This window comes from Sminthopsis crassicaudata, chromosome 2, assembly GCF_048593235.1.
Source record: "Sminthopsis crassicaudata isolate SCR6 chromosome 2, ASM4859323v1, whole genome shotgun sequence".
In the NCBI taxonomy this organism is placed as follows: Eukaryota; Metazoa; Chordata; class Mammalia; order Dasyuromorphia; family Dasyuridae; genus Sminthopsis; species Sminthopsis crassicaudata.
Window position 1 is genome coordinate 245,053,787 of NC_133618.1, and position 542,045 is coordinate 245,595,831.

Genomic DNA, 542,045 nt, shown 5'->3' on the forward strand with positions numbered 1-542,045 from the left:
AATCCATCTTTCATAGTACTACCAGAATAATCTTCTTTTAAACAGAAGTGATGTCATTTCTCTGTACAAAATTCAAATTCTTTAATTTAGCATTTATAATACTCCAAATTATGAGGGTTTTCATTAGGAAGTAGAATAAGAAAAAATGCTAGGTAATTAAAACAACTCTTAATTCAAAAATTGGGGGGAGGTTGCATATAAAAAAACACCCAGAAGTCCAGGAAGAATTATACTAAGACAGAATGATCTTAAAAGTAACATGTTGAATTTATGATATATTTTTATTTTTATAATATAATTATATCATATATTATAAAAGTATTTTATTAATATTATTATATTTAATATCATTATGTATTTCATATACATAATCTGTATATCAATAATTTCATTGATCAGAGTTCTCAAGTCTTTCAAACTTATTTATTTTTACAATGTTGACTTTATAGTTCTGGTGCTGTCCACTTCACTTTGTTGCAGTTTATACAAATATGCTCAAAGTTTTCTGAAACCATCCTTATAATGATTTCTTATAGCACAATAGTATTTCATTAAATTCATATACCATAATGTGATCAGGCATGAGGACCGCTTTGGCTTTCCATATTTTTTTGTCACTACCAGAAGAGATTCTATAAATATTTTTGTATATGGAAGACCTTGTCTTCTTTGATCTCTGGGGTACAGGCCTAAAAGTGGTAGCCTTGAGTCAAAGAGTATGCAAAATTTAGTAACTTTTGAGGCATATAATCAAATTACTTAGCTGGACCAATTCACAGTTCCATCAACACTACATTCATAATGCATCAATAGGTTTGATTTCTCTGTTTCCTTTTTTATCATTTGCCATTCTGAGTGTGAGATTAACCTCAGAATTGCTTTAATTCTCATTTCTTTAATGTGATAGTGAGTTGGAGCAATATTTCATATTATTATTGATGGTCTGGATTTTTTCCTTTGAGAACTACCTGAATAGTTTTGATGATTATTGCTTTATCAATCCCTTTCTTCTATTTTTTTGCTGATAAAAATATCTAGACATACATTTTTACCTAAGATATTCTTTGACTGTATCACAAAAGTTGTCTCATTGTTTTATCAAATCAAGTCAGATAGTACGAATTTATTAAGATTTATTATGCACCAGGAACTGTATTCTTTGCTGGTTTTGAAAATGCAACAAAAAGAAAATCATCAGAGAACTTGTATTCTAATAGCATAAAAGGAATCTAGCTGAAAAGAAACAGAAGAGAGGAAGAAGATAAAGGTGGGGCTTAAGATTAGAAGAAGGCCAAGAGTAGAGTCCATATAGGTATGAAGACATGACTAGAAAGATCTGGGAGAAATGGACCAAGCAGAAGAAAAGGGTTTTGGGGGCAGAACATCCAGAATGATACAGCCTAGGGCAAAGTGAACCTTCTCTATAAAACAAAGCTATTATGGGTATATCACAGCACATTAATATGCTCCAACTTTGGCTAATTGTGCTTTGAATTGTGTGGGGATTTATACTTGTGATTATGAGTCTCAATCCAGTTGTATGGAATTTATATTTGCAATCATAGATCTCTCAGTTCTCCTGTAGTACATGACTTCTCACCAGTAATGTGCCACGACTTCCCACAGCAAAGAAAAATGATGTGAGGTGAGAAAAACAATTAAAAAATCAAAATTTGATGAACTTCAAAGATTCCATCCAGTTTCAGATTCTCATCTTCCCACTGTATGCTACCATTCAGGTCAGTTAAAGGCAGTGTCTATATTGGAAGTCTAGAATAGACTGAATATAAATCCACAGCTCTTCAAAGAGGCCAGCAAAGAAACTATACTGTGATTGAGGAGACCTTCTTAAGTAATTTCAAATAGGAGAAAAGACTTCTAGCAACAAGAAGTGGCTACACTTCTGGCTCTACTACCCTTCTCAACAGTGCCCCCAAAACCCTTTCACCCTGGAACTCACCTTCTCCCATGGACTTCACACATTGGAAGTACCCTTTGTCCCCGTGGCCTTTCCTTCTGGTTGGCTGGTTCTTCCCAGAAGGTCTATTTAAAAGAGGAAGGCAAGGGCTACCATGTCTTCCTTCTTCAGACTAAATTCCAGGTCTTAACCTTAACCTTTCTGCCTTTATCTTTCCTGACTTCTCTTTCTCTCTTCAGCATCCTTTTATATGTTGTCCTCCTTCATTCAAATGTAACCTCCACAACAATACTACATGATTATCAATTCTGATGGACGTGGCTCTCTTCAACAATGAGAGGATCCACATCAGTTCCAATTGATCCAGAACCAGCTACACCCAGAGAAAAAATACTGGGAAATGAGTATGGACCACAACATAATATTTCCACTCTTTTTGTTATTGTCTGCTTGAATTTTTGTTTTTTCTTCTCAGGTTATTTTTACCTTCTTTCTAAATCTGATCTTTCTTGTGCAACAAGACAACTGTATAAATATGTATACATATATTATTTTTAACATATACTTTAACATATTTAACATGTATGGAACTACTGCCATCTAGGAGAGAATGTGGAGGGAAGGAAGGGAAAAGTTGAAATAGAAGTTTTTGCAAGGGTCAATGTTGAAAAATTATCTGTGCATATGTTTTGTATTAAAAAAAAAAGCTATAATTTAAAAAAAAAAAAAAAAAAAAAAAAAAAAGAATATAACCTCCAGAAGGACAGGTACTACTTTTTTTTCTGTATGTTTATTCCCAGAACTTTGCACAGTATCTGACACATAGTAAATACTTAATAAATGTTTGTTGAATTGACTTTCTTTTACTTCCTCATCCTCTACACCAAGTATTGTTTTTCCTTTCCCTATTAAACTTCAGTTAAATATTTTAAATTTGTGAATCACAAGGAAGAATGTGTTCATTAAAATAACCTTACTCAGATCAATTTCAGCACTTGCTGATGGAATTCAGAATAATCTGAGACTAAGTACTTTTAGAAAAGATGAATGACAGGTAGCTAATGCTCCAGAATCTCTCTGGGATCCAGGCTCCAGTGCCTAATGGAGCAATTATAGGAGGCATCACTTACAGGAAAATCAAAAGGAACATTCATCCTGGTGAGTCATCTATGCGGAAAGGATTTTCTGCTGCTTTGAACGTGGGCCTTGATTGAAAATTGCTAAATGTTTAATCAGAATGTGAAAAGATTATACTTTAAATATTTTTGTTAATAAATCTGGTGCCAGTCAGAAAGGATGAATTGGCAGTCCCAGAGCCCAAATCCTTTGTAGACTTAAAACAAGCATCTATTACATTTCACAGCATTTTGAAAGAACTTAGAGATTATTTAGTCCAGTCCTACTTAGGACCACAGTAATATCCATGCCATAAAGCAAGGGAGAGGCAGTGGATGGTACTTGGCCACCATGAAAAGATCCTACTTGAACAGAGATAGTTTTCATAAAACAAATCATTGTCCTGCTAATGCCTACCACTCCTCTCTGAAATGCATTTTTTTCTGATTTTGCTGAATTATCTGACTTTTAATTGCTATTGTAGATTTCTTTTCCTACCTCCTGTCTATACCTCAGGCTTGGTTACCCACTGAACTCTGGTTTGATTAGGTATGCCTCATTCATATCTGTGCCCCTTCCCATTGCTCTAGGATCCCAAATTCCTGCTCTGTTCCCATAGCTAAAATATCATTTTGTCAGCAGAGTGTTAGGAGAGAAGCTGTTTTATTAGCTAACTCACACCCAGCTTCTGTGACTCCATACAAGTAGAACTGAAAAGTAAGGCCATAGAAGTAAAGTTGGAAAGGAACTTGGAGTCTAATCTCTTGTTTTTCAGAGGAGGAAATCTAGGGATAGAAAGATTAAGTGACTTGCTCAAGATCACACAGCTGATAAATATGATATGAATCTACATTTTCTTGACTTCAAGACCAGTTCCCTATCCACCATGGTGCCTCCCTGTTAATAACTAACAGAATTCATCTAAGGTATGCATATTTTGAGAGAGAGAAAGTGGTTCTGTATCTCTGGTAGAAATTCCTTCACTGAGAGATGAAGTAAAAGTTTTCAAAAGGGTTGACTATGGAGGAAATGGATACTTTGAACCAGGGAGCCTTCCTTAAACCATACTCAATTAAGACAAAGGCTCTGTCCAAGGAAAATGTACTTGAGCATTTACAGGGAAAATATAACATCTTATATGTTAGTAGGAATTATGTAATGTAATTAAACACCAGGTCACAGGAGAGTTTCAGTGTCAGCATAAGCTATTTCTGCAGACAAAATCATCTAAAGTCTCTTCTCATTCAAACCTCTCTCCCTCAAGGTCACAATCATTAGAGGCTGCTATACATACATTATCATGAGAGATTGAAAACCCGTCCATGGCTGACATCAGGGAATTCAAGGGTATAGTCCATGGGAAAACACAATGAGGGATACTTTCATATGAATTTATTTATAATTGTATGTGTGTTTATGTAGTTAGGTAGCACAGTGAATAAAGTACTGGACTTGAAGTCAGGAAAACCTTAATTCAAACCTGACCTCAGATACTTACTAGCTGTGTGACGACTGCTTCAGTTTCCTCACCTGTAAAATGGGGATGATAATAATAGCATCCACCTCCCAGTGTTGTGAGGATAAAATGCGATGATATTTGTAAAGTATGGTACACAATAGTGCTTAATAACACTTATTTCCTTTCCCTTTCCTTCCTGTAAGAAAATTCTACTCTCCATGGAATATAGATAAGTATCTCCTGATAAGTTGTGGGTGTTCCAGGGAAAGCTCAAAGTCTCTAATGAACATCACATGTGGCATGGAGGGGTTCACCTTTCAAATCCTACCTAGAGCATTGAAATATTTCATTCTGACTCTGCCCACCACTTGTTGACATACATGCCCTATGCTCAAGCTAAACTGGACTACTAGCTGTCCCCTGAACACATGCTTTGCCTATGTCCAAACCATTTTCTTTACCTGGAATATCCTCCTCTCTCTGTCCCATCATACCCACTGTCCTCAGTATGATCAATGTTAACGGCAGAGGAAGATGCAGCTTTGCACTCTGGCTATTGAAATGTTGAAGGTAGCCCCAGCTGGATTCTGTTGCACCATTATTATTGGCATGTTGGCAGGATTTATAGCAGATGGGTTTGAGGAGGAAGTGTCCTGCCTGCTGCCAGTAGTTAATAAAACTGGCCCTGATTATAGAGCTCTTTGGCAGATTAGGTTGTTTCAGAGAATTCCAACCCAAGTATATCTCAGAGGCTTAGGAAATGCACAGCATTTCCCCAAGACTTCTCAAATGTGAGCTCCTTTGTGTGTCTCCTGGGTACTGAGCTGTGAATATGCAGTCAAAGGAGTTGTGTGCTGTAATGGTGCTTGCCCTCACTCTTGGACAGCTTACATGTACTATAGTTAATTGATCTCAGTATTTTCCTGGTAGCAAGGGAGACCTTTCTTAATCTAGCCTGAATACAATTGACTGAGCCTTCTTTATCAACCCTTTAGTGAGTTTGAGAATTCATTGGTTTGTAATACTCGAAACCTTCCCTGGTCATTTTCAACTGGAAATATTCTCTCCCTCTCCTCTCCTTCTCCCTCCCTCCTTTCTTTCCCTTTTCCCTTCTCTTCCCCCCTCTCCCACTCTGTTCCCTCCCCTTTCTCTCTCTCTCTCTCTCTCTCTCTCTCTCTCTCTCTCTCTCTCTCTCTCTCTCTCTCTCTCTTTCTCTCTCTCTCTCTTTCTCTCTCTCTTTCTCTCTCTCTCTGTCTCTGTCTCTCTGTCTCTGTCTCTCTGTCTTTTTCTCTATCTCTCTGTCTTTGTCTCGGGGGCCTATAGGCTTGATCTACTTTAGCTAGTAGTATCTGATCAATATGTGCTTAATCTGTAAGTTCTTTACCTTCTCCCTCTCTTCCTTTCCTTCTTCTTCCCTCCCTCTCTCTTCCTCTTCCTCTCTCCCTTTCCCTCTCTCCCTCTTTCTCTCCCTTTCCTTTTCTTTCTCTCTCTCTCCCTCTCCTTTTTTCTCTTCCTTTCTTCCTCTCCCTCTCCCTTTTTCTTCCTTCTCTCTCCTTCTCTCCCTTCCTCTTTCTCTCCCCCTGCCCTTCCTCTCCCCCATCTCTTCTTAGTGCCCATAATACTTTGTTCACATGTCTCTTATGGCACTCATTATATTTTTCCTTGTCTGAGTTTTTGACCCCCAAACCATACTGTCCATCATATTTCCTTAGCAAAAATACTGAAGTGATTTATAATTTCCTTCTCCATTTTATTTATTTGTACACATTTTATCTCCCCTTCTAGATGGTAACACTCAGGGAATCATATATTATGCATTTTTAAATTCCCAGCCCAGTGCCTTCTCTATAGTAATTTCTAAATGCCTAGAATGAATGAATAAATGTTTTTCTTGCATCTATCTCAGCACCTATTGGACTTATGGCAGATATTCAAAATAGACTTGCTGAGTTGAAGGTAAGACATATATATGCTCTTGTACAGGAAGGTATAAGAGGAAGATCCCTCCAAATAATCCTTGTTATCTTGACCGGTCTTCATTATTCCAAATTATGGAAATCACTTTTTCCCTACCACTTAACTTTCTGTATGTTACCACAATGGAGAAGGCAGGACAGTTGAGTTGTGGAAACAGGAAGACAGCAGCTACCATCACTGGCCCTAACTTGGAAAACAATGTCTCTCCTACTCAAAGAGACTACATGATGTAGTGGAACAACTATTCCCAGGATCAGAAGAATTGAGTTCAAGTCTCAGTGCTGATATTTCCTGCCTTTGTAAGCCTGTACAAATAACTAAATTTCTTTGTGCTCTTATTTCCTTGAAAGATTACTGGAAAGATTTGAAAATATTAAAATTTTATACTTTGAATTAATATTAATGTTAAATATTAAAGTTTTCACATTAGAATATTATTGATGTTATTACTAACATTTTATACTTTGAATTATTATTAATTTTATTACTTTGAGGTCAGTTGAAGGCAGTAGATGAAGTTCAAGATCTGAAGTCTCTGGAATAGTGCCTCCAATTTGACTTTCATGCTTTGTTCACAGAGTTTAGTGTATTGGAAGGAAGGAGAGCAAAAGAGTTATATGAAACCTTGCTGTACTAAAGCCATGAAGCTCTAGAGTGTCTAAAATTGTCTGAGTGTTGGATTAAGTTTTTTTTTTTTAATCTGTCATTGACTTTGTTTTCCTTTATTGTATGCATTCCTGAGTAGTCTTGTGCATTGGATTGTGTAGAAAAGACCTTGAAATCTTAGGTCCAGAGTATCACCAATAGATTAGATAGTGATAACACTGTCATGAAATCAATAGCAAATCTTTGTACATAAATATTATGTGTATGCACACATATATCTCTAAATCTATGTCATAGAACTCTATTAACTATCATAACCTTAAGCAGAATTGTTGAATTCTAGAGCTGAAAGGCACTTTCATAGATAATCTAGTTCAGCCTTTTGCCTTCAGGCAGATGAATACCTAAACTATCCAGAAAAAAAAAAAAAAGAAAAAAAAAAGCAACATTCTATTTTTTTCAGGATGTTCTAACATGGAAACTTCCAGACTCCCACAATAACCTATCTAGTATCTAATATGCCAAGGAGTCAAATTCTTTCTTATGTCTGACTACTCTCTCTCCTACTTTGTTTAGCTTAAATCTGTCCTCTCCTGAAGAACAATGGATCAGAACAAAAATTAAATTAAAGCAGCAACAACAAAACCTGTTGCTTTGAGTAAAATCTATGAATCAACAAATATTTCTTCATATGGCAAGTCATTGTATTGGAGGGTATGCTATATTCTTTTTAGTCAAGTAATCATGTTTAACAAGATTCTTAGGACCATAGGATTTAGAACTGGAAAAGGCTTTAGAGAAGATTTTAAACACTTTGTAAAGATGAGGAAACTGAGATACTACTAGTAGGGGACCTTAACTTTCCTATCTCAGAGCTAGATAAATCTAACCATAAAATAAAGAGGAAAGAAGTTAAGAAGGTAAATGGAATTTTAGAAGAATTCAGTATGATAGATCTCTGAAGAAAATTGAATGGAGATAGAAAGAATTATACCTTTTACTCCTTTGTAGTATTCATTTATACTCTTCACAGGTATTAAGGCATCTATATGTATGAAGGCATAAAAAACTCACAATCAAATACAGAAAAGTTGAAATATTAGATGCATCATTTTCAGAATATAATTCAATAAAATTACATTCAGTAAAGTATCATAGAAATATAAATTTAAAATTAATTATAAATTAAATAATCAAATACTAAAGAATGAGTGGTCCAAGAACTAATTGTAGAAACAATAAATAATTTCATTAAAGAAAATGACAATAAAACAACAGATCAAAATTTATGAAATGCAGTCAAATCAGTGCTTAGGGAAAATTTATGTCTCTAAATGCTTGCATCAATAAATAGTTAAAGACTAGATCAATGAGTTGGGTATGCAACTTAAAAAACTAGAAAATAAATCATTAAAATCCCCTACTAAATGCTAAATTAAAAATCTTGACAAATCAAAAGAAATATTTTTAAAATCAAAAGTAAAAAATCATTGAGCTAATAAATAAAATCAGGAGCTGGTTTTGTGAAAATAAACTAAAAAGATAGATAAATCACTGATAAATCTGATGAAAAGAAAGAAATAAGAAAACCAAGTTACCAGTATCAAAAATGAAAAAAGTGTATTTACCATCAATGAAGATGAAATTGAAGCAATTATTATTAGCTATTTTGCTGAATTATATACCAATAAATCTGACAATCTAAGTAAAATGGATGTGTATTTGCTAATATTCTTAGATGAACCAGATTAATAGAAGAAATAGAATACTTAAATAATGTCTCAGAAAAAGAAATTAAACAAGCCATCAATGAGCAACCTAAGGGGAAAAAATCCCAATGACCAGATGTATTCATAAGTTAATTCTACCAAATATTTAAAGAACAATGTTTTTAAATTTTTAATTCCAAAACTATATAAACTAAACAGTCAATTAAAGACTCCTAGCAAATTCCTTTTATGACACAAATATAGTGCTGAAATCTAAACCAGGAAAAAGCAAAAGAAGAGAAAGAAAATTATAGATCAATTTATGAATATTGGTACAAAATTAAATACTAGTTAGAAAATTGCAGCAGTATGTAATAGATATCATATATTGTGAACAAATGCAATTTATGCCAGGAATGCAGAACTAGTTCAATTTAGAAAAAATAGCATAATTGACCATGTCAATAACAAAAACAACAAAAATCATATGATTATCTCAATAGATACAGAAAAGGCTTTTGACAAAATACAACATTCATTACTATTTTAAAAAAAACACTAGAAGGCATAAGAATAAATGTCACTTACTCTAAAATGAGAAGTAGTATCTAGCTAAAACCATCAGCAAGCATTAGTTGTGATGGGGATAAACTAAAAGCCTTTTGAATAAAAGCAGTGGTGAAGTAAGGCTGCTCATATCAGCACTATTATTTAATTTTGTAATAGAAATGCTAGCTATAGCAATAAGAGAAGAAACAGAAACGGAAAGAATTAGAATAGGAAATAAGAAAACAAAGCTATCCTTCTTTGAAGATGGCATAATGGTTTACTTAGAGAATCAACTAAAAAACTAGTTGAAACAACTACTTTAGCAAAGTTGCAAGATATTAAAAAAAAAACTCATATAAATCATCAGCATTTCTATATGTTACCAACAAAGTCTAGCAGGAAAAAAAAATAAAAAGAAAAATCCAATTTAAAATAATGGCAGATAATATAAAATATTTGGGAGTTTATCTTCCGGGACAGATCCAGAAACTATATGAACACAGTTACAAAACACTTTTCTCACAGATAAAGTCAGATCTAAAACAACTAGAGAAATATTAATTGCTCATGCATAGGCTGAGCCAATATAATAAAAATGACAATCATACCCAAATTTATTTGCTTATTTAATTCCATACCAATCAAACTACCAAAAAGTTATTTTATAAAGCTAGGAAAAAATAACAATAATAAAATTTATTTGGAAGAACAAAAGTCAAGAATGTCAAGGAAATCAATGGAAATAAATGTGAAGGAAAATAGTTACATTTCAAACTCTATTACAAAACAGTAATCATCAAAAACCAAACTAGTACTGGCTAAGAAATCAGGGAAAGAGCTTAGGTATAAATGCACAGTAATAAATGACCATAATAATGTAGAATTTGATAAACCCAAAGATTCAAGCTTTTTGAACAAGATCTGACTACGTGATAAAAATTGCTGAGAAAACTTGAAAGAAGTTTTGCTGAAATGAGGCAAAGAACATCTCACAACATATAGCAAGGTAAAAATTATTTATACATGTGTGATGTTATAAGCAAATTAGGGGAGCATAACAATGTTTACCTGTCAGAGCTATGGATAAGGGAAGAATTTCATGACCAACAAATTATATGAACAGACAATTTTCAGATGAAGAAATTGAAACTATTTCTAGTCATATGAAAAAGGTGTTCCAAATCACTATGGATCAGAGAAATGCAAATTAAGACGACTCTGAGATACCACTACACATCTATCAGATTGGCTAAGATGACAGGAAAAGATATGGGACACTAATACATTGTTGGTAGAGCTAATACATTGTTGGTAGATCCAACCATTCTGGAGAGCAATTTGAAACTATGCTCAAAAAGTTATCAAACTGTGCATACCCTTTAATCCAGCAGCATTTCTACTGGGCTTATATCCCAAAGAGATCTTTAAAAAGGGAAAGAGACCCACATGTGCAAAAATGTTTGTGACAGCCTTCTTTGTAGTGGCAAGAAACTGGAAACTGAATGGATGCCCATCAATTGGAGAATGGATGAATAAATTATTGTATATGAATGTTGTGGAATATTATTGTTCTGTAAGAAATAACCAACAGGATAATTTCAGAGAGACCTGGAGAGACTTACATAAATTGATGCTAAGTGAAATGTGCAGAACCAGGAGATCATTATACATGGCAACAGGATTATATGATGATCAATTCTGACATGGCTCTCTTCAACAATGAGATGATTCAAACTAGTTCCAATTGTTCAGTGATGAAGAGAGCCATTTACACCCAGAGAGAGGACTGTGGGAACTGAGTAAAGTTCACAACATAGTATTTTCACTTTATTTGTTGTTGTTTGTTTGCTTCTCTTTTTTTTTCTTCTGTGGCATGATAATTGTATATATATGTATACATATATTGGATTTAAAATATATTTCTACCATGTTTAACGTATATTAGACTACTTGCCTTCTATGAGAGGATGTGGGGGAATGGGGGGAAATTGGGACACAGGATTTTGCAAGGGCTGATGTTGAAGTATTGTCCATACATATATTTTGAAAAATAAAAAGTTTTAATAAAAATATTACACAAAATTTTAAAAAATAAGAATTTCATGACCAAAGAAGAAATAGTGAGAATCACAGGATTTCAAATGAATAATTTTCATGACATTAAATTTAAAAGGTTTTGCACAAACAAAAGCAATGCAGCCAAGATTAGAGAAATGCAAATTAAAACAACTCTAAGACAGTACTTCATATCTATTAGATTGGCTGACATTACTGAAAAAGGAAAATGACAAAAGTTGAAGGGGATGTAGAAAATTGGGACACTAATGCACTGTTGGAGGGGTTGTAACCTGATCCAAACTTTTCTGGAGAACAATTTGGAACTCTGCCCAAAGGGCTATAAAACTGCATATTCTTTGATCCAGCACTACCACTACTGGGTCTATTTCCAAGAAGTCAAAGAAAATAGGAAAGAACCTATTTATACAAAAAAGTGTGTGTGTGTGTGTGTGTGTGTGTGTGTGTGTGTGTGTGTGTGTGTGTGTGTTGGCAAAAAATAGGGAATAAGAGATATCCATTAACTGGAGAAAAACTGAACAAATTGTGGGAAATGATTGTGATGGAATACTATTGCATTATAAGAAATTATGAGCAGAATGTTTTCAGAAAAACCTAGAAAGATTAAGTGAACTGATGCAAAGTGAAAAGACCTAAGCCAGGGGAACTTTGTATATACAATAATATTATACAATGTTCAACCATCAATAAGTAACATCAATACAATGATTCAAGACAAAAATTCCAACTATGATGAAAAATGTTATCCACCTCTAGAGAAAGAACTGATGGAGTCTGAATGTTGTTTGAAGCATTTTTTTAAACTTTATTAATTTTTTTACTTCCTTTTTTTTCTTGCAACATAACTAACAAGGAAGTATTTTTCACATGATTTCATACATATAACTGATATCACATTTCTTGCCTTTATTAGGGATAGGGGAAGATTGGGTAGGAAGGAAAGAAATAGGAACTCCATATAATTTTAAAAGAAATATTAAGAACAGTTTTTAAAGGAAACAATAGAGGGAATAATAAGAGAAATTGATTCAATTTTTAAAAAATTAAAATATATTTGGGAGATAAAGTGTTGAAGGAGAGTAAAACCAAATTGGGGGGGGGGGGAAGGCAGGAGTTGTTTTGTTTTAAGTCAACTAATAATAAACACTAGGCAGGTTATATTCCCTATACCTTCCAGTGCATTGTGGAATTGTAAAGATAAATTTATTGTAGAATGTTACTACATATGAAGCCTGACAATTCCTTTCTCATATATTCATAAAAGATGTCCTTGAATCATGTGCTGATTATTTTCACAAGGAATCTGTGGAAACAACAAAATACTTATATGGGTTGGTTGTAGTTGATAGATTATCAGCTTTTTGTGAAGGAGTAGTTTGAATTTCCTTTGTTTTCTGGAGAAGGGGGATGGTCATGTTGTTCATAAAGTGGCCATTGTAAAAACAAGATAAAGAATGCATTTATAGAAGCAATCATCATGCATCATTTCAGGATATTACTCTATTTTCTATTAAATGAGAATAATGATGATAATAATGATAACAATAGTACCTGTTTCTGGCCCTCTACTCCCCTTCCCCATCCTTCATATGGTTGTTGTGATAGTTTAAAAAATTATTGATAATTGCAGCATGGTGTTGTAGGGAAAACATTGGACATGGGTTCAAAAGCTCTGAGCTTTCTTATTCTTGCTTTTTATTAGTCAACTTCCTATTATCCCCTACAAAAGAAGAAATGTTGGTGGAATGAGAGGAGAAATAACCTAGAACAAGGAAAAGAGGAGGAGAGTGGAATTTTGAGTTTAGCCCATGGTTCTTATTTCTTAGGAATGCAGAGGAGTGATGGCGAGAGAATAACTGTCTCATAAATGACACAAGGTACAGCATCAAACAGCCTCCTAAGTCCAACCTCTCTATAAATGGAGTCTCTATTTGCAATTCTGTTGCAACTCCGCCACCTAGTGGCTACAGTTGCATGGTTTTTTTGTTGGGCTTTTTTTTTATTATTATTTGTTTGTGTTTTTAAGTGCCTGAAACCCAAAGAAAAAAATGAGTTTGTGGTCTGGCTTGATCATCAGGGTATCAAATGAAGGTTTCTTCAGTGGGGAAATTACTGCATCAATTGTCATGAATTTTTTGTGGCCAACTTTTTGTTCTTCATCTTCTTGTAATTAAGATAAGCTAAAACTAGAATAAGAGTATAGCCATAGATAAATATAGATATGCAATATACACATATACATATGTATGTATATATACACATGTATCTACATGCATATATACAATATGTATATATATTGTGTGGGTGTGTATATGTATTTATGAATATATAATTTAGCAAACCTAAAAAACCTTTATGTAAGTGTTAGCTATTATTAGGATTACAATTTACATTTATTAATAATATTTACATATTATTATGTATTATTGTATTTATTTATATGTATTATATATACTGTATTTATATATTTATACAGAAAAATATATATTTATAGGTATTATATATATTGTATTTATTTCTATGTATTATTACATATATACATTAATAATATTTACATATTATTAAGATTACAAATTACATTTGTCATTCAGTAGGCAATAAATGTTGTTGAGAGAGTGGATAAATGCATTTTTTCCATCACCTAGCCCACTAGAAGCCTTTCCAGTTTGGTTGGTTCTGCCAGAGCTTGTGATCTTCTGGCAAAGTCTTTAAGATCCCAGGGTCACCTTCACACCATGATGAAGCATGAGGGAAGGACTTTGTATTAACTATCCTTGAAAAAAGGACTTACTTAGCAACATAATAGTGTAATCAAGGTTGCAGGGTGTAAAGGGCTAGAACTGAGCAATGCACTTGGATGGTGAAGCACGTGAGACTAATTGCCAATTGGACGGTTCCCTATTAACTTGTTTAAGGTTGACCCTCCCCAGCTGTTCTGTGCTGACTTGATTGGTGGGACAAAGAGGGGGAAGTGACGTGTGTGGGAGGAGCAAGGAAAACTTGGGTGGTGGAACTCACGCTCACTTGCACTCGTGACCGGGCGTTGGAGGCGAAGGTAAAGATCTAGAATAAAGACGTTTAGTGATCCTGACTCTTGCTGATTTCTGGAAAGATAGAGTTCCAGCATTTGGCGTCCAACGTGTGGCTGGCACCCTACTTCCACCGAAGTCCTCCTGTGACCAGGAGATTAGGTGAGTATTCTAATAGAAATAAGGAACTTACCTTGTTAAGGACTAAATCAGCAATCTCTAGTAACTGAGATGGGGCAGATGTTAGGTAAATCCTGGGCCTCAGCTGACCCTGCTCCAACCCCAGCCCCTGCCTCATCTAGCAATGCTATAGAGGATATAATTAAGATAATTGATGAGAAAAGTTTACTTGTTCCCATCCCACAAATGAATAATCTCATACACTCATTGATTCGCACGTCCCCTTGGTTCTTAAATGAAGAAAAACTACGTATAGATAAATGGAAGCTAGTGGGACTTGAAATGAAAGAATTTTACTCAAAAAATGGGAATTGTCAAATTTTCCCAGAGGTATTTTACCTATACAACTTGATTCTATTAGACTTAAGCTATCAAGAAGAGTTTAGAAGAAGGAAGAGTTCTAAAAAGGCTCGGAGAAGGAAGCGTGAGGAACAAAAGATAGAAGATAGGCAAACTCAGGACATTGCCAGAGGGCAAGGGGATTTGAATGAGGAATCTGAGGGTGTAGACTCTGATTGTCCTGAAGAAATTTCAACCCCACCTAGAGAGCAGATTATTGATCAGCCCACATCCACTCCACCTTCAGGGACGGAGGGAGGAGGAGTAGTGGGAGGGGCGGTGACCTCATCAGCGCCCCCCCCTCCTCCCACACAGAGCCCCCCCTCCCAACAACTGCCCACTCCTGTAACTAGATTAGAAAGAGGGCTTATTGAAGCAATTGAAAATGGAAAAGAAGTAGATAATGATTTCAAACTTCAAATTTTTCCCGTGATTCAACAGCGTAATTCTGCAGGTCAAGAGAGTAGAAGATATGCTCCTTTTAATATGGATGTCCTTAAAAACCTGAAAAAATCTTGCACTGTCTTTGGGGCTACATCAGATTATGTTAAAATGTTAATACACAATTTGGCTTATGAAACCTTAACCCCTAGTGACTGGAAAGTCATTGCAAAAGTGTGCTTAGAACCTGGACAAAATTTGTTGTGGCTTTCTGAATTTACTGAGCTCTGTAGAATTCAAGCCCAACAAAATAGTCAAAATGCAGCTAATACTTCCATCACCTATGACCTACTAATGGGTATAGGTTCTTATGCAGACGCTTTGGTACAGATTAATTACTCCATAACAGCATTTGAGCAAATTTCTGCTGCTGCTATCAAAGCATGGGCTTCTCTCCCCAGTAAAAACTACAAGGGTGAGACCTACACAAAAATTGTACAGGGACCAAATGAACCTTTTGCTGATTTTGTGGCACGTTTGCAGACAGCTGTCATACAGGCAAATGGTGAAAATGAAGTAACAGACACTTTGGTGAGGCAACTTGCTAGAGACAATGCCAATGAGGTTTGTAGAAGGATTATACTAGGACTACGTAAGGATGCTCCTTTAGAGGAGATCATAAGACGCTGTGCCGCAATGGGCACAAATACCTTTTATAGCCAGGCTATGGTGCAGACTTCCCAAGATCCCAACATGGGGAGACAGGATCCCTTTTGGCAAGGGGTTTCCCGAGAGACTCGTCAATGCTTTCAATGCGGTAAAGTAGGTCATTTGAAAGCTCAATGTTGGCACAGAGACAGAGTGAGAAGACAGGCTGGGAGAACAAGACCCAAAACCCCATGTCCAAAATGCAACAGAGGACTCCATTGGGCCTCAGAGTGTAGACTGATTCAGGGAAACGGGATGAGGGGCCCAGCTCCAGGGCCCCAAGCAAAAAACACTTGGGGCATGATGGCAGCCGATGCCACACCCAGAGAGTGCCTCCAAGTCCAATACCCAGACATGACCAATCAGCAAGGAAGCCATCTGAGGGGAGAAAGGGATTACACAATCAGTCAGCCAGGAAGCAACATGATGGGAGAAAGGGACTACAATTAGGGAGGATAGAGTTGTATGCAGCTGGGACAATTGAGATACCCCCTGGAGAGGTGAAATCTGTTCCTCTCCAACCTATGGATCCCTTGCCTCCAGGCACAGTAGGCTTGACCATTTCACCTCCTGAGAGTACTTACAAGACAGTGTTCATTCATACACTGATGTGGGAAACTGGGGAATGTGTAGATAATATCCCAGTCACTAACACAGGGAGACAATGTGTGACTTATCAACCAGGGGAAGTAGTAGCATCGGGTTTATTGATACAGACTCCTAATAAGCAACCTGGTGACAGTCACCCATGTTCGGACTCCAAGCAGAAAAACCCAGGAATATACTGGACAGCAGCTGTGACAGCTGACCGACCTATGCTCACCATCTATATAAATGGCATAGCATTAGAAGGACTGGTGGACACAGGTGCAGATCGCACAGTCATTAGAGGTGCCAACTGGCCCAGTCACTGGCCAAAGACTAAGGCAGACACCTACATGTCTGGGGTAGGAGGATCAATAGCAGCTGAAGTTAGTGCTACCCCTTTAAGATGGGTATTTGAAGGTGAAACAGGAATTTTTACTCCTTTTATAGTTGAAAAAATCCCCATCAATCTGTGGGGAAGAGACATTTTACAACAATTAGGGTTAAAAATGAGTACTTCGGTTTTTTAGGCAGGGCTGCTGTTGAAGGCCTGCCAACACTTTCACCTGTTCCTATCCAATGGAAAACTGATACACCAGTGTGGATAGAACAGTGGCCCTTAGATAACAATAAAATTCAGGCCTTACTAGATATAGTACAGGAACAACTTGATCAAGGACACTTACAACCTTCTCTAAGTCCTTGGAATTCCCCAGTATTTGTTGTAAAAAAGAAATCTGGAAAATGGAGGATGTTGACTGATTTAAGAAAGGTAAATGAACAGATGGAAACTATGGGAACTCTTCAACCTGGACTTCCATCTCCTACTCAGTTGCCTAGAGAATGGCCTCTGTGGGTTATAGACATTAAGGATTGTTTCTATTCTATCCCTCTAGATAAGGAGGATATGAAAAGATTTGCCTTCTCAGTGCCCACCGTTAACTTAGCTGAGCCTTATAAAAGATATGAATGGACAGTTTTGCCACAGGGAATGAAAAACAGCCCTACTATGTGTCAAATGTATGTTGCTGCTGCTCTTACTCCAGTAAGAAAAGCATTTCCAAAAGTAATGTTATTACATTACATGGATGATATATTGGGATGTGCACCTGAGGAACAAATGTTAGAAGCATGTCTACAAAAAACCATAGAAACACTAAGGAATTATAAATTGCACATAGCTCCAGAAAAGATTCAAAGACATGCTCCTTTTCAATATTTAGGATATGAAGTATATCCTAAGGTGCTTACAGTACAAAAACTCTCCTTAAGAACAGAGAAGCTAAACACCTTAAATGACTTCCAGAAATTGATAGGAGATATCCAATGGATGCGTCCCGTGCTAGGCTTGACTACCTGTCAATTGCAACCATTATATGACATTTTAAGGGGAGACAGTGCTTTAAATTCACCACGCCAGCTTACAAAAGAAGCTCAAGAGGCTTTGAGACAAGTTGAACTGGCTTTATCCAATGTGGTTGAAAGAGTCACTCAAAAACCCTTGGAAATATCAGTTTTTGCTACACAAGAGGCCCCCACAGCAGTCCTTCATCAAGGAGACAGTGTGATAGAGTGGGTGAACCTCCCAGCACAACCAGAACAAAGCCTTATTCCTTACCCAGTGCTTGTGGCTAGAATTTTATTAAAGGCCATTAAACGAGCAGTACAATTATCTGGGACAAGACCTGATAAGATATATACCTTTTATACTAATGCACAAGTTAATGTGTGCTGCGAAACCATCCCAGAGTGGCAAATTTTATTAGCCATGGCTCCAAATTTTGCACACGGGTCTCCATTAAAGATAACCAGACTGCTACATAATTGGCAATGGATTCTTGAAGAAAAGGTTTCTAAAGTTCCTCTTAAAGGACCAACTATCTTTACAGATGCATCCAAACATAATATTTGCGCTGTGTATTCTCGTGACTTAACTATAAAGAGAGTAATCAGAACTCCTTTTCAGTCCACTCAGCAGAATGAATTGTATGCAATCATTCTAGCTCTTGCTTATTATCCGGGAGACATAAATATAATATCTGATTCAGCCTATTCAGTAGGTGTGGTTCAAAGAATTGCCACAGCCCAAATAAAATTTGTAGCCTCCAATATATATCAGCTCTTTAAAGAGCTTCAAGAGCAAGTGAGAAAGCATCCAGGTAAGATTTATATTTTGCATGTCCATTCCCATAGTGGACTTCCAGGTCCTATTTTTGATGGTAATTCAAAGGCAGATAGCCTTCTAACCATGCTGGCCAGTACTCCTTTATTTCAAGAAGCACAAGAGTCTCATTCTAAATATCATCAGGCTGCCCGAGCTTTACGTTTGCAGTTTGGAATAACAAGAGAAGAAGCTAGGAGCATAGTAAAAGCCTGTACAGCTTGCCTTCCTTTCCATGCTCCTACACTCCCTCCAGGGAAGAACCCTCGTGGTTTGAGACCTAATGAAATTTGGCAAATGGATGTGACCCATTATAAATCTTTTGGTCGTCTATCTTTTATCCATGTCGTGGTAGACACCTTTTCAGGATTCACATTTGCAATACCAGCAGCAAAAGAGACAGCCCGAGTGGTCACTGAATTCCTTATACAAGCATTTGCAATTATGGGCGTGCCACAAGCAATAAAAACAGACAATGGACCTGCATATACATCTAAACATTTTACACACTTTTGTGCACAGTATAAGATTTTACACACCACGGGCATACCCTTTAATCCTCAAGGGCAGGCAATAGTAGAGAGAAGAAACAGAGATATTAAGACACTCCTCCAAAAACAAAAGAAAGGGGGAGCCACAGGTAGCCCTAGGGAACTTCTAAATTTAGTTCTCTATACCATTAATTTTCTAATTTTTGACAAAGATGCACTGGCTCCAGCAGACAGGTTTTATAACTCACCGGAAGGGCAGTGTCCAGTGCGAGCAGCTCCACTGTCTTTAGATAATCGCCAAGTGATGTGGAGAGACCCAGAAAGTGGTGAATGGAAGGGACCAGATAGGTTAACTGCTTGGGGGAGAGGGTTTGCTTGTATCTCTACAGATGGAGAAGGAATCAGATGGGTGCCAACGAGCCGTATTCGCCTTGTCCATCGGAGAGAGACAGAGCAGACCCTTGAAACGAAGGAGAAGGCCCAAGAAACATCGGGTGGTTCCGTTGCTGACTGTGCCCACCACTGAAAGAACCTGGCAGTTATGGCGTTTGACCCATGGACATCAAAAACTGTTGGACTTGAAAATCCTCAGAAATCATTGGATTCTCTGAGACATCATAAGACTATTGTAGGACTTGAAAGTCTCAGGAATCATTGGATTCTCTGAGACATCATAAGACTATTGTAGGACTTGAAAGTCTCAGGAATCATTGGATTCTCTGAGACATCATAAGACTATTGTAGGACTGAAAGTCCTCAGGAATCATTGGATTCTCTGAGGCATCATAAGACTATTGTAGAACTGAAAGTCCTCAGGAATCATTGGATTCTCTGAGGCATCATAAGACTATTGTAGGACTGAAAGTCCTCAGGAATCATTGGATTCTCTGAGGCATCATAAGACTGTTGCTGGACTTCAAAATCTTGTGGGGATCATTGGATTCCCTAACATATAAAAAGACTGATGTGGGATTTCAAAAACTTCTGGGGATCATTGGATTCCCTAACAGTGAAGCAATGGACAATAGATTGGTTTTGGACTATTTCTTGGTTGCTGAAGAAGGCATATGTGTGACTGATGTTTACATACCCTCCTTCTAGGACTTCTGGAAATCTCTTACAATACCATGTTGATTTATATTGTTTGTTATGTCACTATTTGCATGTACAATTCCTGTTTGTTACACCACATCGAGTCTGCACTGATTGTGGGGAGAGTCACCACTAATAGCCTCTGCGTTATTGCTATGTGCTTGTGTAATAACTCCCATCTTGATGGGTTTGTGCATACTTGTCTCTAATAAGGCCCTTCAATCCAGAAACCCGCTAGCAAATCCCCACTTCTCTTTGGTGCTTCTCATCTCCCTTCCTGAGATGTCAGGGAGGGCGTGATTATCTCCTTTTTAGTGCTTTCATCTCCCCTCCTGAGAAGTCAGGGGGGGCGTGATCACCTCCTTTTTGGGGTTCTCATCTCCCTGAAAGGTCAGGGATGGCGCGACCTCCTGTGGTCTAAAACAAAAGAAAGCGGGAGATGTAAAGGGCTAGAACTGAGCAATGCACTTGGATGGTGAAGCACGTGAGACTAATTGCCAATTGGACGGTTCCCTATTAACTTGTTTAAGGTTGACCCTCCCCAGCTGTTCTGTGCTGACTTGATTGGTGGGACAAAGAGGGGGAAGTGACGTGTGTGGGAGGAGCAAGGAAAACTTGGGTGGTGGAACTCACGCTCACTTGCACTCGTGACCGGGCGTTGGAGGCGAAGGTAAAGATCTAGAATAAAGACGTTTAGTGATCCTGACTCTTGCTGATTTCTGGAAAGATAGAGTTCCAGCAGCAGGGGAGACAAATAGCCTACTTAGGAGATATAACTTTTCAGTCATGTTTAATGGCATCTATTTGTACATTAAATACATAATGTGCTAATTATGGACAGTTCTTACCAATTCTTTAAAGTAGATTTCCTATAGGGTAACTGGTTCAAGTTGTTATGCCTACTGATTTGAATGGGGAAAAAAATAAAAACCTTATAATTTAATTTCATCAAGTTGCTATCCTCACAATTGTCCATCAATGCCTATGTGTCTATCAATCCCTACAACAAACTGACTTGGTTCCCCACAGCACAATTCCCAAGCAAGACAGTGTTGGTTTGTATGGCTGATATGAAGGTTAAAAGGTAGCTCACCTGAGAAGATAAGATTGATATAAAAAGGCAATCCCTAGCCTTTGCCCAATCTAGAAAACCACTGGTTCTTCCAGGGTTAAGGAAGAGAAATGTTGTAATATCATACTGTCCTACCAAGAGCATACCCTGCATTTGGAACAGCCCACGTGGGAGAATGTGGTGGCTTGTCTGGCCTCTTGGTATGTTGAAGTGATACTGATACATGGATACCAGTGTTGGCATTTGTCTTTAGCATGAATAAATACCAGCATTGAGCCTCAGACCCAGGGGCCAGGAAAGGGGCCTTCTAGTTGGTTTCTGAATTGAAATCAGTACATTCCCCCTAGGGCTGATTTTAAAAATCTAATAAACATGTAAATTCAGAGGCTTATGCTTTAAGGGAGCAAAATGGGAAGAGACAGATGGTTTGGAGGAAAGTCTTAGAAGAATCTCAGTTTCCTGTCCCTTGAACTTTATCAATATCATAGCATCTAGGGTACTCTGGGAGAGGATCATAAATATTCATATTTTTAAAATAAACTTAACATAAAAAATGTGATGAACAGATCATATTGAGCAATCCCAAATCCATGAGATAATAGTAGTTGATACTTATACAGCACTTTATTGTTGTTGGGTTGGTTTTTTTTAATTATTAAATTATTAATTATTTAATTAATTATCATTAATTATTTTTATTTACAAAGCATATGCATGGGTAATTTTTCAACATTGACCCTTGCAAAACTTTCTGTTCCAAATTTTTCCCTCCTTTCCCCCACTTCTTCCCCTAGTCCAATACATGTTAAATATGTTAAAAATATATGTTAAATCCAATATATGTATACATATTTATACAGTTATCTTACGGCACAAGAAAAATGGGATCTACAAAGAAAAAAAACCTGAGAAGGAAAACAAAATGCTAGCAAACATCAACAGAAAGAATGAAAATGCTATGTTGTGGTCCACACTCAGTTCCTACAGGCCTCTTTCTGGGTCTTCATCATTAAACAATTGGAACTGGTTTGAATCATCTCATTGTTGAAGAGAGCCACTTCTATCAGAATTGATTGTCGTATAGTCTTGTTGTTGCCATAGATGATGATCTCCTGGTTCTGCTCATTTCATTTAGCATCAGTTCATGTAAGTCTCTCTGAAATCATTCTATTGCTCATTTCTTACAGAACAATAATATTCCATAACATTCATGTACCATAATATATTCAGCCATTCTCCAATTGATGGGCATCCACTCAGTTTCCAGTTTTTTGCCACTATAAAAAGGGCTGTCACAAACATTTTTGCACATGTGGATCCCTTTCCTTCCTTTAAGATTGCTTTGGGATATAAGCTCAGTAGAAACACTGCTGGATCAAAGGGTATGCACAGTTTGATAACCCTTTGGGCACAGTTCCAAATTGCTCTCCAGAATGGCTGGATCCATTCACAGTTCCACCAACAATGTTCTAGTTTTCCTACATGCCCTCCAACATTCATCATTATCTTTTCCTGTCATCTTAGCCAATCTGACAGGTATATAGTGGTATCTCAGAGTTGTCTTAATTTGCATTTCTCTGATCAGTAGTGATTTGGAACACTTTCATATGAGTGGATATAGTTTCAATTTCATCATCTGAGAATTGTCTGTTCATATCCTTTGACCATTTATCAATTGGAGAATGGTTTGATTTTTTATAAATTAGGGTCAGTTCTCTATATATTTTGGAAATGAGACCTTTATCAGAACCTTTGACTGTAAAAATGTTTTCCCATTTTATGGCTTCCCTTCTAATCTTGTCTGCATTAGTTTCATTTGTACAAAAACTTTTTAACTTAATATAATAAAAATTATCTATTTTGCGATCAATGCTGATCTCTAGCTCTTCTTTGGTCACAAATTTCTTCCTCTCCCACAGCTCTGAGAGATTAAACTATCCTATGTTCTTTCTAATTTGTTTATAATATCATTCTTTATGCCTAGATCATGAACCCACTTCGACTTTATCTTGGTATATGGTATTAAGTGTGGATCAGTGCCTAGTTTCTGCCATAGTAGTTTCCAATTTTCCCAGCAGGTTTTGTCAAATAGTGAGTTCTTATCCCAAAAGTTGGATCTTGGGTTTGTCAAACACTAGATTTTTATAGTCATTGACTATTTTGTCCTGTGAACCTAACCTATTCCACTGATCAATTATCTGTTTCTTAGCCAATACCACATGGTTTTGATGACTGCTGCTTTATAGTTTTAGATCTGGTACAGCTAGGCCACCTTCATTTGCTTTTTTTTCATTAATTCCCTTGAAATTTTTGACCTTTTGTTCTTCCAGATGAATTTTGTTGTTATTTTTCCCAGGTCAGTAAAATAGTTTCCTAGAAGTTTGATTAGTATAGCACTAAATAAATAAATTAGTTTAGATAGTGTTGTCATCTGTATTATATTCCCTGAACCTATCCAAGAGTACTTGATATTTTTCCAATTGTTTAGATCTGACTTTATTTGTGTGGAAAGTGTTTTATAGTTTTGCTTATATAGTTCCTGAATTTCCTTTGGCAGATAGATTCCCAAATATTTTATACTATGGACAGTTATTTTAAATGGAATTTCTCTTTGGATTTTGGTAGTGGTGTATAAAAATGCTGATGATTTATGTGGATTTATTTTGTTATACAGCACTTTGTCTGTGTTATCTCCCCTCACAACAATCCAGAGAGGAAGATTTCACAGAGATTATGGTCCCATTTTACAGTGGGAAAGTAGATAGTAAACAGGTGTTCTTAACAGAGGGCAGTGAAGTCTATGGATAAATTTCAGGAGCTTCTGGGATTTGGATGAGGGGGAAAATTCCTCTTTAATTTTCCCTGAACTGTAACTGAAATTTAGCCTTCCCTTTATTTATTTAAAAACCTTATTCTGAAAAAGGCTTCATTAGACTGCCAAAGATTAAAAACTCAAGATACAAAAAAAAAAAAAGTTAGAGATTAAAGTTGCTTGTATACATAGAACTCAAAATTGACACACAGGAGTCAGTCCTAATGTCTGCTGATTTCCTGTACAATACTCTTTTTACGCTATCAGTGTGCTTCTCAGAGGTCTTTTCTTCTCTCAAAATCACCTTTGTCTTACATACAAAACATACGCAAATTGAAAAGAGACAGATGGTTTGGGGGAAGAATTGTGTGTTTATCTGGCGAATTTGACCCAGATAGATAATCAGTTCCAATTGTACAGGTCATAGGACCATAGAATTATCACTGGAAGAGACCTTCTGGGTCAGCTAGACCAAAGTAAAAATGAGGATTGTGAATGATTGAGAGAGCAACTATTTGATTTGTTCAGGGTTCCATGGGTAATCAACATTGCAGTATGGATTGGAACTCAAGCCTCTGAGTCTAGTTTCATCGCTCTCTGTACAACAGAGGCAAGAAAACCCTGATTTTGCTTTGTTTGTTCTTCTTGGGGTGTAAGGCGATTTCTAGAATTCTCTTAAGTGACGGTGGGAAATACAATCCTTCTCTGAAGCCTCCTTCAGGCACAGATTTCATTTTGACCTTAGGTTCTAAAAGGCTCTGCTAGTGAAGCTAAAACTACACAGTAAAGGCTTTGGGGGCAGCCGCCTGGTGGATTGTTGTCAACCTAAGATCAGCCTGGCCCAGGGCGGAGGGGCAGAGACGAAAAGGTTGGCCCAAGCCACAAGGAAAAGAAAAGCAGTTAGGGGAACATGGGGGGGCGAAGAGGGGGGGAATCCAATACTGATGAATTGGATCTTTGAAAGTAGGGCGCTATGAAACAACCATCTCCTTCCACTGCCGAATAGTGCTGTCCCCTTAAGCACTTTTCATATTTATCCTACTATTATTTGGGGGTTGGAGGAAGGTGGCAGAAAGGGTGAAACTAGAGTAAAAGCTATTCCAGAGTAGAAATCAGCAGGAGGTGGAGTGGATGAAGGGAGGGGGCGTGGCACAGAGGTTGGTGGTAAAAATTGAAGGATCTCGGCGGTGAAACCCGATAGTCCCGCCCAGGGCTTTCTCTCTTGGAGCGGATCTCTCCCGGAAACAGCAGCAGCCTAGGGGCCATGTAGAGAGGTAAAATTTGCCTAGCTCAGTCGTGGCACAGGTTAGGGCTGGGCGCGGTGTAGTGCAGCGGAGACTGGACTGCATCTAGCTTCACATTCGATTTCTGCCGCTTTCTACCTGTGAAACTGAGCAAGACCCTTTCTTTTCTCTGGGATCCAGTTTCCAAATGAATAGGGCTGGACTAAGTGATTTTGAAATTCCTTTTCAACTCTAAAGAGGAAAAATATTTTTTTCCTCGTTTTGCATCCCGGCCCTCCCACCTCTATGCCAGTCAATATGATGGTGCCTTATAATAGCTGGCATAATATATAGTACCATAAAGTTTGCAAAGCTCTTTACAAAATAATCCCCACTACTGAGTGTGGATAACAAAATAGCATTTTCACTCTTTTTATTGTTGTTTGTTTACATTTTGTTTTCTCATTTTTTTTCCTTTTTGATCTGATTTTTCTTGTGCATCATGATAATTGTATAAATATGTATACATATGTTGGATTTAACATATATTTTTAACATGTTTAGCATATATTGAATTATTTGCCATCTAGAAGTGGGGTGGGGAAAGGAGGTGAAAATTTAGAACTCAAGGTTTTCCAAGGGTCAATGTTGAAAAATTATCCATGCATATGTTTTGAAAATAAAAAGCATTAATTAAAAAAAAATCTCTCTCACTAATCCCACATATCCAGTTAATAACCAGTTAATAATTTCCATTTCTATCCTCACAACAATTCTGGGAAGAGGTTGCTATTATTGTTCCCATTTTACAGATGAGAGAACTGAGATAAACGGAGGTCAAGGGACTTGCCCAGAGAGATACAGTTAGTAGATATCAAAAGTCAAATTTGAGCTCAAATCTGTCTTCCTGACTTTGACTTGCCCTCTACCCACCTCACCACCTAGTTGCTTCATAAAGGAGCTAGACAATGGACTTAGAATTAAGACAAATAGGTGCAAATCTAGACCCCAATACTTACTAGGCAGGAAAGTTCATATATTTTAACCTCTTTTGGCCTCAGTTTCCTCATCTATAAAACAGAGATAAGGGTATTTAGTAGTCTTTAACTCACAGAGTTTTTTTAGGTAATATACATAAAATATTTCACAAACCTTGCAACTTCATATATATGTCAACTATTATGATTACTAGCTCTCAAATATAGGTTATTGACCTCAGTTGGAATGGGGGAAAAACACAACTGAGTCAAGTCCATTGATGTAATATGGTGGAAAAAACACTAGATTTACAATCAGCGGATCTGGATCCAAATTCCAGCCCTGCTACTTACTGTGTGATCTTGGGAAAATCACTTTACCTCAACAGAACTCGGTTTCCTTATCTATAAAATAGTAAAAGGATTTGACTCTGCTCTTCCATGGCTGCTGCCAGATCTAAATTCTATCATGTACAAACCCATCTTGGCTGCCAAAAAAGCAGCCAAATTGTACAGGGAATAATTCCCTAACCCAGCTCCTGGGTATTCTTATTCTTAGCTCCTTCCTTCCCCTGAGACTGAAGAGAAGGGGGAAGGGGGGAACTCCACCTTTTATGCACAAAGTTTAACCTTCTATACTCACAAACTGGTGATGTAATCTCGATTAGTAAAACTTTAACAACCTAATCTCAGCCCAAGTAATTAGGATTCTATTTTTAAAGTATTTGGAAATGGCAAGGTAATTTTCTATAAAGAGTGCTCAGATTCTGGACTTATAGAATGTGTTCTCTGTGTGCTGAGAATGGGGGGGGGGAGAGAGAGAGAAGTAAGAGGAGATTGCAAAGTTGGTTTAAAAGATTGAAAGGCATGCATGCCAATGGGCTGTTCTCATTTTCCCCTACTGGGGTTTGGGATTAGCAGGAGGGTAAGTGTCTCAGCAGCACAGAAATGCAGCTGTCTTAGCCAGGAGAGTAACAGCCAAGTCCAGCTTTAAAATGATTGAATTAAGCAGATGGGAAACACTTGGTCTGTAAGAGAACAATTACTAAAGATTCTAAAATGACTTTCATTTAAAAACTGTGGCATTTTAAACTGTATTGCTTTCAGAAGAAGGAGGAAGAGGAGGAGGAAAAAGAGGAAGAAGAAGAGGAAAAGGAGGAGGAAGAAGAGGACAAAAAGGAGGAGGGAAGACAAGAAGAAGAAGAGAGAAGGAATAGGAGAAAGAGGAAGAAGTGGGAGTGAAAGAAGAGGAAGAGGAAAAGGAGGAGGAATAACAAGAACATGAAGAAAAAAGTATTTCCACCTCAATGGACTTAAATGGGAATTAAGCCTAGATTCTGGAAAAATATACTAATAGTTAACAAAATGGACCCAGCTAACTATAACTAAAAAAAAAGGAGAATAAGGTCCTATCTACTTAAAAAAAAATTCATTATGTATTGGCACAATTTTATATGTCATCAAACATTTTCATTATTCTAACTGTGCTTCCTTCTCTCTGCATTATTGCATATATATCTTTAGATATTTCTTCATATTCTTGTTAATTATTTTCTTTAAAAAACAGCAACATTCCCTGGCATTATTGAAAAATTCCTCTGACATAAGTCATTTCCAATAGCAGAATTTATTAGTATAAAAGCAGAAATTAAATCACTGAAGGGGCATAGAGAGAAAAAGAAAGTTGTCATTATTTTCTTTATGCTAATAGTTTGTGAATACTGCTATCTTGTTAGAGTATATTTTTATTCAAAGGTCAATCATTAAAAGTTTTGTTCAGAAATTTATTCTTTATTGTTTTTATTTGATTGTTGGTATTTGTTAAATTATAAAGTTTATAACAAAAATAATTAGAAAAAAGAGAGGAGGAAATCCAATCAGCTTTTGGTGATTGAGGTGGGTAGGGCCTTTTTTGGATATAGATCAGTGGTGGACTGGAAGATGCCCAGCTGCCCACCAACTAGTAAAAAAGACCTTTCTGAAAAGGGAATACTGAGGGTCGGGTTCAAGATTTTCCAGAGAGGTGGGTTCAAGAAAGAAGACTGGGAAACAGGGCCAAGGAATCAGAAATAGCAGGAAACAGGATATAGAATCTTGCAGGAGGTTGATTGAATTTGCATGCTAGTTTCTGTGGTCTATTTGAGAGCAGGCTTCATATCCTATGTTGTGCTACTACTACTGTACCATAATCCAGTGCCTCTGTTAATCTTCTCTACTTGTGTGTGAAAAAAGACAATGACACAACCTTTTTAAAAAAACAAATGAACTGTATCTTTCCTTCTTAATATTTTGTTGTTGTTGTTATTGTTGTGCTTTCCTCAGCACTCCTTCCCCAAAGAACTCTGATATGTTAGTGATTGCAATTAGCAGCTACTCTGGACTCTAGATAACCAAAGGCAGGCAGCTCATTAGTTATGATGGAGCGAAAATTAGAAATTTTAGTGCCCTGGGCCCGCAAGTCAACTTTGTACTTCATTATGTGAAAATAATACAACAAGTAATTAAGAAGGAGGGCGAAGCCAAGATGGTGGAGAAGATACACTCGACTAAACATTGTGTGAATCTTACTCTCATCAGAAGAGGCTCAAAGAGTAAGTAATTGAACTATTTGTTTTTCAGAGAATTCTCTCTCACCTCATTAAAAGGGGGGAGAGGAAAAGGGAAAAGGAAAAGGAGAATAAGGGAAGGGACTTGGAGGGAGGCAGGAGGGATACTAAAAAAAAGGGAGGGCTGCGTGTCACAAGTGGGATCTATAAATTAAATATTGGGGAAGGGGTTCAGGGGGGTCAAGGGAAAAAGCATAATCTGGGGATAATATGATGGCAGGAAATACAGAATTAGTCATTTTAACTGTAAATGTGAATGGGATGAACGCTCCCATCAAACAGAGACAGATAGCAGACTGGATCAAAAATCAGAACCCTACAATATGTTGTTTACAGGAAACACACTTAAAGCAGGGAGATACATACAGAGTAAAGGTAAAAGGTTGGAGCAGAATCTATTATGCTTTAGGTAAAGCCAAAAAAGCAGGGGTAGCTATCCTTATCTCAGATCAAGCAAAAGCAGAAGTTGATCTAGTTAAAAGAGATAAGGAAGGAAACTATATCCTGCTGAAAGTTACTATAAATAATGAAGCCATACACTAAACATATATGCACCAAGTGGTATAGCAGCTAACTTTCTAAAGGAAAAGTTAAGAGAATTGCAAGAAGAAATAGACAGTAAAACTATAATAGTGGGAGATCTCAACCTTGCACTCTCAGATTTAGACAAATCAAACCACAAAACAAATAAGAAAGAAATTAAAACAGTAAATAGAACATTAGAAAAACTAAGTATGATAGACCTTTGGAGAAAACTGAATGGTGATAGAAAGGAATATACTTTCTTCTCAGCAGTTCATGGATCCTATACAAAAAATGACCATATATTAAGACATAAAGATCTCGAAATTAAATGTAGGAAGGCAGAAATAATAAATGCCTTCTTCTCAGATCACAATGCAATAAAAGCTACATTCAGTAAGAAGTTAGGGGTAAATAGACCAAAAAGTAATTGGAAACTGAATAATCTCATCTTAAAGAATGACTGGGTGAAAGAGCAAATTATAGAAACAATTAATAATTTCACCCAAGATAATGACAATGATGAGACATCATACCAAAATCTGTGGGATACAGCTAAAGCAGTAATAAGGGGAAATTTTATATCTTTAGAGACTTATTTGAAGAAAATAGAGAAAGAGAAGATTAACGAATTGGGCCTGCAACTTAAAAAGCTAGAAAAAGACCAAATTAAAAACCCCCAACCAAAAATTAAACTTGAAATACAAAATTTAAAAGGAGAAATCAATAATATTGAAAGTAAAAAAACTATTGAATTAATAAATAAAACCAAGAGTTGGTTTTGTGAAAAAGCTAATAAAATAGATAAACCTTTGGTAAATCTGATCAGAAAAAAGAAAGAGGAAAATCAAATTGTTAGTCTTACATATGAAAAGGGGATCTTTCCACCAATGAAGAAAAAATTAGAGAAATTATAAGGAGTTACTTTGCCTAACTTTATGCCAATAAATTTGATAACTTAAGTGAAATGGATGACTTCCTCCAAAAATATAGGCTTCCTAGATTAACAGAGGAGGAGATAAATTGCTTAAATAGTCCCATTTCAGAAAAAGAAATAGAACAAGCTATTAATCAACTCCCCAGGAAAAAATCCCCAGGACCAGATGGATTTACATATGAATTCTACCAAACATTTAAAGAACAATTAGCCCCAATGCTATATAAACTATTTGAAAAAATAGGGGATGAAGGAGTCCTACCAAACTCCTTTTATGACACAGACATGGTACTGATACCTAAACCGGGTCGATCGAAAACTGAGAAAGAAAATTATAGACTAATTTCCTTAATGAATATTGATGCTAAAATCTTAAATAAGATATTAGCAAAAAGACTTCAGAAAATCATCCCCAGGATAATACACTATGATCAAGTAGGATTTATATCAGGAATGCAGGGCTGGTTTAATATTAGGAAAACTATTAGTATAATTGACCATATTAATAATCAGATTAATAAAAACCATATGATAATCTCAATAGATGCAGAAAAAGCATTTGACAAAATCCAACATCCATTCCTACTAAAAACTCTTGAGAGTATAGGAATAAATGGAGTATTCCTTAGAATAATCAGGAGTATATATTTACAACCGTCAGTAAGCATAATATTCAATAGAAATAAACTGCAACCTTTCCCAGTAAGATCAGGAGTGAAACAAGGTTGCCCACTATCACCATTACTATTCAATATAGTACTAGAAACGCTAGCCTCGGCAATAAGAGCCAAGAAAGAGATTCAAGGAATTAGAGTAGGAAATGAGGAAATCAAACTATCACTCTTTGCAGATGACATGATGGTATACTTAGAGAACCCCAAAGACTCTGCTAAAAAGCTATTAGAAATAATTCAGAATTTTAGCAAAGTGGCAGGATACAAAATAAATCCGCATAAATCCTCAACATTTTTATATATCACCAACAAAATGCAATAGCAAGAGATACAAAGAGAAATTCCATTCCAAACAAATGTTGAGAGTATAAAGTATTTGGGAATCCATCTACCAAAGAATAGTCAGGAATTATATGAGAAAAATTACAAAACACTTGCCACAAAAATAAAGTCAGATTTAAATAATTGGAAAGACATTCAGTGCTCTTGGATAGGCCGAGCGAATATAATAAAGATGACAATACTCCCCAAACTAATCTATTTATTTAGTGCTATACCAATCAGACTCCCAAGAAACTATTTTAATGACCTAGAAAAAATAACAACAAAATTCATATGGAAGAATAAAAGGTCGAGAATTGCAAGGGAACTAATGAAAAAAAAAGTCAGAGGAAGGTGGTCTAAGTGTACCTGATCTAAAGCTATATTATATAGCAGCAGTCACCAAAACCATTTGGTATTGGCTAAGAAATAGACTGGTAGATCAGTGGAACAGATTAGATACAAAGGACAAAAAGGGTACATCTATAGCAATCTAATCTTTGACAAACTCAAAGATACCAACATTAGGGATAGAAATTCATTATTTGGAAAAAACTGTTGGGAAAACTGGAAATTAGTATGGTAGAAATTAGATATGGATCCACACTTAACACCATATACCAAGATAAGATCAAAATGGGTCCATGATTTAGGCATAAAGAATGAGACAATAAATAGATTAGAGAAACAGAAAATAGTCTACCTCTCAGACCTGTGGAGGAGGAAGGAATTTATGACCAGAGGAGAACTAGAGATCATTATTGATCACAAAATAGAAGATTTTGATTACATCAAACTAAAAAGTTTCTGTACAAACAATACTAATGCAAACAAGATTAGAAGGGAAGTAACAAATTGGGAAAATATTTTTAAAGTTAAAGGTTCTGACAAAGGTCTCATTTCCAAAATATATAGAGAACTGATCCTAATTTATAAAAAATCAAACCATTCTCCAATTGATAAATGGTCAAAGGATATGAACAGACAATTCTCAGATGATGAAATTGAAACTATATGCACTCATATGAAAGAGTGTTCCAAATCACTACTGATCAGAGAAATGCAAATTAAGACAACTCTGAGATACCACTATACACCTGTCAGATTGGCTAAGATGACAGGAACAAATAATGATGAATGTTGGAGGGGATGTGGGAAAACTGGGACACTGATACATTGTTGGTGGAACTGTGAAAGAATCCAGCCATTCTGGAGAGCAATTTGGAACTATGCCCAAAAAGTTATCAAACTGTGCATACCCTTTGACCCAGCATTGCTGCTATTGGGCTTATATTCCAAAGAAATACTAAAGAACGGAAAGGGACCTGTATGTGCCAAAATGTTTGTGGCAGCTCTTTTTGTTGTAGCTAGAAACTGGAAGATGAATGGATGCCCATCAATTGGAGAATGGTTGGGTAAATTATGGTATATGAAGGTTATGGAATACTATTGCTCTGTAAGAAATGACCAGCAGGAGGAATATAGAGAGGCTTGGAGAGACTTACATCAACTGATGCTGAGTGAAATGAATAGAACCAGAAGATCGTTCTACAATTCAATGCCGTATGAAGATATATTCTGATGGAAGTGGATATCTTCAACATAAAGAAGATCCAACTCACTTCCAGTTGATCAATAATGGACAGAGGTAGCTACATCCAGAGAAGGAACACTGGGAAGTGAATGTAAATTGTTAGCACTACTGTCTATCTACCCAGTTTACTTATACCTTCAGAATCTAATACTTAATGTGCAACAAGAAAATGGTATTTACACATATATATATATTGTATCTAGGTTCTATTGTAACACATGTAAAATGTATGGGATTGCCTGTCATGGGGGGAGGGAATGAAGGGAGAGGGAGGATAATTTGGAAAAATGAATACAAGGGATAATATTAAAATAAATAAATAAATAAATTCAGAAAAAGCCTTTGGAAAAAAAAAAAAGAAGAAGAAGTAATTAAGAAGAATTCAGTTGACAAGGTGGAGAATTATTTTGGTGATTAGCTTAGTCCTAAAGGAGTGAACATGTTCAATTTTTATATTTTTTAAATGCCTTAATCAACTCCATCTTAGTCACCATTTGGATTATTTTGCTTATTTCAGAGATTGTTCAAACTAGAAATATGGGTCAATTAGCTTTGCATTTTATCTAGACAAGGATGGAACCGTTTCCCAGTTTCTTCTGTGCAAATCCTTTTAAACAACCTCTGAACATCACTGCCAGATTAATCCCCTTTATGCAAAGTGTTACTCATGCTATTCTCCTCCCTAATAGTAAAATTCAAACTTCTTTTTCATTTAAACCTTCAAACCTGGATTCCTCTTCACTCCAATATAAGCTCTCATTGCCTCCTGATTAGACTATTAAAATAGCCTGTTGATAGGTATGGCTGCTTCAAGTCTCTCTCCACTGCAATCCATTCTCCATTTAGCCACTAAAGTGATCTTCCTAAAGTTCAGGTCCAATTATGTAAATCTCTGATTCAATAAACTCCCGTGGCTCCCGGTTGCCTTCACGGTCAAATTTCAAAATTCTATGTTTGTCATTCAAAGCCCTTCGTAATGTAGCTCCCTCCTGCCTTTTTAGTCTTCTTAACCTGCTTTCTATGTATTCTTTCATCCTGGCTGTTCCATGAACAAAACATTCCATTCTTTCTGGTCATTTTCTGTAGCTGTACACTTCAACTATTGATCAAGAGGGTTTCTTTTAAATTCTAACTAAAATCCTACCTTCCACAAGAAAGCTTCCCCAACCCCTCTTTATTCTCTGTAAAATTACTCCCAATTTATCTTGTATAAAGCTTTTTTTTGTATATATTTGTTTGTATTTTGTGTAACCCCTCCCCCAACCTTTTACACTGCAAATTCCTTGAGGACAAGGACTTTCTTGACTCTTTATATCTATGGGGTTAGTATATTGCCTTGTACAAAATAGATATTCAATAAATTTATTGATTGACTAATAATTAAGCACCTTCACAATTTGGTGCCACCCTACCTTACCAGCTTCATTTTATATTCATCTTCACCATGTAATTTATTTTCTAGCCAAATCAGAATATTCTCTACCATGCAGAAATAATCTGGATATACTTGCCTGTGTGCCTTTGCCTAGAATGCCCTCTCCTTGGCTTGACCTATTTTTACCCAATTCAAAGGCCATCTTCAATTTGAAAATTTTCCTGATCTTGCCTTAGATTTCACACTATATTTTGTTTTGCACTTCTCTGATGTGTAAATATTTAATTTTGGCGTGAAATGTTGCCCATAATGGAGGACTCCTACACATTTTCAGTGCTAAAGGAACTAGCCTTAGAAGGAACTTTTTGGTCACTGGGATGTCAGATTACTGGGATACTTGTTCAGGCTTCCAGTATTGTGTCAGTGGGAAGAAACTCAGCCACGTCCATCAGAATTGATCATCATATAGTATTGTTGTTGAAGTATATAATGATCTTCTGGTCCTGCTCATTTCACTCAGATGATGATCAATTCTGATGGACGTGGCCCTCATCAACAATGAGATGAACCAAATCAGTTCCAATAGAAGAGTAAGGAATTGAACCAGCTACACCCAGTGAAAGAACTTTGGGAGATGACTATGAACCACTACATAGAATTCCCAATCCCTCTATTTTTGTCCACTTGCATTTTTTATTTCCTTCACAGGTTAATTGTACACTATTTCAAAGTCCGATTCTTTTTGTACAGCAAAATAATTGTATAGGCATGTATACACATATTATATTTAACATATATTTTAACATATTTAATAGGTATTGGTCACCTGCCATCTGGGGGAGAGGATGAGGGGAAGGAGGGAAAAATTAGAACAAAAGGTTTTGCAATTGTCAATGCATATATCTTATAAATAATAATATCTTATAAATAAAAAGCTATAATAAAAATTTTTTAAAAAAAGAATTGATCATTGTATAATCTTGTTGTTGCCATGTATAATGATCTCCTGGTTCTGCTCATTTCACTCAGCATCAGTTGATGTAAGTCTCTCTGGAGCTCTCTAAAATAATCTTGATGATTGTTTTTTATAGAACATAGTATTTCAGGGGCATTTGTAATAGTTTGTATTATAATTATGTGTGTATGTATCTTACCTTACAATGAGACTGTAAATTCCATGATGGTAGGGACAATGTCTTCTCTAAGCTTTGAATTTTTCTCTAGCATTAGGTACAGAACTATGTGTACGATAGGCATCTGAATGTCCAAAGACTTTATATCTACTCCCACCATGAGGAGAGCATGTGACATAGAAGCACAAAACTATTCTCAGTACCAGACCAGTTTCCCATGTCTTCATGAAGGTGGGCCAATGATGCTATCATTGTACATGTAGGGCAATATATTTCTCTATCTTGATCATATCACAATCTGGTTGCAGGAGATTCTATGCCTCTGGATGCAATGGAAAAAGATAGTATTAGTAAGCAATTCTTTCTTCCCTCCCCCCCCCCCAAGAGTTTTGCACATGTTTAACTTATATTGGATTACTTGTTATCTAGTGGAGGGGAGAAGGAAGGGGGAAGAGGGGAAAATATGAAATACAAGATTTTGCAAGGGTGAATGTTGAAGACTACCTTTGTATGTATTTCAAAAAATAAAAAGAAATTATAGAAATAGGATGTCTAAATTCCAAAAGACTTGGGATGGAAAAAGCCATCTACCTATAGAGAGAACTATGGAGACAAAATGTGTATTTTCACCTTTTTATTTTGTTTGATTTTTCTTTCTTGTGATTTTTTTCTGTTTTGGTCAGGTTTTTCTTATACAACATGACAAATATGGAAATGCATTTAAAAGGATTGCACATATTTAACCTGTATCAGATTATTTCCTATCTTGGGGAAGGGAAAGGTAAAAGAGAGAAGGAGAAAAATTTGGAACATAGTCCTACAAAAATGAATGTTAAAAACTATCTTTACATATATTTGGAAAAATAAAATACTATTGAGCAAAAAAGGAGAAAGAATTAGGATATCCATTTTCTTAGCAAATCCCAACAAGTTAGCCCTTTCTATTGTGATTCATTAGTTAACATTTATATATTAAAGTTTACAAAGCTTTTGACATATCCTCAATGACCCTGTGAGCTAGGTTATGATTATCCTCATTTTGCAAATGAAGCAGTTCTAAGAGGATAAGTAATTTGCTCCCAATCACATAGCTAATAAGTTTCAGAGGCAGGTTCAAAACTAGGCTCCTGCTTATTCCAAATCTGGTGCTCGTACCCCACTTTACCAAATGAAGGAACTAAAGACCCCAGACATTCATAAGTTTTGTCTATACCTGATTGCTTCTCTGGTTCTGTCATTCTAGTCTTACTCTTCACCATGTTAGTATTTCTGACCCTTCACTTGTTTTGCTTTAACCTGGCTTGTGCCTTAATATCTATACCCATCTAACTCATGCTTCTGACAACAATTAATCAGCAAGCACTTATGAAATGTCAGACAAATGTGTCAGACACTGTGCTAACAGCCTGGAATTCTCCTATTTCTGGATTCCCCAGCTGCCATTTTAGCACATCTTACCCATTGCTAAATCGTACTCATTCTTCAAGGCCCAGCACAAATCCCACCTCTGCCTTGAAGACTTTCTTCAATCCAATGCCCATTGATTTCACTCCTCTGAGCCTCCTGTGGCACTAACTGAACCATACAAATCAGTATGCAATCACATGTTCTTTTGTATTATTACCACTTTCATGCATAATCTGTCTTTTCTCCTAACTACTCAGCAAACTATAAAAGGCAGGGATTATGTTTTATACTTACATAATCCAGAGTATTTAGTACAAAATATTTTAGACACTCCAAAAATTCTTGTTAATTAAATTGATAGTTTTAAAAACATATAAAAAAAGTTATTTCTGTACAAGGCATCATCTGATTGGAATTTCCCTATAGGCCTCAGAATTTTAACTAACTTCCTTCTACTCCTTTTTCTTCTCTTTTTTTACTCTGAGCACCAGCAATGTAAATGTTACCAGATACACTCTCCTTGAAAGCATTTTCTAGTCCACTGACAAGACAATCTGTTGAGTATGACTAGTCTCTTTTCATAGGATCTCAACTCCAGTATTTACCTTATAAGAAAACCATCCAAACTTCAGGTTATCCAGAACAAGACAGGGTTTTTTCAGCATTAGATTGATCACTCTCTCAAAAAACCCAAGAACTTTCTGTCTATGAGTCTGTCTCTCTTTATCTCTTTTCTCTTGCCATCTCAATCTCTCTGTCTTTATTTCTGCTCTTTTTCTCCCTTTTTGTCTCTGTCTCTATCTCTGTTTCTGTTTCTCTACTTTCAGAGGAATACAGGGTGTACACTCTGAAAGGATATTATAGATTGTCTAGTCCAACCATTTCATTGTGTTTGGATTTTGGAAGTCAACTTGCCAAAGGGCACAAAAGAAGCTGAGTCAGGAATTAAGCCCAAATATGCTAATTCCAAATATAATTCACTTACCAAACATCATTATTTTATAAGATATAAATATAAATCCACAATATTATAAATAGATGGAGGTTTTTTGTTTTTCTTTTTTTTGGTTTTTTGCTGAGGCACTTGGAGTTAAGTGACTTGCCCAGGGTCACACAGCTAGGAAGTGTTAAGTGTCTGAGACAATATTTAAACTCAGGTCCTGACTTCAGAGCTGGTGCTCTATCCACTTAGCCACCTTAGTTGCCCTTGCAAATAGGTTCTTTAAAAACAAAAAGATTCTTAGAATAAGACCTCAACAAAAAAGACCCCAAGTCCTTAATAGCTAGATGGGCTAGAGAGGAGCATTAACAGGAGAAGGCCTAAATTATTCTATATAATCCAGAGGCCAAACTACTACCTGAGGCAAGCAGGGAGAATTGATAGAATTGTTTTGTCATTAGATGGGCTCTTTTGTTATCCTTGAGTGGGCCCTTATTGAATTTCTTGCATTGACAAAGCTATTATGACCTCACAGTTACTATATCCAATCAGATCAAGTCATAGATATCAATCTTAAAGATTATTTTTCTCCTATAAAAGAACCTAATGGTACTTTTGCAAACTTAAAATACTTTCAGAAATGTCAGCTAGCACTATTATCAATGAGCTGAACCAATTCTGGTTTTGCTACTTATTTCTGTGTGATCTTGGTCAAATCATAGGCTTGATTTCTCATCTATAAAATAAAGTGCTTTTGACCAAATGACTTCTAAAGTTCTTTCTGTTCTAAATCTCTGATTTTTTGATCATCACATACCTTTGAGTCTAAACCTTTTAATTCCAGTAAGGGAACTTTTATATTTTTTCTGTTGTTAGGAACCAGTCCTCAAGCCTGAGATGACCTAGCTGGGATGGGGAGTGAAGCAGCAGCTTCTGCAAGACAGGTAGCTTCCAACCTGAATAGATCTTGGCACTATCATTACACAGGAACCCTGATAATTTATGATCCTATCCTACCCTCCAAACTACTGCACAAATCCAGTATCGTAAATTTAACAATCTCCTGGATGACGTGTAGTCATGTGAAAAGATGACTTCTTCATCTGTTTGCTTTTCACTATGACATTTCCTCAAAGCACAAAAGTACTAGCTCTAATGTTCACCATTTTTTTTTCCCTTGGGGAGGACCAATAGATGTCAGTACAGTCTGGATAACAAGAAAACAATCCTTATAAAGAAGCAAGTTAGGTCTATTTCACTGCATTCTCTAGAATTCTAGGTGTTCCTTATTCTGAAATCCTACTGATGTCATTGGATTCTTCTCTGGAGGGAGAGAAGGGATGGGTGGAGGACAGTAAGAGATATGAAATATTCTATCTACCTCACTGAATCCATCAGGAGGAAAGTTGAATAGACAAACATGTTCTCTTTCTAAAAATAACTTCTACCAGATCATATTTAAAAGCTTGATTCCCACTGGAACATACACTCAATGAAAAAGAATGCTTTTTCTTTTGCTTCAGGTATTTACCTTGGGAAATATGAGTATGATGGTAGTCCTCATGAAAATGCAGGTCTTAAATCTCAAACAGAACACTTTAATGAACTTTAACAAACACATGTGATCAGAAATATTGTTTACTGCTCAGTCTCAACTCAATTTCTCTGTGACTTGTTACAGATGCAATCTTCTATAATCCAGTTTCTCATTTGAGCCTCATAACAACCCTGTGAGGCAGGGAGTACAAGTATTATTATTCCCATTCTACGATGAGGAAACTGAGGCTCCCAGGGGCATGCAGTGAACAAGTGATGGCGCTAGAACTCCAGTTTAAGGCTTTTAACTACATACACCTGCCTCTAGGCTTTATGAGTTTAGAAAGGTTGATTGTACCCATTCTCAGCTTTTGCCCAGCTAGAGTACCAAAGCAGAGCAGGTGGGATAGAGTACTGGGCCTGCAGTCAGGAAAACCTGCATTCAAATCCTCTCTGACACTTATTAGCTTTAAAATATTGGACAAGTCACTTAACCTTTGCCTGCTTCAGTTTCCTCACCTGTAAAATGGAGATCCTAATGGCAACTGTTTCACGTGGTTGTTTTGCAGATCAAATTAGATAACAATTGTAAACACCTGATACATTGTAGGTGCTTAATAAATGCTTGTTCCTTTCCTCCTTCATCTAATAGGAATGAAGAAGCCTCATAATTTAATTTTATCATCATACAGGAATCCCATTAGCTTTTAAAATTTTTATTTTATTTTAGTTGTTATTCGTTGCAAATATTTTTGGTTTTTTAAAAGGTAAAGCCATGCCCAAAGATATACCTAAGAAAGTGCATTAACTCTTTCCAACCAAAGGAAAGTAACACACACAGGTGTTCCAAAAGTCTGAGCGCAATTTTAAACTTTAACAGCTTTGTATTTTATAAGCACCCATTATATGGAAAACATTGTTGCAGGTGCTTTTGGGACCTTGCAAAAACTATGTGCCCCAATCTGTGTTAAACCTTGGAGTAGGTGAACTAGAAAAAATAACAACAAAATTCATATGGAAGAACAAAAGGTCGAGAATTTAAGGGAATTAATAAAAAAAAAAATCAAATGAAGGTGGTCTAGCTGTACCTGATCTAAAACTATATTATAAAACATCAGTCACCAAAACCATTTGGTATTGGCTAAGAAATAGACTAGTTGATCAGTGGAATAGGTTAGGTTCACAGGACAAAATAGTGAACACTGTGGCAATCTAGTGTTTGACAAACCCAAAGATCCCAACTTTTGGGATAAGAATTCATTATTTGACAAAAACTGTTGGGAAAACTGGAAATTAGTATGACAGAAATTAGATATGGACCCACACTTAACACCATATACCAAGATAAAATCAAATGGGTCCATGATTTAGGCATAAAGAACGAGATCATAAATAAATTAGAGAAACATAGGATAGTTTACCTCTCAGACTTGTGGAGGAGGAAGGAATTTGTGACCAAAGAAGAACTAGAGATCATTATTGATCACAAAATAGAAAATATTGATTACAGGTAGTCCCATACATGTTAAGTATATGTATACATATTTTCAGTTATCTTTTTACACAGGAAAGATCGGATTTAGAAAGAAGGTAAAAATAACCTGAGAATTTAAAAAAAAATGCAAGCAAATAGTAACAGAAAGAGTGGAAATGTTATGTTATGGTTCATACTCATTTCCCAGTGTTCATTCTCTGGGTGTAGCTGGTTCTGTATATTACAGATCAATTGGAACTGATTTGGATCCTCTCATTGTTGAATAGAGCCATGTCCATCAGAACTGATTGATGTATTATTATTATTAACAGAAGCCTACATACTAAAGTCCCAATTCACAGTCTCCATTGAAGATTTGTAAAACAAAGTTTGCCAGTTTGATCAAACCCCACCTCTTTATCCATATCTTGAAACTGAGACAGCCGTACAGTCAAATCACACCTGTTTATCCATATCTTGAAACTGTAGCACCAACATTCCTCCTTGTCAGCAATCTTTTCTCATCTCACTTTCCAGTATCGTCAAAATAGAGGTACTAGGTCATTCAAAGTCAAGAGTTTATTTTAGAGGGTCTTAATCAGGTATCTTCTGATTAGGTACCTTCTGAAACCCTTCCAATTCCAAGATTCTTTAGTTCTCTGATTCTGTGTATACTTACACAGACACTTAGCCTTTTGCTCCACATCAACCCAGTTCCTTTCCCATTTATACAAATTGAAACTTATTGGGTAACATGATAATAATGTAAGTGGAACTATCTTATTCTATTCAACTAAATTAGATCTTTCCTCCAACAATATCCTGGAGGGTACAATCCTGAGCACATGACCCCAAAGTCCCCTTTATATTTTCCAGAAATAATAACCCATTAAGAAAAAAAAAGTCAGCACCACATCATAACAAACTTTTACAATTTTTATATTTAAATAAATAGCTATATACATAGAATAATTATGTACATAAATATTCTATACAAACTTGTATTTATTGTTTTTTTTTTCTCTAGATTCAAATAGCATCTTTCTCTATATGTCCTTCATAGTTAATTTAGATATTTATAATAATCAAAATGACTTATTTGCTCAATGTTGTGCTTGTGGCAATATTGCTTTTATCATATACAATGTTATCTTTATAACAGACAAGCATCTTACCAAAGACTCTACTGACTCATTGATGAATCCAGGAAAAGATTTTATTTTATGTTCTTGCAAGAGTGGTAAACTGCTAAACTAGTAGGCACACCCTTGAAGGGCAAAAGCACAACCTTTCATTCTTTATCCCAAAACACAAGTCCTTTCCCTCTTTCCCTCATTGGTTGTATTCTATAGAAGTTGCAGTTTATCTAGAGCTTCTAATTCCCCTATGAGTGTGAGTCCCCACCTCTGCTACATTTTCCATTGGTGTTTACCTTATTTGGTCATAGTTCTCTGTGACCCTCTATAAATTTCAAGTGCTTTGTTCATGTCAGCCCAACCCCTGAATTTCATTTCTTAGGTTTCAGTTTCATTTCTCTGATTTTTTATATAACTCCGTGGAAACTAAAATATCATACACTTCTCACAGTTTTGGTTCTGCTCATTTCACTCTTCAATATTTTGTGCAAGTCTTTCCACATTTTTCTAGGATCATTGAACTCATCATTTCTTATAGTACAGTGGTATTCCATCTCAATCATATGCTACAACTTGTTCAACTATTCCCCAAAATTTCAGGCATTCTTGTAATTCCCAATAATTTTTTTAAATGTGTTTTAAACATTTTCTGACCAAACTCCCTTTGTAAGGATATAAGAATGATATACCAGAGTTTATAGAGAATGTGCACAGATATAATTGCAACACTGTAATCATTGGGATTCAAAATTATGTTCTTTTTAATTAAAATATTTGTTGAAAATTAAGTATCCTCATAATAACTGTGCTAGTTCACACTTTTATATAGCAAGGTGATTTCACTTCTGTCATGCTCTCTACCTGTCTAACCATTAACAAATGATATCACTTCATTGATCCTCAGTTTCCTCATCTATAAAATGAGAAGTTTGGACAAGATTATTTCAAAAGTCTTTTCTAGATCCAAATTTATGATCATGCTATTGCTCTAGAGTCTTGCCCTTACTGATGGCAATCTCTTGGCAGTTATCCAGACTCAGACATTGCAAATGTAATAATTGGTCATGATTTATTGGACTATAAATTCCTGAGAGAAAGGACTACATCTTATCTAAACTTTACATCTCTCCCAAGCACCTAGGATTCTAGACTTCAAATTGACGTTGTAGTTTGAGAGTGCAGCTCAAGTCTTCTGTCTTTCCATATCTTCCTATAGTCCAGCCCCCTCCTTTTACAGTTTTTACAGTCTCTCTGACTTGCCAAGGCCACATAAGTAATTAGTGTCAGAAACAGAAATGTTTTTCAAATTGAATTCTATCCTTGTCATACTGCCCTGTGATGCAAGCAGGATATAGATCTTTATCACTATTTGACATATAGGAAAAACTGAAGTTCGGCAAAGTTGTGACTTACAGAGCAAATAAATAGTAATAGCTGGCATTTTTATATCTCATTCAAATGTTCTACAAACATTTTCTCATTGATTTTCACAGCAATCCTGAAGGAAGCACTACAGGTATCAATATCTCCCATTTATAGTTGAAGAAACTAAGGTTCTGGATGGTTAAGGGGCCTTCTCATGGTCTTAGTTCCAACAAGTGTCGAAGGTGAGACTTCACCCCAGGTCAGTTCTGACTCCAAGTCCTTTCCACTTAAAAATATAGTCCACAAATTATATAGTGCAAACTTTTAATAATGTAAGTAATTTTAGTTGTTTTTGTTGATTCATATCTGTTGATCTGAGTTCAAATCCTGATCCAGATATTTACTAGCCGTGTAATTTTGGGCTAGTCACTTTATGTCTGTCTTTTCTCATCTGCAAAATGGGGGTGCTACAAAAAGGGCTGTTGTGAATAACAAATAAACTAATATTTGTGAAGTGATTAACACAGTGACTAACCCTATAATTGGTACTTAATAGGAGCTTGTGCTCTCCCTCTCTCTCCTTTCTCCACCCCTTCTTTATCACCTTTCTCCTGGACTACTACAAAAGCTTTCTAGTTAGTCTCTTTGCCTCCAATATTTCCCTCTCTTGAACCCATAGATTCTCAACCTGGGGTTTATAGTTAGGGGCCTGAGGATATATTTCTGGGTGTACTTGGATGGGAAATGATTGCATTTTTACTTTCACTAACTTTAGGCATTTTTTTATTTTATGCATTTGAAAATATTATCTTGAGAAGTGATCTATATAGGCTTCATCAGATTGCCAAATAGGTCTGTGACACATAAGAAAAGTTAAGTAACTCTCAAAATGATCTTCATGAGATTCGGGCTAGCTAGGTTATTCACCAACTCAAAAATTTTCAGTGGCTCCCTAGTGGTTTTAGGATAAAATAATAGTTATTCATCATTGAAAACCCAAAACAACTTGACTCCAATCTACTTTATTTTATATTATTCCCTATAATATGGGAATACTCTAAGTTCTAGCCATTCTATATTATCGTCATTCTCTGAACTCAGTATATCAAAGTGAAAACATGGTTCCTACTCTCCCGGAACTCAGTCTAATGAGGGAGAAAACAGGCAAACAATTATTCATATACATGATAAAGACAACATAAATAATAGGTAATTTCAGAGAGCAGACTCAGCACAGGTATCACTTCCTATAGGAAGCCTTTCCTTTGTCCTAGATGAGACTCTTCCCTCCTCAAATTGTCTTATATTGACTTATCTAGGTGATTTGGGGGATATCAAGTCATTAAGAGATAATAATTTGCTATAAAAGTTTTAAGTAACTGCTTAGAATTGAGATGTAAACATTCACAAGCAGATCACAGAAATAAAACTGAAAATGTCAACCACTATGAAGAGCAGGGGAAACTTGGTTGGACTTGTATTAAATATATGATGCCCCACAGCTGAGGAACTAGTATCTGTACTCAAGAATAGTTTATCTGCCTCTCAGAGAGAAAAGTGAAAGGACTCAAAGAGCACCTCTCTACCCCCCAGATTCTAAAGAAGAATGAATTGTTCCTACAGAAAACAGAAGCAGGCAGTAAGAAATATAAAATGAAGAAAATAGGATTGTTAATATGATGGATGGAGGGCATAGCACAGTGGAGAAAAGAAAGGAAAAGAATAGCTTGTACAATTAGGGTTTCAAAATAGAAGAGACATTCTTCCTAAATAGGAGAGAGCTGAGTTATTAAGAAACAAGATGCTACTTGTCTTCCACACAGTGATATAGCAGAGCCACAGAAGCTTTCTGATGAAGGATCATGCAGTAAGGGGGCAGGGGAAATAGTGGTGGATGATTCCTATTCAGGGATATTGAGGCATCTCTCTGTTAACAGTCTATGGTGAGATCTGCTGTGTTCCAAGGGCACCTATCCAAGATACAACAGAGAACTTCTTGAGACTTATCAAAACAGATGATAACTACCCACTTCTGGTGATTCACTTGGGCACAAATAACACTTCCAGAAGGAACATTAAAAAATATATATTGCCAACGATTTTGAAGTCTAGGACAAAAAAAATTGAATATTGTAAAAGCACAGGTTGCATTTTCCTTGATGTTGCCCATTGGAGGCAAGGGATGCAGAAGAGAAAAATTAATTTGGGAAGTGAACAGCTGCTTAGGAATTTGATTTGGATTTCTGAACCAGAACTTACAATGTAGGGATGACAAGTTTTTGGCTAGAAAAGGAGTATACCTAACAGACTATTCAACTATTTTGCAGTTTGAATCAAAAAGCTTTAAACTAAAAAGAATGGAGGAAGAAGAAAACTGCCTATGCCTATTTCCCTATGCCTAGATGTTATTTAAAAAATAGCCTCAAAAAGGGGGGTGGGGGGTAGATAGCAACTGAGACACCTGGAAATTCATGGAAGATGAAAGCAAAAAGCAAAAAAAAAAAAAAAAAAAAAAAGATGATAATAAGGCCCATGGTTTCAAATGCCTATACACAAATGCCTAAAGTTTAGACAACAAAGAAGAGGAACTAGCAGTCCCAAACAAGGAAGCAAATTTGACCTTATGGATATCACTGAGACTTGGTGGAATGAAACCTGATGAGGTATGGCACAGGACAGAGAGTTGAGGGAACCCCTTCTGATCAGTGCAGGTCCTTCATAAAAGAATTTACCAACCCGCAAGTTAGACTGACAAAAAGAAGTCTATTGTTGGAACAGAGAAGCCAGCCTTTGCTAGGAAGACTAACTTCTTTAGTGGCAAGGTCCTGATAGAAAAGCAAAAGTCTAGCCAAGGAGTCCTGGCAGAAAGAGAGATAACGTTCCTAGCAGAGAAATCCTGATAGCGAGATAAAGAGGGGTGTGGTCCTGTTAGGGAAATAGGTGAGAGAAATAAAGAGAGGTTAACACTAAAAAGAGAATGTCTTCTCAGCAGGCAGAGGGTCCTTGAAAGTAGCTATGCCAAAGAGAGAGAGAAATTGCTTGGCATGATTCCTGCTTTTGGCCCTCTGCAAGGAAGTGCCCCAAGTTGCCCCTTTTTATAATTTGAAACTTTAGCTAGGGGCTGGATGCAGTTTGAGTTGAAATCAGACTGAAATTTTTGTGAATTGAATAGAAATTTTTCAATTGAATGAGTATCCTGGACTAATCTCCAACTCAATAGAGATGGATAGAAATCTAGATCTCTAGCTCAGGCTAAGTAGGAGTGATCCTGGACTCAACTAGTCCCACCAAGATAAACAGCATGAAACCACTTTATCTAGGTGGATCTTTCTCAGGGGAGAGTTCAAGGAGTTTCTCCCCTTCAAGGAGTTCTCAAGTGTTTACCTCATGGTCCCCACCCCAAGTCAGGACAGAATCGGAGTTCCCCACATCAAACCCATGACTTGACCATGGCTCTGGATGACTATACCTTATTCAAAAGAAACAAGGTGGTTATAAAGATATCTCTTTATGACCCCTTTTGGGGATGAGGTTTCTTGGCAAAGATCCTGGAGTGGTTTGCCTTTCCCTTGTCCAGTTCATTTTACAGAGAAAGAAACTGAAGCAAACAGGATTAAGTGATTTGTCCAAAAATGGAGTATTATATTATATTAAAAAGGAATATTTATGTGAGGAAATCCAGAAGGATAACATGATGATGAGGACTTCTATGAAAGTCAAAGGAGGGTGAAATAAAAATGATTTTAACATTGAACAGAAAGAGATAATAGATAAGGTGATTGGCTAACAGACTACAAGCTTGGTTCTATGGCAAAAATGTGGTACTGATAGGGGATTTCACTTATCCAGACATTTGCTAGAACTTTCTTTCTATCAAAAGCTAGTAGCTATTAGAAGCTAATAGTGATAATTTCAGCCATCGAAAGGTGGAGGAAGAGACTACAAGGGGCAAATTCTACTCTCAATCTGATTCTTACTATGGTAATTACAATGGAAATTATGAAAATCTTTGGGTGAAATGAACATTTCAGTCTAGAGTTTCTAATAGTTGAGGAGCAATTGGATATATTGTGGTATCCACCCTATATTTGGTAACAAAAAAAAAGAAAATATTTCAAAGTTTTGAAGGATAGGTAGGATCCAATGGAGTAAAATGTTACAGGGGAAGTCATACTAGGAGGACTAGGAGATACTTAAGAATACAGTTCTAAAGATACAAGTGGAAACAATTACAGCAAGCAGAAAAAATGACATTTGTATGAGAATGATGTGGAAGCACAAAAAACTTATCAGTCAACTTAATTTTTTTTTAAGTACAGAAAATATCAAAGCAAAATCATATAACATAAGAGTGTGGTACAGTCCAACAAATAGTAGCAAAAATGCCAAAATGTATATAAGCTAAGGATAGCAAAAGTAGTAAGGGGCAACAAAAAAAGTTTGGTTTTTTTAAGCAATATTGGAGAAAAAGGAGGCTCAAAGAAGAAATAGGACCTATGCTTAAGGTGGATAAATGATGATAACTGAAAAATTGAGGGAAAGCAGATCTATTCAATTATTATTTTTTTTCTGTTTTCTCTGTAAAGAACAACTTTTAAATGAAAATGACTAACAAAGAGTTAATATACAAGATAATTAAAGTGATAATAAAAAAGTACCTATTTGCCTTTGAGGAATTTAAGTCACCTTGCTCAGATGAACCATATCGTTGGGTACTGAAAGAATTCACAAATGTTATTGCTGAACGACTATCAGTGATATTTGAAAGATCATAGAAAATGGAAGAGGAGATAACTGATTTTCAAAAAAAGGTAAGAGAATAGAGTCTGTACACTATAAATCAGTCGGCTTGCCTTTTTATTTCTGGAAAAGTTCTAGAACAGATCATTAAAGAGATATCTACATAAGGAATCTGTGAAACAAAAAGCCTGCATGGTTTCATCAAGAATGGATCATGCCACACCATCCTCATTTTTATTTTTGACAGGATTACTCATTGATAAATGGAATGCTGTGAATATAATTTACCTAGAATATAAAAAGACTTTTGAAAAGAAATCTCTCACTCTTATGAGCTTCATGAATCTCTATTCTTATGAAGAAAATGGAAAGATGGATTATACAACAATATAATCAGATGAATTCATCATTGGATGGACTAAAAGAATAGTTATTAATGCTTCAATTTCAACATAGCTGGAGATTTCCAGTGGAGTATCTCAAGTATGTATGCTTGTTTTATTAGTGACTTGGAGAAAAAAAAAATAGATGCCATGCTCATCAAATTTGCAGATGATGCAAAGCTAGGAGGAAAACTAACACAGGCAGTGACAGAGTCCAAAATGATCTTGATAAACTAGAGCAGTAAGCTGAATCAAATAAGATGAAATTCAATAGGGATTAATGTAAAGTTATATAGGCATACAAAATCAACTTCATAGATAAAAGATTGGGGGGGGGGGGCGGAGCCAAGATGGCGGAGAAGAAACACACGACTCAGTGAACGTCCTCACTCCCTCACAACCAATTAGATAAATTAAGTCTCAAAATTAGCTCAGGACTGATAGATACCACAAGGACTGGAAGCACGACTTACCAGCTGAAGAGAATCTGGAGTTTCAACAGGAAAGGTCAGTTCTCAGGGGAGGAATAAGAAAGACCAGCACAGACGGTGGGGTAGGGGCACACTGCGCCCATTGCGCTGGGAAGGGCTCTGGGATCAGAGAAGCCACTGAGGTAAAGGAATCTGGCACAGGCTGTTAGCTCTTCTCTGCTAATTATTTAGCAGTTCAGAAGAGAAAGCCAAAATATTTTAAAACTCAGATTAGATTTTCCCCGGACCCTGGGGGTGACTCAGGCACAGATCTCGGCACCAGGGGGTGTGGCCTCAGCTACCTCCTGAGAATAGTTAAGAGACTGACAAGTGGGTGGATACGGCCCAAGGCAACACACACTGGCTAGCTTAGCTGGAGGGAGTGGAACTCAGCTCCAGGAAGTCCCAGAGAAGCGGAACCTTTGAACTAGGGACCGCGGTTTCTGGCAGACACTTCCAGTTTGAGCGCAGGGGCTTCTCATGTCACCTGCTGCAGACATCCACGCCCCACCCGGACACATAGGCTGGGCTTCTTGCTGTCTTCACTATTCTACGCCTGGAAGCACAGTAGTGCTAATCACCTCTGAGGCACTTCCAGGGAGGGGGTGGGGAACTCTCTCCCAGAGCTCTATCTTAGCTCCGGCGCAGGGGCCGCTGCATCCATCCAGTCTGGGAGGAAGCTGGTAAAGAAGTAAATAATTTCCTACCCCAGAGACAGACCCCAAAAGATTTTTTTTAAGTATGAGCAAAAAAGCTAGAAAAACCATAGATTCCTTCTATACAGAGAAAGAGCGGGTGTCCAACCCCGAGGAAGTTGACAGCAGAGAATCAGATAACAACCTAAAGGGGAACGATTCCTGCCCCCCATCACATAACTCTCTCCTAGAAGAAGCTCTTAAAAAATTGAGGGAGATCGAAGAAAAATGGGGAAAAGAAAGGGAAGTTATGATAGAGAATAACAACGTCCTGAAATTGGAGTTGGAAAAAATAAAGAATTCACAGGAGATGCAGGGAAACAAAATTAGTGAATTAGAAAAGGTTAAAAAAACACAGGAAAGTAGGATTTCTGAATTGGAAAAGATAAAAAAGTCTCAAGAAAATAGAATTTCTGAATTGGAAAAAGAAAATAATTCTCAAAAAAAAAAATTAGGGAAATGGAAAAAAACTCAATAGAGCAAAATAATTCATTTAAAAACGAAATTGGGCATTTACAAAAAGAACTAAAAACTGTGAAAGAAGAAAATAACTCCTTAAAAGTCAGGATGGAACAAATAGAAATGAATGATTCACAGAGAACCCAAGAATCAGTCAAACAAAACAAAAAAAATGAGAAGCTGGAGAACAACGTCAAATACTTACTGGGAAAATCTATAGACCTGGAAAATAGATCTAGGAGAGATAATCTGCGGATTATTGGACTTCCAGAAAACTATGACCAAAAAAAGAGCCTAGATTCTATTTTACAGGAAATTATCAAAGAGAACTGTCCAGAGATAATAGAAACAGAAGGGAAAGTAGATGTGGAAAGAATTCATCGAACTCCTTCTGAAATAGACCCTAAAAAAAGAACACGGAATATTGTGGCTAAGCTGCAGAATTACCACACAAAGGAGAAAATCCTGCAAGCAGCTAGAAAAAAACAATTTAAATACCAAGGTGCCACAATAAGGGTCACCCAAGATCTGGCTGCCTCCACATTAAAAGATAAAAGATTCGGAAGATATGGTTAGAGAACAGTTGTTCTAAAAAAAAAAAAGATCTGGAGGATTTAGTTAGTAAACCAACGTAAGCCAGCAATGTGTTAAGAGGAGCCAAAAAAAAAAAAAAAAAGTGAATGAGTTCTTGGGCTGAATTAAAAGGGGCATAGCTTCCAGGAATAGAAAGATTGTACTGTAATCTGCTCTGTCAGACCATACCAAAGTATTTTGTTCAGTTCTGGCTTAAGAAAGACATGGACAAGAAGAGTGTAATCAAGTCAGGGAAGGAATTTGAGTCCATTACTTATAAGGACAAATGTTTAAAAGATTGGTGCCTGGAGATCTTTAAGAATGATCTGGATGAACTCTTGTCCCATATGTTATAGTCAGGAGAGGATTTCTTTCATGTATGGGTTTGACTAGATGAACACTGAGGTTCCTTCTAACTTAAATTTCATAATTTAATGAATCTGTGATTTTTATCTAATAGTTGAATATAAGCTCTTTGAAGGCAAAGACTGCTTTTCATTTTTTAATAATTGTATCCCTAGCACCTATTGTAACACTTTGCAAAATAAATGCTCTATAAATGTTTATTGAACTGAAAATTTCAAAGCAACATTAACTTTTTACTATGAGCAATGCCCCTTCCAAATATTTCTCAAGTCATGTACACAGATTTTTAGCTAGTGGCCAGTGGTTTCTAGGAAGAGATAGGCTTACCCAAATATATAATATTTGTTGATGATTTTACCTTCTATATTTTCCAATTTCATCATCACATTTTGAATAGCCACTGGAGCCTTAAATGAATCACAAAAACAAGATGTTTTCTTCCTTGTAACAACTAGAGAGCCTTAAATATGTATTGCCCAACCCTGAATGAAGGTCAGTGTTTTAGAGCACTGACACAATTTTTGACCTCATTGACCCACTATCAGCTGACAAGTGTTTTTCCAGCAGAGGAGAGGAGTTGCACGAGAGTATAGGAAAGAGTATTGAAGACCTGGGTTTGAATCTGAGCTCTCCACTAGGTAGAGGCATTTAGGAAAGTTACTCAGCCTTTCACAGCTTCTATTTCCTTGTTTATAAAAGAAAAGTTTGGGTTAGAAGTTCTTTAATTTCCTTTCTAGCTGTAAAACTTATGATCTATGGTCCAACTCATTTTTTCTCTTCAAGTATCCATTTCCTTATCTGTAAAATGGGGGAAATAGCACTTTGCTTACCTATCTCACCTATATCTTACCTATCTCTTACCTATATCAAGTGTAGTAACAGATGGACACTGTAAACCTATAGTGAATAAACCAGAAAAAATTAAGTGTCCAATATGAAGTAGGCCCTTAGTTGCTAGGAATACCAATATAAATTGAGATATTCCCTGTCTTTAAATACAAAATCAACTTCATAGATCAAAGATTCAGAAGATATGGTTAGAGAACCGTTGTTCTAAAAAACTTCATATAAAAAAAAACATATAAAAAACTTCAATAGCTTACATTGTAATAAGAGGAGACAATACATATAAAGGAAGACATATATGAATGTTAGCCGCTATTTATATTAAGATCAATGACAGAGATTTTGTGGATATTTGATGTCTCTTCCTGAGTCTCAAAGGGATGCTTATCCAAAATCAGGAAACCCCTAGTGAAAAATACCTGGTTTTGCATTTTCCAAACTTTTTAAGGTCATTTTCACCATCACCTCCTCAAACATTTCTACATCTAAGCATGAGTTTCTTAGTTTATGTTCTTAAAGGTCTTAAAATAGGACAAATCAGACATAACTGAGCTCGGAAGCATAATCAGGAATGTTTTGTAACTAGGATGAGAGCTGCAAACAAGGCAAGAATATGAAAGATAATTGGTTGGGGTGGGAGGTGGAAAAAGGATAATGTATATAACATGTATACCACTCCATGAGAAGAAAGACTCCAGGATAACACTATTGGAAAGACTACCCCTCTTGCCCAGAAGAAATTAGACATTGATTGGATTCTTATTTTACTAATTATTATTGATAAGTGTATACTAAAATCAGTTTTCTGACATTTGATTTCCAAGAAATTTGGTTACTAGGAGATTGGGGGGGGGGGGGCTTTTTTTTTCCTTAATTGTCTCCAGGAACTAAAGCCAATTCCTAGTCTTGTAATTATAAAATGTAAAGTAAGAGGTCCAACTCTTTCTCAGATCTTTTAATCTACAGAAGAGCAGCATAACTAATATTAAAGTAGGGAAGTTCTTATCTGAATCAATGCTATATCTTTTTTTTATTAAAGCTTTTTTATTTAAAAAGCATATAGATAGGTAATTTTTCCAACATTGATCCTTGTATAACCTTTTGTTCCAAATTTTCCCCTCCTTCCCCTCACCTCCTCCCCTAGCTAGCAGGTAATCCAATACATGTTAAATATGTTAGATATAATATATGTATACATATTTATACAGTTATCTTGTTGCACAAGAAAAATCAGATCAAGAAGGAAGAAAAAGAAAAACTGAGAAAAAAACAAAATGCAAGCAAATAACAGAGCTTGAGAATACTATGTGGTTTTTCACACAGTTTCCACAGTCCTCTCTCTGGATGTAGATGGCTCTCTTCCTTCCAAGATCATTGGAACTGGCCTGGATCATCTCAGTATTGAAGAGGGCCTTGTCCATCTTAATTGATCATCATATAGTCTTGTTGTTGCAGTGTATAATGATCTCCTAGTTCTGCTCATTTCACTTAGCATCAATTCATGTCTCTTCAGACCTCTCTGAAATCATCCTGCTGGTTGTTTCTTACAGAACAATAGTATTTCATAGCTCATATACCATAATTTATTCAACCATTCTCCAATTGATGGACATCCATTCAGTTTCCAGTTTTTTGTCTCTACAAAGAGGTTGCACAAACATTTTTGCACATGTGGGTCCCTTTCCCTCTTTTGAGATCTCTTTGGGATATAAGCCCAATAGAAACACTGCTGGATCAAATTTGATAACTTTTGAGCATAGTTCCAAACTACTCTCTAGAATGGTTGGATCCATTCATAATTCCACCAACGATGTTGGTCATTATCCCTTCCAACGTTGGTCATTATCTTTTCCTATCATCTTAGCCAATCTGACAGGTATATAGTGGTTTCTCAGAGGTGTCTTAATTTAATACCATATTCTTGTTAAATATCTTCCCCTGCAATAGCTAAAAAAATATTTTATTAACTTAGATGGAGTAGAAGCATCTCATTTCATTCTAATCTTAAACATAGACGAAAGTAAGTTTCTAACATTATCAATCTTTGAGGAAACTGGGGGAAAAAATGGGGGAGAGAATAACAGGGATAGGGTAAAAAGAGAGACTGAGACTGAGAAGAATGTGAATGTACACATACCTATCTGTGTTTAATGAGAGCCATCTTTAGGATGGGGGGAAAGGAAAAAGAAATTTATGTTATAACTTTATTATATATTTAAAAGGAATATCAAGTTGTACATAATAGATTGCAGTTCCATGAGAAATCATCTTTTTTTTTTTTTACTATACTATATCATGAAAATGCTCGTCTTATTCAATAAATCAATAATAAAACATATATATAATCCCAAACCTGGATTAGTAGATAGGCTTATAGGTCAGGCTTACTGTAGGTCCCAATTTTTGAAAACTGATCATGAGTTCAGGAAGGGATTCCCACCTACTTTCAGCTCTTGGACTACCTCTCCTCAGATAAGTACTTTAAGATAGCTTGGAACCACTGTTGACAGTAAGGGGTAGGAATAGCTTTTTAGGGGTTAATTCCTCATTCCTAAATTGGACCAGAATTTAGGTCCTGCCAGCTTCAATTTCTAATCCAGTAACTCTGCAAGACAATCAAGCTACTCCTCTAATGGTATGCTCCTCTACTTCTAATTTCACTATCCTGTTACTGTAACTGTGTCACAATCCACCTTTCTTCCTCTCCCTTTCCATACCAGGTTCTAATCTATATTTACCAGCAAGCCCCTAGATAATTGTTTTTCAGTACTTTTCCATATATTCTTGCATCTGCCCCAGGTATAGGATAAATTTCAGACCCTTGGATAATTTTCTATCATGGGGCAAAACTCCACTTCCTTTTCTAGTTATTGCTCTGCCTGAGCTACAATTCACAGGACAGTTATGGGAACTAACTGAATGGGAAAGGAAAGTATAGGCAAAATTAAGAGTGGGAATATTAAAGATTTTAGGACCATTTCTTGGAGGTATGCTTTTATAAATATGTTGTTTTCAACTCAGGGTCATTTTCCCATAGAAATAATTCACTTGTCCTTTGATATACAGACAAAAGTATTTTCTGGGAAAATGATCCATGAGGTGAAAATGTTTATATAAAAAACAGATCATATTCTATAAGAGAAAAGGAAGGACTTCAAAGGCTTTGCTATGCCAGGGAAAGAATATCAGTACCTCAACTTTATTTTTCCTAAGAAGAAAAGACATTTCAGGGACCTTAGCACATTCAATATGTGGACAATAAACATATGCAATGAACAAGTCACAACTAGTATCCATTAGCAAGAAGTCGTCCCTTTAGAGTTCTTATTTTTCTATGTATAAGTCAAAAAATCTATAAGAGGAGTAATAATATATAAGGGTAAATGGTGCTATATTCATTAAAACGCCTCTATATTTACTCATGGTGTGGAGGCAAACTTTGAGTGGCTCAGATTATATCAGCAGAACATAAGTGGGCAAGTTTTTGGGCCTAGTCTTCAAGACAGATGATTTACCCATCATCTTAGGAACTATCTAATTTAATTCAAAGAGATCCATTAGTAGAAAATAAAACATCAGAAAATGATTTTCCCCAGTACTTCAGCAATTTATGAAATCATCTTCTATAATATGGAGGAAAAATGTTATAGTACTAAGATTGTTGGACTTGGAATCAGAAAGAACTAAGTAAATTTGCCACTCCTTATAGTTGTGTTAATCTGAGCAAATCACTTATCTCTATAAACTTTTGTTTTCTCCTTTGTAAAATGAATATAACAATAGCATTTACTTCACCCAGTTGTTATGAGCACCATAACATAATAAATGAGATAACAAACATGAAATACATATCTATATATGGTTATAAATGTTGCCTAGTAGTAGTAGTGAGGAAAGCATCAGTGATTGGTTTTACATTTTTCTTAAACCAGATTTTGTAAATTTATAATTAAAAAATCATTGGATTACATTTTTAAATTTGGATAAAATTTGAGTTTAAACTACAAGGGATTACAGTCCTTATATAAAAAGACTTCTCCTACTGCTTGTTGACAATACTGGGCCATCTTGGAGAGAAGGAATATTCTGAAATTAAGAGAGTGGAGACTAGATATCTTCAATGAAGGATAATTAGGAAGACAGTTTCAAAGTGTCCTTGCTGCTCCACCAGAAAATATGTCACTTTGAGGTCAAGAAGAGAAAGAGCTGAATGTTGGCCTCTGTTCTCCTTTTTCTGCCTCTTCCTTTTTCTCACGAGTAGTGAAAAGGCCCCTTTTGCCCCCTTGAAGGCAACACAGTGACAGCCAACAGAACACTGTGAACCTCAGGAGAGGCCCCATTCTAAATATAGCTTCCTTCTTGTTCTAGTAATCCCTCCTGAAGCCACAGGTCTTAGGAAGATTTATGGCCAAAAAGGTTCTCTCAGATTCACCTGGCTGCTTTCTATGGAACTCCTGTTGCTCCTTCCTAATTCTCCAGGCTTTATAAATCATTCCACCCAATTTCTTTCTTCACAGCTGAACCATTTAAACAATTTTATAGTTTTGAAAAACTTCAAATTAGAATCTGAAATTCTATTGATAAAGAGTGAAAAATAACCAAATAATGAAATGATAAATCATTCATCAGTGTATTTCCATGTAGGGAAGGTAGATCTCATTTAAAATTTATTATATCAGATCTTATTTGAATACACTAGGTTTAGAGAGCTTGGTGAGATCCCTGATTCTTTTGTTTTTTGTACCCATTTTTGTGATGTCACTATCTCTTTAGAAGATTAAGCCTACAAGTTTAGCACTCAAGAAGTAGATTATTTCCTCAGTTTATTTTTCTTTATCTGTGGAGATTTTAGTTGCCACTGAATGGACCATGGGGTTTTGGTTATATTATCCAATTAATTTGAGTCCAATAGTTGTAGTTTATTGAAGTAAAAATAAATATACTCTTAAGGCAGGTTAACAAGCACTAATTCCAGAGAACAAATGGAACTAAAAAAGGATTATAAACCATGTGTATCCATTGATCTAAAAATTCCACTACAAGGTCCATATCCCAAAGAAATATGTTTTTTAAAAAGGAAAATGATCTACAAAAATATTTATAACAGATCTTTTTGTGGTGGCAAAAAAAATGGAAATTGAGGTGATGCCCATCAATTGGGGAGTGGCTGAACAAGTTGTAGTATATGATTATGATAAAATACTATTGTGCTGTTATAAGAAATGATGAATAGGATACTCCAGAAAAATCTGAAAAGACTTGTTTAAAGTGATTCTACGTAAAATGAGCAGAATCAGAACAGTGTACATAGTAATAGCAATATTGTACAATGATCCATTGTGAATGGTAGCAATTCTCAGCAGCATACTTATCAAAGACAATTCCAAAAAAACATAAGGAAAAATGCTATCTACCTTGAGAAAAAACAACTGATGGAGTCTGAATGCAGATGAAAGCATACTTTTTTCTTAATTTTATTTTTCTTGGTTTTGTTGTTCTGTATTTTCTTTTGCAGCATGGCAAATATTTGCATAACTGCACATCTATAATCCAATCCAACATTTTCTGATATGTCCCACTCTTTATGACCCTATTTGGGATTTTCTTGACAAAGACACTAGTATAGTCTGCCATTTCTTTTCCAGCTCATTTTATAGATTTCCAATTTGAATATTTATTTCTACTAAATTATTCTACAAAATACCATGGTATTATGCTACATTATACTATACTATGTCACACTACACTATACCATATTTCATATCATAATATACTATACTAACTACTTTTATAACTATAGTGTTTAGACAAAAGTACATTGGCCGGGGAATTAGGAGATCTGGATTCTCTCCAATTCAGTATGGTACAATTGAATGGCCTAAAGGGGCCATCCCATGCAGCATGTTCAGAGGTATAATTTATGGTTCTGGAGTAAAATGTGGGAACTTTAGGACCTGCTTCCAAATATGTGTAACTTAGTGCTAAAGGGCTTACGCTCTGAGATGACAAAGAATCATTTTATTGACTCTAGAGCCAGAAGAGTTGATGACTCAGTAGATGTATATAAAGGGGCAACCTACCCCCTCAACTCCTCTCTTCCTTTTTGTTTGGGGATCCCATCAGAATTATTTCTAGATGTTTCCTAAAAGGAAAGTGGGAGAAGAAACATAATGTCCTCTGCTCTCCCTGGACTCCATTTGGTCATGAATGCATAGCATCTAAAGCAAAGCTTCTTAAATTGTGGGTGGCAACCTTAACTGAGGTCACATAACTGAATGGGGGGGGGTCACTAAATTATGAATTATTATCAAGAAACTTTTGGTTCATATGCCTATTTCATATAGCTACATACCTGGGGCTGTGTAAAAATTTCTTGAGGAAAAATGGATCATAAATAGAAAAAAAGTTTAAGAAACGCAGATCTAAATTTAGGACATGCCCTGTCTAAGAAAGCCTGCATCTGGGATTGGGCTGCCTCTTTTTTACTTTTATTTTTTAAGTGAATGAGTACTTCTGCTGAGATGAGTGTATTCAAGACATCAAGAAGTTCCATCACATCTGAGCTGAATGGAAGCAGGGAAGGAATTCCTATCAACTATTGTAGCACTCTTGAAGAAGACAGCAATCAATAAGAGGATAGCCTGGCTATTTTCCAGAAGATGCGTACCATCAGTTATTTGGAAAGTAAAGAGCCAAGATGAAATATAAAATGCCTAATTAACAGTGCTATAGCATGATTCATGTTTTGATGAAGCTTTAATTATCAACTACCCAGAAGATTTTATCAGTAGTTTAAAGTTGTTACTAAATATTAAGTCATTCTGTTAAAATGCATCCTTTCTTATGTTTAGCACTTTACAAGTGTATAGGGAATTACCTGTTTCACTATTGATTCATATGATACATTGATTATCTCTTTCCTTTCCTTTTTTGGGGAAATCTTAGAAATAAGCTGTATCAAGAAATAAAATCATGCCCAGAATTCTGGAATGAGAGTTTAAGTAATGAAAGAATGTGAGAGCAGGGAGGCTAGCCCTGCTTTTATTTGAAGCCAGGCTCTATAACAGTGAACCCACACAGCTGGTTAGAGGACAGGGAATGGTATAGTACCCAAGCCCCTGGGAGTCCAGTAGTAGTTTCTCAAGGTTAGATCAATATATCATCTCTTCATGCTTCCACATGGGCTATCTTCCAAGTCTAGAATGCATTTCATCCACTTCTGTTTTCATTCAAGGGTTAGTTTGAGTACCACCACTTCTTCTCATTCCTCTAATTACCTCTTTCCTCCTTCTCTGTATACATGTTGTGTCACTCAATTAGAATATGAGGGAAAGGGTTATTTAGTTTTTCTTTGTATTTCCAGAACCTCATATAGTGCCATCAAAATATTTTGGTGGGAAAGAGGGACTATGTCTCTGATTTTATTGGTATAGAGAAAAGAAATTCCCTATTGGCACTTGCTCTGTGATCTCATCTTAGAAAGTTACCTGGTTCGATGAGAAGTTAAATGACTTGTCCCAAGTTATACAGTATATGTCTGATGTAGGACTTGAACCCAGGTCTTAACTGAAGATGTCTCTCTATCCACCACATCATGTTGCCTTTCTTCCATGAATGTGGTAAAGTGCTTAATAAATATTTGTTGAATTTGTTTTAGCTTTTACATTAACCAGGTTTTTCATGTAACATAGGACCTTTGCTTTCTCCTTAGTAAAATGATCTAGAAAATTCCATACATCGCTAACATTCCATCAGCCTATTTGAAGAGGTGAATTACTGTTGTGAGCTTCCAGAAGACCCAGATTTCTATGATTGTCTGTGAAGGCAGGCAATAAAAGGATCCTTCCCCCCAATTCAAATTATTGATCAGATTTCAGACATGATTTTCCATAAATGATAGCAGCTATGAAATGTTCAGGAATTGAGTTAATCTTAAGTCTAGAGACTTAAGAGAATTAAAGATATTTAAAAGGTTGATAAAGACTCCAGACATCCTTTAGAGATAACATTTATGGGCAGGACCAGGGTAGAATAGGAATACCTTGAATGTAAAGAAGCAATTTGTTGTTGTCTTGGGATGGACTAGAGAAATAATCTTTCTTCCAAAAAAAAAAAAATTTATCATCTTCATGTCTTATTTCAATGTAAGACTATAAGATTTTGAGTTCCAACAGACTCTCATAGCTTGATATAAATGTTTATTGGGATGTAATGCTATTTTAAAATTTGAGAACCTTGACTGTCCTACCTTTTAGGAAGATGTGCAGAAGGCTTATCCAAAACAAAATTTAGGCAAGGCCCTTAGCAAATTCCTGCTGCTTAAGGGAATAAGGACCTGGGTCTAGGTACCATATCCTTCATACTTGCTGTGTAACTTCTCTATGACTCAGTTTCCTTAAAAGAAAAATCAGGAAGAAAATACCTGACCCTTTTTCTTTTCGGGGGAGAGAGTAGTGTATGTATAGAAAGGGTAGCAATAATTAGTGAAAATCAGCATAGGGATGGAGGAACAACACAGAAGAGGGTCTCCAAGACTTAGTGTAAGGGAAAAAAAAAAAGCTGGCCTGGCCGGAATGCTTTGAATGTAGCCCTATAGTTACCAAAAAAAAAAAAAAAAAAAAAAAAACAAACCCAAGAAATCTGACAGGTATGAGAGCGTTTTGTTCCTCACGTAAATGCACTGATTTCATTATGTCCAGGCAGTGGCCTAGTCTGAGGGCATCGATTCCTTTGTCTTTTCTCTAGTCCCGGTAGCGTAGGACAGCCACCAGCGCTGTGTGTGTAAGAAATGCTTAAACATTTAAAACAGTCAAATGTCATTTTCTCTGGGTAACTGATGGCCCTGCGGGGAGGACTAGGCCACCTGTGGGTCTCAGGCTACGGCTACAGCCAGCTCCTCTTGCGGCTGCCTCAGGCAGCGGTTTGGAGCCGCCAAGACGAAGTCTCCCGGGGGGAGGGTTGGGCCGGACCAAAAGAAGGAGGTTTAGGAGGCTGCAGGCCTGGCCTGAGCTGCAACAACCACCACTTCCCCACCCGTTCGGAAGAAATACGGTAAACATGTCCTGATCACGTGGGGTGTGAAGTGGCTGTCGCTTTCTGGCTCCTGGGCTGGTGGAGAGAGAGGCGATCAATCCGGAAAGAGAGGCGTCAGAACCCCCTACGAAGGCCACCCCCGCCCTAGTCCCCCCTCTCTCCTCTGCAGTCTGCACTCCGCCAGGGAAGGGGCGGAACATCCTCAGGTCCCGCCGGCTCCCCGCCGATTACGAAGCCGGGGCAGACTGGGTAACCCAGGCAGAGCAGGCAGCACCCGGAGCAGAGCGCATGGACTCGTCTGGCCAGAGTGACCGGAGGGGGCGGGAGGGGGGCCGGGGGGCCGGGCGAGAGGGGAAGGGGAGGGGCGGGGAGCTAAGCCCGCAGCCTGCTCTCCTAGCCCGGGCGTGTGCTAGTGAGCAAGGGAACGAAAGGGCTAGGGAGAGAGTGTGTGTGTGGTGTGTGTGTGCGCGCGCGGTGTGTGTGTCCTCCCGGGGAGTGTGCGCTCACTCGCTCGCTCGCGGGAGAGCCGCGCGTCCCTCACCCAGAGCCATGGGGATGTGCTACAGCCTCCGAGCCCGGATCCTGGGCGCCCATCACCCCTCCATCTCCTACAGCGGCCGGGGCCCCGCAGTCGCTTTGGAAACGGGCGACCTCCCTGGGGGACAGCAGCCCGACTCAGGCGACCCTCAGTCGCGGAGCCGGCTGCGGGAACTGGAGCTGGCCCGGCTGAAGGCAGAGAGAAAGCGAAGCAAAGGCATCGACAAGAGCCTGAAGGCGGAGAAGCGCGAATACAGGCAGACCCACCGGCTGCTGCTGCTGGGTGAGGCAACTGGCTTTGTCCTGGGGGCTCGGGGGTCCGGGGTTACTGTCTGGGGTTCAAAGATAGGGGGAGCAGTCTGAATTGCTAGGCACTCGCGAGTCGGGATGGGGGTTGAGGAGAGAGCATGCCCAGTGCTGGGGGCCGCAAGTGCCAGTCCAGGCCCCTGACAGCCCTGAGACGATGTGTGTAGGTTCCTCAAGCCCAGACTCAAGAAAAGTGAGAAGGAGGGATATTGTGGCCTGGAAGGAGGGAGGTGGTGGGACAAGGAGAAAACTGGTTTGGTTTGTGATTGGGGTAAGAGAGGGACTCCTCACCCCAAGTGCTGTCGTGGGGCGGGGTCCTGATGGAGGATGGGTTGAGGCAGCCCGCGCTCCGAGCCATGTCCAAGGAGGGGGTGGGGCAGAGGATGTGGCGGGGATGGGGGTAGTAGTGGTAATCGTGGTGGTGATCTTCGTGGTAGTGGTAGTGGAAAGAGATGGGTGGGGGCGGGGGATAGGGCGGCGATCTTTCGGCCCCAGCTGGGGCAGAACGCTACAATGAGCCCCAGTGTTGGAAATAGCCGGTCGAGATGGGCTGAGCCCGGAAGGAGAGTGTGTGTGTGGGGGGGGAGGTTTGGAGAAGGACGTGTGAATGTTTGGGTGTTGGGAGGGAGTAATGTAAGGGGCAGTTGCTGGGATGGCCCTTGAGGAGCGGTGATGGAAGGGTGGAGGTTTAGGGTAGCATCAGTGAATGAAAACTCGCCGCCTATATAACATCGAATGATGATGAAAAAACCTATAGAATGTGTCCTTTCCTGCACCCATGGAGCTCCAGACTGATATGGGCCCGAAGCTGAGAGTACAGGGAGAACCACCCACATATCAGCTAACTCGTCCAGCTAAGGAAACGGGTCTTGGGTTGCTCAGGTTGAGTGCTTCCTAGAAGTAGACTTTCAATCATTTTTTTTTTTTTTTTTTTTTTATCCCATGCAAAACTTTTAGTCTCCACTTCACATTCTTTGCACTGGATGCCAAGCGCACCGCAGCTGGAAGCTTTAAAGTCAAGGAGTATTAAGTGTCAGGACTTCTCATCCTGGATGCCAAGGCTTGCATAGAGAGTGGATTTTGGCCTGGGTAGTGGGCAGAAAAAAAAGTCAGTTATCCCAGCAAAATATTCTTTTGCCTCTTATCTCCCATTTCTCCTTTGTTTCTTTGCCTCTTAACCATAATTCCTAGCTTGCCCAGGTAGTTCGGTTCCTTGCTTCCTCGGTTCCAGGACTTCGTTGAGTCAGATGAAAGACCAGAAGGCAGCAGATTCTGTAGACAACTAACTCTGTAGCCTGATTTAAGTGGGAGGATTGGGGGGGGGGGGCGGTTAGAGGAGGATGCACTGCCAGGCTGTTATATCAGGCGCTAAATAGCTCCACCACTACTTATGGTATTTCAGTAGAAGCCACAGAACTAGCTGCCTTGTGATTCTGTGATTCTAAATAGGTGGGAGTGGCCCTACATCTGTTAATGCTTTTAAATACTGAATAACTTAAGTTTGCTGTGTCTATACAGCTAAAGGATAGATAGTCTTGTGATCCAGGAATGAGAGTGGATAGACTGTATTTTTCCATATGCATTTTATAAAAATTGTACATATTCTTAGACATTCTGTTTGCTTTTTTCCAGTGTGGGGATCGTTTTCATATTTAGAGTAAAAGTAAAGGGTTTTAGGAGTAATTAAATCAAATCACGTGAAATTAGGTCTTGTTCTAGGAGTGCATCTCAGCAGTGTGACTGTATGTGACTTGTGGAACATTTAAAGCATATGAATTGCGACATATGAAGTGTATTTTCTAAGTACTTTGGGAAAAGAACAAAAGATAGCAAAGGTAAAACCTGTTGTGGCTGTGCAAAGAAGCCTCATATTCATTATGAACAAGGCTTTTAGAATTGTCCATGATGAATGACATTTTCCCTTAAAAATCAAGGTCTCAGGCTAGAAGGGCTCCCTCCATTTCTCTCCTATTTCCCTCACATCTGCCTTCATTTAAAATCTAACCATTTAGATTTATGGCTTTGTTATAATAGCTTTTACTTCAGAAATAAGCAATTCTGAGATGAACATTTCTGAAGTGAAAGAATGCCGGCTCAGTTTCTGGTGATATATTTCTTATTCTGTAAGAATTCCCAAGGGTTTGCTTTCCTAATTCCAACCATCACTTTCTACTACACCACACTTTATTATTGTTATTATTTAGTGGTTTTTGTAATCTCATTTGGGGGTTTCTTGGCAAAGATACTGGAGTAGTTTACCATTTCCTTCTCCACGTAATTTTGCAGATGAGGAAACTGAGGCTAACAGAATTAATTAACTTTCCCAGGGTCTCATAATTAGTAAGTGTCTAAGGCAATATTTGAACTCAAGTATTTCTAACTCCAGACCAGCAGTTTATCCATTGTGTTACCTAACTGTACTTACTACACACCACACTGCCTCTCTACTACCTTATGGCTCTTTTTGATACCATTATCAACAATACACTTTATACTCTAATGATACTTTAGTTAAATTATGCCTATATTGTTACAGTATATAGTGTATTGTATCAAGATGTGATAACTTTTTTGCTATAAGGGCAATAATAATATATATTGTGGCATATTAGAAAATATGCTTTCATGTGGGAATGAAGTAGATTTGAAACTGTGCTGAGCCAACAAACCCTGAAAAATGATACCATCCTAATCACCATTTTTCAAACAGCAGCTGTTTCCATGTGTGTGGAATTTCAATATTCAGAGCAGAGTTCAGGGAGGCAGCAGAGGGGTGTAATCTGAAGAACACTGTGAACTGAGAGGGAGGAAACCAAAGCTCTCATCCTTATTCTTCCACTACCTAGCTGTACAACCTGTTTAGGCTTTATTTTTTTAATTGGGAGAATGCTAGGGTTAGATTGACTCTCCAAAGTTTTTTTCTAGTTAGGGTATTCTGTCTCTGTGGTTTTAAGTATTTTTGCAGTGCTATTTTTCTGTGTTGTAAAATCCCTTCCAATTCTATGGTCCTTTGACAATTCTGTAAGCTATTAGGGAAAGCAAAGGCTTACTTACTCAAACCAGAGTTTTACACCAGAGGTGTCCAACATGCCTCTGAGGGCATGTGGCCTACCAGGCTTGGAAATACAGCTTGAACCAGATTAAAATGTAATTGAAAAATATTTAGCAAAATAACATTACAACACAAAACAGATAATGTTAATTTGTGGTTTTCTAAGTCCTTATGCCACCCTCAGGGATCCATTTCTCTTTGAGTTTGATGCCACTATTTGACAAAAAAAAAGAAGCTAAAATAAAGCCCTCTGAAATTGACCCTCCCTTCTCTTGTAAAAAGAAATTAACCTAATAAAGAAATTTTCCCAAAATAAAAGAAATTCACCAGTGCTAGTTCTGCTTTTAATATGGTAAATATAAGTATCATGTCATTGTAATCTAGCTGTGTCTAGCTGTGGAAACTTTTGCTTCATTTTCAGAATTTTTATTGATGTTTCATTTTTATATCATCTTTACTTCTTAATATATCTCTCCCTTCTTCCCTACCAAGAAAGCAGTTCTGAGCAACAAAGAATAAAAAAGCAAGATGGGGAGAGAAGAGCAGTTCAGCAAAATGAACCAATGCTAAATTTCAGTTAGAAGATGTGAAAATAAAGATGTAAAATTTCCCCATCCAAGTTCACTGACCCTTGGGATTTTGTATTTGAGAACCCATGGGCTAGAAGGATCAGAAAAGACCAATGAATTGAGCTTTGAAAGAAGCAAGGGATTTTAGTAGTCCTTTCTAGCCTGTGCAAAGACATTGAGAAAGGTGGTGCAATCTTGGATATTGTGAAGCACAAGAAAGTCATTTTAATGGGAACTTAGAGGACATGAAGGATGATTTTAAATACTTTTGTGTTTTAGATAAATTTTATTTTTAATTTCACAGAATTATGAATGATTTAGTAAAAGGGATATGATTATTTGCCACAATTTTGATAATTAGGAGCAATTTATATGTACACTCACATATACACACACACACATATTTATCAGCCAGTAGTCAATTAATAAACTTTTATTAAGTACCCTGCTATATGCCAGGCACTATGCCAAGCACAAGCCAATTAGGCTTGTAAGATATAACAATTTTCACTTTACCCTTTTATAAGCAATTATTTTTAAGGGGAGCTATTTCAATTGATCATGATTTCCTCATAAAATTTAAAGATTTCTTAAAAATTTCTGTTTTATTTGAAAAAGTCTTTATAAGTCATAGAATTAAGTTTTTTAAAATGGTTAATGTTAATATACATTCTGTATCAGAAGTCAATATAAATTGGAAATAGCTATCTCCACATCTGTATTCTTTTTTCCTTTATTGGAGTTTTGGTAGTTGTACCATGTGGATATTTATTTCCACAGCCTTGGCTATTAAAGAAGTCATTGTAATCAACTTTTTGATTTTTTATCTCTGCATATTTTCTTAATTTACCTATTTGTCCAATGGAATCATTAAATCTTTGAGAAAGAAGAGCATTCAGAACTCATTTTGTTCAATACAGATCAGAGCAACAAGTACCTCTAACATTAATAACAACTATCAGTTTACTGAAGACCTTTAAGGATGCCAATTCATTCTCTTTTTCATTGTTTTTTCTTATTGTTAGTAAGTTTATTTTTATATTGAGCTAAAGTCTACCTTTCTTCAGCTTGCACTTAATGCTCTTAGATTCTCCCTCTGCAGCTGAGCAGAACAATTTAGATCCCTCTTTAACATGACAGTCCTTGAAAACAATTCAGTCTCTTCCTTCAGTGTTCGTTTCTAAACTAAATACCCCCAATTCTTTCAGTTGATGTACAGATAGAATGATTTACTGTTTCCTTCCCTGTCACCTTCCTTTGAATATTATTGAGCTTGTTAAGACCTTTCTTAAGATGTGTTTCATTAAACTGAACACAGTGCTGTAGAGGTGATCACACCATAGCTAAGTGCCTGATATCCATATGCCTGATATCCCTTCCCATAGAGTTCATGCTATTAAGAATACAAAAAAAAAAAAAAAAAAAAAAAAGACATGAGGAGATTGAGGGACTGACTACCCCATGGTGCCCAATAAAGTTAATGAATTTGCCCAAGTTCATATTTGTTGTTTATTAAAACAAATTGTTTTTAATCCAAATATTGAACTTTGTATTTATCCCTGTAAAATTTCATCTTATATTATGATATATTATTTTTTATAGCCTGTTGATATTGCTGGATCCTACTTCAATCACTCAAAGTATTAGTTATCTCTTTCAGTTAAGCATCCCATTGAATCTTCTTATGCATATTACTCCTTCAGATACTTTGAAGATAGTTCTCATCTCTTCTTCTCCAAGTCACTGATAGAATATAATTACTGAAATAAGGCCAAGGAGAGATCCCTGTGACTCTCCCCACTAGAAACTGTCCTCCCGATTCTCTCCATCCATTGAAATGTATTTTCTGGATTTAGTCATTCAAGTAGTTCTGAATCTAACTATTATGATGCAGCCCAAATCTCTCTAACTTGTTCAAAGGTTATCGGGAGGAGCTTCAGCAAATGTGTTGCTGAAATTTAGAGATAGCACCACAGATTAGGATCTAGAAGAAAACTTAGATGTCTTCTAATTATGACCCACTTTTATAAATAAGGGAATTTGTGGCTTAGTGAAGTGAAAGGATTTGCCCAAGTTCATACAGGTGTTAAGTAGCAGAACCAGGATTTGGAGTCATATCTTCTGAATGCTATGTAGTGATTTTGCTCAACATTAGAAAAAAAAATGGTACAAAAAAGTTTACAAAAATATTTGTAGTTTAAAAAATGCCCTCCAAGAAAATAAATTGTTACTCTTCCATTTAAAAAACATTATATTAAGATAGACCAATAATTGATTGATTTTATGTGTGTATGTATGTATATGTGTGTGTGTATGGAAGTTAGTGAATGATATTAAACAACAACTATGTGCTAGGTACTGTGCTGAGTGATTTACAAATATCTCATTAGATACTCAACAATCTTGTGAATAGATGCTATCATTATCCCCATTTTGCAGTTGAGGAAATAGGTAAACAGAGGTTATGTGACTTATTTGGGTAGTAGTATGTAAAGCTAGATTTGTATTCAGGTTTTTCTCTTCTCCAGACCCAGCATTCTATCCACTGGACTACCTAACTACCTCTCATCACACTGAAGAGGGAGAAAAAGACTTGCATTTAGCTGATTACCCCATTAGCCAATAGCACCATTGCAGCATCAAGTAATACAGTATGTCCATCAAAATAGTAATATCTTTTGCACTTATGCATTGTGGGAGGACCAAGGGTCAGTAGTTACTGCTTAATTGATTTTGAGAGAAGAGAAAACAATTAAATAGCTGCATTTAAAATCTAATGGTTTATCTGTAAGGCTTGATTTTCAGCAACAACAATAACAAGTCATTCATATATTTCTGATGTTAAGAAAAAGACAGTGAACAGTCTTCACTTTTGATACAGGCAGAAATAGCGAAAGGAACTTCTGATTCGCATCAGAAAACTTGGGTTTAAGTACTGGAAACATTTCTTGCCTGATGATGATTATTTCTAATGTATCTTATATATTTCTTTCATATCCATAATTGTTTGCATAGAGTCTCTCCAGTTAGACAATGAACTTCTTGGCAGCAGGGACTTTTTTTCCCCTTCTTTTCCTTGTATCCTTAGCATTTAGCATAGTGCATAATAGGTACTTAATAAATAAATAATAGTCCATTGACTGACTGACAGGCTCTAGACCTGCTACAACTTTTTGATTCTTGGTTTCATTTTCTATATCAAGGGGAAAACCATATGGCTACTTAACAGGGATGTTCTTTGTAAACTATATGGTGCTGTATAAATTTCAGTCCTTTTTTATATAGTCAGTTTGTACTACTTACTTTGAACATTCACATTTGGTGTTTTTGTTTTTTGTTTTTTTTTTTCCTAGAGAGATGAGATAATTTACTCAAGATAACACAATTAATAAGTATCAGAGACTTTATAAGAACTTGTCTATTGAACCAGTACTCTGCTGCCTCCTGATGTTGGGAAAAGCATAAACACATCTTACTCATAAGGAGTGATATTAAGATAATAGCAAAGTACTTAAAAAGAGAAGAGAAATTAGCCAGATGATAAATAGTTAATCTTTTTTCTCTATTATTTCAAAGCATTACCCTCAGTTCACTTTTTTTTCCCCCCCTAAGGCTGGGGTTAAGTGACTTGCCCAGGGTCACACAGCTAGGAAGTGTTAAATGTCTGAGACCGAATTTGAACTCGGGTCCTCCTGAATTCAAGGCTGGTTCTCTGTCCACTGCGCCACCTAGCTGTCCCCCTCAGTTCACTTCTGTCTATTTCTTCTTACATCTCTCTTAACTTTTCCTCTAGGAATTTGGATACTATATCACTTGGTGCATATATGTTTAGTATTGATATTGCTTCATTATGTATGGTACCCTTTAGTAAGATAGTTTCCTTCCTTATTTCTTTTAATTAGATCTGTCTTTGCTTTTATTTGATCTGAGATCAGGATTGCTACCCCTGCTTTTTTTACTTCACCTGAAGCATAATAAATTCTGTTCCACTCCTCTCAGTTCACTTCTGACATTAAGCCAATTATAGGGAGGCAGTGAAGAAGAAATAGAATTAGATTTGGAATCAGAGAATGATATTTTTTTATTATAGCTTTTTATTTATAAGATAAATGCATGGGTAATTTTTCAGCATTAACAATTGCAAAACCTTTTGTTCCAACTTTTCCCCTCCTTCCCCCTACCCCTTCCCCCAGATGGCAGGTTGACCAATACATGTTAAATATGTTAAAATATAAGTTAAATACAATATATGTATACATGTCCATATAGTTATTTTGCTGTACAAAAAGAATCGGATTTTGAAATAGTGTACAATTAGCCTGTGAAGGAAATAAAAAATGCAGATGGACAAAAAACAGAGGGATTGGGAATTCTATGTAGTGGTTCATAGTCATCTCCCGGAGTTCTTTCGCTGGGTATAGGTGGTTCAATTCATTACTGCTTTATTGGAATTGATTTGGTTCATCTCATTGTTGAAAAGGGCCACATCCATCAGAATTGATCATCATATAGTATTGTTGTTGAAGTATATAATGATCTCCTGGTCCTGCTCATTTCACTCAGCATCAATTCATGTAAGTTTCTCCAGGCCTTTCTGAAAAGAGGATGATATTTTAAATACTAGTTCTACCACTTACTATCTGTGTGAGCCTGGACAAATCGGTTAAGCCTTAAAGACTTAATTTGCATATCAATAAAATGAAGATGTTATACTATGTATATGTAAACTCCAAGGTCTCTTCCAATTTTCAATCTATGCTTATGTGTTGCTAAAGACTGAAGGGATACAGAGATGAAGGCCTGATTTTCCTTCTTTAAGCAGGCTACTGACTACATTAAAGTCTCACCAACTTGTATTATTCAAATTCTCCTATTTCACATTCTATTTCATTATTTCTAATGACAAGAGCACTGGATTTGAGTCAGAGATCCAGTTTTCAAGTTCTAATATGACACAAACTTGATGTGTGACCTTGACAAGTAAATGATTTACCCTCTTTGAGCTTCATTTTCCTTACTTTTAAAAATCAAAGGATTCCCGAGATCAAATCTAAGATCCCTTTGAACTCTAATATAGTCCTATTAAGATAGGAAAGAAACTTTAGTCCCATTCTCTTTTTTTTCTTTTACTGTTGATAAACTCCTCACTATATACAACCTTCTTCAACTTTCTATCTCCCTGTGTCCCTAATGAATCATGAAATTAACATATCATTTGTTTATTTTTTTGTTTAAATTCCAACATCATTGATCATATTAATACATCTCTTGGCCCAGTATTGAACTCCCTCTCTTGGCTCTTTTCATCCCTCAGATTATTTATAACATGTGATATGGTGCTAGTCATTAGAGTTTTTTGAGATGCTATGAACTCTATCCAAAGTGGTTACTACCATTATTATTTCCTACTAAATTTTCACTACACTACTCTTCCTACTTTTCTGACTCCTATTCAGTCTCTTTTTTTGGGATCATTATCCTTGTCTCACTTCCATGGTAAGGCATGGGTACACCTTTAGGTCTCTATTCTGAACTTTCTTCTCTTTTCTTTCTGAACTCTCAAAGTAGGTAATCTCACAAGTTTCCTATTATTATTATGTCTATGCATATGATTCCCTGTTCCAGCTATAGTATTTTACCTGACTCCAGGTCCAAATGATCAAAAACCATCTGCAACTAGCTATCATGAAGGCATCTCAAATGAAACGTGTACAGAACAGTACTTAGTGTCTCCCCCCCCCAAAAAAAAGCCTCCCACATTCTTAACTTCTCCATTTTTTGTTGAGGATATTATCATTGTCCTAGATACCTTGATTAGAAACCCCAGCTTCATCTTCAACTCTTCACCCTCCTTTGCCCCCTCACCAAGTTTTATTTATTCTACCTCCACATTCTATCTTGTATCCAATATCTCCTTTCTAATTACATGGCCACCAATCTAAATGAAGTCTCATTATCTCTTACATGGACTGTTATAATAACCCCTTTTTTTGTTAAATCTAGAACTCCTTAATTTTTTTTTATTGAACTAAATACAAAATAAGAAAAAAACTAGATATAAAAATAAAGGCAGAAAAGGAAAATAAAAAACAAATCAAAACAAAACATTGTAATGTACCCAGCAGAACATCAGGGAAGATTCAAAATATATGACAATAAATTTCCATTTCAAAAAAGTATATGTAATAATGAAAGAGATTATATGTAAAAGCTTCTTTATTGGACTATTTGCCTCCATAGATTCATCTTTTACACACTAACAATTTGACATTCTTAAATCACTGGAAGGTACTATAGTATATGAACTGTACCTGAGAGAATTATTGGTTTCTTTAAGATGCAGCCTAAATGCTACCTTCTCTAGGAAGCTTGTCCTGATCCTCATAGTTACAAGTCCTTCTCACTTTAATTGGTACATATTTTCCCTTTAAATGCCTTTGTACATACAGGATCTGAGTCCAAATCTCATCTCTGATACTTACCTCTATGATCTTAGGCAAATACTTAATTTCTCTTGGTCTCTTGGATTCCTCACCTATAAAATTTTGGAGTTGATAATCTCTTAGCTCTGTTCTAACTCCAAACTTATGTTTTTATGTTCTTACATTCTTAGATTATTTCCTCCTAATAGAGTATAAGATCCTTGAGGACACATATATTTTTGTCATTATACCTACTGCCTAATACAGTGTCTAACACATAGTAGATATTTAGTAAATGTTTGTTGCCTAATTGAACATTGGGTAAAGATTCGTTGGGTCTTATTCACTATGTCCTGTCCATATGATTTGAACAATGGGAAAATAGCAATCTTAATCATTCTAATTCTGAGGTGCTCATTTTGGATTTATGAAAATCTCTACATGATCATAAGCAAGCTTCATCATGTCTCTGAACTTGTTTTCTCATTGATAAAATAGGTTTGATAGTTCTTGCCTATCAACCATATGATTGCTGTGAGACTCAAATAAGATATATATGAAATATTTTCTGAACTCAAAATCACTGCATAAATGTCAGTTATTATATTTCTAAGTTTCTTGGAATTAAACAAATATAATAATTTTATTCAGATCCAACCCTATATCATATTGTCTTCCATCTCAGGCCTTACTTAGATAGATGATTATGTTTCTTTCCAAGGAAAATGTAAAAGAGCCTTTAACAGTCCTAAGGAATTCATTAGTTTGTGGTTTTATATGAGAGGTCAATAACTGAAATGGAGCCTTAGTGGAAATGGGAAATCAGACTGGAAGGATAGCTAAGAAGAATGGCATATAGCCATATATCTGAAAATGCCAATAGTGTGTAGCCTAGTCCCTTGATAAAAGTAAAGTTTAAAGTTAGTTGGGGCTAGTCCCTTGATAAAAGTAAAGTTTAAAGTTAGTTGGGGGATTTTAGAAGGATTAATCAAAAGGAACATCATTCTGCCCTCAATTTCACTTTCACCTTAAGGCTCCAGCAGAATGGTTGCTTTTCTTGGGGATGGAGGGGGAGTTAATTTTACTTTCGTTTTTTAAAAAAAAAACGTTATATACTTCAGTGGCACTGTGAGTAGACCTGGAAAAAGGAAAACTTATTTTCTTGAGTTCCATTCTGGACTCAGACACCTAATAGGTGTGTGACCTTGGACAACTCACTTAATCCCGTTTGCCTCAATTTCCTTTTCTGTAAAAACTGGAGAAGGAAATGGCAAACCACTCCAATATCTTTAACAAGAAAAACTGAAAAATGCTGAACAACTACAACAAATACTAACAACACTTTTAGGCCTTGTGCCAAGCACTAGAATACAAACAAAGAACAAGATAGTCTCTACCCTCCAAGAGTTCGAATTCTAATAGAGGCGACAACATGTAAAATTAGACAGAGTAGATGGAACAATCTCAGAAGAAAAGGCACCAGCTGCTAAGGGGACTGGGAAAAATCTTTTTTTCAGTAGGTGGAATTTGAGCTGTCTTGCAGGAAGCCAGGGAAACTAGGAATAAATAGGGAGCGGGAAGAACAGTTTAGCAAATTAATGAATATATCAGCCTACTTTGACAGTATACAGTTTTTCACAGTCCTAGCTCCCTACCTCTCTCTAAGGAAGGAAAGTAGGCATATTAATTTCATCTCTTCTCTGGGGCTAAACCCAGGCATTATAATCACAAAGCATTCAGTTTCATTTTTGTTATTGTTGTTTCCATTTACATTGGTGGAGTCATTGGGTATGTAGTTTTTCTGGTTCTTCTTACTTTACTCTTTGTCACTACACTTAAGTCTTCTAGGGGTAATTTTTCAATAATTTTATTAAGTAGTTTCAAAAGCATATTCTCTATAACAAGTTCCCACTTAGAAAATTGAAATAAGCTCTTACTGGGTCTAGAGATTTACATGTTCTCAGCAGTGCATGAAACAAGTAGAATTTCATTTTATCTTGGGCTTGGCCATTTCTAGGAAGCATTAGATGCAGAGTGTTAATGGGATTCTGACTGATCACTTTCAGCCACCTGTAGCCTGTCCCTCAGTGCTAAGCTAGCCTAGGATTGGTTCATTATTATTATGAGGTGGCAGCCGCTTCTCTCAAACTGACATTGCAGAGACATTGAAGAGAGACACATTGTAGACAACTTTGTGAAATATCTTTAGTACAGTGATCTGTAAAGGATACATTCTCATTTATACAGTTCTCATAAGTAAAATCTGTCTCCCAGCAACCTTTCTTACACATCCTTGTAGATTTGATTTCATTTTGTTTTGTTTTAAAACTTATCTGCCATCTTTGAAGCGTTTCTAATGAATAGCTCCTTTAATCTGAGACTGCAGATGCTAAATTACAGATAAGAAACAAAAAATCTTATAAAGTGGAAAAAAGCCTAAATTCTAGAATCAAAGAATCAGGATTCAAATCTCACCTCTGATGCTTACAACCGTTATAACCTAAGACAAGTTGTTAGCCTCCTTTGGGTTCAGTTCTTTCATTAGAAAAATTTGACAATTGCTTCTGAGATCCCTTCCAATTCTTGTTTTATGACCTATAGGTTCAAAAAACAATTTTTGTTCAAACTTAAGATCCATCTTCACCCAGAAGAAAAATAAATAATCTTCCAAGAAATAAAATCACAAATGAAATTAGCTGCTCTAAATTATTTACAGTTGGATAAAAAGAAAATATAACAGTATTTTTACCTGCTTCTATATTCTCTGTCCAATCCTTTTTTACTCATATCTTCATTCAATTTTGCTATTATTCCCTTTTTACGTAATACAATTCTGATTCTGCTTTCTTTGCATAACTTTATGTCTTACCACATATCTTTGTATTGTTCACATTTACCAATTTTTACAGTAGAGTAATATTCCATTTGAAAGAATAATTTTCTTTTCATATCCGGTTAACTTAGATCAGCCAGAGCACTGCAGAAGAGATCTCTTCATGGGCAAGAAGAGTTTGGAATGTTAGCAAAGGATCCTGGAAGTTGCAGTCATGGTATATGCAAATTTTCTTAAACTGCTAGTTGCAACCCCATATGGGGTCATGTAACTGAATGTAGCAGTCACACAATTATGGATTATTATCAGGAAATATTTGATTTACATACTATTTTATATACTTACATACACCCAGGATCACATATCAATTTTATGGGTGAAAAGAGGTCACAAGTGGGAAAAGTTTAAGAAGCCCTGCTATATAACATGCCAGAGGGAAATGAGATTTATATAACTTTCTTTGTTTTGAAGACATATCACATATTGTATGCCACCTCTAGATTCCAATTATTTACTCTTCCTCTATTCCTTCCATTTCCCAGATCCTTTAAGTGAGTATTTCACAACATCAGCTAAGATAGATGATCAGACTAGGAATTATATAATAGTTTTTACATATGTACAAGGAATAGATGGATGAATGAAGGAATTAAAAAACCATTTCTTGAATACCTCCTCTGTGACAGGCATTATGCGAAGCACTGGGGCTACAAATACAAAACTGAATTCAAGAAGCTCACATTTTAATGAGGGAGATAAGACATAGGAGAATGATGCCCAAGAAAATGTGTCTTAGCTTGAGAAGTCACTAGGGTGTTGAATGGAATAGTCAATTAACCTTTTCAGGAACAGTGATAATATTGATTAAATGATATTTCCCAGAGCAAGATGGGTAGTATGAAGAAGGATGGGGAGTTCAGAGCTGAATAGCTTATTTAATACCTCCTGAGGTATCAAAATAGTGGAAGGGTGGAAGTTGATCAGGGAAAGGCCATGTTGTCTCAGAGACAATTCCCTGGGATTCCCAAAAAAATATCCAAATGGAGATGATGTAAGCCTACTAGGAAAGAAAAAAGCATGTACTGAGGAATGAGAGCCTGAAGCAGGACAAAGTAGCCAGCTGGTCCATGCATTGATTATTTTTCATCATAAAATCAGATATAAATGTTTCCTGTGGTCTCTTTCCTATTGAGCTGCAGGATATTTGAACCACAGAATATTACCCAGGGTATGATAAAAAAATATTATCCCATATACATAATATACATGATGTCTTAACCTAATGATGGAACAGTGCTTTCTACTCTAGCATCATTGAGATGATCTTATATGATGCTTCTTGAGAGCAAAGATTGTTTCATTTTTTTTTGTATTTGAATATTCAGCACTTAAGCACAGTACCTAAAACATAGTAGGTGCTTAATAAGCATGTGCCCTCGCTATTGAAAATTGTCCTTAATAACTCAATGATATGATACTTGTACATTCAAGAAATTTGAAGTTTTAGAAACTTTAAGATATTTATTTTATGTTTATTGACTCCTGTCTTTCATCTATCAACAATAAAAAATTCCCAAATCTTCAATATATCTGATTACTGAATAAGTGTTCCAACTGTATTTCATGAAAGTATAGTATTGTTTTTGCAGCTGAAAGACTTGAGTTTGTATGCTAACTCTGACACTTACTAGATGTAGGATCTTGGTCAATTAATTTCATCTCTCTTAGCCTCATTTCCTCAACTGTAAAACAGGTGTAGTGCTTCTCTTGTTGCCTACCTCACAAGGCTGTTCTGAAGAAAATACTTTATGAATGTTAAAATGCTATAAAAATATAAAAAAAACATTGTGAGTTTTAGTTTAGATCTCTCTCTTCCTATGAAAGGTGAGTCACTTCCTCTTACTAAACCTCAGTTTCTTCATCTGTAAGATAAGACTATACTAGAAGTGATCTAAATTTCCTTCTAGTATTAATAATTCATAAATGACTGTCTAAGGTACATTTTTAGACCTACATCCTATTATCTTATGATTGTAGTGATATTTGAGGTGATTGGGTTTTGTGGGAGGACATTGTCTGATTCATCCTTTATTCTCAGTCATTATGCTCATTATGCCCAACTAATGTGAGCTTTGTTTGTATGACAAATTAAATCTTTAGTGAATTTATAATCTAAATCCACATATTTATAAATTTTATCAATTTTTGGTCTCCATTGTTCTTTTTGGTTCCATTCAGTCAGGGATGCCTCATTTTTTAGTGTCTTCATATTCAGCCTCATTTTTTCTTTAGCTAATCAATTGTCACCAGACTTAGACTACATCTGAGACAAAATAGCATGTCTTTGATTCTTTGAAGTAAGATGATATGTGGGTTGAACTTAGGAGAGGAGATTAAATTCAAGTTTTTTGGCAAATAGTTTTGGTTTATTATAAAAAGCATTCCATAAGTTATTGTAACATAAGGAACCTAGGAATATAGACTTGACCAGGGGGTTCTGTCAGGAGAGATGGAAAGAGGAATATTTCATCTATCTTATTGCCCTTCAGACTCCCTTTGACTTATACTCAAGTGAGTTGACTTTTTCTATGCTTCAGAATGCATAAAGTACTTACTCAAAAATTTTGAGACTCAATTCCCATTCTTGATGTAATTTGGCTTTTCTTAGATGTAGGTGCTTAGAAAAAACAATAATAGGAACAGCACATGGAGCTTAATTCTCACTCAATGCCTGTTGCTCTCCAAGTTGAAGTTTGAGAAGCTCTTCTCAGAGTTACATATCTAGTATGTCTCAGAGGATTACTGTCTTAGATCTGACATATTACTGAACATTCTGAATTTAAGTAGGCCTTTGATTAGTACTCTTTCTACTAGCAAAGAAGATAACCTATTCCTGTTCTTTCATACAAGATCCCATTGTCACATTAGGGGCCTATCTCTGATTCTTTGAATATAGTTATCCTATCCACATCACAGAAGTTAGGAGTATGGTACCCCCAAGATATGGAAAATCCACATAAATTTTTTCTCTCTCTGTACCAGAGAAGATCTGAATGTGTTCTTTTTATTTTTATTTTATGCGATGTTTACAGTACCATATTGTAAAATTTGGGATAAGTATTTTTTTTTGTCACCTATTGATCTCTGAGTGTCATCTGTGGCTTCTGCAAAGATTCTCCCAAATTTTTTTATTTAATTTTTATACTAATCTGCAATGTATTGAAACTTCAATGTGGAAAGTCATGTTGTAGAAGGGATAACTATACTTTAAAACTTTTCTGAGTACCAAAACAAAATAAAGCATTTGAATGGACTCAAAATCTACCAAGGAAAATTTGGGTTTAAGTCTCACCTATGGCACATATTGGTAGTGTGATCCTGGGCAAGTCACTTAACTTCTTAGTATCGTAGCTAATGCTATAAGATTACTGTTGCAGAGAAGGTGCCACTCTGTGTTGGTGTAAAGAGTTTCCTCATCCAGGAGTTTCCTGTATCAATGAAATCACAGTTCTAGTTCTTCTTACCCAGCAGAGAGCATTCTAGCCAATGTCCTATTGGATGTTTTGTGTAAAGCCTCAATGAAAAAGGGATTCCATACAGATGGTAAGTATTTGCAGATGATATTATGTTGACTGCAGCAAGCCCTGGAATATTACAGTGCTTCTGCAATGAGATATATCAACATTCAAAAGAAATTGGTCTAATCGATTCAACAAAGGAAAAGCAAGTAAGTGGATGAAGAGTTAATTGTATTCAGATTGTAAAATTATCAACATTTGGAAAATACTTCAGGGGGAAAAAATGCACCCATTAAGACTAATTAAGGGGAAGGCCTGCCTGAATTATAGAATGTCTCATTCAAAGAAATATGTTTTTTAAAATTCTTCAAGGACATAGAATAACTCCAGCTGGCTGCCAATAAATTATTACTTGGGCATTGCATTAGTGAATAGACAAGTCTCTTTTGTAATCAATCCATTTCCATTCTGCAAGTAAATCTTTGAAAGTAATTTGGTTATATAGGTTAAATAATTTACTTATGACTTTATCATTAATTTTGTTTAGCTAGGCCTTTCTTCACGGCTAGTGAGTTAACTAATGAGTTAAAATAAGGTAAATTTCAGCTCCTTCTTTACTGTGTGATAAATTATCAAATTTATTACAAATTTTGAATTAATGAGAACAAAACTAATCAGCGTTAATGTCTATAAGATTTTAATTAGAAGATATAGATATCAAATCCTGATTATGCTGAATGAAGGTCAATTATTATTTTTTAAATGGTTTTTTATTTTTAAAAGAAGTTTTCTCTAGAAGAAAGACTGTTAGTCCAATGTTTTATTGGCAACATGCAAATGAAAGTGCTCTTTTCCATTTAAATGGTCTTATATCTCTGATCCAAAGTCTTGTTGCAGAGAGCTTTATTGAGATAAAAAAGCATGAAATATCCCAAGGTGATTCTGAGAGTAATTCTTATTTCACAGTAGAAAAATAATGAATTGACCTTGGATTGAAATTAACCAAGTCAGTGTCATAGTTCATTGCTGGATCAAGTTAAATTGAGTTTACATATGTTTAAATTCCTGGTTTGCTAGAGTTAGAAAAGACTTTAGAGATCCTCTACATTTCTCCTGTTCCCTATACTCCCTTAAATCACAGATGTAGTTAGAATCTCAGATGCCATCTAGGCCAACCCTCTTTATTTTACAAATGAGTAAACAGAATGAAGAAGTATTTATGGAACACTGTACTAAGCACAGAGGATACAAGTACAAAAGAGCAAGGAAATTCTTACCATTGGGGAGCTTCCACTATATAAAGAAAAGATAAAACATTAAAGAGAGCTATAAAGAGAGGTGATTGGGTATGCTCATTTTGGAGCATGGCAGAGAAGTGATTTGAAGGTTCAGTTCAGGGCAATATAGGATGAAAGTGATTATTCATCAGAGTGTTTCTGGGGACAGAGTCCAAGGTTCTGGTGAGAGGGGAATAAAGAAGATGAAGATGATGTCCCACTTCAAGTAACTGACTTGTCCACGGTCATAAAGGTAGTAAAGATCAAAAGCTGATTTGGAACCAGACCCTTTGACTCCAAAGCTAGTTTCTTTTACATGCTGCTAAACTCCTTACATTTTATGAATGAGGAAAGTGAGACTTGGGAAGGGGAGTGACTTGTCCAGATTTAATGACAGAGCTGGGATTGTATCCCAATTCAAAAACCCTGATTCCTAATCCAGTCATCTTTCGATTACAACTAGTCTTTACTTCTAAAATCATTGCTATTTAGTCCATTTTGTCTAGAGTCATATTCTTTCCTTCTGTCTTTAATGCTTAATTAATTCATCTCCTTGGAGATCTGAAAAACTGTGAAGACCAATTCTGCAAACAACATTTGTAATCACTGCTTACATACCCTGTCCCATTTTTCATGTGTTCTGTACAATAAATACTTCCAGCAAGCAGTTTGTAGTCAGTCATTCTTCAGTAACATTGCTAATTGTGCACATTGGCACAAAATAAGACATTCCACACACAAGCAAGCACATTCTATTTGAGCTCTGGAATTGGTTGTTATTTCCCATTGATTCTGTGCCCTTCATGTCCCTGCAGCTGCCCAAAACAAATCCACGTGCTCTTTAGAAATTCACATTTCAATGCTAGGAGTACTTGAGACAGACCTCTGAATGCCCGTGAACAGCTCCTCAGAAAAGTAAATGAAACATTTGGGAAACAGAACAGCTGCAACAAAAGCAATTGCACCAGAAAACATAGACATGATTTTTTCCCCTCAAATTCAAACTTTCTCATGCCACACAGAGACCAGCTTGTGACTTAAGGAAATCCTATAGCTGCAAAAATGAATATTATCAACCACTATGTGACACCAGATAGCTAAAGGTAAATGAGCCAGACTTTGCTTTTAGTAAATGCTAGAGAAACTTCTAGACGACTAAGCCAAAAGGAAAATTTTGAAATTTTTAGTAGTTTATTTTCTTCCTCCTATTCTTTATTCTTCCAGTTCATAGCTACATCTGGGATTTAATTCTTTAAAAATTCCATTTTCAAGTTGTTGTTGTTTTAAAAGAGGCAATCCCATGCATCTAAGTATAAAGTCATTAGGTCTACTCATGGGGAGGGTGGTGAAGATCTAGGGAATAGTGTGGTAGTCTAATAAGTTATTCTCTTGACCACATGTAGTTAAAAACACCATTTGAAATATAAACTTCCTCCTCTGAAGTCTAGCTTCATGTAACAACTCAAATAGCAGAGGAGTTAGTTTTGCTGAATTCCCCCTAAATATACCTCCATGCTGCAGAGTCCTGGAAATGATACAGGCTATGTTTTTGGAATGTTGATTTTGACTTTTTGCCTGGGACCAAGTGCAACATCTTTCCAAGGAAATGCTTAGAAGACTCAAAGTGCAACCCAAAAGTTGAGGCCAGACCTTAGTTTTTGAAAAGAAAAAAATAAAATAAAATAAAAATACTGGGCTGTTAGGAAACTTCCAGCCATTTGTAATTAAATCCATTTTTTTTTGCACAATAAACATACACTTAGGAAAAAAGATCACTTTACATGATATTTATGTGGTTTTATGTCTTTCTTTTCTGCTGCTAAAAAGTGAATATGTCTGCAATTTTCGTTTTTAAAACCAAATGGGCAGGGTCAGTTTTAAGATGGACAGACATGTAAGTGGCTCCATTAAAAAAAAACAAAAAAACTGGGACTTCAGGGATATACACTATCAGAGAGGCTTAAAAAGAGGGAATAAGTGTTTATTAAGCACCTATTATGTGCCAGTCACTATGCTAAACAATTTACAAATATTATTCCATTTGATCCTTACAACAACCTTGAGATACAGCAATTATCCTCATTTTATAGTTGAGGAAATTGAGGCAGACCAAGGTAAAGTAACTTGCTCAGGGTCACACAGCTTGTAAATTCCTGAGGAAGGATTTGAACTGGGTCTTCATGACTTCATACCAAATACTAAATTTCCAGACATCTCTTTCTTTGTATCCTGGAACTATAGTAACTCTTTGTTGTCTTCATTGCTTTGGGATGTAACTTGAATTGGTGGAGAAGGACCATATTTAAATAAGAGGACCTGTGTACAGAGTGCCAGCTCTTCCTATGCTTTGACACTAAGTGACCTAAGGCAACTCAAACATGGGGATTATATATATTTATAAAATCTAACTCACAGGATTATTATAAAGAAAGTAATGGGAAAAACTTAAAACACTATAAAAATGGCAAAGGTAATGGAGTATTTGCCCAGATTTCTGAAAAGAGGAGTCTATGGGATTTTTCCCATTTTTTTTATACTTTTAGTGGGAAAAAGGCAGTAGCTATGACTCCTGGATATTTGCCTAGTGTGCTAAAATTACAGGATAGTAGGAAAGGCGCTAGACCTAGAAATCAAGAAGCCTGGGTCTGTCACTGGTCAGTTCTATGTGAATTTTAGCAAATCACTTATTCTTTCCTTATTTGTAAAGTGGGAGGTGCAGGTTAAGTTAGCCTTTAACAATAAGAATATGTCCACTTCTATTGAATATTTTTATATATATATATATATATATATATATATATATATATATATATATATATATATATATATATACATATATATATTTATATATGAAAGCAAAAGTAACAGACAATCTTGGAGATCCATAGATATATTTTAGGAGATATATTAACTTAGATGGGAAATGTACTTTTGAGAAAGGGTCCAGAGGCTTTACAAGATTCCAGACAGGTCCATGATACAAAAAAAAAAAAAAAAAAAAAGTTAAGAAACCTTGGACTATAAGGTCTCTGAGGTCCCTTCAAGTTCTAAAATTCTGTAATTGTATGAATTTTCTGGACTTGCATTGAGGTCACTCCACCCTGCTGAAATCTTAGCCAGAAACATCTGTGGAAATGGTTTTTATCATTAAGGCTAAGCCAATAAAAATACAAAATGATGCAGGGCACTTACTTTGTGTGTTGGTGAAAAAAAAATGTCCCAGAAATACAGGCGACCTTCAGTGACCCTGTTATTCTAATTTGAATAGCATTGGGGAAGGTCTAGGATCCTTCTGAAGCCAGGAAGGGGACTTTTAGTCAGAAGTGCCGTGTGTGAGAGACAAGAGCCAAGGTAGCTAGGAAGACAGTCTGGAGTCAGACTCTGACTCTGAAAAGATATTCAACCTCTATGAGCCTCATTTTCTTCATCTGTAAAATAGATTTTTAAAAAATCAAGATGCTAAATAAATAAAGTTTTAAAATGATCAATCTATGGGGCAGCTAGGTGGCGCAGTGGATAGAGCACCAGCCTTGAATTCAGGAGGACCCGAGTTCAAATCTGATCTCAGACACTTAACACTTCCTAGCTGTGTGACCCTGGCCAAGTCACTTAACCCCAGCCTCAGGGGAAAAAAAAAGAGTAAAATGATGAATCTATGAATATTTATTAAGTTCCTACTGTATTATAAGAATTGTGTTAGACACTAGAAATACAAAAATCCATTCCCTGAACTTCAGGAGCTTATATTTTAAAGAGGGAGATATGTATTCATATAAATAAATTAAGATAGCTACAAGGCAATTTGGGAATGGTTGGGGGAGGCTTTTCCAACTGGAAGGGGAATCAGAAAAGGCCGCAGGAAAAAATGGTGTTTTAGCTAAATTTTGAAGGTAACTAAAAATTCTAAGGGTACCTAGGTGGCATAGTGGATAGAGCGGCAGGAGTCAACAAGATTCATCTTTCTGGGTTCAAATGTTACTTCAGATGTTTTACTAGCTGTGTGACCCTGAGTAATTCTGTTTACCTTAGTTTCCTCATCTGTAAAATTAACTGGAGAAGGAAATGGCAAAACCACTCCAGTATCTTTTCTAAGAAAACCCCAAATGGAGTCAGGAAGAGTTGGACATGATTAAAAAAGTGACTCAACAACAACCAAGGGATTTCAAAGAGGAGGCAGTGAGGCAGAAGAACCCAATTCAAGTATTGAGGAGAGCCTGTGTAAAGGCACAGAAATAGATACTTTTGGTGCTAAAAGTATCTTAAAAATCATCTACTACTTTTATATAAATCATTTACAGTTATCCCTTCCACATCTCAACTTTTCCCATTGTGGTTTCAATATATCATGGTTTGGCATAAAAAATTAAATGGGAATTTTGGAGAGGTTTTGCAGAAACCACATGCAAAGACCAGGAGATGATACAGAATAAGTTGGAAACTCATAAATCCATAAAATATATGGATAGTATTGTAAAATTCAGCATATTTTATCTTTTAATTCCATAATAATTCAGACTTCTTCTTTGATATGAAGGAAAGGCCAAGAAAATTCATGCAGCTTTTCCAGATTGTGTCAACCCCTCAGTGTGGAAGGGATAAACATTGTTTTTTTAATAGACAGAGTAAACTGAGGTTCAAAAGAGGTTAATTGGCTTGTCCTAGATGGCTTAGCTAGTGAATAGCATAACTAGAATCGGAATTACCATTTCTGACTCCAAAGCCAAATCTATTTGTTCTTCAATATATTGTACCCTTGAATTGTGAGACAAGGCTTTGTGCTTTGTAACATGCTGCATGTTACAAATATGAGGGCTTTTTTTTTTTTCTCTTATCAAGTTAGTGACTGTCTCTTCATGGAAGACTAAGGAGGAAGTAGGAAGGACTAATAGTGAATGTATGATAGTTGTATTTTTACTCAATTTTACCCCACAAAAATTTTCTCCAGTAACTCCCAATGAGCTGAAGACCTTTTTTTTTTTTTTAGATCTTGTTTGTTTGTTCTCTCTCTCTGGCCCCAGAGCCTTGACTTTCAAGAACACCAGGATATGCTTTCTGAAAAGTTGAGCAAGTTTGATTCAATGTTTTCTTTTAAATGTTCTAGAAAGAACCAAATTTTCATGCATTTGTGGAATATGAGAAAGGAAAAAGAATCATATGTGCTCGTCAGTTAATTCAGCAAAGTTTTATTGAATACCCATTGTTCTAGGCCTTAGCCTGCTTGCATTACTATTAAGACAAACCACATAACCCTTATCCATTGTGAGTTTATAATCTATAAAAGAGATAGAGATTAAAAAAAAAAACCTTTTCTGGCTTCTCTTTTTTTATATCATAGTTCTCCCCAGCATCCCTCTCATTTCTTCATCCAACTAGCCATCCTATATAACTAATAATATTTTTAAAGACAAAATAGCTAATGGAAATCAACTTTTGATTAGAGATAAAAAAAACCCAATATAGAATGTCTTAAATCTCCCATTGCGGATTTTCCCATGAAGGGGAGTAAAAAAAGAAAATTATCACTTTGATACAGTTAGTCTTAAATTAAATGAAGAATACCAAATTCCCAGATTGGAGTCAGACATCCTGAGTAAAAAAACCACATTCAAGATGAAGGTGACCTTTATTGTAACCAATATATCTCCTGTGGAACTTTGTCTTTTCAGATAAAAAATAAGTTAATGAAATTATTTCTATCCCCCTTAAGTAAAATAAAAGAAAAAAGGAAAAGTGGGAAAAATCAATATATCAATTGATATATTAAAAAAAAGTCCCCAAATATGCAGGGTATGTGATATTTGTGGACCTTCCACCTCCATTAAGGGGTAAGTTGAGGATGGGTGTCCTCTTATATTTCTTCATATGAGTCATGTTTAATCTTTGCAATTTTGGTAATTCAATTTTAGTTTTTTTGTGTGTATTGTTCTTTCCATTTGCATTGTAGTTATCTTGAATGATGTTTTCTTGACTCTGCTTACATCATTCTATATTAGTCCATGCAGAACTTTCTATGCTTCTCTGTATTCATCACATACATAACTTATTATAGCACATTAGTATTCCATGGTACAACATGAAACATGTTTTAAGATTGGAAAAGGAATAAAACAAGGCTTTATATTGTCACCTTGTTTACTTAACTTATATACAGAGTACATCATGTGATGATATGCCAGACTGAATGAATCAAAAGTTAGAATTGAATTGCCAGGAGAAATATCATCAATCTCAGATATGCAAATGATACTATTCTGATGGCAGAAAGTGAAGAGAAATTAAGAAGCTCTTGATGAGAGTTAAAGAGGACGGTGTAAAAACTGTCCTGAAGGTTAAGATTAAAAAAACAAACCCCTAAGATCCTGACAGCTGGTTCCATCACTTCCTGATAAAAAGAGGGAGAAGAAATGGAAGCAATGTTAGATTTTATATTTTTGAGCTCAGGAGCACTGCAGATTCAAAGTGCAGCAATAAAATTAAAATGTGCTTGTTCCTTGGAAGGAAAGCTAAGGTAAATCTGAACAGTATACTAAAAAGAAGGCAAAAGCTTGTTAACAAAAATCATATAGTCAAAGCTATGGCTTTTCTAATAGCATTGTATAGATGCAGAATCGATGCTTTCAAATTGTAGTGCTAGAGAAGATTTTTGAGAGTCCTTGGACAGCAAGGAGATCAAATTAGTCAATACTTAAAAGAAATTAATTCAGGCTATTTACTGAAAGATCAAATAAACACTAAAGCTTGAATTCTTTGGCCACATAATATGAAGACAGAATTCACTGGAAAAGACCCTGATGCTGGGAAAGATTGAAGGTAAAAGGAAAAGAGGAAGGCAGGCAATGAGATGGATAGTTAAGTTTCATAAAAATAATGAACATCATGAGCTTGGACAGACTTTGAGAGATAGTGGAAGATAAAAGGGCCTAGTATGCTATGGTCCGTGGAATCATGAAGAATTGGACACGGTTGACTGAACAACAAAACAATAAAATATTTCATTATATTCATGTACCACATTTTTTAGCCATTCCCCAATTGATGGGAATCTATTTTGTTTTTAGTTCTTTGCTATCACAATAAGTGCATCTATAAATATTTTTAGGTATATGAAGACTTTGAGGTAGAGATTTCAATTCAGCTTTCTATCCCCTTCAGTTCAATTCAACATTTATTAAGTATTGATTTGCAAAATTCTATATACCAGATAATTTCAAAGAGGTCAAAAAAGAGGTTAAAAAAAACCCTCATATATTCAAAAATATTCCAAGCAGCATTTTTTGTAGGTTTTTTTTTTTAAGAAAAAGGCAACTCAGGAGGTACTCATCATTTGGGAAATGGCTGAATAAATTATGGTTTATTAATATAAAGGAATATTATTATACCATAAGAAATGATGAAAGGAATAGATTCAGAAAAACCTGGGAAGATTTATATGAATTGATGAACAATAAATTGGGCAGATCCAAAACAACTTGTGCAGTGACCACAACATTGTGGGTGGGGGGAAGCCCCCACAACTTTGAAAGAACATCAGAATGACCAGCCACAGCTTGAGAACAGTAATAATAAAGCATGCTTCTAGCCTTTTAGCAAAAAGGTGAAAGACTAGAGGTACAGAATATAGTGTAAATCTTCAGATATGAGCAATATGATTTTTTTTGCTTGACTATACTTATTTTTTTGAGAGGACTTTTCTGAGGGGAGGTAGAAGAGGTTAATTATAGTGATGACAAAAAAAAGTGGGGAAAAGAACATTTATGAAACTTTTTTAATACACACAAAAAAGGGAAATTCAGAGAGCAACACATAATTAGAACAGCTTCAAAAACTGTTGGATTTATATATGATAACCCAAAGAAGCTCTACATAATAGATTCATGATTTCACATTCAATCCTTTTTTCTGTTCTTTTCATATATAAATATTGATGTTTGCTATTACTTGTCAGATTCATAATGGCAAAAATAATTTTGGAGGTATTGTGCTAGTCATTGGAGATGGGAAAATAAAAAGTGAGAGTAGACAAGTTATGTACACAAATTATAATACAAGTCAGAATATGGAAAGTGCAAAAAAAAGATTTGACAGAAAAATGTGAGATTGGGGAATAAAAACACTTCCTATGGGAAGAATCAGGGAAGGCTTCATGGACAAAGTAGCAGTTGAGCAGGGCTTTAAAGGAAAAGAAATCTTTTAGACAAGCAAAGATGTGATAGGAATCCATTTCAGACAGGAGGCATAGTGAACACAAATGCACAGAGGTGAGAAAGGATGAGATAAGGTCAGGAATCTAATTTAGTTGGATTATAGAACACCTAAAGAGGAATATTATAAAGTTGGGTTATAGGGTTGTATGGGTTGGAGGAAGTACAGTAGATAGACCACCGGCTTAGAGTCAAGAGGACATAAATTAGAATCTGACCTCAGACACTTAATTAGTTGTGTGACACTGTACAAGTCCCTTAACCCTGTTTACCTCAGTTTTCTCATCTGTAAAATAAGCTAGAGAAGGAATTGACAAACTACTCTAATATCTTTGCCAAAGAAAGCTCAAATAAGTCATGAAAAGTTGGACACAACTGAACTACAACAGCATAGGTTTTATAATTTTGCTTAATTTTTTTAAAACTCTATATTTATCTTTGTGTATTTTCTTGCCCTGTATTAAAATGTCATTTTCTCAAGGCAAAACCTTTCTCTCATACCATGCTTTCTCCAAGCTTATAACAACTGGCATATCAGGAGAAATCCTACATATTTTAAATTAATGGTGCCCAATATCATCATATACAATATGTCTATAATTTCCACCCACAAACCAATGGAAATATTTCGCTAAAATTTTTTTAGTTATATTAGAGAGCCTATTTGAAGAATTTTGTTGACTACTATTTTGCCTCAAGATGACTGTCCTTCAGTTATATTTGATTCTTCATGATCTTATAAACCAGAGCATGCTAATGATGTCCATGAGGTTTTCTTGGCAAAGAGTACCTTGCTATTTCCTTCTCTAGTAGATTAAGGCAAAATCAGAAGTTAAATGACTTGTTCAAGATCACACAACCAGTAAATATCTGAAGCCAAATTTGAACTCAGATCTTCCTGACCCCTGACTTTCTGACTCTATCCACGAGCCTGTCAAAATGAAAGACTTCACAAAGCTTATGACATATTTTGACTGAATCAAATTCATTTAGCTCCTAAATAAATTTTTGTAAAATAAAAAAAGTACAAACCTAGATATCAATTTTTTAAGGCAAGAAATTTTGTGTAAGGGTAATCCATCATCTCCAGCTCTTTGAATTTGTGGTGACATTTCCTATGACTTATTTCCAGCTTGGATGGCAATTACATACACACACACACACACACACACACACACACACACACACACACACATACATGTATGTATATATATATATAAAATCCCTGGGTTAAGCCATTCTGTCTTTACAGTGTTGCACAAATTTAATGGCTTTTTTTTTTTTCACAGCTCTATGCTAGGTTAAGGAGCAAGGGAAGTCTGGTCTGTGACCCAAAGATAAAGCATTAACACTGCCTAAATACCTTGGCCCCTCAAGGTTTGTCTCTAGAATACGAGTTGTCAACCTGTTCAATGATCAAAGATTTCTCCAAAACCATGTCAAAGGATTGGATTAACCAATATGATCCCAGCTTCTGTATGGGAGAAATAGCAATTCAATGTATTTATTTGGGATACGTCTTTGTTAATATATTTTGAACTCCCAAATAAGTTTTCAATATTTCTTAAGGATCTACTATGTATATGGTGCTTTGAGAGATACTAAGAAACAATGACTTGTATCCCTTAAAGCACCATATACGCAGGTCTAATAGGGAAAAAATGAACATACAAATAATGAAAACAGAAGTTGCACTTAGAACAACCATATATATTTTTAAATGAATGTTAACAAATTACAAAAAGCAATCTTGTCCTCATGAAGATTTATAAAAAGATCCCTCTCATTCTCCTCAAACTCCTTTCCTGACTTGGAGATATCCAGGCATATGGAACATTGTATGTAATATCAGATTTTTTTTGATACATTGATTAACTTTGTTGAAAATATTTTTATTCTTTATATTTATCTCTGTGTACTTTGTTGCCCTATATTAAAATGTAAGTTTCTCAAAGCAAAACCTTTCTGCCATACCATGCTTTCTCTGAATTTATAACAACTAGCATTTCAGGAAAAATCCCATCACACATTTTAAATTAATGGTGCTTAATATCATCATATACAATAACTTTATAATTTCCATCCTCAAATCAATGAAAATATTCCATCAAAAAATGTTAGTAATAGAAGAGAGCTCATTAGAAGAATTTTGTTGGTTACCATTTTGTCTCAAGTTGTCTTTCAGTTGTGTTTCATTCTTGATGACGCTATGAACCATAGCATTCCAGTAATGTCCAGTTTTTTGTTGTTGTTTGGCAAAGATACTAGATTGGTTTGTCATTTCCTTCTCCAGCTTATTTTACAGATAGGGAATTAGAATTTAGGATTGAAAGGAACCAGAGAGATCATACAGTCTAATTCCTTCATTTAACAGATGATAAAATTGAAGGCCAAGGACAGACAGTAAGTTACAGAGGAGAGATTCCATCTCTGGTCAGATGACTAAAGAGCTAGCATTTTTTTTTTCTTCTATGCCATATTTCTTCTGCAAAATCATAGATGGGAACTACCAAGTGGTATGAGAATTCAGAACCAGGACAGATTACTTCTGTCACAGGGGATCAGGGAAGGCTTCATTTGAATATGGCCTTCAACAGTGCTTAAGATTTCAATTGTTAGAAAGGAGTAGATGCTTACTAACGATTTAATAAATAACTTACTTGAATTCCAGGCTTACGAACTAGAGTGAACAGAAGTACAATGATAGTAAATTTGGAATATTATATTAGGGATAAGTTTTGGTGGACAATAAGTAGTTTATGGGTCACTGGAATATGACATTTCTTTGTCTCTTTTTTCTATGTCTTTCCTCAATAACTGGAATACATATTTGTGGACTACCTGACCTCAAAGAATCCTTAACTTCCTTTGAATCTTGGCTCAGGTTTAGGTATTAGCCTTTCCTCCTCTCCCCTCATCTTCCTTTCCTTGTTTTCTTTCTCTTCTCAAATTACCTTGCACTGGCTTATGTATATACTTTTTGAATTATCCAGTAGAATATATACTCCTTGAAAGTAGAGATACTCTCAGGATTTTGTCTTATTTTTCTTTCTATCCCCAGAATTTAACAAACATTTGGCAAGTATTTAATAAATGTTTGTTGAATTATAGAGCTGGAAAGGAGTTGAAAAAACTGAGGCCCAGAGAATTTAATGGCTTGCCATGATGACCCGCATATTAAATGACAGAGGTAGAATTCAGATCCTCCTTCCCTAACTGAATTCAGCACATCAGGGTTTTGTATGGGGATAAGATTGTGTTTTGCATTACCAACATTTATGGAGTTGAGGTTATCTGCCCTAGTGGAAGGAGCTCTAGATTTGGAGTCATAAGATTTGGATTCAAATCTTAGCCCTGTTGAGGGTGAATCTTTTGTAATGCCATGAAGTGAGATAGGTTATCTCTTGTTTCTTCAGAGGAGGAAGCTGAGGTCTAATGTAATTAAATGACTTACCAAAAGTAAAACAGCTTAAAAAAAGTAAAACAGCTAAGAAAGGCAGCAGAGCTGACTAAAACCTGATTCTTCTGACTTTTAATATTCAACCTGCTATATGCCAAAATGCGAAAGCATTCCTCTACTTCGCTCTGAAACTGATAACATTTAATTATCAGAAGAGACAAAAGGAAGAACAATGACTTTCTTCCTGTCTCCAGAAAGGGATTGGGAAACCCAGAATTTCCAGATGTAAAATTATCCTCTCTGGGGCTAATTAATAATTAATATTATTATTAATTCCAAAAATTAATAGGAGATATCCCATGGATGCATCCAGTGTTAGGCTTAGCTACCAATCAACTGCAACCTCTATATGACATTTTAAGGGGAGTCAGTGCTTTAAATTCGCCACGCCAGCTTACAAAAGAAGCACAAGAGGTTTTGAGAGAAGTTGAATTGGCTTTATCCAATGTGATTGAAAGAGTCACTCAAAAACCCTTGGAAATATCATTTTTTGCTACAAAAGAGGCACCCACTCAATTAATTAACAATAATAAACTGGAGGGATAGGTGAAGAAGTTCAGTTGATCATTTAGGGAAGTCAACAATCCAGAAAAGAAAATTAATATTCCTTATCCAGAATAATGATGGGGCCTGGGTGTATATTTGTTTTTTTCTACAAGTGATTCTTTGACAGCATCTTGTTTATTCTCATAGAGTCCCTGAGTTTTAAGGAATAGTAAATATGGCTGTTTCTATTTTATAGATGGGGAAACTGAGGAATGGAGAAGCAAGATAACCAGCAGAGTATTTGGAACTGGAGTCCAGTTTCGTATTGTCAGTTCAGGGCTCTCTCCACTAGACATTACTTAGAGTTAAGGGAGAAAAATGACTCAAATTTGGGATGAGGATTCTGTGTTTTTGCTGTGCCACGGCAAGTTGGAAACATGCTTAGTTACTGGTTTATTTGAATAAACCAGTCACCATGTTTTTGTTTTTTAAATTAGGGCTCATAAGACTTTTTGTTGTCTTTCAATTGTATCTAACTGTTCATGACCCCATTTGGGATTTTCTTGGTAAAAATTGGAGGTTTTTATTTCCTTCTCCATCTCATTTTATAGATGAGGAAACTGAGACAAACAGGATAAAGTAACTTGCCCAGGATCACACAGCTAATAAATGCCTGAAGCCAGATTTGAATCCAGGAACATAGGCCTTCCTGATTTCAGGCTCAACACTCTATCCACTGTACCCCTAGCTGCCTTATAAAACCTCACTGTTCCTTAAAACCAATTTCCTTTTATCTTTCCCATCCTCCTTAATTCATCACTTTGATGCTCTATGAAAAGGGCCCTGGTTTAGATTAATACAGAGACAAAATTAAGAGTTGGAAGGGATCTCAGAAGTCAGCTAGTATTACTTGTATCTGACTAGAAGTTTTCTTTATAATATCTTGACCTCCCTAATGTCATGGTCTTCTTTAAGAACAAAGAACAAAGAGCAACAAGAAATAGTCATCCAGACTTCACTTGAAGCTTTCTTAGTGAGAGGGAGCTCATTACCTCCTGGAATCTCTCATTCCACTTTTGGAGAGCTCTCGTTTTAAGGAAGATATATCAAGAGAGGCATTGTTAAATAGTAAAAAGAACCCTGATCTTGGAGACTGAAAAGTCATGTTTGAATTTTCTATTTACTACTTGTAGGACTTGAACAAATCCTTTTCCCTCTTTGAACTTCCATTTCTGTATCTGTAAAGTGATTAGACTGGATCACACAACCAAGTTGTCTTCCAACTCTAAAATCTTCTACTTCTAAAACTCAATCTTCTACTCTAAAAACTCCAAGGGTTCTCTATTACTTAGAGGATCAACTCTGAAATACGCTTTTTTAGCATTGAAAGTCCTTTACAACCTGCTCTCTTACCTTTCAGGTATTCTGACACTTTACTGCCCTTCACACATTCTATGATCCAGCTGCCCTTTCTAATTACTGCCACTCTCCCACATTACTCTGTGTCTATTCCCTGCCTTTCCAGTGGTTGTCTTCCCTGCCTGTACTATTTTCCTTCTCACTTCTGCCTTCCCTAGACTCCTTCAAGACTCAATTCTGCCTTTCCTTGTCCTCCTTTCTCTACTTCTCTACTGGGAATGTTTTTTTTTTTGCCTTGGCGATTTCCTTTCATATGTGCATCTTCTGTGCATGTAGTAATTTGCAGGTTGTCTCTGCTATTAAAATGTGTATTCCTTGAGGGAAGGGACTTTTTTTTTTGTATCCTCAGTAACAGTGCCTGGTACTTAAGCATATCATAAGTGTTTGATGATTGAATAACTGAAGTCTTGTGATCTGGTAGGGAGAGGAGGGAATAGAGAGAGAAAGGAATCATTAAGGGCTGTCTTCAGACAAATCACTTCACACACACATGCACACACCCTGACTCTAGCCCCTTGTACTTCATTTTCCTCTGAATTCATTGTAGTATTTGAGAGATTGTATTTGAAGAAAGGCTAAGAGATCTTTGAACAAAGCCTTATGATTAATTCCACATAAATAAATACACATTCACCTTAAACATTTCCCTTCTCCCCATAGCCTTTTCTTTTTAGAGGGATTGAATGTAAAAACACGTAAACTGCACATAAAAGTGCTTCCTTTGAGGAAAAACAATCTCTGCTCTTTGTAATGTTTTTTAGACATTGACCATTTTCTTTGCTCTGCCAGAAATCTGCCAGCCAGTAAACTTCAGGGGATTTTACAGAGGCTCTGGCTATTTTTCTCTCCACATCTCCCTATTTATAGCTCTCAATGTTGGCAGAAACTATGTTAACACAGCGCAACAATCCAGAATTTGTCTTACTCTGCTGCTTCCAGGATATATGTTAAAGGCATGAAATACAGCATTGGGCTGAGTTGGCAGCACCTTTCAGAGGCTAGCAGAGCCCCTTCTCCACACGAGGGCAGCATGTAGCTCACCAAAGCCAGGCCCAATACAGGAAATAGATGCCTTAGAATTCTCGGGATAAAATGCTGGAAAGCTGAACATAAAACTTTGGGTTCCTCCTTCTACTACCCCCCCCCCATGGTAGTTAAAGGTTAGATTTCATTGTGGATCTGACCCCTGTGGGACTTGTTTTAGAATGTCACTTTCCTTGTCCCTTTGAATTGCTTTTGTGTTTTCTGAACCCTTTTCATTTTAGAGATTTAGGCCCAGCTATAATCACTGAATCATAATTGGAAGAACTCTTAAAGATCATGCAGTCCAATCCTTTCTGAGCTTGAATGGCCTATCCAATGTTCTGAACAAAAAGTCATTCCCTTTCCACTTGGGATCCACCAATGAAAAGGAATTAGTTTCTTTCTAAAACCAAAAGATCTTATTCCATATTTAGCTAATTGTAATTGTTAGGAAGTTTTCCCCCTTAGATTAAGATTAGATCTTTCTTCTACTTCTATTTCCTTCTTCTAGTTATGTCCTTTGGGGTTAAGCAGAGCAATTCTAAACTTTGATTCTTTGAGAAACCCTTCAAATGTTTGAAAAAAGCCCTGTCCCCCTTAAATTCTCTCCCTCCCTACTTTCCTCTGTCTCTCTGCTTTTCTCTCTCTCCCTACTTCTCTTTCTCTCTCCCTTCTATCCCCCCCCCTTTTATTTTTTTAGCACTTTTAGCTGACTCATATATGACATAGTCTCTAGTCTTCTCATCATTCTGGTCACAAGAGTTTATTGTTAATATCCTTGTTAAAACATAGCACTCAGAACTAATTTTTAAATTCTTTTTCAGTTGTATCCAACTTTTTGTCACCTCATTTGAGGTTTTCTTGGCAAAGATACTGGAGTGGTTTGCATTTTTTTCTCCAGCTCATTTTACAGGTGAGGAAACCAAGGCTAAGAGGGTTATGAGACTTGACCAGATCAGTTATTAAGTATCTAAGACCAGATTTGAAGTTAGGAAGAGGGCTCTCTGGACTCCAGGACTGTCACGGCCCACTGCACTAAATACAGTGCAAAACTTAATGTGATTTGAAAGTAGTAGATTTTTAACTACCATTATATTCTTTATTCGATATATATATATATATTTGCCATTTAATGCAACTTATTAGGCTGCTATGTTATCCTGCTGGCTCATATTAAGTTTGTTATGTAACCTCTTAAAACTCACACTTTTTTTTCATATAAATTGTTATCTAGCCCCACTTGCTTCATTCTGCATTTATGAAGTTGATTATTTTGATCCCCAATAAATGCTTTGTATTTATCCCAGTTAAATTTCATTTGACTGGATTTAGCTGATCATTTTAGTTTGCTAAAATCTTTTTGGATCCTGACTCTGTCAGCTATTTCTATCTTCTACAAGTTTGATAAGCATTCTGCCTATTCTTTCACTCTATATGTTGAGTTTTTAAATGTTGAGCTCTTTTTGCTGTGAAACTGACTGCTTCTGCAGCTGCCCATAAAACTTGGACTAGAGATTCTTATCTTTCTTTGAAAACAGAGTTCTTACCTGGGCTGTTCTCTGACCTAGTATTCCCTTCATTCCTCTTTAGAACCTGTCTTACTTTTTTAACCCTTTAACTTGAATCCAAGGTGTTAAAGAGGAAGGAATAGAAGTCTGTATTCTTTTTTTCATCTTAAAAAAGCTTAAGTGGTTTTCAAGGACCTAGATAGACCCACTGAAGGATAAAACCAACTCCCTTAACCATTTCCTCCTTATTTTAATTGTTCAACCCTGTTATCAGTCTAATTGTTGTGTTCATTTATGTGGTACTTTGCATTTCCAAAATGCTTTCTAAGCATCAATTAGTTATTGTGCCAGCTTTTTGCCAGTTAGATTATTCTTTCTCCCTGGGGCTGTTGCTTAGTTTATAAGGGATCTATAAGTAGTGACCCAAGAGACAAAACTCTGAAGACTCCCTTAATCACCCAGGATAGAAATCTCCACCATGTGAACTATGCACCTACCTTGTAACCTTAAATTCTAAATGCATTTATTTCTCTTAGAATAATATAATCAGAACATTTCAGAGTTGGAATATCAAACCTAATCCTCCCATTTAACAGAAGGAATGGAAGCCTTGAATAGAGGGGGGACTCAATATTATTCTTTCCTCTAAAGTACCTATCTCAAAATTGCTCTAAAGGAGTCATTTCTGAATTGATCTGAATTGGTAGATATTTAGTCTGGTAGATTTTTTATTTTATCAAAGTATCATAATCATGTATGTTTTATAACATTTTATAATTTTCAAAGATCTTGCAAATATATTATGGAAGACAGTGTTACTATAACATGGGCAGTAAGAAACTGTTGAAGATATTCAAGGCCTTCCATAATCTGATATTCTAAAATGATCTTACAAATATTTTTTCCATCTGCTCTGCATTTCCACAAAAACTGGATTATTTAGTATCTCCCTAGATGCCCCAAAGTGTTTTTTTAAGCTTTATGCTTTTTTTTAATGCTTTTCCCTTTGCAAAGAATAAATTCTGTTGGAATTCTAAATCCCTTGTCAGACCCCTTTGTTGAATTACTACCCAAATTTTAAAGCCCAAATTTAAATCTAACTTCTTCTAGGAATTCCTTCCTTGATAATCCCTGCCCCATTATGTGTGGCAATTAAGTGATATCATCTGACATGTCACTGATACCCCTTTTATGAACTTATGATATATTTCTTGTATCATAACTATAATATAAAATATATATTTGTATATATGCCATTTCTTTCTAGGGTGAAAGTTCAGAGGGAGCAGGAATTATGTCTTATAGAAACTTTTAACTCTTCTGATGGGACTGCTAGATGGTATGATAGATAGAGTACCAAACTGAAGTTGGGAAGACTCATCTGCCTGTGGTCAAGAATATGGCCTCAGAGCTATAAGATTCGAGCAAAATCACTTAAACTTGTTTGCTTCAGTTTCCTCATCTGTAAAATGAACTAGAGAAAGAAATAGCAAGTCATGCCAATATATTTTCCAAGAAAAAATGGCATCATACAGAAGAATCATACAGAACTGAATAACAACAAAATTCTTCTGACATCTAGCATAGTATTCTTTCTGTGGTAGCCAACTGATGGTTGTTGAATAGAGCAGAACAGAGTGTTATTGGATTTCTTTCTTTTTAAATAAAATAACTTGTACTTTTCATTTGCAAACTTATAATGAATTTTTTAAAAAGTAACCAGAATACAAAAAGATAAGTTAAATTTCAATTAAGTTCAATAAACATTTTTTAAGCCTTACTATATGTCAAAAACTATGCTAGATAGTGTGATATAAAGATATAAAATGATGTATCTAATACTTGCCCTTGAGATGCTTAAAGTTTAAAGAAGGGGAGTAGATTCTCATAGTCTTTAAGGTTTGCAAAGCGCTTTATATACTCTCATTGGAGACCCATAACAATCCTGTGAAGTACGCAGTAGGATTATTATCCCCATTCTGATTTAGGTTTCTGAAAGTAGGTCTCTATATTCCAAGCCCAACACTCTGTCTTCTATGACACTTTGTCCTTATAAGCAATGACATATATGATCATTCTGAGATTATCAGATCATTTTGAACTAAGCATTCAGTTGCTTGGAGATTCCTTGGAACTCTGTAAATTGAGTTCTTGAGAGTTTGTCACATCATTATACAAATTTTAAAAAACATACTTTCCTTCTTAGGAATATATGTGTGTCTTGCCTTGGGAAGTGTTTGGATGATTATAATGGTAGTAGGTATTCAGTCCTGGGGGAAAGATGTTTGGGGAGATTATAAACTGAGCAGGAATCTGTGGATAGGATGAGGAGTTTTTGCTGTATCAAAGATTTGATCTGGAATTGATAGCTTCCTTGCAATTTCAGTTTGTATACAAATCTTATTGGCACAAAGTCCCTTGTGAATGGCTGGCATTAATGGGTCTAACATTCCTTTAGTTTTCTCTCAATTAACAGAGAAAATAACTACTCACATTTCTCTTTGCCTTGTTTTCCACATTACAAAACTATGAGGGGCAAAATCATTCATCTAGCAAAGACAGAGCCAAGACTGAAACCTAGATCCCCTTGATTCTAATTCCAGTTTTCTTTCCATTATATCCCAGTGCCTTGCTGTATTTTATTCATCCATCCAAATGAAAAAGAACTCCTTTCCCCAAATGTCTTCTCTGTACACTACAGTTTTATCCTCAGGCATATATGCAATGTATACTAATAATAAGGAGATACCTTTCAAGGGGAGTAGTTCTAATTCATTCCTCATTTGGTCTCTCATCCAAAAGTTCTTGCTCCTGTACAGGGCTGTGAGTTAGAAATATGTAGCTAATTGACTTGAGGTAAATTTGTATTGCTTTGAGCTTCAGTGAAATGACTAATGAAAACATGAAACATGGGCCATGAAAACATAATTGCTATTCTAACAGGAGAAGGCATTTACCATAAATAGGTTTGCAAGAAGGGCTTTTTGTGATATTTAAGGGGTTTTTGTTTGTTTGGGGGGAAAATGTTTTGGGTTAATGAGAATAATTGTAGAGTGGGGAGGGGTGAGATGGTTTTTTTTTTTTTTTTTTTTTTTTATAAGACTTCAAGCCAAATTCAGGAAAGTAACCTTTTCACCTTGACCACAAAACTCAAATTAAAAATGTTGACAATCTTCTTCAGTCTTCCTCAGTTTCAGTTTCTTTTTTTTTCCCCTGAGGCTGGGATTAAGTGACTTGCCCAGGGTCACACAGCCAGGAAGTGTTAAGTGTCTGAGACCAGATTTGAACTCGGGTCCTCCCGGATTCAGGGCTGGTGCTCTATCCACTGCACCACCTAGCTGCCCCCTCAGTTTCTTTCTTTGTGACATGAACAGAGTTAGATTCTTTGATACGATCTTTGTCTCTATTATTTGATGATATTCTAAAAGCTTTTTCTGTTAACTTTTGGTTTATCTCAGTAGACTGATACCCATATGAGCAAAATGAAATGGAGAACTGAGCAATTATCCAGGGATAATAATAATAGCTAGCGTTTATATACTACTTTGAAGTTTACAAAGCACTGTACATACATTATATTATTTGATCCTCACAAAAATCCTGTAAGGCTGGTGCTATATTATTGTCCTTGTTTTTACAAATAAGAAGCTAAAACAGTTTAAACGATTTGCCCAACATCAAATAAGTTTGAGGCAGGATTTGAATGGTCTTCCTAACTACAAGTCTACTACTTTGTCCACTGTATCACCCCAAAGTTCTAAAGTAAAGAAGATTAATACCTCTTCCCTTCCCTCCCTCCCCCAATCACAAATTCTTTCTTGAATCTTCAAGCTCTTATATATATAATAGCTCCCTACTTTGAGTTTATCTAAGTGGGGTAGTATATATAGCCTTGTGAGTGAGAATAGATATTTTCCCCCTCAGTATTACCTTTTGTCTTCCGAAATGTTCATTATTTACAACTTGTGGAAGATTTAATACTTGCAAGTTTGGCAGAAATGTAGATAATTTACACCTATCATTTCATGATTTTGTAGAATAAAAAGGCATTAACTTTTTTTTTTTTTTTGTAGCTAGGAACCACATTGATAAATAATTGAACCAAAGCTTTAGTCTGACAATGGCAGGGACTCCACTAAAGGGCTTACTGTACAGAAGGCAAAAGGAGATCCATTAGACTGATAGAGAAACAAATTCATAAAATGACAAAGATGGAAGCTCCTTCTTTTTCAGAAAATCCATGTGATATCATCGAAAGAATATTTGATTTGCAGACCTGGTTTCAAGGTTCAAGTCTTGGTTCTGATCCTGGCCTCAATCCATCCTATCAATAATAATAGCTAAGTTTATATAGTACTTTAGGGTTAGATCTTCATAACCACCTTGGGAGGTAATTGCTAATATTATTTCAATACTATAGACGAAGAAGCTACTATTCAGAGAGGTTAAACTATTTATTTGGGGGCCAACTATTTTTGCCTAGGATTATTCCATAAGAAGCATTTTTTGAAAGCATAAAGTGTGACAGATAGGTACATTTTTGCTCTCCCACAGATATAACAAGAAATAACTTGGCTAGGGTTACAGACCTAATTATTAAAAAAAAAAACCTACACTAGTTTTTCTGAGTTATCTTATAATTAGCAATGTCAGTCTACTAACATTTAGTGGAGGAAGATTATACTTAGATAGTGAGTAAATGACTCAATGGATAGCTAATTTGGTCCACAGTCAAGAAGACTTGAATTTAAATCCAACCTCAGATGCTTGCTAGCTGTGTGAAGCTGGGCAAGTCATTTAACCTCCCTTGGTTTTTGTTTCATCTGTAAAATGGGAATAATAATAGTATCTACCTCCCAAAGTTGTCTGAAAGGTAATGGGATAATATACATAATGAGCTTTTCAAACTTTAAGATGTTATATAAATACTAGTTGTCATAAAAATGGAAGGGCTGAAGAAAATTTCTTCAGCATTCTAAGGTTTGCCGCTCCAGCTGAAAAGGAAGCAGACTAAATCAGTGCTTGCATAAAGTTATTGTGAGCCCTGATAATTAAACTGCAAAGAAATAAGAAGAATCTGCCTAGGACAAAGCAAACAGCATTGTCTAGACATTCGGCTGGCAAAACAGTTTGGCTGCTTGCAAATTTTCAGTGCCAGTCTGACACTGAAAATGTATACAGTGAAAAGTAATGATTGAGTTTTCTTCAGTCACTGGATAGACCTCATTCTTGAAAGCTTGCCAGTTGCAATATTGAACAAGACTTTTTGACATGAGTTGTGGGCTTCCGTTGCTTCTAGTGAAAACTAAGCATGGAGCCATTTCTTACAAAGCCATCTAAAGTCCCTACTTGATGCTTGGAAATGATAATTAATTGCTACTTACCAACTGGATTCCTTTTTTTTTTTTTTTCTTTCTGTGCATACCAAAATGTTCCTTCTATAGTGTCTTAGGAAAGATAATTCTTTATTACTGACTCTCATTGGCTATCTGAGGATTAGGAAAAGCATAAACATTTGAAAGTGAGATGATCTGATGCTTAGAAGTTTGCCTTAAGTCAGCTAATAGAGCTTCTGACCCTAACACTCTCTTTCTTTCCAACCTTATTATGCAAAGCAGAGTCTATATTTTGAAAAGAGAACTTTCCAGTCCTTAAATGATGAGGAATAAGCCTTTAACTATACTAGTATATCATCTACTAGTATATCATCTATTCATTATTCTAAGATCTAATCTAAATTATAAACTCCTCAAGGTCAAGGAATATATTTTGTTCACCTTTGTATCTTCATTAAAGTACTTGGCAAATGATCTGACACCTCTTATAGTTATATTCATTCATTCATTCAGCAGATATTTATTAAGCATGGTCCCTGCCTTCAGGTAGCTCTTAGGAATAAGAAAGATTGTCATTTTTCATCTCCATTTCTAGTATCTGTCTCAGTGTCTGATATATAGCAGGCAGTTCATAAGGAGAGCTGAGCTCCACACACACACACACACACACACACACACACACACACACACACACACACACATATTTGGCAAGGCAGTTGGGATTAAATGATTTGTCCAGGTTCACATAGCTAGGAAATGTTTACTGAGGTCTGATTTGAACTCAGGTCCTCTATTGCATCATCTAAGAATTAAAATATTATAAGCACAAATAACATTCTGTAAGAGCCTCAAGGAGGAAGAGTAGATGCATGAATGAATAAATTTTGAGGTCAGATTTAAAGTCAAATTGGATGACTGTAAGCCATGAAGCTGTTACCCATGAAGTCTACAGATGTGGATTTAGAATTCTGGGGTTGCTTGGATAACTAATGGAGAGAGTTTGGATTTCCCTGGGTTCTGATATATGCAGAACTGAGAAAGGTGTATAAATAAGAAAACCAGAGCTAAATATCTCTTGGTAAAAACAGCAATGATGCAAAAATAGGAATGATGCAACAAAGCTAAGGATCATATCTATTGTTAATTCCTCTATCTTTTTTTTTTTTTTTTAAATAATCTTCCTTGTTTCATAAACTCTGATTACATTTAGGACTTACCATAATTTTCTCAACTTCATTCCCCCCCTTCTAATAAATACCAATTTTATTTCTCTGAGTGATGTGAATCTTTCTTAGCAAAGTAATAGTTCTTAGTCAAAGTTCCACAGGATCCTTATAAGGTTTCTGATATCTTTGGTGTAATGAGATCAGGCTAAGCTGACCCCAAAGGGCTGTCCAACTGAAATAAGGATTGTTCAGATTTGTTTATTTGGTTTTTTTCTTTTTTAATCAAGATGACTATCCTGCTATAGATATTTTTTTAGAAATACCAAAGGAAAAGATGTTTAGAGTTGGAAGAGACTTTAGAGGTCATCTAGTCCCCACTTTCTCAAACTGGTTTGCGACTCCCATATGAAGTCTCAAAACTGAAGTTGAGGGTCATGAAAGTGTGATTTATTATCAGTAAATGTTTGATTATATGCTTATTTTATATACCTGTATACCCCGGGGTCACATAAAAATTTCTTTTTAAAAAAATTATTTTAGCATACATTGCTTTATGAATCATGTTGGGAGAGAAAAATCAGAGCAAAAGGGAAAAACCATGGGAGAGATTAAAAAAAAAAAAAAAAAAAAACAGAAAAAGAAGTGAACATAGCATGTGATGATTTATATTCAGTTTCCTTAGTTCTTTTTCTGGATACAGATGGCATTTTCTGTCCAAAGTCTATTGGGATTGCTTTGGATGACTGAGCCACTGAGAAGAACCAAGTCTTTCATAGTTGATTATCACACATTCTTGCTGTTATTATGTGCAATCACATAAAAATTTCTCAGGCTAAAAGAGGTCTCAAGTGAAAAAGTTTAAGAAGCCTCTCAAGGCCCTGGGGTCCCAATGAGGGTTTGTAATTGTCCAACATTACTAATAAGTGGGAGATCCAGGATTCTACTTCAAATTCGAGTCCTTTGATTACAAATTCAGTGTTCTTCCACATATAGCACTTTTTTAAAAAAAATGTTCCCACTCCCTTTTTCTGTCAAAGTTCTTTTATCTGTTTAGTGTCAACCTGAAAGCATCATATGGGAATTAGGCTAGCCTAGGGCATTGGCTTGTGCTGTCATTGGCAAAGATTTCCTTTAGCATCATCAATCCTTGCTCATTTATTAGCCTTAGCCCATGAAAAATTTATATCTTATTTGAATATCTGGAAAAGTGAGATGTTGTCCAATTGACTTGGAAAAGGTAACCAAAGCTCCTATCTTTGTCACTTACTTTAGCTTGATTCCTAGCTTCTTTGTCACAATGGAGATAGATGTATTACTGATTGCTTTATCACAACAGATTTCATTTCTCCTGTTGGAAATCCTGATATCTTGGAAGTCCCATTCTTCATCCTCTCAGTTTAAGAAAATTGCCAAGTACAACCACAGAAAAATGAAAATAGTGAAGAGAAAAGAACCCTGAATTAAAGTTGCTAGAATTGAATGGAACCTTAGAGATCATTTAATACAACCCCTTTGTTTTACAGAGGAGAAAAATTGAGACTCACAGAGAGGAAGTGACTTGCCCATATTCACATGGCATGTAAGTAAGTGACAGGGTGTTTGAACCTAAGTCTTATTTTCTTTTTATTACACCATATTTTGTCAAGAGCTAACTCTAGGCATAATTACTAAGTTGGTAAAGTTTTGCTTTGACATATAAAACTTACTTTACCCATAAAAGAGCCTTTGGCTAATAATTAATAATTATAATAAGGATTCTAGTCTTGCCTTCACAAACTCATTATATGTAATTTTGAATAGATCACTTCCCTTCTCTGGCCTTCAGTTCCCTTATTTATATGTAAGGAAGGAATTCTGCCCAATTCCATTTAATCAGGGAAGACTTTGGTTGAATAAATCAAAAGTATAAACTGGGTTCAAACAGTTCTTAATCCATTTGAGATAAATAAAACACTTTGATCACAGGATTAAAGACAAATGACACCACATAGGAAATATTTTCTGGTTGGCTAAAAGAACCAGATATGTCTTTGGACTATGTATTAAAAAAAAAAAAAGTTTGTTTGGAGCCAGTTATTTGAATGAAGGTTGAATCCAGAGGTGAAGTACTTTTGAGAGGGAACTACCTATGTGAGGATGAGTGTGGTGTGGGAACAAGTAATGATTTTGTGAACTTTGAAAAGTCAAAAGAATTAGCTTTCCTATAGGGGAACAGTGTCTCTGGACCAGGAGTGGCTGATGACAGGCTCTGCATTGGGAGATATGAGATCCACTAAGAACAAGCTTCTGGGAGTGTTTCCCTTCATGACAATAAGAAATATTGAGTATCTTTTCCACAAAGGCAATGATTTCTAGAGTTCAGAAGATAGTTATACCTAAGAGAAACTCTATGAGGCTCCTTCCCCTTAGAAGGGAGAAAAGAAGTCTCAGTACTCAGGGGCTATGAGTTACCAATTTTTCATCATGTTTTCTACATTTGTACCTTAACTATATTTTATTATAAACTTGAGCCCTCTTTTCTCAGGAACCTTGTATATGTAAAATTTTGGGATTGGAGTGTATGTGTATGGATTATTTTAGTATATCTGTTTAGTATATTTGTTCTTGTTCAGTCATTTTTCAGTCTTTTCCAACTCTTTATGGCCTCTTTTGTTTGTTTTTGTTTTTGTTTTTTTGTTTTTTTGTTTGTTTTTTTTTTTGCAAAGGTACTGGAGTGGTTTGCCATTCCCTTCTCCAACTTATTTCGCAGGATCACACAGCTAGTAAGTGTCTAAGGTCAGCTTTAAACTCATCAAGATGAGTCTTCCTGACTTGTGGTCTGGGGATCTATTTACTATACCACCTAGTTATTTGGTAAATACTCTTTCTAAAAATTAATGAAGTTGGGCTAGTAATAAATGGGAAGGAAGCCCATTTGTGGAACTCATGAGCATCAGTATTGGAGATCCCACTGATCCTCAACTTTGTTCCTATGGTTCTGAGAAAGAATGATAGTCTTTGCTCTTAATGCACCACAGACTTCCAGGGGAGGTGCAAGTTGGAAAAGTCCAAAGAGGGTGCTATATAAAAAAGCATTAGTGTTGGTATAGATCACAAGATCAAAGAGTGAGAATTATAAAGAGAATTAGAGACCATCTAGGTAGAGTGATTCTTAAAATATAGTGCAGGAGGGTTCTCCAAGACCATTCAAGGGGTCCACAAGATCAAAACTATTTTTTTAATATTAAGGTGATTTAATTTTTAATATGGCACATACCAATATCTATAAAATACATAAATTCAAGCTCAAGTTCTCAGTAATTTTTAAGAGTGTCCTGAGACCAAACAGTTAGAGAATTCCTGATTTAGTTGATACCCTCAATGTTTCCATTTAAATAATTTTTTTTTAAATTCTGAACAAATTATGGCATTTGACTCCAATTCCACTTTAAAGATGAAAAACAAACTGGGAAATTAAGTGAGTTATAGAGAGTTGATAGACATGTCAAGTCACAGATCTGTGATTTGAAAGAGTATTTTCAAATCCAGTACTTCTATGAATAGGTGTCTTATTGGTTAGTAAGAATTTTGGGTGTTACACACACATCCTTCAGAAGATATTTGCATGTTGATAAAATAACTATGAAAAACTTAAAAATCTTCAGTGTAAAAATGAACATATTCAATTCTTGTGGAATAGTTTTGGGAAGTTTGGGTCCTTTTCCCATCTCAGATGACACAAAATAGGGAGCTAATCCTAAAACCAATGAGTGAATTCAGTCAACAGTATATTGGTTCTCAATTATTCAAAACCAATGGACTGGATGTTCCATATATTCAATAACCAACTTGAGGATACTGAATTCTCAAGTTATTTTTATTCAGTCTGCTCTCCCCCTGGGAGCATTAGAGGGGCTCAATACCTGGTATCTGGTCACTTTCATGTAAATGATTAAAATCGGACCACAACCATACTAAGGAGCATGACTTATTCTTGTGCAGGTCAATAATAATAAGCTTTCATCCTGTAGGATTCTGTGACACCCATCCCCATGGCACACAAAAATAGGAAGTGTAGAGTTTAGGGACCTGCAAAGATTACTTTGCTTGCTTTAAAAAGAAAAGAAAAGAGAGAGTTGTTGTTCATCCTTCATACTCAAAGAGAAACAAATGACATCACAATATCAGGGTCAAGATACAATGTGTTCGACTATGGCTTACCAGTCTAAAAGAGCTCAGAAGGCTTACCACAGGACAGGCACAAATAGCCTATTTTTATATATGGGATGGAGATGTTACTAGAGTTTCACATCTCACATTTTCTTTGTGATTTTGTGGCTCTGCTTTTTTGATAGAACATAACACATTCTTTCATAATGGCATGCCATGCTGGGTGGTCCTGTGCCAGCATTTCCTATGTCTCACAATCTACTAAAGTTCTTCAGAGAGATCTTGAGAGTATCTTTGCTCGCCTCTTATGACTATCATGGGAGCATTTGCCTTGTGTTCTCCATAAAACAATTTTTTAAGTAAAAATACATTTGGTCTTCAGACCAAATGAGTGGTCCATCAGAACTGTATTTCCTAAAGTAGAGTTTGAATGCTTGGCAGTTCAGCTTGAAAGAGAACCTCAGTGTCTAATATCTTTTCTTACTGGGAAATCTTTAGTCTTCCTAAGATGATTCAAATGCAAGGGGTAGAGGCCAGAAAAAGCTAAGTATTGTTGGCATGTTTCATAAACATAAACATAAACATATCATTACAGTTTTAGGATTATGGTTAAAATTAGACCATTTTCACACTTTATCTCTGAGCCAACCCATTGCAAATTAATGGCTAATTATTCAGATGAGGAAAACTAGACACCATCTTGAAATGTAGAGATTGCTGTATCCTCATATATAAACCATCAATTCTACTTGTAATGTTAGCCTGAAACTTTAAGTTCACAATGTCTTGCAAGTAGGAGGTAGCTTAATAAATAATTTATGAACTGAATTATCACAAAATGCATGGATTTTAGGAAAAGGAAACCCTACTCTCCTTTTGGGTGGTTTTGAGTTGTTCTGCTGTTTTGTGGAGATTAAAAATATATATATATATATATATATATATATATATATATATATATATATATATATATATATATATATATATATATATATATATAGCAATTAATAGGAAAGACTATGGTGATATTTTTTTTTTAACAAATAAGGCTTATGGTTCAGTAGCTGATAATATAGGAACAGCCCTGCACTGGGCAGAGACCCTGTGGCCAGACATGAATATTGTCAGACACTGCTCTGTAAGGACACTCACTTTGAATAGGCTATTTTATTATCTGCACAAATTATAACTCTACTTCTAACAAACAAAATCTATTTATTGAAAATATTAAATTGAAAGTTTTGCTTCCCTTTTGAGTAGAAAAGCCTATTGAATTTTGTCTTCATAAATCCAGTGCTTAACAAAAAATTTTAAGTCATCTCTAAATTTCTCCCATAGATACATCTTTAGAAATTGTATTTCCAAACAGGACTAAATTATTTTCTAAATCCTCCGTCTGCTGAGCAGATCATGTATTCTTGTAAATGGTGGTTGGTGTCAAATGTTATTTTTTAATGTCAGTAAATTCTAGTTGAATGCTTATCCTAGTAACTGGAAATAGGGAATGAGTAGTTGCATTGTTAAATAGCAACTAATCCACAGATTCAAGTCAAACATAATGGAAATCATGGAAATACTATTGTTGGGACCCGATAAGTAAAGAAAATTTAAATCACATGAAGAGGCACCTTAGAGCCAGTGGATTTATTTGTGATGTAGGAAACATTGTTTTTTCCAAAGTTAAAATTTTAATATAAACTCCCACTAATGGTTAAAACTTTTCTATAACAAGCATGTTTTGGGAAGAGATTAATGTGAGAGATGAAGAGGAAAGAAGAAAGAATAAGCATTAGATAGTTGACATGATTTAATGTTTGTTTTTTTATAATTTTTAATCTTCATTTTTCTTAAAGCTCTGAGATGCCTTAAAAAAAAAAAACAACCAAATACTTATATGTATACTCCCCTATTAACTGTTTCTTTTCAACAAAGGAAAAGAGAAAACCAAAACAAACCAATAAGGCAGTGACTTCAATAGAATATGTAATATTCTGTATCCACAGTCCTTCATCACTCTACTGAAAGGAAGAAATTTTGTTTCATCATCTGTTATCTGGGCCCAAGATTGGTTATTGCAACTAATGGAAACATTTCCTTTCAGTGTTATATTCCTTTATATTATTGTAGTTACTGCATTATTGTAGTGCTTTCTTCATTCCATTTCATTTCATCTAAGTCTCCCCATGTTTCTCTGAATTACTCATATTTGTCATTTCTAATGGCACAGTAATATTCTATTATGTTCTTTTATTGATCAGTCAATTCATAAGCATTTATTAAGCTATTACTATGTGTGAGATACTATAATTTGTGAAGGAAAAAGAATGACAAAAATGAAACAGTCCTTGCCATCAGGGAGCTTACAGGGAGGAAAGAAAGAAGAACAAGCATTAGATAATTAACATGATTTAATGTTTGTTGTAAAATACCATATGTAGAAAATAAATATTGCATAATTGGGGAAAGTTACTAATAGCTGGGGGTACAAGAAAAGACACTGTGTAGAAGTATTGCTTGAATTGAGCTTTGAAGGAATCTAGCAAGAAGGGAGTGTTTTCTGAGTCATGGGGACAGTCTGTAAAGGGCAAAGAGATTAGAAATGGTTGTGTGAGGAACAAACAGCAAGATCAGTTAGTTGGCCTATAGACTGGGTGAAGAAGAATAATGTAGAATATATCTGGACAGATAGGTTAGAGTCAGGTTGTGGAGGACTTGAATGCCAAACAGAAAAATATGTGCTTAATCCTATAGAAAATAGGAAGCCTCTAGAATTTACCAAGTTGGGGAATTATGTTGTCAGTGCTTTAAGAATATCAATTTGGAGAATGAACTAGAGGAGACACTGGAGGCCACTTAGGAGGCTATTGCAGTATTTCCAGCAGGAGTCTGAATTAGAAGTGAAGGTTTGAATTAGAATTATAACTTTATATAGAGAAAGGATAAGTATAAGAATCAGCAAGACTAAGCAACTGATTAGATATATATGGAGTGAAGACGAGCGAAACATGAAAGATAACAAATTTGTGAATCTGGGTAATAGGAAGGATGGTGATTCCTTCAACAGAAATAAGGAAATTTGGAAGAGGAATGGATTTTGGAGGAAAAATAGAATAAGTTCCATTTTAGATGTGTTGATTTGAGATGCCTATGGGACACTCAATTTGAAATGAACAAAAGGCAATTGATGATATATTCCTGGAGCTTGAGAGAGAGACCATGACTAGAAATATAGATCTGGGAGTGATTGTTGTGGAGATGATCACTGGACCCAGGGAAACTGGTGGAGACCAAAAGAAAGAATATATGGAAAGAAGAGTAGAAGGCTTGGGATGGAGGTTGATCCTCTATTAGGGAGAGAATATGGATGATGATCAACCTAAAAAGACTGAGAAGTAGAAGAACCAAGGTTGAGTAGGATCACAAAAACCCAAAGAGAAGAAAGTGTCCAAGAGGACAGGATGGTCAACAGTGTTAAGTGATGCAGAGAGGTTAAAAAAAGATAAAGACTGAGGAAAGGCAATTTTGAGATAATTAATGCAGTAAAGAAAGTAAGTTTCATTTGAATTCTGAGGTAAAAAATCAGATAGTAAGGTGTTTAAAAATGAGTGAAAGGCAACAAGAGTAAATGGCTTTTTCTAAGCATTTGGCTATGAGAAGAGAAGATAGGACCAAAGTTTTTTTAAGAATGGAATATACTTGGGCATGCTTCTAGAATTAAGGGGAGGAGCCAATAGAAAGGAAAAGCTAAAAGATTAGACTGAGAAAAGTTGATTGAAGGAGCAATAGGGAGGAGATGAGACCAAGAATGGGAAAAAATGGAGGGAACCAAGGAAGAGGAGAAAAGAGACTTCTTTGTCAGAGATTAGAGTAAAAGAGGAGAAAACAGAGAGTTGGAAATGATGCCAATGGATTTGAGAGATTAAAAATAAAAGATTTTTCTTAGGAACAAACAAAGCTTTCCTTTCTGAGAAGGCGGAAGGGGTGGAGAGGATAATGTGGAAGGCTCAAGGAGGGGGAAAAAAAAGATTTGGCATAACTGTTGTGAAGAAAGAAATGGAGATTAGTTTAGTGAGGAATGAAAAACTATCTTGCTGTAGTAAGGGCCTAGTTGAAGTAAGATGACAAATTTGTAGTGAACCCAGGAAATATAGTTGTGTAAATTAAGTATCATGTTCATCCCTCCTTTAATTATCACTTTGCTTCCAGTTTTTGCTACCAGAATGATTTTGACATTTGCTACCAGAATGACATTTTGTGCTGGCAATATATGATGAAATTATTTAATATAAAGAGGACCTCAGGCATAAGCTTTCTTCTTTGCAATTAAAATACATAATTAAGGGTTCCTCTCAATTTCATTGTCTTTGGAGCAGTTTGATTTTTTTCTTTTCTCTTTGCCTTGAGTATCTCTCATTTTCCATTCTTCAATAGCTACATCTATCTTTACTCAGGCAAATTTGATATTCAGTTTTTTCCACTTTGGAGGAAGTTTGAAGCAGCTTTTTTATTCATTCTTGAAATCTTTGGGGGGAATAGGAAAGTGTGTGTTAAGTAAGAAGAAGAGAAACATAACAGGTATATCTCTATTCTTCTATTCCTAGCTTGTTATAAGCTGAGAGAATAGCTAATACTTTCTCTTATTCCCATATCCCAGAAGTTTCAGTGAACACCTACCAACTACCCTACTCCCCAAATTGGAAAATCAATCTGTGGAACTAGAAATAGAAATTTTTCTTCCAATAAAGTTTGCCTATGACTTTATACCCCCCTCCTCTGAAAAACCAGTTAGATATACAAACAGTTGGAGAGGCTAATCAATATGAATGCTTAGACTCAATTTGAGCTTTATTACTTGGGCAAGTTTCAATGGATTAGGGCAATAGAAGAAGTAGTCAAGAACAGAGAGGGTTCTGAAGGGGGAATGAGTCTTGAATGATCATATGATCTTGAATAAATCATTTTGCTTCTCTAAACCTCAATTTCCTTATCTGGAACCTGGGGATAAATATATTATCTGCTTCAGGATGGAAACAGTTGATTATAAATTATAATGGCAATGAAGTACTATGCAAATGTCATTTATTCCTATTGCAGGAGGAAACTGGGACTGAATATATAGATCTAGGAATCATCTGCATAGAGATAATTGAACCCATGGGAACTGCTGAGATCACCAAGTGAAAGAGAGCATTGAGAGAAAAGAGAACCTAGGAGAGAGCTTTGGGAGTTAAGAGATGGAGAGTTTTATTATAAGAGTCCCTCCTCTTTATCTTCCCTACCCCACAAAACCCATTCTAGAGAATTATATTCTCTAAATCCAGGCATTGGAAATTTTGAGCTGCTTTTGCTACGTTGGCAATCACAAGATTTCTAATCAATCAGTAGATATCCACTGAATGCAGGTTATGTGTCTAGCTCTGTATTAGGAACCGGGAGGTACACAGAGGAATGATACATGGTCCTTTCTCTTATGGAGTTTACATTCTAGTGAGGAAGCTAAGATAGTAAATATGTAATGTTTTGCATGGGGTGTGGACTGAATTATCTTGGGTACTCACCTACCAATAGAATTTTATTCAAGCATTGTAGACGTCTCATATGCAATATAAAAATCCTCATGGACTTCCAAAAATTAGGTCTTTGTTCTAGCTTTGAAGACATCTCCTTATGAACTGCCACTAACTGCCATTAACAATACATTTAAGAATGATTGATTAAGCTAAAGCTAGTTTTATACCTGACCTATACCCTTAGACTTCAAAAGAGAATAGAAGTAGAGAGGAAAATAGAGTAAAAAAGAGTACAGAGGGCAAAAGGAAAAAGAACCTTATACAAATACACATCCTTGGTTTCCTGGAGGGGAAAATAAAACATCTGGGATATCTTTTCAGTCAACCATGATTTCCAGGACCAGTATCACTCAGAGGCATTAGTGGGACATGAAGCAGTTCCTGTACAAGTGGAGGAATTTGTGGGCCAGATATTCTGTATGCTGAGCAGGAGTTCCTAGACAATACCAAGTTTCTGGACCAAGTGGAGGACAATGGAAAAAAAGAAAATGTATGGAGGGACAAACTTGGACCTTGCCTTCTACTGTTACTATGTATTGATTTAAGGGGAAAGGTATTAATTTTCTAGCAACCCCAAATACTGTGTCCTTTAGGTATGTGGGGCAGAGGAGGAGGCAGGGAGGAGAGTAATTGAATGCTAGAAGATTGTGTAGACCAGGGGTTCTCAAACTATGGCCCGCCAGCCAGATGCAGCCCGCTGAGGACGTTTATGCGGCCCACCGGGTTATGGTAAATGGGCAGAGACAGAATGTGAGTTTTTGTTTTTATGATAATCCAGCCCTCCAACAATCCGAGGGACAGTGAACTGGCCCCCTATTTAAAAAGTTTGAGGACCATTGGTGTAGATCCTTGGGAAGGTAGGGCTCAGGAGAAATAAGAGATAATTTCAAGTTATTTCCTAAGGAAGGAAGATGGCTCACCTGGCTAATATTTATTGTAAGTCAGAGGATGATTGTATAAGACTCTGGGGAAGGTGGGGCTCACCAGTAACAGAATGATGAACTCTTTAATGAACTTATGTTTTTGTTGTTGTTGTTGTTTTCCTGTGGGGAACTGGAATAGAAAGACTTCAAATCTAAAGGAACCTCTATGAAAAATGAAAGTTTACCTGGGATGGAAGGAAAATTGTTTTGATATGAGCTCCAGTATGAATCTTATTTATTTGTGTGTGTGTGTGTGTGTGTGTGTGTAGGATAGTAAACAAAGACAGTCTTATATTCATGTATTATCAAGTAGAGTTTATGCAAGTTGCTGAGTGCCCTTTTAGATTTTCTGTGGAGACCTAAAGTAAGCCCCAAATAGCGTAATTTGCAAGAAGTTTTGCATCCAGCCCAGCCAAAGCTTTGGTTTTGAGTCATGGATTATAACTTGATATGTAATTGACATACAAACTAAAATCATTCTGCTGAAAATAAGGGAGGTGATAGGCCTGTTGTTCTCTTAACTGGTTGGACCACATTTGGAGTATTGTGTCCAGTACTAGGTGCCATGTTTTAGTAAAGATATTAATAAGTTGCGGCATGAACAGAGAAAAATAATGATGCTAGAGAACTGAAGTTAATATGCTATGTTGGTTGACTGAAGACATATAGAACCTGAAGAAGAGAAGACTTTGTTGGGGAGAGGGGATATTGAGGAGCTTGAAAATGATCTCTATCTTTTAAATATTTGAAGGATTATCATGTGGAGAAGGAATTAGACATTCCACTTGTCCCCAGAACACTGTGTAGTACTTGCAGAAGGACACAATATGTTTTTATTTACACATTATGTAAATTAAAATTCCTGGAAATGTTTAAAAATGAAAGGAGCAGTTCAGAAGAGAACACGTTTTTCATCACTGGAGGTCTTCAAGCAGAGTTTAGATGACTATTTGTTGAGAATTTCATGAAGCAATTCCTTTTCAGGTATGGGTTTGGTTGGAGTAGATGGCTTTCTAAGTCCCTTCAGCTCTAGGATTGTGTGATGCTATGATAAACTATACAGAGTAGTAGCCTGGTTGTAATGGGTGTCTTCTTGGAAACTAATTCCATTTCAAATCAAGAGAAACAATCCAGGGAACTTCAGAGTCAAGAGCTGCAGCAGTGTTGGAGAAAAAGGAGCTGGCAAACTGGACCTTCCCTAAGGCGGGCAGTTGGGAGCAAATTTCTCTATGGACTCCACCTAGTCCACCCTCTGTGGACTCCTCAGCCCCTAGTGCAGTGCCTGATATAGTCAGTGTTTATTGATACATTTTTATTATTACTCTTGATCATGAAATTTTTGAGTTGGTAGAGATTTCTGAGGCCAAACCAGGACTAGTACATTAGTCTGTTGACTCCTAAATCCAGTGCCTATTATACAAATAGTGTTCTATATTAGGACACAAGTCTGAAGTTATGGAGTTCAAGCTTTGCATTGGGTTGATTTCCATTAAGATTGTTGTTATTCAATTCCAAACCTTTTGTTAGCTACTTATTACGGGCACAGTACCATTCTGGGCTTGGGAAAAAATATAAAGCTCAGATAAGATACAAGTACATTGTGATTTGTACCAACCAATCGGTGAGGATTTATTAAGCTCTTACTATGTGCCAGGCACATGATCTAGGCACTTATAGAAGTTAAAAATACAAAAAATACAAGGAATATTCTCATCTTTAACATCTGGCTTCCATTGAAATATAGTTCACAGTGGAAGAAAGCATTATGACACCAAGCCCGAATAACTATAAGGGAAAATAATAATATGGTAAAGGCTTTGGAGCAGGGCAAATCAATCGCTATATGAAGTGTAATGGGGAATGGGGTCTGCTAATCAGGGAAGCTTCCTGAGAAGGCAGCATTTGAGTTATAGAATGAGCAAAGGCATAGGAGTAAACAAATTCCAAGCATGTACAAGGATTGATGCGTGGTCCAGATTAGCTAGAAAGGGCTAATATGAAACAAAGCCAGAAAGGTAGATTGTTTGATTGTAGAGAGCCTGAAGGCCAATTGGAGGGGTTATATTGGTTTAAGTGGACCTTGTAGGCAAGTGAGACCAGGACACAGTCCTTCCATGAATTCAAAAATAACTTCTGGTTAGCCTCGAAGTCTCTTTTGCCTTTCACCTTTTAGTTTTCATACTTAAAAAAGTCTAAGAAATCACACATATTTAAATGTGCACATGTGCGTATGTGTTCTTATATGAGTGTCTGTATGCTCATTTATGAATGTATATGAAGGAAACGAATGCATAGGTTAAATTTTATGCTTAGAAGTATTAGCTCTATGACCATGGGCAAGTTATTCCATTTTTGAGCTTATGGGATCATAGATCTGGACCTGAAAGGGCCCTTAATGATCATCTAATCTGATGCCCATATTTTATACATAATGAAACTAAGGCACAGAATGTTTAAGTGACCAGATCATACCAGTAGGGAGGAGTAGCACCATGATTTAATTGCACCCTCTGACACCAAGTTGAGTGTTTTTTTTGTTTTTTTTTGTTTTTTTTCCCAGTGTACCATATTACTTCCTCCATTTCTCCTATAGTAATATGAAGGAAGTGAACTAGATGGTTTCTAAGGACTAGTCTTTCTAGCTTTAGCATTCTGAGTCCTGATTCTTGATCCAAAGCTTCGAAAAATGTTACTGGTTTTCTGGAACTCTTCCTCCCTCTAATGCAGAATGGATCTTTTCAAACACTACAAAACAACATAAATGAGACTCAGTTTCATATATAATTATGTTTTTCTGTTCTGCTTTGCTTGTGGAAATGTTCATTTTACTTGGTGTTGGTTAAATTTAGAATTTTTTTAAAATGGACTAGATCCTTTCTGGGGAACTGCTTTTGCACTGTTTGTTTTTTGTCTCCTCTCCTGTGTTGGGTGGCCACCTTTAAAGCAAAACACACAGGACGATGGGGCTGCTGTTGGAACCCAGAGGAAAAGGGAGAAAGAAGGGGTTTCTTTTAGTGAAAGATGAGCTCAGGTAGAAAATATGCAAAGGCTCCCAGCAACTAGGATCCCGAAGCAGCTCCAGGGCACCTCCGGCCAGTTATAAATGGCTCTGGTGTTGCTATTTTTAGCTCAGGGTGGATTGTAAATATAAAAGGGTATAAAGTGCAAAACTTAGCAACAGGGGCGTTTGTTTGCCTTCTTGCTTTCTCTCTGCAGGAATGTGCTCTGAGAGGGATGGATTTCACCCAGGAGGAGACTAACTGGCTTGCACTTTGCACTCTGCACTGTGGAGTTTAGGAGAAGGGAGGGAAGGGGAAGAAAGGAGAGAAGAATCAGGAGAGCATAGCTGCAGACCTTTGTTTTAAATGATTAAAATTTTTGAAGATCTGTTTTACTCCTTTGGGAAGCATAGAACAGTTGGACTGTAGAGGGAAATAGGAGAAGGATATTGCCTCCCTGTTGGAAGGTTTTCATCTTAAGCTAGATTTGAGGATGTGTAGAGAAAAATTGGGACCAGCCTTTGGGGAAGAATAAGGAGAATAGCAAGTGTGATTGGGATTATGGACAGATCAGAGGAAAAAAAGGGCCCCTAGCTCTGTAAAATATTTAGAGGGAATGTGTTTAAGACAAAGGGAAAATCTTTGCAAAGACATTCTGGGAGGAGATAAAAGAAGAGAGTTTGGAATAGAAGGCCTTTGTTTTCAGTGGTGCTAGGGGTCTATAAAAATGAGTGGTAGTGATGGTGGACATTACAAGTGAAAGAAAAAATGATAGGCTAATGGAAGGGACTATGGGAAGAGAAAGGTGGAAGAGGAAAAAAGAAGATATGAACAGAAGCAGGACAAAGGTGGTAGAGACAATGATTTTTACTGGAATGTGGAATAGCTTGTATATTTTCATGCAAGGGGAGAGGCTGTATGTGTGCTTATGAGAAAGAAATTGGATATAAGCAGGTGGGAGGAGGCAGCCCAGAAAATAAAGTTCATCAAATGAAAACCAGTGACATTTTTAAAAATAGCAGCAACTGATTTAAAAATAGCCCGAAAAGAAGCCATCAGGACTCCCTCCTCCCCTCTCCCCCATTTCACTGCAAGCTGCCTGACCTCACTCTTTTCTCAAACCACAGCGTATAGTGTGAGTATTAGGAGGAGCACCAATAGTAGGAGGTGGCCAGGGAAAGGGAAAGAGCTCCCCTTTTTCTCCTCCATTTATACTCCAATGCTTATATTAAATTTCCCAAAAAAAAAGACATATATCTTTCCAGGCAATTATTACATGTAAAATAATAAGACAGGAACTTGTGTCAAGAGTATTCCTGTTTGAATTCCATCAAAAAAAAAAAGGGACGAGATAATCATGATAATAAATGACATGTATATAACATTGTAAAGTTGGCAAAGTACTGGACCAAAATCAGGCACATAGATGAGAATGATGATGAGCCACAATAATGGGGACAATTGATATAAGTCCTATTCTGACCTTTCTAAATTCTGAAGACTCTGTGTTTTGCAATCATTCCTTATGAAGTGGGACCGATGTTTCCCATCCTCTCCAAACAGTGAGAGAATTCTAGGAAATGTTTCTACTGGATCATCTGTACCCCTTTCCCTAACCTCAACCTCACTGCCAGCTCACAAACATACCTCTTTGACAATCAAGAATCCCAGGGCTATTGTGAGAAAAGCTCTAATGCCTGATTCTCATTATATCTCCTTGTACTTTCTCTACATAAACAAGTCCATATGCATATATTCCTACATGTATGCACAGATGGAGCATCTACATATCCACAATCCTCCCCCTCACACACACATAGACCCTTGACCCATTTTTGCTTCCTTTTCCCCAGCAAAAAAAATTGCAAGCTTTGGTATTTCAGGCTTTTTCCATAGCAAAACAAGTAAAAGAAAAATAGTGAATCTTTGGATATATTAATCAACTTCAGGCCTAAGAAATGGATATGATTTATAAATAAGATAAAGATATCTTTCCATATTTGATAATTGAATAGGAAATGATTTCATCACTAACACCCATTAAAAAGAATGGCTAAATATCTAGAAAGTTTCCTCTATAATTATCAACAGAAATCTTTTCTTCCCCTCACCCAGACACACATATAATATTATGGAAGATGCCTTTGCAGAGTAATTGTACTCTATTTTTTTTTCAGGATAACTCACAAAGTCTATGATTTAGGGGAAGAAGGGAAAGGGAGAAGAGGTGAGCAGGTTTCATTGCTGTTTCTGGGTGTGTACCTACTTGTGTCCTGTGGCCTGAGAGACATGCTTCAGTGATTTGTACATGTACACTATGGACTATGGGATGGGTTTCAGTATATTGGAGTACTGTGAACAAAGGGACAGATTTGTGTGTGTACTACACGTGCATGTGTTACATTCATGTTAACATATATATGTGCTGGAGACATCTTAGAGATGTCAATAAACAAATTGCATCTTATATATCAACCAAAGTTTTTAAATGGAAAAGTATGCAGTCAGGATAGTCTCATGCTATTTATACTATAGACTGCCTTGACTAAGTGAACAAAGTGCATTTTCACTGTTAGAAAACATTGGAACAACATTGTTGTTTCAATTAATTCTCTCATCCTTTTTCTGATTTGTTCCATTATAGGGCTGGTCAGAGCCCATAGAATAAGTGCTTAGAGTATATCCAAAATGGAATAAATTTTATCAATTTCCTCTTTGGTCAAACTAAACACAAATTATTTAAATTTCATCATTTTTATTGTTTTTGTATAACTTGACAATGGGATCTCCCTGTATAAAATAGTCTGTGGATACAGTTGGGGTGTACAATTTTTAAGAGTACAAATACATATTAGTCAGTTTGTTGTCAAATTATACCCTGGAAAGCCTAATTTATCTCTTTCAGATTTTCTCCTTTCCCCTACTTATACTGGCCATTATTGTTTTTACTTCTATTAATAACAAGCCAGAATAAGTAAAGGCTAGGGATATGAGACTTTTTGTTAGGTAATCCCAGATAATTTGATAAATGAAACCACTTCATCTACAAAGAAATCTAGATCTATTGTTTCACATTTTGGAATGAATAACAAACAAAATGCAACATAATCTATAAATTTTTTGCATTTATACTTTGGTTAAATTTTTTCTGAAGGAAATCATTTTAAAATTTTGTGTACATTTGGAAATAAAATTAGAGAAGGGAAATGGGGGTTGAAACTGCTTTTCTCCCTAAGACATCAGAATAGAAAACAAATTAAGTGCCTAAGGGTCAACATGATTTTGTTTTTATCCATTTAAATAATGATTCTGCCTGTTGCAAGGATGGAGAATAGTACTCTTGTTGATTTCACAGTAGGCTAAAAAGAGTGTTTGAAACATATTTTAAGCACTTTCCTTTTCCTACCTTATCATTTCTTTTCTAATCAAAAAAGGTTATAAGAACTAGGTTAATTCAGTCTTTCTGAGAGCAATATGGAGGCTGAGTTCTGATACTGAGATATGATACTAATTGTTTGGATATTTTCAAGTTTCAGTATAATTTCATTTGGGGAGGGGAGAGCTCACAACACAACTTAAATCTGATTATAAAGGACTTTTGGCCAAATTAATATTGACTTAGAATATTATGCATTTTTCTTATGTTAGAATAATGACAGTGAGTATTATTTTTCCTTGGGAAACAGCACTTTGGAAGTGGAAAATTTTAAGTTTTTTTGAGAGACTTACAAGCAGTGAAGTGAACATCCAGTGTCATCCAGTAATGATTATATTCTTTTTCTGAAAATCTGTTCTCATCTTTCATGCCAGAAACAATGTTGGGCAAGAGTAGATTGCTTCTTAATTTAGACCATTTTCATTTTAAAATGTGCTAAAAAATGAGTGCCCAGAGACTCTCATGGGCAGTAATGAAACCAAATAAATAGGGAAAAAAAACCCATAACTTTTTAGAAAATGGTCATATCTCTTACAGCACTACTTAGTTAAGTCTAGAGACATTTAACATAACCTGAAATGTTCATTCATTACCAGAAATATTATAACATTTTCTATCCAAGTAGTAAAAGAAGCAGGAGAAATAAGCAGGGTGGGGCGGGGTGGGGGGGTGGAGACACGACTACCTGGCTGAGTTTAGAGCACTTGGCTCCATTTGTCTCCAATTGGTATTTGGCAGGAAAAAAAGGTTCCCCTTAACTTTTCTGAGAGTCAGTTTGCTCATCTGTAAAAAGAAGGATGGAGAAATTAACATGACCTATGTCCCAGGATTGTTAGTACAGTTGAGCTGTGGGCACAAAGGTAGTCGCTTCATTAAGCAGTTCTAGGGAGGACTGGAGCATTGCTTTTAGAATGCTGCAACTGTAACAAAAATGTAGGAGGAACAGGGTTTTCACAGTTGGTGTCTGAAGACTGCCAGTAATCTTAACTGCCTGTACCGGAAGTGATAGTGCTTGGATAGGGGAGGAAAGAGGAGATAGGTGGAACCTTGGGGCTGTGGAGCAGCAGCACAGCTGCAGAGATCAGGTGTCCCTCCATGGCTTTTTCTTTGTGCATTTCCCTCTGCTGTGAGTGTTTCCCTGACAGTTCTTGTGTGCCCGATATGCTGCTATTGCCCAACATCAGTCACAGAGAAAACCAAAGAGACTTAGCTGTCGTAAATCCATGCTACAAGAGCATCAGAAGTTTTGTTTCTGGCAGCACTTTCTGAGCCCTTCACTCCCTTTTAGGACTTATGCATGTGGAAGAATCCAGCCAATTATGGGGGAAACTCTTTATAAATGGTCAAGTAATAGTACTTGACAGTGATTCTCAAAGTGTGATCCAGAGAATTCTGGGGGGCTCTGAAATTCTGTCAGAAGATCTACAGATTCAAAATTCATTTTTTTCTAATATAGAAAATATCTATAAATATAACCTACATAAACAAAAATTCTTTGGTCAGAACCTCAACAATTTTTTATGATATAAAGAACTGAGACAAAAGTTTGAGAACCACTGCTATATAAGAACTTAAGATCATAGATCTAATGCTGGAAGGATCTCAAAGGCCATCTTGTCCAAATCTCTCATTTTTCAGGTGAGGAAACTGAGGCCTAAAGGGGTTAAGTGACATTATATATTTGTCACATTATATAAAATTTATTTTTATATAAATTAACATTTATATCAAAACTGCCTTGAAATTTGCATAGCCAGTTTTAATTTCCGCTCCCATTTGAGCTTCACTACAATACTATAAGGTAAATATAATAAGTTGAATTATTCTCATTTTGAAGAAACTGAATTTCAGATAATCAGCAGGGGTCAGAGGTGATACTTGAACCCAGGTGTCAGAGATTACAAGTTAAATACTTTATTTACTGTGCTACACTGCCTCTGTGAAAATGAGCTATGCAGACAAGCATGGAAACGTTTTTCTCTCTCCTAAATTTCCCCTCTTTCTTTAACTTCTTAATTTGTGTTTTTTTTCCCTTAACACATTAATTTTTGTGAAAAGTTGAGTCATGAAAAATGAGAAGATAATAGAATATTCAGACTGGACAGGGATCTCTGATATCATCTACTCCAGTTGTTCTGGCTTATGCAGGGAATTCTTCCTTTTTAGAACCATGCATCTATAAAGTCACTAAGCACCATCTTTTTATTTTATTTTTTTAAATAATAGCTTTTTATTTTCAAAATATATGCAAATATAGTTTTTCAACATTCACTCTCACAAAACCTTGTGCTCTAAATTTTTCTCCCTTCCTTTTCTCCACCTCCATCCCTTAGCTGGAAAGTAATACAAGATATGTTAAACATGTATAATTCTTCTATACATATTTCCATAATTGTCATGCTACATAAGAAAAAATCAGATCAAAAAGAAAAAAAAATAAAGACAAAAAAAGCAAGGAAATAATCGCAAAAAAAAGGTGAAGGAACTATGTTGTGATCCATATTCAATCCTCATAGTCCTTTCCCTGGATTCAGATGGCTCTCTCCATCACAAGACCATTGGAACTGGCCTGAATCACCTCACTGTTGAAAAGAGCCTTGTCCATCACAGATGATCATCACATTATCTTCTTGTTACTGTGTACAATGTTCTCTTGGTTCTGCTCACTTCACTTAGCATAAGTTCATCTAAATCTCTCCAAGCTTTTCTGAAATCATCCTGTTGATCATTTCTTATAGAACAATAATATCCCATAATATTTATATACTATAACTTATTTAGCCATTCCTCAACTGATGAACATCAGTTCCTTGCCACTACAAAAAAAGGCTACACAAACATTTTTGCACATGTGGGTCCTTTTCCCTTTTTTGTGGATACAGGCCCAGTAGAGACACTGCTGGATCTCTTTATGACACTTTATGCAAAGTTCCAAATTGCTCTCCAGTGTGGTTGGATTAGTTCACAACTCCATCACCAATGTAGTAGTACCCCAGTTTTCCCATATCCCCTCCAATACTTATCATTATCTTTTCCTGTCATCTTAGCCAATCTGAGAGAGCACCATCATTTTAGGGACAGCTAGGTGATATAGTGGATAGACTGCCAGGTTTGGAGTCAAGAGTCATCTGGTCTCAGACACTAGCTATATGACCCTGGGCAAGCATTTTTTAAAAATAACTTATCTTTATAAGTATTTAAATTCTGCCCCACTTTTATTTCCCCCATTGCATAAAGAATAAATAAAATGAAAAATAAAATTCTTGTGATGAACATAGTCTAGAAAAATGTAGTTTTTAGTTCTTGAAACTTTGTTAAAGTGTTTTATTTTTACAAAAATTTTCTCTTCTACTCAAATAAAAATCTAATTGATTAACCAAATTGAAATCTGATTATACTAATTAAAAACATTTTAGATCAATAAATTTGGATAGATTCAAGAATTTAAAAGATTAAGTAACCTAGATAGTTTTACTTTATGATTAAAGTTTCCTCCCTTACCAAAAATTATAATATGAAAATCATTAAATTTCATTTCATTAGGACTAGCTATATTTTGAGAATAGTTCGGGTGTGTGTGTGTTATATTTTCATGTTTTTACTGATAAATACCATGTCAAATCAGTTAATCGTGTATTTTTTCAAATTTTAAAGTGCTTTGCTCAGATAATTGGAAGTTCACTATATATTTATTGATAAATCTCCCATAATTGAGGATTGCTCCTTTGAAGAGGAAACTATATGTAAGAATGGTTTCAATATGAAAATAATTGACCTGTCATCATCATCTCCACTTTTTTGAAGAAACTATTCTATGATTGCTACAGATAATTTAATTAGGGGTTTTTAGCCTATTTTCTGTCATATTTCCCTTTGGCAGTCTGGCGTCATCTGTGGACCACTTCTGAGAAAAATGCTTTTAAAGCATAAGATGAAATTCATAGGGATACAAATAAAACCAATTATATAGAAATTATATAGAACATGGAGTTAGAACAGGAAATAGGGAAAGAGATGAGAAGAAAACATCGGGTTTTCCTCAAGTAATGTCTCTCTCCACCACAAAAGGAGAGTTGAGAGTACTTTTGGGTGGCTCATATATATATATCAAAGCCATCACAATTGAATAACAACACAAGATTCATCATGACTATGAGACAAAGATTGTAAAAGTTGGATCTGGAAGGAATCTTGGAGATCATCTCCTTGATTTTAGAGATGAATAAACCAACACTTCCCAGTTAGTAAGAGTAGTAAGTAACAGACCCAGAATTCAAATCCAGTTCCTTTGATTACAGAATTGGAGTTTCTTGTACTTACACAATGCTGCCTTCCCTTGATGGCTTTAAACTGGAAAGATAGTCCTTAAAATCACTCTGCTGTGAGACTCCATTTGAAACACATGTTAGATAACAGCACGATATGAACCTTGGATCCATAAGGTTTTTACTAGCATTTTGGCCCTGGGAGATAGTTACGAACTCTGTGCCAGTCTTCACTTGGGAATTAGACTCCTTTGGGTCCCAGTTAGAATTTATGCTGATTTCCTCTGGGTTATTTTTAACAGCTGTGCTCTTCAGGCAACTCCAGAGGGAACCAGTTACAATAAATCCTAGTGTCTCCAAGGTAGACATTATCCTGTCCAAGTTAGAAGGAAAAAAAAAACAAAAACCTGGAACACGCTAGTCCTTTGCTTCAGTAATGCCTCTTAGAATCATGTTGTTCAAGACTATGTAGAAAGAGTGTTCTCAAAAGTAATAGCAGAGCATGCAGGGCTCTCTGGAGCTCTTTGACAGGTCTATAGTTTGGGACCCAGAATCTCTAATACCTTGCTTGATAGTCTGAGTGCCAGCCAGTGCTTAAGCTTTGCTTCAGTCAGGACCAGCCATGGCAAGCCTGGGTTTTTCCCTAGCATCTCTGGCTGAACTATTATTTCTGCTATGTGTCCATTTAATCACTTTAATGCCTTGTCACATGGTCCTGGATATGGAAAGAAGAATGCTTTGTGTACCATAAATGGCCCTTGAAATCAACAGACAAAGACTTATACAGCTGGTTCTTGCCTTCTTAGTATGACTGTGTTAAGTGAGGCTTCTAAGAACTTGATCTTTACTAGACCACAGAGAATCCAAAGGACACAGAGGTCTGAGTTGAAGGACCTGGTTATGGCAGATAAAGTTCTAGAAGGGTTTTTTGTGGTACATTTTACATCATGAGTAAGTCCCTCTTCCTTAAAAATGATTGTGACCTTCCTATTGTCCCACAGATTCTGCTCAAGCCTGCAGTCAAGAAGTTTTTGACTGGTTTTCTATCTAGAGAACACAAGCCTAGAAGCCCTTAAAAAATGTTTGACTTAAATTCTGGCTCTGAGAGTTTTGCTCCATTTTTTGCTCATCAGCCAGTCAAGCATTTAAACTCAGTGTATTAAGTACCATGCTGAGTTTTGAAGAGACAAAGAAAAATACCTCTTTACCATATAGGAAACTCATATTCTAATGAAAGAGACAAACAGCTATCTACATATGTGTGCATATGAGAGTGGGGCAAATGAGAAGTAATGTCAGAGGGTAGCACTAGCAGTAACTTAAGGGTCTCGTGCAGATGAAATTTGATTTGAGGAGGTAGAGATAAGGAAAGATAATAATCCAAGCATAGGGAACAGCCAATGAGAGAGCCCAGAGCCCAGAGTCCAGTTTCACCAGCCTACCTTGCAGTTTCTCACATGTGAGAAAGAACATAGAAAGATCACATTTCTCACATGTGAGAAACCACAAGGTAGGCTGGTGAAACTGGATTATAGAATACATGAAAGGAAGTAGAGTGTAGAAAGACTGAAAAAATAAGTAGCAGCTTGGTGGTGATAGGCTATATTCAGCTAATCCTGTTCTTTGTAAAAGACTAAAAGTCCTAAATAGCTCTTAGGGCAGGTTGGTTTGGAAGAATGAATTATTAATTGTTTATGAAGCAGTCTGATAATGAAATAAAAGATTTTATTTCCATTGGTACCAATTACAATTACTGGAACAAAATTTTATTCAGAACCACTTGTCACCTACTAAGAACAAAGGGTTGTTTGTTCTTAGTTTAAGAACAAAACTTCATCAGTGCCAATTCTAATGGTCATTCTCCTTCCATATTCATTGCAACCCCTGTTTCCCAAAGATGTACCAAGCTCTGGTAGATTTTAATAGGCTGGCAGATTTTACTTGTGGGCCTGGTTATGGATTCTGTATCTACGCAATCTCACTGAGTTTGAAAAGCTGCATCACCAGAAAGGTCAGCCAGTAAATGATGATTTTTTTTCAGCCATAGTCACTAATGAAATTGATTACAAGGGCATAGGAAGATGGTGAACTATGGCAATGGAGAGAGAACTTATAGAAATGGAACCATAATTTAAAAATATTGAAGATAAAAAGCCACTGTTTAAAATCTGAATCCATTAATCATTGTGTCATCTAAAAGAAAGGATTTTTCATTTCTTCTCTAGTCTCAAAACTGCCTATGAATGGTTCCTCCACTTTGTCTAAGTCACTCAGAATCTATTTCCCTCTCACATTCCCTGAGTGGCACCTGATTAGCCAATGACAGAGAGCAGAGCCAAAGGGAATGATGAATGCTAATAATTATTCTATGTTTCATCATCAGGAGAGCAAAGGGCTCTCTTGTCAGTCATTTTCTTCCATGGAAAGCTCTTCACCAGAAGATTAATTCCAGCTTGACAAGTGGCCATTGTACATTGAGCTTAAGAAGGAAAGTCATCCTTGTCTACATTTCATCAATATGGTAACCACATGTAGGGGCAAGAACACTTGAAGTTGGAGTTAGAGGACCTGGGTGGCTTAGCATTTATGTTTGGCAAATCACTTAAGCCACCTAAACCTCAGTTTCTTCATCCATAAAATTAAAAGAGATTTGACTAGATAATTCTTATACATTTAAACTCTAAATCCTGATTGGTCTTATGAGCATGACATCTTTACACAAATTTATGAAATTATTGAGTGAATCAATTGTTTCCACCATCTGAGATGGACATATCATAACTAATTTAACTATTATGACTGTCATTGATTATGAAGGCAAATTATATTATGGCATAATGTGATGTCTGAGAAGAAGAAAACTATTTGACCCATAGTGACATCTAGAGCAGCACTATGAGATGAGATTTAGAATTAGAAGAGCCCTAAATTCAAATCCTACATCTGATGCTTGAGTTGTGAGACCTCAGGCAAGTATAAATGAGCCTTCATTTCTTGAAACACTGGTAAACTGGAGCTTATTCTACCTATAGTCCTTACCACTTGAAGCAGCTAGGTGGCACAATGGGTAGAGTAAGGAAGGCCTGAGTTCAAATTCTTCCCTCAAGCACTTACTAGCTGTGTGACCCTGGGCAAGTCACTTTTAATTCTGTTTACCTCATTTGTAAAATGAACTGGAGAAGGAAATGGCAAACCACTCCAACATCTTTGCTAAGAAAACCTCACATGGGATCCCAAAGAGTTGAACATGATTGAAAAAACTAAAGAAGAACAATAATTTACTATTCAAAGTCACTGTGAGGATTAAATAAAGTTATGTATATAAAGTACTTTGCAAGCCATAAAATGCTACATAAATATCACCTATGATATAATAATGATGTCATTATTATTATTATTATTGTTATCATTCTCATTCTTATTAGGCTTCAAAGAATGTAGAATAGACAGACCTGATAAACTGGGAAATGATCCATTTTGTCTATGAGCCCAAACTAAGTAGTCACAGGACTAAGTCAAGGTGTATTGGGAGAGGTTGATGGAGGAAGCAGCAGAGTGCCAGCTCATAACCTTCCAAAGACCTCCCATGAGAAGAAAAAAAAATAGCCCTCTGAAAACACAAAACATTTGTCTGGCCTGGCTATCTAAACCTATAAACGGTATAGTTGCTTTTCTTAAAATTTTCAAACACTTGCTTTGCTGTCATTGGCCTACAAACCATCTCTGCTACTTCTAAGCCAACAAGTGTTCCCAAGTACCTTGTGGTGCTGTTAGTGGCTATCCCCATGTTTATCCATTGATTTGGGGTTGCAGTGAAAACAGTCCTTTGATGCAAAGTTGGCGAAGTCACCAAGCAACAGAAGCGCTAGTATGAGCAGAATGGGAACCTATTTTTGTAGTGAGCTTGTTGAAAAGCAGGCATTATGTGGCTCACCAAGAAGACATTGAGATTATTTGGTGCCAGCAGCAACTTTCAGCCTCCTTCATCTTGACTTCCTCACCTTACACTTTCATTTACCCTGCAAAGGATCCATTCTCTACATAACAATGCAAATCTATAGAGCCTTTTGAACTGATTACTGAGATTTTAGACCAGTCTATGAGTGTGGGAAACTTTATACATGACCAGGGGAAATAAAAACTGCTATATGGAGAACTTTTTAAAAATAGAAAATGCTGAATTTTAATAAAAATTTAAACAAAATATTTTCAGGGATATTTTGATACAAAAAGTTGTTTGAATGAACTTCTTCCCTTCCTATCCAAGTTACATTAATTTTGTTCATGCAAAAGCCTTTCAATTTCATTGACATTATGTTTTATTTTTTGTTGTTGCAGAGGCAGCATTGTAATTCAGCTATGTTCTGACTCTAAGTCCAATGTTTTTTTCTATCATCTCTCCTTGCATCTCAAAAGTCTTTAAGTATTAAGAAAACCTTGGGGTGGGGACTTTGGAGACCAAAAGTATTTCATCCTTTTAACCTTTATTTTCTAAGCCAATTGCTCTTTCTTTTAGCTATCAAATCATACTGAAAATCTGTGCCTTCAGTAGTACCTCATGTTCTAGTTGTGACAGAGGCTGACATTTGATACTTTAGGTCTGTCAGAGGGACTCTGTGAATCTTCCTGAAGGATTTTTTTTACAGCTCCTATGTTTGGGCTTTTTTTCCCCTTAGAGTTTTTATCTTTTGGTGTTAGGTCATTGTAACCCTGGGATAAAAATAGTGATAATTAGTATGTTAAAGATCAGTCAGTGAATCTTTTAGCTTGGTGACACTATCCTTTTAATAATACCAATTTTGGTGACACATTTCCTAGAATTCTAGTCTTTATTCTCACTAAAATTCTTCAACAGTAAACCGTACACAGGCTTGTTTCCTTTATGAAACTCAAAAGGATTGCTCTTTCTCCTTAACTAGTTTGTCATAATTTCTCTTGCTGTTGTTATTTCACCAGCCACAGCAAAGTTCTAGGGACAAATTCTCAGACCCAGAATGGTGACAAGAGAGGAAGAGATTGGAAAATATATGCACTTAATAAAAACAGAGGCAGATACTCTAGTCCATTGAAACTAGAAAGGTCTACTATTGGTTGCCTGAGATTTTGCAACAGAATAGATTTTGTCAGTCTTAATCTTAGCATGCATACCAGTTTTCTTTTAGCATCCTAGAAAACATCATTGAGTTGTGCATGAGAGCAGGTATACAAATTCAGTTCATTACAAGAACTAAGAGAGAACTAACTAACTGTGGGCCAAGGTCTGGGCTAAAGCTCCAAGGAATGCATGAGAAAATAGTTTCCTTTTTCAAGAGAAACTTACAACTTAGTTATGGAGACAAAAAATAGAGAACATCATTAAAGCACCTACATTTAAATGCTGAATTTAAGGTGTAGGCTTTGAATACCCTAGGCATTCAGAGAAGACATCATTTGGGGCTAGAATATCCAGCAAAAGCTTTATGGAGGAGATGGAATTTGAATTGGGCAATGAGAGGGAATGGGATGGAGGAGGTGGATTATGGAATTGACCAGAAAGAGGGAAACTCCAATTAATGTATAGCAAAGTGTGACATGCTAGAAATTTACTTTTTGTTTCATGAAGAAAGAACTAATGTTAAGAAAATAAACTTGAACTTGAAATTAGAAGACCTGAATTCAAGGTCAATTTTTACTAGCTGTGTGACCTTGGGTAAAACATTAACCATCATGTGTAGTCTCACTTCTCTCATCTGTAAAATGGACATAATAACACTTATTAATTAGATGAATGTACTTTTTATAGTGCTAATTACTTGTGAGTTCCTTAATTATTAAACACCTATGTTAATATTAACATGATTAATAGCATCTTCCTTCTCTTTCTATATTATCTATCTTGGGTTTAATTATCATTTCCATGCTGTTGATTAACAATATATATATGCACACACATATATGTACATATGTATATTTACATACATATACATATTCAGCCCAAATTCCTTTTCTGAATTTCAATCCTTTTCTGATCCAGCCTACAATCTCATCCTTGATTTTTTCATAAAATGAATTATTTGTAAAGTGCTTAGGTACAGTGCCTAGCATGAATCATGTAGGTACTATATAAATGCTTTTTCTCTTCCACTTCCCCTTCTTTTTTCTCTCACCTCACTGTAACTGTGCAGTTGCCAAATCTTGTCAATTCTACCTCCACAGCAATTCTCACATGCAGTACTACAATCTACTCATATAGTCACTGCTCTAGATCAGGTCCTATTCTGCCTCTCCAACCTTCATCTCTTCTCACATCAGCTATTGCACCAGCCTCCTAAAATGGTCTCCTTAATTCTAGAATTCCTTTTTTCCAAATCAATATGCACAAAACTGCCAAAATAATATTCCTAAGTCATTTCTGATTATGTCACTTCATTGCTCAAAAATCTTTAGTGACCCCCTATTATTGCCTCTTGATTAAAATGCAAACTGCCATTTAAATCCCTCCTCAATTTGGCTTTAACATATCTTTTCAAACATTTCCTGTTACTCCTCTTTAATCCAAACAGTGTTAAACAAATGTTGCTGCCAAACTAATCTACCATCTATTCCCTGAATATATAATTCAATTTCCCATCCTTGTGCTGTGCCCATGCCTGAAATATATTCTCTCCTAAGCTTCCTCAGATGCCACTTCCTAAAGCCTTTTCTGAACTCCCCAACATTCTGCCTCCTCAAATTTTGTTGTATTTATTTGGGTGTGTAGGTTGTATCCACACATAGTAGGATATAAGCTCAATAACTGTAGGGGCTATTTTTTTCTAGTCTTTGTATTTCCACTACCTATACCCCAGTTTTACTTATTAGTAAGTGAATTATTATTAGTAAGCCTTTTAGTAAGTGCTTCTTGAATTGAATATCTATAATATTTGGATTTTGTGTTGCATTTTACTAAATTTATGTAGTGATCAAAGTATATTCTTTGTCTCTTTGTCTCCATCTCTGTCACTGTTTGTCTCTCAGTCTTTTTCTCTGTCTTTCTTCTTGGGGTGGGGGGAGGGGTGATGGTGGTAGTGATATGTTACCTTAAACAGCTGGATATCAGAGATTTAGAATATTTTCTCCAATGGATCTAGCAAATCACCTTATGCCCTTTGATGACTGGAGACCTTGATACCTCTTTTTACAAAATCAACTGGATTTCAGATCTGGAGGGAATCCAAGCAAGGTGTTTAGCTAAGAGCTAAGATATGACTTTAGTTTTTACTAATTTCTGCATTATTCCTTTTAGGGCTTAACTCTTTGGATTTTCTTTTTAAAATTTAAGAAAAATGTTATGGAGAAACTTCTAATAGAAATTAATTCTCAAAATCCTTAACTGGAAAACTGCTGACATGCCCAGAAGTGTGCTTTAACTTCAATACACTGGGATAGTGGCTTCAACAGAGCCCAGCATTCTGATCTGTGCCATGTTATTTAGCCAATATAAGAGAAAGCATTCTTTGGAGGAATTTATTAGGAAGATGTTGCTAATAAGAGTTCCTCAATTTTCACTGTTGATCAGAAGGATCAACTTTAAGGTCATGGACCTTTAGAAGACAATAAATGCCCACCAAAGAGACTTTCAACCCTCATCAAAACCATATGATCTGCAATTCTGATAGACAAGGCCCTTTCCAATAATGAGATGAGCCAAATCAGTTCCAAGAGAACAGTAATGAACTGAACCAGCTACACTCAGCGAAAGAACTCTGGGAGTTGACTATGAACCACTACATAGAATTCCCAATCCTTCTATTTTTGTCTGCCTGCATTTTTTATTTCCTTCACATGCTAATTGTACACTGTTTCAAAGTCCAATTCTTTTTGTACAGCAAAATAACTGTTTGGACATGTATACATATTGTATTTAACTTATACTTTAACATATTTAATATGTATTGATCAACCTGCCATCTGGGGGAAGGGGTGGGGGGAAGGAGGGGAAAAGTTGAAACAAAAGGTTTTGCAATTGTCAATGATGGAAAATTATCTATGCATAAATTTTTTTGTGAAAATTAATTAAATAAATAAACTTTTTTTAAGAGTAAAAAAAAAAAACATTATCTGGAATCTGACAGCTTCTCTACAGTTGATGTTGACCTCTTCCTCTTACTAACTCTTACTAATTAATTAGTTAGAATTACTAACTAACTAATGTCTTACTAAATAGACATTATCACTATGTCTATAAGAATTAATTTCTTAGGGGGGTTGAAGTTAACAAAGCCCAATGCAATCCTATGTTTTTGGTAGCATATGGCCTTGCACAATTTCCTTAACTTCTCTCTAGGTCTCAGTTTCCTCATCTATAGAATGAAAGCATTGGACTAGGTGATTTTTAAGATCTTATATGGGTTAATAATTATGATTCCTATGCAATTATTTTAGCCTCATTTTACAGATGAGAATAGTAAGGCCCAGAGACTTTAAAGGACTTGTCTTTGATAACAAAAGCTAGGAATTATTACAGCCAAGATTTGAACCCAGTTCTTCTCATTCTAAGACTAGGGCTCTTTGCACTGCACCATAGTGGGTCTCTTTTCTGTCTCTATCTTTCTTAGTTTTCCATTTCTCTCATGGTGGTCTTCACATATTACACTATCTAATACTTGTTCATATATTGCCTCCATTAGCTTTTCATGTACTTGAAACTCAAATCCCCAACTAAATTGTAGCTTCTCCCATCTACTTTGGTCTAGCCTAGGGTTCTTGCACAATAGATATGCAGTAAATATCTGTTAATTTCTTGATAAGGCTTAAAGAATCCGAGAAGGAATGAGCTACCATTAAATGCTTCATTTAGTCCTTCCTGATAAAAGAGGCTTAGCCTAAATCTGCATTCTCTGATTTTTTTTTTCAATGAACAACAAAAATATCAAATATGGCCAAGTTTACCCACCTTGACTAGGGGATCGTTAGTGAGAACAGTAATTTCAACCATTCAAATTGCCTCAGTTTTCTCAGTCCAGCATTTTGTAGGGATAAAATTAATTCATTGCTAGGAACTAACTTATTGCAAATAAAGTAAGCATCCAACAACAGGCATATGAGAATTTCTTTTTTTTCCTGCACTACCTCTTCCAGATGATGTCCATGGCATTCATTTTGATAGGTTGGACATTTACTAGTTTGGTGATCATACAATTTAAACTTTGAAGATACTGGAATGATTTCTCTGTATTTTTTCTCATCTGTGATAATCCTTTTCCTTCCTTCAAAGCTCAGTTTAGATACTATATTGTTGATCAATTAAGCTAGAAATGATTCCTGCTTGCTGAGCATTTGTTTGATCTTTTCTATGTACTTTCTCAAATTATTTGTATAAATAACTATCTTATCCTCTTGCTGTTTTATAAAGTCAGTGAGAACAGCATATATGTCATTTTTTCAAGTTTGTACTCCCAGTAACTAACATAAGACATTTCAGCTCCCAGGAGGTACTTGATGAGTATTTGTTGAATTGATCTGATGTTACTATATCCTAGGGCCTTCATGGAATATCCTGAATTGCTACTTGAGTTGGAAAGGAAAGGTAGTTAGGATGACTTCCTGCCATTTTATTTTGAAGGCTTTAGTCTATTTTGCCAAGTTTTTTTTTTTCTATTAACCCTAAAGTCAGAATGTGATTTTACTGATTGTCTATATTTCTCCTTCCTTTCTTTTGTCTTGCTCCCCCCCCCAACTTTTCTCTTTTCTTTTCTTGATTGATGTGTTAGAGAGAAAAGAGATGATAGTGGAGGGTTGTGATGAAGAGTAATGAAGAAAAAGGTTTTCCTAACCATTCCAGTTCCTTCATTTTTTTTTCCAATTAGAATTCTATGTATGAGCAAGAGAGTCCACAATTTAATTGTAGAATTTTAGCTAAACTCATATCCATGTAAAAGTGTGGACAGCACTATTGCTTTTAATACTCTCCTGTTGTCTGGTAGCTTGGTATCATAAAGCTGTAAAATTCACTCAAATCTCTATCTCTATTTGATAACTGGCATGGAAAAAAGAATTGAGAGACTGGGTTGAATTCTTAAATGTCATTGAAGAAAACTAGATTTATTATACTTTCTGCTTTTCAATGAAGCTAGAGACCTTTTCTATGTACCTTCTCGTACTATAATTTTAATAAATGACTAAGTATCTTATCCTCTTGCTGAATTATAAAGTCAGTGAGAACAGCATTGTCAGCATAATTCAACAACACAAACTTGTTTTCTGATCTTAGATGTTTGAACTTTGTGTAACTCAAAATGTGTTTAAGAGTTTCCTGTTAGAGAAATCCTAAGAACCCCCAAATTCTTCCCTCTTATATGAATTTGAGATATTCCTTGAGCATTGATAGAGACATAAATAGGGTTTTGTTTGGATCTCCTTGGTCTTTCCTTGAATAAGAACCATTCCAAGGAAAGTTGCCTTACCGTGCAATTCCTTTTGTTGTTGATATGGATGAGTCTTATCTTTCCTAACTCTATATGTGGAATATGGTTCAGGTTACCATGTTGTCATATTCCAGAATGCCATATTTCATCCAACTCAATTCCTTGTAGTTCATGCTCTAGTTGCTTAAAGGAAACTTTAACATTTTAAGATATTGACTTTCCAAACTAATTTGAGAGCAAAGACTTACATATCAGAAAGTTATAGATAACAGAAATGAGAGGTGATGTTTCTTCTTTTTTTCTAAGTTATGTGTGAAACTTTTTTTTAGAATCTGCCTGATTTCTTTTAAGACTCAAGATATTTATTAATTTGAATTTGGAATTGATCTATCTGAGAGTAATGCCTGTTTATCTAGGCTTTGGAGATCAAATAGATAAAGGAATCCATTAATAATAAAGAATTGATGACTATCCTGAAAACTTTAATTTAAATCATTTTAGGTCTATCAGAAAGTTATGAAAAAAAGAATCATTCATATACTACTGAGGAAATCAAGGAAATCAAGCTCTATGGATGAAATTTGATTTGTATTATTTGTAAGATTTATACCAGTTAACAAACAGTCAAGAGAAGAAATTTTAAGTAGCTTGGGTATTTATTCTTGTTACCATGTAAATATGGTACTTTTATTTAATTAAAAAGTTTAGGTTCTTAGCAACTGCAAATCCTTATTTTAATTTAGTTGTTTTACTTTGAACTTAAACACCAAAACATAAGCATTTTCATATACACAGCAGGAGACAAAAAAAGAATATTGTTTAGAAAAAACCTGTGAATCTCCATAATTTTTTCTTTTCTGAGAACATATATCATTCACAAAATTAACTTTCAGGAGCTCAAATAATGGTGAATAAAATATAATTCAAAATTAAATTTCAAAAGTTGCATGAAGTGTAGTAAGAAGAACACAGAACTGGTGTATGTCCAGAGGAAGGCAGCCAGAAAGGAGAAAGTTATTGATTTCATTCTGTAGAAGCAGTGGTTGAAAGAGACTAAGTATATTTAGAAGACTTAAGAGAAAACACTATAACTGTCTTGAAGTATTTGAAGACCTGTTACATGGAAGAAAGATTAGACTTTTTTTTCTTGGCCCCAAGGGCCAAGACTGGGAGTTATGGGTGAAATTTACAATGAGGCAAATATGTCCTTGATATAAAGAAAAAATTCCTAAGAGTGAGGATTCTATCAAAGAAGGATGGGACTCTGGAGGTAATTTTTAATGAAAATCTTCAGGCAAAAGTTGAATACTTATTTGATAAAGGGGATTCATTTTCAGATATGAGGTGAATTATATGGCCTCCTAAGTTTTTTTCTGACTCTAAAACTGTGTGATTTTATGGTTTGTAGATAGAAGACTCCAGCTTTAGTCCTGAGAGTCATTCACTAAGCTATGTGACTCTAGCTAAGTCATTGCAGTTCTCTTTCAAATCCTCTATGAAATGAGGACAGCCCTTATCTTACAGTGATGTTGTGAGGAAAATGCTTTGAAAATTGTAAAATAGTATAGAAATATGAGTCTATAATATTATTATTAATCTTTGGTGCTGATATAATCTCTCTCTAGGTATATCAATCTATTACATAATGTTTCAGTTGTTAGGTAAAAAGGGCCTCTAGCCCCACTTTTTTTTTTTAACAACTCTTTCCCTCCCAAATAGAATCAAAATTTAAAACTGCAATCCAACTGAAAACCTAGTTTGATAACAGGAATGTTTCTAGAAGACTATTATAGGAAAAAGGTTCAGGGCATGTAACCTTGAAAAAGCAAAATGCTTTAATGGGGCCAGTCTGCTTCTCCTCCTGCAGCTGAAAAGTGAAAGTAACCTGCTGCCTGATGCCAGAATATTTTTAAAAAGCAGTTAGGAGAAAGGCCAGAAGTGATTAGTGTAGCAGATCAGCACCCCCCACCCCCTTTGGCCAGCCTGGCTCCCCAGTCTCACTGTGCTGCATCAGCATTGGGCCTGAGCCCACAGTCTAGATTGGGATTTGAATCTCTACTGGCCCTGAGACAAGAATACTACCAATGGAGCCCTGTCAACAATGATGCGTTTATAGTTATTGATAGGCAAACTTTAACCTTGGGAGTTCAAATGTACTCCGAAAAGGTTGGATGGCAATAAAACCTCAGAGTCTACAAGTTCCCAACATCACTGGCTCTTTCCACCCCCACTTTGTGGCTTCTATCCAGCTCTCCTCCAGAGGGTAGGCAGTTTCTTCCTTCGGTAATTCGTTGGGCCTTTCACCCCTTAAGCTTGGACCCCAGAGACTTAATGACTAATTCATGCCCTTGCATTCTCATGCTTTGTAATTCTCTCTCTGGGGTAAGGGGTTAAACCAAAAGAATCTGGGATCCTATTTCTTCCCCAGCCAAATCCACCATTTTTCCCCTCATGAGTGATGTCAAACTTCATCTGGCAGCAATATCAGTCCTTTCTATTCCAGGGTATTAGAACTGGACTTAATGTCTATCCTTCCCACTCTGACCCTTGGAAAGAGGACAGAGAATAGGTCTCACAAAGTGCTCTAAGTATACTTGAGAAAGGAGGGAACAGTGTGACAGGGGGATTAGGCAAGGCTATACAGAGAAAGTAACAGAGACTTGAAAGAATGACTGGGAGGAATGTACAGTCAGCAAAGGCCACGTGGAATCCAACTTCTCCTTTCTATTCCAGTATATGACTGAGATTCAGGGTCAACAAGTATGCACCCACTGTGTGTCTCACTGGGTGGGGAAGGATACTTTGGGAATACAATGAGAGTATAAATCAAGAATTGTTGTTATTTTTTTAAGTACACAGTGTTATTATCTAGATCTATGTCTATGGCTTAGACATAGTCCATTTGAATCCTAAGGGTACCTGAATCATCTCCTTTATTCTCCTTGGATTCAACATTACTTACAAATGGTGTCATTAAGGATCACTTCAGAACTTGGTTCCTCCATTTTTATGAATTTGCAAATACTTTTGAATGTTTCCCCCACTACATAAGAGCAGTGGTAACAAATGCTCTAGACAAAGTCCATTAAAAGGTACTTTGATAACCTTTAAGCTAGAAAAGATGGGAGAGAGACTATTTTCAAATGAGATATTTGTAAAGTATTTAGCACAGGATCTGCCACACAGTAGACATATAATAAGTGCTTGTTCCTCTCTCTTACATCTTTCTTGTCAAAGAAAGTTAAAGAAATATGAATATTAAAAGGAGAAGATACCAACTAGAAGGAAATTAGGATATCTGGAGAAATTGCTCTTATGACCAGGCTTTCTTCTGTGACCTGTGTGAAGTTAAGGTCATTTAACCTCTCTGGGCCTCAGTTTCCACATCAGTAAAATGATAATAGCATTAGAGATTCTCTAAGCTCTTTTCTCGCTGTAGATCTAAGATGATTTATGAGTTTAACAATACAATGACTTCTTATTTCTCTTCTTCCCTACCTCCATAAACTAAAGCAGCCTAATAAAACAAAGCCTATATTTTGTGTCCCTAGAGAACCTGGTATATGGTAGTAAGTATTTATTAATTATATTATAAATTACACTGACTATGACTTTGAACAAGATATTTCCTCCTATGGGTCTCAGTTTTTTTTTCAATTTTAAAAAGATGGACTTGCCTTGAGATGGAGTTGTGAACTAATCCAATCATTCTGGAGAGCAATTTGAAACTATGACCAAAGGGCAACCATACTGTACATATTCTTTGATCCAGTGATACCTGTTCTAGGTCTGTATCCCAGAAGATTTTAAAAAATGAAAAAGGACCTATGTCACTATACTAAATATTTATCGTAAAAAGATGGACTAAGATTGGACTTAGATGATCTCTAATGCTGATTGTAGCCTTGACATTTTTATGTCCCTTTTTGTGCCAGCATTCTGAGTTCTGAGATCCCAAATGACATATTTGTGATCTATTTCTTAAGCTTCCTTCCTGTTCTGAAATTCCATGTTTTATTTTCTAACTTTTTTTTTTGTCATTCAATTAGTACACCTTCACTGTGGATAAAAGATCCTGATAAAAACACTTGGTTTTGTTACAGCTTTGTCCTCCAAAATGATAATTTTCAAAAGACTCTCAGAGCAATTTGGAGAATGTGACATAATGAAGTCATGAAGGCAAGAGGAGAACCTTGGGCTATTTGGTTTCTTTTTTTTGGCTGAGTTTAGGATCCCAAACAAAATCATTTTCATTTTATTGTGCTGACACAAAAGGATTTATCCTTACTACAGCTTTCCTTACCTTTAACAATTTCTTTTCTGATCATTCATTTTCTCCTGCTTCTCATCTAGAGCAGTACTTCTGGACCAGGCTTTCTTATTGGGTTTGCTGTTAACCTTAAGAAATATAGTCTATGAACTCAAGACTGGCTCAGAGTGAATGTAAATAGAAATTGTTTCTATTTTGACTAGAAACTCTGAGGGTGTTCCCCTCTTAGGATGATTTTTTTGACTAAGTAAAAAGTCATTTTCGACCTCATTTCTTACTACTTAATCATTGATTGGGCATTGTGTTGATTTAGTCAAACTGAGGCCTGTTAAAGACCTTACCTTAAAAAGGGCCAAACTCTTCCATTGGATGTAGGGCCATCTCCAGTTGTCTTGATCTATATCTTGCTACCAGATCTGCATGGCTCCAGAGGAAAAAGTAAAGCTAATGATTTTGCCCAGCCCTCCCTCACCTAAATCCATTTCATTTCCATGGCATAGTATCATCTCCCTGATGTCATGGTTCTCTTCAAGAATGAAGGACAAACAACAACAACTGTTGACAAGTACTTTTTGTTCTCACAGAAACCTGTTATCTCTTTTAGGAAAGAGCTATCCTAGGAGAACTTATCTCCATCAAAAATTGGAATGAAGCTTTGAATATATATGAGCTTTATAGAGAGAAACATATTTAGGAAAGTACATGACCATTTGATCCCATGACAGTCTAGAACAATGTGACATTTCTTGCTTCTTAAGGGTGATTCCATTTTGACATTCTTTCCCAGAGGCAAAGAATTCTTTTGGCAACAAGAGGTATAGTGGAAAGATATAGGAGAAAGAACGCTGCCCCAGAAGCCTTGGAAGCCAAAAGAGCTGTATTCTGGTTTCTATTCTAACACTAACTGTGTAAATTTGAAAAAGACTACTTACTTCTCTAGACCATAGGGGAAATGGAGTAGATATATATAACGATTCCAACTCAACATTTTATGGGCTTGTAGCTCAAGTTCCCTTCTACTTCTGACATTTTCTCCTTTATACCAAGACCTCTTCTAGCTCTTTCTATGTTCTAAAATTTCTTTCAGCTCTAACATTTGGTGTTTTAAAGTTCCATCCAATTTTTATGAAATTGCAGTCCTCCCCTCTTTTCCCCCAGATGTGGGAACAGGAAATATGTATCAGCCAGAATTTAGGCTTGTTCATTCAAGCCCTGGAAGAGTACTCTTGGCCCATGAGGAAGCCACTTTTCACTTCAGTTCAGTGCTATCACCTTCTAGCCAGTTCATCTGGAAGAGACCCAAATTAGGCACAGGACTTCTGGGACCAGCAGGCTTATAGGCGTCCTCCAGAGTGCACCTGTTATAGAAGCAGTTGTCTACAATTTGGCCTTGCATGGGAGGTGGGGTATCACAGCTGTAACATTATTTCCACATGTGCCAATCAAGTATTTACTGTTCCTTTGCATTAACCCAAGGGATTTCAAAAAGATCTGTTATTTCCTTGATTAGTGATTGATAGAACCCGTCTTTTTATACTCTTAAGCCCCCACCAACTTCCAAGCACACATTCTGTACCTTTGTAAGGCAGCTTCAAGAAGCCCAGAAGTTGTTGGTGCCCAGAGGCTACACACTGAACACATCAGCAGTTTCCAGTTTTCTCCAAGGTAGCCAAAGTAACTAATCATTGACAAGTCATGTTTACAGTAAGGACTTAGGTTGAAAATGCAGATCTTGACATTTCATATAAATACTCTCTGAAAGCATAGACTATTTTAAAAGGTTCACAAATAAGCAACCTAGCCATTTCTGCCACCTAATTCTTAATAAATTAAATGACCCTTTATAATTAATCCCTGTTGTAGGAAAAAGTATCAAGACAGAATAGTCTGCCTTCTGAACAAAACAAGCTATTTTTAGATGGATTTTTTTTAAAGTTAATTGGCTTTGGGTTCTTTGAATAGTCAGCTACATTCTTTCAATTTTTTTCTGTGTAATTAGTAAAAAAGAAATTGTAATCTGAGAAGGTAGTAGAGCCTACCCAGGAATTTACAAGAAAGTAGGAGAAGGCAGCTTCTCATGTAGCGAGTCACTGTCAGAAGCAACTCTGGACTGTGGTTTTGGTTAGATAGTGCTTTTTCTGGTTAAAACAGAATTCTTGACTATCTGGTATGCTTCATGGTTTTAAATATTGTAACTGGAAGTGCTACATTTTGGGCCTTTTTAGGGATTTCCAAAGACTTGGAAAAGTATACTGCCATTTGGCCTTTTACTGGGCTAAATTGAAAGTTTACTGGGAAAGAAGAGAATAAGCATTTATATAGTACCTATACCTATAGTGTACAGGCAATGTGCTAAGTGTTTTACAACAGTTATCTTACTGAATTTAGTCTCCTAGACTTGCAGAAGGCTGAATAGAGCACTCAAGGCTCAGACCTGGGAGCTTTGCAGTGGATACTGGATTCTGACCAAAGCAAGACTGAACAAGCAGAGATCACCTTGCTCAGAACTTTGCAAAAGATGTGCATAGTTGACAGTGAAATAAAATATGAGTTCAGAGGTATCTATAAGGTGGGGGGAAGTATAAGGAACAATGATCCCTGGAGGAAGGAACAACTTTTCTCACCTAGGGACTGTGCATTTACCGCTATGTTTGTTAGCATTCAGCAACAACAAAAAAAGCCCCAAACAAACAAACAAACAAACAAAACCAATCAAAGGAAATGGATGGAGCTACTATGTAATTATACATTTCTCTTTTTCAGGTTAAACATGTGTGGGCAGATTCAAAAATGTACCTGAGTTTCTAGATGAATTAAACTTGTGACTAATTATATCACATTAATTGCTTAATACAGGGTTTACCAGCAGCTTATACAGTAATGAGACAGGAGAGGCAACAGTGCCCTTGTACATCCAGGAAAGTAAGTGAAGTCAGCATTGTTTTCTATAAGCCTAGCATAAATTCCCAGTTGTCCCAAAGTAGGAGACATAGTACTTTCAGGGTTGTTTTAAATTAAATATAGGAGCACAGATTTAAAGCTTTAAAAGGGACCTCATTTTACAGCTAAAATAAATGTGACCCAGAGAAGGCAAGTGATTGCCCAAGGGGACATAGGGATTAAGAGACAGATTTGGAATTTGAATTCAGGGCTGCTAGTTTTAAGATCACAGCACATTCCAATGCACCACTATATTCTCAAATAGCAATCTCAAACAAAAAACAGCTGTTGTTGTTATTTTTAGTAGTGATAAGTGGTCATGGTGGTGTGTGTATATGTATGTATGTTTGTGTATTATACAAAGAACTGTTTAATTAAAGGGAATTCATGGTATAATTAATTTAATTTAAAAGTATTACTCTTGAAAAGCCAATTTCAGATGCTGAATTTGAAATATTGACTCACAATGAGAAAATGAACCATTAAAAAAAAAAAAGAAGAAGAAGAAACAAAAAGGCCTTCTGGCTAGGGAAACTTTATTAAGACTTTGGTAATCCTTGATTCTGTCAGCACATAATTCACAGTTATGCCAACTCACTCTTTTCTGTTTGTTTGTTTAATAAGGCATTTGATCAAAATGCCATTTTCCCACAATGTAAACTGGCAGAACTTAAGCAAGGCTGAATCTTCCAGAATCTCAGAACTGGTTGGGTTGCCGTTTGCTGCTGTTGTTTTGTTCTAAGATTGGGCGTTTTCCATTTTGGGTGGTCGAAGAAAGAATGAATAGAATATGTGACCTTGGATAGAATTAGAGGGGACTGGAGAAGGATCTAGTCCTTAAATAAAATTATAATAAAGATGATGATTAAAAAGCCTTATAATGAGAACAAAAATTTACCAGCTCCTGCTTTTTCTAACTAGCCCTGCCAACAAGATGTCAGGAGGAAGTAAAATGAGATATCAGCCTTTTTTTATTACTTGTCCAGCTCAAATTATTCCTCACCATGGATGAGTTATTGTCTGAAAGTTTTATTAAACCCCTTGACTTTGAATTTTCACAATATTTTATTCTGTGTTATCCCTCTTGCTTTCTTTTTCACTAAAGAAATACTTAGCAAGTATCTATTCTATGCAGTATTCCTTTTTGAAAGAATTTCCCAAAAGTCCATTTAAGCATGATTTATGTTCCTAAATCTACTAATGGAAGTGGAGAATTAAAGAAATGATTTTGATAATTTAAACCTCAGTTTAAGGCTATGCTTTAGCCAAATTAATTGAGGTAACTCTGGTATAGCTTTTTGTTTCAATTACCTGTATAATCTCAATTCTGTGTGTGTATAAATGCACCTGATTGGTTGCTTCAAACATGAAATGTAATATAATTTCCCCTTCTGCTTTCAGGGCTACCCTTACCATATGTTTCTGTAAGAAGAATGACTTCTCCTTAGTCCTTTTTATATATAAACATAGACAAACTGCTTCTCTTTGGCTTTAATTTGGATAACTTTGTTGTTTGTAAAAATAGCCAACCCAAAACATTAGGGGAGCTCATGGACTTGTTCCCAAATAGGCCATCCATCTCCCGAAATGCTTAAATAACAAAGGCATCAGATCAAAGTGGAAAGTAGTTACTTTTGTCATTCTGGTTTTGTTTTATGTTTTTCTTAGATAATTCCCTCCTAGTTGGTTTTTTGCATAATCAGTCAAAAACATTTATTAAGTGACCAACATGTGTCAGATAGTATGAAGAAAAGCAAAACCAAATAGGAGCTCATATTCTAATTGAGGAAACAACAGGCAAAAAATTGTACCCAGTCTAAATGAAAAGTAATCTCAGAGAGAAGGCACTGACAGTGGAATTAAGTGAGAAGGGGGATGGAGACCAATAAAGAGTTTCTTTAGAAGGCAGGATTTGAACTGGGTCTCAAAAGAACTTAGGGAAGCCAGAAGGTAGAGAGATAAGGAAAGAAAGCATTTCAAGCAAAAGGGACAGTTAATAAAAAGACACAGAGGCAGGAAGTAGAATGCCATATGTAAAGAATAGCAAGTAGGATGCTGGTACATACAATAAATGGAAGGCAGTAAAGTGTAAAACATCTGGAAAGGTAGGAAAGGGTAAAGCCAGGAAGGGCTTTAAATGCCAAGTAGGGGGATTTTTAATATGATCCTGGAGACAATAAAAAGCCATTGGATTTTATTGAGTAGAAATAGCTATAACCAAGCTTTGGGAAAATCACTTTGGCAGCTGATTGGAGAATGGATTGGAGTGGGAAAATCTTTAGCCAGAAGAGTTATTACAGTAGTCCAGGCATGAGCTAATGAGGATTTGTAATAGGCCCTGCAATTAATATTTTATTCAAACATACTTGGACAGTGACTATGTGAATGGGAGAGAAGGGAATGTATGTATATAAGAGATGTAAAGGAAAGAGGACAAAACAACAGTGGATTGTATTTGTGAGGTTAGTGTGAGTGTGTACTAGGAAATGACTCTTTTGTGCATTGGGGGAAATAAGCAAGAAAAGCAAATTGTTGTACAGGCTCTGCATCCTGTCAGTCAGGATTTGGTGTATTCTTAAGTTGTTGTAGCTAAAGTTAGCAGTTAGATCAGAGTATTAATGAGAGCAAGGATGTGGTAAAATCATTACCACATGTGGTAATGATTTCTTACAGACCAATATTTTTTCTCTGGTCCTATACCACTAATCTTGATTGGGCATCTTTGGAGTTTAAACCAGTGGTTACAAGGATGCCAGGTGAGACCTATGGATAGGTCAACCCAACGTCTTCTCACTATTAGAAAAAAACAATTGAAGTTCAATAATACTAGCTAAATCATGCTTCAATATCATTCAAGCCAGTCATATTATAGATGAGGAAACTGAGGTGCAGAGAAATGAAGTGATTTTCTTTAAGTCACTTGGAAAATGAGCATGAAATCCAGAATTTAAGCCTAGATTGTCTGGCAATATATTTAATTCTCTTTTCACTAAAGCTGAGGCTCTTAATTTTTAATTCAGCGTTCTTTTCACTACGTGGAGTCACCATAGAATTTTCAGCCATGCTGCAATATGTCTGGATCTTTCTGACCCATTTAGGGTTTTCTGGGCAGAGAGATTGGAGTTGTTTGCTACTTCCTTCTCCAGCTCATTTTACAGTTGAGAAAACTGAGGTAAACAGGGCTAAATGACTTGCCCAGGGTCAGACAGCTAGGAAGTAAGTGTCTGAGGCTAAATTTGAATTCAAGTCTTCTGACTCCAATGCAGTGTTTTATCCACTGCATCAGTTTTATCCACTGCACCACCTATAAATTAATCTATGGTAATTAATGAGATAGATTGTTGAGATAGAAGGGTACCTTAACAGGTTCAGAGATTCAAAAGAACCCAACATTTTCTTTTCTTCCCACATTATATCCAAGTCAAAATGAAAACATCCACAATTGAAGACAAAATCATGTCTAATAACAACAGGTATAACTTTTTGTTCTTTTTCATTTTGAATAATCTTTATTGTCAGTAAAACAATGAATTATTCTCTTAGGATTTTAAATTTAATTATATCATTTTGATCCCCAGTGGAACCTTTAAATAGAGCTTAGTGTAAGACACACACACACACACACACACACACACACACAAAATCACAGTGGAGTAGTCAAACTCTTAGCTTTTTAATCTAAAATCAGATCTCCTATTTGTGATCCCATTTGTCTATCTCTCCTAGCTGTTATCCTACTCCTGGGTAACAGGGCTTACCCAGACCTTTCCCTGAACTTTATTTTTAGTTGTCTAGAATCTATTGTAATTAACTATTCATGCCTCTGCCTGCACTCTGAAGATGAGTTTTCCCTTTTACGCATTTAGCTTTTTCATCTGGTATTCAAGAACATTAAGTTTTTTACAATACAGGCTATGTAATCCAAAATCATCCACCATGATGAACATGTCAGAGATTAATATAGTGTGCTATGTCACATTCTTAAGAGTACAGTCAAGCAGTTTGGGGAGTTACTGGCTCAAGTATGCTTGCATGAATATATTGGCCAATAGAACAGATGTGCCTCTCTGTTACAGTTTACTGCTCAGGGATAATACTTCGTTTAGATAAGTAATAGTAAATAAATGAAAATACTTAGCACCCAAGTAACCACCGACTTGCATAGTTCTCCTTGCATTTAGGGGAGTAATTTATTGTATTTTTCTAAGGGACATTATTCTTTGAAATGTCCATAGCTTCACATATCAGGATATTTTATGTATTAAATTTGTTGCCGTTTCTTGTTTGATTGGGATGTAGTTAAGTGAACTTCAAATATCATCTTTACAATACAGTTTTTCTAATTTTATTTTGAAAATTTGGCTACTAGTTTCTTAAAAAATAATTTGCCAAAATACTAGAAAATAACTTACCAAAACACACTTCTCTATAATTTTTTATTCAACAATCTCTTAGTTGCTACATTCAATAGCCTCATTTCCAAAATATATAGAGAATTGACTCAAATTTAAGAAATCAAGCCATTCTCCAATTGATAAGTGGTCAAAGGATATGAACAGACAACTTTCAGATGAAGAAATTGAAACTATTTCTAGTCATATGAAAAAGTGCTCCAAATCACTATTAATCCGAAAAATGCAAATTCAGACAACTTTGAAATATCACTACACACTTCTCAGATTGTCTAAGATAACAGCAAAAGATAATGATGAATGTAGGAGGGGATTTGGGAAAACTAGGACACTAATACATTGTTGATGGAATTGTGAACAGATCCAACCATTCTGGAGAGCGATTTGGGACTATGACCAAAGGACTATCAAACTTTGTATAGTCTTTGATCCAGCAGCCTGTATCCCAAAGAGATTTTAAAAGAGGGTAAGGGGACCCACTGTGCAAAAATTTTTGTGGCAGCCCCTTTTGTAGTGGCTAGAAACTGGAAACTGAGTGGATGCCCATCCATTTAGAGATTGGCTGAATAAATTGTGATATATGAATATTATGGAATATTTTTGTTCTGTAAGAAATGACCAGCAGGATGATTTCAGAAAGGCCTGGAGAGACTTACATGAACTGATGCTGAGTGAAATGAGCAGAACCAGGAAATCATTATATACTTCAACAACAATACAGTATGATAATCAGTTCTGATGCTTGTAGGTTTCTTCAACAATTAATTGGTTCAGACCAGTTTCAATTGTTCAATGATGAAGAAAGCTATCTATACCCAGGGAGAGGACTGTGGGAACTGAGTATGGACCACAACATAGCATTTTCACTCTTTCTAACGTTGTTTGCTTGCATTTTTGTTTTCTTTCTTAGTTTTTTTTTCTTTTTAGATTTTTCTTGTGCAGCAAGATAACTATATGGATATGTAGGCATATATTGGATTTAACATATATATTTTACATGTATTGGAATACCTGCTATCCAGGGGAGGGCGTGGGGGGAAGGAGGGGAAAATTTGGAACAGGTATTGCAAGGGTCAGTGTTGAAAAATTATCCATGCACATGTTTTGTAAATAAAAAGCTATAACAATAATAATAATAATAATAAAGCAATTGGAAGGACACTAGCAAAAATAGATAAATAAATTTAATGGCCTTTTCTCTGTGCTCTTTCTTGACCTTTCTACAGCTTTTGACACTTACTTGCTGTCTTCTCTTAAATCCTGGATCATCCTTGGATTTTCATGGGACTGCCCTCTCCTGGTTCCTCTTCCTACCAAATTATTCCTTTTCAATTTTGTTTGCTAGATCAGTATACTTCCCCTTCATATGAATATATTCCCAAAGCACAGTTTTAGGCCCTATTTTCTTCTCTTTATGTAATCTCATCAATTTCCATGGATTAAATTATAATCTCAAAACATTATTTGCAGATTCACATATCTAGCCTTTCTCATTGCCAACATCAACAATTTCCATTACTGAACATATCCACCCCAATGTCCCATAAGCATCTCTAGCCCAATGTGTCCAGAATAGAAATCATTATAATTTTCCCCTAACTCTTATCACTTCTCCTAACTTTTCTATTTATTTTGAGAGCATTCCCATATTTCTAGTTACTCATATCAACAGACTTCAAGTCCTCAACTCTTACACTCCTTCACCCTCCCCCTTCCTTCTGTCTGGTCAGTTTTCAAGTGCTGCCAAATGTCTCTGCACAGCAGCCCTTGCACCTGCTTCTTTCTCTCCATTCACACAACTACTCCTTGAGTTCAGGTTTTCTAAGCACTGTTACAATAGCTTCCTAATTGGTCTGCCTGCCTCCATTCTCTTCCTTCTCTAATTCATTTTCTGCACAACTGCCAAGTTGATATAACTAAAGCACAAATTGGTATCAATGTTTAAGAAGTTTCACTGGTTGTCTGTTGTGCTTGAGATAAATACATTTAAACTATTCTGTCTGGCATTAAAGACCCTCCATTGTTTGGCTTTACTATACCTTTCCAGGCTTATTCCCCTCCCTAAATTTCCTAAATTCCTAAATATTCCACCCAAATTGGTTGATTTTCTGTTCCTTATATAGTATGTATATACCATCTATAATCTCCATGCTTTTGTACGGACTAAACTCTCTTCCTTGAAGCTAGTCCCTTTCTTCTTCTGGCTCATAGAATTCTAAGCTTCCTTCAAAGCAGTTTAGGTGCTTCCTCACTCTTACACTAAGTTTTATACAGAGTATAGAGCACTAGTTAGAGTCAGGAAAGCCTGAATTCAAATGCGGCCTTAGATACTTACTAGTTCTATTACCAGGAGCAAGTCACTTAATCTAGGTCTGCCTCAATTTCTTCATCTATAAAGAAAAAAAGGGGGGAGGGGGAATGATAATAATAGCACTTACCTTTCAAGGCTATTATAGAGATAAAATGAGATAATATTTCTAAAGTGCTTTGCAAATCTCAAGATGCTATATAAATGATATTATTTATATAAAAATATAATATTTGTTTATATTTATATTATATATAATATCATAGTATAATTTCTATTACATATAATATTTATATTAATTTAATATATTATTTATATAAAATATATAATACTACATATTATATGTATTATATATTATATGTACAGTTTGGGGCTACCATGAACAGAATCAGACTTAACACAAAGACAAAATTTTCATTGAGTTGCCCACAAATGAGACTGGGCTTATAAAGATAGTCTGTTTTCCAAGCAGTCTGGATGATTGTTTTCTGGGAGTGCTATTGCATAGTGGATTAGATGAAATGTAGATCCTTTATAAAATCACAGTGAATTTAACTAATTTTCCTTTGATGATAGTCTGTGGTATCATGCAAATGTCCTGCAAGTCATCTAGTAGACATAAGATCTTGCTTCATTTCTGTCACTAGCCAGTTTATAAAAGTTTGAACTCCATTCTAAAAGCTGATTTCTGTAATTCAGAATCTTATAAGTATTCTGAATCATGATTCTGAACATTCATTCCCTTTTTTGATGATGTAAGTGAATGGACTGAATATATACACATCTTTGTCATATAATTGGAAATTGCTCTTTTTTTTAAAAGAATTTTTTTATTCTTTGTGTTTCATTTCTTCTAATGATAATGTGGAATAGAAATCAATAAATACATGTATAATCTCTATCAAGTTGTTTGCTGTCTTGAAAGTTGGAAGGGAGAGAATTTGAAATTGAAAAAACTTAAATGCTAAAATTGTTTTTACATGGATTTGGAAAATATTTTAAAAGAAGTAAAAACCACATATTTCATTTGAGCTGGGTTCTAATCAATAAAGATTTCCCTATCACTAATGTTGACACCTAGAAGAATGAATCTAAATTGTCATCAAACATGGTTGGAGTTTAGCAGTAACAAAGCTTGAAAAATGTAATGCCTTAGGTTTGAATCGTCATCTGGAAGATCTTCTAGGGAGTTTTTGCTTGAAAGCTGTCTTTTCAATCTTCATTCAGTTGGTTCCTATATAGTCTTGGGTGACTATTATAATAAGCAAGGGAGTTCATTATAATGTTGGCTTTTGGATGACGTATGGGGTCAGTGTAAGCAATGGAATAAAGATTTATTTCTATAGACTTGAAAAAGCCTATTGCAAACACTCCACCATTCTTGGTTGTTTGCTTTTCTAGACTTTGCTGTATTGTTCAGCCATCATTGTTTCTGTTTTTCCACATTGTTTTTCTACTTGATATATAGAGTATTACTTGTATCTATAGCTTCTGGGCTTATCACAGCACCTAGCACATAGTAAATGCTTTGTAAATGCTTGTTCCCTTGTCTTGCCAAGTGATAAGGGAAGTTGAAAACTTTTTCAGATGACAAGAAGAAAGCTTCATCTTTAGAAAACTATCTCAAAATGCCTGATAAAATTTCATGTGGAGTTGGATCTAAAATGGGTGATCTCCAGAATTATAACCAGTGATATAAAATTATTTTTTACAGGTCAAATTTTTGACTTGCTACAGTATTGAACACTCTGTTGCATAATTGCATTCTTTATTCTTAAAAAAAAATCTATTTAAAATAGTCCTTTCTAAAGAGTTATATACCACTCTGTGATGACACACATTTCCAATTCTAAGAACTAACCAATCTTCTAAAAAAGAAAAAAAAATTTTTTCTCATTCTAAAAATAAAACACAAACACACAGTATTACTATGTCTACAGAATACAAATTGGATTAGAGATCTGACAATGTTTGTCAACAAAAAGTTGAATGTCAACTAATAATAATTGGTTTTGGCTGAAGCAACTTATGGAAATGTTTGTCAACATGACTTTTAATTTAAAAACTCAATACCTAATATGTCTAGATAAAACAAAATACGTCAAAATAGTCCATTTGTAAAACTATGCATACCTTCTAGTGATGCTGCCAGTGTTCAGAACATTGCTAACCTCTTTTGGAAATTTCCTTTACAGTAGTTAGATGCCATGCAAGAAAACAATTCTCTTGAGGTGCTTTTTGTTTTATAATAATTGGACAAGATTTTAGAAATGTGTAAAGTACTTTATATACATCATACCTTTTGAGCCCCACAACAACAGTGATGTAAGTGAAGTTAAGCCTAAAGTGATTAAGTGACTTGCTTTGGGTCATGCAGTCAGTTAAATGTCAGAGATGGGATATGAACAAAATTCTTGCTGGTATCAATCCAGAAAGCTTTTCACTCTGTCACACTGCTTTCTTGGACTGGTTTTTACTATGAACCATGAACATTACCATGAACCAAATGTATTCACTTTAATCAGCAGACTTGGCTGCAAATTACTTTTGACTTTTTCCAAAAATCAAATTCCCCCACAAAGGATGAAGATATGCTACTACTGAGAATCAGAAGAGTATCCTGAGAGGGGAGGGGGAACTCAAAGACATTTCCAAAGTAGATTATTGGGTATGTGGGGAAGAATGAGTTTATTTCAAAATAAGACAACATCTGTTTTGAAATGAATATAAATGGAATTCATTGGTATTTAGTTGCTAAGATGGGCTTGGGGACTCTGGGAATGAAGGATCAATTTAGAATCAATATAGTTACTAAAAAACCAAATAACAAAGTAGGGGAATGTTCCAGACATCACACAAGTTCTTTCTAATAATTCTCATAGGACTAAGATTATGGCTAGAGAATTTTTAATGACTTTAAATAGCATTCACCAGGTTCAAGAAGGCTTTGTTTTAATTGTCCCAATGCACTAAAGAGAAGATAAATCATTTGGAAGGTTTAGTTTTGGGAGGGAGCAGGGTGATATTGAACACAGATTCAAGCACAAGTATGGCTAATGAGAAATATCCGGGAAATAAATGAGAGATTTATTTTTCAGTTTAATAAAACAGCATGGGAAGTATTTAATTACATATTGGTTTATGGTATGTATCTATGTGTTTCCATTTTGGTATGATATCTGAGTTGAAGAATAAGAAAGAGAAGAAACAGTTATATTTAGAAGTACCTATCATTTTTGCATTTATTGCAGGAAGACTAAACTACTTATAAAACTGAAGGTCTTTGCAATAGTCTTTTTTAGCATATTTTGAACATTTCAAAAAACTCAGATTCTTCATGAAAATAGTTGATTCCTTCACTAAAGTCACTGTAAAACAAAGATATGAAATAATCCAGTTTTCGTGCAATAATTTAAAATAGAATTAATTTTTTTGTTATTTTCCCCATTGTTATTGAGAGAAAAAGATTAGCTGTTTTGTGTATTGTGTACAATTAATGAGTGTGTTGGGCTGGATTTGAATTTAGGTCTTCTTGATTTCATACTCAGTGATCTATCCATTTTGCTACCTAAAAAAGATGAAGATTTGACACTACTTAGAGTCAGAAGAATAAGCTATAGGATCAGAGAAGAGCATGAACACAGCAATTAAAAAGGGAAATCATAGAGCATTAATAAGGACACTAACAAGTGTGATTTTTCCAGATGTAGGACCAGAGATTTAGTTCTGGAAAGGCACTGTATAAATTATTTAGTCCAGCTGGCCCCCATCTTTTCACAGATAAGAAAACAAAGATCTGGGGAAATTATGAAGATGACACTACTAACCAATATATATTTTGTGAGTTTAGGAAAGCTGTCTTTTGGGGATTTGTGGGGTTTTGTTTTTGTTTTTGTTTTTTTTTAGTAATGATGAAGGATGGCATAATCATTCATTTTTTTATGCTTGGGAGGACACTTACTTGAAGATTAGCTAGTGTTCAAGAGTTGTATTAGGGAAAGTAGAGTCCACGGCTTTAGAACTAAGCAAAGAACCCTATATGTCAGAGATTTGTGATTTCTAATTGCTGGAGTCCCACAACCTAAGATACAATCACACATTAATAACACAAACACAGCATCCTCACAATTCAGTACCTCCAGAATAGCCCATTAGACTCTCCCTAGGGATATACACAATGCAAAGAGACTCTAGAAAGAGATCTCATCCACCTGGCTCTTGTCTTCCCTATCAGAACTATCAATTCTGCAGTATTAGGACTAGTTTAGGAAATATTGGTTCAAAGAAGCAGGGTTAATTGTGCTTTTAGAAGTTGGATATGGGCAGCCTCAGAGTAGCAAATGGCTAGTCTTTTCCTCAAGGTTATGATGAACAGTTGCCACCTTTATACTCTACAAAAAGTTGGTCTACCTGCTCAATTGTGCTAATAATGCTAAAGGATTAAACCTAGTACTATGACCTCACTGATATTGAACTTTTAACTAACTACTATTTAGATACTGTAATATAACCAAAATGTTAATGGACACTAAGTTGGGGTAGCTAGGTGGCACAGTGGTAAAGTGCTGGGCCTGGAATCAGAAAGACTCATTTTCTTTGATTCAGATCTGACTTGAGACATTTACTAGCTGGATGACCCTGGGCATTTGCCTCAGTGTCCTCATTTGTAAAATGAGTTGAGAAAGGATTGGTAAAGCACTTCATTATCTTTGTTAAGAAAATCACAAATGGGATCACAGTGAGTGAGACATGTCTGAAAATGACTAAACAACAAATTGAAAATGTTGACATTTTGAACAATTGAACAACAAAAGTTGAAAATGTCAATATGCAATCAGAGAAATTTATTTAAACTTCAATAACTTCATACTTCCTTTATGATTATGTAGACCAATTACTGAGAATATTTTCCATAATTTTCCATAAATTAAGAATAATTTTTTAAATTTAAAATAATATTTCATTTTCCTCAATTATATGTAAAGGCAACATTCTTTTCTTAATTGAGTTTCAAATTTTTTTCCTCTCTCTTACTTCCCTCATATATGAGGTAGTAAGCAATTTGATATGTTATACATGTATAATCATGCAAACTATTTCCATACTAGTAGTGTTGTAAAAGAGATACAGATTCAAAGGGAAAAAAAAAACACAAGAAAGTAAAAAATAGTATCCTTTTATCTGCACTTAGACTCTATCAATTTTTCGTCTGGATAGGAATACATTTTTTTAATGAGTTCCTTGGAATTGTCTTGGATCATTTTATTGCTGACAATAGCTAAATCATTCACCATTGATATTCATACAGTATTGCTGTTTATTGATCTTCATATAACATTGCTGTAAATGTGTCTGATATTCTGGTTCTGCTTACTTCACTTTGCATCAGTTTGTATAAGCCTTCTGAGAAACATTTTTAATCTGTTAGAGAAGTAACCTGAAAGTTGGACATTATAGGCTATTATCTAAGTACATTTCTGGGACTATGGCAAAATAATTATCGGCATCCATGAAACTTAACTGGAAATACTTGTTTCTTCTATAAATCACTTGAGATCTTTATTATATATGATTAATAAGATGGTATTTTGGGGGTTTTGAAAACTAGATAACAACAAAAGAGAAGAGATGGACTACTAACTCCAGAGAGATGTCAGAGAAGATATTAAAATCTAGAGGTATATATTTTCCATGTTTCTTTTCCTTGGTTCTTCTAGTACAAAATTTAAATTATATCCTCTCTTGAATTATTTTTTGATTATTTCATAAATGTTTATGTTGGATTTGCCAATGAATTCTAAATTTCTTGAAGACAAGTGTCATGTTTTGGAATGTATGCTTTACATATCTGCTACATTACTAAATGTATATCCTGTCAAAATTTGATGGATCAATGATTTCATTGATAATGGGGGCACACTTCCCATTAGTAAAAATCTCAACATTTCCAAGCCTTCTTGTTCTGTGCAGTTCCTCTTCATGTCTTTTCATAAATCTTGCAGCAGTGCAGGCTGTGGATCCACTCTTGAAATCTGGGGACCTAGTCTATATAAGTTGGGAGATTGAGGTTAAGCTTCAATCACATGTGGGAAAGGAGTAATCCATATCTTCTCAATACTGGAAATCCTTTTGTTAATTCGTAGAACCCTTCTAAAGTTCTCTCCTTAGTGTGGTATTAATATAGCTTTCTGCTGAGCTTCTTATAAAGTCCTAAAGTTGCCTTTCTCCATTCTGTCTAGTTTGTCCTCAGCTCTTAATGCAAATACTGCTATGGCATACTGCTAGGGCATAAGAAACCCAACATCTGACCCTTCAAGGTTCTTGGGGTTCTTCTCAGGCCAAGGAGGTAGGGATGAGGCAGATACTTTTTTCTCTCTGTCCTCCTTCCCAATAAGTTCTTTCTCAGGGGTGAGGATTTAGTTGAAGTTGCCATGTTATTAGTTAGTCTGTCATCTGTTACTCCCTCCCAACCCTTTCTCCTCACTGCTATACCTGCCTCTGAACTATCTTGCTGTTTTTATCCAAGTTCAATTATATATGACCAACCCTTTAACCAATCCCAATTAACTTCTTACATGGCATACTTTTATTTCATTTAATGACTAGAAGTATACTTCTTTCAAATTAATTAAGGACTTTTTTGTACCTAGTTTGACTGATTCATTTGAGATATTTTCACCTGATAAAAGTATTTGGGTACAAATACTTTGGGTTCAAACTTATATTGAAACAAATCCCTGGGACTGCATATGAACTTAGAAAACTACAAATTAATATTATCTATGTTGTATTGTATTTTTATTTGTTTTCATTTGGTTAGTACCAAGGAGTTTTATAGGCTGCTTGGTGCACTAAATTTGATCCCTCTGGTATAGAGTTATTTTGAGGGGTAAAGTGTTGGAAAACTGATTGATTGAATCAACCCTAATCCTTATACTCCATAAAGAATTTATCAAATGCACTAAGGGTCAGATGCTGAGTCTTTTAATATTTTATAGGTAGCAGTGTAACACTTAAACTCTCCATTTTTTCTTATTATTGTTATTATCTCTTTTACTACATGACCTGTTCCTTCCTGGTCATATGTGTCTTCAGTGATTTTTTAAAAGTCATTTCTCATATATTTGAAGTATATTCAACAAATATTGAGTTAATTGTTACTCAGTCAAGGGTTAATGAATGTGTTAGTGTTGGAACTCCCCCATGCTCAGATCTTAGCCTGATGATTCAGAGAAATTAAATGACTCATTTAGGGTCACATAATTAGTCAATATCAAAGGCAGGATTTGAATTCATTTCCTGACTCAAAGTCTAGAAGTCTGACCACTGTAGCACATTGCTTTTGAGTTAAAAATTTTTCAATTGATAATCATTAGCTCTTTGGTTTTCTTCAGTATCCACATCACATTTTGATTGTGTGCTGAGTTATTTGGACTTTAATTTTAATTTTTAATTGTCAAAATGGATAAGATTAATAGGATAATTTTTACATGCCACATCTGTCTATACAGCCTAAATAGTATAGACATAGCCCAAGTATTTGGCAATATTTCAAACTTCCTTGAGGAATCAGAATATTTCTGAATAATTTAGGAAGCCATGACAAATTGAACAGAAAAAAATAATGAAAAATTATAATCTTATATAAATTTTATAGCTAGTAAAGTAGCATGTATGATAATCTTTGTCAAAGGTTCTTTCTAGAGGGAGAAAATTGTTTTTTGAATTCGTAAAACTCATTTAGATGCCAAAAAAAATTTCAATAGGAATTAATTATTTCTCCCAACATTTGTATTTATTTCATTAAATATTTCTCGAGTATAAGTAAACAAAATTAACATTAATTTTTCAAAAATTTTGAGTTCCAAATTTTCCTCCTCCCTCCTACCACTCCCCCTCTTTGAAAAGGCAAGCACTTTGATTTTGTTTATACATGTGAAGTCATGCTGGATGTTTTCATATTAGCTATGTTACAAAAGAGAACAAACCGAAAAACCCCAAGAAAAATAAAATAAACAAAATGTACTTTAATCTGTATTCAGATTCCATCTTTCTCTAAAGGTTGATAGCTTTTTTTTTCATTACAAATCCTTAGAATTATCTTGGATTATTGTATTGGTCAGAATAACTGTCATTTAGGGTTGATCATTGTCCATTATTGCTGTTACTATGTGCAATGTTCTCCTGGTTCTGCTCACTTCACTTCATGTGCATTCGTGTAAGTCTTTTTGAGATTTTTCTGAAATCAATCTGCTTCTTATTTTTTATAGTACAATAGTGATCTATTACAACCATATACCACAACTTGTTCAGCCATTGCGCAATTGATGGGTATGCCTTAATTTCCAATTCTTTGCCACCATTAAAAGAACTGCTATAAATATTTTTGTACATATATATTCTTTTCCTTTGACCTTTTTTGGGATACTGAGAGTAGTGATATTGCTAGGTCAAAAGGTATACACGATTTGATAGTCCTTTCTGTATAGTCCCATTTGTTTTCCAGAGTATCAGTTCACAACTTCACCAATAAGTCCCAATTTTTCCACATCCCCTCCAACATTTGTCACTATTTTTCCTATCATGTTTACTAATCTAATAAGTGTGAGATGGTACTTCAGAGTTGCTTTAATATATATTTCTCTAATCAGTAGTACATTAGAGCATTTTTATATAACTATAGAAAGCATTGATTTCTTATTTTGAAAACTGCCTGTTTATGTGCTTGACCATTTAGCAATTGAGAAATGACTTGTATTCTTATACATTTGATTTCATTCTTTATATATGTGAGAAATGTGATGTAAAATCTCCCTCCCCAGATTCCTGCTTTCCTTTTAATCTTGGTTTCATTAATTTTGTTTATGTAAAAACTCTTAATGGTAATGTAATCAAAATTATCCATTTTACATCTTGTAATGCTCTCTATCTATTGTTTGTTCATATTCCTTGGATCCCTTATCCATCTGACAAGTAAAATTGTGCTCCCCTAATTTGCTTATGATAATACTGTTTAGGTCTAAATAATTCCAAAAACCATTTTGACCTTATCTTGGTATATGGTGTCACATGTTGGTTTATACCTCGTTTCTATTAAACTGAATTTCAGTTTTCTCAGCAATTTTTGTCAAGTAGTGAATTTTTGTCCCAAAATCATAGATCCTTGGGTTTATGAAATACTAGGTTACTGTTGTTATTTACTGCTATGGTTTATGTACCTAATCTCTTCCTCTGATCCACCATTCTATTTCTTATCCAGTACTAGATTGTTTTGATGTTACTGCTTTGAAATACAGTTTGAGACCTGGTACTTCTAGGCACCTTCCTTCACTTTTTTTTCTCAGGGATTAATTATTGTTTAGGGAAAAAAAAATTCATAAAGGTGTTAGGATTTTTTACTCTCCCTAATGCTAATCTGTCCTTATTCCTAGGCCCATCAGAGAAAATCTGGTAAATATACTATCAATAATAATATCAATCTCACCTCTGTTTTGAGGTCCTCAGAATCCTCCAACTACTATCTCATAGAAAGTAGTTGAAGCATAATAGAGCACCTGAGAGTTTAAATGAGCAGCAACCTTAGATTTTATTCCCCTAAATCACATCTACTCTATGACCTCCTGCACATACCTTAGTAGCAACCTCCCAGTCCAGTCTCCAGGTGGTAGGAAAAGAAGGGAAAGAGAAAAAGGAGAAGAAAAAAAAGGGATAAAGGGGAAAGCTCTTCTTGTCCCGAGCTTAAATAGGGTCAATGAGGTCACAGACACAAGGCAATCAATGATGAGGGCTACATCCCGAACTTGACCTAGACTTCAGAGCTTTGACCAGACTTCAGAGATCTGGGTTCCCATCATGGGTGGAGGTCCCACTCATGAAGGAAGTCCTTAAGTACTCAACTCTTAAGCACATACCGGGATAAAGATCATTGGTCCATTTACATCTCAATTGGGCTTGCCTGACCTTTCTTTGGACCCTTACATAAAGGCAATTTTCATTTTCTCTGGAAGGAACTGGAAATGGTTAACCTTTTAAAAGAGAAGACTGAGGAAAGTATGATAATTCTTTCCAAATATTTGAAAAAAAGGGGAATGTGGAAAAGCAATTAAACTTCTATTTAGCCTCAGAAATCAAAATTAGGAACAATGGGTAGAAGTTATGAAGAAAAGTTGGGTTCACTTCCTAATCTCCTAGCAATATTAGCTCCCCAAATTGGATGTCTCAGAAAGATAACGGGTTCCCTTTTACTGAAGGTCTTCACACAAAGATTGAAAATCCATTTGGGAATATTGTAGGGAATTCTTTTACAGCTATGGATTGGAAAAGATGATCCCTTTCAATTCTGAAATTATCTGAGTGATAGCTTTGTAGAATTAGCTTTTAGTTAAACTAACTTCTCTTCACAGTACTAATACAAGTAAGTCATTCTCCTTTGGCTAAATTATAGCGAAACGCTTTGTAAGTGCCATATGTTATTCTTATTGCCTCAACAGCTAGAGTTTGTTTTGCTGGAAATGTATTTAACGTTTCCGAGGTTGTTAAGGTGACATTTTCTCTGAGATCTTTAGAAAAACAATTTGTGGTAATCCCATCTAACAAAAGAGAGAGGATAAAGCTTTGGTTCACAAACTGTATTGCAGGACTAGGCTTCCTAATAGTATAAGCTTTCCCACTTAAAAGTGGGCAGGACTTTATTATCCTGAAATGAATATCAGAAAATCACAGCATGTTAAAGCTGGAGAAAATTTTAGAAAACATATAGATCAACTTGTAGATCTTAAAAACTGAGGTCCAAAGGTACATAGCTAATAGGGTGGAGAAAAAATTTGGCTCCAGGCTTTCTAAGTCTATATGCTAACTATTATGATACTATTGGTAAATTAAGATTCAGTCAGAGAGAAGCCAACCATACCACTGGCTTCTTGAAATAAAGCTTAAGTAGAATGGCCAGGCCAATTGTGTGATAGGAATGTAATGAAATATTATCATATCTTGTGAAAAAACGTACATGAGAATTCATAGAGGCATGGAAAGAAATGGATGTTATGACAGTGATATTAGCAGAAGCTTAAGAATAATATACACAGTGACTGTAATATTCTAAAGTAAAATAAGACAAAAAAATTGCCAAATTCTGAATCTTTGTAATAACCAATTTTGGACCTGAAAAATGGAATGTGCATTACTTCTTCTGGTAAAAAGATGGGAAATTGTAGGTGCAAAAAGTGGAAAGCAGTCACTTGCTTTATTTGGTTTTCTTTACCTTTTTTTCCTTTTATACTATGTTCAAGAAGAATGGGGAATTCTTTCAAATGAGCATAATATAGAAACAAAAGACATTAATAAATGTAAAAAAATTTAATCTGTTCTTCATTCTAAAAAACATGTAAACTTAAGCATACATGCAACTTTATTTTAAAATGTAAGGATAGGAATTTTTTTTATTTACCAATTTTGTATATCATTTACCAAGATAAAGCAAAAATGGATACATTACCTAGATATGAAAGGAGATATCCTAAGAAAATCAGAAGAACATTTTATATATCAGACTTATGAATAGAGAATAATTTATGAATAAATATGAGATGGAAAGGGGAAAAAAGACAGATCATCTATCTGATGTCATTGATCCTCTCCAAAAATAAAGAATGAACAATAACAAGACATATGTAAAAAGCAAAATTATCACTTTTTTTTTTTGAAAAAAAAATTAAATGAAAGTGGTCTAACTGTACCTGATCTAGAACTATATTATAAAGCAACAGTCACCAAAACCATTTAGTATTGGCTAAGAAATAGACTAGTTGATCAGTGGAATAGGTTAGGTTCACAGGGCAAGATAGTGAATAAAAATAGCAATCTAGTGTTTGACAAAGCCAAAGATCCCAACTTTTGTGATAAGAATTCATTATTTGACAAAAACTGCTGGGAAAACTGGAAATTAGTATGGCAGAAACTAGACATGGACCCACACTTAACACCACATACTAAGATAAGATCAAAATGGGTCCAAGATTTAGGCATAAAGAACAAGATCATAAATAAATTAGAGGAACATAGGATAATTTACCTCTCAGACTTGTGGAAGAGGAAGGAATTTGTGTCCAAAGGAGAACTAGAGATCATTATTGATCACAAAATAGAAAATTTTGATTACATCAAATTAAAAAGTTTTTGCACAAACAAAACTAATGCAAACGAGATTAGAAGGGAAGTAACAAATTGGGAAAACATTTTTACAGTTAAAGGTTCTAATAAAGGCCTCATCTCCAAAATATGCAGAGAATTGACTTTAATTTATAAGAAATCAAACCATTTTCCAATTGATAAATGGTAAAAGGATATGAATAGACAATTTTCAAATGATGATATTAAAACTATTTCCACTCATATGAAAGAGTGTTCCAAATCACTATTGATCAGAGAAATGCAAATTAAGACAACTCTGAGATACCACTACACACCTGTCAGATTGGCTAAGATGACAGGAACAAATAATGATGAATGTTGGAGGGGATGTGGGAAAACTGGGACATTAATACATTGCTGGTGGAGTTGCAAAAGAATCCAACCATTCTGGAGAGCAATCTGGAATTATGCCCAAAAAGTTATCAAACTGTGCATACCCTTTGACCCAGCAATGCTACTTACTGGGCTTACATCCCAAGGAAATATTAAAGAAGGGAAAGGGACCTGTATATGCCAAAATGTTTGTGGCAGCCCTTTTTGTAGTGGCTAGAAACTGGCAAATGAATGGATCTCCATCAGTTGGAGAATGGTTGGGTAAATTATGGTATATGAATGTTATGGAATATTATTGTTCTTTAAGAAATGACCAACAGGAGGAATTCAGAGAGGCTTGGAGAGACTTACATCAATTAATGCTTAGTGAAATAAGCAGAACCAGGAGATCATTATACACTTCAACATTGATACTGTATGAGGATGTATTGTGATGGAAGTGGATATCTTCCACTTCCAATTGATCAATGATGGACAGAATCAGCTACACCCAGAAAAGGAACACTGGGAAATGAGTGTAAAATGTGAGCATTTTTTTGTTTGTTTGTTTTTCTTTCCAGATTACTTTTACCTTCCAGAATACAATTCTTCCTTTGCAACAACAACAACAAAATTCCGTTCTGCACATATATATTGTACCTAGGATATACTATAAGATATTTAATATGTATGGGAATGCCTGCCATCTAGGGGAGGGGGTGGAGGGAAGGAGGAGAAAAAAATTATCACTTTATCCTGAATTATAGATTAAAAAAAAACTAGCTAGAGAAATATTTGTCTTTGCTAGCTTTGCTTTTGGAGCAGCTAGGTGACTTAATAGTTAGGGTGTCAGGGCTGGAGTCAGAAAGACTTGTCTTTCTGACTTCAAATCTGGCCTTAGACATTTACTAGCTGTTGTGACACTGAGCAAATCACTTAACTTGGTTTTCCTCAGTTTCTTCGTTTGTAAAATGAATTCGAGAAGGAAATGGCAAAACACATCTTTGCCAAGAAAACCCCAAATGGGGTTACAAAAAACCTAACACAACTGAAAAATAACTCAACAACAACATAAGTTTTATATTGGAAATTTCTGTTGGAAATAAGAGGCAAATTTGTTGGCTAATTCACTGAACTTGAAATCAGAAGATAGCTTTTGAGTCCTAGCTTTAAAACCTATGAACTCTTCCCTTAGTCAAGACATTTAACTCTGTTTCTTATCTGTATAGGGATTGTGTACATTACTTACCTTAGAATTCTGTTTGGAAACAATTACTCTGCAAAGTACTATATACTTGTAGGCTACTGTTGGTCTCTGTGTACTCATATAGGATTAGTGTAAGTTTACTTATTTTTTGAACATTATCCTTTGTATTATATACTTTGAAAAAGTTTCTGAAAAAAGTATTATCAGACTTGGTTATTACTTCTTCTTAGATCCAGTGTCTAAAGATTTATTACTTAGATTTGATGTAAGTTTTTTTAAATTATCAGGGATATTGAACAAGGCAGATACCTAGCTTTAAAAAAAAATTAGTTTATACTGTGGGATTGACTATATATCTTGCAGTGGAGGAAGGTGAATTAATAATTGAGAGTGAATGAAATAATACCTGTTTATGAAACATAGTTTGGTATCATGCTACTCATTGAGGTGAGTCTAGGTAAATCACTGGAAATCTTTCCTCATCTCTAAAATGAAAGAATTGGACTAGGCTATATCCAAGGTCCTTTCCAACAATAACAATAACAAAATCCCAGGATATTTTTTTAGAGTTCTTTTTTTTTTCTTTTTTCTTTTCAGTTTTAAAAAGGTCCAGTTCTTTCCTGTTATGGCTCCACTGCCAAGATCAGTAGTTCTTAATCTGGGATAACAGATTGTCTTCCTCCCTACTTTTCTCCACAGAGTTTATGCCTATATATCAGGAATTCTGTGAATTTAGATGGGAAAAACTACATCTTTATTTTCATTAATCTCTAATAGTAATGTGAGGGAATTAGAAATTTCAGAATTTTGAGAAGGGGTTCATAGTTTTCACCAAATTGCAAAAGGACATCACAACTCAAAAAGATTAAAAACTCCTCTGTATCTTCACTACTGAAATTATCTACAATTGCAAACAATTCCTAAGGTTTCAGTTTAGGTTATAAGTGTTCTAATTTGAATTTCTGGCTTCCAACTTCCAAATGAGATATTTGCAATGATCCAAGTAACCTGAGATAGTTTAAATGTTCCTGAGGCTTTTTAAAAAATTCTTTAAAAGGCAGCCTACCACTTAGTATGTTCCCTTTTAGGAATATACTTAAGTTTCGAGGATTTAAAAGGGCCTTAGCAATTATCTGATTCTATTCCTTCCTCTTAAAATAATGAAGACACTGTGGACTAGAGTTGGGAAGTGCCTTGTTCAAGGTCATGTAGTTGGCAGGGTTAACATTCACCAAGGTCTTTTGACTCCAAATCCACTTTTCTTTCACAATACCAAAATTCTGTGCAATTCTCAAAACATGCAATAAATATTATGCCATATTATTCCTAGGATGAGGCAAAGTATTTATTTTATCCAATGAACATTTGTTAATAATAACTGCATTTGAAAATTTTTAAATGTTTTGTGCATATTGTCCTTTTTGATACTCATAATTACCCTATGAGGAGATACTATAGCTATTATTCCTACTTTACAGATGAGAAAACCGAGGCTTAGAGAAGTTTAAAAAGTTGTCCATAGCCTCCATAGGCATTTAAATCTCTTTGTGCTAATTCTAAGTCTTGTGTTCTTTCCACTATCTTATATACATAGAGACTAAGTGCACTCACTGTGTTAGCTTCTGAGGGAGATAAGATTAAGATAGGACATAGTTCTTTATGTCATAGTAGTTGCAATTTAGAAAGAAGATAAGGCCAAATATTGTACAATATTATATGTTAAGGTAAGAAACTAAATGCTATATGAAGCTAGAGGGGGTATTGTAACATTCAATTTAATTTAACAGACTTGTAAAAATGCTTACTAGATGCAGTGTATATGATACAAATATAGAAAAACTATGCAGTAATAAGAATAAAAATGAAAATGTGATATAGTGTTTTGAAGAGGTTAAATAGAATTTCTTTAGAAAATCAAGGAGAAAAAGTTTTTTTCTGTAGAAAACAGGAAAAATGTCTTGAAAGACGTAGTATATGAGCTAGACGTTAAAGGAGAAGTATAGGAATTGGGAGTAGAGACCATTTGAGTTGTAAAAAGTAATGAATGCAAAGGCCCAGACAGGTGAGAAAAGGTGAAATAAAATTAGTGTTCCAGTTTGGCTTGTGGGCAGAATTTGTGAAGGAAGTATAATGAAATAAGTTCAGAGAGGTAGATTAGATTGAAAGATTTCAGGATTCTGATCAATGCAGGTCATCCATGACTTGAAAGGACTAATGGTGAAGCCTCCTTTTTACCTTTTAACAGAGAGATGGTGTGTTATGAATGTAGAATGAGGTAAAAATATTCAAGCATAGCTAATGTTTTGTTTTGTTTTGCTTAACTGAATTTGTTACAATAGAGAATTCTTTAGAGAGGGAATCATTGGGAAATAACAAATGATGTGAAAGAAGATGGAGGTATCAATATTTAATACTTGGGGGGAGAAGTGAAAGGTTGTAGGTAGATTGTGGAGGACCTCAATGGTCTAGTTAAAAAATTCTCATGTTATTTTGTAGTTCATGGGTCGTCTCTCAGTTTTAGAGTGGAGAGTGAGTGATATGACCAGACATGTACATTCCAAAGATTACTTGAGTAGCAATGTAGAAGAATCTAGCTAGCTGGAAGTGATTACAATAGACAAAATGCCTAAATAAAGATAGTGGCATTAAAATGGAAAAAGAGAAATTAAATGGGAAATAGTGTCAAGATAGAATCAACTGGGCTTTGCAATTCATAGTTTGGTAGGAATTTAAAAATGAAGAAAAAGTGGAAAGAAATCATTCTGGGGTTTTCTAGCCTAAATGGTAAGAAGAAAGAATGGTAGTAGTATGATCCATTCTTGTTTAAACTATTTCTTTCTGAACTTCAATGAAAATATTCAAAGACAGACTAATAATGACATATTTATATAGTGCTTTTTTAAGATTTGCAAAACATCACAATTGTGTGAGTTGGTTAGTGCACATACTATTAGAGTCATTTTATACATCGGAATGCTGAGTCTCTGAGATATTTAGTATCTTGCTCATAGTCAAACAGCTATTAAGTGTTTGAGGTGAGATTGGTAGATGTCTGACCTCAAGTCCATCAGTCTTGCCACCATAGAAATCAATAGAAGAGTGTATTGCTTCAGAAAGATGGCGTATTCATATTAAAGAAATGCTGTTAAATTTGGTAATTAAGGGATCAATGATAACTTTGGAGAAAGAAAAACTTTTAGTGATTTGATGGGGAAGGTGAAGTTAGAAAGTAATGAGAAAATAGAGTTAGCCAAATATAGGCTATTATTTCTAGGAGATTATAAAATAAGAATAAAAAAAATTTAGTGTGTAGGTTGGTAAGGCCAGGGAAGAGACTTATTTCGTTAGGACTGGAGAAATTTAAAACTATTTCTTTTCCTCTGAAACTGTTTTATACTCAGTCTCACTTTCCCTTTGCCCCACTTCTATAACGCTTGCCAAAATGCCCACCCTATCTATAAGGTTTTCTAAGGTTGGACAGTAAATATTATAATGGAAAATTTAGCCTTAACCATGACATAAGGTCTTTTGTTCAGTTTGACTAAAAAGAATAGACGGGGTGATTTTTTTACATTTACATTACATTACATTAAATTTACATTTAGTGATGGATAACTTTCTTTTAAACATTATAAATCCAGAGAAGCTAGCTTGAATTCTGTGGGACTTTTTAGCAAATAGAATTTCTGGTAAAATTTGTGAACATTTTGTTTTTACACACATACACACATTTTAAACTTTGTGAAGCTATTTTTTGAATCTAAATGTAGCGAAAAGAACACAACTTAGAAGGAAAAGAGACAAAAACTTCATCTGTCACTCACTATTACCATAGGAAAGACACTTAATCTCTATGCTTAAGTTTTCTCATTTATAAATTGAGGGAGTTGGACTCAATGACCTGCAAGGACCCCATCAACTCTAAATCCATGATCGTATGATTCATAGATAAAGCTCAATGAAAGTTATTAATCCTATTTAAACCATTAATATCTATCTATTGCTTTCTTTTTTGATTATATTTTCATTGTATTTACAGACTTTGGTTTAAATAATGACAATACTTTCTCCCTATTATATTCTTTCCTATGTCAAATGTGAAGTGAAAAATACTAATTACTTATAAGTAAGTCTTAAAAGTCAATGAAAGTGCCAGTTGCCCTGACATGCTTTACAAATATTTCAGAAAAAAAAATTTTTTTCTTTTGTTCAAGAGGAGCTCAGAGGAAGAGAACTACCAATTTTGACTGTGGCATATTTATCTATCTCCATCATTTTTTTCACTTGCTTTATTAGGATCAGAATCCTAATTTCTTCCCTGTTTCAGAATTCTTAGGAAACTGACAAATATGCATAGATTAAATATATAGGTTTTACTCCAAAAATGCAGAGTCTTACAGACCTCTTAATACCTAGAAACCATGCTGTCTCCCTTCCCCATAATAGTTATCTGCAAGGGAAAAAAAGGAAAATATTGTACCTCATCTACTTGGAAAATTTTCTTAAATTCAGCTTACACTGTTGAACTATGTTTCTTTTTTTTTCCTTTGCTATCTTAACTGCTTTTAGCGCTTTAACTTTATTATATTTTAAGGAATATTTTAAAATTTAAAGCTTGCTGTTTTGTTATCTTTCTAAAGTAATCAAAGATCAAAGTTTTGTTTTGTTTTTTTCTCACTGTCAGAAAGTGAGTTTATTTGCAACAAGACTGATAAAAATGAAAGAATGGGAAAAGAATGAACATTCTGCTCAACTTATTTTTAAAATTTTGTTAATTCAAACACTTTAAGGTCCTTCTCTCATAAGGCAGAAATAGTCTGTCTTGAGAAAATTCTGATAACTTCTAAAAGAATAATGTTTTAAATAAATAATCTGTTATAAAAAAAAAAAAAAAAAACAAAACAAAAAAACCCAGCATTAACAGCCCTTGTGTGTAAACCAGTATACAAAGACAGGCATATGTGTTAGCATTGCTGCCTTCCATGGATTTGTGATCAGAACCAGTCATCATTAAAATACTGGAAATCAGTTCAAATATACAAATCTATTATTGCTAATGCCTAATTACTGCTGGGCAAAGACACAGCAAAGCAATGGCTGGTGAACTATTGATATCATTTTTGTATGTGTGGGATAGCACATTACTTAGTATATTAATCTCTGTTTTGTGATGTCAGTTCTACTTTAATAAGGTCAATAAAATAAGGGACATTTAAAGTTGCATTTTTTAAGAAAATTTATTTTGTTGAGAGTTACTGTAGTTGATTACTAGCAAAGCATATACTTTGGTTCTCTTTTTAAAAAGATGTGCACAAAGGACTTTTGTAGACACTTGAATTTCATTTTCTAATTTAGAATGAAAACTTTTTACTAGAATAAGGAATATTAATTTGTTCCCAAGAATCAATTTTATGATTATAGTAGAAAAGTGTGATTACAAAAAGATTATTAAGTTGTACTGAAAACATGAGATTAATATTGAAAACAGACAATCTGGTTTGTGCACTTTCCTCTGCTATTTGCAATTTTCACTCCAGAAAAGTAGTTCTTAATTTGTGTGTGTGTGTTGTAGACCTTTATGGTCATCTGGTAAAACCTATGGATCTGAATGGTGTTTTTAAATGAATAAAGTAAAATACATAGGATTATAAAAAATATCCAAATTTATTGAAATAGAGCTATAAAACCATTTTTCAAAAAGAAATTCACAGTCCTCGGGTTAAGAAGCCCTATTCTAAATCTTTCAAATGATTTTTTTTTTAAATTCCCTGACATAGAAGATCTTGAAGCAAGATCTTGATCCTTTGTTAGGGTGTTAGGGGATGAGTTTCTGCTTTGGGCTAAGAGTTAAACTAAATCATCTTTGAAGTTCCTTTCAATTATAGAATTTTAGGAATCTATTAAAAATAATTAATTTTCTATTTTATAATTGGAGCTAAAATTCTGCTCAGTAATAGAAAGAATGTTTCTTTTTTTTCCCCCTGGGCTTATATGTGCTGTTTCCTATATGTATTATTAGGAATATTATGTTAGTTTGCTACTCTGGCCTATGCAAAAGCATAAGGGTATATTCTTTCAAATCCTATAAAAACAATTACTTCAAAATAAATAAATTGATTAATTTTAAAATAACATATATAATAATTACTTTCCCCCATAAAAGAAGGGGAACTTTTAAAATTCAAAATTTTAGAGAATAGGCAGACAAAATTCCAGTCTAAAAACCCTTAAACAGTGTCCATTTACTACAACAATTAAGTAAATCTCATCTTTCACTTTGTATCAGGTGAAAACAGAAAGTCAAACAGACCACAAACTAGCTTGTATGTCTGAAGTATTGGCATCATTTGTTTACCAGTAAACTCTCAATTCCACCTGTTGTCATATATTTACAAAGTAAATGCTTTATTTGTTAATCAGTGGTTAGTCATAATAAAATTTTGGTGAAACCAACACTTTAAAACATTATATCAAATGGTTGATCTGCTTATTTAGCAGCAGGAATAATTAACACATTGACCTTGCTATTCACATTCCCAACAAAAGCATCTTCTTTATGCCTTATAGTACTACTGAGAATAGAGATAAAATTTTGATGTATTTCATTTTGTGATGGTAATAGTCACACATGCGTTCTTCTACTGACACTAGGCTAACAATGTCTACCGCTAACTACTTGAAACCAGATTGATCTGATTTTCTCATCTTTGGTCAGTTTTCTGTTGGTTGAATTCTGGCTTTTTGTGCCATGTACATATATTTAATTGATCTCTCTTGTTGTATTTTTGATTTTGTGATTTTTTTTTAGGAATGTATTTTATTCCAAAAAACCATGCAAAAGTTATTTATATTGTATATAACTTGTGCATAACTTGTTTGCATATATTCTCTCCCATTAGAATTGGGAGCTTTTTAAGGGCAAAGACTATATTTTTACTTTTCTTTGTATCTCCAGCACTTAGAATAGGATTTGGCACATAGTAAGAGATTAATAAATGCTTGTTGACCTCCTCAAGAGCCACACTTCAGTAACTGTTGGCAGGATCGTAGCAACTGTTGCTGTGTGGAAATCAAACATTTCAAGGATCATCTAAGCCCATAATTAAATCAGAACAGTTATACTGCAGTGAAAAGGAAAGTGGTGTTAAAAATTAAAACAACAACAAAACATTGGGGAAATTATTGCTTCCAAACAGCCTAATTAATTTTCAGAAAATAAGCAAAAACCTTAAGAAGAAACTGGAAACTGAAGGAGTAGTTGTTGATTCCTCTGCAGAAGATTAATAAAAACAAACAATTACTAACCATTTCTATAAAAGGGGACAAACCTGTCGTGGCAAACAATACAAAAACTGGAGTACTGAAGGTTGGTAAAAGTTTGCTTTTTTACTGATGAAACTCACTTTTTAATTCAAAGATTGACTAAGAAGTTCAGGTTTGGCCTATAAAATATGGACATTTCCACCAGACTATAAAACATATTCTGAAAAGAAAAAAAAAGTGTTTGAAGGATTCTTTTTCTTCTGGGCCTGAATATTTGTCCTATTGAGGAATAATAAATTTAATTAAATACATTGCTAAATTGAGAAGCAGAACTTTTCCAGAATTATAAAATTTCCAAATAGAGATGGAAAAACCTTTTCATTTGACCATGTTTTATTTTCACCAAAGATTAAAAAATTTACTTACAGATAGAGATAAAAATGCTTCATTGACTTGGAAACTCACTTGATTTAAACCCAGTTGCAAATGTAGGGGCTACAATCAGGACTAAACTTAAGAAAATGGAATATTTATCAAAAGTATACTTAATACTCAAGGTGATAGAAGTGTGACTTCATGATAAAACCTCATGATAAAAAATGAGAAACAATTTGGAATTATACTTATCAAAAGTCACTAAATTTTTAATACCTTTTGACTAGCCACAATTTATGAAGGACAAGACAACAAGTTGAGTGACTAAAAATTGGAAAATAACTGGGAAAATTGTGGTATATAAATAATATTATTTTATCACAAATGATGAATAGAATGGATTCATAAGGAGCTTATATGAACTGATATAGACTGAACAGAACCAGGAGAACAATTTATTCAGTGTCCACAATTATATAGAGAAAATTAGTTTGAAAGACGTTATAACTCTTGACAATGCAGTGACTAATCATAATTTCAGAAAATCGATGGTAAAATATGCTTTACACCTCTTTAATGAAAAGTGATTTTGCACTAGACATGCAAAATGAGATATATATTTTCTTATAAGGCAAATATGTTGATTATTCTTGACTATAATTCTGAGGCTTTGAGGATAAGGGACTAAGGAGAATAATTTATAATGATTCAAAAAAAAAGAAGAAAATTAAGTCAATGAAACATTTCAAAGTACTCAGAAGTGAGCAGAAGGAAATCCAGAAAGGATGCAGATAAGCATGGAAGTTTTGTTGTTATGATGTTAATCAAAATACATTTTTAAAACTCTTTAAGTAACAAGTTCATTGTTTCATATGCAATCTTCTATTGTTTATTTTATTGAAGTATGTGTTTACTGCTTTTTAAGTTCATAGTAAAAAGAAAATAAGTATAGACATGCAGTCACATCTGAAATTTCCAAAGGGAATCCATTATGTTTTCCTCCTGTTCAAATATGAACACAAGTTATTTTCACAGAATGGCCCACATTCATTTAGTGATTGGCAAACTGTGTAGGTTGCCTCCAATGACTGATCATAATCTAGACGAAAGACCTTTTTCTTCATTCAATTTGGGTTTTTCTATATAAATATTTAGGTCATACTTTTTAGAGTAATTATGGATGCCATTGTTACAGGGCTTAATGAAATCAGCATAATGTTATTTACAAACAGGGATAAGGAGAGGATCTCACATATTTAGGAAATCCATCTTGGGCTTAGAATATGTTTTCTGGACTTCCACTATGACAATGGTGAACAACTTTTATGAGTTTATGTCTGCCAGTATAATGTATCACTTGATATTAATAATCAGAAGATTTATAAAATACAGTGTATCCCATGAATGTGTCAAAATTATACACAGTACTTCAAAAGATTTAACAATAATATTAGTTTTATTTGATGACGCCTTGATTATTATTTTCAAGTAAAGTCTGAGATTTTTTTCTCTATTTTTGGTATCTTTGCCTCTTTCTTCTATCTTGAGAATTGACCTTTAATGCTCTCAAAGTTGTGTCACTTCTACCACAGCTCTCCTGTGTGTATGTTTGATTTCATGTAGCTATTTTTTCCATCTTTGTTTTCTTCTATATCGTATTCATTTTCTTTAACAACATATAACAAAAGAATTTGTTATAAAAATTTCTTGTCCCAACCCCTTCCAATTTTATCTTTGAATACCCATAGGATAATTTTGCTTAGCAGACTTTCATCAATTTTTCTTTAAACTTCTTTTCCCCTTACTGCTACTCATTGATTTAGGAGGAAATATAACTATATTTTTCAATTGTCCTTCTCAATAAGACTTTACCAATGAATTTTTATCCTAAATTAGTACTGCTCTTAGTAGATATAGTTTTTCATTTTTCAAGAAGAGCAAGTATTTGCCAGCAGAGGTGATTCTTAGACTCTTTTGGTCTCTTCATTGATGTCTCTCTCTCTTTTTTTTTTTTAACTGTTTTGTTCAGTTCTGTATGAAATCAGTATCAATGTCTTTCCCTTCATCTATTTTCCATTTTCAGCATCAATAACTTGTTTAAATATATTAAGTTGGACTTGTTTTAATTCTATGCACTATCCTTTATAACATTTTTATTTTTTCTTCTAGTTTTGTATTACTTTCAGTGTTTAACAATGTGGTAGTCTAATTGTTCATAGCTGATTTGGTAATGAGTAACTTCCTATCTATGAAAATCAAATCAGTTTCTTTTTCATGGTGTTATTTGATGCTTACCACATTCCTTATACTTGGTTCTCACCTCTAGATTATTTTCTTGTGTGCAAAAAAAAAAAAAATGAACTATTGAAAAGGGTGAGTGGCAGAGCACATCTGACAGTTTCTATCATATAAGAAAGTTTCAGAAATTATTCCTATTACATTTATTGACTTTCTGAGGAAGACTGAATTGAGTACGAAGAAGATTATCACTAATAGGTGGACTTGGAGAGGGATTCTTTAGCCATAGAAACCTATGAAACAAAGGGAAATACAAAATGAGCTTTAATACTCTTCAATTCCAATCCACTTTTTTTCAGTGACAGTGGCAGTGAGTGTTAATAATAATAATACAGTTTTTAGACCATATATAAACATTAATTTAACTATTGGTACTCAAAATGTGAGATCCTAATCCAATGATCAATGATTAGACATCTAAACAAGTGTTATCTTTATCTGATATATCTTTCTGCTTGACAAAAAGATCAAGTATTTGCTAGTAGAGGTGGTTCCTAGACTCTTTTGGTACAGAGGAACATAGTTGTATCAATTTTGACATTCTTGCCATAAATTAAACTAGAAGACAAAACAAAGTTTCAGCTAAATGGAAGACTAGCTCACAAGTTCTCTAGAAAGATTAATAATAAAAGTATTATCGGAATTGCTTTTGTTGCCCAAGGGCAATAAGGTACATCATTTTAGTGGACATTTGATCATATTGCAATGCTTATAATAAATATTTACAAAAAGACCATTGTGAAAATAATTGCAACATATATTCCAAAATCGTTTGCAAAATACAAGGAGGATTATATGTGCATGAAGGAAAATGAAGGAGAGAAAGTTCCCTGATAATCAAGTTTTTCAAAAGGGATAAACTGCTTTGTGAGTCATAGGTTCCCCATCACTAGAAATTTCAGGTAAAGGTCATATAACCATTTGTTGGGAATATTACAAGGATTCCTCTTTTAGTATAAGCTGGACAAGATCCCATCAAACTCTGAAATTCTCTAATTCTGTGAAAATCCAACTTGTTGGTTAGAGTGATGAATCTGGAGTCAGAGAACTTGAGTTCAAATTCTGATTCTGTCACTCACTTATGTGTCTTTGAGCAAGCAAATTAATTTCTCAGGATCTCAGGTTTGGATTAACTGGTCTTAGATGTACTATCCAGATGACCTGTGACCCTTATACTGAATGTTTATATCTAAGTATATAATTGGTATTTACATTATGATTTGGGTTTTGGACTGATGTAACATAATTTTTAAAGTTACTATTTGTCATTTGGATCTAAATACATTGTATTTGTATATTATAACTTTTGCAAAGACAGAAAAGAGGTCTTTGAGTATAAATAGAAAAGTATAGATATGCCATTCTATAATAACTGAATTCTTTGTATCGATCTTCTCAAAAGATGTTATTATTGAGCTTAAACTATGTGCTTACCATTATACTGTATGTTTTAGGGAATTCAGAAATGCAAGATATGGTGCCTATGTTAAAAAAAAAAAAGGCAAAAAAAAATTTTTAATGTAAAGTTTAGTTAGGGAAACAAAATTTATCCAAAATAATTCAATAATGACTAAATTTCATGGTCATCTACTTCAGTGATTCTCCAACCAACCCCCTAAATTTTGTTGCCCCTTGATTCATTGCGTTTACCTAGCTAGTCTCCAACCCTCTGATTTCTGATTATCTATCTGACTTATGTATGCACCATTACTTAAGGCTATTAAGAGTTACCAGGAAGTCTCAAAATTCATCTTATTTCAGTCACTATAAAATCATACCATATTAAGTAGGATGTGATCTCATTACTACTTTTCAGTTCTTTGAGGCTACTCTATGAGTCTGTTTTATTTTCAATAGGAACTAATGTAAATGTTTCTCTCTTTGCCTTGAAAGTAAAGGATCTCACTTGTTTTAAATAAGAAGATTAAAAATGTCAATCTTGAAGGCTTTCTACTTTCTTCTACAACTCAAATTTATCCAAAATCAGCATGAAAATAGCAATAAACAGATAATGGATTTGGATTCAGAGGACATGTTTCCAATTCCTGTTCTGTTATTACCTATATGAGACTGACTGGATAAGTCAGCCTCTCTTGACCTCGGATTTCATTTTGATGTTGGAAAAACATAAAAGCATAAGCATGCATGTAAATTAGAATAGTTTAAAAACTGGTTTGACTAAAATGAAGTGTTTGTTACAGAGTAGTGGGAAGTAAGGCTAGATATATATAGAAAAAAATATTAGCCTGTAGAGAGCCTTCAGAGTCTCCTAGAGGAATTTATACTTAATTATTTAGGCATTAGAAATATATCATAGTTTCTTGAGCAGGAGTGACCATGTCTTTTCCCCAAGATGCTAAATTTAGAGGCCATTGATAGTCTTTGTAGTCTTTCATGATTATTGACATAATAGAGTTTAGTATTTAATAATCAAGAATAATTAGGTAAAACAGGAAACTAAATGACAGACTGAAGAGAATCTCTCAGCATCCCTCTCAACTAAACTTCATGTTTCTTTCTTTGGTGTGATTTTTAAAAAATTCCTAGGTTGAAAATATCCTAATGATGGCTCTGATTAAAGCAATGCTTTGTAGGATCATTAGTCAACATCAAGACTAATGGAGACTAATGACATCAAGAAATGAAGATTCCTACCTCGGATCCTCTTCAGTAGTAACTGAGATATTTTGTGATGAGGGTCTGAACTAACAACACTGTGGCTAAGGAAATGGAAGAGACAGTAAAAATCTGGGAGTAATTTGGAAAAATGAAATGATGAGATTTGGCATATATATATATAGGGATTGCAAGAAGTTTTCAGATCATGATCTTTATATTGTCTTCATATTTGCAACATGAAACATGCATGATAACTTTCCCATAATAGATATTCATTAAATATTTTCTTTCTTCACTTGAATAACTATTATATTCAGGCCTGTATTTTCTCTTGTCTAGATTATTGAAATAGCCTTCTAATAGGTCTTCCTGACTCAAGTCTGTCACATTCCTAATATACCCTCTAATCAAATGCCAAAATAACATTCTTAATGGACAGGTCCAACCCAGTCAATTTGTGTTCAAAAAGTTTTTTTAATCTCCCTAATTACTTTTAGGATCAACTATAAATACAAATGTCTCTTTGACATTTTAAGGTCTTCACTACCTGGCTCTCTAATCTACCTTTTCAGGGTTACAATATATGTGCTTTTTGTACTGCCCTTTGTATACTTTATATGTCAGTCACACTGACCTCATTGCTCTTCCTCATATATAACATTCATCTTCTAACTCTCTCCCTTTGCACTGGCTTTCTCCCATGCCAGGAATGTACTTCTTCCTCATATCCACATCTTGAAATTCCTAGATTCCTTTGAAGCTTTACTTCTATTATATGAAGTATTTCCTGATTCCTCAGGCTTCTCCTTACTTCCCACCTGGCAGCACTCAGTTTGAACTTTTGACTTCTGCATCATTACTCTCTCTTTTCCCCCTTTCCCCCATTAAATTCACCATTGGGCAATATCATCATCTTGCAAGAAACACACTTTTTACTCTCATCTCATCAATACTCTCTGCTCCTTTGATTGGAAGGTGGAGTATAAAATCTTTCATTTAAGGAGAGAGGACAGACATCTCATCTCTGTTTCCCACATGGCTTCTGCACTCATCCTAGATTTTCACCATGCTAGTGCATTGAGTCCTTCTCCCCACCCCCTTTTCAACTTTCTTTTATGGATTGTCTTCTCTCATTAGATTGTAAACTCCTGGAGGTTAGGAACTCTCATTCTTATTTCTATCTCCTAAATTTAGCACAGTTTCTGGCACATAGTAGACAATTAATAAATGTCTATTTGACTGACTAATTCAGTGATGATTACCTACCTTACTAGACCTCCCCCAAAATTAACTTATCTACACTTTATAAATACTTATAATTAGGAACACATACTGTTTTGCCAAATACAAAAACTCCTTAAAGAGTTTTCTTTTTTTTATTCCCAGTCTAACACAATGCTCAGCACATAACAGATAAGTGATTATAATAAGTGATTGATTGGTGGATTGAACTGAAAGAAAAATTGGATTTAATTTTAACATTTCTAAGTTGATGGTAAACAAAAGGCAAATTGGTGGTGCTATTGACAGAAGGAGATAGTTACCAAAAGGAGATATGGAAAGGGGAGAGGAGAGAAGAAGAGATTTTAAATTTCATGTTTTTCAAAATAATGGAAGGATACTTTAGTGGAGTAACTAGTTAGATACACAAAACTAAGAGTTAGAACTAGAGTTGTAGATGAAAGTCAGCTGCAAAAAAGTAACATTTGACTCATAAGAGTAGATTAATTGAGTTCACTAAAGGAATCCATTGAGAGAAGAGCTAGAAGGCTAAGGCAGAAACTGAGAGACATCAAAAAATCAGCAATAGGAAGAGAAGATAGGGAAATAGAGTGACTTATTCAAGAAACATCAAGTTGTAAGAAGTAACTAGGAGAGAATTTCATATTATGCCCTTGAAAGTTCAGTGGAAGCTAATCTAGAAAAGATAAGGATAGGGGATGTACTAATTTTCAAATGGGTGAAAGTATTTTCAACCTCTTTTTAACTATTGGTTATTTCTCTGCTGCCTACAAATTTTTTTCCTGCCTTGGTCCCCATTTAAAAATTGTTTTCACTTGATCCTACCATATTTACTTACTTTCTTTCTTTTTTTTTTTTTTTTTTTTTGCTGAGGCAATTGGGATTGTCACTTGCCCAGAGTCACACAGGTATGAAATGTTAAGTGTTTGAGGTCAGATTTGAACTCAGTTTCTCCTGATTTCAGAGTTGGTGCTCCATCCACTGTGCCACCTACCTGTCCCATCCTACCATATTTTCAATCTATCTTCCTACCTTTCCTCCATTTCTCAGTCAAACTTCTGATAGGAAAAAGTCTAGTTTCATTGGATGCCTCAATTTCTTTACCTCTTACCCACTTCTCAGTCCTCTGTATTCTGGCTTCTGACTACATCACGCAATTGAAACTATACCCTGTAAAATTAACAATGATGTCTTAACTGCCAAATTCAATAGTCTTTTCTCAATTCTCATCCTTCTTGATTTCTTTCAATATCTGGCATTATTGACCATTTTCTTCTTTATGGATTTATATAATATATTGGTCTCTTCTAATTCTTCTACCTAGCTAGTGTTCTTTTTCCATCTTTTTTATAAGACATCTTTATAAGCTGCCCGGGGCAGCTAGGTGGGGTAGTGGATAGAGCACCAACCCTGGATTCAGGAGGTCCTGAGTTCAAATTTGGTCTCTCTCCTAGCTGTTTGACCCTGGGCAAGTCACTTAACCTTGATTGCCTCAGCAAAATAATAATAATAATAATAATAATACATGTATATAAGACAATCATCCAGATCTCATCTCTAACTTTGGGTGCACCCACGGGTTTGTCCTGAGGCCTACTTTTTCTCTACAATCTCTTTGAACAGCTTTCATTATCATTTATAGCAAAATCCTTCATAGCTCTATATATCCAGCTCTGGTCTTTCTTGTGAGTGCCAGTCTTACATTGTCAACTAAGTTTTGAAGATTTCCCTGAAGACATACTCTAAGCATCTCAAATTAAACTTTTTCCAAAAGAGAACTCATTATCTGCCTATTTCTGTTGAGAGTATCATTAGTTTTCTAACTACTCAAACTCTAATGTATAGGACATGCTTCTGCCACCATATCTTTGTGCAGACTGTCTCCTGTGCCTGGAATATGTTCCCTTTTCACTTTTACCCACAAGAACACCTAGTTTCCATTCCTATTTTCTTACATGCCATGTTCTACATGAAGAATTTCCTGATTATTGCATCTGTCGATTTTGTTTGTCATATTGTTTTAATTTAAAAAAATTTTTTTAACTAGCAAACAATTATTTTCTTTACCTCCTACTCATCTTCAGTTGAAGAAAAAGGAAAAAGAAACCCCTTCTTACAAATATCCATAAGCAAGCATAACAAGTTAGCTAGAATCTGTCTCATTTTGCATCTTGAATCTATCTCTTTTCTTTCAGGAAATAGGTTACATGCTTCATCATGGCTCCTCTAGATTCTTGGTTGGTCATTGCATTGATCAAAGTTCTTAAATCTTTTTAAATTGTTGGCCTTCTCATTTCTAAAATATTGACTTAAATTTATAAGAATTCAAGCCATTCTCCAATTGATAAATGGTCAATAGATGTGAACAGACAGTTTTCAAATGAAGAAATTGAAACCACTTTTAATCATATGAAAATATGATTAACTCACTATTGATTAGAGAAATGTAAATTAAGGCAACTCTGAGATACCACTATATATCTTTCAGATTGGCTAAGATGATATGAAAAGATAATGATGAATGTTGGAGGGTATATGCCAAAATTGGGACACTAATACATTGTTGGTGGAACTATGAATGGATCTACCCATTCTGGAGTACAATTTGGAACTATGCCCAAAGGGCTATCAAGCTTTGTAGTCTTTGATCCAGCAGTGTTTCTACTGGGCCTGTATCCCAAAGAGATCATAAAAAAAGGTAAAAAGAACCCACATGTGCAAAAATGTTTATTATGGCAGCCCTTTTCATAGTGGCTAGAAACTGGAAACTGAGTGGATGTCCATCAATTGGAGAATGGCTGTGTAAATTGTGGTATATGAATGTTATGGAATATTATTATTCTGCAAGAAATGATCAGCAGGATGATTTCAGAGAGGCCTGGAGAGACATATAAATTGATGCTGAGTGAAATGAGCAGAACTAGGAACTCACTGTACATGGCAACAAGAAGATTATATGATGATCAATTTTGATGGGCATGGCTCTCTTCAACAATGAGATGATTCAGACCAGTTCCAATGTTCTTGCGATGAAGAAAGCCATCTACACCCAAAAAAAGGACTGCGGGAACTGAGTGTGATTTACAACAGCATTTCACGCTTTTTGTTGTTTTTTGCTTGCATTTTATTTTCTTTCCCAATTTATTTTTGTTTGATTCGATTTTTCTTGTGCAGCAAGATAATGCATACATTGGATTTAGCATGTATTTTTTAATAATAAAAATAAATAAATAAATTGTTAGCCTTTACTCCACATATTGTTCCCCTGTTTACTTCACTTTACATTTCCTAAAGTACTTTGTACATGTTTTGTACTTATGTGCACATACCCCTTAAGATCTGGGACAGTTTGCCTAAAACTTAGTAGATATTTAAACAAATGCTTGTTGGTTGACTGATTAACTATAGATCAATTTTCTATCTTGTAAGAATTTTGAGACACTAGATCCCCTTTGGAGAGAGAGGATTTGGTGAAGGCAATGATGTGTGCATGTGTATGCTCTCATGTATATGCTTGCATATATGTGAATTTTATATGCTTGTGGAGGAGGGGAACAATTTCTTAAGTAGAAGCTTTTGCTATTTCTAGCCTTTTACAGATTTTAGTAGCCAATTATCTTTAAACTGAAAGATGAATCCTATGTCTCTTCAGAATTTCATCAGAATTGCTAATTTTTTCCCCTGCCAGGGGAGAAAGTAAAGATAATAAAGAAATGTTTATATTTTCCGTAAAGCAAAAGAAAAGAGTTTCATTATATTCAGCTATTTATTATATGTAGCTATAGGCTAATGATTTTTTCCCTTATGATGATCAATAAACATTTGTTAATCTGAATTTGCTCAACAAAAGGATAGAAGTATTTTATTGGCAAGTGATGGCACTGTGGATAGAGCACTAGACTTGGAGTCAGGGATGCTAGTGTTCAAATCTAACCTAAGACATTTGCTAGTTAACCCTAGGCAAATCACTTATCCTCAATTTTCTCAACTGTTAAATGGGGATAATAATAGCATTTACCGTAAGGGTTGTTGTGAGAATCAAATGAGATATTTGTAAAAAGTGCCTAGCACAGAGCCTGGCATATAATAAAACTATATAAATGTGTATTCCTTTCCTGTCTCAACTTTTATTTTTTATTTTCAAGTTTTATCACTAACTTTCCTGGTGAGAGGATAGAGTGGTAAACTTTTGTGATAAACTGATTGGGAGAAGTGGTTTTGAATTGTATCTCAGACATTTGCTAGTGATTATAGGCTAGTCATTAATTGTCTCAGAATCTTAGTTTTCTTTAGTAAAATAAAAGTACTTGAGGTATCTACCTCATAGAGAATTTGAGAATGACTCACTTTGCTATCCCTAAAGTACTACAGAAATGAGTTATATAGTGATTTGAACTATCTCTGTTGTAGTTTCTCATGTAAGAAATAAAAGATATATTAATGTGAAACTTTTGTCAACCAAGTAGCATTTGGTACTACCCAGTTCTCATTCAAGTTCTTAGATAGCACAATGTAGAAAATAGCAGATTTGAAGTCAGGAAAATCTGAATTTGCTTCCTGTTCAAGCAGTGATCTTAGACATGCCACTTAACTTCTCTGTGCCTCAGTTTCATTATCTGTGAAATGAAAATAATAATAGTATCTATTTTGCCAATTTATTGTGGGTATAAAATTGGATAATTTTTGTGGAATACTTTTGCCAACTTTAAAAAATTATGTAAATGTTAGCTATGCTATCACTGCTGATGGTGATGGTATGATTGCTATGTGCCAGGCAGTGAGGATACAAAGAAAAACAAAAAACAACTGCTTTCAAGGCGCTTACAGTCTAAATGAGGAGACAATATGCAAATAACTATGTACGAACACAATAAAGACAAGATAAATTGGAATTAGTGTCAGAAGAAAGATACTATGGTAAGGACATCTTGAAAAAGGTAAATTTTAGCTGAGACTTGTAAAAAGCCAGAGAATTAAAAGTACTATTGAGTAAAATAACATGAAGTCACTTTGAGGAACTCAACAGAAAACTATAAAGTTCTCCTTTAATGCCTCAGTTTGGGGTTCAAAATCCTGGATTCTCAAGGCTGTCAATGAAGTGCAAGCTTTGGCAGACTTCTTCAGGTTTTAAAGATTTCAAGAACTACCCAATGAGGTGAATTCAACTGAATTCAGAACCTGATCAAGTAAAAGTGTGGGCAGCAAGTGCTAATTTTTTGCTTGTAGCAACTCCTGAAACTGCTTCTAAGGTAAAGAAAGGATATGTCCACCAAGATGATTTCACAGACCTTCTGAAGTATTTTCAATGAATTTACTTATATTGAGTGAATTGTTTATTTAAGCAGATTTCAGTTTTGTAACATTTGTAGATTAGTTCTTTGATATTTTTCATAGATAGCAAAATATTAATGTGCTCATTCTAATTACTATGTGTTAAGTGTATAGTAAAGATCAAACCATATTCTCTCACAGGTTGGAAGGTGTGTCAGAAGTTAGGTTTCATATAAATATGAATTATTTCAATTTGGTATAATTTGTATGATTACAAAGTTACTGTTTACTGTTGTATAAAATATTCATTTTTTACCGAAATTTTTTATGATGTGATAACAAGATGGGATTTTTATAGTATAATACACTAATAACTGAAATCTGCCAATATTCTCAGGCTTTCTGAGTTTGCAATAACTCTTCCACTTACCACATAATTTACTATTATCATTCTTTTAAGAATACATTGCACTCATATAGAGCCTTTCAACAGATATCTGAAACATTTTACAAGTCAAGTAATTAATTAAGATTCACAGGTTCTCAGTGAGTGTAATTATAACCATTTTACTAAGGGAGAAGTGGGGGAAGAAGGGCTTGGAGGAGAGGTTGAGCGACTTGCCTTAGGCTAAAGTTCAACCCTGAAAGTCTGGAGTCTTAGTCCTCGGCTTCTGGCCTCGTCGCTAAATTACTTGGGTTGTAAATTGCTGAATCACAAAACCCTAGCAAAATAAATATACTGTATATGCGTCCTGGGTGAACCTCACTTCCTTTGCAAGCTTCCTCTTCGGTTCTATTTTTCTCTCTTCCCTTTCCGTCTTAAGGGGCTGCAATCCTCATTCCTTCAGAAGAGGCTGGCAGGTCAATAGTCATGGTTAGTTAGGAAAGGGACACTTGGGCGTCACCATAGAGTTAAAAGCTAACAGGTGGAATGTGCTAGCGTTGGCTCAGGCCTCTAGAACCGTGGCCCTTTTCTTGTGCATTATCTGCATGTGTGCGAGAACAGGAGCGTAAGTGTAAGAATGCGTCTCTCTAAGTCGGCCTCAGGGTTGGTTTGAAGAGGGCGCCTAGTAGTCCTGACGTTTGGCTATCATGTGAATACTCAGTTCCCATGGTTCAGTGTGTGCTCTTGCCCCACCCATTTCTCTGTGTGTCTCACACTCTGTAGACCTAAGTGCATTAAAAATATGTGTGTGTGTACACACACACACATATACATAACTACTTACAATTTGTTCAGAAGATAATTGAATTAAGCATGAGGAGAATACAATAATTAGGAAAACTGACCTAAAGGTCCTACAAAAAAATACTCGGGAAGCCGGCTTTGAAGCTGGGGAGGAGGGGGACTGGAGGTTGGGGGATGGGCGGGGCCAGGGGAGAAGCCTGCTTTGGGAGACCCTCCCAGGGACTGCATGCAGATCACTGTGGAGGGTGTGCCGAAGCCCCAGCAAGGATGAAGAGCCTAGAAATGTGATGGGGGTGCGGGGGGAGAAGAGGAAAGGGAAGGTTGTAGCGGAATGAGAGAGGCCTTGCATTGGAAAAACCACCATTAGAAGGAGAAAGAAGAAACTAGAGACTGGGAAGAAAAAAATACACACACATACAAACACACGGAGGAGACCCCACAAGTCCCAGAAGGGAAGGGGGGGAAGGGGGCAGAGAGAAGCAGCCAGCTAGAAACCGGGTCTGCGAAGGTTGTTTTTTTTTTTTTTTTCTGTTTTGCCCCCACCCCCACCCCCGGTGGCCGTGTTTGCTCCATATCCCGATTAGATTTGCTGAGAGTTATTTGGAGTAGAGCTTCATTTTGCTTTTGGAAGATTGGTGTCATATGTATATATATTCTTTATATACACATATATAAAGTATATATATGTGTGTGTATGTATGTATATATATGTGTATATGTGTGTGTGTATACACACACACACACACACACACACACACACACACATATATAATACTTTTTTTTCCGGGGGGGGGGGGGTTGGGAATCTGTTCCTCTCCCCGCCCCGAGCAAATAGGAAAGGAAGAGAAATTGCCACCGAAGAGGAAGCGGCGGCCTGGAGTTGGATGTGTGGATGACTCTAGGGGCTAAAGGAGATTGATTTAAAAAAAAAAAATTTTCCGCCCACCCAACCCCCACTCAGACCCCTGCGAAGACCCGCGAAGGGTGGGGGGGGAGCTCTACGGCCCCAGGGGCTACTGGAGTGGGGGGACTGTGGGCCTTGGCTTGCCCAGGAAAGGGGTCATCGCGAGTGGAAAGGCATTCTACCCCAGTTGTGGATTTTTCTGGGGGGGGAGTTTTTTTTTTTCCGCGCCTGCCGCCGCCGCCGCGGCCACGGGAGGGAGAGCGACTCCCCCTCGGGCGGCCCCGGGGATCGCTCTCGCCCTCGCCCTCGCCGTGGCGCGGAGGGAAGGAGGGTTTAGGGAGAGCGCTCTGGGCGGCGGCGGGGCCCGCGGCGAAGCCGGGAAGTGGAGGCAGTCCCAGCGGCAGCAGCAACAGCGGCAACAGCGGCAGCGGCAACAGCCGCCGCCGCGGCGCCATCAGCCCCCTCAGCTCGACAGGGCTTCCACAGAGACGGGGGGCGGGGAGGCGGCGGCCCCCGCTCCCCCGCGCCTGGGAGACGATATACACACGCACCCTCACCCACACGCAGACGCGCGCACTCACACACATACACACACACACACACACATACACACACACAGATATTTTTGGGTAGAGGAAGTTGATTTTGTGAGGTAATTTTTATTTTTACCTCCCCGCCCCCCCAGTCTTCTTGCCCCCCCCTTTCCTAGTTCTCTCCCGCCCCGTGTTAATTTTTTTTACTTTCTTCGGGGTGGGGGCGCCCGGGCCGGGCTGGGCCGGGCGGGTCTGACGGACCGAGGCCGCGGGGTGGGGGTGGGGGTGGGGGGGGCCGCCGCTGCCGCCGCCGCCGCCGCCATGGGGTGCCTGGGGAACAGCAAGACGGAAGATCAACGGAACGAGGAGAAGGCGCAGCGAGAAGCCAACAAGAAGATCGAGAAGCAGCTGCAGAAGGACAAGCAGGTCTACCGGGCCACCCACCGTCTCCTGCTGCTGGGTAAGGAGGGCGGAGGCGGGGGGCACCTCGCCCGTCCGGCCGGGCCCGGCCGGGGGCCAGCACGGAGCGCAGACTCTTCTCCCTACCTTCCCTCTCCTATCGCCGAGGGAAGGGCTCGGGCCGCGAGCTGCTGGGGGGGATATTAGGAGGGACGAGGTTATCTTCTTGGAGGGGGGAGTTGGGTGATGTTCGATTGAGGGGTAAGGGGAGGCAAAGACCTTGGGGAGGGGCTGGAGAAGGAAGGAGGGGCCTAGGAAATCGAAATTGGGGAAGGGGGGGAAGGCGAAGGGAAGGTTGGAGGGATTGAAGGAAAGAGACGCCCCCAGGGCCCCCACATTCTGGATTGTTTTAGCTGCCTTGGTGAAGCGGGGGAGCTAAAGTTGTGATTCTTAAAAAAAAAAACCCGCAATTTTTTGTTGTTTTCGGGGTGGGGGGAACAAGATAAGAGGTGTGTGAGTGCGACGGGACTTGGGGAACAGGAAACGGGGTGTCAAGGCGTGAGGGTATGAGAGGGAACCCGCCATCGGAGAGAGGTGATTGGATAGGGAAAGGGGTGTCACTTGGGGGCGCCGTGGAAATGGGGGGGGACTAGAAAGAAGAGGATTTGACAAGGGAAATGGCTGTTTGTGAATGGGAGGGGGGGGAAGTATAAAGGCGGAAAGACTGACATAAGGGCCTAGAGAAGGATTGGGGTAATAAAGGTGTTGGTTTTTTCCTAGTTGAGGGGTGAGCAGGCTGCTCTGGCCTGGAAAAGGATGTTTATAACAACTTAGTGCATATTATTATAGAGTGCCATATGTGTCTTGAGGGTGATATGTACATTCACATATATGTGTTTAAATATAACTAAAATATATACATGTACACATAGTTGTATTGTGACACTCTAGGAAAGGGTATAGAGCTAATGATGGGGGAGAAAAAAAATCACAATTTTCTTTACAACCTGATTTCCCGCCTTAAAATGTGCAGTAATTTAAAACCAAATGCCAGCATTAGTTGTAGCTGCAGGTGAAACATCCCCCACCCTCCCATACATACATACACATATGTCAGTTCTTTTAAAACGTAGTTTGTTTTTTTCTTTTTTCTTTCTTGTTACTTGACTCGTTTATAACCTATTTAGTTAAAAATAAAATGGGGTAAAATTTAAATGAAATTTTGTGTTTCTCCATCTCCCCCACCCCTCATATTATTTATAGGTCAGAAGAAGTGGTATATTTCAAATGCCTGATTTATTTGGGTTATTTCCCTTTGGTGAAAGGGGTTAATTCTTTAGAATTAGAACTATTAAAATGTTAACTATTAGAATGTCATCACTGTTACTAATTTTATTTATATTTTGAAGAGTGGAAGAGGCCTAAAGCAAATTGTAGATATGATTGAGAGGATTACACAAGCATGGAAGTTTCCTATTTAATAATAAAGCTTTTTAAAAATACATTTAAGTATCTGCTAACTTAAGAACTAAAATGCCTTTAGCCTCCCTCCTTCCCTCTCTATCTGTAATTGACATTTCAAAAAAAAAAAAAAAAGATTGGTATAGTAACACAAAAAAAAAAATCTGCTCATTTTCATGGCCTGCCTTTTTTTCAACTCCAGATACTTGTAAAAACCAAAGTTCTTAAGTTAAATAAAAAAAGGTTTTGCTGTTATTTATATGCAGTTTTTTTAAAATCAGTGTTTCGTATTTTGAATTATATATTCTGTATTGGTAGGATTTTGCCCTAAGTATTAATATGTATATTAGCAGCATATATTCAAAGAATAAACTCTAAAGATAGTAGGATCTGCCACTGACCTAGAAGAGTAATTTAAGTATAGAGATACTTTGTGTATAAAAACATGATTCCAAGAGCCCAAGCTACCCACTTAATTTGTCTTTGAATCTAAAAGCATCTTGTATTACTATGGGCAGTAAGCTGTCCCTTAGATGAATACTTTTAAGGTGTTCTATTTTATGACTGTATTGTAATTTGACATAGTATATGATTCAAAATTTCTTTTTTCTTAGCTAGTATCATTTTTATTTGATTTTTATCAAATAGCTTAAAATAGAAAATTAAAATGCTCTTTACTCTCTTCACCTAATCTTAGCATAATTGCTTAGGACTTTAATAAATAATAGCCTTCATAATTAAATCTTAAATATACTTAAATAATCCATATGATGTATTTATGTTAATGTTTCTAAGTTATAACCATACACATTCTTATTTCCTCCTTTCTGGTTCTGTTTCATAATTTATTTTATTTATTTTAACATGTTGGCAAAAGTCTCTAAGGTACATTTTCTGCTTGAAAAACTTAATTTATACAGACTAATTTTAACTCTTACAAATATTGATTAGTGCATTGTCAAAAAGGAAAGAAGATGACAACTTGGGTCAGGGTAGTTAAAAGGTTGAACAGGTTTGTGTGGGAGGGCAAAGAAATGTCAATGCAGAAACTTTTTGGATGGCATGTATATACTTAAAAAGGAGCAAAATAACAACAACAAAAATTCATCTAGGTTACTAGAGTGTTTCTTCAACAAAATTGCACTTTATAAATTTGCATGAGATTTTCAAAATGGAGGCATTTGTAGGGTTTATAATCCATCCAATGGATGTCAGGAGTACTTGTGATCAAAGTGCAGAATAGATTTCTTCTTCCTTTATGGATATTGCAACCTAACTTTAATGTAATTCTCTTGAAGAAGCAACGGGTTTGGTGCTAGGAAAGGGAGCTGGAGAAGGAAGATAATGAATGAAATAAAGTAAATCTTTCACTTTTAACTGGAACACTGTATTGTCCAGAAAGACTTAGACCTGAAGCCATAGTTGTTTGGGAGATTGGTGGAAGAGTGGGTAAGTAGGTGGATTTGTTAGAGGTAAAACTCTATTGTAGCCCAGAGGTAAGGAAGTGCAGTGAGAGACTGCTTTCTTAGCTAATGGTTTGAACTGTGTTAGAAAGAATTGTAGTTATTGGACTTATTTTGGAGGATTAATTCCTGGATATTTTATCTGTTATAAATCTTTTCCTGAATAGGTATATGTGAGTTTTTATATAAATTCATATGTATTATGCATTTATACATTTCTACTTAATGATAATAAACTAATTTAGTAGTTTCAAGAAATTAACTTTTGAGTTTTCCCTAAATGACAAAATCATGCTATTCTTTTTTTCCATGCCATTTCTGTATCTCAATTAAAAAAAAAAATCTTTTCTTTAATTCTTATGACAAATTGGTGGTAAGATACTTGAAAAGGACCCAGAGCTAATATTTACTTCAACTATGTACTTGTTATAATTTACATTGCAACTGGAATTTCAAAGAGGATTATTGTTCCATTATTATTTTTAAATCATGTATATGGAACAAACTGCCTTATGTGTCTTGATTGTCTTTTCGAGCTTCCTTCATAAACTGATTTACTTTCATTTTCTAGGTGCTGGTGAATCTGGTAAAAGCACAATTGTCAAACAGATGAGGATCTTGCACGTCAATGGATTTAATGCTGAGTAAGTACCTTTATTCCTTGGTCCTATAATATATTTAGTAACAGTTTAAAATGTTGTACTTTTACAGGATGTACAAAAATGTTTGAGATTGAGTAGTCAGAAAGAATTAAATTTATCAGCCTACATTAAAGAATTAGTCATCTTTTTTCCTTTATCTCATCTTTCCTTCCTTCTTCTTCCCTCCCTCCATTCCTTCCTCCCTTCCTTCCTTCTTTCCTTTCTTTCCTTTGTCTTCCTTCTCTCCCTCCTTCTTTCCTTCTTTCCTCCCTCTCCCCTCACTCCTTACCTCCCTCTCTCCTTCTCTTCTTTCCTCCCTTTCTTCCTTCCTTCTTCCTCCCTCCCTTCCTTCCTTCCCTCTCTTTTTAATGTAGATCTGTCATTCTTTCTGTCTTTCTTTCTGAAACAAAAGCAAAATCACTAATGGTTTGTAAAGATGTTTTTCTGGTTCATTATAATTTAGTTGGAGGTTAGTTAACTCTAGAAACATTTGGCCTCATGAAAACCTTGATCGCATCAAGGTTGTAACAAACTTGAGCAAAAGTTTTTTTGCAGTTTCTTTCACAACATAGTAGACAATAATTTACCTTCTCCGTGTCATGTTAGTTCCTTCTGTTGTCATCATTGTTTTCTGGTAGATTTCAATGTATAAAACTACAGGTTTTTAAATGTCAGTAAGGAAACTTTGATTTAATGTCATTTTTATGTAAAGCCTTTCTGTTTATAAAGTATGGGAAGCATAAGTATTTTTCATTTTGTGGCTGAAAATTTGGTTGAATATTTTCACACTTGTGTTAACAAATTTCAGTTGGATTCTTTTGATAAATTGAAGGGAGTATTAAGCCTGAAAATCAATTATTATCAGTTATTCTATTTACGGAATCTTTAGATCCTATAGTACCTTGATTGCATTATATGACTTCTCCTTTACTTGTTCTTTATTGCTATTATTTGTTTAGAAAAGAACTATTTAACTTGAATGAGAAAAAAAAAGTCTTCACAAAAAATCTTCATCTTTTAAAACTTTAGGAAAAGCCTTTCTTTTTTGCACTTAAGGACTATTAGGACTCTGAAAACGTTTTGAAGCTTGGAGATAAGCATTCAAATGCTAATGTAATTTTAAATGACACATTTTTTGAAGCTTTTGCTTATGTTGCTCCTTCCTCAACTATTTGTTGATTATTAGGTCTCATTTAATTGTGTGATTGTACTTTGACTCTTAGAATAATGTTTAGGATTTTTTTTTTTTTTGGAACATATTTGAGAAACTATTACTACCTTTTTGGTATAAGTTGTTTGTGCCAAAAGATTTGAGAGACTTTGTAGTTAAGCAACTTTTTAAAATATGAATTTGCTACAAGCTGTCCTAATCTTTGGAAGAATACTTGAATTTATAACTTTCTCAGTAGTCTAGCATTTTAACATGTATTTGTAAGGACAGTTAATGCTTTTACTTGACAGACAGAATTTCCTTTTTAAAAATATTACCAAGGATATTTGGAATACTAGGCAATGGTTAAAATGAGATGCATCTTATATAGGAGTTTAAATAATTTCCTTTAGCTATAATGAAAGAAAATGCGTAGTGCACTATCTGATTTTATTAGTCATCTTGCCAAGGCAAATAAAACAGTGGAATTAGAGTAATTGTAATCTATCCGTTACTTTTCTCCCATGAATACAAGACATTTTAGATGTATCATTCTGTTATCATAAAATGTGTTAGGAACACATTTTACAAATGAACCAGAGAGATTGTACAGTTGAACGTTAAATGACTTACCCAAGTCATACAGAAAATCATCATCATTGTCAGGATAAGGAGTAATCTGCTGACTTAATTAAACTACCTGTTCTTTCTTTAAACCAAAATATAATTTTATCTCTTTTTGGAAAATAATCAGACTCAAGTATAGAATTTTAATTTGCATAAGAATAATAGAGTGACATATTTAATCATAGTTTAAAAATTATGATTACATTAATGCTTTGTTTTTAAATATTAGTTCTTTGTTTTGATAATTTTATAAATATTAGAGGTTAATAAATTAGTTTTGTAAATGCATGCAAAAATGGTGGCTTAAAAAAAGCAAAAAGGAGAGTTTAATGATGGTTGTGTGATTTTGTGAAGTGAGCATGTATGTAGTATATGGTGAACAGAGTACGTTTTAGCAACTTCTGAAATCACTCAATAGTCTACCAAATATGACTACATTGAACTTCTGTATAAACACAAATCGCAGTATTTCTAGTGGAGAAATGGCGGGGCGGGAAATCAGCAACAGTATTCTATTTGTTAAATACTTTTTTTTGTGGTTTAAATCACAATTATTTTTGTAGCCCTGACAAATACTTTAATTTCCTTTATTGATAGATTACTCCTGTAATAGTTTCATTTTAGAATTTATAACTACATGTGTTGTATGCTGTTTTGTTTAAAAATGGATTAAAGTATCCATGGACCTCAACTTTCTCATCTGTAACATGAGAGTTGGCCGAATTAGGTGATCTCCAAAGTCCCTTCCAACTGTAAATCTATGATCCTGTAATTTAGTTCATAAATGGCTTTTGTAGGAAGGCTTTGTAATGAAAAAAAATTGTGCACTTGGAGTCAGGTATCATTATTCTAACATCTAACTGGGAGAATGGACATGCAAATGAACCCCAGTTTCTTATGTAAAATAAAGATTTTAATACTTCTGTGAGTAAAGTATAGATCTGAAAATGTGTGAGTTATTATTTGTATATGTCTATATACAGTTTTTAATTAGTCCTCTTAGTGTATTTAAGACCCGATTTTGTAGATAAAGTGCATATTTTTAAACAATCTAATAAGTAAGTTAAATACATCTAATTTTATTTGGAGTTATGATGCATTTCAAAAATCATAATTATCCAGTTGCCTGTTTTAAGGTGCTTCCAAAATTATGTCATTAAACTTGCTAAATTCTTCAAAATAAAAATGCTTTTTTTTTTGAGTGTAAAATAGATTTGTATTTGCATTTTTGATGATTTGACTTATAAAGGTGAGAAAATAAGTGTTATAAATAGGTAACATATAAATTAGTAATAAAATCTCATTCTAAAGTTTTAACTACACAGCAACTCCAGATTGATTTACGTTTTAAACTTTGAATCCTATGATCCTAAATCAAGAACTTTGAAACTTCTAATATTGCTTATAAAGAACTAAACAAAAAACAAATTGTATTTTCCCTTTCTTTCCCCCTAAAAACACTACACATGATAATGTTCATGTACTATAAAGAACTATGAGAGAATACATTTAGTAGTATCCATTCATGTGTCTTACTTTTGTGGTTTCAAAAGTGATTCAACATTTTAGTTATTTTAAGTTCTGTACCTTGTGTGGCTGTAACAATTCATGGTAAAGTCAGTAAACTTCATTAAATTTCAGAGATTAAACATTCATACTGCATTCTCATGACAGAAGCATCTATTGAAATTCTTAAATTTATTAAATGAATTTGTATATAACTCAACAAATTACTTCTCCTTCCCCTTCCTTCCCCCTTTAAATAGTAAATATTAGATAGCTTTCAATTGTTTAGTTCTTTAGAATTAAGATCAGATAGGTTGGTATACATGAGTGGATTTGATCTTTCTATTTTATGAATGAATTGAAATGAGTCATAAATACCTATATTTATGAGTCAACTATGCACATGTGTTGTTAATAAGTTACCTATGTTTGTCACAAAATGATTCTAAAATACATAATTCCTGACACATTTATAAAAATGTTATAGATATTATTGGTCAACAAACAAAACATCCTTCAGTGTATTTTTTTAAAATATTGCTTCAATTTGGTTTTTAAATCCATATATATGTTTCAAGGGCCACTATATGGGAGGGACTGATCTTTGAGGTTGGTTCATTTTTTATTACAATTTCTAGAAATTGCCCCAAAACATACTTTGGACTTTAGTCTTCAAAGTATAAAAGAGCATAGTTATCATGTGAACATGACAACTAAAAAAGGGATAATTGTTTGAGTTCTAAAGTACATTAGCCAGTCCACTATTGAGAAAACTATAACTTTTACCAAACCAAAATGTTCTCTGTATTATTAAGAATTTTCAGAATTATTTAATTTATGTTGACTGTTTAATTCTTGGTTCTTGCATATTGTTAAGGCATAAAAAAAGGACGATATAATGGGAAAAATGTACAGAGTTAAAGTAGTTTTAAAAACATCAGGCCTTTCAGAATATCTTCTCAGTTTTTTGGGGTTTTGGGGGTTTTTTTTGTTTTTTATGGGGGTTTTTGTTTTTGGAGAGGTTTTTTGGTGTATGTTTTGTTTTTTTTGCCTGAAATAAAATTAAATAACAGAGTCCATCTTCAGGGAAGAACTGAAAATAGTTGTTTTGAGGTAAAGTAATTGGGTCTGTGGGGTGTTTTTTCTTACATTTTTCACACAATTTCAGATATATGTCATTAATGATAAACTTTGTACAACAAACTACATATTCCCCAGAAATACTACCGATGTTTTTTTAATACTTAGAAATTTTGCTTTCATAGGATTCTGAAAGTTTCATTTCAGTTTTATAATTTATAGTACCTGTTTAAGTAATATGCAATAAAAAGAAAAAAGTATTGAAATGGACTTTGGATGCTTTAGCCATGAAGGAAAGTTCATTTTTACTTTAACTTTTGCCCCAACACTTGACAGGGCAATGTCTTTTTACGAGGTTAGTTAAGCAATAATATTCTACAGTGTACCCATTGGGTAAATATTATGATTAAAATTGGGCACTGCATGTATTTTTAAAGGATGCAGCCATTGCTTACTAAAGATTTTATTTTAATCTTATTTAATTATACTTTTTTTTTTTACACAATGAATTTTTAAAAAGTTTTTTTAATGAAAAGTATATTGATATTTAATTTTTAGAAAATCAATATGGATGAGCTTTTTCTTATCTTGGGTACAAGATAAGACATTTAAACCATAACTTCTCTTTTCTATTTTTAAAAAGAGGAAATGAAATCCCCAGACTAGTTCCTTTGTGGAAGAAGCCATAGGTAATCTCAGATTGTTATATTTAGCCTTTGAATGACATACAGGGGAATTCTTCATTTGGGTCATAGTATCTTTTTATTTTTAATCTCTTCTAATTCAGTCTTTTCTTTTTCCTTTCTACAGTGATTCTTGAACTTAAAAGGAAATATTCATACAGTCTTAGAAGTAGATAGGATCTTAAAGAACTTTCACAGATGAGGAAATTGAAGCCTTGAAAGCTTGAATAAGTGGCAGAGCTAGTAGGATTTAAACTCAAACTGGTAACTCCAATCAGTATTCCAAATGATACCTTTCTGGGAGTGTTTACATGCAAAAAGGATCATTCATTTACTTGGTAAATTTGGATTTTATCTAGATCTGGTAGAAATAATTAGTCTACACTCAACTGATAAGCACATTACCTAACATTTTTGAAGTATTATGAAATCATTTAACTTTCATCAAAGAGGAGGTTTGTTTTTTACCTGAAAGCTTAAACATACAGATTTATATTTTGGTTTCAGGAAAATATATTAACTTTGGTTAAATTGCTAAATTTATTTGAAAAACAAAACAAAACAAAACAGGAATAATTTCTTCTTCTAAAAAATGATGTTACTGTTTTTTCACAAGGCAGCAAAGTTACAAGACTCAGCATCAATTCATGTAGGTCTTTCCAGGCTTTTCTGAAATCAGCCTGCTCATTATTTCTTAAACAATAATATTCCATTATCTTCATCACTTATTCAGCCATTCCCCAAATGATAGGCATCCACTCAATTTCCAGTTCCTTGCCACTGTAAAAAGAGCTGTTGCAAATATTTTTGCACATATGGGTCCTTAAAAAAAACCCAAACAAACAGTATTTCATTTTAAAAATAAATCAGTATATCCCCATGCGGGAATCTTTATTATGTCCAGTATAATGCCCTCCATTTTTATTTGATTTTGATGCCACTGCTCTAAGCAACAATTTTAACACTGTACATTGAAAAGGGTGTTGACCTGCATTCATGGAGGGAGTTTCCTCATTTGGCAATTCCTTAAATCAGTGAAATTATAGGTCCAATCCCTTTTCCTTGTTTTATCTAACTTTTACTGCCCTTAGATTTCCCTAGACAAGAACTAATAGTTTTACATTCTGGGATTAAAAAGTGCTACACTGTTTCAGACATTAGAACTAAGTTGTTTTAATTTTTAAGGTACCAGAAATGTGTTATACAATAGGGCTGTTTAAGATTCTATCTTATTATATATTTTTTCTTCCCTCCCTTCCATCTTTCTTCCCTACTTCTGTCCTCTTCTCATTCTTTCTCTCTCCTTCTTTTTTTCCTTTCTTGTTTTCACCCTCTTCCCACCCCAAATGCATGTATATACATGTATAAATTATGCTAATACCATATTTAGATTAGTATTTTTGAAATTTTTTATTTTGCATTAAAAATATAGTAACATTTTTTCTTGTAACAGACACAAATAATACATTGTAGTATGCATTTTAAACATTATTGTAAGTTTTTCTTTTGTGATGAGATTTTTAAAAAATTTTATTTTTATAAGCATTTAATTTTTGAAAATTGATAGGATATAGTTTTTACCTTGGAAGTATATATTTCTATATTTTAACTGAATTTCAAAATTTATAAAGAAATGCAACTTTATTTGTCCATTGTTTCTCTTTTTAAAAGAATTATTTAAATTTATAAAATGTGCTACCATAAACTAAAAATGAAACTATTCTTCAACATCTATTACCATTTAAGATTTGTTTTTCCTTCTGAGACTCTTTACTTTGTTTATCCCCCAAAGGCCATATTTTTTCCTCATTGTCCTTTTTCCCTTAGTACTATTCTAAACTTGTTTCAGATATCATCTTTGGCAGACATTGACAATCTGCAAAAAGTGTGGTGTGCCAGGTTCTAGTTGTCACACTCCTATTCTCTACTAGTCACACCCTAATGAAGGAGTAATGTTAGAGGATTCTAAAAGGCATAGAACTTTTGTTGAACCTGAAAGCACAGAGTTATCACAGATTGCCTCTAAATAGTACTGATTGTTCTGGGCTCTCACAACTTGACCACAGGTATGACATTGAAAGAAACACATATTGTAATACTGTGTGCATCTAGAATCGTGAGCTAGCGTCACATAGATCAGCAATGGTTGTATTGCTTTTCCCCCTTAAATACAACTGGCTGTTGTATGTTCTTCTCTTGAAATAGTTGCTACATCCATAATTTTGGAGCTCAGTTTTGCCATCTTCTTTGTGGTGCTAACACTAATATCTTACTTTCTGTTATGCTCTTGTAAGGTAGAATTTGCATGCTAATTTTTTTAGTGGACAGATGAACATATGCTCTTAGGAGTGTGTAATGATTCTACTCATGAGAAAGTGGGTGTGGGTAGGAGGGGTATGCAACTAAAACTGTCTCTCTACAAATATTATGGTGCTAGTTGGTCAATACATTCCTAAAAAAATAGCCTATTTATCTTGTTTAATATATTCAGTAATTTTGAATTCAACTAAGATATCAACATGTATTCATTTTTTATGATAACTATTAATTTGGTTTTAGTTTAGTGGAGTTTTTTGTTTGTTTGTTTTTGAGACTTGTGAGTATCTGTTGGTGAAATTGTGGTCCTTTACCAAACTTCTTAGAATGTGTTCTATTACATACATATAGTATCTCACATTACATAGTTAAAAAGAAGGTATCAGATATAGTACTTTGAACTTAAGTTAGGGTTTCTAATTTGGGAGTCAGAAACAATTTTTGGTAGTAATTTTGCTATATATTTGAACTAATATTTTTCAACATCTTCATAAGTCCATTTTTCTCAAACCAAATCTAAAAGTAAAAAAAAAAAGTTTATATTTAGTGATAAATTTGTTGAAGTAGAATAGTTCTACAAATGAAAAAGGCATATAAATATATTAATTATTTCACTCTAGGTACTTTAAATTGAATACCACTTATGTTGAATTTACTAATTTTAAAATGTTGTTATAAGTACTTGTCTGATAGTTATAAAAGAACATATTTTTGTACCAGATAATTGTGGGCAAAAGTCATCTTGGTTTTTCCTTTTGTGTGTCATAAAGATAGTTATCTAGTAGGATTAGCCACCAGTTTCTTAACCATATCTCAATGGGACCGTGAAATAAATCACCATAGAATCTTACCTACTGATGTTCATTTAGCATAGTCACCAGAAAACAATTATCTGTCCCTGCTGCATCTCTCTAGACTCCCAAGAGCAAAGAGCTAATTGTTTAGGCAGAGATGTGAATTCTTCCCTCTGATGACAGATAATCTCAATAGATATTCCAGTTTAGCCAGACTGGTAAGTTAAAAACAAATTGTATAATTGTCTCTTTAGGTATGTGAAGTACAACTTTTAACCATTTGTTAAATGTTGAAATTAAATTATACATATATGTGTGTATAACATAGACCTATTTTATTAATCTCTTAAGTTTTATGTTGAAAAAAAGCATGGTATAATGGGAAGAGCTAGAGGAAATTACATCTCTTTTGTATCTATATTACTGATATGTGTGCATATGCATTTATATTCATATATAACTAAGTTTATATATTTTATGAATATAGGATATAACAAGAATTCATGCTTAAGAAGCTCATGATATTTTTAGAGCATTTCTAGGCAAAAATTAGTTTGGAAGTTTATTAAATGGTACTTTCCACAATGGATACATTGTGTAGTATTTAAAAGTAGTATTTAAAAGACAGTAAATGATTGTCCTATCTGAAAGATGTACTTGGGCAGAAATAGGAAAAGTCAAAGAAGTAGATGGCACAAATTTTGATATCAATGTAAAGGAAGATAGTTATTTGGGAAGAAAATAGTTACAAAATACTTGAAAGTAGTAAACTTTTTTGCTTCTAAAAGTAGCATTTTTGTGTGTGTATATATGATTATATATAATTTGTACAAAAGAATTTGTACCTTTTAAGATAGTTTTCTGTCAATTATGACTGTATGTTATTGTAAAGTTCTCTTGAAAATGTAAGGGAATTGGGGCAGCTAGGTGGTGCAGTGGATAGAGTACCAGCCCTGAAATCAGGATGACTTGAGTTCAAATGTGATCTCAGACACTTAACACTTTCCTAGCTGTGTAATCCTGGGCTAGTGACTTAATCCCAATTGCCTGGGGTGGGGAGGAGGGAGTATGGAGAGAGAATGAAAGTAAGGGAATCAATGAATATACTGTCATAAAACTAAATATTAAACAATTTAAGTTTTAGAACAAGCCAAGGGCAAATCAAATTTAGCCCTGATTGAATCAATTTTCAGAATTTAAATATTTATACTCAATGCATTGAGCAGAGAATATATATTCATTGATTCCCTTTTATTTTTATTCTCTGCTATGCATTTTAAAATTTTAATTATTTTATCTCCCTTTCTCCCCACTGCACTAGATAGAGCTCCGTTAGATGAAGATGTGTGTATGTTTATATGTAAAATCATACTACCCATATTTCTATTTATCAGTTATTTCTCTTGGGGAGGATAATAACTTTCATTTTAGGTCCTTTATCATTGACTTGAATGTTTATAATACTTAGTTGCTCACAGTTATTCTTTGAATAATATTGCTATTGCTGTATACAGTGTTCTATTGGTTCTACTCATTTCGTTTTTTCATTATTTCATGCAAGAAAGCTATGAGTTTTCATAATCATGTGTTTTATTTGCTATAATGGAATCCTTGTATTTGGAAGAGGAAGTTTAATTATTCTGTGGGTATTTATTTTGGTTAATGTTTGCTAAGTAGTTATTGTGGAAAAAACTTGAACTTAATAACTTCCCTAACTGTAAGAGCCAATCTGTTAACTATTGAAATTCATTTGTAAGATTTTTTAAAATGAGAATTTATTAAATCTATTACTGAACTTATGACTTTATTTGAATATGGAATTTCAAAAGAAAAACTCTTTAGATTCAAATCTTCTTACATTATGATTTGGGATCTTGGTTAGTTCACCAATAACATTTATTAGGATTTTACTATTTATAGAAGGCTGTATTAGAAAACAAAAATTAAAAAAAATACTTAGATTTGTAAATATTTTCTTAGGAAAATTTCCAGAGCAAATTAAAATTCAAAGGTAATATGACACATTCAATTAAGATACTTTTAGAATAAGCATTGTATGATGAAAAGACTTCTGAGTTCAAATCCTAGCTTTGTCATTTAATATCTTTGTGATCTTGGGCAAGTTACTTTAAATCTCTGGACCGACCTCACTTTCTGCTATTATAAATTAAGAAAGAAGAGCTAGATCATCTTAGTCTCTTTCATTACAAAACTCTGATTCTGTGGTATTTGCCTGCTATGGAAAGTCTAAGGGGCAAAAGAAAAGCTTTAAATCGGGGAAATTTGAAATAGCTTCGTGGTGATGATATTTTACCTGGAGTTTAAAGGGTAGGTAAATTTTTGGTGGTATTTCAGTTCAGGAAAATGTATTCCAACCATAAGGAGTAGCACAATATAAGACAGAAAGACAAGATAACATTGATAAGTATGGGGAAAGGGGGCATCTGGTAAGTTTCTTTGAATGGAACAGTAGTGCATATGGAAAGCAGTAGTATGAGATTGGATTGAAAAGGTACAATAGTGCAAGATTATGAGACACCTTAAATGCTAAGCCTGAGTAATTTGATTTTTATTTGCTGGGCAACAGTTTTTATTAGAGGAGTAATATCAATTCAACAGTCATTTGCTAAAGAGCTTACTATGTGCAAAAAACTTTTCCAGGCACTCATGATATAAAGGAAAAAATCTATTCTCTGTTTAAATGAGGTCCTATTCTATGTAGTGGTTAAGAGATAGATAAACCAATAAAAACAGAAATAACTATATTACTAAGAAATTTGAGGAGGGAGAGAATATTAGTGACTGGGAAGTCTTCATAGAGTAAGTAGCACCTGAATTGAAGCTTAAAGAATCCTTCTTTGGTTTTCTTATGCTGTTTTCTCCTAGCTCTTCTCCTATCTGTTTGAGAAGTACTTGCTCTTTTCTTTGCTGACCCATCCTTCTCCTTATTTTTTCTAAATCTGAGTGACAGGCTTGGGTATTTTCCAAGATACAATGCTGGGGTATGTGTATATATATACACATATGTCAAAATAGCTAAATAGCTCAGTGGATGGAGCTTTGGGTCTGAGATCAGGAAGATCTGAGTTCAAATGTGTCCTCAAAATTCTTATTTAAAAAACCCTGTGACTCTGGACAACTCACTTAATTTCTTTAGTTTCTTCATCTCTTTAGTGAAGAGTACATATCTCCTAGGATGGTTGTGAAGATCAAATGAAAAAAATATATATACAATGCTTAGCCTATTAATCTGGCATATATATTAGCCACTATATAAAAGTTAGCAATTATTATTAATTGAATTCCAGCCTTGCATTTCCTAAGTGCACTTCTGATATTGATATTTGTCAGTGCTTTAAACTGAATATATCCAAAACTCATTTTTTCCAATCTGCCTCTTTTTACGACTTCTTTCACGTAATTTTTTAAATTAATTTTTATAATTATAACATTTTCTTTGACAGTACATATGCATAGGTACTTTTTTTTTTTTTTTTTTAACATTATCCCTTGTACTCCCTTCTGTTCCGAGTTTTTCCCCTCCTTCCCTCCACCCCCTCCCCTAGATGTCAGGCATTCCCATACATATTAAATATCTTATAGTATATCCTAGGTACAATATATATGTGCAGAACCGAATTTTGTTGTTGTTGTTGTTGTTGCAAAGGAAGGATTGTATTCGGATTTTTACGACTTCTTTATTATTTTTGTGGATAATATCATCCTTCCAGTTAACCAAAATCAAAATCTCTTAAGCCATCTTTGACTCTTCTTTCTTTTTCTTCTCTCACATCTATTTGGTTGTAAACATCTTATATATAATAATTCCTCCATTATATTATTCCCATCTGTTCCCTTTTCTCAACACTCTGCTATCATCGCTATTTGTAGCCCTCCTCATATCCTGCTTTGATAACTGGAATAGTTAGAACTAGTCTTTCTTACCACTCTTCTTTACTATTCATCATCCACACAGCTGCCAAAATAATCTTACTAATGTGCAGATCTGATCATGTCATTCCCCTATTCAATAGGAGGAAACATAAACTTCTTTGTTAGGCACTTAGAAGCTCTCTCCAAACTACTTTATTTTAAATTATGTCTGTTTGCACATTCAGCCAAACTATACCTCTCATTTTTTCCTTATTGCATCTAACTTCTCCCAAGGCTATATATATATATATATATATATATATATATATATATATATATATATATATATATATATATATATATATATATATATGTACAGCTCCTTTTCCTATGCCCAGATTACTCTCTCATCTCTATATCTATCACTTATTGTGCTTAGTATGGTTCCTGGGACATAGTAATTGATTAATAAATGTTTGTTGATTTGACTCCACTTATTGAAACTCTTTTCTTTCAAGGACCAGCTCAGGTCCCTCTAAATGGCAGTGTTCTGTTCCTCAGATTTTCTTAGTAGACATTAGATTATTCTTCTGTATCACTTTATACCATGCACAATACTTATTTGTGTATATGATGCTTGATAATAGTGTAAGCTCCTTGAGGATAAGGATGAAGTTTTCTATCTTCATTTTTCTATCTCAACTGTCTCCATAACTTCCTGTACAAGTAGATATTTAGAAAACATTGAGTGTACATGAGAATAAGTATGTTAAATTAATTTTGTTATGTAATACTGAATAATCAAATTCAATCAAAATCTGATTTAAAAGATCAGAATGCATGCTTAAAATATTTGGAAGAACATGCTTAATCATGATGTTTTGGAATAGCTTTTCCCCCACTTTAAATGTTGAGTCAATAGATTTTTTTGAAGGTAAACCTTTAAAAGAGGACAATCCAATTCATAGAAATAATTAAACATATTAGGAGTAATGTGTGCTTTTTTTTAATGCAAAATGTAAATATTTTCTTAGGAAAATTTCCAGAGCAAATTAAGTGATTTTTTTTTTGGGGGGGGGGGTATATACTTAATCTGTAATTAGGTACAACTGTAGAAAAAAAATGAATTTTAGATTTCAGGACTGGAAATATCAGTTTAAGATTGTGAGAAAAGTGACATTTTACATGTGGTTTCTATTTTTTTGTATTAGCTTTGATTTTGAATTGATTATTTATATTCAAATTTATGTTAAAATTTAGTTGATTGTAGCCACTCATAAGTAGGTCTAGTTTTATATTTGTAGGCCTTTTTGAAAATACTTTTTTTTTTTTTTGATGAAAACATATAACTTAATTCTTCCTTTTAAGAAATTCTAGACTAAGGAGTGGGGAGGGGGGAGGAATTGGAACACAAGGATTTGCAAGGATTAATGTTGAAGAATTATCTATATATATTAAAAAATAAAAAGCTTTAATAAAAAAATTCTAGCACTCTGGAAGATGAATTTTAAAAAGAGAGAAAACAGTCATTCTCCTTCCATATCTTAAGTGTTAGGGGCATGGCACCCTCCACAGTCTGGAAAATCTGCATAGTTTTTTTTTCTCCCTTAATATCAGAGAAGACATCTGAATTACAGTATTAAAAGATAAAATCTGTTGATATTATACAATATTATCCATATGTCTAATGCATTTCTGAGTTTCTAAACTTTTTCTGTGTCATCCTTTGGCCTTCCCATGACATCTTTGGCTTCTGCAAACCTCCCCCCCAAAATATCACCTAATTTCTTAGGCTCATCCGTGATATAGCCAAACCATGATGTGGAAAATTGTGTTGTAGAAAGGATAACTGTAGTCTTAAAAAGGAAAAATAATTGTTATGTCATCTTGAAAAACAAGGAACATTTTTGTAACTTTTATTTTTAAAAATATATATTTTTCTTTTACTTTAAAAATAATTGTACCTACAATAAAATTTAATTTAGGACATTATAAATTGGTGCTATAAACAAGAAATGAATGGAAGCATTAATCTTTTATTAATGGATTTTCTACACTTTCTGATTTAACTTCCAAGTAATTTGCTTTTATTTTATTTTAATTATTATTATTTTGCTGAGGCAATTGAGGTTAAGTGACTTGCCCAGAGTTACACAACTAAGAATTGTTAAGTGAGATCAGATTTGAACTCAGGTCCTCCCCACTTCAGGGCTGGTGCTCTAACCACTGTGCCACCTAGTTGCCTCTTAATTTTTAAAATACATTTACTTGTGTAGCAATGGTGAAGAATGTGGAGATTAGGTTTTTTTCAATTACTTCTAGTTGACTCTCATATTAATGCAGTTAATGGCAGTGTGGAGAGTTGAGGTATGAGAATCCCCTTCTGGTCGTTGCAGGTTCAATGTGAAAGAATGTGAACCCAAAATATTAGTAGCAAAAAATGGAAGTTTTATTGTTGGCACTGCAGAAGTCAGCTTTGCTAGGAAGATTGATTTCTGAGTGACAAGGTCCTAAAAGAGAAATCCTACTGATTTCTCTGAGAATAGAATGTCTTAACAGAGGGCAGGAGTCCTGGCAGGCAGCTATGCCAAGGAAAGAGGGTTCCTTGACAAGGCATAATTCTGCTTCGGACATTTTGCAAGTTATGAGTTTAAAATTGCCTTTTTTATAAGAAATCAATTGAATGAGATTTCTTCAATATTGTCATTACCCCCAAGCCTAGATTTCCAGTTGAATGAAACCACTTAAATTTGAGCCAAGTAGGAGTGGTCCTGGATTAATATTCAACTCAATAGAGGATGGAGTTAGTCACCACCAAGATAACAAATGAAGCCACTTTATTTTGATTCCCTGAAACAGGCCTCTCCCAGAGGAAAGTTTCTCAAGAGTTTTCCCCATGGCTTCTCCCCCAAAGTCAGAGAGGACAATTTCAGGGTTTCTCCCCCCCACCTATCCCCATCAATATTACCTAATTGTCAACCAGATGGGTATCAAAATTTCTGTGATTTTCTTTTATCTTTTTTCCCCATTCCTCTAATCCTGAATCAAAGAAAGCACTTTTTGGTAAAAATACCTTAGTTCAATCTCTATGTCTCTCTTGATGTGCCTCCCAACTTCATTTCCAGTAAATTCAGTGGGATTGGGAAAGGCCTGAGATTAACACCATTTATAAGGACAAAATGAATGTATAAAATAAATTAATTGACCCAATTAATTGACCCAATCAGCTTTACTTCTGATGAACAGGCCTCTTTAAAACATTTGCTTCTATTTGTTCAAATACTCTTAAAACTTCTCATGGATTATCATAACTTCCTTTTTTTCTGATTCCATGAGGCTTCTATTCTTCCACATCAGGAGCTGAATTCCTTTTTGAGCTTGTCTCCTGGATTTGATGAATTGACTTTAAAAGATCATTCTGAGCTGTGGCCTATCACCCTGCCAGGTTTGTCTTATTTTTGATTCATTCAAACCAATTCAGCCCTCAGGGAGGGATCACTTGGTGTGCCTGCATCTGTTACAATTAAGTGGACTCATTGTAGGTATTGTTTCTGCAATCAGGTCTTGGGCTCTCAAGGATCATTCCCAACTACTTATACTTTAATAACACAATGGATCTGTGATCTCATTGACATTGGTACTTCCTCAGATAGTGAAGGTTGCAAGTCATTCATACCTTGTCATCTTCTTTCATTATGGTTCATATTTTCTCATAAATTTTCATAAGAGAATCTCTCTAGAGGCCTTCCTCTAGATCATCTAACTTTTTGTGGACACTAATACAGCATTCTATCTTTGCCTTGTTTTATGACTAGCCTACCTTTTTTATTATTATTATTTAGTTCTAAGATGATCTATTTTACTAAATTTGAATGTGACTTGTTGGTAATAATATGCTACAAATCACTTTATACCTTTTGTATTTTTGAATTGCTCTTTGGAATCAGCCTTAGTTTTGGAATCTTAGGAATTGGTTGGAGGCAGAGGAAATATTAAAATTCTCCTGTGCATGTGCTTTCCAAATAAGTGATTTGATGGGGAGAAGAGACCAGTGGCAATCAGAGAGAAATAAAGAATAACCCTCTTACAAGTGGCAAAGGAAAGGGACCAAGCCTGTATGACATACTTATTTTGTGCCAGGTACTATATACTAAATGCTTTACAAATATTAAATCATTTGATCCTTATAACAACCCTGGAAGGGAAGCAATAGTTCTATTGTTCTTACTTTACATTTGATGAAACTGAGGCAATGAGAGGCTATGGGATTTTTCTGAGATCACACAGAATAAATGTAATGCTGGAGAAACTGAGACAAGATAGAGATATTAGAGAATTATTAATATTTTATTTGAAAGGGAAAGATTTACTGGGACCAAATGGATCCATGGTTTGGTCCCAGGGCTGAATGAGACTATTGTCTCCAAGAATCCAGAAGGGAATGTCAGATACAAGATTCTTTATAGGGTAACAAGAACATTGACATAATGGAGAAGAAACCTGAGGTGGGGATGACCTAAGTGGGGGGGGAGGTACCTAGGATGACATAATTGGAGAGAGGTATCTGAGAGACTCCAGGTATTCTAATAATGTCTAAAATGGTTAAAGACTTTTATCCCATCAAACATTAAGAAGGAATGATTATAGCCTGAGGTCTTGGGGCAGAATTACTGAGGTAGCACAATTCGGAAAACTGGGTCAGGACATTAAAAGGGAACCTTGGCACAACTTAAGTGTCTGAGACTGGATTTGACCCCAAGTCTTTCTTACTCTTAGCCCAGTGCTACCCACTCTTCCACCTAGCTTTGTGATTCTACAACCAGAAAAGAATATAATCACAAATGATCAGGTATGGACAGTGAGACTAAGAGTTTTGCTACAAGACTGTAAAATTTTCATAAAGATTTTATAATTACTTAATGAAAATCATTGATCAGGCACTTGCCAAGCGTCAGACTCTGTGCTGAGAGCTGGTGATATAAAAAGTGAAACAGTCCCTACTGTGGAGGAACTTAAATCTTAATAGTTATGAAAACAATGTAAAGGAATTGTGATTAAGCAAGGTTGTCTACACATGGGAAGTCACTGGGATGCAGAGTAGAACCTGAGGGCAGTTGATTGACATTTTTTCCAGAAGCAATGGTTATATTGATTTGAGTATTATTTCCTAAACAAAATATTGAAAGGAAAATGGATGGAGTAGTCACATGGTATCTGGAAGGATAACTGAATGGAATGTGAACTTGTGGCCTGCTCTGGGACCAGCTAGATAGATTTGAACTATGTATTTTTATTTTTACTTACCAATCAGCCTCAGTGCAAAAGATAAATTGAGTGGATTAACTTCCCCAGAGTATGGTCTCTGATCTTCTGGTGAAAACTCTACTGTATTGCTTTTCAGTCCTTTCAGATTTTTTTTGGGCTACTTTATTTTTGTTGTTTTTTTTCTTTTGTGACAAAGATATTAGATTAGTTTGCCATTTCCCTCTCTAGCTCATTTTACCAGTGAGGAACTAAAAGCAAATGGTAAATGATTTGCTTAGGGTCATATAGCTAGAAAGAGTCTGAGGCCAGATTTGAATTCAGCTTTTCCTGATTCCATGCATGGCACTCTATCCACTGTGCCACCTGTCTACCTATTTTATCAAGTATTAAGATGTTATAGTTTTAGTATCATTGGTCATTTAAAAAAAAAATACATACTAGGTGCTATAGAAGATAAAGCACTGACTAAAGTTGGGAGATTCTAAATTCAAATTTGGCCTCAAATACTTAATACTTACTAGCTATGTGATATTGGGCAAGTCATTTAACTCTGATTGTCTCATCATTCTCCCCTTTCCCCCCCTTAAAAAAAAAAAAAAAAAAAAAAGTAGATACAGAAATGTTAGTGAACATAGTCTACTTCTTTGTTAGAATTTTGCAAAATTCCGTTTTGTTGCCTCTCTGCTTTTAACTTTCTGTATTTTTTGTAATTATGTAATTAACTTTGTATATCGTGCTTAGCTTATTTTTATTTAGCACTTTTTGCTGTTGTATGAGTTCATACTTCTCATTATCACTTATAGTCCATAACATTTTACAAGCAAGTTTGTATTATCATTAATTACTGTTTCTCTTTGGACTACTGGCTACAATGATTTCTGGGCTCCTTAGCTTCCTCTTCTGATGATTACTTTATTTCTATTAAAAGTTCTGTAGGAAGTATAATACAGCCAGTATCTCTTCCTTTTATCTATTTCCTATTTTCCAGAATAAGATTGGGATTTTTTAGAACAGGCCAAGTTATCATACCAACATACTTGGGGGGGGGGGTGTAATTGCTGTTGTAATTGCATGTAGCATCTTTATATCTCTTCTCCTTCTGATTTGTTACTGAGTTCTGATTTATTATTGAGTTTTGACCTTTGCTCTAATAAATGTGCTAATTGCACATATCTAATTCTAAAATTTTCTAATATCTCTAACCAGTTTCCTATTCACTAAGATAATTGTAATTTTCATGGTTTTGGTGATGCTTAATGCTTTCCATGTCAAACTTGTTATGATTTTTAAAAAATATTCATTAAATATTTCCCAATAAAAATTGTTAAACAATCTTCTCCCCAGTTAGTGAATATTTATTTTTTGTTATTTTCAAATTTTTAATATTTCACTTTCTTCCAATTACATGTGAAAACAATTTTAACATCCATTGTTAAGTTTTGTATTCCAAAATCTATCCCATCCTCCCTACCTTAGCTTTTTCTTGAAACACTAAGTAATCTGATAGAAGTTTTGCAAACATATGAGTAGAAATGCAAAACATTTCCATATTAGTCATGGGGAGGAAGGAACTTGGAAGAAAGGAAGGAGGAAAGAAAGAAAAGAAAGACAGAAGGAAGGAATAAAAATGAATGAATTAACTAATTTTCCTGGTTCTGCCCTCTGCACTCAACATCTGTTCATATAAATCTTTCCAGGCTTTTCTGAAATCAGTTTGTTCATCAGTTTTGGACTTTGGTCTGTATTCGTTTGTCATCAGTTCATTCTCTGGAGGCAAATAGCATTTTTCATCATGATTCTCTATTGTATTGCTGAGAATAACTAAGTCATTCTCAGTTGTTCATACAGTGCTATTACTATGTACAATTTTCTCCTGCTTCTGTTCATTTCACTCTTTATCAGTTTATGTAAATCTTTCCAGGTTTTTTGAAATCATCCTACCCGTCATTTTTTATGGCACAAAAATAATCCACTGCAGTCATACATCAAAACTTGTTTAACTGTTCCTCAATTGATGGAAATGCTCTCAATTTCTAATTCTTAGCCACTGTAAAAAGAGCTACTATAAATATTTTTGAACAAATAGATTACCCTGGGGCACCTAAGTGGTATAGTGGATAGAGCACCAGCCCTGAAGTCAGGAGGACCTGAGTTCAAATGTGGATTCCTTCCTAGTTATGTGACCCTGGGCAAGTCACTTAATCTCAATTGCCTCAGCAAAACAAAAAAAAAAATCTTTATCACAACACATAGATTCTCCCTCCCTACCACTTTCTCTTTCTAGCTGCTTTTTGTTGTATTTCTTTGGGATACAGATCTAGTAATATTATAATTGAATCAGAGAATAGATGAATTTAATAATTATTTTTTTAAATTGAGTTCCAAATTTTCTTTTTCCTTCCTCCCACTCTCCTTAAAAAAGCAAGTACTTTGATTTAAATTATACATGTGAGGTCATGCCAAACATATTTCCTTATTAGCCAACTTAGAAAAGAAAAAGAAGGAAAGTTTTAAAAAGCATATTTCAATATGTATTCAAAGTTCATCATTTCTTTCTCTGGAGGCAGATATAATTTTTTTTCTTTTTATTTTATTTTGATAGTATGTTATTTTTTCCAATTACATATAAAGATGATTTTCAACATTCATTTTTATTAGATTTTGAGTTCCAATTATTTTTCTGTTTCTCTCTCTTACCTTCCCTCTCCCTATGCTAGCAAACAATCTGATATAGGTTATATATATGCTTTTAATTTTAATATATTTTCATATAAATCATGTTAGGAAATAAAAATCAGAAAGGGAAAACTCACAAGAAAGAAAAAAGGTGAAAATAGCATGCTTTGATCTGTATTCAGTCTTCATAGTCTGTAGATACAGATGGCATTTTCCAACCAAAGTTTATTATAATTGCCTTGGACCATGAAATTGCTGAAAAAAAGAGCTGTTACAGCTATTCATGCAAATGGGGGTACTTTTTCCTCTTTTATGATCTCTTTGGTATATAGACCCAGAAGTAAAATTTCTGGCTCAAAGGATCTGCACAGTTTTGTAGCTCTTTGAGCATAGTTCCATATTGCTCTCCAGAATAGGTGGAGCATTTCACAACTCTACCAACAATTCATTAGTGTCCCATTTTTCTCACATCCCTTCCAATGTTGATCATTATCTTCTCCTGCCATCTTAGCCAATTTGATAGGTGTGCAGAGTGGTATCTCAAGAGTTGTTTTAATTTGTTAAATTTTTGCACATATACATCCTTTTACTTTTTAAAATTTTTCTCTTATTTATTTGGAATACAGACCCAGTAGTGGTATTGTTGGGTCAAAATGTATGTACAGTTTGGGCCATATTCCAAATTGTTTTCCAGAATGACTAGCTCAGTTCACAACTCCATCAAGAATACATTAGTGTCTCAATTTTTCCACATTCTTTCCAACATTTGTCATTTTCCTTTTCTGTCATATTGTCCAATGTGAAAGGTGTGAGATGGTATCTCAGAGTTGTTTTAATTTGCCCTTCACTGATCAGTAGTAATTTAGGGAATTTTTTAATGTAACTCTTGATAACCTTGATTTCTTCTGAAAACTGCCTGTTCGTATCCTTTGATCATTTATTAACTGGAGAATGGCTCTTATTTCTATGAATTTGCCTTAGTTCTCAGCTATTCTAAGAAAATGAGACCTTTTATCAGAAAAACTTGTTAAAATTCACTCCCAGTTTCTTGTTTTCCTTCTCATTTTGGCTGAATTATTTTTATATGTGCAGAAAATTTTTAATTTCGGGTAATCCAAATTATCTATTTTATCTATTTCCATAATTTCTTCTATCTTTTGTTTGGTCCTAAACTCTTTCCTTGCCTATAGATATGACAGGAACATTTTTTTCCATGCTCTCCTAATTTACTTAAGGCAGCATTCTTGATGTCTAAATCATTTATCCATTTTGATTTTAGTTTTACATATGCTGGAAGATGTTGGTCTATGTCTAGTTTCTGCCAATCTGCTTTCCACTTTCCAGCAATTTTTGTTGAATGTTGAGTTTATATCTCAAAAGGTTTGAATTTCTGAGTTTATCAAATGCTAAATTACTATGGAAACTTACTATTGTATATTGTGTTCTTAGCCAATACCAGACTGTTTTGATGATTACTATTTTGTAATATAGTTGGAAACCTAGCTTAACTTTTTTTTTAAATTGAAACCCTTGATGTTCTTGACCTTTTATCTTTTAGATGAATTTTTTTTTCTAGTTGTGTAGAATAATATTTATGGCACTGAATAAGTAAATTAACTTAGGTAGGATTGACATTTTTATCTTATTCTTTTTTTTTCTATCCAAGAGTGATTAATATTTTTATAATTGCTTAGCTCTGACTTTATTTGTATGAAAAATATAACATAATTGTGTTCATATAATTCCTGGGTTTATCTGTAATTATTTTAAATGAAATTTCTCTATTTTCTTTTGCTGGGTTTTGTTGGGTTTATTTTATATCTTGAAATTTTGCTGAGTAGTTTTTTTAATTGAGTCATATCATCTGTAAACAATAATAGTTATGCTTCCTCATACCTGCTTTTATTCCTTCAGTTTCTTTTTTTCTTGTCTTCTTGTTATGGTGAGCATTTCTAATACAATATTGAATCATAGTGGTAATAAAGAATATATTGGCTTTACACTTGTTCTTATTGGGAAGTCTTTCAGATTATCTTCATTATAGATAATGCTTGCTCTTGGTTTTAGATAAATAATACCTGTCGTTTTAAGGAAGGTTCAATTAATTCATATGAATTTTTATTGGAAAGAGTATTATATTTTGTCGGATTTTCTTTCTGCATCTGTTGTCAAAATTATGTGATTTTTGTTGTTATTGGGATAGTTTTCCTAATATTGAACCAGTCTACATTCCTGGTAGAAATTTTAGCCATAGTATTTGATCCTTGTGATACATTGTTGTAATATCTTTGCTAACATTTTATAAAAGAATTTTTTTCCATCAACATTTATTTAAAATTTTAAAAAAATTTGGTTTTGTTCTCCCTAGTTAGGTATCAAAACCATATTTGTATCATAAAAGGAATTTAGGAAGACTCCTTTAACTAATTTTTACTTTTCAAATTTTTTTTAATATTTCCCAATTACATGTAAGAAATTAAATAATAAAAGTTTTTTAAAAGTATACTTTAATTTATTTTCAGAGTTCATTAGTTCTTTCCCTAGTTTTTCAAATAGTTTATGTAGTATTGGTGTTAATTGTTTCTTAAATGTTTAATAGAATTTATAGGTGAATCCATCGAGGTCTGCCAATTTTTTCTTAAGGAGCTCATTGATGGCATGTTCAATTTTTTTTTCTAAGATAAGGTACTTTATTCTATTTTCTCTTATTAGTATGGGCAGTTTATATTAAATATTTATCCACTTTACTTAGATTATCAGTTTTACTGTCATGTAATTGGACAAAATACCTTCTAATGTTGTTTTAATTTCATCTTTGTTGGTAGTATATTAACATTTTTTATTTTTGATACTAGTAATTTTTTTTAATGATTTAACTAATTGTTTCTTTCTGTTATTTAAAACTAGCTCCTGCTTTTGTTAATTAATTTTGTTTTTTCTAGTTTTTTTTTTTTTGGTGTACATCCAATTTACTGACTTGTTCTTTCATTTATTGATATATGCATTTAGACATATAAATTTTCTCTTAAGCACTGTTTTGACTGCATCCCACAGATTTTGGAATGTTTCTCTTTGTTATTCTCTTTAATGAAATAATTATTTTTATAATTTGTATTTTGATTCACTCAATTCTTTAGGATTCAATTATTTAATTTTCAATTAATTTTTAACCTTTATTTTCACTGCCCTTCATTAAATGTAATTTTATTGCATTATGGTCTGAAAAGAATGTGTTAAATATTTCCCCTTTTCTTCAATTGATTATATGGTTTTCCTGCTCTAATAACATTATCAGTTTCTGTGAACGTGTCATGTGCAGCTGAGAAAAAGGTATACTCCTTTGCATTCCTATTCAATTTTCTCTAAAAGTCTGTCATGTCAAACTTTTATAAGATAATATTCCTTTCCCTAATTTCTTCCTTATTTATTTTATGCTTTGTTATATTTAGCTCTGAGAGGAGAAAGTTGAGGTCTCCTACTAGTAAAACTATTAGTTTCATGATTTCCTTCTTTAATTCATTTAACTTTTCTTTTAATATATGTTTAGTTTTGATATCACTTCATTATCTGTTATTCCTTTTAGCAGTCTGTTCATTCCTTTTAACTAGATCTATTTTTGCTTTTGTTTTGTTTGAGATCATGATTGCTACCCTTGTCTTTTATACTTCATCTGACCTGTAGTATATTTTACTCCAGCCCCTTATTTTAACTTTGTGTGTATCTCTCAGCTTCCAGTATGTTTGTTTGTTTGTTTTTTTGTAAACAACATGTTGTTCTGGATTCTAATCCATTATATCTACTTCCATTTTATGAGTGAATTCATCCTGTTCATGTTCACTGTTATGATTACTAACTCTCAATTTCTTTCTACCTTATTTCTTCTGTTTATCTTTCTGTCTCTCTTTCCATCTTGTTCTTCATCTAAAGTTTATTTTGCTTCTAATCACTCGCTTCTTTTGTCTGTCTGCCCTTCTTTTTATTATCCTTCCCATTCTTCTTTCTTTTTCCTTTCACTCTTTTGTTGGGTAAAAGAGATTTCTCTTAACATTTGAATGTGTATGAATGTATGTATTGTGGCTGTATGTATGAATGAGTGGATGGATGCATCTTGCTAACTATCTTTTCCCTCTTTGAACCAACTGAGATATGAGTGAGATTCAAGCATTGCCCATTCCACACACACATCTCACCCATCCCAAGCTCCATTGTAAAAGTTTTTCCTTGTGTACTTCTTTTATGTGAGATGATTTCCCCTAGTCTTTCTCTCCTTTACACTTCTTCTAGGGGATTCCTCTTTTTTACCTATCTATTTTAAAATATTATTTCATTATAATTGACCCATTCCTGCATCTTCCTTCTATATAGAATCTTTCTAAATGCCCTAATCATGGTAAAGTTTTTAGAAGATAAATGGATCATCTTCTCATATAGAAAGATAAGTAGTTTAATCTCTTTTTTTGTTTGCATTTTTGTGCTTCTCTTGTATCTCATACTTGAAAATTGTTTCCATTTTGGGATCTCTTTCAGGAGACAATTGGTAGGTTCTTTCTACTTTTATTTAAATTAGCCCCTTAGCCTGAATACATCAGGGCAATTTTTCTTTATAATTTCTTGATTATACTCATTCTTTGATCATGAATTTCTAGCAATAAAATATTTTTTACATGATCTTTTCCTGATCTACTTTTCAGATCAATTGTTTTCTCAATAACATATTTATTTTTTTTCTATTTTTTATTCTTTTGACTTTGTTTTATTGTTTCTTGGTGTCTTGTGGAGCATTATTTTCTGCTTTCCTGAGTCTAATTTTTTTTTATTAATTTTATAATTATAATTTTTTGACAGTACATATGCAGAGGTAATTTTTTCACAACATTATCCCTTGTACTCACTTGTTTTCTGAATTTTTCCCTCCCTCCCCTAGATGACAGGCAATCCCATACATGTTAAATGTGTTACAATATATCCTAGATACAATATATGTGTGTAAATCCAATTTTCTTGTTGCACGTTAAATATTAGATTCCGAAGGTATAAGTAACCTGGGTAGATAGACAGTAGTGCTAATAGTTTACATTCAATTCCCAGTGTTCCTTCTCTGGGTGTAGCTGTTTCTGTCTATCATTGGTCAATTGGAATTGGATTAGCTCTTCTCTATGTTGAAGATATCCACTTCCATCAGAATATATCCTCATACAGTATCATTGTTGAAATATATAATGATCTCCTGGTTCTGCTCATTTCACTCAGCATCAGTTCATGTAAGTCTCTCCAAGTCTCTCTGTATTCATTCTGCTGGTCATTTCTTACAGAACAATAATATTCCATAACATTCATATACCATAATTTACCCAATCATTCTCCAATTGATGCACATCCATTCATTTTCCAATTTCTAGCCACTACAAAAAGGGCTGCCACAAACATTTTGGCACATACAGGTCCCTTTCCCTTCTTTAGTATTTCTTTGGGATGTAAGCCCAGTAGTAGCATTGCTGGATCAAAGGGTATGCACAGTTTGATAACTTTATGGGCATAGTTCCAAATTGCTCTCCAGAATGGCTGGATTCTTTCACAACTCCACCAACAATGTATTAGTGTCCCAGTTTTCCCACATCCCCTCCAACATTCATCATTATTTGTTCCTGTCATCTTAACCAATCTGACAGGTGTGTAGTGGTATCTCAGAGTTGTCTTAATTTGCATTTCTCTGATCGGTAGAAATTTGGAAACACCATATGAGTAGAAATAGTTTCAATTTCATCATCTGAAAATTGTCTGTTCATATCCTTTGACCATTTATCAATTGGAGAATGGTTTGATTTCTTATAAATTAGGGTCAGTTCTCCATACATTTTGGAAATGAGGTCTTTATGAGAACCTTTAACTGTAAAAATATTTTCCCAATTTGGTACTTCCCTTCTAATCTTGTTTGCATTCGTTTTGTTTGTACAAAAGCTTTTTAATTTGATGTAATCAAAATCTTCTATTTTGTGATCAATAATGATCTCTAGTTCTCCTTTGGACACAAATTCCTTCCTCTTCCACAGGTCTGAGAGGCAGACTATCCTCTGTTCCTCTAATCTATTTATGATCTCATTCTTTATGCCTAAATCATGGACCCATTTTGGTCTTATCTTGGTATTTAGTGTTAAATGTGGATCCCTGAGTCTAATTTTTAAGGAATTTTTTTTCAATAAGATTTTATCATTTTTTTCTTCATTTGGCCATTTCTGCTTTTTTTTTAAGGAATTTTTTTCAGTGAATATTTGTACCTGTTTTTCCACTTGACCAATTCTGTTTTTGAGGTGTTTTTTTCAATATTTTTGTACCTTTTTACTAAGCTGATGTTTTTTTCTTTATCTAATTTCCCCTCTACCATTGTTTGATTTTGAAAATAAAATTTTATCTCTTCTAGAAATTTTTATTAGGCTTGTGTCCAATTCATACTTTTCTTTGAGACTTAGCTTTTTGATGTTTTGACTTCATTGCTGCTTTCTGAGTTGGTTTGTTGATCTTACTGTTCATCACATTAGCTGTTTATGGTCAGGCCCTTTTTTTATTGTATGCTCATTTTTCCATCCTAATTCTTGATTTGGAATTTTATATTAATATTAAATTCTCTTCTCAATAATTGTGTAGAAGGGCTCTGTCTCAGGCTTTAAGGTCTGCTGTTGTTTTTACATTGCTGTTTTCAGAAGTAGTTCTGGTATTTCAGAAGTTTTCAGGACTTACAAGCTATTATGATCCAGGAGATGTGACCACTTCTTTCTTAGTCTACAATCTAGATCTTGTTTACGAAGGGCCCCATAACCCTTATTTTCCTTAAGACCCCTTCTCCCTTGGAACCAGATGCTATTCTTCAGAGTCCCTGATCTCTTGGGGCCAAAAGTAATACTGCCTTTTAAGGATTCTATTTCTTTCGACTGAAAGTGCTCTTCTCTGTCCTTGAACCAGACTCAGAAGTGGATGTAGTTTAAATAGAGTTGCCAAACAGTTGCCCCTCAGGACTCTTGATCAGTCTTGACTACAAGTGCTCCTCTGTGCCCTTGAACTATGATTCAGAAGTGTTCATAGACAATAGAATTGCCAAACATTTGTCTTTTATCCATACAATGCTAGCACAGAAGTACCCTGCAATCTCTTTCTGCTGAGTCCCTTTATCATTCACCATTTAGTCCCACAAGGGGTGTTACATCCATGTAAGGTCTGAGGCAGCTTCCCCCTCTGTGTCAGACTTCTTTTTCTGACCTGTGTTGTTTTGGGTTGGAAGAATGCCATACTCTGACCTTTTGTTGGCTCTGCCACTCTAGAATTTGATTTGAGGTGTTATTTTAAAATTGTTTGGAGGGGAATTTTGAGTGAGCTCAGCGGAATGCTCATTTATTCTGCCATCTTGGTTTTGCCCCTTAAAGTCCTGGTTTGCAGATTTTTAGAATTTAGAAAGGATTTTAGATGTCATTTAGTTCAACCTCATCATTTCATAGATTAGTAAAACTAAAGTCCGACATGGTGAAGAGATTTGTTCAAGGTCACATAAGTAAATGGCAAATCTGGAATTTGAAGGCATTTTTTTTTTCAAAGAACAATTCTTGAATGATCTTGAGGTAGAGATGGAGAATATCTTATTCAAACAGCTGGTATTTTGCTCTATCAAATTAGATGCTTCTTTTTTTTTTTTTTTTTTTTTTTTTTAATAATCCACGTAAAACAAACATTTGGATTTTATATTCTTTAAATCAGGGGTTCTCAAAATGTGGCCCTCGGGCCAGGTGTGGCCCGTTGAGTGGCCCGTTGAGAATGTTTATGGGGCCCGGCCGGGCTGAGGGGCGGAGACAGAGTGTGAGTTTTTGTTTTTACTATAGTCTGGCCCTCCAACAGTCTGAGGGACAGTGAACTGGCCCCCTATTTAAAACGTTTGACGACCACTGCTTTAAATTCTTCAGTCAACTGCGGCAGTAAAGGTATGTTCTATAGGGGAATATTGCTTGCTGAAGCCTTCCTATTCCCTTCTAATAACCTCACCAAGGATGTCCTTAATGAATGTGTAGGTTATTTTCTTTTTCTTTCTTTTTTTTTTTAATTAATTTTATATTTATAAAAAATTTTTTTGACAGTACATATGCATGAGTAATTTTTTTTATAACATTATCCCTTGTATTCATTTTTCCAAATTTTCCCCTCCCTCCTTCTACTCCCTCCCTTAGATGACAGGCAATCCTATACATATTAAATGTGTTACAGTATAACCTAGATACAATATATGTGTGTAAATCCAATTTTCTTGTTGCACGTTAAGAATTGGATTCCGAAGGTATAAGTAACCTGGGTAGAAAGATAGTAGTGCTAATGGTTTACATTCAGTTCCCAGTGTTCCTTCTCTGGGTGTAGCTGTTTCTGTCTATCATTGGTCAATTGGAAGTGAGTTGGATCTTCTTTATGTTGAAGATATCCACTTCCATCAGAATATATCTTCATACAGTATTGTTGTTGAAGTATATAGTGATCTTCTGGTTCTGCTCATTTCACTCAGCATCAGTTCATGTAAGCCTCTCCAAACCTCTCTGTATTCATCCTGCTGGTCATTTCTTACAGAGAAATAATATTCCATAACATTCATATACCATAATTTACCCAATCATTCTCCAATTGATGCACATCCATTCATTTTCCAGTTTCTAGCCACTACAAAAAGAGCTGTCACAAACATTTTGGCACATACAGGTCCTTTTCTCATCTTTAGTATTTTTTTGGGATATAAGCCCAGTAGTAGCACTGCTGGATCAAAGGGTATGCACAGTTTGATAACTTTTTGGGCATAGTTCCAAATTGCTCTCCAGAATGGCTGGATTCTTTCACAACTCCACCAACAATGCATTAGTGTCCCAGTTTTCCCACATCCCCTCCAACATTCATCATTATTTGTTCCTGTCATCTTAACCAATCTGACAGGTGTGTAGTGGTATCTCAGAGTTGTCTTAATTTGCATTTCTCTGATCGGTAGAAATTTGGAACACCATATGAGTAGAAATAGTTTCAATTTCATCATCTGAAAATTGTCTGTTCATATCCTTTGACCATTTATCAATTGGAGAATGGTTTGATTTCTTATAAATTAGGGTCAGTTCTCCATACATTTTGGAAATGAGGTCTTTATGAGAACCTTTAACTGTAAAAATATTTTCCCAATTTGGTACTTCCCTTCTAATCTTGTTTGCATTCGTTTTGTTTGTACAAAAGCTTTTTAATTTGATGTAATCAAAATCTTCTATTTTGTGATCAATAATGATCTCTAGTTCTCCTTTGGTCACAAATTCCTTCCTCCTCCACAGGTCTGAGAGGTAAACTATCCTCTGTTCCTCTAATCTATTTATGATCTCATTCTTTATGCCTAAATCTTGGACCCATTTTGATCTTATCTTGGTGTATGGTGTTAAGTATGGGTCCATATCTAATTTCTGCCATACTAATTTCCAGTTTTCCCAACAGTTTTTTTCAAATAATGAATTCTTATCCCAAATGTTGGTATCTTTGGGTTTGTATGTGTAGGTTATTTTCATTTAAATTAATATTCATGTAAAGTCTGCTTGTTGATCTCTTGTTTCTTTTTTTGGGGTGTGTGTGTTAATAAGGTCTAAGATTTTTTCCTCATCCTTTCATATAGTAAAATTGAGAATCACTGATTTGGGCTCTGATTTTCAGGGAACTTTGGTTGTGGTTTTGAATGAGTTAATATTTAACTCTCCTTCCAGTACTTTGTAAATCAATATTTTATACTTTGGGTGCCTCCAGAACAAATTTCTTCCACTTAATCTAATCTGACTACTTTTTCTGTCTTTGTTTTTTTTTTTTTTAATGTCATGTTAATTTCCTCTTAATGTGTCCCTTGAACTGAGATCTTAAAGTGGAAATGCAGCTTTTCCATGATCCTTCTTGGTGAAAAATAATGAAAATCTAAGCAGAATTTTTCAATTTTTCTTTTTCATGTTGCCTTCCAGTTCTTGTTATCAAATAATCAAATAACTTTAGAAAACTTTAATTAATTGGATCTCTTAACAGACTTGCCTTATTTGGTTGTACCTTCCACTGCTTCTTTCTGTTTTATGAGTTGATCACCTTCTGCTTCTGCCATCCATTTTTTTTTTTTTTAAGTGTATAAAGTTTAGCTAGATTTGCTTTTGGGTGCAATCTTTCTCTGCTTGGCAATTAAATTGTTTGCTGACTAAAGTATTTTAGGGTCTTTTGACTTTTCAGTTATAACTACTAAATTATTTACATGTTTACACTTATTCATTTACCTCACTTAAACTTTATAAAATTATCAATATCAGTGCTCTTTTTTCTACTCTTTATCCATTTTTCATTTATCAATAACTTATTTGACTAAATCAGGATTGAGTTGTCTGTTATGTGCCATATGATTTTTTCATTTTATTCTTTGTGCTAATTTTGATTTTTGCTTTACTAAGTAAATCATTGTGTGATTTTACCTAGGTAATTAGTTGATTCAGAAATAACTCCCACAACCAGAATTCTTTATATCCTTATCCTATGCATTTTTGTCTAAAAATTTTAATTATCTGGTGGTCCTTTTGTAGCTATTTATCATTAGCTCTGCAATAGATGATCAGATGTCCCATGAAATAATATTTCTTATAGTATTTAAATGGATGATCATAAAATTAACTCCTGCAGTTCCTTTATTTGCCTATCCAAAGAGTATATGTGAGCCAATCTTTGGCTTAAGTACAACTTGGTCCTTTATTTTGATTTCATGTACAGTAAGAATGTCAAGTTGGATATAATTCATTTCCAGTAATATGATCATTGGACAAAAATCTCACATTTACAGTGTCAATAGCCACATTAAAACTTATAGATAGATGATATACTTTATGATTCTTACTGTGATTCATACTGTTCTCTACCCCTGTCTACAACTTACCACCATCACTAAAGTGAAAGGAGGCCATAAAGGATTGGAAACATTTTGAATTGTTCTTTGTTTCTTTGGGTGCCATAGCCATGAATTCATAAAATTGTAATCCTACTGGTAATGAATCTTTCTTTGATTAGCTAAGATGTTCCTCAGAATGCAAGGACTGATTGCACAGTGAGACCTGCCAAAGCTTATTATACTCTATATCATAATAAAACATCAGAATTAGTGCTTTTTGGAATCTCTGAATGTGGGATTATTGTAAAAAATGAGAATAAATATAATGAAGGTATGATGTAGGGATAACAAGGTTTTTAAGGGAAATTTCAAGGAGTGAAACAGGATTTTTAATGGCTAGGGAAAGGCCTAGACAATCCAAAGAGACTTTTTACATAAGATGAGAGGCTTGGGAATAGCTTTAAATCAAACTTTAAAAGAGGAGATGAGAAAATAATGCTAGAAGGCAGCTGTGCTATCAACTAAGCTGATACAAGGAAATAGCTTCTTAGAGCATAATCAGTATGGAGACAAAATGAACAGTACACTTGGAACCAGGATCTTTAAAATTACCATAATCCATCAGAATCCAAAAAATAGGCTAAAGAGAATAGGCAAGTGAAGAATTTGAAGAATTCAATTAGATTAGCCCAAAGGTCCTCCCATGAGCTTGTCTCAGAACTTAGACTTAAGGGTCTTTGGAATAAAATCTAATGTCTATAGGAACTATCCAAGACAAGTATCCTGGTTTATATCTAGTTTCCTTTCATGACTCCCAGTCTCATCCTCCTCAACAATCTTGTTGTAAAATTTAATTGTGTATTTAAATTCATTGTGTGTATTGAAACGCACTGGACAAGGTGAGGAGATAAAAAAGCTATTGGAGAAAAAGAGAATTCATGGAACTATTAGGTCACATAGTCTTAGAAGAAAAAAGTCTTGCTTTATATTTGTGAATCATGATACCACTTATCCTAGTTTTTGAGAGATGAGACTGGGATATCTTACCTCATTTTGTCACAGAGGCAACTTAATGTATGTTATCTTATTAGCAAGTCTGCATTGTCATTTAACTTTATGGCCTTCTATAATTCACTTCATGGGGGCTTCAATTTTCCTTATCTTTATGATGATCAGAAGATTTCTAAGGTCTTTCAGTTATTTTATATTTTGTGAAACTCTCAATTTAACTAATAGGGTCAATTTATTTGAAGATTGTGTGAAACAACATATCAAAATAATTTCTCAGTGAATTCAGTAAATGCAAGCATATTCTGAGCAATATTCTGTTTTTAATGAGATGATATTTATAAAGCACAGTTTCTGGCATATTGTAGTTGCCTTATACTTATTCCCTTCTGTGTCTCTTCTATTCTCCCTGCCTTACCCACCCTACCAATTCCTCTCCAACATGTTTTGTTCTCACCTTAAACCAAAAGTAGTCTTTACGTGAGAAAATGTTTAATTGCATGTATCTGTTTATTAAGTAGAACAGTTGTCAGGTGAATTATATTTGGAAATCTTTCTGTCAGAAAGGATACTTGCAAAGTGACAATAATAAAATCTTAAAGTTCAAGGAAATAAAACTTGTTGAGAAGTCTTTAAAAATATATGTCCTTGAGGCTCATATATTAGTGTTTCTTTTCCCCCTTTTCTTCTACAAAATCTCTTTGAAAGACTTCCAGCCTGTAACTGTTATGGAATTCCACACCAGATAAGAATTCTGAATCATGTTTGCAAGGACTTAAACCCGGACTTTTAGGGAATGTAAAGTATTATAGGTATAAATAGAAATGTAAGTTGTTATAAATCTAATTAGAAGGCTATTATTTTTACATTTCTAACAGTTACTAAGGATAATTATTTTGCTTGTTCAAAGTAATTTATTGAATACAATAAGGCAAAAACTGAAAAAATGTAAATGGGCATAATTGCAACTAAGTCAAAATAAAAATCATAACTCTTGACTCCAGTCATCTGTTTGGTTTGCAGTGTAGTTTTCTTATTTGTCAATTATGGACCTCTTTATGTAATTATACTTAAGATTGGCCCCAGAGCTTTGAAAACAATGGCTCTCCGTTCATTCATTCCATGCATAGATAAGGGATTTGGGGTATGAAATATTACCTCTAATATCAGACTTAGTTGATATGATATTTATTTTTGCTGAACTGCTTTCCTTTTTCTTTCTTTCTTTCTTTTTTTTTTTAAATGCCTTATTACCAGAGATAGTTTATCAGGTATAGTAACACAGAGATGATTTGAAAATGAAGATAATGTAAAGTTAAGATATCAATAACAAATTTGAAAAGAAAGCTTCTCTACTTTCTATTCATTGTTGTCTGCTGCTATCTTTTTATACATTCTTTTATATTATCAATTGATATAAATAGTAATAATTTTGAACTCTAGTTTATTCAGATTTCTGTCAGGATTTGCAAATAATCTTCTAACTATGTGCTCTAGCTTTTAACATGTAAGAAGATTAAATCAAGTAGAAACATTTTTATCTGTTATTAAATTCCTCAAATTTTTCATTTGAAAGGGTTGCTTATTTTTACTGACAGTTGTTTTTAAATAAAGAAAGGATCTGATGTTACTTGTCATATGATCTAATTTTTCTACTGGCAGAATTTCATATTAAAAGTATTTAGCGCATTACTGGTTCTTAAGTTACAAGAATAAAAAGTACAAATGCAATTATTCATCTCATTTTAAAAAATAAACCAATTCCTAAAATATTTCATATGGCATCTTGTTTTAAATTCTATAACTTAGAGACACTTTTTTGCATGGTTAACTTTGGATATTCTCCTATAAGTTTTATATTTCCTTTCAAATTATTCAAGACATTAATAACCTGATTATGCCTTTAGTCTTCCAAGAAATCTAAGGTCACTAGCCTCTAATATCTTATTTTCTATCTTTACCTTAAACATTTTAAAAGTTAATTTAACAATCAGCCAACATGAGTATTCCAGGATAAAAAGAACAAAAAAAGCTTGTATGTGAAACTATGAATTTCTGTAATGTATATTTTTTTTGAAAAAATGATAATGATAAAAGTTATATAATATGTATTCTTATACATTTTTGCTTTTTTAATTTTTTTTATTCATCACTATTCACCAAGCCCCACGATTAGATTTTATCCCTTGTGAGAAAAAATTATCATCAGACAAAATAATTCAACATATAAATATGTATTCCTTATTTTGCACCTCTATTCCATAACTTCTCTGGCAACAAGTGGGAGAGTATATTTAAATCATCAAATTTTCAAAGTTATGATTGGTAACTGTTACTTATAGTTCTGTAGTATTCCAAAGCTCTTTTCCTTTATTTTGTCATTGTGTACTTCTTCTACTCAGCTAACTTTGAATCAAATTATACAAGTTTTTCAAGATTTCTCTGAATTTCTTATATTTTTAAAATTTCTTCTAGTATCATTGTATTACAGACCCATAACATAATCTGTTCAATCAAACCCCAAGTGATAGACACCTGTTTTGTTTCCAATTCTTTGTTTCAACAAAAAGTGCTGCTGTAAATGGTTTTCTTTGTTTGGGTCATTTCTCTTTGACCTTTGGGGTCTAATAGTACTATTACTGGGTCAAAGGAGTTTTGACCCAGCTTAGTGGGTTTTGACATATAAGTTGCAAATTATTTTCCAGAATGCTTAGACTAATTCATAGTATTACCAATGATACACTAATGTATATCCTTGTAAGTGGTTTTAACAGTTGTGGTTTTCTTATTTTGCTATCTTTGCCAATCTGGTGGTAATGAGGTAAAATCTCAAGAGTTGTTTTCATTTTAATTTTTCTCTTTATTAGTGAATTGGAGCATTTTCCCCCATATGGTTACTACATAGTTAGTAGCTTGCATGTCTTCTTTTGAGAAACTGCCTATTCATTGTTTTGCTGAAGAATAGCTTATAATCTTACAAGTGTATGTATATCACGTTTCTGTATATCACTGATTTCTTATTTTTATCAGGAATAGCTTTTCCCCTAACTGTGTTTCCATTTTAATTGAATTCCATAAATTTTCCTTGTGCAGAGGAAAATTCTTTTTTTGTGTGTGTGTTTGAAATTGTTTATTTATTTTCTTTGGTCATTTTCTATCCATTATTAAGATTTCTCCCCCTCGCAATGATTATAACAAGCATCTTCCTTCCCTTTGCTTCTGATTTACTTGTGATGTGACCTTTTATATTTAGGCCATTTAGAGCTTATTTTAAGTTTGTTATATGTAATGTGTGTTTAAATCCAATTTTTGCTTAGATTGTTTTCTGGCTTTCTCAGCAGTTATTTTTTCACTAAGGAATCCTTACTTTAATAGTTGATGTTCTTAGATTTCTTAAATATGATGTTATTATGTTCTGTTGCTTCTAGGTCTTGTTTATTTAATCTGTTCCACTAACCAAATTTTTATTTCATTTTTTATTTTTTTGATTATTACTGTCTTATTAGTTATCATCAAGTTATATTATTTATATAGCACTTTAAAGTTCGAGAAGCACTTTATAAATATTTAATTTTGTTTTCATAAAACACTGGAAGCTACATGCTACTATTATTATTCCTATTTTACAGATGAGGAAACAGAGTTGAGAGAGATTAAGTTACATACCTAGTGACATACCATGCAGCTAGTGTGTATGTGAGGCTAGATTTTAATTCAGGTCTTCATGATTCCAGATCTAGCTTGGTATCCCTTGTATTACATTTATCCCTCCTTTAAAAAAACAAAAAAATTTCCTTTGAGATTCTTGACTTTTTGTTTCTTTCATTTGAATTATATTCTTATTTTGTCTCATTTTTTACTCATTTTTACCCCTTTATGTTTTGATTGATATGTAAATTGATTTAGGTAGGCATGATGCTATCTTGAAAAATTAACCTCTCTATAATGATTTAAGCTTTCTTTTATTTCTCTGCAAAGTAATGTTTTGGGGTTTAGGATTTTAGAGAGTTTTGATTATAATCATAAAAATCCTGAATTTGTCTTGGTAGCATATTGCTCAGATATTCTATATAACTGGGGTAGCTAGGTGGCGCAGTGGATAGAGCACCAGCCCTGAATTCAGGAGCACCCGAGTTCAAATGTGGTCTCAGACACTTAACACTTCCTAGCTGTGTGACCCTGGGCAAGTCACTTAACCCCAGCTTAAAAAAAAAAAAAAAGATATTCTATATAACTTGTTTTGAATGGAATTTCCTTTTTTTCTTTTGTTTCTGGGGTGTGTGTGTGTGTGTGTGTGTGTGTGTGTGTGTGTGTGTGTGTGTGTGTTAGCAATATATAGAAATGCTGATTTTATGGGATTATTTTATATCCTATTTAAATGAAGTTACTTATTTCAATTACTTTTTAAAGTTGAATTTCTAGAATTGTTTAGAAAATCACTATGTGATCTACAAATACTGTTCTTTCTTGATGTGTTTTATTATGCTTACAGTTTTTTCCCCCCCCATGTTGAGCCAATCCTGAATTTCTGATATAAATTCATCCTGGTCACAGTGGATAATCCTTCCATTATTTTATAGCCTCTTTGCAAATATTTTAGCCAATATTTTAATGTCCATAGTCATTAAAAATGTTGGTCTGTTATTTTCTTCTAATTTTTCTGTTCTTCCATCCTCTTTCCCCAGTTTATGCTTAAGAATCATATTTATCTTGTAAGAGATTGGTAGAATACTTTTCTGTATTTATTCAAGGAGTTTGTATAGTATTGAATCTTTGCTGAATGTTTGCTATTCATTTATAAATCCATCTGGTCATTGGAAGGGTTTCTTTGGGAGTTTGGTTTGATTTTTATATTCATTCAGTTTCTTTTTCTGAGTTCAGGTTGTTTAGTTGCCTATTTCTTATTCTTTTAAGTTGTGCATTGTGTATTTTTGAATACTTACTTCACTTAAGTTGTCTCATTTGTGGGGTTTTTTCCTCTTCATCTTTTGAATTTTTTTTTTTGTTTGTTTTTGTGGAATTTTTTTTCTCAGTTATGGAAGAATAAAATTTAAAAAAACAAAAACCCTGTTCCTATGTTTTGTTTATTTAACATTTCAGGATTTTTTTACATCAGTTTTGTTTCATTTTGTTTCTAGAATTTCTGTTTTATACTTATTTAGGGAGTTTGAGTTTGTTGTTTTCCTAATTTTTTTTTATTGCTTGTCCAACTCTTTCATCTTTTTTCTCTCATTCATTTATGCATCTTACTGATATTTTTTAAAAAATATTTTTGTTATTTCTGTGTCTTGGTCTTTGAACCTCTTAGCTTTCTAGCATTCCATTATTTAGTCTCTATTTAAGTTTGGATCCTTCAAATGCTACTAATTGGCTATAATTTTTATTACATGGTAGTCAATATGGATGCTTTTTTCTGCATTTGTTCCTGAGTTCTTTATCTTCTAAGTTATTTGTTGATTTTTGTAAATATGCTGTGTCAGGCTGAGAAATATATCCCTCACCTCCTATTACCATTGAGTAGTTGAAAGAAATATTATATTTGGCTATACTAAAACTATTTTTATTTCTTTATTGTTTCTCATTTCATTACATTTTTTTTTAGCTCCCAAAAGGCCATATTGAAACTCCTAGCAATGATTATTTTGTTGTTTATTTCTCCTTGTATTTCAGGTAATTTTTCTTATAAATTCTAAAATTTTATGCTATTAAGTATGTTTTTATATTGATATTACTTATTATCTCTTGGGGTTTTAATTATAATGTAGTTTAATTTCTATTTTTACTCTTGTATAAAATAATGATTGCCATCCTTGCTTATTTGGACTCACCAAAAAAACCATAAATTCCAATCTCACATTTTAATTGTATGATTTTGTTTTTCAAGTATATTTTTTGTAAAAAACCTATTGTTAGATTCAGAGTTCCAATCCATGCTGCTATCCTCCTCTTTTATTTATTTATTATTGTTATGAGTGAGTTCTTCCCATTCCTGGTCAGTAATTATTTTAAAGCACCTATTATGTTGCCAGGCACTGTGCTAATTGCTGGAGATACGAGGAAAAGCAAAAGGTGGTCTCTACTCTTGAGAAGCTCATAATCTAATGGGGGCAATTATCTGTACACAGCTATGTAATTAGGAAATAATATATAAAGGGAAAGCATTAGAATTAAGAGGGATTGGGAAGAGCTTCCTACAGAACTTTTTAACGTGTGAACCTTTTTCACCTGAGGAATTTTTATACAACTCCAGATATACAGAAATATCAAATATGTATACAAAAATATATACAAATCAAACATTTACTGGTAATAAATCATAATTTCTGACCCCCACTTTCAATTATGAGACCCCTTATGGAGTCATGATCCATAATTTAAGAAGCTTGGCTATAGAAAATGGAATTTTAGCTGAGGCTTGTTGAAGGAAACCAGAAGGAAAATGAGGGGATGTATGCTTTAAGAAAATCACTGCAGTGGCTGAATGGAGGATGTAATGGAATAATGGAGAGAGACTTAAAAGAAGACCAACCTACAGGCTAATAGTAATCCACTTATGAAGATACCTCTATCACCTGTTCCAGAGTGATGGTAGTATCAGAGGAGAGATGTTGAAAAAGTGAAATTGACAGACTCTGGCAGTAGATGTTCTCTATTTTTCACCTGTAGCTCTGTTTGGTTTGAACTTCATGGAACGTAATGTCACTGCACTGGGTGTTACTGGTATCCATCTTTACCTATATTCTCCCTCTCTTCCCCTCTCCCCCCCAGCTTTTCAGTTTCTTTTTGTGTATTGTCTTCTGCCATTAGAGCATAAGCTACTTGAGAGGAGAGACTGTATTTCTTTTTCTTTTTTGTATCTCCAGTGCTTAGCACAATGTCTGTCAGGCACTTAATAAATGTTATTGAATCAAATTAAATTGAATTTTGGGTATAGGTAGGGTGTGAGAGATTGAGAATGAGAATGACATCTGGTTTGTGAGTGTAGGGAATTGGAAGAATGATGGTACCATTGATGGTGATAGAGAAGTTTGAAAGAAAGGGCACTTAGGGAAGAAGATAAGCCAGTTTTGAACATGTTGAGTTGAAGCTATCTATAGGATGACATCCCTTTCAAGATATCTAATAAGTAATTGGAGATATGAGACTGGAAGTCAGAAGAGAAATTCAGACTTTATAAGTAAATTTGAAGCTCATCACCCTAGATGTAATAAGTCCATAAGAGGTATTGTCACCAAATGAAGTAAGAGAGAGAAGAGGGTTTAAGATAGAAATCTAAGACAAACCAGTGTCATGATCTAGATAAAAAGCCAGCAATGAAAGATGAGAAGAAATGGTCAGATAGATACAAAGAGAACCAGGAGAGAATAGTGTCCTGAAAATCGAGAATTTCCAGGAAATGATAGTGATCAAGCAATGTCAAAATTTGCAAAGAGGTCAAATAAAAAAAGGAAAAGGGCTAAGAAAAGGCCATTACTTTTGGCAATTAAGAAATCATTAGTATTTGTAGAGACCAAATTTGGTTGAATGATTAGATCAGAAACTAAATTATAGGTAATTAAGAGGAAAATGAGAGGAAACAAAATGGAAGCACCTATTGTAGAAGGCCTTCTCAAGAAGTTTAGCCACATTCATGATTGTGATTGTTAGATGTGGTTTTTACTTCTTTTACCTTCTTACTATTCTATTTTGATGTTTCCTCAAATTTCAATTTAGTCCAGTCTTTCCAAAGATAAAGGAGCAGAAAGATAGGGAATGGGGTGAATATATAATTGGAGGTGTCTATGATTGAAGAAGACCTATACCTCTGAACTTCCTTCATCTAGGCCAGTCTTATAGTGCTGAGTTTTATCTTTTCTTTTTCTTTCCAATTTTTCCTTCCTTTTTTCTTTTTCTCCCTATTTTATTTAAATCCTAAGGAATAAAAGACAACTTTTTTTTGTTTTTACTTCATAACCTCTTGATGTAAGAGGTTATAAAGGTTTCCTCTTTCAGATTTTAAAAAATATATTTTAAACTACATGTAATTAAGTTTTGACAACAGAAATAATTAACAAAGTATTCCAAAGTTGAGAACCATTTACTTATTAAAAATCGGTTTCTATGAGATTAATATTGAGATAAAGGATTAATGGAATTGATAGTCTGAGACAAAGCAGTGATATAAAATTTTAAAATACATGATATATTTTGAAAATACTTGGTTCTTATCAGTGTTGATCGAAGTTGTGAGAGTAATCAATTGATCAGGGGAAAAAAGGCAATGGATATTTAACAGCCCAAATTAATTTCAAATGTGACAAGTTGTTTGCTTTAAGCAAAACAGCTTTTTGATTCATACAAAGTCACATAGAATCTCAAACGAATCCCAGAGGCAATGTAATCCAATCACTGAGCAAAAATGCTGCCTATAAATAAGTGAACATGTAGTTTTTACTTGAACATTCCCAGTGAAGGGAAACACACTATTTTAAACCTTCAATCTTCAGACAGCTTCCAATGGTAGAAAGTTTTTTTTCTAATATTAAGCCTTTATAGACTTATTTGTAACTTCCTCCTACTTCTCTTAGTTCACCCATTAGAGCTGAACAGTACAAGTTTAATACTTCTTTCTCAGCTTTTCAACCAGTTTAGATAGACCAAAGCAAGTGAAAGTTAGACTTCCTGTCTGAATTTTTCTGCCTTGAAAAAGCAATAAATATTTGCCACAAAGCCGGTAAGGGAAAGGATGTAAGTTGAATATCTTTCCCACAAACAAATTAGAAGGAAAAGAATGCCTTTTGAGTCTATTAAAGAAAATCACATAAATATAAAAGAGTTAATTGATCAATAAGTTTTTAAATGCTTACTTATTATGTGCCAGGTATTGTTTCAAATATTGGGGTAAAAAGGCAAAAATGGAAATTTGTGCCATTAAATGGCTTACATTCTACCAATAAATATAGAAATATATCCAGATATGTAAAGTAAATAAAGCATGATCTTGGGAGAAGTGGCATTGTCACTGGAGAAGATCAGTAAACTCTTCATATAGAAAGATGTTGCTTGAATATTGATGGGGATGTGGGAAAATTGGGACACTAATACATTGTTGGTGGAATTGTGAATATATTCAGCCATTCTGGAGAGCAATTTGGAACTATGCTCAAAGAGTTATCAAAATGTGCATACCCTTTGATCCAGCAGCGTTACTACTGGGCTTTATATCCCAAAGAAAATTTTTTTTCTTTTTCTTTTTTTTTTTCTTTTTTTTTTTTTCCTGAGGCTGGGGTTAAGTGACTTGCCCAGGGTCAAATAGCTAGGAAGTATTAAGTGTCTGAGACCAGATTTGAACTCGGGACCTCATGAATTCAGGGCTGGTGCTCTATCCACTGCACCACCTTGCTGCCCCCTCAAAGAAATTTTAAAGAAGGGCAAGGGACCAGTATGTGCAAGAATGTTTGTGGCAGTCCTCTTTGTAGTGGCCAGAAACTGGAAACTGAGTGGATGCCCATCAATTGGAGAATGGCTGAATAAATTGTGGTATATGAATATGGAATTTTATTTGTGGAATTTATGTGGAATAATATGGAATATTATTGTTCTGTAAGAAATGACCAGAAGGATGATTTCAGAAAGGTCTGGAGAGACTTACATGAACTGATGCTGAGTGGAATGAGCAGGACCAAGAGATCATTATATACTTCAACAATAACTATACGATGATCAATTCTGATGGATGTGACTCTCTTCAACAATGAGATATGAACCAAATCAGTTCCAATAGAGCAGTAATGAACTGAAACGGGCTACACCCAGCAAAAGAACTCTGGGAGTTGACTTATGAACCACTACATAGAATTCCCAATCACTCTATTTTTGTTTGCCTACATTTTTTATTTCCTTCACAGGCTAATGGTACACTGTTTCAAGTCTGGTTCTTTTTGTACAGCAAAATAACTGTTTAACTTATACTTTAACATATTTAACATGTATTGGTCCACCAGCCATCTGGGGGAAGGGGTAGAGCTCTAGGAAGGAGAGGAAAAGTTGGAACAAAAGGTTTTGCAATTGTCAATGCTGAAAAATTACCTATGCATAAAATTTTTGTAAAAATTAATTTAATGAATTAAAATTAAAAAGAAAGAAAGAAAGATGTTGCTTGAAAGAATTCCTTCATTCTAAGCAATGGAGATTACTGGAGATATCCTATCAGGCTGGAAGCCAGTACAAAGAGATAGAGATAAGAGAGTACTGAGTGTGAAGGAGGTTACTTGGGCTGTGTTGCAAAGTGTGTATTAGGATACTGATGGGCTAAAGGAAGGGAAGAAGCACTTATTAAGCCACCAACTGACAAAGGTTGTGAAGAACTTTAAATGCCAGAGCAGTTTATATCTCCCTCTAGAGACAGTTGGGAGCCAGTGGGGTCCCCAGAGAATGAGTGGGCAAAGTTTCAACTCAAGGGGAAGCCTACTTGGAAGTCTGTTGTAAGATAAGATGTGAAGAGGGTCTGAACTGAGGTGGTGGCTGTGTGAATAGTGAGAACGGTTAAGTGCTAGAGATGTAAAGGTAGAACAACTAATTCTGAGTCAAGTGTCTAATAAGTATTTACAAATGTTCCAGCTAGTGCTTAGGAGAAAACCTATCATGAACAAGTAATATCTGTAAGTCTTTTGCATAAATATTTGACACCTGTATGGGAGAGAAGTGGAAAGAGAAGGGTCAGGAGTAATGCAAACCTGTGTGTAAGTTTACTGTGTACAAAGCCTTGGGAATACAAATAGAAAAAAGTAAGATAGTCTGCTTTCAAGGAGCTCATACTTTGTTGTGGGAGGCTATTCCTAATAGAGGTTTTAGCTACAAATTAGATGGAAAGATCCCATAGTCTTTACTGTTCAGTGGCAAAGCAGACAATAAGTATATTTTCTTAAATGCCATTTTCAATGATAAAATCATGTCATCTCCAGAACCACTGAACCACTTAATAGTATCAGTGATTTTTATGGCATTAACTTTTGTTTTCTGGGCTATAATTCTAGCATCTGGCCAAGCCCCATCTTTAGGAGCTTTGATCACCCATCGTGATGGCTTACACGAGCTAGATTAGAAGCAGGGCTAGTAGTCTGGATATTGCTTTTAATTCCAATACCCTTGGACTTACCAGCCCATTAGTAGCATTTGGTCAGCAGTTGACATTGGTTGTGGCAAGAAAAATGGGCTTGTCTTCACAAGTGATTTCTCCCTTCATTGATGTCTGTAGAGCCCAAGAAACAGAATTGATAGTCTTGTTGGCATTATTTCTGATTGTTCTGTGATTGTTCTTTCCATTTATATTATAATCATCTCATATATTATTTTTGATACATCTTATTTCATTTTGCATTAATATATGTAAGTCTTTTCATGATTATTTGTATTTCTAGTTACTTGGAGCATAGTTGTATTCTATTATCTTCATATTCCACATGTATCACTAATGTTTAGCGATTTCTCAATGAATAGGCATATTCTTTCTCTTCAGTTCTTTGCTTTTTAATGAAGCAACATTTAATGTAGCTACATTAAAAAGCTCAACTATATAATGTGATTTGGGAGGGTCTTTGTCATTAATATTTTGGGATGTATGTTTAGCAGTTGAAACTTTGGGTCAAAATATAATGAACTTGATCAATTTTATTTTCATAATTACAAATTGATTGTATTTATTCATAGCTCCACTTACAATACACTAATATGACTATCTTTCCACAATCCTTCTAATACTTAAGTATGTCAATCTTCTGTTATCTTTGCTATTTTGCTGGATTGAAATAATACGTAAAACCTTTGGGTTAAATCCAAATCATTTAACTTGAAATGGAATAAGAAAAATTTAACTATAATATGGTTAGCATGTGAAACCATCCTACTTTCTTTTATGTACCTTATTTCAAGTTCTTTGAGTTTTACTTAAATTCTTAATTTATTTTTCCTTTCTTCTAATTTTTCTATTTCTCCCCATTTTAATCCTCTTCACCGAGTTGTTAGAGATTTTTCTTTTTCTCTCTATATCCCTTTTCTGTGCATTTTCTCATTCCCTATTAACTATGATTTTTATTTTCTGATTTATTTATTGATTTTATTCTTATTCTTCTTTATTCTCTCAAGGTGGTAAAGTTCTAAAGTACTAAGCTTAAGCTCCCTCTTCTTTGCTATTTCAATGTTTTTGTCTTTGAATGTTTTATCCTCTATATTTTTCTATGTCCTGATCTTAAATGTTTTAATTTATGAAAGGAGTAATATAAGATTGAAACAATATTGTGTAATAGGAGTCTGTCTCCCCTCCAACTCCACTGATCTCTACTGCTCTTTTGTACCGTGGTCAGTCTGCATTTCTGAGATAGAGTTATTCTGTTTGGGATTGTATGTCCCCACTATCCATATGGACTTAGACTGGGATTGGGTCTTATGTAGAGAGTTACAATTCTTTCTCATAGAAGATGGTTTCCTAATGTACAAACTCCTCCCAGGTAAAACCTGTTGTAAGATACCTATCTCTTGCTTTAGGTATATACCTCTTTTACCTCAGGAATGGCCTTTACCAGGACACTTTCCTTCCAGCTCCCAGGGTAATACTGGTCTTTATATTGATTCCTTTCACACCATTGATTTTGTGCTGTTCTCCCACAGAAATTCCCTACTTTGTTGAGAAACTAAAAGAAAATATTCATCCACCCTTTACTTGTGGACTTGGTAGACTTCACCTTTCACCTTCCTTTTTAATCAGATATTTTGTCATTCTCTCCCACAAAAGACTGATTCATTTGTAAGGGGTAATGGGATTTTGGTCCATGAAATATTAACTTCTTCAATTTTCCTTTCTTCTGCTTTTTATTTTTCAAATTTGCATCTGTAGTCTCTTACGTCCATTTTGTCCCATAATGTCTTTGTTATAACATGCCCTTTCTCTACCTCAAACCAAATATTAAACTAACAAAAACCCATGAACACAAGTGAATTGATTTCATTCCTTAGTCTTGCCTTAGCCATTGTACTTATTTTCCACATTTGTGTTTCTGTTGTTTGAAGATGTTTGCAAGTCAGATATTCTCTGTTGCACTTACCCTCCTCCCTCTCTGTCTCTGTCTCTCTCTGCCTCTCAAATGTCTCTATTTCATTAAATATCTTTCTTTTTAAAAGTTTGAAGATTAGTGCTCAGGTTTACAAGGCATTATTTTGTGAAGCAGCTTTGAGCTCTTTTGGAATATTCTTATAATTTTTACTGAATGTCAAATAATCATGGGTTATTTAAACTGCATCTTCATATTTTAAGGTCTTTATTACTGAGTGTTTGAAAAATTAGTAGTTTATAATTGAATTTAATTGAAACTGCTCTATTTAATTACTATGTACCTTGGAGTTTGTGGTTTGAGATTTTTTTCTTTAGTTGTGCTTTTTTTGAGAGATTATCCCTATACATATCCCTATACATCCTGTCTTCAAGGTCAGTGCACTGTGGATAAAAATTAATGTGTTCTTTTAATATTGTTACTTATCTGCCTAATTTTATTCCATATCAGTGTTTTCATGTTCCAAACCCATTTGTTATTCTCTATTTTAGGGTTTCTAGTCCTTTGGAGAGATTTTTTCCCACTCTTTTTTGTTTATTTTAATCTATATTGAAGGCTCAGATTTCTGAAATAATTTTTTTCTAGTTTCTTTTTCTTAAAGGTTTATTTCTCTCCTGAACCATTCTTAAGTTTCTTGCTGTTGTGCCATGATTTCTAGGATGTTTATAAAATAATATTTATTTTATTTTGTGTTATAATATTTGTTTCACATACCATAGATCGGGTTGTTTTTTTAGGTTTCATTTCTCTTTTTTCCCCCTGTTTTCATGAACATTTTTATAGATTTATTTGCTTGCAAACTAGGCTTTTCCTTAGGCTTTTTGTTTTGTTTTGTTTTTTGCCTTTTTCTTGTTTTTCCAGTCTATGGCTCCAGGAGTTCTTCCTAATACTTTATTTAGCCTTTTCCTTATTTGCTATTGAATCCAGAGGGTAGATTACTGAACATCCTCAACCTCTTTATGTTAAGAATATAGAGCTCTGGGGCAGATGTCTTGAATAAATTTCCCATGTAGAGATCTGAAAACAACTGGATTTCAAGTTTACTTTTCTTTGGTATATAGAAATATAGATATATTTCTTAAACCTCCCCTTCTCTCTTCCCCTCCTTCCCACCACAGCTTTAAGAACATTCCATTGCTCCACCCTCTCCCAATCACTTTCCCTTTCCCTATTGTTGTAGGGCCAAATCAGTGTCTCTAATCTTTTAAAGATCCTAAGATATTGAGAGATAGGGTTGAGATTGAGTCACTGTTTTGGGAGATTGCTACAGCAGCACCCTGAGCTATAAACTTGTGAGTTTTGCCTATGTTTATTTGCCTTGGATACTGTATGGTATCTATCTGTTCAAGTGATTCCATTCTATACTTTCTTCATCAGTAGATTGTGTTTTCTATCATTCCTATTCTTTTACTTATTTTCAAGTTCTCCTCTGCTGGCTCATTTTCCGCAGCCTATGAACATATCCATGGTTCCCTATCCCAGGGGCAGGGAGGGTAAGGGTATAAGTCCAACCCTCTCTATCCTTGAATCTTTGCTAAGTATAGTCCTATATCTCTTCTGATCTTTGCAGCTAAACTCCTTGAAAAAGACTTTTCCTGCCTCTACTTTCATTCTCATTTACTTCTTAAGGGCTTATAGTCTTTCTTTTGATCTTATCATCCCACTGAAATTGCTCTCTCCAAAGTTACTAATGACTTCTTAGTTGCCAAATAGCGGTGGCCTTTTCTCAGTCCTTATCTTTTTTTTTTTTTTTTTTACCTCTCTACAGTTAGTCTTTGAGATTATTATGACTCTTGAATCTCTCTTCTCTTTAGGTTTTTGGGATGCCTACCTATCTGATACTACTTCTTATTTGCCTTTCTTTGCAAGATTCTCATTCAGATCAACTCTAACCAGAAATGTCTCCCAGGACTCTTGTCCCTTTTCTTACTCTTATGTATTTCATTTGGTAATCTCATCAGCTACTTTGGATTTAATTATTATCCCTGCTGATGATTCTCTAATATATCTCTCCTGCCCTGCTGCTGATTTCCAATCTCATTTTCCCAACATCTGTCATGTATTTTGATTTGGATATATACAGTAAAATCTTAAACTCAATGTGTCAAAAACACAACTCTTTATCTTGCCTTGTAAACCTAACCTTACCCTATCTTCCTTATTGTAGAAAGCAACACCATCCTTCCACGCTCTTTTTGCTTTATGAACTAGGAATCATCCTGGATTCTTCACTATTGCTCATCCTCCCATGTTCAAGCTGTTGCCAAGACCTGCTGATTTTACCTTTGTAACATCTCTCAAATATGACCTTTTCTCTGACACTGTTCCTCTCCCCACCCCAGAGTAGACCTTCATCACCTTATTTGTTATTGTTGTTGTTTTTTGCTGAGGCAATTGGGGTTAAATGACTTGCCCAGGGTCACACAGCCAGGAAGTGTTAAATAAGATCAAATTCGAACTGAGGTCCTCCTTCAGGGCTGGTGTTCACCTTCTGTTTTGCTTGTTGCCATAATCTACTGGTGGGTCTCCTTTCCATTCCAATCCATTTTCCATTCATCCAGTAGAGTGATTTTCCTAAAACAGAAGTCCGATATGTCTCTGTCTTTCTGTGTTGCAATGACACACACACATATACACACACATTCCACTCCGTAAACTCCATTGACTTCTTGTCTCAGTGACCAAGTAAAAAATTACTTCAGAACCTTTTATAATTTAGCCTCCTTCTATCTTTTAATTTCTCAGCTTCTAGGTACTCTTTCTTGCTATTTCTTATGCCTGGAACACCCTCCTTCCTATATTTCTAATAACTTACCTCCCTGTCTTTAGTCTCAACTAAAATCTAGCCTTCTTCAGGAAGCTTTCCCTAACCCTTCTTGACTCCACTGTCTTCTCTCTGTTAAGTATTTCTTATTAATCCTGTGTAGAGTTTAATTTTGTATTTGTTTGCATGTGGTCTCTTCCATTAGACTGTAACTTCCTGGAGGACAGGAACTATCGTTTGCCTCTTTTTTGTATTCCCAATGCTTAGTGGAACAAAATAGATATTTATTAAATGTTTATTGATTGATTACATATTTCAGTTCTCTAATATTTCATGAATTTTTTTTTTTTTACTTTGCTCAAAGTACTATCTTTTCTTAGATTTAGTTGCAATTAGGCTGCACCTTTTAGGATCATTATTTCCTGAGAAACAATTTTTTTTAAAATCTTTGTTTGAAAGTAGTAATTCTGATAGATATGCTATGAACTTTTATCTTATGCCATTATAGATACATATATAATTTTGTTAAATATGAAGTTTACTTATCTAGCATATATGCCTGTGTTTGAAAAATGAAAAAAGATTGTCTATTACCCATAATAACTTTAAAATATCAGACCTTGAACTTGCAAAGAACTGAACAATGGCTACTCTTATTGAATGGAAACTTTGATTTGAATTTATTATAAAATAGCTCAATGTGGTGAAAAACTGAAGTTGAGATAATACTTCAAAATATTTGAATTAAATTTTCACTTATTGTTGTTTTCTGAGTTAGGTTTCATTGAAATTCACTCACTTATGGTCTGCTGCATTTAATTTTGTCATTCTTTTAGTTGACAATTTACTTATTTCTCTTAAAAGAGTTCATTCACTTTGTCTAGATAGACATAAATCAATGTATAGATAAATTTTGTTGATAGATATTTTGGATATTACAAGGGACTATTTGGCATATGCTTCAATTCAGCTACAAAATATATTTAGGAAAACATGTTTAGAGATGCTATGGTATCTCCTTTAAGTATAATATTGCATAATATTAGTCTTTTGTCTTTTCTTAACATAAACAATTACAGAACAGTACGCTCTACTAAAGAGAAGGATTGAATCCTACCTAAGATGGTGAGACTTGAGAAGACAAAAGGTATTAAAGAGGAATCAACTAAGACAAGAAGGGTCAAGTAAAGTCTTGGTAGGAAAGGGTTTCCAGAGTCTGTTCCACTAAGCAAAATGGAAAGCTAAGGTGAGTTCCAGTGCTAGGACAAAGGCTAATTTATATTGCCTTTTGAGATAGAATAACCCTAGCATCACAGATATTAATCGTAGCCAGGAGGCTAATAGACCCCTAATTATGACAGAAGTAGAAAGGGAAACTTTTAGATTATTCTGGGATGGTAGAAATAGAGATTATAATGTCCCCAGCTTATATCTTATTATGTAATTATTTATTATTTATGTCAAAGGACATTTAGTTGACCTCTGATATTAACAGCTCTGTAATAAGCTGCTCTGTTGTATAAAAGCATTTTTAATAGACATGCAATATAATTTAAAAACTAATTTTATAATTGTTATTACTAGATTGACTAGAATTTAATCATAAGGAAAATAATTTAAAATGTTTTATTAGAAGCTTCACATAAGAAAATAGAATTATCAAACTAAATTTGCATGGCATTTATTTAGTGTTGATACATAAAGTATCATAATTTTTTAAGTTAATACTTTTAAAGCCTGTTTTTTGTTGGTTTAAATTCACTTTTCCTTTTAGATTGTCCTAATTAGTATATATTACATTCTTCCAGTTCTGCTTTTTTTTTCTTTCCATTATTTTATAAAGATCTTTGTAGAATTTTTTATTCCTAGTACTTTTTGGTTTTAACTGCAATATAGTATCCTATCACATTAATGTACCAGAATTTGTTTGCTTCTCTCAGTATTAGATGTTTAGACTGTTTTTAGTTTTGTTTTGAGATTGGTTTTTGGGTGTGTACTTAATGAAGCTATTAAAGTATTTGACACAGTAACTCTTTTTTAAACATCAAATTCAGGGTACAGTGAAAGTGTAACTTTTTCAATAGAAAAAAAAAAACACCATTTAATTCATTTTCTTTTAACCAATGAATTAAAGCCTTTCTAGAGCACTAACTAAATGTTGGAAATGCAAACAAAAATGAAACAGCCCTGATCCTAAAGGAACTTAAATTAACATTCAGGAGGGGTTAATAGAAAATTATAAATCAGTGATTCCCTGTAATTATTCATTTATCAATGTGCAAATCAAAAATCAAATCTATTTAACCTTTGGGTTTTATACAATAACTCAGTATGAAGCAATTTTCCTCTTGGATTCATAACTTAATCTTTATATTATTTAAGCCATAGTAAAAATTATGAAAAAAAATCTGACAGCCTGCTACCCTAAGTAGATTACCTACATATACTTGGTAATTGCTTCAAGAGAAGAGTTTTATATTTTGGGGTACTACACTATTGAATTAAATTTTGGATTTTTGTTTTAGCTATTCTACACTTGATACACTCCCACACCTATTCACATATGAAGATAAATGAGGAACATGTGCTCAAAATATCCATTCTTAGACTGGAACTTTTCCAAATGTTCTAATACTACTTAGACTAAAAATAGGAAACCGAATTGTGGGGAAAAAGTAATTTCTAGAAAAAAAAAAAAAAACATGCCATTTATAGCCTTGAGAATTTGATATGCTGGCATAAAGCATAATTTTTACATTGAACTCCCTCTTTTTGACTTAAGAATGAAAAGAATATAGATTTTATTACATATAAAATTATTATATCATAACATTTGTATGGATTGAAGAGAATGTTTGTAGGAGTTTTAAAAAAAAGTCTTCTTTGGATTTGAGTGAATTGTCTTTTAAAAGTCCAGAGGTATGGGGGTAGGTAGATGCACAGTGGACAGAACATGCTCTGGAGTCAGGAGGACCTGAGTTCAAATCTATCCTTAGACACTTACTAGCTATGTGCTCCTGTGCAACTCATTTAATTCCAATTGTGCCTCCCCCGCCCAAAAAAAAAAAAAAAAAAATAGTTCAGAAGTTAATAAATTCATAGCTGGCCAGAGCCAGACTAAAATATAATTTAGAAATGTTCAACAAAAATAATTTAAAATACAGTACAACATAGATAATATTGACGGTTTTCTAAGTCAATATGCAGCATGCAAGGATACCTTTCTTTTTTTCTTTTTTTTTTTTTTTCTTTTTTTTTTATCTGCATCTTTCCATTGATCTAGTCCAAATTCATTATTTTGCTAATGAGGAAACAGAATTAGAGTAGGTAAGTGGCCTTCCCAAGGTCACACAAATAATAATACAGCTGGGATTTTAACTCTGCTCTGACTTCAAAGTCAGTGCTCTGTCAACTGTCAGGATTAGTGACTTGGCCATTAGTCACACAGTCAGACTGTGCCAGAATCAGAATTTGTACCCCAGTATTACTAGCTTCAAAATTGACTCATCAATCCCATGTGTGATACTGTATTCAAGCATTTGAAAGGCTGTCATATGAATAGGAATTAGATTTGTTCTCTTTGATCCCAGAAGACAAGTTTTAATGAAGCACCTATTCTATGTTATGCACATAATGTACTAGATACTAAGAATATAAATGTATAATAGACTCTTTACTCAAGATATTCATAGATTCAGATACATACAGAATAAATGTAGTGATTTGAGGCAGGAAAAGATGAGGAAAGTCAAGAAAGGTGACATGAGTTGACAAAAAAAAGATTAAGGGATCCTAAGGAGAAGTAAAGAGGAAATTTCCCTTTTTTGTACCAGGCAGTACAGGCTGTGCAAAATACTGAGACAGGAAGCAAAATTTCCTGTATAAGGAAGCACTAACTTGTATAGTAATGCAATAAAATCCAGGTGACTAGATCTGATGCTAAATCAAAGTGGCAAAATTAAAATATAAACTTAGAATAAACAAAATTGTACTTTTTTTCTCAGAAGATATTTTATGATTGTACAAACTTTTTTAAAGTTATCATTTTTATTTATTATTGTTATTTTAATTATAGCTTTTTATTTACAAGATATATGCATGGGTAATTTTACAGCACTGACTATTGCCAAGCTTTTGTTCCAATTTTTCCCCTTCTTCCCCCCACTCCCCTCCCCTAGATGGCAGGCTGACCAATACATGTTACATGTATAAATTGTAAATTAAGTATAAATTAAATACAATATATGTATACATGTCCAAACAGTTATTTTGCTGTACAAAGAGAATCAGACTTTGAAGTAGTATACAATTAGCCTGTGAAGGAGATAAAAAATGCAGGCAGACAAAAATAGAGGTATTGGGAATTCTATGTAGTGGTTCAAAGTCATTTCCCAGAGTTCTTTCTCTGGGCGTAACTGGTTAAGTTCATTACTGCTCTGTTAGAACTGATTTGGTTCATCACATTGTTGAAGATGGCCATGTCCATCAGAATTGATCATCATATAGTATTGTTGTTGAAGTATATAATGATCTCCTGGTCCTGCTCATTTCACTCAGCATCAGTTCATGTAAGTCTCTCCAGACCTCTCTGAAATAAATCATCGTCACTTTTTACAGAATAATAATATTCCATAACATTCATATACCACAATTTATTCAGTCATTTTCCAATTGATGAGCATCTACTTAGTTTCTAGTTGCTGGCCACTACAAAGAGGGCTGCCACAAACATTCTTGCACATACAGGTCCCTTTCCAAAACTTCTTTAAGATCTCTTTATAAGCCCAGTAGTAACACTGCTGGGTCAAAGGGTATACGCAGTTTGATATAAAGTTAACATTTTTAGCACCAGTTATTTTTTATACTGCAATTCAGCAAGCATTTATTAAATGCCTTGTCTTGTAAGTCATGGTGCTTGATGCTTGTAATACAAAAATAGAAAAAAAAAAATGAACACCACTATTCAATAAGCTTACATTCTGTTGGTTTTTAGGTAGATAAATAGATGCATGATTATTGGAAAAGGAAAGAAAACTATCATTATTGGGAACTTGTAAGTGGTTGAATAAGCTTCTTGAGTGGGTAAATGAGAATAGTCAGATTTGTGCTCTTAACTGGATAAAAGATCCTGTGGAGCATGTATTGGAAGTGCTTGAGATTGGAAGCAAGGAATCCAGTTTGAAACCTAATATTATTATTATTATTCCAATTCAAGTAAGTAAGAAATGATGATGGCCTTGAAATTAGGGTTATACTTGTGTAAATAGAAAGAAAATAGATGGATATGAGAGATGTTGTAGAGGTCTAATCAATAAAGTATAGGAATTCTACTTATTATTCTTTTATGTAAAATTCTAGATAACATTGTTTACTCTGATATTTTTATTAATATTTCCCAACTCACATATATTTTTTATTGTCAATGGATAGGTTTTTAAATGGGTGAATACCTTAATGATTTGTTGGAATATTTTAAATGTAGTAACTGTGGGGCAGCTAGGTGGCGCAGTGGATAGAGCACCAGCCTTGAATTCAGGAGGACCTGAGTTCAAATGTGATCTCAGACACTTAACACTTCCTAGCTGTGTGACCCTGCGCAAGTCACTTAACCCCAAGTGCCTGGGCAAGGGGGGGGGGGGGGGGGAAAGTAGTAACTGTGCTGCTTCTTTCTTTGCCAGATTTTTATTCTTCTTAGAGGATGTTCTTTACTATATTTGTATGTAATTAGGATACTACTAATAGTAGAATAACATAATTTTCACATTTATTTTTTGGTAATCTAATTCCATTTTCTATTTTTATTATTTTGTACATGTACTCTATGAACAATAAGGAAAGGAAGAAAAAAAAAATCACATTTCTTAAGAAAATAGAGCCACGAACTAAAAGGAAGAAAATGTGGAGTAAATATGTGAATATGTACTTAAAGCTATTCTATTAAAATAAATATTTATTCATAAAATAGTTTTTAATTTAATAATATAAACTTTATCCTGCCACAAGTAAAATTTTACTCTAATAAAAAGATAATAAAACATTAGATGCCATTTTATGTGATCACATTAAATGTGATACTTTGGTTTTTTTTGAGTATTTATTATGATAAAATAGTTAATAGAACTTCACAATAAAGTATGATATATTAATTTATTAATAATCTTTCTTTTTTTTTGCTGAGGCAATTGGGATTGATTGACTTGCCCTGGGTCACACATCGAGGAAGTGTTAAGTGTCTGAGTTCAGATTTGAACTTAGTTCCTCCTGACTTCAGGGCTGTGCTCCATCTACTATGCCACCTACCTGCCCCTTACTATTCTATCTTAAAGAAATAACAAGATATAGAAATTTTCATAAGATTATTTGATTCAAAAAATCAAGTACTGAAATACTACTTAAAGTTCCCAAGTGCTATGCCTATGATTATATCACAGTTTTGTTACAACAGCTCTTGATTTGGTCAACTTTCTTTTCCTGAAGAATTATTGTGAAAATTTAAAGTTTTTTAAGCTGTAAGGCTGCATTTCTATATAAAAATATCTCATTTGAATTTAGCCTTAAGATTTATACTTACAGTCATGATGTAAGGCAGGCAATGAGGATATTATTGGCCTCAAGGAAGAGGAAACTAAGATTTAGAGTGTTCATATAACATAATGGATAGAGTACTGGAAATGGAAGCATAAAACCCTTGGCTCTGACTTTGAGTGACCATGAGCAAGTCATTTACTTTTGTGAGCACTTTACCAATAAATGGAGACAGTACTAACACAACTTTACAAGAGCAAATGAGAAAGTATGTAACTAGAGGGCTTTGCAAACTTTAAAACACTACATAATATAAATTATTTTTGTTAAGATAATGGTAATGTTACCTTGGTACTTAGTAAATATGGGTCAGAACTGAGGTTTGGATATAGATTCTTCTGACTCTAAAGCACTCTTTCCATTATACAACACTTTGACTTTGAATATTAGAATGCAACTACATACATAGAGTGTGAATTGTTAGAAGACTTGAGAGATGACTTCATAAAAGATGGTTGGGAAAGGTTTTATAAAGTGAGTATGAGGGCTAGAATCCAAGAGGATTTTTTTGGAGGTGAGGAGACATTGCAAAGCAATTGTGGTGAGAAAACACAAGATGTGTTTGGTGGAAGAAGCAAAATTATTTTTAATGTCTTGGTTTCTTGCAATATTAATTTGTTTTCTGTCACAACTTTTTGCTTTGCTATCTGTAAAACTTGCTAATTTTATTTTATAAGCTTGTTGATTTTAGGAAGTTTTTAAAAATTGGAAGTAAGTAAAAATTCTTTTTTTCCCCCCGCCCTGAGGCTGGGGTTAAGTGACTTGCCCAGGGTCACACAGCTAGGAAGGTTAAGTGTCTGAGACCAGATTTGAACTCTGGGCCTCCTGAATTCAAGGCTGGTGCTCTATCCACTGCGCCACCTAGCTGCCCCTGATTGTAAAGTAGCCTTTTAGAGAATTCTCTTGACAATTTTTTTTGGGGGGGGAAATGATTGTGAACTTAAACATCAAAAAAAGAAAAACATTTCCATACATACAGTCCCTACCAAAAATATATATGAAATTTCTAAATCTCATTTAATACTATTTGTTTTTTATTTTAAAAACTGTATAACAAATTCTACACATAACTTTCAAAATTATCATGTGTTTTTGTTCCTTCTGGATTTCCTTCTGTGCAGATTTTAAAATATTTCAATGAATTTTTTTAACTTCCATTAATAACTCATCTTTTTCCCCAACTCTCACACCCTCCCCCAATTAAAAATCAAGAAGGGGGGAAAAGAAAAAACTGTTATAACAAATTATCATGAATGTTATGGAATATTATTGCTCTGTAAGAAATGACCAGCAAGATGAATACAGAGAGGTTTGGAGAGACTTAAATGAACTGATGCTGAGTGAAATGAGCAGAACCGGAAGATCACTATACACTTCAACAACAATACTGTATGAAGATGCATTCTGATGGAAGTGGATATCTTCAGCATAAAGAAGATCCAACTCACTTCCAGTTGATCAATGATAGACAGAAACAGCTACACCCAGAGAAGGAACACTGGGAATTGAATGTAAACTATTAGCACTACTGTCTTTCTACCCAAGTTACTTATACCTTCAGAATCCAATTCTTAATGTGCAACAAGAAAATTGGATTTACACACATATATTGTATCTAGGTTATACTGTAACACATTTAATATGTATGGGATTGCCTGTTATCTAGGGGAGGGAGTAGAGGGAGGAAGGGGAAAATTTGGAAAAATGAATACAAGGGATAATGTTATAAAAAAAATTACTCATGCATATGTACTGTCAAAAAATTTATAATTATAAAATTAATTTTAAAAATAACAAATTATCATAGGCAAAACAAATTCATGCAATGGTATGTCCAGAAATTTATGTCTATATACATTATGTCTATCACCTCTGCCAGGAAATAAGCTAACTTGCTTCTCTATAGATTCTTTGAAGATATAGTTCATTGCATTGAACAGTTTTTACATCCTTCAAAATTGTTTTTCCTTATACTGTTGTAAGTTGTTCTTTTCATTTTATTTACTATACTCTATATCAGTTAATTCTACTCACAATTTTCTGAATTTGATGTTTTATAACTGCTCACAAACTTTAAAAGTCTGTTTTAGAATTTTGTCAGCAGTGAATCAGAGTATGAATTTGAAACCTGTTAGGAGCTTTTACTTATTTCTGTATGTTTATTTTATGATTCTAGGCAAACCTTTCAGTGCTCTAGGCAACTGTAATATTGTAAATTTTAGAGAACATACTAATCATTGGTAAAGGTAGTTTCTTCACCCAGGAATTTCCTAAATTGAAAATCTCAGTGAAATCTCAGATCTAGTCCCTAAGCAGCATATTACTTTTTTAAATAAAGTCCTGGTAAAATGTTATAGAGAATAGGAATATAAAAGATATTTTTTACTGCATTGCATGGCCAAAACATGTACTTAGTGAATAGTATTATAGACAGTTCATACTAAATTGTCAAAGTTTTCAAATACTCATCTTCTATTTGCTAAATACTACGGATTCAGCATTTTAATCTTTCTAAAATGTGATTTTTATGAGTTGTTCCTGAAATCATTTCAGGATTCACTGCAATCATTTCTCTTTTGTACATTCATGCAAGTTGTTCCATGATTCTTTCAACATTTTGAGAAGTATGTTCATGGGTGTTTGCTTTCAAGAAAATATTTATTAGAGAAGAAAAGGCAAATAAGTCAGATACAAAGGAGAGTATAATAATTGCAAATAGGAGATCACAGCAAATGCTACAAGAAGTTTGAGAAGAAAGAAATCACTTTCCCTCTATGACAAGGGGAAGGGAAAGTTTCATGGAAAAGATGGTAGCTGAGTTGAGTATGAAAAGAAGAGTCCTAAGGAGATAGAGATGGCAAGAAGTCTATTCTAAGTACTAATAGGGTCATTCAATACCTAACGGTGGCCTGCGTAAGTGAATAAGAAGAGGTTTAGATCTTGTTATAGATGTAGTTTTTTCTCCCCATAAAATGTATACTTCTAAAGGGTAAGGATTCTTTACTTTTTTGTGTGTTTGCCTCTCCAGTTAGTGACTGAGAAATTTTGTCACACTGCGATTTCAGTCATGTATGGCCCCATTTAGGAATTTCTTGGCAAATATACTGGAGTGGTTTGCCATTTTCTTTACCAATTCATTTTACAAAAGAGGAAATTGAGGCAAACATGGTTAAATGATTTATCCAGGGCCATACAGCTAGCAAATTTCTGAGGCCAAATTTGAACTTTCTGACTCCAGGGCCAGCACTCTGTTGATTATACCCCTACCTGCCTCAATAAATTGAACTGAATTAAAGTGGAATAATTAAAAATCTAGTTATTGACTTTGTAATATGGTTGATGTTCCTTTCCTCTTTTATCTACTCTGTTTCTATGTCCCAAATACCACACCAGCCCAGTGGATTGATTACTTTTCCGAGAAACACACGAAGCAAATACAAATACAAATATATAGGAGAAAATACTCAATTAAGGAGATTCTCCAGAAATCCATCCATTGCTCTGTTTTTGAAATCTCAAGTGCTTCACTCTCCATCTTTCCAGCACAATTAACTCTGTAAATGCAGTTATAGATTCAGTTTGAGGATATCAGTCTAGAGACCTAGCCTCCGTGTAGCATTTGGGAAGAAGAGAAGCTCAGACTTTTGTTAGTGCTTTGATCACAAAATCATAGAATGTAAAGTTAGAAAGGTTTTCAAAGGTCATCAAGTCTAACATGTACATAACAGGAATTTTCTCTACAAACATACCTGACAAGTAGTCATGGTACTTTTTACTTGAAGACCTCTCTCCCGTCATAATGATAAGGGCAAAACTTACAAAGGCAAACATATTTTACAGATAAGGGAATTGAGAATTAAATTAAATAACTTGTCCACATTCATCAATCTAGTGTCAGAGTTAGAATTAGAAATTAAAATTCTTCTGACTTCAAATCCAGTGCTCTTTCTACTTTACCATAGTCTAAAACTGCCCTGGTCTTAGAGTCAAAAGAGTCCAACTTTATTCAGCTTTGATTGTCAGGAGTCATTTAATAGTTGTATAATTGTGGCCAATTAACCTCTCTAATCCTTAGATTCATCACCTTTAAAACAGGATTTAAAGCAAGAAGAAAGTTTGACATTTAGTCCAGTGCTCTTATTTTATACTAGATAGATTGTGGCTTTCTAAAAGTTATGTGACAGGATATGAAGTTAAATTTTTTGCCATTTTGTAAACAGCTGTTCTTTCATATTAGACTGAAGGTATGTAAGAGAGTCATGGTGTAGCTTCAAGAGAACATGCAGTGGGAGTGCATTGAGGGTTCAGGGAGGAGGATTAGATTAGGCAAGAAAGAAGGACCATCTTTTTTATTTTGAAGCAAGGTGACTAAATGCATCAAGAGGTTTAACAGGGAATTGAGGAAATTCATACTGACCTCAAAGAGTGCTCCTGAAACATAAACATCATTTTCTAAAAGTTTTTTGGTGTCTACCTAACCCACTTAACTCTATAACTTCCAAGAAGTTATATCAAGCACACTGCTCACAACCTTATAAACTCTTGATTTATGTACTAAACCAGTTTGAGGGTAACCAAGGGGTCTCAAATCCATTGGTGAGTTGGGGGGGTACATACCCCAAGCACGTAAAGGCTTCCCCTTGTAGAATGGGAGAATGAGAACAACTTGCTCCAATAGCCATGAAGGAAAGCACTCTGGAGTGCTTAGAGCTTGGTCAGACATCAAAGATGCCAAGGTCATCCTCTGCATCTTCAGCCATCACCAATCATCTTGATTCTGTCCTACCATTGGATAGGGATAGTAATGAGAGAGAGTGAGACTGAATTAATGCGACTTTGCCTCATTTAAAACCAATTTTTACACAAATCCAAAGCCTTTACCCATACTATTTTACCATTTCTACCTATCAGTATCCTGTAGTGACACACAAGTGATGAAGCAGCAAGTGTGAAAATTCTGGGAGCTGTACAACTTTGTACACAGGCTGTCCAGGCCATAGAGTTGGAGGCAGCTCCCTGGGTATCTGAGTAGCCTTTTAAAAGTACACTGTTTACTTCCTGCTGTGAGGAAGGGGCTAGAAAAGATACCCTACAAATTGTCTGCTTATTCAACCCTGACCTGATTGCTGCAGCAGATGAGGATCCCACCCTGAAGTTTAAACAGAAAAATTTACAAAAACTTCAACAAAGATGATTCTACTCATGGTAGATGAGTATGATATGTGGAAAACCTGTACACTTATAGACAACACATATTCCAGTAGACCTTAAAGACATGGCTCTTGTTGCAAGAGAACTCAGCAGCTTATTGCATCCAAATAGCAGCCCTAAGCAAAACAAGATTGGCAAATGAAAGGCAATTTAATGAAATAGGAACTGGATACACTTTTTTTTTTTTTTTTTTTTCTGGAATGGTTGCAGTGAAGGGGAAGGCCATAAAGCTAGTGTAGGTTTTACAATCAAAACTAATCTAGTCAGGGAGGATTCTGGGAAGATGGTAGAGTAGATAAGTAAATTTTAAGCTCTCCAGGTTTTCTCCACAAATAGAACAAATTTGCATCTCAGGGTGAACATAGACTAGTGAAAATCAAGAAGACTTGGGGCAGAACAAGGGTTCTCCTAACTCATAAGATCTGAAGAAAGACCCCAGATCAGGGTCTGAAATGCAAATACTCTGCACCAGCTCCACAAAACAGCAAGTGGGCATCCCTCAAGCTATCTAATTGTGGTTGGAGCCTCAGCAGGAGCCATAGGAATTTTCGCCTCCTGGACTGTTTGTGGAGTGGGGGTTTGAATCTAGGAAGATAGAGTGAACCTCAGCTGATTAAGAACACCAAGCTCAGTTGTACTGCTGAGATGAGGCTGTGGGAGAGAAGAAACCATCACCTGGTGAGTGTAGAAACAGCTGGGCAAAAGCACTGGTGGCTATGGACACTTGCAGGAAGGTAGAGCTCTTTGATTAGGATTCCTTGTCAGAATGGAGAGCTGAAGGGAAGCTTGAGGCACCATCACCTCACTCCACAATTAGAGATGCTTATACTAATACCTCTTATTTAAAAAAAAAAAAAAAAAGTGAACCAGCAAAGAAGAAAGAACCCAACCATTGAAACATATTATGGAACTGGGATTCATCTTTAGAGAAGGAACTTTAGTTTAAAAAAAAAAAGCTTCTCAGAGTAACATAAAAAAAAAAAAAGAAAGAAAGAAAGAATGAATTCAAAACCCAAATGAAAGACATTGGAGAAAAAATTTTAAATCATCCAAAAAAATTATGAAAAAAGTTAAGTAATTAGAAAAGGAGATACAGAGTCTCAAAGATGAAAATAACTCTTTGAAAATTGGAATTGAGTAAGAAGTCTATGAAGCTATGAGAGACCAAGAAATAACAAAACAAATTATAAAGAATAAGAAAATATTACAGAATGTGAAATATATAATAAGAAAAACATATCTGTAGAACAGATCAAGAAGAGAAAAAATAAGAATAAATGGACTACCAGAAAGTTGCGACTAAAAAAAGAGAATCTTGACACAATAATGCAGTAAACAATCCTAGAAAATTATCCTGGAGTGATGGAACATGAGGGGAAAGTAGAAATAGGAAAGAAAAAAAAAATTCACCAGTCACCACCTCAATGAGATCCTTTGTGGAAAACACATAGAAATATTATTGCCAGATTTCAAAACCCCTAGATCAAGAGAAAATTTTGCAAGAGACAAGAAAAAAACAATTCAAATACACTAGAGCTACAATTAGAATTGTACAAGTTTAGCAGCAGCTACAATAAAAGATCGGTCTTGGAATCATATCTACAGACAAGCAAAAGAACTAGGTCTACAGCCAAAAATATCATATCCAGAAAAATTATCTATACTTTTGAAAGTGAAAAAAGACATCTAATAAACTTGCAGATTTTCAGGACTTTCTATCAAGCAAACCTGAACTTAAAAGAAAATTTAACATATAAGAGCCAATGTCAAAGATCAATTTTAAGGAATTCAGCATGTATAAATTGGTTTTTTTACGTGGAAATGTATATTTTATGTTTAAGATTTACATCAACTAATGGGCTAAGCTCAAAAGAAAGATTGTCAATAAAGATAAAAATTGTAATTGAGTCACACTAATGAGATATAGAGAAAGAATAGACACAGAGGCATGGGGGGGGGAGGACTTGTACTTACATTAGGAATGGGTTCAATAAACAACATTACATATATACCATTAAGGGTAAAACACCCTCCAAAATCTATAAAGAAATAAGGGAAGGGGATGGATAGGTGGATGGGGAAGCAAAGGGTGAGGGAAGATGACAAGGGAGAGATCCGTCGATGGAGGGATGTTAAGTAATTATAAGCCAAGTTATAAAGCAGAATTTAATGAGTCAGCAGGGATAGGAAAGACATGTGTATGTGAGATGTGTGTAAGAGTACGTGTGTATGTATGTATGTATATTTATATATGTATACATAAATGTATCTTAACTGTAGCTAGCTTGAGGGTGGTGGAGTGGATGAAAGGGAAATGTGTGTGTGTGTGTGTGTGTGTGTATCTACATATGTATATATCAATATATCATTTCTTAACTATGGTCTGCCTAGGGACAGGGAGGGTAAAAAAGCAGGGGAAAATAAAGTTTAAAAGGTGTACAGCAGAGAACAAAAAGAACAATTTACTAGGAAGTAAAGAAAAAATGGACAACTCATGAATATAATTTCTTCTAATATATATATATATATATTTTTTTTTTCTTAAATTGTTATTTGTTATATATTTTGAATCCTCCATGATGTTCTGCTGGACACATGATAATGTTGTCTTTTCCTTTGTTTCATTTTGTTTTGTATTTCTTTTCTGTTTTTCTTTTTTTCTTATTCTGTTTCTTCAAATAAAATAAATTTAGGAGGGGGAAGAGAAAACTAATCTAGTCAACAAGTTTATGTATCTACCAAGAAGATTGAATGACAGGCTCATAACAATGTGATTGTCACTTGCAGGAAAATACTATTCTATTAACATCAGTGCTTATGTTCTCACCTTGATGAGATCAAAGAAAAATTTTATGAAGACTTGGAGACCCTCATCAGAGTGCCAAAAGAGGACAAACTTATAATTCTGCTTTATTTTAATGCAAGAATAGGCTCAGACTACCAGACATGGCAAGGAGTACTTGGGAAGAATGGAGTAGAAACAGCAATAGCAGTAGTTATTTACTATTGAAGACTTGTATGATCTCATCACCAATGCTGTCTTATATTTACCTAAACACAATAAAATTTCATGGATATACCCTCACAGCAAATATTGGCATTTAATATACTCCATAATTGTAAGAAGAGACAGGATGTGAGAGTGACAAAAGTAATGTGTGGCACAAAATGTTGGTTTTAGACTTATCCTTTCCAAGCTAAATATTCTCATTCAACAAAAGCAGCATCTCCAAAGCAAAATAACTACCGGAAGGATTACAGTCAATAGATTAGAGTGATTCTCTGAGAGGGAATAATTTATTGCCAATCTGGAGGGTAAGTTGAGCCAACAAACACAGTTAACAACAATGGAGCAAAAAGAATGGGCAATTTTCAGATATTTGGTGTATATGGATGCGTCACATTTGCTCACCTGGATCAGAACATTTGAAAACATCAAAACTGATCTGATGAAAATGTTGGGTAAATTCTGAAGTTGCTAAATGTGTAATAGTTTATCCATCTCTATTAAAGCAGTATTTAATCTCATCAAAAGTAAAGTATAAGTGAAACTTAGAGAGATATAGGATTCCTGATTCAGTATGAAAACAGATGAAATTTAATTTTATGATGATAGTAACAATCCAAAACATATTTGGAATTTGAACTGCCTAGGAATCAGTACTAATAGAATCAGAATCAACATGGTAATTATTTCATGAATTTCATATGATTTGTATATGAAAGATGCTTAGGGGAAAGGCCAATTGTGTGCTAGCTAATAGAAAAAGAAATATTACCAGTTTCTGTTAACTTTTCTTAAAATGCCTTCTTGACTCTTTTTTCCTTTGGTATTTTTGACTTGAATGCAGAATAAGACATGTATCTTTTAATATGATGAATGTGGGATTTTGCTTTAATTGAATATGCATATTTATTATAAGGATTTTGTCCTTTTTTTCTTAATTTCTTTTTTTTTTTTTTTGAAGGTTGTAAATAGAAAGTAGGGACATAGAAAAACAGGAAGAAAGAAAGTATAGGGGAGTGGGAAGATGGAAAACTGGAATTTTTTTTAAAATGCACAGAAAAAACAAGACAGCACCAAAGGCAATATAATCAAATGGAAGAGAAATTATAATATATTTTTTAAAAGAAAAGGAAGTTCTAAAAGAGTCTGGGATATAATTTTTTTCCATTACACAGTATATATAAAAATGTTCCTTTTACTTGATATTAAGGAAAAAAATTCAACTGCTTTGACTTTTATGATTACATTATAATTGTTCTCCCATCCCTCTTTCTACCAGTAACAATCTCTTATTGATTCTCCTTCTCCTGTCACCTAATGAAATCAAATTTAGGCTTCCCCCCTTAGTTTGTCTTTAGGAGATTTCAGATATTCTCCTTGCTTTCTCCTCATGTTTGGAGATGCATTTCCAAACCTTTAGGATTTCCCAGAACTCTATAACATTTTCAGTTGTATGTTCTTCCATTGCTTCAAACTGAATATATTTTAAATTGAATTACTTTCCTCTCAACAGAGCCTTATTATTGACCTTTCTATTTCTAGTAAGGGTACTATCTTTCTGTTTCAACAGAATGATGTAACTAACCTAGCCTTGAAAGCTAAGTCAACTTTGATCATTTCTCACCCTTATCTCCCACATTGACAAGACAATCTACTTCTTGTAATTTTTTTCTTTATACTATCTCTTATATCTCTTTTTTCCTTTCTGTTGCCACTGACAACCTTAGTGCAGGGATTTATTTCATCACTCCACTGAAAAAGTTTCCTATCTGTTCTCTTTTCTAAAATTACATATAGGTAAGGAAATACTGAAATTTAAATGATGTATTATAATAGTTACTAGTAGTTGTGACTCAGAATATAAAGCACTTAATGGAGAAATAGTATTACACATACATTTTGCCAGACCAAAATTGAGGAGTGTAAACGAAACTTATTTTTAACTGAATACAATATTGACATCTAAATAAAATTCCTCTGGAGGTGAGAGTATCACTTATATACTTTAGGATTTTTGGTATTCTATTACATAAGATAGGCTGGTATTTTTTTTTCATATTAGAGAAGCAGTAATATATATAGATATATATATACATACACACATACATATATATAATCAGCTACCCCAAATATCTTTTTCTTTGTGAATCTAAATGGATTCATGAAATCTCTGATTCTCTACCTGAATAAAGCTAAATAAAGATCAACTTTATAATGTACCCAGACTTTGCTCAAAGATCACTATTATAGAAAAACTCACTGTTAGCATGGAGAAGTGACCATTGATCTTGTCCTTATCATGCCAGGAGAGATGAAAAGAACTTGAAAGGTAGGAGGAAGATGAAGAAAAGGCTTTGTATTCCTCCCAACTTTCTTCTCCAGGTTAAAATCTTATCACTTTTATTTTATCTGAACTTTATGGAATAATGTCTAAGCCTTTCACTGTATTGGTAGCCCTTCTGTGATTGCTGCCAACATAACATTGCTTTTTATGTAATGTGGTCCCTAGAACTAAATATAATTCAGGTCTGATTAGGGCAAAAGACAGGACTTTCAGTTCCCTAATTCTGAATACTTTGTTCCTTTTCAGGGTGCACTTCAAATATTCACATAGAAATCCCATACTAAATATAACCAAAAGAGGTTCATCATCCTACTCTCATCCTAAGCCCAACATATATCCAATCAATATCAAATAATTAATACCTCCATAACATTTCTCTCCTCTATTCTAAGACAGCCCACACCTAACTTCAAGCCCATATCACCTCTGAATTAAAATATTGCAATATCTTCCTAACTGATCTCCCTATCTTAAGTATCTCCCCATTCCATCCCATTTGCTGCTTAATTGCCTGTGTGGTTTTTCTATAGTACAGGATTATGTCACCTCTTTGTCAATAAGCTCCAGTACTATTCCTTACCCTCAGAATTAAATATGCTTTCTTCTATTTGACATTTAAAGTTCTTCCCAACCTAGCCACATCTCATTTTTCCAGACGTCTTACATATTACTCCAAACCCCAAGGTCTTCTTGTTATTTTACACACAAAACACTATATCTTTCCTCATATTTATAATGTTCACTTTTCTTACTTGCAGTCTCTTAAAATGCCTATTTTTCCCAAGACCCAGCTCAAGTGATCTTATTCATGGAACTTTTTTTCCCCCTGAATCTCCCAACTGCTACTGCCTTAATTCTCCTCCTCACATATTTATTTTTGTTTTGTATGTGCTTACTGTATATCCGTACATGTTCATGTTGATTCCAGTTAGAATGCAAAGTCCGGTATGTGCCAAAATGTTTGTGGCAGCTCTTTTCCTAGTGGCTAGAAACTGGAAGATGAATGGATGTCCATCAATTGGAGAATGGTTGGATAAATTATGGTATATGAAGGTTATGGAATATTACTGCTCTGTAAGAAATGACCAGCAGGACGAATACAGAGAGGTTTGGAAAGACTTATATCAACTGATGCTGAGTGAAATGAATAGAACCAGAAGATCGCTGTACACTTCAATGCTGTATGAAGAGGTATTCTGATGGAAGTGGATATCTTCAACATAAAGAAGATCCAACTCACTTCCAGTTGATCAGTGATGGACAGAAACAACTATACCCAGAGAAGGAACACTGGGAAGTGAATGTAAATTGTTAGCACTACTGTCTATCTACCCAGGTTACTTATACCTTCGGAATCTAATATTTAACGTGCAACAAGAAAATTGGATTTACACACATATATTGTATCTAGGTTATACTGTAACACATGTAAAATGTATGGGATTGCCTGTCATCTAGGGGAGGGAGTAGAGGGAAGGAGGGGAAAATTTGGAAAAATGATTACAAGGGATAATGTTATTTTAAAAATTACTCATGCATATATATTGTCAAAAAAATTTTTATAATAAAGTGACTTTGTTTTCAATTTAAAAAAAAGAAAAAAAAAAGAATGCAAGGTCCTTGAGAACAGAGATCATTTCTTTTTTTTCTGTATTGTGAGACTACTAGCACACTGGCTGGTGCATGGTAGGCCCTTCTAAATATTTATTCATAGATACAACCTAAAACTGCATTAGCTTTGATTATTATATAGCATTATTGACTCCTTGTAGTCTGTTGGATTTTTTTTTAATGAAATTCTGTTAGGATATATAAGCATTCATATTTTGCTTTCTAATAGTAACTTAATTTTAAGGATCAGGAAACCAAAGTGTGGAGAGGTTAAATAAATTTCCCAGAATTACACAGTAAGTGTCTGAGGTAGTATTCAAATTCAAGTTTTCTTCTAAATCTCGAATTCTATCCAGGGTGCCACCATGCTTTCTCACAAGAGTCTATGGTGACTAGCACAAAACACCAATATGTTCTTGGGTTGCCTGAAGAAAAATATAATTTCTAAGAATAAGAAGATGATACTCTTATATTATCCTACTCTGATTAAATCACATGTGGGTTATTATATTCAGCTCTGAGTGAAAGTTTCACAAAGACAAATTTGAAGGAAAAAAACCTTAAAATTAAGAGCTAATAAATTTGTTCTTATTGAAGTGTTCACACTGATGTTGGATGGTATCTTATTGAATGTGTTGTGGTGATTTTTTTTTTTCACATATGGGTTGCTTATGTGTTTACTGAAGTTCCTTCAAATTCTAAAGTTCTGTGATTCTTAATGAAATATGGAAAAATGAATAGCTAAAGAGGAGAAAGATGAGGCTAAAAAAAGGCATTTATGGTAAATAGAAGATGCTTATGAAATCTTTTATTTTTAAAACTGAAGTGAATGTCAAGAGAGCAATTAAGTACTTTAGTATTACTATAAAATTTAGTCTGGTGAAAGACTACAAAATGTATTCATATATTTACAACATTATGTCATGTGAGAACATAGTGGCAGTGAGACTAGGACTAGGGACCAGATTTTTCAAAATGATAATAATTACTAAATTATTTGTTAATTAAAGGTTTCTTAAACCACTGAGGAATTTGTGATAACATTGGGTTTTATATGATGTTAGCATATGACATTAATTACTCACCATAAACTCTGTAGTAGTTTTACTATACTGTGTTAAATTAAAGCTGTAGCCTTAATGTGACAGCATTATTAAAAAGAGTTATTGATTATAGCTGGAGTGATTTCATAGCATAAGGTAATTTAGAATAACATGATTTTACTGTTTGGTTTTAGTCTTGAGAGACATAAATTTTGTTGTATTATTTATATGTCATTTTTCAGTTGTGTTCCAACTTTCCATAACTTCATTTGGGATTTTCTTGGCAAAATACTGGAGTGGTTTGCCATTTCCTTCTCCACTTCATTTTATAGATGAGGCAACTGAGACAAAAAGGGTTAAATTACTTGCCCAAGGTCAAATAAGTAGTAAATGTCTGAACACATATTTGAACTGATGAATCTTCCCAATTCCACAGCTGGCACTTTATTCATTGTGCCACTTCACTGCCTAATGGATACAAGTTAGTTTTAAAAAGTTTGACACTGACTTGGGTAGTGTTTTTATTTCCTACCTCTTCTCATTTATTCCAAAGTTACTTTGTAGTTCTTCATCCTGCCTTCTCCCCACCCTCTTTTTCTTTGATAGATGAATAAAAAGATAGTTACAGAGATAGACAAAACAGGCAGGCATGCATATTCTGCTTGCTGTTAATACAGCAGCCAAGCTACCCTGGACTAGTGGTACCACCTGGTGGTCACATCATGGGAAATCTGATTTACCGTTGTGTGTCAGTTCATCTGACATGCTAAATTCTTTCCTTTCTTTTCTACAGCTACTTATAGCTTAATTCATTCACTTCAGATAATCTTTCAAGGTAGATTCATATGACCCTTTCCTTCTCCTAAATTAAATGCCCTTAGCCAAACACTGCTTGTTTGATTTGCTTTTGCTGGCCTTCTCCAATTTGGAATGCTAAGATTATTTTTCTTTCTTTTTTTCCCTTAACTTTTCTTCCTTGTTTAATTACTGTTGCTATTTTCATTTCATATATAATATAGATGATATATTTATTCTTAACATGGTTTTGTATGCTAGTCTGAAAATTCTATTTACTATATTTGTTTTTGTGGGAATGTGTCTTCAGAGTTTAAAAAAAAAACACATGGAGTTACAGTTATGCTTTAGAATCATAATACATAATTCAGAACTGACTGTAAATATGTCCATAATTCCTAGTTGTCCACATTGGACTTGTGGCAAGTGGAATATTTAAGTTTTTAAGTTTGAGCTTTTATTGCTTCTCTCTGCTTTCCTTTCATCTGCTTTTCACTGATGACATAGGGCATTTAGTACAGTAAATTGTTGAGTGTCAGTGAACAGGCTTGCCAAATTTTGTGCACTGTATACATAGATAAAGAAATCTTCAGGGCAATGAGATGGGATTACTAGAGATTCATACCTACTGTTTGGAATGGGAGGGAATCCTAAATGTAAGCAACACTCGGTATTTCTGTTTTCTTCCTTCACAATCACACAGATATTGATACATTCACAAAAATACTCTCTATATTAATTCCTTATTCTTTCTCTTAAAATGGCACTTAGGAATATAACTTTTAGGACAAAAAAAAAGAAATATTCTCAAATTACATTTAATTTTTAGTGCAATGGAAAGAGCACTGCTAGAGTATTAGGAAAACTAGATTCTTATCTGTTAGAACAACGACTTGTATAGTTACTTAAATTTCCTGTACTGAAGTCCAGGAATGGAATGATTTCTCATTTTTTAAAAAGGAGATTCTTATTAGATGACTAATAATATAATAATATAGTGTGCTTTGTAAAGCATTCATAGATATTATTTCATTTGATTTTTCTCAATGACCAGTGAACTAGGTGCTAATATTATCCCCATTTTACAGATGGGGAAATTGAGGCTGAGAGGTTAAGTGACTTGCACAGGGTCACACAGCTAAGTAAGTGTCTGAAATAGGATCATTCTGTAATCTTTTATTTCTTCATAACATTGTATCGCCATGAATAAGGGGGGAAAGTGGCAAAGATTAATGAAAATGGGGAAAGATGATCATAGATCAGAGTCTAGATGATTGCTTGAATTCTTTTTTTTCTAACCTGTCTAAAGTAAAAATAACAAAAATAGAAGAGATATTATGAATAAAAACACAATTGTTCTTTTTTTCTTCCCTTAGTTCTTATTAAAATTTTAATTATTTTTTTCTCCTGAACTTTGAAACTAAAAAAACAAGTCATATTGGCTATTGAATGAACTATATTTTCATTAAACAGTACGGGTTTTCTAAAAATGTATGTCCCTTTATATTAATCTTTAGCTTCCATAATGTTTAAAGGATTAAAATAAATGGGAATTTACATGATTGTTCTTGAATTTTGTTAGCTTTTAGGTTGTGGAAAACTTAAGTAGAATTAAGTGTACTTTGGGATACTTTTTCTTTTTTTAAAAAATAATATTTATTTTATTTTTTTATTTTTTCTGAGGCTGGGGTTAAGTGACTTGCCCAGGATCACACAGCTAGGAAGTGTTAAGTGTCTGAGACCAGATTTGAATTCGGGTCCTCCTGAATTCAAGGCTAGTGCTCTATCCACTGTGCCACCTAGCTGCCCCCATATTTTTTTATTTTCAAAAAAATATGCAAAGATGGTTTTCAACATACATCTTTGCAAAATCTTGTGTTCTAAATTTTTCTCCCTTCCTTCCCCAAACCTCCCCCAGACAGCTTTTAATCCAATATGTATTAAACATGTGTAATTATGTGTGTGTATATGTGTGTGTATATATATATATATATATATACATATATATATATATATATTTCTACAATTATCATGCTGCACAAAAAAATCAGATCAAAAAGGGGAAGAAATGAGAAAGAACAAAAAAACAAGCCAGCAACAAAAAAGGTGAAAATATTATGTTGTGATCCACATTTATTCCTCATAATCCTTTTTCTGAATGCAGGTGGCTCTCTCCATCTATTAGAATTAGTCTGATTTACTAACATTGTTGAAAAGAGTCACATCCATCAAAACTGTTCATTGCATAATCTTGTTATTGTTGTGTATTGTTGCTGTGTACAATGTTCTTTTGGTTCTACTTACTTTACTTAGTTAATATAAGTTTTTTCAGGCCTTTCTGAAATCAGCCTGCTGTTCATTTATTCTAGAACAATAATATTCCATAATATTCATATACCATAATTTATTCAGCCATTCCCCAGCTGATGGGCATCCACTCAGTTTCCAGTTCCTTGCCTCTACAATAAGGGCTGCAACATATATTTTTGCACATGCATATTGAACATAAATTTTGTCCTTTTCCGTTTTTTATGATCTCTTTGGGAATACAGGCCCAGTAGAGACATTGCTGCATCAAAGAGTATGTATGATGGGATAGCCCTTAGGCCATAGTTCCAAATTGCTATCCAGAAAGATTGGATCCATTCACAACTCTACCAACAACGTATTAGTGTCCCGGTTTTTCCATATCCCCTCCAACATATATTATTATCTTTTCTTATCATCTTAGCCAATCTGAGAAGTATATAGTGGTATCTCAGAGTTGCCTTAATTTGCATTTCTCTGATCAATAAGATTTAGAATTTTTTTTCATATGACTATAAGTGCTTTTCTTTGTCTGAAAATTATCTGTCATATTCTTTGACCATTTATCAATTGATAATGGCTTGTATTCTTATAAATTTGTCCATTCTCTATATTTTAGAAATGAGGCCTTTATCAGAACCCTTGGATGTAAAATTCCATCCCCCCACCCCTCAGTTTTCTACTTCCCTTCTAATCTTGTCTGCATTAGTTTTGTTTCTATAAAACCTTTTTATTTAATATAATAAAAATTATTCATTTTGCATTTCATAATATACTCTTTTTTTCTTGGCCATAAATTTCTTCCTTCTCCACAGATCTGAGAAGTAGACTACCCTTTGTTCTCCTAATTTGTTTTAGTATCGCTTTTTATGTCTAAATCATGAACCCATTTCAACCTCATCTTGATATAAAGTGTTAGGTGTTGGTCAATGCCTAGTTTCTGCCATACTGTTTTCCAATTTTCCCAGCAGTTTTTGTCAAATAGTGAGTTCTTATTTCATACGCTGGGATTTTTTAGCACTGCAAAATTCTATATTCAGTCAGGCCTTTTAAGCTTAATAGCTAAAAACTCCTATTCATGAAGAGCAACAGCCTTTTATGATTTTTGTTTTATAGCCCAAAGATAGGACCTTTCATATGACCTAATGAAAGACCCAAGAACAGGAAGATACCTATTTATTGAATGAATTAATTCCCTACAATATTATGCATATGACAGGTACTCAATAGATTTTTGCTAAAAAGAGGTATGAAAGAAAGTAAAAATTTGAGAATGACAAGGAAAATATCATTTTCTTATTATTAAATGGTTATCTATCTCTCCATTTCTTAGGTAGAATGGAATTTTATTTAAAAAAAAAACCTCCAGTTTTATCATTTGTTTACATCTGTATGAAGAATTTGAAACAATATTGTTTAAGTACAGGGTATTATGTATACAGTTATATTTGGTGGTTATTCAATTAAATTTACCATTTACCTTTGAGATATTCTCACAACCCCAAGGGGAAAAAGTTTCGAGTAGAAAAATGAACCCGTTTCCTGATGAGATTCACATGTAAATTGAAAGAATGACTTATTTCTTTATCCTATATACACACAGAATTTCACTTTAAGACCAAAATTAGTCATATTAAAATTTTATATTGTTTTCTTTTTGATTTAAAGGTTTATTTGTGTTTTTATGATTCTCTGTATGTTTTCTGAAAACAAGATTGTGAATGGAGGGAAACATTTTATAAATATAGAATTCTTGTCTTTTAAAAGAAGTAAATAATTATCACACTTAATAATTATTAATTAAAGTCCAATTTTCTCCTCTTAGAAAAATTGAAAACTACTTTATGTAAACATGTAAGGTTCGAGCTAAAATACAAATTTAATTTTGTGCCGTATTCCTTCATAGTTTGCCATATTATATGAATAATTTTCCATATGATCTTATTTGTGACTTCCAAATTATAATATAGTTGACACTTAAGCAAACCAGTTTTCTCCCCTTAAGTTTTGGGAAGCTAAATTCAATAGAATTTAAATACCTCCCCCCAAAAAAATCATCCCAGTTTTTAGTATGTATTCAGAAATGCTAATATGAGTTGTTATGATAAAAAGTATACTTTCCAACAAGCAAAGCCTGACTTATCAAAAAAAAAAAAAATGAACAAAAATTCAATGTGTGGTGTTGTAGCCTTGATTTTTGTCTTATTTGTTATTTAGTAATTTGTACTGGTTCTTCATGTTCTTAGGAAAAATTAGTAAAGTTATATCAAAATCTCATTGATAGTAACCATTTTTATATAACTTGAGTATGTAGGTTAACATTGTTGTACAATACACTTGTCTTCTTCAATTGCTTTTGCTCTTATTTCTCTTTTCAGTTCATTTTGATTAAAACAAAGTATTGCAATTATTTTTTATAGGGAGAAAAAAATGAAAATTCAAGATATCAAAAATAATATTAAAGAAGCTATAGAGGTAAATATACAGTCTTTTCCCTTTTTTTATTTCAAACATTGCTATTTAACTAATTGTTTACTGAAATGTTTGTTTTTATCTTTTTTCAGACAATAGTGACAGCAATGGGAAATTTGGCACCTCCAGTTGAGCTAGCCAATCCAGAGAATCAGTTTCGAATTGACTACATTTTAAACTTAGCTAACCAGATAGACTTTGACTTCCCACCAGTAAGTAAAGCTTTTATTTAATCTATGCCAGAATTTCCATTGGTTACATTTCTTGAGGTTTTTTTAAAATGTGTAGTTATATAATACATTATGTTACTATTTTGATACAGGGCACTTCCAAGAAAGGAATTTCCCTTACCAATACAAATTGGTACCTTTTCTGAAACACATAATATCTCTTAGGTCACTGAGATGTTCAATAATTTGTCCAGTGTGACATAGCCAATATGTCTTCTATGTTCAGCTTGAACCTAGGTCTTTCTGATTCTACGGCCAGCTTTACCTCCTTGTTTCTCTGTGTAATATGCACTCATGAGATCTGAATTTCTTCAACTAAACAGAATTTGCATAATGCTTTAACTGTGAAGTGGTTTATTTTAATGGCTAGCTTTAGAAAAAAGCTTTTGAACAAGCTTTGGATTTGGAATCATGAGATTGAATCCCAGCAGTGTTATTTACTGTCTGTGTAACTTTGAATAAGTTTTATCCTCCTTAGCTCTCATTTAACCTCCTTATTAAATGAGGGAGTTAGATTTACAGGGCCTATTCCAACTTAAAAGCTACCTATATTGTACTTTGACATAAATTGTATGTGGTTTGGGTCATTTTGAGATCCTATGCTCATATATATAAATTATTGGGTTCAGATATTATGAATATAGTTTACATTATATAAACATTGTTATCATTGGGAGGGCCATTTTTACTCTCTTAATCAGCCTCATAATAAACACAGAGGGCCTTGATCTCTTTCCACCCATTTGTCATCTGGTATTATTCTAGATCATTTAGTTCTACCAAATCATAGCTTCAAGATGGTAACATTTTTATTTCAGTTCAACAAACATTTAAGGTCCTATTATTTAAAAGCACTTGGGATAGTAATTTCTAAAAAAAATTCTTATACAGGTAAAATTAACACCTGCTAATCTAACTGGGAGCATTGTCTTATTTGGGGATGCCCAGGACTCAGTTAAGAACCAATTTTTTCATCACAGTGTCTGAAGGATAATAACACTAAGCACCCATTTGAAGACTGGTTATGTTCGTCGTTGTTTTAATGTTTCTGGAGCAACCATGTATCTTTCATATTCTTAAAAACAATGCCCAGTACCTTCTTCTTGTATTGAATCAGCTGAGTAGAAAAAAGAAGAATAACCTGATTATTTTCTTTCAGTTCCCAACATTGTTTGATATCTCAGACAAGTAGCCACATTGATGGCAAGGTGAAGTTGGCATTTTTATATGCTATGTAACTATTTGTAAATAAGCAAAACAAATTAATATTATTCCACCAGCTCAAAATGTATACTGGATATAAAATAAAGAGTCCAAAATGTAAAATTTTTAGTAAAAGTTGACAATACCAACTTCAGCTAAAAATTGCATGTTGGGAACCCTTTTTCTATCTTCTACCTAGAATTTATGAGGTAATATAAGAATCCCAAGAAATGAAATGACTTAATTTGATTATGTTGTTCTCTCTTGGAGAAAATCATCACTAAAGTCATAGATTCATTTAAGATGTGTCAGCCTTTACATTGAAACTCATCAAAGATATATCTTCTTTACTGCTTCAGGAACCTGTGATTGGCATGGGTATTCCCTCCACTGACATAAATAATAACTTAATAGTGTAATAGTTGTGGAGAGTTGTGCCAGAGATATCCTGCAGCCAACTTATACCAGATTCCAGAGCTAATAGTTAAATTTTAGTGTTATCATTTCTACCTCAGAAATCAGAAAATGCTACAAATCAGAAGTTGATTTATTGTTTTCTTGTTTGGCTAGACTTTTAAAAAGTGATAGAGAAAATGTCAACAATTCAGAATAAACTTTTTGAATAAATTCATTTTTGAGAGATATTTGCTAAAGATTTATCAGCATTGTCATTAAGAAATTAAGAAATTGTCATTAAGAAATTAATCACTCTGTGGTCTCTTAGGATGTAGCTATACTGGTCCTCAGATTATAGACATAATAACTATCTAATGCTTGTTCATCACTGTCCTTGCTGTCAGAATCCCAGGGTTTCCTCATGTGACAATAAAACAGAGTAGAACTTTAATAGCAGCATCTAGAGTATCATCATTGTAGTTTTTCTAATTGAAAAAAGGCTCATAAAGGCTATTTCTGATTTATTACATGAGAAGAAGCATGGAAATCTATTGTTCTCCCGTCTAAATGTCTTAATTCTTGGCTAAAGCCATAAATAGATTAGGAAACAAACTTAATTCATCAGTGAAGTTGCCTTTATAGTCTTCTTATTCTATGTGATGCCAGAGAAAGACTTTTATTAGGATGAGGCACACAGAATGACTTTGAATGTGAAGAGATTTTTAGATTTCACAAATCTACAATATTCCATAAATCAGTAGAAACAGGAAATGAAAAACCTTATTAAAATATTTTCCCACAAAAATCATTTTTTTACATTTCCATGAATTTTGTTTTTGGCAAAAGGATAATGGGTACATTTTATAATTTTAATTATTAATTGATGCAAAGATCTGTTTAATTATTAGCACCCCTTTTTAGTATTTGTTTATTTTGTATGTAGTTTATATTGTATGTAGTCAGGTATGATCACTTACCCATCATAACTCTTACTATAAATGTGAGTTATATTATAGTTTTTAGGATTAGTTGATTTTTTGTAAGTCCTTTTGTCTTAGTTCATATCCATTATTATGCCTATAGCAAGTACATATGTCTGGAGAATATAAAACATTTGACAGTTTAAAAATCCTTGTTAGGTATTTATGAAATGGGGATTTACCTTTAATCTATGATTTCAATACTGTGAGCAATTTATATACCTTTAATGAATGAAAAAACTTAAGTCAATCACTATGATATTGGGATTATAGGTGGTTCTTGTTCTTTTAGAACTCACATTCTAATAAGGAAGATAGCATGGAGTTCAGCTGAAGGACAGCTAGAAAAACTCATTGCCCTTAAGATGATGGTAGGGCAGAATAAATAATCTCATTTAGTATTATTTTAATTGGCAAAACTATATGGATTGGTTTTTTAAATGATATGCCAAGAATTTGGGGGGCAAAATGTTTCTCGGTCTTAAGTAGTAGAGACATAAGAGTAGAGATAGCTATAGCACCTGCACAGAGAGTTGACAGATCCGTTTCTTTTGGGATTCCTCCCTTGGAGAACAACTTTAGGGGCCAACTGATAGTAGACACTGCTATTCCTCAGGCTTTTTAGCACAAGGTCCCAGGCTGCCTGAATAAGAGTCCTAAAGAGAAGGTGATAGTCAAAATCATGGTGATATTTTGGTTCACGTGGCATATGCTGTTTCTTTTTTCTCTTTTGGAACAGACACTTTGTACTTTTAGTTGATTGGCTTGTATGCCATTAGTGTAAATTGGCAGTTGGTATTGTCAAAGGATGCTGGTGGAGATCACAATTTACTTAGTAGGTTTTTGAGAATTCCTGCCTCATAAAAACTCATCACCAGCCAAACTGGTGATGGACCTCTCCAAACTTAGGTCCTGTGTCTGAAAATGTATTTTTGGAGGGTTTTCCCTTATTATTTAGTTGTTAAATTTTTACCCTCTAAATCTTTCTCATGGAGAAGTGGGGCGTAGAAGTCTCAACTCACTAAACTATTTCAGTTCCTAGTTGAACTGGAGTATATTCTGTTCTATTTTTAATATTTTGATATATTTTCCCTAACTTCTTTTTAGAAGAGAGTCTAAGCAAGACTTCTCTTTCCTAACTATTTTGGAATCACTTGTGATTTTCATTTAAAATGTAGTAACTCTCTCCACCTAATATGTTCATTGAAATATATTGAATACGCACATTTGAATTTTTGTGAATTGTAATCTCATTAAAAATCATTGAAAAAATTTTAGAACATTTAGGTTGCAATATGATTTAAACCTTAATTTAAAATATGGAAATGTTTATAATTTTCTATCTGATTAAAAACTAGAATAGCTATTTTATTTTTGCGTGTGAATTATGATTTTTATTAAATTTCATTTTTATTAAGCATTTATTCCTTTCTCCTTTGTCCCATTCTAACAACAAAAATTAAAATCTCATAATGAATAATCATAGTTGAGCAAAATTAATTTCCATAAATGTGTCTTATTTTTCATATTAATCTATTACCTATCAGAAGCTGGATAGCTATAGTATCATTTCTCTGGAGTCATTGCTCTGCCATTACAGTTTTTTGTTTTTTTTTTTTTTTTTTTTTTTTTTGCTGAGGCAATTGGAGTTAAGTGACTTGTTCAGGGTCACACAGCTAGGAAGTGTTAAGTATCTGAGACCAAATTTGAATGCAGGTCCTTCTGACTTCAGACCTGGTACTCTATCCACTGTACCACCTAGCTGCCCCTCTGCCATTACATTTTAACTTTAATTCTAAATTAGTAAGTTGAAAATAATATTATTAACTGACTACTTGCATCCCATTTTGAAGTTTCTTGAAGCTAAAAAGTGCTTATTTGAACATAAAATAGCACAGTGTTGAAAGTACTTTTTCTAATGTCTTTAAAGAAAACTGGTCTCAAATTCTTCTAAAAAATCAAGTTACCTTGCTTAAAATAAATTCATTTCAAGTAAATTTCATTTTGAAAGCCTTGCTTTTAAATAGGACACTGATTTTAGTTAGTTGCTATTTTAGTATATATACCCAAATACTCAGAAAATTGCTAACATTTGTTTTAATTTAATTAAGCCTTTAAGAACCTATTCCTTTAACACTTAAGTATCTATTTTCGAAGACATATTTTGAATGAATTCTAAGGAAAGGATGTAGTCACAGTAATTTAGTTTCATTCTAATTTATAGCCCAAGGTAGTTTTAGACTTAGTATGAATCAGTCTCTGTTTTTCAGATAAAACATGAAGTTAAAATGTACTTTCATTTTAATAAATTGGAATTTTAGTTTATCAAGAATATTCAATTTTCTCAGTATGGTACCTTAATCTTTTTGTGGATTGTAGCATTCAATCTTAAGAGGACTTCATTAATTTTCTTAGATTATTGTACAATTGCCAGAAGTAGCAGCGCCTGTGACCTAGCACTAATAAGACCTGGGGAAACACTATTCCTTTCTCTCCCCCTTTTACTTGCTTGCTGCTTTGCCTGGTAATTGACTGCCGACTCCAGAATTCCATGACCAACATACCTCTATCCTGCATAATGTCTATTTATTGGGTGGCTTTTCCTATGCTGCTACCTGGCCTAGAGATTTGGGTGGAGGAGGACTAGACAGGATGGATTAATAGCAAAAACAGTGCACATGCTGTATACCCTCTTCAAAACCTGTAGCAAGCATTTCTAGTCATTTGAAAAAATGCTCTAAATTACTATTGATTATAGAATTGTAAATTAAGACAACTCTGAGGTATCACTTCACGTTTCAGATTAGCTAAGATGACAGAAAAAGATAGTAATAAATGTTGTAGGGCACGTGAGAAAACTGTAACACTAATAACTACATTGTTGATGGAGTTGTGAATGGATCAAACAATTCTGGGGAGCAATTTGGGACTATGAGCAAAGAACTATAAAACTGCGTACTCTTTGATCCAGCAATATCTCTACTGGGTCTGTATCCCAAAGAGATCATAAAAAAGGGAAAAGGGACACACATGTGCAAAAATGTTTGTAGCAGTCCTTTTTGTAGTGGCAAGGAATTGGAAACTGAGTGAATGCTCATCAATTGGGGAATGGCTGAATAAGTTATGGTATATAAATGTTATGAATGTTATTGTTCTATAAGAAGCAATCAGGATGATTTCAGAAAGGCTTGGAGAGACTTATATGAACTGATGTTAAGTGAAGTGAATAGAACCAAGAGAACATTGTACACAGCAATAATAAGATTAGGTGATAATCACCTGTGATGGATTTGGCTATTTTCAACAATGAGGTGGTTCAGGGCAATTCTTCCAATAGACTTGTGATGAAGAGAGCCATATGCATCCAGAGAGAGAACTATGGGGACTGAATGTAGAGCACACATAATATTTTCATCTTTTGTTGTTTTTTCCTTTCTCAATTTTTTTCTCTTTTTGATCTGATTTTTCTTGTGCAACATGATAAATGTGGAAATATGTACAAAAGAATTCTACATGTTTAATATATATGTATTACTTGCTGTCTAAGGGAAAGGGGAGGGGAGGATGGAGGGAGAAAAATTTGGAACAAGTTTTGCAAGCGTAAATGCTGAAAATTATCTTTGTATTTATTTTGAAAAATAAAAGGCTTTTTTTTTTTTTTTTTAAAGAAAACCTGAAGCAAATAATGACCAATTCTTACTTTCCTCTACCTTTTACTTTCCAGTGTCTTCTGGATAGTTTTAAACTCTTTCATCCTATATTTCTTTTTACAGAAACCTAAGCTTCCTCTTGAAGATATCTCTCAACATCTTCTTTAGATTGGCTATTGCTATAGCCTTTAAATTTGCTTAATGGTATATTAGATAAGAAGCAGTGCCAGTGTATTTGATTTCAGATTTTCTTTCTGGTACTTATTCTTTATATGACTCAGTCAAGTTATTTAGCATCCCATTTGTTTCATTTGTAAAAATAATGACTAGGCTGACTAAGTTCTGGTATCCCTTCTATTTATAGACCTGTGGTGCTATCAGCTTTCATCAAACCTTAGGTTCTCCCCATCCTCAAATTCTTTACCCAAGTGCCAGAGTTTCCAGTTATACTTCTGATTGGTACCTACTCTTTGGGAAGCCCAGATTTCCATTTAGGAATATGTACTGTATATTGTGATGAGACTGTGGATATTATCTACTTGATTAAGGTCCCAGTTTCTCGTTTTTACATTGTAGATGCCTTTTATTTTTTTTTAATTAAGTTTCCTTCTGTTTCTCCATAAGAAGTGAAGCTATGAAATCTACTTAGACTTAAATTTCTTTGAATCAACACATAAAGCCAAATTATTTTCTTCTACTTTAGCTAATCTGAATATTCTCAAATTTCTGCTGTTTCTATTTGATCTCCCAGACTAGTGACTTTTATGTTTCTTCCCATTCTTGTTTAGGAATTGCCCTTTTCGAATGCCTGCCATTTAGGGGAGGTGGTGGAAGGAAGGAGGGGAAAAATTCGGAACAGAAGGGAATATAAGGGATAATGTAAAAAATTACCTATGCATATGTACTGTCAAAAAATGTTACAATTAAAAATTAATTTTAAAAAAATTTTTAAAAAAAGGAATTACCCCTTTTCAGGATTAAAATGAAACAGAATATCCTAGAAATTCTGCTTTTTTTCTGCTTGCAGCAGCTCCTTTACATGTTCTAGTTAGCTCATCAGAATGGAAAAGTTTGATGCAATTACTGAGGAATATTGCTTACAATCACTTCTTGCCACCTTCATATTTCATCTGCCCTGGCTTCAAGTCAATGTGAGAAGAAAAATACTTCTCCCCTCTTCCTCAAATATATAACTACTGTGTAATTCCACCTTAGAATTCCTTTTATGTATATAAGAAGATGATCTCTTTCATCTTTACTTCTAACAAAAGAAAATAAATTTGTGACCATTAAAGTGGTACTGACAATAAAATATACCCTGTATACATACTTTCTCTGCTTTATTAAATAAAGCATTTGGTGTACAGGTAGTCATAGAATAGAATCTGGAGGGAAAAAAAGATTCATATTTTCCTTTGTCTATATTTATTGTTCTCCCTTTGTCTGGGTAACAGGACAAATGAACAGATGATTAATCTATGTGAAGGAGAAAAAAGTGTTTTTCCCCAATTATCATACAAATATGTATAATCTGCAGGATCAGTTATATGAACACAGATGAACTCATCAAAAAAGTGTTTTTATTCTTTCTGTTTTTCTGTTTATTGTTTTGTGTTTTATTCAGGGACTTTTTTTTTTTTGACAATAAGTTTTGTCCCTAAGTAATGTTTGTTATTTTACTCATTAAATTATCTTTCTAGTGAGTTAGTATAAAAGATTGATTTCTACATCTACAGAATATTTAGGAAGATATTTTTAGTATGTTATTTAATAGCTAAGGTTCCTCCTTATGGATAAATTATTGAATTTTTATGGCATACAAAATATTATATTTCCAATAAATTCAAACTTTTTATAAAATCCTTTATTCTAGCATATGAGAATGCTACCAAGAGACAAAGATTTGAAAATTATATTTCAAGTTGTATTTTAAAGATTCCTTCTTTAACCACTCCCATCGACAAACCATCTTTACATGCTGTATACGTTAAATATTATGTAGAAACATTAGTTTTCCAGTTGTGAAACTTATTACACTTATGCCATTTTAAAATATTAGGGAGTGTGAATACAAAATGCTCATTTGAATTGAATAATTACAAGATATCTAATGGAATACAAATAAAATTAGTTTAAATTTTAATATATAATTTAAAAAAATTTTACTCTAAAATCATTTTGTAAATTTTGCAAACAAAATTATGGGTCAATAATAAGATACAGTAATGTGTGGAGAAATTTGGGTTTTATGAGCCTCCTAAAAATAAAGTAGGTGCTCTTAATCTGGTATAATTGTAATAACTAATATTACTTTGTAGCAGTGGCATATAGTTGTTGGTTTGTGACTTTTATATGCCCCACCCCCCAATAAAAGAAAAAGAAATAAACAAATAGCTGTTCTTGCTCAATTCATGTTTGTATTCATTCTTGTTGCTTTTTATTCTTTAGTTTTCTTTGTTCCAAATAATTTACCCAAGTTTAGCTTATATCCCTCAGTTTCTTGGTATAAGTACACTACAATAAAGCTGTTCTTGAAGCAGTTTTTTAAAATCCTCTTAATAGAGCTAGATTTTTAAGGAAATTATCTTGTAAATTATTTTGTAAGTAAAATTAAGAATTTATATGTTCAGAATACCTGGATTTTAATTTAAAGTGGTATTAGATTGACACAGTACACACTAATAATTAGAACTTCTTGTTGCTCTAGTCAGAAGGAAGCATCCTCCAACTTGTTAGAAATCATAGAAATTCGGAGAGCTAAGGAATCTCTGAAGAATCAAATCCAAACTATACTCGACCAATCTCCCTTCCCTTCCCCCATATATACACATGGAAATACCCAACTTGGAGTCATCCAGCTTTCGTTTAAAAGGAATCAACAAGCTTAATAAATAACTATTAATTGATTAATTAAATTTACTTCTTTGCAACTTCCTTCTATTGTTCCTAATTCTGCCCTAAGGGGCTAAGGATTTTAGTATCTAATCCCTCTACTTGGTAATAATGGTGTTTAAATGCTTGAAGATAGCTATCAAAATTTTTTCCCTTTAAGCCATTAATTCTCCAGATGTAGATCTGGAGTTTAAGGACTGGAAATGTGAATTTGGAAGTTATTTATACATAATGATAATTAAACTGTGGAATCAACTGAAACTATAAGAGTCATTGGAATCAATTGAGAAGATATATAGATATAGATACATATATATGTATATATATATATATGAAAAGATCAAGTATAGATCACAACCCATTTACAATGTGAGGATAGGATGAGTCAATAAAGGAAGTTACAGAAGAGAATTAGGAAACATGAGTATCTTACAACCCAAAGGAGGAGGTACTACTCAAGAGGTGATGGAAATAATAACAAATGCAACATAAAGATTAAGAAGAAAGAAGATTTTTAAAAAGAGATAATTGATTTATTTATCATGAAGCTATTTGGTTACATTTGAAAGATAAGTTTTAATAGAATATTGGGAATAGAAGTCAGATTAAAACAGGTTGAGGAGAGTGGGTAATGAGCAAGTAGAGGTGCAACAAACAGTCAGATCATTTTTGAGAAGTATGACAATCATGCAGAGAAGAATGAAGAAAAAATAACTAGATGAGGAATAAGGGAGAAAGAAGGAAGCATTTTATTTACAATTGGACAGATGAGTATATATATATACATAGGTCAGCACTTAATAAACTGCTTTGGTCTTTAAAACCCCATATACACTTAAAAATCATTGAGGATCCCTGAAAGAGTTTTTGTTTTTATGGGTTATATCTATTGATATTTGCTGTGTTGGAAATGAAAACATCTTAGTATTATTATTAAAGTAGTTTAGAACTTGCAGACTTCCTGACATTTTCTCAGGGACCTTCAGGGGTCTTCAAGTCATATTTCAAAACCATTGTGGGGGGCAGCTAGGTGGCACAGTGGATAGAGCACCACCCTTGAATTCAGGAGGACCCAAGTTCAAATCTGGTCTCAGACACTTAACACTTCCTAGCTGTGTGACCCTGGGCAAGTCACTTAACCCCAGCCTCAGAAAAAGAAAAAAAAAAAACCATTGGAATAGAGGAAAACACCAATAGAAAAGGAAAGATTATAAATTCATGGGAGAGAGGGAATGGTTGTTGGAGTAAGGTCCTCAAGGAGACAAGCAGGTATGGATCCAGGGGTCGGGAATGAAAAGATTATCCTCAACAAGCATTAAAGGAGATGGTCTTCAAGAAATTTTAAAGATCTTCTGGTATATTTAAGTTGAGGAAATTGAGGTCTATAGAGGTGAAGTCAGTTACTCACAGTAACAAGGAGTAGGAGCAGTTTTCTCTATGATCAGAAGAGAAAGTGGGTTACAGTGCTTTTACATTTTAAGGAATTGAAGTAATAGGGCATTTGGGAATTTCTATTAGATGGCTTCAAATTTCTCAATGAATTATCTTTCTTTGATATTCTTTTTTTTCCCTTAATTTCTTTTTCTTCTTTGTCTGCTCTTCATCTCTTTATCATCCATTAAACATATGTGCCCCTCCTCCAAATTTCTCATTGGCTCACTCATCTTCCCTCTTTAATTCTTCCTCGAGTACACTGACTCACTGACTTTAATGATCACCTCAAAACAGACATTTTCTAAATTCATCCTATCTTTCAATCATCTAACAACTTCTTTCTACAGTTCTAAGATTATTTCCACCTCTCTTTTGCATATTTTCCCCTGGATGTCCAGCTATTTTGACATTATCAACTGAAGAAACTATGAAAATTATGTTGATCATCATTCCCCGGAGCCTACTTAAGTTAAACTCTATGCACTCTTCTCTAGTTAGACTACATCTGGAGGCATGTTCAGATTGGCACTCCATGATATAAGAAGGACAGTTATTATAAGCTGGTCAATTTCCTAGAGGAAAGCAGCCACAATGATGAAAGGGCCTTGAGTTCATGCCTTATGATGAAAGAACTAAATATATTTAGTCTGAAGAAGGAAAAAAAACTTATATGGGACATAACTATCTTTAGATATTTGAAGAGTTGTCATATGGAGAGATGGGGTAGTATTTGACTGCAGAAGGCAAGAGCAGTTAGGTGGAAGATGTAAAAGCAAATTTAGATTTGATGTCAGATAAAAACTTCCTAAGATTTAGTCTTCCCAAAGTGGAATAGGCAAACTCATAAGGTGGTGAGCTCTTTTTTCATTGAAAGTTTTCAAGCAAAGGCTGAATATTTAATATAGGTAATATTATAATAGTGGTACCTCTTCAGATATGTGTGGGACTAAATTCAGTGGTCCTCAAACTTTTTAAATAGGGGGCCAGTTCACTGTCTCTCAGACTGTGGGAAAGCCGGACTATGTAAAAAAAAAACTCACACTGTGTCTCCACCCCTTAGTCCATTTGCCATAATCTGGAGGGCCGCATAAACATCCTCAGTGGGCCGCATCTGGCCCGCAGGCCATAGTTTGAGAACCCCTGGACTAGATGGACTCTGAAGTTCCTTCCAACACTAACATTTTTTATTCTGTGAAAAGTTGATTTTTTTTTTAGTAACTTACTATAGTAAGAAACTGATTTATATATATATGTATTCTGCTTTCTATGCATACCTTCTTTCTTCCTCTCAACATTCAATATGTTTCTGACTTGTTTTTTCCTTTCTCAAAAGGAAACTCTCTAGAAACTTCTCAAAAGTAACTCTAGAAATGACAAGATCTATTTGAATTGAGACAGTCACAATAAAGAAATTTCCCCCCTTTTCTTGCTAACACAACTACTACTAATTTAGGAATATTTGAGAATAATAATGACTCACGCTTATATAGTCTACAATTTCCAAAAAAAACTTTATTTATAACCATAAACAATCTTTAAAATAACTTAGTGAAAACAACATAAAGAAATGGTTACAACCAATAACATATCCATTCTTTTGTTTCAGTAGTTTTTTCATTTATTCATAGCTGCTGGCTTCTAACCACTTTCATGTCCAAAGGTGGTATTAAAGATTGACTAAGGAATATTCTTTCTTAATTAGTTCCAATGTTATTATGTATTTTAGCATAAATTCTCTTATCATTTAATGTCACAATTACATAGTTGTAGTAATTACATACACACATAATCATGGTTGTACTTTGTTTATTGCTTAATAGTCTTTCCAATTTAAAAATTCTTCATATTTTTTACATTATAATATGGTGACATTTAATTTCATTTATATACCACAATTTGATCAATCATTCTTCAGCATTTCAGAATTCAGTTTCGATTTTATGTTGTTATAAATAATGTTTTGAGGAATTTTCTTACTTATAGTAACCTCCTTGAAGTTGTTTTACTTTAAATAATTTTGATTAATTTTTTATTTAATCTTTCACAATTTTATAAGTAAATCCTCACATATTATCAAACAAATTATTTTCTTGTTTCTTTACCATTGTTTGTAATTTCTTTTTTCTTATTTCATATTGCTTTCATTTCTAATAGTCTTTAATAATAATAGTGATCATGGCTTTTGATCTTATTGGGAAAAACTTACATGTTTGTGCCTTTATATAAAAATGTTATCTCTTGTTAAAATATAATTTTTTGAGGGTTTTTTAAAATTACAAATGAATGCTTATCTTTTCTAAGACTTTTTTGCATCCATTTATATAAAATGATTTTGAGTGAGGGGGTTTCTATAGGAAATGATTTATGATTTGCCTGATTCCATTTTTCTGAGGTTGGAATACTTAGAAAATCTAACTTACTATTTTATTAATGTTAGACATTTTTTATTTTTATAGATTCATTTCATCTAAGTTATTTTTATTGCTATTCTTAAGTTTCTTAGAATTTTTCAAATGCTTTTTCCATTTGTTCAAACTTCCTCTTTAAATTTCTTCTTTTTAAAATTTGGTTTTTGTTCTCTCTTTTTAAAAATTAGATAATGAATTTTTAATTGTAGTCATTTTAAAAACTTTTGTCTTTTAATATTTTTATATAAATTCTGTTTTCCTCTCCTTTAATTTTTAATATATCTTTTTGCTTATTTTAGAATTGTTTGCATACTTAGTTTACATTCACTTCTTTGTTCTTTTTTATTAATTATTATATTCAGAGAAATAAATTTTTCTATTAGAACTGCCTTAGTTATATCAAAGTAGTACTATCTTTTTATTGTTTCATTTCTGTGACTTGATCTTTAGATGTATGCATTATTTTAGGATGTCATTTTTTAAAGTTTTCATTTAGGTCTGTATCTTTTGTTCATATTTTGTTCAGGTTACTAAACTACTTGAGGGCTAGAACAGTTTTTGTTGTCTTTGTGTACATAATATATAGCAAAGTGTGTTGCACATGGTCTAAATTTGATGTTTATTTGACTTGAAAATTTTCTTCATATCATAGTACGGTCTGGTGGCAATGTGATACAGTGGGAAGAATCAGAGAAACTCAATTAACTAACCTGGGCTTCAGCTTCCTCATTTTTAAAATGATAGATTTGGCTTTGTTGATTATCTGAATTCCCTTACACTACTAAATTTATGAACCTAAGACCTTTGGAGGGCCTACTGATACTGATGCCTAGTTTCTTGATATGGCTACTATAGCTTACTTCCTATCTCCTGCTCTATATTACTGGCTTAGTCTGGAAACAGGAATATGAAGTCTGCTATAACTCCTAAGATGACAGTCATCAGTTTATTTGTTTGGTCATGATTTTGAATAGTTATTCTCTTTATAGAATTTAACCTTCTAGGCAGGACAGTGTAGGTATCATCCTAGTTTTAGTGTGAAAAAAAACACATAGAAAGTGCTTTTCCATAATGTCAGGGATGGTACATTTAGATCTTATGTCAGAAATGGGAGTTAAACTCTGATTTTCTGATTCTATCCGATTTTATTGTTCCACTATATTACCTCCTGGGTGTGGGGGGCTGTCTGTATGCAAATGTATATGTCTTGAGGTCATTTCCTAAAGATGACACAAGATAAAACTAACAGATGTGATCACACATTATTTGATCAAGCCTTTTCCTCATAGACTACTATTAAGTGAGCTTTTATTTCTTACTTATATTCAGTTTTTGTTACCTTATTATTTTTCTGCTGATTGGTAATTTTGAAAAAGTAGATTTCTCACTGTTTAAACATTATTTTCTTGGCTCACGAGATAATTTTTTTTTTTTTTTTTTGCACAATAAGGAAATGTTGGCCAGTTTCCAGTTTACTTTATTCTAGTTTAGTTTAATATGTCACAACCTCATCTTTAATTCCTTGTCCTCATTGACTTATCTCCAGTATTTTTAACTAATGTTTTGTTATTTGTAAATGTTTTTTTTCTTGGCTACTTGCAAGAATTCTATTTCTTATGCTGAACCCTAAAGCCTGTTGACTTTTTAATGGGGGTGAATTAAACTCTTTGCATCCTATGGATTTTATTGATACATATACTATTTCCTTTCCCTAATACTTTTAGATACTTTTCCATATTTTCTAAGATGTTTCCTTGTATTTTTGAATGGAGAATAATTCTCAAGGGCAGCTAGATGGTGCAATGGATAGAGCACCTACCTTGAATTCAGAAGGATCTGACTTCAAATTAGACCTCAGATACTTAATACATACTAGCTGTGTAATTTTGGTCAAGTCACTTAACCCTCATTGCTTCTCTAAAAAGCAAACAAAAATGAGAGTAATTCTCAGATTGCTTTAGTGAGCTCTGTATCTAACTTTGTTGCTTTGGTTTGTGGAGGTCTCAAGTTGTCATCCAGTTTTTCCATTTGGAAAAAAAAAAAAAGTTTTTTTTAATCTCTGCATTTTTGTATCCTCTCTGAGCTATTTTACTACTTAAGTTGAAATTTTCTACCTTTTCTGTTATATCTCATTCTCTTCCCCCCTGCCCCCCATCAAAACTGTCACCAAAACCTGTTGGCTCTTTGTAACATGTCACATATCTTGCTTTCTCTGATGACATTTTGAGCTATAAAAATTGACAGGAGGTATTCAGAAAGACTTTTAACTGACACAAAGTAATAAAACCAGTATCCATAATGGACAGACAGATATATCATAATAAACGCTGTAATAGAACATAAATGTAATTGAACATAAATATGCAACTCTGTCATCTCAGTGCAAAGATGGTAGATAAATTGTAATCTATAGTATTCTGTATAATTTCACAATATTGCTTTGTTACAAAATAGGGTTCTGGAGGAGGGATATCAGGAAGTGACCACACTATAAAAATTCATATCAACAGAAATTTATTAAGCACCTGCTGGGTGCCAGGCTTGCTGGACACTTAGGCTAGAGAGACAAAATTGAAACAATTTTTGCCCTCAAGGAGCTTACATTCTTTTAAAAACATATAACATGTGCCCAGATGAATAAAAATGAAGTTGAGGTCAATTTCCCTTTAGGACAGAGTAGAACAATAAAAACTAGAAGAATCAGGGAATTCCTGTTTAGGGAGGTGACATCTGAAGGGATCTGGCAATACCTAGAGGCAAAGGAGATTGAAAAGAATTCCAGATATGAAAGGAACATTCTATATAAAAGAATCCAGATAGGAGATAGAACATCATCTATACTGCAGTGGTCCTCAAACTTTTTAAAATAGGGGACCAGTTCACTGTCCTTCAGACTGTTGGAGGGTTGGATTATAGTAAAAACAATAAACTCACACTCTGTCTCAGCCCCTCAGCCCATTTGCCATAACCACATAAACGTCCTCAGCAGGCTGCATCTGGCCAGCGGGCTGTAGTTTGAGAACCCCTGATCTATAGAAAATAGCAAGTAAAACTGTTTTTCTAGAATGATGTATGAGGTGCAGAAAGTGAAATGAGCCTGGAAAATCTTTTCAGCAGCCAGATTGTAATGGGCTTAACTGTCAAACAGGAGTTTGTATTTTATCTTAAAGCTATTACGCATTCATTTAAGTTTCTTGGACATGGGATATTAAATGATTAATGCATTAATAGTATCATTTAATCAGCTGAAAGAAAGATGAATTAGAAAAGGAGAAGCTAGAGGAAAAGAGACTAATTAGAAGACTGAGAATAGTTTAGGGGAGAAGTTGTAAGAGCTTGAACTTGGCTGGTAAACATGTGAGAGGAGAGTATATACAAGTTGTTGGTGATGTTTTGGAGTTAAAATTAACAAGACTTGGCAACTTATTTGATATGGGGCTAAGCTGTGTACCAAAAGCATTCCCCTTTTGAAAGAGGAGGTTCAGTGCAGCATCTAGGTCTGGGAGTGATTCCCTCTGGATGATGAGGACCTTCAAATCTTTTGTTTCCATATGACATTATATTGATTGCATCAGTCCCCAAATCATTGTAGAAACACCTGGAACAGATTTATATACACTTGAAAGAATTTGGCTTGTCTATCCACAAAAGAAGACAAAATGGATGAAGAATATCTATTGCTCGTTTTTCAACCTGCATCCAAATGAAGACCCGATAAAACAACAGAATATATATCTGTGATAGTTCAGATGGAAAATAAATTGAGCCTAAAGTTGAAATGAAGGAATAGCTGACTGCATCGCTTTGAGGAAATTACAGAACTTTTTGACTGACTCAAAACTTCCCATACTATCAATGGCCCATTTTTCCTTATTAGCAGAGTTGCTAAATACCAGTGAGACTACCTCCAAAGGACTAAAGGTGAGCATCACACAGAGTACAATAAAGAGGTACTATAGGTCAACCGAAATGTTCTGCAAAATATAATGAGCAGCTTCAAAGACTAAGATCAGTGAACTGGGTAATGTGAAGAAGATAGTAATAATAGCTAACACATAAGATTTCATGATTTGGAAAGCACTTGATATAAATTATTTGATTTTCACCACAACCCAGTCTAGTAAGCCAGTCAACAAGCATTGTTAAGTGCTGAGGATACAAAGAAAGGCAAAAGGAAGTACTTACATTCTTTTTTTTGTAAGCTTTTTTTTTCAAAACATATGCACCGATAATTATTCAACATTGATCCTTGCATAGCCTTGTGTTTTAAGATTTTTCCCCTCCTTTCCCCTACTCCCTCCCCTAGATGGCAAGCAATCCAATATATGCTATACATGTTAAAATATATGTTAAATCCTATATTAGACTACCTGCCATCTAGGAAAGGGGATAGGGGGGCAGGGAGGAGAAGAGGGGAAAATTTGGAACAGAAGGTTTTGCAAGGGTCAATGTTGAAAAAATTAACCATGCATATGTTTTGCAAATACAAAGCTATAATAATAAAAAAGGAAAAAATACATTAAATCCAATATATGTAAGCATTTATATAATTCTCTTGCTGTACAAGAAAAATCAGATCAAAAAGGAAAGTAAATGAGTAAGAAAACAAAATGCAAGTGAACAATAACAAAAAGAGTGAGAATGTTATGTTGTGATCCACACTTGGTTCCCATAGTCCTCTCTCTGGGTATCGATGGCTCTCTTCATCACAAGATCATTGGAACTGGCCTGAATCATCTCATTGTTGGAAAGAGGCATGTTCATCAGAATTGATCATCGTATAATCTTGTTGTTGCTGTGTATAGTGATCTCCTGGTTCTGCTCATTTCACTTAGCATCAGTCCATGTAAGTCTCTCCAGACCTCTCTAAAACCACCTTGCTGAACGTTTCTTATAGAACAATAATATTCCATAACATTCACAAACAAACTTATTCGGCCATTCTCCAACTGATGGGCATCCACTCATTTCCTAGTTTCTTGCCACTATGAAAAGGGCTGCCAACAAACATTTTTGCACATACGGATCCCTTTCCTTCCTTTAATATCTCTTTGGGATATAGACCCAGTCATAACACTGCTGGATCAAAGCATATGCACAATTTGATAGTCCTTTGGGCATAGTTCCAAATTGCTCTCCAGAATGGCTGGATCCCTTCATAGTTCTACCAACAATGTATTAGTGATGGAGCGTACATTCTTAAAGAGACAAGATGTAAATAAGTAGGTACATATAAGATATATACAGTAATGTTAAAGGTAATCTCAAAGGAGAAGGCAAGCAGTAAGCAGACCAAAGAAAGCTTCTTTTTAGAAGGTAGCCTTAAAGAAAATTAGGGAAACAATGATGGGGCAGAGCATTCCTGGCCTGGGACACACAGCCTGCACAAAGGCTCTAAGACTGAAGATTGAGTGTTGTGTTCAGAAAACTGCAAGTAAGCCAGTACAGTTGGAATATAAAATGTGGGAAGCAGTACCCAAATTAGTATTGTGGTTGTAGAAAGGCATACACTTGGTATTGTGGTTGTAGGAAGGCACACACTACATATATGATGAAGGTAGAAGCAATATAATTTGACAGTGGATTGAACATGTAGGGTGAGTCAATGAAGAGTCTAGAGTGACAATGAAGTTACAGGTCAGAGCAATAAGTAGGATGATAGTATCCTCAACATAAATAATGAAATTCTGCTGAAAATACAGAATTTGAGATGTTGTAGTATATCCAGTTTGAGATGTTCAAGAAGTGATGTGACTGTAGTTCTACTTAGTATTTGGAAGTTATCTGCACAGACATGATTACTATGATTCTTTTTTAAAAGCATCTATAAGAAAAATGAAAATAAAAAATGAAAATGCTTTTTATAAGTAAAACACTATAAAATATAGCTTATATGAATAATTCCTATCTTGTAACATGGCTATTGAAAGGTTAATAGTAGAATTAACATAAATCATAAAGTATTTAAAGTTGCAATTGAAAAGGAACTTAGCTAAACTACTTAATTTTATAGATTAATATTCAATTGTTAATTCTAAAGAAATTAAGTCTGTAAGATAAAATGAAAATTACAGATTTCTAGGAAAATAAGACATAAAAGAATAGAAAAAATTTATATAGCTCAACAGTCTACAACATACATGAAAAAGGTAGCATGCAAACTGAATATTGCCACTATGCCCATTTGTCAATCAAAACCAGCCATAGCAGTTTGGAACAATCTTCCTAGAGAAATTAAACCAATTCTGATTTCCTGTTCCAAAAAGAAAGGGATCTTAAAGTTAACACATAATATTAAAAAGTTAACCAAAGTCTGGTATGATATCTAAGAGTTACAAAAAAAAAAAAAAAAAAAATGGAAGGAAGGAAACAGAGAAGTGAATTATTTGGACAAAAATTTTAAAAACTAGTTTGGGTGGTGAAAACATAGGAAGAAAAAAGTGTGGATTTGTCCCTCTCAAGATTTTATCAACCACTTCATTATGAAATTGTATCTACTAAAACATTTCAGCAGATCTGGTGGGAAAATTAAAATCAAACCATGCAACAAGAAATTAATTTGTGGGCCAAACTTTGAGAAATATGGGTTTATTTATTTTGGAAAGGGGATTTTTCTTTACTTAGAGCTAAACAATCAACAAAAACATAAATCAGATCTTAATTTGTGATGTTTGCTGATTTTGAGGGCATATAAGTTCACATTGAATATTTAATAAGCACTATGAGGAGCCTGTAGAAGCTGGCTTCAGACATCCATGCCCTCTCCCCCTGTTAAACTTTATCCAAAACAAAACAAAAAACAGTTAAGGAAATTCACTTGGCAAAACAACTATGCCTTTTAGTTTATACAACATTCTGTATCTGTAGTTCTCCCACTCTATATTGAGAAAATAGATATTCATTCATAGCACTTGTTTAATGTCTATGAATAAGGCAGTATGATATACATGCTAGGAGTACAAAAGCAAAACCCAGATAATCTCTTCTTTTAACAACAGAAGAACTAGACATGCCAATTGATGCAAGTATTTATTTGTGTATGTATACTTTGATATAAATGATTTAAGTATATATTATCATTTTACTTTGAAATAAAAATTTTCATTCTACTATTTTTCTTTATGAATAAAAAGCATGTCTTGTATCATTTGACATAGCTTAGTTCTTCTAAGTATTTTTAAATTCTGGTGCAAGGAGCTCATATTCTATTGGGGTAAACAACATAGCTGTGCAATAAGTATTTGAGCTAAGTCTTGAAGAAAATCTGATATTCTTAAATGTTCAGATGAGGAGGCAGTGCATTCCAGTCACGAGGGGAAAGCCTATACAAATGGATGTAGATGAAAGCTATAACAGCAGCATATTGGAGACAACATTTTGGATACAATATATATTGAGTAATTGGAAGCAGAGAGATCCTACTGGACAAAAGTTACAGCCAAGAAGTGATGAGAGTGTAAACTGTGGAGATAACCCTGTGAGAGGAGAAAAAGAGATAGGTATAAAAGACAAGTGAACACTTGACAAAAGAGGGTGAAGAGTCAAGGATAATTCCTAAATTGAGAACCTGAATGACTGCAAGAATGGTGGTGTTCCTGAGAAAATCGTCTGGAACCAAGATTGTTCATCATGTTTAATCTAAGTCCATACATATTAAAGATAAAGAAAATGTATTTCAGGTATGGGAAAATGCTTTTGCATATATGCAAAGAGGATGATATGAGGGGCAAGAGAGGAACCGACATTTATTAAGTACTTACTGTTTGCTAGACATTGCAGTAGATGCTATTATTGCCCCATTTTACATTTGAAGGAACTGAGGCAGTCAGAAGTTGTGATTTGTCCAGGATCACACTGTTAATGTGCCTGAGCATTTGGACTCAAGTTCCTGACTCAAAGCACAAAACACTCGATATCCACTTTACCATCTAACTGTGGAGTAATTTGAAATATTGTCCTATCTAAAAATTTGGGAAATATTAAGATTAGTATCAACAATATTAATCAGCATATGGCATATTAATTTTTATGATGTTGATGAGTAATAGTAAAATTATTATTAAAATAGTACTTAAGTGGATAGGTCATTTAATAGAAGGTTATGAGCACCATATTGAGCAGTTTAGCTTTACTTTTGATAGGAAGATATCCTAGTAATCTTTTTGAATTGAGAAATAATGTGATAAAATTTTATTTGAAAAAGATTACAATTGTAGCTAATGATCCTTTAAGCTACACTAATATCTAGCCACAAAGAACATATAAAGTATGTTCCTACACAGTTTACAAGTAGTTATTTTCTTGTTTATTTCATATTTTTTATAGTAAATGAGAAATTTAGGGGGAAATAAGAGTTTGTCTCTGGAATAACTTTTTTTCCTTTTCTGAACCCTTTCCTTCCCCCAAATATCATTATTTTTCCTCTTACCCATTTTTTAATTTTTAGTTTCACTGTCCTATTCTCTAGACCATTTTTTTAAAAACAAGAAATGTAATGTAAACAAGAAAGAATCTGATATTAACATATCTGCTTATTCATATTGATAATTCTTAAATTCTTTGGGACATATTTGGAGATTTTCAACCAGTAAACATTTATTGGAGGGCCTCTTATGTGCCAATTACTCTGCTAAGCCCTAGGAATGTGAAGGAAAAAAATGAACTATTGCTTGACCTCAAGGGGTTTAAATTCTAATAGGGGAAATATGTATACATGCAAATGTATATATTAAATGAATATGAAATAGTTTGAGGAGATTGAGCATTAAAAGAATGCACTTGAACAGAGTTTGGGAGGAAACTATTGATTCATATAAGTGGAAGTAAGAAAGAAGAGCATTCCAAGGTTCAGCACCAAAGTATGGATCTGAGTAAAGGATAGCTCTGCATAAAGAGCATCAAGTAGACTAGTGTGACTAGGTTATAGATTGCATTTAAGAGAATAATGTGTAAGAGAATGGGAAAGAGAGGAAGCCACAATTTTTTTTTTTTTTTTTTTTTTACGTTTTAATGCCAAGTAAAGCTCTTTATATTTGATAATGGGAGGTAACAGGAATTCACTGGAATTTATTGAGTAAATAGGGACTGGATGGGGTAATTTGTTTTAGTCCCAATTGAACATTTTAGTAAAAGTTTAAAGGATAGTTTATAGGGAAGAACTTGAGGAAAGGAAGCTTTTTCAGCAAGCGAAAGGTGATGAAAGTCTGAGCTAGAGTTGTGTCTATATGAGTGGACAAAAGGGGTTTTCATATGAGTGATGGAAACAATAGAAGCTGAAAACCTTTTGGCTCTGTGAGGTGAATGAGAATGAAGAATTGAGAATAACTACAAGGTTGTTAACATGAATTATTCCAATAGTAATACCTTTTATGATAACAGGGAAATTCAGAAGAAGAGAAGGTTTAGGAGGAAAGATAATGAGTTCTGTTTCAGACTTGTCAAAAGTGTTAGAGGTCTATTAATGGTAGAGTTAAATATTAGTAATCTTAGATCTGTAGTGCAAGTGGATACTCAAGCCAGCCACTCTGATAAACATTAGGGGATCCAAAGAAAAACGAAAACACTAAAAACATTCACTGAAGGAATTCATATTCTAATAAGGGAAGTAACATGCAAACAACTATATAGATAAAAGAAATATTCAGAGTAGATAAAAGTCTCTGAGGGAAGGTATCACTGCTTCTTATCTCCCTACATCATTCTGTTCCCTCCCCAATCCAGCTTTAATACAAAATAATCCTCCTGGGACTGTAATTCCTTTATTCATAAATCTTTAGTAGTTAGTTAAACAAAATCCAAATTTCTCAGCATGTCATTTAAATCTTTCCATAATCTGACTTCAGCCTATCCTTCCTGACTTAGCTTCATATTTATTAGACACCAAGGTCCTTTTTTGAACTAAATTGTCAAGTATTCCAGCTATACTGCAGAGAGCACAGTTCTGTAGGGTTGGCCACAATGTTTGAATGCCAAATGTATACTTAAAAAATTAGTTTGTGAAGAACTCACAAGGTGATCAGAATAAGCTATACAAGGACACCCTCAGGTTATTTTTAGAATTGATTTGCCATATAAAAGACATTGGCACAGGGACACCCAGCATGGTGTGCCCTTACTCTGTGCTCGATGAGCACAGCAGAATTGAATTGGCTCAGAACAAACTAAGTTATGTAAAGTTAGAGAATCAACCCCAAATGTTCATAGGGACTATTTGTGTCCATCCTGTGGCAGAGCTCATATTGGTCTGATCAGCCAGTCAGACATGCTATAACTCAACTCTAACATAATAGTGTCATTTGGTCTTCTTCCAGAACAAAAGACAACAACCAACCAACATTTCCGCTAATCCACTTGTGCAGACATTTGTCAGCCTCACACCTTGCACACATTGCAATAAACTGCTGGTTGGCCTCCCTACCTCAAATATCTCTCCACTCTATTCTCAGTTAATTTTACACTGCATTGTGTACATGAAGTGTAAAAGATCTAGAGGAACACCACTAGCACATTAGTTGGTTCCTTTCTGGTAAACCTTTGGAAAAACATGGCTAAGATTTGCATAAGATAAGAATGCGTCTTTGAAATATATAATATGCACCAAGATGGAGAATTAGTGAGATCACTAATCCATTGTAGTATAAATTTAGATTTCATTGTGTGTTCACTATTCTTCCTTCAAAAAGTCCTCCTCATAGGCTTTGTTTATGGAGCACAAGCTCTGTTAGGTACTACCAAGTTAGAAAAGCTTTAAATATGGGCCTAGTAATGGACTGTAAGTCCATACTTACCACTAGTTGTCATGAAAAAAGGCTTGAAGTGAAGCAGGGTAAATTTTTTTAACCTCAGAGTCTACCTACTAAGTTGCAGAGTCGTTGTCATCTTTGACATTGTAGAGCGTACCCATATGAATAAAACTTAAAATGTTCAATTATTAAAGTATTCAGTTTGTATAAAGATATCTATTAGAATGTTTCTATGTGTATACCGTAACAAATTGTATAATCTCCTTTTTCTCTTCATCTAAATTCTTTCTAATATTTTATAGTATTTTTTTTTTTTGTCCTGCCAGGTAACAAGTAAAGTTTACTTAGTTGTCACTTTCATAATATTAAGATATCATAACCAAAATATGAAAAGAAGCAATTTAAAAGCAATCTTTAAATCACACTAAACTTTAAAACTTCTTTGTTGGAGATTCACTTTCTTTTTTTTATTTTTTTTAATTTTTTTATTTTTTTATTTAGAATTTTTTTCCACAGTATATATGCATGAGTAATTTTTTTTATAATATTATCCCTTGTATTCATTTTTCCAAATTATGCCCCCCCTCCCTTCACTCCCTCCCCCCCGATGACAGGCAATCCCATACATTTTACATGTGTTACAATATAACCTAGATACAATATATGTGTGAAAATACCATTTTCTTGTTGCACATTAAGTATTAGATTCCGAAGGTGTAAGTAACCTGGGTAGATAGACAGTAGTGCTAACAATTTACATTCACTTCCCAGTGTTCCTTCTCTGGGTGTAGTTATTTCTGTCCATCATTGATCAACTGGAAATGAGTTGGATCTTCTTTATGTTGAAGATATCCACTTCCATCAGAATACCTCTTCATACAGCATTGAAATGTACAGTGATCTTCTGGTTCTATTCATTTCACTCAGCATCAGTTGATGTAAGTCTCTCCAAGCCTCTCTCTATTCCTCCTGCTGGTCAGTTCTTACAGAGCAATAATATTCCATAACCTTCATATACCATAATTTACCCAACCATTCTCCAATTGATGGACATCCATTCATTTTCCAGTTTCTAGCTACAACAAAAAGAGCTGCCACAAACATTTTGGCACATACAGGTCCCTTTCCCTTCTTTAGTATTTCTTTGGGATGTAAGCCCAATAGCAGCAATGCTGGGTCAAAGGGTATGCACAGTTTGATAACTTTTTGGGCATAGTTCCAAATTGCTCTCCAGAATGGCTGGATTCTTTCACAACTCCACCAACAATGTATCAGTGTCCCAGTTTTCCCACATCCCCTCCAACATTCATCATTATTTGTTCCTGTCATCTTAGCCAATCTGACAGGTGTGTAGTGGTATCTCAGAGTTGTCTTAATTTGCATTTCTCTGATCAGTAGTGATTTGGAACACTCTTTCATATGAGTGGATATAGTTTCAATTTCATCATCTGAGAATTGTCTGTTCATATCCTTTGACCATTTTTCAATTGGAGAATGGTTTGATTTCTTATAAATTAGGGTCAGTTCTCTATATATATTTTGGAAATGAGACCTTTGTCAGAACCTTTAACTTTAAAAATATTTTCCCAATTTGTTACTTCCCTTCTAATCTTGTTTGCATTAGTATTATTTGTACAGAAACTTTTTAGTTTGATGTAATCAAAATCTTCTATTTTGTGGTCAATAATGATCTCTAGTTCTCCTCTGGTCATAAATTCCTTCCTCCTCCACAGGTCTGAGAGGTAGACTATTTTCTGTTTCTCTAATCTATTTATTATCTCATTCTTTATGCCTAAATCGTGGACTTATTTTGATCTTATCTTGGTATTTGGTGTTAAGTGTGGATCCATATCTAATTTCTGCCATACTAATTTCCAGTTTTCCCAACAGTTTTTTTCCAAATGATGAATTTTTATCCCTAATGTTGGTATCTTTGAGTTTGTCAAAGATTAGATTGCTATAGATGTACCCTTTTTTGTCCTTTGTAGCTAATCTGTTCCACTGATCTACCGGTCTATTTCTTAGCCAATACCAAATGGTTTTGGTGACTGCTGCTATAATATATAATATAATATATATATATTTAATAATAATATAATATAGCTTTAGATCAGGTACACTTAGACCACCTTCCTCTGACTTTTTTTTTTTTTCATTAGTTCCCTTGCAATTCTCGACCTTTTATTCTTCCATATGAATTTTGTTGTTATTTTTTCTAGGTCATTAAAATAGTTTCTTGGGAGTCTGATTGGTATAGCACTAAATAAATAGGTTAGTTTGGGGAGTATTGTCATCTTTATTATATTCGCTCGGCCTATCCAAGAGCACTGAATGTCTTTCCAATTATTTAAATCTGACTTTATTTTTCTGGCAAGTGTTTTGTAATTTTTCTCATATAATTCCTGACTATTCTTTGGTAGATGGATTCCCAAATAAATACTTTATACTTTCAACATTTGTTTGGAATGGAATTTCTCTTTGTATCTCTTGCTGTTGCATTTTGTTGGTGATGTATAAAAATGCTGAGGATTTATGTGAATTTATTTTGTATCCTGCCACTTTGCTAAAATTCTGAATTATTTCTAATAGCTTTTTAGCAGAGTCTTTGGGGTTCTCTAAGTATACCATCATGTCATCTGCAAAGAGTGATAGTTTGATTTCCTCATTTCCTACTCTAATTCCTTGAATCTCTTTCTCGGCTCCTATTGCCGAGGCTAGCATTTCTAGTACTATATTGAATAGTAATGGTGATAGTGGGCAACCTTGTTTCACTCCTGATCTTACTGGGAAAGGTTCTAGTTTATCGCCGTTACATATGATGTTTACTGAAGGTTTTAAATATATGCTCCTGATTATTCTAAGGAATACTCCATTTATTCCTATACTCTCAAGAGTTTTTAGTAGGAATGGATGTTGGATTTTGTCAAATGCTTTTTCTGCATCTATTGAGATGATCATATGGTTTTTATCAATTTGATTATTAATATGGTCAATTATACTAATAGTTTTCCTAATATTAAACCAGCCCTGCATTCCTGGTATAAATCCTACTTGATCATAGTGTATTATCCTGGGGATGATTTTCTGAAGTCTTTTTGCTAATATCTTATTTAAGATTTTAGCATCAATATTCATTAAGGAAATTGGTCTATAATTTTCTTTCTCATTTTTCGATCGACCCGGTTTAGGTATCAGTACCATGTCTGTGTCATAAAAGGAGTTTGGTAGGACTCCTTCATCCCCTATTTTTTCAAATAGTTTATATAGCATTGGGGCTAATTGTTCTTTAAATGTTTGGTAGAATTCACATGTAAATCCATCTGGTCCTGGGGATTTTTTCCTGGGGAGTTGATTAATAGCTTGTTCTATTTCTTTTTCTGAAATGGGACTATTTAAGCAATTTATCTCCTCCTCTGTTAATCTAGGAAGCCTATATTTTTGGAGGAAGTCATCCATTTCACTTAAGTTATCAAATTTATTGGCATAAAGTTGGGCAAAGTAACTCCTTATTATTTCTCTAATTTCCTCTTCATTGGTGAAAAGATCCCCCTTTTCATTTGTAAGACTAACAATTTGATTTTCCTCTTTCTTTTTTCTGATCAGATTTACCAAAGGTTTATCTATTTTATTGGCTTTTTCATAAAACCAACTCTTGGTTTTATTTATTAATTCAGTAGTTTTTTTACTTTCAATATTATTGATTTCTCCTTTTAATTTTTGTGTTTCAAGTTTAATTTTTGGTTGGGGGTTTTTAATTTGGTCTTTTTCTAGCTTTTTAAGTTGCAGGCCCAATTCGTTAATCTTCTCTTTCTCTATTTTCTTCAAATAATCCTCTAAAGATATAAAATTTCCCCTTATTACTGCTTTAGCTGTATCCCACAGATTTTGGTATGATGTCTCATCGTTGTCATTATCTTGGGTGAAATTATTAATTGTTTCTATAATTTGCTCTTTCACCCAGTCATTCTTTAAGATGAGATTATTCAGTTTCCAATTACTTTTTGATCTATTTACCCCTGACTTCTTACTGAATGTAGCTTTTATTGCATTGTGATCTAGAAGAAGGCATTTATTATTTCTGCCTTCCTACATTTAATTTTGAGATCTTTATGTCTTAATATATGGTCAATTTTTGTATAGGATCCATGAACTGCTGAGAAGAAAGTTTATTCCTTTCTATTGCCATTCAGTTTTCTCCAAAAGTCTATCATACCTAGTTTTTCTAATGTTCTATTTACTTTTTTAATTTCTTTCTTATTTGTTTTGTGGTTTGATTTGTCTAAATCTGAGAGTGCAAAGTTGAGATCTCCCACTATTATAGTTTTACTGTCTTCAATAAAAATTTTTTTAATAAACTGCTGGGGGGTTTTCTTTCTGTAAAAAACATACCATCATGTTTTATGAAGTTGACTCTTCCATTTCTTCACTTTTTAAATTTCTCATTGACTCTGTGCTTATTAAACTAGCATAGAAGGAAATTTATGAAGAAAACAAAGATAGGTAGCTTTTTCTGAGAATTTTTTGAAGAATTTTGTTAGAGAGCAAGCGTACAAAACTTTCTAACTTCTTAAAGTTCCTTTAAGTTTGTTTCTTTTGGGTTTTTTTGAGGAGCTATATTTTGAGGGGTTAATTGACTTGCCCTGGGTCACACAGCTGATAAATGTTAAATGTCTGAGGTCAGATTTTCAGATCTTCCCAACTTCAGGGCCAGGCACTATGTATTGTACCATCTAGCTTCCCTAACTTCATTTTAAGTCTTAACTAAAAAAAATCATCTCCTACTAGAGAATTTTCCTGATTTCCTTTTTGCCCCTTAAGTGCCCTAAAAGAATTGTATTGACTTATCTGTACATTTTATCTCTTTTCTCTCCTCCCCCACACCTTCTTCTTCCTTCCATTATTTAAAAGTAGTAACTTTTTCATTTTGTGTTTCTGTCTCCAGCACTTGTGCTAGGTCTTTGTATATATCAGTTGATAATACTCTCCCATACTAATTAAAAACTATAATAGAAATGAAAAAATTGTCAGTGGTGACTGATTATCATGTGTAATTTTTTACTAATAGTTACTGATAATATTATTCTTTTTTCTTCCCACCTTTCATCAACTCTTCTTTACAATCTATTGACAATTGATTCCTGAATGCTTTCAAAATTGTATTGCCTCTGGCACATCTTTTTGTGTATACTTTTATTAGTTTCCACCATTTTCCCTGTCATTTTCTTATTACTATTTCCTCTATTTTTGCAGAACACTAGGGATAAATGTTAAGAGTCCAAATGAGGTATCTTTATTGCCATGATGAAAATACTTATAGGAACAATGGGAGATTTGTTTCACTTTCATTTATTTGTTCTCTCAATTTCATCTGTAAATAATTTGTGGATATGCCAAGTTTTCTGCATATTTTTCATATCCATTGATCTTTGCTATTTTTTGAGATGGTACTACTTATAGATGTCTTTCTTCATAATATTTTGCAAATAAGTTTATATTGTAAATTACATGTGCCCTTTTGGTTGCTATATCTTGCTAATTATTAAAGACTTTAAATGTTTATCTGTTAAAGCAATGTCTGGGACATTTTGGCATTCCTGTTGTGACAATATAAGAAGGCTATATATAGATAGGCATCTTTTTCTCATCGTCTTGCCTGTTTGGGACATAGTGTTTTTGAGTAGGTTAATTTGTTGTAATTTCATACCTGAGTAAATTTCTCAGTTTTTATTTATGTGGTTTTGATTTTGACATTTGCTATAACTAGTCAATGGTCTGACTATATACAAACATGTAACCCTCCATAAAAGTAATCCATTACTTGTCAGTTTTCTTTTTTTTTTTTTTTTGGATGTGATTTTAATGAAAATTAAACCAATTAAAACATTATATGGCTCATTCTTGTAACATTAACATAACTTTTTTATAAAAAATCTCTCAAGTCACACAGTTATTATCAGAGTTCCCAGTGTGAACAGATGTAATGAGCTCAGTCATGATGCTGCAACTAAGATAACTTCTTAATTTCCTACCATACCACTGTCTAACAAATTCTAACAAATGTGAAATTATATTTTCCTTTCACCACATATATTGTAATCTTTTCTATTGGATTAAGAAACTCTTTGAAAGCAAGGATTCTATCTTATTTATTTGTTATTCCCACAACATCTAGTAAAATGTTCTGCATGTAGTAAGTACTCAGCAAACATTAAAGAAATGAACTGATTCTCTAGGCAGAAGTCTCTTTTTTAAATTAAATAGTTTTTATTTTAATTTATTTTGCAAAGCAATTAGGGTTAAATGACTTGCCATATAGCTGGCCATATAGCTGTTGAGTATCTGAGGCCAAATTTGAACTCAGGTACTCCTGATTTCGGGATGGGAACTCTTATCTACTGCACCATGCCTTTGGGCAGAAGTCTTAATCATCTAAAAACAAACTTTCTTTGAGATGAGATTTAATTCACTTAACTTCAGTTTCTTATATGTGTAAGATTTTCATAGTATATTGAAACTAGAAAAATATTTCTAGTTTTCTATTTTAAATTATGAGCAAAGATTAAAAAACTTTTTTTTAAATTTATTTTCAACAAAAAGATAATTATTAATTAGTAACCCTACAGAAGTTTTATTAGACTTCAAGATGTTAAGAAATTAATGCATAAACAGAAAGTAGATATTCAGTGACTGGTAGAATTTAATTAAGTTGTCAAGAAGATAGAAGACATGATAAAAGGAAATTACATATGGATTTTCAGAACAGAGAATAGAACAATGTGGCTGGTGCAACTGAATTTTGACCAGGGGAAGGAGATCAAATTGGAGAGTTGGGCTCAAATTGCAGAAGACTTTCAATTCCATTCAAAAGGTTTTGGTCTTTGTAATAAGAAATCATTGAAAATGGTATAATTAAAACAATTAAGACTTAATTTACTGTGGTATATATTTTAAATTTTTTTTAAAGAAAGTTAATAATGCATGACCATAATAATTTAAAATACAGTTGAAATAGTACTAAAGTTAGTTCAATAAAAGTATCCATTGTCTATATGAAGCATGGATTATTTAATTCTTCTTTTAAGAATTGAAAAAAATATTAATTCCAAGATAGTAGAGACTTTATTCAACTTTTTCTTTTTCTCAAGAGTACAAATAAATAGAGTTAATGTTTGATTAGCAGAATTTCAAAAAGGAATATGCTTTCATGATAGTTTATTCAGGAAAACTTTTTGATTAGTCTCTCACACTCATACTGTTTTGTTTTGATTTATTTATTTGTTTGTTTGTTTTTTTAAAGAAACTCTAAAACATGGCTACACAAATGAGCCATGTTGTGTTAAGGAAATTTCCAGAATTTATGAGTGGATTAGCCGTATTCTATCTATGTTTTGGTAATGCATTACAGTTGAATCAGAAATTATGTTGAAAAGCTTTAGATATAAAGTGCTACTACTTGGCAACATTTGAGAAGTTGAGATAGTGCCAGAGTTTCACTAGGCCAAAATTTAGTTTTATTATTTCTAAAAACCTGCTTTCTCAGAAATCCTGTTCCAAGGGCAAAACTGGCAGAACACCAAGTCTATTTCTGTGGAAGATTCTTATTGTTCATGATAATCTATGTCTTATATTAGTAAATCTCTGTTTTATTGTTCTTTTCTTGTACTTAAAATTCCTGTATTGAAATACTGTGTTGATTATTATTATGGTTTAGTTCATTGATTTTAAAATCAATAAGGAATATACTACAAAGTGTTTGGTACTTTTTAATCACAGAAACGAATCTTAAACAGTAGGTCTAAAATATTCTTGCCTTTTCTTTCCTAGCTTACATAATAGAAATAGAGAATGCTAGGTGAAATAAATGACCTACTCAAATAACAGTGGTAGAGCTAAGTGATAAATCAAATTTCCTGATTCCTCTTCCAGTATACTTGCATACAGATACTGTACTTTAGTACTTAACCATTATTTACATTTATATTATTCTAGTATGAACATAGACTGTTCCTTTTAAAGAATCTTTGAACTCACTAGACTGTGGGCCCCCCTCCTTGCTGTGTACATTGAGATTTGGTTTCCATAGTCTGACTTTGCTTTAGTTAAAAAGAAACTGGAAATTAAAGGCTCTAATGCTCAGCTCTACACCCTTTGATTTATGTGGCCTATAACTTCTCCTGAGGGTACTGAATTATTTTTAGCATGCTAGCTTCATAATCTTGTGTGGAAAGCTGAAACCAAAGAGTGTGGGTATGCTTTAATCACTACTTTCAGAGAACATGAGTTGCTTGTAAGTTAGCTTTTTAACATAATAATACTTTGCATTTATAGCATGTCATATACAGAGCTTTTATAGTGCTTTAATATTGATTCATTAATTCCAATGTAATCTTTATATGACATTATTATGCCTCTTAAAACTGGAGAAAGTGAGATATATATTACCTGTTGCTAAAATAGATCCATGTGGTAAAGCAAATGGCATTAAGATAACGGGATCTAGTAGTAGTTTTGCTACTCTTTACTTTTAGTAATTTAAAATCAAGTTCTTTGTTTAGATAAGTCTCATTATGGTAAAGTCAGGCCAAATTTTTGCCAAGGGAAGCTACAGACAACTCCTAATTTATGTTAGATCTGTTTTCTAACTCAGAATACATTTTTTCTTAGAAATAATATGACCAGGCCACAGCATAGAAATCTATTTTATTAATATTTATTTGGTTGTAGAATTAATAATTAATATTCTATATAATTATAATATCACCATATATATAGTTATACTATGATTTATCATAATATTTCTATAGGGAAAAGCAGGGGCATATAGTCAAAGTTCCATAGTGCAATGCTAGAAACATACTTCATTGTTCTATGTCTGGCAGAAGTCTCTGAGATTTGCTATCCCAGACATTTCATCCCTGCTCCCCTTCACACCCATACCTCTCTGCCAGGCAGCAAGAGTTTTTCTATTGTCAAGGAATTGATGCTAACTCAGCCCAAGTCTTTCCAAAGATGGTTACCCATGCCTGGAATGTATTCCCTCTTGACTTCTATCTCTTAGAATCTGTAGCTTCCTTCAAGGTTCAGCTCAGGTACCACTTCCTTTGTAAGTCCTTAACCTTTAATTATTTTTAAAAATCTTTTATTTGTTTTAATCATTCAAGATCTGCCTATTTCCCCTCCTATCCCATACCCCTACTCCTGATTGAAAACATTTAAAAATTACATATTACAAACATGTATAGTCAATCAAAGCAAATTTCCAAATTGTCCATATCCAAAAAAAAATTGTTCCATTTTTGCATTGATTCGTCTTCCTTTGGCCTTTCCATCAGGAATTTTTGGATGTTTTCCATTTCAATAAAAGCACTTTCACCATATACAGCTTAAGTCTTCCATACCTGAGACATCACTTCCCTGAACAAGTTCCTTTCTCATTTTTCTCTGAATCTATGACTTGGAACTGAATTGTGAGTGACAAAATTGTCAGTTGGCACTTCTCCCTGTTATAGTGCTCCAGTATGATCTCAAACTTCCTCTTGTGCTGATACATATCCTCTTTTAGGATCCTATAGTGCTCCTGACTCCCAATAGCCAAATGCTTTTCTGTCTCCCTATGCCAAACTGAGTTGGACATGCCTGTGATTCTCCTCCCTCTCCCCCATATACTTTTATCAGGATTCAGTCCATTGCATTTTCTAGAACTATTTAGAGGGGATCTCATCTGACTTGCTTCTTCCTACTCTGTCATCTTGGCTTTACCTTCAGGAATCCCTCAATTGTTAATTATTAATACTGTGGATTTTCTAAACTCAATTTGTATATGTTTTGCAGTAATTTGTCCTCATTTTTGTCATATCTCTTTTCCCTTACTTCTCTCTGCTTTCAGATAGAATATATGCTCCTAAAGGCAGAGACAGATTTTTTGTTTTTGTTTTTTGTAACTTTAGTAAGTAGGACAATGTTCTTACATTAAGCAGCTCTTGATACATTTTTTTATTAAATTGAATTTAACACTGACTCTAACCAGGGTAAGGATGAAAAGATGATTCATGGCAATAACAAAATATTTATGTGGTGTCCTAGGCTTTATAAAGTACTTTTCCATTTAGAATAAATAATAGGTGTTCCAACAGCCTGGAAGGTGAGGAGCTCTAGGGACTCAGGATCCTTCTATAGAGTATGCCTCCAGTAGGACTTTTGGTTTCCAAGTGGCTCTCTAATCACTTCTTTCCTTATCTTTCTTAGGACCTGCTTCCCTTTCTCTGGTCTCTATTACTTCTAACCATGACTTTTTCTAAAACCTTCTGCTAAAAAAAGTATAATGTCAAAGCTTTTTTCCTCTATATTCTTTCTGTCCCTAAATATCACACAACCATTAGGAAGGTTTTTTTAAGGATTTTTGTTACTAATTACCACTAAGAAACAAAGCAAAGATGTGTTGTTATTTTTTTTAAACTTTGATCACTTTGAAGTATACTCAGATACTACCTTTAATCTACAACAAAAAGATAATTTCCCACTTTTCTCAAAACACAGAAAGAGAGAGTTACCCCAATCCCCCCTTGCCTGCACATGCTTTGGTCCAGTTTCAAAGTAAGACCTATTTGAGTTTATCATCAAATGGTTCTAGAACCTCATGTCAAGGTTTCCAACAAAAAGCTATCTTTATCTATGTGAGCCTAGGCAAGGCCTGTTATGTGTCTCAATTTCCTTATCTGTAAAATAAGGATGATAATAGTACCTACCTCACATGGTTTTCACAAGGGTCAAGTGAATTAATGCTATGCAAAGCACTTTTTGAACCTCAGAATAGAGATGTTTATAAAATAGGAAAGGTACGGGTAAAAATTTCAGATATGTATCCTTTGAAATATTACTCTGACAGGTCTGATCCTACCTCTAAACTCATATTCCATTCAATAAATGCACGAAGATACAAAGATGGAAATTAGGAGTGTTTGGAAATATAGATAAGTTTAATTCAAAATACATTGTGCAAAGGATAGCAAACTTTGGAAAATTGTTGTGGAAGAGGTCATATTTGAGCTGAGCCATAAAAAAGAATAATTTTAACAGGTATAGTTGAAGAAAGAATTCTGGGCACATTGACAGACTGCACAAATGCAGAGAAGCAGGAATAAATCTTGAATTTGGAAAATATAGCCTAGTTTGGTAGAAACATGTTGTGTGTGTGTGTGTGTGTGTGTGTGTGTGTGTGTGTGTGTCAGAGAGAGAGAGAGAGAGAGAGAGAGAGAGAGAGAGAGAGAGAGAGAGAGAGAGAGAGAGAGAGAGAGAGAAGAGGTGTGAAAGGAGAAAAGGGGGGGAATATAAATGGAAAATAATCTTAAGTGGAAAGGCAGCTATAGGGAGGGGAATGGGGAAATGTTATTTGTACAAAAAGTGGACTTTGGAAGATATGCCTGAAGATAGATAGTTGGAATTGTAGATCTGGGAAGAGAAGAGAGGTCACAGTAGGTGGAAGTTCATCCTTGAAAGACCTATCCAATCTTTCTGTACCACATTTAAGCCTGAGTTTAATCTCCCTGGTTTTCCTTCCTTTTAATCAGTAATCCTAGGTTCCTTCCTCTCTTTTTCTCCTGCCCTATCTCATTATTTATTAGACTATATGGTGAAAAACAGCTCTCAAATGATTAATATTGGATATTTGGACTAGTCAAACTATTCAGCGTTTCATAGGAAAATCTAGATTTCATTCTTTTGTTATCCTCTAAGCATTTTGACAGTGGAATTGGGCTAGGACTCTGGAGTAAAGATTAGGTGGAGCTTTCCCCAGGGTATGACAGAAAGGAACATGAGGGAATGGGATAGAGGCCACTACCAGTAAGAAATCTTTGTATTGGGAGAGTGTTTCCTTAACATTTTACAATTCCTCATTTTCTGCCATTCCCTGCCCACTCACTACTTATCTTGCCACTACAGCTACAATCCTAAATGTGGGGCTGAAATAAAGTGAGAAGGGAGTTTGTCCTTGGCAGATAGAGGGATCACAACATCAAAAAAGAGAAAAGAAATGAGAGGAAGTTCATCTAGTATTACAGAAAGAATGCTGAAATGGGAAGTGAACACACCTGAGTTTGAGGCTTGGTTCTGCTTTTAACTAAAGATACAACCTTAACCAAGGTGCTTCATTTCTTCATCTATAAAATGAGGTGATTAGACTAGCACTTTAAAATTTTATTATCTAATGAGAATGAAACCCCATGGAAAGCAGTAGAAAGTAAGGAAGATACTCTTAGTTTGAATTTATATATACTAGAGATTTACAAGAAATCAGTCATGAGCTCCCTGAAATAAAAGCTGGTGATTATTCATGAGCACTTATTAAGTACCTATTATTATACATGAAGTACTGTCTATGTAACTCATTTGACATTTATTTATTAGTAATATAATTTATTTTATATTCTTTTATTTTTATGTTATAATTAAATTACAAACTCTTAATTGTGCAGGATATATTTTTCTGCTTGCTACATCTAGCACACTGTAGTTCACAGAGTATATGCTGAATCAAAGTGCTAAGCCATGAAAGCCACTTTTCTAAGTGAAAAATGTTATAGTTTGATATTTGGGACAGATTTTTGAAAATGGTGACATTTTAATTCCATCTCATAGCTTTATTTAATATCTTTCTTGTATTTTGCTTTTAGGAATTTTATGAACATACTAAAACTCTTTGGCAAGATGAAGGTGTGAAGGCCTGCTATGAGAGATCTAATGAATATCAATTGATTGATTGTGCTCAGTAGTAAGTAATTTTTCCCTTGTGATAAATTTTTCTGTACTTAGTTTTCCAACTGATTTCTAATGCTAAAATAGATATTTGTTTTTGTCTAGACAAAGGTTTTCAGAACCCCCCCCCTTTTTGTTAATGTATTTTTAAGTGAACAAGAGCAAATTTTGAATCTTAAAATTACAACCACTTGAGAGTAAAATGCATTATTAATAATTGAGATTTAATTGAACACCTTGAAATATTTAAGGAAAAATGCTTTTAAAAGCACATTTTATCCTCATAATTTTAATTGCCTTCTTTCTGCCATCTGTTATAAGCCATGAGTATAATATTTCTGATATATGGTAATGTTTCAGATTACTTGATTTCATCATATAGCTATCACCTAAGTATGTTAAAAAATAATTCTGTAATTTTTATATAGTCACACCTGATTCTTTGATATTGATTTTTCTGTTGAATAAAGAAACCTAGTTGTTATTTCTAATAGATGATTTGTATTGTCATATTCTATCTATAATAGAATACCAATTGTTTTGGTCATGAAAATAGTTATAACTAAACATTCTACATTAAATGATTTTTAAAGTCTTATCACAATAGCATCTTATATTTAATTCTTGTTCTGTATGGAAATACAAATAAAAGAGAAAGTTGATACTTATAATTTATTGTTTTTAAAACTATATTTCAAACCTTTATTTGTTTACCAAATTGTCTAACAATTTGATCATTCAAGGGAAGTTGATCTTTTTTACAAGCTTTCCAATATCACTTAGAACTAGTTGTGAATTTTAGAACCTGAACTGTATAAAATATTTCCACTTGAATACAGTTTTTGAAGGACAATGTCATTTTATAATAGTAATAGTACCTCTTGTACTTGTGTGAAAGCAGAACATTTCATTTTAATTTGGAATAATAAATAGGAAAGTTAATTATTAATGCTGTTTAGAGAATGTGATATTGATTTGGTTATGTAATTGTCTGCCACATACCAGGTTGGATATTTTACCAAAGTAAACTTGCTTATAAATTTATTATATAAATCACAAAGAAGTTAAAGGATGTCATCTGCCTTTATAATTAAGTAACTTTTTCATAGAACTTATTTTGAGATACTGAAAGGTTAGGTTGTTTGCTAGAAAGTGTCTTGTGCCAAAACAAAGTATTTATTTTTTAAGAAAATTACAGAGTGTTTTTGCATGTGCTTTGTTATTGTTGTTTTGGACTTTAGTGTTGTTTGCCAAGTAATGAAGAAAGAAAATATTAGCAAAACATGCTTAGTGAATTTGTTGTATTTTTTAAATGAACATTACTATAAATACATTTACAAAAATCACAGTAAACATGTTTTTTTTTTGTTGTTGTTGTTTTTAATGTCATTTATATGCACAAGCTAACTTTATTTCTCATTTTCTAGAATTAAGGAGAAGAGAGGGTTTAAGCAGTTAATCATCAATCTTTTAGGATGTGTTATGTGTAGCAAAGCTTGCCTAAAGATATAAAGAAAAAACATGGTTTTTGTCAATTCAGTTTTCCTTGAGCATTTTTTTTAACATCTGCTATATGCTTAGAGCATTTATAAGGTAAATAGTCTCTCAATTACAGTCCAGATAAAAAGATGATGCATAAACAATGAAAAAAAATTAAGCAGTAGTACAAGTCAGTTTATGATTATGTACTATAAAAAGGGAGTAATACAGATAAAACATTAGCAGTTTTCAGAAGGAGAGAGGATTTGAAGGTACTGGAACTTTTTTGAAGGTTATTTTTATATAGATAGAAAAGAGAGGTTTTATGTTTCGTACAAGGAAGACAGCCAAAACAAAGGAACAGAAATGAAAATGACCAATGCAGTGAGACCTGTCTAGTTGAAAAAAAAAAGTTCAGATGAATAGAATGAAGCAAAATTATGGAGGACTCTAAATTTATGATCCTGAGTAGTCTAAAGTAGTAGGTCACTCTTCTGAAAACAACAATTCTTTCTTTAACCTAACTCTTAGGGAAGGAGCTAATTTTGAAGCATAGAATACTTTGTAGGGAATTGTAAACATGAATAAAATACTATAATGAAAAAGATTTTAAGTAGCCAGAAAGTGGCCTAAGGTAATACATGCCATTTAGAGAAGATGGGAGATTTTTTACAAATAAAGAATCCAAACACAAAAGTATTTTCTTCGAAGAAGATTATGAATTGTTTTTGTCCTGTAACTGCTTAAGTCATTTGCCTCTGAACTTAGCTTTGAATTCAGCTGGTCTGTAGTAAGTTAGTTTTTGAATTTTCCCCTCAATCTCATGATGCCATCAACTCTATTCTGTTCTTTGTTTTATACTCCCCAAAAGGAGAATTATCCTTCTGTTCAGAGTCTTTGGCATAAAGTGAGGTGAGCCATTGATCAGTTTATTAACAGGCAGCATGCTGTTGCTAATAAGTGTTATCTTGCTCAGAGAATCACCTCAGTTTTCCCTTTTGTTAATTTCAATGGTGATACTGCTATTTTAAAAAAAACAAAACCTTTCTTCAGTCATACAATTTGAAGGAACAGCTCAGTGACAGTAATTACATGCAGAAAAGTAGCATCAGAAAATTCTACAAATAAAAGTCTAAAATTGTACATGATAAAATAAATCCACTTCCTTAGAAAGATCTTCCTTAAGCCTTACATTCTTTTAAAATTTTGATTTATTTGAAAATAAATTATTGGAATGGTGACAATAAGAGCTATAAATTAAATATAGTTAATGGATAAGTTATTACAAAATGTACATTTCATTTTCACTTGATAGAAACTTTAAAATCGTGAAGCAGGCAACTTTTGAAAGACTAAATTGAATTGCCTTGTTTAAATGAAACTACATTTCCATTTTAAATAGTAAAGTTAAGTGTTAATTCCAGAAATATTTTTCCATAAAAATAAATCAGGAAAATCAAATAAAGGATAATAACTGGACCTGTACTTTCATTGGAATAGAAATTCTCATATGAAAAAATTCTCTAGAATTAATGAACGTCATCAGAGTTAGCTAGTAGACTAAGTGTTTAGAGGACAGAGCCTGGATCAGGAAGACCTGAATTCAAATGTGGCCTCAGAAACTTACTAGCTGTTTGATCCTGGGAAGATCACTTAACATCTGCCTTGATGCACTTGAGGAAGAAATGGCAAATCATTCCAGTACCTTTGCCAAGAAAACTCCATGGATAGTATGGTCCGTGGGGGTCATGGAAGAGTCTGGGAAGACTGAACAATCTTGTAGATAATTACCATCTCTGCACCCTATAGCTGTAGAGAGTAGCCTAGGACAGTAATGTTAAAAATATAGAAATGGATTCCTGTTGCATATGTTGACTTAGAAAACTACAGAGTAACATTATTTAACTTTTGTTTTGATTTATTTTATTAAACATTTCCAAATTGCATTTTAATCAGATTCTGGCCATACTCTGTAATTCTGCTAAACACATGAAGGATGAGTTTCACACTTTTAACAGTAAGAGGTTGTGCTTTATCTAGGTTCACACTAACTGGATGTATAAGAAGCAAGATTTAAACCCAAGTCTTCCTGACTTTTAGACTTGCTCTTCATCCACTACTCTCATCTTGCCTCTCCACAACTTTGGTTTATTTGGAAAACCAAAAAGCAATAGCTGTTTTCAGCTATTTTTGCTAATTTCAATAATTTGCTAATTTTGCCATTTCAGCTAATTTTACATTATGTCCTCTTTCTAGTACAGATTTTCATTTTTTTTTAAACCAAGTATGTAATAAACTTTGCCTTACCCTTTGTATGAACAAGTATTAATTTTATTCGGTATTTCATGTTTTCAAGTAATTTTAAGGTTCATATAGGTTAGGTAAAAAAAAAATTGTGACTTAATTTTTCATTTTGATGAAGAACTAGTGGAGAGGGAAAAATGGAAACAGTTTCTAATAGAAGTTTGCTTTGTATTCCAGAAATCATATTTGCCTAAAAGATTTGTAGTCAGTTTTCTTGTAAAGTAAGGATTTTGACTTATAAGCAAAATTTGTATTTGTAATCACAGATAATATTTCAATTGATTTTCACTTTGTTATTAATAAGATTAAAATGGTCATCACAGTTTGTGATAGTTAATGAGCATGTCAGTTTGGAGAAATGTGTTTTAAATTATGTTTAACTTTAAGAAACCAAGTTGGGGGGATAATTGGTTAATATTTTAAAATTAATTGTTAGGAACAACTTAAATTAAGACCTTTCTGAGTAAGAAGGCAGGATGGGAAAATATCATGAAGTTAATAAAAATTCTAGATGATTTACTGGCATTTCATTTTACCCAAATATATTTTAAGATAGTAGAACATTATTATCAAACTGATGAGACACCAGTAGGATGTTAGTTCCTTGAGAGCAGGAGCTATTTTCTTTTTGGTTTTGTGTTTTTCATTCCTATTCATACCTATTGCAGAGCCAGTACTTAATAAAATGCTTGTTAGGTTGAATTAAATTGAATTCTAAAAAAAGAAAATGTCTCCAGGATAAATAGCATTTGCAGGGTGGTTTTTTTTTTTTTTTTTTGTTTTGTTTTGTTTTGTTTTGTTTTGTTTTGTTTTTTGGTTTTGGTTTTGTTTTTTTTTTTTTTTTTTTTTTTTTTTTTTAACATTTATTTTTAATACGGCTTCAAGATCTTTTTGAGGAATTCCCTAGAACTAAGGAAGGTCATCTGGAGCACCTAGAAGGCTGAGTATTTAGAATAATGAGCCTGGAGCCAGGAAGACCTGAGTTCAAATCTGGCCTAAGAAACTTTTTGACCTTGGGCAGGTCACTTAACCTTTCTTTGTCTTAATCTATTGAAGGAGGAATAATAATTAACAAAACTAAAATGAAGTGGAAAACTGTGGAGAGAATATTTCAGGACATTAGAGACTTTAAAAATATATTACCTATCTCTAAAATCAAAATATATTTTAGAATTAGCAGGATATTATGGTATACTTTTAATTTAAATAGATCTCAAAGAATTAGACATATCAAATTAATTACAGTTCTTCTGTTCACATAACTCATTTTAAGTAAATTATAAATTTATATATGCTGTATTATGCTGTTGTAGTAAATTTTATTTTGTTATATAAATTCATATATTTTCTGTGAAAATGAAGAAATAACTAAAAATAAGTACAAAAAACAATTATATAAGTTAATACTTATGTCCTTAAATTCATTATTATTTTGGCAATAGTCTCCATGAAGACAATTGGAGCTTTTTGATATAAGAAAAGGAATTAATTCCTGTAAAATTATAATAGAATATATGGGAAAAACAGACAAAAATCTTACTCTGTGTATATACATTTAATATGTATTTCTATATACTTTTATCTGCAGATTTATACACATGTGTGTATAGATATAGATGTATGTGTGTGTGTGTGTGTATTCTCAGTAGGTTAAGTATCTTGTATCCCCTTATGAGTGAAGTTCTTCTTCCCAAAAAATGAAGATATAAACTGCATTACTCAGAATTTTAGGCTGGAAGAAGTTTCCCTACCTTAAACTGTAACAAGTTCTGATGATATGAGCAGGCTATGGTGTATTTACATAAGGAAATGTAGCTATAAAAAAAAGTATTTGATATCCAAAATTCAATTTTATTTTATATCCACTGGGTTAGCTTATTTATCAGATTTTTCTGGTTCAGATATTGCCAGCATAACCTGTTAGCTAATTATCAAGATTTAGAGGTAACTAAGTGGTGCAATGAATAAAGCACTGGATCTGAAGTCAGGAAGTCCTGAGCTCAAATGTGGCCTTATATACTCACTAGCTGTGTGACCCTGGAACCTCTCTTTACCTTATTTCCTTTAAACTCTACAATGGGGATAGTAATAATGTCTATCTCTTGAGACTATTGTGAGAATCAAATGAGATAATATTTGTAAAGTGCTTGGCACAGTTCTTGTACTTAACAAAATTAAATGTTACATACATGTTAGGTATAATTGTTTTCTTCTTGTTGTTGCTGCTACTGCTTTAGCTTACAATAAGTTGATCTATACTTATGGATTTTTCTGAAATATCAGAAATTGTGTGAATAAGCTTTTAAATATTTTTTATGGTTCCTAGAACAGTATGGTTGCCAAGATTTCTATTAGCCTTAAAAACAAACAGAAAAAGCATGTTAATTCTTAAGGCTGCTGATCTGTTTCAGATATTCAATTTGTCAGCCATTATTCTGTTTTCAAAATCTAATACCAATGATGATATTTTCTTAATGCATTATTTAAGCAATAGCTTTTTACACAATCATTTTTTGATGGAAAATTAGTGTATCATATCTCCAGCCCTCCTGTCTCAAAGGAAGAAATAGTCATAAAACTAATCCTACTTGCTACCTGTCATCCCTTATATGTCATGTAATTTTAATATCTCTCCATTGATTTCTTCTCTCATGCCTATTTTAATAAATACACAGTTAGTTGTTCCTAAATCTAAAAGGAAAAAAAAATCCCTGCTATCTAGCTACCATCCTATGTCTTCTAGTTCTTTTACTACCAGTTTTGGAGAAGAGAAAACTTAAACAGTTATTGTTCTTATCATATAAAATTTGTGTCTTCCCTAGCATAGTCTTTTGCATATAATAGATACTTAATAAATTTGGTGAATTTAAAATTTTTGATACCTGAGATGCATTTGTTAATTATGAAGGAAAGCTGTATTTAATAATTGAGTAACAGTGATGAATCTGGACCATTTAACAGAGTGGGCAAATAACTGTCTACAATTGCTGACTGGTGAAGCAAGCTGACAGAAATAAATCGCTTTAAATTTTAAAAGAAAGAATACATGTCAATCAGATGGGGTGTTTAGGAAGAAAAGATGATAACACATTTCTATAAATCTTTTACTATTGGGCAAACCTCTTTTGAGTAAATTATTATTAACATCAAAGGGGTTTTGTAATGTTTTGGGGTTTGAAGCAGTCAGCATCTGTCATACTCAAATAGAAGTATTTGAAGGACTTTCACTATTTTTAAAAAATCTATTTATATCTAGCATAATACATATTCCATGATAGTGTTGAGCAACTTGGTGAGCACATATGTCCTTGTTTATACCTCCTTTACTTCTAAAAGATTACTAAACTACTATCTCTGTGGTTGTTGTATTTCTCAAGAAATTTTCTACGTCATTAATAATACATGAGAGATTACATGTATAAGGACAGCCCCAAGGGCCACAATTTGTTCTAACAATTATTTGCAATCATTGACTCTTTTATTCTTCATATTTTAGAATCTCTTGTGGTTTTAAAGATTCAATCTACTATGGAGAATATTTTCCAAAACCCTGCTTATTCCCTCTCATATTTTCTATTAATTATATTCTTGATATATGCATGGTCCATTCTTATAGAAGTTTTTTAAAAGATTAGAAAGTAGGCAGAAGCACCTGTGTTTATAGATTTTTCTCCTTACTTTTAAATTTTTCTGTTATTATTTCTTTCCATTTCATCCTTATTTAATTCCATTTTACCAAATATAAAAGAAAAATTTTTTAGAATTCAACTTACACATTTAGCAACATAGCACAAATTTCAGCCCTAACCTAACAAAAATCTACAGGGAAGATGAGATTATACATTAGTCTTCAATTAGTTTACTGGTTGATTATATGAAGTGAACTATAAAGAGAAAATGCCTCTCCTGTATATGTCTAAAGAACAATATGGCAGAGTGGAAAGCATACTGAATTAGGAGTTTGGAGAATTGGGTTCAAATCCTAGTTATGTAACAATGGGCAAAAATCATTGAAATCTCTCAAGTCTGTTTAGTTACCTGTTAATGTGAAGTCAGTAATCCTTTGACTAGTCATCACATAAAACTGATGTGAAATAAGCTTTGGAAATCTTAAGGAGCTACATAAATAGGAGAAGGATTTTTTTATTAATGCTTTTTATTTTCAAAACATGCATGGATAATTTTTCAATTGACTCTTGCAAAATCTTGTGTTCCAAATTTTTCCCCCTTTCCCCTACCCCCTCCTCTAGATGGCAAGTAATCTAGTATATATTAAATATGTTTAAAAATATGTGCTAAATCCAATATATGTATACATATTTATACAATTATCTTATTGCATAAGAAAAATCAGATCAAAAATGAAAAAAAATGAGAAAAAATGCAAGCAAACAACAACAGAAACGAGTGAAAATTCTGTGTTGTGATCCACTCTCAGTTTCCATAGTCCTCTCCCTGGGTGTAGATGGATCTCTTCATCACAAGATCATTGGAACTGACTTAAATCATCTCATTGTTGAAGAGAGCCACGGCCATCAGAATTGATCATCATATAATCTTGTTGTTGCCATGTACAATGATCTCCTGCTTCTGCTCATTTCACTTAGCATCAGTTCATGTAAGTTTTTCCAGGACTCTCTGAAATCATCTTGCTGATCATTTCTTACAGAACAATAATATTCCATAACATTTACGTACCATAACTTATTCAGCCATTCCCCAACTGATGGGCATCCACCCAGTTTCTAGTTTCTGCCACTACAAAAAGGGTTACCACAAACATTTTTGCATATGTGGGTCCCTTTCCCTCTTTTAAGATCTCTTTGGGAAACAAACCCAATAGAAACATTGCAGTATGTACATTTTGATAGCCCTTTAGGCAGAGTTCCATTAGTTCACAACTCCACCAACAATGTATTAGTGTCCCAGTTTTCCCACATTCCTTCCAACATTCATCATTATCATCATCATCATCATCATCATCATCATCATTATTATTATTATTATTATTTTTGCTGAGGCAATTAGGGGTAAATGACTTGCCCAGGGTCACACAGCTAGTAAATGTTAAGTGTCTGAGACATCTTAGTCCTGAGATGTATGTAGTGGTATCTCAGAGTTGTCTGAGGCCAGATTTGAACTCAGGTCCTCCTGACTTCAGGGCTGATGCTCTATCCACTGCGCCACTTAGCTATCCTGTTATCTTTTCCTATCATCTTAGTCAATCTGAGAGATTTGTAGTGGTATCTTAGAGTTATCTTAATTTGTATTTCTCTGATCAATAGTGATTTTCATATGACTAGAAATGGTTTCAATTTCTTCATCTGAAAATTGTCTGTCTATTCATATTCTTTGACCATTTATCAATTTTATCAATTTATTTTTTTTCAATTATTTTTATTCAATTTATTATTGTAATCATTTATCAATTTTTATTTTATTTTATCAATTTTTTTTCAATTATTTTTATTCAATTTATTATTGTAATCATTTATCAATTTTATCAATTGGAGAATGGCTTGAATTATATAAATTTGAGCCAATTCTATATATATTTTGGGAATGAGGCCTTTATCAGAACCCTTGAATGTAAATTTTTTTTCCGGTTTATTGCTTCCCTTCTAATCTTGTCTACATCAGTTTTGTTTGTACAAAAACTTTTTAACTTAATATAATCAAAGTTATCTATTTTGTGTACAATAATGAACTTCAGTTCTTCTTTGGCCACAAGAGAAGGAATTATTTTCACAAGTTGGTTAGAGGATGCAGAGACAGGATAGAGGCATGGCACCTGTCAAAGAAAAGCTAATTTGCATAGGCTACAAAGCATGTAAGAATTGTTTTGGGTGATGGATATGTGAAGATATACAAGATAAAATAAAATTTTTATTTATTTTAATAACTATCCATTTATTAATATCCATTCTTGCCTCCATTACCTGGGATTGTGTAGAGTATATTGAGTAAATTCCCTCTTAGGATCCCTTACATGTTAGGTTTTAAGAGAGTTGCTTGGCGTCTTGAGAATTGAAATGACTTATCTAGGGCCACACAGTATGTTAGAAGAAGAATTTGAACCAAGATTCTCTTGACTTTAAAGCCTAAAACTCCCTGTCTGCTGTGTAATACTGCTTCTTTAAATGTCATTTTATTATATATGTATTTCGTGTTTTAAGTAGCGTTAAAACATTGATAAGGGACAATTTCCTCACTAGAAATTCTCTACACCAATGAAATCATGTGCCTGGACCTCCACCTTCCCTCCCCCCCCCAAAAAAAAAAATCACTTTTACCTATTTGTAGAGACCAAAAGAAGAATAATCATATGCCTCAGCTTATTCTTCTACCCCCAAATACTTTGCCAGTGTCCTTAGGTTTTCTCCAAAGTTTAAACTAAAAGCTGGAAGTACTAATTATAGCGATTCAAAACAAATGGAAATCCTGGAATTGTTTGTATTTTGTCTTCTGGATCATAATCAGAAGTACAGGTACAAGATTAACAAACTAAGTATTCTATTTTGAAAGATTTGGGGCTCAGAATTTTCATGCATATACTGGTATAATTAACACAGTTTTTAACAGCATATTTATTTCTAGGCCAAGAAAGTTGAAGTGTTGATTCATATCAAGATTTGTATTTTTAACATAGATGCACTGACAGTTTTAGTGCTTAGTCCTCCCTGTGTAATGTTAACCAATTAGTAAATGAAACCAGTTGTGATTTAGTCAGTGTATTCAGAATCAGGGTTGGGATAGGAATTTGTGATTTCATTTGTATAGAAAATTCCCAAATGAAGAAACTTCCCTATGTCTATGCAGATCTGAATTAATTGGTTAAGTGACTTGGTAAGTGGTGAGACTTATATTTAGGTATGATTGTTGTAAGTCCAGTTCATTATTAAAATCTCAATGTTCATTTTCTGTCATTTATAGCTTGCATTTAAATCTTTCTACATACTTTTTATTATAGTTGGAAATCATGGGCTTCTATCTGTTTTAATTTGCTTATTATCACAATTTGGAAGTCCCAGCTTTGGATCACTATAGCTCTTTAAAGAAGGGTGCTCTAAAATAATAATAGAAATGCTACATATAAGAACATTATCTTTTTCAATTAGTTCCCTTAAATTAACCTTTAGTTGCAAAGCTGTGAAAATCTACTTCCTTGAGAAATTTTTTCTAGTAAAATATTTTAAGGTTTAAATTATGAAATAACTTATTCAGAGAAGTAAAGTCTGTCTTTGTAAAGTGATTTGCCTTTTGTATAAATTCTTGGAATAAATAATAATAATGACTGTTTTCTTTACTTTAGCAATTATCTTATTAAAAATACCGATCACAGATTTGGACTTAGAGTAGAAGAGGGATCTCTACTTGGAGTAGAAGAGGGATCTCTAAGGTTGTCAAGTCTGATCTTTTTGTTTTAAAAATGAAGTAATAGATCTAAAACAATCAAATGACTTACTCAGTAAAATAGCAAGTCCTTGCAAGTCAATTTTTTAAAATCCACAGTGATTTAAAATAATTTAGGAAATCACCCATACATTGTAAAGAAATCTTGAAATAGAAGTATTATCCATTAAATACTTGGTCAGATATTTCTAAGTGGCAACATAAGACACTTTTCATTTAATTTAGTTTATTTTGTCATGATAGTTTATATTTAAGTGGGACTTTAAGGTGCTTACAAAGAGCTTTCCCCACAAACAATCCTGTGAGGTAAGTCATATGGTTATTATTATAATCATCTCTTTTTCTGAAGAGGAAAGAGAGATTCAGAGATATTAAGTGACCTACAATCATATAACCAATTAGTGGACAGACTGGCAATTGAACACTTTTTCCATTATGACTCACTGTCTCATATAATTGTAGGATATATTAGATTTAGACATATGCAAATGGATCTCTGATTTCATTCATTTGAATGTTCCCTCTGATAATTCCATACTTACCAATCCCATATTACTTTTGATTGTGTTTTTTTCATGTTTTCTGCTGGCCACAGAAAATCCATCCAAAATGTTAGAAGCCTATCTCTCTTATGATATCATGAGGATACCGTGATTGTCCTCTTGTAATCCTCACATTCACCATGTGATTAGTGTGCCTTTTAACTTACATTTTCCTGATGATATCTTTTACTGTTTTTTTTTTTTTATTCTGTATTGGTTATATGTTCCAATCTGTTCATATCCATATCTCTCCATTACTCTCAGTTGTTTGATGGCAATCCACAATACCAATTTCATTAAAGTGAAATGGATTTATAACTGATATTCATTAAAATTCAAACATTCTTTAAAGGAAGAATAAATATAACAACAAAAATGTCTTATTTTGGCACCTTTGTAGAAAAAATAAAATATTTTGTTTTAACTTTTCTGTCAAAAAATTGCTTATCTCTTACGTACCTTATTTATAATATGAATTTCCTTTTATTAATTATACTACATATTTTTTTATCCAAACCTGTTATTTCATTAGTGTAGGGAACTCCAAAGAAGGAAACTTTTTGTAGATCTATGTAGATTTACAAACTCCTCTGTAATTTGCATTCTTAGAAAATTACCAAATAATAAAAATTATGGTGATAAGGAGAAATAGGATTTATACAAAGATTATTTATGTACAGTTATAAGAGTTTAGAAAGTGTGTGTGTCTTGTCTAGGATCACACAAACTTGATTCCTCATTCCATGTAGGACTATTTCTCAATCTCAGTATAAAATGTTCTTATTTTCTCTATCAACTTTTAAGTACTGGTAATAGGATTATAGATTTAGAGTTGGAAGGGATTTAAGATTCCATCTAGTCTAGCCTCTCATTTACTTTTTTTATCCAAAGATGCATTTAATCATATAGATCACTGGGGAAAATTAATCCTACAATATTGTTCAGTGGGATAAAAAACTATCCTGTTAAGTGTGTATGAACATGACACAAGTCTAAACTAGGCCTGCAAAGTACTGGGAGTTTTCGCTTAAAAAAAAAAAAAAAATTAACATTTTAATTCCGAACATAAACTGCCCCCTCCTCTCAAAAAAGAGCTTTTCCATTTACAAAAGGAGGATTGTATTTGAAAACTTCAATTTCTTTCACATCACTTTTTTATTTATTTTTGCTGAAGCATTTGGGGTTAAGTGACTTGCCCAGGGTCATGCAGCTAGGACATGTTAAGTGTCTGAGATCAAATTTGAACTCAGGTCCTTCTGATTTCAGAGCTGGTGCTTTACCCACTTAGCCACCTAACTGCTCGCATTTTTTTTAAAGTATAAAATGTGTTGCTTCCCAAATTGTTCTGCTTATCTGTGTTTTCTCCTGAACATCCTTCTTTTTTCCTCTATTCACTTTTTAAAATGTTTCAATAGGCTTCTTTTTTTCTTTTCTTTTATTTGACATTACCATCGTTACTGTCATCACCATTGTCTCCAAGTAAAAACAAGAAAATGTGGAGGAAAATCTTTGTAACAAAACAGCATAGTGAGGTTAGAAGATTCATGCTTTAACCATATCAAAAAATGTTATGTTTTGTTCATTTTAGTCAGGAGGTAGATAATATGCTTCATCATAAGGCCTGTGGAAATAGAGTTCATCATTGTTTTGATCAAATTTCTTAATTCTTTCAAGGTTGTTTTTCTTTATGATGTTATTGTCATTATATGGATTGTTTTCCTAATTCTATTTATTTTACTGTGCATAAGTTCCAAGGAGTGTCTGGAAATTATCTTTCATAATTTTTTACAATGCAGTATTTCATTACATTAACATTCTACATTTTTTTCCCAGCATTTGCCATGAATGAGTACCTCCTTCATTTTCAGATCTTTTCTTTTTTCTTTTTAATCTGCCCCCCTGGGTCAAAAAGTTTGTTTCGTTTGTAACTATTCTCTTCCTAGCATTGTCCATCTTAATCCCACTTTTTTTTTTTTTTTTTGAGTCTACCACTTTTCCTATTGAAGTTGTTCTACTTCTGCATCTGATTGATTGTTTATGTGTTTGTTTTCAACCTTACTTTGACTATTAAGAATGGAGTCCACCTGAGGCCTCCCTTCCCCCCAGCTCTTTACTCCATGTTTTTATACCTTTCTTTTTATGTCCTCTTAATTGTGAGAAATAGTAAATCCTGCCTCCTTTTAATAAAACAGTAAAAATTCTTCTGTACTTCACCACTTCTTTCTTTTTCCCTCTTATTAAAATCTTTAAAACAGAACCAATTCATCTCATCCTAACTTCCTTAATATGTTTTGAAGGCCTTAAAGTTCTGAAGGGATTCTGATTCTTCTAATCTTAGTAGCATTTTATCATTATATGTAGCCCTTTCTAAGTGTTCAAACAAATTAACATTTCCAGGTTTGTTTTGACTCTTAGGTTTGTCTTTCAGAGTTTTTGCTCAGCTCTGGTCCTTTCATTAGGATTGTTGAAAGCTCTATATTATTACAGTAAGGTGGTTCTTCCCCCATAAAACTATACTCATCTTAACAAAGGTAAATTATTCTTGGTGATAAACTATTTCTTTTGTCTTTTGGAATACTATTTTTTAAGATCTCCTTTTGTTTATAATACAAGCAGATAGATTTTGTGTGTTAATGACTTCTTTCTTGGTACTTTTAATGTCTTTCTGGATGATTTCAATATTTTTTTTCTTTGGCATAGAAACCTTTGATTTGAGCTTAGATTTTAGGGAGATTGTCCTTTTGAGATTTTTTTCAGAAGGTCATTAAAGGAGTCTTTCTATTTTTACTTTGTCCTCTGATTCTAATAGATCTGGGGAGTTTTACTTGTGATTACGTGAAATATACATTCAGACTTTTTAAAAATCATATTATTCAGGGAATCCAACAATTTTAAAATAATTTCTCTTTGACCTGTTTTCTAGATCATTTTTTTAAAATATGAAATGCATTAATTTTATTTTTTTTTAATCTTTTGATTTTGACCTAATATTTCTTGCTAATTCATCAAGTCACTGATTTGTATTTGTTGCATTTTAATTTTTAGGAAGAGTGGGTCTTGGGTAAGGTTTACTACTTTGTACTCTAAGCTATTTATTCTTCTCCCAAATCTTCTAGAGAGTATTTATTTAATTTTTTATTTCTTTTTTTCATTTTTTCTAGATATTCAATGTAAGCATTGTTGAAAATGTTTTTCTTTTGAGGCTTTGCTTGTAATTGTTAGAAAGTTGCTTTCACTTTCTACATTGGACTTTTGGGTATCTCTGGGTTTATTACATAATTCTTTATAATTCTTTGATTTACTTTTCTCTAGCTTTAGTTCCTGAATTGGGACTGGGGAATCCTCCCCCCAATTCTGCTTCCATGACACTCTGCTGTAATGTTACTGCTCTAATTTGTCCTCCATCTATGTCATCTGGCTTCCTCTACTAACTTCTACCTCTTTTTCAACCCCAATCCTTGATGTTTGAGATTGAGACCTGTATTTTCAGACCCCTCTCTTTGTATTAAAGAATATAAAATGTTAAGGATCTCAGAGCATATGGGCCTGGGATGTACAGTTCTGAGCTCTGCTAAAGCCATGGGCAAATTCCTCTGGTACCCCTTTCCTATTGCTCATAGTCTTATGGATGATTTGGGGACAATTTTCAAGAGAAAGAAACTACTTAGTGTAGTTACTCATTGGTTTCCTTGGATTTTATTCAGCCTAAGTGCTTTAGGTTTTTGTTTGGGGTAAGGGTATTGGAGTAGGGCCGCTTCCCTCTTTTTAGAAAGCCATGTTGCCTGGCAATCTATTCCCCCTCATATTTTGGATGAAGAAACTAACTGAGAAAAGTGACTTAGCTAAGATCATATAGGTAATAAGTGTTGGAGATAGAATTTGAAGGAAGTCCCAGAATCAGCACTCTTTTTTCAATCTTTGCTTACTACATGTTTGTAGTTGTTGTTTGGTTGAAAGGGAGAAAGTCTTCTATCTCTAAAGCTTGTATTATAATATTACACAGTTCTTTAATGCCTTAAAATAAAAGTATATCCTTTAGAGGATAGAACACTGGACCTGGAGTCAGGAAGACTTCAGCTCAAATTTGGCCTCAGACAACTACTTCCTGTGTGACTTTGGGCAAGTCACTTAACTTTTGTCTATCTTGGTTTCCTCAAAAATGGGGATCATAGTAGAACCTACTTCAGAGTTGCTGTGAGGATCAAGTAAGATTAAATGAGAAAACATTTATAAATACTAAGCACAATATTTCACACACTTAATCTTTTTTCCTTTCCTTCCTCTTCCCATCAGTTAGGTTGTATCTTTATTTGTTTTTACCATCCCACAATGGCACTCACTTTCTATAATTATTTCATCATTTAATCCTTCTATGCTCTGAATTAAATAAGTGTTTAATTTGCTGTCTTTCATAGCATATATATAAATACAACTTCATCAAAATTCCACTTTCATAAGTGGAATTTATATTTTACTTTGCAGTTTTTATATATCTATTATTTTAAAATATGCAAAATCTGATTATTTTAAATTTTACTAAATTGTATTACCATGGTGGTACATACCAGTGATCCTTGCTGTGGAAATAGCTGAGGTTAGTGTATTGATTGTGCTCTGGAGTTCCAAACTGAAGTAGAGCTAAGCTCTACTTAACTCAGTCCAGTACTACTAGTATGGTCAGCCTTTGAGAATAGGGGACCACAGCTTGCCTAAGTCAGAAATTTCCATGCCATTCAGTCAGTGGAATTGGAATCAGTTCTACTTCTAGGATAGACCTGATAGGAAACCTAGTCTTTCCCTATTCTCCTTTCCCTGAAAGGGAAATTATTCATTTAATGCCATATATGAATCAATAGTATATAGTAAAATGAACCTTTATGTGGAGCCAAAAGACAAATTTAAGTCTTGCTCTACCACTTACCAGTTGTTGTGCATGTCACCTAACCTAAATGATCTTCAGTTTCCTAGTCTGTCAGATAGATAAAATAGCTCTACTACTACTGCCTCACAGGGAGCATCAAATAAAGCATGTTAAGTAATGCATATTTAAGTTCTTCATAAACTTTTAAATGATTCAAAAATTAAGTTGATGTTAGATATACCTTATGTTTTACTCTTGCATTTTTATACAGCACATAAGTGGCCTTTTAATTAAGGAATATCTGGTTTTAACTCTTGTCCCTGACACAAACTGGTTATGTAACTCTGACAAGTCACTTTACATTTCAGTATCCCAGTCAACCCTTTTAAGACTATGAGTTCCACAGAAGAGAGTACAAGAGATAATGTTGTAAAACAAAAAAAAAAAAATGCCTATGCATATGTACTGTCAAAAAAAAAGTTATAATTATAAAATTAAAAAAAAAAAGACCATGAGTTCCAGAAAAAAAGAATTCATGTAAGGGCAAGAAACAAATAATTTATCCAAGAAAGCAATCAAAATTAATTTTAAAGTCCCTGGGTGTTTTTGAGAACCAACATCCAAACTAGATCCAAAGAAACCTTAATGTACACAGTGAAATTATATCTTGCTACATTTACATATTAAATTTTCATGAAAAATATGAAACATGCAAAAGGAAATTTCAACAAATTGAAAATATATCATAGTACAAATTCTCATTTGATTCATTGGCCTGTAATTTTATTGGTATAATAAACTCTACCAATGCAAATTAGAAACTGTTCTTTAATTTAAACTCAGAGACTTGTCTGGGTTCCTGACGTAACTGAAAGATTTGCCATTATATATCAGAGAAGAGAATATACTAAGATATATTGTCTTCATTAAATACTTTAGTAGTAACTCATATTAACTAAACATTTTTAATGATGAAATTGGATTCTTTCAAGCAAATAAATAAACCAAACCCAAAGTGTTCTCAAATTAAGAAAATTTAGTTGCATGTATACTTTTCATTTAGTCAATTCTATCTAATGCAGTGGTTTTTCTGATTTTTTTTTTTAATATTTCTGGGGAGTATCAAATGAGTTGGTATCATCTAGTCTCTAAATAACACAGAAGGAATATCTAATCCAAATTGGGTTTTTTTGTTTGTTTGTTTGTTTGTTTGTTTTTGCCAAATCAAACAGCATCAGTTGCCATTCTTAGAAAAAGTAGTTCTTTTAAAAATAATAATAATAAATGAAACACAAATACTTTAATATTTTAGTATTCTACTAGAGACTTATTGTAGAGAAGTATCATGTGAAGCTAGAGAATATCTTCTCCAATTCTGTCCAGTGTGATCTCCTTTTAGTCTGTATACTTTTTTAAGGTGTTTACTCTGTTCAATAAAGTATGGAATCAGCGTGAACTGTTAGAGTGCTGGATTTGGAATCAGGAAGATTATTTAATAGCCGTTTTTAGGAATAGGATTTATCTTTTCTCTACTATTTGGTGAAAGAAGTACCCCATGCCAATGAATTTTTTTTCCCCACTATATTACAGCTTTTTATGTGCTTTTGATTTTTTCATGTCTGTTTATATATGACTGATTTCAGTTTACTTTTACTTTTAAGTTGTCCTCAATTTGTAATCTTCTTGATATTTTGTAACTCCTTGATATTATCATGTCTTACCTTCAAACAATATAAGAAACAAATATTTATTACTCAACAATTGCTCATTGTAAATGTTAACTAAATTTAGATAGTATAAAAATAATTCTGAATATTGATCAAAGAATTAAATGCCATCAGCCTTTAAATATATAAATTAGAAATTAAGGGGGAGTCAATTGGCATAAATTTTCTTTTTCTCAGCACAGTTTACTATTTAAATAAGCTTTGATATAACTTTATTCTTGTGTTTGGAAATATAGACTTGTACACATTATGGAGTTTGTTATTCCTATTTCAGAATATGAGATTTCTTTTCTATTTGCTCTGTTCATATCTTGTATGTAATTAGTTTTTTGTTTGCATGTTATATCCTTCATTAGAATGAGAAGACCTTAATTTAGTTACTGAACCCTGACATTGTGTAAGTTACTATGGTAGACATTAGGGGATAGAAATATAGATCATAAGGTTCTCAAGAAATTTATAACCTAAAGAGGTGGGAAGAAGTGACAGTTTTAAGGGGGAAAAATCTGTAGAGTGAAAGTAACAATTACAAAACATACATTTTAATTATATTTTTTCATTTTTAATTTAAGAGCTAAAAGTTAGCTCATCAACCTAATAAAATGTGAAATAATAAACTTTTGAAAAAATGTCATTTTAATATTATAATTTCTTACTGATTTTCTTTTCTTGCAATTCTCAGAATTCAGCTAAATGTTGCTTATCATTCCTTGTAGAAACATTAGATTAAATTTTGTAGAATAAAATTTGACAGATAATAGTTTTAATGTTATTTACATTAAGGTTAAGCTCTAATATCTACACTATAAACTTGAATATTTGATTGATATCGATATCTATATCTGTCTATATATAGGTATAGATATTATATATATACACACACAATCACCCCGAAGAATGAATTTCTATCAACAGTGCTTAAGTTCACAGATGTTTAAAGTCTCTCACTATATTTTGACATAAATTATATACATAAAGTATAATTAAGGAAAATATTTCAAGATGATACTTATTAAAATGTGTAAAATGAAAATATCACCAAAAAATGCAATATTCTTGGTGCCAGAAAACAAAAGTAAGCATATATTTAGGTGGAGATAGACTAAACATACTCCAGTTACAACAAATGAGTTTTTTAATTGAGATCTTTCAGATACTAACTATAATTTCAGATATTTGAGGTCTTTTACTTAGATGCAGAAGCAAGAAAATAATAATTACTTGCAATGTTCAAAATTACAAATGAATTTTTCCAATTCCATAAAATCCCTTTTTAGACTAAAGAAAATCACATGTACACACATATACATGTGTGTGCACATGTACACACACAGGAATTTAAATGTCAGTAGGACCTGAAATCATACTATAGATTTGAGAAAATACTGTTTTTCTTTTATAGGCCTTAGGCAATAACTAACAATTTAAAATCATTTTTATAGCTACATATGGTTATATTTACAATCTTTGGAATTTTACCAGTTACTATTTTTCTTCACTTTCACTTCTCACAATTTACAACCTCAGCAGCATCTTCAAATTTCATATCCTTTCAAATGATCTCTTATCTCATTTAAGGGAGAATTCTAAATGCAGAAAGAAAGATCATATGAATTTGGTCTAAAATACATTTTAAATTAATAAGGAATTATGGTTGTTTGCTTAAAAGCTCTATAATGGATAGAATTTCATTTTTAATTTATTTGATAATCAGACAGCTTATGATAATGCTGACTATAGTGATCGGAATGCTTCAGGTTGCATATTGGCAATAAAAGTATTAGGGAATCATGTTTTATTAAGAAAATGTCTGCTGTTGAATAATATTGAAAAATGTAGTGAATAACATTTTTGACATAACTGCCTTGCCTGCACAGATAATTGTGGTGGTAATTGAATGAGTCAATCAAAGGCATAATCTAAGAATAGAACATTCTCTCACCCACTAAAGTGAAAGGAAGGTATTGTTTAAAAGTAGTCCAGTGATGGAGGAAGGGAAGCATGGTTATATAATGATTTAAGAGTTTCATTTTACCTATGAAAATTAATTCAGTTGTGGCTTGAATCATGAGTGAGATTAATTTTTGTCTTCATTCTCAGATGGTTTTTCTATAATACTTCTGATAGGATTTATCAGTGTACTCTTGAGATAAGATCTTTTCTTTCTTAGTAGGCACAACTCGTTTTAAAAACACATTAGCAATCTGGCGTTCAGGATGTTGGTCTCCTGTCCTGAACCATTTCTACTTCCAAAGCTACCAAAACTATGCTTTTGTGAGTATTCGAAGTTGTGTCTCTCATGCCACTTAAAAACAGAAAAGCAACAGCTTTATATGATTTCAACAACAGCTTTATTTCATTTAAAAATGTTAACATTTGCATAGCTTGTGAAAAGTGACCCCCAATCATCCCTCCAAAACCATAGGGGTATTTTTTGTTAATAATGTAGCTTTTAAAATGTTTTTTCACTTGTTTCATTTAATTGGCTTTTCATTAAAATGCAACCAACATGTTTCTGTATAATTTTGTTACTCTTTGTATTTGAGTAGAGATACATTATACCTTTTCCATTTCTAAATCAGCCTGTGCCTATTTTTATTTGTCAAGCTGAGGTTTGACTGGCCGGATTCCAGATGTCTTTCTCACAAGATTTGGTGCTGATGGTCTATTTATAGAACTGTGGTTTCATTGTCATGACAACCATGCTAGAGGCCAAGGCGGCTGGGAGCTATTTCTGGACTGGTGCTGTAATGTAAAACTGATTGGGCAAGTTAGTATATCCTCTAAACCAGACTAACTTTAGAGGAGTAAAAGGAAAGGGGGAAAAAAAAAAAAGATTTATAGAATTTCTTTCATAAGACTTTTTTTTTTTCCTCTTTTTGATATTTGTTGTTTTTGGATTACTCCATTTAAAAAAAAAGTTTTATTTATTTCACATTTAAAGTTTTCCATACTGCGTAAGTGAATTGTTATTCCAGTCTCTTAAATAGTATGTTTCCAAATGTGGGAGTAGATAAGCAACTGCTATAAGCAGGATGTTTTTCATTTGAGAAAAATATGATTCTTATTATGGATTGACAGGAAAAAAAATTTATATATGATAATGGCTCTTTATGACCTGTAATTGTAATATTCTAGGCTCTTAGGTGTCTTGTTAGCCCTTCCATATTTGTAACCTTGTGGTAACAAGTCCATGCCATATCTGTAAAGTTACATTTTTTTAAACTTTCATATTATTTGATTTAAAAAATTGCCTAGTGGTGCCCCTCTGCCTCCAAGTGGTAAGACTGACTAAGAATATTCTCTAATTGAAATAAAATGTAGTCCCTTCATGAAAGCAGTTTTATACGATAACTTTTTAAAAAATTCATATGCATTCTTATTCTGAATGACTTCTGTATTTCTAGTATAAGAGTTAAGTATGTTAAAAGCAAAAATGCTTTTTATTCTTAGCAGGGGTTCTCTTACCTTATTAAAAAATCTTTGGTTTCTTTTTTGGTTGTTGAAACCATAATAATCAGAACATTGCCAGCATATCTAGTATAAATTTCTGTTTGCCGTTTGGCTATATATATTTCCTTTAATTGTGTAACTTTAGTTTTAAAATACATCTTAAACATATTGCAAAATAATTACTTTGAGATCTTCTAATAAGTTGAATTTTCAGGTATATTTTAAATAATTATGATTCCCAAATAGCATTGTTCTCTTACTTCAGATAGCTTTGTTTTGTTTCCAAAATAAAATACTTCTAATGTATTAAAAAAAAATTAACTTATTTCTGGTGTACTAAGCATGTAATCTTTTGCTTTTTTTCTTTAAAAAAAATCCTATTTTAATAAACTTAAATTATACAAAATAAAATGGCATAAAAGCAAGATTAAAAATTAAATGTTCTCTTTGAGCAACTTTTGTACATTAAAGAAAATATGTATAACATCTTTGCCTTGTCATATATAGTAATATATCTTCCTTGGAAAAAGAAATAATTATGTTAATTCACAAATTAAATTGATTTATGTGTAAATTTATATATAGCACATATATAAAGTAAAGGAAATTCCTTCTTAAAGGAAGGAATGGTAAGTTCTTAGGTAAAGTGAAGAGATTTTTGATGGTATGAATGTTTCCTCTAATTTATTATATGATTTTTATATAAAGTATACCTCTTTTATTCAAGGTGATAATAGTAATTTTTTTTCATATAGCAACTTAAAGGCACAAGGCATTTTTCTTCCAAAAAATCCTGTGAGATTAGCAATAAATTTCAACCTAATTTTCATTTACATTTACTTTTTTATAGCATAACTTTTTCTTTTCCTTTTATAATTGATATATTTCCTATTTGAGTTATTTAAGCAAGTAAAAAATTCCTGCTGCTTTTAAAAATAATAGTTGAGTATCCTGAGAGGGGGGAAAGGGGAGGTAACAAAATGTTTTCTGTGATAGTAAGTAGTACTATCTACTTGGATATGGACTATCTAATGCCCCAGATAGTAAGCAAGTATTGAAATCTCTTAAGAAATTGATATTTTGTCAGAATCAGAATACTCAGATCTGGAACACTATTTCCTTTCCTTTTTTATAAAGGTTAATATATACATATAATTTTGCCTGTCAATATTTATAGGCAAAATTACATTATAAATAATGATAATAAATTAAAATAGTTGAGCATTGTTAATATAGACAATTAAAAATTTAGAATATATAGTATATTCAGTTTGGCCATTGAGTGAAAAAAAAATGTCTATTAGAAAATTATATTTATTTTAAATAAAAGAAAATTATATTTATAAATATTTTCTTTCAAATGAGAATTATTTACTCAAAAGTTAGAAACATTAAATTTATAGCATAATATTTATATTCAGCTACAAAAGCAAGAAAAATCAAAACCTTTCATAAGGATTTGATACTCTCCTGTGACCAAAAAAAGTAATACTGTTCTTGAATTAAGAAGTAGTAAAATTGTTTCTTCAATTTGGGTGCTTTCAGCTGTTTATAAGACTTGATATTTTAAGTAGTAGTTATAATAAGAGTATTTTTTCATTCTTGATTAAAACAAGGTTCATTTATGGAAGTGGATATCTTCAACATAAAGAAGATCCAACTCACTTCCAGCTGATCAATGATGGACAGAAACAACTACACCCAGAGAAGGAACACTGGGAATTGAATGTAAAATATTAGCACTACTGTCTATCTACCCAGGCTACTTATACCTTCGGAATCCAATACTTAATGTGCAACAAGAAAATTGGATTTACACACATATATTATATCTAGGTTATACTGTAACACATGTAAAATGTATGGGATTGCCTGTCATCTAGGGGAGGGAGTAGAAGGAGGGAGGAGAAAAATCTGGAAAAAATGAATACAAGGGATAATGTTATAAAAAAATTACTCATGCATATATAATGTCAAAAAAAATTATAATTATAAATTGCCATATCTATTATAAGCTATAAAGATAATATCCCTTCAAATGGACTTTTCTTTACCTATAAACAAAATTGTGTTGTTGATATTTTACTTAGGATAAAGGTTACAGTTCATTAAAACATATCTATATCCATAGATATGTTTTAATGAACATGTTATCTTTGAAATCTCACTGTCTGTGTATATAATATATATATATATATGTATATATATATATATATTATATATATATATACATAGATAAACAGTGATATTTCAAATTAATATATATGCTGGGTTATTTTAAAGTAAGTAGATTCTGTTTTGATACACAACATTAAAATCATTGAAGTAGTAGACTGGGATGTTATTTGTTGTATTTTATAATCCCACTTTAACATGTATTTTCATAGGAAATAGTTATTTAAAAGAATAAAATTTTCACTAAGAGTATATTGTCTACTTAGGTGGGGGGAATGCCCTTTTAAATTTCTATCCCACCTCATTTGTAAGTTATATAATAACAAAAGCTAAAATCTCCAAAGATTATATAAGGTTATACTTTTAGTCATGAAAGTATCTGGGAAAAAAAAATAAAGATAGCTTTTTTTCCATTTTTCTTCAGAAGGCTAAAATTTCAGAAAATAATTTCTTTCTTTTAGTCATATCTTCTTTCTTCAAAATCTTCTCATCATCTCTTATGAATCTTCTCTCTTTTTTTTTCCTTCTCTCTTTTTCTACCAATAGACATGGCCTGATCTGCTTTAAAATGAAATATGTTCCTTTAATTCATCACTGATTTAATAGAGTTGTCTTTCCAAATCTTAGGCAAGATAACTATCATCCTAGAAGAGATCAATTAGCCATTGATGAGGGAATGAAAATATCATCAATTTACTCTTTGGAAATTAATTTTCTATCTTTTATTAAAAGTTTAATATCTAAAGTGTTTTATTTCATGAATTTAATTTGAATGAAGAAAAAAGTTGTATTTGTTTCCTATTAGAGTCATTACAAGAAAGGACTCTTTAATTATCTCTAAAAGTCTTTTGTTTATTAAATGAAATTCTTTAAAAGTGGAAGGAAATGACAATGACTCCTAGTGGCTAATTAAGCAGTGCACCTTTTGCTAGCTTTCATCAGTCCCTTTAAAAATAAATCTTTGTATGTGTCATTTATCCCTCAAATTAGCACAGACCAATTTTATAAAACACCCATTTAAAATAGTGAGTGGTTTGAATTGCAAAATATTTTTTAAAGAAATTCATTTGTTACTTCAGAGTTATATAGTAATTCAAATTAATTATTAGCTTTTTAACTAAGAGATTTATCTGGGCTTGCTTTAATATAAGTTGTTATCAGGAAATATTTGCTTATTTTTATATGTACACACATATCTACATGTATACATTAATACTAATGTTCTTAAAAACTAGACTTAATAAATCTAGTTTTTAATTAAATAATTAAAAGTAGATTTAATAATCTACCTTTACCATAGTTGTCCCTTCACAATAGTGCCTCCCCCTTAAAATTTTTTTAGTAATTATTAATTTGTTGACTTGTCTGACAAATCCATTCTTTGTAGCACTGAGCTAAATTTTAATCCTGGTGAGGTTGAATTATTCCCTATTAATTGTTTCTATACAGAAGATAATGAAAACCAAATGAGGTTAATTATATTTTTAAAATGTATTCTAAAATATAAGTATTTATAGGGGGGCAGTATCCAGAATGTATAATCTGTTATCTGTTTTCTCAAAAAAAAATCAGTTATACACATAACCCTATTTATTCTCATAACCACACCTGTGATGCAAAAAGAGTCAGAGACTATCCATACCATTGTAGAAGAGGAAGATGAGGCCAGAAGTCAAGTGACTTGCCCAAAGTCACAGAAAGTAGTATAACTGGGAGTTAAGCCTGTGCCTACTGAATTGGAATATATCATAAAACATCATTTCTTAACTATAATCACATGTATGTAATACTTTTTTATTGAAAAATACTTTCTTCACAATGTCCTTTGATATGAGTAGTACAAGAATTATTTATCTCCATTTTGTGGATGAAGAAACTAAGAGTTGGGTGAAATGATTTCTTTCAAATTCATACAACTTTCAACAGATCCAGGGATTTTTTTCTATTATATGATGCTGTCTTAATTAAAAGAATTAAGGGGTGTCTTTATCTCTCATGCGTATACACACACACACACACTCACACCCTGCTCTAAACCAATTACTATTTTTCAATTCTAAGCTTTTAAAGTTTCTGGAAGTTGGTAGTTATTATTCTAAGGCTCCTATAGATGCACTATATATGTATGTATTTTAAAATATTAATTTAAACCATTGAAAAGTAGCCCGTATAGCCAGTGATTCTGGGCAGATGAAAATCAGTAAATATAAACAAAAATTGCTAATTAAACTTAGCTAACAGACTACAGAGGGGCATCTCCTCTTCTTCCCTCCTCCTCTCCCCAGTACTAAAAAGAAGACAAAGTTATTTTGGCATCCTTTTTCCTTTATTTCCTTTAATTGACAATTATCTAAATACTATTATTTGAAAGCATAGTAATGTAAACAAATAAGTAATACAGTATCTTGAACACAAAGATACATTCTCTATCAAAATTGATCTTTATAGATTTAAATATATAAGTAAGCAGTTGAAGCACTTACGTTTTTGAAACAAAGGTCCAGGGTTCATTCAGATCCGGAGAAGACACTGATCTTTATTTTATTCATTAGTGAAAGGCTTTGTTTCGCAAGTGTACCACCTTGGTTACCAAGCAAGGGAATGAACTAATAAGAATTTATCTCCACTACTAAAAGAAAAAAAAAAAAAAAGAAAAAAGAAATCTAAAACATCTCAGAGCACATGCCATATTGATGTTTAAATAGAAAGAACATGACATATAAGGCAAAACAAGAGAAAATAGGAAAGGCATAACTATGGGAAGAGATAAAGCAGTCCTAATGAATTGGTTGAATGGGATTTAACAACACAGTGTAGTTATGAAAAAGCAAATATAATTCTTATGTCAATGGCAATATAATATCCATGAAGCCAGATACAATTTTATACTATCCTTGACATTGATCAGGCTCTTCCAAGAATATTATACTATTAATTTTCCAAAGCAAGTGGAGTTGAGATGAAAAGCAAATCGATTAAAAGAGAATATAAAATAAATTCTTTTTTATTGAGTCCCGTTTTCCTGAAAAGCATTATTTTAGAGAAGAGGCAAGAACTTAAGGAGTCCTCTGCAAGTCTACTTGGCTTCCTTTCTTTTGTAGTAACCATTTTTACTTTTAGAAAAATCATATTTAGAAAGTAGTAAAGTGGATAGTAGGGTGATAGTAAAATAGATTCTCATTTGATTCTTATTTTAGAATGAAAAATGTACCTCAAAAATTGAATTTTATTAATAAGTAGAATTTTTTTGCAAATATACTTTTCCTTTTTATATATTCCTAGAATCAACGTATTAAAGAGAAACATTTATTCCTAGAATCGATATATTAAAGAGAATAAGAACTCACTGTTTTATGAGAGTTATTTCCTTTTATCAAAATAACTAAGGGATAACTTGATTATTCTGATAATTGTTATACATTATGGATGTGAACTTTCAGTATTCATAGGCCATGTATTGGAAAAGAGTAAAAGCATTTAATATGTTTAGACTTACTTTATCTTACTAGAATTTTGCCATTGGAATATTTCAGTACAGTACTGTTCCTCCTATGGTGTGTATCGTTAACTGTTTTTCAAGGAAATCACAGATCTAAAAATAGCCTGTATAAACAGTAAGAGGTCTGTACTTTCAGTTTGAAGTTTTAGAAATCTCTTGTTAGTTTTCTTCTCTGAGTGCTTCTCAGAGTTTTCAAAGCTTACTAATTTTGATATTAAAATGAAATTAGTATTTGAGTAAATATACTATAAAATATTATAGCTACTAAATGTTCAGTGTTTTATATCTGGGATATCAGCAAGTTAATATATGATTAATATACCTCATAATATAACAGCTAGCATTTTTTACAGTGTTTTCTTTTAAAGTTTGTAAAGCACTTTACTTTTGTGACTTTGATTTGTATCACAACCCTCTGATCTAGATGCTATTATTATCCCTGTTTCATAGCTGAGGAAACTGAGGCTGATAGAAGTGACTTTGCCCAGGATCATAAAGCTAGTAAGTATCTAAGACAGGATTTAAATTCAGGTGTTCAGATCTAGATTTAGAACTATTATGCCACTTAGCCCTGTCAAGAGTCTACCAGCCTATATAAAATATGCACATTTTGAAAAAAAATCTCAGGCTTTGGAGTCTACCTCACACTTGGATTATTGCAATAGCCCTACTGGTAGATTTGCCTGCCTCAAGCCTTTCCCCACATCAGTCCATCCTCTATTTAACTGGTAAAGTGATTTTTCCTAAAGCCTAATCAATAAACTGGGGCTTCTTCTTGCCACCAGGAGCAAATACAAAAGGCTATTTGGCATTCAAAATTCTTCATAACCTAGCCCCCTTCTACATTTTCAGTCAACGTGTAGGTTATTTCTCAACATTTACTCTTCATCCATGATACTGGTTTTCTAGCTGTTCTATGAACAAAACATTCCATCTCTCAACTCAAGTACTTTCTTGGGAGGTGCCATATTCTTGGAACTCTTCTTTGCTCTGACTATTGGCCTCCCTGGCTTCCTTTAAGTCCCAACCAAAATTCCATCTTCTAAAGGAAACCTTCCTCAACCCCTCTTTTTTCTAATGCTTCCCTCTATTAATTATTTCATTTTATCCTGAATATATAGCTTGTTTTGCATATATTTGTTTGCATGTTGTCTCCTCCATTACACTGAAATCCCTGAGGGCAGGAACTGTCTTGCCTCTTTTTATATCCTTAATACTTAATATAGTGCCAGGCAAATAGAAGGTACTTAATAAATCCTTGTTGATTAATTCATCCTACAACCTCTTCTACCTTTTTAATTCTAAAAGAAATTGTGCATATTTATGTTTTCCTTAAAGCATAATAGTGAAAGTTTCCTAATCTTAAAGAAAAAGTAAAAATTATATGTAATTTATAATAATCTCATGAAATAGAATGGAATGCATGCAACTTAGAATATCTTCTAAGTGCTTTGTCAGAGTACCTGATGAATTCCGTCACAGTTAAAGATGAAGAAGTAATTGACTTAAAGATTGTGCAGTAGATATTGCTCTTGGAGTAACTGAATGCTTATGTGTCATCACCTCTAGGGCCATTCACTCAACTTACATTCAGTTTCACAGGTAGGAGTCACCAGAGGATTAGTTGACTCGTACTCAGTGGTAATCCTTAGAGAGACAGGTATTGTTGCTGACAAGTCCTCACTTACATGTTTCATATCTACCATCATGGCTTAATTAGTTTGTAGAAAAGTTATTTGCTAAGCAGATATAGTTTTTAAAAAACACACACACACACAACAAGAACAGTTGAAATAAAACTAGGATGCTCTCCTCCTAATTTGGGCTCCAATTTAAAGTGTAGTCATAGAGAGGCAGCTATGTAGAGATCACATGTAGTAAGGGACATCCTACTGCTCCTACTTATAAATCTTTTTCTCCCTTCTTAAAGTCTTCATGAGGTTTCAATTAGGTATGTAGTTTTCTACTGGGTGCCAAGGTCAGGCGCCTGTTAAATCCATGGTCAGCACTTCTTTGTGATGAGGATTCTTATTCCCAATCACTACTTTTGGGTCAGAGTGCAATCTCTGATAGGACTTCTGGATTTCCCAAACTCACGGATTACCTGAGCACTCTTGATTTCCTAAAATAAGGAAAGAATAAACATAAAAGAAATAGAGCTACATGGTAATTAGGTAGGAGACTGAGAAGCTGCCCTTTCCCTTTAGCTTCTTTATGGCATCAGTTCTGAGATTTGTGATTTGCATTCTGAATATGTAATCCAGAAGATCTAAGTTCCAATTTGGACTCAGATCTTTACTGGTTGTGTGACCCTGTGCAAGTCATTTAACTTCTGTCAGCCTCAGTTTCCTCACCTGTAAAATGAAGGTAATAGTAGCACTTATCACCCAAGAACATTGTAAGGATAAAATGAGATATTTGTAAAGTTCTTTGCCATAGATAAAGCAATATTATAAATATTGGCTGCTGCTGCTACTACTACAATCATTTTTATTACCACATATCAGATAAGAAATGGAAAAATAAAAGGATAGCATCTCCCCCTTTTTTTTAAAATCATGCTTCTTTATGTTCTTATATCTTTCTCATTGTCCTTAGATAGATATCTGTTCACCTACTGGGACAGTTTCTCCTATAACATGGCCAGTGGGAGCATTGGGAGGGGAAATGAGGAAAAGAGGAAGGAAGAAAGAGACTGTCATACCTTTGATCTAGTCATTACATACAAATGCACTGAATTTCACTTATTTGATTACAGTCTCTTATCATTTCACTTTCCCCTCTGCCTTTCAACTTCAAATTCCATTCTTTTTCTTCTCTGTGACCTACAATCTCTTCATACCCTATCTTCCTCACCTCCCCCAAGCCATCACCCATGGAGGGCTACTCTGCTCCTTTCCTCATCTTGACCCCCTTAATGAACTAGTTTAACTTCACATTGTTCTTTTCTCTCAAATCCCTTGTTCTTTTATATTTTCCCCAATCCTTCCTGGGGAGATTAGTCCCACCATCTGTTTCTTTCATTCATATTCCTGCTTTTGAATGAAGCTAGAGAAAATTATGAAACTGTGCTGACTGGATCCAAAACAAATTTGTGTCACATAATCTCAAATTAACCTTCGCTGAAGCAAAGTAGTCCATTAGCATCTCTGTAATTGACTCACTATCTCACTTACCACATCAACTTTTCCAAAATTTTTCATCCTCCTTTAAACTTTCTGTGACTACCTCATTCTGTCTTCCCCATTCTCATTTATTTTCAATCCCTCCATGCCTACTTGTTGTTGCCACCAGCCTACAAACATTGTCTCTTTCAGCAAAAAAAAAAAAAAAAAAAAAAAAAAAAAAGTAATAATAATAATAAAATAAAAATTCACATGGCCCATCAATTCCCACTAGCAATCATACTTTATTTCCCTTCCCTTTTGTAGCTAAAATTCTCAAGATGGCTATCTACAACATATTCCTCCACTTTTGATTTTTCAGTCTCTTCTTAAGTATCTATAATCTGGGTACAGTATTATCAATCAATTGAAGCTACTCTTTCCAAAGTAATGATTCTTTAATTGACAGATATAATGGCCCTTTCTAACCATCCTCATCCATCTTGACCTCTCTGAAGCCTTTTTAAGGAGAGGTTGATCAACCTCTCATTTTTGGCACTGTCTTCTTTCTAAGTTTTTCTGACAATACTGCATCCTGGTTCTCCTCCTACTTGTCAAACTGCTTCATGTCAGTCTTTTTTTGCTTCACTCAAGTTCATGCTTGCTAATGTTAAGCATCTCCCAAAATTTTATCATGGATCTTCTTTTCTTCCCCATCTATAGTCTTTAGCTTATTGATCTAATCAGTTCCCTAGGATTCAACTATCATCATTCTGTTTATCAATATCTATTAAATGCTTACTATATTTGAAGCACTCTGCTAAGAATACTACCTCATAATTCTTAGACATGACAGAAAAGAAAAATGATAGATATTGGAGAGGATTTGGAAAAATTGGAACACTAATGCACCATTGGGGGAGTTGTCAACTAATCTAACCATTCTGAAGAATCAAACCCAAGCCCAAAGAGTTATAAAACTGTGGATACCCTTTAATCCATCAAAACCACTACTGAGTCTGTATCCCAAAGATATCCAAAAGGGGGGGGGGGGGCAGGGAGGATCTATTTGTACAAAAAACATTTATAGCAGCTCTTGTGGTGTTGGCAAAAAAAAATTGAAGGAATGTCTATCAATTGGGAAATAGCTGAATAAGTTGTGGTATATGATTGTTATGGAATACTATTGTACTGCAAGAAATAATGAGCAGGTTGGTTTTAGAAAAATGTGGAAATACTTAAGGAAACTGACAGAAAGTAAAATAAGCAGAATTAGGAGAATGTTATACACAGTAACAGCAACATTGTATGATCATCTGTGAATGACCTAGCTCTTCCCAGCAATAGAGTGATCCAAGATAATCATGGTCATGGGGGATAGCCACAGAAAATTCCCAAATCTAAGAAATGAACAGTCTTATTCCTGGAACAGCCAGGAGGCCAGCATCACCAGATCAAAGAATATATGACAGGAAGTAAGATATAAAAAAGACTGGCAAAGAACAACGAGACAAGATATTATAGAGTTTTAAATACCAAACAGTATTTTGTGTTTGATCCTGGAAGTGAAAAGAAGCCACTAGAGTTTATTGAGTAGAGAGAATGATGTGGTCAGACCTATCTATTCATCAAGAAAATCACTGAATAGAGGCTGAAACAGAATGGAGAGAGATTTGAGGCAGACAGACACAGCAGCAACCTATTGCAATAATTTAAGCATGAGACCATGAGGGCCTGGGCCAAAGTATTGGCAGTTTTAGAAGAGAGAAGGAAGGGAACATATTTGATAGATGTTGTAAAAGTGAAATTTACCTGGCAACCAACTGGGTATGTGAGGTAATAGTGAGGAGTATAGTTGTGAACCTGAGGGACTTGAGAGAAAGATGTACTGCCCTCTACAATAAAAGGAAAGGTAGGGAGAATTTAGGTTTAGGGACAGAGACACATATATTCCCTTCTCTTATCTTTCACTGGCTATTCCTTAGTGTAGGCTCTCATCATAAGATACCTATCCTGTTGCTATAGCCTGCAATTTACCTTCCCTGTTATGTTTTTCTATTCAGCTGTGTCAAACTGATCTTCCTAAAGCATAGTCCTAACCTGAAATAAATAGGGTCAAGGACCTCCCTTTCACCTTAGGTTTAAACATAAGATCCTCTGACATGCAAAGCTTTTTATAACCTGACCCTTCCTGCATTTGCAATCTTTCACACCTTATTTACCCTAAAATATTCTTTAATCCTGTGTGGCCTTGTAATATATCTCCTATTCCTGAAACTCTTTTCTCTTCACCTGTGACTCCTGGTCTCCCTGGCCTCCTTCAAATCCCAGCTAAAATCCTATCTTTTAAGAGAAGCTCTTCCTTGTCTTTATTAATGTTTATGCCTCCCCTCTAAAATTATCTCCAATTTATCAAGTTAAAGTCTGTACATTGTTTTCATGTAGTGCAGCTCCCTTCCCACTGTCCCCATTAGATTGTGAGCTCCTTGATAGCATAGAATAGCTTTTGCCTTTTTTTAAATCTCTAGTGTTTAGCACACTGCCTGGCACATTGTAAGCATTTAACAAATGCTTATTGATTGATTTTACAATATATACAGGAAGGGGGGAGTATTGCATAATAAGACGGGAAAACTAGAATGAGATCCCACTATTAGAATGAGCTTCTAAAGCCAAACAAAGGAATTTATATTTGATCCTAAAATAAATAGAAACTGGAATTTATTGAGGAGGGGGATGGGATGATTGAAACTCTGCTTTAAGAAAATAACTTGGGTCATTATTTGGAAGATGAATAAGGAAACAGGAGAAACTTGAAAAACAAAGACCAATAAAGAGGACTTTGGAATAGTCCAGCTTAGAGATCATTTAAATGGACCTATCAAGAGATTATATGAAAAGACATAAGAGAAGTCTATCAGAGATATTTTGGAGACAGAAGTGATTAAGATTTGGCAACTTCATGGATATGTGATATGAATGAAAGTAAGGAAAGATAGTGATACCTTAATAAATATGAGGAAGTTTCCAAGGGAGGAAAAGAGTTTCTCATCTTATTATATTTTCTTCATCTATTTATGCTTGCTTGACGTCACTGCTTCCGAGGTCCTCACTTCTGCATGATGTTCTAGGGTGTACTGAGAAGGAAGCAATTTGCATTTTCCTAGTGATAATTGTACAAACTATTACTACTTAAGTCACAATTAGGTTGCAACTGCCCTTAAAATAGGAATTTGAGAGCTTGCAGCACTTCTGAATCTAAAGATATTTGAGAAGTATTGGGTCATGATGAGTGGATAAGTGAGGTTAGGTTAGAGATAAGCTCCAAAATAATCTATAATGGCAAATGTGGAAGGCAATTAGAAGTATGCTTGATAAATGCTTTAACAACCAGTTCTCCAGAGGGGGAAAACTATACTTTTTTGACATTTTACGTTTAATCAGCATCCTAACATTTTCTTCATCATTTTCTTAAGTCTAGAAAATCCTATAAAAAAAATAAATCAAGCCTTGATTAGTAGTAGCATGTGCCAATTTCTAAAATGTAAATGCTCACATTGAAGTCACACCATTACTCTGAAGGGGGCCAGCCACCACCTCCACTTTGGAGACTATTGGCTTAAAGGATAGCTAGTTTTTTGAGATGGTAGTAGCAAACAAGAATAAGTAACAACTAAAGTTGCCTTTACTCCAACTTAATAACAATTTCTTTTGAACAGCAAAAGACATGTCTAATTGTAGAAATGTAGAATTTCATTTTCATTTGAAATGAAAATTATCAGGAAGACTTTTCAGAGTATGAAAGGACTATTGATTTAGAATTATAGCCAATGGAAAATTATTCTAAGTTAAAAGCTTTCTCTTTGTCATTTGATGGCAATTGTTAAAACTTAGAAAATATTTTGTATGATTTGGATGACTGACATATATTTATACACAAGTAGTGTATACTTGAAAGATCACTTTTCTGTTTGGATTATGTGCCATGAAATACTATAGTAGAAAAATTCCTACCATCTTTTGCTTTGAAAGTGATGAGAAAAATATCACTTAACTGATCATCCTAATAAATATTCAAACATTCTCTTACATTGGACCTTATCTCCCAAATTTCTTTTCCAACCCTCTCACCCATTCCTATTCACAATCTGCCCTATTTTCTTTATTCCTTCAAGCAGTTTCTGAAATCCCAGAACCTATATAATATTATTAGAATATCTAGATTATCTCAAATTGCCATTTGTAGAACCATAAGAAAGAGAACTAGGCTTTCCTAGAATACTTACTTTCTTGTTGTTTTAGTAACCATCAGTAAAAATTTGTTAATACTTCAAGCTGATATATATATATAGTACATTTTACAAAAATAATTTTTCAAGTTTTTTGGCTAAAAACAAAGTATTCATAGTTTAGATATTGCTTTTTAATGTCAAAATATAATTTTAGCTTCTATTAAAGCCTTTAATGATGATTCCAATTTATACCATCCTTTTCTCTTTCCATTGTTATCTATAGTCTTATCCTTACCATGTACTATTTTGTTTTCAAATTATCTATTACATATAATTTATCATGTTTTTTGGTATTTATTCTCATACACAAGGTCTCTAATCGATGAATACATCTTCTTATTTCCTGAAGTAGATTACAATTACTTTTATGAATATAAACCCATGGCTTATATTTCTTTCATTCTTACTCATATTAGGTACATAGACAAATTCAGTAAGTAGGAATTGTCGATTTTAGTGAACAGATGAAGGTATAGGAATTCTTCCACAGATAAGTAATTGAAAAATCATTGCACTTTTTTTTTTCTTGAAAATGTTATTAAAACAAAAATAGCATTGAAAGGTTGTGCTTTTGGCCCTCTGCTGGACAATAATGGCAAATTACTCTTTGTGTTTTTAAAATCACACTTACATGACAGGACCTTCACCAAAAACAAAAACAAAACACCACCTCAACACTGTACCATACAGTGCTTATAGAAATTTGATGCTCTGAAATTTCATGGGATATTTTGTAGAAGTATTTTTAGCTCACAAAACATATATAGATTTCAGGGTACTTCTATCTTCCTTTTTTCATTTCAGAATATTAATTTCAGTCTCTATCCATGAATTGCCAAATAAATTTCTAGGATTCCAATTTCAAAGCATTCTAATGTTTAACATTTTAAATATATGTAAGTTATAAAATTAATCAAATAAAACTCTTAGTTAATACAATATATATATATAGTATGCTATGTATATAGTATAATATGAATAAATGTGTATGATAATTATTCTGATAAAAGGCATAATTTTATAATTGCATAAAGTTCATAGACACTATTTAAGTGGTTTTTCTTTTTCTTTCAGCTTTCTAGACAAGATTGATGTAGTCAAACAAAATGAATATACACCATCTGACCAAGTGAGTGAAACTTTTCTTAAAATCAGGGTGCTTTAAGAAATACTTGAAAAAACTGTTTGAAGTTGATTTAATTATGAAGTGGAACTAAGCAATGTTATAAAAAATGTTTTAGGAGGAGGATGAACATTATGTGGAAATATTGTGATCTACTGAAAATAAGGGCTGTTTTCACTTTTGCCTTTATATCCATAGGGTATAGTAGTAAACAAATAACAAATAATTGTTAAATTTATATTGAGTTAATGGAATGTAATAGGTATCAAATATCTTTTTGTTACTTGATTTTAATTCATACAAGAAACATTCTGTGGAGATTGGTTTTGGTCAATTTTGTTTTCCTTTAATGAACTAATATAGTATGGCTATTCTTTTATTTTATTCAAATAACTTATTTGTTTAGAGAGTTAGTGATGAGAGACCTGATGGCCTATCTCTGCCATGCACATAAACATATAGTTAGTTCATTAAGTGAAAAAATTATCCAGCATAGAGCATTTGAAAAAAAAAATTGCTGGTATTTTGTTGTTTTTTTAAGTCATGTAAAAATCTGTATTATTCCATTTTCAAAGATTTTTCTACTCAATCCTGAAATTGATTTTCTAAACCTAGCCTTTTTAGGCTACATCAAAACACTATTTATTGAAAATGTACTAGAAGTTTCAATAAATTTGATTGACTTACTGATTGGATAATCTTAATGAATTAAGTAAGCATTTAGGGAAATAGAAGATACTATATACAAGTTGGTCATCTCCCCAGGAATATCATAGTTCCTAATAGCTCAGTATCAAATATGATATGTAATGTGTTATAATGGAGAGAGCACAGTGTCCTGGTTCTAATTTTACCATGGACTTTAGGAATCTCATTTTCTACGTATGCAAATTGAGGGAATTTGACCAAGTGATCTGAGATCTATTCCAACTTTAACACTCTCTGATTTTATAAGTTGTGTGAGACCTTGAGCAAATCATTGTATTCATCAATCTTCCTTCTTATCTTTCTTTCTTTCCCTCTTTTTTCTTCATCTTTCCTTCCTTTTTTTCCTGTGTGTGTGTGTGTGTGTGTGTGTGTGTGTGTGTGTGTGTGTGTGTGTGTCCGTGTCCTTCCTAAGCCAAGGAGCAAATGAGATGATGCATATGAAAGCTTTATGTAAACTTTGTAAAGCACTATCCAAATATTAGAAGGTTTTACCAAGTATAACTTTTTGTTTTGGTTTATTCCAGATAATTTGAAGCATCATTTATTCCTGTAAGACAATTAAATCAAAATGTTAGATAGTCTAAACAGGGCTGGGACAAAAATCTCTAGTGCCTCACTACTCCAAAAATAAAAAACAAAAAAACTTTAAGGCTAATTTTAAATAAATCCAAATGTCACCTATCCATACCAGTAAACAAAAGCAATAACATAATCAAGTCTAAGCATTATATAATCCAAAAATTGTTTAATTTTAAAGCATATTAAATTATTTTAGCAACATATTTATGTATGTGTACTGATAGTCCAGCATTAAAATTATTTATTTTTTGAATATTTGTGGAAATAAAATCTACTTAAATGATAGGAAAAAGCCAGTTGGATTAATGAATTTTCTGTGGATAAGCACAAGGTGTCGATGAGGAAGGAGGCATTCTTTCATACATTGTTATGAAAACCTTAAGAAACTTTATTAGAAGTTAAAGATCACTTTTTTATAGTCTTACATTATTGAGGGTAATGTTGATCAAAGTTCCATTTTTTTGTAGATGCAGTTTTTATCCTTTCCTTGCTTTCAGTATTAGTATTTTATATTTTAAATATTTAATTTTGCAATTCCATTTTCATATAAACCATTTTATACTGTCATATATTGAAAGTTCATATTTGGAAAGCACTATTTTTTTTATTTCTGAGCTGTAAATTACATCTTGCTTCAAAAAACATTTAAAAACTGTATTCTCATAAATTTATTTTAAACGTTAATTAAAGTACATAAGAGTGGCTCAGGTCAGGAAGACCTAAGTTCAGATACTGCTTCTAAAACATTTTATCTGAGTGATACTGGGCGAGTCACGTCATTTCTCATTGACCTAGGCAGCCCTTTAACATTATAGATTTAAGAACATTTGTCAGTCTGCATTGATGTTGACAGTTTCTGTACTTAGAATTCTCTACATCAATAAAAAACCATTGTGCCCGAGGCCCCCAAATTGTCAGTTTATCATTATGATTCTTTAACACATGAAGATAAAACTTATAACAGTTTTCTATCTAAATGTCTTATATAACTAACCTGAAGAAGATAGAACATGTGACCTACCAGAATAAGTTCTAAAATGCTAACACTATATTCACAGCTTTATTTCTTTTCTTTTTCTTTTTTCTTTTTTCTTTTATTTTATCTATCTATCTATCTATTTATTTCTTTTCTTTTTAATAAGTTACTATGGTATACTGATGTATTTTTTCCTTTATGTTATAAAAAAAATAATAATAAATTAATGGTTTTGGCCTTGAAGAGAAGACAAAAATAATAGTAATTTACTTATGTATTGGGCATAAGGGAAGGGAAAAGCTGTACAAATATTAAATTGAATAGTACTGTTTTTATTCTAAATTATGTCATAAACTATGAAGGCATTTCTAACTTCATTATTTGTCCTCAACTCTACAAATAATTTAGGTGAAACTGTTAAGGGATAATTAAAGTAGCTTAATTAGACAAAGTAGGGAAGTAGCTGTCTTCCCAAACTCTTCTACTAAGGTTTGGTTTTTCTATGGCTCTTCTGCCACAGTTTAATACTTTTTTCTTACTTTGTCTTATTCATTTTATTGCATATATAAAAGCAAGATGTTTATTATTTAGTTATGAACAATATTTTTTCTTTGTAATTAGATTTGAAGTAATCATGATATTTATTGTTCTGACTTACTATCATTTCTGTTTTTAGGATCTCCTCAGATGCAGAGTATTGACATCAGGAATTTTTGAAACCAAATTTCAAGTGGATAAAGTAAATTTTCAGTAAGTTAAAGTGTCACACTTTGATTTCTCCCTTTATGCTTTCCTGCCTTTTTAATATTTTACTGACAAAAACTGAAATATGAAGCTCTTAAAAGATTTCTGATAAAAGAAAGTTATAGGAGTTACTTTTGTATTTTGTGCAACAGCCTACTTCACAAAGTTGTAGGAAAATGTTTTGTAGAATTTGAAGAACTATAGGAATGTGAGTTATCAATATGAGTAATAGCAAACTTTTTTTTCCTTTTGGCACATAAATTGAAAAATGTAGGCTTATGTCACTTAAAAAGGTGTTTCTATGCTAAAATATGTGATTATTAATTAATATGTATTACCAAACAGAAAGATATGTTTATTAGGCATTGTAATAGCATTGACAATATCACTTTGTGAAAAGATCAAAACTATATAAAAATAATAACTTTAGTCTAATACTTTTAGATGTTCTATTTCAAAATTAATTTTAAATTGCCTTTATTCAACAAATTCATTAATTCACCAAATATCTGTGAAGTAATTCTACTCTTTATAAAAATCATGTCACACTGAGTTGCCTCAGTTTCCTTGTGAGAACCATAATTTCACTAAACTGTCAGTAGCATGAAAACTCCTTGAGGGCAAGGACCCTTTTCATATTTTCTTTTCATTCCTAGCACTTACTATCCTTCTTAGCACATAGTAAGTATATAGATATTAATTGAAGTATTTTATCCTAGTTAATTCTTTTCTCTTTTAACTGTCAAAAAATGTATTTTTACATTACATTTGCCTAGAACATGTCTAATGCTCCATATCTGATCATTCCTATTGTTTCTTTTTATTTGTATAACTGGCCTTTGCTTCTTATCCTTCTATGAAAATTCTTTTCTTTTTTTTTTTTTTTTTTTTTTTTTTTTAAAGGCAATTGGGGTTAAGTGACTTGCTCAGGAAGTGTTAAGTGTCTGATACCAGATTTGAACTCGGGACCTCCTGACTTCAGGACTGGTGCTCTATCCACTGTGCCACCTGGCTGCCCCGTTATGAAAATTCTAAGCATAGGATCATAGAACTAGTATTACAAGAAACCTCAGAGGCCATCTTATCTAGCCTCATTTTGCCAATCAGGAAACAGATAGCCAAGTGGTTTAGATGATTTGCCCAAGGTCACAAAGGTAGCAAATGTCAAAGGAAGAATATGAACATTAGAGTGTTCACTGGAGTATATCAAGGCTCTTTCTACTCGACCCCACTGCTTCCATTCATTTCCATTGTAGCAAAAATTAAAATTATTCTGATAATTGATATACTCAAAATATTTGCATGTTTGCTTAGATAAATGAAATTTTAAATGATTCCAAGGGTTGTGCTAATGACACAGGACAAAATCGAAATAGTCCTTGTCCTTAGGGAGCTTATATTCTCTTGGACTTCTAATTTAGACGAAGTAGAACACTGATCAGTCACTGAAAATGTTCATCTTGAGTTACATAAATTGCAATTGATGAGCTTTTATAGAAAGTCATTAAATTAAAAGTTTTCAGTAAACATACACTAATTTTTATATTGGATATAATTATTTGAATTGTCTCTTCCTGGTTTTAGGACAAATAAGAATATGACATGGTTGAAAATTATTTTCAAAAACAATTAAGTAGATGAAGAATTGTTTGACATAAACAAATCCATTATTTATTTGTTTTTTATCTTTATGATCAGATTGTTCTAAATTATACTAGCTTATTTAGAAACTAAATTTTATTTAGCTTTAGGGAAGAAAAGAAAGGAAAGCTTATGCTCAAACTGAAAAGTGTTACTTTTCTAAATACTTTGAATCAGGTTTACAAACTTTACTTCTTGTTGCTTTAGTGACTTTTCATATTTTAGTCTCTGTAAGTAACTAGATATTTCTCTTCTTTAGCATGTTTGATGTTGGAGGACAGCGAGATGAACGTAGAAAATGGATCCAGTGTTTTAATGGTATGATTTGAAATCAATTCTTTTAAAAATAATTTAAGATTTATTTTAATTCCAAATAACCAAAGCTTTTATTTCAGTTTATTTATAGGTTTTCTCTTGAAATAGACTTCTTTATTTGTTATTTCCCCTCTGTCATGCATGTAATCTACTTTACATGCTGTAAATTAATGTCTTATTTATGAAGATAGTTTTTGGTAAAAGAAAAGTGTATTTGGTAGTTGATTGGATCTTAGATATACTATCATGTGTAATATTATCAAGTCATTTGCTACTTTCATTAAATGTATAAAAACTCTTTGAGATCATTTGTTTGAGGGCTGTTTGGCTCTCCCTAAAAGCAGCACACAAAACAAAATGCATATATGACTACTGTTCTTAGGTAGTTTGGAAGGCTTATCTGACTTAACACTATTTTAGGTAATGGGGGTTGAAGGATTTTAGGGAAAGAATTGGCAACATTGCTATTTTACATTCTTTTACCCAATATTCTAGCTATGTTAAATTAGTTCAACATTAGTTCAAGTACATTTAGTTTTTCTTTTTTTTCCCCTGAGGCAATTGGGGTTAAGTGACTTGCCCAGGGTCACACAGCTAGGAAGTTAAGTGTCTTGAGGTCAAATTTGAATTCAGGTTATCCTGATTTCAGGGCTGGTGTTCTATCCACTGTGCCACCTAGCTGCCCCTCAAGTACACTTTGAAAAAAGATTGGGCTCATCTATATTTAATGATCACATATACTTACTGGTAAAGGTATGCTTTCAAATTTCTGAGCTCTTAATGACAGCATTGGGCATTATGGAATAGAAGTTGATTTTTTTTTTTTCCCCAAAAGAGTATTTTACGGAGATATTACTATACTGATTTAAATGTTCCTCAAAAGCAACTATTCTAGGTCTTTGGAGTTTGTTTTTTAAACTAATGACAACTTCGTCAGTTGAAGTAATAAAGATAACATTTTCTATAATTATTCAGACATGCTATGTAGATTATTTGAGGAGAGCTGAAAACAACCCCAGAGATTATCTAGTATAATTCATAATTAAACAGGATCTTCTCTACAACATACCTAACCAAATTTTCAGCCTCTTTATAAAGACCTCCAGTGCTTGGCTATTTATTACCTCCCTGGGTAGCCCATTCCACTTTGGAACAATTTTAATTAATTGGCTTTTGGCTCAAGGAAAAAATTCTTTGCAATTTCTACCCATTTTTCCTAGTTCTGCCTCTCAATTCCAAGCAAAACAAATGCTTCTTCCAGTACTGAGCACCATGCCTTACACCTGGAAAATGAATAATGAATATCTGAATTGAATTCCTTTTCATATGGACATTTGAATGTTTAAAGGCTATTATACTATTCTCCTAAAGCCATATTCATATATATATATATATATATATAAAAATCAATGCAGCCTAAGACATTAGCTTTCTTAGCTGCCTTATCATATCATATCATCATATGGCAGGCTAGATGATGTAGTAAATAGATACTTAGAACTAGAATCAGGAAGATCTGAGTTTAAATCCAGCCTCAGATAATTGCTAACTGTAGGACCCTGGCAAATCTTTTAACCTGTTTGCCATAGTTTTCTTATTTGTAAAATGAGCTGAGGAAGGAAATGGCAAACTATTCCCATATTTAAAAAGAAATGGGCACAAAGAGTTGGACGTGGCTGAACAACATACAAATCATACTGTAAACTTAGAATGAGCTTGTATTCAACTAAGCTTCCATACTAAACTGTTTCCATACTAAATGTTGTCAACCTATATTCTACTCTGTCCTATATATGTAGAGTTGGTTTTGGTTTCTTTACTTAGATATGGAAATTTATATTTGTCCCTATCAGACTTAGGCTACTATTCTTTCTTAAGGAAAAAAAAATTTGGGATCTACACTGTCATAAATGTATGAATAGTTACATAATTCTTCTTGTCATCTACACATCTGATATTTATGCCATCTGTGACTTAAGGTGATCATTGATAAAAAATCTTGAACAATATGGGGCCGAAGTTTTTCCAGGAACAATATAGATCTTACACGTTACACACTTAACTAAATTACTACTCCCAGCATCCTGGGATTCTACCTAACTATGCTATTATCTCATTGATTTAAGGTTATCATAAGAGCCTTTGTCAAATCAGTTGCTAAAATTACGTGTATACGATGGCAAGAAGATTCTCCTAATTAACCCGACTACTCATCTAGTCACAACATAAAATTAAGTCAATCTCAGCGTATCTTTAAATGCCTATGGAACAACTTAATATTAAACTCTAGAGTTTAGCTAGGAATTGAAGCCACCCTTATCTGTAGTTTGAAGAATCTACCTTTCCCTTTTTTGAAAATTAGTATCACAGTTATCTATGTCCACTTGTAGCATATCTCCTATTCTCCACAACTTTTTAAGGATTGATAATAAATCAGACAAACTATTAGCAAGTTACTTTAGTATTTTAGGACAGAAGTGACAAAAATATAGCCCATAGGCCACATCTAGCCCACAATACTACTAAGTATAGCCTGAACAGAATAAAATACAATTAGAAAATATTTAATTAAATTAATAAAAATACTATAAAATGTAGGTAATGTTAATATGTAGTTTTTAAAGTCAACATTTAGCTCATTAGGATCCTTATGTATAGTTTAATGGCTGCTGTTTTCTATTTGAATTTGATATCAATGTTCTAGGATATTATTTATCCAGAGCTTGGAGATGTGAATTATTTGATAGCAACTAGCTATATTCTGTAGTAATTTTTCAAAAAATTTTCTTGAGTCTCAATTCCTATTAAACATTTCAGTTTTGTGTTTTCTGGTCTGCATATCCTTCTCCTTGAAGCAAAAACATTAACAAAGTAAAACTTTTTAATTCTGCTTTCTCATTATCTTCATCATCCCAAATTCCCTTGGTCATATCTTATCTTATCTCCCTCTTATCTTGCCCCTAAAAGCTAAGAAAGCTTGTTTTGTTTTCTTGTTTGTTTTCTTTGTTTATTGCTAAATCTTGATTTCTTCCCACCCTTTGTGGACCTGAAAGTATTCTTACAACATAGCAACACTCTTTTGTATTAATTATTAACTGAGGTTAGTTACCCTTGTTTCCATTTTAAGAATATAACCTTTTAAAATACAAGTTGGTTAATAAGTTCCTTATTTCTTTTTCCCCTTTTTATATCTTCCTTATGTCATTCTCTCAGGCATCCTCTTTTATTCATCATATTCATTTATGTTTTTATCATCAGAATTTGAGTTTTCAGAGCATTCCCTCTCACCTGAGATTTCCCTCTAGAATTTTAGGATTAAAATCTACCTTTTTTCTGAACAATAAAATCTTGTCTCATAGTCTCATAGTGCACCATATACTAATTATCACAAACCACACAATAGTGTATTCATTTGCTTTAGTAAATATTTAAATAATTGAAGGGTCCCATCACTATCAGTACCTTTAGTCAGACTTATCTGTTTCTGGAACTCATTAACCTTTGGCTATGTAGATGAAAACTGCTTAAACTGTGGATCATGACCCCATGTGGAGGGTCATATAGTGAAGAGATAATGAAATTATGGCTTATTATAAGTAAATGTTTGATTTGTATACTTATATACCTAGGGTTGCATAAAAATTTTTCAGGAGAAAAAGGATCATGAGTGGAAAAAGTTGAAGATGGAGATCATAGTATACTCTCCCACAATAGTACTTCCATTTTTCCTTCCACTGAATCTATTCTGAATGTTTCTGTCATCTTTTCCCTCTCTGGTTTATGGATTTTCTCACATGGTTATGTCTTTTGATAAATAATACTATTTTACTATGATTTTGTTTGGAGACAGCTGTTAAAACAGATGCCACATTCCATGCCAAAAGTGAATACATTTCAGGAGGATAGAATATAGTTGATAGAAAGGATGTAATTAGTTTTGTGGTGAAAATGAAAATAAGTTTTAAACTTTTTTTAAAAAGTCTAACACAAGTGTGAAATAAGTAACTTTTTGTCTACCATTATTTAAACATGAAAAAAAGAGCTTATTATGGAGTCTGAAATTTTACTACATTAAATAAAATTTCATTTTTTATATTTATCAAATATATGTCTAGCCTCACTGAAATTAGATAATTAGAGAACTATTAGAATAGTTTCACTATTCATCTCTTCAGTTGCCTACTCAAGGCACCATGCTAGATACAAAGAAGGATATCTTCACAAAGCATACATAATATATATTGATATAAGTATACAACATCCAGGGAAAATGTGATAAATCTTGTGAGAGAAAATAATATAACATTATGAGAATTTAGAGTATGAATAAATTGCTTCAGATTGCAGGGATATCATCAAAGGATTCATAAGGAAGTAACATTTTTGGCTTGGTCCTTTAAACATGATTAGAACCTCAATAGAGAGTGATCATGGAAGAACTTCAAGGAAAGGCAACATAAGCCATAATGCAGAAATAAGAGAGATCCCAATATGGTTGAGATGTCATGTTTAGAGTGCGGGGAACATGATATAGAATATTAAGAGATAAAGTTGAAGAGGTCAGTTGAAGTCAGATCATAAGGTTCTTTTTAATTGCCATGATAAGGAATTTAGATTATTATTATTATTTTTAATAATCAGGGAGTTTTGAAGTTTTGGGTAACCAATAGAAAGCCAGTGAAGCTTTTTTTTTTTTTTTTTTAATTTTCAATTCCACAAATACCCTTCCCAATAAACATTTCTATATAAAAAGTAAAACAGAAAAAAGAGGATTATATACAAAATTTTGTATCTTAATAATATAAAACTTATCATTGAAGACTTTTACAAAGTATCTACAAAAGAAATCTTTCCTGGAAAGACACAGTGCCCCCTTTATAGATATAGATTACTTCTGTATTAGTCATGTTCAATGATGAATGCATTTACACTCATTTTTTTCATTTGTCTTGCTTCGTTACGTTCTTTGTGTAACGCTGTGTATTACTTTGGGGGGGGGCTGGGGGGAGCATTCTAGGTATTATTCCCTTATCTGGTTATAAATGTGTCTCTGAAAAATCATTGTCATTCCCCTTCACACTTACTCCCCTTCATTTCATCCAGTGCTAAATAAACACTTTTCCCCAAAGTATTTTTTCCTGAATGGTGATTTTTAAGTAGTGATTTTGTTTTGTTTTCTTTTTTCTCCCTTGAAAAACTTTTTTCCTTTATATTTTTTTCTTGCCTGCTTTTAGCCACTTATTCTAACTTTCTTTGCATTTCGCTATTCCATTCTTCCATTACTTTGTGTTTCTATGGGGTGTTTTTTAAATTCTTTTTAAAATTCTTATCCATAAATGACAACAAAGTGTTTTCAAATTCAGACTATCTCCCTTTTGCTTGGTACTCAAAATTTAAGCTTTTCTGAGAGTTTGTATATTGAAGTAATAATTATTGTATTTATCCTTATCTAGATGTGACTGCTATAATATTTGTGGTGGCCAGCAGTAGCTACAACATGGTTATACGAGAGGACAATCAGACCAATCGACTTCAAGAAGCGCTAAACCTCTTCAAGAGTATCTGGAACAACAGGTTCATGAACTAAACTACTCATATCACCCAATGTCTCACCACAACATTTAGATAACAAAATTTTGTAAACCATGGGACTTCTGGTTTTGATATAGTTTGCTTCACCTTCATTTTATATTCATTTAAATACTAAATATTCCCTTTGACAGTCTGGTGACACTTCTGGACTGTTTCCCAGAAGAATATTTTTGAATTGCATAAAATAAAATGCACTTTATTACAAAGGAAATCAACTATATTGAAATAAAGTTCCCATTTGTTTAAACCTTGAAATGGAGGATAATAGATTATAAATCTGACAAAATTTAACTAAAGCCTTAAAAAAAAAAAAAAAAAAGATGAAGAGAAGGTTCCTTGCAATGAGATTGAGGATACATACAATAAAATATTTAACCTTTGTTCAAATAAATATATGATTTGAATAAATGCATTTTATTAATACCTGCCAGCTACCTAACAAATTTTTGGGGCTTCAATTTTTGGTAGGTGGCTACGGACCATTTCAGTAATTCTGTTCCTGAATAAACAGGATTTATTAGCAGAGAAAGTTTTGGCAGGGAAATCTAAAATTGAGGACTACTTTCCAGAATTTGCTCGCTACACTACACCAGATGATGGTAAGATTTTCTTCCTGAAATTGAAATTAGCTATTTAATTATTAATTAGCAGTTTGGGTCAGTCATATGTTTCCTAAAGTTATATGTTTTTTGTTATGAATCTAATTTTTAAATATTCATATTGGAAATCTTAATTAAATCCTCACTAAAATTATTTTATATTTTTGTGTGAAATGTCACAAAACGTTATTTAGTTAGACATAAGAAATATATCACCATCTTACTGTTGCAATGCTCAGATTATTGCCACTTTTTGTTAGACTTCTGAAGGCTTCTATAATTCTTGAAGGGTAATAACATTATAAATCAACTGACCACAACTAGCAGGAGAGAGAAGGAGTATGGATTTGTGATTTATTCAGCATAGGAAACTCAGGTTGTAATTTCCCTTTGCCAATATATATCAGTAATAAGTCTGTAATTTAGAGTCATAAATTGTTGCTGGGTCATCTGGCAATTAATGGCTTATAGCATGGTCACTGATGTATATCAGATATAAAATTGAAACTCAGGTCTTCCTATCTCCAAAGACAGCTCTCTATTTACTGTGCCATCCTGTGTCTCCAACCAGTCACAAACCTGAGGTATAATGTTTCACTTATTTATTTCAGGTAAAATTGCAGAATAATTGATGTATATGATTTATGATATGTAATAAATTTATGGATTTCAAGATCATAAATGCATTGAAACTATTGCCTTACTATTGTATGATTTGACAAGATTTTTCCCCCCTTCAATTAGCAACACCTGAGCCTGGTGAGGATCCCAGAGTTACAAGGGCCAAGTATTTTATTAGAGATGAATTTCTTGTAAGTATGGCATCATTTTCTCTTATGTAATTTAAATTTCATAAGAAGATTTTGTCTTTGGGAAATCACTATACCAGTCTTTAGCTTTATTAATATATAATGTGGTATTAGTAGACTATTATTATTAACAGTTAAATAAAGTAGATGCAACTAAGTAGCCATGATAATTAATAATTATTAGTCCTTCTAATAGTTTGCCCTAATTCTATAGTTTGCCCTATAAATTATTTAATGAGACTGTTAGTTTGTAAAGGAGGACAACTGTGATTGAATATGAATGACTTTGTTTGGGGGTGAGGTTATTTGTTTACAAAATAATGCAATAAAGATTTCTAGTGAGATTTTTTTTCATAATTTTGCAGTTAGAATTATGATAGCAAATTTTATGAGTAGCATGATTTGTATTTCTAGAAACAGTATTTGAAGTAAAAAATATTATTTAGACATTTGGATGAAAATTACTATCTAAAGGGGCAATAGAACATTTAAGAACTATATAAGGCAAAACCAGTTCTCTAATTATCAGTAATCACTAAGGAGAGAAATTGCCAAAAATTCTTGAAAATGGTGATTACCCTGGAACTTATATCTGCTTGCTTTAAGAATATGCTCAACTTATTTCTAGGTTTCTTTCAAAGGACCAGTGGTTTCATTTATTTCACCTCTTCCTCCCCTAATGCAGATCACATATGACCTCTTATCCTGTATAATTCTTGCTTGTTCTTCCATTAATATATCATGTGATTTCCATTCCCTTATACCTCCTAGCAGATTTGCCTATTTCTTATAGGCTATTATTAAAGTTGATTTGTATTTCCTGTTGTGTGTTTCCTGACTGAATTTAGGATTAAACAGTCCCAAAGCATGTTAACTGATAAGCTAGATAAGAAGTCAGTGTGTGAGGGGGCAGCTAGGTGGTGCAGTGGATAGAGCACCAGCCTTGAATTCAGGACTTGAGTTCAAATGTGATCTCAGACACTTAACACTTCCTAGCTGTGTGACCCTGGGCAAGTCACTTAACCCCAGCCTTGGGGGGGGGGGGTGTCAATGTGTGTGTCTGTCTGTTTGTCTGTGTCTGTGAGAGAGAGAGAGCATACAAAAATTAACTATGTGAAAATTAACTATATATGTTCCTACACTATCATGTAATATCATGCATTGATATTTCTCTTCATTTATTCTTAGAGATTAGAATTCACTCTGTTGTTTGTGCTGTCCCCACAGTTTTCAGAAATATCAAAGTTTTTCATTGTTGCATAAAGTCATGGGATTTAATATATTTGCTTATTCTGATATAATCTTGTTTACTTCTCCAGAGAATCAGCACAGCAAGTGGAGATGGAAGGCACTACTGCTACCCCCACTTCACATGTGCAGTGGATACAGAAAATATCAGAAGGGTTTTCAATGACTGTCGGGACATTATTCAACGGATGCACCTTCGTCAATATGAGTTATTGTGATGGAGAGCACTTTTCCCTGTGTTTTGGACTCCTTAATACTCATGTTAAAACAAAACACAAAACAGATATTTGCCCACATAGGGTAGAAGAGAATTGATGCAGTCACCCTCCAATTTGCACCCTTGCCTTTTTTCCTTGCTGGACAATAGCAGACTTAGCTTGCTTCTGTCTCCCTTGGACAGTTTTTAAATGGCCAGCCAAATAGGCTATTTCCACCTGGGTTCCCTAACATTATTACCGGCAACAGAATCAAATAACAAATAAAGCCCTGAATGTGTGAAGCACCATAAGGATTGGGGAATAATAAAACTAAAAACACATACACTCACATACATACAGACAGACACATGTGCATACACATGGAGAGAGAAATATTTGGTAATGTAACACCGTTATGGGCAAACTCATAATACCCATGATTTCAACTTTTTATCCATTCACTGCATCAGATGACAGAAGGTGCCAAGTTACAGACCAAGTTTGAAGAAAGACACCCAAGTTTGGTTCTCTTTGAACTGTAATGTGGCTTTGAACGGAAATACTGACAATTCAACAGCAGAACTAGTGCAAAAACTTACTGCTACCTTTCAAAGGGGTATTTTTAAATCCAGCTTTGGTGGTCTTAGGACAACCTCGGACATTATTATTTGAACTGCATACAGCCTGTGATTGCAGAGAGCTCACCACACACTGTTTTTGGTTTGTCCACTGATGATCCTGTCTGCTATATATAAAAATCATTAACTGGACATTTGTCCTCACAGGTTTTTTTCCTCCCCTTCTTCTTCTCCTTCTTTCTTCCCTTCCCCTCATTTTTTTTTTAATTTTACTGCTGGATTATTATTCTTGTACAGACTGTAAAATGTATTATTTTGTACAACTTTACTGAAAAAAAAAATAACTTGTAGAAGATCTTTGTGCCTTGATTATGGCTGTACCTGTAAAATGAGCTAAGATGTAAGTATGTTTGATTGCGCTGTACAGCTTTGTCAACCCTATCTGCAGCATTAGCTCATGGTAGGGAAATTTATCTGTAGTTTAGTTTTTCTGGTTTATAAAAGAAGGAAAAATACTGTTTAGTTTAAAAAAAAAAAGTACAAATTGTGCAAACTTAACCACTTTAAAAGTGAGGTCTTCAACAAGTGACCAGATGTCGCAGCATCATGCTTTTTAATTTTAGCTTTAACTCATTTAAATCTCTATCCAAATGCAAAACATGGCTTGTTTCTACATAAACCAAATTTTGCTACAAATTATAAATGTTAGTCTTTGGTCATTGATAGTCCTTTTTGCAGCAAAAAAAGAAAAAGAAAAAAAGAAACACAAAGGCATTGTGCAGGTATGGTGACCCTCTGTAGACTGGGCAGAATCCCTACCAACCTCCACTAGACTGAGTGGGCAAAATACTATAAAAATGACAAGGTGTACACAGCCCTTGTATTTGGCCACTGAATTCCAGTTGCAAATGACATTTTTATTTCTCTTTTAATAAAGAGATACCTTAGAAATGTTTGTTTTTATATTAACTATATAAGTAGCTTAAAGTGAAAAGATGTGTGGATTTTTCTTAAACTTGAATAATTTATGCAAATTATATGCTTAGAACAACATGTGGTACAGTAAAAAGAAAAAAAGAGCAAAAATCACTGTAGCAATAAGAAAGCATGTAATTTTAGTAACTACTACACTGCTTTATATTTTATACCTAGGTGTTTTATGTCTCTGTGAGTGTTACTTTTTCATGTGTCTAAACCTTCATGTACAATCTGTACAGTCAAGAATTACAGTTGTAATATCCGATTTAGAACAGTGTTAGCCTATATTACTTAAAAACTCCAACAAACCCAAACCAATCTGGATTTTAATGAAGTGAATTTTAAAATTTGCCTCTTAATATTTTTCACCAATCCTTGTTTTGGGGAAGAAATTCAGGTTACATGAAAATCTGGTTGCAATCAATGTCTATATGAATAGATTTGCAACAGCTAAATAATGGTTTTCAGAAGTCTGTTGTTTAAAAATTATCACCATTTAAATTAGTATGGTTTTTGTTGCTAAACTTCTGTCCCAGTCTAGTTCTTGATTTGGTAGTGTTTGTCTTGACTCCTTTTATCCAAGTAATGAGTCTTGGAAATGTTCAGGGCAAAGATAAATACTTTTGGAAAATTGCCCCCAATCTATGCGTGTGATAGCTGATGTGCTTTGAAAAGTTATTTGTGTAGTTTATAAATTCAAGGAAAAGCTGCTGCATGAACCTCTAAAGTGACAGAAGATCTTGAGGTATAGGATTGCTGTGCACTAAAGAATGTATCCAGTGCCTGTAGTTTTTAAGAATTAGGGAAACTTAATAGGCAGAAGTGGGACCTTAGAGGAAAGTTTTTTTAAAAAATAAGCCTTAATTTTTGTTACCACAGCCAAAAACCTTGAATCATAGTGCCAAACTTTTTGAAACTTTATTTAAGTGTTAAAGATATACAAAGTGTTAAGCATGTATTCAAACTTCTGAAAAGGCAACAAAGTTGAATAATGTCTTTGAATAATCATGAAATATGAGAAAAGATAAAGCGAAAAAACTGGATTCATCATTTTGCAAATGGTTAAGGAGAGTACCTATTATAAAGAAGTAATCATGACATTTGATACTGAAAAAAGAAAACTTTGTAGGCAAATCTTAATGCTAGATGATACAATGTTTATTTAAAAAATGCTTTCTCTGCCCCACCCTACCCCATTTTTTGTGTGAAGAAAGGCATATTTTCCAAAGGGTATGGATTGTATGATTGTATACTGTTAGGTTGTTTTTTTGTTTTGTTTTGTTTTTTAATCAGTCATGCAGTTTGTTGGCCTAGTAACAAGCCTTTTAAAAATAATAACCTTTCTTTTTTATTACCCTCTTAAAAAGATGAATCTTTAAAGCTTATTTTTAGCAACTTGGTGGGGGGTTTCTGACACAAATTTTGTGACCATCGATTTGTTAATATCACATTTGAACCATTCCAATATGACATTTTCCCATATTTTCTTAGACCTAAGCTTTTTTTCTTTTCTATTTATTTATTTTTGATTTCTTGTTTTCATAATCAAAGATCTTTATCTTTCTGTCTCAGTCCCCCATCTTTGACCTTCCAGACAAGAGTTTACTCATTCTATTCAGTGTTCATGATGCTGAAGTGTAAGAAACCTGCAAATGTAAACACTACCACTTTTAATAATAAAAAATATAGGGACACATTTGAATTGCTATAGTTTAAGGTTGTCAGCATTTCCATGATAAATCCTTAAGTGGTCTGTCTATATCTTGGCACTTAATATATTTCCCCAAGCCAAAATTTAGTTATTACAAAACCTTGACTCAGGAGTCATTTATTTTTGTTTTGTATTGTGAGATAGGGAATGAATGCCAATTTTCAACCAAAACTGTTGGTTCGGTTTTAAGTTATACAACTGTTTTGTTTAGGGGTTGGTTTAAAAAAATAATAACCAGAATAGTAATAATTATTATTGGTTCCAAGTTGCTTTTTGACACTTGTATAACTCAAAAACGGTTTTGTTTTTAGGGGGAAACTGACATTTGGCAAACAATTACTTATAAATATGATCTGATCACTTTGGGGTATTTTTTTTGTGAAATAATAATAAATGGTAGAGATGTTGTGGTTTCAAAGTCAGCTACTGTCATTTGCAGTAACTTATTTCAGCCAAAATTTCCAAGGGTCTTTTATGATATGATTTTAAGTATATGTTAGAATCATAGTACTATATCAGACAAATGGTTGTCTATTCATACTTTAATTAAGAGAGAAAAAGAATTCATGGCCTAAGAAGAAACACTTCCATTGTTGAGAGCTAAAATTAAACTTGCCAAAATGTAGTTGTTGGCTCTTTCAATTTGAGAAAACAGGAATTATTACTAACATGTTATTTAAATAATTAAAATTGCTTATATTTCAAAAAATACATTGGTAGGAAAACTCAGTTGATGTGTTTTGCCCAGAACAAAAATTTGGGAACCTTATATAGTGAATCACTCAGCTATTATGTACCACTCTTTTCCTCATAGTACAATGATAATTATAAATAAAATTTTTTGAGTTGAACACCTTTTATGTTCACACTTAGAAAATATAGGGCCACACATTAAAAGCACTAAGAAATAAGTTTTTATTAAATATGTAATATTTACATTTTATATTTCCATGATGTTTGGCTGAAAGGTGAAAATGTTTATGTGGGTATACAATTTGAAGATTTAAGATCTTGCACATTCTGCTTTACTCTTAATTTAATCATCAAAATAGTTCTTGTTCTCTGACTTTAAATTCACAAAAAATAATTTCATAATTTTAAGTTTATGGTGTTAGATTTAACATTTTTTAATTCAAATCACAAATCAAATTCTCAAGCTATATAATCACAGATTCATAGACCACTATCAATATTTTGAGGGGGGGGGACCATTAAATTGTAAATACCTGAAACATTTCAAAAGAAAGCATTGGTTCTTTTGACACATCATATATAAAAAATTGAGCATGGTAAACAGCCCATTAAATATTGGTTTAAAAGTTTTGGTATTGGACTCTCCACCTTGATGGTGTTATCAAATACAATAAGTTCCTTATAAAATAACTTAGTTGTTTTAAGATATGAAAAATATACTGTAAGATGTTATACTTTCAAAAACATTTTCTGGATAACTGAGAATAGCTTTTTATGACTGTTAATCATTATGGGGTTGGTATACTAATAGTATACTAATAGAAACAGTGGACTGGAATTCCATTCATATAGTTTAACAAATATTAGACTGCAGTCCATTTTCATTCATTTGGGACGTAGCATATTGTAATTATTTGAAATGCAAGTGGTTTTATAGAACTCGTGGGCTTTGATTTTTTTTTTTTAATGTTATGGATGTCTACGATACAGTCTTAAGATCATTTATATGGTATATCCTACATAGTTTCTGTGGAAATTCTAACCTTGATTTTTTTTTTATTGTTTCCACTTGAGAATTTTGCCTCCATATTTGCTGATTAATGGTTGTAATAAATATGCCACATTGGAGATCTATGGAGCTTTTGCTGTAGACACCGAAGAGCCAAATTTATCTGGACTAATTCTTAAGGTCATTTCATCACACATACATCCTTCCCCCCCCTCCCAATTTTTCCTTTACTATTTTATTTGGATGTTTAGATTACTGTGGATATTAGGTTTCCAAAAAAAAAAATCTAATGCAATGATTCTTAACTTTTCTTGGTACTCTGGTGAAGCCTGTGGACTCTTCACAATAATGTTTTTTAAATGCCTAAAATAAAATACATAGACAAAATAATTAACTACATTGAAATACAGTTATAAAAATATTTTAATAGGTTCACAGACAACAAGTTAAGAATTCCTGATTTAAGGTCAAAAGTATTCATAGAAGACATCCTGATTAAAATGGTTTTGGTCCCCCACTCCCCCAAAAAAGTTGACATAAATGAAAATTTATCAACAAACATTTTGGACAGAATGTTATTAAAATTACCCATATTGTTCCCACTCTAGGAGTCCACAGAAATTCAATTTAAAGGGGAGGTTACAATAATATCCTTAACAAATCTATTCAAAGTCCTCTAGAAAGGTCAGGATGCAAGTCCAAAATGTTGGCTTTACCTGTTCTAATCTCTTCTAACCTAGTAATCTTTGAGAAATTGGGGGTTTATTTTGGGAACTAATTTTTCTGGCTTGATTAGTGCTACATTTGCCAACAGGTAAATTTCTAACATGTTCCAATTGTATTAGAGAATTGATGGAGGTATTTTTATGTTTCTTGGCTACTTTCTTATTTGTGTCACAAATAATCTGTAGTAAAGAAACAGCAGACCAAGTGTTACAAAAACAGAACAAGAAGATCTGTGGAAGAACAGAGGAAAATTGAAATTTGCAAGTAAAATGATTCTACTTTTTTCCTGGATAGGAGGAAAGGGATAGACTCCCCAAAGTTAGTTGACCCTATTTTGTATCATTGAAGAAAATGCTTAAAGAAAAATTGGGACAATACATTAAAAGTTGAGTTTCTATGAAGTAACTACAAAAAATTTACTGGGTTGAAGTTAGAAAACATTGCAGTAAAGGTTGAGTATCCTTTTGTTATTCATCCTTCCTTTATTCTCTGAATTACTTAGCATGTTTTATAAATCATTAGGAAAAAATTTCCATAATGATTCTACTGGAAATTAGAGTAAACTGTCAGTGAAAGCATTGTAAGACTGTTCTTTAATGTTATGCAGTTTATAAATATAATTTAATAGTATTTAGCAAATATTTTGAAGAGCCATTAAGATGACATTACATTTTGTGATCAGTAGCTATATAAGACTTTCACTCTATTTTGTCTTTGCTTCCCAATTAGTATCTGTGCTACAGAGTCTGAAATGACAAAATTCTGTTTTTCTCACAACTCTCAAAGTCATAAAGTTATGTTCTAGAGCTTTGGGAATCTACAACTGAATCTCATAATACTACATTATGGCTATTTTTTGTTCTTTACTGCAGATTAAATTTCTTAGGGCCATCACTTTTAAATGATCAAAGCAATAGTTATCTAAATAAAATTGATGAGGTGAAAATGGAAAATTGGATCAAAAAGAGTAAATTTTGAAGAAGAAATAGAATAGGCTTTCTCAGATAAGAAAATTATTTTCAATAAGGACATTTAGAGATTCCTATTTGTCATATGCAAAATGTGTCACATGCTCAAGCTATTTAATCCTTTCCTCTACTCCCAAAAGGAAAATGTTTGTTGGAAGCTTAAAATAAAAAAATATAGCTTAAATTCAAACAAGCAGCATTAATATCTATATATTAGCAAGAAGATATTAAACTTTAAACCATAAAATTGTGGGTCATAGAATAAGCTTACTAAGAAATTATCCTATTTATAGTTCCATACTATTTCAATTTGAAATAAGCATTTTCATTAGAAATTATCTTTTTATGATAGGTTCACATACTTTTATACCACTTTGAGCAATAAAGTAAAGCTGCATTGTTATTTTAACCTTTGCCTTAAAACATTTTTTAAAAATGATGCCTAGAAAACCTTATGAACTGCCTTTTGGGGAGGGGGGGGTAATTAAGCTGAAGATTTCATTCAACTAAAGTTAGACTATGTCATAAAACTGCTTTTCCCAGCTTTTTTCCAGGAAATCATTTACTAAATAAAAGCTTTTAGTGTTGTTCATTTCATCTTTAAGAAAGTAAAAGTATTTTATGATGCCATAACAATTGGAATAAAGAAACTAATATATGCAATTTCAAATTAGAGTTATTTTGTTAATGTATATACAAGGCTAAATTAAACGAGTTTTCCTGATAACAGATCAATTGATTGGTTTGGGCAGAAGAGGTGAAAAAAATTATTCAAATAATTTCTCATTAAACTGAACTGTGATATTTATTTTTTGAAATGTCGGTACTTCTCAAATTGAGACATTTAAATGAGTTTATTTTTATCTTTCATTGATTGATGGATTTTCTTTTGGTTTATTCAGCATGTTGGTAAAATTAAATATATGTATCGTGCTAGACTTGGTTTTCTCACGTTTAGTTTTCCCTGTAAAACTATGAATGGTTTTTCACTTTGATAAGAAAAATATTTCAAAGTAGTATTGCATATAGGTTAATTTAATGTTATATCTATTAGTATCCTTGGTTAAAAAAAAATATGAAGTCATTGTATTTTATGTATTTCAGAGCCAGATCTAATACCTCTCCTAATGTCTTAAAATTTGGTTTTGATCTTGAGCAGAATTAAATTAACACATATTTAGAACAGTTATGTTACTTTTAATATGTTCCTGAGCTGCTTAAGTTAAAACAGGAGAATGGGAAAATAATATAAATAGGCTTTCTGTGTTGTTTGTGTCATTATGTAAGGACTTAGCAAATCCATTAGATTTACTTGAATGAATTTGGAGATTAAAGAGTTGTAAAAATCAGTGTGTTTTAAGTAGAATTTTGGCATTTCTGTGAATTAGTCTGGATCACTGACAAATAGGTTTTTCTGTGTGACAATGGATACTGGTTCTTTTCTTGACCTTGAATACTACTGTGTATGGTGTCTTTGTGAAACTGTGTTTGGGATACTACCTTCTCTTTTATCGCTATATGCTAATAGGGCTGTTTCTTTACCTGTGTTGTCAGTGCTGCTTAAAAAAAAAAAAAAAAAAAAAAAAAAAGTACTATTGCTGTAGTTTGGTACAGATATCCAAGTTCTTTGCTGTCTTGACTCCTAAAAGATATCAATTATATTCAAAATGTAATCCTTACAATCAGAGGTCTGAGCCAGATAACAGAGCTATAAATCTGCATGAGAATCATCTAAAAAATTGATTTGCAAGTAGATTCTCAAATATTCTTAAAACTATCACAAAAATCTTGGAAAATATATATCAGATGCCACATTATTCAATCTATTCTTGGAAAGATTTGGATACAACATATCCAAAGGCTGGTTGGTCATTCAATCTTTTCTTGGAGACTTAGAAAAAGTTGGGGTAAGGAGGCTGGAGAGGAAAGTAGAGAAGCACTATCTTTTAGGGTATACTTCATTTGGTTCTAATTGTTAGAGAGTTTTTTTGTTTGTTTTGTTTTACATCAAACCTAAATTTGACTCTACAGCTTCCATCCAGTATTCTTACTTCTTAAAAAAAAAAAAAAAAAAAAAAAAAAAAAAAGGCTTTCATTTCCAAATATTCTTAGCACTCTTTCTAGCTAGTATCAAAACCCCCAAAGATCTTTTTTAAAAAAGTTTTCTCATACAAGGCATCCATTCATTACTTATGATTTACAATGTACAAAATACTATACTGAGACAAATTATTTACACAATGGGACAAGTCTATTTAGATTTTGGGACCTTAAATCTGTTTTTAATAAATATTTCCTCCTTTAAAAAAAAATCTTTTGCAACTAGTCAAAAGAGTTTGAATTTCATGTTTCATTTTAAAAGTTGTATGTCTTATTTTGGTTACCAATTTGTACCCCAGAATCCCTTAAAAGTACTAGCAGAATTTCAGCTCTGATTAGGTACTAAAGGATAGATCTGCTTATGTTCTGTCATCACATATTTAGATGGACAATTTCAACAGAATTCTTTGTTCTGTTGAAAAGTTGAATTATATATATGGTAAATCTAAAAATCATTTATTCTAACTGTAGCACTACTTACTCTGGAGAAATGATATATACATATGATCAGCGTAAAAATTCTCTGTTTTTAGGTTTGGGATAATCTGCATCATCGGAAATAGTATAGTGATAAAAAAGCTCACGTAATTGAAGAGTTATGTTTGATGGAAATTCCAGATCAGCTAAATTTTTCTTACAGAGGAAAATTTTTTAAAATGTGCTATATAGAGGGGCAGCTAGGTGATGCAGTGGATAGAGCACCAGCCTTGAATTCAGTAGGAGCCTAGTTCAAATCTGGTCTCAGACACTTAACACTTCCTAGCTGTGTGACCCTGGGCAAGTCACTTAACCCCAGCTTGGGGGGGGGGGTTGTTATGTATTTTAAATTATAAAACTTAATTTAGGCACTCTGCAATTCTTAATACAAATTTACAGATCTCAAGATGTCTGTAATTTTCTACAACCCTCTCTTTAAGCCTCCTATTAAATTTCCTAATATTTCATCTCTCTTAAAGGGTTCACCTATTTTAGTGAAAATCAGGACCATTCTTCATCACCTCCCTGACTTCCCTACAAACTCTAATTCCTCTCATTACCACTCCTATTCTCATTTGCTATATTCTAATGCAGGGGTAGCCTTTGTCAACTTTATGCTTTTGATCTCATCCCCCTCATTCTGTCTCTTCCAAGAGATTGTCCCTTCAGTCATCCCCTTTGCATGATCTTAAATCTTTCTCTGTGCCTACAAACCTACTCAAAACTTTAACTCTTGCTCTTAAAAATCCTTCATTTAACCCTATCATTCTTGCCTTCCTATCATTTTTATCTTCTTTTCACAGCCAGACTCCTAGAAAAAAGCCATCTATTGTTTTTGCTTCTCTGCCTCTTGCAAAAATTGCTTTCTATTAGCAAGGATATAAGAGGATGCCCTCTTAGCTACTAAATATAAAGGTCTTTCTTAGTACTTATCCTTCTTGGCATACTCTTTCAGCTCTTGACATTCATCTATTTTGATTCTCTTCTTATGCATATGACTATACTTCTGGTTCCTTTGCAGGCTTTCCACCATCCTATGCATGGCTTTGTTCTAGGCCTTCCATTCTCTATTTCTCTCAGTGATCTCATCAGTTCTCAGGCGTTCACAATTATCATCTTTATTAATATGACTCCTAGACCTACGTAATCTCTCCTGAGCTTCAGACCCACATCACCAAATGCCTGTTAAATATCTCTATTTGTATGTAGTACATTATAACTCATTATCTTCCTCCCCTTACCCTCTCAAAAACTTTGTATTTCTGTTGGAGGCATTCTTCCACTTAATTAAGTTCACAAACTCAGTCATGTTTAATTCTTTCCTTACCCTCATCTTACCTTATGCAATCAGTTACCAAGTCTGGCCATTTCTATATCCAACTCATAGCCTTCAACTATCCTCTTTTCTTTACACATGTGGTCACCCTGTAGTTCAGACTACCACCTCTCTCTTGATCTGTTCAACAGTCACCTAAATGAATTCACAGTCTCTAGTCTCTTCTCTATTCAATCTACTATCTATATAGCTGCCAAAATACTATTCCTAAAGCATGTCTGACATAACTCCCCTGCTCAAGAATTTCCAGTGAGTACTTGTTGCCTCTAGTATACAATAAAAAAATCCTCATGTTGGCATTAAAAGGTTTTCATTGTGTGCAAGATATAGGGAGGAAATTTAAGTGATTTAAAAAATTTTAATGTTTAATAATCTGACTCCAGTTTACCTTTTCAGCTTTTCACAGTACTCTTCACCTAATTTTAGTAGTTTCCCAAATTTGCAATCTTCTCCCACCTACTTTCCTTTGCTAGGCCACTTCCTCTTCCTATTCTTCATCCCACTAGAGCCTCTTAGCTTCATTCATCTTAGCTCATGTCCTACTTTGCATGGGAAATCTTTTCTCATTCTTCTAAACATTAGTGTTCTTTTCCTTTTCCAAATGAAGGTATGTTTACTTATCTGCTTATGTGTTGTGACCTCCCAACAAAATGTAAGCTTAAGCACTGAGACTAGTTTTCATTTGTAATCCTATCTTTAGTACTTAGCAAAAAGAGTTACCTGAAAACTCTTATTGCTTGAATTGTATTGGATGAAATCCAAATTTGCTAGCCCTGAGAAAATGAGTTTTAAATGACTAGGAATTTGTTATTCATTGCAAAATGTGTAAATCACACCATTCTTTAACAAATGTAACTAGATTATACCTAGTATCTGCATTGTGTAGTCAGGGATTTAGGCTCAAGCACTATTCACAATGGCCAAAAGAGCAGAGAAAAGATCATCTGGACATTTATTCACAAGAAATATATATAGTAAGTAAAAGCCTGGAGATGGTTCCTTGGTGTGTAAATAAAGCAGGCACATATTCCAACTTAAAAAATTACTGTTATTTGTATACTTTGAGGAAGTTAAAGATAGAAGCAAAGGCCTAATATATTATGTCCAAAAAGTTTTAGTGTCATTTATTTAAATTCAGTGATTCGCTTTGGGGACATCCTGTTTACTAAAATGTCCATAACCCCATTTTTTGTGCTGGCAAAAACCAAAAAATTAGGTGACCATTGAGTATCAGGGGAGGAAAGCCTTTTGTGGATCAGTATGGAATATTGTGCAGCAAAATGCAAAAAAAAAGAAAAAAAAGTTAACAAGTGATTTTTATGATGTAGAATCAAGAAGACCACAGTGATGAACAAAACTCTTAAAATGGAGTTGAACTCCAGTAATGGGAAAACCGATGTTGCTCCTGAAGAAATGAGACATCAACCTCGTCACCTCGAGGGGATGGGGGAGGGCAGTTCTGGACAAAGCATTTTTGGGCTTTCCCGATGAGATTTCTGAGTTGGATTTTTAAAATAACATGTCACAGTTCAATCTGGAAGGCTAAAAAATGTTTTATTGTGTTTTAATGACACGGGGGCGTGGATGGACTGCCTAGGAGGAGGCTTGTATTGGATCTTCCTGGATAGAGGATTTCGGATCCATTGGCGTGTAATTGTGTAACCTTTATGTGAAGTTTATCTGGGCAAGGAAACCTCCCAGGAAGGTTAATTTTAATATGTAAGGAAATCCCGCCCTCTTTCCCAATAAACTGGAAACACGCGGGGGGAGGGATGAAGACGAAGACGCGAATGCGCGCGCTCGAATGATGGAAGTGGAGAGGTGTTGGAGCGCCGAGGCGGCTGGGGCCTCCGTATCGCGAGCCTCGGTAGGCTTCTCACCGCTAGAGGCCTGAAAACAACCGATAGCGAGACCATCGATTTACCGACCACGTAAGACGGATCAAGAGGCCAGAGCTGATTAAGCGGGGCAAGGGCACTAGAGAGGAAAAAGGACGGAAGCCTGTCGAAGACATTTCTGATACAACGCAGCTTTAGCGAGTGGTTGCGGTCCAGTAGGGGGCGTATCTCCGCAAAGAAACTCATCCAGTTAGGAACCAGTGCGCAGGCGCAGCGCAGATGCAAACGGTTGGGAGGAGTGAAGTCTAGTCGTCGAGTCTACCGGGCTAGCTCGAACTCCCTGCGGCGCCGGGGCGGGCGGTGTGGACTCCCAAGCTGCTGTCCGTTCAGTCATGGATGAAGACTACTTCGGGAGCGCCGCGGAGTGGGGAGAAGACGCCGACGGCGCCCAGGTAAGAGGAGGCCGAAGCGCGGCCATTGATAGCTCGCCATTGTCACGTCTCCGTTCTCCTCCAGTACGCGGACTGGCGCTCTGGGGCGTGCGGCCCGCTGGGGAGCGGCGGCGGCTGGAAGCGCGTCCTGCCAGTGCTGAACGGTAGGGAGACCCCCGAGGCTTGGGGGGAGGGGAGGGGGCTATAGCCACTAGTTCTATGTGTGGGGACCAGCTTCCTGCCCCTGCGCTTGCGCGTGTATACACACACACCACACAATGTTTACCAACACTTGATTGCAGCCTGGTAATCGCGTTACCCCTCCCCCTTCCAAAATCTTCTTCCTGGGACTTCCCGTGCCATTTCTCCAGTCCTCAAAATCTTTAAGCAGTCTGGCTTCCAGGCCTTTCTCTCTCCCCATCACACTTTTCTCCACCAAAAAAGCAAACTTCTCTTTCCCCCGGCTAATACCTTCCTTGCCTACTAGTTTTCTGCTTCCGTGGCGTGGGTTTGAAATGCTCCCTCGGCCCTTTGCTGCCTTCCCTTTTCCGAGTAGTGGCCTTTCTTCTGCCTTAGCAGGCAGCTAGATGTGGCCCGCCGGAGAGAGTACTGGAAGACCTGAATTCGAATCCAGCTTCAGTCACTTAAGCATAGCTGTGTGACCCTGGGCAAGTCACAAAACCTGAAAACGCTGGAGAAGGAAATGGTAAAGCGTTCCAGTATCTTTGCCAAGTAAACCCCTTAGACATTATTGGTCCTCGGGCCCATGAAAAGTCAGACAGCCGCTTACTGTACATGTGATTTATCCCTCTACCGAACTCTAAGTGCCATGAGGACTGAAATTATCTCTTCTAAAACTTCTAAACCTCAGTGCTCAGACTAGGGTGCTTAATACAAATTGTAGTTCAGTTCAACAAATCTTTATTCAGCATCCTTACTGTCAAACATTTTGCTAGACTTTGAGGCCTTGCACACAGGGAGCCCACATTCTAACGTTTGTTGACATTGTTGAAACACTCTTGCAGTTTTAAGACACGTCTCTTCCTTGGTACAGTCCATCCTTCACACTACTTGCAGCTGAAGAGGGGATTAAAGATGATTTTTGGTTTAGTTTTATATTCTTCAGACCAATTGTAGTCTCTTATATGTAGTAGATTTGAAAACAATAAAGTTATGGGAGGAAGGGATGTGTGTGTCAGATATGAGTCTGGCCTTTCATCCACTTATTCATCCAGACAACCATTATTAATCTTTGGTCTGATTCAAATTAGCATATTAGTTGTATCCTATCTTTTACTATCTTTCAATCAAGCTCTATTCCACCACATCTTTTTGCAAGGAAAGTATAAAACCCTGCCTTGGCCTAGCATGATGAGCTGGTGGTGAATAATTTGTAAATTTAGAGAGATTCCTCACCACAAGGTTAGCTTGCAATTGATAAATTTCTGAAGACTATAGAGATGCTGCTGAGGAGGAAGTGCTGGAAAAAATCACTGATCTTTTGTAGATACTTACATTTAGAATGAATGTAGTGATAGAAAGTATGGTGGGAAATTATTTCCCCCAGACATTTGGCAGTAAATCCTTTTCCCACAGTACTAAGGTAAACCTAAATATGTTCTTGTCAAGGGTGTTAGTGTGCAACCGTTCCACGTCCTGAGAATGTTTCTTTTAAAAAAAAAACTCCCAGAGAAGATTTTAGAATATTCTATTAGAAAGCCACTTCCATTTTGTCATGGAATTAGTAGGATTCTATTCTTTGAGTATGACTATTGAAAAGTGGATGTTTTTGATGCTGACAATCAATTCTTCTAATTCTTAATGAATCAGAATTGATTGTCACCATTAAAAACACCCACTTTTCCAAGGGCATATAAGCATTAAGTGGTTACATTAGGTGTCTTTGATATTCAAGAGTGAAGTTGGCCCCTTTTATTATATACTAGCATAATTAATAATAATTATTAATTACCCAGAAACTTTCTTATCAAATATTTTTTGTAATTTTTTAAATATTTCACTTAAATACAAACTGAGAAAAGAAAAAAATTGCCATGTGCACAGCAGACCATAAGTGATGATTCGATATAAAACAACCAATTTCCATTCAAGAAAATATATACATTACTACATGTTGTTTTCAAATCTGCTGTTTTTCTTTGCTTTCTTATTGGTTTTATTTTGTTCTTTGCTGTACACTTTTTGCTTTATTCCCCCCCCTTTCCTCTATGTACCCTAAAGAAGGCTACAATTAAGTGTGTGTATGTGTGTGTATATACATATATATATATGTATATACACATTAACATAGATATCTTTAGATATAGATATATAGATATATATACACTCCTACATATATATGTAAGACTCTACTATGCTTATTTCCTTTTATCATCTGTTTCTCTGAAAGTGGATAACATTCTATCATAAGTCTAGAGTAGACTAGCTACCTCATCATTTCCTATACCACAGCAGTATTCCTTTTTGGACTCAGACAGTATTTTCCTTCATGGAATCTTTAAGGAATTTGGATATTTATAATAGAATGACTTGGTTGTTCAATGTTATTGTTAAAACAATACTGCAATGTATTATCCTGTGTTCTATGTAACTGAGATTGGCTACATTAATCACAATTCCCTTTCAAAGTTGTTTGTCTTTATAATATTGTTACTATTGTATAAATTATTTTGTATCTTCCTACCTCAGGATTCTTTTAATTATTTCTTCTTGTAATACATATTCATATACATAATTTACATATAAACCATTCACAATTAATGGTTAAAAAAAAACAATACTGCAATTACAATATATAATATTCTCTTTGTTTCATTTGTTATTTCATGGAGGCCTCCCTCTCAAGCTTTTTAATACATCACAGATAATAGTGAGATCAAGAGTATAACCACTCCTGTTTGTAGCTGAAGAGGAAAAAGGGTATATAATAGTTCATAGAGTTTAGGAGATTGGTGAATTACTAGGAAGATTATTAGTGAGCATATCATCATGTTTATTGAAGGAAGATCCCCCAACATAATGACAGTAATTTTAGTGGAGAGGAATGCTATCCCTGAAATCCTGGAATAAAGTGAGGCATTCTTTGAGTCTCTTACATATCCATTGAAATACTTTTCCATCAAAGCCCAGTTCATATGCCACATTATTCATTACTTCTGCTTAAAATTCCTAATTCCCACCCCAAAGAGTCCCATCCCAAAGTGATCATTCTTTTCTTAAATTTCTCTACCTCAATCCTGAACTGGGGGTTGTTATTATTTATTATATCTTTATTTTTAGAAACTAGGCATGCTGCTTTGTATATGTATGAGATGCTTTATATATATATATATATAAATAATTATTCAACTCATTTTAAGGCCCAACCTTGAAGCCTCCCCTAACTATTACATTTCTTCTTAAAATCACACTTCTCAGAATTTTGCAGTCAGGAACATGTATCACTAAGGTAAAAAAAAAAAAAAAAAAATGATGTATATGATAAAATTTGCAAACATGACCAGTTTGTCTCTTCAACTAAATTGCGTCTGCGGGTGGCATATTCATTTCTTAAACCAAGCATAAGACACCAAGCATAATAAGTGAAAAAATTTTATCTGGCTTTTAAAGTTTCTTTTCACTTTGCAATCTGATATGTCCCTACAAGTGTGGTCTGTTAAATGTTTTCAATAATAGAAAAAGAAATATTTACAATATAAAAAAGTTTAAATACTATCTCTTAATTTAATAGCAGGATGATGATTATGGAGAAGGAGAAGATGATGCAGAAGTCCAACAAGAATGTTTACACAAATTTTCCACTCGGGATTATATAATGGAGCCTTCTATATTCAACACACTCAAAAGGTAAGAATTTTAAAAAATAATTAATTTGTGTTGGGAAGCAGAGAGGAGGATAACTTAGAAATATAGTTATTCTGGGGCAGCTAGTTGGCTAGTTGGTGTAGTGGATAGAGCACCAGCCCTGAAGTCAGAAGGACCTGAGTTCAAATTCGGCCTCAGACACTTAACACTTCCTGGCTGTGTGTGGCCTTGGGCAATTCACTTAATCCCAGTTGCCTCAGCAAAAAAGAAAAAAAAAAAAAATATATATATATATATATATATATATATATATATAGTCATTCTAAATCATAGAATCATAGGATTTTAGCAGTTATGTACCTCAATACCATCATCACATAGATGAGGTATTGTTGTCATTTTTCAGTCCATAACCCCATTTGGGGTTTTCTTGGAAAAGATACTGGAAAGATACTGCTATTTCCTTCTCCCGCTCATTTTACACATGAGAAAACTTGAGGTAAACAGGATCGTATGACTTGCCCAGGGTCACACAGCTAGTAAATGTTTGAGGCCTGATTTGAACTCAGGAAGATGAGTCCCTGACTCCAAACCCAGTGCTCCCCCCCAGCCAGCCATACATGAAGTAACTGAGGCCCAAAGAAGGGAACAGGAGTCAACCAAAAGTCATTTAGATGGCCCAGCTCCTTACAGCTACTTCTTTCTAATCTGTTAGGTTTTCTGCATTTTTGACCATTTTTTACTCCTTGCAGGTATTTTCAGGCAGGCGGATCTCCAGAGAATGTGATCCAACTTTTATCAGAAAACTATACTGCTGTGGCCCAGACTGTGAACCTCTTGGCAGAGTGGCTCATTCAGACAGGTGCCTGGGGATGGGAGGGTGGGTCTAGAATTACAGAAGAAAACCCCTTTTAACTTCTAAGTTCGAAGTTTGTGTAAATAAGAACTAAATTTCTTTCTCTCTCAGCTTGATGTATGTCTGAATAACTGAGGTTTCCTGATATGAACCAGATTATCATTGAATTTTTGCCATATAGTAGAGTCATGGAAGCTTTGTAGAGTTTTTGTTTTTTTGTTTTGTTTTGTTTTGTAAAAAAAGAAGTAAAACTGTATTAAAGCTATTCTCTAAACCCATGTACTCACAGTATACAGTCCCCTACATATCCAGTGGATTCCAAATTATTTCTTAATCCTTTTAATTTCCTAATAGAGGAGGGGGCAGAGTCACTTACAGTGGTCCCAGTTATATTGTCTGGCACTGAGAATTTCTTACTGAGAGTTCTGTCTTGATTCGAATATAAGACACACCAATCATCAATTCATCAGCCATTTCCTAAGCACTTTGAACAATGGATAAGAAGAGATTGAAAATGACAGAATAATTGTGGGATGAAGCGGCAGGGCTGGTGAAGAAGAGATTTGAGAGGATACATGGAGAGTATGACCATAGGAAAAATAAATTCAGGATCTTCTCCTAAAATTGGAGCAAGTGGCAAAAAAAATGAGGGATGTTGAGGAATTTTAAGGTGTGTGTTAGGGAGTAAGCAGAAGCCCTTAACAGATGGGCTTTTTTCCCTAGTAAAATAGAAAGCCCTGGAAAGAGTGCGAGGAGAGAGTGACAGTACAGTTTTGAGGAGAGAAGAACAGATTTGGAAGATGGTGGAGAGCAGACATGACTTTCTGTGAGCTCCTCTGACCTTCTCTCAAACCAACAGCAGGTTAAGCCTCTAAACTGGTTTTGGAGTCAAAGAATCCACAAATTTGGAGTATAACACCAGAAGAAGATACCTTGGAAGAACTTTAGAACAGGTCTATTTCAAATGGGCATGGGGACAGTCTGACAAGCCCAGACTGCAGCACAAGGAGCTTGGGTGGAGAGTTAGAGCGATGCATCTTCTATGCACATGGGAATCTTCTGTGAGCTCTTAGGCTTCTCTGTCCTGTTTGCAAGTAGGTGGTTTGGCAGATTTACTACAAAAGCCAAATTGTAAACTACTGAGCCCAGTATGAACACTAGACCTAACTGCCATTATTCAGCACTGGAAACTAGTCAAAAGAACTGACCCAGGGCAAATTAAAGCAGCTGTGGCTCCTTTGCATTGAACAGATCTCAAGCCTTTTAAAAGTGAATAAAAAGCTAAAAAACAAACTCACCATAGACAGTTTTTATGGAGAGAGAGTACAGACTTCAAATCCTGAGGCTCCCAAAAGCAAAGCAATTCCAGATGAAGCCCCAAAGGAAGACATGAGCTGGTGGTCATTTTGCAGGGCTTTCTTGGAAGATGACATAAAGGATCTTAAAAGAGAGAAGAAAAATGGGGAAATGAAATAAGATCATTGCAAAAAAGGAACATAAAAAACACATAATACCCTACAAAAGAGATATGAAAAAGACACCAATTTGCTGAAAAACAAAATTTGGGAAATAATGCAATGAACAAAAAAATTCATTTGGCCAGTTATAAAAGGAGATAAAAAATTTAACTGGAGAAAATAATACATTAAAAATTAGAATTGAACAAATAGAAGTGAATGACTCAATAAGACTTCAACAATCAGTCAAACAAAAACAAAAAATATATGAAAAAATACTAGGAAAAACAACTGATCTGGAAAATAGGTGTAGGAGAAACAATCTTAAGGATTATTGGACTTCTTGAAAGCTGTGATGGGGAAAAAAAAAATGCTAGACATTATTCTACAGAAAATCATAGAAGAAAACTGCCCTGATATTTTAGAATCAGAAAGTAAAATAGCCATTGAAAGAATTCACTGATCGCCTCCTGAAATATACACCCCACCCCCCAAAATTAAGTCCCCAAGGAATATTGTGGCTAAATTTCAGAGCTATTGCACCAAGGAAAAGATGTTGCAAGCAGCCAGAAAGAAACAATTTAAATACTGAGGAGCCACAGTTAGGATTGCCCAAAACCTAGCAGCTTCCACCTTAAAGGATCAAAGGGCCTAGAATCTGATATTCCGAAAGGCAAAAGAACTTGGATTACGGCCAAGAATAAGCTATCCAAATAAAATAAGCATTATCTTTCAGGGAAGAAGATGGACATTCAATGATATAGATGAATTTCACCTATTTCTAATGAAAAGAACAGGTTTGGAATAGCTGCTGATTCTGCATCATCAGTTGGGCACAGTTAAGGGGTGGTCATGGAAGTTGAAGAGACTACTAGACAAAAAAAACCCAGGGTGTTTGAATGGGGGGAAAGGGGGAGAGATTGCTAATCCTTAGTGGAATATAAAGAATAGGAAGTGTACTCTGGAGGGATAGCTGAGAAAGAGATGACAAGATCATGAGAGTTCACAGAAGAATAATTTTGCCCTAGCAATTATTGTCAGGGATCAAATGAGCATAAACTGGGAACCTTCCCATCAACTATCTGTTAAAAATGAATTAATAGAGGTCCCTATCTTTTAATAATCTTTTATGACTGAGCATTGTCAGTGTGTACCCTCATTACCTCTGACTCCTGTTAGCCCAGGATCTTTTAAATTTTGACACACAGAATAGAAAAAATAAGGTGATGATGAAAGTGTCTGGAGGCTGGCGTGAACTCATGCTTCAGATCCATTTTACAACTATATTTCAAGAGGGGGTTTAGCATATACCAAAAATATATGGTATAAATAATCAGCTCCTGATGTCTATGTTCAGAAGCAAAGACCCAGTCCTCTTCACGCATATCCTTACCCCAGCAGCTTTGGTGCACTGAGCATTTTCATTTTTATAGATTTAAAATCCCACTTGGAATATACCTTCTACCTTGGTAACTCCTGACAATTGAAGAATAAAGCCAGACATGGTAAGGAAATCCCTTCAGACACAGCTTTTGAATCGTCCTTTCAATTTTCAGAAGGGTTAGAAGGACCTTGCATTCTTTTGTGAGTCCCATTTTGTGTGAAAATCAAAATCTAAAAAATTATTCTTCTAATATTTGTTGTTCTTTAAAGTTCACAAAGTGCTTTGAATGCTTATAAAGAGAAGTGTGTTAGTGCAAGTATTATCCCCTTTTACAGATGAGGAACCAAGCTTTGAGAAGTTGTGCCTTGCTTACTGTCTTACTGTGAGTTGGTGAGGCAGGATGGAAACCCAGATTCCTTGACTCCCAGGTCCTATCTTATATACGTGACTAAATGACTCATTGGTCAAAATGAAAAATTTTTTGTGAACTTGCTATTTTCTGCCTGTTTTTGTTGTTGTTGTTGTTTATTTGTTTTTAAATTCTTTTAGGTGTTGAGCCAGTCCAGGTTCAGGAAACTGTGGAAAATCATTTGAAGAGTTTATTGATCAAACACTTTGACCCTCGAAAAGCAGATTCTATCTTTACTGAAGAAGGAGAGGTAAGGAAGATCTCTTCGCCACTGGACACTCACATTGTTGTCTGATCTTTTATTTCTCAAGTTCATGCATATATACATTCTGGTCACAAGTATAATTCTCACATCCTTCCTGTAAAACTTCTTGTATTCTGATTTTGTTGAGTCTCCTTGAGAGTGTGGTATAATTAAAAAAACAAAACAAAACAAAAACTGGGTTCTAGTTTCAGTTCTTATCTTAAGTAGTCTCTGGGCCTTAGTTATCCCTATGAAATAAATGATTTGTATTGGACCCTTGGAAGAAACCTCATTATGTCTACCCCTCCTCCCTCTCTTCTTTCTTCTTATATTTATTTATTTATTTGTTTGTTTTTAGACCCCGGCATGGCTAGAACAAATGATTGCACATACTACCTGGAGAGATCTGTTTTACAAATTAGCAGAAGCTCATCCAGACTGTCTAATGCTTAATTTTACTGTTAAGGTAAGTTAAGGGTAAGTTAAATGGGTGAGTGAGAAGGGGGCAGGGAGAAGAAGCATTTCAGTAGTACTTTAGTAGTAAATTCGAGCTTTTTTACAAGTATTATCTCATTTGATCCTGTAATAGCGCTTCAAGGTAATTGATATTATTAAATCCATTTTAATTAAGGAAACTGAAGCAAAGAGAATTAAGTGCAGGTCACACTAATACATATCTGAGGCCAGATTTGAATTATCTCTTTCTAACTCTAGGCCCAGTGCTTTTTCCACTACTCTACCAGTTTCCTCTAGTGTTCTAAGGAAACATTAGAATAGAAAGATGAGAGAATTTGAGTTTCCAAATGCTTAGAAAGTTTTTTGTTTATATTAAATTTCCAGACAGTATTCATATTTGATTTTTTACACAGACTAAATTCTGGGGTGGGAATATTGATAAAAGGTGTTTTTTTTTGTTTTTTGTTTTTTGTTTTTTTTTTTTGTTATGGGGGGAAGAAGCAATTTATCTATGTTTTCAGGATATGGAATCCTGAAAACATCTAGAGTTGCTATAATTGTAAAATGAAATAAATGAAAAGACTTTGAAAATGGCAAAATACCATAGGCATTTTGTTAAGGATATATTTTATTTTTTTAATCCATTTATTTTTATCATTTAATATGTTAGGAAGTTATTCATATTGTTTGGGATTCCCCTAATATCTAAGAACCATGTTCTAAAATTCTTTTTAAGTCTTTCACCTTATAGCATACCTTGGATTGTTTTATTCAACTATTTAATTTTTGTGTATTTATGTGATACCTAGGCTAACCTGAGCTCCTTGACGACAAGGAACAGTGTCATGTTTTTTAACATCCCCTTTAACTTTATGATTAAATATTAACATATTATTTATTTAATATTTAATTAATTTGATAATTTTAGAGGTAGAAGTAACTTTAGATGTTCGTAAGTCAGAGTTGGACATTTTATAGATGTGGAAGCAGAATCTAGAGTAGTAGTCTTACTTCACTGGACCATGTTGACAAGAATTAGAACTAGAACTCCGGTTTTCTCGCTCTGTTGTACTCTTTCTTTTTTGCCAATTTTCCAAGAATCAGTTTTCTATGAAATGACTGAGGTTTTTTTTTAGAAATTTTGACCTTTATTTATTTTGGTATTGTAGCTTATCTCTGATGCAGGATACCAAGGAGAGATAACTAGCGTATCCACAGCTTGCCAGCAATTAGAAGTCTTTTCTCGAGTGCTCCGTACTTCACTGGCTACAATTTTAGATGGAGGAGAAGAAAACCTTGAAAAAAATCTCCCTGAATTTGCTGTAAGTTATGACTCAAGGAATGGGGAAGAATTGAAATATTATGGCCCATGTATCTTAAAACTTTCAAAATAACCCATTACATAACTGAGGATGAAAAAAATTATGACAGATATTACTATTAGCATAGCTAGAAGAGATTCTGGATACTTTTATTTCTCTTTCTCAACTTTTCTAATTGCATTAGTGATGTCTTTAAAAATGTTTCTATTATGAACATTTCTATATAGAAAGAACAAAAGAGGATAATCATACATGAACTCTTTTTTTTTTTAATTTAATTTTTATTTTATTTTATAATTATAACTTTTTTTTTGACAGTACATATGCATGGGTAATTTTTTACAACATTATCCCTTGCACTTACTTCTATTCAGATTTTTTTCCCTTCCTCCCCCAGCCCCCTCCCCCAGATGGCAGGCAGTCTTATACATGTTAATTATATTACAGTATATTCTAGATACAATATATGTATGTAGAACCGAATTTCTTGTTGCACAGGAAGAATTGGATTCAGAAGGTAAAAATAACAGTTTACACTCATTTCCCAGTGTTCCTTTTCTGGATGTAGCTGATTCTGTCCATCATTAATCAATTGGAATTGGATTAGCTCTTCTCTATGTTAAAGATATCCACTTCCATCAGCATACATCCTCCTACAGTATCATTGTTGAAGTGTATAATGATCTTCTGGTTCTGCTCGTTTCACTTAGCATCAGTTGATGTAAGTCTCTCCAAGCCTCTCTGTATTTCTCCTGTTGGTCATTTCTTACAGAACAATAATATTCCAGAACCTTCATATACCATAATTTACCCAACCATTCTCCAATTGATGGACATCCATTCATCTTCCAGCTTCTAGCCACTATAAAAAGGGCTGCCACAAACATTTTGGCACATACAGGTCCCTTTCCCTTCTTTAGTAGTTCCTTGGGATATAAGCCCAGTAGTAGTATGGCTGGGTCAAAGGGTATGCACATTTTGATAACTTTTGGGGCATAATTCCAGATTGCTCTCCAGAATGGTTGGATTCTTTCACAACTCCACCAACAATGCATCAGTGTCCCAGTTTTCCCACATCCCCTCCAACATTCATCCTTATTTGTTCCTGTCATCTTAGCCAATCTGACAGGTGTGTAATGATATCTCAGAGTTGCCTTAATTTGCATTTCTCTGATCAATAGTGATTTGGAACACTCTTTCATATGAGTGGAAATAGTTTTAATTTCATCATCTGAAAATTGTCTGTTCATATCCTTTGACCATTTATCAATTGGAGAATGGCTTCATTTCTTATAAATTAAAGTCAATTCTCTGTATATTTTGGAGATGAGGCCTTTATCAGAACCTTTAACTGTAAAAATGTTTTCCCAATTTGTTACTTCCCTTCTAATCTTGTTTGCATTAGTTTTGTTTGTGCAGAAACTTTTTAATTTGTTGTAATCAAAATGTTCTATTTTGTGATCAATAATGGTCTCTAGTTCTCCCTTGGACACAAACTCCTTCCTCCTCCACAAGTCTGAGAGGTAAACCATCCCATGTTCCTCCAATTTATTTATGATGTCGTTCTTTATGCCTAAATCTTGGACCCATTTTGATCTAATCTTAGTATGTGGTGTTAAATGTGGGTCCATGCCTAGTTTCTGCCGTACTAATTTCCAGTTTTCCCAGCAGTTTTTGTCAAATAATGAATTCTTATCCCAAAATTTGGGATCTTTGGGTTTGTCAAACACTAGATTGCTATTTTTATTCACTATCTTGCCCTGTGAACCTAACCTATGCCACTGATCAACTAGTCTATTTCTTAGCCAATGCCAAATGGTTTTGGTGACTGTTGCTTTATAATATAGTTCTAGATCAGGTACAGCTAGACCACCTTCAATAAATTTTTTTTTCATTACTTCCCTTGAAATTCTCGACCTTTTGTTGTTCCATATGAATTCTGTTGTTATTTTTTCTAGGTTATTTAAATAGTTTCTTGGAAGTCTGATTGGTATAGCACTAAATAAATAGATTAGTTTAGGGAGTATTGTCATCTTAATTATATTCGCTCGGCCTATCCAAGAGCACTGAATGTCTTTCCAATTATTTAAATCTGACTTTATTTTTCTGGCAAGTGTTTTGTAATTTTGCTCATATAATTCCTGACTCTCCTTTGGTAGATATATTCCCAAATATTTTATACTATCGACCGTTATTTTGAATGAAATTTCTCTTTGTATCTCTTGCTGTTGGAATGTGTTGTTAATGTATAAAAATGCTGAGGATTTATGTGGATTTATTTTGTATCCTGCAACTTTGCTAAAATTCTGAATTATTTCTAATAGCTTTTTAGCAGAGTCTTTGGGGTTCTCTAAGTATACCATCATGTCATCTGCAAAAAGTGATAATTTGATTTCCTCATTTCCTACTCTAATTCCTTGAATCTCTTTCTCGGCTCTTATTGCCGAGGCTAGAGTTTCTAGTACTATATTGAAAAGTAATGGTGATAGTGGGCAACCTTGTTTCACTCCAGATCTTATAGGGAAAGGTTCTAGTTTATCGCTGTTACATATGATGTTTACTGAATGTTTTAAATATATGCTCCTTATTATTTTAAGGAATAGTCCATTTATTCCTATACTCTCAAGCGTTTTTTAGGAATGGATGTTGGATTTTATCAAATGCTTTTTCTGCATCTATTGAGATGATCATATGGTTTTTATCAATTTGATTATTAATATGGTCAATTATACTAATAGTTTTCCTAATATTAAACCAGTCCTGCATTCCTGGTATAAATCCCACTTGGTCATAGTGTATTATCCTGGGGATGATTTTCTGAAGTCTATTTGCTAATATCTTATTTAAGATTTTAGCATCAATATTCATTAAGGAAATTGGTCTATAGTTTTCTTTCTCAGTTTTCGATCTACCTGGTTTAGGTATCAGTACCATGTCTGTGTCATAGAAGGAATTTGGTAGGACTCCTTCATCCCCTATTTTTTCAAATAGTTTACATAGCATTGGAGTTAGTTGTTCTTTAAATGTTTGGTAGAATTCACATGTAAATCCATCTGGTCCTGGGGACTTTTTCTTAAGAAGTTGGTTAATAGCTTGGTCTATTTCTTTTTCTGAGATGGGATTATTTAGACTACTTACTTCTTCCTCTGTTAATCTGGGCAAGCTATATTTTTGAAGGTATTCTTCCATTTCATTTAAGTTATCGAATTTATTGGCATAAAGTTGAGCAAAGTAGCTCCTAACTATTCTAATTTCCTCTTCATTAGTGGTGAGTTCACCCTTTTTATTTTCAAGACTAACAATTTGCTTTTTCTCTTTCCTTTTTTTAATCAGGTTTACTAAGGGTTTGTCTATTTTGTTGTTTTTTTCATAGAACCAACTCTTAGTTTTATTAATTAATTCAATAGTTTTTTTACTTTCAATTTTATTAATCTCACCTTTTATTTTTTGAATTTCAAGTTTTGTGTTTGTCTGGGGGTTTTTAATTTGTTCCTTTTCTAGCAATTTTAGTTGTAAGCCCAATTCGTTGGCCCTCTCTTTCTCTATTTTATGCAAGTAGGCCTGTAGAGATATAAAACTTCCCCTTATTACTGTTTTGGCTATATCCCACACATTTTGGTATGATGTCTCATTATTGTCATTTTCTTGGGTGAAGTTATTAATTATGTCTATGATTTGCTGTTTTACCCAATCATTCTTTAGTATAAGATTATTTAGTTTCCAATTATTTTTTGGTCTATTTTCCCCTGGCTTTTTGTTAAATGTAATTTTGATTGCATTGTGGTCTGAAAAGGATGCATTTACTATTTCTGCCTTACTGCATTTGATTTTGAGGTTTTTATGCCCTAGTATATGATCAATTTTTGTATAGGTTCCATGAACTGCTGAGAAGAAAGTATATTCCTTTCTGTCTCCATTTAGCTTTCGCCAAAGATCTATCATATCAAACTTTTCTAGTATTCTATTTACCTCTTTGACTTCTTTCTTATTTATTTTGTGGTTTGATTTATCTAATTCTGAGAGTGCAAGGTTGAGATCTCCCACTATTATAGTTTTGCTATCTATTTCCTCTTGCAGCTCTCTTAATTTCTCTTTTAAGAATTTATATGCTGCACCACTTGGTGCATATATGTTTAATATTGATACTGCTTCATTATTGATGCTGCCCTTTAGCAAGATATAATGCCCTTCCTTATCTCTTTTAATTAGATCAATTTTTGTTTTTGCTTGATCTGAGATGAGGATGGCTACTCCTGCTTTTTTGGTTTTGCCTGAAGCATAATAGATTCTGCTCCATCCTTTAACTTTTAGTTTGAATGTCTCACCCTGTTTCAGGTGTGTTTCCTGTAAACAACATATAGTAGGATTCTGACTTTTAATCCAGTCTGCAAACTGCTTCCTCTTTATGAGGCAGTTTGCCCTGTTCACATTTATGGTTAGAAGGACTAATTCTATATTGCTTGCCATCCTATTAACCCCTGCTTATGCTTTTCCCCTTTCCTTCCCTCTTACCCCCCTACCCAGTATTAAACTGGTGAACACCACTTGCTTTTCACAGCCCTCCCTTTTTAGGATTCCTCCCCCACCTTAACGATCCTCCCCTTATTTTACCCCTTTTCCTCGAAATTTCTGTATTCCCTTCCCCTTAGCTTACTCCTTCCCTTTCACTTTTCAATGAAGTGGAAGAAGTTTCACCATAAATCAAATATGTCTATTGATACACACTATGTTCATCTCCCTCCTTTCTTTCTCTCAGATATAATAGGTTACCTTTGCCTCTTCATGAGATGTAGTACCACCACTTTACACTTTTTTATGATATAATTTCCTTTCCACCTCTAGTTTCTAAGACAAATTGTACATATGTTCTTTACATATTTTTTTGGCAGAAGTATAGTTCTCAATATTTCTTTTTACCTTTTTAGAAATCTCTTTAGTTCTGTATTTGAAGATCAAACCTTTTATGTAGGTCTGGTTTTTTCATCAAAAATAGATGGAATTCATTTATTTCGTTAAATGTCCATCTTCTTCCCTGGAAAACGATGCTCATTCTTGCTGGGTATGTTATTCTTGGCTGCATACCAAGTTCCTTAGCCTTTCGGAATATCATGTTCCAGGCCCTTCGTTCTTTTAATGTGGACACTGCTAGATCCTGGGTTACATACATGAACTCTTAAACATTAAGTAATTTGTTATTTTTAAATATATATTAAATTTAACCTAAAAATACCAATGTGGCCTCCTTGTCTGTGTCCTCATCTGCTCCTTTCAGTGTATGTTTCATTGTTCCTTTTTTTTTTTTTTGCATTATTACTACATCCCTACTCCACCCTACCCCAGATCTTCTTTCCCAGTTCTCCAGCTTCACTACCCACAATATAAGTTCTCCCTGTAACAAATAACTATAGTTAAGCAAAATAAATTTACATACTACTAGACTGAGCTCCCTGAGAGCAGGGAAAATGAATGTCTTTTTCCATTTTTTGTAATCCCAGTGCTTAGCACAATGCCTGACACTTAATAGATGTTTATTAACTGATTGACCTATGACTAAGATGTCTTATTTTTGTGTGTTGTTCTTATATCACTTTTCTTTCTGAGTATATTCTTCCCCTATCTTCCTTGGTAAGCAGGTATTTTGTTTTAAGTTCAATCAAATCAGCCAATACACTGAGCATAGTAGTAGTAGTATTGGTAGACTCTGTCCTTTCTATTGAGAGGAGAGAGATGCATTTTCTTAACATATCTTTAGTGCTTATCTTTGTCATTGTAATTACATAGCATTCAGTTTCCTTTCCTCTTCCCCTCCCTCCTATTTACATTGTTATAGTATCAAGTATATTTTTTCCCACTACTCTTACTTCATTCTGCATCAGTTCATATAGGTCTTCCTATGTTTCCCTGAATTCTTGTAGTTTTATAATTTTCCTTTACATTCATGTAACACAATTTGTTTAGCTGTTTTCCAGTCAATGGACACCAATTTTGTTTCTAATGCTTTGCTATCACATAAAGTGTTGCTATGAATATTTTGGTATATATGTGGCCTTTCTGTCTAACAGTGGAATATATAAATTAAAGAGTATGGACATTTTAACCTAGTTTAATTTCTCATTGCAACTATTATTAAGTCATCCTTTTAGAATGGGAACTCAGTGTTTTATCTTTTCCACGTGGAATATTTCAGAAAATGTTATGCCATGGAGAGCATACCTATCTCTTTGCCCAGTCAATGATGTCTATATTGGCCCAAGAAGAACAAGGAGGGTCTGCTGTGCGTAGAATTGCTCAAGAAGTTCAACGATTTGCTCATGAGAAGTAAGATCAAATGTTTCTTTCATGTTTACTGATCCTGTCCCATTACCAAAATTCTCCCTTGTAAGATCTTTTCATTATTTTGAACTAGGGAACAAAATCTTAACTCCTTAAGAATCTTGCTAAGGTTACATATCCAGAACTGGTGGAACAGTTGTGTCTACAACAAAAAATGAGGAAGTTTGGAAGATGGGGGAGGGAAATGAGTTCAGTTTTGGACACGTGGGTTTTAAGATATTTTAGGGGAGAGTCACCTGCATAAAGATAATAAACTCATAGGAGATAATTAGGTTATTGAGAGAGTATAGAGGGAGAAGATGAGCCTTTGGGTTTACTCATCCACTGTTGGGGATCAGGGTATGGATGATTAATAAACAGAAGAGCCTGAGAAGTGGCTAGATAGATATGAAAACCAAAAGAATAATGTCAAATGCTGCAATGAGATCAGGGGGTAGACTGAACAGAAACTATCAGATATGGTAGCTTTGCAGAGACCATTTTCATTTGAGTTTGGAAGCTATATTATAAAGGGCTGTTAAGGAGCAATTAAGAGAAAATGAAAGAAATTGTTGGCTTTTTCTGGGAATTTAGATTGGAAAGGGCAAAAATTATATAGGATGGTAATGAGGGAATGGTTAGGTTGAATGAAGGTTTTTAAGAATGTAGAAGATTTTTACTGTGTTTGAAGGCAGTAGAAAGAACTAGTAGATAGGGAGAAATTAGAAATTGGGAGAGAGAAGGATGACTGAAAAGGCAGTCTGCTAAAGATGCAGGAAGATTGGTCTTGAGAAGGATCATCTCATCAGATGCCAGAGTAAAAAAGAAGTGAGTGGGAAGTGTGTCAAGAAAAGGAAAGGCAAGCTCATGGCTAATGGCTTTAATATTCTCCTAAAATAATGGTGTGTTTAGTTGAGAGAATCTGAGAAAGAGAGGTATAGGCGACTTTAGGAGAGAAGTTTGAAGTAGCTTTTGAGGAGTGTGAGAGAGGGAATAAACTAGGGAGCGATGAAAGGATTGCCTTAGTATAGTGCAGGAAAGGCCCCGTGCAGTTAGCTGCCATGACTACCCCTCTATCTTCTACACTCTTCTGCCTCTGAATCAGATATTGTTAGCAAAGTAACTATCCAGCATCAAAAATGCAAACATTAGTGCTGTTTACTTATAGTTACGTGAAGTAGAAAAGTGATCATTCTTGACTTGGGGAATTTTCTTTCTTTTTTCTAACTCAAGAGGCCATGATGCCAGTCAGATCACACTTGCATTGGGCACAGCTGCTTCATACCCCAGGGCTTGTCAGGCCCTTGGTGCCATGTTGTCAAAAGGAGCTCTGAATCCAGCTGACATCACAGTCCTGTTTAAGATGTTTACTAGCATGGACCCACCTCCTGTTGAACTGGTAAATTTCTATTTCATTTTTGCATTATGAAAAATGACCCCATAAACTTTTCCCATTTGCTTATATGGTGAGTGAATTAAATAAAAATAATTACTTTTGCTTTATGGCAAAGCGTTCACTAATAACGCATTGTTGTAAAAGTGAACATGAATGTGATTTGTAATTACTATCAAATATAGAAGCAGAACAAAGTGCTAAGCCTTGGATATTAATGTCATTGTTTGCCCTTTTAGATAAGAGTGCCAGCTTTCTTGGACCTGTTTATGCAGTCATTATTTAAACCAGGTGCCAAAATCAATCAAGACCATAAACACAAGTACATTCACATATTGGCCTATGCAGCTAGTGTGGTAGAGACCTGGAAAAAGGTAATCTTGGGATTTTGAGACTGTAACACATTTGTTCTGATTGGTGACAGTTCTTAATGGTGAGCCCAGGCTTAATGAAGTATCTCTCAGGTACCATCTGGGCTTTCTTTACTTCTTATACTTTACTACCCTAAATGATCCGCATGCTGTCCTTCCCACTTGACATGCCATCTTCCTGCATTTTTATTGGGGTGTTCCCCATGTTTGAAATGTTCTTAGTTCTCTGCCTCTTGGCTTCTCTCAAGCCTCAGCTCAAATCCTATTTTAGATGAGACTAAGCAGTTTATTTCTGAAAACTATTGTACCATTAAAAAAAAAAGTCATTCAAGCTTTATTACATTTTTCAGAACAAGAGAGTGAGCATCAATAAGGATGAGTTGAAGTCAACATCCAAAGCTGTTGAAACTGTTCACAATTTATGTTGCAATGAGAACAAAGGTGCCTCTGAGTTAGTAGCTGAGTTGAGTACACTTTATCAGTGCATCAGGTAAATAAGTTCTACTTCTAAAAATTTCTGCCACTTTCGAAGATCAGTTATAAAATTACATCACTTCTTATTGCTATCTTACATTCAAAATAAAACTAGCCTTTTAAACTATTATTATAAGCCTTATTGTTTGGATGGGGGTTTGAATGTGGTTTATTTTGCAGGTTTCCAGTGGTGGCAATGGGTGTACTAAAGTGGGTGGATTGGACAGTGTCAGAACCACGCTACTTTCAGCTTCAGACTGATCATACACCAGTACATTTGGCCTTACTAGACGAGGTATAATGCATTGTATGTTGGGTTGTCCTTGTATATACATCCTATGGTTTCATTGCACATCAACATAAAACTGTCTTCTCAGTGTGAAAAAATTCAGCTGTTTTTATCCCAGTGTTTGGGGGAACTTGTTGAATCAGACCAAGAAAACAGTGACAGTTACTTTCTCACACTTGGAGTAGATGTGTTTAAAAAAAAAAAAAAAAAAAAAAAGCATAGTTGTGAAATGAGTTCTTTTGGCCATAGATCAGTACCTGCCACCAGCTCCTCCATCCCCAAGTCTTGCAATTGTTGGTCAAACTATTTGAAACAGAGCATTCCCAATTGGATGTAATGGAACAAGTAAGTGGCCTTTCAAAAAATTGAAAAGGTTTAAGAATTTTGAATGTAGTCTTGTTTAACTTCTCCCCCCACTTTTCCTCCCCAGCTTGAACTGAAGAAAACACTGCTAGACAGGATGGTTCATCTGCTGAGTAGGGGTTATGTACTGCCTGTTGTCAGTTACATCCGAAAGTGTTTGGAAAAGTTGGACACTGATATCTCCCTCATTCGCTATTTTGTTACTGAGGTCAGAAATGCTTCCTTTTGGTAACACTAAGACCCTACTTATTTTAAATTAGTTCACTTTGTAGCTGAATTCTTAATGTGGTGTTGGGGATTATTCTTCAGAGAAAAGCCTGAAAAGGAGGAGAGAGGGATGACCCAGGGCACAGGAGTCATGTTCAGGCTCTCATGCTCATGCTCTCTCTCTACAGGTCTTGGATGTGATTGCTCCTCCTTATACTTCCGACTTTGTACAGCTCTTTCTTCCCATTCTAGAGAATGACAGCATTGCTGGTACCATTAAAACAGAAGGAGAGCATGATCCTGTGACAGAGTTCATAGGTAAGGGTAAAAGAATTGTTCTGATTTGTATTTTTCTTTTTTAAACATCTGGTCACATTTTTAACTCATTCTTTTTTTTCTTTATTGAAGCCCACTGCAAGTCTAATTTCATTATGGTCAACTGAATCAGACTGATTTAGTCTGCTGCTAAGATCAAGACATTTCCTGATAGAAATCATCTCTTCAAGAAATTGTGAGAATGGTCTCAGAAGGACCATGACCATGGACACTAGTGGTGTGAAAACACTTTTTACTGACCCTATGGGTCATTTTAACTGTGTGGAAAATTCATCTAAAAAGTTTTCAATTAAAATTTGGGTGGACATTGGGATATTCATTGGGACAAATATCCCAATCCACACAAGGTGTGGCAGCACCTCATTCATCAATAAATACTTAATGACTGATAATTGTCTCACTTGAACTGTTCTAGTAGTCCCATCATAAGACATTTCTTTCATAATCAATATGCTTTATTGACCTCCTTACCATTTGATGCCATTTGGTAAATTAGCTTTCTACTTTCCTAAAGTATTTCATTATTAAATCAAATAGTCCTGTATAGATTTTGGGGTAAACCATTCCATTGTAGATCAACTTTCTGAGATGTGATTTATATACTTAATACTTAAAAAAGATGTGTGATCCATAGTGTTGCAATGTGAGGTAAACCTATTAGAAGTAACTAAAATTAAAATTAAACTATTGGATCCCCAAATGAACAGGACTCTTCAATAGCAAGATTGTAGTTACTGCCTTTTCCATCTTTAAATGTGCTGGTTACAATCCTCAGCCAGCCTTTTTCACCCTGTGAGGGGGAAAAAAATGGTATTAAGTTACCCACTCTTTCAATGTAATGTTTTCTTTAAAATTTAGAATTAAAGGAAGGGGATATACAGTGGTAAATATATATATATATATATATATATATATAATATAGGCTAGAAGTGATGCTGAGCCATTTAAAATAGCCTTCCTGGTGTCTTAGATTTGCTTAATTCTTGGCAAGGAAAATAAATTTACCCAGGGTTCACCCCATGAATTCCGGACAATCCAGTATTCTGTTCCATCTTCACTGACACCCCAGCCAGCCACAGAGATGACATGGTTTATCATGGGCTGAGGATTGTATTCATAATAGATCCCTCCAGTGTAGTTATCCATGCCTTCTGTTGCCATTATACCACAACTACAAAGGAAGAAATAAAATGAAATACTAATACTTCAAAGTATCAGCAAAATGAAAAGAAACATTGCAACATCTGAGCCATTCAGTTCAAAGGTCTCCCCTGCTAAACCATAATGTTTTTAAAGTTGAACCAAGAAGGCTCATGTCCCCAAACTCTGATGGGCTTTTCCAATTCCTATTACCAGCCCCAGAAACAAAAAGAGGAAAGAAAAATGTGTTACTGTTTTTGTTTTTTGATTTTTACCTGATAGGACCATTTGCATATATCTCTGCCATCATCTTTTCTCTTCCAGAAAGGGAGCCATAGTCCCCAACTTTCCAGAGGGTATAGTTCTTGATGAAATAGCAATGTTGGAATTCATTGCATGTACCACATTGGTTAAATTTGTCACATTCTGCAGGCAAAGTTAGATAAACCTTGAGATGAGAATCAACTTTTTAAGAAGTTTTGGATAGAGCAAAAATTTAAGGGCTTTCCCACTCAGAAGAAAATAAATATTCATTTAAAGGGTGATAAACTAGTCAGAACATCTGCTTTTTTGATGGGATCACTAATGGCAACCTCCTTAGAATGCTATGACAATCTTAAAACTAAAAAACTTTTTCTTGTTCTTGGTAATAAATGAAAAGTAGCCACTTTCCATATGTTAGGAAAATAATCTAAAAACCTACTTTCCTTAACTGAATAGTCTCTTCCCCTAAGTAGGGCACAGACAGGGAATAAAAATATGGAAGCAAAAAAGAATGAGATAAGACAAAGTGAAGAGTGCTTCCTGTGTCCCTTAAACAGCATTAAAATGCCAATAAATAGTCGTTAGCTTTTTGAAGTGGATTCTTACAAGGCAGCCTGATTAGGCTAATTATACATTTGTGATGGCTTTCAAAGCTGTTTGCCTACCTTGGTCTTTGGCCTGGTAGTTGTTGCAGGTCTCATCAGGAATTCCATGCCTGTTAGCATATTCCCATACAGAGAAATCATTCCCCCCTTCACAGGACCCAGCATTGCCACAATCAATCACATGTTGCACAGACAGGAGTGTAGATGGCCAGGCTCCCTTCCTCTTAATGTTGATTCGATCTGTAACAAAAGTTCCAGCATTTTACCTTTTAGAAATTAAGCTCTCAATACTATACGAGGGGGGAAAAAAAAAAGGTTATTTTCCAATCATAGTTAGTAGTAATGAAATTGGCTGATGGGTAGAACTCAACTTGGGTCACTTGGATTTCAGGATTGTAATGGGCTGAAAATGAGCAGATGCACTTAGATAACCCAGCATTTAAAGCTGATTACCAATTGGACAATACTTTATTAACATATGCTTGGAGAATGACCCTGCCCAACTATTCTGTGCTGGCTCAATCTGTGGGTGTAGACAGAAGTGTGAGAGGGATGGGAGGGTAGAGTAGGACAAGCAGGATCATTCTTTGGTGGTGAGGAGAGAGAAAGGAGGTGTGGAGATTCCTATATCTATTCCTCTGACAGTGACCCCAAAAGACCAAGAATAAAGACTTTGCTTATCCTGACTCCTGCAGATTCTAAGGTATCCAGAGTACTAACGGGTAATTACACAGGACACTCATTTTTTGTTTTTTGTTTTTTTTTTTTTAAGTTCCCTTGTGTTTTGGGGTTTGTTTTTTTTTTTTTTGTTTTTGTTTTTTTTTGACCAATATGAAGGCTTATCTTTAAATGGGAAAGAAAGTATCACATACATTTTTTAAAATCCAACCACATTGTCAGGGAATCAAGCTGCTCCTAACTTGTTATTTCCAAATTATACTAAATGTTCGTAATTCTAAGTTTTTTTTAACCAAAATTTATATTTTTTAAACCAAAAAAATTTACTTAGGTCATAGTAGCTAACTATCTCATTTGATGTTCAACAATCTATGAGGTGAAGTCAGGCAGGTTTTAAGGCTCAAATAAGATAATGAAGGTATCTCAGAGGATATAGTTCACTTTGCAAACATTAAAGCACCATATAGAGTGCCAGTGATTTATTATTGTTGTTAATTAGCTTAGTCATCAGGCAGAAGCCTGGTGATGATTTCAGTCTCCCATAGTATATCTAGAGCTCAAGCAATGTTTAAAAGACAACATGCATATGCTAATAAATGCTTAACAAATGGGATAGGGGAGATATTATATATACATTATAAATTTAACTTTTATTTTAAGTCTATATAAGCAATAATGATAAAGGTGATACAGTGGGCAGAATGAGGGGCCTAGAATTGGGAAGATCCCAGTTCCAATTCCGCCTCAGACATGTATTAGCTGTGTGACTCTGGACAAGTCATCAGTCCCCTTGTTGCTTCAGCTTCCTTATCTATAAAATGGGGATAATCAACCCCCACTTTCCAGGGTTACTTTGAGGATCAAATGAGGTAATAACTGAACAAGCTGATTTTAGAAAGGCCTGCAAAGATTTACACTAACTGCCTAGCAAAACAAGCAGAACCAGGAATACATTGTACAGAGCAACAACAAAATGGTGCTATGTTCAATTATGAAAGATTTGGTTCTTCTCAGCAGTTCAATGAACCAAGGCAATCCCAATAAACTTTGGGATCTGCATCCAGAAAGAAAACTATGAAGATGTAATGTAAATCAATATATGCTTATATTCACTTATCAGAATTAATCCTAATTCATTTAAGAGTTTGAGAGTCACTTTTCCACCATTAATGGTTAAGTCAGGAGTGACATTTGCATTTTTTTTTTAAATAAACTATTTCCCTCATATTTTTAAATCTTTGTGGGAAGAAGTGATTGCCTGGATAGCAAAATTAAGAAATTTATTTGGAAATTACTAGGAATAATGACTGAACCTGTGATTTTTCAATGCAGACCGGCACCTTATTGTAACAATATAAAAGTGTTAACAATTGCTTAGAGTATACATAGCATATGTCAGAGACAGGACTTAACCCCTGGTGTTCCTAGCTTAGAAGTCAGCTTTCTAACATATTACATTGTTACTGTCTACTGGGCAGTCCTGTTGATTATGTTAACTCTGTGTCCTAGGGGCATCAGCCTGACAAATGAGACTCTTGCTGCCTTTTTTCCCCTCCAAATCAAAAACTCTGGAATCTTCCTCTCCCCACTTTCTCTAGAGGCAAACACACCCAAAGAATTCTATTCTATTGTTCTGTATAACTAGAGAAACAGAAAGGAGAAAGAAATCATGCTATTATGAACTTTAATTCTTCCCAAGTGAAACCAAAATATAAATTTCATCAGGAGAAGAGATTTGAGCAATGCCCAACGTACAAAGTCCCAGCCCTAAAGTGCCCTTTCAACCTTTTCATTTCCTATCTACTTACACTTAGATATTCTACTGCTATATTAAGTTATGCAATACCCAGAAAGTGCTGAGGGATAAAAGCAGGGAGGGAAACATGTTGAGGAAATTATCTATTTTATATGCATATAACTACTCAAAACACCTCTAGCAATGGAGCTGACTGGCAACTTATCAGTCCTTTGTATACAAAGCTTAGGTGACCAAAGTTTGTGGGGTTTTTTTTGTTTGTTTTTTGCTGAAGCAATTGGGATTAAGTAAGTGACTTGCCCAGGATCACACAGCCAGGAAGTGTTAAATGTCTGAGACCATATTTGCACTCAGGTCCTCCTGACTTCAGGGTGGGTGCTCTATCCACTGTACCAAGTAGCTGGCCCAACCAAAGTATTCTCTAGCCTATCATGCCAATGACACCCCTTCTGGCCCCAGCCTCTTCCCCCATCCCCAAATGCCCACAGGTCTTAGTAAGAGTCAAAAACTCTTAAGCCCAGAAATTGGCATTAATCGAATGGAAAGGAGTTTCAAGCATTAAGTAATGGTGAATAATTTACCTCAAGAACAATGACTTCCTAAACTTCTAAAAAAAGCCACAAGGAGTTTTTTTGTTTTTTTTTAGGTGGTGGTTGTTCAGCATTCTTACTGTTACTGTAAAATTAGTTTGTTTGTTTTTTTTTCCTATCAGAATCAGAAAGGGAAAACAGCAAGGAACACAGGAGGTCGGGTGGGTCTGAGTCACCTAAGAGATCTGAGAAATTAGCAGAATCTCAGACACACATGGCCCAGTCATCAAGAGGATTTTTTTTTTTTTAATATTCTACTGCATTAGCAGCTTTTGTTTCCGACTTGGAAAAGTTCTAGGATCAACCCCAAACTCCCCACCACATCGACACGGATAGAAGGGGTGTCTTTCCTCCCAATTTGGCCCAAACCAAACCCGTGCTGTGCCCTGCTCTTCCCGCTAACCCACCTGCCAGGGCGCTGGTGCTGCCGTGGGCCCAGCAGGAGCCGCAGTACTGGGGGATGTGCTGGTTCCGGGTGATGCTGGCATAGTTGACCCCATTCACGTTGCGCCAGTCCCAGGCTTTGGGCAGCTCAGAAGGAGACAAGTATTCGTGGGGCCTGGGGTAGGTCCTAATGTGAAGGGAGCGGGAGTCACCTCGGAAACCCGAGCCAGGAGGGAGGCTCTCTGGTTTCCTTAACTCACACTCATTTCTTTCGGTCCAGTACACAAACTCACACATGCAAGCACTCGCGCGCACATACACACGACCCTTTCCCCACCCCCACTCAGAGGCAGCTTTGTCCTAAGTCCCAGACTCTACCCACAGGAGAGCCTGATGTGGGAAGGCAGGGTTCACTTCACCACTCTCGCCGGGCCCCAGCCGTTCCCTCCTTTGCAGGGGGGGGGTCACACAAAAACTCCCGGGAAACTCGGAACCGCTGTTCTAAGTTGGGGCCCTGACCCTGCCCTCCACCCCCCGTCTTATACAGGCTGGAGCAAAGAGAGCGTGCGCCCCGAGAGTCGCGCTCCGGAGTGGGGGTAGGATGGGAGCAAAGCTCCTTTACCCACCTGCGCCCCTCGGGCCGGTCCCCCAGCAACGGCCGGTAGCAACTCTGGCCCTCCCGATAGTACATGCCCGCGGAGCCCAGACTCCAGGTGTTCCAAAGTACCAGCAGAAGCAGCGGCAACTGCGGCAGCAGCAGCACGCGGGTCGAAGCCATCCCGCGCTTCCTCCGGTCCTCCCTCGCTTCCTCTGATCCCCCCTCGCAGTCCCCCACTCCTCTCTTCTTTTCCTTTCCCGGCTCAGAGTGATGGAGTTCGGCTGCGCCCTCAGGCCTCCTTATAGCAGCGTCTGCTCGGACCCACCCCTGGGGCGGGCCTCTTCTTTTACCCCTCCTCCCTCGCCCCAGACCTGCTGGTGCCCTGGATCGCCAGTCCTTGCTCCGCCCACAGGACTTAAGCTGAGGAGGGCCCCAGGGAGGCCCCGCCAGTCCCCCTCACACCAGCCACAGACTGGGCCAAGGGTCCTGGGACCTGCTTCACCCCCAACAAGACCGTGCAGGCTGCATTTCCTCCCCTTTCCCTCGACTCAGTCGGTGCTGTCCCAACACTCCAAGTGAGCTCCGGGAAGTAGACCCAGACTGCTAGAATGTATCCCCTTTCTTTTGAACTTTATCCAGATCTTAAACTTGATCTTGATTTTGAACTTGTCTTGGAAGTAAATTTACCCAGGAATGACTTTTCACAAAGTCCTTTCGGCTGAAAGAAGCCTGCTCTAATCGGAAAAAGCTTTTGACTAGATAAAGCTCAAGAACGAGAAAGATGCTCGGATCCCGCCTCCAATCCCTGAGGTCCCCATCACCTCTAAAAGGAGCTTTCTAAAAGAAGTACACCTCACTACACTACAGAGAATACAATAAATTTGTATTGTTCTCGTAAGGGAATTTCTCTTCCGGATTCCTTTAAGGGTCTGTCTTTGTCCTTTCTCCTTCCTAGAAATCTCAGCAATACACACTTCTAAGCAAGATCCCCATTCTTTTCTTTTCAATATCAATCTCTCTTCTCACCTGTAAAGTTACAATTCCAACTGCCTTTAAAGCTCACCACGTGAAATTGTAGAGGATTAACCAGGTGGGAAAATATAATTAAAGGTCCTGTCGTTTCCTTCTCTGGAAGGAAATCTCTTTTCTATAAAATCTTTTCCTCTGTGAGCAGGTTTCTTAGGAAGCTTCTGGAGCCTCCAGCCAGACTCTTCTTCCAGATCACCCTACACTCAAACTCCTAGTCAGACTGACTTCAGGCTAATCAATCATTCGGGGTTAGGACTTCATAGGACACACCATCTAGTAACATTTTAACATAAGCTGATGTAGCCCCATAAAGGGTACAGCCTTTTTTCAAATTTTTAATTTTATTCAAATCTAAAGGTGTATATCTTCTCCTTTTTTGACCTACAGAGTCAATCTTTTCAATCACAGGATATGCATGTATAAAATCACTTACATCCAGTCCCTCTCTCTTAGCCTTAATCAATGCTTTTTCTAATCTCGTCAAAGGCTGCTTAACAGGCAATTCTGTTTGTATTGAGGGAGGAGATGGGAAATGCTCCTGTTGTTCAGAATTGTACTTGACTCCATTGTTATCTGATTCATCCTCTTCACCTACTTTAGTTGACACTTTCCCATTTGGCTCCTTTAGTCTAACAATTTTTAAAGCCACTTGGATTAAATTGTAGGTATGAAGTGTATCTTTGGAAATTAAGTTTGGTTTGGAATTGTAGTGTCCACCTAATTGCTCTCCTACTAATTCCCATTCATCTAGATCCAATTCTTTTTCCAAAGAAAAACAAGGACATATGACCTGCACAGTTTTTAAAAGTTCAGTAATCTCCTCCAAAATTATAATCAATCCTTGGCTTTTCATAACCTTGATAATGCTCTCTAAACATTTTCCTTGAACAGAAGGCATTTGCCCCATTTCACTGAAATTCTACTTTAGCTCTTTCACAAAGTTTCCTTGTTACTCACACTTCTGGGTCAGAGAGACTTTTCCACTGAGATCTGGATGAGAGGCTTTTCCACTGGAATCAGGATCTTGTTGGTCTCTCTTCATTTTGTCCATGTCTCTTTTTTTTGTTTTTGTCTTTTTTTGTTCAGAAAAGAAATAGGACAATGGGGAAGTAGAGTCAAGAGGAGCCAGACACAGCCATCCTTATCTTTAGCAGTTTCCAGACTGCAGCAGATGCCATTTTCTACTATTCGGTGCATGACAACTCAAACAATCATCCCTTTAATCAAAAGTTAAAACAATAATAAATTGTCCCCAAAATTTTTACCTCAAATAACAAAATTTCACTAATTTAAGACTTGAATATCTTATGTTTCCTTAACCATTGACATTTCATTTATTCTTTCCTGAATTAAAATTCACTGAATTTTGGGCTATATTTGATATTGACTCATTAATATGCTGAAGCTACATCCCTAAACCACCCTATACACTTTCGTAATTTTTGTAAGTGATAACCAAAATTCATGTTAGGCTTCAGGCCATCTCCCATGATTTCCCTCTGTGGATGAAACCATATCATAAGTGATCAATGGACAACAAAGACAACGGAGCAGATAGGTTTGATGGCTATACTTGTCTACTTACTATTAAGATTTACTTTGTTCCCAAGAGCCTCTTTGACTCCTTTGTAAAATGGTGTTAAGAAACTGTCTGAGAAACACTATCCTAGAAGTTCAGTTTCTCTCCAAAGAGAAGTTATTATGGCTCTACAGAAAATGAAGAAGTTCATTGGACCACAGATGAAAAGTTTAACTCAGAGGTCAACAAGTCCAACCTTCTCATTTTACATATGAGGAAACTGAGACCAAAGAGAGGAAGCTACCTGTCCAAGTACCTATAAATAAGAGGCAAAAATCCAGATTTCAACCTAAGTGTTTTGAACTAATGCCCTAATAAGAAAAATAGTTTGTCTTACTGTGAATTTTTCAAAAAGAAAGAGAAAAGGGGGGGAAAAAGCAATCCTTCTTAAACTAAAATGGAGAACCAAAAACAAGTTAAAATGAGAGTAGCTGATTTCATTACTCATCTTTTGAGCAATAATCTCCATCCTGCTTATTTTCAAACTCACTTATGATGAATATCAAAAATACTTTTAGCTGGACAGATTCAACACACATTTTTTTCCTACCCATTATCATCTGGGAGAAAAAGAGACCAGGCTCAAAATTTTTAGCTATCTTCAATAATAAAATGTATTTTAAATATAGACAATATTTTAAAGTACCCAGAATAAATTTTCGTAACAAAGGCATCGGAAAGAGAGGATTTGACCCAGGATTTGTACTAATATGTACTAATCCATATTAAATTCAACAAATATTTTGTAAAGTGCCTAGTAGATGCATGCCACTGATATGAATCTTTTAATGGGCCACTGAGAGATAATTTATTATGGAATTTTACTACATTCATTTTCAGATTACATTTTTAAGGTAGTTCTTTTATAGACAAGACAGAGGGACAACAGAACCAATCCAATCCAATCCAATAAACATTTATGAAGTGCCTATCATGTAGCACAGAACTGTATCACAGAATACTGTACTATGAACAAATGGCACAATTAATAAAAAGGAAAACAGTCCCTAACTTCAAAGAGCTTGCAATCTAAAGGATGGGAGCATACATAAAAGGAGGCAAGAAGAAAGGGAATAAAGGGGGGTGGGGTGGGGAGGACTAGGATAAGAAGACTTCCAGACTTAGTGTGAAGACCTGGACTTCTGTAATTCACTAGCTTTAGGACCCTAAGCAAGTCACTTAAATATTCAGGATTAATCTTCATTGACGGAGTATGTTGACAAATATTGGAAAGAACAATAATTTCATGTTTGAGAGTAGAATTGGCTATTAGCAAACCAACCTATGCTTGAAAAATGAATCTCATCTTCAACATGACTACCAAGTGATTATCCAGCCTTTACTTGAAGCCTTCTTGTGACAGAGATCTTACTACCTATTCCCAAGATAGTCATTTTCCATTCTTGTGTAATGGGAATCTGACCTATGCAGAAATGTAGCCACATATTTGTTTAATGCAACTTTCCAGAACAGAGAATCTGAAAAGCCTGCTTCCTGGAGAGACTGTGGAATGTGTATAAGTACTGTAACTAGTTCCGGTGTGCTAAACATTTGGTTAAGAGATGTTTTTGATTATTTGTATTATATTTGTATAATATGATATTATTATATTATAATCTGGGTGATGGGAATCTGACAAGGGAAACTGAGGCTGGAAACCCCAAAAAGAGTCATTTCCCAAGACCTAGAAGCCAGCCCAACCCCAGCTCTCCTAAGTACCCCTTCTTAACTATCAATAGAACTGAATTCACGTTAAGTACCTCCACTTAAGTTCTATACAATTTGAACTATCACTAATTAAACTTTCTATATCCTTACTGAAGCCCATTCAAACCAAATAGCTCTGTATTGTCTCAAATCATACATATGGTGTATGATTTACATGATTTCCCACATAGGGTGGGAAGAATGGGCGGTTGAGCAGAATGGACAGAACTCTTAATTCCATCAAAGAGTTCTGCTCCATCTGAGATATCTAGATGATTTATAATAAACTTAAACTTCTACTTTTACTTATAATTTAGTAAATTCTTTTACTTCACCTGCGCCTTGTCTCATCAAAAGCCTGCACATCCCCAACAAACCTGGTGGCGGCGTAGAGCCAGCTGTAGGTAAGCCCCCTCTTTCCCTGAACCCCCATAGCTGTGAGCAGCCAAAGATCCGGATTGTGTGGTACAGAAATGGTGAGGGATCACCATATAATAAAAAAAAGCTGGAGAGAGCTCTAAAGAAAAGCAATGTTTATTGTAGGTCCTCATGAAAATCTGGCGTCCCACTCCTAGAGTAGACATATAAAAAGAGGAAGCACCTCATGTGGGCAGGACAGCACCTTTAATCCCTAACGCAAAACGCCCCCTCCCACCACTGACCCTCATCCTCATTGGCTGAGAGTCTTACATTCTAACCACGAGATCTATCCATGAAATTGAACTTGACCAATAAGTACATAGTTGCCCATATTTGGATGAAATAGGGAGATGATATCATAGGAGGGGAAGGCAATGTCCTTTGCTTGAACTTCAGAGCACTTCAGGCCTACTCGAACTCTGAAGTAGATGAAGCCTTACTCGATTTTCACAATTGTCTTGAAAGATCTCACCTCATCTCATTCAGTCCCTCCTCTTATTTTGTACACTGAGATCTCTTCAAATTTTTGTAACATAATTTCACATTCCCTATGAATTCCTCACTTCCTTCTGGTTCCTGTTGGCCTTGGGCCACCTGCTCCACCCTTGCCCTTTTAACAGCATCCATCTAACAGACCCTTCAGCTTCCTTTGTCCTTTTAACAGCATCCATCTAACAGACCCTTCAGCTTTCTCTTCCAACCTGATCATTCCAGATGATGAGTTTTGGACAATTCTGGTTATTAATCTGATCAAACAAGGGATGCAGATAGGGAGTAATATAACACCACTAAGGGCTAGAAGGCCAACCAAAGGAGCTGCTTCCACCAGCTTCCCAAACCAGGATCACCAAGAAGTATTGAATGGTGAGGTCCGAGTCTGTACAGGAACACGAGCAAGTTTCCTAATGTTCTTCGTGATTTCTTTCACTAGATTTCCAGGTCATCAATCTTTACACAACATGTTGATAAATTTAGTTTAGCACAAACTACCCCTTCCTCAGCCACAAATAATCCAGCACAAGTCTGTGTTTTAAAACAGCCTCTCTGGTTCGAGTCGCTTCATCAGCCAAAAGATCTAGTGCCTCAGCTGTCTGATTGGTGATAATCTCTACAACTGCCTGAAGCCAAATTATCCTGTTCAACATGTATATTGGAGTTCTATATCCCCAACTTCCATCTTGAGCCCAGGTCGCTGGCCCATACTCTGACTATTCTTTCTGGAGGCCAGGCCTCACCCCAACCATTTGCATTTCCAGTCCAAGTGATGGAGTATCTAAACTCCGTTTCCCTCTTCCCAAATCATCATACAATTGAATCCCTAAATATTGGTTTGCCTGTTCAGGAAGAAAGAAAATTTTGACCTTATTAGTCCAATATAATAAATCCCTGTCCAATTAAGAGGTAGGTGAGTATAGGCAGTTAAGCCACAGATCCAATAATGACCCTTTAGAGCAGGTTGTTCCCTTGGAAATATGTCTGAGCTATTCCTTGTAAAAGGGTAATATTGTTGGTCTCTCGTCCCTAGGGGGCTTCCCCCCACAAAGGGGACATACTGGCATTTCCATAAACCTTGCTCTTTTCTCCAACTACAATTGGCAACTGGCCACTGGCCTGTTAGATTAGAGGTACTCCAAAATGTGGAAAACAGAGTCCCATGTTGCCCGGGTGTCCCTGGGGTGACATTATACCAACCCCATTGGTAACTGTACCCAATGTATATGTTCCCTTTCCTCTTATTCTCTTTTATACATCTTAATACATCCCATTCTACTTCATTACACTCAGCAGTAGTGACTTGTTGATAGCAATATCCCTGCTCTCCTATTTCTGGGAGAACATCCAAGGTACAGTCTTTCCAGTCCTTCCCACACTTCAATTGAGGATTCCTCCCCGTATCCCGCCAATATTTAGACATTTTTGTACAGTCAATTGTCTTTGGCCTCAGGTCTGTTCTTGAATAGGTCCACTCACATACACTAATTCCCAGCTTCAAACCTTGTCCTGTCTGATTTAAGCAGTATTTCCCTTTCCTATCTTCTGTCAATGACCACTGATGTTTCTCTTCTCAATTCCAGAAACCGGTCCCATTATGAATTTGGGATCTGTTGCTAAGGGGACAGGTACCCATGGCCATTGGTTCAACTGTTGGGATCCAACAATCGATAAGTTAAATGTTCTCCCTATATTCTGCATGAGCAGGAGAAATTGGTTCTCATCTCTGGAAAGTAAAAGTCTGGTTTCTATGGCTATCATAAGGAAATAGATAAACCCAAAGCTTAGGGAGAGCCTCATAATGTTCAACTATTATAACACCGTGAAGTTAAGGTGAACTTCCCAAAGGAAAATATATCAAATCACAAACAGGCAAAGAGACCCAAAGTAAGGAAAGAGAAGTCATACAGTTACAATGCACTGGATTCAGAATCAGTGTTCCCATTCAGTGGAGGTCCCCTCCTCTTATGTAATTGGAGGTCTCCCCTGTCTTCAACTGTCCACTCTGATAAAGGTGGCGCCACAGGTCCTTTTGTCCTCGTGTGGTGTGTCCAGCCTCGTTCCTGGGTGCGAATCGCAGTATCTGAAGTCAGTATCACTTGGTAGGGTCCGTCCCAGCACGGAGTCAGCTTCTTGGATCAGCACCCAATCACCAACCTGAATTCTATGAACAGGGAAACCTAGAGGAGGAGTCTGAGCTATTAGCCCTTTTTGTTGAAGTCCTTGCAAATGTTCCAGCAATGATTTAACATATCTCTTAACCAACAAATCCTTAGTTTCTAAAATAGGGTCCCAGTCTCCCTTAGGATAAGCCTGGAAAGGATGACCATACAATAATTCATAAGGTGAAAGCCCAATATCTCTACGTGGCTTGGTCCTGATTCTAACCAGAGCGAGAGGAAGGCATTTCGTCCAAGGTAGTTGGGTCTCTAAAGATAACTTAGTCAGCTGCCATTTTATTTCTTGGTTCATCCTTTCTACTTTCCCAGAAGAGGGAGGATGACAAGGGGTATGGAGATCCCAAGTGATTTCTAAGGCCCTAATCAGATTCTGCAATACCTGGGCAAAAAAATGTGTTCCCTGATCCGAGTCTATCCTCTCCACCATTCCATATTTAGGAATAATTTGTTCTAATAAGACCTTACTTACTGTCGAGGCAGTTGCTCGGCCTGACGGGAATGCCTCCACCCATGAGGTCAGATGGTCCACTATGACCAGCAAGAACTCGACCCACTGGTGGCAGCTCAGTAAAGTCCACCTGGATGCTTTGGAATGGTCTGATTTCAGGAGGTCGTCCCCCTTTTGGAAGCTGGTGTTGAGCAGCCCTGTTAGTCCTTCGACAAACAAGACAACCGTCCACCAGTTGTCAAGCCATAGTATATAGGCCGGGGGAAACATACCTTGTCAGTATAGCATCACACAGGTTTTGGACATCCCAATGGCTGCCCTGGTGCAATTGCTGAAGGACTTGCCTCATACTTGCTTTGGTTAGTACCTCTCTGCCGTCAGGTAAGAGCCATCGTCCTTCCGAGTTCTCAACTACTCTGAGAGTTGAGGCCTTCTCTTTTTCCTTCTGAGTAAAACTGGGAGAGGGTAGACTAGGGGGAAGTACAGATATCAAGGCCATTATATGAGAAATATCCTGGTCTCCAGCTCCCTTGGCCTCCTCATCTGCTAATCTATTTCCCCTTACCTCAAAACAACTTCCCATCTCATGTCCCTTTACATGTATTACTGCTACATTCCAGAATGTTTTGCAGTCCCCCTTTTCTCCCAAATCCCTCCAAATCCATGCATCACACCCCAGGCATATCTCAAATCAGTGTGTGTATATATATAGTCCCATCCTGGTCCCACAATAATTTCAACCCTTGATTTAAAGCATACAATTCACAAGTTTGAGCAGCCCAATGGGCAGGTAGACTGCCCTTGGTAACAGTGGAAGTTCTAGCAAACCCATTTCTTTTTCCCATAAATTCTAAACAAATATTTATCATAACCTTGTGTTGATAACAATAAGGAATTTGTCCCAATGAGTTTATATCCAAGTAGATCTTTCATAAGTGAACATTATTCATACAAATCAGTTTGTTTTTAAAAACATCCAATGCAAATACAATCATATACAGAATGTCTAATTCCACACAAGAGAATTCAAGAAGTTTTGATAAGAGATTCCCATTAACTTGTAATGGGAGAGACATTCTGCTATTCTGAAACATAAGGTCTTATCAAGTATTCTGATAAAGAGGCAGGGGGGAGGGGGAGGTTTGCAGAACTAAGAGGCAGGGAAACTGAGGCAGGACAATAATTCAAAGTTAAAACATAAGCCAGCCAATCATAGTCTAGCAAATTTTCAGCTAGAGTCCCCTGTAAATGAATTTACAGGCCGAAAACCTAGATGAGTAAAAAGATGTTTATTGCAAGGTTTGAAAGCAAGGTTGAGGTCTGATTAGAAAGACTTGAGATGCAAAACGCCTTTTGTCTCTGCAGTCTTCTCCAAACCCAGCATCTACTAAAATCAGGTGTGTCTAGGTAGTGGACTGGTAAAAAGCTTTTTCAACTTTTTGCAGCCTCTCCCTTATCTGTAGAGACAAGAGAGTGAGACAAAAGGAGACCTTTCATCAACCTCAGCAATTCTTAAAGAATTGTGCCTGAGTGCAGAAAAAGCATTTGATAAAATCCAATATCCATTCCTACTAAAAACGTTTGAGAGTATAGGAATAAATGGACTATTCCTTAAAATAATAAGGAGCATATATTTAAAACCTTCAGTAAACATCATATGTAACGGCGATAAACTAGAACCTTTCCCTATAAGATCTGGAGTGAAACAAGGTTGCCCACTATCACCATTACTTTTCAATATAGTACTAGAAACTCTAGCCTTGGCAATAAGAGCCGAGAAAGAGATTCAAGGAATTAGAGTAGGAAATGAGGAAATCAAATTATCACTTTTTGCAGATGACATGATGGTATACTTAGAGAACCCCAAAGACTCTGCTAAAAAGCTATTAGAAATAATTCAGAATTTTAGCAAAGTTGCAGGATACAAAATAAATCCACATAAATCCTCAGCATTTTTATACATTAACAACACATTCCAACAGCAAGAGATACAAAGAGAAATTCCATTCAAAATAACGGTCGATAGTATAAAATATTTGGGAATATATCTACCAAAGGAGAGTCAGGAATTATATGAGCAAAATTACAAAACACTTGCCAGAAAAATAAAGTCAGATTTAAATAATTGGAAAGACATTCAGTGCTCTTGGATAGGCCGAGCGAATATAATTAAGATGACAATACTCCCTAAACTAATCTATTTATTTAGTGCTATACCAATCAGATTTCCAAGAAACTATTTAAATAACCTAGAAAAAATAACAACAGAATTCATATGGAACAACAAAAGGTCGAGAATTTCAAGGGAAGTAATGAAAAAAAAATTAAGTGAAGGTGGTCTAGCTGTACCTGATCTAGAACTATATTATAAAGCAACAGTCACCAAAACCATTTGGCATTGGCTAAGAAATAGACTAGTTGATGAGTGGCATAGGTTAGGTTCACAGGGCAAGATAGTGAATAAAAATAGCAATCTAGTGTTTGACAAACCCAAAGATCCCAAATTTTGGGATAAGAATTCATTATTTGACAAAAACTGCTGGGAAAACTGGAAATTAGTACGGCAGAAACTAGGCATGGACCCACATTTAACACCACATACTAAGATTAGATCAAAATGGGTCCAAGATTTAGGCATAAAGAACGACATCATAAATAAATTGGAGGAACATGGGATGGTTTACCTCTCAGACTTGTGGAGGAGGAAGGAGTTTGTGTCCAAGGGAGAACTAGAGACCATTATTGATCACAAAATAGAACATTTTGATTACAACAAATTAAAAAGTTTCTGCACAAACAAAACTAATGCAAACAAGATTAGAAGGGAAGTAACAAATTGGGAAAACATTTTTACAGTTAAAGGTTCTGATAAAGGCCTCATCTCCAAAATATACAGAGAATTGACTTTAATTTATAAGAAATGAAGCCATTCTCCAATTGATAAATGGTCAAAGGATATGAACAGACAATTTTCAGATGATGAAATTAAAACTATTTCCACTCATATGAAAGAGTGTTCCAAATCACTACTGATCAGAGAAATGCAAATTAAGGCAACTCTGAGATATCATTACACACCTGTCAGATTGGCTAAGATGACAGGAACAAATAAGGATGAATGTTGGAGGGGATGTGGGAAAACTGGGACACTGATGCATTGTTGGTGGAGTTGTGAAAGAATCCAACCATTCTGGAGAGCAATCTGGAATTATGCCCAAAAAGTTATCAAAATGTGCATACCCTTTGACCCAGCCATACTACTACTGGGCTTATATCCCAAGGAACTACTAAAGAAGGGAAAGGGACCTGTATGTGCCAAAATGTTTGTGGCAGCCCTTTTCATAGTGGCTAGAAGCTGGAAGATGAATGGATGTCCATCAATTGGAGAATGGTTGGGTAAATTATGGTATATGAATGTTATGGAATATTATTGTTCTATAAGAAATGACCAACAGGAGAAATACAGAGAGGCTTGGAGAGACTTACATCAACTGATGCTGAGTGAAACGAGCAGAACCAGAAGATCATTATACACTTCAACAATGATACTGTAGGAGGATGTATGCTGATGGAAGTGGATTTCTTCAACATAGAGAAGAGCTAATCCAATTCCAATTGATCAATGATGGACAGAATCAGCTACATCCAGAAAAGGAACACTGGGAAATGAGTGTAAACTGTTATTTTTACCTTCTGAATCCAATTCTTCCTGTGCAACAAGAAATTCGGTTCTACATACATATATTGTATCTAGAATATACTGTAATATATTTAACATATATAAGTCTGCCTGCCATCTGGGGGAGGGGGTTGGGGGAGGAAGGGAAAAAATCTGAATAGAAGTAAGTGCAAGGGATAATGTTGTAAAAAATTACCCATGCATATGTACTGTCAAAAAAAAAAAAAAGTTATAATTATAAAATAAAATAAAAATTAAATAATTTAAAAAAAAAAAAAAGGAATTGTGCCTGAGCATAGAGCTCTAACAACGATCCAGGCCAGAAGCAGCCTGGATGTCCACTGCTGGGGCATTTTTCCGCCCAAGCAAAATCCTTACTCGTAGGGACGCTTGCGATAAGGATTTCTGTGATTTCTTTTTCTCTCTCTCAAGGGACACCTTGGAGAACGAAGGAGCTATTGGGAAAAATTTGGGGTGCTTTATGGCTCTTAAGGCTTTTGCGTAATTTTTGAGGCTTAAGGCAAGAATGGGTCAATTTATCTCATCCATTCCTAAAGACTCACCTCTAGGGTGTCACTTAAAAAACAAAGACAAATTTGGCATAAGAGATCTCAAAACAAAAAAGCTAATTCATTTCTCCAAAAATACCTGGCCAAAGTACCTTCTAGGCGGCCAGCAAAGATGGCCCATATTCAGCTCAACAGATTATAAAATTATTAAGGAGTTGGACTTGTATTGCAGGAGACAAGGGAAGTGGTTTGAAGTCCCTTAATGTTCAGGCCTTCATGGCTCTTGCACAGGACGCTGAACCAAGGCCAAATTGCAAAGTGTTACTTGCCAAATCTAATGGAGAGGAAGAAATTGACCTTTTAGACGATCCTCTCTTCTCCATTCCTTCAAGGGCACGAGAAGCGTCTGCTCTACCCTCAGGCTCCCAGCAGAATGCTTGCACCCCAGAACCACCTCCTTATCAGAAACAGGACCCAAAGATATAGGACTCCCCTCTCCACTGGAGTCAAGTTCTGGAAATGCCCAACCCCCTCTTCTTAGTCCTTCTCATACACGAAATGGGCTGCCTTTCTCCTCAACCCAATCTCTTCCGCCTCCCTCTGAGGCCGGCCAGTCTCAAGGCCTTGGCCCTCCTCGGGCTGAAGCTGCAGATTCCCCTTCTCCTCCACGGGAGCCTGATCCTGCTACAGCTGTGGATCAGGAGCCTCCTTCTAATCTCTTCCCCTTCAGGGAAGTCGCTGACCCTCAGGGGGGAGTACTCTGAATACAAGTGCTCTTTTCCATGTGGGATCTTTCCCAAATTAAGGAAAAATTGGGCAGATATTCTGAGGACCCTACTAAATATATTGATGGATTCAAAGCCATCACCCTCCAATATGATCTTTCCTGGGGAGATATTAATATTATAATCTCCTCTTCCTGTACCATAGAGGAGAAAAGGTGAATCTGGGATTTAGCTCAAAAATTCGGGGACGAGATGGCGTCCTCCTCCCCTGCTAGGTACCAGGCAGGGGCTGTTGCTGTACCTCTATCAGACCCCTCATGGAACTACCAGGAGGGAAGCAGGGATAGAGAGAGGAGAGACCACCTACTAACCTGCCTCATTGAGGGCATGAGGAAAGGAATCAAAAAGCAAGTCAATTATGACAAGTTCAGGGGGATCACTCAAACAGCTAAGGAGAATCCCGCTCTCTTCCAAGATCGATTGGAAGAGGCCCTGAGAAAATACACTAATCTGGACCCCACTTCTCAGGAGGGTGTCACGGTTCTTAGCATGCATTTTATTAACCAGTCTGCCCCAGATATCAGAAGGAAGCTACAAAAATTGGCCCTAGGGCCTCAGACCCCTATGACTCAAGTATTAGAAGTTGCTTTTGGGGTGTTCAATAATAGGGACCAAGCAGCATCAATGGAGAAGGTTCGCAGGGCCAGAGCCAGAAATAAAGAACAGGCTCAGCTTTTAGCGGCCGCCATTTCTAGAGATCAGACCCATTCGTGCTTTAAATGCAATTGGCAGGGTCACTGGGCGAGAACATGCCCCCAGAAAAAGCCTCCAGGTCCTTGTCCTACATGCCACAAGGAAGGACACTGGAAAAGGGACTGCCCAGAGAGGGATAGAGCCACTGCCTCAAACCTTGCCGTCCAGTCCTCTCAGGACTCGGTATGACAGGGCCGGGGTTCGGCGAGGCCCCACCTTTCTCCATCAGCGCAGCCGAACCCAGGGTGACTCTAGACGTGGCAGGTGAGCACATTAATTTTCTATTTGATACTGGGGCCTGTTTTTCAATTCTATTATCCCACTCTGGTCCAAAGCGCCCTTCCCCCCGGTAAAGTAATGGGGATTGAAGGGAATCTCCAGAGCTGCTTGGAAACTTTTCCTCTACCTTGTAGACATGGAGATTTGCTGTTTCTACACTCCTTTTTAATTATTCCTTCCTGTCCCATTCCTCTATTGGGTCAGGATTTAATGGAGAAGCTGGGAACCCAATTCTCTCTGCTCAAATCTCCAAGTGATATATTTGTGCTCCTTCTGAGACCGTCCCATATTCCTTATGAAATCTGGGAAGACATAGACTCTTCAGGGCATCAGGGCATTCCTGGGAGGGCAATGCATGCTACACCAGCCCTCGCTAAGCTACGGGATCCTACTGTGTTCCCACATAGACGGCAGTGTCCAGTTAAGCAGGAGGACAGGATCGGGTTACAGCCTTTGATTGAGAAGTTCCTTAAGTTTAAACTTCTGATCCCCTGCCAGTCTCCCTGTAATACTCCTATCCTTCCTGTTAAGAAAGCGAATGGGGATTATCGTATGGTACAAGATTTAAGGGCAATTAATGAAGCAGTTATCCCAATCCAACCCATAGTACCTAATCCCTACACTATACTTACCCAGATCCCAGGGAATACTCAATGGTTTACTACCCTGGACCTAAAAGATGCTTTCTTTTGTATTCCTCTGCACGAGGACTGCCAATTTCTCTTTGCCTTTTTGAATGCCAGGTGGACTTCCTGGCCAATTAACCTCGGGGGTCCTCCTAGGTTTTAGAAATAGTCCACATCTATTCGGGCAAGCCTTAGCGAAAGATTTGAGAGATCTTGAGCTGCCTGGCAGCAGCCTTATTCAATATGTGGATGATATCTTGCTCTGCAGTCCTACTAGGGAGGAGTCTCTGGCAGCGACTGTAAAAACCTTGAATTTCTTAGCCTCAAGAGGTTACAGGGTCTCTCTATCCAAGGCCCACATTGCCACCAATCTGTCAAATATTTGGGTCACAATCTCACCCCCACTTCTCGCTCTCTAACTGAGGAGAGGAAGCAGGCTATCTTAAGTATCCCACCTCCTGTTTCTAAGAAACAGCTGAGAACCTTCTTAGGTAGGGTGGGCTTCTGCAGAATCTGGATTCCAAATTTTGGGATTATTGCTAAACCCCTCTATGATTCTATTCAAGGTCCCGATAATCTCCCTCTCCAATGGGACCTGAGCAGGCCAATGCTTTCAAAACCTTGAAAGCCAAGTTAACCTCTGCCCCTGCTCTCGCCCTGCCTGACTTACAGAAACTTTTCACTCTGTATGTAGACGAAAGGCGCGGGCAGGCTTTGGGAGTCCTTAGTCTCTGGGACCAGATCCCAGGCCTATTTTTCAAAGAAGCTGGACTCAGTTTTTCTAGGATGGCCTTCCTGACTTAGAGCCCTAGCTGCCACTGCCCTCTTAATAAGGGAAGCCTTTAAATTGACCTTGGGGTCGCCATTACAGGTTTTAACCCCCAACAGGGTCCAAAGCATTCTAGAATCCAAAGGCCATCAGTGGCTCTCAAGTGGGAGAATGACTAAATACCAGGCTCTCTTATTAGATACCCTTGACTTGACTCTTAGAATTTGCCACACGCTAAATCCTGCCACCCTCCTCCCTGACTTCTCCCAATATGGAGAGACTGTCCATAATTGCGAGGAAATTATAGACTCCGTATACTCCAGCAGAGCTGACTTGAAGGAAATTCCTCTTGAGAACCCAGATGAGGAATGGTTCACGGACGGGTCTAGCTTCCTCAAGGATGGGGAGAGAAAGGTGGGTTATGCAGTGGTATCTCTTTATAGCACCCTGGAAGCTAAGCCATTGCCTCCTGGCACCTCGGCACAGAAATCCGAACTTATAGCATTAACCAGGGCTTTAGAACTGGGGAAGGGGATGAGAGTCAATATTTATACTGATTCCAAATATGCTTTTCATGTTTTGCATGCTCATGGAGCTATTTGGAAAGAAAGAGGCTTGTTAACAGCAAGGAATTCTCCCATTAAACACTCGGGAGAAATTCTACGTCTGTTACAAGCTGTCCATGAACCCAAGGAGGTCTCGGTTATATTTTGCAGAGGGCACCAGAAGGGAGAGTCACTTCAGGCTAAGGGAAATAGGCTGGCAGATGCAGCTGCTAAAACGGCTGCCCTTACGCCTCTATTGACACCTTTAATTCCCTAGCTGTCTAAGTCTTTTACTCCTTCCTATAGCACACAGGAGAAAGCTCTGGCAGAACAAAGGGGGTACAGTCTTTCTCCCTCTGGTTGGTACCAGACTCTCAGACCACCTCTTAGTTCCAGAGGCAAATCAGTGGAAACTGATCTCTAGTCTGCACCAGGATACGCATCTGGGGAGGAGTGCCCTCCACTCCTTGGTTGAACGCATTTTCACTGACCATAAGCTGGGGGAAACTATCAGGCAAGTCTGCCAGGCCTGTCCAATTTGTGCCCAGGTGAATCCTGAGGGAGCCGTTAAACCCCCACCTCTCCTGAAGCCAATTCAGAGGAGAGGCACTTACCCTGGCGAGGACTGGCAACTAGATTCCCATCATGGGGGTATCTTCCAGAAGGCTTGAGTCAGCTTTAGCCTACTCTCTTTGCCTTGGCACTTCTGGGAATCTGCTTGTTCATTCTTCACAGCAATGTTGGAAGAGAAGAGAAGCCTTGAGGCTTTCTCCTCTCTGAGCTTTTTATGAAAGTTCTGGCTCTTTGATCTCTGATTTTGTCCTTTTCCATTTTAAGTGAAGGAAATGAATTCAGTCTTAGGTCTTGTGAGTTAATTGGGAATGGCTGAACAAGTTGTCATATGATTTTGATGGAATACTACTATACTACAAAAATTATGAGCTCAATTATTTTAGAAAAACATGGAAAAATAACTAAGGCTGAAATGAGCAGAATGAAGAGAAAACTGCATATAATAACAGCAATAGTGTTTTAAGAATCACTTTGAGTGAAAAGGGTATTTTGACTTTTAAATACCCAAATTAACTACAAAGGGCATATGAAGAAAGATGCTATCTATTATTATTTATACTGCTAGGCACTTGAATCTCTAATTCTAACTAGCTTAAAGACCAAGCCTCTCTCAAGAAAAATAGACTTGCCACTAGGAAGCTGTCCAGGTGTTGTTCACAACCAGCACACAATTGAAATGTTTTTACCTTATAAATAAACCATAGTATAACATCTTATGAGTTACCTTAGATAGGATGGGTTGATTTGATTGATTTGTCCACTGACCCCTAATCCTATCCCCACCCAGTACAAAGAACTTAATCACTAAATTGTAAAGTAAAATAACTTTAAAAGACTTAGAAATTCTGATGAGTGCAATGACCAACCACTTATTTGAGAAATCCTATAAAAGCCATTTCAAGGCTGCCCAAACTAGACCAAAGTATACTATTTCCTTAGCTCAGAAGTTGCTCTACCACTCTCAAGAAACTTATTATAGTCAGGGAAAAAAAAAAGTTCTGGTAATACTTTATAAATTTAAGTAGGCCTTTTGTTTAATCTTCTCTAGAAGTCAGTTTTAGTGTCAAAGTGAGTTAATCATTAGGAAACCAGATAACATTTGAGTGTAGTAAATGAGGAACCTGGGGAAGAAAAGCTAGTATGGGGTAATCGTGGAGTTTGCTATAATTAAGTTTTAGTACTGTCTTTGCACAATCAATTCTTTAGAAATAAGATTTATCTGTAACTACATACAACCTCTCTGTTTCTGTTTCTATTTCTGTCGGTCTCTTCTTTCTCCTTCAGAGGTACTAGACCCTGCTTTTCTGACTTAATGACTTCAATAATTTAGGTAAAAGTAGGGGGTCCTTCCCAGATTCCCTCCATAGTGTTTTTCCACCCCCTCCCAGCTCTTCCTTCTGAAAAATCTAAATAAGAACCTAATAATAAGCTTTGCTATCAATGTGGAGGAGTGACAAGCTTCACTGATGCAGACATAGGGAGAGCCAAAGGAAGGAAGGAAAACTTAGAGTATGTGTGTAGACATCTTAAGAATTTGGGGTGCTCTCACTAAGCCGATTTTCCTCTGTTCTCCTTTTAAAAACAACAACAACAAAAACAAACAAACAAAAAAGATGGTTCCCTGGTAGGGAGGGAATAAGAAGAGAGGATAGTAGGAAAGATGTATTCAGAATGCCCATATTTAACCTTTATCAGATTACTTGCTATCTTGAATAGGGGAGGTGATAAGGGAGGGAGGGAGAAAAGTTTGGAACATGAAATCTTACAAAAATGAAACTTGAAAACTATCTTTACATGTATTTGGAAAAAATAAAATACTATTGAAAATATTTAAACAGAAAAAAAAAGAAAATATTTAAACAGGAAAGAAAATATTCAGAAGTAAAAATAATGTAAAAATATAATGTATTGACAGAAATTAAAATGTATGTATTTTCCTCTCTTTTCTTTTTCTTTTTTTAATTTATTATATCTTTTTACTTACAAAACATATGCATGGATAATTTTTTCAACATTGACCCATGCAAAACCTTCTGTTCCAAATTTTCCTCACTTTCTCCCCGCCCCCCCCCCCTAAATGGCAGGTAGTCCAATACATGTTAAATATGTTAAATTATATGTTAAATCCAATATATAACTTATATGGTTATTTTGCTGCACAAGAAAAATCGGATCTAGAAAGAAAAAAAAATACTTGAGAAGGAAAACAAAAATTCAAGCAAACAATAACAGAAAGAGTGAAAAGTACTATGTTATGGTCCACACTCAGTTCCCCTAGTCCTTTCTCTGGGTGTAGATGGCTCTCTTCATTACTGGACAATTGGAACTGTTTTGAATCAATTCATTGTTGAAGAGAGCCATGTCCATCAGAATTGATCATCATATAATCTTGTTATTGCCACGTATAATGATCTCCTGATTCTGCTCACAGAAATTAAAATTTAAAAATAAAGGTAGCACTGCTCGGGCCTTCAGGGAGTCAAAGACAGGATAATATGGACATACATTAGGGGCTCATGAAACACATGAGCCTGGACCTGCTGAGTTCAGTGATGATGATATGAGAATTAGGCTCCCTGTGACTAAAGTGGATTTGGGTTTAAATATTGCATTAACTTTTGACTGGGGGAGGGGGGTGTTGGTAATGTTCTGGTTAGCTTTCTGGAGATCTCGGGACCAGCCTTGGTTTCAGCAGAATAATCACCACAGGAATAGTCAGGGGTAAAGTCCAAAGTTTTTATTGTCTCCTTCAGTCTCCCAGTCTGCGGCAGCTATCTCAGCAATCAGTCAGTCAGCAGTCTGTGCATCTCAATGTAATGTCCTGATTTCTAGAGTCCCCACACCAGGGTGTATTAAAACATAGTGTCCAGACTAGCTCTCTGGAGGATCTCGGGACCAGCCTGAGTCCTTGGTCTTAGTGGAGAACTGATGAAGGCAGGAGAGCCACCAAGAGGCTGGTCAAGTCTTCTCTGTCTCTGGCTGAGTTTGTCTCCAGTTTATATACTCTATTACAATTACATCATTACAATATATTGAGTATGTGTGAACTAGAGGACCATTACATGACATTACATGACCATGCTAAGTATATGTATACTGAGCTAGCACCTCGTAATTCCCCTTGTTTCAAACATACTTCTCCAGAGTTCCAGCTCTGGGAGAGTGGGGGTTGGGAGGGGGGAGAGGGGAAGAGGAAGAAGAAGGGAAGGGGGAGGGAGAGGTGGAGGGGAGGACTTTTTTCATAAAGGCGGCTTTTCCTGGGGTATACAAAAAATATCAAGTGGACTACTGCTAGTGTGATCTATTTTGTCAAAGAACTGAAAGGTCACTCAACTCAGGTGACTTCGTTCTAAGGCTTTCTTCTGTCATCTGTTAAATGAGGAATTTGGACTAGCTGTTCTCGACGACCAACTCTGTCCAGTCTTATGATAACATAAATTTAAATAGGTGATCTAGTCCCTTTTCAGTAAAGACAGAGAAAGAGAGACAGAGACAGAGACACAGAAACACCGACAAAGAGACAGAAATACAGAAACAGAGAAAGATAGTCAGAGGGAGGAAAGAAGAACCTTTTAAGCACATAGTGCCAAAGGCTGAGCTAAATCAGTGGCAGTTCTGTGTGAGCCATTTAACCTGCTTTTCTCTATCTGGCAGAAAATGGTAGAGGTTATTATGAATAAGAAGTACTAATTCACTTTAATAAATGCTCATTAAGCAATTATTACCCACAAGGTACTATTTGAACAAACATATATATAGTCCCTAGGAACTTCAAGGAGCTTATAATCTGCTAGAAGGGTTATAATAAAGATCCAAATTGTTGTGTTGTTGTTGTTGTTTGTCCTTTGTTCTCAAAGAGAACCATGATATCAGTGATGCCATCACATGCAAGTGAATTGTATTTAAGTGAGGGAGAGCAGGCTGTATAAGGTCACCTGCCTCACTTTCCCCTCCAGAGCCATCCGGGTCCAGTGATAAGATATAGATCAAAACATCTGGAGATGGCTCTGGATGAAATGGGACACCTTGTCTTTTCAAGGTAAAAGCTTCAACAGGTCTCAGTTTGAATGAGGCCGAACCCATTCAATGATTAAGGCTGGGTAGCAACTAAGGCAAAGAATCTCCTCTTTCACAAATAAAAATAATTTCAGGGAAAAGATGCCACTTCAAGTGAACCTTGAAGGAAGCCAAGGATTTGATGAGTTCAGGATGGAAAAGAGCATTCCAGACATAGAAGATGGTTTGAAGAAATATATAGAGGCAGCAATATATGGGGCAGCTAGATACTAATGTGGGGTAGGTAGAGTGCTCAGCCAAGGCTCAAGAAGATTCATCATTGTGAATTCAAATCTGACTTTAGGCACTGGCTGTGTGACCCTGGGCAAGTCACTTGACTCTATTTGCCAGAGTTTCCTCATTTGTAAAATGAGATGGAGAAAGAAATGGCAAACCCCTCCAGTATCTTTGCTAAGAAAACTCCAAATAGAGTCACAAAGAGTCAGACACACCTGAAAAATGATTGAACAACAAATATTAGCAATTTGGCTATAACTAGAATTTGTGAAGGGATAGGTCAATCAGTTAATAACATTTATTAAGTGCCATAGCTATATCTTCCAAGAACTGTGCTAGGCTTTAAGGATACAAAGAAAGGCAAGAACCAGTCCCTGCTCTCTGTCAGTTTAATGACAACATATAAACAGGTATGTACAAGCAAGACATACAAGATAAACTGGGGGTAAACTCAGAAGGAAGACAGTAAGTTAAAAAAAAAAAGTCTGGGAAAGGCTTATGGAAAGTGGACCCTAAACTGGGTGAATGGAATTATAAAGGCAAAAGGGAGTCAGATTAGAGAATGGCTTCAATGGCAGTATGAAGCATTCTGGGACCACAGAGAAATTTGAATAAGAGAGCAGCATGATTGTGCTCTGAACTGTGTGGACAGTGAACCCAAATTAAAATTAGAGATTCAGAGTAAGAAAAGCAAAAGGGGTTTATTACAATCTCCAGAGAAAAGGCAATTCCCAATAGACAAGGTGTCATCAGTATAGGAGTGTAAATTGGAAACACAGGATTATATAGATCCTAACCAGAAGCCCCTACCAGCTCTCTGACCTTTTTCTCCTTTGGCTGGAGAGTTCTAATTTACCCAGAGACTAAATATGGACCCCAGAACACACTTCACCATATTAGGTACTTAAATGTTCATGAAAGGGGGGAAGGGAAGATAGGAGGGAAATGTTTGTTTATCTAAGATAATCGAAAGCCTGCAGCTTTTTAACTATAGCCCAACTTGCTATTGCAAAGTTTCAAGTCACAATTAGGGCATAGAGGTCTTCACTAAGTTTATCCAGATTGAATAGGATGGACATAGAAAGCAATACAGGAAAGATCCATTTGTCACCCATGCCCCAATTGACAAAAATAGTCAAAGGATATGAATAGACAGTTTTCAGAGGAAGAGATTCAAATTATCAGTAGTCATGCTCTAAATCATTAATAGAGAAATGAAAATCAGAACAATTCTGAGGCACTATTTCCACCCATCAGATTGGCAAAGTTGACCAAAAACAAGAAGTAAGTGGTAGAGAGGCTGTGGGGGAAGGGAGAAGGAATAAGCAAGTATATAAGGGAGGAGAGAGAGGAACAGAAAAAATCAGAGAGGGAGAGAAAAGATGAGAAAGAGAAGAAAAGAGAAATAGAAAGAAAAGGAGAAAAAGAGGGAGAGACAGAGAAAGAAACAGACAGAAAGAGAGGAGAAACAGATAGCGAGAGCAAGTTGAGGGGAAGGAGGGAAGAAATGACCAATTCAAAAAATTATTTTGTTTGACTATACATGTTTGTCAAATTTTATTTTTCTTTCTTTTTCAATGTGGGGGGATAAGGGTTGGTGGGGAGGAGATAGGAAAGAGTAAATAGGAACCTGAATATAAAATAAAACTGAATTTTTAAAAAATTGTAAGTATAGGGGAAAAATAGAAACCAAAATTATTTTATGATAACTTGATGTGACTCATAAAATAGAAATCCCCTACTCACTTAATAGCCTAACATTAAAAAGTTCCTAAGTCTTTTGCAGATACCTAGAAAAACAGATGATTTCATCTATTATTGAAACAACTACTTGTAGTCCTTGAATAAAAGACCCAAAGCTTTGTTTTTTAAACGTTTGGCCTCTGCCCCTCTTCTCCTGTTCTTGAAAAGAGAATGTTTTCTTATTCTGATAATAAATCCTGCCACTTGCATTCCAAATATTCCCCATTTCTCTCTTAGCTGATTCCTTTTTCTCTCTTCCTCCCTCTCCTACGAAATGTTTTATTTTTTCATCCTAAATTGCCACAAAATAGTGCTGATTGGTGGTATACTCTCAGAAGGCAAGAAAGAATGTGAAAATCAACCATGTACCCCAGGAATTGAACTTTGTTATTAGTAAAAGCAGATTTCATAGCTTGGCAATAACTCTACTTCCAGTGTGGTTTCCTATCCTTCAGCCTGTCATCATGATGAGGAGTAAACTGAGGTATAAACCGAGATGGGTCAGTTCCTTTCTCTCTCTCCTTCCTTCCCCAAAGTAACCAAGGGCGGGGTCAGCAGCAAATGAATTTGCTACTTAATGCTGTAAGGAAACAAAGTCTTTATTGACAGTAAATGGATAAACAGGCATTTGGCCTTCAGGAACACCCAAACTGACTGCAAGGGGGATGTCAGTGACAGGCATTGGCTGATATACACCAAATGCAAAGATTTCATTTTTCAGCCTTCCTTATATACATCAAAACAATGTTTGCAGAGATGTTATCAAGAGGTTCTGGAGATATTTGCCAATAATACAAGAATTATCTGTTGTTGTAAATAAGACAAAAATTCTGTATTGTTATCTCCTTCAGTCTCTCCCCAGAAAGGAATTTCAGATCATTAGAATGGGGGCTGAAACCCAAGCCAGCTGGGGGCTGGGTACAGCCCAAACTGGCTCAGATAAGATCTTGTAAATCAAAGATACAAGGAATCTTAAAGGGGGCTACGCCTGCATCAATCAGACCTTTGCTGACCCATATACCTTTTCCAAGAGGGCAAGAGTATTCAAGAGAACTTCTCAACATAGAAAAAAAAAATTCAGAGAAGTGAAGGGCTTGAAGAATTTGAAAAGTAGAGGAGAAAGTGGAGAGTTGTTATGGAAGCAGAATGGACAAAAATTGGCCAATGAATGGATTTGGAGTAGTGTCCAAGGATAGGTTGGAAGCTTCAAACTTGGATGACAGGAAGGAAAATTGTGCCCTGCCTAGAAATAGGTAAATTTAGAGGGAAGATCTTTTGTTCCCCTCAAGAGGTGGTGAGGAAAATAATGAATTGTGTCTAGAGCTAGTTAAGTTTTGGGGAGCTAATGGGACATTCATTTGGAAACAATGGGTGATAATAGCCTAGAATTAAGGAGAGAGATTAGAAGTGAATGCTCAGATTTGAACATTTCCTGTTTAGAAGTGAAACTGGAACCCATGGGAGCATATAAAGTCATCAAGAGAATGAGAGAAGAGGCTCCAGACAGAGCTATCAAAGGAAATTAGAGAGGTCAGATAGGTAGGAGAACCAGAAGAGGAGCATCACTGAAGACTAGGAAGAAGGGAGAATCCAAAAAGAGAGGTATCAAAAGTTGCAAATAGAACAAGGGGAAGGAGAATTGAGAGAAGGCCACAGGAATTAGCAGATAAGAGATCATTGGTAGCCTTGGAAAGATCAATTCTGATAGAGAGATGGGGTCATCAGATGGTTAATAAGTTATGAAGTGAAGAGGAATTGGAGGTCAAAAGTGTAGGTGACTTTTTTTAAGTTTGTAAAAGAGAAGTATGGGATGGTATCTTGGGTAAAATACAGGGTCAAGTAAAAGTTTTTTTTAAGGGTGGGTAAGATCTGGGCAAATTTGGAGGTAACAAGGAAAGAGTGAAGGTAATGAGGGAAAGGAAAGGGGGAACCCCATTTCTCGGTGCATAGATAATCCCATGAGGCTCAGTGTCCCCTGTAAAATGAATTTACAGGCCCAAAAACCTAGATTGATAAATAAAAGGTTTATTGTAGAAGTTTGGAACTAAAGCTCAGTTAGAAAGACGCCAGGGCCAGAGATGACCGCTGGGCGGTCAGGAACCCTTACATGGCTGGAAGGGCTCCTGCAAAGAGAGTGTTCCTGCTCACCTCTTTTATACCTAGAAGATGATGGGCAGTACCCCCAAGTTCTCAGCGGGCTTTTCAGTTAGCTCAGATCCGGTGGGGGCTGGGGGAAGCTCAGCTGATGGTGGGGTCTGGGCCCGGATATTCAAAGGGTGCCTTTGACCAGGATTTGTGAATCAAGGTCAGCCTGGGTTGGGCAATTAGAAAGGAATCTTAAAGGGACCTCAACCCCCATCAAAGGGAATCAATGGATAAAGAAGTATTGGGGAGGAAAATAAGATGGGAAGAAGATGAATCAAAGGCAAGCTTCCCGAGAAGAAAGAGGCTGGATCAAAGCTGGCCTTGACCAGAAGAAGAGCTCTCTTTTCTTCAGAGAATGCAATGAAGAAAAAGGATAAAACAAAACAAAATAAAACATGATAAGATATAGAAGGGAGAAGAGGGAATTCAGGCAGATTGCCTTTGTGGTTTCAGTGAGGAGGAAAGTATTTAGTTGAAAAGGAGTGGGGAAGGAATAAAGGAAATTGTGGTAAAGAATCAATAGGGAAAAAATAAAGGGGCACAGTGAGTAGAGCACCAACCCTAAAGTCAGGAGGACTTGATTTCAAATCTGACCTCCTAGCTGTGTGACTCTGGGCAAGTCATTTAACCCCAATTGCCTTAGCCAAAAAAAAAAAAAAAAATCTAAAGAAAAAATAAAAAGATTGGTTGTAACAGGAAAGGTCTAGTTGTAATTATATAACAAAGCTCAGGATATCTTAACCCGCAGTCCATGGATCATAGATTCATCATCCATGAATTTGTATGGAAAAAAATTCACATCTCTTCTCAGTTACTTTTAATTAAATATTATAAATACAGACAACAAAGTGCAGTAATATTAGCAATACTAGTGATTTTGTCACTAACAAAAATTACAAATATTTTCATATCAGTTGTTGCAGCTTTCTTAAATTACTTTGAAATTAACGTTCTTCTTATATGCATTGTTAGATTTATTACCATGTCATACTTTAATAAGTATTTTAATAAATATATATGTTTATTTATTTTCAATACACATTGCTTTATGAATCATGTGGTGAGAGAAAAATCAGAACAAAAGGGAGAAACCATGGGAGAGAAAAAAAACAAAAACAGAAAAAAGAAGTGAACATTAGCATGTGTTAATTTACATGAAATCTTCATAGTCCTTTTTCTGGATGTAGATGACATTTTCTGTCCAAAGTATATCAGGATTGCTTTGGATCACTGAACCACTGAGAAGAATCAAATCTTTCAAAGCTGATATCACACATTCTTGCTGTTCTTGTTCACAATGTATTCCTGGTTCTTCTTGTTTCATTCAGCATCAGTTAGATCAAATCTTAATAAGCATTTTGATAACTTTGTTTCAATATTATTGAATTTCTTTACAATCTTATGCTTTTTCTTTTATGTATGTAAAATGCATTATTCCGAGGAGTCTGTAAGTATGCTTCACCAGACTGCCTGAAGGTCCCATGACCCCAGAAAGGTTAAGAATCTCTTTGCTAATATGGAACTATGCTCAAAAAAGTTATCAAATTGTGCATACCCTTGACCCAGCAGCGTTGCTACTGGGTTTGTATCCCAAAGAGATCTTAAAGAAGGGAAAGGGACCTGTATGTGCAAGAATGTTTGTGGCAGCCATTTTTGTAGTGGCCAGAAACTGGAAACTATGTAGATGCCCATCAATTGGAGATTGGCTGAATAAACTGTGGTATATGAATATTATGGAATATTATTGTTCCATAAGAAATGACCAAGAGGATGATTTCAGAAAGGCCTGGAGAGACTTACATGAACTGATGCTGAGTGAAATGAGCAGGACCAGGAGATCGTTGTATATTTCAACAACAATACTGTATTCAATTCTGATGTAACAATACTGTAATCAATTCTGATGGCCACGTCCATCTTCAACAATGAGATGAACCAAATCAGTTCCAATAGAGCAGTAATGAACTGAACCAGCTACACCCAGTGAAAGAACTCTGGGAGATGACTATGAACCACAACATAGAATTTCCAGTCCCTCTAATTTTGTCTGCCTGCATTTTGGATTTCCTTCACAGGCTAAATGTGCACTATTTCAAAGTCTGATTCTTTTTGTACAGCAAAACAACTGTTTGGTCATGTATACATATATGGTATTTATTTTATACTCTAACATATTTAACATGTATTGGTTGACCTGCCATCTGGGGGAGGGGGAAAAGAGGGGAAAAATTGGAACAAAAGGCTCGGTAACTGTCAATGTTATAAAATTATCCATGCAAATATCTGGTAAATAAAAATTATTAATTAAAAAAAAAAAGAATCTCTTTGCTAGATAAAGCATGTTGTAGATTTCTGGCACTCCCAAATACATACATAAGTAGTAAAGAGTGGGGACAGAGAACCACAGAAACTAGAATTGGAAGAGTCTTTATGGGTAATCTTATCCAACTGCTTCATTTTACAGATAAGAAAACAAAACAGAGAGCTTCAGTTAAGAGACTTATCCAGACTCCAACAGGCAGAGTCAGAATTTGAACCCACATCTCCTGACAAAGTCCAGCACACCCAGGATTGAGATTTACAAATCTCATGATGAGTAATATAATATGTATGATGAATATGAGCACTGAAAAAACAGAGAAATCAGGACATTAAGGGTAGGACAGTATACAGTTTAATTGATTAACTATAGGATTGGAAGGTAATTAAATACCTGTTTACCCATCTTCCTTCTTCTAGCCTATCCCTAACCAAGATTAATGTGGTTAACATATTTTAAAAACAAAGCTTATCCTGAGAGGAGAGCCATAGGAACAATAAATATTCACAAACCTTACTTATTTCCTTTATTTCAATATTTCAAAGATCTTTAATTTTGTTATGGTGGGTACTCACCCAGCTAAGAGTAGCTCAGGTTAAAAAAATTCATCATCTTGTAGCCTGAGGCTAATTGTGAGACAAAAAACACAGTTTATGACATGCCAAGGTCTGTACTGTGGTGTATTCTGCCAGCACAGCCTCCTAGCAGAACCCAGAGTGACCTTCTTAACCGGATGAGGTAAGTAAGATTTAAGGAAAAATTCCCTTAATTTGATCTCCCACAGAGAATTTAATTGATGGCATTCAAAGAACTGGCTCCTAAATTTGCCCTAGAGTTATGGAAGGTTGAAAGTGGAAAAGATCTTAGAAATTAGCTACTGATTATGTACCAAAGGAGCAGTTTAGGAAAATCTTAACCACTCCCTAGAGAAGCTAAAGAAGAGTTCACTTTTGTTTTGTGTGAAGGTTGCCTTATCTGGAAAATTCGAGGCCTTGAAGTCCCTGATTCTATAAACTTAATCCAAGGGAGGACACTTGTTAATGGCTAATTTTGAAGAAGGCCTAAAGCCTCTCAGACAGAGCCAAAGCTACAAAATGATTAGAATCAGATCTATTTACATTAAAGGAAGCATCAAATTACCCAGACTTCAAGGTCTAAGGAACACTAACAACAACACAAGGGCTCAGGACTTGAGAAGGAGGAAGAGAGCCCAGAATGACTCATGGTAGTGTGCTTGTGACCCATCAAGGGTTACAAAGCAAAATGCTTTATTTGGGGTTTTAGCTTCAGTTTCCAAAGGGAAGTGTAATCTGAATCTAGAGCTATTTCTTCAGAAAAGCAAAAGGTTATGAAGTTTGTATAAGCTTGTCAAATAGAATCAATGTGATACTAAGTTGGTTTTATATACCTCTGTGTTACTCAGTTGGGAAGATGGGCCATCTAAAATGCCACTGGTTAACATTTATATAGCTTAAGGTTTGTAAGAGGACATTTGATCAAATGCTTACAACAACCTAATGAGGAGTTATTCTTTTTACATGTGTGTGTGTGTGTGTATATCTATATAAAATAGTTTTTTTTTATTTTTTCAAAATACATGCTAAGACAGTAGGAAAGTTATTCTTATCTTTATTTTATAAATGAGGAAACTGAAATTGGGAGAGAATAAGTGATTGGTACAAGATCAGGTAGCCAGTAAGTATATGGGACAGAATAACAAGGAAATCAGCATCACTTTATCACAGAAAATGTGGAGGGGGGGAATAAGATGTAAGAATTCTGGAAAGACAGGAAGAGGCCTCATTATGAAAGGCTTCAAAAGTCAAACAAGATTTTGTATTTCATCTTGAATGTAATAAGGAGTCATTGATGTTTACTGATTTGGGGGATGGGATGAAGTTTAAAATGATGAGATCTGAGTATTTTATATTTCCCAATTACATGTAAAGATAGTTTTCAACATTTATTTTTGTAAGATTTTGAGTTCCAAGCCTTTTTCTCTTTCCTTCCCTTACTTTCTACTCCCCAAGGACAGCAAGCAATTTGAGATAGGTTATATTTGTGCAATCATTTTAAACATATTTCCATATTAGTCATGTTATGAAAGAAAAATTAGAACAAAAAGGGAAAAAAAAACATGAGAAAGAAAAAGCAAAAAACAACAACAACAACAAAAGGTGAAAATAATATGCTTCAATCCACATTCACTCTCCATAGTTCTCCCTCTGGATGCAGATGGAATTTTCCATCCCAACTCTACTGGAATTCTCTTGGATCACTGCATTGTTTGATCATCACATAATCTTGCTGTTGCTGTGTATAATGTTCTCCTTGTTCTGCACACTTCAGTCAGCATCAGTTCATGTAAGACTAGGAATATCAGTTTGAAGTTGAGTGAAGGATGGACTGCAGTGGTTGGGAAGAGACCAACCAGAAGACTACTATAATAGTCCAAGTGAGAAAGAAGACCTTGAGGTTCAAGAGCCAGTTGTCCCATTCATTACAAGCATAGCCATGGGCAAATCACTTCAAATGGTTGAGTGTATTCCATTTATAAAATGAGAAAGTGGGACTTAATGACCTCTAAGGTCACTACTAGATCTAATTATATAAATCTAAGCATGCATATTTGACAGTGTCTGAAAAAGAGTGGCTACTGTGTAAGAAAATGCAATTTTCTAATAATATCCAGGGATCATTTATTATCCTATGTTCATTCCATGGAATAGACAGATAGACAAAGAGATAAAACATTTATTGAGTGCATACATAGTGATGAAATTGATGACCAATCAATGATGAGGCTGAGGTCTGGCATCAAATTTTGGGGTTCGGATTTGTGACAAATTCACAATGGTCTTTCTCTTTGCCAAAAGGTATTTTTATTTATGAGAAAAGGTTATGGATAAAATGAAAAGGTAAAGTAGGCAAGTATATATGAAATGATTTAGGAGAGCATATAGTTAGCTAGGAAAGTGGTTTTAACAATAAGGGAAAAGATAAATTCCCCAATGGAACTCACAATTAACCAGAAAAAAAGAGAATATGTCATGAAGTAGGAAAGTCATTGACTGGCAGGCTAAATCCATAGAGGGATTTAGCATCCTAAAAGAGTTATTAGCTCTAGAAGGAGAAAGGTACTATGAGTCATGATGGAGGGATGAGAGGAAAGATACCATGAAGCATGGGAGAGGGACGAGGAGAAAGACACCACAAGGCAGAATACCATGGCAGTTAACCCAAAAGGGAATCAGCGAAGATGGTGTAGGCCATGGAGAGATTTATAAGGGAAATTAAAAGTCCGAGATTTGGTTTTCTGACTAAACACATTAAGGTGAAATTACCCAAGACCTCTACAAGAGGTGGGACTGTAAGGCTAAGCTGATCCCCATAAGTTCCTTTCTCTGCTTGCCTCAGAGAGTAGTCTTGTCAATACTTCAGGCTTTCTCTGCCAGCCTCACCTAATGACCCAGTACCTCATCAATACTATGTGGTAGGCCCTGTGCTACATGCTAGAGATACAAATGCATGACAGGACTTGCCCTCAAGGGACTTACACTCTATTAGAGGATGACAACATCTAAAAGGATTTTAGAAAGGGGAAGGTGGCAAAGAAAAGGAGATAGAATCTGGAAATAGTCCTCAGAAAGGGAGATGAAGCATATCTGGAGTACTCAAAAAATTTTTTCCCAGGAAGAAAGACTCCAAAGAAATAAGGAGGACTTCAGGTTGGAGTTTTCTCAGGGTGGCAATGTGACCTGCAAGGAGAAGGGTGGGTTCACACTTCTCAGATTGGCCAAGATGACAAGAAAAGATAATGATAAATGTTAGCATATGGGAAAACTGGAATACTAATGTGTTGTTGGTGCAATTGTGAACTGATCCAGCCATTCTGGAGAATAGTTTGGAACTATTCCCAAAGGGCTATAAAACTATGCATACCCTTTGATTGAGCAGTGTTACTATGTAGTCCAAAGAGTCTATAGTCTTTGTAGTCCAAAGAGACTATAAAAGAAGAAAAAGGACCCACATGTGCAAAAATGTTAATAGCAATCATATTTGTAGCATCAAGGAACCGAAAATTGAGTGGATACCCATCAACTGAGCAATCGCTGAATAAATTATGGTGTATGAAAGTAATGGAATATTATTGTTTTATGAGAAATGACTTCAGAAAAGCCTGGAAAGACCTACATGAATATTGTACATAGTAACAACAAAATTACATGATGATCAACTCTGATGGGCTTGGCTCTTCTCAACAATGTGGTGACTCAAGGCAATTTCAACAGACTTGGAATAGAAAATGTGAGTCACATCCAGAGAGAGAACTACAGATACTGAATGTGAATCAAAATAAGAGTATTTTCACCTTTTTTTTAACCAAAAAAAAAAAAAAAATTCTCATAGTTTTTTTTTCTTTTTTGTCTGATTTTTATTGCACAATATGACAAATTTGGAAATATGTTTAAAAGCTGAACATTTTTAATCTATGTCATATTACATGGGGTCTTTGGGGGGACAAAGGAAAGAGATGAAAGAGGGAGAAAAATTTGAAACACAAAGTCTTGCAAAAATAAATGTTGAAATCTATCTTTATAGGTACTTGGAAAAATAAAATACTATTGAATTTTTTTTTAAAAGGAAGTGTGGGAAGAAAGATGGAACACAGTTGCTGAAAAGTGGAAACAAAAGCTTTATCTTATCTGGCTTCTTTCTTTACAAGTTTCCTTATATCTTTCCATGATCTAAAGGGATAGTATTTGATCTGTATTTATGATAAAAATTGGAAAGCAGGATAAGATAGGAGAGAGTCCTCTTCACTCAAGGCAGTGTGTATTCCCAGAAGGCAAATCCATAACAAAAGCAGCTTGCACAAAATATGATTAGGATGGTAAATCCCTTGCCAAAAGCAATACAATGCAATTCCCAAGCCAAACATAAAAAGCTTTTGGATCATTCTCTCCATTAGTATTTTTTTTTTTTTTTTTTTTGGTAATCAGACTCTTCACAAGATGACTTTAATGCACTCACTCTAGTTCCACATTCCAAGCATTATGGACTTTCCTATTTTAGCTTTGGAGCATTTTAGTTCCTCCAGAAGACTTACTTGGTTGACAGAGAAGACTTTACATTTTTAAGAAAGTTGATCTCTGCTGATTAGATAGGGAGTGGTATCCATATTTCTAAACTATTGGGTTATAACCAATTTCCTCCTTGAGGATGAGTCTAAGCTAAATTGAATGCTATTGAGCTCAAGTAGAAATATTGTAATATTCTTCCTTCTGCCAAGATTTATGAAGAGCCCTCTATGTGCATAAGGAATTAGGAAGATTCATCTTCATGACTTGAAATCTGGCCTGAGACACTTCCTAGCTGTGTGACTCTAGGCAAGTCATGTAACCCCATTTGCCTCAGTTTCATCATCTGCAAAATGAGCTAGAGAAGTAGCAAACTACTCCAGTATCTCTGCCAAGATAATTCCAAATGCATTCTCAGAGATCAACATAACTAAAAAACTACTGAACAACAAAGAGAAAATGCTCTTCATCTGCTCTAAGAATCACAGAATATCAGCGTCAGAAGAGACTTCAAAAGTGTTCTAGTTCAAGTCACATCTGAAAAGGAATCCCTTTGCCATCATTTTTAACACCCATTTGAGATAAGTTTAATTTTTAGGAAGGATTTCCATGCAATAAACCTAAATATGAGTCTCTAAAATTTCCACTCATTGTAGCTAATTCTGAACTCTGATCTCAAGCGGAACAAGCCTAATATCTCCTCCACATAAGGGAATTTCCTGGAGATTCAATCTTATGTAAAGATCACAGTGTCTCAGTAAATGTGCCAGTACCTTGGGTTTTCTCATAATTTCAAACCTAAAAGTACCTTTGCTTAATCTTAGAAGGAGGGGAACGTCCCAGTTACTGAAGTCTCTAGCTTCCTGGGAGTTCTTTACATCTTAACTTTTTTTTTTTTGTTTGTTTATTGAGGTGCTCTCAAAGTCTGAGATCCTGCCTGCAGACATTCTCTGCAATTTTTAAAAAATTGCTTTTTATTTATAAAACATATACATGGGTAATTTTTCAACACTGACCCTTGCAAAACCTTCTGTTCCAAATTTTCCCCTTTTCCCCCATCCCCTCCCCTAGATGGCAGGTATTCCAATACATGTTAAATCTAATATATGTATACATATTCATGCAGTTATCTTAATGCACACAAAAAAATTGTATTTAGAAAGAAAAAAAAAAAAACAAACCTGAGAAGGAAAAAAAAAATGCAAGCAAACAACAGAAAGAGTGAAAATGCTATGTTGTGGTCCACACTCAGTTCCCACAGTCCTCTCTCTGGATGTAGATGGCTCTCTTCACCGCCTCTGCAATTCTTTTAACTATGATCCAGAAAACAGCCTACCAGAGTAGGTTCATAGATACAGATACATATGAGTAAAATTACAGCAAATGCTATGAGTATAATTTCATGCTTAATGGCACTGAATGGTCCTTGTGCTCTCTCAATCCATTCCGCAATTGTTTGGGTAGTTTGGTCAGGTTCTTGATTTTCATGTGATTCTTTAACATATCAGCAATCTTCTGAAGATCTTCAATATCCAATGTAACATTTGAATTTCCCCATAATCCATTAAGGTGATTTCTAATTTTATCCCATTCCTACTCTGACTCATTGTATTCCTTGTTAATCATACAGAAACTAGTGAATCTGTAATCATACACCAATCTTGGTCTAATACTCAATATTTCTATTTCTTGTCCTATTTCAAGGATATCTTCCCTTAATTGATTTATAGTTTCATAAAACTCCTTATTAATTTTATTCTGTATAGCAAACCCTTTAGAGACATTCAAAATAAATTCATGCAAATAATTAGCTTAAAGCACTTGATTTTGAACTGATTACAGACATGGCAAGTGAGGCACTGGAAGCTAAAATAGAAATTAATTCAATTACTCCAAAACCCCCCACAATGGATGCCATTTGTTGTGACCACAACACAATTGGGTTAATGGCAGTTGAAAATGAGATGGGTTTGCTGATAATTCAACATAGCCATTTATTAAGAGAAATCATGCTGTTTATATGTCTTAAAATAATATTATTATGAAAAGCATTGTTCTGTAACCAACTCTGATTTCTGCTTCCTATGATCTAATTTTCTGAAGGATATTGTTATTTTCTGGAAATTCAATCTTTTTTTTTTTTTTTAATTGAAGCTTTTTGTTTTCAAAACATATGCAAGAATAATTTTTCACCATTGACCCTTGCAAAACCTTTTGTTCCAAACCTCTACCTTCCCCAACCCCTCTCCTAGATGGCAAGTAATTCAATATATGTTAAACATGGTAAAAATATATGTAAATTCAATATAGGCAAACATAAATAATTATCTTGCTTTACAAGAAGAATCAGACAAAAAAGGAAAAAAAAAAGAGAAAGAAAATAAAATGTAAGCAAACATCAACAAAAGAAATGAAAATGCTAAGTGTTATCTACACTCAGTTCCTGTGAAGGCCGAATTAGCTCCCTGTTGACTTTAGGATCAGCCAGAGTCAGCATAAGCAAAAGTCTTTGGTCTTTAGGAGGAGAAGTAAAGGGGATCACTCACGGTCTCCACCGATTGACCTCCCTTCTCGTTGTCCTCCAAAGTGACTCCGGCTTGTCTTACTCCACCTCCCAATCCCTCCTAAAATTATTTGTATACACCAAAAGATTGAGCCAGCACAGAAGAGTGGGAAGGACAATTTTTCCAAGCATATGCTAATAGAGTATTGTCCAATAGGTAATTAGCCTTAAGTGCTAGGTTGTCTGATTTCAGTGCATCTATTCAGAGTTTCAGCCCTTTACATCCCCTGCTTTTTTTGTGGTTTTAGAACAGAGGTGGTTATGCCATCCCTGACTTCCCAGGGAGGTGAGAACCCCAAAAAGGAGGTGATTCCCCCCCTGCCGACTTTATAGGAAGGGAGGTGAAAGCACTAAAAAGGAGATGATCATGCCCTCCCTGACTTTTCAGGAAGAGAGATGAAAAACACCAAAGGGAAGTAGGGAGTCAAGCTAGATATTGCTAGTGGGTTTCTGGGCTGAAGGGTCTTTATTAGAAACAGGTATGCACAAACCCATCAGCATGGGAGGTATTATACAAGCACATAGAAATAAAGCACAGGCTGTTAGTGATGACTCTCCCCACAGCTGGGGAGCCCTACAACAGTCTTTTCTTGTCTCAGAGAATCCAATGATTCCTGAGAGTTTGAAGTCCAACAATTTTGATGTCCATGAGTCAAACACCATAACTGATAGGTTCTTTCAGTGGTGGGCACAGTCAGCTATGGAACCACCTGATGTTTCTTGGGTCTTCTCCTTTGTTTCAAGGATTTGCTCCATCTCTCTCTGATGGACAAGGTGAATACGACTCATTGGCATCCATGTGATTCCTTCTCCATCTGTAGAGATACAAGCGAACCCTCTCACCCAAGCAGTTAACCTATCTGCTCCCTTCCATTAACCACTTTCTGGGTCTCTCCACATCACCTGGCGATTATCTAAAGATAGTGGAGCTGCTCACACTGGACACTGCTCTTCCGATGGGTTATAAAACCTGTCTGCCAGAGCTGGTGCACCTTTGTCAAAAAGAGCTAGATTCAGAAGTTCTCTAGGGTTACCTGTGGCTCCCCCTTTCTTTTGTTTTTGGAGGAGCATCTAACTGACTCTGTTTCTCCTCTCTACTATTGCTTGTCCTTGAGGATTAAAAGGTATGCCAGTGGTGTGCAAAATGTTTAGAAGTGTATGCAGGTCCATTGTCTGTTTTTATTTCTTGTGGCACACCCATAATTGTAAATGCTTGTATAAGGAATTCAGTAACCACTCGGGCTGTCTCTTTTGCTGCTGGTATTTCAAAAGTGAATCCTGAAAAGGTATCCATCATAACATCGATAAAAGATAACCGACCAAAAGATTTATAATGGGTCACATTCATTTGCCAAATTTCATTAGGTCTCAAACTACAAGGGTTCTTCCCTGGAGGGAGTGTAGGGGCCAACCCACACCTAGGTAACATTAACACCTACAGGAAGGGAAGAGAGTCATTAGCAAGGTTAAAGTTTTTATATAATTTCAAGTTAACTGGTTGATTGATAATTTAAGGAAGAGTACATTATTCTGAAAATCAGAAATTTACAACAGTCAGGACACCATTAATTTTATTTAATGAAACAGAAAGACATGTTACCTATTCACTATCTCATCAGCTCCCATGATTTAATTATCACCTCTATGCTGATGATCTTCAAATTAACTTCTCCTGAACTCTCAAACTATTTGCTAACCTCCAATCTGGCATCTCCATCTGCCTTTCAAACATCTTGAACTGGATGTCCTAATGTTGGATTTCAGAAAGGAGACCCCAAAAGGTTGGGGTCGCAGAGTAATGTCTCAAGGTATCTCAAAAGAATTTGCAGGATTGAACCCATCTCCAAATCAAGAGGCAAAGTTTATTGTAATTGTAATAACAATTGAATTGGACTAAGTTCCAAAAGAGATTAGCAAGGAACCAAGAGAAAGAAGATAGATTTATAGGACAAAGATGAGAACTTCATGTTACTTATTTGCAAATTTTATGGCTTACATGTAGATTTGAGAGGTGATCCATTCACTATTGTCTCAGGAACTTGGTTATCACTGAGCAATATATTATCTATCTGACAGTCAGTAATGTTTGTAGAACTATTCCTTTTTTTTTTAGTTAAAGCTTTTTATTTTCAAAATATATACATGGATAATTTTCAGCATTCACCCTTACAAAATCTTGTGTCTTGAATTTTTTTTCCCTCTCTTCCACCCCATTCTCTAGATGGCAAGTAATCCAATATATGTTAAATATGTCCAATTCCTCTATACATATTTCCACAAATATGTTGCTTCATAAAAAAAATCAGATCAAAAAGGAAAAAAAACTGAGAAAGAAAATGAAATGCAAGCAAACAACAACAAAAAGAATGGAAATACTATATTGTGATCCACACTCAGTTCCCACAGTCCCTCTCTAGGTACAGATGGCTCTCTTCATCATAAGACCATTGGAACTGGCCTGAATCATCTCATTGTTTAAGAGAGCCATGTATAGAACTATTCTATGGCCATAAGACTTTAGAATTATTGACAGAGAGATTGTTAGAATAATAGTACTCTAAGGTTGGGAGACCTCAGAATCACAGATATATCTTCCCTAAAATCTAAGGGAAGAAATATTATTATATACCTAGGCCAGAAGACTTTTACAGTCATTGATGAACAGATTGACAGAACAATTGCACTCTAAAGTAGGGGAACCTCAGGATCATTGATTCTAAAGCCAGAAGACTTTAGAATAATTGACAAATTGTTAAACGGAAGCACTCTAAGGTAAGGGGACCCTCCTCACTGCTATTTCCCCCTAAAAGCTGTACCTCATCATTTTCCCCTCTAAAGCACTTTGAATCCCAAAATCATTTGGGACAAAGGAATGGAGATCTTATGTTCTGGAGCTGCTTCATGCTAATAAGGGGTGTAGAGGTGTTCCTGTCTAGTAGGGCCCAGACTGAGTAGGGGAGGCACATAACCTGAAGATGGGAGCAGCAGCATCCAGGATGATGCTGAGTGTCAGAATCATTAAGCAATGGTATTCAGGTTGAACAAGTAGTTGGAAGTTCATAGCTTGGAGTTTAGAAGAAACAAATCTCACAAGTAGTTTAAAAATGCAGAGGCCAAATATGAGCAAAAAAAAAAAATTAATTAAAAGTGGAGTTAGTATGAACTTTACTAAGGACAGTAAGCAGAAACCCCACCCAGAAGAAGACTTGGGGGAGGGGGAGAACAAAGTTATCATGAATGTCTCATATCCAGACAGTTTTTCCTAGGATAAATAACAAAGAAAAATTTCCCAAAATCCCTGCTTTTGTTTCCTCAAAGGAGTAGTGGAATGGGTGGAAGAGTGGCATTATACACAGTAAAAGCAGTACTCAGATGGTCTAGGGTGCAAGTACCATGTTTAAAAGGCATTAAGCACTGCATAGAGAGGATAGCAGGCAAAGTGGAAATGATTCTTAATCTTTTTTTTTATTTTCAAAACATATTTACGGATAATTTTCAACATTCACCCTTGCAAAACCTTGTGTTCCAAATTTTTCCCTCCCTCCTCTCCATCCCCTCCTCTAGATGACAAGTAATTCAATATGTTAAATATGTGCAATTCTTCTATACATATTTCCCCAATTATTATGCTACACAAAAAAAGGTCAAAAAAAAAAAGACAAAAACAAAATGCAAGCAAACAACAAAAAAAAAGTGAAAATACTGTGTTGTGGTCCACATTCAGTTCCCACAGTCCTCTCTGTGGGTGTCGATGGTTCTCTTCATCACAAGATCATTGGAACTGGCCTCAATCATCTTGTTGGAAAGATTCACATCCATCAGAATTGATCATCATATAATCTTGCTATTGCCATGTACAATGATCTGGTTCTGCTCATTTCACTTAGCATCAGTTCATGTAGGTCTCTCCAGGCCTCTCTGAAATCATCCTGCTGATCATTTCTTATAGAATAATAATATTCCATAACATTTATGTACCATAACTTATTCAGCCATTTTCCAACTGATGGGCATCCAATTTCTATCACTACAAAAAGGGCTGCCACAAACATTTTTCCATATGGGGGTCGCTTTCTCTTCTTTATGATCTTTTTGGAATATAAACTGCTGGAGATAATCCTTAATCTTAAAGTACCTCAGCCATGGAGATTCACTCTGTAAAGAGCTGAGCAGGTGAAAACAAGGTATGATCTCCTTCAGCAAAAACTCTTTTCAATCTTGCAAAGGAAGGCATTTATCCAATTAGTAAGGTGTCAACAAAAAATCAAAAGCAGTCTGAAGCCCTTGCAAGGGGTCTTATGTGTAAAATCTGCCAGTTTTCCCCTGGGTATGTACTTCCTTGGACACAAACTGGACAAGCCTGATGGACCGGTTAAATTGTTTCTCCTAGCCTTGTAACCAGTGAAAACAGGTTTCACAAACAATTGGAGAGCATTTTTTCCCAAATGAGTAGCTTGGTGTAGGCCAAAGAGAAGTTTCCACTGACAGGCCTCTGGGATTAGCAGTTAGCCTGAAGGTGTTTAAAATCACCCAGAAGGAGAAATAGTGTACCCCTTTTCTTTAGCAAGGGCTTGTTCCTGGGAACTATGATAAAGTGTAGGAGTTGGGGAGCTGGGGAATTAAAGGTACCATGGTCAGGGGCAAAGAGGAACAGCATGGGTAGCTGAATCTGCCAGCCTGTTTCCTATGGCCTGAAGTGAATCCCCCTTCTGGTATCCTTTACAAAACATAACAGAAACCTCTTTAAGTTCAGGGACAACTTGCAATAATTGTTACCCTGCATACTTAAGAGGGGAATGTTTGGCTTTCAAAATAAATAAATCCCCTTTCTTTCCATATAGCCCCATGAGCATGCAAAACATGAAAGGCATATTTGGAGTCAGTATAGATATTCACTCTCAATCCTTTCCCCAATTCTCAAGCTCTTGTGAGGACAAAAATGTTCTGAACCTTGTAGGGAGTTAGAATCTCCAATGATTGGCCTATGGTGAGCTTAGAAGCTTCCTCAATTAGAAAGACTATGGCAGGTACTGCTCTAAGGCAGGAGGGTCACCCCAAAGACACGACGTTTATTTGAGAAGTAGTAAAAGGTTTTAGGTAGGGCTAAGGACGGGCAAGAGATCAGTTTAGCTTTCAAGATCTTAAATAGCCTTGGCCTGATCGGGCCCTTGAATGGAATCATAAAGAGGCTTGGAAATAACTAAAGTTAGGTATTCACATTCTACAAAATCTAGCCATGCCCAGGAAAATAAGCAGCTATTTCTTAGAGGAAGGTTCAGGGAATGATAAGATTGCTTCCTCTCTGCAGTTAGCAAAAGGGAGATGGGAATTAGTCCCACGGCCCAAATACTTAAAAGACTACTAGTAGGCAAGTGGGCCTTCAAAAAAACTAGATATATTTTTTAAAAAGTTTACCAGGAAATTTTGCTTAACATGCTTCTCTTTTCCTTTTATTGAGTTTAAACTCATCCTTGGCAAAGGATCAATCATTAAACAAACTTATAGATTATTAGTAAACATATTCCTTGCTTAGGAACTACACATCCTAAATAGGCTCATTTCTCAGGGCTGATGACTTTGTTTACCTTGATGGTTTCAAGAAAGCTGACAAGCTTATAAATCAAGAGGAGTTGACAGAGACATCAGGAAAGGGACTGAGTTTACTGCTGCCCACCATGTAAACATGTAATGTTTGATATCTGCCCCTCCCTTCTCCCCTTCCCCCCACTCTTTGAAGGGAGAAAAAGGTGCTGCACAATCTCATACTTGGAGGTGAACTGATAAGGCTTTCTGCTCATCCCTCTTGTTCCATACATTGTAATTACCAATTTTAGGTTTAACATGACTACATGTTGACAATTATGACAATAACTCCAAATAATTTAGTTAACCATTTTGGAATTTTACTAACAGCCAAAAAGTCTTACCTGTAATTTCTCTTAATTTTCTTTTTTTTTTTTTTTTCTGTTCATTTTGCTTTTATTCATATGCTGTTGAACTAAGATACAGAAAAAAAACAAAACCAAAACAAACAAAAACAAACAACAACAAAAAAAAAAACAAACCATGCTGACTGGATCAACTACATATTTAAGTTACAACTTGGCCATCACTGTAGCAAGGCAATTCTTTTGCCCATTCTTTTTTTTTTTTTTTTTTTTTTAAATTTTTTTTATTATATATATATATATTTTTTATAATATTATCCCTTGTATTCATTTTTCCAAATTACCCCCCCTCCCTCTATTCCCTCCCCCCGATGACAGGCAATCCCATACACTTTACATGTGTTACAATATAGTCTAGGTACAATACATGTGTGTGAATATCATTTTCTTGTTGCACAATAAACATTAGAATCCGAAGGTACATGCAACCTGGGCAGACAGATATTAGTGCTAACAATTTTCATTCCCCTCCCAGTGTTTCTTCTCTGGGTGTAGCTACCTCTGTCCATCATTGATCAACTGAAGTGAGTTGGATCTTCTTTATGTTGAAGATTTCCACTTCCATCAGAATATATCCTCATACAGTATTGTTGTTGAAGTGTACAGCGATCTTCTGGTTCTGCTCATTTCACTCAGCATCAGTTGATTTAAGTCTCTCCAGGCCTCTCTGTATTCCTCCTGCTGGTCATTTTTTACAGAGCAATAATATTCCATAACCTTCATATACCACAATTTACCCAACCATTCTCCAACTGATGGACATCCATTCATCTTCCAGTTTCTAGCTACAACAAAAAGAGCTGCCACAAACATTTTGGCACATATATGTCTCTTTCCGCTCTTTAGTATTTCTTTGGGATATAAGCCCAGTAGTAGCGCTGCTGGGTCAAAGGGTATGCACAGTTTGATAACTTTTTGGGCATAATTCCAGATTGCTCTCCAGAATGGCTGGATTCTTTCGCAACTCCACCAGCAATGTATTAGTGTCCCAATTTCCCCACATCCCCTCCAACATTCATCATTATTTGTTCCTGTCATCTTAGCCAATCTGACAGGTGTGTAGTGGTATCTCAGAGTGGTCTTAATTTGCATTTCTCTGATCAGTAGTGATTTGGAACACTCTTTCATGTGAGTGGATATAGTTTCAATTTCTTCCTCTGAGAATTGTCTGTTCATATCCTTTGATCTTAATTTTCTAACAAAAGTGAAAATACCTAATTCCCTAGATTACATTTATAAAGCATTATAAAACAGGATTAACAAAGCTAAATAAACTTTCCACCTTCTTTTAGTTGTTTCAGTACATTCTGTCCCAAAGTTTTTGCAGCTTTGGAAGTTCTCAGGAAAGATTTGTATTCCTTTAAATAAGTCTCTCCCCAACACACACACACACACACACACACACACACACACCTTTTAATGGAAAAAAACAAGACAATTTAAAAATTGAAATAGAACAGATTTTAGAATTGACTTAATTTTAGTTCATGAGATTCCCTAAATTCTAATTAAATGTTTCCAAAAAAAATGAATTGCCATTTGGTTTATTTTCCAATTCATATAAACCATTTCCTTTTTGTGAGCCAGAAAAAGGGTTAAGGTGTCAGGTTTTAGTGACAGGGCCCTCAGAAATCTGATTCTTGATAACTCAAAGGCAGGCTGTTTGTTGCCAGAGTTTTTTCAACTCTGTGAAAGCAATGAACTGTTTTTCTGTTTTTCCTAAAGTTCTCAAACTCTTAAATCTTCAGTTAACAATCAGTGCAAATATTATCTATTTGCATATCCTTTTAGTGGGCTTTAATTAAAACGCCTTTGAAACTGCTTATCATATCTCAAGTAGTAAATTTCACTGAATTGAATATATTTTCTTTCTCTCCCTCTTACCCCTTCATCCATGTATCCTTGCTTCAGTCAGGGAAGGAGGGAAGGAGAAAGAAAGAGAAAGAGATTCTCTTTCCTCTATACACTAATTACCTAGTCCTGGGGAAGCCTTAATTTAGTTGAATTTGCTTCCAAATTATTTTACATACACACACAAAAAAAACATTTATCTCAACACTGCCATTGTATATTGGTCATATCTAAAAACCCATGTAAAGTTATCAAATATGAAGCAATTGCAGTAATTGTTACCCTGCATACTTAAGGGGGGGATTTCATATAACATTTGTTTTATGCTAAGCACTTTTGCAATCGTGTGATCTTCATAACAATAATCTTTATTCTCTACAAATTAGAAAACTGGGCAGAGATAAAATAATTTGCCATAAATTATATAGTCAATACATATCTACAACTGAAATAGAATGGTAAGCTTACCAAAGGCAGAGAATGACTGGCTCACAATGCCATGCTGGGTAGTGCCAGGGACACCCAGATTCTTCCCAGGCAGTTGCTGGACAGAATCTACTGAAGGCTGCAGTAACTGATGCCAGGATCCCTTTGATGATAGTTTCAGGTGCCAGGGCTCAGGGAATGCTGACCATGAAGCCTTACTCCCATTCCATCCCCATTTCCCCAAACTTGGTTATCTATTATCTATAGATCTATCTATCTATATCTATAGGTATATCTATTTAAATCTTTATCTGAATGCTTTCTCTTCAATTAGTTTGTAAATGCCTAAAAAGTAGAGCCTGTTTTTTTGCCTTTCTTTGTATCTCAGAAGCTTAACACTGGTACATAGTGGATGCTTAATAAATGTTTACTGATTGATTATCCTTGTAGTTATCTTTCCAAAATAAATAAGCATCTTCTCAGCAATACAAAAATCCAAAACAATTTAAAAGACTAACCAATATAATGGAATACAATAGAAACTAATTCATCTGATCATGGGACTTGGCTCAGCTGACTCTGCCCAATTGACTCAGGCTCAACCAACAGTCCTTTCCCTAGCGAGATATTTAGGGACTTTAGCCTCTTAAGCAACAAGCAAGAATCTTCCCAGGGTTATTCAGCAACTTTAATGCTTTCAAAAGTAGACTAGAAGCAAATAAAATCAATGAACTTCCTGAGCACTGTTTCCTTCAAATCTATCAGTTAGACAAAGAGGTGAGTATAATGACTATGGAAGGATTCTAAAGGAGAGTCTATAATGAATTGGTTGGTTGGTGTTTTTTGTAGATTGTTCTGTTTTTCCCTTTTCTAATCCCCATTTCCCAAAAATGTCACCTAGGAGGAGATGAAATATTGCATTAGACTGCAAGATTGCATTATTTTGCTTGTGGATATATAATCTTTGTTTTATGCTAAGCACTTTTGTAATCATGTGATCTTCACAACAATAATCATTATTCTCTACAATACTGTAAGTATAAATTAAGAGGAGGTACATAACAAATAAATAACCCTCTTGAATGGAGGAGTTGAAAAGGAAACTCTCTTTAAAATCCTCTTGCACAATGTTTGGTGAAGCTCTGCGTCTGTATCTGTTCAATACTTAAATTGACCTTTTTTTAGCTTGTATCTTGGTGAGATCATTTATTCCATGAGGTCCTTTTTTAACCATTTGCTATAGTTCAATATTATGGAATCACTTTTACCACTGACTGAAGTAAGATTAGGGCAATTGCTGACTTCTCCATCTGAAAAGACTTTCTTATGAATAAGCTTTTCTGTTGGTCTAAGAAAAAAATTGTATATTTCTTTGATCAAGAAATATTTATTAAACACCTATATTTTGTTTGTTCAATAAATTATTATTAAATTTATTTGTTAAACATGTGCGAGGCACATATATGTATATGAGGAAGAGAGGGAAAGAAAGAATTCAACTCTTTTTGGGATTCAAGTAGGCCTCATGTAGAGTAGAATAACATCGAACTTGGTGTTCTAAGATCTGGATTCAAATCCCAAAGATTGGTCTAAATGGTCTCTGCATTATTTTTTAACTGTATATCTATTATCCTAAATAAATAAGATAATATCTGTAAAGCACTTAGTTTAGAGGCTAACATATAGTAGCACTTCATAAATACTTATGCTCTTTCTTCCCTTTCCCTCCTAGTTGAAAATGGAAATAGTTTTACATTTACTTAATTACTGCCACTATTCTCTATACTAAGGACTTTAATATGACTGTACATGTATAACTTACATCAGAATGCTTGCTATGGGGAGGGGAAATGAGAGGGAAGAAAAGAAATTTGAAACTTAAAATTTTATAAAAGTGAATGTTGCAAACTATATTTATAATTGGAAAAAACAAATTACTATTAAGTGGCAAAATAAATAAGCAAGACTCTACTTTAGGATAATTCCATACAGCCACGGGGTTATACTGAGAGTCAGGAAACTGCAAATTAATACAAAGGAAAGAACCCTATATTTGACAAAGAGAGTTTGGGTTTGACATTAGTTACCTAGGGGACTGTGGGCCATTCACATGACTTCAGTGGACCTCAAATCTATAAAATGAAGCCTAGATGACACCTAAGATTCTTCTAGAACTTCTAATCCTGGTTGTCACTAAATTGTTAGGTGACCCTTAGCAAGTTACTTAATGACTTTAGTCAGTCAACGAGTACATGTTAAGTGCCTACTATGTGCCAGGGACAAAAGGAGGAACAAAGGGTAATTTACCTCTCAGACTTGTGAAGGAGGAAGGAATTTACAACTAAAGAAGAACCAGAAATCCTTATCACAAAATAGAAAATTTTGGTTACATCAAACTAAAAAGCCTCTGTACAAATAAAACTAATGCAAACAAGATTAGAAGGGAAGCAACAAACTGGTAAAACATTTTTACAATTAAAGGTTCTGATCAAGCCCTTATTTCCAAAACATACAGAGAATTGATTCCAATTTATAAGAAATCAAGACATTCTCCAGTTGATAAATGGTCAAGGGATATGAACAGACAATTTTCAGATGCTGAAATTGAAACTATTTACACTCATATGAAAGAGTGTTCCAAATTACTATTGATCAGAGAAATGCAAATTAAGACAACTCTGAGATACCACTACACACCTGTCAGATCGGCTAAGATAACAGGAACAAATAATGATGAATGTTGGAGGGGATGTGGGAAAACTGGGACACTGATACATTGTTGGTGGAGTTGTGAAAGAATCCAGCCATTCTGGAGAGCGATTTGGAATTATGCCCAAAAAGTTATCAAACTGTGCATACCCTTTGATCCAGCAGTGCTACTACTGGGCTTCTATCCCAAGGAACTACTAAAGAAGGGAAAGGGACCTGTATGTGCCAAAATGTTTGTGGCAGCTCTTTTTGTAGTGGCTAAAAACTGGAAAATGAACGGATGTCCATCAATTGGAGAATGGTTGGGTAAATTATGGTATATGAATGTTATGGAATCTTAGTCTATGTAATCATAAAATCTTAGAGTTGTTAGTTTCAAGCTTTCATTTTACAGATGAAGTAACCTCCCTGTCCCTCTTAGCTCTAGTGCCTTCCCTCTATTGTTTCCTTCCCAATCCCTTCCTCCTCATTTTTCCTGTGTATAACTTGTACGTATTTAATTTGTTTGCTGTCTCCCTTTTTAGATTGTGATTTTGTTCCTGGACAGAGTTGTCTTTTGCCATTCTTTATTTCCTCAGGATTTAGCACAATGTCTGGCACATAGTTGTTTTCTAGTCTATTTCTAGTCAAAAACAAAATTGTCTTCTGTCCAATTCTTTTTTTTTATTTTTTATATTAATTTTATAAATATAACATTTTTTGACAGTACATATGCATAGGTAATTTTTTTACAACATTATCCCTTGTTCTCCCTTTTGTTCCAATTTTTCCCCTCCTTCCCTCCACCCCCTCCCCTAGATGGCAGGCATTCCCATACATATTAAATATCTTATAGTATATCCTAGATACAATATATATGTGCAGAACCAAATTTTGTTTGTTGTTGTTGTTGCAAATGAAGAATTGGATTCGGAAGGTAAAAATAACCTGGGAAGAAAAACAAAAAATGCTCACAGTTTACACTCATTTCCCAGTGTTCCATTTCTGGGTGTAGCTGATTCTGTCCATCACTGATCAATTGGAATTGGATTAGCTCTTCTCTATGTTGAAGATATCCACTTCCATCAGAATACATCCTCATACAGTATCATTGTTGAAGTGTATAATGATCTCCTAGTTCTGCTTATTTCACTCAGCATCAGTTGATGTAAGTCTCTCCAAGCCTTTCTATATTCATCCTGTTATCATTTCTTACAGAACAATAATATTTTTTTGGTCATGAACCCTTTTGGCAATCTGGTGAAGACTATGGATCCTTTCTTAGAATAATATTTATAAATGCATAAAATAGAATAGATTAACAAAGGGAATGAATTATACTGAAAAAAATTGTGAAAATGTTAAAAAAAAAAAAACAGTACACAGGACCTTCAGGTTAAGAAACCCTCCTCTAAATAGATATTATGCAGTATCACGTTTACTTGAATATGCTCTTATGGAAATATTTTTAAAAATTTTTTTAGTTCAAGTGAAAATATTAAGAAATAATTACTTCTATATACCAATAGCTTATGCCATTTAGCAAGATAAGATCAAAATGTATACATGATATAATGTATACATTTAGGGAATTATCATAAGTAAATTAAAAGAATATAAAACATGTATCAGACTTATGGATAGGAGAATTTATGAATAAATGAGATAGAGAGTATTATATAATATAAAGTGAACAATTTTGATTACATTAAATTTTTTAAATGTGTACAAATAAAACCAACGTACCAATGTATGCAAGATTAGGAGGAAAACAAAAAATGGGAGGAAAATTTGTAGACAGTTTCTCAGATAAAGACTTCATATCTCAAATGTAAAAAGAAATATGCCATTTATAAGAATATGACGCATTCCCCAATTGATAAGTGGTTATAGGATATGAACAGGCAGTTTTTGGAAGAAGAAATACAAGCTCTATGTTATCATATGAAAAAATGCTCTATATCATTATTGATTAGAAAAATGCAAGTTAAAACACCCATCAGATTAATTAAAATGATAGAATGGACCCAAAAACTCCAGTTTCTGGGAGCTCACTATTTGACAAAAGTTGCTGAGAAAATTGGAAAACAGCATGGCAGAAACTAGGCATTGACCAACATCTTACATCCTACACCAAGATAACATTGAGGTTCATGATTTAGACATTAAGGGGTAGTATTTCAGGCAAATTAAAAGAGCAAGGGATAGCCTACCTGTCAGATCTATGGAGAAGGGAGGAATTTATGGCCAAAAAAAAATTAGAAAACATTATGAAATGCAAAATGGATAATTTTGATTACATTAAATTAAAAGGGTTTTGCACGAAGCCAATGCAGGCAAGTTTAGAAGGGAAGCAAAAACACTGAGGAAAAAATTTACCGCCACTGTTTCTGACAAAAGCCTCATTTCTAAAATATAAAAATGATTCAAATTTATAACAACTGTATTCTTCAATTGATAAATGGTCAAAGATATGAACAATTTTAAGATAAAGTCATTTCTAATCATATAAAAATACTCTAAATCATTATTGATTAGAGAAATGCAAATTAAGACAACTCTGAGGTACCACTTCACACCTTTCAGATTGGCTAAGAAATGATCCAACCATTCTGGAGAGTAATTTGGAACTATGCCCAGGGGCTATCAAACTGTGCATTCTCTTTGATCCAGCAAGTGTCATGACATCTCAAAGAGATAATAAAAAAGAGGAAAAGATCCATATGTGAAAAAGTGTTTATGGCAGCTCTTTTTCTATGTCAAGGACCTGAAAATTGAGTGGACACTCATCATTTGAGGAATGGCTGAATATAAATTGTGGCATATGAAAATAATGGAATATTATTGTTCTATAAGAACTAATGAGCAGGCTGATTTCAGAAAAACTTGTAGACCTACATGAACTAATGCTGAGTGAAGTGAACAGAACCAGGAGAACAATGTACACAGTAACAACAAAATCATGTAATGATTAACTGTGATGGATTGCTCTTCTCAACAATATTGTGTTTCAAGGCAATTCCAATAAATTTGGGATGGAAAATGCCAGTAAAGAGAGAACTATGGAAACTGAATGTGGGTTGAAACATAGTATTTTTATTTATTATTTTATTTCTTGTGATTTTTTTCCCCCTTTGGTTTGATTTTTCTTGTGCAACATGATATGTATCAGATTGCTTGCTATTTGGGGAAGGGAAGATAAAGGAGAAAGGAAGAAAATTTTGGAACACAAAATTTTACAAAATGAATGTTGAAAACTATACATGTATCTGGAAAAATAAAATACAACTGAGAAAACAGGGAGAGAAAGAGAAAAAGCAAAATGATAGAAGGGGAAATGTTGAAGGAGATGTGGAAAAATTGGGACACTAATACATTGTTGGTAGAAATTTTTTTTCTTTCTTTCTTTCTTTCTTCTGAGACAATTGGGGGTAAGTTACTTGCCCAGGGTCACACAACTATGACAGTTTAAATGTCTGAGGTCAAATTAGAACTCAGGTCCTCTTGACTTCAGAACTGGTGCGCTATCCAATGTGCCACCTAGCTGCCCCTCCTGATAGAACTACTTCTTAGGTTGTTAAGATTATTGCCTTCCCATTCCCTGACAGGAAGAAGGTTATGACCTAACCTCCTTTCTCCTTTCTGACAAGAGGAAGTCAGGGATTCCTGATGGAAGGGGTCAAATAGAGAATAGTTTTAGGAAATTTAATGGCTCGATGCTTTTTTAGATGGAGCAGAATGATAACTCCAAACAATGTTTTAATATATTGTGACCTTTTCCCTTTTAAGGTCTATGTAAAAAAATACATTAAAATAACTTGTGTTACAGAAACAGCAAGATTATGCAATGATCAATTCTGATGGACGTGGCTCTTTCCAACAGTGAGGTGTTTCAGGCCAGTTCCAATGGATTGGTGATAGAGAGCCATCTGAACCCAGAGAGAGAGAGAGAACTGTGGGGACCAAGTGTGGATCACAACATAATATTTTCACTTTTTTGTGGTCATTTGCTTGCAGTTTGTTTTCTTTCTCATTTTATTCATTTTTGACCCGATTTTTCTTGTGCAGCATGATAAATGTGTTAATATGTAGAGAAGAATGGCACATGTTTAACATATATTGGATTTTTCTAGGGGAGGTGGTGGAGGGAAGGGAGGGAAAAAAGAATTTGGAACACAAGATTATCTATGCATATATTTTAAAAATATAAAACTTTTTTTAAAAAAGGCTTTTGTTAGAGAAATATCCAAGCACAGGGAAGGACTATATGAGTTTGGTAAATTTGTAATAATGTTGAGAAAATTGTTTTGGCAAATGAGACTAAAATGCAGAGAATTGAATTCATATAATATATATATTTTTTCCTTTTTGGGATGTGGAAAACATAGCATCCGGGGCTCTGTATGCAGGAGAAGCTAAAAAAGTGCTGCAGAGAGCAAGAGACTGAGTGCATTCATACCACATTCCCCTACACCCCTGTACAGTTGACTTTGTTTTCACTTGCCTAGCTAATCAATTTGAGCAAAATTGGGGAAGTGAAACAATGCAGAGCACAGTGAAATCGGAATCAGAATAGCTTTCAGCCTCATTTCTGGCAGTTGTTACATGCATGACTCTGGCAACTCACTTCTCCAAGCCTCAGTTTTCCCATCTGTAAAATGGGCATAATAGTATTTGTCCTATCAATTGCATATTGGTATCGGAAGGAAAAAGGATCTCTAAAACAAAGTGATGCAAAAAAGATGGATTATCATGGATTATCATCAGTATAAATAAAACCTATAAGACTCTTGGGAAAAAAGAGCTGAGGAGATGGGAGGAAAGGCATTGAGGCCATAGTTATATTTCTAAGGGAATTGAGAAATGACCTTGAGGATTGTGCTTTCATAGAGCTCTGATGCAGCAGCATCCCCTAGAGTGTCAAAGACAGAAGGTGGAATTGTTAGAAATACCCACTGTTGTAAGACAATCCATTCTGAGGCAACAAGAGAAATAATTTATGGGAAAAGACTTGGTTTTTAATGCCAAAGCTTAAGGCTGCCCTTCTCCCAACATTCCAATTTAGCCTTTATAAAATGCTCTCAGCTACTTTATCTCTTTTCAGTCTAACTGAAAATCCTGAGTTAGAGGGAAGAATAAAGGAAGAGGCATTATCCTCATTTACAGATGGGAATGCAGGCTCAGAGCCATCTCAGAGAGTTTAAGTGAGTGTAGAGAAGGGACTCAAATTCCAAAGAAACTTATTAAGTGGAGGGTAGCTAGATGTTGCAGTAGATATAGCACTGGCCATGAAGTCCACTTAACATTTACTAACTACTACAGGGGATATGATGCTTACAAAAACAAGGATGGGGGAAAGGAGAAATGAATTAAAGGATTCTCAGAAGTTATTTGAGGAGGGTGGCATCCCCTTCAGCTGAGGGAAGGAAAGTTTCAAGGAGGAAAGAGCACATGAGCTGTTCTCAAAAATACAATGGTATAATAACTCAAAATCTACCATACTAATCCCTACAACTACAATCATCTCCTCCCTTCTACTCCCTCTAACCCCTATGTTCATCACACTAACATAACTAAGAACTGCAAGACTTTATCTTGCATCACTCCAACGCAAATCGAGCCCTTTAATTAAGCTAAGCTCTCACCTAAGCCTTGGCAGCACTTAAGCTACTTTTTTTAATTTGCAATTCAACGTAATATATACTTCAAAGCCAACCTAAAGGCTTAGGTTCAAACTAGACCAAAGGGTCTTAAATAAAGCCAGATAGCATGTGAATAAAATCCTGAACCTGAAGTGAGGAAGACCTGAGTGCAAATTTAGCCTTAGACATTTATTTAGTTAAGGAACCATGAGCAAATCACTTAACCTTGCCTGCCTCTGTTTTCTCATCTGTAAAATGAGGATAATAATAGCAACTACTTCCCCAGTTGTTGTGAAGATAAAAAGAGATAACATTTATAAAGCATTATATAACTTTATTATTATTAATTTTTACTACTAATAAACCAAGAGGAAAAGAGAAGAGCTCAGAAAATAGTTGGTAAGTCTGGCCCAGTAGTGATGAAGATTTTTTTTTTTTCTCCAGGATTATTGATATTTATTGAATATAGTGTAAACAAATCCAGGAATGAGGTCATATCATTTAGAATAGATCTAAAGTTTTCTGAAAAAAAAAATCAATCAGTTTATGTAAAGTTGTTTGGGTAAATCAGGAAATACACAGTTTCAGGAAAATATGAAAAGATACTCTTTAATTTAGAATAGGAACCTCAGAATATAGATTTGTCTGATTATCTTGATGTGACAAGTAATTAAATGCAATGTCAACTGTCTCACTTCATAGAAGATTCAATTTCAGGCCAATGTAAATATTTTCATAGTTCTGGTCAAAATTTCACACTTTTTAAATGTTTAATACAGAAATTTTGGTATATGTTTTTATTCCTACAACATACATTTTTCATAAAATTTTCTAGTTTTTAAAATGCTATTACCAGAGGAAATGATTATTAATTGAATTAAAATGTGAAGGATCTAAATCTTTTGCTTATCATCTTATGTCAACCTTACTTGAACAATTATTTATGATTAAGGAAAGAAAAGAAAGGATTTATTTCAAGCCAATAAGGTGAATAAATATTTTGTATCAGTCTTTGTGCTAAGCACTTTACAAATATTATCTCATTGATCTTCACAACAACTCTGGGAGAAAGGTGCTATTTTTATTTTTATTTTTTTTACTATTTTATTACTGATGAGAAAATTGAGGCAAATAGAAGTTAAGGTGACTTTCTTAGAGTCATACAACTATTAAATATCTGAGTATAAATTTGAAGTTAGATCTTCCTGATGAGAGGCCTAACTCTTGATGTACTTTACCATCTAATTACCTCAATTATGCTGAGGTGATAAGGCCAAGAAGAGGAAGAACTCGATTTCAGTGAGAATTTTAAAAACTCATACTCATTTTTTTGCACTTTTTGGTCAACAACAGAAATTAGCATCTCCTTCCCCTTTTATATGCTTCCTTTTTTTCTCAAAGTATAACAGCTTCAACATGTTTGCTATTAACTAATTGCTATCTTTCTTTTTTTTTTAAATTAAAGCCTTATATTTTTAAAATATATATGGATAATTTTCAGCATTCACCCTTACAAAATTTTGTGTTCTAAATTTTTTTCCTCCCTTCCCCCACCCCCTCCTCTAGATAGCAAGTAATCCAATATATGTTAAACATGTGTAATTCTTCTATACATATTTCCACAAATATTATGCTGCAGAAGAAACATTAGATCAAAAAGGAGAAAAAAGAGAAAGAAAACAAGATGCAAACAACAAAAAGAGTGAGAATTTCCACTCCCACAGTCCTCTCTCTGGGTATAGATGGCTCTCTTCATCACAAGATCATTGGAACTGGCCTTTATCATGTCATTGTTGAAGAGAGCCACGTCCATCAGAATTGATCATTGTATAATCTTGTTGTTGCTGACTATAATGATCTCCTGGTTCTGCTCATTTCACTTAGCATGAGTTCATCTAAGTCTCTCCAAGCCTCTCTGAAATCATCCTGCTGATAATTTTTTATAGAACAATAATTTTCCATAACATTCATATACCATAACTTATTCAGCCACTCTCCAACTGATGGGCATCTACCCAGTCTCCAATTTCTTGCCACTAGAAAAAAAGGCTGCCACAAACACTTTTGCACATGTGAATTGTTTCCTCTCGTTTATGATCTCTTTGAGATATAACTCTAGTAGAAATACTGCTGGATCAAAAGGTATGCACATTTTGATAGCTTTTTGGGCATAGTTCCAGATTGCTCTCCGGGATGGTTAGATCAGTTCACAACTCCACCAACAATGTAGCAGTGTCCCAATTTTCCCACATCCCCTCCAACATTCCTCATTATCTTTTCCTATCATCTTAGCCAATTTGAGAGATGTGTAGTGATATCTCAGAGTTGTCTTAATTTGCATTTCTCTGATCAATAATAATTTAGAGCATCTTTTCATGTGACTGGAAATGGTTTCAATTTTTTCATCTAAAAATTGTCTGTTCATATCCTTTGACCATATCCTTTAAAATGGAGAATGGTTTGAATTCTTAAAAATTTGAGTCAATTATATATTTTAGAAATGAGGCTTTTATCACAACCCTTGAATGTAAAAATGTTTTCCCAGTTTATTGCTTTTCTTCTAATAATGCATTGGTTTTGTTTGTACAAAAACTTTTTAACTTAACATAATCAAAATTATCCATTTTGATTTCAATAACGTACTCCAACTCTTCTTTGGCCACAAATTCCTTCCTTGTGAAGGAAGATTTCAATAATGCAGACATTTTCTGAAATTTTTTCCCCTGACAAGAGCTAAATTACTAATAAATTCTTGACTTGCATTAACAATAACTTCATATTTAAAAAGGGGTGGATAAAGTGATGAGAGGAATTTCTATTTTAGACTTGACTTTGACCAACAAGATGGAACAGATTACTGAAGTAGAAATAACAGGAAATTGGGGGAGGGAGGAAGGATATGACTACTTCATTTTAGAAATCAAACCCCTGAGCACTTCTTAAGGATCTACTATGTATATGGTACTATCCTAGGTAGGCACTCAAGACAAGACAAAATGAAAAACAAGCCCTGTCCTCAGGGAGCTCACTCTCTATTGGGAAGTTATAGAATGTAAACAGATGAGCAGACACATGATGATCTGAGGGTAAGATACAGGACACTAATTACTAAGGTGATCAGGGAAGGTGTCCCAGAGGAGATGAAGCATGAGCTAGGACTTGCAGCAAACTAAATAGTAGAAGTAAGGAGAAAGGGCATTGCAAGCTGTGTATAAAGAAGCATGGAATTAAAATGGAAAGTCATAAAAAGGGACAAGCAAATGGGCTATTTGAGCTAGAATACAGAATGCATGAAGAAAACAAAGTACATGAAATAGAGCTAAAAAGGGAAATTGGACTAGACTGAAATATTTTAAATGTCAACTTGAGGAGGTATCTTATTCTAAAAAACGGTCAGTGACATGGTTAGCCTTTTGCTTTCAGATGATCATTTTGGCAGTTGTGAAGATGACTGGGAGAGGGGAGAAACTAGAAATCTAACTAGGAGGCTGTGCTAAAAAGTTTAGGTGAAAAGGGATAAGAGCCTGGAATTGGGTGATGTATAGGAGACATTTTGGGAATAGAATTAACAAGACTTAGCCATTGATGGAACATGGGTAAAGGGGGAAGGAAGAATTACAATTGGCTCTAAGATTGACAAAGGAGAAGAAAATGGCCACAACCTTTAATGTACACTAAATTTTGGAAGAGTAAATTTCAAAGAGTTCAGAGAAATAATAGGATCCCATGGCCAAAAATTCTATGAAAGGAATCATTCTAGAAGGGATGGGAACTTTTCAAGAACGAAATTCTGAAGGCAGGATGAGAAACACAGAAGAGAGGGAGTTTCCTAAAGAGCTGATATGAATACATAGTGAAACCATCAACTAACTTTGACATTTAAAAGGTATGTGCAGAGAATGAAAACAAATAGAGGAAGAATAAAAAGGCATGACATGGTGCTGTATGAAAAATATCAGGAGTGCTAAAATTCAGAATAAGATGAAGCTGGCAAGGAAATAAAAAACTGGGATTTTCTTAGCTACATTGGGAAAAAGAGGAAGTTCAAAGCAGGCATAGCAATGGTACTCAGGGTAATTTCATTCTTATTTTGCTTGTTTTCTCTACATCATAGTTCCAAGGATGAAAAGTGGCACAAGGGAGATCAGGAAGAAACTAGGCCAGTTATATGTTAAGAGGAAGAAAAGAATAATCTGATTACATTCACTGATTCCTATAAAACGTAAATAGATCTAGAAGTACACCTAGTATTTGGTGCGTCCTTTGTGGAGAATGTACGGATGAATATAATGTTTTGAACTCATACTCATGGATAGTTTGTAATCAGCATTGATAGAATGAGTATACCCACATCAATGAGTTCATAGATACAGCAAAATATAGTTCCCTAAAGAGAATGATTTTTGAAATGGAATTGATGGAACAAAATTGATGGCTACAAATAAAACAAGAAGAGGAAGAGGAAGAAGGAGAAGGAAGAGGAGGGAGAAGGAGGAAGTGACAATATGTGTGTTGAATTCTTGTAGTATGAATTGGGAAAGGAAAAATCAAACTCACTGAGGAAGTTAGGGAAATGACTTGGAGGTCTGTAGACAACAGCTACAAGAAATGCCATGGATATATTTTAGCATGATGGCAAAAATCAGTTTGATAAAATCTTTCATGATATCTTTATGAAGAAGGTGCAAAAATATGGATTAAGCCTTAACAACAGTGCCCAAAGAGAAGTCATTAAAAGCTTACTCTATAGAGGAAGATTTCTAGTGGAAAGTCCCAGAGATCTGAGCTTGGCCCCATACTATTTAATGATCTTATTAGTGACTTGAATTAAGGCAGCTGGAATATTTCTCTCATTTGCAGATGACAAGAAGCTATGAGAGATAGATAGAGTCAGGATCCAAAAAAAAAAAAAATCTCAACATATATATTGGGCCAAATCTAATATGAAATTTAATGGAAATATTTAATCAAAATAGGAATAAATGAACAAATTTATATTTTGGTTTTTAAAAAAAGCAATTTCATAAATACAAGATAGTGGATGTGAAAAAAGTTTAGGATTTTAGTGGACTCAGTATAAACTCTAGAGAATCTGGAAATCAAGAAATCTAATGTGATTACATTAAACTTGCAGTGTAATGTCCTCTGGTTCGGTTTTCTTGGTGTCTCTGGAGCAGCCTTCTTTTCAGTCGGAGTAATCATCACAAGAATAACCAGGTGTTAAAGTCCAGATCCTTTATTATCTCCTTTCTGGGGCTGGGCAGCTTTCTGGAGAGCCTTTCAGACTGGCCTTGGTCTCAGTGGGGGAAGTGCAGGAGGCCAGGCCAGCCACCAGAAGCCTGACTGAAGGTGAAATGAATTTCTGTCTCCTTGGCTCCAAGAGTTTCTAGTGCGCTTATCTTCTGTGGCTCTTAGTCCCTGCTTATATGCTCCACATTGAGTATAAACCAATCATATATCTAGGAAACCATTATTTGTTATAAGAGTAAATCAATCATACTGAACCATGCTAAACTAGGTAACCATGGTTTCAGCAATTCCACTTAGAACCTTGTAAGGATCCTTGTTTCAAGTTCAGAGTTTTGGCCCATAACACTCCAGGGCGAGGCCTGGCATTCAGAACATGGGTAGTCACATCATATTTGAAAAAATCTTGGTAAATAGCAAGAATGAGCCAGCAAATGTTTAACAACTGGATCTTTTTTTGGAAGGGGGAAGGGATAAAAATGTAAAAGACACATTTGCAAGTACAATCTCCATCACTTTTAAGTCTAGACATTCAAAACAATAAATCAGGCCTTGATTTTCAGTGTTTGCTGATTTCCAAGGTATGAATTCTCACACTGAAAAGTTAACAGTCAACTTTCTGGAAACAGTTTTAAATGATTTCAGCACATGAATAAGAAAAGACAAATATGATTAATTCAGAGAGACATGAGTATATACGCATATAGGATGAAGCAAGTAGAACATTACATACATGTATATGTATAAAACTTTCTATATAAAATTGTATGTGTGATGTGATTGAGGTTCAGCACCAAATGATGAGATTCAGGAGATTCACAATGGCCATTTTCTTTGCCAAAAAGGACATTTATTTAGAAGAGGTTATAGACAAAATGAAGAGCTAAAATAAACACCAAGAGTGGCAAACATGAAGTAGATTGGGGGGGGGGGAGAGAGAGAGAAGATAAAATAGACACCATGAGGTATAGGGGAAGGATGGGGGAAGGAGAAAGACATCATGATGGGAGGAAAGACACCATGAGGCAGAACACCATGTTGGGCTAACCCAAAAGGCCTTTAGCAAAGATGCTGTAAGCCATAGACACATTTGTAAGGGAAATTTGGGAAATTTAAGTTTAGGAATTTGACATCACTTGACTTTCTGACTGTATACAATAAGTGGGGTTATTCAAGACTTTCTCAGGGGAGGGAATGTAAGGCTGAGCTGATTCCCATCAGTGCCCTTCTCTGCTTGCCCAGGGTAGGCTACTATAGGTGCATAATGTTCTATGTTCTGCTAGGCAGGACTATTGTATCTGTTGAGATTTGCTAAAGTATTCTTTATTACAATAGAGGTCATCATGAGGGAAAGAAGGAAGTGGCATGTTATACCTTTACTTTAAGATTAAGATTCCCTTAAAATTTTTTTTTTTTTTTTTTGATCACTGGACTGTTCCAAGATACTTTGGAGTTTACTGGCTACATCTCCTTCTTTAAGCCTAAACCACGCTGACTCTCTTTGATTGGACAACAATAGGTCCCAGGCCAAGCCCAGTTGGTCATTATTTGGTCCTGACTGACTCAGAGTGAATGTAAATAGCAGTTATTAATTCTGAGAGTCTTTCCCTCCCAGATTGATTGATTGATTCTTATTTTTTGACTAGGTGAAAGAAGCCATTCTTTGCCTCAATTGCTAACTATCCTGATCACTGAATGAGTCCACACTCATCCTCAGTCAAAGAGAGAACACTTAAGGACCTAAGCTTAAAACACCAAAATTTCTTACTAAATCCAGGGCCATCTCCAATTGTCCAATTGTCAGACCACAGGACCCAGATAGCCTTGCCTCACGTAAATCCAATTTACTTGTATGTCATGGTATTTCCTCCTTGATGTCATGGCCCTGTTAGATAACAAAAGGCAGACAATTTCTGTTGTTCATCATGTGTGACTACTTCGTGACTCCATTTGGGGTTTCTCTATCCTGGAGTGGTTTACCATTTCTTTCTTCAGTTTATTTTACAGATGAGAAAATTGAGGCAAACAGGGTTAAAATTAAGACTTGCCTAGAGTCATACAACTAGTAAATATTTGAGGTCACATTTTAATTCCAGGTCTGGCATTCTATCTATTACACCACTGTTAGAATACACAGGAGCCACTTGACAGTGACTGCTGAAGATCCAACCCAGAATGGAACTCCTCCTGTGAGAGGATGATACAAAGAGACTAAGAAGCTGTTGCATTGTCTGACCTCTCTCCTCTTCCCTCTGCCTCCAATTTATCTCATTCCCAGTCCACAACACCTGTGTCAGCCAAGGCTGCCCTGCAACTCCTTCAGATGCTATGACCCACAGCTGTGGAGGCTCTCGGAGAATTAACCTGTCCCCCAAAACACCACCTAGCTGCAGAAGGTGATACAACCAGAAATAACTAAGAAGGAAAAACCCACCAAGACAGGTACTCTACTAAGCACTTTACAAATATTATCTTATTTGATTCTCATGATAATCCTGAGAGGCAAATGCTATTATTATCTGTATTTTGCAGTTAAGGAAACTGAAGCAGAGGTTGTGACTTACTCAAGGTCACATAGCTATGAAGTGTCTGAAGCTGAATTTGAACTCAGGCCTTCCTGCCTCTAGATTCAGTGCTCTATGTATTGTGCCATCTACCTTCCTCTAGGATACAGAAGTAAATATTAATATAAAGTAATATATAAAATGTTAAAAATAAATATTATAAGGTATTGATGACCCCTTCTTTTTAAGAAGCTACAATGTGGTAGTAAAAATAAAGTATGTGCATAAATAGCCATAATATAAGAGACATGATATAGAGAAAGGTATGAACAAAATGAAATATGAGTTTATCAGAAGGAACCATCATATCTAGATGGTGGGGATCAAGGAAAGCTTCATGAAGGGTGTTGCATTTTGGGATAGATCTTGAAAGTACAATAAAGTTTTGACATAGCGAATTGGGGGAAAAGGGCCATTCTAGGATGAGGGAATAGAAGACATTGTGTAGTTTGTTATAAAAGCTGTAAAATTTGTTTTCTAATACATTCTACTTGTTTACAATTAAAGAAAAAACACAACTCATTCTCATCGACTACTATGGAATAAAGTTTCTCTTGCTTCCTTTATTTTCAGTTTCTTTTGTTACAAAGTCCAGATGATAATAATAATAATAATAATGATATATAGCATTTTAGAATTTGCAAAGTGTTTTACAAACTTTAACTCACTTGGTCCTCATAATAATTCAATCCTGTAAAGTAGGTGGTGGTGTTATTTCCATTTTGTAGATGAGGAAACTGAGACAGACTTAAAAGACTTGCCCTGTATCATAGCTAGCAAATATTTGGGGTATTATTTGAACTCAGGTCTTCTTAACTCCAGATCCAGCTTTCTATCCATGGTCTGTTTTAAAATATAGATCTCTTTATTAGATGAATTAATTACTACTAGTATATTAACAAGCATTTAGGACTTATTAAGACCCAAACACTATCAATTGTTATTTCCTATAAAATGATGCTCATAAAATAGTCTCTCTATGAGTCAGGATCCCAAAGTACAAGAGAATCATTAATAGAATGAGAAAGACTGGAAATCATGTGGCAAATTTGGATCTCTAAGAAAGTGTGCAACAGTCAAGGTTGAAAAGGTTTCATACTGAAAAATTATTTAAATTTGCATTTGAAATTTAATAAAATTAAGGTAAGATATTCACCAATTGTTAGATAGGAAGATATGTTACTGAGAGATAAGGGGCAAGATAATGATAATCCTTTTAAAATGTCTATTTCTGCCAATTCAATTCTAACCCTGAGGGTGGTCAGGAACATTGAAAGATGGAAAAGCTGGTAGTGATTCTATTGCATCACAGAATTAACACACCATATCACACATAAAGAAACAATTCAGAAGATCACTTTCCCATAGTCCTAAGGACCACAGTTAGGCTTTGCACCAGGTTCTCTGACTTCAAACTCTGCTTTTCCCTTAGTAAACACTTAGTGTTCTAAACACTTAGTAATATTTCCTCATTCACTTACCTTTTATTCTTCAGGGTCAGATCACATGTGAATTACAATTCTCTCAAGAATTACAAGTTTTTCCATTACAAACATTCCCTTATCCTAACCCAAATCTTTTTTGCCTCCTTTATACTGTTTCCTTATATAACAAGTTACTTTTCTGACTACAAATATGTGAGCTCTATTTTCACTAAATGGAAACAAAACAAAATACAAAAAACCACACCTCAGGCTAAAACTTGGGTTTGTAATCCGTCTAACCTTTTGTTAATTTATTTGGTGGAGAAAGCAGATGCAGTGACAAAAGTTAGAGATTGGGCAAAGGGACTTAACTGGTCTCTACCCAGGTTGGACATCAAAATAAATTAAATCTGAAGATAAAGCTTGTTCATCTAAAGACACTGGGGAGAATTACAACAATTTATATCAGATCATTAACCATCCTTCAAATTGAAGTCTGGGAGATAAAACTCAACACTAATGCTTTAAGACAACTATGGCCTCCACACAATCACCAGTACTGATCCAAGTAATAGTATATACATTCAAGCATTTTGCTTTATACTGGGAAATGACTGGACAATATTGAAAGTAACAGTAAGCAGCAGAAAAGGAAAAAACAACCCTTTCTCAAAGTAAGATAGGCAGGAAAGGAGGGGGGCAGAGGGGGATTTTATAATTGGTCACACCTTGGTGCTTGTTTTTGAAGGGCAGTTTGGTCACTCTAAAACACTCATTGGATATGACTCTCATTTTTAGCTGATGAGTTTGGGAAGAGTGGTTCTCCTGGAATTTGTGCATTTCATTAGAATTACCCAACTTTGGTACAAGGCAAAAACAAGAAAATGCGTGAAATAGTACATATTCAGATTGGCCAGTGTGGGAACCAGATTGGATCCAAGGTAAGCTGACTTTGATTATGAATGGTATCTTTCTATGATTAATGAAGAGTATCCAATGATTATGAGCCCAGCACTGGTACAACATTTATTGATTGGGACAGTTAGGAACAAATCTAATATTTGAAACAAAGGTAAAAATAATCCACAAATGTAAGAGATGATTAAAAAAAAAAACACCTTGAAAATAAGGTTAATATAAATTTGTGGTTAAATTTGTATACTCCACTCATACATGACATGATACAAAATTATATAGAACCTTCCATTATATTTATGCCTCAACAGGTTATTATATATAGCATCACATTTTTCATTACAAGTAAAAAAATAGTTTATCTCAAAATCAATTTCTGAAACTTGATGGAGAAAATAATACCAATCTGAAATACAGGTTTTGCTGAACCATGCCTGAATAATTGTTTTATCATAGTAGATTTTGTTAGATAATTTAAATTCATTTTTATTTAAACAAGTTTCACCAATATTTTTTCTTTAGTTTTCTATTAAATTACCAATATTGAGCAACAAAAAATTGTCTCAAGCTGTGAAATGTTAGTTTTAAGGTGGTTGGTTTTAATGTACCAGCTCAATAATTCATTTTGTTTTTACTTAAATAATTCAAATATGGCATAATTTTAAATGCCTCTTATTTCTGTGATCTTTCAAGTACACTTGTACACATATACACTTTAAAAATGGAACAAAGAATATTCCTGTTAATAAAATCCAGAATTATAAGGCAGAATTATAGGGCATCTAAAACTAAAATAAAGACACAGGAGGGTGGGGCTGCTTTAACCTCACAGTTAAGAGGTTCAAAGATAAGAGGACAGAGGACCACAAATGAAAGGAAGCTCTAGATATGGTCTGGTTTCTTTTTCTAGAGCTATAGTGTGGTCTAAAAAATTATTTTGAGTCTATAAAAAAGGTAAATGAATGTTTATTTTGTTACTTATATAATTCATTCTCCTTTTTTATTCTCCCCAAGGAACAATACTATAGCTTGTTACATCTTATAAGTACGGCTTTATATTTAGGGATATTGCTATTTTGAAAAGAACATTAAATTTGGATTCTGAAAATCTAAATTTCAACCTGTGTTCTACCACTTGGTACCTATGTGATCTTGAGCAAATGACTTAACCCTTCATGGGCCTTAATTTCTTCTTCTGTTAAAAAAGGGGGGCATTGGGCCCTGAGACTTAACATTCTATAAGAAAGCAAGGGCTTCAAAATGTAAAGATCAGGAATAGGGGGAAAGCTTATGCAAAGGGAAAAAAAGCTAGAGATGGAATGTTGTATGCTGGGAACTGCAAGGAGGCCAACTGGATGAACCTAGAATGCATGGAGTTGGGATGGGAGATATAATATGAAACATTTTGGAGTCATGAGTCCCATCTATTATTTTTCTTGTTTCAGTTCTGGGAAGTGATTGGGGAGGAGCACGGGATTGATGTCAATGGGAGCTACCAAGGAGATTCACCCCTGCAGCTTCAAAGAATAAATGTTTACTACAAAGAAGCCTATGGTATACTACTAGAATGCATTTCCACTAACCTCCTTTCAGGAATCAGGCAAAGGCAGTCAAAGGAAAAAGCCCAGTAGACGTAAACACAGAGAATAACTAAATTACAAGTCAGTCAATTGACTAGCACTCAAATACCAAAAATGCCTAAGCAGGCAGATTTCCAAAATAATCAACAAACCAAACTCTAAGGCCAGAGGAAGGCAAGAGAAAGGAGTATCTGGAACTACCTTGCATGCTAGGTACTTAATAAAGTAATCATATTCTCTGAATTGGAAATGCTAGAGAGTGGAAGAAGAAACCATTTTTTTGGAGGAAGAGAGGCAATGAAGTATGTAAAATAGGCTACTGGATTTGGAATCCAAAGGTCTTTAGTTGAATTAAAATGGCACTTCTGATGCTTACTTAACTAGCTATAGGGTCATGGGCCAGCCTTCTCTGATTTTTAAGTTACCAAGACAAGACTCATCTACAAAGTTATGTCTGATTGGCTTCTGCTCTGATGAGGGAGTTCCCACACTGATAAAATGATATGTCATTTTTAGAGATTTTAAGCAATTTTATACTATAGAAAAGACTAAAAGATAATGCACTGAAGTCTCTTTCTATTCTCTTTTTATGGAATCCTAAGAGCCCAGTAGACATTCCTAGTAGACTATAAGCTCCTTGAGAAGAGGGGACTGATATTGTTTTCCAACTCTTTGGAGTTCTCAATGCTTAGCATCATTCATGACACAGAATAGGGACTTAATAAATGCTTGTTGATTGGTTATCTGCATGAACACTCAATGGATCTATGCTAACAAAACTAACAGCCTTTAGAAAAGTTTTTCTATTTTCAAACCAGATAAAACATATGTGCCTCGAGCTGTCTTAGTGGATCTGGAGCCTGGTATCTTGGACAGCATCCGGTCTAGCAACATAGGAACCCTCTTTCCACCTGATAATTTTGTCCACGGTAGGTACTGCCAAGGCATTGGCTAGAATAAATGCAAATGTCCCACAAATGCTACCATTTTCTCTCCTTGATATATCCTCCTTCTGGGTATAGTAACCCTGAAGACTTCTCTTGCTGCAGGTAATTCGGGAGCTGGCAACAATTGGGCAAAGGGTTACTATACGGAAGGCGCTGAACTGATTGAACAAGTGATGGATGTGGTCAGGAATGAGAGTGAGATCTGTGACTGCCTTCAGGGTTTTCAAATAGTCCACTCACTGGGGGGAGGAACTGGATCTGGTATGGGTACTCTCCTTATGAATAAGATCAGAGAAGAATATCCAGACCGGATTATGAATACCTTTAGCATAATGCCTTCTCCTAAAGTCTCTGATACAGTTGTAGAGCCATATAATGCCATACTTTCCTTGCATCACCTCATTGAAAACCCAGATGCATGCTTCTGTATTGATAATGAAGCCCTGTATGATATATGCTTCAGAACTTTAAAGTTGGCAACTCCCACTTACGGTGACCTCAATCACTTGGTATCCTTGACAATGAGTGGGATCACTACCTCCCTTCGCTTTCCTGGTCAACTTAATGCTGATCTGAGAAAACTGGCAGTGAACATGATTCCTTTCCCCAGGCTCCACTTCTTTATGCCTGGCTTTGCCCCACTGACAGCCCGGGGCAGTCAGCAGTACAGAGCTCTCACCGTTGCTGAACTCACCCACCAGATGTTTGATGCCCGTAACATGATGGCTGCCTGTAACCCCCGCAATGGACGTTACGTAACGGTAGCCTGTATTTTTCGAGGCAAGATATCCACCAAGGAAGTGGACGAACAGATGCTCAAGATGCAAACCAGAAATAGCAGTTATTTTGTGAAGTGGATTCCCAACAATGTCAAAGTTGCTGTGTGTGACATCCCACCACGGGGGCTAAATATGGCTGCAATCTTTATAGGGAATAACACTGCAATTCAGGAGTTATTTACCCGGGTTACTGAGCAATTTTCAGCTATGTTCAAAAGGAAGGCTTTTCTCCACTGGTACACTGGTGAAGGGATGGACTTAAATGAATTTCTAGAAGCAGAAGGTAACATCCATGATTTGGTAACAGAATATCAACAATGTCAAGATGGCAAAACAATAATGAAGAAGAAGCACAAGAAGGGCAAAACAATCCAGAAGAAGCATAAGGAGGAAGAAGAAGTTGATACAGAATCAGAAGAAACAACAGAAGACACAACAGAAGAAACAACAGAAGATTCAATCCCGAAGAAGCCTGAGAAGGGCAAAACAATCCCAAAGAAGAAGAAGGAGGAAGAAGTTGAGACAGAATCAGAAGAAACAACAGAAGAAACAGAAGAAACAGAAAACGATGAGTCAACAGAGGAATGAAAGAAAAAAAAAGCTTAAATGTGAGGTAACCACTATATCAAAGATATAATCAAGAATTTTGCTTAGCATAGTTTTTAGTTTGTGTGTGTGTTTTTGTTTAACCCTTTTGGCTTTATGTTCCAAATACAGTGAAGAACAGACATCTTTTTTTTTTTTTTTTTTTTTCTTTGATGGAGGTTTAGGGTGGGGTGGGAAGTAAAGATGGGAAACAAACAAATTAAAGCACTGAATTCTCAGAATTAGTAGTTGCCACATTTAGGAACTTATAGTTTAACTGAAAATTGCATGTCAATCTAACATGGTAAATTTATTGATAAACATTATAACCATTCTTTTAATAACTACCAATACCTACTTTATACAAAGTGCTAAGTTAGGCAGCAAGGGAAGAAGAGGGTGCCCTACCCCTCTGGTCTGGCAGAAAGTTTTTGCAGCTTGAATCAACTCCAAAATTCTTTAGGGTTATAAATCTAATCTCTAGGAGATATTTTGGAATTCTTGCTGAGCATCTCTGAGATAGTCTACTTTGAATCTTTTCTAATCCAGCTTTATATTTTACCTTTCTACTAACTACCTAATTGTTAGGTTTCACTACAGTTAAGTAAATATATATTCAAAGTATATTTAAATGGCATTAGTGAACATAATTTCTAAAAATCACTGTGTATTGCTTAGAAAAATATCTCTAAAGCACAGGTAACTCCACATAAGACATTTAAATAGTTTTAGATCATGGAGTAGCTTTCATTTTTAAGTTTAATTTTGGTCATTTTATAGATTAGATTTATTAGAATATTGTGAGGGTTTTTAAAATTCTTGATCCACTTATATTCACAAAATGTTTTTCAATCAATTTGGCTTTAGAAAAAGGAAATAAATCTAAAGATACACACACATGTAGCAACTACTGAATTCCACTCCTTTTTCTACATTATAAAGAATATAAGTTTTTCAGCGTGTACTTTTATTCCTTTTCATTGAATTTTCATTCCTTATTTGCTTTTGTAATTGACTAGAATAAATATAGGAACAGCAAGAAGTGGCAGGATGAATCTGACAAGAATGTTGCTTTTTAAAAATAAGGTATCATGGTAACACCAAGGAAAGCAAACAAGACTGACCATCAGCATACTGATAGTTTCAATATTTAGAGAAGTCAGATCTAATGACTTGAAACCATTTCTACTTGGAGAGGAAACAACTATAACCAATATAGAGGATATGTTGAATTCAATTCAACAAATTAAAGGATTCACTGGACAGAATATTGTTAGGCATTAAGGGAGATAAAGGGACAAATTAGATAAAATCCCCTATTCTTCAAAATCTCACTATCTAATAGTGAATATCAAGTGTATAAAAATAACTGGCATAGAATAGATACAATGTTCTCAAGGAGTTCAGAGGAGAAAATGGTGACATATTCTGTCAAGGCCAGGAAAAACTTTATGGAGAACTTAGAATTTGACTGAGAAATTGGAGAATAAGTAGGATTTAAACAAGTGGATATTAGGATGAGAGGAAAGAAAAGACTGGGGGAGTGAAGGAAATATCAGGCACAGGCACAGTATAAGCAGAGACATTAAAAAATGACCAAATCCTCAGAATAAGTTTCAAGTAGATGAAGTATGAAACTAAGGATGAAAAGAAGTTGAAGCCACATTTCAGGCAACTCTGAATAGTAGACTAAGGACATTACTGGTACATAATGGGGAGTTCAAACTCTTTAGCCTCAAAGGAGTGATGGAATCCGAGGGTGTACAATAAGGGATAATATGGAAGCAACAACTAAGGATGAGTTTAGGTACAAAGAGCTTAGAGGCAATATTATTTGATTATGGTTCTCAGAATAGGATGTGAATAGTAAGATGATTAGAATGAATATGGGTAAGATGTGAGTATAGTAAGATTGGGGCTAGTTAAATATAGTAGACTATGTGAGTTTTTGTTCTCATTCATCTATCGGGACAGCTTCCCTCTAAAAATAGGAATTTCAAAGTTGAGTTGATCAGATCTCCCTGGAAAGGTCAGAGGGCACTCAAGTATCATGATGCAAGAAGATAGCACATGCAGATGACTGGATTGGATATAAAACATGAATTTTGTAGAGTTAATAGTACTTCCAGTGGAAAAGATAGTTAAAAGAGTCAAAGATGACTAAGCAAGGGTGTCTGAGAAAATAGTAGTGTTATTAATAGCAACAGGGAAGTCAAGAGAAAACAATAGAATAGAAAGCCTGTTAACACCTTTTGCAAAGGGCTAATTCCTGAGACCCAAAAGATAAAGCTTACATTTATTAAAAAATTATATACATGCTTGAGAATTGTTAATTTAAAATATGAAGCAATTGTGTATTTGTTGTGTAAAATGTTGCATTTCAAACCTGGAGAAACCTGGATTCAAATTCCCTCCTTGACTTTAATAGCTAAGTGATCTCACCTTGGAAAAGAAAGATATGGTTTATATAAGTTGTTATATGAACTGAAAAAGTATGTATAATTTTTTGAAATCTTAAAATGCTATTTAAATGCCAGTTATTATCAAGCAGCTATATGAATATTAAAATTTGTTAACTTAAAATTCTTATATTTATGTCTATAAATAATAAAAATCAAAAGAAAAATTTTTAATAATTCATGTTCATTTTTTTAATGAATTTTGTGCATACAACTAATGAAAAACATGGAATTTAAGTTCCTTGAAGGCAGGAATTGTTTTGTTTTTGAAACTCTAGATCTTGCTCAGCACCATGTTTACTTTTAATAAATACTTATCCACTGATTCAACAACATGTTTGAGATCTTAAGCAAAAGATTCTTTTGAAAGAGAGCACTCTTAAAGGTTATTAAAAATACCTCATAACTATGTGATTTGGGGCAAGTCTTTGGATCTCTATTTGTCTCATTTTTGTCATCTGTAAAGGGAGATAATAATAGTACTTACCTCCCAGAATTGTGGTGAGGATCAAACGGGATATTTGTAAAGCACTTAGCACAGTATTTGTGCTTTGGGGGAAAACATGAACATATGAACATATATACATAAGTGCAAAATATATGAAATTCTTGGAAATAGGTTTAATGGGATGGGGCTGGCATGGATTATATCCTTTTCTAAAAAAGGACTCCAGAAAAATATGCTATCATCCTCTTCAGGAAAGTTGCCCAGTAAATTAGTCAAGAGACCTAGTTTCTAGGGACTTGCAGTATCACTAAATGGCAATATGACTTTGGGAAAGTCAATCAAACTTTAATGTGCCTCATCTATAAAAAAAGGATATTAGAATAAATGAATAGATGGATCAGAGAATAAACAAGCAACAAATTTTAGAAGCAAATCTTCTGCATATAATCAAAAAGGAGTATTTTGGCCTTGTCTCCCCAAACTGACAACAGTAGTACAGAATCACCTTTTGCTTTAAATAGGAAGTTGGAGGCATACTTCCAGTTCTAACTTTTGCCATTCTCCTCCTCCCTCACACACTTGTAAAGTATATCTTACAGTTTAAAAGATCCTTCAAAGTCATAGCATGGGCTTTTCTCTACGAAGAGCCACATCTGCTAGGAGAAAAAGGGAAGAAGCCACGGGGGAGAGGAACTGAGAGCAGCTTTCCAGGCTATTTTGTGGGAGAAGTTGACCACTCACATTACTGCCAATTATCAAATTTCAAGTGGGTAAGAAATCTTAATGTGTAGGGGATTTCTATGCCTGGATTTTCCTATTTCCTAAATGGGAGATATAAACAACGATATAAGAAAATCCCTCCAGATAAACTGGAGTTCTTTCTGCCTCCAAAGTCTGTGACTAAAGTCTTGTATGATCATTGTATTATTTCGTCTTCAAAACAAGTGGAGTCAGTAGTGCAAACATCAATTCCATTTTATGGATGAGGAAACTCAAGGCAGAACAACTTAAGAATTGGATTGATTGAATTATGATTGTTACTTTCTTGTATGACTTTGAACAAGTGCATTTTTCTTAGTCCCAATTTCCTTTTCTCTAAGTTATGGAATATAAATATTTTCTTCTAGGCTCAAAAACCTCTCATTTTCTTTCCCTATCCACCCCACTGGCCTCTGCAGTCAATCTTCCAACTCAAGTTATCTTGCTAAAATGCAGATGTGACTGTCACCCTCCTACTAAGAGACTCCAAGGCTCTCTCTTAGTTCCAGGATCAGAAAAAAGAATCTTACTGGCCTTTTAAAGCCTTTCCTAGTATCCTTAATACCTTCTCTTAGATCATCCATTTAAGTACCCAATTTATCACATATATACACAATTGGGTTTTTTTTGTACATAGTTACTAGCATGTTTTTTTCCCCATTGCATTGTAAGGTCCTTGAAGACAGTGATTGTTGCTTATTTCCCAACGCTTATTTGCTTAAAGCAAATGCCTAGTATAATATACAATAAATGCTTGTTGACCAAGAAAATTATATTTATCTCAAGATGGCATGACCCTCTTTCTACTCAGGCCCTCATTACTTTATCTAGACCACAGAAACAATCACCTAATGGAAGTGTCTCAACCTGTCCAGTCCATTCTCAGCATTGCCCAATTTTTAAAAAAAATAGCTTATTTTCAAATCATCCCATAATTTTGTTGAGTACAATGTTTTCTTGGTTCTACTCACTTCACTTAGCACTACTTAACATCTCTCCAGGTCTTTCTTAAATTATCCTGCTGATCGTTTCTTATAGGACAATTATACTCCATAACATTCATGTCATAACTTAGTCAGCCATTCCCTAACTAAATTTCCAGTTCCTTGGCATTACAAAAAGGGCTTCTACAAGCATTTTTGCCCATTTGGGTCCTTTTCCCTTTTTGATGATCTCTTCAGAAACACTGCTGAATCAGAGTATGCAGAATTTCATAGTGCTTTGGGCATACCAACTAATTTTAATATATATCTGACCATGTGATACCTCTATTAAAGCAACTCTAGTGGCTTCCTCTTGAATAAAATATAATTCTTACACAATCTGCCCAACTTAACTTTCTACTTTGAATTTCTCTAATACTCTGTAGTCCAGTCAAATTGGTCTTTGATTCATTTACATACTCCCATCTCCCGCCTTTATACCTTTGAACATCTTTGTCCATACTTAATTATAAACTCTTTACCTATCAAAAATCCCTCTCTTCCTTGAAGGTACTATCTTCCTGCCTTTTCTGCAACTGCAAGAGCAAGATCTCTCAAGCTACCCTTCATTAATATTTGTGATTGCTTATATTTAATTTTTATAGCTATTTGTCTCCCCAATCGAATGTAAGTTCAATATGAAAAAAGATTGGTGCATTCTTTGTGAACAACTGATTTAATCACTCATTTGAGAAAGACTTAGAGATGCCGCTTTCCTGTATGAAAGGATAAGAGAATGATATGGCATAATTTCTAGTTGTGATATACCTTCTGCAGTAGAGAGATAAGGTACAATTATAGTGACAATAGACATTTCCCACTTTTGTTTTACAGTCTGCTTTACTAGTTTTTCCATATATAACTTCTACTCTACAGAGAACCCTTATACCCTTAGTCATAATCCCACAGAAAAGTTGGGTAGTTGGCAATAAACCAAAAACAACAGTTATATTGAATCAGGGCTTAGTTTATTAGCATGCCAATCTATAAACAGGTGTTTTCCTCTTAATAACAAAATATGAAGTGAGACAGTTTCCAATCTGCCATCATATATAAGTGAAAAGCTTCACCTCGAAAATGTAGCATTAGTCAGGTTCTAGAGGAGAAAAAGAGAAAGCAAGAGTTGCAAATTATTTGTTTCCTTGAAAACACAATAATTTAAAGTTATTTCTTATCCCAAACCAGAAAAATCTTACCTTTTTGTTTCAATTCACACAATATAAAAATCTATGTATTATTCTCTATTTTTAACTATACTAGCTTCACTCATCTCTTTTGGCTACAGGATGGCACTGTTAGCTATAGAAAATAGCTAAATGTTACTTTCCCTGAAGATATAAAAAAATTGTCTTAGTCAATTATTCTTGTTCTTCAAAATTAAAAAATCATAAGCTGGTATCTCAACTCACAATTCAGAACAGAGATGAGGGTTTTGAGGCTGCTGCTGTTTTTTTAACCAAACCTGAGATTCTATATATTCTATAGGGAACTCCTGATTCAGAACCATTTAGCTCAGCTCTGCAGCTCAACAATATGAGAGCTACTTGGAAGTAAGAGGTTAAGTTTATTCACTATGTTAACATAAGCCTAAAAATCAAGAGAAGGGGTTTGAACCAAAGTCATTCTGACTCCAAGGCCAACTACCCACTGCTTCTCATATAGATGGACTATTATTTCAAGATGAAAAATAATGAAAAGAGTACCACCATTATCTAATGGAAAGGCCACTAAACAGCATGGAGTGAAGTGTGTCCAAGTCTGGCTCTATTAACTATCTCTTTGCTTCCAAATGCTACTGACTTAGAAAATAAAGTATTCTTCAAAAGGTTTTTAATTGATAAACGAGCATTAATTTGCCTTGATTTCAGCAGTGAGGAACATAAGAGCTTCTAGCTCCTATGTACAAAATTAAAGATATGAGAAAATAGTATCAATGACTGATATTTTCCTCGTGAAACTTCTGTTGTAATCTAAAGGTTGAAAATGAAAAAATAAAGACTTTAGCTTCTGAATTATTTAACTTTGCATATAATAAAACAACATGTGCAAGTCCTATAAACAAAGTTTCATAATCATTCAGTGCCAAATAGATGGCTAAATCAATATTCCAATACACTGCTCTAAGCCAAGAAAACCTGAGTTTGACTCTCACCTCTATGACCATGGGCAAGAGTCATAAAACCATGAACTTTGTTTTCTCATCTATAAAACAAGAAAAATTGTGGTGGCATCTTGTCTCACAGTTATTGTAGAAAACAAAAAGTGTATGTAAAACACCTTAAAAACAAGATTTTGCAAATTTTTAAAGTGTTTATGAAAGCCTGCCATTATTTTTAAAATTCCAGAAGTTTAGATTCCCCATATTTTATATCTGAAGTTAGTTCCTGATATTTAACAATTTATCTTTACTACTGTGCCAGGGACCATGCAGGCCAGCAAGGATATAAACAAAAATAAAACTCCTCCTGACTCAGCAGATACCATTTCTCTTTTATCCTCCCCCCCTCACCAAATAATAGCAGCTAATACTTTTATAGCAATTACTAGGTATTATGTACTGTTAAGTGGTTTCCAATTATTATTTCATTTGTTCTTCACAACTACCTTAGGAAGGGAAATGCTATTACTATTATTCCCATGTTATAGATGAGGAAACTGAGGCAAATACAGGTTGTGACTTGCCCAGGATCATACTGCTAGTGAGATTGATCTTTAAGGCTGGATTTAAATGCAGGTATTCTTGACTTTAAGCCTGGTGCTTTGGTGCTTTATCCATAAATTCAACATTATTTGGAAGTAAGTAGAAGCTGCTGAGAGCAGAAGAGACTCATACAGGAGTTGGTATTTAAGTTAAAACTTCGAAACAAATTATATGAAGGTCAGGAGAGAGCATTCTAGGAATGAAAAGGAGATGTAGAGTCATCTACAGGAAACAATAAGAAAATCAATTTGTTTGCAGCTGAGAGTATATGAAGAAAGTAAAGTATATTATGCCTGGAAGGGAAGATTGGAACTAGGTGATAAAGGACTTTAAATGTCAAGTAAAGAATGTAGTTGATAATATGAGTAATAGGGAGCCCACTGAAGATTACTCATCAGGAGAATAGTATCTGGATTAAACAGGGGGAGAAAAGGAAAACCAAGTAGGAAGTTATTGCAATCTTCCTAGAAAGAGAAGATGAGAATTTGAATTAAGATGGTAGCAATATGGATGAACTGAAGAAACAGAAAAATGTGGCAAGAGTGGTGAAAGAAGAATTGGCAGGACTGATAAGCAATTGCCTGGGTATATAGGGTGAAGGCAGAACTGAGGAAAGTTCTGTCCTCATCTTTCCTAAGGCTCAGCTTGAACAGAAATCCCATTATCTCTCAGTTTTAGTTAATTCAATTTCACGATGCTTTATTTCATGTACTTTAAGATATCATGGCACTGATTCTTTTTGTACAGCATAATAACTGTTTTGGACATGTATACCTATATTGTATTTAATTTATATGTTAACATATTTAACAGGTATTAGTCAACCTGCCATCTGGGGGAAGGAGGGGAAAAGTTGGAACAAAAGGTTTTACAATTGTCAATGCTGAAAAATTACCCATGCATATATCTTATAAATAAAAAGCTAAAAAGATATTATGGCATTAAGTTTCTAAATGTATTCCAACCCAGACAACAAGAAATAAGAAAATCTGAAAAAATTAGAAACTTTGATTTTTCAAAGCATGCCATGAAATTTTTAATGGTTCCTTAAAAATCAAGTAATTACTTACACATTACTCCTTTTTAACTTTCACTATTTTGACACTGCTGCCAGAAGCTTTTTCAGCATTTGCTTTGAATTCAGTCTTCAGCGCATCTCTTACTGCTTTTGCACAGATCTGGGAATATCGAATATAGCTAGAAAGAAAGGAAAGTAGTAATAATGGCAAGTTATGAATCATAACTGGGTCAAATTGGCAAGATAAAGAAACTTGAGTTTATTTCAAACTGCCTTTTGAATATAGAATGTGAATGTTTTTTAAAATACTTCCAACTAGAAATGTTTCTTCTAACAAGCTATCCCAATCCATTAGAACACAAGCTCCCCTTTCCCCCGAAACTGTCATTCTAAAATTGTGTTATTTAGTGACCAAAAACAGAAATGTCTCTGATTTCAAGTTACTAACATTCTGGAGGTTTGAGGGTTGGGCACCAGTATATACACAAATAAATATAAATCCAAGATAAACTGAAGGATCAAGGGCTCGGATAAGACTTCTAAGGAGCCATCTAAGCTTTGTCTTGATGAACAGATTTCTAAAAGGCAAGAGAATGCATGGAAAAATTAATAGTAGTCTACTTAACCCAGAACAAAGTTCATTCGAAGAGGAATGATATGAAACAAGATGGAAAAAGCTGGTTAAAAGCTAAATTGTAGAAAAGCATATTTTATACTAAAAACAAGGGAAAGGTTATCAAAAGTTTTTGAAAAGGGCAATGGCATCATCAGCTTATACCTTACAAAGATTATTCTGGCAACTGACATAGGAGCAAAGACAGACAAGAAACAAGGTGATCACTTAGGAAGTTTTTCCGGCAAAAAATAACAAGAATGGTGGTCCAGTAACTGGATGAAGAGAGGGAGATGGATTAGTATTCATCAACAGCTACTAGTGGATTTTGCTGTGGTTAGCAAAGAATGGTATTTTAGAGACTGGGGAAGATTGGAAAAGAGTTGATTTAGATACAGAAAAATCTGTTCCCGTTAGAATGTATAGAATTTGATACCCCTAAAGGATATGCAAGAGGAAAAGCTTAGAAAGTAGTTGATGATAAAATGTAAGCTCCCAGGGGAGAGGTGGGGGAGCAGGAAGAGAAAGGGCTGATTATATAATGAGGTGGAGATTCACATTCTGAAATTTCTGTAACACCCAATTAATGAAGAATTGGAGGGAGGAACTTGCCCTTCAGGATAGAAAATAAAACACCGCCTTTGCACTTCCAAATATCTGTCTACTAATTTAGGCACCCAGTCTTGCAAGGATGCAAAACAAATCTTTCTTAAGGAGATTGGGAAAGGAAGGAGCTCCTAGGTTGACAGCCTCAGTTTTCTCTAGAAACATAGGGTCATCTAGCTGAAAAGAGAGGGACAGAATAGTGTTGAGAATTGAGGAGTTTAGAAAAAGGTTTTGGGGATGGGGAGAGTTGGGGGGGAGGAAGAAAATCAACCAATGTTTTTATTAAGGTCCTAGACACATTGGGCTAGGTAGGTCCTGGGAGATATAAAGTCAACTGCTTGCTGGGCATTTCCTCCCACGTGTCCCGTAAGTTTCTCAAATGGAATTTATACTTTAACATATTTAACATGTATTTCTTAAATGGAATAAGAACTGTTTTATTTTCTTATCTTAGTGATCACCTCTCCAAAATTCCCAGAATACATCTATCTCCACAATATATCTGAGAATAAACACATACAAGATAACTGAGGGTGGGATGGGGAACTACTTATTTGGAATCAGGAAAGGTTCAAGTAGAAGGCAGGGTTGAATTAACTTTTAATCTCAGACGGCTCAGTCTAATGGGTGATACCCCCCCCCCCCCAAAAAAATCCCAACTTACAAGATGGGGACGGTCAGTAAAAATATCAAGTACCTGGAGACGGAGTGTCGTGTGAAAGGAACAGCAAGAAGGCGTGCGTGATGGGAATGCGGAGTATATGGGTAGGGGAAAGAAAAATCTACAATGATTGGAAAGATAGGAGTGGGCCATGAAGGGTGTTAAAGGAGGATTTTGTATTTGTTCCTGGAGGTGATAATGCGTAAAGAAGCATCTTCGATGCTTTAAGGAAAAATGACTTTTGATAGCTGAATAGTAGATGGAGTAGAGAGGGGAATAAATAGGAAACCCAAAAAGCAGGCTGTCGCAATAGTCCAGACATGAGTGATAGCAGTGGTAAGAGGAGATGCTGTGAAGATAAAGAGACAGGACTTGGGAAAAAAATAACATGGTCGAATAGGAGCAAGGGTCCGGAAGGCCAAGGACTGAGAAAGGGTCATTCTAGAGACTCCTGGCAAGGCTAAGTAGTGAGCAGGCATCGCAACAGATCTGGATTCCACCAGACCCGAGTACTAGCTGTGACTTTGGGCAGGTCATTTCATCTCTCAACCTGCCTTTTTCATCTGTAAAATGGGGACCATGGCATCTGCCTCTCAGGGTTGTGGTACAGATAAGGCGAGATGTTAGCAAAATGCTTTGCAAAACTAATAATGTTACTAAAAGTTGGATAGGTGTGAGTCAGTTTGAGAACTTTTTTTAAGCTGATCCCATGGAACATTGTTGCAGCTCAAATAGAGTGACCCCAGTTGAGATCACAAATTCAATTCAATAAGGGATTTAATAGATATTCATTGAATTAAACGGAATCATGACGCGTAGTGGAGGACGCTGTCATTGCTTGCAGGGGATGAGAGGCTGGCGAGGAAGGCAGCTTGAGTTAAGACGCCAGAGGCCCCGCAGCGGCTGCGGACTGGACCCCGGCCCAGAAGCCGAAGGCGGCTCAGTAGGCCCCGGCCGCCCACGCCAGTTAAGAAAATCTTTAGAAACCCGGCTTACGAGCCAACCTACAGCGCTTCACAGCGAGTCGCCCAAACCACCCCTGGGCCTACCTGAGTCCAGCCTGTCTCCAATAGGCCACCATGGCTACGAGAAGACGAGCAACGGAGAAAACGAAGGAGAAGTCAGCCGGCTCGAGAAGGTCACGCGCCGGAAGGGGAAGAGGCGGGGACGCTGCCAGTCTTCCAATCCTGCTCGCGCTCTCATTAGCTTTCCTTGTTACCAATAGCAAAGGGTGTTTGATAAGTGAATTAGGAGTTACCCAATCGGAATTCTGGGCCACCTTTTTGCAGGCCCCGCGCAAGGACGTCCGCTTACGTATTTTGGCCTGGGAGTTTTCGTCATCGCTGCTCCTTCCTTCTTAGACTAAGCTGTCTTTCCTCCGCTTTGTGCATGATATGGTGCCAAAGAGGTAGATAAAAACCGAAACTCGAAACTCATTTAGGCAGAATTTACCCACTACCCCCACAAGATGTTTCGTGTCAGGTCCGCACTGGCCGCTCCTCATCCTCGGAATGAATGAATGCTCTTCTCGTCTCCGTACTTAGCATCTCAAAAAAAATCACTTTCTACAAGCAGCCTTAAGTGTGTGTGTGGGGGGTGTGGTTTTTCGGTCGTTTCCGACTCCTCGAGATCCCATTTTGGGGTTTTCTCGGCAGATTCTGGAGCGGCTTTTCATTTCCTTCCCCAACCAAGGGTGTGTGCATATGTAAGGCTATAAATTAGAGAAGATGTCAGCTTAATTGCTATTGGGAGTTCCTTGTATACATGTGATTTATTTATAAATATATACAAAGGACAAGGTTAAGGATGTTGGATTTTACACATGCAAATAAGAATCAAGAAAGTGGGAGCTTTAAGAGATTGAGATGAGATGAGAGTATAAATGTGATATAGGATGCTGCTTCCGCAAGCAAAGATAACCAGGAGGGACAAGGTCAATTTCAATAGGGTGTATTGTTCCTGTGGATGAGTAACATAATCTTGGGGTCAGGACTATATAAAGTTGAAGTAATTTGTATCTGACTCTACAGGCGCGAATTTAAATTCGCGAGTGTTGTTTTGAATATCAACAGATTTGTGGTTTATAGCGAAGGTAGTGCCCACAGTGGAGAAAACCAGATTCTGGTTTTGGCAGATTTGCTGCCAAAAAGAAAATAGGCATAGAAAAAAGTTTAACTAGTCAAATTTCCTTTGTACATTAATAGTATTTCTAATGAGTAATCTGTCAGCAGTAAAGCTGACATGTATTTATTATTTTTTTTGCTGAGGTAATTGGGATTAAGTGTTAAGTGTCTGAAACCAGACTTGAGTCTACTCGGGTCCTCTTGACTAGAAGGCTGCTGCTCTAGCCACTACACCACCTAGCTGCTCCATATTTATTACTTTCATGTGATACTCAGCTACTGGGAGGCTGAGGATGATTTACTGCTTGAGCTTTGGAGTTCTAAGCTGCTGTAGGCTAAGTTCTAAGTCCAATGTCTATACTAAAGCTGGCAATATATGCTATAATCCTGGGGTCCCAACCAAGGTGCCTAAATCAGAAATTAAGTGAGTCAGTTCTCATGTGATCAGTTGTGGAAGCAGATCTGTTCGATGCCAGCTGCATTTCAAGACTGGGCAAGATGGGGATCTCAAGTCTCAAAAAAAAAAAAATTTAGTTGGGAAAAATATAAACTTCATAGAATTAGTTATTATAAAAGTAATTCAAGCATTTGACTTGTTGCTACACTGCCATGGTTAGTCCATGATTAATATCCTTCATTTCTCAGTAAATTGGTTGTATTCCCCAATGTATCCCAAGCAGCTAAAAGAATAACATTTCATGATTAAAATTAGTTTTTTAATTTGAAAAACTTCCCCTATTTCCCAATCTAAAAGTGACACTCTGTCTCCTCCCTCACTTCCCAATATTTAGTAACAAGTATAAGAGGACAGTCACCAGATGATTTTTATGAATTTTGGTTTTTGAATTTTATTTGTATAATTCAAAGACATTGCTTTAGGGATATTTTAATAGAAACATTATTCTGATAGTCAATAGAAAATTGGAAATAATGAAAAGGTTTTTGTTTTTTTTTTTGAATAACAGCAAATCCTATTCTTAAATATTAAATCTGAGATTCTAAACTGAATTAATTCTGTTTGTCCCCCAGAAGAACACATTTTTGGCAACTACTGAACTACAACAGATAAAAGATGCTTTAATAATTGAGCAGAAAAAAAAACAACACAGAAGACCTTGTTTAGAAATATTTTATCCTCAAGGCATTACACCTTTTTCTGAACAAGTACAACTTACACAGCCAACTTTTATTAAGTATTAACATTTACTATATTTTGTTTAGCTGAAATATAATTTCAGTTGTAAAAACATTCTCCTTTACAAAAAATAATCACAAACCTTAATGGATCTGAGAGTTGTTTTTACAAATGTACTTAACAAAGTCTCAAGCTAAACAATATTATAAATAGAAAAAAATATTCATTTTTTAAAATAAGTTTGGTAAACTAATTTCTGTGGCTTATGTACATACACACATTAGTTTTTTCTATAGGAAACCTTTACAATGTAGCAAACCTTTACAGAAGTTCTCACTTATGCTAAGCATAGGTAAAGGCAAGATTTAACTGCCTTTTAAAATACTCCATATGTAACTTCAGTATTATAGAAATAATTACAAGAATCAGAAAATACTGTTCAGCAGCTAATTATCTGCTTTAAAATATTAACCAAAATATAACATTTCCTGGAATAGCTCTTTGATATTACAGATGGCCCTCTGGTACCAAAAGTAAGGACTTCTCATAAATAAAAGCTTCAGTGCAATTTTCTTTAGTGGTTGGCTGTGGCTAAATTCCTTCTTTTGGCAGCAACACTATAGGATTATAGAGAGAGCTAAAGATCTAGGATTTATATAGAAAATCAGACTGGAAATTAAATCAAATGATCCACGGATATGCATTGTAAAAAAATAAAGAGACTGGTGAGTAAGTACAATAAAAAGATGCAATTAATTATTTTACAATTAAATAATTTGACATATCATGCTATAGCAATTATTGATGCATGATTCAGTCAAGTGGCAATTTTTGTGTAGTTAAGCATAAGTAAAATGCTTAAAAGATGCAAATAGTTGTTAGTTTAAATTTTATGATGCTCTTAAATTCAGGTAATAACTTTATTTTTTTATTTTGGTTCCTCTTCAAATTTCAAAGTGAACATCACATGCCCACAATTCAGCATCTTAAATCATATACACTTCTACAAATGCAAAATCAAGATAGATCATGTCTGTATTATATTAAAAAATTTGGCAAGTCAATACAGTACTTTCTAATATAATGCAATCAAGTTAACAATGGGAGTAATATCACTTTAATGACAGTGTTCATTACAAAAATATTACTTAAGTACCAATTCAGAATGCCATAGTTTTTCAAAGCCAGTTTCTTTTGTACAAATAAAAGGCTTACATTGGGATTTCAAGTAATATCCTTTCCTTCTTTCCAAAGAAAGTTATCACAACATGAAAACTGCTTGGGCAATCACGCTAGAAAAGGTAGCTCTGCTTCATTTTGGAGTTGGTCCAAAACCAGGTAGAGTCTTATGAATGCTATAAAATTCAACCTTATGGAGATTCAACATGCCAGTTTCTGGTCAAAGTATCCATTTGAAATATCCTTACATCTTCAAATATTGCAAACTTGATATTGCATGGTATTTTCATGTAATGTTAATTCCAGTTGGGAATTATATGTTGGGAAGCCCTGTACCTTCCCCCTTTTCCATCAAAAGTTGAAGCCTTTCTCCAAGCTAATTGAATACCTATCTAATATACAGATTTGCCTCTTAAACACCAAATATGAATAAATATATTAAGAGCCCAGAGAGACCCTGGTGGACCTTTGTTTCAGATAAATAGCCATTATCATTTCTCTACAAATGCTGCTGCGGCCATAGGTGTCCTCATGCTTCCTCTTGCTGAAGCAGTCAACTCTTCAATCTCAGCATTTAATTTGTTAATTACCCATTCCATTGCTTCACGGCCCTTCAAAAAAAATTCATAATATATTATAATCACCACTGAGTAATAGCAAAGGCAATCATCATTACCTCTCCCCAAGACTATTGCAACAAACTTTTAAGCTGGTCTCCATCTAAAATTTCTCCCCATTCAAACTAATTTTTCACTTGGTAGTTGCCTAAAATGATTTTTCTAAAATGTAGTTCTGACCCGTATCATGAGTTGCTTAATGAGCTCCAGTAGCTTCTTATGACATCCAGGATCAAAAGTCTTCTATTAGGTATTTAAAGCCCTTCATTACCTGACTTATTCTTACTCTTCTAAGTCTTCTTACACTCTACTCCACTCTTTATACTTTATGATCTACCTACACAGGGCTACATAGGCCTAAATGCAGTTCTTCAAACATGATTTCCCTTTGCCAAGGGCTGTACCTTAGGACTGGAAGGCTCTGACCCTTTCTATCCACCTCTTGATTTCCCTGGCTTTCTTTAAGAATGAGCTCAGACCTAACCATCTGCAGACCATCTCTTAAGTTGTCAGTGTGTACCTATCCTATCCTTTCCCTTCTTTGAATCTCTAATGCTTAGCACATTTCCTAGCATATAGTAAGTGATTAATAAAATTAATCAGTCAACAAGCATTTATCTTAAAAATGATTCAATCAACGTATGCTTTTTTGAGAAGTGGAGAACATATTGGATTTGGTGCCAGCAACTAATTTCACATTAGTTGCATGACCGCATGACAAATCACTTATCCTACCAACTTTAGGTTTTTTATCTGTAAGATGAAGATAAGCATAAAGTATGTATCTTACAGGTTTATTATGAAAATAAAAAGGTATAATTATAATATATGTAAAGTACTATAAGCATTACTTATTATTACTTCTAATAATAAACAATTAACTTGGCTTACAACTTAAGTATCAATTTCTATTTTGTATGCCTAAAATGTTAAAAAAAAAAAAATCTATCAGTGACAACTTTTAATATTAATATTCAAGATGGGATGGTAGTGGGTGAATGAGAAGAGTTAAAAAGGACTTCTCTTTTTTATTCCTATCAATCTATTTTTAAAAATCTGTTTTATTTAAATATAAAAAAAAAATTGTGTAGATTTCTTTGTGGTGGAGGCAGAGCTCAAAGGAACTTTTTTTTTTTTTTACACCTTTGCGATTTCCAACATCAACTCGGCACACTGATTTGCATTTAGTAAATATACTTATTTTTAACATCTAACACACATTAATAAAAAAGTGGATTTACTTCAGATATAATAAACTATAAGAGTTACAAAATACATTATTTTCTACTTTGCCAAACCTTTTCCCTATTATATTATTGTAGGTAATAATTTTTTTAAAAAATAAATTAATAAGTATACAGAGTTATTTCAGAAAATGCAACAAAAACCCAAAGAACATAAAAGTCAACAAATACAGTAAACTTACTTTATTTGCATTAGATGATATTGTACTTTCCATCAGTCCTTCTAGATAACTACTAAGGCTTACTCCTTTTACGGTGATGATGGCTTCTTGAGTCAAAATGGTCCTGAAGCAAATACATTTAAACAGTTTAAGTACAACCATTTCCCTCACTATTAGAAATAATTCTATAATAATTTTAAAATCCAGCAAACCATCATTTCCTAGAATAGTTTTACTTACTTTCCTGGTTCTTGAGGATGTGGTTTATATAAAAGTCTCTCATCTACTGAAACCATATTTGTAAATGAAATCTATAAAACAAAATTTTCTATTGATTAAAATCATAAGTTGTTAAAATTGAAATAAATTCAAAAGTCACATTTCAAATACCACAGTGTTAGAGCTTATTTTCTATAAGTCCAACATTTCTTGCTCTCTATTATTGAAGCCATTAAGTTAGAAAATGCAAAATAAGCATATTTTTCTTATGTCCTCTGCTACTTAGAAATTCTCAAAACTTTTAAATCAGTATTAGTCAAGGATAGTGTTAAAACATGAAGAAAATGTGCTAGAGGAGCACTCATGTTTTAGACCATCATAATAACTAACATTATTGCATATTATGTACCAGACACTGTGCTAAAAAGTGCTTTATAATTATATATATATGTACCTATATATTTCCTTACAATAACTCTAGGAGGGAAGTGCTATTAATACCTACATTTTACATTTGAACAAACTGTGGTGGAAGGAGGTTAAGTTACTTGCTCAAGGCTATACAGCTAAAAGTATCTGAGGCTGGGTTTGAAGTGTCTTCCCAAACTCCAGGCCTGAAGTTCTATTCACTTTGACACCTAGCTGTCCCATAAAGATTATATAACAATAATAAGAAGTTATATTTATTATAGTAATATATTATTATATTTTAATATTGAAAATAAAGAGTTAAAAAAAAAAATCACTTACATTAGTGGATTTAAGCTCCATTGTTTTTTCTATGGGATCAACTACAGAATGTTCCTGCACGTATGTTTTGGTTCTTGCTGCACCGATAAGCTAAGAAGAAATATTAAGAATTAGTGACTATATTTTTAACCAGTAAGTATTATATAAGAATAATAAAAGTTCACATTCAAAAAGCACTTAATTTATAAAGTGATGTTCTCGTAACAGTTTTCTGAGATTGGTGGTACAATAATTACCTCTATCTCTAAGGCTCAAGAGAGGTGGCAGAGTGGGGATTGGAAACCATAATCTGATGCTATGCCACCCTCCTCTGAGAGCACTTTTTCTGTATTATTTTGAAATTGAAGATGTGGATAATTTCAAAACAAAAACATCAATTTCTCTCTAATATTAAAAACAAGATCAAAAGACAAAAGGTTGGAAGGGAAATACTTCTGCAAGATTATCAGCACTATGGATGACATTCCTAGATTTGAGAGATTCTCCTAGAAGTAATTAAAAATCAGGTAAATGATAAATTAAAACTAGGGAGGACTGTTCTTTTAAAAAAATGCCCCAAAACATTGTCATGTGCTCAGCAGAATATTAGGGAGGATTTGAAATATGTAACAATCAATTTCTATTTTAAGAAAGCATATATAATAGAAGAGATTATATTTATGACTGTCCATCTTTTCTTTGCTTCCTTCTAAGTTATTCTTTTTGTTCTCTGGTGTACTTTACTTTTTTCCATTTTTCTCCTTTCATCTCCACTCAAGCAGACTATAGTTATATATGTGCATATATACATACATGTAAACATGCACTTAAATAATCAAGATAACTTGTGATGATCCAGAATGCAATGGGAGAACATAACCTTTTCAGCTAAGGTTTTTCCCAGGTATGTTTGTCTGAAGAAAAGCTCATTCAGTGATTTAAGGACTAGGTAAAAATTGAGACAAAAAGATAGCCTAGTTTTTCATAACAACAACAAAAAAAATCCGGAGGGGCAGATTAAATTTCTGGTGGGAACAAAAAACAATTGCTATTTACATTCAGTGCCATCAAAACCCAAACAAAATGAGCAAGAGAGGCTTATTACTTGTCAAAGAAAATCCAGAATGATCTGGATTGGTCAGGAAGCTCCATTTGAATCGAAATAAAATTAAAACCTGTTTTTCCAGAAGTGTATTTCAACAAATTGTAAATATAAACTACAGAAGACAAAAGAATTGTCCCAAAATGTTAGTGGCATAGTATTTTCTCTTATAGACATAAAGAAGTGCTAATTCTAATTTATTCAAACAGATTTGGAGAAAAGAGAAGTCATCAATATATGAATGCTAAATCTATACAAAAAAAAAATTTGTTTTATTTTGATTTTGTATCTTTAGACCTGCCAATTGATTTTCTCAATGATGAAGGAAAAGAAGTTGGGATGAGACAAGATCAGTAGTCAGTGAAATATGAGACAGATATGTACTTACTGATTTTACAATAGAAGGCATTCCCCACTCTGTGCTGAGAAGTCTATGGCTATGCAATTTCCCAGTGGGATCTATATGTCTGTCTAACACATCAACTCCAACCACACTTGGATTCATAGGATTTGGATATTTCTGCATAGCAGCTGTCGTAACTGTTTCCCATGGGTGACTACCAAAATAAAACAAAAATCAAAACATTTTTAAACATTATTTAAATGTTTGGACTATCTAAATTTTAATAACATTATTGGAGGAAGTAGGATATTTTCTGATCCTGATCCAATACCAACCTCATTTTTCCCCTTTATAGTAGTATCACGATCACATTTGCCTAATTCACCTATGACATAATTTTATTATAGAAGCAATATAGTACAATTGGAACTGAACTTGAAGAACTGGGATCTGAATTTTAGCTCTGCTAGGTTAATATCTTTTGTTTCTCTTTCCTTCTCAAAGCAACCTTGATATAGGGAGATGCTGCCATGCCAGGAAATCAATCTGAATTCCACTATGCAAGGTCACCAGCCTCCTCACTTTCTCCTCTAGAACCATTCGTGTTCAACGGCTATAGATATAGGTCAGGGTGATGGTTCTAGATACAGTGAGAGATCCTTGACCTTTTTAAGCTAAGGTCTTTAACAAGTTTCAATCTGACTGAAGCAACACCCATCCAGTGAGGTAAGAAAGAAATGCAGCAAAGAATGGTCTTTTTTACCTAGTCAAAAAAAAAAAAAAAAAAAAAAAAAAAAAAAAAAAAAAAAAAAAAATCTGAGAGGGGGTTTCCAGTTTCTACCCAAAACAGAAACAACTGCTACTTAAATTCATTCTAAAGCAATCAGGGCCAAAACAATTTGGGTTTAAGGCATGGTTATTAAGAATGAAATCTAGCTCCTGAACTTAAAGATACTGAGGGAATAAAGAAGAAGAAGGGAGGGCAATGCTTTTCAGCTCCTACTACGGGAAAGTCAAAACCTCTGATATTTATTTACGTCTCTGTAGAAATGAGGAACTTGAACTATCTGGTCTCTTAAGATGTTTTTTAACTTCAACTTTGATGATAGCAATGAATTTGTTCAATCACACACATATTCACCCCCCACCCCCTGCCAAAAGAAATCTCAAACATAGACATACATACAAGTATTAAAATAATTTTATAAATCAATGTAATTACAAAGCTGGAGAAAAAAAAATTGACTTTTCTAAAAATCTCTTAGATTGAATACAATAATTATATCACATTGCTTTCATAACCTTTAAAAGTACACACACACACACACACACACACACACACACACACACACACACACACACACACCCATTTAGCCTAATTAAATTTCTTTTAGAGAAAGCCAGGGAAAGCAGGATACAAACAGAGAGGGAGCAACCAGCAAAAACCCTCTGGAGTTGGAGGATCTATTAAAGAATGTGCTAGGATACAGTGTGGAGGAGAGTTGGTGTAAAAAGATTAAAAAAAAAAATAGAAAAAGGCTAAATTATGAGGAATTAATCCAAAAAGAATTGCATTTGATTCTTTAAGTCCTCAGAAGTCACTGATGTCTACTGACAAGTAGAAAGTTTTGCCCTAGCATGTGAAATAAAGGGACAATCATTGCAGAAGTCATCCAAGTGACATGAAAAAAAGAGGAAATTCTTTGCAAATGATCTCAATTTTTCCTATGAAATGAGAGGTAAGGCTATCAGGCCAGAGACTAAGGGAGGGATATAGCCAAAAAGTGATGAGGAAAGTTATAGGAGGGATGACAATGTTTAGAAAAGAGGCAGATATAGTAAATGGATGAGGAAAATGGAAAAGGCTTGCCAAACTGCAGGGAAGATCTGGTTGAGACTATGTAACATTTGTAGTGAAGCTCAATTGTCATGATTTCATTAAAGTTGGTATTGAAATGTATCTGAGGCCAGATTTGATTTGATTTCAGGGCTGGTGTTTTATCCACTGTAAACCCCGCCCCCACCAAATCCTTTTCAATCACACACACACACTTGCATGTAGTTTGTTTCTTTCATTAGACCTTGAGCTTCTTGAAAAGCAGGAACTATTTTTTTTTTTGCCTTTCCTTCTACCTTAGCACTTAGTATAGTGACACAGAGTAAGTAGATACTTAATGATTGTTAGCTGACTGACTTTACTTCAGTTTTTCTCTTGGGAATCCGCACAGCATCTTCTGCTTCAGAATCAGATCTGAATTTTTCTTTGTATTGAAATAGTTATTAAAAATGTTTAGACTTGTTTAGATAATCTAAAAGATATATTCCCTTCAGTTACTTATATCTTCTATTTTGGCTTATTTTCTAATGCTCAAAGTCAGTTTTTTTTTTTCTCTTGAGAGCTTTAGTAATTTCAATCTTTTTTCCTCATTCCCCCATCATTCACTTTCTGAAAAAAAGGAGGGGTAATGCCCTTCAGCAAAAATAAACAGCATATGAAGTTTTAACAGCTAAATGCCTATTTTCCCACTTCTGCAGGGAAAAAAATATGAGATACTAGATGCCTGAGGAAGGTGGTGGAAGAAAAAAAAGAAAATAAGTTGCACCCATAACTTTGGGGGTAGTGAGAAGTAAAAGACAACACTCCCTTGTCCCTCTTCCTTTTGATGGTGGTCTGGTCAGAGGTTGGACCTCTAGTTTCTCCCCCCCCATTTTCCTGCTTCCTTTTGTGGGTTGTCTCCCCATTTATATTTAAAGTTTCTTGAGAGCAGATTCTTTCTATTAATTAACTACCTCTATCATTTCACACAGTGCTCACTCGGCACATAGAAAGACACTAACAAAATTAGACTGGTTTGTTTATTAGACTGGTATGTTTAACTTCCAAAGAAAAAACTTGTCTTCACCATCAGGCTTGCAGTCAAGGTCACATTTTCATGTGTGCTATGCTTCTTCTAACAAATAGAATCAATTTTCTTCCATGTTATAGACTTGGGACCTTATATTTGAATTAGCTTAGGAAGATTCTAAAGATCACTGGTTAAAAAAAAAAAAAAAAAAAAGTATTGGGCACTGAGGTCCTTTCTCTAACTAAGCCATAAAGCAAACTCTACAACAAGAGAGCAAAGCTCCAAAAAAATGGTCTCACTGTTTTAATGTCAAACAAACTATTTCACAAAGAGCTCAGGGCAAGTGCTTACATGGTAGTCAATAGAAGTGATATGAGACCTACTCTCAAGGGCCTCTCTGAAACTTTGGAATTGACTGCATGATAGAGGAGACAGTGGCACAGGACCATCCAGCATGGCTTGCCCTTATCAATAAATGTGCAGTGCTATATGAGCAAAGCAGAACTGAAGTAACTCAGAAGAAATGTGAGATGTGCAAACTTGGAGAATTCATCCCAAATGTTCATTCACATGGACTATTTGTGCCTGACCTGTGGGAGAGCCATTTTGAGCTCATATTGGTTGGACACACTGTAACTTAACTCTAACATAATGATATCACGATGGTCTTCTTTTTGAGAGCGAAGGACAATAACCAACCAACCAGTTCTACAACAAAAAAAATGTTGTTATGAATATTTATATATATATATAGACCCTTTTCCCTTTTAACACTTTTTTGGGGCATAAATTTTCTGCCACAATGAAGGGAGGAGTAATTTGTGATTTTAGTTCCACTAACTGGTGTCTATAGTGATGAAATCATGGATTCTCTGAAGATTAATTATATGATTTATACTTAAAACTCTCCACAAAGATAACAAGATTAATTCATTTTATTACCTCAAGTTCTATTTTCATCCAAGCAAGAGCCAACCATAATGATTCTTACTTACCTTGTGTCATGTTTAGAGAACAGAGAAACATTTACAAACTATCACTCATGAATTATAAGAAAAACAAAGAATAGGATGTATTTTACAATTTTGTAGAGGCTACTGAATAAATATGAAAGTGTAGGCCAAGTACAAGGAAAAGTATCTGAAGGATATCTCCATCAAAAGTCTAACACCCTTAACCAAATAGCATCAACCAACTTAAGAATATTTCTGCCTATCTAACTGGAAAACATTAAAAAACACAGCTCCAAAAAAGGGCCTCTGCTAACAGTGAACTTCAGAAATAGAAACAGGTCAAGACAGAACCACATTTAATATACACACACACATATATACATATATAAATATATATGTACTGTATATTAGTATAAGATACATGTGAAATATTTCAATCATATTTACATTTTCACACTGTTCTTTTATTTTTCTATTACCTTCATTTTCAAAAGTACCCCTTTTTGTCTTCTAAACCAAAAGAACCATCTCTAGGGACAAAAAAAAAAAAAAAAGCGATAATGCCCTTCAGCAAAAATAAACAGCATATGAAGTTTTAATAGTTAAATGCCTATTCTTCCACTTCTGCAGGAAAAATAAAATGGGATACTAGACTTCTGAGGAAGGTGGTGGAAGAAAAAAAAGAAAATAAGTTACACCCATAGCTTTGGGGGTAGTGAGAAGTAAAAGACAACACTCCCCAGTCCAAAATATGTAACGATGGAAGTTCTTCCTTTTGCAGATCAACAATTCATTAGGTGGAGTTAAGTCAACAGGAAGCCGAAATTTTTTTCCTCCTTGTCACACTTGCTTTTGTCATAATAAAACCAAAATGTTTTCAGCAACAAGGCTTTCTTGGGAGTGGAGGAACTACCTATGGAACTCACTAACAAGTTTTTCGAACGCTCGAGTGGCAGGGACAAGCCTAGTTTTTGATACAAGGTAACACATGCTCCTCGCCAAGGTCGACCGTCCCTCCCGAAGTCTCAAAAAAAGACTGGAGAGATACACTATCAACAGAAGCAGAAATCGGTGCGGCGCTGGAAGAAGCCTAAACTTTTGGGAACACAATGTCCTGGGCCAGGGAATTGGTCTGTCACCACTCCCAGCACCTTCGGGGCGGAAAGCTGCCGACACTCCCAAGATACCCAAGTGTAGGCGCCTGGGTCAGGGGGTTTCGCCTGAGGACAGACCGCATGGCTCTCACCACTGGGCAAGAGGACGGAAGGGGGCTTTTTTGCGGGAAGGCGGCTAAGCCGGAAGCCCATCGCCGTCAATGACCTTGACACCTCCCTCCCCATCCCCCGCACTCCTGTCGCGGGAGATTCTGAGCTCGCATCCTCTCCGGTGAGCGTGGGCTCGGGCTCGTGCTCTCGTTCCCTCTGGGGCACGCGCTCCAGAGCCCGACGCCTGGAAGGTTCCGGAGGAGGCCGGTTCGCTTCTTGGCACCCCTTCATCCCTACTCGATTCCTCTTCCGCGCCCCCCTCTCCCGCTTCTCCAACTGCTACACTAGAGCCCCAAACTCACTCAAAAACGTGCTCTGACGTCCAAATCTTCATGGTGCCAGCGACCAGCACGATGTCCGGGCGGCGCTAAGGGACACTAGGGGAAAAGAGGCGACAGTACCCTCTTCCACTTGCCGGCAACAGAACGCGCAGGCGCCGAAAGGGTATACGTAAGAGCGACGCCCCTGACGTAGTTCCTTGGTCCTCCGTTCCGAACCGGGTTAGATACCAACGCGCAGGCGTTTTAAAGACCGCTCATTTTTTTTAACAGCTCGGGAAAGCCTACTGCGCAAACGCAAACAGGCGTCAGTTGGCTCTATCTTCCGGCATTGCGTCAACGAAATCTGTGACCTCTGTTAATATTTGGCTTTTACTCAGCTATTATAGCGGGCAGATAAGGATTTCTTTATAGAGCCAGTAATCCCTGGATAAAGAAGGTCCTCTCCCTTGGGCCCAACTGACTGAAGTGAGTGGCCGGCGGCCTGCCTTTAAGCACCCACGTAGTATCCGAAATCTGCCGGGGCCGCGGGCTTCCTACGGGAAGATCGAACTGGATCCGCTGTGTGGGATCTCTGTTCCGGGGAGGTGTTTCAAACCAACTTCACCGCGATTGCGATGTCTGAACAGGAAAAACCTGTTCTGACAAATTGGAACATTGTCATCTAGGTGGGGATGAAACGTCTTTTAATTATCTTTTTAACTCCTTAGCAAAACATTTTACTTTAAAACTTCATCTTAAGCCAATTTTATGGGAGTCGGGACTAGCCGATTAAATAGAATGGGAAATATTGGAAAGAGATAACATCCTTGTTCAATTAGACCAAGCATAGATAATAAGTTAAATAACAGTAATAAAATTAATATGACATAATACTCCGCAAGATTTCATAGTGAGAGGCAAATGGGATAGTATTACTTAAAATGTATGCAGTTAGAGGCCATGAGCTGAATGAGTAACATGATAGTGGGAACAGTCGTAGAAAAGGCAGCCAAATCCATTTATTGAGCTCCTACAGAATAATAAATAGCAAGGCATTGGGTAGCCAATGCAAGAACAAAGGTTAAAAAAACAAAACCCCACACTGTCAAAGGTGTACAAAGTAGGGAGAATAGGATGACTATATGGTATAATGTGGAAAAACTGTATAATTTAACAATTCATGTAATTTCTCTTATGTACTTTATTCCTAATGTACTATTAAAAATTACTTGTGTTAGCAATAATATATACAAAAAAAGATTTTTTTACATTATATGTACGATATATGTATTTTAATCTCATCTTTACACATTTTACTACTTGTTATGTCTTTAAAATTCTGTATACTTAGAAATTTATATTTCTCTAGAATATGGTATAAACTTAGAGGGTATGGAATGTCTTCTCCCTCCCTCCCCCCCAACAAAAAACAGGGACTTAATTTGTTATATTCCTTTTTGAAGCTTAATTTACCAAATAAGTTTTAAAACAATCGATTCTAAAATGAAAGATAAAATTTTAAAGTAGCCAAAACATTTTCTATAAAAACAAGAAAACTATCAGTAAGTTTTTAAAAAATTTACTAAGTAATATGATTGTTTGGTATATAGGTCATCACAGTAATTTGTGATCTCTATCAATTGACATAAAGGTTTATTAAATGGCATTTGAAATTTATCAAATGAGTTAAAAGTTTATAATGTACTTTACAAACTTTAAAAGTTTTTTTCTTTTATTGTATTTCTGTGTATTTCCTTTAGTTTGTACTATTTATCATAAATTTTTAGTAAGACAATGCTTGGAGGAATTATGGAGAGCCCCAATATGTTTTTTTTAAGAGTTCAAGTTACCATGACCAGGACAGAAAATACTTGTTCAAGAACCATGACCTCAAAACAGCCTGTCCTTACTATTTCTGGAACATTGCTGAAATGCCTCCAAACACTATCTTGCAGTCCTAGTCTATTTATTTTAGAAAATTATTATTTTACCACTCAGGTAAAGATTTTAATTTTGTCAGATAAGAAATTGGGGAAGACAGCATTATCTAGGTTTAGTTAGTAAATCAATAAGCATTTAATAAGTCCTTATTATGTCCTAGTTACTGTGGCAATCACAGAGACAAAGAAAAGCAAAAACTATCCCTGCCTCAAGAAGTTTTTTAATGAGGTAGGCAATATGTAAATAACTAGGTACATATAAAATATATACAAAATAGATGGAATGTCACCTGAATGGGCAAGGCATTGCAGCTAATCTGGAGGAGTCAGAGAAGAAAAACTTTCTGCTAATCCCACTTAATTTTGGAGAAAGCCAGAAAAACTGAGTGGTTTAGATGAGAAGGGAGGGCATTCTAGGCCCGAGACAACCAATACAAGAGAAAATAGAAAGGTAGATAGAAAGTTATGAAGGGCTTTAAATATCCATACAGAAGACTTTTATAATTTGATCGTGGAGCTTTTAAAAGGGAACCACTGGAGTGCACTGAAAAGAGATGATCATGATCAAATCTATACTTTAAAAAATTATTTTGATAACAGTGGAATGTGATTTGGAGATATGAAACTGACCAGTTAGGAGATTAGACTCCACTCTAGTCTATGTGACTTAAGTTTCTCTGGTTTTCTTCAAGTTAATCTTGAAAGGGATTGGCAGAAGGTTTTTCTTAATGGCTCCTCCATTAGCTGGCATGGAAAATTGTTTAAGAGAGATGTGAAGGTAGAAACAAAAATTGTAATGTATAGGATATCTAGGGCAAGAAAGGAGTTGAAATAAAGTTGAGAGTCTGGATGACTAAGAGTATGGTGATACCTTAATATAATAAGGAAGTTGGGAAGAGGGAAGAATTTTAGAGGGGAAAGATTGGGAGAATCAAAGAGAGTTGTATTAGGAATATTTTTTTTTAAAAGTATGCAGGAACAGCAGAGAGGGCAAGAGGGATGATGACTGAGAAAAGGTCATTAATTTTGGTAAAAGCACTGGAAAGAAGTTTCATTTCAGTGCTGAGGTTCAAAGCCTAATTGCAGAAGCTTTAGAAGAGAGTACAAAGAGAATTGGAGACAAGAGTAGATAGCTTTCTCAGGAGTTGAGGAGAGAAGAGACTGATTGTGTGTTTGTGTGTATTGCAGGGGAGACACAGGCACACTTATTAGCAGTAGGGAAAGAATCATTAAATTGGGAGAGAGAAGGGATGATAGTGCGATGATAGAAAAGATAGGAAGGGATGACATCCAGGGATGATCTTGGCAGTCAATTTAAACATCTTTTAGCAGGCACTGTGCTAAGCACTGGGGATATAAAAAGGCAAAAGAAAATTCCTGCTCTCAAGGAGCTTATAATCTAATGAGACAACAGGCAACCAAATATATGGAAAGTAAATATGTGCAGGATAACAGGAAATAATTAACAGAAAGGAAGGTACCAGAATTAAAAGGGGCTGGGAAGTTTTCCTTTTGGGATGAGATTTTAGTTTTGATTTTTAAGGAAGCTGATCAGGCAGAGATGAGAAGAGGAAAGCATTCCAAGTGTGAGAGACTAGAATTGAGAGATGGAGTGTCTTGTTCAAAAAACAGCCAAAGAGCCAATGTCTGTATCAAAGACTATGTTTTGGAGAATAAGATATAACAAGACTGAAAGGGTAGGAGAGAGCTAGGTTATTGGGACTTTGAATTCCAAGCAGGATTTTGTCTTTGATTTGATTTTTTAATTTGATTTTATTAGGAAGTAATAAGGTTTCAGTTATTGAGAGAGATGAGGCTAGGTGTATGACATGATTGGATCTGCAATTTAGGAAAATCACTTTGGGGGTAGAAGATGGATTGGATTAGGGGAGAGATTTGAGGCAGGCAGACCCACCAACAGGTATTGTAATAGTCCAAATGTGAGATGATGAGGGCAGCAGTGTCAGAAGAGAGGAGGTGTGTTGGAAATATGTCTTACAGATCTTGGCAACAGATTAGATGTGAAGAATGAGTAGTAGTGTAAAATAGAAGATAACTCCTAGATTGTGAGTCTGAAGAACTGGGAGGGTGGTTGGAAATATGGTTGGGAGGAGAAATTTTGGGGAAAAGATAAATAAGTTTGATTTTAAATATACTGAGAGTAAGACATTTACTGGAAATTCAGTTTGAGATGTTTAAAAGGCAGTTGGAAGTTCAGGATTGCAAGTTGGCTACGGTACGATAAGTAGTTTTGAGAATCATCAGTAGAGAGATTTTATTAAATTTATGGAAGCTGATAAGATCACAAAGTGTATTATAGAGGACACAGGACAGGTCTCCTTTTCTTCTTTTATACTACTCTTTGTGGTCTTTGAGGAGCTAGAAGATGGAATGAATTAGGGAGAGACTTGAGGCAGGCAGACCTACCAACAGGTATTGCAGTAGCCATCCTATGGTGGACACCTATGGTTTTAGAGGGCAGCATCTGGATGAGACAATGCAAAGGAGATTGAAGAATAATTAGATGGTAGGTGTCCCAAAAATCTAGAGAGCAGTTTGATATAAAGTAAGGTTGGAAGCCAATTGTAAGAAGTTAAGAGAGTGAGAAGAGAGAAAAAGTGGAGGCACTTATAGATTTTTTTAAAAAGCCTTCTTGATTAGAAAGAAGCTGCTGCTATTTTGCCATGCTACATGAGATAGAAGGGAAAGATAACTGAATTAAAACAGCGCCAAGAAGGAAATACATATTAGGCGTTTTAAGTTAAGTAAAAACTAATACCCTGTCTTAGCTAAACTCTCTATTTCTAACACTACATATTTGTTGAATAATAAGTATAGTTATATTGGGGCATTCACTGTGGGTGGCACAATGAATAGAGCACAGAAGTATTTGAGTTCAAATTTGGCCTCAAAACAGTAAATAAAAAAAGACTTCTCTCTAGGCCAGGAGACTAGAGAGTACAGACTGAAGTGGGAAGTTGACACCTGTTTACCTGCCTGTCATTCCAGAAAATAAGGTAAACAGAGAACACTGGGGAGACAACATACATTAAATATCTTAAATACTTCCACAATGGATCTCTGACTCTACTCACAAGTGACTCAAATTATTAGGTGGTTATTGTACTAACTTGATTGAGTGCATAGTTGAAATCATTTCTAACAAACATCATCTAATCAACAAATACTGAGTAATTCTTCTAGGCATCATGCATTAAAAACTGCTTGTAATCCTCTTGGGTGATAAAACTAGCACAAGAACGATTTTACAAAAGAATTAATTGCCTGTCTCTTTGGCATTATTGCAATAGAGGATTTATAGAAAGGTGAGATTTGTGTGGATTAAAATCTAAGAAAGTTACATGGATAAAGTAGAATTTGAACTGAGGTTTAAAGGACAGGATTTGTATTGAGGTAAAAGATTTGTTGTATTACTGTGTGCCAGAAGTAGCATATATTAACATACATAAACAATTCATTTAAACCTTTACAACAATCAATGATGTAGGTGGTAGTCTCCTTACTTTATAGTTGAGGAAACTGAGGTTAAGTGACTTGGCTGTCTAGTAAACTGTCTAAAGCTGACTTTTAATTCAAGTCATCCTGATCCCAGGTTCCAGAGTTTTATTCACTGTGCTATCTAGCTGTTTCTAAGCCCTGAAATCAGGACAGTGTTAATCTTGTTTTATCCTAGGTGTGTGCCAATAGACATTTTTACCATAGTTTCCTCATCTGTGAAATGTGCTGTATGTAGTGCCTACTTCTTGGAGTTATGATTAAGTGAAATCTTGTAAATTTTAACTATGCAAACATTGACTGTTAATGAAAACACTGAGGAGAGATCTTTCTGGTAGAAGTTTCAGGTATGTATTGCAGAAATATGAGAAATAAGCTTGGATCAATTGGAAGGAGCAACTGAGGAAGGGAAAAGTTAGGGAGAGATTTGAAACCATCAATTAGAACTTAATGGGGCATAATGATTTAAGTTCCTCAAAAGAATGTCATAATGAAAGCAACATAGTGCTTGGGATGATTTCACAGTTTAGATTATGAAAACAAAAAACACTGATGACCTACTTGTAGTAGGCACTGTGAATATATATATATATATATATATATATATATATATATATATATATAACAGGACATCCTTTGCCCTCAAACTTATATTGTATTAGGATGATATATTCATACAAAATATAAGATATGTCAAAAATAGTGATTTGTGGTTGCCACTAATTCTTGAGCAATCTCAAAAGAACTCTAGAAGGATTTAGCACTTCAACTGGACATTGAAGAGAGGTAAGGAATCCAAAAGGCAGAGGTGGGAAAGCAAAAATCATTATTCATGGAGAACTACAAATGGGCCAGTTTAGCTAAATAGTGTGATACATAATTTTTCCAATTGTCCTAGAAAGATAAATTGGATTATGAAGGACTTTAAATGGCAAAAAAGATGGTTTTGTAAATGCTCTGGTTAGCCACAAAGTTGAAATGGGGGAGCATGTCACATAGACTTGCTTTTTAGGAGTAACAATTTGGCAGTTATATGGAAGATGAATTGTAAAGAAGATAGGGTAAAGGGAGAATTATTAGTAGGCTACATCAACAAACCAGGTAATAGCTGATAAGGGCCTGAACTAGAGCAACACAAAGATATGAGAAATATAGAAGAGGCAGAATGGATAAAACATGGAAACTAATCGGATGTGGAGGTTGAGGGAGAGTGCCCAAGCATTTGTTTATTCTATGATGAAAGCCACTTTGTCCTTAGTAAGTTTGTATTCTGAGGAAGACAACATATTTGTATGTAAATATACACAAATTATTTTCAGGGGAAAGATGCTAAGAGGGAATTCAAAGGCTTCATTTAAAGGTAGTGATTGAGTTTTGAAGGAACAAAAGGATTCTTGTGTTAAGGAAGTCTTTCTGGACATGGAAGACAGCTTGTGCAAAGAAAGGAGTAGTTGGGAAAGTACTCTCTGTATGAGGCATAGTGAGAGGAAACTATATAAAAGGCTAGAAAGATAGCTTGATTGTGAAGGGCTTTAAATGCTAGAGAACTTTATATTTGATGATAAGGTGTCTCACTGGCAGGATTTGAATTCAGGTGTTCCTGGTTCCTGGGCTGGTATTCTCTCCACTGTGCCATCTAGCTGCTCTTGAGTTGGGACAGCGATTTAAGAATTAGAGTTCTTTTCTTACTATTTAAGTTTAACCTGCTCATTCAGTAATGAATCTGACCAATTCAATACCAAAAAGTACTCTTCTCAGTATTCTCTTAACCGAAACCTTGAGAAAGACTGTTGGAGTCATTCTTATTTTACAGTCAGAAATTTGAGGCACAGAGATGACATCAGTTACTTCAGTATCTTGATTTCTATTACATTCTTTCCACTAGATTGCAGAACTGCAGAAATATGCTTAATGTTTCCTTTGCACAGTAATGTTTGCATATCAAAATCAGTATAGCATTTGTGTATACAGTAACTTCACTTGTTAATGTTAATTATGGTATATAGAAAGTATAGTAGCTGCAATTTCTTCAGCATATAATACAAGCACTTAGTGAATTAAATTCATAAAAGTTTCAGGCACAATAAATTCCTATGTAATAAACTTTTAAAATCCATTTCACTCTATTGTAATATATTTTGCATCATTTTGCTATAATAAATTGATTGGATCTATCTTCATAGCAATATAAGATCCTAGGACTTGAGTTCTAAATGAAAGTAATATTCTTACATCAATTTACGTCCTATAGAAAAGGGCTTTCCATGCTTTAGCCAATTTTTTTTTTTGGACTATATGAAATTTCATTGTTATGTGATAATCTTGGCAAAGAAATTCCCTCTACCAGTAAAGACTGATACCTGACCTCCAATTTATAGTCATAGAAAATTGCCTGAGGTACTGGGAAGTTAAGTGCTCAGTCTTCTATGTCAGAGGTCAGAGTTGAAGATATTTTTTTCTATGGGCTACCTTTCTAACCATTATACTGTTTCACTGTTGGCTATTTTATAACCAGTTTTGTATCTTGCACATATTTCAACACCTATTGAGTATTTCAATACCACCAAAACACTATAGGGATTACATTATATAGTCACTTAAAATTCAATAAGGATAGCAAAGACAGGTCATTCTATTGTAATGGGTATAGTTATGTATCATGACTGCTATTTGAAAATTTTTTGTTACTAGACAGAAAACTAAAATGGTTTTGTTATTAGTAGCACTGCTAGGAACTTTGTAATACTTCTGCAACAAAGAGTAATTTGGTTCCCAGTTTATCTAGCCAATAGAATTTGAGTTTCAGAATATTAAAGGTTAATTTTGCAAAAAATTAATAGACAAGGAATATGGAAGTTTTAGGGTCCTAACAATGATCCTTACTGAGATAAGCCCAAGGAAAGTAAACAACTTGTAGGGAACATTGGACTAAGTACACACAACACTCTGAATTATGGTATATGGAAAGTATAGTAGCTGCAATTTCTTCAATATATATAATTTTTATAGATGAAGACCCTCCTTCTAACAATGGAGGACACTTTCACTGCAATTTAGAGTTGTAGAGTTCCCTAGAGAACTGAAAAGTTAAGAGACCTGCTCAGGTGACTCAAGTGACCGTATCAGTGGAAGGATTTGGACTCAGGTTTTCCTGGTGGTGAGGCCAGTACTTTATCCAGGTTGCTTCTTTAATACATAGAAAAGGAATAAAAATTAGTACTTGATCTCAAACTCATAGTCTAATTAAGAGTCAGTTGTAACATGAAAGTCAGGAATATTTGCATAAGCAGAATACATATAAGATTTTTGGAAGGCCCTACAGAAATACACAAAAATGAGATCAATCCATTTTATTACATTGATTTTCAAACAGCCTCATATGAATTTTGGTCAGCAGGGGGGGCACTAATGCTGCAATTATTAGTCAAATACTAAAGTTACACTTAATAATATTCTCCATTTGGGATTTTTGTGTCTTGCCACCCCTAATTTGTTTTGTTTTTATACAGTTGAAAAATATAAATAAGAATTTCAAAATTGGGTTATAAAAAGTTTTATATTAACCTTGATTTGAATCCTACCTTGGACACCATGAGACTATGAGTATATCAATCTCTCCCCTCTCCCCCTCTAATTACAAGAGAACATAGCAAAATTTCATTTAAAATGCCAGATGGGAAAAAACTCACTCAAAGAATAATAATTTTGGTGGGTTTTACAAAGGAAATCATAAGGAAAATTCTAGATGAAGAGACAGTATTACTTAAGAGGCAGGTAGTGATAATTAGAGAGATGATAAAAGGCTTAAGTGTAGGAAGATAGTCTTAACAAGCTCTAGCTTCTTAACCTATTTAATAAGGCCCAGGAAATTTTCTTTTCTGGGCAATTTTGCTTTAATGTTAAGAAAACTATGCTAACGTAGAGTTTGAGAATTTATGGGGGGAGATAGGTATGTGGAAAGGTAGCATGGGATAGGATTTTTTTTTTTTTTGACCTAAGGTCCTTGTATTTGGATGAGGAAAAAAAAAGTTACATCTTTATTTTTACTATAATTGTTTTTCTTTATAATTCTATGTATTTTATTTAATATGTTTAAAACATTATTTTGAGAATGGTCCATGGACTTAACTGAAGGCCAGAAGAGTCTAAAAGGTTAAGAGTCCTTGGTGTAATAGTAGTGTAGTGTAGTGTAGTAGTGTAGAAGATTGCTTTGGAGTTAGGAAGATCTGGGTTTGAATTCTACATTTAATACAAGTTGTGTAACTATCAGGCAAGTCATTTATATCACTTTACTTCTCTAAATCTGAACTTTTTTTTTTTTTTTGGCTGAGGCAATTGGGGTTAAGTGACTTGCCCAGAGTCACTGGTAGGAAGTGTTCAAGTGTCTGAGCAGATTTGAACTCAGGTCCTTCTGACATCAGGGTTAGTGTTCCATTCACTGTGCCAATTAGCTGCCCCTTGAACTTTTTTTTAATCTATAAATCAGGAAAATCACTTATAATAATATCTAGCTAGCTCACAAAGTTTTTGTAAGGATCAAATGAGACTGTATGTAAAATACTTTGCTAACTTTAATCATCATGTAAATACCAGATAGTAATAGTAGTAATTGTAGTAGTAGTAACAGCTATAATAACAGTAGTAACAATTGTTACTATAAGTGCTATTACTAATAATTTGTTGCATCTGTAATGATGATTTAAAAAAAACCAAAAAAACCTAGAATGGTCCAAATGGAAAGAAAGCATGCTTGGGCATTATATGTACCTAAATAATAAGAGATAACTATGATAAGCAAAACGTCTATATTTTGTTTTTTTCTTCCTGGAGGATAGACATAGAAATGGTGCACACTAGGCAGGAACAATGGAAATGTGACCTTAAAACTGTTTAATATATTTAAATGATAAAGCCAATCAGAGAATTGAAGATAATAATCTTTCCCCTTGCTATTATTTAATTATATACTTCACAATGCTATAACATAGAAACTATGTTATAATTTCATCCATATATTTGTAGGCTGGTAGTTGTTTTAAGTATTTGGCAACTTTATTCATATAGATTGCTGAGCATAGAAATAATCTGTTTAAGTTCTTTTGTATATGCTTGAGTGTGTAATGTTTGCAATTTGATGAGAGTGATCAAATCAGAATCTAGGGGGAAACTATAGCTGTTACATATACGTACATATAATATGATGTTAAATATAAAATAAAAAATATAGATGGGAATGAATCATTAGTTGCTAGGGTAGGAGACCCTGCCAAGAGGGAGTACAGAGTTCACCTTGACTTTTGGCGCACAACAAGTTGTCTGTCACATTGCAGAAACACTCTTGTTGAGCAAGCAGCAGTGATGCACGACATGGGAAAGGGATTGGCCTGAGGCTCACAGTGTAGTTGTTCCTAAGGGCCTCTCGTCTGTGAGTGGATTGCTAGATGGCTGGATTGGGACTCTCACATTGATACCATGTATACGCAAAGCCCATGAGCTGCTTCTCTTAATGGTGACTGGGGATTGCCTACTGTTTTACTCATGCTTGCAAAAATGTATATCAACAAGGCTGTATTGCATAATAAACTGGAGCTCTTTTCACACTTCCTGAGTCTCCACCTCATCCATCTTACTTTTGAGATCAAAGGGCTTAGGGCTTATATACTTTCAGCTCTCAATCAAGACACCCGAAACAATTAAGTCTTATCTATGTTGGGTGGCTGGATCCCTAGAATCAAGAAGACTCTTCCTAAATTCAAATCTGGCTTCTGACACTTAGTAGTATGACTCTAGGAAAGTCACATAACCTTTTTTTGCCTCAGCTTTCTCATCTGTAAAATGAGCTGGAGAAAGAAATGACAAACCACCCCCCTTGTATCTTTAGCAAGAACATCCCAAATGGGATCAAGAGTTGAACCTGACTAAAAAATGACTGAACAACATAAACTGTGTTGAAATTCCATCAAAATGATGTAAATAAAAAAAAATCTATAATGGGAAGTTCTGTAATATAATATAATAAAAATGAGTCACGTTTTATGCCTTTGTTATAATGCATAATGTTAAAAACCAAAATACTATAAAAATCAGTTTAATGTACTTAATATTTTACATTCAATAATAACACCATTACCATAAAAGAGTATTTTATCCACTGAACAGATTAATTCAGGCTAAATTCCTCACCTTTACTGTATGACAAAAGATTTGTATTCTGATGAGTTCTCAGTGAAAACAAAATACCTTCCTGTATTATTAAGTATTATGCTCTACTCATTAATTTTTTAAAGCATTCATTCCTAAAACTGTCAGAATTAACCTCCTAACCTTTAATATAAATGTGGTTTATAATTACATTAACATGGCTGGACTAAGAGTAATTGACAAGGATGAGTTGTAACATCAGTAATTTCTTACATTATATATGCTAGATTCAAACTTATCTAGGCTTAACCTAATCAAAGAAACTTTATTCTATAAAACTATATACTTACAACAGTGTTTGAATAATATTAAAGTTCAATACAATTGCTTTTAAAATAATTATTACAGATAAAGATATTAGTCATATACCCTAATACATTTTCTTTAGCAAATCTGTATTCTTTTTTGTCCTTTTGGGGTACATTTCCCTGTATATGTGTTCTACATTATGATAAGGTAATTCCACTCATATCTTAGGTTGATAGGGGTAATCCAGAGCACATAGTTTAAGTTGATTTCTATCATCTTGCGGAATCTCAAGGGGTTGATGATAATGTGGTTCAAAAAGGGTGGAAACAACTAAAAAATAATAAACTAATAAATAAAGTAAAAAAATTTAAAAAATAGCCATAGCATAGCAGCAGGGTTAGCTGTAGCAAAAGGCATGGGTTCTCAAGACCTCAGCACTGCCCACCCTTTAGTGCCATGCTAAGTAACTATCATCCTCCAGAGCCACAGGTACTAATTTTACACCTTGTCATGAATTAACTGATGTCCTGTAAAGACAAATTAACAAATAAAACTCTATAAAACAACTGAAGTGGTAGTCAGTTGGGAAGGAATAAGTTCTGGAAGCTTTTAATGATTGATCAAGTTCCTTGTTACTTTGACATTGTTTTAATTGTCTTAGATTGAATTCTTGTGTCATTGAACTTGTTCTTGTACAAAGAAATTTATTCATGGGGGCATAAATTAAAGAATGATTTGTGGACACTTAACACTTCCTAGCTGTGTGACCCTGGGCAAGTCACTTAACCCCAATTTCCTCAGCAAAAAAAGAAAAGAATGATTTCATGGAAAATTCTCCAAGACTCCAGTTCAGATAAATCCAGAGCATAGGGCACTCTATCATGGTTTCTATTTGGATAAGTTTTTCATGTTTGTGTGTATGAATTCATAGAAAATTATGCACTAATAACTATATACTATAAAATTACAGTATTATTTGAATAATAAAAAACATTGAACTTTGTATTTCAAACTTTTCCAGTTAATAAATGTTAAATAACTAGGACATAGTTGTAATTTTAAATCCTAAACCATTTTTTTTTTCAACTTTCAACAATAAAACAGATTCATCTTAGAATTCTAGAGTGTTTGGGCAGAAATCCTTTAGAAATCTTTTAATCCAAGCCCTATAGATGAGTTAGATAATTTTTTTCCAAGGATTCACCACTATTTAGATTATCTAAAAACAGACACTTACTTGACTATTCAATCAAGAAAAATAAAAAGTAAAAAACCATTTTTTAAACTACATAGAAACAATAAAGTCAGTATTTTTAAAAATGTGAGTCTTAGGTAGAAAATTTTCAAATTTATTCTTTTTAACTGAGGTTGGATATACTGTTTCAAAATAAGAAAAAATATATGCTCTTTAATAAAATATTAAAAATAATAAAATGTATAATTACTCTCAAATCCTTTTGGGAAATTCTAGTGATTTTCACAAAACTTAAGATAAAAGAATCAAGTCTAATGGTCCCTGTAGTAAATATATGAAAAACTAAACTTCCTAGTTCATTTTAGCTTATATCTATACTTTACTGATCTGACAAAATTCAAGAAACACTGATATTTAATTAAAAGTCAAAATTAAAAGATTAAAAAAATTAATTCTTATTTTATTTCACTCATGTACTGCAGACTGCATATTTTCACAGGATCTTAGATTATAACTTTATAGCTGGAAAGGATCTTAAAAGTTATTTAGTTCTATTCTTATTTTGTAGTTAAGAAAATTGCTTCAGAGAAGGGAGTTAGTTGTCTAGGGATATAGAGCTAGAAAGTATCAGAGGCAAGACTTCAGCCTATGTCTTCTACCTAACTAACAATAGTTAGTTCGAGCTGCTGCCTCATCATTTAACTGAAAATGAGCAACAAGAGGACCTCCATAGCTATTTATGTCTGTTACTTTATATAATCCCATTAATTTAACTTCTGTAAAGCTGAGGCTAAAGTTAATCATGAGAGAAAAAGAATCAGGCTTCATTTGCACACAGTAGTGTGCTTTTAGATAATTAAAAAAAAATAATTAGGGGTATGTTGAAGAACAACAAAGAATATAACCACACCAAGAGAGTTACAAGTTTAAAAATAACCATCAAACTTATATTATGCAATGCTGGGAGCATAGGAATTGGCATAGAAATTCAGGAAAAAGAAAAAACCTGAATATAAAAGAATAAGCAATATACAGATATCATTGTATAATGTATTCATCCCCTTTCTTTTAAATGGATACTGAAACAAAGTTATAAACAAGTTGCTATTGAGTAATGAAAGGAAATGGGGTCTCCAAAGTAACATAAAAATTTGTATTGTCTTGGTAAGGCAAAGAATTATGTTTAAAAATAATTTTTTTAAAGAAAAAGAAATTATCTTTTCTTGTCAAGTAACACATCATTAAGAAATTAATTTTTCAAGTCTAGACAATACAAGAAAAACTACAAGCTTTTTTGTCTGTCAAAGAAATCAGTTTGGGCTCAGAATATAATATACAACAAATTAAATGTCACTAAAGCAACAGATTAAGTGTTACTTAACTTCAAAAGTACAAAACATGAATCAGAAATACTTTTAAGAAATATTTTTATTTGAATGTTAAGCTGTTCCAGAAGGACTAATCCTAGTTGTTGTTGCTGGTTTTTGTTTTTTGTTTTTTGTTTTTTTAACAAGAGAAAACAACACAAAATAATACTGTTTGATCTAGTCTCTTTTTCAATTATTTGAAAACATTATTTTGAAATCTTCTTGACCTCCTTAACTAATCACTAACATCCCCTATAAATAAAGCAGCAATAAAAATTAGTTGGAATCACTAAAATATGAATTTTTAAAAATTTCTGGCTTATATAACTTTTATTGAAGTACCATTGTTAAAATAAAAACTCTTAAGATCTTAGATGAAAACTGACATAATTATTAGCACATCTAATAATTAACACATCTTTACTGATTTACCTGTTATGTATATAGTACTATGTAGCATTTGGAACCAACCCATTTACTAATTTTAAGCTTGAAGAGAGGAGAAAAGGAAGGAAGGAAAAATTATTTCTAAGCAATGTATTTCTATTTTTTGCATCTCAAATCCTCTGATCTCTTCCTGTTTTTGGATTCAACTAAGCTTCCATTAAACTATCACCTTCCATGACATTGCCATGTGGAAGTGATTCAGATTCTTATTGCCCTATGCTTGGAGAGGAAGGCTGCAGGGTGAAATTTTCTGCCACAGAAACTCATGTCAGCCACCTATCACATAGAATCAATAGTGGGAGTACCTACACAAAGAAACTGCAGATTCTTGAAATGCTGGATTATAGGTATCATATAGTTTAATATTTAAAAAGATCTTAGAGATAATTTTCTAGATGAGAAAAAAATCTTTAGAAAAACTGAGCTGTTCACACATAAGTAATATATATCCACTAACCAAACTTAGGTTTACCGATTATGAAAAATTCCGGTCTTTCCACTATGATACAAACTCCTAGGATAGATTTGTAAAAAAAAGGAGATGGAAGGAGGAGAAAGTAGAGAAAGGGGTGTCTAACTTGATACCTTTGGGACAAATTAAAAATCCTATGATAGATTCAAACCTCAAAAAATTGGAAAAATAGTATTTCACTCATTATCATCTCAAAAATGAAGCAAATGATTTATTTACCTGTTTTCATTAGTTACTCAATCAAATCATAGAAACTTGAACAATAATTTAATTGATTTTTTTTTTTTTTTTAAGTAATCTGGCCATTTCAGAGGTGATGTGTTTTGCTGAAGGGCCATACAGAGAAAATAATATGCATACCACAAAACCATTTTCTGCTCTCTAATGTGGAAAGATTCATGAACTTTTCCTTTAATTTTAAAAGTATGTTTATTTACTAGGTTTGCAATTGCATTATTTTCTTCAGGTTTTCAATTTTTTGAGTTTTCAGAAGTGTCTCCTGATTTCATCTTCAAAGTAAATGTCATTCCTGCTGGAAGTCTAGGGTGCTGACTTTCTATAAACTGTTTCTCTGGCATACAATAGAAATGAATCAAGAGTCTTGATCTTCCTATTTTCTCTTAATAGCTTCTTGAATTAATAGAACTTCACATACAGAAATCCAGTGCAAATTATTAATGAATACTGAACTTTTAAAGCAGATACTACTTTTACAAAAATTACTTATCTAATGAAAAGTACAAGATTCAATATTTTATGAAAATGAATTGAGAAAAATTTGTGAATTTTCCACATCTGATTTTTTATCAATAATTTCTAGCTTAAAAATAGTTCCACACAAGTTGCCTAAGTACACTACAATACAGATGCTGCTTTAAAGAACCTAATATGAACACCTGGATTTACAAAATAGATCATTTGGGGTGATTATCTGCTTTATCAAAAAAAAAGTTATAGAATTCTATTCAAAAGCAGATTCTGTTTGTACATTTAAAATATCCCATTAAAAACATTTTAGTTATGCATTCCTTTAATACTACAATAACAGTGTTGTTTGTAGAACATAACATACTTATGTCATCAATCAAGCAATTATTTTCCATGTTCCAACTACATTCTAGCCCTGGAGTTGACACTGTAGGATATACAAAATGCTCCTAGAGGTGGTCTTTGATTTCAAGAAATTTATAATTCAATTGAGGAGACAAGAATTACACAAGTGAAATCATTAAAGAATATCCTAATGGAAATTTAAGCTGTATACTATTAATACAAATTAAGAGGAAAACAAGATCATTAGACATCAGTTAAATCTGGAAAGTTTATATATAAGATAGAATTTTAATTTGGCTTCAAGTAAGAAAAAATGTAGATAGAAAATCAACCAAGATGGAGATGGCTTAACATTGAACAACCAAGCCATAGGAATGAAAAGACTTATAGAAGGCAGTAAGAAATATCATTCCTGCTGGAAATTAAGGATTGTCTTGGTATAAGATAACTGTATATTTTGTTTATGATCTGTCAGTGCATACAGCACCAGCCCTGAATTCAGGAGGACCTGAGTTCAAAGTCAGCTTCAGACACTTAAGCTTTCCTGGCTGTGTGACCCTGGGCAAGTCACTTAACCCCAATTGCCTCAAAGCAAACAACAATCCCAAAACAAAATTATGAGTTGAACAATAAGTATTTGCTTAATTGAAAAGGTAAAGGAAAGAAAGAAAAAGAGTAAGTTCTGTTTTTGGACATTTCAAGTTTCAGTAATATTGACCAAGATAACCAAAAAAGATTAGAAATGTCCACATATACATATATATAATATGCATATATGTGTATACATATATATGCACATTTACTTAATTACTGATAACTCTTATATCAAACAAAGGAATATTTATTATTCAACTGCTATATGTAAGGTACTTTTCTCTCTATTTCCCTAAATTTCTGGTTCCTTTGGGCATCAGGTGAGAATGATAATAAAATTCACAAGATCAAATATTAAATCACTAGAATTTCAAAAAAAAGGATTTATTTTTTTAAATTGGATTCTGATTTTACATAGTTTTCGTTTTGTTTCTGTATTTTTCTGATGTTATTTAGTAATCTCTTCTAAACAAGTTTTTGGTAAATATCTAGATTTTTCTTACAATCAGATCATTCAGGGCTTTAAATTTTAGTCTTTAAAATGATATATTTACATTAGCATATAAAAGAAAATAGGTTTACATTGGTATATCCATCAACTAATATGCATCAGAATACATCATAAAGTATTATATTAAACATTCCTAGCAGTTTTTTCTTGGGGATGGAATTGAGTTGGCAAGCATAAAGAAACAGAAGATAAATCTCCTAAACAGTTGAAATAGATGTGGGAATAAACATGAAAAGGAACCAATAATCCTAAAATAAATGCCAAAATAAAAGGAAGCATGAAAGCTTCTACAATTTATAGAAAAATAATAAAATATAGCATTAAATAAAAACAACTTACATAACCAATTAAAAATATGCATTCAAATCATTCAGTTACTATATACAAAACTATATTGAGAGCAAAGTTATGCTTTTATCTATTCAAAGGATTGTGTCTTAGTATAAAGATAAGTAATAAATGAGAAATCATTGAAATCATTTCTGATATATTTATCATTTGCCACATCAGAAAAGGATAGATACTTAGGGTTTGGGAAGTTTCAAGCAATCTGGTTTGTATATTAAGCTACTTCCAGGATACTCTCTCTTAGATCAGAAGGTATCCGAGGAATTCAATATAAATTTTGCCTCAACATACAACAAAAGTAATTGATCCTAAGCTATGATTTAGTTTTGTCATGTTTGGAGAGGGCTTAAATTCTACTGTTAAGGGAACTCCTGGAAATTCCTTCTACCAGTTCAAGTTAGCATCTTCTTTTCAACTTACAGCCTTAAAGAGTTGGCTAAACACTGAGAGGTTAATGAACTTGTCCAGGGTCACCCAGCCAAAGATAAGACATGTTAGATCTTGTCTTTTTTTTTTTTTAATTAATTCCTTACCTTTTTCTTTTTTAGATGAGAAAACTTGTCATAACTCCTTAAAATTGAGTAACAAAAAAATGCATAGCAGAATTTCTATAATGAATGCTTATGCCACATTCAAAATCTTAATCTTTAATTCTGGTTCTCTCCTGAAAACTATAGGATTGGCTTTATTTATAGCATATTGAATAAATTCCCTGAAAAAAAAAAGATGCCAAACTACAAATTATATATGCATATATGTTATGCACATATTTTATATATGTATATACAAATACATATGTATTTTTTTTTCTTCAGAGAACTGAAATATTATAGATAGTATGAATTGTATTTAAAAGATTTTTCTAGCTATAAATGATAACTTTATTTTTAAGATGATTCATGGTATTTGCTGAAATAAAGTGTACAGGCTACATGACTCATAATGTTGGCAATACTGTTTCAAAGCAATTTTCCACAAAAACAAAATTTTGCTCAGCATGTCTAACAGAAAGTTTTGATTATGCTTATAACAAGTAACTATCAATCATCAATGAGAGTCTTTTAAATTGCCAATATCTAATCATAATGTAATATTTTATGACCTATTCATATGTGTATTTACATAAGGTTTCATATAATTCAATATTATGTAAGTAAATCATGTATCTTATAAATAAATTCATTGGAGAATATATCTTTATTGTTTTCCATTGTTTGAATTAATGTTTCATTCCATTATACTTAATTATTTAACCTTATCGTACATTTAGTCAAACCTACTTACAAACATCCTTGACAAGTGGTCTTTATACTTCTATTTTACTGTTTTAATACTTCCAATGAGAAGGAATTTAATACCTCAGAAGACACTTGATTCTACTTTCAAACTGCTCTAATTATACAAAGTTCTTCCTTATACCAAGACAAAAATTTGCCTCCCTGTAATTTTAACCTATTTCTCCCCACTTCTTTCTGAAGCTACATTTAATAAATTTAATTCTCTCATTCACATGACAGCCTTCACATATTTAAAAATAGCTACCATGTTTCATCTTGTGTTGCTAGATGACACAGTGGATAGAGTGTCAGGCCTAGAATCAGGAAAGATTAATCTTTCTAAATTCAGATTTGGCCTCAGACCCTTAGTACTTGTGTGATCCTAGGCAAATCACTTAACCACATTTTGTCTCAGTTTCCTCATATGTAAAATAAGCTGGAAAAGGAAAATGGCAGATTACTATAGCATCTTAACTAAGAAAATGGAGTCACAAAGAGTCAAACTTGACTATAAATGACTGAACAACAAACAACACATTCTCCTTAAGTCTTTTTCTCTAGTACCTTTAGTACATTTATTCTTCACATGACACTGTTTTGAACCTCCCTCACTGGCCTTGTCATTGTAGTTTGCCAATGTTTTTCTTAAAATGTGCCTTGAATCAAGTAACTCAAGTACATTGTGATCCACTTAGAGAGGAATATAGTTGGATAATCTGTTCCTTTATTCTAGCTCTTGTTTCTGTTAATGCAGGGTAATATTGTATTCATTAGGTTTTTTTTGGTAATCACATCATAGTGTTGACTCAGGTTGATCTTGTGGTCAACTTCATTTCCTTTTTCTCATCAACTTTTAAGCCACAAATTTTCTTCCCTATCTTGTGTTAGTATAATTTTTTAACTCAAGTGTGAGATTTTATATTTGTCTCTATTAAATTTCACTTTGTTAAATTCAGCCCATATTTTCAGCCTGTTGATATAATATCTCTTTGGACCCTTATTCTGTCATCCAATTGCATTACCTAATAATTCTTCCAATTTTGTATAGACTTTAGATTTAGTAAGCATGCAATTAGCATGTTTATCCAAGTCCCTAATGAAAACAAGAAAGAACTTTGCCAACTTGTAAACTGCTACAAAAATGTGAGGCTCCACAACGCCCACAGAAGGGCCCTCCACTAGGAAATATCCTTTAGGTGCTCATTATTATAATGGACACGGTTTGGTCCAGTTGTTTAATAAGTTTTTATTCACTTATTTTCTAATACAACTAATCAAATCATGCCTTTGGAGACTTTTCTCCATTCCTTTCTCATGTTGACAAAACTACTTATGAAAAGCAAAACATCAAATTACAACTTTATAATAATTTCACCAAAACTCAATTTACAATAAAGATGCAAGTATTGAATTTTTGCTACTCTACAGAGAAGTCTAAATAATTAATTACATGCCATTTTACAGCTATGTGAGTAACTTAACAAAAATTTACTGGAATTGACTGAAACAGTACTTTTATTTATTTAAATAGGTAATTAACTTGAAAAGTTTTTAAAAACTGCTTTGAAACATATTTTGTCACACATTAACTCTTGCTGATAAATTTATTTGCCTGCAATATTGTCCTATGTATTTTGGATAAATAAAGCATTTCTTTAGGCAAAAGAATGTTCCAAAGATCTAATGGTTCCTTCCAGTTTTGAGTGAAATAGGGCAGAAAAATTCACTTTAAAAGAAGTCATGGATATATAATACTCTCTACAGGTGGCCTTTGGGGTGCAACATGCTATCTGCCCTCATTTTATGGCCCCTTTTTCATAATTACCAAAAAATATTTAAGTGAATATAATTCATGAATTTTCAGGTACACATAGATGCTCATGTCTACAACTAAAGAAAAATACAATTATTTCATATGTGATTTACTTACCAGACAAAGGTGTTTACTTTTTTTCAATTACAGTTCTAGATATCTGTTGTTTGACCTTTGTTCTCAAAGACTACCATGATATCAGCAAAGTGATTTGGATTTAAATTCGAGAGGGCTGTGCAAAGTTACCTGCCTTGCTTTCCTGTGTTACAGCCATCTGGGTCGAGTGACAAGATATAGATCAAGACAACTGGAGATGGTCCTGGATATAGATATCTATTATATTTAAGAAAAGATTCATTTCCATAAATAATGTATCTGTCAAAATAAAATTAGCACCTTATTCTGAATTACATATAAGTATCAGCAACCCAACAATGGTAAATGAGACATGCAGGCTAAAGATAAAGTTTTAATTATCATTTACATAAAAGGGATACCTGAAGCAATGTGAGTAGTTAAAATCTCTTAGCTAGGGATTGCTGAAAAGGAAGAGGCTAAGGCCAAAGATCTAAGTTATATCTTTGAGGGTGAAAAAAGGGAAAGAAACCAAGAATATAGATAACTAGTGATTAGAATAATTGATGAAACATAGTAGTAGTATTGCAAAATCCAAAGGAGAAAATTTCTAAGTGGGAAAGAGCAGGTTGGCAATCAATAATAAATACCAAATGCTGCAAAGAAGTCAATGACATAAAAGAAGGAGAGAGATTTAGGACTTGACAAAAATCTCTGAATGTGGTTTCAATAGAAGAGTGAGGCAAATCTTATGGGAGAGTGAATAAGTGGTAAGGAAATTGAGCAGGTGAAGACTCCTGGGAAAAATTGGGCAATGTATAAAGGAAATAGGTCAATAGCTTGAGACACAGCAGGACTGAATAAAATAAAAGTCCTGAGAAAATTCTAGGAAATTTTTAAGCGATTTAAAAAAAAAAAACCCTAGGTCCAAGAAATATCTAAAGATCTTTCAAGTCAAATTTCTAAAAGGATTCAACTAACTGTCTGGAGATATTTTCCAAGTTGTAATAGAATTACAGAAGAAAATAGGTCACTTTACTCAATATTTTAAAATAATTTATGAAACCTGGAAAATTTTGAAGATTTAAAGGTCATAGCCATTCTTTGAATTTTTACAATTATTGTTTTAAGTTGCTAAATCATGCTAAATATACTATTATATAAATATATTCTGCTATGATTTTAGGTTCTAATTATTACAATTAAGTTGATTTCCAAATGTGGCTTATATAATCACATATTACTTTATAATCTCATCTTGTATTTATATGTTCAACTTTGTATCTAAATCTATTATATACACAATCTCACTGATTATTGTATATCTTCAAAGTCACAATTAAATGTTTATTTTTTGTGCTGAGTCCAAAGTATTCTAAAATTAAAATGTTTTTGATAGTTAAATATTTAAAATTTAATAAATTATTTAAACCATTGTATATAATAAGAGAAAACAGGCATAACTGTTCCAGCCTATCTAAACATAAACAACATGTGAAATGAGTTTATGTCAATCAATAAGTACAACACACTCATAATTGCACTTTAACTTTTTGTATTCTTCTACTTTCCTACTTCTTTCAGTTGTCTTATTTTGATTTTCTGAATCTGTAAAACATGAAAATAATATTTGTTTTTTCTTTCTTGTTATTTTTGGAAGAAATGTCAATCCTACCTTTAAAAGTATAACTCACTTCTAAATACAAAATCTTTTTCATAATAATTTTTTTCTAAATTCACGTCAACTGCATATTTATATGAAACTCCTGAAATTTTCTTAACTTCAGCTTAACTTGCCAAGAATAAAATGCTCTTTAACTCACTATGACACTTGGCATTTGGTAATATGCCTTAATGGCACCAAAATGATTATGTTTTGAGGAATCAGTGGGAAGAAGTAGTGATAGAGAGAAAAAAAGAATGCAGCAAATATAAATAAGAATTATTCAATTATTTTTCTCTAATGGTTCCTAAAGAGGCTTAAATTTATTATTTTACAGTGCTAAATTATTTTTAAGCATAATGCATATAGTCTTAGTTCATTTTTTTATGTATTAGAGAGAGATTTTCTAAAAACCAAGGCATTATCCTTAACCCTTAGTTTCTTGCTCTCTCAATATTCTTTTCGTTAATAATCTCAACTACTTCTTTGGCTTCAATTATCACCCCAGTAAAAATGATTCCCAAGTCCAGCTCCAATCTTTCTCCTGAGCTCAGGTCCCCTATTTAGCATTGTTCCAGAAAGATATCTCAATTTGAATGTCTCATCAACATCTCAAGAGGTACAAAACCAAACTCAATGTCTTTTCTCCCAAATCTATTTTTCTTTTTAACTGCTATTTTTGCAAGTGACAACAGTATTTTCCCATCCAGTCATCCACTCTCAGAAATTTAACTTCTCTCATTTGTGGCCCCCACTTCATTAATCATCCAATAATTTATAAAGTATTGTCAGTGTTTTCTGAAAACCTTACTCTCTTCTCTGCTTTGCTTATATTCCCTACACTGGAATATGTTTACCTATGAAACAGGCATTCAAAGACTACCATCTTAATAAAACTTCCTCTGATCCTCTGAAAATGCTTTCTTTTTCTCTTAATCTCTCCTATGGCATTGTATCTCTTATGTAACTATCACACTCTAGTTTGTATTCAATTTATCTCATTGTGTTGATCTCCTACTTCATTATAAAGCTCCTTGAGGTCAGAACTGTTACTTTTTCCTTCATTTGCCTGAGTAGCTTGGAAAGTGCAGGTTATATATGGAAGATAGGTGAAAAATTTTCATTGAATTAAATGGAATATTTTTCAAAATCTAGATTCAATCACTCAATTTTTAAACATGCTATTAATATTAACACTAACTGCCTTCATGGAGAAATCTAGACTGCTAAGTAATTACTTATATAGTATTAGATTGAATTCAGTTATTTATCAACTCTTCAAAAATATGCTTTATAAGTTAAACTTTCTAAAAATGTTTTTTACTTACAGATTAAATTATTATACATCCTAGGAAACTAGGCATATATTCAAAGTTATAAAATATTTTCATAGAACAAAATTTTTAAAAATAATTACAAGTAATATTTACTTTAATACAACTTAGGAAAGTTTTTGAGAATATAAAACATCATTGTAATTATTTGTGAATTAAGAAATACTTAGAAACCATATTTTAAATGAGAAAGTAATCTACATTTTATGTTTTAAGATCTAAAATAAATATAATCCCTTTCAAAGATCAATTTAAATGCTACTTCTTCTACAATGCCTTTCCATTTTCTTCATTCTTCTCTCCCAGAAATGATCTCTTTTCTTCTAACTTCCTATAGCATTTTCTGTACCTCTTTTATACAATTTACACAGTCTTCTTTGAAGACTAATACATTTTAATGTAGTGAAAATATAAAGAATAATTCTTTTTTTTTTTTTTTTTTTTTTGCATAGCAGATGTACTATCTGGAAAAGGTTTTTAAAATATATTTTGACATTTTACTATTATCATAAGTCATTTATATTGTCCCTGTATATAGTTCATCAATCCGGATATCCTATCTTCTCAATGAGCCTTATTATTTTACTTTTCCAGAATTTGTATGGATTAGCTTTCCAGGTAGTCCTAAATTTTCTAGGTTAACTTTACTTTCTGATATATGTATTTGATTTTTACAGTGAGCTTTATTACTTACCCCATATCAACTTTGTCAGCCATGCTCCCAAAAAATAGAAGCCTATTATTCCAAAGTAAGAAGATGTAAAAAATACCACCAATCCACTTTTGTTAAGGTTTTCTAGAAGTGGGTATGCCCAAATTCCTGATGTGTAATTTATCCATAATATCCTGGAAAGAATAAAACCATATGCATATTTTTTACCAAATATTTATAAACTTTCCTTCCTATAGTATATTTTGTGTTCTATTATCACATAGGATTATCAAGTTACATGAAATTTCATTTAGTGTAATAGGACTCACCAATCTTTATAAACAATTCTAACACAAGTCAGTTAGATGTTAGACCGACCAAATGTATTTTTACCAGCCCTTGTTTAATGCATTTGTTTCTTGTTCAAGAGAATCAAAAGCCTGTTTTCAGACATAAGTTTAAGATTTAAGATTATAGAATGAATTTTATTTCCTCAAATCCTTTGAAATATAGAGGCAAGTGGTATAGTGGACCAAATCAGAAAGAGCTGATTTCAAATGTTTCAAGACACTTAAGAGCAATGTGATCCTAGGGCAAATCATTGGATTTCTTTTAGCAACTGAGCCTATTTAAGTCCTAATTTCCCCATCTGGAAAATGTAGATGATAATACCACCTACCTTATAGGAATGTTGTGAGACAGTATTTAGAATACTTTGCAAACCAGAGAGCAACATTAGCTGTTATTACTACAAAGAATTCAGTGTTAAGTACTCACTATTGAAAATGGGGGAAGAAAACCCTCAATTAAGATGTAAGCTATTAAAATATATGGTGGCTTTAGTTGTCTGATACCAAAATATGACTTTTTAAGAAGTTACATCATTTCTTCAGAAAATGATTTTTTAAAAAAAATTCTTAACCAAAAAGAAAAATTATCTATGTAAGCCACTTAAGAGAATGACTGATTCTTTGTAGTTTCTGTTTTGAGTTCATGTTCCTTTAGTTTTTATATCTACCCCATTTTCCTTTCAAAGTGTTAATGCATTTTTACATCACATTCACTTCTGATATACTATTCACTTAGTGCTTTCTTGTGACAAAAAGTTTAAAAATTTAATCATATCTGACTGAATATACAACAGCCCTAGTCAAGTCTCCCATCTCTGGCAAGAAGAAAGAAAAGTGTTTACTCTCTGGATGTTTACTCTGTCTCAAGACTGAACAATGCAATTTATGCAGTTTCAGTTGCTATTTAGTATTGCAATGTATTATTGCAATCATTGTATATATTTTCTTCCTCGGAATCAGTCCTTACAATTACTTCCATATTTCTATGAATTCTTCATGTTCATAATTTCTTATGAGGAAATAATATTCCATCACATTCATATGTTCCAGTTTGTAAAATTACTACCAGATCACTGGGTATCCCTTCTATTTCTATTTTTTAGCTACAACAAAAGTACCATAAATGTTTTGGTATATAAGAAAAATCTTTGATTGTCTCTGTCCTTGTAATATATGGCAATTAGTGGCATCACTTAGGAAAAATTTTATCCACAGTTTAATTACATTTCTCCCAAAATTTCAAACTCTTGGTTTCACAATAAACCAATTCATAACTCCAACAATGCTATATTAGTGTGCCTATCTTTTCATAGCATCTCAAAGGTAGTGGCATAGTAAAGTTCTGGACCCATAATCAGGAAGACAAATTCTTCTTTTTTTAAAATTAATTTTATAATTATAACATTTTTTTGACAGTACATATGCATAGGTAATTTTTGTGTTTTTACAACATTATCCCTTGTACTACCTTCTGTTCCGAATTTTTCCCCTCCTTCCCTCCATCCCCCTCCCCTAGATGGCAAGCATTCCCATACATATTAAATATCTTATAGTATATGCTTGGTAAAATATATATGTGCAGAACCGAATTTTGTTGTTGTTGTTGCAAAGGAAGAATTGTATTCGGAAGGTAAAAATAATCTGGGAAGAAAAACAAAAAAATGCTCACAGTTTACACTAATTTCCCAGTGTTCCTTTTCTGGCTGTAGCTGATTCTGTCCATCATTGATCAATTGGAATTGGATTAGCTCTTCTTTATGTTGAAGATATCCACTTCCATCAGAATACATCCTCATATAGTATCATTGTTGAAGTGTATAATGATCTCCTAGTTCTGCTCGTTTCACTCAGCATCAGTTGATGTCTCTCCAAGCCTCTCTGTATTCCTCCTGTTGGTCATTTCTTACAGAACAATAATAAGGAAGACAAATTCTAATCCATCCTTAGATCTCTTCTCCTGTCTTGCTAGGATTCTTACAAGGTACTAAGACAGTGGAATTTGATAGAGACAATAATTATCTAATTTAGCATAGTTCAGTATGATTGATCTGATCCTACAAGGAGATGTTATGGGCCAGAACTTGAAGCAAGGTACTAAGTGGAATTGAGGAGGCAATAGTTAAATCTAGTTTAGCACTGATTTAATTCTACAACAAATAATGATTTCCTAGTGATATAATGATTGGTGAATACTCAGTGTGGGGCATATAAGCAAGAAGCTCTCAGGGTCACACACAGAAGCCCACTCTCAGAGAAGGAGAAAGATTCATTTCATCTTCCACATTTGTGCTGGCTGGAGACACTTGGAGGGAGCTAGAGAGAGAAGCTGGAAGAGGCAAAGGACTAGAGGCAAGATCCGGAAGGCCTCCAGAAAACTATTTGAGCCTCAAGTGAAGGAGATAAGATTTTGAGGTAAACAAAGAATTTGGACTTTAACTCCTCACTGAATTTGAGATGATTACTCTGAATTGAATCTAAGGCTGCCTCCAGAAGCTCCCCAAGAAACCTGTTCCCAGAGAACATTATAATTTAGAGAAGAATATTACACTATCTTGTCTGGCAGAATGATCCTTCAATTATCCTTTTTCTCTATTCTTCAATGTCCCCCTATCTTATTAGAGGGTTCCTTTTTTTTTTTTAAATATATTATTTTTAAATTAAAAAAATATTTAAAGTTCCAAATTCTTTTCCACTCTCCAGCCCTTCTGCCACCCAATAAAGGAAAGCAATGATACCTTTTAATACATGCAAAATGTAAAGTCCTGTCATCTCTCAATTGTAATCCTTCTCTGGGAGGAGGTTTCTTTTCTCTGTGAATCTTTTTCTCTATGTGCAAGTTTCTTGGGAGACTTCTGGAGCCTCCAGCCAGCCTCTTCTTCTTCTTCCTGAATCCTGGCTCTGAATCTCCTCCAGCTCTTGTCCTTCCCCAATCCAGACTGTTTGTCCAGGCCCAATGTTGTCTTCTTTTATCCTCCCAGAGAATGGGCTTGTGGGAACTCAGGGGCTTGTGGGAAATACTTCAACGAATGAACTTGCTCCTTTTAAAGATTGTGTAAACTCCTTTTCAGAACTCCTTTTAAAGGTGTGAACTAAAGATGTGAACTAGAGAATTGTTAAGTACCGACTTAGCACTTAGTAAGAACCTAACACGAAATCTTAAAAATTTCCATTTTAGCCATGATGCAAAAAAAAGAGAAAATTATTCATCAGTTCTCTCTGTGGCAGTAGATAACAATTTTCATCATGTGTCACTTAAAATCAATTTGGATCACTTTTTTAGATCATCTTTATAATATTGCTGTTACTGTGTATAATGATCTTTCTGCTTCCTTCACTTTGCATCAGTTTATATAGGTCTTCCTAAGTTTTTCTGAAACTATCACCCTTATTCTTTTAGTACAATAGTGTTTCATCACAATCATGTAAGATTTCTTCAGTCATTCCTCAATTGGTCATTTCCTCCATTTCCAATTCTTTACTAATACAAAAAGATCTACTGTAAATATTTTTGTACATATAGATTTTTCTTTTTTCTCTGATCTTGAGATTTTTATCATTCATTCATTTTTGTTGTGTCCAGTTCTTTGTGATCCCATTTGGAGTTTTCTTGGCAAAGATATTTGAGTTTTCTTCTCCAACTCATTTTACAAATGAAGCAAAAAGAGTCATATAATTTGTCCAGGGTCACACAATTAGTGTCTAAGGTCAGATTTGAATTAAAAGAAGACAAGTCTTCCTGACTCCAGGTCTGTCAATTTATCCACTGTACCCCCTAGTTGCCCCTCTCTTTAGGTTACAGAACCTAGTAGTAATATTGCTGAGTCAAATAGTATGCAAAGTTTTATAGCTTTTTGGTCATAGCTCCAAATTCTTCTTCAAAATGGTTGGGCTAGTTCGCAACTTTCCCAACAATTCATTAAAGTATCTGCTTTCCCATATCTCTTCCAGCAAGCATTTGTTATTTCTGATGGGCATGAGGTATTACCTCAGAATTTTGTTTTAGTATGTATTTCTCTAATCAATAGTGATTGAGAGGATTTTTCATACAACTGACAGCTCTGAAAACTGACTGTTCATATTCTTTAACTATCAACAGGGAAATGGCTCACTTTTATAAATTTGATTCCATCCTCTAGCTATTTGAGAAATAAGGCAAAGGCCTTATTGCTGTAAAAGTTTTTGCTATTCATTGTCTATGACAGGACTTTTTTTTTCCATTCATGACCCCTTTTTCCCTGTGAAATTATGTGACTTTGAGTATATAGATATATAAATCAAACATTTCCTGATAATTTTATGACCCCCCTACTCAGTTATGAGATCTCATAGGAGGTCATGAACTGTAGTTTAAGGAGCTATGGTATCTTATCAAAATGTTATTTCTCTTGCTTGTCTCTTTTAATTAGGTATCCTTTTGCTTTTGTTTTGTCTGAGATCATGACTGTTAACCTATCTACTAGATCTGTACTTATTGCCTTTAAAATCCCCAAATTTCCCCCATTCCGAAAATATCCTTCACTTTACCCTTCCCCTTTCCCATGTTGTACTTTTCAAGTCAACTTTTTTAAATGAAAGTATGACTTCATATTTATCTATTTAATTTTACTTTATTAGATTCTGTCAAATATTAGTTCTGCATCATCTTCAGGTCTAATATATATGTAATTTTTGTCTTTATGCAAGTCATTGTTAAAAATGTTAAACAGCAAAAGGACCAAATACAATTCCTAGGGCTCATATCTTTCACAATGACATTAAATCATTAGTGCTCTTTAGATCTGGTCATTCAATCAGTTCAAAAATCCATCTGGTTGTATATAAATCACTTCATATCTTTTCTCCCTCCTTCAAAGCCCTTTTGATGCTTAAAAAAGTTACTGCTATTTTCCACTAATTCTTTTCCAAACCTTCCTCATAAAAAGGAAGTTCATGTAAATAAAATAAAACTATTCATTGTCTATTATCTTTGTACTGAAATGGTAGGAAGCATGTTGTCCTGTTAATCCTCTAAAGTCATGATGTTTGAAGTTCTGATATCTTTCAATGTTTTCCTTTGTATTGTGGTTATTTTATAATTTTTTTTTGTTTCTATTTAATTCATACAAGTTTTCCCAAGTTCTGAATATGTGTGGCTTTTTTTTTTGCACAAGACTATCATGATTATTATAAAAATCTAAGTAAACATCTACATTTTCCTAAATTTAGCCACTTAATAACTTTTTAAAAAATGAAGTGTGATGTGGTATGACCTGTTTTTAATGAAGCCATGCTAGTTTTTTGTGACTGCTGCATCTTTTAAAACAGTTATTGCTCTGTTTTTACATAACCTTCATTTCCAAAGATAGGCTTCCCCCTTTCCTATCTAGATGTCCATCTCTTGTAAAGAAAGAAAAACAAATAATTCAGTAAAAGTAACCAATTCACTAGTATTGATAAATCTGATAGTCTATTTAATAATGTTTTTCCCCCCACACACAAAATTCTATCTTTCCATTGAAACCAGGAAGAGAAGGGCAGCTAAGTGGCATTGAACCTGGAGTTCAGATTTATTAGTTATGTGACCCTAGGCAAGTCACTTAAACCCAAATGCCTCTCCAAAAAGGAAAAAGGTACATTTTTTAAAAAATCTCTTCTTTGGAATCAACCTTGCTCCCTATAATTACATATCTTTTAGTATATTTTGCATTCCTATTCTCTGCATTTACCTTGTTGTGTATATTTTTTAGTTCCATTTAATTCTGTATCAATTTATGAGTCTTCCCAAGTAACTCTGAATTCTCCCAGTCATTTCTTCTACATTGTATTTCAGTAAACTTAAATATCTCAATTTGTCCACCTACTAACCAGCTGATGGATATCCACTTTGCTTCCAGTTCTTTATTACAAAAAGTGTTGCTGTAAATATTCAATGTATAGTTTTTTTCCTTCTCTGTGGGATATATGCTAATCCATCTTTTTATAGAATAGTATGTGATACTTTATTAAATATTTTGCTGAGATTTAGGAAAATAATAGCTACATTTCTCAATTTACTAATTTAATAACTGTCAAATAAAAGGAAATACCCTTAATTTTGTATAATTCTTTTTTGTTGTGAAAAAAATTTTTAATGCGCTGCCCTATTTACCCACTTACCCTAGACTCAAAAAGGAAATGGAAGCAATTCAAATCTTATGAAGCCAGAATAACACAAAATTTACCAATTTCTATGTTAAAGGAACAGAGGGGTTGGTATTCTACTCTGGAGGGCAAAGTTAGAATAATAGCCAAAAATCTCTACACAGCAAAAATGAGCATAATCCTTCAGTGAGAAAAATTATATTTAATGAGAAGACTTTCAAGCATCCCTGATAAAAAGATCCGAACAGAACCAAAAATCTGGTTTTCAAATACAAGACTCAAGAAAAACATAAAAATGTGAAGAGAAAAATCATAAAGCAGATTCAATAAGGTTAAACTATTTACGTTCCTATATGGGAGAATGATACTTCTAAAATTTTTCTCATTAGGGCAACTAGGAGAATACGTTGAAAAAGGGAATGGGTTTGAGTTGAATATCATGAGATGATTATGTAAAAAAAGGCAAAATTTAGGAGAAAGAATAATTCATTGGGGGGAGGGAAAAGGAAGAAGTAAAATGGAGTAAATTAACAAAAAATGCGTGAATGACTATTTACTTGGAAGGGGAAGATGAGGAAAATGGAGGTGAGTATGTGAACTTTCTTCTTACTGAAACTGGTTCAAGGAGGGTAAAAAATACAGACTTAGTTGGGTATAGAAATCTTTCTAACACTACTAGAAAGTACGAGGAGAAGGGGATAAGGCAAAATCTTGTTGATAGAAGGATAAGTAAAAGGCAGAAGCAAAATACTTTTGAGAATGGATAGAATGGAAAAAAAGAAGAGAGAGAGAGAGAGAGAGAGAGAGAGAGAGAGAGAGAGAGAGAGAGAGAGAGAGAGAGAGAGAGAGAAAGAAACGGGGAAAACAGAATGGAGGTAAAATACATAGTAATCATAAGCATGAAAAAAAAAAGTTATACCAAGTTTCTCTGATAAAGACTTCATTTCTTAAATATATAGAGAATGGAATCAAATTTATAAAAAATAAGAGCCAGAGGCAGCTAGTTGCTATAGTGGATAGAGCACTAGCCCTAAAGTCAGAAGGACCTGAGTTCAAATCTAGCCTCAGTAACTTAATATGTCCTGGCTATGTGACCCTGGGCAAGTCATTTAACCCCAGTTGCTTCAGCAAAAAATAAATAAACAAACAAATAAAAGCTTCTCCTCAATTGATAAATGGTCAAAGGATATGAAGTGGAAGTTTTCAGATAATCAAAGATATCTATAGTCATATGAAAAAAATGCTCTTAAATGACTATTGATTAGAGAAATGTAAATTAAAACAACTCTGAGCTATCACCTACAGATCTATCAGATTGGTTAATATGACAGAAAAAGAAAATGACAAACTTTGGAGAGAGTGTGGGAAAACTGAGATGTTAATGCACCATTGGTAAAGTTGTATGCCAATTTAACCATTCTGTAAAGCAATTTGGAACTTTCCCCAAAGGGCCATAAAACCATATATACCCTTTGGCCAAGCAATACTACAACTAGATCTGTATTCCAAAATATTTATAGCAGCTCTTTATGTGGTAGCAAAGAACTGGAAATTGAGGTGATGGATATTAATTGGGAAATGGCTCAATATGTTGTTGTATAGGATTGTGATGGAAAACTATTGTGATATAAGAAATGATTGAAATGCATTGTTGGTAGACTTGTGAACTGATCAAGCATTCTAAAGAGCAATTTGTAATTATGCCCAAGGGTTATAAACTTTTGCATACTCTGTGGTCCAACACTATGTCTTTACTGGGTTTGTATGCCAAAGAGATCATGAAAGAGGGAAAAGAACCCACATGCACAAAAATGTTTGTAGAAGCTCTTTTTGTAGTGGGAAGGAACTGGAAATTGAGGGGATACCCATCAACTGGAGAATGGCTGAATAAGTTATGGTATATATATGTAATGGAATATTGCTGTTCTATAAGAAATGATGAGCAAGCTGATTTCAAAAAAAGCCTGGAAACACTTATATGAACTGATGCTAAATAAAGTGAGAAGAACCAAGAGAACATTGTACATAGTAACAACAAGATTATGTGATGATCAATTTTGAAGGATTTGGCTTTTTTTTTTCAACAATTCAAGGCAATTTCAATAAATTTGGAATGGAAAATACCATCTTTATCCAAAGAGAGAGAATTATGGAGTCTTGAATGTGTATTGAATCATAGTATTTTCACCTTAGTTGTTGTCTGCTTTTTTCTTTCTCATTTTTACCATTGATTTTTCCTTCCATAGTAAGACAAATATGGAACTATTTTAAATAATTGCATATATTTAACCTATACCAAACTGCTTGCTGTGTTGGAGAGGGGGAAGGTAAGAAGGGAGGGAGGGAAAAAAATTTGGAACACAGTTTTATAAAAATAAAAGTTAAGATTATCTTTACATGTATTTGGAAAAATAAAATACTATTAAACTGATGAATGAGATACTCTCAGAAAAAAAATGGAAAAAGAACAAGGATAGCATTGTATACAGTAATAGTAATATTATATGATTAACTGTGAATTATTTAGCTACTCTTAGCAATTCAATGATCCAAGCCAATTTTGTAGGACTTGTGATGAAAATCCATGTCCAGAGAAAGTACAGATAAAATCTGAATGCAAACAAAACCATATTTTTCTCTTTTTCTTTTAAAAATCTATGTTTTCTTCCACAATGTGACTAACATAGAAATATATTTTTGTATGACTGCTTATGTATAACTACATGAAATTATTTGCCTTCTCAATGAGGGGGAAAGTAAAAAATTGGAACTCAAAAAATTTTAAATGAATGCTAATTTTTTTTTTTAGAAACTGTAACTGGGGAAAAATAAAATGTTAAATTAAAAAAAAATTTCACTGACATTAATAGCTCAGTAATCACATCTTCCAGTTCTTTCAATAGAGCTGGGCTTGAATTCACCATGGGCAGTTAAGTGCTTTTCTATCTTTTTATTTTATTTTATTTAAATCTGTTAGCCACTTTTATTCTATATTTTCCAGTCTAAAAGTCTTTAGTTTTAGTGGAGCCAATAGAAGCAAAACAAAAAGAACTGAGGTGCTGTGCTTCCTGTGGTCAACTGAGGCTTCTATGCCAATTCAGTTCTTCAACATTTCATGTTCCTGTCCTTTGCACTAGCCTCAGCTCAGTCTTTGTCTTTAAGTTACCTATTCTGGCTTCCATATTCTACATTTATGTTTTAACCACCTAAATTTGTTTTTGAATTCTCTGGGCCTCTATTCTGGTCATCTCAGAGAACTCACATTTTCCTCATCAGAATTCTTTTGCTCTGCAGTTTCAAAATTTCATTCCTAACACCTTTTAGGACAATTTCTTTTTGCAGAATTTTATAAGATTCTATTTATCCTTCCTCTTAGATCTTATGAAATGTTCTTCCCACTTTTAGTGTAAAATGTTTAAGACATGGTTTGTTTTCCTTTCCTCTAAGACTAACTCTGGGAGAGAAGTATCATTACCCCCCAAGATTATTACTATTATAATTCCACCCTTGCAACCAATTCCTTCCTGTTATGTTAGTGAGAATTCTCCTTGTTAGTTCAGGATGAAATTATCATTAAGTCACGAAATTATTAGTTGCTTTACCTTCAATAAAGTTCCTCATTACTAATATACCTAGTCTCTCTGCTAAGTCTATGTTTTCCCAAACTCCTGTATTGCCTTTTTCAGCTCAAGTGGTCTATAGTATAATAATAAAGTTGTTTTTATTTTTTGTCTTTTATTGATCTGTATTTAAATTATTTCCACTATTCCTTTTCCCATTTCCACCACTTTGTTACTGTATTTCCTCATTGAAATACACCTTATAATATGCAGTTTTTTCTCCTCTCCCTATGTTTTTGATTATCTTGTCTTTTGATTATAGTAACTCATCCAATCATTTTAGTCAGAGTTCTTATCTACCATGGATCTCAGTAATATCTCTGAGTTTAAATTTGCCTCTTATGTTAAAGACCTCTATTCACTTTATTTATTGTCTAAATCTTGTATGCTTTTATGTGATATTTAAGGGCATAACTTTTTAAAACTTTTTTTTTTTTACTGGCTCCTTTCATGGATTTAATCTGCTATCAGGTTCTAGGTATTTTATAGCTATTTTTCCTACTGAAACTACTCTCTATAGCATTTAATAGTAGATAGCATTCATCTGAGGGTATACATATGTTACAGGAAGACTATTACTTCTGGAATGAGAGTTGTTAAGTCCTTTTCAGGGCTTCTTTCTTATTTTGTTATTAATTTGTCACCGAAATTTTACTTGTGGTTCCAAGAAGTTGTGGATGTACATTAGCCACAGACCCCTGTAAAACTATTTTGGCAGATGAACTAAACCAGGCTGAAGGTTTTGTAACTGATGGGGCTCAAACCTTTCAGCAAGTTAGGGGGATGACTACCACAAGCAAGTAAAGGCTTTCTAGTGGAATAGGCAAATATAAACAATGTGTTCCAACTGAACATGAAGACAGTGGAAAAGAGCACCCTGAAGGTGGTTAAATATCAAAGATGCCAAAGTTGTCCATGCAGCCCAATCTATTATCAATCATCTTGATTTCTGTCTTACCACTAAATTCTGATGACTCTGGAAGAGAGAGTTAAGCTGATGATTTCACACAATGATGACTTCTTCCTTCCTTAAATCCATTTTATGTATAAGAAAAAGACATCATCAGGGCCATTTTACTATTTTTACCTACCTCAAAGTCCCATGATGATGGACAAGTGATGAGCCAGTAGTTGCAAATATATTGAACATAGTAGTCATAATCCTGCATATGGGATTGTCATAGGGTTATCTTCTCCCTGGACTGAAGCAGCTTTGGGATTTGATAGCCTGTTGGATGTCTGAGCAGCCTTTTTTTTTTTCCCTAAAGGATTGTACCACTCACCTTTTGGAGTGAGGAAGGGGCTAGAAAAGGTGCCCTAAAAATGATCTGATTTATTTAACTTAAACTTAGCTGCTCACCATAGCAGGCAGAGATAACAGATGAAAACACAAAAAGTATACAAAAGCTTTAACAAAAATGATTCCACTCATCATTGGTATATGGAATAAGTGCATACTTGTGGACAACATAAAATCCATTAAATTTTAAGATTAATGATAGTTCATTCTGAGAGAACTCCTCAGGTGTCACATTCAAATACCTGAGTGAAACAAGGCAGATGAAGGCCAGTTTACTGAAATCAAAGTTGGATACAAGTTATTTTGGAAAGTCTCCAGTGTTCAGAGGTTCTGTGAAGCTGTAATAGATTTTACAATAAAAAATAATCTAGTTAACAAGATTGTCTCTCCAAATTAGTGAATATCAGGCTCATGACAAGACAAATGGTCTAGTAAAGTGCCATCTTCCTACTATGTTGAATTCTGATAAGATCAAAGAAAAATTTTATGACAACTTGATGACCTTAATCATCAGTTTGGTGCAAAATGACAAGCTTGTAATTCTAGGTGACTTTACTGCCAGAACAGGCACAGAATATCAGATATGATAGAGAATCCTTTAGATGAAACATACTGAAGACTCGTGCATCTCATGACCTTGTCACCAGTACTGTTTTCCATTTACGTAAATGCAATAAAATTTCTTGAATGTACCCTTGAAGGAAACACTGGCATTAAAAAAAAGGTATCTTTGCAAGGAGAAAAAAACAGACAATGTGAGAGTGATGAAGACAATGTGTGGCACTGAGTGCTAGTCTGATCTCTCCAAGCTAAATATTTGTATTTAACAAAAGTGGGCAGGCAGCTAGGTGGCACAGTGGATAGAGTACCAGCCCTGAATTCAGGAGGATCTGAGTTCAAATCTGATCTCAGACACTTAACACTTCCTAGCTGTGTGACCCTGGGTAAGTCACTTAACCCCAACTTCCCCCCCCCCAAAAAAAAGTGGGGACTCCTAGGCAAGATGATTACCAGGAAATTTTTTTTTTTTTTCTGAGGCTGGGGTTTGATTTGCCCAGAGTCACACAGCTAGGAAGTGTTAAGTGTCTGAGACCAGATTTGAACTCAGATCCTCCTGAATTCAGGGCTGGTACTCTATCCACTGTGCCACCTAGCTGCCCCTTACCAGGACACTTAATGTCAATAGATTAGAGCCCTTCTTCATGTTTTAATACTTTGTTGCTAACTTGGAGAGTCAATATATGGTTGACAACAATAGATCAGAAAAAAAAGTGAGCAGCTTCCAGAAATTTGACATACAGAACTGCATTCAATCATTTGGGCCAGAACACTCAAAAGACATTGGAATTGCTGAAAAATGACGGGGAAATTCAGAAGCTACTAAATGAAAAACAAGAACTCTACAGGGTCTACCAACAGGATTGTTTGTCCATCTCTAAAAAGGCAGTGTTTAACTTCATCAAAAATATAAAGTGCAAAGGGGCAGCTAGGTGGCGCAGTGGATAGAGCACCAACCTTGAATTCAGGAGGACCTAAGTTCAAATTTTACCTCAGACACTTCCTAGCTATGTGACCCTGGGCAAGTCACTTAACCCCAGCCTCAGGATAAATAAATAAATAAACAAACAAACAAATAAATAAAGTGCAAGAAAAGTTTACAGAAATGCAGGATTTTTGGCTCAGTACGGCTGCAGATGAAATTCGGTTTCATGTTGATAGTAGCAATCCAAAGTACTTTTATGATGCTCTAAAGACTATAGAGCCATATTGGTGATAAAGACATGATCCTGGAGAGATGGGCTGGATAATTCTATAATATTTTCAACAGATCACCATCAACCAATGCTGAAACCACTGACTATATATATCATATTGAAGATAATCCCTTTTTAGCCAAACTTCCAACTGAAAAAGAGATTTTGAATGCAAAGTCTCTCTTATGGCAAAGCATCTGATATTTCAAGTGATATTTACAAGAAAGGGGATCTACTGTTCATATAAAAGCTGATTGAAGTCTTCTGGGTTATATGGCAAGACAAAGTTATCCACCCAGGGGTTCAAAGGATGCCCTCAATGTTCATCTTTATAAAGTAAAAGGGAAAAGGTTGTTCTGTGACAATTATGAGGAGAAGAGGGTGTTAAGGACCATGCCTAGGTGAAGGGGAAGGTCAATTCTCCGAGAGCCTCCACAGCTGTGGATCATAAACTTGAAGGCATTGCAAAGCAGCCTTTATTGACACGAGCATTTCTTGTGTATTGGGAATGAAATAAATTGGAGGCAAGAGGGAAGAGAAGAGAGGTTAGAGAATGCAACTGCCTCTCAGTTTCCTTGTATCATCATCCTCCTCTCACATGATGAGATCCATTCTACAGGTTTGAGTTAGGCCTTCAGCAGCCACTGGCAGGTGGCTCCTGTATCACAAGAGAGTGTCTTTATTTTAGTTATTGCTGGCAAGATTTCTTGCCAGAGTCTTTCTTAATTGATCCTTTTCCTGAAAGATGATCATCTTACTCAAGAATCACTATGACTTAAGAAAGGGTCAGGAATGATCAATATGGTGTTTGTTGCCCCACAACTCAAGCAAAACAGAGATTTGTACATCATATGTTCATCAGTCTGCCTTTTTGATAATGTCAGTTGTGAGGGCTTATGAAAGATCATGGCAAAATCTGGCTGTTTGGAGAAGATCATCAGTTAGTTCCATGATAGGATGCTTGCATATGCTCTGGAGAATGCTCTCACACTTTCCCAGTCACCAATGGAGTAAAGCGAGGCAGTGTGCTTTCTTCCATACTATTTAGTATGTTGTTTTCAGCAATTTTGTCAGATGCCGCCAATGAGGCATCTGACAAGGTCGGCTACCACCCTGATAGTACTTGAAAATGTTACAAGCTAAGATGAAGGTGGATTGCTGGTATGCATTTTTTTGTTTGTTGTTAATTGTGCACTCAATTTAGCCTCTGAGGCTTAGATGTAACAAAATATGGATTGATTCTTTGCTGCTTATGCTAATTTTGGCCTATTAACACTAAGAAAGAAGAGCTTCTCTACCAACCATCCCTAATTATTAGTTACAAAAAATAGACACATTTTGAATGCTGTGGATAAATTCACTTATCTTGGCAGTATATTTTTCAGGAATGTACACATAGATGATGCAGTTGACACATGTATTGCCAGAGTGAGCTCAGTGTTGGAAGGCTCCAAAGGAAAGTGTAAGAAAGAGTATTAGGCTACCTACCAAACTGAAGATGTATGAGCGCTATTGTGGTCAGTTCAATGTTGTATGCATGTGAAACTTGGACAGTATATAAGCACTATGCCAGGAAACTGAATTGCTTCAATTTGAATTGTCTTAGGAATATTTATTTTAAAGATCACCTAGCAAAAATATTCTTAAAGAGGACCTAGCAAGATATAGTACCAGATAGTGAGGTCCTTTCTGGAGGTGAACTGCCAAATATTCAAACCCTACTGCAGAGAGAGCAATTCTGATGGACTGGCCACACTGTTCAAATGCCAAACACATATTGCATAAAATATTATTTTTCAGAGAACTCACACAAGGCAAATACTCACATGGAAGTCAGAAGAAGGGATACAAAGACATTCTAAAAGGTCCCTAAAGAACTCTGGAATCAATTATAAGATATGGAAGACATGGGGATAGGACCATCCAGCATGGTATGCCAGCATCAAAAAAGACACTGGCTAATGTAGACTTGCAGTGGGGCTCAAAAAAAGTGTGAGATTCACAAATTTAGAAACATCTCCATTTCAAATGTTCATATGGACTATTTGTGCCTGACTTGTGCTAGGGTACCTTATAAGCTCATATTGATATGATCAGCCAGTTGATACTCTATATTAACTCTAATCACATAAGACAACAACCTATCATTTATATGACACATGAACACTTTTGGAGCACTTTATATACATTAACTTATTTGATCTTCACAATTCTGGGAGGTGAATGTATTATCCCATTTATGGACAAGGAAACTGAGGCTGGGTGAGGTTAACTTGGTCAAGAATACAAAACTACTAAGTGTCAGATTAAGAGACAGGATTTGAACTCAAATCTTCCTGACTCAAGTTCAGAAATGCTATTTACTGCTATATCACATAACTTCTATACCTGGCCTGGTGAATTTCCTAGGCCCTCTTTTATACTTTTCATTTTAAAGGTTTGCAAGGTACCAGATGAAAGACCATTTTTGTCAGTCTTTGCTAGAAGCACTTCCTCCCTAGCCAAGAGTAGTCATCCTTATATTTTAAGCTTGTCTAGAAATCCAAAGCCCCTTTATCAGATCCATCTTTGAAATTGGGTATTAACTTCCTCAATTAGTTTTTTCTTTTTTGTATATTTTACTTTCAACAATTATTTTTGCTCATGACTTTTTAAGTTTTGGCAGTGTTATGTTCCTTCTGATCATTCCAATGAACCCTATGTAACCTACCCACAAATAGGTAGCAGTCAGGTCTTGGAAGATTTTCACTTATGTCTTACGTGGTTGCTTTTGTTATCAGGTCAATAAATAGTTCCTTTCCCAAATCTGTCTTTCTCTTCAAGATTCCTTGTTTGCATTTGCAGCTGTGATTAAAGCACCATCTTTGTCCTTAAAGTCTTCATTTTTTTGCTCAAGACTTCACAATCCTTAGCCTTCTAAGTTCTTTCTAGAAATTTCATTATTTGTGCCCAGTTGAATCATCAGAAGTCATCAGGGTTGGGAAGTCTTAAAAGGTCTGTCGAGTCTTAGATATATGCCCTAGAAAGACAGAAGATTTCTACTCTTTATACCAGTTCTGGCATTGTTACTGATTTGCTTAGTAATGTTGGGCAAGTTCTATCTAACTTCACTGGCTTTGGCTCTTTCCTCTGTAAAAGGAGAGGAACTGAACTAGATGATACCTAAGATTCTTTGCTGATTTTAAAATTCTATGACTCTAAAATCATTCCCTACAATGAATTACATGCACAAACTGTTTTGTTATGTGGGATTTATGTAAAGCATGGCAGGTCTTCCCAATAATATCATCTTTGATATATTAGTCTGATTAGAATTATATAGCATATGATCTCTGACTCATTTATCTACAAAATGAGGATGTTAATAGCATCTTTCTCCCAAAATTGTTGTGAAGATACAAGAAGAAAGATAACATTTGCCAAGTGCTTTGTGAATCCTTTAAAACAAGATGTAAATGATAACTTTTATGATCTTGACAGGTGCTATAGTGAATAGAATATTGGAATTGGAGCAAGCAAGACCTGATGTCTAATTCTCCCTCAGTTAGCTATGTGATCCTGTGCAAGTTATTTAACCTCTCCGTGCTTCAGCTTCCTCCTCTATAAAATGGGAAGAATAATAATATCTACTTTACTGGATTGTTGGGGGTATTAATGAAATAACATATGTAAAGTTATATGCAAATCCTAAATCACTATATAAAGTATAGTTTTTATTAATGCCATTTACTATTAAAAGAATGGCATACAAATAAAAAAATAAAAGCACATCCTACTATTATTACTTATAATTACTATTTAATAAGTAATGGTATATGAATAGAAAGCAGAAAAGCACATCCTACTTAAATATACTCTGACAGATCTATAGAACAAATCTAATAGTAATTGTTTGAATTATTATATATAAAAATTGCAGGATAACTAAATATAATTTAAACAAAATTCACTTTGTGACTACATGTGACTAGTATTACATATGCAATAATCATTTTAGAGCTTGATATTTGTTTAGATGAACATTTATTTAATAGTGATTACCAATTTGGATAAGAGATTAATTTGTTAAGTTTTTTTTCTCAAGGATAACACTAATTTAGCTACTAAGAAGGTGCCTAACGAAGGAATATATCCTCAGACAAAAACATCACACATTCTAAGGGAAGAAATTATGAATGGAATTCATTACTGTTCCCTTTAAAATTCCCCTTTTTGCGGGGAGTGACAGTGAGATAGTTAGAGGTAAGTGACTTGCACAAGTTCACACAGCTAGTTAAGTGTCAAGTATCTGAAGCCAAATTTGAATTCTTCTAAACTTCTTCCTAACTCAACCTATTTTTCCTCCTCCTTAGTTTATAACCCTGGAGTCATCCTCAAATTTTTATTCTAATTGTCATGTCTTATCAGATTTGCTTTCACAACATTTCTCAACATTTCACACATATCACAACCAACCTAGTTCATGTTCTAATCATATCTTTCCAGAATGGTTGCATTAGCCTCATAATTTATTTCCTGCCCCTTTCTAATCACATATCCACAAATAAGTGATCAAGGCGGTATTGCTAAAGTGCAAGTCTATGTCACTTCCTTGCTTAAAAGAAAAAAAAAACAACTATAGTTATTAACTATAGTTGTTCCCCATTGCTCTTGGATAAATACAAATTCCTTCATTTGGCATTTAAATCCTTTCACTATACACACACATACACATATACATATCCAAATTGATTTCTCTTTTGTGATACATTTTTTGACCATAGCAATTTATGAAATGATACGCTAAGAAAGGAGGTTGCAGGGTTGCAATTTGTATGTTTGACAGATCTATACATGATATAAAATCATGGGTCTTTTAAGGCATTCACATATCAAAATAAAGAAAATCTGTGTTTCAGTGTTTATAAAACTGTGAATTTATATTATTCTTTAATGTAAAGCACTTTCAATAGATTCTACTTCTAAAGCTTTTTAAAACAAAATGATGAAATTTTTTACTTTTAAACAATGGTTTAACCAGTTTCCATTGTTCAGAAATGAAGTCCAGAGAGAAGACTATGGAAAATGAGTGTAGACGACAACATAGAATTTTCACTTTTTCTGTTATTGTTTGCTTGAGTTTTTGTTTTTATCCCTCAGGTTTTTTTTTCTTTCTTTCTAGATCAGATTTTTCTTGAGTACCAAGATAACTGTATAAATATGTACATACATATTGGATTTAACATATATTTTAACACATTTAACATGTATTGGAGTACCTGCCATCTAGAGGAAGGGGTGGAAGAAGGGGAAAATTTGGAACAGAAGGTTTTGCAAGGGTCAATATTGAAAAATTACATGCAATATGTTTTGTAAATAAAAACTATAATAATAAAAAAAATAAGCAAACCACAACGGTTTGAGAAATGGAATATCCTGATAATCAGTATTTATCCTTAATAAACTTCCCAAGAAGTTCGGCATTTGTTTATCACTTTTCTTTTATGTAATGAGTGTTTGACCTAGTTACAATTCTAGTTAAATATAATATGAAGACAAATACTGACATTGCACAGAATTTGACTTTCACATTAGGTTATTGTATCAATCCCAGATTATTTTTGAGAACAAAGTAATTCTTACCATATAATGTATATAGATGCAAAAATGCTAAGTCCCAGCACTCCTTTCTTTCTACTCGGATACTTATGAGGACATATGATCAACTCTATGAGAAGTAATGGCAATATAGTTGTATGCTGAAAATAAAAATTAATTATTAAGTATAGAAATATAAATCTAAAACCAATGATCATATATAATATGCTATTACTGCTTTAAAAACTTACCACTTTACAAATATTTTTCTCTGAAAAAATATATTTAATAAAAAAGCAACTCTAAGAATATGTTTTAGTCCATTATCTTATAAATTCTAGGCTTTAAATGAGGTTCATGAGCTTGTTTTGAAATATTTTGATAATTTGTTTTATTATAATTGATTTCCTTTGTAATCCTATGTATTAAATTATATGCATTGAAAAAAGTTATCAACTGAACCTAGTCTATGTAAATCTAAATACTCTGCTTTAAGCAATAGGTTTACATTATTATTTACCAATTATTCTTCTCTTGCAGCTGATATTGGTTTGCATTTGATCTTTAGATATGACACAGGGACAATAAAACAGACCTATATAACACTTTCCTTTTAAAAAGGGCTATTTCAGGAATCTATTTATATTTACTATTAAAACTTCCTCACAAGTACTACCTTATTCAACACTGGGTTTATTTTTATTTTGGTGGCAAAAAAAAAAAAATTCTAGCAGTGCCTGGACATAGTGGGCTATCAATAAATGTTTATTGATAACTGACTAGACTGGTCTTTAAATTATAATTAAGCTATCTCCCCCCAAGTCAATTCAGTTATAATTTTTTTTATAAATGACATTAATAAGGGAAATATTTTTCTAATTTCACCTTGTATTACATTTTCTAGTGCTTATAATACATAACATTATTGCTTAAAAACAAAAAAAATTAACAAAAGCAGTCATGTAAATTAGCTTATTTTTTTCATGAAAGAAAATGAAGCTAAGAATAAATTGCATATCCTTTAGATTGGTTTTTAGTCTCATGGACCTGCTTTGTAGTCTGTTGAAACCTATGGACAATGTTTTTAAAATGCATAAAATACATAGAAATACAAAGGAAAGCAATTTTGATGAAGCAGAGTTATAAAAAGGTTAAAAAAAGCTCAGCAATAGTAGATTAAGAACTTTTGTTTTAGATGATAAGGTATCAAATGAAAATAGAATACCCTATCAAGATTCTGAGAAAATACTACTACTTACTATGAAATGATTGATCCAACTTGGAGAGGTTCCATCTAATTCTCGGTTAAATATAAATTTTCTGTCAAAGGCATAGAGGATCCAGAAGGTAAAAACTACAAACTAAAATAAAAGTGTTATAAAAATGTGATAATTCTTTCAGGTAAATTTATAATTTATCACCTTCCAAGATCCAAATCTACTAAAGGGAAGGAAATAGAATTATGGTTGTTTTTTGGCATGTCTTCAGATAAAATGCTTGTAATACACAAGTAATTCTGCAAATAATCACCACTGACGTCACTAACCTTGGGGTGTAAATCATATGATCACAGATGAAGAATTGGAAGGGTCCATAGAGATCATCTAGTCTAGCTCCCTCATTTTATAGATTACATTTTATACATAAGCAAATTGAGATTCAGACAGGTCAAGTGTCTAAACTGAAGTTAAACAGGTAAGGGGATAAAGCCAGGATTTGAACCCAGACTGTATGATTCCAAATCCAGAATTCTTTTTAATACACCATAATGTTTCTACAAGGTCACTTTGATTAAATCATCTAATCTCCAAGACAGTTTCTTTAGCTTCAAAACAGGAATGATACTACTTAACTTGCCTATTTTGCAAAGTTGTTGTGATGAAATAGAAATATGAAACAAGATATATGGAAGTGCTTTACAAATTATAAAGTTCTCCACTATTTTATTTTTATAACTGAGAAATCCTTTAGAAATTAATGGATCAAAAATATTTCAAAAGAATATACTTACGGTGCCAATGGGAAATACTAGCACTGAGAACATCCAATCTCGAATATTCACTATGTGGACAGGTAGTCCCTTCCTTCTAGTAGGGTTGCATATATAAATTACATCATGAATGACACAGATTACAAATAATACAATTTGAAGACTCTAAAAAAGACACATACATTAGAAAGTAGCTTCAATTTCTTTCTAAAAATAAAAACCAATGATTTTGACTTAAGAATAATTTGGTTAGTTCTTTAAAAAGTCAAGAACTAATTTTTATATTGTTTTATATTCCTTTATGATACTCTTTTCTCAATACATAAGTGTTTTCCAACTCTATTTTTGTCCTATAGTACTACTTACTTACATTCTTAATTTTATATGCTCCTGATTAGTCAGTCAACAAGAATTTTTTAAAAAATTCTTACTATGTGCTAGGTACTGGACTAATCGCTAGGAATACATACATATATATATATATATATCCTTATATATCTATATCTATAATATACCAATTATATTATATAGTAGACTTTTCAAGAACCTCACTTTCTAATAGGATAGGTAAATAACTAGTTATGTGTAAGATTATCTATAGGGTAATCATTTTCCTTCATTTTGCAGTATTTATTCATAGATGCCTGAAATAATTTACAAACACTCTGAAAGCTATACTCCTTTTACATTAAAGTTTTTCCTTTTGATTTGCTTATGTTTATGATCTCTGAGTCTTTTTCCAAGTATTTTTGTTAATTCTAGGCTTTCTTCCCCAATTTTTCTCCTATTGCTCACTTTCTGACTTTCCTGGTTTCCCTGGAGGCTAGGTATCAAAGCATCCCAATCTTTTCCCATTCGAGGCAATTCATGGTTCTGATCCAAGTGATTTTGAACTTTCTTTCCCTTATTGAAAATCTGACAAGTATTTCTTGCTCTTCTAATTTGTTTATAGTATCACTCTTTAAGTCTAAATCATGAACCCATTTTGATCTTATCTTGGTGGGTTTATTTTATATCCTGCAACTTTGTTAAAGTTGTTAATTGTTTCAAGTAGTTTGTGTAGGATTCTCTAAATATATTATCATATCTGTAGAGTGACAATTTCATTTCCTTATTACCTACTCTAATTCCTTTCATTTCTGTTTTTTCTTTTATTGCTAAACCTAACATTCAATAACAGTATAGAAAATGAACATTCTTGTTTCATCCCTAATCTTCCCTATTACTTTAGAGGGCATTGCCATCATTCTAGGGATCCAGATTTACAACTTCAGGGTCACCTTTTTTTTTTTTTTTTTTCATTCTTCTATATCCCACATATACAATCAGTTGTCTTTTATTATCAACTTAACCTCCATAACATTAATACCAAATTTTTATTTGCTATTCATAGGTCACTACCCTAGTTCAAACCCAAACCAATGACTTCTCTCGACTATTGAAATAGTTTTGTTTTTTCAGTCTCAAATCTCTTCATACTCCCATTCTTCCTTCACACAACTGCAAATATGATTAAAAAAAATAGCTTATTTTCAAAACACATGCAAAAAGAGTTTTCAACATTCACCCTTGTGTTCCAGATTTTTCTCCCTCCCTTCCCCCACTCTCTCCCCTAGAAAGCAAATAATCCAATATATGTTAAACAGGTACAGTTCTTTTATACACATTTCCATAATGTGATTTTCTTAAAGCACCTATCTAACCATCTCATTCTCTACTCAATAAAATCAAGTGGTTTGCTTTAAGTGCAAGGATTTAAATATAAACTCATTTTCTTGGCAAGTAAAGCATTTTACAGCCTGGGTCTTATCTATATTTTCTTCCATTTTATGCATGATTCCCCTTCCTGTACTTTGTAGCCCATCCAAATTAGCCTTCTTGCTATTCTTCACACTTGATACTTTATTCCCAAATCTATGCGCTTTTTTTGAATGTCTCCCATGCTTATAACGTACTCCCCCGGAATTACTGCCTTTTAGAATACCTAGTTTCCTCCAAAATTCAGTTCATATACCACTTTTAAAGAAGCCTCTTCTCCGTTCTCCAGCTGTTTGTGCCTTCTCTCTGAAATTATCTTGTATTTGTTTTGTATATATTAATATTCTGTATGTCTACATATCAATAGAATATAAGCTCCTTGATAGTAAGAAATATTTAATTTTTATCTTTTTATTTCCAGCACAAATAAATGCCTTACTAATTGGAGATGAAATTTAACAATTACAAACACTCCCACAATTTCACAAGTAAAATACGGGAGAGAAATCATTAGGCAGCCATTTGTTTGAAAAAGATCTTGGAGTCTTAGAGGACCAAAATTCTTATTAATCAGATGTGATTAATGTGATCATAAACTGCATTAAGAAAAGCATACTTTTCAAAAATAAGGAACTGACAGACCCATTGTTCTCTCCTCTCATCTGATCTCATAGGGAGTATTATTTCACTTTTGGTTGCTATGGTTTAAAAAGGAATGGCATTGATAAGCTAGAGCATCCAGAGAGAGGCAAGGAAAGTGAAAGCGTTTAAGTCCATCACATATGACAATCACTTGATCAAACTGAATATATTTATCCAGGAAAATAGATATGATAGCAGTCTTCAAATATTTGAAAGTGATCATGTTAAGAAAGGATTTAACTTTTCTGTTTGTTCTAGAAGTTTGACTAGAAGTGATGGGTGGCAGTTAACAAAAAGCAAATTTAGGTCTGTTGTCAGTAAAAATTCCTTAACAATTAATTCTGTCCAAAAGTTGAATAGCTAGGTTTGAAAGGTTGTGGGTCCCTGCCCTTGAAGGATTTTAAGCAGAGGTTAGATAATCATTTGTTGGGCTTGCCAAAAAAAACATTTTATGGAGAACTCACATGGCATGCATTCACAAAAAGTGATTCAAAGTATCACTTAAGATAGATAAAATCAATTGTATGACAGGGCTGACAATGGCACAGGACCCCCCAGCAACGCGTGCCCTCATCAGTGAAGATGCTGTGCTATGTGAGCAGTACAAAACTGAATTAGGCCAAAGGAAATGCAAGACGTAAAAAATTAGAGAAACCACCCCAAATGTTCATATAGCCTATTTATGTCTGACCTATGGCAGACTACTCCAGGCTCATATTGGTCTGATCAGCCATAGTCAGACACATTATAACTCAATCCTAACATAATGATGTCATTTTGGTCCTCTTCAAGAATGAAGGACAATATCTTACAGTAAGAATTCCTTTAGGGGTGTGATTGAACTAGATAACCTCAAAGGCAATTCTCAATTTTTTTTGTGAATATCAATTTGGAAAATTTGTGACCGATGGATTGGAAAGGGCAGAAATTCAATGAAGGGATTAGAAGGCTTCAGTCCTTGTAAGAGGTGATAAAGACCTGAATTAGGATGACTGTAATTGGACAGAGGATGAATGGGAGAGATTTTGTGGAGACAGAATTGCCAATATTTGCCACTAATTGGATATGGGAGGGAGTATGAAGGCACATTTGGAATAGAGAATAACCTGATTTAGCAAAAGAATGGGGTATTCTTTGGACTACAAGGAAGAACTTGTTTATTTTTTATGTCTTATCTCCTCAACTGGAATATGTTTTTAAAATGTCATATACTTTTGTCTAATAACTCTGAACTTCTAGTATCTATAACAGTGCCTTTAGGGCATGTACTTAGTAGGCGTTGGGTTGTAGATGGGAATATTTGTTAAGGGCCTTTGATTCAAGGTACTTGGTTTGAAAAACAAAGCCACTGAAAAACCTGAGTGGCACAATATTAAAATAATTTTTAAAAAAACCCTCTTCTCAGTTGCTGTTTGAAACTTTCTGGTAACCCTGCACTAGGTAATAACAGTTCATATTTATATAGGTTTACAAAATTCTTATAGAGTTCTATACAATGCTATAAAGTAGTACAAAAAGTACTATTTTCCCCATTTCACAGATGAAAAAACTGGACTTCAAAAAAGGCTAAATGGCTTGCCCACGTTACAGTGTTTTGAGAGACACACATTTTCCAGTTTTTGAATTTTTGGGGTCCAACTAACATTAAATGAACCTGTTCTAAATTATAGACCTGAATTATAACAATCAGTATTTTCATGATGTCTTAAGGCAGGGATTCTCAAACTACAGCCTGCAGGCCAGATGCTGTGGCTGAGGACATTTATTCGGCCTGCCGGGTTATGGCAAATGGGCTGAGTGGCAGAGACAGAGTGTGAGCTTTTGTTTTATTATAGTCCGGCCCTCCCACAGTCTGAGGGAGTGAACTGGCCCCTATTTAAAAAGTTTGAGGGCCGCTGCCTTAAGGTATGCAAGGTTTTATTTACAGGCTTTTATCTGATCCTTACAACTCTGTAGTGTAAGTGTATTAACATCTCTATTTTACAGATGACAAAATTGTGACCAAAAGAGCTTAAGGGGCTTGCCCAGGACCAGCAGCTACTAAGCTATGTGTAAGAGATTGAAACGAGCTGGGTTTGGATCCCTTGGAGGGAAGTCCAGAACTCTACTGGGGCAGAGGAGAGCAGCAAATCCACTAGCGCTGGAGGCTATTTCACAGAGTCTGAGGAAAGATAAAAGTCCTAAAACACGAAGGAGAAGTTTAGCCAGCTCGGACCGGAGCGTTTCCAGTGTAGGAGAACAGTTAGGGATGACGTTTCAGAGGGCTAAACATCCCCTGTGACTTGGGAGCGGGCCTCTCAGAGCCAGCGGGTGGAACTTCTTCAGACACGCTGTTGTTTAGCAGGTGGGGAAGCTGAGGCCCGGAGAGGTGGTTTTTTTGTTTGTTTTTTTACTTGCCCTGGGTGTTCCCTCGCTTGAGGGTAGTGGGATCAGAGCGGGGCTGGCCGGAGGTGGGACTTCCCACCCAAGCTCCCGCTCCCCTTCCACGGCCAGTGTTTCCCTAGTTTAGGGGAAGCCCCCTACTCCAGTGGGAGGGAGAGGCGGGCCATGGGGCTGGTTTATTTTTCCTATTGGCCTTTATTTTCTTTGAATCCCCAGCCTTGCAGGACGTAGCTACTTTAATCCTCCCTCGCCGAGCTAAACATAAGGCCTGAGTTCCGAGCTAAACATAAGGCCTTCAAAGTACTGAGAGGGACCGCGGCGGCTGGGGAGGTAAAGAACGGCTTCGGCCGCAAGGGTTAACCCGGGACCCCGGCGTCCCAAACCTGGTTGAGAAAAGTCAGGTACTTCCAGGGGCCTCCGAAGGTTCTTTTCATCTCCAGGTAAGGGCCGCTCGCCACCCCCACATTCTGGGTGACCACGAAGACCGACCAGAACAGACACACACAGTGCGCCACCATCAGGGCTCGGCCGGTGGAAAGCGGCTCCATGGTCTTCGCCCCGAAGATGCTCCCGGGCGACCGTTTGCTTTCCCGCGCCGCCCTCGTGCCTCTTCGCCCCGCCCCTCACGCCTCGTGCCGCTTGCTCCGCCCCCTCTGGTTCCCCGCTTTCCTCGGCTTAGGACAGGGAGGGGCGTCTTAGAATGCTCTGTATGGTGGGACACGTGCGTCCGCGCAGGTGTGGGCTCTAGGAGAAGCTATCAGCCGAGCTCAAGTAGTGAGGTTAGTGGGGGGCAACTTCCGCGGTGTCGGGAGGACAGAGAGAAACACGACCCAAAGAACGTCCGCGCTGACTTCGGTCCCTTCCAAAATGGAGTCCGAATGAGTCAGCCCGGATCGGTCAGAATTAGGCGCCTACTGTGTGCCAGAAGCTGTGCTAATCTCTGGGGATAGAAAAGGAAGCAAAAAGGAAGCCCCTGCCCTCGAGGAGCGTACGGTCAGATAGGGGAAAGTACCTGGGCATTAAATGAACTGAGTAAGAGATAAATAGAGAACTACCCACCCAGGGAAGGCACTAGAACCGAGAGAAGGGGCGCGGAAGGTGGGGTTTGGCCCGGAGACCCTGAAGCAGAGCTGAGTTGGTTGAGTGCACCAGACGGGAGCCACAGCCAGAAAACAGTGGATCCCGGGGCTCTGGCACAGCGGGAAACACTGTCAGCGGTGCTCACACTGTCAGCGGTGCTCGGTGCTTGGTCCTGAGTCACAGGAAGTCACAGGAAACCAGCGGAGTTTGGAGAGGAGGCGGGAAAGGGAAGGCGGAGATAGCTGGCCTTGAGAAATCCCCTGGGTGACTGACGGGGCAGGAGGGGTCGGAAGGCCAGTCCGGGAGTGAGGTGAGGAGGGTCCACATGAGGGCCGCGGCAGGAGCAGAGGAAAGAAGGGGGTGCAGGTCAGACTGAGGGGCCTTGGTGACGGGGTGGATGTGGGGGTCGGGCAGGTGAGCAGTTGAGGCTAATGCCAAAGTTTAAAGCCCAGGGTCAGGAAGGATGCTATTGCCTTCTGTTGATTTATGGAAGCCGGAAGCCAGGAGGATTTAAGGGTAAAGAAAATGAGTTCAAATTTGAACATGTTGAGTTTAAATTTTTTCTTGAACTTCCAGTGCATGATGTTGGAAGGTCATTTCTGGATGCAAGATGGGAGGTCAGCAAAAAAGTCTGACACGAGAGAGGTAATTGAGAATCACTGCACTAATGTTAAGCGGCTGTTACTGCTTTGAATTGTATGTTTTGGCAGCTTTTGAGAGATATTCTTTTATTGCCCTTCCACACCCCTGACTTCTTCCTCAGCACCCCATGCTTCCCGTGCCCCACCTCAGCTTGGTGCAACTGCAATATAAGATTTTTTCCTCCCTTTTTCTTTCCACCAAGCTGAAAATGTTGTGCTTCATTTTCTGAATTCTTCTGGTCATTTTTCCTTTCCCTCTTTTGTCTGGTATGTGGTACGGAAATGATGGGGGGTCACCATTTAATAAAAAAGCTGGAGAGATCTCTAGAGTAAAGCCAAGTTTATTGTACATTCTCCCGAGAAGGGCGTCCCACCCTAGGAACAGACAAGAGAGGAAGCGCCTCCTGTGGGCAAGACAGCACCTTTAATCCCTAACGAAAAACGCCCCCTCCCACCACTGACCCTCATCCTCATTGGCTGAGAGTCTTACATTCTAAACACTACCCACGAAATTGAACTTGACCAATAAGTACATAGTGGCCCATATTTGGCTGAAATAGGGAGATGATATCATGGGAGGGGAGCGCAATTATGCCCTTGAATCAATGCTCAAAGTCCTTCAGGCCTACTCAAACTCTGAAGTAGATGAAGCCTTACTCGATTTTCACAACTGTCTTGAAAGATCTCACCTCATCTCATTCAGTCCCTCCTCTTATTTTGTACACTGAGATCTCTTCAAATTTTTGTAATATAATTTCACATTCCCTATGAATTCCTCACTTCCTTCTGGTTCCTGTTGGCCCTGGGCCACCGGCTCCACCTTACCCTTTTAACAGCATCTATTTAACAGACCCTTCAGCTTTCTCTTCCAACCTGGTCATTCCAGATGATGAGTTTTGGACAATTCTGGTTATTAATCTGATCAAACAAGGGATGCAGATAGGGAATAATATAACACCACTAAGAGCTATAAGGCCCAACCAAAGGAGCTGCTTCCACCAGCTTCCCAAACCAGGATTACCAAGAAGTATTGAATGGTGAGGTCCGAGTCTGTACAGGAACACGAGCAAGTTTCCTAATGTTCTTCGTGATTTCTTTCACTAGATTTCCAGGTCATCAATCTTTACACAACATGTTGATAAATTTAGTTTAGCACAAACTCCCCCTTCCTCAGCCACAAATAATCCAGCACAAGTCTATGTTGTAAAATAGCCTCTCTGGTTTGAGTAGCTTCATCAGCCAAAAGATGTAGTGCCTCAGCTGTCTGATTGGTGATAATCTCTACAACTGCCTGAAGCCTAATTATCCTGTTCAACATCTATATTGGGGTTCTATATCCCCAACCTCCATCTTGAGCCCAGGTCGCTGGCCCTTACTCTTTGACTATTCTTTCTGGAGGCCAGGCCTCACCCCAACCATTTGCATTTCCAGTCCAAGTGATGGAGTATCTAAATTCCGTTTCCCTCTTCCCAAATCATCATACAACTGAATCCCTAAATATTGGTTTGCCTGTTCAGGAAGAAAGAAAATTTTGACCTTATTAGTCCAATATAATAAATCCCTGTCCAATTAAGAGGTAGGTGAGTATAGGCAGTTAAGCCACAGATCCAATAATGACCCTTTAGAGCAGGTTGTTCCCTTGGAAATATGTCTGAGCTATTCCTTGTAAAAGGGTAATATTGTTGGTCTCTCGTCCCTAGGGGGCTTCCCCCACAAAGGGGACATATTGGCATTTCCATAAACCTTGCTCTTTTCTCCAACTACAATTGGCAACTGGCCACTGGCCTGTTAGATTAGAGGTACTCCAAAATGTGGAAAACAGAGTCCCATGTTGCCCGGGTGTCCCTGGGGTGACATTATACCAACCCCATTAGTAGCTGTACCCAATGTATATGTTCCCTTTGGGATCAGTTACTAAGGACCCAGGCTGGGCTTAAGGGGACAGGTACCCATGGCCATTGGTTGATTGTTGGGATCCAACACAGATCCAACAATTTGATAAGTTAAAAGTTCTCCCTATATTCTGCATGAGCAGGAGGAGCTAGTTCTCATCTCTGGAAAGTAAAGGCCTGGTTTCTATGGCTATCATGAGGACATAGGTAGACCCAAAGCTCAGGGAAAGCCCCATGAGGTTCAACTATTATAACACTGTGAAGTCAAGGTGAAATTCCCAAATGAAAATATATCAGCTTCCAAACAGGCAAAGAGACCAAAGTAAGAAAAGAAAAGTCCTACAGTTACAATGCACTGGATTCAGAATCAGTGTTCCCATTCAGTGGAGGTCCCCTTCTCTTATGTAATTTGAGGTTTCCCCTGTCTTCAACTGTCCACTCTGATAAAGGTGGCGCCACAGGTCCTTTTGTCCTGGTGTGGTGTCCAGCCTTGTTCCTGGGTGCGAATCGCAGTGTCTGAGGTCAGTGCCACCTGGTAGGGTCCGTCCCAGCTTCTGTCCTTCCAGGAACGGATCAGCACCCAATCTCCACCTGAATTCTATGAACAGGGAAACCTAGAGGAGTCTGAGCTATTAGCCCTTTTTGTTGAAGTTCTTGCAAATGTTTTAGCAATGATTTAACATATCTCTTAACAAATAAATTCTTTGTCTCTAAAATAAGCTCCCAGTCTCCCTCATGATAAGCCTGGAAAGGATGTCCGTACAATAATTCATAAAATGAAAGCCCAATATCTCTACGTGGCTTGGTTCTGATTCTGATCAGAGCAAGAAGAAGGCATTTAGTCCCAGGTAGTTGGAGCTCTAAAGATAATTTAATCAGCTGCTGTTTTATTTCTTGGGTTCATCCTTTCTACTTTCCCAGAAGAGGGAGGATGCCAAGGGCTATGGAGATCCCAAGTTATTTCTAAGGCCCCAATCAGAATCTGCAATACCTGAGCAGAAAAATGTGCCCTGATCTGAGTCTATCCTCTCTACAATTTCATATCTGGGAATAATTTGTTCTAATAAGACCTTACTTACTGTCGAGGCAGTTGCCCGGGCTGAGGAAAATGCCTCCACAGATGGTCCACTATGACCGACCAGCAAGTATTTGAGGCGACTCACTGGTGGCAGCTTAGTAAAATCCACCTGGATGCTTTGGAATGGTCTGATACCTGGAGGTCCTCCCCCTTTTGGGATCTGGCATTGAGCAGCCTTGTCAGTCCTTCGACAAACGAGGCAGCCGTCCACCAGGTGTCAAGCCATAGTATATGGGCTGGGGGAAACATACCTTATCAGTACAGCATCACACAGATTTTGGACATCCCAATGACTGCTCTGTGCAATTGCTGAAGGACCTGCCTCATACTTGCTTTGGTCAATACCTCTCTGCCATCAGGTAAGAGCCATCGTCCTTCCGAGTTCTCAACTGCTCTGAGAGTTGAGGCCTTCTCTTTTCCTTTTGAGTAAAACTGGGAGAGGGTAGACTAGGGGGAAGTTCAGGTATCAAGGCCATTATATGAGAAATATCCTGGTTTCCGGCTCCCTTGGCCTCCTAACCTGCTAATCTATTTCTCCTTGCCTCAAAAGAATTTCCCATCTCATGTCCCTTTACATGTATTACTGCTACATTCCAGAATGTTTTCCAGTACCTCTCTCTGACTAGTGTATGGCGGACCAGTTCTTTACCTTTACTATTTATAAACCCTCTTTTCTCCCAAATCCTTCCAAATCCATGCACTACACCCCAGGCATATATTCTCATCCTGGTCCCTCAATAATTTCAACCCTTGATTTAAAGCATACAATTCACAAGTTTGAGCCGACCAATGGGCAGGTGGCAGGTAGACTGCCCTCGCTAACAGTGGAAGTTCTATTTCCATGCCCAATAGCAAACCCATTTTTCTTTTTCCCATTTACCATCCTAGAAGAACCATCTATCTATAAACCAATTTACTCTCCCAGTTATTGAGGATTCTTGTAAATCCTCTCTTACTTTTGTTTGAAAATCAATTAACTCTAAAAACAATGTTCCTCTCAGGGGGATGGTTCTGTTCTCCAAGGGACAAAAAGGAAGCAGGATTAAGATTATGATCTTGGATGATTACCAGATCGTCCTTTTCTAATAGTCGCTTCTGCCTTCCAGCTTTAGTAGGCAAGGGAGATGACAATCCCACTTCAGGATGCTGAAGCAAAAGGAAGACATGAGAGATTTTTGGTTATGATGAATGATCTCACTACCAATGGGAAAGTTCCTTCACTTTGTATTGTCTGGTATATATTCTCCTGGTTCTGTATTGTTTTGATTTGGATATATGGGTTTATTTGCTATTTTCTATGTGTGTTTAATGTAGAACTTATACTTGATGGGAAAGGGGTCAAGTCTTGGATATAGAGTTTGAGTTTCTCCTTTTCCCTAATATTTATTAGCAATCAGAAGTTAGATTAAATCTGATCACATCTCCTAAACCAACAGTACCTAAAGAAACATATATAGCTCTGAGCCACTGAATAGTGGTTTCTGTTTCCCTTACTGGCAAGAATTAAAATCTCCCTTGGAGAAGGGAGAAGAAGCTAGAGATGTTTATTCTGTCTCCTTTTTAAAATTTTTTTTAAAAATTAATTTTATAATTATAACTTTTTTTTGACAGTACATATGCATAAATAATTTTTTTTTACAACATTATCCCTTGTACTCCCTTCTGTTCCAAATTTTTCCCCTCCTTCCCTCCACCCCCTCCCCTAGATGGCAGGCATTCCCATACATATTAAATATCTTATAGTATATGCTTGGTAAAATATATATGTGCAGAACCGAATTTTGTTGTTGTTGTTGTTGTTATTGTTGCAAAGGAAGAATTGTATTCAGAAGGTAAAAATAATCTGGGAAGAAAAACAAGCAAACAAAAAATTTTTTTTCTCAGTTTACACTCATTTCCCAGTGTTCCTTTTCTGGGTGTAGCTGATTCTGTCCATAATTGATCAATTGGAATTGGATTAGCTCTTCTCTATGTTGAAGATATCCACTTCCATCAGAATACATCCTTGTACAGTATCATTGTTGAAGTGTATAATAATGATCTTCTAGTTCTGCTCGTTTCACTCAGTATCAGTTGATGTAAGTCTCTCCAAGACTCTCTGTATTCCTCCTGTTGGCCATTTCTTACAGAACAATAATATTCCATAACATTCATATACCATAATTTACCCAACCATTCTCCAATTGATGGACATCCATTCATTTTCCAGTTTCTAGCCACTACAAAAAGGGCTGCCACAAACATTTTGGCACATACAGGTCCCTTTCCATTCTTTAGTATTTCCTTGGGATATAAGCCCACTAGTAGTAGTAGCACTGCTGGGTCATAGGGTATGCACTTTTTGATAACTTTTGGGCATAATTCCAGATTGCTCTCCAGAATGGTTGGATTCTTTCATAACTCCAGCAACAATGCATCAGTGTCCCAGTTTTCCCACATCCCCTCCAACATTCATCATTATTTGTTCCTGTCATCTTAGCCAATCTGACAGGTGTGTATCTCAGAGTTGTCTTAATTTGCATTTCTCTGATCAATAGTGATTTGGAACACTCTTTCATATGAGTGGAAATAGTTTTAATTTCATCACCTGAAAATTGTCTGTTCATATCCTTTGACCATTTTTCAATTGGAGAATGACTTGATTTCTCATAAATTAAAGTCAATTCTCTGTAAATTTTGGAGAAGAGGCCTTTATCAGGACCTTTAACTGTAAAAATGTTTTCCCAATTTGTTACTTCCCTTCTAATCTCGTTTGCATTAGTTTTGTTTGTGCAAAAACTTTTTAATTTGATGTAATCAAAATTTTCTATTTTGTGATCAATAATTATCTCTAGTTCTCCTTTGGACACAAATTCCTTCCTCCTCCACAAGTCTGAGAGGTAAACTATTCTACAAAACAAACAATTTAAAAAGTATATCTATTTTCTCTCATTCTCTCCAACACTTATAATGTTTGAGAGATATGAATTTGGCAGGTCAGAGTTGTTCTACTTTGCCTTTCTCTTTTCAATAATGACTTGGAGAATCATATTCTTATAACTATAAATAGCTTTGATTTGTTCTTTCTTTTATTTCTTTTTGCCATTTATCAATTAGGTATTAGCTCTTATTTTTAAAATTTTGACTCAGTCTTATATCCAACATATATTTGAGAAATCCAGTTTGGAGAATCTTGCTGTATAATTTTTTGTTATTACTTCATGTCCATGGTATAATTTAGCATAATGTAATTTATCAATAATTATCTATTTCATATGTTTATATTTTGTTGTGATTGTCTAAGATCATGATGGTTACCCCTGCCTTTTTATGTCAGCTGAAAAACATTAGATTCTGCTGAAGGTCTTTTTTAATCTATGTTTTTATGTTTTTTTGTTTTGTTCTTTTTCTGTTTTAAGTGTGCCTTTTATAGACAACATATTCTTGGATTCTAATTTCTAAACCAAAATACTATCCATTTTCATTCTAAAGATGAGCTTATCCCATTCACATTCTCAATTATAATTACTGTGTTTTCCCTCCATCCCATTTTTTCTATTTTTCTAATCTGTCTCTGTTTCTCTATCTCTCTGTCTCTCTGTCTGTCTCTGTGTGTGTCTCTTCTTAAAAGTCTGTTTTGCTTCTAACCACTTCATCCTGTAATCTGTCCTTTCCTCTTTTATTTCCCTGTTGTTACATTTTTATATACAATTGTGTATATATGTATGTATGTATGTGTGTATGTATATTATTTCCTCTTTGAACCAGTTCTAATAAACATCAGATTCAAGTATTGCCTATCATCTTCTCCCATTTTTTTTCCTCATTGTAAAACCTCTTCTTTGAACACTTCCTATATGTGAGAAAAATATATCCATTCTACCTCTTTTTTCCAAGCTTTCAGTGTATTCCTCTTTCTCATCCTTTTATACTTTTGGATATTATTCACATAATCAACATTCTATTTATATAAATTTTAGCTGCCCTAATTACAAAATTCTTAGGTGTTACATGTGTCATCTTCCCATATAGTAATATAAATGATTTAATATAATTTAGTTCCTTTTGATTATACTTTCCTGTTTTCCTTTTAACATTTCTCTTGAGTTTTATGCTTCAACATCAAATATTCTATTCAGTTCAAGTCTTTTCATCTGTAATGTTTAAAAGTTGTCTATTTCATTGAATGTCCATTATTGACAGAACATATGCATGGGTAATTTTTCAAAATTGTCCCTTGCACTCACTTCTGTTCCAACTTTTCCCTTCACTCCCTCCACCCCCTTCCCTAGATGGTAAGCAGTCTTATACATATTAAACATGTTAAAGTATATCTTAGATACAATATATGTGTGCAGATCTATATAGTTTTCTTGTTACACAAGAAAAATCAGATTCAGAAGGAAAAAATAACTTGGGAAGAAAAACCCTAAATGTAAGTAGTCCACATTCATTTCTCAGTGTTCTTTCTCTGGGTGTAGCTGAGTCTGTCTATCACTGATCAATTGGAACTGAATTGGATCTTCTCTTTGTCAAAGATACCCACTTCCATCAGACTATATCATCATACAGTATTGTTGTTGAAGTGTATAATGATCTCCTGGTTCTGCTCATTTCACTTAGCATCAGTTCATGTAAGTCTCTCCAGGCCTTTCTGAAATCATCCTGCTGGTCATTTCTTATAGAATAATATTCCATAACATTCATATACCACAACTTATTCAGCCGTTCTCCAATTGATGGGCATCCACTCAATTTCCAGTTTCTTGCCACTACAAAAAAGCCTGTCACAAATATTTTTGCACATGTGGCTCCCTTTCTCTTCTTTGGTATTTCTTTGGGATATGAGCCCAGTAGAAACACTGCTGGATCAAAGGGTATGCACAGTTTGATAATTTTTTGAGCATAATTCCAAATTGCTCTCCAGAATGGTTGATCCGTTCACAACTCCACCAACAATGCATCAGTATCCCAGTTTCCCCACATCCCCTCCAACATTTGTCATTATCTTTTCCTGTCTTCTTAGCCAAGCTGAGAGGTGTATAGTGATATTTCAGAGTTGTCTTAATTTGCATTTCTCTGATCAATAGTGATTTAGAACACCCTTTCATATGAGTAGAAAGTTTCAATTTCATCATCTGAAAATTATTCAAATCCTTTGACCATTTATCAATTGGAGAATGGCTTCTCAATATATGATATTGATACTAAATTTTATATTTGACCAAAGTTTTGCTCTTAAGAAGCCTACCTACTTCCCACTTCAAAAGTATCACTATAAATCAATCAAAAAGGCAAAAAGTAAATGTATATTATTCCTCTGAAATTGGGTTCCAATTTCCCATTCTCTACAACTAGAATCTGATGATGATAATCATGTTGCCTTTTTTTTTTACAGCACTTTTCTCATAACATCTTTGAAAAGTATGGATTATGAGTTTTTAATTATTATCTTCATTTCACAGGTAGGAGAACTGAGATTTAGAGAAATGAAATGACTTTCCAGTGATGGCACAGGTTATGGTAGGTACTGGTTGGATCATAAACCTAGATCTCTTGATTTCATCAGCAGAGGTCTTTCCTTTACCCCATGCTTCCTCTTTGTTAGGCAGAATCAAGCGTTCTCTCCTCCATGTCCATCCCCCAACCCCCTTCAGAGTTTTATGAGGTTGTTGTCTTCTGTGCTATTTTTACAGCTGGTTTGTTTACTTCTGTAACCCAAGACTCAAAGTCCATTTGTATAAAATTCTCCTCAGTATTGGAGATTTATTATCTGGAGGTTTAGGCCTGTATGAGGAGCACAGTTGGTGAGTACTTCAAAGAAGGCAGATCCTGTGTTTAGGTTTCCAGTTTCAAGAAAGAAAATACTCAGTTTTGGATTATCATTAGGTTCCTAAAGGGAGAGAAGGACTCTAGGAAGAAGCTAACATTTAGAGAGAATTAGAGAGATAGAGAGATAGGTATATCTCTCTATCTATACATGTATATATATAGAGACAGAGACAGAGAGAGACAGTTATATATATATATATATATATATATATATATATATATATATATATATATATATATATATATATATATATAGAGAGAGAGAGAGAGAGAGAGAGAGAGAGAGAGACAGAGACAGAGAGAGACAGAGACAGAGACAGAGAGACATATATAGAGAGAGACAGAGACAGGGACACACACACACACACACATATATACATACGTATAGAGACAGAGACAGAGAAAGAGAGACAGATACAAAGACATATATACAGAAAGAGAGAGAGACAGACAGACAGACAGATGAGAGGATGAGAATACTTGGGTACTCCTTCCATCTGAAAAGATCATTATCAGAAGCTCAACTTGAATCTAGAAATCATCTCTAACAAAACTTGGGATAGCACGTAAAAAATTATAGTCTGGGAAATTTTCTATGAGGAGAATAGTGGTCAGCTTTTGGCTCTGGCCTCCTGTTTCCCTTTATGATCAGAGCCTACTTTGGAGAAGTTTGAGTAGATTAAACTGTTCATCTCTCCCTGCAGACGTAGATATGTAGACAACTCCATGTGGACACAGATATATACTTCTCCCTTATACTGCCCTTAAGAAACAAGTTGCTACACCTGTGCCAGACTTTTCATAGGGTGAAAACTTTTCCATACATTACCTTTAAGTGTACTACTCTTTACATTTCTTACTCTGATGCTTCCTGGAGAAGTCATGGGGGTGGAGAGAGATATGGTAAACAAAGATGTTGCTGCCAGGCCCAGAGGAAGTTCAGATTTGGGGAGTTAATAGAAACCCAAAAGACTCCAGGAGCAGATAATGGCAGACGGTTGTGTTTTTCATGGCTGTGGCCCTAATGTCTAATGACAGCACCAAACATTTAAGTTAAAGAGAGGGATGACCAGTTTATGTTCCCTCTAAGAATTAGGAATTTCTTGTCACTATGGAAACATAAATCTAAGCATTAAAGAGCCAGGAAAAAACTCACCAGTGTTACCCTGGCAACAGGAAAAACCCAACAATATTATGAGACAGTGAGATAGTGCATCTTCAGTCCCACTAATTAAGTTATTGGGAAGAAGTTGAAGAGGCTTGAGTGACTCACCTGAAGTGGAGGAATCATGAACGCTTTGCCTTGAGAAAGGAAATTGCCAGACTTTACATGTGCCAGATAAGTTGTTTAATATGGTAAAATAATCACTGAAAATTCCCTGATACCATTGCTCTGAGAGTGACCTCTATACTATATCACAGAGTTTCAAATCAAATAATAAAATAATATCTGGATCTTTTACTACTAATGACTGAAGAATAGAAGAAGGGGATCTGGAGATATTTGCAGCCACTCTGAAAAATATGTTAATTCTTTGTGTTGGGATGGATAGCTAAAACACTTTTCCATGTTACTATCCTCAGTATAAATAAAAAATATGAAAAATGTCAAGATGCACTGCTTCAAACAAAATTAATATGTTCTAAACTCATCCTGTGGTGTCTACATTTGAGAAGAAAAAAAGGATTATTTTGCTGCAGAAAGAAGAATATCAGCAGTAATATTTTTGAGGATCACACATTAGTTTAATTATTACATTCTACCAAAATTATCGTTATTGTTTTTGGTTTTGATTTGGTATTTTCAGAGCCTATGATAACTAAATGTGATATCATGCTTTCTCATTTGAGGCCCCTATGAAATATGTATATAGCCCTTGAAACCAAGAGATTGGTAAGGGAGTTTCTGTTCTGTTTGGCAGCACAGTGATATTAAATTTTAAACTTGGTGGTAAGCTATATTTATGGGGAAAATTGCATAAGCACATAAAGGAATAAGTATTCTTTTTGTAGAATGGCATTTTAGAAATTATTTAGTCTAAACCCATCCTTTTATTTATTTTTGAGGCTTTGACATAACTCTTTTTCTGATTTAGGCCAGTTTGCCCCTCCTTAAGTAGCCTGGTGGTTCTTTGCTACTGGGGGATTTATCATATTGATGTCTGATTTAGTGCATATGTCCAATCTACTTTGGTCCTGTTGTAGCTCAGAACACCTATAATTCAATGATCCATTAGCTTTAACCTTCCCAGTAGCAGGAATTCTATGTATGGGCCATCATGCCTGGCCCAATGCAATACCTTGTTTCAAAGATGAGGAAATTGAGGCCTGGAAATATGATGAGAAGTATCTAAACATATATAGCTAGAGCCAAGATTTGAACCTAGGTCTTTTGGCTATGGCCCAAAGCTTTATTTACTATATTTTCCTACCACTATTATATTTCCTTCTTTGGTGTTTTTGACTAATCTTTAGCCTAAACAAAATGCAAGATAGGGGTTGACAAAAATAATCATTGTAAAGAATAAAATGTAGTAAAAGTCATGTCTTTTTAAGGAAATATGAATGACTAAAAACAAAAATACAAAAGTTAATGGATGATTATTCACATTTATAAAATAATTATTCACTTTACAAAAGGAAGCATAAAGCATTTAGTGTGATTCTGTAGTCCATTTAAACTACAACTCAGTTCTTAGATGTATTCCTATTAGAAAAAGTGACCACTCCACTAAAACTTGCATCATGTATGTTAAAGTATCATATCTTTTGCAAAGGAATTATAAAAGAACATAGACCCACTTTTAACTCTTAAATATGTGGATTATTGTTTTGTTGCTTAATCATTTTTCAATTGCGTCTGACTCTTTGTGACCCTGTTTGACATTTATTGGCAAAAATTGCTATTTTCTGTCCACCTTGTTTCACAGATGAGGAAACTGAAGCAAATGAGGATAAGTGACTTGCCCAGGGTCACACTACTAGTAAGTGTCTGACACTGGATTTGAATGAAAGAGAATGAGTCTTTCTGACTCCAGGCTTAGTGTTCCATTCACGTCATTCTTAGCATGAAGAAGCCCTCCAGCTGCCCATGGTGTTTACTTACCAGCCAAAGATCATACTCATTCAAAAAGCAAATGACATTTAATAAAAGTACTACAGATAAAGTGACTAGAAAAGATTCTCCCCTTCTCTCCACCAGATGCAGTTTCTTAGAGGTTACTACACCATCCATCAATCAGCAAACATTTGTTAGATACCTACTATATTAGATACTATGCTAGGTACTTGAGACACAAAGATAAAAGCAAAATATTCCTTCACTCAAGGGGTTCACATTCTGTTGGGGGAAATAAATTATAAATTCATTCTGTTTTCTATTATTACATACATGTTCATGGAAACATATACATATATAAAGGTATATATATATACACACACACACACACACACACATACACACACACACACATATATACATAAAACCATTCAAAACAGATGGAAAGGAAATATTGTAGTTATGAAGTGCTTGCTATATGCCAGGTATTGGACTAAGTGCCTTACAATTCCTACCTCATTTGATCTTCACAAAAACACTGGTAGTATTATTGTTCTCATTTGACATTTGGGAAAACTGAGATAACAGAAGTTAAGACCCTTGCCTTGAATCACACAGCTAGGAAGGCTTTGAGGACCACTCTCCAGCTCTACCACACAGGCTATTATGGACCCACCCGCGGGACCCTGACTTGGATTCCTCTGTGCCTGGCTCACAGTCTTTGTCTTTCTCTACTCATGCCCTCATGCTAAGGATTCACGCATTCATATTCCCTCCACCTCCACCTCGTGGTTCTTCAGCTTGCTCATAGTTCCTATCTTGGCTACACACATAGATGGTCAGATGCTTGATCTTGCCATCACTCACCAATGTGTTTCTCCTGTGTATGTGAACCTTGCTTGTTTATAATTGGTTATTTCAGCCTTTCCCTCTGCATTGCAGCCCCATGTGCCATTCTCTGTCCTCATCATGACTCCCACCCCTTCACCTCTGTTTTCTCCCCAGGTCATCATCCCTGTATTGGCTACACACTTCTCCCTTGTCCATCTTGACCCTTTGGTGAACCAGTTCATCTCTACACCTTCTCTTGAGTTTCTTGCCCTCTTACATTGCCAGACTTGCTTTGCCAACTCATCCTAGGATTATCCCCACCATCTGTGGCTTTTGCTCCTACTCACATGCTGCTCATGGAAGCTGGAGTAAATCCTGACTCTGTGGCAATGATTAGAACTACTACATATTTGTTATATAATCTTTACTGGGCTCTCATTATAGCAAAACAATCTTTTTTACACTTTGCTAATTGCCTCACCACAATGGCTTTTCCAAAACTTCATCCTTCATCAAACTTTCCAAAGTTTCCCCTCATCACCTCCTTAGCTGAGAAATTTTGCCTCATGTTTTCTTAAAAAAAAAAAAAAAAACCCAAAAAAACTGGGGTCGTTTTCTAAGAGATCTCTCTTTTCTCCTCATGTCACATTAGTTAGTTGTCTTCTGTCACTATTTCCTCCTTTACCCTATTCTTACCTGAAGAAGTATCTGATTTTTTTGTCCAAGGCAAACCTATCCATAACTGACCCCATTTTCTCATGGTTTCTCCAATAGATTGCTCCTTCTGTTACCTCTCATTTATCTTCAGTTTTCCTGTTACCTGGGCTTCTTCCTTGTTACCTACAAACAAGCTCATGTCTCATCCATCCTTTAGGAAATTCTTCACTTGATCTCTCCTCCCTCACAATAATCTCACCTCTCTTCTCTATTTTGTGCCTAAACTTGATTATATTGTCAAAAAACCAGTGCCTCCACTTTTCATACTTAAGTTGCTGTAGTCTGACTTCAATCTCATTATTCATTGGAAACCATTTCTCATTGATGTTATCAGTGATCTTTTAATTACCAAATTCAGTGGCCTTTTTTTCAGGGCTTATCTTCCTTTTCTTTGTGAGCCTCAGGGCTCTGCAGCCTTTGACATTGTGAATCACCCTTTTCTCCTTGCTATTCTCTTATTTCTAGGTTTCTGTGACACTCTCTCCCTGGCTTTTCTCCTACCTGTCAGAGGGATTTTTCTTTGTCTCCACTTGGGTTTTTGTAGTTGTCTCACAGGACTTTGTCTTTAACTAGTCGTCTTCTGCTGTAGTTTTTCATTTCTCATTGACTCCCATGGAATGACTGATAATTGTTTACGTTAATTATTCCCAGATCTAGTTAGTCAGTCCTGAACTCACCCCTAAGCTGTAGAGTCCCATTTTCAACTTCCTGTTAGCATTCTCAAACTTTATGTTCAGTTGTGCCTGATGATTCATGATTGCATTTGGAATTTTCTATGCAAAGATATTGGGATGGTTTGTCATTTCCTTCTCCAGCTCATTTTACAGATGAGGAAACTGAGGAAAACCAGGGGTAAGCGACTTGCCTAGGGTTACATAGCTAGTGAATGTTTGAAGCCAGATTTGAACTCATGAAATTGAGTCTTCCTGATACCAGGCCCTATACCTTATCCACCTAAGATGTCAGTAGACATCTAACCTCCACATGTCCAAAACAGAACTTATTCTTTCCCCCTAAAATCTTCCACCTCCTAACTTCATATTACTGTAGAAGGCAGTGCTTTCCCCCCAGACCCTTAGGCTCACAACCTAGGTATCATCTTCTCTTTGTCTCTGTTTCTCTAGTTTTTCATGCTCCTATATTTGAGCCACCTAATCCACAGGTTTCTTGGGTGAGGGCACTCTCTGATGTCATTTCAATTCAAGATGAGAACACAGATTTCCAGAATTCTTATCTTTTCTCCTGCTTTTGCTTGTCTCCAACTTCTCTGCCTTTTCCAATTCCTCCTGGCTACAAGATCTACTCATAATTATGTACATGTTCACTTTATGGTAGACACACTTTCTTTTTTTCAAGATACTCAAATGAAAAATTTAAGAGAAGCAGCAAATATCTCAGCAATGGCTACAGAATACTCCTAACTGCATTGTCTCTCATTAAATTTTGGATGAGAAAGGAATCCCATTGAGTTTGCTGAGTTACCATTTCATCATATATATGTATATGTATATATACGAGATCTACAGATTCCATATCCCTTAGGATAGCAGATTTATTTTGTAAGTTGGCTTTAAAAAAGAGAAATTGTTATTAATAACATATGGACTTATGAATTTCACTTCTCTATATTTTCATGATGTTCTTAGGAACAATATCTCTTCACCATCTTTAGTAGCTAATTTTTAAAATGGGGAATAGTGAATTGATTTTTGTGGTGACATAGGGCTTCTGAAGGCATAGGAGCAAAGAGGGAGTTTTAAGGTATTTGAATCACCTGGGGAAGGTGAAAGTTAGGAACAGCTTTTTAGTGATGTCAGCTTTTGAAATGAATATCACAGCTAGTCCTTAGACTCAATACTCAAGCTGCTGCTTTTTGAAAGTTAAAAGATGAGTAAAAAATAACTCCTCTCCCCTTCTCTCATCCCCATCCCTTAGAAGATTCACCGAATGTACTCAAAGAGAATATGGGTGAGTATGATAAGACTAATGATTGTGAGAGTCACCCCAGCCCTGGTACATGCTCTCTGTGCTTCTCAGAGGGGATCTAAGAATTATTGATTTGAGGCTGGTGCTAGCTTCCTTCTAGGTTGATATAATAGTTGATACAAAGGCTATTATAGACTTCAAAGTTGAAAGAGTCTTTATAGATCCTTTAATATTATCTCCTGGCTTCATGTCTTGCCAGCATTATGTTTCCGCACACACATACTCTATGCTTTAGTCAAATTGGATTTACTTTCACCAGTCTGGAACCATTGTGAACTTTTCCTTCATCCATGCCTTTTTCCCCCAAACATTTTCTTGTGTCTAGAATGTCTTCCTCCCCTCCCATTCTACTGTTGCTTTTAAAATT

The 542,045-nt window shown here is 34.7% G+C and overlaps 7 protein-coding genes across 13 annotated transcripts; 3 read left to right on the forward strand and 4 right to left on the reverse strand.

Moving 5' to 3' along the window:
• Positions 1–61,416: 61,416 nt before the first annotated feature.
• GNAS (GNAS complex locus) lies at positions 61,417–347,439 on the forward strand. Of its 5 annotated transcripts, none has more exons than XM_074288704.1 (12): positions 61,417–61,865; positions 187,112–187,184; positions 260,229–260,283; positions 260,373–260,492; positions 296,887–296,984; positions 332,892–332,946; positions 335,880–335,953; positions 337,848–337,906; positions 343,357–343,477; positions 343,964–344,094; positions 344,839–344,906; positions 346,223–347,439. In XM_074288704.1, the coding sequence occupies exons 1-12, from the start codon at positions 61,595–61,597 to the stop codon at positions 346,367–346,369; spliced, it is 1,272 nt and encodes a 423-aa protein (XP_074144805.1). In that variant the 5' UTR covers positions 61,417–61,594; the 3' UTR covers positions 346,370–347,439. The 5 variants fall into 5 exon arrangements, with proteins under 5 accessions (XP_074144805.1, XP_074144802.1, XP_074144804.1 ...); XM_074288701.1 differs by lacking the exon at positions 61,417–61,865 and adding an exon at positions 103,716–103,737; XM_074288703.1 differs by lacking the exon at positions 61,417–61,865 and adding an exon at positions 168,867–168,889.
• Positions 347,440–358,691: 11,252 nt separating this feature from the next.
• On the forward strand, positions 358,692–379,283 carry NELFCD (negative elongation factor complex member C/D). Of its 2 annotated transcripts, XM_074288700.1 has the most exons (15): positions 358,692–359,214; positions 362,945–363,060; positions 363,771–363,880; positions 367,265–367,374; positions 367,727–367,834; positions 368,994–369,146; positions 375,334–375,464; positions 376,692–376,857; positions 377,091–377,225; positions 377,573–377,712; positions 377,877–377,991; positions 378,235–378,330; positions 378,416–378,556; positions 378,744–378,873; positions 378,964–379,283. In XM_074288700.1, exons 1-15 carry the CDS (start codon positions 359,155–359,157, stop codon positions 378,996–378,998), a joined length of 1,746 nt encoding a protein of 581 aa, XP_074144801.1. In that variant the 5' UTR covers positions 358,692–359,154; the 3' UTR covers positions 378,999–379,283. The 2 variants fall into 2 exon arrangements, with proteins under 2 accessions (XP_074144801.1, XP_074144800.1); XM_074288699.1 differs by having other exon boundaries at positions 358,694–359,214; positions 378,744–379,041.
• Positions 379,284–379,324: 41 nt separating this feature from the next.
• CTSZ (cathepsin Z) lies at positions 379,325–385,231 on the reverse strand. Its single transcript, XM_074288707.1, has 6 exons — positions 384,935–385,231; positions 384,332–384,495; positions 380,961–381,140; positions 380,307–380,457; positions 379,897–380,062; positions 379,325–379,681 (listed from the first exon to the last, which is right to left on the reverse strand). The coding sequence occupies exons 1-6, from the start codon at positions 385,084–385,086 to the stop codon at positions 379,571–379,573; spliced, it is 924 nt and encodes a 307-aa protein (XP_074144808.1). The 5' UTR covers positions 385,087–385,231; the 3' UTR covers positions 379,325–379,570.
• A 27,180-nt stretch (positions 385,232–412,411) lies between these two features.
• Positions 412,412–450,033, forward strand: TUBB1 (tubulin beta 1 class VI). Of its 2 annotated transcripts, XM_074288709.1 has the most exons (7): positions 412,412–412,458; positions 443,445–443,608; positions 445,953–446,095; positions 447,515–447,623; positions 448,468–448,578; positions 448,699–449,658; positions 449,763–450,033. In XM_074288709.1, exons 3-7 carry the CDS (start codon positions 446,039–446,041, stop codon positions 449,777–449,779), a joined length of 1,254 nt encoding a protein of 417 aa, XP_074144810.1. In that variant the 5' UTR covers positions 412,412–412,458; positions 443,445–443,608; positions 445,953–446,038; the 3' UTR covers positions 449,780–450,033. The 2 variants fall into 2 exon arrangements, with proteins under 2 accessions (XP_074144810.1, XP_074144809.1); XM_074288708.1 differs by having other exon boundaries at positions 448,699–450,033.
• Positions 450,034–455,555: 5,522 nt separating this feature from the next.
• Positions 455,556–461,389, reverse strand: ATP5F1E (ATP synthase F1 subunit epsilon). The gene is made up of 3 exons (XM_074288712.1): positions 461,258–461,389; positions 458,381–458,507; positions 455,556–455,705 (listed from the first exon to the last, which is right to left on the reverse strand). The coding sequence occupies exons 1-2, from the start codon at positions 461,287–461,289 to the stop codon at positions 458,384–458,386; spliced, it is 156 nt and encodes a 51-aa protein (XP_074144813.1). The 5' UTR covers positions 461,290–461,389; the 3' UTR covers positions 455,556–455,705; positions 458,381–458,383.
• Positions 461,390–463,446: 2,057 nt separating this feature from the next.
• Positions 463,447–474,577, reverse strand: PRELID3B (PRELI domain containing 3B). The gene is made up of 6 exons (XM_074288711.1): positions 474,427–474,577; positions 469,106–469,274; positions 467,637–467,726; positions 466,908–466,978; positions 466,689–466,791; positions 463,447–465,256 (listed from the first exon to the last, which is right to left on the reverse strand). The coding sequence occupies exons 1-6, from the start codon at positions 474,456–474,458 to the stop codon at positions 465,137–465,139; spliced, it is 585 nt and encodes a 194-aa protein (XP_074144812.1). The 5' UTR covers positions 474,459–474,577; the 3' UTR covers positions 463,447–465,136.
• Positions 474,578–496,766: 22,189 nt separating this feature from the next.
• LOC141555660 (androgen-induced gene 1 protein-like) lies at positions 496,767–525,207 on the reverse strand. The gene is made up of 6 exons (XM_074288710.1): positions 524,968–525,207; positions 519,824–519,967; positions 519,072–519,173; positions 517,858–517,973; positions 499,134–499,285; positions 496,767–497,050 (listed from the first exon to the last, which is right to left on the reverse strand). The coding sequence occupies exons 1-6, from the start codon at positions 525,130–525,132 to the stop codon at positions 496,953–496,955; spliced, it is 777 nt and encodes a 258-aa protein (XP_074144811.1). The 5' UTR covers positions 525,133–525,207; the 3' UTR covers positions 496,767–496,952.
• Positions 525,208–542,045: the final 16,838 nt, after the last annotated feature.

What these genes read in the sequence shown, in the direction of transcription:
- GNAS (XM_074288704.1), top strand. Translation starts at nt 61,595, where the DNA reads ATGGGGATGTGCTACAGCCTCCGAGCCCGGATCCTGGGCGCCCATCAC. An exon ending in AATATACACCATCTGACCAA is followed by an intron (nt 332,947 to 335,879) that starts GTGAGTGAAACT and finishes TTCTGTTTTTAG; the next exon opens with GATCTCCTCAGATGCAGAGT. An exon ending in GTGGATAAAGTAAATTTTCA is followed by an intron (nt 335,954 to 337,847) that starts GTAAGTTAAAGT and finishes TCTCTTCTTTAG; the next exon opens with CATGTTTGATGTTGGAGGAC.
- NELFCD (XM_074288699.1), top strand. Translation starts at nt 359,155, where the DNA reads ATGGATGAAGACTACTTCGGGAGCGCCGCGGAGTGGGGAGAAGACGCC. An exon ending in AAGACGCCGACGGCGCCCAG is followed by an intron (nt 359,215 to 362,944) that starts GTAAGAGGAGGC and finishes TTAATTTAATAG; the next exon opens with CAGGATGATGATTATGGAGA. An exon ending in TGCTTAATTTTACTGTTAAG is followed by an intron (nt 367,835 to 368,993) that starts GTAAGTTAAGGG and finishes TTGGTATTGTAG; the next exon opens with CTTATCTCTGATGCAGGATA.
- CTSZ (XM_074288707.1), bottom strand. Translation starts at nt 385,086, where the DNA reads ATGGCTTCGACCCGCGTGCTGCTGCTGCCGCAGTTGCCGCTGCTTCTG. An exon ending in CTACCAGGCCAAAGACCAAG is followed by an intron (nt 380,458 to 380,960) that starts GTAGGCAAACAG and finishes CTTTGCCTGCAG; the next exon opens with AATGTGACAAATTTAACCAA. An exon ending in TATGCAAATGGTCCTATCAG is followed by an intron (nt 380,063 to 380,306) that starts GTAAAAATCAAA and finishes CTTCCTTTGTAG; the next exon opens with TTGTGGTATAATGGCAACAG.
- TUBB1 (XM_074288708.1), top strand. Translation starts at nt 446,039, where the DNA reads ATGCGTGAAATAGTACATATTCAGATTGGCCAGTGTGGGAACCAGATT. An exon ending in GGAACCAGATTGGATCCAAG is followed by an intron (nt 446,096 to 447,514) that starts GTAAGCTGACTT and finishes TTCTTGTTTCAG; the next exon opens with TTCTGGGAAGTGATTGGGGA. An exon ending in ACCTGATAATTTTGTCCACG is followed by an intron (nt 448,579 to 448,698) that starts GTAGGTACTGCC and finishes CTCTTGCTGCAG; the next exon opens with GTAATTCGGGAGCTGGCAAC.
- ATP5F1E (XM_074288712.1), bottom strand. Translation starts at nt 461,289, where the DNA reads ATGGTGGCCTATTGGAGACAGGCTGGACTCAG. An exon ending in TGGAGACAGGCTGGACTCAG is followed by an intron (nt 458,508 to 461,257) that starts GTAGGCCCAGGG and finishes CTTTCTTTCTAG; the next exon opens with CTATATTCGATATTCCCAGA.
- PRELID3B (XM_074288711.1), bottom strand. Translation starts at nt 474,458, where the DNA reads ATGAAGATTTGGACGTCAGAGCACGTTTTTGA. An exon ending in ACGTCAGAGCACGTTTTTGA is followed by an intron (nt 469,275 to 474,426) that starts GTGAGTTTGGGG and finishes TTATTTTGGTAG; the next exon opens with TCACCCATGGGAAACAGTTA. An exon ending in CATCCTCAAGAACCAGGAAA is followed by an intron (nt 466,792 to 466,907) that starts GTAAGTAAAACT and finishes TATTTGCTTCAG; the next exon opens with GACCATTTTGACTCAAGAAG.
- LOC141555660 (XM_074288710.1), bottom strand. Translation starts at nt 525,132, where the DNA reads ATGGAGCCGCTTTCCACCGGCCGAGCCCTGATGGTGGCGCACTGTGTG. An exon ending in ACCTGACTTTTCTCAACCAG is followed by an intron (nt 519,968 to 524,967) that starts GTTTGGGACGCC and finishes TGTCTTTTTTAG; the next exon opens with AGTCTTCAAATTGTATTATT. An exon ending in GCTGACAAAGTTGATATGGG is followed by an intron (nt 497,051 to 499,133) that starts GTAAGTAATAAA and finishes CATGTTTTACAG; the next exon opens with ATTCAGAAAATCAAAATAAG.